Source organism: Artemia franciscana, unplaced genomic scaffold (genome assembly GCF_032884065.1).
Source record: "Artemia franciscana unplaced genomic scaffold, ASM3288406v1 PGA_scaffold_62, whole genome shotgun sequence".
NCBI lineage: Eukaryota > Metazoa > Arthropoda > Branchiopoda > Anostraca > Artemiidae > Artemia > Artemia franciscana.
The window spans coordinates 56,859-627,406 of NW_027062701.1; the positions used below are offsets into that span (position 1 = coordinate 56,859).

The 570,548-nt window shown below is 35.5% G+C and overlaps 8 protein-coding genes and 2 long non-coding RNA genes across 24 annotated transcripts in view; 7 read left to right on the forward strand and 3 right to left on the reverse strand.

The window, feature by feature from the left end:
- The first annotated feature begins 17,031 nt into the window (after nt 1–17,031).
- LOC136042095 (Krueppel-like factor 3) lies at nt 17,032–58,852 on the forward strand. Its single transcript, XM_065726994.1, has 4 exons — nt 17,032–17,093; nt 18,494–18,649; nt 32,649–32,860; nt 57,065–58,852. Exons 1-4 carry the CDS (start codon nt 17,032–17,034, stop codon nt 57,235–57,237), a joined length of 603 nt encoding a protein of 200 aa, XP_065583066.1. The 3' UTR covers nt 57,238–58,852.
- Nucleotides 58,853–62,224: 3,372 nt separating this feature from the next.
- LOC136042084 (outer mitochondrial transmembrane helix translocase-like) lies at nt 62,225–121,132 on the reverse strand. 4 transcript variants are annotated; one of them, XM_065726984.1, is made up of 9 exons: nt 121,113–121,132; nt 104,832–104,997; nt 91,006–91,056; nt 82,956–83,133; nt 81,807–82,007; nt 76,718–76,914; nt 71,575–71,750; nt 67,823–67,940; nt 62,225–62,319 (listed from the first exon to the last, which is right to left on the reverse strand). In XM_065726984.1, the coding sequence occupies exons 2-8, from the start codon at nt 104,979–104,981 to the stop codon at nt 67,841–67,843; spliced, it is 1,053 nt and encodes a 350-aa protein (XP_065583056.1). In that variant the 5' UTR covers nt 104,982–104,997; nt 121,113–121,132; the 3' UTR covers nt 62,225–62,319; nt 67,823–67,840. The 4 variants fall into 4 exon arrangements, with proteins under 4 accessions (XP_065583056.1, XP_065583053.1, XP_065583055.1 ...); XM_065726981.1 differs by lacking the exon at nt 121,113–121,132 and adding an exon at nt 119,512–119,546; XM_065726983.1 differs by lacking the exon at nt 121,113–121,132 and adding an exon at nt 113,120–113,237.
- Nucleotides 121,133–142,086: 20,954 nt separating this feature from the next.
- On the forward strand, nt 142,087–251,163 carry LOC136042075 (ribosome biogenesis protein BMS1 homolog). Of its 7 annotated transcripts, none has more exons than XM_065726962.1 (21): nt 142,087–142,135; nt 144,889–144,943; nt 158,261–158,381; nt 166,947–167,137; nt 171,307–171,455; nt 185,220–185,475; nt 190,662–190,790; nt 193,966–194,165; nt 198,963–199,096; nt 201,615–201,816; nt 211,313–211,697; nt 213,613–213,882; nt 216,587–216,747; nt 220,808–221,015; nt 228,058–228,241; nt 229,870–230,035; nt 233,666–233,905; nt 236,546–236,816; nt 239,023–239,198; nt 241,507–241,680; nt 250,894–251,163. In XM_065726962.1, exons 2-21 carry the CDS (start codon nt 144,892–144,894, stop codon nt 251,119–251,121), a joined length of 3,897 nt encoding a protein of 1,298 aa, XP_065583034.1. In that variant the 5' UTR covers nt 142,087–142,135; nt 144,889–144,891; the 3' UTR covers nt 251,122–251,163. The 7 variants fall into 7 exon arrangements, with proteins under 7 accessions (XP_065583034.1, XP_065583039.1, XP_065583032.1 ...); XM_065726967.1 differs by having other exon boundaries at nt 142,096–142,135; nt 201,615–201,798; XM_065726960.1 differs by having other exon boundaries at nt 142,099–142,310.
- LOC136042077 (cytochrome P450 4c3-like) lies at nt 180,668–182,271 on the forward strand. The gene has a single exon (XM_065726968.1). It carries the CDS (start codon nt 180,707–180,709, stop codon nt 182,186–182,188), a length of 1,482 nt encoding a protein of 493 aa, XP_065583040.1. The 5' UTR covers nt 180,668–180,706; the 3' UTR covers nt 182,189–182,271.
- A 9,477-nt stretch (nt 251,164–260,640) lies between the features above and the next one.
- LOC136042082 (sodium-dependent serotonin transporter-like) lies at nt 260,641–340,588 on the forward strand. Its single transcript, XM_065726976.1, has 14 exons — nt 260,641–260,807; nt 270,932–271,042; nt 273,995–274,145; nt 275,130–275,264; nt 284,274–284,484; nt 300,753–300,891; nt 307,074–307,208; nt 322,422–322,525; nt 324,745–324,869; nt 329,933–330,031; nt 332,825–332,970; nt 336,091–336,291; nt 338,475–338,642; nt 340,361–340,588. The coding sequence occupies exons 2-14, from the start codon at nt 270,962–270,964 to the stop codon at nt 340,454–340,456; spliced, it is 1,791 nt and encodes a 596-aa protein (XP_065583048.1). The 5' UTR covers nt 260,641–260,807; nt 270,932–270,961; the 3' UTR covers nt 340,457–340,588.
- Nucleotides 310,197–313,879, forward strand: LOC136042091 (uncharacterized). The gene is made up of 2 exons (XR_010621164.1): nt 310,197–310,565; nt 313,147–313,879. It is a non-coding gene; the product is annotated as an uncharacterized LOC136042091 (long non-coding RNA).
- A 977-nt stretch (nt 340,589–341,565) lies between the features above and the next one.
- LOC136042080 (ectopic P granules protein 5 homolog) lies at nt 341,566–493,617 on the reverse strand. 6 transcript variants are annotated; one of them, XM_065726975.1, is made up of 32 exons: nt 493,582–493,617; nt 491,221–491,471; nt 486,827–486,914; nt 478,078–479,631; nt 474,098–474,260; nt 470,962–471,134; nt 460,648–460,788; nt 457,103–457,555; nt 454,717–454,955; nt 452,747–452,890; nt 445,892–446,069; nt 441,125–441,370; nt 428,195–428,355; nt 421,535–421,711; nt 400,030–400,153; nt 395,854–396,164; nt 393,913–394,102; nt 390,527–390,669; nt 388,153–388,327; nt 382,907–383,119; nt 374,600–374,731; nt 370,206–370,445; nt 367,707–367,890; nt 364,107–364,325; nt 363,236–363,390; nt 360,324–360,503; nt 357,365–357,534; nt 354,953–355,161; nt 350,607–350,855; nt 347,570–347,792; nt 345,058–345,267; nt 341,566–341,913 (listed from the first exon to the last, which is right to left on the reverse strand). In XM_065726975.1, the coding sequence occupies exons 3-32, from the start codon at nt 486,869–486,871 to the stop codon at nt 341,625–341,627; spliced, it is 7,290 nt and encodes a 2,429-aa protein (XP_065583047.1). In that variant the 5' UTR covers nt 486,872–486,914; nt 491,221–491,471; nt 493,582–493,617; the 3' UTR covers nt 341,566–341,624. The 6 variants fall into 6 exon arrangements, 5 of the variants coding, with proteins under 5 accessions (XP_065583047.1, XP_065583045.1, XP_065583044.1 ...); XM_065726973.1 differs by having other exon boundaries at nt 363,230–363,390; XM_065726972.1 differs by having other exon boundaries at nt 363,230–363,390; nt 493,500–493,605.
- Nucleotides 377,992–379,478, forward strand: LOC136042090 (uncharacterized). Its single transcript, XR_010621163.1, has 2 exons — nt 377,992–378,088; nt 378,232–379,478. It is a non-coding gene; the product is annotated as an uncharacterized LOC136042090 (long non-coding RNA).
- A 5,909-nt stretch (nt 493,618–499,526) lies between the features above and the next one.
- LOC136042085 (tRNA (guanine-N(7)-)-methyltransferase-like) lies at nt 499,527–533,198 on the forward strand. The gene is made up of 6 exons (XM_065726985.1): nt 499,527–499,673; nt 503,840–503,955; nt 509,526–509,710; nt 513,070–513,183; nt 522,238–522,339; nt 533,045–533,198. The coding sequence occupies exons 1-6, from the start codon at nt 499,597–499,599 to the stop codon at nt 533,183–533,185; spliced, it is 735 nt and encodes a 244-aa protein (XP_065583057.1). The 5' UTR covers nt 499,527–499,596; the 3' UTR covers nt 533,186–533,198.
- Nucleotides 533,199–544,068: 10,870 nt separating this feature from the next.
- LOC136042083 (prolyl 4-hydroxylase subunit alpha-1-like) overlaps nt 544,069–570,548 on the reverse strand; it is a 122,345-nt gene continuing 95,865 nt past the window's right edge. The window contains exons 9-12 of the mRNA XM_065726979.1: nt 565,159–565,272; nt 557,348–557,413; nt 550,375–550,540; nt 544,069–546,510 (exon numbers count right to left, since the gene is read on the reverse strand). Of these exons, the coding sequence (XP_065583051.1) occupies nt 546,434–546,510; nt 550,375–550,540; nt 557,348–557,413; nt 565,159–565,272 (423 nt within the window). The 3' untranslated portion in view covers nt 544,069–546,433. The remainder of the gene's footprint in view (nt 546,511–550,374; nt 550,541–557,347; nt 557,414–565,158; nt 565,273–570,548) is intronic.

Genomic DNA, 570,548 nt, shown 5'->3' on the forward strand with positions numbered 1-570,548 from the left:
GTCATTTATATTCCCTGTGTCCCAGTGTCCCGGTCGTCATTTGTGTCCCGGTCTGTAATTTCTATTCAAACAATCCCTGTGTCTCAGTCGTCAATTATATATCCCGCCTGTGCCCCCGGCGTCCCCGTTGTAGTTGTGTCCCTGTGTCCCGATCGTCATTTATATTCCCGGTCGTGATTTGTGTCTGGGTGTCCCAGTCTGTAATTTTTCTTTGAGGTTCCCGGTCGCCATTTATATTCCCTCTGTGTCGGTCGTCATTTGTGTCCCGGTCTGTAATTTATCTTTGAGTGTTTTTTCTTTTTAGTTTTTTTTAGTTTTTTACATTTTTTCAGTTTTTTTTTCTTCTTTATTTTTCAGCGTCACTATGAAGTACATATCGCCGAACCTTTGTTTTTTAACTTAAATCTGGTAGGCATTGATGACCTTATCCAAGTCAAAATCCCAAACCCAATCATCATCGCTATCATTTTCAGTTTTGACTCTCGCTTTCCAGGTGGATTTTCATGTAACTGCGCGGTTTTGCGTTCTTTACCCGCAAGCCTGTTTTCTTGCTGTTCTTGTGATTCCTCGGCACGGTTTCTTTTCTTACTTTCTCTATCAGCTGCAAGCCTGTTTTCTTGCTATTCTTGTGATTCCTCGGCACGCTGCTCATGATTCTAATGATTGCCCTTGAGCTTTGTTGATGGTGATTGCTAATCGACCATTCCCTGTGTTGCCGTCGTCATTTATACATCCCCCGGCGTCCCCGTTGTAGTTGTGTCCCGGTCGTCATTTGTGTCCCGGTGTCCCAGTCTGTGATTTCTCTTTGAGTGTCCCGGGCGTCATTTATATTCCTTGTGTCCCGGTCGTCATTTGTGTCCCGGTGTCCCGGTCTGTATATACATTCGTTTTTGAATTGTTTTTTTTTTTAGTTTTTAGTTTTTTACCTTTTTTTAGTTTTTTTTTAGTTATACCTCATGATTCTAATGATTGCCCTTGAGCTTTGTTGATGGTGATTGCTAATCGAACATTCCCTGTGTCCCCGTTGTCATTTATATATCCCCCTTTGCCCCTCAGCGTCCCCGTTGTAGTTGTGTCCCTGTGTCCCGGTCGTCATTTATATTCCCTGTGTCCCGGTCGTCATTTGTATCCCGGTGTTCCGGTCTGTATATACATTCGTTTTTGAAATGGTACATGATGAAATAAATTTTTGTATTTTTCCCCTTTTTTCTTTTAATTTTTTTTTTGGTTTTTACTTTTTTTAGTTTTTTTTTCTTTTTTCTTTTTAGTTTTTTTCTCCTTTATTTTTCATTTTTTTCCTTTTTTTCTTTTTTTTCTTTTTTAGTTTTTTTAGTTTTTTAGCTTTTTTAGTTTTTTTATTAGTTTTTAGGTTTTTTTTCTTTTTAGTTTTTTTTGTAGTTTTTACCTTTTTTTTTAGTTTTTTTAGTTTTTTTTTTTACTTATGTCCTGGTCGTCATTTATACTCCCTGTGTCCCGGTCGTCATTTGTGTCCCGATGCTTTGTTGATGGTGATTGCTAATCGAACATTCCTTGTGTCCCGGTCGCTTTCTCTTTGAGTGTCCCAGTCGTCATTTATATTCCTTACTAGCTGTTGGGGTGGCGCTTCGCGCCACCCCAACACCTAGTTGGTGGGGCGCTTCGCACCCCCCCCCCCAAGCCCCCCGCGCGCGTAAGTCGTTACGCGCCATATTAGTTACGCGCCATTGTAGTTGTGTCCCTGTGTCCCACCTGTGAATATAGATAGATTTATATATGTGTTTCAAACTACGTAAAAATTGCGAATATACAACATTCTTGGCTTTCCCATTGTCTGTCCATATACAAAGCCGTATGTACTAATAATGACGTCATATGCAAACGCGTTTTTTACAAACAAACAAACATGCATACACACAACTCGTTTTTATATAGATAGATAAATAGATAGATACAATACAAATTAACCACGTAAAACTTGTGAATATACAACAGTCTTCGCTGTCCCATTGTCTGTGCGTATAAATAGATTGTCAGGTTTACCGACCCTCAAAGATACAACATACAATTGTACATTGGTAAAGCAATCTGTATTAAGATCTATACCGCATTTTTCTAGTGATTGCCCTTGAGCTTTGTTGACGGTGGTTGCAAAAGCTAATCGAATTGGGAATTGCAATCTTTTAAATTGAAAAAGCAGATCCGTTGGAATCATGGTAATGCGAGGAATAAGAACAGCCTCACCCTCATAAGGCCCTGTCAAGATTGTGGCCTCTATTAGGTTTTCCATTGTTTTTTTTTACGGCAAGTCGCGTACCATTGCAAAGCTTTGGTGGGTTGATATTTCTTAAAAGTATTATTGGTACGCCTATTTTTAGTTGTAGCACGTGTGGTGGAAACCCTGAAGGATCTATGGAATTTAAAAATTCAGATGGATAATTAACCGCTTCATTTGGTTCCAAAATACAAATTAACTGCGTAAAACTTGCGATTATACAACATTCTTCGCTGTCCAATTGTCGCTGCATATAAATAGATTGTCAGGTTTACCGACCCTCGAACATGCAACGTACAATTGTCCATGGGAAAAACAATCAGTATTAAGATCTATACCACATTTTTCTAATGATTGACCTTGAGCTTTGTTAATGGTGATTGCAAATGCTAATCGAATTGGGAATTGCAATCTTTTAAATTGAAAAGGCAGATCCGTTGGAATCATGGGAATGTGAGGAATAAGAACAGCCTCACCCTCAAAAGGCCCTGTCAAGATTGTGGCCTCTATTAGGTTTTCCATTGTTTTTTTTACGGCAAGTCGAGTGCCATTGCAAAGCTTTGGTGGGTTTATATTTCTTAAAAGTATTAAAACAATATTGTTGATTTCGTGGACGTCTATATTTTTGGGTGCGAGAATCGCTCTTTCACTTAGCCATTTATTATTTTTATAATTTTTTAAAATATTCGGAAATACTTTTTCAATCAATTCATTTTTGGACGTCACTAAATTACAGAAATCAGCAGGTAGTTGTATACGTCCTGAAATTGAGTCTACTGGGAGCTTTCCGTTTCCCATTGCCAGCAATTGATCTGAAAATGTTTGACCAGAGTCATCGTTTTGCAATCGGACACGCATATTTGTAGTTAATTTGAATGTTTTTACGTGTGCCCATAAATTAGAATTTTTCAGGCAAGCATTCATTTCGTCTGCAGGAGTTGATCTAGGTATTATAGGTAATGTTTGCCTGAAATCTCCCGCAAGCAATATTAATGTGCTGCCAAAGGGTTTCGACTTCCCTCGCAAATCTTTCAAGCATTGATCCAGAGCCTCGAGCGATTTTTTGTGTGCCATTGTGCACTCATCCCAAATAATAAGTTTGCATTGCTGCAATACTTTACCCATCCCAGATGATTTGAAAATATTGCACGTGGGAGTTTCTGTAGAATGCAAGTTCAGAGGCAATTTCAAAGCGGAATGAGCAGTTCTTCCACCAGGCAGCAATGTTGCGGCTATTCCGGACGACGCAATTGCCAACGCTATATCATTTTTTGATCGAATTGATGCCAGAATCAGTTTTATCACAAACGTTTTACCAGTACCTCCTGGCGCATCCAAAAAGAAAATTTCTCCAACGTTGTTATCGACACAATGCATTATCGTATCATAAATGTCTTTTTGTTCCGACGTTAACTTGGAAATGTTATTTTGTACATACGACAATAGAATTTTTCAGGCAAGCATTCATTTCGTCTGCAGGAGTTGATTTAGGTATTATAGGTAATGTTTGCCTGAAATCTCCCGCAAGCAATATTAATGTGCTGCCAAAGGGTTTCGACTTCCCTCGCAAATCTTTCAAGCATTGATCCAGAGCCTCGAGCGATTTTTTGTGTGCCATTGTGCACTCATCCCAAATAATAAGTTTGCATTGCTGCAATACTTTACCCATCCCAGATGATTTGGAAATATTGCACGTGGGAGTTTCTGTAGAATGCAAGTTCAGAGGCAATTTCAAAGCGGAATGAGCAGTTCTTCCACCAGGCAGCAATGTTGCGGCTATTCCGGACGACGCAATTGCCAACGCTATATCATTTTTTGATCGAATTGATGCCAGAATCAGTTTTATCACAAACGTTTTACCAGTACCTCCTGGCGCATCCAAAAAGAAAATTTCTCCAACGTTGTTATCGACACAATGCATTATCGTATCATAAATGTCTTTTTGTTCCGACGTTAACTTGGAAATGTTATTTTGTACATACGACAATAGATCACTCGTACTGTAACTTTGTTCACGATCCAATTCTACACATGTCGAAACAGCAGCGATACGGTTAGGTGAAGGCATTCCCAAATCCTGAAGAGGTTTGTTTGCCATACGTACGCACAAATCTTCTATAACAACTAAAGTGTAGTTATAAATTTCTGATGTAAAATCAAAAGTCATATCTGACGTCTCTAACTGTTTTCGATGGAGTATATCTTCGGACATGACGTCAGTCAACACAGAAACATGACGTCACCTGATCCACAGACAGACAAACAGACAGACAACTTATTTTTATATATATACTAGTAGTTGGTGGGGCGCTTCACGCCCCCCCCCCCCAAGCCCCCCCGCGCGCGTAAGTCGTTACGCGCCATATTAGTTACGCGCCATTGTAGTTGTGTCCCTGTGTCCCACCTGTGAATAGAGATATATATAAATATATGTTTTTAACTACGTAAAACATGCGAATATACAACATTCTTCGCTGTCCCATTGTCTGTGCATATAAATAGATTGTCAGGTTTACTGACTCTTGAACATGCAACATATAATTGTCCATGGGAAAAACAATCCGTATTCAGATCTATACCTCATTATTGTAATGACGTGTCCCTGTGTCCCGGTCGTCATTTATATTCCCTGTGTCCCGGTCGTCATTTGTGTCCCGGTGTCCCAGTTTGTAATTTCTCTTGAGTGTCCCGGTCGTCATTTATATTCCCTGTGTCCCGGTGTCCCGGTCGTCATTTGTGTCCCGGTGTCCCGGTCTTTAATTTCTATTCGAACAATCCCTGTGTCCCGGTCGTCATTTATATATCCCGCCTGTGCCCCCGGCGTCCCCATTGTAGGTTCTTCAGTCATTTTACAATTAAACATTTTTCCGTGAACAAATGTCTTAAATACCGTTAATGACGTCACCGTCAAAGCAAAAATGACGACAACTAATTTCATGACGTCAGCCGACACAGAAACATGACGTCACCTGATCCACAGACAGACAGACAGACAACTTATTTTTATATATATAGACTAGCTGTTGGGGTGGCGCTTCGCGCCACCCCAACACCTAGTTGGTGGGGCGCTTCGCGCCCCCCAAGCCCCCCCGCGCGCGTAAGTCGTTACGCGCCATATTAGTTATGCGCCATTGTAGTTGTGTCCCTGTGTCCCACCTGTGAATATAGATAGATTTATATATGTGTTTCAAACTACGTAAAAATTGCGAATAAACAACATTCTTGGCTTTCCCATTGTCTGTGCATATACAAAGCCGTATGTACTAATAATGACGTCATATGCAAACGCTCTTTTTACAAACAAACAAACATGCATCCACACAACTCGTTTTTATATAGATAGATAGATAGATAGATACAATACAAATTAACTGCGTAAAACTTGCGAATATACAACATTCTTCGCTGTCCAATTGTCGCTGCATATAAATACATTGTCAGGTTTACCGACCCTCGAACATGCAACGTACAATTGTCCATGGGAAAAACAATCAGTATTAAGATCTATACCACATTTTTCTAATGATTGACCTTGAGCTTTGTTAATGGTGATTGCAAATACTAATCGAATTGGGAATTGCAATCTTTTAAATTGAAAAAGCAGATCCGTTGGAATCATGGGAATGCTAGGAATAAGAACAGCCTCACCCTCATAAGGCCCTGTCAAGATTGTGGCCTCTATTAGGTTTTCCATTGTTTTTTTTTACGGCAAGTCGCGTGCCATTGCAAAGCTTTGGTGGGTTGATATTTCTTAAAAGTATTATTGGTACGCCTATTTTTAGTTGTAGCACGTGTGGTGGAAACCCTGAAGGATCTATGGAATTTAAAAATTCAGATGGATAATTAACCGCTTCATTTGGTTCCAAAACTGTGTCGACTGACTTGTAAAGGACTGCCTGGTCTCGAATCTTGGTCAAAACAATATTGTTGATTTCGTGGACGTCTATATTTTTGGGTGCGAGTATCGCTCTTTCACTTAGCCATTTATTATTTTTATAATTTTTTAGAATATTCGGAAATACTTTTTCAATCAATTCATTTTTGGACGTCACTAAATTACAGAAATCAGCAGGTAGTTGTATACGTCCTGAAATTGAGTCTACTGTTTGACAAGAGTCATCGTTTTGCAATCGGACACGCATATTTGTAGTTAATTTTAATATTTTTACGTGTGCCCATAAATTAGAAATTTCTAGGCAAGCATTCATTTCGTCTGCAGGAGTTAAACTACGTAAAAATTGCGAATATACAACATTCTTGGCTTTCCCATTGTCTCTGCATATACAAAGCCGTATGTACTAATAATGACATCATATGCAAACGCTCTTTTTACAAACAAACAAACATGCATACACACAACTCGTTTTTATACAGATAGATAGATAGATAGATGCAATACAAATTAACTGCGTAAAACTTGCGAATATACAACATTCTTCGCTGTCCAATTGTCGCTGCATATAAATAGATTGTCAGGTTTACCGACCCTCGAACATGCAACGTACAATTGTCCATGGGAAAAACAATCAGTATTAAGATCTATACCACATTTTTCTAATGATTGACCTTGAGCTTTGTTAATGGTGATTGCAAATGCTAATCGAATTGGGAATTGCAATCTTTTAAATTGAAAAGGCAGATCCGTTGGAATCATGGGAATGCGAGGAATAAGAACAGCCTCACCCTCAAAAGACCCTGTCAAGATTGTGGCCTCTATTAGGTTTTCCATTGTTTTTTTTTACGGCAAGTCGAGTGCCATTGCAAAGCTTTGGTGGGTTTATATTTCTTAAAAGTATTATTGGTACGCCTATTTTTAGTTGTAGCACGTGTGGTGGAAACCCTGAAAGATCTATGGAATTTAAAAATTCAGATGGATAATTAACCGCTTCATTTGGTTCCAAAACTGTGTCGACTGACTTGTAAAGGACTGGCTGGTCTCGAATCTTGGTCAAAACAATATTGTTGATTTCGTGGACGTCTATATTTTTGGGTGCGAGAATCCCTCTTTCACTTAGCCATTTATTATTTTTATAATTTTTTAGAATATTCGGAAATACTTTTCCAATCAATTCATTTTTGGACGTCACTAAATTACAGAAAACAGCAGGTAGTTGTATACGTCCTGAAATTGAGTCTACTGGGAGCTTTCCGTTTCCAATTGTCAGCAATTGATCTGAAAATGTTTGACCAGAGTCATCGTTTTGCAGTCGGACACGCATATTTGTAGTTAATTTTAATATTTTTACGTGTGCCCATAAATTAGAATTTTTCAGGGAAGCATTCATTCGTCTTCAATGGCTCTGGTGGTGCAGCCAATAGAGGAAGTTTAACTTTTCCTGAGGTGCAACACATTCCCATTGTTTCACCATTTAATTTCAAGGCCTTGCAATAGGGACAAATTTTAGACATTGTCCCGATTTGAACACATCTACTCAAGCTATAATCATCGACTGGGTTGTACCTGAATGCCAGGCGATAACTTTCAGGTTGCTCTGATTCCTCGGCACGCTTTCTTTTCTTACTTTCTCTATCAGCAGCAAGCCTGATTTCTTGCTGTTCTTGTGATTCCTCGGCACGCTTTCTTTTCTTACTTTCTCTATCAGCAGCAATCCTGATTTCTTGCTGTTCTTGTAATTCCTCGGCACGCCTTCTTTTTTCACTTTCTCTTTTAGCAGCAAGTCTGCTTCCGCGTTGCTCTGGTAGTTCCTCGGCACGCTTTCTGTTCTTTTTTTCTCTATCAGCCTCAAGCCTGTTTCCTTGCTGTTCTTTTGATTCCTCGGCACGCTTTCTGTTCTTTCTTTCTCTATCAGCCTCAAGCCTGTTTCCTTGCTGTTCTTTTGATTCCTCGGCACGCTTTCTGTTCTTTCTTTCTCTATCAGCCTCAAGCCTGTTTCCTTGCTGTTCTTTTGATTCCTCGGCACGCTTTCTTTTCTGACTTTCTCTATCAGCAGCAAGTTTTTTGGCATAGACTCTTTGAGCATCTTCATCGGCTTTTGCCATGGTAAGTTCATCAGTCATTGTAAACTTAAACATTAATAGATTTCTACGTGAACATATGTCTTAAATATCTTGAATGACGTCACCGTCAAAGCAAAAATGACGACAACTAATTTCATGACGTCAGTCAACACAGAAACATGACGTCACCTGATCCACAGACAGACACACAGACAGACAACTTATTTTTATATATATAGATGTGCCGGTGTCCCGGTCGTCATTTGTGTCCCGATGTCCCGGTCTGTAATTTCGTCAGTCGAAAACATGACGTCAGTCGACACACAAACATGACGTCACTCGACAGACACACACACACACACAGACAACTTATCTATATATATAAAAATAAGTTGTCTGTGGATCTGTGGATCAGGTGACGTCATGTTTCTGTGTCGGCTGACGTCATGAAATTAGTTGTCAGGTGACGTCATGAAATTAGTTGTCGTCATTTTTGCTTTGACGGTGACGTCATTCAAGATATTTAAGACATATGTTCATGTAGAAATCTATTAATGTTTAAGTTTACGATGACTGATGAACTTACCATGGCAAAAGCCGATGAAGATGCTCAAAGAGTCTATGCCAAAAAACTTGCTGCTGATAGAGAAAGTCAGAAAAGAAAGCGTGCCGAGGAACTACCAGAGCAACGCGAAAGCAGACTTGCTGCTAAAAGAGAAAGTGAAAAAAGAAGGCGTGCCGAGGAATCAAAAGAACAGCAGGGAAACAGGCTTGAGGCTGATAGAGAAAGAAAGAACAGAAAGCGTGCCGAGGAATCAAAAGAACAGCAAGGAAACAGGCTTGAGGCTGATAGAGAAAGAAAGAACAGAAAGCGTGCCGAGGAACTACCAGAGCAACGCGGAAGCAGGCTTGCTGCTGATAGAGAAAGTAAGAAAAGAAAGCGTGCCGAGGAATCAGAGCAACCTGAAAGTTATCGCCTGGCATTCAGGTACAACCCAGTCGATGATTATAGCTTGAGTAGATGTGTTCAAATCGGGACAATGTCTAAAATTTGTCCCTATTGCAAGGCCTTGAAATTCAATGGTGAAACAATGGGAATGTGGTGCGCCTCAGGAAAAGTTAAACTTCCTCTATTGGCTGCACCACCAGAGCCATTGAAGACTTTCCTTACTGGAACTACGTCAGAATCTAAGCGTTTTTTGTCAAAAATCAGAAAATACAACTCATGTTTCCAAATGACGTCGTTTGGAGCCCAAATCGAAAATCCAGATCAATTTATGTCTACTTTCAAAGTAAAAGGGCAAATTTATCATAGAGCAGGGTCCCTTCTACCATTCTCAGGCGAGAATCATAAGTTTTTACAATTGTACTTCATCAGTGATAGAAATTCTGAATTGAATGCACGTTGCGAAATTTCTCCCAACGTTGAAAGGACAATCGTTTCCCAATTGCAACATCTTTTCCACGAAAATAATAATTTAGTGCGTCTGTTCAAAACATCCATCGATTTGATGCCTACTGATACGCATAAAATTGTTATTTCCGCTGACAAAACGGAATTCCATAGATTAAATTTTTAAATTCCATAGATCCTTCAGGGTTTCCACCACACGTGCTACAACTAAAACTAGGCGTACCAATAATACTTTTAAGAAATATCAACCCACCAAAGCTTTGCAATGGCACGCGACTTGCCGTAAAAAAAACAATGGAAAACCTAATAGAGGCCACAATCTTGACAGGGCCTTATGAGGGTGAGGCTGTTTTTATTCCTCGCATTCCCATGATTCCAACGGATCTGCTTTTTCAATTTAAAAGATTGCAATTCCCAATTCGATTAGCATTTGCAACCACCATCAACAAAGCTCAAGGGCAATCACTAGAAAAATGCGGTATAGATCTTAATACAGATTGCTTTACCAATGTACAATTGTATGTTGCATCTTTGAGGGTCGGTAAACCTGACAATCTATTTATACGCACAGACAATGGGACATCGAAGACTGTTGTATATTCACAAGTTTTACGTAGTTAATTTGTATTGTATCTATCTATCTATCTATCTATATAAAAACGAGTTGTGTGTATGCATGTTTGTTTGTTTGTAAAAAGAGCGTTTGCATATGACGTCATTATTAGTACATACGGCTTTGTATATGGACAGACAATGGGAAAGCCAAGAATGTTGTATATTCGCAATTTTTAAGTAGTTTGAAACACATATATAAATCTATCTATATTCACAGGTGGGACACAGGGACACAACTACAATGGCGCGTAACTAATATGGCGCGTAACGACTTACGCGCGCGGGGGGGCTTGGGGGGGCGCGAAGCGCCCCATCAGCTAGGTGTTGGGGTGGCACGAAGCGCCACCCCAACAGCTAGTCTATATATAAAAATAAGTTGTTTGTCTGTGGATCAGGTGACGTCATGTTTCTGTGTCGGCTGACGTCATGAAATTAGTTGTCGTCATTTTTGCTTTGACGATGCTTAGTATATTGTAAAACACATTAATTTGGTTAATAATATACCATTTAAAACACCAAAATGAACATGCTGGAGTAGTCACTCGGTGAGAGAGGGTGTCAGAACGGAGAATGAAGGTCCCAGGTTCAAATCCTGGTTAGGCTAAAAAAGGTAAAAAACTAAAAACTAAAAAAAAAACTGAAAAAACTAAAAAAAGGCAAAAACTACAAAAAAACTAAAAACTAATAAAAAAAATAAAGAAGCTAAAAAACTAAAAAAAAACTAAAAAAAACTAAAAAACTAAAAAAAAACTAAAAACTAAAAAAAAACTTAAAAAAAAGGAAAAAACTGAAAAATAGAAGAGAAAAAGAAAACTAATAAAATTAAGAATAAAAATAAAAAAAATAAAAAAGATAAAAACTAAAAAAAAAGTAAAAAGAAAAAACGAAAAAAAACTAAAAAAGCTAAAAAAAAGGTAAAAACCAATAAAAAACTAAAAAGAAAAAAAGGAAAAAAACTAAAAAAATTTTCATCTAAAAAACTAAAAAAAAACTAAAAAAGGTAAAAACTAAAAGAACTAAAAAAGAAAAAAAAACTAAAAAAAAGGAAAAAAACTGAAAAATAAAGGAGAAAAAGAAAGCTAAAAAAATATAAATAAAAATAAAAAAACTAAAAAGATAAAAACTTCAAAAAAAACTAAAAAGAAAAAAGAAAAAACTAAAAAACCTAAATAAAGGTCAAAACCAATAAAAAAAAACTAAAAAGGGAACACTGGGACACAAATGACGACCGGGATACTGGGAATATAAATGACGACCGGGACACAGGGAATGTTCAATTAGCAATCACCATCAACAAAGCTCAAGGGCAATCATTAGAATCATGAGGTATAGATCTGAATATGGATTGTTTTTCCCATGGACAATTATATGTTGCATGTTCAAGAGTCGGTAAACCTGACAATCTAAATAAATGACGACACTCAAAGAGAAAGCGACCGGGACAAAAGGAATGTTCGATTAGCAATCAACAAAGCACCGGGACACAGGGAGTATAAATGACGACGACCGGGACACAGGGGCATAACTACAAAGGGGACGCCGGGGTGCACAGGGGGATATATAAATGACGATGGCGACTCAGGGAATGGTCGACGATGGCGACTCAGGGAATGGTCAATTAGCAATCACCATCAACAAAGCTCACGGGCAATCATTAGAATCATGAGGTATAGATCTGAATACGGATTGTTTTCCCATGGACCATTATATGTTGCATGTTCAAGAGTCGGTAAACCTGACAATCTATTTATATGCACAGACAATGGGACAGCAAAGAATGTTGTATATTCGCAAGTTTTACGTAGTTAAAAACATATATATATATATATATATATATATATATATATATATATATATATATATATATATATATATATATATATATATATATATATCTATATATATAAAAATAAGTTGTCTGTGGATGGATGGATGGATGTGTCAGGTGACGTCACCTGAAAAAACTGGATCAGGTGACGTCAAAACTGAAAAAACTAAAAAAAGGCAAAAACTACAAAAAAAACTAAAAACTAATAAAAAAAATAAAAAAGCTAAAAAACTAAAAAAACTATAAAGGTAAAAACCAATAAAAAACTAAAAAAAAAACTGAAAAAACTAAAAAAAGGCAAAAACTACAAAAAAAACTAAAAACTAATAAAAAAAGTAAAAAAGCTAAAAAACTAAAAAAACTAAAAAAAAACTAAAAAAAGGTAAAAAACTAAAAAAAATAAAAAATAAAAAAAAACTAAAAAAAAGGAAAAAACTGAAAAATAAGCTAAAATAAAGGTAAAAACCAATAAAAAACTAAAAAAAAAAAGGAAAAAACTAATAAATGACGACACTCAAAGAGAAAGCGACCAGGACAAAAGGAATGTTCGATTAGCAATCAACAAAGCACAGGGACACAGGGAGTATAAATGACGACCAGGACATAAGTAAAAAAAAAAACTATCTATATATATAAAAATAAGTTGTCAAACTAAAAAAAGGCAAAAACTACAAAAAAAACTAAAAACTAATAAAAAAGCTAAAAAACTAAAAAAACTAAAAAAAAGGCAAAAACTACAAAAAAAACTAAAAACTAATAAAAAAAATAAAAAAGCTAAAAAACTAAAAAAACTAAAAAAACTAAAAAAAGGTAAAAAACTAAAAAAACTAAAAACTAAAAAAAACTAAAAAAAGGAAAAAACTGAAAAATAAGCTAAAATAAAGGTAAAAACCAATAAAAAACTAAAAAAAAAACTGAAAAAACTAAAAAAAGGCAAAAACTACAAAAAAACTAAAAACTAATAAAAAAAGTAAAAAAGCTAAAAAACTAAAAAAACTAAAAAAACTAAAAAAAACTAAAAAAAGGTAAAAAACTAAAAAAAATAAAAAATAAAAAAAAACTAAAAAAAAAGGAAAAAACTGAAAAATAAGCTAACATAAAGGTTAAAACCAATAAAAACTAAAAAGAAAAAAAGGAAAAAACTAAAAAAAATTTTCATCTAAAAAACTAAAAAAAAACTAAAAAAGGTAAAAACTAAAAGAACTAAAAAAGAAAAAAATAAATGACGACACTCAAAGAGAAAGCGACCAGGACAAAAGGAATGTTCGATTAGCAATCAACAAAGCACCGGGACATAGGGAGCATAAATGACGACCAGGACATAAGTAAAAAAAAAATTAACAAAACTAAAAAGAAGGTAAAAACTACAAAAAAACTAAAAAGAAAAAAAAAACTAAGAACTAATAAAAAAACTAAAAAATCTAAATAAACTAAAAAAGAAAAAAAAAGGAAAAAAATAAAGGAGAAAAACAAAACTAAAAAACGAATGTATATACAGACCGGTACACCGGGATACAAATGACGACCGGGACACAGGGAATATAAATGACGACCGGGACACAGGGACACAACTACAACGGGGACACCGGGGGAAACAGGGGGATATAAATGACGACCGGGACAAAAAAACTAAAAAGAAAAAAAAAACTAAAAACTAATAAAAAAACTAAAAAATCTAAAAATCTAAATAAGCTAAAAAAGAAAAAAAAAGGAAAAAAATAAAGGAGAAAAACAAAACTAAAAAACGAATGTATATACAGACCGGGACACCGGGATACAAATGACGACCGGGACACAGGGAATATAAATGACGACCGGGACACAGGGACACAACTACAACGGGGACACCGGAGGAAACAGGGGGATGTAAATGACGACCGGGACACCGGGACAGGGAATGGTCGATTAGCAATCACCATCAACAAAGCTCAAGGGCAATCATTAGAATCATGAGGTATAGATCTGAATACAGATTGTTTTCCCATGGACCATTATATGTTGCATGTTCAAGAGTCGGTAAACCTGACAATCTATTTATATGCAAAGACAATGGGACAGCAAAGAATGTTGTATATTCGCAAGTTTTACGTAGTTAAAACCATATATATATATATCTATCTATATTCACAGGTGGGACATAGGGACACAACTACAATGGCGCGTAACTATTATGGCGCGTAACGACTTACGCGCGCGGGGGGGCTTGGGGGGGGGGGCGCGAAGCGCCCCCCACCAACTAGGTGGTTGGGTGGCGCGAAGCGCCACCCCAACAGCTAGTATATATATATATATATATATATCTATATTCACAGGTGGGGACATAGGGACACAACTACAATGGCGCGTAACTAATATGGCGCGTAACGACTTACGCGCGCGGGGGGCTTGGGGGGGGGGGAGCGCGAAGCGCCCCCACCAACTAGGTGTTGGGGTGGCGCGAAGCGCCACCCCAACAGCTAGTATATCTATATATATATATATATATATATATATATAATATATATATATATATATATATATATATATATATATATATATGTAATGTTTATTATATACGCACATATTCCTCTTCCCAATGAAAATACCAAAAAAAAAAAGTTATTTTCAAAGCCCTAGGGGTATCTAGGAGGTACAGGTCGCTTCTGCTCCCCACTGACACCGCTGTCTTTGGCTGGAATCAGACGATTTTCATTTCGGACTGTCTGCCTGGGAAATATATCGATTTATACCAGTGATTTCTAACCGATTGTGTGCCATGTCGCAGAAAGTCATTTCTAAAATCCTAATGTCTCACCCTCTCTTGGTATTTAAGTTTTGTTATCCAAAGTTTATGTATTCTCACGTGAAGGAGGTTTAAATACCATTAACTTGTTTTTTTTTCTTTTTGGATCGTCTTCGAGACACATTTTAGGGTAATGAGAATATTTTCTTTATAAAATGTCTTTTTATACAATGTATAATCATGTATCTTTTCTGCTCATTAAATTTAGATGAATGTGACGTCATTCACATGATTTTTCTTTTTAAATTAAGGCTCTTAATGTAAAGTGAACCCCGTGACCCACCGATGGTTCCTGCACCTCACTTTGGGAATCACGGATTTGTACCAAGTGTACACTAAAGCACTGGCTATGATAGAGTTTCAAATTTGATGTACGGGTCGGATATGGATTCGGAAATATTGATATTTTACATTTTGATAAGTTAATAGTTAAAGAGAAAATACTTGTAAAATTACATAAATTATAATTCAAATGACTTTACCAGTAATTTTCTGACACATTGTGTAATGTTGTTGAATTGATGATTATGTCAAAGAGACCATAATACGGGGATAATAATAGAGACTTAAAACACCTTACTCGAATAGGGCAGTCCCGTAAAAACGGTCTATACATCCTATGGATAAATGCTATATTCGTTTTGTCTTTAGATTTACGGAGCTGCTAAAAGTCGTTTAAAACCGCTTAATTAGGCCTAAGTTTTAAATACAGCCTTATACTCTAGCATTATTGCGGTCACTTAAATTAATATTGCTGAGTGCTTTTTTTTTATCCATTGTTTATACCTTCACATCCAAATTTGGTACATCTTTCTTTTTTCTGTGGGAGTGAAAACTACTGATGACTTTTCGCCAGAGGTATCTTATAGCAGCTTCTTATTGCTTGTAATTACTACTTGAGATTAGCTTTAATTCGTCAAACCCCTCCTGTTAGCACAGTATTTAAAATTTCTTCACCTCCAAGTTTTGATTATCTTGCCACTGATTACGCATTAAAGTACACAATATGTGTATTATTATGTCCTCAAAGTAAACATTTTTTGTGTTGTAATAAACGATTATTTTAATGGAGTTAAAATGGCTGCCTGCTCTGAAGAATAAAATACTGATTAGCACTGAAAAATAATAAACCTTATCTTAACTATTTAGCTTTCTGAGCACGTTGCCAGATGTCAATTATTTCCTTAAATCCTTTGCTTTACGCCATTTGTGTCACGTCACGAAAACTGGGGGAGAGTAAAAGGCATTGTAAAGCTAGTAGTTTAGATCGTTTGTACAGTTTATTGGGTGTAATGTTCTTAGCTATGGCTCAGTATATGCTATGTTGAATACAAATATATAAAACCCTTTAAGTTTGTTGTTACCGATCAAAACCTATGAGCCTGAAAAAAACTGCCTAATTTTCAAAAAGTCGCCCTCAAAAAGTCGATCAATCTTGATGAAATTCCCCAATCAGAAACCGTATTGTAGAAGATTCAAGTACCTATCTATAAAAATATGGACTTTTCCCTGTATTTTTTGCCAGAAGAAAGATCATGGATTTGTATTTGTTTGTTTTATCATAAAAGTGTTCGTATCAAGCTAATGGTCCAAGAATATCGGTAGAGGGCTCATTCAAACCGAAATTAAAGTCCTAGTGTCTTTTTAAGTGGCCAAAAAGATTGGAAGGCAATTAGTCCCCCCTACCACGCCCCTAGTTTTTTTAAAAATTTTGACGTGGTCATTTGTTCTGCATAGCTTAAAGGCCTAATATATTTCTGGGGACGACATCAATATATTTTTGGGGATGACATCAATATTTCTCTGGGGACGACCCTAGGAATGGGCTGTAAGTTATGCAACTAGCCCACTGTTTACAAATAGCATTAGTTATTTGGAAATACACGATAATTGTCTGGGTAATGGAGAATTTTCTGCGGAGGATTTCCAGTGGGGTTAATCTTTCTTGAGGAGTGAAGTTTCTGGGGGGGAATATTCCAGGGAAAATGTTTAAACGGGGGGGTATTGGGTTCCTTGCGTGATTTGAAAAACTAACAAAAATTAAACAAAAAAGTTTTCTCAATTAAAGGTAAGGAGCAACATAACAATTAAAACTAATAGAAATTATTCGAATATGAGAGGGCCCTTTCTCACCACTCGCTCTTTACGCTAAAGTTTTACTATTTGTCCCAAAATCATTAAGAATGGCTCCTGAAAGACAAGGACCGTCGAATTTGGATGAGAAGCATTTCAAACAACTTCAAGAGTTTAGTATAAAGAACGAAAGTTGAAGAATGGGCAGCTCCCCTCATATGCGGAATATTTTCTACTAGTTCTAATTTTGCTTTGTTTAACTTGTTTTTATTTGTTTAGTGACCAAAAAAAAAAGAACTAACTTTTAACCGCTGTATTCATCTGGTCATGTGTTGCCCACTTAAGAAGATCATACCACTTTAATAAGATGTATGAGGGAATGTGTTTCAAAAGGCACGGGCACATTTTGGAGGATGAAGTAGTAAAAAATGCTTCAGCAGTTGAAGAGATGGAGTTGGAGGATGAAGCAGTCCGATGTAAACCCATTCAGCTTTCTTTGTGCCTGCCTGAATCAAACGATTATCCATTCCAATTTTTTAATTATCTGGGAATCTTCAACGGGTACTTATGAGAGGCAGTCCTACAGGACCGTCCTTCTTCACTTGAAATGTCTAGTTTTTTCGTGCCTTATATATTTTGTTTGCATAAAAACCCTTTTTTTTGGGGGGGGGGCAAATATTGCAGCAGAAACATGCAGTTCGCTCCCTCCTATCCCTTTGCACCTTTCAACACAGAAATGGAATTGTATGCATGTAGCTGTCGTAGAAAAAATCTTGAAGTGGTCTTAATAAAAGTCACCTGATCAGATTCAGCATATCAGACAATCCTACTATAGAAGTTTAAAGTTCTATCTACAAAAATGTGGAATTTTGTATTTTTTTTCTGCCGGAAGGGAGATGACTAATGCGTCTTTATTTGTTTCTTTGAGATTTTCAGTGTGTTTCTGAGATTTTCATAATTTTAAAGATGAGCTATAATAAAGATTTAAAGTTTTCACGGGGATTATTTCATGTTTGAGGATTTAAATTAGAAAAAAATTAAAGGGCTTAGCTGAATATGCTGCTGCAGCATTATGCTCGTACAAAAAATTATGTTCGTTTATTTGTTTTTGAATAAACTATAAAATAACACATTTATCATAAATTGGTTGCTCATAGACATATACAATGAGTGGGGTCCTCATACGAAATGATAATGTTTTTTAACAGGTAAAGATCTGCTAGAGGAATATACGATTTTCCCGCCGACTTTTTGAAAACAGCATAAGACACTAAACTTCGTTTTGGGCACAAAGATGCGTTTTTCCCCTTTTTTTACCACCACAGTACGCAATCGCCGTCCAGGAGCCGAGATTATTATTATCTAGAATTTTGAATCAAAGTACTTGACTTACTCTTTACTTTATTCACTTATAATAATCTTCTTAAGAGAAAACGGTAACTACCTGAAGACGACAATAAGGATTAACCCAAAAAGTGGACTTAATCCAGTTGGCTCGGGTCAAATGGTCTTGCCACTTGGCCACTCGCCCCTTAACGTCTTTTGATAATTAAAATATTAGCCGACTCCCAGATATAGCTGCTTCTTACTTGCCTTGGTCATATTTATTACTTTGCTATTCTTGGATCTTTTGAATTTTAGTAATACTGCAACAAAATGTGAAGTTACCTTTTCTGAAGAAGAAGATGAAATGGTTCATGGATTCACTTACAATAATGACTGTGAAAAGTAAGTGTTTACATTATTTTTGACCATGAAAAAGCCATACTTGGATCTTTAACGAAAATTATCATTTGAATAATTTCTTAAGTAACTGTCAAATTAAAATGAGGAAACACGTGTTATTTGTTACTATCTCGTTTCAATCTTTTAGTTGTATGAATTCATACAAATAGTTTCTTAGACCCCATTGTCTTTTTATTACTATTATATACAAAAACTTAAAAGCTGTTTAACAAAAATTAAAGAGCAATATTTAAACTGAAACTAGTTCAAATTGACTGACATTAGAAATAAACCTAAAACGAACAGAAACTAGATCTACGTTGCATGGGCACCGCGAGATGTTGCGGCAACCTTTGTTAGGCTTTGCCGAGTAAAGAGTGCGAGAGCAACACTTTGGTTTTGTTTCTTCGCTTCGATTAAATGCTGAAATTGTTAATCTGTAATGATCTTGAAATAAATACTAGGTAAACCAACTCGCAAACCCCTCATTGCAACTAGCAAAAGTTGCAAACCAGTCATCGCTGAAGATGATTGTAGCCTAACAGCCGATTATTACTTACAAGTCGCCTACATGTCATCAAATACACCGGAAACAAATAATAGGTACACCAACTAGTAAAAATTGCGGACCCCTCATTGCCGAACATCGTTAATTCCTTATCTAAGTATTCTTAACATCAATTTTAAAACCTATTCGTCCACCCTGAACTATCAAAACCTTCAAAAATTCGTTCATTTTGCTAATATTTTATCTAGGACGCTCAAATCATCTGCTTAATCTAAGCCTAGGAGAGTTTGGCTTCCTATTTAATTCCATACTCCTTCATAGCCTTTGTCGGCTCCTTACGACAAAATCATTTAAATCATCTATATAAACGAGCATAGGACCACACAACTCTGCTTAACTGCTTACATCACCAGACCAGCTACTAACCTCACTTCTTATCTTAAATGCGCAGCAATGACGTTCTCGTACATAACACACTAATTACCATGATATTCTTAACAGATCTCATAGGCCGCGCAATAACGCCGCCTCAGTAAAAGAGCGATATGGCTTCAATGTATTAGTTATTTTTCCCAGACCAAGTCGTATGGAAGGAGTCGCACACATATTGTCAAAATGGCGTATAAGCAATATGTCAAGAACATGTTACCTGAACCGTTCAGGGCATAATGAGGGGGGTGTTCAACTGACCAAAAGGTAATATTTGCATGCAGGTTGTCAAAAGGACATATCTCAGGGATGACTTACGGTATTAAGTTGGAACTTTCAGGGAATGCTTAGGGGGAAGATCAGTTAACAAACACCCAGTATGTGCAAGCTACTGCTACTAGGGCTACTACTACCACTGCTGCTACTCCAACTACTATTTCTATTGCAGCTACCGCTAAGGCTAAGTGTATTAAGATGAAAATTTTAGAAAATATTGAGGGGAAGTTAAACTAAATTAAAACTTACAAGATTTACGTACAGGTTATCAAAAGGGTATATCGGCAATATCAAAGCGACAGTTTATATTATTATGTTATAACCTGTTGAAAATTGAAGCGCTCGATGAAGGGAATGCTAAACTGACCAAAAGGCAATATGTGTATACTACTACTCCAATTAGTACCCCTGCTACTGCTACGTGTCACTACTCTTACAACTAAGGCTAAGAGTATGAAGGTGAAGTTTCAAGAAATAATAAGGGGGAAGTTGAATTGAATTAAAACACGCTGTGCGAATTCAGGTTGTCAAAAGAATGTATCATCAATGTCTTAGGAACGACTTGGATTAAGAAGTTGAAACTTACAGGCCTTGGTTTGGGGATGACTACTACTACTGTTACTTCTGCTACTGCTACTACTACTACTAATAAGCTAAAGCTATTAAGTCTGAAATTTCAGGGAATGTTGAGACAATGTTGAACAAAATCAAAAAAACACTATTCGCATACAGGTTGTCAAAATGACGTATCAGCAATGCCCCTTGAACTGTTCATGGTATTAAGTTGACACTTTCAGCATCTATTTAATAGTAGGCCCTTGTTGAATAAAACAAAAGCTTCTAGGCGAATACCGCTACTTCTGCTACTACTACTGCTACAACTATTGCTACTACTGAAGCTAAAGGTATTAAGGCGAAGCTTTCATGGAATGTTTAGGGGGATGTTAAACTAAATCAAACCACACTATGAGCATGTAGATTTGCAAAAGGGAGTACCAGCAATATTTCAGGAACGGCTTAGATTATTAAGTTGAAACTTTCGGGGCATGTTGGGATGGATTTTGAACTAATGAACAGGTACTATGTGCATACTCCCACTACTTCTAATACGATTACCGTAACTAGTGAAGCATATGGTGTTAAGGTAAAACCTTCAGGGAATGCTTAGGGATAGTTTCAACTAATTAAAACAAACTATACGCATGCAGGTTTTGAAAAGGAAATATAAGCAGTGTCTTAAGAAAGGATTAGAGTTTAAGTTGAAACATTCAGGGCATGTTGATGTGGAAGTTGAACTAACTAAAGGACGCTATGTGCATGGTACCACTATTGCTACTATTACAACTGCTGCGGACAAACTTTCAGGGGACATTTAGGGGGATGTTGAACTAAATCAAAATACACTGGGTGCATTCAGGTTGGCAAAAGGATGTGTAAGCAATTTTTAATTAAAAGCTTGGAGTATTAAGTTGAAACTTTCAGGACGTGTAGAGAGGAATATTGAACTAACAAAAAGGCGCCCATCGTGCAACTACTACTGTTACTACTACTACTATTACCACTATTGCTACTACTACTACTGAGGCTAAGTGTGGGAAGGTGAAACTTTCAGGGAATGTTTTAGGGTATTAAATTGAAACTTTTCAATAAACTTTCAGGAACATGGGGAATATTTAACTAACCAAAATGCACTATGTGCACACTACTAACACTACGGCTTGTACCACTTCTACTACAGCTACTGTGACAACTGCTACTACATGAAACCAATAATGCAACTAATACTACAACGACTACTACTAGTACTCCTGAAGCTAGTATTACGGTGAAACTTCTAAGGAATGTTGAGGAGGATGTTATACTAAATTGAAAGATGCTATATAGATGCAGTTACTAAAAAGGTGCAACAGCTATTTCCCAGGAACAGCTTAGAGTAATCCCCCGCGTGGAAAATATCTCTACCCCGGAAAATACCACCCCCACACAGCTGGTTGGTTTCCAGTCACTTCGGACTTAAAAAAAAGACTAGAAATCTCAATTTTGGACCTAATTAGCACGCTCCGAAGTTTCTGCGAGCATGAGGTTGAGGCGTGAATGAGGAAGGGCAGTCTCCCTCCTATACGGATTAATTCTGGTAATTTGGGAGTGTAATGTTATTCTTTACTTTCATAATAACAGCGTAGACCAGAGATATTCCCAGAAATCACAAGGGAGTAGATATCAATTTTGCGTTTTTTATGCGTTTTTAAAATTTTATTTTTTACCCCCCCCCCCTCTAAAAAATCTGTTTACGGCCTTGAGGATTATACATCAATTTCTACCTTACCCTCCTCTCGTCTCTCCCTTAGAACAAATTATGTATTTATCTGATGGCTCAATGAGAGCTGGGATGTTTAGAGTATAATTTGCACTTTAATAAAAGCAAATATATTTTAAATATTTTCATTTTTTTATTTTAAGACTAAAGAACTATTAAGTATGAGTTTGTATCTTCCTATGTTTGTGAACCCATTGTGCATATAGCAAACCTGTCTATGACCAATGGAGTCTTCCCAGAAATATTTAAATCAGCAATTGTTATCTCGATTCATAAAAAAGGCGATCCGTCTGAGATAAGTAATTATCGTCCAACCTCACTTCTCCCAGTTATATCTAAAGTGCTCGAGAAAATGATATTCCGAAGTCTTTCTCCCTTTGATTTGGGATTCATCTTTCAGATTCGTGGATTTTTCCTCATCAATATGGCTTCCGTTCCAAATTTTCAACTTCTCATGCACTAATCGACGCCACACAGTTTATACGTTCCGAACTTGACCTCAAAAATACTGGTATTTGGATTATTTTTGGATTTTTCTAAGGCCTTTGACATGGTCGATCACAGTGTTTTATTAAGTAAACTCAACAACTTTGGGATTCGTGGAGTTCCTTTCTCAAGGGTTCGGCTCTTACCTCTCTGGTAGAGTGCAGAGTGTGAGTCTGGGCGGGGTGACTTCGCATCCCCTACCTGTCCGGAGGGGCGTCTCGCAGGGCTCTGTTATTTGGTCCAATACTTTTTCTCCTTTATATTAATGATTTGGTTACGGACCTGGGTCCCTCAGTGCACCCAGTACTTTTTGCTGACGATAGCAACTTTTTCATCACCGGCCCTAATTTACCATCCGTCGTTATCTCTACTCAAATCCTTCTGAATAGAGTACAGGAGTGGTGTCTCGTTAACTACATGACCGTTAAAAGCAAGAAAAGTCAGGTTGTATTATTTCGAATCCCTTACAAAAAAAAAAAAAAAAAAAAAAAAAAAATGAAGCTCAGCAAGCAGTTGGCCTAAAATATTCTACCAATCTCCTCCCGCAGGTCGAAGTTGCCAAGTTTCTTGGTGTCCACACAGACTCCTCCCTATCATTTGCAACACATGTTTCCTACATTAGAGCCATAACCTTGCGACAGGTAAGTATGATTAATCGTGTGAATTACTTTCTTCCTCCCGATATCCTTTATTTTCTTTCTCCCGATCACCCTTTATTACTCTTTATTTACCCATATATCTCATACTGCGGATCTTTTTGGGGCAACACTTATCCTTCAGTTACCAATAAATAAAAATCTGCCCAAAACCGTGCCGTCAAAGAAGTTTTTCAGCTGCCCTGACTATATCCCACCCAGGACTTGTACTCCAATTTTGGTATTATCCCTTTTGAACAAATCGTAAAAAAAATTAAATCCATCCCTTGCATATTCCGTTTACCATAAAAATCTTCCTCCCCAATTATTATCTTATTTTAACAGTAATAATTCTGAAGGCCTCTGTCTCCGTTCATCCAACCCTTCCTCCATTGTCCCGAAGTGTGTCTCTAGTTCCGCCCAGAGACCCCCATTTATAAATCTATGCTTCAATGGAATATAATACCCTCCAGTGTCGAGCTATCCACAAGTTTTCACACGCTGTATAACAATATACTAAACTTAAGTATTATATTTTTCTAAATTTCTATTCAATTTGTTTTAATTATCAGTGGTTTCTCTTTTTTTATTCATTTTTGATTTTTTATGGCACTTGGTAAATACCAAGTGCCATATAGCGATCGCAAATTCTGTCGGTGTGTCGGCCTGTCGGTCCCGGTTTCGCTAGTTTAGGCACTTCCAGATAAGCTAGGACGATGAAATTTGGCAGGCGTATCAAGGACCAAACCAGATTAAATTAGAAATAGTTGTTCCCCGATTTTAGCATCTGGGGGGAGTGGGGGACGGTTAATTCGGAAAAATTAGAAAAAATGAGGTATTTTTAACTTACGAAAGGGTGATCGGATCTTCATGAAATTTAATGTTTAGAAGGATATCGTGTCTCAAAGGTCTTATTTAAAATTCCGACCGGATGCGGTGACAATGGGGGGAACCTAAAGATCGTGGAAAACGCTTAGAGTGAAGGGATCGGGATGAAACATGGTCGGAAAAATAATCACAGGTCCTAGATACGTAATTGACATAACCGGAACTCTCTTTGGAGAAGTTGGGGGGGAGGATTAATTCTAAAAAATTATAAAAATGAGGTATTTTTAACTTACAAAGGAGTGATCGAATCTTAATGAAATTTCATACTTAGAAGGATCTCGTAACTGAGATTTCTTATTTTAAATCCCAACTGGATCCAGTGTCATTGGGGAAAGTTCGGTAGGGGAACCGGAAATCTTGGAAAACGCTTAGAGTGGAGAGTTCAGAATGAAACTTGGTGGGAAGAATAAGCACAAGTTCTAGATACGTGATTGACATAACCGTACTGAATCTACTCTCTTTGGAGGAGCTGTAGGGGGTGTTAATTCGGAAAAATTGAGGTATTTTTAACTCAAGAACGGGTGACCGTTCGTGAGGTATGTTTAAATTTGATATTTAGAAGGAACACATGTCTCAGAGCTCCAATTTTAAATCCTGACCAGATCTGGTGACATTGGGCGGAGTTGGAGGGGCGAACCGGAAATCTTGGAAAACGCTTAGAGTGGAGAGATCAGGATGAAACTATGTGGGTAGAATAAGCAAATGTCGTAGATACGTGATTGATGTAACCGGACTGGATCTACTCTCTTTGGGGGAGTTAGGGGGGTCCAGTGCTTTAGCGAGTTGGGTGCTTCTGGACGCGCTAGGACGTTGAAAATTGGTAGGCGTGTCAGGGACCTGCACAAATTGACTTGATAAAGTCGTTTTCTCCGATTCGACCATCTGGAGGGGCTGAATGGAGAGGAACAAATTAGAAAAAATGAGGTATTTTTAAGTTACGAGTGGTTGATCGGATCTTAATGAATTTTGATATTTAGAAGGACCTTGTGCCTCAGAGCTCTTATTTTAAATCCCAACCGGTATTAGCCTCTGATTTGCCTTTTAAATCAATCTATTGATTCATAGAACTTTGCTAGAGCTCATGCCATATGAGCTCTTGGCTCTTCCGACCTCGTCACAAGTACCATATGAGCTCTTAGCTTTTGTTGTTGTTATTGACCTCAACAATTTCGCTTCCAGGATTCTAATTATTATTGGTGTTATGTTTTAGTTTTTATTTGAATAAATTGAATTGAAGACTTTAAGGAATAAATATTGGTATATGTATATTTAACTGACAATCCATGGTTTTTGCCAGAAGTCATGGGGGTTGTTTTACACCTGGAAGATAAGAAAGACTAGCTCGTATAATTTGACAATGCTGTTGTCCGTAAAAACTTAACACTTTGAATTTATTGGTTCTCAAAGTCAACTATTCTTTCAAAAGAAAGCCAAGCCTTCTTAAACTTTTTGATACCGTATGATTTTTAGCTTAGTTTTAACGATTTTTCGCCCATCTTCATTTTTTCTTTTTTTTTTTTAATTTGGTGCCCGCTACTGCCAAGAATTGGAGAACCTTATGTGGAATTTTTTTCAAAAAATATTGAATTGCGGTTTTCTTCAAAATTTTTTGAATACTTATGGTGTGTAAACTCCTATTTTTCACTTTCCTTAGCGCTTCTCAACTAAACTAAAAAAAAAACACAACTCAAATAAACTTCTGAAATTTGGAAAGCCCATTTTCCGTGGGGGAGTGGGAATTATTTTCTGCCGGGTTTTTTTTTCCGCGGGGGGGGGGGGTAAAGGCCTAGAACCGAAACATTCAGTCCATGTTGAGCGGGATGTCGAACCATCGAAAAGCCGCTGTATGTATGCTACTAATGCTACTACTAACACTACTTCTAAGGCTAGGGGGAATAAGGAGAAATTTCCGGTAAGTGTTGAGTGGTATGTCTAATTAAACTGAAACACACTATGTGTATGCAGGCTTATGTGTATGCTACTAGTAATAGTACTATTACTGCTGTTAGTACTAAGGCTAATGGTATGCATGTGGAACTTTTAGGGACTCTTGAGGGGGATGTTGGACTAAACCAAAACACATTATGTGCATGTTGGTTATCAAAAGGACGTATCGTCAATATCTCAGAAACGGCTTTAAGTATTCAGTTGAAAGAATTAGGGCATGAGAGTATTTTGAACTAAACCAAAAAGGCACAATATAAATACTGTTACTGCTTATTGCTAATACTACTACGTAACTGCTTTCGCTAACACTACTCCTAATGCTCTTATTATTTACCTCTGCTACGGTTTTCCAATCGTAAAACTACCATAGATCATTATCGATAAATAAATGAACCCAAAACGAACATAAATTACAATAAATGTTCGGATCAAAGTAGTGCTGACGCCTCCCCCCGTATTAAATACAACCAAAATTTTCTATATCAATTAAATTATTAAAATTGTTATGCCTCAAGAAAGGCAAAGGGTCCCACCGATATATGACTAATGCTCAATATGACGACCATTGACTAATGCTTCTACTCGAGCCTACACAAAGCGCTTAAGCCGACTTGGAACAGGAGAGCAAAAAGTCCCTGGCACTTCGAGTTGAATGGGTCTTTGTGCAATTCTGATCCAATCTTGGTCATAATATGATTTTCCATATTTGCCGACGCTCTTTTATCAAAAGGAGTCGACTTCCTCCGCAAGCAATCTCAATAATCTCTCACATACATTAAAAAAAAACGAAAAAAAAAAAAACGTACTACACTCATCTACTAAAAAGCCATTTTTATCTATTACTTGTTATATATTATTATACATTGATTAGTATGTATTATTTCTTGTTTTTGGACCTTAGATTACCATTGGGCCAAGCCGCTCCTCACTTATAGTTCGTTACCACGAACTGTTTGATAATGCCATATTAATTTCCTTGCCAATATTAACGACCTTTTACCGTTGTTAGAGGGCCCTGGGGGTCCCAGAGATAAGATAGTTTCACAAAAACTCATTTAAGGGGGACGGGATCATAGAGCTTTGGGATATCAGGGGATAATCATCCCAGGATTTGTAACCTCTGGTGTACATGCCTGTCAGAGACCTCTCTGAGAAACCAAGAAAATATTATCAATGAAAATAGTTAGTCCTGCTTATTTGAGAAACCATGGTCAAGTAAGGATCCTTTTCATTAATTGAATACGTATTCCCCCGAAGAGGACTGGCTCCCCTTATAAATGGATTCCTGGCTACGCCCTTGATTGTTTATGTGTTTTTATGTAAATTCACTGATGTATAAAATTACACCTATCATTTGAGCCACCAAATCATTAGGTTTGGAAGGCTCATTTTCTATACACACCACTAGCCTTTGAACTTGACGTGACACAGTCACATTTAAAGGCCAGGTAGAACAATATGGGTTGCATTTTTTCTGGCTATTTCCTGGTTGGTAATTAAAGGTTCAATGGAATTTAGGTTTTTATTGCATCGTATGAATGACTTGTATTCGATAAAGTATATTTCACTATATAATAGTATCGCGACTCCTAACTGGTAGATAAACGAAACTTTTTGTTGAGTTGTTTCAATGTAATTCACAAGGAATAACTTTCTCGAAAAGTTTGGAACTCGAAAGACTTATAGAAGCGTCTTTCTGGAACCACCTTGAGGAAGGCAAGAGCCGAATACAATAAAAGGGAACGAATTTCTAAGTAACATCTAATTTTTAGATGTCGTGTAAGGCGGAAAAACGCCTTGTCCTGTTGCAAAAACAAGAAGAAAAAGAACAGTGTGAACAAAGAGTCCACAGAGCCAGGATACCGATAAATTAAATCAAGGTGTCTGGAGGGAGGATACCTGCCCCTCCATCCGACACTGGCAGTGCAGCACCCAAAGACCTATTTCGGCTGATTAGGGTATTGAGAAGTTCTTTGAATACCAAAGTTTTCTCCTTCATTTCCTGGTACATGTCTCCAAATAAAGAGCTGCAAAATACTGAAAGAGGGAAAAATCATTCCAAATGAAAGCGCGGTGCCAAAATCATCGAGAACTGACAAAATCCAGTTCAGTGCCACCACTATGGTTCATTCCTGTAATTCATCAGTTTTTCTCATCATTGTCACTATCGGCATATTTACAGGTTCTGATGAATTTTGCGAACTTAAAAATTGAGTTTGCTGAAATTAGAAACGCAATTCGTTCTCAATATGGGCCACAAAGCAATTTTGGATGGATTTTACTTTCGCAAACTTTATGACGCAGGCAAACGATTGTCAAACAGTTCGTGGTAACGAACAGTAGTAAGGAGCGACCCGGCTCAATAGTAACCGAAACTCTAAAAAAAGGAATTTTTTTATAACAATAGTTACATCAAAAGAATCGCATTTTTATGCTGATGTTTAATATATAAGTTTCATTAAGTTTAGACTTACCCATCAAGTTACGAGCCTATTTTAGAAAATAGAGGGAAACACCCCTTAAAAGTCATAGAATCTTAACGATTCTATGTTATTAAGATTAACGAATCTTAACGATTCCCTACGATATCTTCTATCTAACAAATCTTACCATCAGATTCAGCGTATCAGAGAACCCTACAGTAGAAGTTTCAAGCTCCTATCTACAAAAATGTGGAATTTTATATTTTTTGCCACAAGACAGATCACGGATGCATGTTTATTTATTTTTTCCCCCAGGGGTGATTGTATCGACCCAGTGGTCCTAGAATGTCGTGTGAGGGCTCATTATAACGGAAATGAAAAGTTTTAGTGCCCTTTTTACGTGACAAAAAAATTAGAGGGCACCTAGGCCCCCTCCCTAGCTCATTTTTTCCCAAAGTCATCGGATCAAAATTCTGAGATAGCCATTTTATTCAGCATAGTCGGAAAGCCTAATAACTTTGTCTTTGGGGACGACTTACTCCCCCACATTCCCCGTGGGAGGGGCTGCAAGTTACAAACTTTGACCAGTGTTTACACATAGTAATGGTTATTGGGAAGTGTACAGACGCTTTCAGGGGGATTTTTTTGGTTGGGGGGATGGTTTGAGGGGAGCGGGTTATATGAGGGGAACTTTCCATGGAGTAATTTGTCATGGGGGAAGAGAATTTCCATGAAGGGGGCGCAGAATTTTTTTTAGCGTTTTTTTTAAAGAGCAATTAAAAAATAAATATGAAAAAGTTTCTTCAACTGAAAGTAAGGAGCAGCATTAAAATCTGAAACGAACAGAAATTATTATGCACATGATGGGGTTCACCTCCTCCTAATACTCCACTCTTTACGCTAAAGTAATTTTATTGATTTCAACTATTTATTCTACGGCCTTTGTGATTCATGGGTCATTCTTAACGAATTGGGGAAAATTTTAAGCTTTTGTATAAATAGCACACTGTAAGAGTACCTCGTATTGACGAGGGGGTGAACTCCCTCATATACGTAATAAAAAGATACGAATTTAGAAGTTCGTTACGTAAGTTGGTTGGTAAGTTACGTGTATTTTTACTAATAAAAACGTTCGTAAAATTAAAAGTTCTAGTTGCCTTTTTAAGTAGCCAAAAAATTGTAGGGAACTAGGCCTACTCCCCCGCTCCTTTTTTCTCAAAATCTTCCGATCAAAACTATGAGAAAGCCATTTAGCGAAAAATAAGCAAATTTATAAAATAAATAAATATGCAAATTTCGCTTTAATTATTCATCTGCGAAGAGCCAAAATCAAAACATGCATTGATTCAAAAACGTTCAGAAATTAATTTAAAAAAAACAAGTTTTTTTGACTGAAAGTAAGGAGCGACATTAAAACTTAAAACGAACAGAAATTACTTCGTATATGAAAGGGGTTGCTCCCTTATCAACGCCCCGCTCTTTACGCTAAATTTTTTTACTGTTTTTAAAAGTAGAGTTGAGAGAAAGAGTCAAACTTTAGCGTAAAGAGCGGGGCGTTGATGAGGAAGCAGCCCCTTTCATGTACAAAGTAATTTCTGTTCGTTTTAATGTCGCTCCTTTAGTTTAAAGGAAAGCCTTTAAGTTTAAGAAAGCCAAAATTATCTGTAAATTTCCTTTTAATTATTCATGTGCAGAGAGCCAAAGTCAAAACATTCATTAATTCAAAAACGTTCAGAAATTAAATAAAAAAAACTTTTTTTTTAACTGAAAGCAAGGAGCGACATTAAAATTTAAAACGAACAGAAATTACTCCGTATATGAAAGGGGCTGTTATCTCTTCAACGTCCCGCTCTTTACGCTAAAGTTTTTTACTGTTTTAAAGAGTAGAGCTGAAAGAAAGAGTCAAACTTTAGCGTAAAGAACGAGACGTTGAGGAGATAACAGCCGCTTTCATATGCGGAGTAATTTCTGTTCGTTTTAAGCTTTAATGTCGCTCCTTACTTTCAGTTAAAAAAAAGCTTGTTTTTTTATTTAATTATATTTGAGAATAAGATCTAAGAAACCTAGATACTGTGAAGCGCCCAAAATTCAAAGAATTGGCGATACAAAAAATATCTGCAGTAGTCAATTCAGCAGTAAATCAAGCGGTATTCGGTTGCGTAATAAAAGAAAAAGAAAAAAATTGCAAGGTTTATATTGCTTAGGGTGTTTCATTACCTAATTCAAATAAAATTGAGATAATACAATAATGAATTATTTCGAAACAAGATTAACAAATCGGTTAAAAACGAAAGAACATCAATTTATATTTCAAAATTTTGGTGAGAATTACAAGTAATTCACCAGATGAAAGCCTCAAATAATTTGATATCACTAGTTAACCTAATTCTCAAGCGAAAGCATGACAAATAAACAAAGGCTCGCCATTTAGAAGAAGATACGCAAGGAGGAGGGAGCCAGGACCTTTTCTACAGAATCTGTTCGTCTTCACCAAAGACGAACAGAGATATACATATAATAATTGAAATTTGAAACAAACAGAAATTACTATCAATGAATAAATGAGACCCTAAATTGACAGGAATAGAAGAAATGAACAGTCAAGTCAAAGCTAAAACGAACAAAAATGATCACAAACACGAGTGGAGCTAACGCTCCCTGAGTTTTCTAAAGGCCAGGACGTCATTTACGCTCTATCGGAAAAACATTTTAATTCAAGCATATTTAAACATTATAATATTTCTTGCAATTTTCAACATAATACCTTTAGCCGTCCCTGGGATATTGCAGATACACCATTTTGACAACCTGGCAGCATATAGTGTCTTTTCATTTATGTCACTATTAACAATGCATATAAATTACAAGTCCCATAGGAGCCCACAGTGAAAAGTCTTATTTTTGGGTTGGATATAAAAAATTCTTTAGCCCTGTCTCCCTCCTCAGCACAAAACGTGTTTCCCTTGCCCCTTCCTTTCTCGAACAGTACCTTAAAGTTTTAAGTACATCCCCAAAGCCGTTCTCAAGATATTGCAAACAGGATATTCGATGACATAGGTACGTACATTATCTTTCAGTTCATCTCTTACTCCCCTCCCCTCAAGTCAAAATTAAAATCAGCTTGAGCCCCTTTCCCTACGATACTCCCTCAAAACTTCAACTGGATCCTGTAGCCATTCCTGAGATAATGTAAATACTATGAAAATTCGGGTGTACATAACGTCTTTTGTTTTACTCAAGTACGTTTGTCGTTTCCAGAGGACTCTCTTAAAAAACTTCGGGAATCTTGGCCTAATGAACGATCTGCAAGACTTCACTTGAAATACAACTCATTCAGAGCAAAAGCTGGTATTTGTGTGTTATATGGTATTCGCTCGAAAAGTGAAGTTAGATTAACCACAATAAAAAATCAAAAATATGATGAAAATAAAATACTTCAGTAACAAAACTATAAAACTACAACAAAGTATTATGGTAGGGAACAGAACGCATTATATTAATTACCTAACCCAATCAAAATACCATCTCTATATATTAAACATTTAATAAAATGTAACTACAACGTAGATTTCAACTGAGCCTAAGCTGATTTTCCTCAAATACTGACAGGGATAAACCGGTTATTATGTGATCTGTTGATCCAAATTCTCCGAGTGTATACGATATAATGCACAAGTACCCAAAAGTTTTTTTTAGTCAATTTCAAGGCTAACTTCCATTTTTCAATCTAATGAATCCCCTCCAAAGTTTGCAGGACCACATCTTGCGCATAAAGTAGGCCTGAAGAAAAAAGGGCAGGGATGCCACTTCCTTCTTTACTTAGGCAGCGCTACTCCGCTGCCTATGATATCATGGTTTTACTTTTCTTCCAATGGACTTCTTGTAGTCAATATATCACTAGTTTTTTTCGTTCTTCCACCCTTTCTAAATAAATTTCTGTGTAAGTGCCGCTGTAAAGAATGTTCATGTTTGTTGTCTTGTTTTCTTTTTTTTTTGCTTTTCTTTAAGTGTTGATATAATGTCTGATTATCTTTCTATGAAAATTGGGCTCAATTGTGAACGCTTAATATTCCATCCAAATATTAAATTTCAGTTTTTCGGTGAAACTGGAGTGTCCTTCTCCTCCTACTTCCGATTCAACATCACCAATTGATATAAGAGCTAGTCCTATTGAAAAGCCACCAGTGCAAATTTTAGAATGTGATACGCGACGAAGAAGAAAAGTCCACAGGTGTGATTTTGAAGGTTGTGAGAAAATCTATACGAAAAGCTCACATCTGAAAGCCCATAAAAGAACACATACCGGTAAGTGGGACTTAGTCTTTAAACCATATTTTATACCGTGCGTTCACATGAACAGAAACAGTTTGTAAATTCTGGTGCGACTGGAAGAAATTGTATCCTATCCTCCCAAGTAGGTCAGACTCGTCTTAAGATACCGTGGATTAGGAAACAAGGATTTTACAAAGTTGTGTACACATCCCACTTTCTAAGTAAATGGTTAGCATGCTATACTTGAAATCGTTAGTGCTTGAGGACAGGGGTCCGATTTCTGGTGTCGCTGGTTATTTGACTTGGAACGAGGGTCAGTAGCGTGACTCAGTAAGCTCAACCAGAGTCGACCCAGCTCTAAATGGGTTCCTTGCCGATCACAATTATCGAAAATTTACCAATGGGAAAGTCATTTAAGATATATTTTGGTACTTTTGTCTTATAGCCACCACACTCAAGATCTTTTATCGCGAACATGAGACAATAAGTGGTTTTCATGGTCCTTTTACTACTACTAATACTACTACTACTAACAACTCACCATACCTCCAAGCCGTGTGAGGCCAACACAGCTACGCACGCCCCTCCTCCATCCCAATCTATTCAAAGCTTCCCTTTTGCACCCTGCCAGGAAGTTCCCATTTCCTTTAAAAATTTCTTTACGACGTCCTCTCACCCCAGAGGAGGACGACCTGCTTTCCTTTAGCCCTAGAAGGTTGGCCGAAAAGGACAATCTTCGGCAATCTGTCTTCATCCACACAACGTGTCTTAGCCATCTCAACCTTTCTTTCATTATAGCCCTTAAAAGCAAGGTTGAACCTCATTCTTTGTAAAGCCCACTGTTTGAATTACGGTCAGTCAGCTGGGTACCCAGAACAATCCATAGGCAATTGCCCTGGAAAACAACTAGCAAATTTTCATCCGCTTTTCGGAACACCCCCAACTGACCACTCTTTTCGTTACCCAGCGTCACCTTTTAATCTTCACTTATTACCAGCCTTAGTGACTAAGTCTTCTTAACATTAATTTTCAAACCTATTCTGGCACCATGAACTCGCAAAACCTTTAAAAGTTCATTCTTCTTGCTCACACTTTCATCTAGGATGCTTAAATCATCAGAAATATTCAAGTCCAGAAGAATTTTTCCTCCCCATTTGATTCCGTGCTCTCTTAATGCCTTTCCTGTGCTCCTTAAGACAAAGTCCATTAAAATGATCCATATAAAGGAATATAGAACAAAACCCTGCTCAACTCTTGATTCAGTACAAACAAGCTGCAAACCTCATTTCCAACCTTAATCGCAGCAGTGTTATTCTCCTACATAGCACTAATCACTTTAATGTATTTGTCTGGTATACCATACAAGGGTAAGACCTTTGCTAAAGCACTTCTATCAACATAATCGAACGCTTGCTCATAATCTATAAAATGAGGACTAAAGGTGTTTGATAACTCAGGAACTTATCAATTATTAACCTAAGAGTGAAAATTTGGTCGACACATCCTCTACCTTTTCTAAAGCCGCACTGTTCTTCTCTTAAAACTTTGTCTACAGCATCTCTTAGTCTAAAAAATATCATATTACTAAGTAATTTTCTACCTACACAGACCAGACTAATGCCTCGATAATTACCACACTCACTCTTATCACCTTTCTTATACAGTAGTTTAATTAAGGTTTTCTTAAAATCGTTAGGTACTCCAGGCAATATTAGCTTCAGCTCGGTGGGAAACAGTATTGTAGCTATACTTTAATTAAATATTTAGTTGGTATTTCGGTTAAGCTAGGGTTTAAGTTATGTAGTTTTCAAAATTTTGTTGATAAAGTAGTATATTTTCATCATATTTTATTTTGTTTCATTAGCATTAATCAAACTTTACTTTTCGACTGAACCTAAGTGTGGTGACTATAAAACACAAATACCTATATTTTATTTCTCTTTTAATTTTACATCGTCCTTCAGCAAGCTATGGGTTTTTGGCTAAGGAACAAGGGTTGTCGGTGATTAATTTAAGTGAAAAAAAAAAGAAATAAAAAAAATATATCAAGTATGCTTCTTTTGTAGGGTAGATGTCTTGAATATCCACCAATAGAAATGAACATTTTGAATCAACCACTTCAAGATGGATTTCAATCGATCTTAATAGTAAAAGTTTATTAAAACAAATCTATGATAATTTTGAAAGATAGCCTGAAGACCCCTGGAATTTGTTGTTGTATCGAAATGGGCTGCTCATGTATAGACCTAATTTTTCTTTAGACTGGATTCTTTACGCGTACTGCTTAAAGCCCATTCACAGCGACACTTTACTAACACAAAGACTTAACTAGCGCTAATTTGAGCCAATCATAATTTTCCGTGCAATTTTTTAACCAACTGGAAAGAGTGTGGTATTCGTCATTACTTACTCAAATTTTGCTATTCGACTTGTATTGCACTATTTTACCCTCCTTACATCACATTATACCATTAAATTATTTTGCATTCCTTGTACCAAGTTCATTTTATATCGCCCTAATATATCTAAAATATATTTATGTAGCAAAAATATTGCTCCCTTTTACAAACGAGCCAAATTATTCTATTAAAACATAGACCGTGACAATTTATCAAATTCTTTTGGCTACTTTATTATTTAACGCTTCTGCAAACCATTGCTATTATCACAATAAAAATAGAAGCTACTGAGTTTATACACGCCAGAAACGCCCAAAATAGGCTGTATCACATTGGTTATTAAACCTATTAATCAAACCGTTGTTGGTATGAACCATATTGTTATGTCAACAAACTAAACAAAAGAAAATTACCTATGGTGAGATAAGTACAATGCTTTATAGGGACTATATTTATGTGCTAAAAATTGATTAAAATAAAGTCGACAAATGAATCTCTTTAAGGGTAGTTTTAGAATCTAGAGATCTACCAATCATATCTACTCATAGATGGGAGTGCTCAACGATTGAGACGATATTGTCTAAGCACACCTCCCTCTTTACGTTTTTGAAAGCAAATTCAAGCGCAAGAACAAAAGAATATTTTGCTTAAAAAGGCAGCTTTTTTGGAAAGACACCCTCTGAAATCATACTTTCGGTCTTCCTGAAAATTTTAGGTTGTGAGCATCAATATTTTGGACTGTTTACATTAAAAAGGGGAGAAAATAAGTGTTAAGTCGGGCAATTTAATCTGATTCGTGGTATTTTAGGCTGCATAATCCAATTATCATAGTAATTAAATTTGAAATGTCTGAAGCACGGTGATTGAAGATTTTTTAAACAACGCAATGCGCAGTCTCGTCTTAGCAAATAAAGTAGGCCTATCTTTGTTTTGAATATAATTTGTATGCACAAAAAATAGAGTCATTTCCAATTCTAATGTAAACCAAAAAATTCAATTGTAATTTAAAGTTTGGCTTCTCCACCCTTATAGTATAGCAGACAATAAATTAACCTATCGGAAAAGTAAGTAAAAAAATAAGCCTTTCTCAAGAAAGTAAAGAGCGAAATGGAAACTTAAAACGAAAAAAAATATTGCTTCACAGTCTATCTTCCATGCATCGATAAAAATAGTGCAAATGAACTAACTGATGATGTTACCCTGTGTTTGTATGATCATAGAAAACTAGCACTTTATTGAAAACACAAAATAATATAGGAGTTTTGGTACAGTAAAAGCAAACCGATTGAGGACGCTTTTTACAGTATAAAAATAAAACATTTTAGGATTATTGCTTTTTTTTCGTTTAATTTGACATCACTTCTGTACAATGAACTCAGTCTGATTACTGGATCTTGTTTCGGTTCTGACAAGAACATTTTATGATTAGTTTGCCGGCAAGTCTGAAGTGAAGCCATCTTTAGAGTTTTAGAAGTGTAGACTATCTTTAGAATTTGTATCATAACTTGAAATACTCCGTTGTATAGAGAGAAATAAATGGATTTCCAGACTCCATATTGTGGCTTATGTGATCTTCATGTCCGAGTAATACTAAAGCCTATTTCTTGCAATTAAAAATTATATGTTACTCACTATTGTCACTACAGCTAGTTAGACCATAATGTTACCTGATTAAAACATCGATTATCAGTTATTAAAATAATGTTATTTTTATGCTTATGTTGTTAAGATAATTTTAGTTGTATACTGAAATTTACTGATATTACAGTCACAGCTGGTGCAAGACTATGAAAAACGTTATAGATTAGTTTGTTGTTATCACGCTACGTACGCACTTTGACTCCTAAATCAATATTCTTATTTTAATACTTGGTTTTTGTGTTTTCAGTAAAGCGCCAGTTTTTTTATAATCATACAAACATAGGGAAATATCTCCAGCTGGTTAATTTGTATTAGTTTTATTGATACATGCAAGACAGACTATGAAGCAATAATTTTGTCGTTTTGAGTTTCAACTTCGTTCTTTACTTCCCTCAGAGAAACTCTGATTTTTGAAATTAATCTTTGCCCGTTTTTAATTTGAATATAATGTAGAAGCACCCCTTCCATGATCTCTTTATTTTTATTTGTTCTAGAGGAGGGGGAGCCCCCCATATACGGAATAATTTCTATTCGTTTTAAGTTTTTATGTTGATCCTTACTTCCAGTTGATTTTTTTTTTTTTAATTAAATTAAAATGTCCTAGCTTCAAAGGTAACCTTTTCAGAAACTAAATAATTTCGAATATTGATAGAAATTCTTATTTTTTCTTCATAAACCTAAGCAGAATTTCCGTATCTCTAATACATTTTTATGAAATAGTACCGCAAATCCTTATTTCTAAAACCAGAAGCTTGGATTATTTTTGATGGGCCACTTGATACCAATACAAATTTTCACATTCATCGTCCATATAATTCAGTTCTGAGTCCTTGGTCCTAATCACCTTCCCGGAACCACTAAATACGGTAACTCGAGGGGTATTCAAAAAATACGTGAAATTTCTATCAATAAGGTAATGACAACCGTTTTCTACGACTGTGAAGGAATTGTGCTTGGGGACTTTTATAAGGTTGAAGAAATATCAAAGGAGTCTATAATGTGAAAGTTTTAAAGAAATTGGGAGCAGAATTAGCTAAAAAGTGCCAAGGAGAGCTCCATCGTGGAATCCTCTTCCCTCACTCCCCAGCACATTCTTCACACGCTAAAAAAGAAGGTTTGGGAAAACTTATATCCTATCCACCTTATAGCCTAGACCTAGCCCCATCTAACTTTTTATGCCCGAGCTTTTCCACTTGAGAAATTGCACCAAAAGTGAAATTGTACCATTTTTAGTGCCATGCGGGAGTTGCAGATGATAAAATTTATGAAAAGCACACAGATATGGGCAATAGCTTTTAAATGAGCTATTAAACATATCTCTATAATATTTTGGTAACCAGCTAGCCCTAGTAGAAAAAGAAAAAAAATAAAGAAGAAAAGTAGACACCTCAGCGCTACCCATTGCAAAAAAGTAAGTTTTCTTGTCGTTCAAAGTGGAGGACTGTAATTCTTCTATACAAGGTTTTCGAACAAGTTGATTCCAACGGTGCACTTTTCATTACGATATGCAAAAATCGCAAAATTTGCAACGAACATTTTCAAATTAAAAGCTTATAGGAAAACTAGAAGATTTCTGAGGATTTTAGATAATAAGTGCATGTATCTATCAGATTAAAAAAAAAAAAAAAAAAAAAAAAAAAAAAAAAAAAAAAAACAAGGGGAATTCTTCAAAAGTAACGTAATGAACACAAGAAATTGCCAAATATGTTCACGAATATGTCAAATTAAGGCTAAAAGAAACATTAGGAACATTTGTAAGGATTGTAGACAAAAATGCAAGTATTTCTTCGATTTCAAGAAAAAAACACAGATAATTTTTCAGTAATAAGGAAGTGAACTCGAAAAATTGTCGAAATTCGTCCACAATATGTCAAAGTAAAGACTAATAGGAAAAGCAGGCGTTTGTAAGATCTTCAAGTAATAGCTGCAACTATTCCTCAAGATTCATCAAAAATCATGGCAATTTTTTTTTAAAATAAGAAAAATGAAAACTATAAGTTACCATGTTTTTCCATGAATATGTCAAATCGGGCTAATAGCAAAAATAGAAGACTTATTAGGATTTTAGATAATGCGTGCAAATATTTTTAAAATTTCAACAGAAGCCCTGGTATTTTTTCAACAGCATATATATATATATATATATATATATATATATATATATATATATATATATATATATATATATATATATATATATAAACGTATTTTTGTACAAACGTTTCTTAATTTTTTTTTTCTATAGAAAGTGTCTTGATGATCTTTCTTTGCAATTTTTTCATGTAACTATGCAAACAAATATTTTGTAGGTTATTTCCTTGTAAATATTTAAAACAATAAACTTCATATATTTTGTTTAATTTACTCCAATGCGCGTTTTTCTTAACTTCCAAAAAAAAGCTCAATGACTTAATCAACACTTTTTTACTTTTTATTTAAACTTGTATGTAATTTCTTCATCGTAGGCATATTTCTATATAAGGCATTTAAAACATGTTCTGTGGCTTAATTTTAAATTAACAATTAAAAATTTATAACAGTTAAGACGTAATGGAAGTGAAAATGAGTTAAGTTCGAACTCATTGCAAAAACCAGTGGAGTACGAGCTGAGGAATGCAAGTCGGTGATGCGGATCAGAAACGAGAAAATTCAGAGTCATTATTGTATAAGAGCTAAAAAGTCTTGACTTGTCATTAAAACGAGCAAAGTTCTGTTAAGTGCAAAAACGTTTTTGACTGACTAAAATCTTCAAAATACATAATTAACTTAGTTATTGGTACTTGTCGGTTATTGGAAACACATTCAAATAATTACGCTCAGGTTAGGCCTACATCCCAGAAAACCGGTTTCATAGCTACAAAAACTGATGATAGATGATTCAACGCACTGGTCTCGTATAGTTTGGGCTATGTATTTGCACATTAGGGGTGGGGATGGGGGTTGGGTTACGTTAGGTTTACATAATTTGTTTTCTAAAGTATTATTATGTCATCATGTTTTTTTGTTGTTTTTTTTTCGTTAGAATTAACCTAACTTCACTTTTTGGGTGTTTTCTATAACCGACAAGTACCGTTATTTACTTATAATTATACAACATGAAACATGACCTTTAAAAGCCAATTTTTTTATACAGCCCTCGAATTCAAAAGGTTTAGGTTTAATTCAATTCTTCAATTAAAAATTGCACCCATTAATTCATATAGGCCGAGCCCATCTTAAGATAGTAACACCCTTTCAATGGCATCTTTGAAGAAATTCCATTAGTTTACTGTCATTAAACCGTTCAAGCAAAAGTCAACAATAAATTAAAAATGAAACTATGGGCGAGGTGTTTGTTACATCATTTCGACCTTTATTGGCAGATTTTATGGTTTCCTTTTTTTATTTGTCAAAACTTACAAACCAGCAAAAGACAATGGGCTAAGACGGATGAATGCCGATAAACAAGAAGAGAAACATTAAAAGTGTTACAACTTTCTCTGATTTTAAATTTTGTAACAAACACTTTCTATGGATTTTAATTGACCTTATTTTGTTGAAAGATTGTCATTTCCTTATGTTTTTTTTTTTTAATATTTTGTTAGCGATGAACTGAATGACTGGTCCATGAATGTTTACATTTTCTAATTGTTTTGTTGTTTGGCCCCATTCTGTGCGGAGCTGCACTCTTGGCTCCTCCCCATTAAGCTCCGAGATCCTTTAAATCTGTTTTGACGTTTTCGCATCCTATCTGAAAATGCTACTTTTGGTTTGGCCCGAACTAGAGAGCCAGAGAAACCACTTTCAAAAATTCCACAACAAACAGAGTCTGTTTTAACGAGTGAAATGTTATACATCTTATTTAAAAATGTACATTTTAGCTAATATTTATTGTTCTGTTGAGGAATTATCGTTGAACAAGAGTTTTGCTGGTTAAAAACAAAAAGGAAGACAAATCCGATTTTTTTGAAAAAGGAGGGAGGATAGGCAATTTTCAAGACGAACAGGCAAGAATTTAGTTCGAGGAGGGAAGATAGCTGGGACAGAGAGAATTTTTTTAAGCATATCAGACAATATCCTGAAATTATTTATTTAATTTGTATATACAAGCCACTTTTAAAAGCTAGCAAGAATCAAACAAGTTTTTTGAATTATAATTTGAATACAAACAGCACAAAACCAATTTGCATAGTTCACTGAGTCAAAAGCACGTTTCCGCTTTTACCCTTTCTTAATATCTCATGCATAATAACGACAAAAAATCAAATATTTCATGTTATATCATGGGTATTTCCTGTATAAAAAAGAAACCGCATAAAAACCAAGAAATGACAAAAATTGATTATATACTCTAATTAAGCTATTAAATGAATTCTCTCTTCATACTGCTTCTTAGCGTATCCTTTCTTTTCAATTTCTTTTTTTTTTTTGAGATGACATAAGATAATTAAAAAAGAGACTGAATGAATGGCAATAAAATTTAAACGTGTAATACATGGGGAAATGAGAAATTGTCTTTGACAATTATGATCCAAGTATGTATGGTCAAACACGTTAAAATCCTCGCAAAAGGAGAGATGCTGGACTAATGATTCAGGAATGGTAACTATTATTCTAGTTCATCTTAAAAGTAAAAGTTTATTGCGAAAAGAAATTTTGGTGATTTTGAAAAAAGCCTGAAATCCCTCGAAAATGGCGTCATATTAAAATCAGAAGTGCATCATTAGAATCAGCACGGTCGGAAACTTTGTATAGGGGAATCACAGTCCCTGCCTTGAACAACAAGAAAAATTACATTTTTGCATGGGTAGTACTGGTCCGTCTCCCTTTTTTACTTTTTACCTGGGCTAGCGGGTTATCAGAACATCTTAGAAAAATTATATAAAAAAAGAGACTTTTTATGAATTTCACCACCTGCAAGTGCCTTATGACACTAAAACTGGCACTTTTTGTGCCATTTCCCAAGGGATGGGGCTACCAGAAAATCGTAGACAGATGTTTAATGAATCATAAAATCTATTGCTCATATCTACGTTCTTCCTATAAATTCCACCATCTGCAAGTGGCAAATGGCATTAAAAACGGCACTTTTTGTGTCATGTCTCTAGGGGAAAAGCTTCGGCTAGTGGGCTACCAGAACTTCTTAGAGAGCTGTTTAATTGCTCATTTGAAAGTTATTGCTAGTCGCACTTTTGGCGCCACTTCTTAAGTGGAAAAGCTTGGAAGTACAAAACGGTACAATCGTAATAACTATGGTCCAAAACACTTGACTGGAGGTTTTCAAGAACCTTTCCAGTATACTCCCCCTCCCAGCCCCTTAGCAAGTTTCATAAACCATCGTCTCACCAGTAGGCTACTGCAACAGTAGGAGAGCTAGTAGGCTACCACACCATCATAGAGATGTTTCATGGCTCATTTAAAAGCTATTGCTCATATCTATGAAGTTTTTACACATTCTACCGTCTGTTAGATTTCAATGATAACTAGTCCCTGGGGAGGATTTGCTACGAACTCTTTGTCTTTAACACTTTAAGCCAACTTTGAGGCTTGCAAAACGATTTTTAAGATATGGAACGCTCTTAAGAGGAAGAAATTCATAGAATAACAAACAATTGGAATTTGAAATTCCCAATTACTATTTCTTGGCGTGTCCCCATCCTCTCCTCCTGCTCGCGAAAGTTCAGCTTCACCAAATATAGTTTAATGCTCCCACTCTTTACAATAGAAACTTTCACTAACGCAATGTTTTGTAATAATAATATGAAAAAAACTTCGTTTTCTTAAAGAGTTAAAGAGGCTGCGTCCCAAAGTCGAACCTTAAAACGTACAGGAATTAGGAGAGGCATTTTTTCATATTTTGTGAAAAAAAAACCGCCCGATAAGGGACTTGAACCCTTGATCTTAGGATTAAAAGTCCCACGCTCTACCGACTGAGCTAACCGGGCATGTTTGAAGTCGAAATACCTGCATATGTATAAATATAACTTTTAAGAATTTCAAAAATTAACATGGGCTCTTATGGGGAAATGGGTTTTTCTAAGCTAGAAAATCGGGGGGTTAAGATTTTCCGACGAAACTTTCCAGGAAAATTACTCGGAGAATTCCGCGTCGAATGAGTCTTCGTACACCCAGATCCGATGTCGGCTGTGACCTGTAGGCGTGGCAGAAAAAAAAAACAAAAGGAGAACATGAATTTTAAGTGGCTATGCGTGGTTTCTGGAAAACAGGGAAGGAGTTATCGGATCGAGCTGAAATTTCGCGGATAAGCTCCTGGGCCCTAGGGGACTTAACTTGTGAATTTCAGCCCGATCGGACAACGTTAAAGGGGGGGGGGGGTGGGGGGTCGAAACTTTCGGCCAGATTTTCCCCATGAAGGAAAAGTCGGAGGGGGATGAAATTTGGCAGGTTTCTTAGTTGGAGCTCGGGCTACGAAATGCATCCCTCCCCATCCCTCTGCGACCACTGGATCGCTTAACATTGTCGTGGTTCGCCTCTTTAAAGAGGCACGAGTGTGCCTCCTTGACCCATTACAAAAGTATTTGCTGAATAAGTTTCAGTAATAATGCTTTTGGTGATGATATGACCCTCCATTGTCCCTGGGGAAAGGGCTGTAAATTACGCAATTAAGGTCCTAAAAAAAAACAATGGATCAGATTACATTAATAGACGTAGTAGTTCCGTAGAGCGTTAGACCTTGGAACAGAATGTCAAGGGTTTAAACCCTTATCAGGCATTTTTTTTTGTCAATCATGGTTTTGTGCCTTCTATGTGATAATTTTTCTGATAATTCATTATTTTTGTATATGTAATGTACTCATTTTTTAAACTTGTCCAGGATTATCATTCAAAAGGGAATGGTGGTCGTTCAGTTTCATGTTTTGCAATTACATTCCAATAGATCACTAAATCCTTACCCTAACACCTTACCACTTAGGAGTTGGAGAAGTGTAGCCATGTTGTACAGGGGCCACTCAAAGCTTTATATTAAAAGAAGGATTACTTATTATTATATATACTTACTCAAATGATTTACTTATTTTTACCCTGAAAACCTTTGATATTCCCTTCTCAGAATGCTTCATAATTGCCTTGTAAACGCACAGGTTACAGTTTCCAATCATTGTTATGCAAAAGTTTATCTTCATCGCAAAGAGCGGGGGGTCAAGGTTGGTTAATGTCGATTTTCGGTTTAAAACATCTAGATCGCCCTTATTCTGAAAGGTTTTATTTCTGGAATTAGCCCCTGATCTTTGATAACCATATCAGGTAGTAAAAGGGATGGTTAATCCAGTCTAAGGCGGCCTGGTGCTGCTATGAGTTGTTAATACTAGTAGTAATTAATACAGGACGCAATTTTTGATTGAAAATTGTGTTAAAGTATCGTTTTTTTTTCGACTGGGGTAACCAAACCCGGGGCGTTGTGTTCGATTATTTGACTTTTTATAGATGAATTGAATCTCGATTGATACGAAGAAACCCATCTCTTGCATTAGTTTTCTAACACTGGTGATATGAAAGACCTCGACCGATATGAGCCAGGATTTCCACTTCTACCGATTTTTCAGGAGATCTACCGAATTTCAAGTCCATCTCCTGACAAAATAAGAAGATCCTGATACTACAGAAAATCTATCCTAGTCTAATCAGAGTCTCCCTCTTTACACCCTCCCAAGAAGTTCCCATTATCTTTAAATCTTTCTCTATGACATCGTCCCATCCCAGACGAGGGCAATCTGCTTTCCGTTTAGCCCTAGACAGTTGGCCGAAAAGGACAATCTTCGCCAATCTGTCATCCTTCATCCGCAGAACGTGCCCTAACCATCGCAACCTTTCTTTCATTATAGCCATAGAAAGTGGGATTGAACCACACTTTTCGTTCAGCCTACTGTTTGAAATCCGATGAGTCAGCCGGGTACCCAGAACAATCCGTAGGTAATGTCTCTGGAAAACATGTATTAAATCTTTATCCGCTTTTCGGAGCACCCATACTTCAGAGCCATATTTGACCACTGTCGTCACTCTACCTTCCAATATTTTCTAATCTTGGTTTGCGGACTTATCTTCCTATTCTTCCAAACCTTTTTTAATTGTGAAAAAACACCCTGAGCCTTGGCTATTCTACTTTTAACATCTTCGCTGCTCCCACCGTCTTTACTAATAATACTACCAAGGTAAGTGAAAACACCCACCTGATCCCTCTATTCGTTACCCAACGTCACCTTTTCATCTTCACTTATTCCTAACCTTAGTTACTTAGTCTTCTTAACATTAATTTTCAAACCTATTCTAGCACCCTAAACTCGCTAAACCTCTAAAACTTCATTCATTTTGCTCACGCTTTCATCTAGGATGCTTAAATCATCAGCATAATCTAGGTCCAGGAGAGTCCCCTCCCCCATTTGGAGGTCATTAATATGCTTGAATTCCCTAGGACTGGTTTAATAAATTCGTTTGCAGTGATTTTCGTGAAACGGTAACATACTGCATAAACTAGCCGCCTTGCTATGAAACAGGTCAAGCTTAATCGAACGATAAAAGTGTGATTGATATTGCTTGCTTTCTAGTTCCATTCCAGTTTCACAGTTCCATTTTTGACATTTCAACTAGTACTACTTTAAGTAGTCATCCATCTCTTGCATCTGGCTTCGATACGTTTGCACACTGTTAGCTTACAAAATTAACATTACAGCATCAAGTTTAATCAGCTATTTCTGATACAAATTAATAGGAATAGCCCGAATCTTATTTTTGTACACTGAAAAAGACGGAGCAAAAAAATAAATAAAAATGTATTCATCTAGTGTGATCTGTTGCTAAATAACTGTAAAGAAAAAACGCCAAAAAATTGTTTATAGTCAATTTTGTTAATTTTTTGCGGGTCGGGCAAACATTTCAGGGGGAGGGGGTGGTCAAATCTTCTCAATGTAGATCAATGCAAAATCAATGTAGAGAAAATCGCTGTTGATAATTTTCTCTACAATGTGCTAAATACAGTGATTATAATCAATTGATTTCTTGTTATAGTTGTTTAAGTCATATTTGTTGTAATTTGTCGGAGTAATGTTTTATTTATAATGAATTTTTAAAATGAAATTAATCTTTTATGACAACACTAGCTTACCTGTCACACGTTGCTTCGATCTCAAAAGAAAGATAATTCAAGGGAAAATTCCCTCCCGAAAACTCCTTTCCCCATGGCAAATTCATCGCTGCGTATTAACAACGATCACACATTTTAAATTTAAAAGTCCTCCCCCCGAAAAATTCCCCAATGCGGATCTTCCCCGCGTGAAAAAATTCTTTCTCCTGCATATAAAGGAAAACATTCCAGTGAAATTCATTTTAATAAAGGAATCCCTCCGCAGAATTCCCCCAGAAAAACCTATCCAGCCAGACAATTCTCCCCTGGAAAATTTTCGCCAATTGTAAGATAAAGATAGTATTTTTAAATTTGAAAAGTTCATAATGCCAAATTCAGAGAATTTATTGAAAAAGCAGTTTTGTAATTTTGGAATTGCGTTGGATGACAGAATTCATGATCAATTAACCGGTACGTTAATTTTATGCTTAAACCGTCGAAAGAATGGACTCGAAGACTTCCTAAAGTTTCTTGGTGATGGGATGAATAGTGTAGTAATTCTTACAGAATATAAATTTGGTTTCATACTTATAGATGATAGTAAACTCATTAAGAAAGCTTATTCTTCTCTATTTGTATTTTTATATAAATAGCAAGGTGAAATAAAAAGCTAGGAAATTAGGCACATCACAAAGTTAAAAATTAGTTAGAGAGGCATCACCATTGATTAGAAACGTACGAAGAAATTATTAAACCAAGAGGACAAAGTGTTAAAAATATTTTACCAAGATTTCATACGAAGATATCATTTCTTGACCCCGAAGTTACTCTTGTGTTTTCTTCAGAGAGATCATCGCTGTTGCCTTTGGTTACCACAAGTGTACAATAGCACTTTGACACACAAACGTGTAACAAAACCAAGTTAATAAACTTGAGCCCAGAAGCCCAATCTACAAAATTTGAATGATTCTGGATAGATAAAAACAAGTTTGACTGTGTTCAAGACCCTGTTTTTAAACGTTGATACTCCCAGAAAATGTCACAAGGACATGCGTTTTATCATCATTATGAACAGGAGAGTCTATGCTGTGTCCGAGGTTAAGATACATTATTCCAAGTTTAGGGAAAGGTTGACTTTACAGAATATGTTGAGCACATAAAAGCACGTTATTTCTTTGAGAATTCCAAACGTTGTAAAACCATATAAGTGGTAATTGTTTATAATATTGTTCTTGGCAACTTTTCTTGTTCAAAGCTATTATCTACTTACCGCCTTTTTTGCTCATGAGCAATATAATATCGTGTAAATAACATCATTGTATCTGGTGTTTGTTTGTAAATCAGTTAGTCAACTAGTTCTTACATATGAGATTGTTGGTATTTTGGCGTGCAGCTTTTACACAGATGTCACAAACCTTGAAGAACAATTAAAGAAACGTGGCTTTTTTGGGTGACTTTAATTAATTTACAGTTATTTTAAGATGTAATACTTTCTTTATACCATTTGACTTTTCTTATTGGGTGTGGTGAAAATCTGTCGCTGTTCAGTGCTATACTTGTACATCTTGACAATGCATTTTTATTATCCTTGCATTTGGTGCAGAAGTACCTGAGTGATTCTGGAAATACCCATGTAAAATAAGAATAAAGCACATAGACGTGACCATGCACTTCTCTTATCGTTAAAACTTAGTAAGATAAACTTTGAAATAAGGCTCTGTTTTTAATCAATTTCTATTAGCAAATTTCGGAAAGGCTTGGAGGAAGGCAGGTCTTGGAAGAGCTCCTTATATTTTTGGTGCATTTTATAAATATTTCTCGCGCTAGTTACAGTAATGTCAAATAAATAAAGGATGGCAAACAGCAAAAAATCCAGATCTAAATACTGTAATTTGGAAAATATTTTGCTTAATGTTAGCTTCATAAAAATATAGGTTCTCCAAAAAGTTTTCATTTTAATTACGCCTAGCATTGAGGATTTCGCACTTCCTTCGACAGCATTTTCATTTTATTTTTTCCTTTATATAGTCATCTAATGCAGGCATATTTATGGGATATTATCCCTCAAATAGTTATAACGGCTGTAGAATTTTTCAAGACCATTTCATCATATTATCTTATTAGACTAAAGAAAATTGTAGCTATCTTCAGACTAAAAAAAACTCAATAAATTATTTACAAGCAATGGCGGCACTCATGGACAAGACGTATATCATTGATGTATTTTTAAGCTCTTACAATTTCGTTCATATTCTCTCATATTGCATTATGAATTTGTTTAAAACTTTCGGTTAACAAGCAAATTTGGTTAACAAGAAACTTAACCCGGAGATCAACCTTATGTGTCTTAAAAAAGATAAACAGAAAAAAAATTAGTTCAAGTGGACGACTCATCAAAACTACAAAGTTGAAATTTCTCATAGTTTGTGGTTTTACACACAAGTGACTCACAAAATTAACAATAAAGCTCCATTTATTCTACTATGTGTCATTTACGACGCGGTAATAATTATTGTTATCTTCTACTTCCTGTCAAAATTACGCCCAGTTTTAACAAGGCTCACTTGGAAGGAAAAAACTATTGTACCAGCAATAGTTTTTATTGACTACTGCCAATTCTATGAAGAAAATCGCTTTGTTTCTTTCACCTACAACTGAAATTTGTCATGTAAATTCAAGAATTTTCATCGATTAATTTCCTGGCCCCAATTCTCTTACTGGCTTAGTTTACTCTCTAGAATTTACTTCAGATCATAAATGGATGTTATTGGGATTGATACTAATGTATTTTTCTCCGTTTTTTTTTTTTTTTTTTTTTTTTTTTTTTTTTTTTTTTTTTTTTTTTTTTTTTTTTTTTTTTTTTTTGTAGTGTTTGCGTCTAGTATACTTTCTTCTTTTCAATTGCAATTGGAAATATTAATTGTGGCTACAGAGATTGTGATTCATTAGGTTTTTCTGCTTTTCAGAGAAAAACTTTGTTATTTTTCTCTTGTCTTTTATCACTGTTTTTATATAAGATTCATAAACTGCTAAACAAACCCAAATTAACGCATTTATGCTTTTAAAAAGCCGTTATCCATTTTTGAACCTATTTAATAGATATTTTGGACAAGCATCATTTATCTAATTAACACATTTGATTTTATTTCAATTTTTATTCAACATGTATTTAAAGAGGATTGTTTATTTAACGCGATTCTCCTAGGTTGAAAGCGAATTCTATTTCCTATTATATATAGCATTGAAATACGTATCAAGATTTACTCCTTTCTCATTGGCTTAATTGCTTCTTGAGGGTTGTACCAGAATATCTAAAGACTGTTGACTTCCTTCTACATTACGACCAGATTTAAAGGGAATTTAGCTTTTTCACATGTCTAATCGGTAACAGCTGAACGTTGGAATTTGGTTGGTTACAAGTCAGATAACAGTTTAGCATTTGAATTTTCACAATAGGCAGAAAAAAAAAACAAGAACAAATAAGGGATGGAAAAACCTGAGACATCAGTAAATTATATCTCAACGTTACAGTAGAATATAATACTTTTATTCATTTACAAGTTATATTTTCAAACAGTTCGTGGTAACGAACTGTAGTTACATCAAAAGAATCGCATTTTAATGCTGATTTTAAAGATATAAGTTTAATCAAGTTTATTCTTACCGGTCAAAAGTTACGAGCCTTAGAAAATGTGCCTTATTTTAGAAAATAGGGGGAAATACCCTCTAAAAGTCATAGAATCTTAACAAAATCACACCATCAGGTTCAGTGTATCCGAGAACCCTACTGTAGAAGTTTCAAGCCCCTATCATAAAAAAGGTTGTACGTAGACAAGACAGGCTGTTTGAAACTCTTACCTGTTAGTGGGGTAGGCCCACGTCAGCAATGGCAATCACCGTTTGACAGGTGGCCCAGTGAAACGCAGGACCTGCTAATTCATTTTTTCGCCGTACTCTTAACAAATATCCAAATATTCGAGCATCCAAAATACTCGAGCCAATAATCACACGTCACCAATTATCAGAGCTAGCGAAATGCGACTGCCTTGAATGAATGCTAGATGCGAACTGAACTCGTTTTGTAACTGGTTCAATACTATTATAAATCGGTTTAGTAAAATATTTTGTTAGATAATTATGGCACTTGGTATTAACAAAGTGACAATCGCAAATTCTGTCGGTCTGTCGGTCCCGGTTTTGCTACTTTAGGCACTTCCAGGTAAGCTAGGACGATGAAATTTGGCAGGCGTATCAGGGACCAGACCAGATTAAATTAGAAATAGTCTTTTTTCCGATTTGACCATCTGGGGGGGGGAGTGGGGGGCCCGTAAATTCGGAAAAAATAGGAAAATTGAAGTATTTTTCACTTACAAACGGTTGATCAGATCTTAATGAAATTTGATGTTTGGAAGGATATCGTGTCTCAGAGCTGTTATTTCAAATCCCGACCGGATCTGGTGACATTGGGGGGAATATGGGAGGAGGAAACCTAAAATCTTGGAAAATACTTAGAGTGGAGGGATCGGGATGAAACTTGGTGGGAAAAATAAGCACACGTCCTAGATACATGATTGACATAACCGGAACGGATCCGCTCTTTTTGGGGTAGTTGGGGGAGGGTTAATTCTGAAAAATTAGAAAAAATTAGCTTTTTTTAACTTACGAACGGGTGATTGGATCTCAATGAAATTTAATATTTAGAAGGATGTCGTGTCTCAAAATTTTTATTTTAAATCCCGACCGGATCTGGTGACATTGGGGGGAGTTGCGAGGGGGAAACCTAAAACTTGGAAAACACTTAGAGTGGAGGGATCGGGATGAAACTTGGTGGGAAAAATAAGCACAGGTCCTAGATACATGATTGACATAACCGGAACGGATCTGCTCTCTTTGGGGTAGTTGGGGGGGGGGGGTTAATTCTGAAAAATTAGAAAAATGAGGTATTTTTAACTTACGAACGGGCGATCAGATCTCAATGAAATTTGATATTTAGAAGGATATCGTGTCTCAAAGCTCTTAATTTAAATCCCGACCGAATCTGGTGACATTGGGGAGAGTTTGCGGTAGGGGAACCTAAAATCATGGAAAACGCTTAGATTGGAGGGATCGGGATGAAACTTGGTGGGACAAATAAGCAGAAGTCTTAGATACGTGATTTACATAATTGGAACGGATCCGCTCTATTGGGGGGGGGGTTAATTCTGAAAAATTAGAAAAAATGGCGTATTTTTAACTTACGAAGGAGTGATCGGATTTTCACGAAACTTCATATTTGGAAGTACCTTGTAACTCAGATCTCTAATTTTAAATCTCAACCGTATCCAGCGTAATTGGGGGGTGGGCAGTCAGAGGCGCCATTTGGGCCAAATCTTGGGTTGGGCATGAACTCCATCCGCCCCCTCGATTCACTTCGTATCGCGTAAGAAAAATTTGGGTTTTGGCAACACATCGATTGAATATTCTAAGTAAAAACACATTTTAAACACCCGTGTGTTGCTTGGAAACGTACTGTAACCAAATGTGGAACTCAGCCACGCTGACTTCTAAGATTAATTATAACAACGAAGAATACAATCAACGAGGTTAAGTGATTAAACTGAAAGTGGAAAATTCAACCAGACTACAGGCTGGCATTTCTCAGCGAGAAACTTTCTTATTTAAGTAAACAATACGTCGGTGAAAATAATCTTCATTGCTATGCTGAGGGTTGTAACCGAAATCTCAGTTTTCCTTACCAGCTTGAGATTCGAGAAGAATGTCGTCGATATCCAGCTCGCCGTAAAGAGCAGAGAAACGCCTGAGCAGCTCTATGTCCATAAACTTGGTTGAGCTGTGATCCAAGGTTTCGAGTTTACTCAGCACTGGCAAATTATCTGTGAACCTTCTGTCAAATTCGGCTAGTAGACGGTCAAAAGTTTCGAAGTATTCTAGCTTCATTTCGTCCGCCAAAGTAGTAGTCCGATTTCCAGATTCGATGAAATTCTTTCCTAGCGTCAAAGTTGTCACAAACTGTTTCAGATGCTTGGTGATCTTTTGAGTTCTTCGAGGTCGTCCTTTCTAACCAACAGAAGAGGGTCTAGTCGCGGGTTCATTCATAGTAGGTACTTTAATTTCGAGTTCTGTCGCAAACTCTTTAGCCTTCTCGAAAATCGATACGAATGAAGCATCTGAACGCAGGTCGGTGAGTTCGCTTCTTGTGGCCTGGATCAGGGTGCGCGATAAGGAAATAACCAAGTCGAAGGCCTGGAGCTGCTGAGACAGCGAGTTCGTCGCTTGCATAATTGCTTCTATGTAGTGCAATTGGAAGATAATAAGGAACGATTCCATCTTCTTCTGGAGCCCAGCTGCCTCTGCCCATGCTTCGCCGTCGGCTCCCTCGCTTACAGCAGACAGTACAGTTAAAATGCATTCAAATTGGAGTCCAACCTTTGATATAGGTCGATCCCAGTAAGACCATCGCGTGGCAGCACTTCTTTCCAGCTCCAGAACTTGCAGTTCGGCAGCTTTCTGGGCCTCAACAAACAACTGAGGCCGAGTGTTGCTGTTGGAAATGAATGTGTATAGAGTCTGGACCAGTGAGAAAAAAGAACCAACAGTGAAAATTAACCAACATTCAGAATTTATGAATTTAATATAATCATCTTGGAAATGGACATTTGACAGAACTTGAGAATTTAACTATGTGTCTAACCTACTTTCAAAGGTCACAATGGTTAATAGCAAATAGTGTAATTATTATGTCTGGCAAAGGGACCTTTGTGGTGGAAGCTTGGACCCCCTGGAAAATCTGGGGTGGGCATTTGCCCCCCCTGCTCCCCCCCCCAATGGCGCCTCTGGGGGCAGTTGGGGGGACCGGAAATCTTAGAAAATACTTAAAGCGGTGAAATCAGGATGAAACTGGATGGGAAGAATAAAAACCTGTCTAAGATACGTGACTGACATAACCAGACCGGATCTACTCTCTTTGGTGGAGTTGGGGGGGGGGGGGGTAATTTTGAAAATTGAGGTATTTGAAACTTACGAAAGGGTAACCAGATCTTAATGAAATTTGATATTTAGAAGGATCTTGTGCTTTAAAGCTCTAATTATAAATTCCGATCAAATCATGTGACATTGGGGGGAGTTGGAGGGGGAAATCGGAATTCTTGGAAAACGTGAAAATTGGGGTATTTTTATCTTACGAAAAGGTGACCGGATCTTAATGAAATTTGATATTTAGAAGGATATCGTGTCGCAAAGCTCTTATTTTAAATCCCGACCGGATCTGGTGACATTGGGGGGGGGGAAACCTAAAATCATGGAAAACGCTTAGATTGGAGGGATCGGGATGAAACTTGGTGGGGAAAATAAGCAAAAGTCTTAGATACGTGATTTACATAATTGGAATGGATCCGCCCTATTAGGGGGGGGGGTTGATTCTGAAAAATTAGAAAAAATAACGTATGTTTAACTTACGAAGAAGTGATCGGATCTTCATGAAACTTCATATTTAGAAAGACCTCGTAACTCAGATCTCTTATTTTAAATCTCAACCAGATCTAGCGTAATTGGGGGGCAGTTGGGGGGACTGGAAATCTTAGAAAATACTTAAAGCGGTGAGATCAGGATGAAACTTGATGGGAAGAATAAAAACCTGTCTAAGATACGTGACTGACATAACCGGACCGGATCTTCTCTCTTTGGTGGAGTTGGGAGGGGGTAATTTTGAAAATTAAGGTATTTGTAACTTACGAAAGGGTGACCAGAGCTTAATGAAACTTGATATTTAGAAGGATCTTGTACTTTAAAGCTCTAATTTTAAATTCCGACCAGAATCTGTGACATTGGGGGGAGTTGTAGGGGGAAACCGGAATTCTTGGAAAACGTGAAAATTGGGGTATTTTTATCTTACGAATAGGTGATCGCATCTTCATAAAATTTGATATTTAGAAGGAATTCATGTCGCAGAGCTCTTATTTCAAATCCTGACCAGATCTTTTGACATTAGGGGGAGTTGGAGGGGGAAACCTTGGAAAACACTTGAAGTGGAGGAATCGGGATGAAGCTTGGTGGATAGAACAAGCTAATGTCCTTGATACGTGATTGACGGAACCGTACTTGATTTGCTCTCTTTGGGGGAGTTGGGGGGAGGGGTTCAGTGATTTGGCGAGTTTGGTACTTCTGGACGTGCTAGGACGATGAAAATTGGTAGGCGTGTCAGGTTGCTACACAAATTGACTTGATAATGTCGTTTTCCCAGATTCGACCATCCGGGGGGGTAAAGGGAGAGGAAAAATTCGAAAAAATTAGTTATCACCCACTTACGAGTGGGTGATCGGATCTTAATGAATTTTGATATTTAGAAGGACATCGTAACTCAGAGCTCTTATTTTAAATCCTGACCGGCATTAAGCTCTTCTTGCCTCGTCACAAGTGCCATATGAGCTCTTCGCTCTTGTTTTTAATTAAATTTGAGCATAAATAATTTAGTGATTATTCTCCCAAGTCTCTGTTCAAAGAAATATTTTTATTTTTTTAGATTAATTTCGATTGATTCCCGAACCCACCTGTTTTATCCCCAAATGATTACTAATGAGTGAAAATTTTTTCAAAAAGTATCGTGTGGGAGGTATTATTAAATATATGCCAACCTAAAGCAGAATCAAAGGAGTTGTTGGAACTATTTGAAATTAATGCCTTGTCTATGTCTTTTTTATGCTAATGCAGCCGTTTTTCTAGATTCTGATGGGTCCTACCAACATAGTAATTGCCATAGTCATAAGGTATTTGATAGACCCCTCTCTGGGCGAGTACCGTTATAGTAAAATATAATACTTTTATTCATTTACAAGATACATTTTCAAACAGTTCGTGGTAACGAACTTAGTAAGGAGCGACCCGGCTCAATAGTAACCAAAACTAAAAAACGGAGTTTTGATACAAATAGTTCCATCAAAAGAATCGCATTATAATGCTGATTTTAAATATATAAGTTTAAATCATCAAGTTTAGTCCTACCGGTCAAAAGTTACGAGCCTGAGAAAATGTACCTTATTTCAGAAAATAGGGGGAAATACCCTCTAAAAGTCATAGAATCTTAACAAAAGCACACCACCAGATTCAGTGTATCCGAGAACCCTACTGTAGAAGTTTCAAGCCCCTATCATAAAAAAGGTTGAATTTTGTATTTTTTGCCAGAAGACAGATAAAGGATGCGTGTTTGTTTGTTTTGTTTTTTTGTTGTTTTTATGGCACTTGGTATTAACTATGTTTAAATTCCTTAATGTTTAATGTTTAAATAAGTAGACTTATGTTTAAATTCCTTTTATTAAATATGAAAAGTGCGTGGAACTTTGAATCCACTCTCTGTTAAGTACTTTAAGTACTACTACTAATACTACCAAGAATTCACTGAAGCGCCAAGCCACCTGAAGCAAACACAGTCGTGCATGCTCCTCCTCCATCCCAGTCAATCCAAAGGTTCCCCTTTACACCCTTCCAAGAAGTTCCAGTTTTCTTTAAATCCTTTCTCTAGACCTGTTCCCGCCACTTTTGGAACGAAATGATTTTTGTTTGGTCTTAGAATGAAAAATAATTGCTTTCCTTCGGAATTCCGGCGTAAAAAAAAGAAAAAAGCACATACTCTCTTGTGAGGATAGAAAACCAGCTGACTGATTCTAAAAACAATCGGAAGAAATTCTCGTATCAGGCACATGTTGTATAGCATCACGTTATTGTTTTGAGATAAGTGATAGACTGGGTGTTATGGACACTTATCAACTGTATAAAGCGAGATTGTGTTAAAATCTTTTTTTTTACTTTTTCAATTTATGTTTTCTAATTTCGTCAAGACAAATCTTAATGCTTTAGCATCAAAGATCGCTCACAGTCGAACCAAAGAAAAAATAAATGCTCTATCACATTGCTTACTGCACAAAGAAAGGTAAATCATCTTTAAGCTTACTAAATTAAGTTCTTTGGGAATATTTATTCATTTTTTGCTAATTATAAACAAACGGGATTTCCAGTCAACTGATCTTCCATTGCGTGTGAAGAGACAGTTTATTTCGTCTTTACACTGTATGCTGAAAGAAATTATAAATTAAAGGCGGCGCCATTGTTTATTATACATTCATTTCCTAGTGAGAGAACACCGAATCTAGATAAAGTAAGAACAGTAATTAATCAAATTAAAAATTTTATTCAAGGAGTTTAATAGAAGACAGTGGGGCAATGACGAGTGGACCAAGGGGACCAATTTCGACCCAAAACTGTCAAACTCCTCATTTTTAAGGTGTGTCTAGAAATAAAAGGTTATATAATACCTAATGTGGAGTTCAACAATGATAATTTTTGTTCTGTACAGGTAAGTTTTGCGTTTGGGTTTTTCCGTTTAAAACCTTAAAAAAATGTATTTAGCGTCCTGTTACTGTCGTGTTATTCAGATCTACATCTTAGCTACGGCAAGTTTTTCCTAATGGTTTTATAAAATTCTTCATTACATTTCCTTCTGTTGGAATTTCAAACGCACTGTTAAGAACTTTATAGTTCGTATGAAATTGTCTCTTTATTTAAAGTATCTACTCTCTTAATTCTAAATAATTTCCGAAGTGTATGCTAGAGGAATGTTTAACATCCACTCAAAATCTTCCCGTCTCAATCTGAGAAATATAACATTTGAGAAATTATGTTATATGATTCTCAATTTGAGGAATTATAATTTAGATATAAACTTAACAAAAATATATAATTTTCTAGCAATTTCAAGTCAGTTCCAGAAATTAAGGAAAAAAACTCTGGATTAGGCAAAAACTAAAGAAATAAACCTGGCTTCAATTGTAAATTATTGAATGAAGATAATCGTGTAGTTCAACCCGGTAAAAAACAGGAATTCGCAACAAGGGGATCTGAAAAAAATACTTTTTGACGATTTAGTCTTTTTTCACAAAACTTGTATTTACAATTACGTTTCTACAGAATTAAAATTCATATCTATTAATTTAATTTGAAAAGCCCGAATTCACCTTTAACCTTAAGATAAACTGATATCTTACAAAAAATTAAATGTCTCAAAATCAACCTTTTGATTGGAAGTATTTCTCTGCGGCAACTTTGACAATCATGCAATTTAACAATAATTAATTTTTTCTTATTATTTAGGTGAAAAACCTTACCAGTGTACGTGGGAAGGGTGTACTTGGAAATTTGCCAGATCAGATGAGCTTACTCGACACTTTCGGAAGCACACTGGTCAAAAACCATTTCGATGTACTTTGTGTCAAAGATCCTTCTCAAGATCTGACCATCTATCCCTCCATATGAAAAGGCATTAAGAAAACTTAATATAAGTGGTGATGACCGTTTAAGTGTTTTGGATAATTAGTGTTGGATTTGTATAAGCACCAAGTCATCATATCAAGGAAAAGTCTAAGCGTGAATAGAATGATGACACTTTCGAAGTGCTAGAATGTGTTTAAAAACAGTACAGATCGATTTTTCTTCTGAAAAACTGTGTTTTAGAAATATACCAAAGCATTTTGATGTGTATACACCTCATAATACTTGTGTTTGAGGCCATTTTAAAAGTCTAAGTTTCTTGAAAAACAAAAATTCTTATACGCAATTAAAAACATAGGCGAATTTACTACTTACTGTCCTAAAACAATTTCGAATAAAATTATATTTATTTTCAGGCACTTAATGAAAACACAAAGAATTATGTGATTATATCCAGTCCTATTTTGTACCTTTGGCTGATTTTTGGCTATTCCTACATTGTTGCAGTTGTTCTTTAAGGGCTATAAAGTGGGCAATTAAGGAGACAGTTCCAATAATATCCTTTAACAATTTTAGTTAAACTTTATTTATTTAAATAAGTGGTGAAGATCTAAAAGAGAAAAAAAACTGTCAGAATAATAATAAAACAAGTTCTCTTCAAAATAAAGTAGCAATCCTATTAAAGCCTCACCTTAAAATATTTATTTCAATTGAAGCATCAGCATGATTAAACAATTAGCTATTCCATTGTTTCCAAATTCTCAGTACTGTAATGTGTAGAACCTTTGGTGTTTAAGACACTAAAAACATAATTCTTCTTTTTTTGCAAAAATTCTTATATTAAATAACTTCGAAGACCACACTGCCTTTCCATGACGAAAGTAAAACAGTTCAAAATAGGGATGATACCTTTTTATTTACAGTGAATAGATATTTAGTTTCTTATTTACTTTGAACTGTTTTACTTTCTTATATTAAAGAATTCATTCTTATTGGAAAGTCAACTCTGTATGCATACAAAAAACCGTTTCTAAGATGAAATTATTTGCCGTCCCTGCATAATCCGGACTATGAGTCCCCGAGATTCCTCTTTGGGAATCTAGTGTTTAAACTTTATGAAGCCATTCTTCCAAATACTTTCCAAAACGTGCTAGTGCATCTATCTTGTTCGTAAGTCTTTGGTTCGAAACGAACCAAAGCGCATTTTGTAGCCTAATTCTTAAGCTCCCCTTAAAGCTGAAACAAACCAGTTATTCTTTTGTTTAGTGGAAAAAGCTTGAGTGTTTCTAAAACTAAAAATCATGAAAATACAAAATTTTGGTATGCTAAATCTTCTGGTGGCGACCCTGCTAAAGCTTGTTCAAGATATTTCTTTTCCTCAAGAGAGAAATATGTCGATTAATATTGAAATGTTGAAATAACATATATGTTGCGAAGCAGCATATCTTCCTCTGTAAATAGGTTTTAAATTTCATTTTACGAAGCAGTGACAGCCAAATTTAAATATTGGTTATATTACTATTAATGCTGTAAATACAACCGTGTTCATTAAAAGCTATTACCACATGTACAAAATGTATAGTATTATGTTTGCTGTGTATATTTTACGTGATGTAATATGTTATTGGATTTCTGTAAAGACTTTAAACAAATATATGGAAAATCGTGAAAGTTGGAGTTAATCAGTGATTTTAGAAAGTGGGTATTTGAAGCCAGTATCGTCAATTCACGATAATGTAAGGGGGAATATGTTTTTTTTCAATCACAAAAAAAAATATTTTTCATTGAAAATACAAAAAAGGCGTTTTTCTAAATTTAGAACGAGACAGAACTTTACTTGGGGGCAAAGAGGACGCTCTTTGGCTAGTAAATATCATAGTTTACGCTTTTAAAATGTCTAAAAAGCAATAAAAGGAACTCTTTCAAGCACAGAGAGATTAATCAATAATGACTGGAAGTACATTTGGGAAACCAAAGCCCGAGTTATGTCAGTATGCTGAAATTTGTGAATTGTGGAGTTCAATGAGGAAGAAAAACTCTCCTGGACTTAGATTATGCTGATGACTTAAGCATCCTAGATGAAAGTGTGAGCAAAATGAATGAACTTTTAGAGGTTTTGCGAGTTCAGGGTGCTAGAACAGGCTTGAAAATTAAAGTTAAGAAAACTAAGGCTAGGAATAAGTGAAGATGAAAAGATGACGTTGGGTAACAAAAAGATTGACGAGGTGGGCAGCTTCACTTACCTTAGTAGTATTATTAGTAAAGACGGTGGGAGCAGTGAAGATGTTAGAAGTAGAATAGCAAAGGCTCAGGGTGTTTTTTTTGTTTTTTTACAGCTAGAAAAAATTTCGAAGAACAGGAAGATAAGCCTGCAAACCAAGATGAGAACATTGGAAGGTACAGTAATGACAGTGGTCAAATATGCCCCTGAAGCATTGGCGCTCTGAAAAGCGGATGAAAATTTACTAGATGTTTTCAAGAGAAATTACCTACGGATTATTCTACGTATCCTGCTGACAGACCGCATTTCAAACAGTAGCTCTACTAAAAGTGTGGTTCAATCCCGCTTTCTAGGGCTATAATGAAAGAAAGGTTGAGATGGCTAGGGCACGTTCTGCGGATGAAGAATGACAGATTGCCGAAGATTGTCCTTGTCGGCACACAGTCTAGGGCTAAACGGAAAGTAGGTCGTCCTCGTATGGGGTGGAAGAATGTCATAAAGAAAGATATAAAGGAAATGGGAACTTCCTGGGAGGGTGCAAAGCGGGAGGTCTTGGTCTTTAATAGATTGGGATGGAGGAGGAGCGTGCGTAGCTGCGTTGGCCTCAGGCGGCTTGGTGCTACGGTGAGTTGTTAGTAGTAATAATACTTGTCTGAGAAACCACCACTGCCATTTTCAGCAACGATGAATTTCGATTTTGCGATTAGATCTACTAAATCTTAAATATTTAGACAATTTTGACTTCGTAACACTTTTTTCCAACAACGATAAGATTTAAATCGTATCCGGTTTCTAGCTTGTAAGAATTGCTTTTGGTTCATTCCAATGCAATTTTATTTTAAAGTTTGAACTTTTCATACGCGTTCTCCCATAATTATTCACACGAAGCTGATTTGTTTTTGCTATGTCCATTTAATTTCTTTGAATTGAGCTAATTTCTTAGTATGGACCTGAAAACTAAGTTTCATTCTACCTCCAGTCTTCCTTTTTACTCCTAAATTTTATAAGCACTTTCTGTTCCGATGAAAATCAATTTTTAGCGTAAAAGAAAAAAGAAAACTACGTTAAAACCCCCTGCAGAAGGGTCTATCTAATAACGTAGATTTTTTAAAATTTAATTCCGTTTGTTTTGTGTCAAAACTAATTTTTCTATAAGGATAGTCATGCTCGTGGAAAAATCCTCAAGGCCTATTAACTATTTTTACTTGCTTGAAATATCTATTTGTAGGAAAATATGCTGTCCACATAATAGCTTGAGTCTTAGTTTCTTTTTATAGATTCTCCCTTTCTAGTTCTTAGTTTTTGACACATATTCTTTTCAGGGACCAGAGTTGTCTCTAAAAAACCCCAACTACTTTAACCTCCAATTTTTTAGCAGACAAGATGGCCGATTGCACCTCGTTTTGGCCAAAATTATTCAATCTGATTAAAACCAAATAATTAGAATCCTTCCCTGAGAAAAAAGTAAAATTGTGTTCTAATGACAAACCTTACATCACTAGTTAGGCTTAAAATTAATCTCTTTCAGAATGGTAAAACATCAGAAGCTAACTCACTGCGTAAACATATAAAAAAAGAAATACGTAAATCTGCTTCTGCGTATCACAAATGTAAATTCAAGGCTTTATTTTTCACTAAGCCAAAACAGTGGTACAAAAACATAAAAAAAAACTGTGGGAAAACACATAATAATTTACATTTCCATTTACAAGAAGAGCCCCTTGTTACAGCCAATGATCTTAGTAGATTTCTTTCCTCCATAGTTCAAAGCCTCCCTACCCTCTCTATTAATACTGCTTATGATCTACACTCTCCCAATTTCCCCTTTCCATGTAACGGTGAAAGGGTAACAGAATAAAAATCTGACACTGAATGACTTTTAGCATAGACTAAAACTTCTACCAATTAACTAACTAATGCATATGTTTAAACGCAGGAGTCCTGGTCAGTAGTGTAAGATTATTCAAGTTTAGCGCACGAACAAATTTTGAGAGTGTTATGGAAGTTCCTTCTCCAGTTATTTCCACCAATGTCTCTCAACTGAGAATTCCATGAACGGATGGACAAACACATATGTTAATGAAAATTTATTCAGTTTGGCATGTATTGTAAATAGAAAAATTTCCTCCTTACAACTTTAAATATCTTTTTTTCATACTACTACTAACAACTCAACGCATCACCAAGCCGCCTGAGGCTAACACAGCTACACACGATCCTCATCCGTCATAATCCATTCAAAGCCTTTCTCTTTGCACCCACTCAGAAAGTTCTAATTTCCTTTAAATCTTTCTTTACGACATCTTCCCACTCCAAACGCAGACGAACTGCTTTCCGTTTAGCCCAAAATGGTTGGCCGAAAGGGATAATCTTCGTCAATCTGTCATCCTTCATCCACAGAACGTGCCCTACCCATCTCAACCATCCTTTCATTGTAGCCTTACCAAGCGGGATTGAACCACACTTTTCGTATGCCGGTAACCAAAAACAATCTTTAGGCAATTCCTCTGGTTTACTTCTTATTATTCACCCCCCCCCCCATTAATTTTGCTCCAGACATGAGAGAATGTGAGACACACTCATGAATGAAATATATATACTTTTAATCCATTCAATGACTAAAATCACATCTCAAGAATCTTTAATTTTGGTAAGTAACGAACAATTCAGGTAAATTTTTTTTCAATATTTTTTTAAGCGGAAAAGGATCCCTAAAAACGCAAGAATATCCACATTCCCGTAATATTTTTTCTCCGAATATCTACAATCTTCAACATAAACTTTTGCTCCAATCCTAACGATTTAACAAGAAAAGCAAAAACAACATTTTATCATTTACTTTCTGAACCATTACAAAAGGTGGAACACAAAAACTAGAAATTATTCCTCAAAAATTTCCTCGGTTGTGTGCATAGTCCTGAAAATTGTATAATACAAATAAAAAAGCGTAAAACCATTAATTAATGCATACTACAAGTAATTAGGGACCGCTTGAGCAAACAATTTTTTCTATATATATATACTCGAGTTGACTCAACAACGAGTAGGAAATCTACGGTAGTTGGAATTTTTCTTTTTCTACAAATCAGAACACACTTTTTTTGGATTATCAAGTTTTCAGTCATTTTCAGGACAAATTATTGTAAGACAAATACCCCCATATATCCTCCTCCACCCCCTACACATACCTATAATCATAAAACTTGCAAGATAAATTTTAACTATGAAAAATGTTCATCATAAAAATAAAGTTTTCATTCAAATCGGATAAGGGAAAACGGGGAACTTCCTTCTATATATATCGTACCACAAGATACAAAAATGAAACAGTTAGAGGTATTCCACTTACTTTTGGCTGAATTTGCAGAATTTTACACGGACCTACCGAGCGGAAAAAAATAACAATAGTTATGTAGATAAACATTTTAAAGTAACAAAACTGACAGAGTGAGATTTCCCGATATCTTGTAGAAGTTGTCATTTAATCTGACGAAGCATTCAAAACACGATTCAAGGTCATGAAGGAATTCCTTAATGTGACACAAGCCTTTTGTGTTACAGCCCTTTGTGTGATTCCTTGATAACAATCAAGACATCATGAAGAAATGTGCCTTTTTACTAACTCCTAGTTATTCGGTGATACTGCTTGCTGAACAAACCAAACACCACATTTAAATTAATAACAATGACGTTTCTTCATTATTTGTATGTGTAATAACACAAATATTCCATCTAACGCAAAGTAGTTTACTTTAGATAAGATAGTTTATTAACAAAAATAGCAAACGGTAGCGCAAGTACGTCATGCATACATTGAAATTAATGACATTCAAAATACTGAAATCAGTACTTTAACACTTACAGGCAAATCTACAACATAAACTTTATCAATCATCAAATACTTCCTACCAGCGTATTTATTCTCGATTTATAACGGAGCGATCGAGATTTTCACCAAGGAACATGGTAACAAGCGCATGGAGAAAACTTCATACTGTTTATGATGATACTAAATCATTTAATATAATAAGACATAAACTTCTAAATTTTTTCCTAGAAACTTTTCACCATTAATCTTTTTTAATCTTTTTTTTCTCTATGGATTTTTTTTTTATTCATCGTCTCTAATTGCTCATGATGTCATTCTCTGTGCATGTTTGTTTGATTGTTTTGTTATTGTGTTTTTATTTTGTCTTTCTGCTTGGTGTGGTGGGCCGTAGACTTGGGTATTGGATCTTCAACTAATATTGTATAAGTTATAAATATTGATGGGGTCACCACAATCACGAGCTCTGTCTCTCCGTGGTGACCCAGTGTATTTTATTTGTTATGCGTATTAGCTGGCCGTTCATATTTAAGAGAAGGTCTAACATAACGGCAGTATGCAAGCTTTAAAACCTCAGTTGACATACCAAATCTCTTCAGATTGGAAAAAGAATGTACAAGTGAGGCACCTTTTATGGTCAGATAGTCAAGGTGCAAATTCTTATATCCTCGTCCTAAAATATTCCAGGTATTTTAAAGGATTTCTTCGTTGCTAGTAGGAAATTATAGGAAGTCTGGCTGTCAACTTTTAGAAAGGAAAAAGTCATGGAAGAGCTCTTTGTCTCAATAGCCGTCAGTTTCACCTGTCTTAGTTCGTACGATGAGAAAAGAAAAAGGGAAAACCAATCTCTTGTCAAAAAGGAGGAAAAGGAGATTTTGATGTTTAAATGAAAAAAGAAAAAAGAATATTGGTTACCCTGCACGACAATCTCCACAAAGCTCAGTGATTTCAATCCTCGTCTGTAGTGTGAAATTAAAAAAAAAAATTTGATTTTCTTGACATTAAAGCAAAGTTTAAAGGTGAAACTTGAAGCAAAAGCGCCATCTGTTCATCTAAGACTACTCGCAAATGATATCCCTGGCTAGTCATACGTTGAAAGAGATGCAAAGTCCATATTTATAAAGTCGGCACATGGCTTGACGGAACTCAGGCTCTGAGGCCATGAAATTATTTATCAAAATCTTGCAAGATCTTAGTTTCAAAAAGGTATAAAATTGCCAATTTTCTCCTTATATTCATCAGTTAAGACTCTGTCTTAAACGAGATATCCATTTAATTTGAGGCATTTTCCCCCTGTCGTTGCACGGATCAAGTCGCCCTTGAGGCGCAAGTTTTGGATTTTTCGAACGATTCTTATAAAAATGATCTTGAATTTTTAATCTTATATCTCAAAAAGGGTCGTGGAACACAAAGAGGGGCATGAACAAAGAATGTTGAGAGGACGATGGGCTTCCCTCCGGCAGTTTTTGACCCATATAAATTGTACAAGAACTACTGGTTTGTAATTAAATACGCCCTCCCCAGACTTCCTCCAATCATCCATTTTTAATGATGAGACAAGAAACAAAAATATTCAAAATAAAGATAGGACACATAATGCTGTTTCTAGAACAGCACTATTCCGTTGACTATGACATAACTTAAATTCGAAAAGGAACGATTACTTTCGAAGAAATGATGCCTAAATTAACGGAAATTATAATCAACATTGAAGTTAAACTCAATAATGAACAGGAACTACCCGAAGCAAGTGTATTGTTACCACCCCCCTTAAGGCCTTCAGAGGCATAAGTATCATTTTTGTTTTACATAAAACGAACATATTGGAGCCTTGAGGGAGCACATCCTCCTTGATATACATGTTAACTTATATTCGTTTTAAGTTTTAACGTCACTCTTTATTTCCATTTGAAAAACTAGTTGTTATTTTCTAGTTTGAATTTTTGCAGTTGTTAATGTAAGGATATTCGGAAATATCCTTAACATAGAGATGCTGCTGTCGTCCTCAACCTCCAATCTTTACGTTAAAGTTTGGCTTTTGCGTAACAATGCTTCAAAATGAAAACAATCCCCAAAAAGGAACACCTCTTATTTTTTGAGGCGCGGGAGTGGATTGAAATATACTTTAGGGATTCTCTCTCTCTCTCCTCAGAAAAGATTTACTGACGTTTTCAATGATCTTTGGTGTGCAACTATACAACTCGTCAGTAATACTGCATATAAGTTCGACGTGAAAACCATACATTTCGTATAAATTGCTCAAAGAGTAGACAGGCTCTTTGGTAGGGTCTTGAAGGTGTTCGTCCTATTTGACTCACTTCTATATTCTCTAAACTATGTGAAGGATTCCTTGCGGATTGGCTAAAGAAGAAAATCCTACCTTTTACTGACCTGAGACAATTTGGGAACATCAAATCCACTTCTACTTCCCCATTATCTTGTTTTTCTTATTGACTCAATTGGAAAAATTCTCGAAAAACCTAGTTGCTGGCTAAATTTAATTTCCATTGACCTTCAAAAAGCATTTGACCTTGTTAATCACAATATTTTGGCTGAGAAACTTGTAAATGATTTCAGTATTGATCCTTTCCTGGTTAAATTGGTTGTCTCCTTTTTATCAAATAGATCACAGGTAGTCAAATATAGGAATCATTATTCCAGTCCCCTCCCTGTGGATAATGGAGCACCCCAAAGTACTCTCCTAGGTCCCCTCCTTTTTTCTGTTATGATAAATAACCTCGCTAAGGAATTTCCCGACAGATGCAAATTTGTGGATGACCTAACGGTTGTTGAAACCTGCAACTGAAACTTAGTAAGCAACCCTATGAGTATCCTCAATGATATTCCAGATGAACCTGCGGTCTTAGACATGAGAGTAAACCCCTCTAAATCTATGATAATGCCAATATGTTTCCTTGAGACCTCACCCCTTTTCCTCAACCGTATACCCCCAGATATTTCTGTGTCTTCCTTTAAATTATTTGGGGTTATAATTTCCTCTAATTTAAAGTGGGATATCCAGGTTAAAGATATTGTGCATAAAACTAATGCGTCCATGTCTCTCCTTAAGCTCTCGAATAAATTTAACGTCCCCCCCATCCCATTATTTACGGATCTATACTTCCTTTGTCCGCCCGCATCTTGAATATGAATGAATGAATGACTGTATTTAAAGCCATTTTTCAGGCCGTATACATACATATATAACAACAAACAAACTAAATTATGTAACAATCGACTTTCAAATAACAAGACCCTTCCGGACAAAATTTGCCACTGCTACTATATTTATTTTCGACGTCGACTTCAAATTTCCAAGAAGGATATATATCCTGCAATATGCATGTCCAGTTTGGCATCCTGGCATCTCCCGTGATGAATCAGAAAACATTTAATCCATTCAAAAAAAAGAGCCCTGAAAATAATATTTAAAGAAGCTAAGGTACCATACTCGCTCCTTCTAAAAAAGCCAAGCTGGAAACTCTTCAGCACAGGAGTGGAATGTTGTGCATCCATTTTGCAAAAAATGCAATAATAAACCTTCGTACGGACAACATTTCTCCCATAAGAAACCCCCCATCCAGACACTGCCAGTCAAGTGCTGTTTCTGAACCCGTTCCTATATTGTCGCCCATCCGTTACTTAGCCTCCAGGTATGAAAAAACCTTTGTCCCCTCCATTACTGATAGAATAAACTGCTTGTTTGCCTTTTTTCTTTGGTACTGTGAATACCCAAGTTTTATGTTTATTTGATTCTTTTGTTCCCTCCCCTTTGTTTTTATGTTCTCTTTTAAACCTTTTCAACGCTAATTTTATCTCACTCTTTTAGTTTTGTTTTAGTTTTTACCTTTTTACCTTTCTGACATTTTGTTGCTTAATTTAATTTTTCACTAATGAATGGCTTCGCCTTTCTGTTTTTGTTGTTTTGGACATAGTTTAGCCAGTTTTTTAGTTTTTGTGCTATTTTTATGATTTGTTTTTGTTTTTATGGTTTTATGACTCCGAAATGCGAATTCGGTCCTTCAGGGCTTGTGATAGTAATTTTTTGAAATTAAATATTTTGTCTAGGTTCCTAAATCTATAAATGGATTTAAGATCAAATCCTCCACGGCATGGTAGCATGGCTTCAGAAACTGTGATTTGGCGTAGATAGCTATTTCATAGTTCTAACCCAATGAGCTATCTAAAAATTTTCAGAAGGAAATTCCAGTTATGGATATATGGCTATCAGAGTTCCTTTATATGACTCATTTAGTCAGGGTTTCGGTTACTTTTGACAAGGGTTGCTCTTAACTAAACAGTGAATTTAAAGTTGCTGAATGGGAACAGCCCGTTTCTTTATTCTCAATTTAGTGAACCAACTGTCTAACCGTTCAGCATATTCAACTGTTTGGTTTTGGGAGACACAGAAAAAGTCAACTTTTTTCTATCTTTCCTATAATATTTGTTTTCAGAAAGTTTAAAAAAAAACTTTTTTCTCTTCTTTCATTTTCTCTCGTAAAGCCTAGAGTAAAGAGTTATCAATATTTTTAAGGCAGCAGTTATAAAAAGAAAAATAATACTACGTGAAAATTCCTATAAGTCATACACTTACCAAAATAAAACAAGCAACTTAATCTAGGGGATAGAACCTTGTGTGACCCCGTGACAATAGGACTTCATCTAACGCCTTAAAAAAGTAATGGTCTTCTACTGTTACAGCAGCCGTCTCACTGAAAAATAAAGAAAAAAGAGTTGAATCATGAAGATGATGCTTAATTCAGTAAAAAACAAAATTGTGGCAAAAAAATCTTCATCATGGAGCATTTTGAAGAAAAATCCGATACGGAATCTTTGTTTTCCTTCGATTTTTTTTTATGGGTAATTCATTAGGAAAAGTTTGTTCATGGTGTTTTTATTTTCGAAATGAAAACCTTTTTGTAAATGTAAATCAAGAACTGTTTTGTGGCAGACAAAATTAGCGTCTTCTTTACTTTGGGTAATTCTTTGCTTTCCAGCATGGGCGTCAATTCACGGAATTCAGAAGGGGGAGGGGCACGTGTTTATCAAAATCTAGGGAAATGTAGCTTTTCAATTTTTTATGCAGATACCAAAAAAAGATATTTTTCAAAATCTGGAGGGAGCAAATGCCGAAGTGTTTTATTTTCAAAAATTTCCATTTCGAAGTTTTTAGCGATCATTGCCGGCCGCATTATCCTAGCAGTTTTTATGTTTTGAAAACATACATTCAGAAAATATTCTTCAGTCCTTGTACATTTATTTTAGCGATCAGTGCCGGCCGCATTATCCTAGCAGTTTTTATGTTTTGAATACATACATTCAGAAAATATTCTTCAGTCCTTGTACATTTATATTTATTTGGTCAAACTTGTAACTGCTATCACTTAAGGATTGTCGCCCTTGGGGAATTACCACTTATCTTAGTAATGAATTTTTTTCCCTAGTGATTTTTTACCTAAAGTGAATTCTATCGCTATTTGATTTGAATTAGTTTCCAAGAAGAAAAAAAGAGCAACAAATCAAATCCACTGGAATTATTCAGAAGAATCCTAAAGCTATCCCATTTTTAATATTAGCACTTTTCAAAAGACGTTTATACGATTTTATTTTAGTTTAACCTTGTGTTTTGTTTAGTATACTTTTCTGAGACAGGTTTTAATATTACAAATATACGAATTCTTTTAAGCAAAATCATAGGAAAAATTGATGCATCTTCAAGGATAGGACTAGATGGACATAGCAAAATTATTATTTGTCAGACCATCATGTATGAAAGGCCACAAAAATCCATAGCCTCACCATTAGAAGTTCACGTTTTAACTTTTGATTTTCCACCATTATTTAAGCGATCTGCACGACTCATTATTATCTAAAAAAAGAGAATAATTGTCATTTTAGACAAATAGTTGTGAAAATCAAAGTCTAAGTTACAGAAATAAGACCTTACTTGGTTTGGCCATTGACATAATGTGTGGTCGAAGGAATGACGTTATTTCTCACTTTTTCTTCTATAATTTTACAACCTATCTACAAGCACTATCTACACTTTGCCATGCATCACTCTTGTTTTCAACCCATGTGCCCGTAAATTGAATCAAAAGTGACAAAATCGAGAAATACAAAAATACATCAGAAATATGTAATTTGGGTTATACATTTGCAGATTTAGGGGGGGTGGGTTAGGGGCAAAGTATAGAGGAACCGCCTTCAACACGTGTTAACTGTAATTTTTTCTGAATATTATGAAGTAAGAATTGTTTTCTTAGCATGTTTGCACAGTTGTAGGCTAATACCTTTTTTTTATCTTAGTATAGAAATTAATTATTAAACTTACTAATTATTAATCATTAAACATAAAACTAGTTGTGAAAATAAAATAACATTTTACTTGGTTTAGCCATTGATATAATGTGTGATGGAAGGGATGACATTATTTCTCGCTTTCTCTTCTATAATTTTATAATCTATCTACAAGCTAGCGTTTCTTTATTTTTGTTATTAGCCTACAATTGGTCTATTGAGGAAGGAAACATGTACAATATGCAAGAAAATTGTAGTTAACACATCTTGAAGGTGCTTCCGCTATACTTTATCCTCACACTCACGATGTGCAATTATATAGCCCAAATTATATATTTCCCATGCAGTTTGCCATGCGTCACTCTTGTTTCAACCCGTGTGCCCGTAAATTGAATCAACTATGACAAAATCAAGAAATACAAAAACACATGGGAAATATATAATTTGGGATATATTTGTGCCGATTAGTGTGTGGGGGGGGGATGGAGATCATGGGTAAAGTATAATGGAAGCACCTTCAAAACATGTTAACTATAATTTTTCTGAATATTGTGAAGTAAGAATTGTTTTCTTAGCATGTTTCCTCCTCAACAGTCGCAGTTGTAGGCTATTACTTTTTTTTTTATCTTAGTATAGAAAGTAATCATTAAACTTATTCAACTTGTCAATCCTAAATTACGGAAATGCAATTACAGTGACTCACTTATTGGTGAGCCCATTTTAAAGAGAGAGAGAGAATGTATTTAAAAAACACAAAAAAACACAAAAATAAGACAAATTTGCGAAAAAGCCTAATGGCTTGTGCGGCCATTCTTGAAACTACAAAACAAATACCTTATCACTGGATTCCCCAAAAATGTTTACATTAGTTACATAGAAATTGTTACATTGTTTGCATTAGTTCGAATAATCGCTGCTTATGATTTTCTCATTTGAAGTTACACCAAACAATATTGCGACTCAAATGTAATAACTTATTTATTAAAACTCGCGTATTCTTGCTCAGCTAAAGTAAGTCAAGACGTCTCATTTGCAATATTTTCTTGTTCATGATTCATTTGAAAGGTGATTCATATTAAAATCTATCGCACACAGGATGAAGTCTTTGTCTTTTTCTTAGCCGGAACAAAGAAAAGAACGAACCACAGGGAATAAGGCTATGTTGTTACTCAAATATGACATAATATCCAGAAAAGCGACTTTTCAAAATATATGTGCGTTATATAATCTTTAGTCAAAAGATACCTGCGTTATATCATTTTGTATGTTAAGATACAGTGTTTGTCAAAAATTGCATTTTATCTTAAAGTAATCTTTTAAGAATGCACAAATTTTATTTAATAGAATTTGCACATTCTTGCTAAAATTTGCACGTTAAATAAGTTAAAAGTTAAAATAAGTCAAGATATTGCATTTGTAATAATATCTTCCTGTTCATGATTAATTTTGGGATCAATCGTCTGATCTATGATAATCCTGAAGTAACCATGATTAAACTGCACTGCTTCATACGAAAGCAAATAAGCACGGGTAAATACAGTAGAAAACTCAAGTTTGGGGATGGGGGTGGGGTTAAAGGGGTATTTCAGGAAGGAGGGCGTTGCTGAGTGATCTTAAGGGGGAGCCTCACCAGCTCTGGGGTGTACTTGGCTCAACAGAGTAACGTAAAATAGAGTATCAGTTATATAACAAATTAAAGACAGCTAAACAATTACAGTTATGCAACTCCCTAATTTTTTTTAACTTTTTTTCCTTTAAATACAAAAAAATGACGAATCGAAAATTTTGGTTTTGATTTAAACTTTGCAATGGAAATGATAAATTGCAACCACTCTGTAGATTTGCCAAGCAATTAAACCAGAAAATACGTTTGGCAAATTTCTCCGTAATATTTTCGCTTGCTTCTTTATTATTAGCTGTTCAAGCGCATGACTATGTGTTCCTTAGAAGAACGAAATAGCCTCTAATAGCCTAATAGTAGCTGAAATTGAAGTTCAGGAAACTTTTACATGACAATATTTATGTGGTCTAAAGAAAACGCCAAACCTGAAACTACTGTCATATAAGTCGTTCATTTTTTCCACCACAGCAGTTCGGCAAACTTCAGTCAAATCCGCACAGGACAACCCATTGGACCTATCTGCCATTTCTACTATTATATCTTCGTTCACATTTTCGTCTTTAAGTATTATCTTTAGTACTTCTAGCCGCTGTCTCCTATCCTAAAAGAGAACAAAAAAATTGAACTAAATGAACTAGTAGAAAAGCTCTTGTGGTAAAATGTTAATCAATTGAGATAGAGGGTGTTATCATGAAAATTGCTCCAGAAGCTACTTAGTGCTAATCTCCTGACGCCGTTCCCTGTCGTCGGATGGTAAATTTTGAAGCTATTGAAAAAGTTGGATTCGATTGAAATGTCTTATGGAGCCCTAAGACCCCCTCCTCCTCACCCAAACGTAGAATAAAGAAAAATTTCGGTTTCTAGCAAAAATTAGAACACAATTAATAACCATAAACAAAAAGTAAAACTCTTAGGACAGGGACGCATCAAAGATTTTTTTTTTGGGGGGGGGGGGTTACAGAAGGATTTTTTCAGGGTGGGGGGGTTCAATTTCAAGAAAAAATTAGAACATAATTAGTAACCATTAACAAAATTGTAGAAAAATTAAAACCCTTAGGACAGGGACGTATACAGGATATCTTTTTTTTTGGGGAGGGGGTTACACAAGGACTTTTTTCCGGGGTAGAGGGATAAAAAAAAAATTACAAAACTCGTCAATAATTGGCTTATATTTATTTTTCACGTTTTTACTTGTCGGACAAACAACTTTTTTTTCTTCAAAACGGCCTTGTCTTAGGACAATTTTGGCAAGACCATGATGCAGGCCTTCCTCCCAAAAATAGACAAAGTCCCGTGCAGAATTTCAGCTGGTTTCGGTGTAAAGTTTAAGACAACGTAATAATAGGATCCTCATTTCTTTTTAAAACAATAAAAAAAAAACTTTAGCGTAAAGAGCGAGGGGACAAGCCCTTTCATATACGGAATAATTTCTGCTCATTTTAAGTTTTAGTGTCACTCCTTACTTTCAGTTGAAAAAACTTGCTTTTTTTAAATTCAATTTCTGAACGTTTTTGAATATAATGCGAACTTCTATATTTGTATATTTTTATTACGTATATGAGGGGTGTCTGCTCCCTCGTCAATACCTTGCTCTTCACACTAAAGCTTGAATTTTGTCCCAATTCTTTAAGAATGACCCCCTGAATCACAAAGGCCGTAGAATAAATAGTTGAAATTACTAAAAATACTTTAGCGTAAAGAGCCAGGTATTGAGGAGAAGACGAACACCCTTATATACGTAATACTTTCTATTCGTTTTAAGTTTTAATGCTGCTCCTTACTTCCAGTTGAAAAAAACCTTCTTTTTTATTAATTTTCTCATTGTTTTTTTAAATAATGCTAAAAAATCCTGCGCTCCCTTCGTAGAAAATCTCTTCCATCCTGATAAATTCCTCCATGGAAAGATCCTGTGGGGAATTAAGCCTCAAAGACATAGTTATTAGGTTTTTCGACTATGTTGAATAGAATGGCTATCTCAAAATGTTGATCTGGTGACTTTGGAAAAAATGAGCGTGGTAGGGGGCCTAGGTGCCCTACAATTTTTTGGTCACTTAAAAAGAGCACTAGAACTATTAACTTCCGTTAGAATGAGCCCTCTTGCGACTTTCTAGAACCACTGGTCAATACGATCACCCCTGAAAAAAAAAAAAAACCGCATCCGTAATCTGTCTTCTGGCAAAAATACGAAATTCCACATTTTTGTAGATTGGAGCCAGAAACTTCTACCGTAGGGTTGTTTGATACGCTGAGTCTAGTGGTGTTTCCCCCTATTTTCTAAAATAAGGGATATTTTCTCAGGCTCGTAACTTTTGATGGGTGACTAAACTTATTGAAACTTATATATTTAAAATCAGCATTAAAATGCGATTTTTTTTTATGTAACTATTGGTATCAAGATTCCGTTTTTCAGAGTTTCAGTTACTATTGAGCCGGGTCACTCCTTACTACAGTTCGTTACCACGAACTGTTTGATTAACTGGTTCCAGTAGCATTGGATAATTAGCAGGGACGAAGAAAAAAGAGGAAGAAAGAATCTAACAAAGCTAACAGCTTTCAACTTGACTTTGTCTAACTATACAATGTTGGAAAGCTATTTTTACTGTATATTAGAATTCAGTTGCCATAACAAAAAATCTTAGAAGTTAAATCCTTCGGTACCAAGAATGACGCACGTGTAGTCAAAACAGCCACACCAGACATCTCGAAACTCGACTACCGCCGTAACAATATCTAACTGTGGTAGGAAATATAACTTTACACTTCCCAGGTCCCGGCCATACTGTCACTGTAGGTTAAATCTTGGTCGACCTCTTTTGTACCTCCACATGGGGCACCATTTATACATTATATTACCGAGTCGATCCTATACCATACGAAGGGCAAGACCAAGGTATGTCCATTTAATACAGTTCAGACGGTCAGCAACTAATGGCTGATCGGTTCAATGACGAACTTCTATGTCGGTGACGTTTTTTTACCACGTTATGTTCAGGATCCTTTTAAAGCACAGTTTCTGAAAGGCTAGGACACGATTCTCTAGTTGGAAGATTATTTTCCAGCCCAAAGGGGAGAGACTGGCAACAGAAACGTCTGCACAATAAAAGAAAAACTGTTACATCATCTCTTTTATGAGAGAAAAAAGATGAAGGTAATAAATAGCCTCCGAGTTTACAACGCCCATTTTTCAAAATTAGTTTCTAATCAAATGCCCCACCAAACTTATCGTGCCATACATCTTTCAACGTTTTTCAATTAGCCAGAGGAGATTTAATTTAATATTTTCACACATCATGTTCTTTAGTAAGCATTAAGAAAATATTTATCAACTTCCCTTTATCTATTTGTCTGTTTCTATCGGTCTCTCTGTATGTCCCTCTCTGCCTCTCTTGCCCCCTCTCTTCCTCTTTCTCTGCAGCAATATTCAGACCTTATCCCCTTGGCAAAGATTCCTCTGCAGTCTTAAATTTAGTTCTGCCTGATGCTAGAAAAAGCTCAAAATCGGTAAGCTACTCTAAGGTTATCAACCCTTAAGCATTAAAATGTTCGCATCGTCATTAATAGGAATTCCAGAAAAAGTATTCCGAAAGAAAGAAAAGGCTATAAAAGATATACTAGAAGCACTTCGAAGTGACTGTTGCCATGCGTGAGCATAATACGCTTGCAGTAAGGTATGAATCAGGTTAATAGTTGGTTCGGCAAGAGTTCAAAGGACAGCAGGGTTGTATCACGTTCATATGGATTATTTTGGTAGAGTTTGTCCAAAGGATGATGTAAATATATCATAATGAAGGATTAGTCTTATATTGAAGAAAAAGTCAAGTCTCCCCCTTCTTCGCAGGACTAATTTTGTTAGTATTGAGGAAAGGAGGATAACATTTGTGTGCGCTTTGCCAAAATAGAGATCTCCCTATAGTTACCGAACAAATTCAGTGTCCCCTAGTTATTATCTCCCCTTAAATCTCACCTCCGTCGTTCACACTCCCCTTCCTTTTTACATTTTTTTAATCCTCGGATCTTCATGTTCTGGATCTTACACTTGGTAGAACATACAATACTTGGTCTAAGTGTCACCTTTCTAGCACCAGATCTCATCACCACCAAAGACCTTGGTCAAACAGTTTGGGTCACTTCTAATTAAATTTTTGAGTCCAGGTTCAAATTCAGAGGAACCTTTTTCTGACAGAATATGAGCCAACGCAAAAAAACCTAGGATTAACATCATGTTTGTAAACCAAAGTCGAAATCCGATCGCACTAGCTCCAACATACCCCTGTATGTCCTCATATTCCGTCAATCGTCAAAAGACAGTCCTCGTCCATTTTTGTTGGACCTTTTTTTTAAATATTGTCACTGTTTTAAGATTAAGAAGCTAGCTAGAGCAAGCAACATCTTCACCTCTCATCTCACAAGGTTTAAACGGCCCCAACTCCCTCAAAAAGCTGCGTATAGCTCATAGCATCCTATTTGAAAGAATGTTCAAACAATTTTAAACACAGTCTTTGTTCTTTGAAATCCGTCACATCGATTTTGTAGATGGCAAACGAGAACACTTAAGATCAAATGTTAACCTCATACAGACACTCTATTTCGAGAAACTCGAGAAAAGAGGCTTCTATTAAAGCAACCGATCAGAAAAATTGTTTGACATCAGAAAGAGACTCATGCTTCCATTCTGATCATTTTTTGGTTCAAACTTATATGCATTCGTGATACTTCCAAGCTGAATCCATGATTTGTTGCTATCGATGCTGTTTCACAGATTGATGAATTCTGAGAATTCCTAGACCTCTTCTCTTTGATTTACTACGATTTCAGCCAAAATGTGTAAAATCATTTTTCATACAACTTAAAGCGATGTGATGCCTTACAAATCATTTTGCGAGCCTCGGTGTCGGCTGACTGTCTCATAGACAAAGGGTCTATTATAGGAAATTCTAACATGGTAGTCGTTTCCATCGAAAGCTGTCGAGAACTCGTCATGTGACAATGAAATGTGACAGCAAAAACAGTGAGAGTTCATTTCCCTTTTGTCAGCAAGGTTGTCAATCAAGACGGGTGGCACCAAAGAAAATTCCCAAAGCAGCCAAATCACTTAGATCAAAATTCCTTTCAAGCATTTTTCGAGCAGGTAAGCTAGAACATTTTTTGGCGACTGCCCTTTCTTAAGCTTCAAAAAGAAAATTTATCTCTGTTTAATCCAAAAAACCGAATTCACACTGTCTAATGAAGCAAGCTTCATATATACTGAATATTCATATATTCACCTCAAAATGGTCGAAGTTAAATAATTTTTCTAAGATCTCTTATAAAATCTCTACATTTTACGGTAAGACCACACAAATTAATTCTAAATAGTTTTACGATGCAAACTAAAAAAAAATTTACAATGGAAGCGCTGGGGGGATTTTTTAAGGTATAGTATCACCTTAACTGAATAACTTTGAACCCGAATCACTCAAAATTCGTTTGGTGGTTGATACGGGCATTGATCAAAGACAGCATCGGGTCACAATAGTGGAGCTATTCAACCAAAGAAAGATAGTATAAGAAAAAAAAAAGATTATTTACAGGCAAATCAATATGAAATCTAGTGGGCATCCGTCGTAAGATGGCAGGGTCAACAGAACTCATTCTGTTTGTAGCACCAATAACAATTACTTCTGATGTTTTATCAGTAATAAGTCCATCCCAAGCAGACATGAAAATCGATTTCATCATAGAAGTAGCCTCGTGATCACTTGAACCTCGGATGGAGAGAAAGCAGTCTTTAAAGATAAAACATCATATTAGTACAAAGATATTACATAAAAATAGTAAATAAACAGAAATAAACATATAAATGAGCTGTTTACAGGCAAGATCCGTTAATTAGCCCTGAAATGTTTGTAAGGCTTTTAACGTTGCACACAATTTAGAAGAAATAAGCATTAGTACCCAAATGATAAAAACAGAAAAAAATTGAAAGTAATCTGAAGGTATTAGTCAACGTTATCAAAACCCAAACCCTAGCGCAAGCACACAGAGAAAGATAGGTGCACATAAGTAAACATTACGTGTGTTTGTCCTGTCAATACCTAATTCTTTATTTCTGTGTATATGTGCACATGCTGGTAGCCTACTTCATGGTGCTTGGCGCACTTGGAATCAGAAGACGTGGACGCCAGAGAGTGACGCTTGGACGTTATCCCGAAAAGGATACTACACTTTCGAGGTCGTCCAAAGGAGGATTTTGGTCCAACGCACTAAATAAGTTGTCGTGGAGCCAGGCATTGTAGTTGCCTTTTGCGCCATCCGGTGTGAGAAGACCTATGCCTAAATAAATGCACATATTAGTTAATACCTAGTAAACAGCAAACTCTGTCCCGTGTATTGTCGAATTCAAAAATCAAGTTTGAAGGAAAGTGTATAGCGAAATACATTGTGAAATATTAAGATGATTCAAAATTGTTTTCACTATTGCAAAAAACACCCACCAAAAGTAGAATTTGTATTGTGTGTCATCGCACACTCCCTGGGTACTTTATCAAATCGGCGGTCATACAAAAGTTGAGGAGATCGGGCTCGGAAGAAAAGTTCAACTTTCAAGTTTTTTATAAGTATGAACAAAACTACGCAACAATAAAGTGCCCTTCTCCGGCTGAACGTGACGGGAGACAAAAAGGGCCAGCTTGGCATCAAAAAAGTCTTAAATGACAAATCAATTTAAAATTGTCAAAAGACGTATACGTGTTACCTCACTATTACGATGACATACAGTAGCGCTTCTTGTCCATAAATATAGTATTAGAATTTATACAAAAGAAAGGGTTTTTATAGGCTATAAACTGAAAGCGACATCTTCGATGCTGGCGACTGACAAAAACAAATACATAGTCATCAAACTGTTACAGACACACTGACAAAACTCGAGCCAAAATTTTTGAAAAAGAGTGTCGAAATAAACGCGAATTGAGCTTTAGGCGGACTATAGACCCATCGTATGTAATTTAGCTAAATGTATAGCATATATCTTGCCTGTCTTAACACAAAAGCGATATTTAGCACAATAGAAATTTTATAAGACATTGGAAAAGCTAATCAATTACTTTTGATTTTTTTTTTTTTTTTTTAGGGCGCATGAGGAATAATCAAAGGGAAATTCGACAAACTTTGACCTAAAAATAAATTCTAAGCTAACATACCCCCTTCCCCTTCAGACTAGTGCGTAACAACGTACAGAACTTTACCTTTAAAAGAAGATCCAGTAGCTCTAGTTTTGGATCCCTCCAAATGCATGCCTCTGAAGACATTACCTATTACACTTCGTGGGCAGACGAGAAGAGGGCAAAGACCCTCCACTATTTTGCAATTTCTGCTTGTTTTAAGTTTTACTGGTTCTTTAGCTGTATACTAGTATTTTTAGTATGTGGTTTTACTATGTTAAAATTATTATATGCCTTATTGAATATAGACGCATCTTCTTTAATTACAATTACATTTACATTTATGGACTATTATTACAACCTTTGAACACACAGTAGACTTACAGTCAAAAGGAGATCTGATTTTATGGATACACACAGGATACCGATAGGCATATTTGGGCCAAGGCATAAGCCAGCGAGCGGAAGACTATAGCGTGATAGACAAAAATTGCGAATTGATGCTTTATAAATATGCCTGAAATTGATAGCCTCTGTGGTAGTTTGGAAGACAGGTAGGCTACTTTTATAAAAAAAAAGGTTACCGTACAAAATACTATGCCGCTGATTTTTACAGTCTATGCAAGGAGGTTTCAGATTTTCATAGTCAGGGGATGCCCAACGTTTGAAAATGTTGAGTTTACCTGCGGATGACCAAAAAGAGCTAACAGTGCAAAATTTCTTGCGAGAAGGAGAAGTTGGCTATCGCTAAGCGTCTTTCAAATATCAAACGGACCAGGTGATTTCATGGTGAAGCTAGGTAGGAGTCAGAAGCGGTATACACCTTAGAAAATCTGTACCTCTCTCACTTAACCCATAAGTCTCGATTAGATCTGATCAAATTCGTTCTAAGGTGGAATAAGGTACACAACTCTAGAAATCATCGTTCCCGAGTCCTATTGACCCTACGTGCCTGCTCGTAGGCTTCAAGCGAATCGAAAAATAGAACCAAGCCTTTTTGCAGAAAATGCCGGTGGTGGGGATTAATATTGGAAGAGTCACAGAAAAGCTTTGTGTCTCCAATCACGCAAGCTGGAAATTATTACATGATTTAAAACATGTAAAATATGTGTCTTAATTCTAAAACGTATAAGTCTTGAGAAGAGGTGGTGGTGGAGGTACCAGAGGTTCAATTTGTTCTTTTAGCTCGTTTTTGTTCCAGGTTTTGAATCGTTTCTTACTTATTCAGTACTTAAATTATTTTTGCACTGTGTCATCAAAATTCTGCCGTTTAAACCTAGCTCGTTTTTGCACTGAGTCAATCCTTAGCTTCGACTCACCACGCTTTTTTTGTGTTAGTCGTTTTTCCGGTGCATGACATAACAAGAGCTAAGAGCTCATATGGCACTCGTGACGAGGCCGGAAGAGCCAAGAGCGAAGAGCTCAAATGGCATGAGCTCTAGAAAAATTCTAAGAATCAATGGATTGATTTAAAAGGAAAATCAGAGGCTTAATGCCGGTCGGGATTTAAAATAAGAGCTCTGAAACACGAGGTCCATCTAAATATCAAAATTCATTAAAATCCGACCACCCACTCGCAAGTTAAAAATACCTCATTTTTTCTAATTTTTCCTCTCCCTTCAGCCCCCTCCAGATGGTCGGATCGGGGAAAACGACTTTATCAAGTCAATTTGTACAGGTCCCTGACACGCCTACCAATTTTCATCATCCTAGCACGTCCAGAAGCACCAAATTCGCCAAAGTACTAGACTCCCCCCCTAACTCCCCCAAAGAGAGCGGATCCAGTCCGGTTACGTCAATCACGTATCTACGACATTTGCTTATTCTACTCACCAAGTTTCATCCCGACCTCTCCACTCTAAGTGTTTTCCAAGATTTCCGGTTTCCCCCTCCAACTCGCCCAACGTCACCAGATCTGGTCAGGATTTAAAATAAGAGCTCATAGACATAATTTCCTTCTAAATATCAAATTTCATTAAGATTCGGTCATCCTTTCTTAAGTTAAAAATTACTCAATTTTTCTAATTTTCTGAATTAATGCCCCCCCCCCAACTCCCCCAAAGAGAGCGTATCCGTTCCAATTATGTCAATCGCGTATCTAAAACTTGTACTTATTCTTCCCATCAAGTTTTATCCCAATCTCTCCACTCTAAGCGTTTTTAAAGATTTCCAGTTTCCAAGATTTCTGTTTCCTCCTCTCTGTTTCATACCTCAATTTTCACGTTTTACAAGACTTCCGGTTTCCCCCTCCAACTCCCTCCAATGTCACCGGATCCGTTCGGGATTTAGAATAAGAGCTCTGAAGCACAAGATTCTTCTGAATATCAAATTTAATTAAGATCTGATCGCCCGTTCGTAAGTTACAAAAACTTCATTGTTTCTAATTTTTCAGAATTACCCCCCCCCACCCCAACTCCCCCAAGGAGAGCGGATCCGGTCAGGTTATGTCAGCCACGTATCTTGGACTTGTGCTTATTCTTCCCACCAAGTGTCATCCTGATCTCTCCACTCTAAGCCTTTTCCAAGATTTCCGGTTCCCCCCGCCCCAACTCCCCCCAATTACACTGGATCCGGTCGGGATTTAAACTAAGAAATTCGAGTTACGAGGTCATTCTAAATATGAAATTTCATTAAATTCCGATCACTCCTTCGCAAGTTAAAACACCTCGTTTTTTCTAATTTTTCAGAATTAACCGTCCCCCTACTCCCTCCCAGATGGTCGAATCGGGGAACGACTATTTATAATTTAATCTAGTCTGGTCCCTGATATGCCTGCCAAATTTCATCGTCCTAGCTTATTTGGAAGTGCCTAAACTAGCAAAACTGGGACGGACAGACGGACAGACCGACAGAATTTGCGATCGCTAAATGTTACTTGGTTAATACCAAGTGCCATAACAAATTAAAAGAGGAGGGCGTCGAGGATACTTTTTCCTGGCCATAAGCCACGAAGTTTTAAATGACACTTAAAACCTGAATTAATAAGATCTGGACTTAGCGTTTTTATAAATACAAAATGTGCTTTTATGGCAATATAAAAACTCTAATATGAAGAACGATTCAGGTCATCTTATAAGCATCTCTCGGGGGCTTATATTTGCGTTACAGCCGATCTCAACAACCAAAATTGATACACACAGGAGTGATATTACTTAAGACTCACAAATGAGTTGGGATTGAGGGGGAAACACAAGTGAATTTTAGAAATATTGTACTATTTGTTACTCGTGTATAATAGATTAACGACATATTTGTTCATTATATTCTTTTAATTTCCTTTTAGTTTATATGGTATAAGGGATATTCCAAAATCTGACTGGCATACGGACCTTGAAAGAAAAAATTACTTTCCTGAAAAATAGAAAGAAAGAAATAACAACAGGAATCGAAACTTTTTCTTTTCATATTTTTATTTTCGGTCTGATATAATTCTTTTTTTTTTGGTGTAAACCAAGTTTTTTGGAGAAAATAACAAATGATGCGATAGTTAATTAGGATTGAGGGTATAACATTACCTATTTCGTCTATGAAAATTATACAAGGAGAAATTTTATATGCCAGGCTAAAAACAGCTACTGCCATCTTATTACTCTCTCCATACCATTTGTCTGTTATATCAGCAATATTTAGATTAATAAAGTTCATTCCAGATTCCTTGGCCAAGGCTTTAGCAATCATAGTCTTTCCACAACCAGGAGGGCCGTATAAGAGAACACCTGAAAAAAGGAATAACTATACGCTCTATCAGCAACCGGGACCACACCAAAGCAGGAGGGATTGATAGATTATATAGCCCTCCTTCCTTCCCTCCGTAAGATAATCCCATGGAAAACGTTAACGAACTAATTTTGGTAACTCTAAGAGTCAAATTTTGTTTTTTACTAAAGGAACATGAGATCATGTCTATTACATTTATGTAAGCTTTCTCTCGTCAAAAAAGCGTCCCTTTTAAATTCTTTTTGGGTCATTAAAGATCAGACTAGGACAAAATTTTGGGAGAGAAGAGGGGGGAGGGTTATCTCGCAACTTTATTTCTTAGGGGACTAAAAGCACCGGAAAGTTTATTTTTAGAACTAAAGGCTCCAATGTGCGTGTCAATAGATCTTACAAGAAAAGTAGCTGGTGTTCTGAATCTACACTTGTTTGTTTTTCCAATTCCGTCAAAAAAATAAAATAAAAAATAAGGATTATGAAATTAGTTAATTAGCCTTAAAATATACTAGTTCTAAACATGTAATGTACGGATTTTTTCCTATGAAAAATATTCAGTAAAAACAATTCTGACTCAGGGAATGGATAGATACAACTCTATTGAATCTAATGGTATCTTGTCTTTTCGGTGCAAGTTGTCGTTTTGGTTAAGAACAAACATTCTCTAATTAGCAGAGGCGCCTTTTCAAGCAGATTTTTTTTTTAACATTCATTCTTTTGTGACGACCAGAAACGTATTGAATGTGTTTGCTATGAGAAATAAGGGCTTCGGGTATCCGTATAACACTACAAGATTGTTTTAAGTGCTGAAGATTAGTGATTGGCAAGGAACTACGGAGACATACCAATTAAAGGGGTAGATTAGCTTTTAACAGCTACCGTTAGTTGAAGCTTCCTTATAAAAATGGGAGATTACAATTCAGTAACACTATCCAACTTAATTCCAATAGTACCTTTAGGCGGAGCGGCCAATGAAGACGTACAACTCTTATCCTTTTTCTTAATTGGTTGAATAACCCTACGAAGCAATTTTAGGGTTACCTCCTCATATCCTCCAATGTCACCAAAGCTGACTCCCATTTCCCTTGGAACAATAAGATTTGCAGCGACACGTGTTTCATGGTTTGTAAGCTGGAAAAAAGAATTATTAAAAACTAAAGCGATTCTATTTGCAACGCCTCTAGTATGAGCAATTCAAAAGTGTATTTTAAGAGTCAAATATCTAACTGTTTTGATTGGTTGGCAGGAAGTTAATAAGGCTGAACTTAGAATCAGTGTAGATGCGATGTACAAATACCAGTTCCTCAGTAGTCACCCCCATCCTGGGTCATGCAGTACAGACAGTCTACCCCCATTATTCTCACCTACAAGAACATCTTTCACTGATCCCTCCTCCCAGGAAATTTATCTCCCATCATTATTCTTGCCCATGATTTCCGGTAGTTATCAGTATCCGTAGGACTTCCACAGGAAAGAGTTCAACAGAGGATAAAATTCACTCACTCTATACCTACCCCTTTGCCTTATCCTACTTAATGGTGGTCATGGGCACCAGGTCACCTCTTTCTTTCCCTAAATCTTTACCATACCCCAGTCCCTCATGTTCCCGAGGTTAATATAAGTAGCCGCAATGCAACAGCCACTCCCACGTCAGCTATATTTACACCGGGCAGATGCTGTTGCTCAGCAGCGGGAGAAAAGAAAGTGACAAGAAAGCATATTCTTCTTATTATTTTTTTGTTTAACCTTGTGTTGTGTGATTGGGCAGGAAGCTAGCTTAGGACAGGTGGCATGTTCAGGTTCTACTGAGTAGAACTGCTAAGTTTATTCTAATTCGCCCACTCTCACTCAAGCTAAATGGAAGCTTTCTAGTTTGTTAACTAGACGTTCTCAAGTGCGTTAAGTCAAGTTAGGTGTCTTACCTGGTCTTCCGCCAGCGTTGTTTATTATTACCAGAGCTTTCTATCGTATAATTGTAATAGATTACTTAATTTTGTATTAGAGATAATGCTTCACTCCTAGCATATGAGGTATTTTAGAGTAAACTATTGTGTTTTGACCATTTCTCCGTTAAAGTTTTTTGACCTACTTCAATTCCTTTTTCTACATTGAACTCAATATTTTTACTTTTTTATTATTCCTTCTTCTTGTTTAAATCAGTCTCTATTACAAAAATAGGGGTTTTGGATATAGCGGCCGGATTCAACACGAATTTTTTACAAAATGAATAAGAAGGGAAGACGCGCCAACGTGGGAGGAAAATGCAAATTTTTAGGTTTGCGTTTTTTAGTGTCTTCCAAAAGCAACCTGAATTGAGTGGAACCAACTCTGAACTGGATAAAAGAATTTCGTTAGATAGAGGACGCTATGATAATTTGTGCGATAGTTAAGTTGAAACTTTCAGGGTATGTTGAAATAAACAAAAAGCACTATGTACTTCCTGCCACTACTACTTATACTATGACTATTACTACTACCGACGCTACGGGTATTAAGGTGAAACTTTCAGGGAAATTTTAGGGGGATGTTGAACTAAATGAAAATACACTGTGATCAGAGGGGTTGTCAAAAGAGTTTATCAGCAATTTCTCAGGAACAGCTTAGCATATGAAGTTGAAACTTACAGGGCATGTTGAGAGGAATCTTGAAGAAACCGAGAGACACTATATACATACCATTACTACCATTACTGCTACTACTGAGGATAATGGTATGAATGTTAAATTTTTAGGAAATATTTTCCAAATGTTTTAGGAAATGTTTAGGTGGACGTTGCAATTTTTTATGTTTGCATTTTTCAGTTCCTTTCAAAAGCAACCAAAGTTGAGTGAAAGTATCTCTGAACTGGATAAGACAATCTTGTCAGGTATAGAACAATGTGATAATTTGTACGATAATTAAGAAGAAAATTTCACAGTATGTTGAGGGGGATGTTGAAACAACCAAAACGCAGTAAGTGCTTACAACTACTACGAAATTACTACTACTGAGGCTAAGGGTATTAAGGTGAAACTTTCAGGGGATTTTTAGGGGGGTGCACATGTGCGCATGCAGGTTGTCAAAAGGGCATATCAGCAACATCTCAGGTACAGCTATTAGTTATAGACTATTAAGTTGAAACTTTCAGGGTATGCTGAGGGGTGTACTGTACTAACCAAAAGACATGCGTATGCTTTTACTACTACTTCTACTACTAGTCTACTACTTCTATAAAGCGTAGAGGTATTAAGGTGAATTTTTTAGGAAGTCTTGAGGGGGGTGAAGAACTAAGCCAAAGCATATTATGTGTTTACAGGTTGCCAAAAGATCGTATCAGCAATAACTCAGGAACGGGTTACAGTATTCAGTTGACACTTGCAGCGTATGTTTGGGGGAATATTGAACTAACAAAAGGCAAAGGGCATAAAGTTGAAATTTGTATGGCATGTTGAGGGGGATGTTGAACTAGCAAAAGCACATTATGTGCTTGCTGCTGCTAATGTACAAATACTTCTATTACTAAGGCTAAGGGTATTAAGTTTGAAACTTTCAGGGAATATTGAACGGAATCAAGACCCACACTGTGCATGCATGTTTTCAAAAGGGCGCAGCTGCAATATCTCAGGAACTGCTGAGGGTATCAAATTGAACCTTTCAGGGCTACTATACTATAGCTGTTACTTCTGCTGCTGCTACTACTGCTACAACGACTAATTAAGCTACTACTAATACAATGACTACTTACGCTACTACTACTACAAATGCTACTGTGACGGTTAATGACTTTAACTGCAACTATTTGTGACAGCTAGTGCGACTACTTGGAACTACGAGTGCGACTAAATGCGACCTTGACTGCTAGTGACTATTACTGCGACTACTTGTGACTACAAATTCTGACACTAATACTACTAATGTTGAGCTAAATAAAATGTGTTTGATCTGCCGCCAAATTGTAATCAAAAAAGGGTGACCAGAGCGAACATCACCATGGAAGTTCTCACGGCCATCTTTCAATTATTTTACCACTTCAGTTTCACTCATACCAATATCACTGTACAGTTCGCAAATCTGTCAATGGATTTTTGTAGCAGAAAAGTTCTTTGCTGATAAAAACGTATCACAGAGCGAACCCCACACCCGAGGGCGAGGCGAGTTGATATTCTTAAACATTTTGATAGCACAGAACAGAACCATACAGGTGAGCTGCACTATTGAAACTGAGCACAGTTGTTCCCGAGACATGCTGGTATACGATGCACTCACCCTTTGTGGTGTGCGCCCGAACTACTAGTGTCTACAATAAAACCGACCTTAATTAAAAAAACACGCCTCGTACATCTTTTCAGGATCAGATCCTACCTAAATGTTTTAATCGACATTAGTGGAGTGAAAGCACTAGTTAGAACCTGAATTGACAAGTAAGCTTTTATATATAATTCATTTTCCCTCTTTAAGGAAGAAACGAAAGTGTGTCCATCTGAAGGACTGTGTATGAATATTGGGGAAATTTTGTCTCTAGCGTGCCATGTGTGTTCTTCACTTTAAAGAATGTTTTTGGCTCAAGTTGGTGAGGTAAGGTAAAATGGGGTTAAACCTTTTTCTAGGTTTAAATCGGTTTCACCTACCTTTATTTCTTCCACTTCTAACATACGGTACAACCAGAGTCATTTTACAGTGTATTTTTTTTGTAAAAATATAATGCAAATACAAAGAGATTCTTTATATGAGTAAATTCAACGTTGCTCCCCTTGCATTAAAAGATACTAAATAGATTCTACATTTTGAAAATTTTAAAATCAAATCGTGTGACTTGCTCTAAGCTTGTTTCTCCCCAAGTATATCCCTGAAAATGAGGATTGATGCAAAATAACTACAGAAAATTCCGGTTATCATTTACTTAAAAGAGTTTTTAGGAGTTTATGTAAAAGTACACTTTACCACATCCTCCGTCATAGGGATAGCTCTGATGTAATATTCATAGCGAACTGAGCTATACAGTTCTAGAGTTGTTTGTTCAGTAAAAAATCTGAAATACTACAGATGGGTTAAATCAAAGTTAGTCAGAATATTTACTTAAAGCTACATAACTCCTATTGAAACCTATTATTCGCGCGATATTCAGATTTATGGATGATTCTTCTGGGCTTGGTCTGTTTTGACGGGCGTTTTCGGGCTAAAAAACCTCTTCTTATCTAATTTATCTACTATGGGCTGCCTCCCAGTAGTAGCATAGTATTTGTAGGAATGAATATATAATGAGTCGGAGGTAATAGGCTTGAGACAGTCTGTGCAGGATTTCAACTCTTGTTGATAGAAGAGCATCGAAAAGTGCTGAAAACCATATTGTGACGAAGATGGGCTCCGGATTGCACAAAACCTCCATTCATACTAGATGTCCCAGGGGCTTCTTGCTGTCCGGTTCTAACCCGGCTTAAGTGCTTCGATATAGACTTGAGAAGATATATGATCCCCATCCTGCACTGGTATCCGGATCATTGCTTTTCCTGAGGCAAAAATAATATCAATGATTCAACGAACATGAAAATTGGAACTTGGAATGTTACGACGTTAAAAAATGACTATCTTATCGACATTTTGACTGACAAACCCAGACGACCAAATTGGACATATTAGGAGTTTCAGAAACTCCTATCGCAGGGATAGGAAGCATGAAATTAGGTGACATAGAATTTGTTTACTCAGGTAGGAAGGATGGGGTACACAGACAGTGTGTAGGGCTAATGGTGAATAAGGAATCTGCTAAGTCTTGTTTAGGCTGGGAAAGAATTAATAATAGAATACTGATTGCTCATTTTATGACTAAAAATTTCGGGGTATCAGTTATAGTATTATATGCCCCTGTAGAATTGACTGACGGAGATGCTAGTGACTCAGATGAATTTTACTTACACTTACAGGAGCAGATAGACAGGGTTCCAGGTAGAAACATGATGCTTTCACTAGTAGATTTAAACACCCCGGTGGGTAGAAATAAAGATAGATTGTATCTTAGCCTAGGTAAATTTGGTGTAGGAAAAAAAACAGTAATGGCTACAGACTTTTGCAATTTTATAGGTATAACAATCTAGTTATAACTAATATAGTGCTAGATCATAAAATGGTCCATAGGTTAACATCACGTGATGGTAAGACAGCAAACCTTATTGATTATGTTATAGCACAACAAAAACTGGCAGGATCAATACAAGATACTAGTACATATATATGAGTGCTGCTATTGATGTTAAGAGTAAAGATGACCATCTAGTAGTGTCTAGGATTAATTTAAAGCTGAAATTTCGGAAGGGTAACTACCTTCCGGGAAGTTATGATGTTGGTAGACTCCAGGATGAGAATTTGAGAGAACCTTTCCGGGAACAGTCGAATACTAAATTATGGAGTTTAAAATTTGACGATCTGAAAGATGGTTGGAATTATTTTAGAAAAACAATTTGTGAAGTTGCTGATGGTGTTTTAAGGAAGAAAGTTAGGACTGGGGCTAGGAATATTAGTGAAAAAGCTTTATGGTTAATAAAGAGGAGAAGGGGCTTGTACAAGAATTATCTGAGTGATAGATCATATGAAAACAAAAGGAATGTAAAGAAAGTGGAGAAAGCATTAAAATATGAACTAAGGAGGTATGAAGTGGAGGCCATGGATAAAGTTGCCGAACATCTGGAAGGAGCGGCTAGACGGCATAATGGTAAAATATTGTACTGTTATGTTAATAAATTCAGAGGGAGTAGCCAATCCGGGCTTGTCCCAATTAAAGATAGGAACGAGCCACAGTTAGTGATAAGGAAAGAGTTAAAGAGAGATGGGCAGAATATTTTGACAATGTGCTAATCTGAGATAGAGTTGCAGGAAAAGATATAGAGGAAAATGAAAATGTTGTATTACCTTGGATGTGAAGGAAGATTTATTTTGTGAGGAAGAATTAGAGACACTACTGAAAGGATTAAAAAATAATAAGACTCCAGGGGCTGCTTGTGGGGTAAATGAGTTTCTTAAATATGGTGGCTCAGATGTTATAAACAAGTTACTGAAGTTTATGAATATGATTTTTGAAAAAGGAGAAATACCTAGCGATTTTAAGAAAACCTCAATTAAACCGCTGCATAAGAAAGGTGATAAGAGTGAGTGTAGTAACTGTCGAGGCATTAATCCGGTCTCGGTAGGTAGGAAATTACTTAGTAAAATGATACTTTTTAGACTGAGAGATGCTGTAGACAAAGTTTGAAGAGAAGAACAGTTCGGTTAAAGAAAAGGTAGAGGATGTGTCGACCAAATTTTCACTCTTAGATTAATAATTAAGAAGTGCATGAGTTGTCAAACACCTTTGGTCCTAAGTTTCATAGATTATGAGCAAGCATTCGATTATATTCATAGAGGAGCTTTAGTAAAAATCTTATCCTTGTATGGTATACCAGACAAATACATTAAAGTGATTAGTGCTATGTACGAGAATAACACTGCTAGGGATAAGGTGGGAAATGAGGTTAGCGGCTGGTTTTGTTTCAGATCAGGAGTTAAGCAGGGTGCGGGGTTGTCTTCTAGCCCCCTTTATATGGATCATTTTGATAGACTTTGTCTTAAGGAGCACAAGAAAGGCAATGGGAAACCACGGAATCAAATGGGGAGGAAAAACTCTCCTAGACTTAAATTATGCTGACGATTTAAGCATCCCTGATGAAAGAATGAACAAAATGAATGAACTTTTAGAGGTTTTGCGAGTTCAGGGTGCTAGAACAGATTTGAAAATTATTGTTAAGAAGACTAGTTACTAAGGCTAGGAATAAGTGAAGATGAAAAGGTGACGTTGGGAAACCAAAAGATTGATAGGGTGGTCAGCTTCACTTACCTTGCTATTATTATTAGTAAAGACGATGGGAACAGTGAAGATGTTAAAAGTACAATAGCCAAGCCAGAGTGTTTTTCATAGTTAAAAAAAAAGTTTGGAAGAATAGGAAGATAGGTCTGCAAACCAAGATTAGAATATTAGAAGGTACAGTGACGACAGAGTTCAAATATGGGTCTGAAGCATGGGCGCTCCGAAAAGCGGATGAAGATATGCTAGATGTTTTCCAGAGAGATTGCTTACGGACTGTTTTGGGTACCCGACTGACTGACCGTATTTTAAACAGTAGGCTGTAAGAAAAACGTAGTTCAATGCCGCTTTCTAGGGCTATAATGAAAGAAAGGTTGAAGGCAAGGGCACGTTGTGCAGACGAAGGATGACAGATTGCCGAAGATTGTCCTTTTTGGTCAACCGTCTAAGGCTAAGCAGAAAGCAGGTCTTCCTCGTCTTGGGTCGGAGGACGTCATAAAGAAAGATTTAAAGGAAATGGGAACTTCCTGGGAGGGTGTAAAAATGGAAGTTTTGAGTAGATTGGGATGGAGGAGGAGCGTGCGTCGTTGTGTTGCCCACAGGCGTCTTGGTGCAGCGGTGAGTTGCTGTTAGTAGTAGTAGCAGTAGTAGAAGCCAAAATTGGTTAGTATGCATGACGGTAGAATAGATAAACATTGGGTTCTGTACCACCAGGATCGTATCCAGGATTTTTTTTTTGGGGGGAGAGGAGGGTTTAAGTAAGGATTTTTTTTTGGGGGGAGTCACGAAAACTTTGAAACAGATCAAAATTAGTTTTTATTTATTTTTGTTACATTTTTGTGAGTCGGACAAACGTTTCGAGGGAGAGAGGTCAAACCTCCTACCCCCCCCCCCCTAGATACGGCCTTGTGTACCACCCTTATGATACTGATTGTTGTTGCATAGAACAGTCTGTATGCACTTGCTGCATCTTTTTCTTCACATGCTTCTTATTTTATAGAAGCATCTTTTTTCTTTTTCTTAGATTCCCACGTAGCACGAATTTTGTGGACCAGCGAGGAGGAAGATTCATAACTTCACCTCCGATCACAGCTACTTTCCATACCCAAATACAAAGTAAAAATTTTATACAGTTTATCAATCTGGCATCTGAACGACCCAAGAAATAAGCTAAATAAAATAAGTAAACTTACCACAAATTTCCCTGCTGTTCGAATGTCAAGCTTCTTCAAAAGTAGTTCAGTCTGCAAGTACAGAATCCAGTCAGGTTTTATAAATGACAATAAATTTGAAACACAATCTTGGGAAAGAGATGTACAGTCTCACTTTGCTCATAGAATTACATACTGTAACAAGCAACACAAATCCATTTTATAACCAAAAATAACGCCTGTCCTAAGGTAAAAGGACATAGCATAATTAGTCACTTTCGAGAATTTGACACAATCATAGGTGAATTCAATATCCCAGTGTTTTTTCAATTTAAATGGTCCGGAATACAGGCAAAAGGAATTTTCCGGCCACTTTTTTCAATTTTCTATAAATGAGGCGGGACCTTTTCACCCAGTCTTTTGGGAAGGAAAACTCCCCTCACAACCCAAGACCAGGAATAGCCATAGCATATTAAAAAAGAGGGCGTTGAATTGATTGATACTTGGCATAACTAATTAAGACATTGAAAACTAATTAAGAAAATTAAAAGCCAGAAAAAAAATACGAAACGAAATTTGTGTGGTCCCCATAAAAAAGTTTGTACAACAACATTAATGATGTAAATATGTGATGTATAATGGAATTAAATACTGTAATAAGTAAAGCTCCCAATTTTAATGGCTTATGGTTCTTCCAACCTAATCGTAGATTTCGGAGTTCCAATGCTCAAAATAATGAAAAGCATCTAAGCGAAATTTTACCTTTTCGAACAGATGTGAAGTTCAAAAAACGAAATACGAATTACTTAATATAAAACCTAGTATAGAAAATTTTGCTTTTCTTTTTTGAAAAAAAAATACAGCACAATCAATGACGATGATTTACCCCCCCCCCCATTCTTGGGTACACTTAGGCCTACTTAGTCGAGTTTATTTAGTTTGTTTGTTTTTTCGTTGTTTGCTGGGAAGAAAACGACTAGGAATATCTAGAAAAAAGAAAGCACAATTTATTCTGAAATTTGCAAAAAAAAATTAACTTTTTTAGGACGAAAACTTTATCATTGTTTTATCGAGCCTACTTAAAAGATTAGATATTCAAAATGAAACTGTACTAGGTCCAAATCAAACTTCTAAGGGAACCAACTTCAAATGTCTATCTAACTTATAACACGGAATTTTCTTTTCCAGAACCCAGGATCAAAATATGTATCTTTTTTCACTCTACTTCTACTACTACTACTACTAACAACTCACCGAAACACCAAGCCGCCTGAGGCCAGCACAGCTACGCACGCTCCTCCTCCTCCATCCCAATCCATTCAAAGCATCCCTCTTTACACCCCCCCCCCCCCGGAAGTTCCCATTTCCTTTAAATCTTTCTTTATGACATCCTCCCACCACATACGAAGAAGACCTGCTTTCCTTTTAGCCCTAGACGGTTGACTGAAAAGGAATATTTGGACCGTGGGCCAAAAACTAATCTAAAATGTTTCAGATTGAAATAACAATCTGAAAGGAAGGATTTTCAAGCCCTTCTCTGTGTTTCCCCTCGCCGTAAAGCATTACATTTCCTCAAAATGTTGCCTTTGTCACAAATTATTTTAAAAAACGAAGTTCTTCCGAGGGAAGTAAAGAACGAAGCAGAAACTTAAAACGGACAAAAATCATTATTTCACAGCCTATCTAATAAATAATATGAAAAAAACTTCGTTTTCTTAAAGAGTTAAAGAGGCTGCGTCCCAAAGTCGAACCTTAAAACGTACAGGAATTAGGAGAGGCAGTTGGGGGGCTGCCGCCCCCCAAACCCCTCGCTTTTAAAGACTCTTTTGTACAGGTAATATGTTGAAGGGGGCTGCCGCCCCCCTAACCCCTCGCTCTTGGCTTCGGAAAGGCCCTCTTTTAATTAACAAAAAATTGAAATGAATGAATAATGGAATAACTTCGAAAAATGTTAAATACAAGAGGACAGGAGAACCATTGCGCCGAAACTAGTAATTAGTAACAATGAAGTCCCCCCACAACAAAAAACCTGTACAAAAGAGTCTTTAAAAGCGGGGGGTTTGGGGTCTCTGCCTCTCCGGGGGGGCCTGGGGTCCTTGGCATCCAACTGCCCCTCCTAATTCCTGTACGTTTTAAGGTTCGACTTTGGGACGCAGCCTCTTTAACTCTTTAAGAAAACGAAGTTTTTTTCATATTATTTCTGTACGTTTTTCTTTTGTGAAAAAAAAAACACCCGATAAGGGACTTGAACCCTTGACTCGAGGATTAAAAGTCCCACGCTCTACCGACAGAGCTAACCACCTGCATGTGTGTAAATATAACTTTTAAATAATTTTTTAAAATTTCAAATTAACATGGGCTCTTATGGAGAAATGGGTTAATTAAGTGGCTAATGCGTGGTTTCTGGAAAATAGGGAAAGAGTTATCGGATCGAGCTGAAGTTTCGCGGATAAGCTCCTGGGCCGTAGGGGACCTGAACTTGTGAATTTCAGCCCGATCGGACAACGTTAAAGGGGGGTGGGGTGGGGTTGGGGGGTCGAAACTTTCGGGGGGGTTAAGATTTTCCTACGAAACTTTCAAGGGCACTTACTCGGAGAATTCCGCATCGAATGAGTCTTCGTACACCCAGATCCGATGTCGGCTGTGACCTGTAGGCGTGGCAGATAAAAGAGAATATGAAAATTAAGTGGCTATGCGTGGTTTCTGGAAAACAGGGAAGGAGTCATCGGATCGAGCTGAAATTTCGCGGATAAGCTTCTGGGCCCTAGGGGACCTTAACTTGTGAATTTCAGCCCGATCGGACAACGTTAAAGGGGGGCTGGGGTTGGTGGGTCGAAACTTTCGGCCAGATTTTCCCCATGAAGGAAAAGTCGGAGGGGGATGAAATTTGGCAGGTTTCTTAGTTGGAGCTCGGGCTACGAAATGCATCCCTCCCCATCCCTCTGCGACCACTGGAACCGAAGATCGCTTAACATTGTCGTGGTTCGCCTCTTTATAGAGGCACGAGTGTGCTTCCTTGATATCAATAAAACTAGTACGAAAAAACCAACTAATTATGTTTACATATGTTTCAAGGATTATAGAAAACTAGCGCTTTAATGAAAACACAAAAGTCAAGTATAAAAAAAAACAGGAATATTGATTTGGGAGTCAAAAGTGAGTACAAAACCTGACAACAATAAACTAATCTACAACAATAAACTAATCTATAAAGATTTTCAGTTTAACACCAGTTGTGACATCGATAAATCTCAGTATACAATTATAATTATCTTAAAAACATAAACGTAAAATTAAGTATTTTTTTAATAACCGCAAAGTAATTGAACAGCATACAGAAATATTGGATTGACTTATCAGGTAACATTTTGGTCTTGCCAGCTATAATACCAATAGTGAGTAATATACATTCTTAAATTGCAATAAATATGCTTAAGTATTACCTGAAATGAACATCAAATAAGACATTATATGAGCTCTGGAAATCCGGTTATTTCTCTCTTTACAACAGTGAATTTCAAGCTATGATACAAATTCTAAAGCTAGTCTATAGTCCTAACACTATCAAGATGGCTTTACTTGGAACTTGTCTACAAACTAATCATGACATGTCTTTTTCAGAACCAAAACGAGAGCCAGTCATTCAACTGAGCAATTGTTCAGAAGTGATACCAAATTAAACACAAAAAAAGTAACAATCCTAAAATGGATTGTTGCTTATCTTAAAAGGGATTGATCCTAAAATGGACTGATAATATATTTTATTCTGTAAAAAGGGTCCTCAATACGTTTGCTTTTACTGTACAAAAAGTCCTATATTATTTTACGTTTTCAGTAAAGCACTATTTTCCTATAGTCCCAGAAATAAAGGGAAACATAATTGGTTGCTTTATTTGTACTAGTTTTATGGATATGTATTAGGTAGGCTGTGAAGTAATAGTTTTTGTCCGTTTTGAGTTTCAACCTTGCTCTTTACTTCCCTCTGAAAAACTTCGTTTTTTTTAAATTAATCTTTGTTCATGTTTGATTAAAATTTAATATAGAAACAACGCTGCCATGATCTTTCTTATTTATACAGAATAATGTATGTTCGTTTTTAAGTTTTAATGTCACTCCTTAGTTTCAGTTGAAAACTTATTTTTAATATAATTTCTAATTATCAATGATCTAGGGGAGATAAGACACCTCTTCAGTCTATAACATAAAGTTCATTATCCATACTTCAAAAAACAATACATCTTTTTCGGGAATGTTTCTTTTTCAATGAACAAAAAGCTGTTTTTTCTCGGCCGACTTTGCCTGAAAAAGCCATAATGAAGACAGGGCTTTTTAAATCGCCTACTGAATAGCAGAAACTAAAAGGCTATTGTAACAAAAGAGAACTGTTTAAGTACTCATTTAAAAGCTTATATTTTGTATCTAATCACTATTTATAAATTTGACTTGATAGCACATTCCCACAAAGTGCACTTTCGGTTTTTCCCCAATTTTTTTTAATGAAAAAAGCGCCTTTTCCAATGAGATGACCAAAAAAGGCGTTTTTCAAAACCTAGACAGGAGCAAAACCTAAGGGGACTAGGAGGTCCTTTCCCTTTAATTACTGCTATTACAACTAGAACACAGGCTTCATTACAGAGTGAAGTTTCAAGGTTCAATTCAAAACTGTAGATCATTCAAGCTTAATTTTTGGTAGATCTTTAGTTGAAAAGTTTTTAGTTTTAGTTAATTTATTTTCGCAATAATAAAGATGAATAGGCGATTCATGAAACTTACGAAGAGGATCTGGAAGGCTAATATATGTGAGGGGTTCTTATAAACCTCCAGCTAAAGTCTTTGGACCATGATTATTGACATGGTACCGTTATTTTGCTTCAAAACTCTCCCACTTAAGAAGTGACACTAAAAGTGTCGTTTTTAGTGCTATATGGCACTTATGAATGGCAAAACTGACGAAAACCCCGTAGATATAAGTGATAGGTTTTAAAGGAACCTTCCCGGGATAAGCTTTAAAAAATGAGTGCATCACATTTGCAAAAAAAGTGGATTATCTGAAAAGTATTCACAAGAAGGGACAGACCATGATTGAAAAAAAAATCCAAGCTGGAATCAAACGCATGATAATCTAATTTGAAGTCCAGTGCTGTACTAACAAAACCACGCCTCTAACAATGCAATTTGACATATGAGTGTTTGTAGGATTTTAATTTCGCTGCTTATTAAGGGGGCCGGGAGAAGGAACATGCGGGAGGTGTTCTTGCAAACCTCCAATTAAGGGTTTTGGACTATAGTTATTACAATGATACGGTTTTATGCTTCCAAGATTTTTCACTTGAGGTGGCACCAAAAGTGTTCTTTTATTGCTATCTCACTTACTAATGGTAGGCTTGATAAAACGCACGTAGATAAGAGCAATTTTTTTAAAGGAGCCATTAAAGATTACTCTAAAAAGTTCTGGTAGCCCACTAGCCCCAGCTTTTCCACTTGAGACATGACGCCAAAAGTGCCGTTTTTAGTGCCATTTCAAAATTGCAGATGGTGGAATTTGTAGGAAGAACGTAAATATAAACAATATTTTTTATACGAGCTACAAAAAATCTATCTAAGATGTTCTGGTAGCCCGCTAGCTCCATATCTTGAGAAACTGCATAAAGTGTCATTTATCGTACCATATGGCAATTACAGATGGCGGAACTTAGATGAACCACGTACGTCTGAGAAATAGTTCTTCTAGAAAAGAAGAACAAAAGACCGTTTGAACGATTTTTAACTTCTAGTTACTATGGCCTGTGGTTCGCTCTTTATTAGGTTGCAGCTTATGTTTCAACCATGACAAAGAGTTCATTGCAATTTCTCCCGAGAAACCAGTTAACAATGAAATCTGTGAAATCTAATAGATGGTTGAATTTGTAAAGACCTAGTAATTATAAGGAATAGCTTTTAATTCAACCATTAAACATATATCCACGATGGTGTGGTAGCCTGCTAATGTTTCAGTAGCTTGCTGATGAACAGACGCTTTAAGAAAATTACCAAGGGGGCTGGGAGGGGGATTGTACGGGAGGGGTTCTTTTAAACCTCCAGTTAGGGGTTCTAGAACATAACTATTACAATAGCACCTGTTTTGTACTTCAGAGCTTTTCCTTTTAAGAAGTGGCACCAAAAGTGTTGTTTTCAGTGCTATATCGCACTTAAGAATGGTAAAACTGATATAAAAAAAGCACGTATAAATGAGCAATAGCTTTCAAATTAGCCATTAAATACCACTCTTATAAGTTCTGCTGGCCCAGTAACCCCAGCTTTTCCGCTTGAGACACGCCACCAGAAGTGCCGTTATTATAAAAATAAATAATCTTTATATAAAAAATCTGTCTACGATGTTCTGGTAGCCTGCTAGTGACACCTCGGGAGAAACGACACAAAAGTTTTTGTGCCACATGGCACTTGCAGACGGCAGAATTTATAAAAAGAACGTAGATATGCGAAATTAATTTTAAAGAAGCAATTAAGGATCTCTCTATGATGTTCTGGTGGCCTGCTAAGCCAGCTGAAATAAAAATGAAAAAGAAAAAAAACGGGAGAACGATCAGTGCTACAAACGTAAAAAAAAGTGATGTTCCATGTCACTCAATGAGGGGGACTGTAATTTCCATGTACAGGATTATCGACCATGCTGATTTCAACGGTATACTTCTCAGTCTGACCTGACACTATTTTTGAGGGGTTTCAGGCTTTTTTCAAAGTCACCATAAATTTATTTTCGCAATAAACTTGTACTTATAAGACGAATTTAAGACGGCGATGTTTACACTAGGCAGTTTTTTTCTGTTTTTTTTTTTTTTTTTTTTTTTTTTAGTTGACTGATCAACTTTTAACAACTGGTAAGTTTTCATATATGTCTGCTCATTCTTGGCAATTGCTGATGGCATCGGTACCTTTGCTGACGAGCGGTATCTTTGTTAAAAAGGTTTGGGATGAGGTCTAAAACTGCGAACGACATGATAGAAATAGTAAGAACAAAAGAATAAATTTGAAGAGAAGGTGAGGCTGATATACCAGGCGTTTTTCCTTCCAAAGGAAGTTGAAGATATTGATATTGGCGATGAAATAGGAGAATTTCTTTACAAATGAAGCAGGTTGGACACGTCCAGTCTAAGGAAATCTTTCCATCAAGATGGAATCACTTTGCCTTCACTCTCCAACAAATGTCGCTTAGGTCCACTGTCTAAACATCATACTACTTGTGTCATGCGCGGAATATACATCTCAGTAGTCGTGTATGCAGACGACATCCTTAATCCACATAGAACTACTTCATAAACTGATTCTAATTTCTGGACAACAAGAAACTGTGTGCTTATTGGACTTGTTCTTAAGATATTCTTCTCCTACCATCATCTAAAAAATGTGGAAAACTTCTGTTCAATTTGTAGAATTCCTATGATATCCCGACATTTCAGCTCAGAGGCAAATTTGTTATCTTGGTTCCTTTTTGGATTTGACCTTAAAAATCCATATTCTTCTAGCTAGTCATTTCCACGAACAAACAAGCTTCACATACAGAAAAAATATACCGTCAAAAGTGCGTTCTAGCCACATAATTTAGGATTTTGAGGATATTTATCAAGGGAAAATATCAACAGTACAGTAATTTGTAATATCCACTATCTAAAAAAAAAATAATAATCAGCAGCATACCACAAAATAACCTTGAGAAGGCAAGCGTTTAATAATCAAGGATCGTTCCCTATTAATCTTCGAATTATCAGGAGTCGAAGGAAGTAACATGTCGCATGTTGACATTGACGCATGTTGAATTAACTCAAATGTTTAAGCGAAAGCCTGTATTTGTAATCAGCGTATAGAAAGATGTACCATAAGGTACATCTTATCTCATATCCAAGCAGCCATATCTACAATAAAGAGAATAAATTTAATATCCTGAGCCTAGTGCTGTGAATCTTTGTTGTTGAGTATTAATATCAGCCAAATCTGTTATGCAAGTATTGTGTGTCAATGTGTAATTAATTAATTAGCAAATCTGAAAATGTGTAAATTAGCAAACCTGTCAGATGCAATGAGCAGAGGCATTACTAAATTAGGTCGTGCAAATTATAAAATTAATTAATGTAAGTTAATATAAATAATTTATGCAATAAGGTTGCAACAAGGCTTGATATGGCAACCTTATATGAATTGTTTTTCTTACGTTTATTAAACTATGTTACACATATTAAACGCATATGCTTCACAGTTAGGTCCAGATTTGTAATCAGTAATCTAAAAAAAACCTTCAATAAAATTTTGAGTAAAAACCTAAATGGAGACGGGGATGACCCGAGGGCCTCATATTGGACTCTTTGATCATAGAGTTCAATGCATGACTCTGATTTCAATAAGCTGTAATGGACCTACCTTTCTATTAAAGTATATCTATAAATCCTCTGTCATTTGCATGATTTTTGACCCTTACCATTACTGGGTGAAGTAGGTGTCGTAGGTAAGACAGTTTTAACTTCGACTTCGATTGCTTCTTATTTAGACTTCAATTAGCCTTGGCACTTGCAAAGGTCTGGAATTTTAATTCTAATCGAATGAGCCCTACCCCAGTTGTTGAAGAACATCCGTTCTATTTGATGAGATCAAAAAAAAAAAAAAATGAAAGACATTTCGCTTTTGCTTAGTCACATTGAAATGATGACCATGTTCATGACCATTGCTTAATACTGAGAACCATTGAGAAAATGTTCAAAGCTCACAACTTAAATACGGTGGTGTCTTGTCTCTCGGTACCGATTGTTCTACTGTGGTCGCTGCAATGGGATCAAATCTATGATTAAGTTTATATTTAGAAAAAAGTTTTCTTCTGTTGAATCTAAGAAATAGTCGAACAACAACAAAAATAAAGATTCACAAAACAATACATGTTTTTCAGGAATGTTTGTTTTTCGATGAGCAAAAGCTGTTTTTACTCGGCCGACTGCGTCTGATAAAGCGAGAATGAAGACAAGGCTTTATAAATCACCTACTGACTAGCAGAAACTAGAGAGCTACTGTAACAAAAGAGAGCTGTTTAGGGGCTCACTTAAAAGCTTATGTTTATACCTAATCACTTTTTTCATAAATTTTACTTGATACCATATTCCCACAAAGTGCACTTTCGGTTGTTTCTCCCATTTTTTTTTCAACCAAAGAAAGTGCCTTCCAACGAAATTACCAAAAAAGGAGCTTTTCAAAACTTAGGCAGGAGCAGAAATTAAGAGAGCAAGGACATCCCTTCCCCTTAATCACCGCCGTTAGAACTAGCACACAGGCTTCATTACAGAGTGAAGTTTCAAGGTTCAATTCAAAACTGTTGATCATTCAAGCTTAATTTTTGGTAGATTTTTAGTTGAAAAGTTTTTATTTTTAGTTAATTTGTTTTCGCAATAATCTTTGACTTTTAAGATGAGCTAGACATTTATGAAACTTATTATGAGGGTCTGGAGGGGGAGTATATGTGAGGGGTTCTTATATGCCCCCAGTTAAGGGCTTTCGTCCATAATTATTGCAATGGTACAGTTTTATGCTTCCAAATTCTTCCAATTAAGAAGAGGCACCAAAAGTGCCGTTTTTAGTGCTATATGGTACTTATGGATGGTAAAATTGATAAAAAGTACGTAGATATGAGTAAAAGAACAGCAAGAAAACAGGCTTGCGGCTAAAGAACGCAAAACCGCGCAGTTAGATGAAAATCCACCTGGACAGCGAGAGTCAAAACATATCAAAACTGAAAATGATAGCGATGATGATTGGGTTTGGGATTTTGACTTGGATAAGGTCATCAATGCCTACCAGATTTAAGTTAAAAAAACAAAGGTTCGTCGATATGTACTTCATAGTGACGCTGAAAAATAAAGAAGAAAAAGAAAACTGAAAAAAGAAAAAAGGTAAAAAACTAAAAAGAAAAAACACTCAAAGAGAAATTACAGACCGGGACACAAATGACGACCGAGACAGAGGGAATATAAGTGACGACCGGGAACCTCAAAGAGAAATTACAGACTGGGACACCCGGACACAAATCACGACCGGGACACAGGGAATATAAATGACGACCGGGACACAGGGACACAACTACAACGGGGACGTAACTAATATGGCGCGTAACAACTTACGCTCGCGGGGGGCTTATATATATATATATATCTATCTATATATATAAAAATAAGTTGTCTGTGGATCTGTGGATCAGGTGACGTCATGTTTGTTCGCATATGACGTCTGAATTATTTCACACTAATACAAAAGAAGAAAAAACTAAAAAAGGTAAAAACTACAAAAAAAAACTAAAAAGAAAAAAAAACTAAAAAAGCTAAAAAACTAAAAAAAGGTAAAAATCTAATAACTAAAAAAAAACTGAAAAAAATAAAAAAAGGCAAAAACTACAAAAAAAATAAAAACTAATAAAAAAACTAAAAAGCTAAAAAACTAAAAAAACTAAAAAAAACTAAAAAAAGGTAAAAAACTAAAAAAAACTAAAAACTAAAAAAGAAAAAAACTAAAAAAAAGGAAGAAACTGAAAAATAAAAGAGAAAAAGAAAACTAAAAAAATATGAATAAATATATATAAAAATAAGTTGTTTGTGGGTTATGTCTGTCTGTCTGTCTGTCGAGTGACGTCGTGTTTGTCCGCATATGACGTCTGAATTATTTCACACTAATACAAAAGAAGAAAAAAAACTAAAAAAGGTAAAAACTACAAAAAAAAACTAAAAAGAAAAAAAACTAAAAAAGCTAAAAAACTAAAAAAAACTAAAAAAAGGTAAAAAACTAAAAACTAAAAAAAACTGAAAAAACTAAAAAAAGGCAAAAACTAAAAAAAAACTAAAAACTAATAAAAAAACTAAAAAAGCTAAAAAACTAAAAAAACTAAAAAAACTAAAAAAAGGTAAAAAACAAAAAAAAACTAAAAACTAAAAAAGAAAAAACTAAAAAAAGGAAAAAACTGAAAAATAAGAGAAAAAGAAAACTAAAAAAATATTAATAAATATAAAAAATATAAATATAAATATAATATAAATTAGCAATCAACAAAGCACCGAGACACAAATGACGACCGGGACACAGGGAGTATAAATGACGACCAGGACATAAGTAAAAAAAAAACTAAAAAAACTAAAAAAATGGTAAAAACTACAAAAAAACTAAAAACTAATAAAAAAACTAAAAAATCTAAAAATCTAAATAAACTAAAAAAGAAAAAAAAGAAAAAAGGAAAAAAATAAAGGAGAAAAACAAAACTAAAAAACGAATGTATATACAGACCGGGACACCGGGATACAAATGACGACCGGGACACAGGGAATATAAATGACGACCGGGACACAGGGACACAACTACAATGGGGACGCCGGGGGGCACAGGGGGATATAAATGACGACCGGGACACCGGGACACAAGGAATATAAATGACGCCCGGGACACTCAAAGAGAAATCACAGACTGGAACACCGGGACACAAATGACGACCGGGACACAGGGAATATAAATGACGACCGGGACACAGGGACATAACTACAAAGGGGACGCCGGGGTGCACAGGGGGATATATAAATGACGATGGCGACTCAGGGAATGGTCGATTAGCAATCACCATCAACAAAGCTCAAGGGCAATCATTAGAATCATGAGGTATAGATCTGAATACGGATTGTTTTCCCATGGACCATTATATGTTGCATGTTCAAGAGTCGGTAAACCTGACAATCTATTTATATGCACAGACAATGGGACAGCAAAGAATGTTGTATATTCGCAAGTTTTACGTAGTTAAAAACACATATATATATATATATATATATATATCTATATTCACAGGTGGGACATAGGGACACAACTACAATGGCGCGTAACTAATATGGCGCGTAACGACTTACGCGCGCGGGGGGCCTGGGGGGGGCGCGAAGCGCCCCCACCAACTAGGTGTTGGGGTGGCGCGAAGCGCCACCCCAACAGCTAGTATATATATAAAAATAAGTTGTCTGTCTGTGTGTCTGTCTGTCAGGTGACGTCATGTTTCTGTGTCGACTGACGTCATGAATGTCGTCATTTTTGCTATGACGGTGACGTCATTAATGGTATTTAAGACATGCGTTCACGGAAAAATGTTTAATTGTAAAATGACTGAAGAACCTACAATGGCAACAGCCGAGGAAGCTGCTCAAAGAGTCTATGCTGAAAAACTTGCTGCTGATAGAGAAAGTAAGAAAAGAAAGCGTGCCGAGGAATCACAAGAACAGCAAGAAAACAGGCTTGCAGCTGATAGAGAAAGTAAGAAAAGAAAGCGTGCCGAGGAATCACAAGAACAGCAAGAAAACAGGCTTGCGACTAAAGAACGCAAAACCGCGCAGTTAGATGAAAATCCACCTGGAAAGCGAGAGTCAAAACATATCAAAACTAAAAGTGATAGCGATGATGATTGGGTTTGGGATTTTGACTTGGATAAGGTCATCAATGCCTACCAGATTTAAGTTAAAAAACAAAGGTTCGGCGATATGTACTTCATAGTGACGCTGAAAAATAAAGAAGAAAAAAAACTGAAAAAATGTAAAAAACTAAAAAAAAACTAAAAAGAAAAAACACTCAAAGATAAATTACAGACCGGGACACAAATGACGACCGACACAGAGGGAATATAAATGACGACCAGGAACCTCAAAGAAAAATTACAGACTGGGACACCCGGACCAACACACCAGGTTTGACATCACAGACCAACACAGATGGTTATGCTCCTCCTAAACTGCAATCTAGTCTAAGCTTCATTCCTTACGGAGTTCAAACTCCCAGGTAGTTCAAATTTCGTTTACTTTTACCATATTCCCTCCCTATTCAGGGACGACCTACTTTTGTTTGGCCCCAAATGGATGACCAAAAAGCACAATCTTCGTCAATATGTCATCATACACCAACAAATCATGGCCTACCCATGTTAAACTTTCTTTCATTATAGCCCTAGTTAAACCAAATTTCAATATAGCCCAAGAAATTTCACCTACGACCCACTGTTTGATGTACGTTGAATCAGACGAGTACCTAAAACTATCCTGTGGCAAATTCCCATGGAAAACATTTAATAAATCTTCCTCAGCCTTTGGAAGCTCCTAGATTCCAGAGCCATAATTGAGCACTGCTACAATTGTGGCTTCCAATATTATACTCTTTGTTCAATAGGCTCCAGAAAAAGGATTTGATAGGAATTACATAGTCAAAGCTATTCACTATAATACCCCCCTTGTATCTCAACCCCCTTGTATCCCTGGCCATGGAGCCTTTCGGGGGAGAATAAGTGTATTGTAATTCAATCTTGAATTGTATTTTGTATTGAATAATAATAAACTTCTTCTTCTTCTTCTAAACAATAATTTTAAGGACATCGCAAAGTTCGTTAGCAGGCAACAATTTTCAGCAATTAAAGCTTCAGAAACTGACTATGAAGATACTTGTTCAATTTGCCATGGTTCTCATCCGGCCGACTCATTATTATATTTCAATGACATAGTCCAACTGTTTATCTATGCATCTTTTGTCTTTTCACGTTTGGGTCCAGAAGGAAAAAACCTTAGTCAACACGGTAAACATTTTTTTTTTACTTTCGGACGAGGGGAAGAGCCCTGGTTTCCGTTATTGTCATTATAAAGCATAAAATAAGATTTAACTATTGTGAATCAGCACAAGAAGTATAATCTTTCACTTATATTTTCTCAAGAAATAATAATTTTAAAAGTTTCACTGACTCTGGGACGAGCATTGCTTTTCAATTCTTTATCGCAAATAAGACTAATAATACAGATAAATCAAGGCAATGGAGAGGGATAATAAGAGCTTACCTGTTTCCTTGCTTTTTCTGTTTCGGCATATGAAGGATCTAAAAATTTTCCGAGATAACGTATGGTGAGATAGGAACCTAGTCCAGCAATCGCTACACGGACGATTAGGCTTAGAACTTCCGACCTGTCCAAAACACCTCCGTCGACCATTTTGATATAACAGAACCTAGAATATATATACACATATATATATAAGGATCAAAACTGGAGAACCTTCTAGCATTAGCCTGTTTTTGAACATATAATCCATGTTTTTTAATATCACTTGGTAAACTCTTGAGCTCTCAAGTAGATAAGGGAGCACCTTGAACTACTTAGGACGCTCAGATTAAATACCCCAAAAATTAAAAACTGCTGACCAAAACTAGCCCGAAAAACAGTCTTGACAAGAGAAAATAACAGAAAGTTATATCGGAACCACAAAGATCTGAACCAACAAACTGAATATCGATCTTCCAGAAAATATTACTATTTAGAGCAACTAAACAAAAATATCTATACCTAACTAACCTCAAGCCCACCTGATATGAGCCATTTTATGACCTTTCCAATGGCTCAAGACACAATTTTGCTTAGCAATGTGCTTTACTAAAATACATGCACACTCAAATATGTCTGTGATTCATTGTGATGATAACATCTTAGCGATTCAATGTGACAGTACCGCCTTTATAAACGTTTACTTACCTTACGATCAACGTTCGATAGCACCGTTCACATCTTTCACTAATGTTGCTCCAGTTTAAAGTCTCTACTCGAATGTCTACGTTTGAAAGACCTAAATTGGGTTTTAGCTGGTGATCTTAACTGTGACATTCTTGGTACCTTTAATAGGTCAATCCTCTTGCTAGAATCACTTCCTAGCATATATCACGTCGCAGCTAAGAGCCTCCCATTCACGTATATTCATAACAAAGGCTGTCCAAAATTGAACCTGGATCACGTGATCTCTTACAGTTCCAGCTTAATATCATCGATTGTCAGGGTGGACGAAGAGAAGATTTATGACGATCACCTTATTCTTAGCTGTTCTGTGTGTCCTGTGAGCTATCTGACAAAACACTTTCGGCTCAGCCGAAGAAGCATATGAAGTTGAACTGGGATCGTCCTAATGTCCCACTATACCTTGCTATGCTAACTGCTTTACTGTCGACCATAAAAGTGCCATATCACCTGCTGCAAACTTCAGTTTCCTCGCCTTCAAGTGGAGTTGACCTAAATTGCTATTATTATCAAATCGTCCATTGCCTTAAATCAGCTTCCAAAGCTGCAGTGCCTGTGGATAAAGTTCGGGTTGGTACAAAAAAGCCTAATTGGAACGTTGATCCTGAAGTAAAATGTGCTAAGCAAAAGGCCAAATTTTGGCTACGTATGTGGATATCATGTGACCGACCATCGTCCAGAGCTGTTTTCTCTGTGAAACGAAAGTGTAAACTTGAATATAAGGCCAGTTTGAAGAGAGCACGCTTGAATGCATGGCCAGGCCCCACCGATAAGGCCTCATGGAATAAGGTTATTAATAGTGAGAAATGTTTCTCATCTACCCTATCTTGTCTCCACCTAGCGAATTTTGTTGATCATTATAAGCGTGTGTTCAGTGTATTTAATAGTTTTATTCAGTCTTATTATCATAAGGTGCTTAAACCGCTTTTACCATACCGTCTCCTGCAGGCTTAGGTCCAGCCTGTAGCAATATCTGAAATTCACCGGGCTTTGAGAAAAATTAAGCGTTCAAATAGCCTTGATGGTGACGGCCTTTCTTACCGATTTTTGCCTATGATTGTCCTGCTCTACTTAACCATCTACAAAATATTTTTCCAGTCTTGCTTAGCACAGTCGCTTGTTCCTGATAGTTTCCTTTGTGGCCGTGTAACGTCTAATCAAAAGCAAGGCAAGGACCCCACGTCATGTGTAAATTATCGTCCCATTACAGTATCGTGTTTTTTAAGTAAGTTGCTTGAACATTTGTTACTACCAGAAATTGAGTCGAATTGTGATTTTACGCCTTTTCAATTTGGTTTTCGGAAAAGTTTCGGTTGCTCCCATGCACATCATGTTTTAAGCCAACTCATGAAAGATGCCGTAAAAACTAAATGTCTTTATACTGTCTTACTATTGATATTTCTGGAGCTTTCGACAATATTGTGCACTCTCAGGCTCTATTATTGTCTTCTGGGTATTCAAAGTCTAAAATTCAAGTTACCTGGAATGGCCAAATATCTGGCCCGGTAAAAATTAATAAGAGAGTTCAGCAAGGTGCCGTATTGTCTCCTAGTATATTTAAATGTGTGATTGCATCGTGCCTGCGTCCCCTTAGAAGTTCTGTTTTTCACGGTAATATTGGTTTGTCTTCTATTGCATATGCAGATGACGTTCTTCTTGTTGCCCTGACTCGCAGTGGATTGCTTTCTAAATTTTACTATATTAACCAATGAACTATCTAAGATTTGACTGTCAGTTAGTGCGTCTAAATGCGAGTTTATTTGTTTTAATAGCCCTTACGCGGTGGCTCCATTCGTTGCTGGGACTGCAGTTCTAACACGTTCTTCTTTAGTTAGTTGGCTTGGTCTGTGTTTCAGTCCAACACTTTCCACTACTTGTTTATTCCTAGTGAATCAAGCCGTGAAAAACCTACGCTTCGCTTACGGAAAAATATCTCCAAGTAAAAGTCGTTACAACCGCAATGGTTTGTGCATGATTTATAACGCTTATTGCGCCCCTGTGTTTTTGTTTTTATCAGGCATGGCTCATCTGTTTCGTAACAAAGATCGACATACTCTACGTACGGCTTATTTTAGATATTGCAAATTCCTCCTTCGGCTTCCTAGATGGCACCGAAACAAAAAATGATTGCTCGATTTGGTTTAATAGATGTGCCCTCTCGGATTTGGTCTTCCAGTGATGATTTATGTAAAAAGACTATCAACTTTATTCACGTTTATGACCCTCTGCAGCCTTTTTTTCCATATTGATACTGGTCAATTAGTCCATGTTGTCTTTTGTTAGTTTGAAATTTTTTCCTTGCAGTTTATCGTTTTCTTTTTTTTTATTTATAATACTCCGTACTTTGTGTTTTTTATACTTTTACGGGTAATAAAGTTCATTCATTCATTCATTCAAAGATTCAATTTCGAGAGGTGTATACCATGAGAGTCTCATCGAGGTAATGCAGGTAAAATTTTGCCTGACCACCAAAGCTAGCATGATTTTCTTTTAGGGCGAATCAGCCAGTATTCACTGAAAATCTCAAGATTATAAAAAAAAAATTTAACTCAAAGTAAGGAGCAACATTAAAACTGAAAATGAGCAGAAATTACTCCGTATATGAAAGGAGATGTTCCCTCCTCAATGCCCCGCTCTTTACGCTAAAGTTTGACTCTTTCTCTCAACTCTATGTTTTTAAACAGTAAAAAACCTTAGCTTAAAGAGTAGGACATTGAGGAGGGAACAGCCCTTTTCATATACGAAGTAATTTCTGTTCATTTAAAGTTTTAACGTCGCTCCTTACTTTCAGTTAAAAAAAAAATTGTTTTTTTATTTAATTTCTGAAAGTTTTTGAATTAATGCATGTTTTGATTTTGGCTCTCCGCACATGAATAAATAGAACAAAATTTGCACATTAATTCTTTTTTTTTGCTAAATGGCTTTCTTGTAGTTTTGATTGGGCAATTTTGAGAAAAAAGGAGCGGGGGAGGAGGCCTAGTTACCCTCCAATGTTTTGGTCACTTAAAAGGGCAACTAGAACTTTTATTTTTTATGAACGTTTTTATTAGTAAAAATATACGAACTTACGAATTTACTTACATAATGAACTTCTATATTCGTATGTTTTTACTACGTATATGAGGGAGTTCACCCCCTTGTCAATACCTTGCTCTTTAATTTTGTCCCAATTCCTTAGGAACGAACCCTGAATCACAAAGGCCATAGAATAAATAGTTAAACTTACTAAAAATATTTTAGTGTTAGGAGGAGAAGAACCCCTCGTATGCGTAATAATTTCTGTTCGTTTTAAGTTTTGATGCTGCTCCTTACTTTTAGTTGAAAAAACTTTTTCATATTTATTTTTTCTTTTTTTTAAATGCTAGAAAATCCTGCACCCCCTTCATGGAAATTCCCTTCCCCCATGAGAAATTCCTGCATGGAAAGTTCCTCCACATAGCCCCCTCCCATCAACTCCTCCCCCCCCAACAAAAAAATCCCCCTGAAAACGTCTGTACATTTACCAATAACTACTACTATATGTAAGTACTGGTAAAAGCTTGTAACTTGCAGCCCCTCCCACAGGTACTGTGGGGGGTGTAAGTCGTCCCCAAAGACAAATTTATTAGGTTTTTCGGCTATGCTGAATAAAATAGCTATCTCACAATTTTGATCTGGTGACTTTGGGAAAAAATGAGCGTGGGAGGGGGTCTAAGTGCCCTCCATTTTTTGGTCACTTAAAAAGGGCACTAGAACTTTTAATTTCTATTAACATGAGCCCTCTCGCGACATTCTAGGACCACTGGGTCAATACAATCATCCCTGGAAAAAAACAAAAAAAACGAACAAACAAACAAATAAACATGCATCCATAATCTGCCTTGTGGCAAAAAATACAGAATTCCACATTTTTGTAGATAGGAGCTTGAAACTTCTACTGTAGGAGTCTGATGCACTGATTTTGATGGTGTGATTTTCGTCAAGATTATATTACTTTTAAGGGGTGCTCCCCCTATTTTCTAAAATAACGCAAATTTTCTCAGGCTTGTAACTTTTGATGGATAAGACTAAACTTATATATTTAAAATCAACATTAAAATGCAATTCTTTTATTGTAACTATTGGAATAAAAACTCTGTTTTTTAAAGTTTTGGTTACTATTGAGCTGGGTCGCTCCTTACTACAGTTTGTTACCACAAACTGTTTGATTAAAACAACAATTAAAACATCAGTGATACATTAATGCTTATCAAAAGACAACAGAGAACTATGGAAAGAATCCATTGAAGATTTCTAACAAGGATCCATTGGAGATTATAATCAAGGATGAGATATTGAAGACTTTACTATTTACCAATCAAGCTTTATTTTGAGTAGGCTATAAACCCTACATATCACATATTTTCATCCAACATTTTAAAAAGTGTCTAGCAACCAAGTTTTTTTGAAAAAGGTTGCTGGTATTAGCACTTAACATCCATTAAAATCACAAACGTAGTTGGAAACCCTAAATGGCCCAAAAATGGCTTACAAGTTCTAAATGCACTAAACATAAAATTTTAAACAAAAATAAAGAACACAGATAAAATTTAAGACAAACAGAAATTAAAAAGCTGGACCAACTGAAAGACACTGGAGTAAGTCATGGACAATTGTATTTGACCAATTCTATTAGCAGTACCAAGCAGGGTCATTACTAGCCAAAATGTTTGGGGTGGGTAGGGGGAGCAAGAAATTTTACCGACAGGATGGTCATTTTTATTGACTGTTTTTATCAATAAATAGCATGATGTCCATTTTGAATATGATAAGAAAAATCACTAAACAAGTCAGTAAAAGCACTACATTTACCAAGCAAGATTCAGACTTTGGTAAATGTCATGACACTATTTCCATGCTCTCTTTATTGCAGTTTTTTATTGTTTTATTGCAGTTTTTTATTGTAGGCTAGTCTTTTTTTAACCAAACAAATAATTTACCCAAAAACATTGGGGGGGGGGCACTGAATAGATTATAATGGTTTAAGCAACTTCAACTTTATTAGTATCAAATAATCAATAAATGCATCTCTTTTAACATCCCCACAAAAGGTTCCATGGCCTGTGAACATAGGGAAAAACATTATAATCATATCTATCAATATTCATAATACAAGATAAGGGAAAAAACCACTGAGAGGAAAAAAAAATAACCAAAAAGAAATACAGAAAATGCAAATAGTTACATCAAACCTTTTTTTTAATTATTTACACTCAATTGAACTGGCAAATATATATTACTATTGTTACTTATAAAAAACAAGAATAAAAGAAAAAAAGAAGAAGAAGAAGAAAAATGAACCCAAATGACTTTTCATTAATCTTTTGAATACCCTGATGGAGTGACAATCTCTTATATTCTTTGGCAGGGAGTTCTAAACCCTACTACCTGTGTATATAGGGCTAAAATCTGACCTCACAGTTGGAGTTCTAATGACCAATAAAACTTCAGAGTTATGAGTTTGATGAAGATTTACACTAATTTGGGGTTAGAACAGTTTCAAAAAACAAGAGAGGAATTGACCATCTATTACTAAAATTTATAACTAAAAATAGCACAATATAAAAAATACTGTAGATGGAACCTAAGGAGAGAATTTATTGACATACTATTTGTATCTAAAACTAACTGACAGGCCTTTTCATGATGAAGAGAAAGTGGTTTTAATAAGCATCATAACAAAATAAAATCAAGATTTTGTTTCTTTGCCAATTGAGTCATCAGCCAGTGGAATTCCCCCAATCAAGCCACAATCTCATGAGTCAGAGTGAATACACTCTTAAGTTCTATTGATAAAGGGTGGTGAAACTAGCCATGCAGCAGGACCATTAGATGTAACATATAACTAGAATCATGCACTGAAAAAAGCACCAAAATTTGGTGGAGATATAGATTAAAGCATGTGAAATCCAATGGTGATGGGAAGCATGCCAAACAGATGCTCAGAAGCACCAATATGAGCACCAGAAGTGCTAAAAAAACAACAAAAAAACTTGAGGTTACCAGTATCTCTACAGATGCATCAACACTTCTGTCAATACATTCTAAGATATGGAGATTCCAATGGTGGCTAAATAAAAAGCAAAGGATTGCTCTGGAGCGCATAATAGAGCACTAAAAAAAGCACAAAATGGAAGCACCTATTCCATGCAATACAAAAACTGGTAAAAATATAGTTTAGAGTATTAGAAGTTTGACTATAACAAGAAGCAGCTCTAGTTTTTCTGTCCAAGCATATATTTGAGTGCTCAAAAGTATGCAAAGGGCACAAAACTGATGATATTTTTTGAAAAAACTCTGGAAAAAGTGGAAATATAGTGCAAAATATGGGGAACCCAATGGTGATTGGTATGAAGTTGTGCAATTGCTCTATAGCGCCCAATAAAGCACCAGAAGCACTAAAAATGCACAATATTACCAGTCTTGCTACTAAAGCATCAAAACTTCTGAAAATATATTTTAAGATATTTTGATTCCAAGGGTGGTTTTACAAAAAGCAAAGGATTGCTTAGAAGTGCACAATAGAGTGCTAATAAAAGCACAAAATGGAAGCACAAATTCCATGGAATACAAAAACTGTCAAAAAGATAGTTAGAGTACTAGAAGTCTAGCAATTACAAAAAGCACCTCAAGAATGCATGTCCAAACAAGTCAATGATCATGGGTAGGAAGTTGAGTGATTGCTCTATAGCACCCTATAAAGCAACCAAAGCACTAAAAAAGCCAAGTTAAGCATGACTGTTATAGTGACAACTTCACTCAGACTTATCATGTACCAATACCAAAAATGTCCATGTAAATTAATCACCTAAGCATAGTAGTCAGGGACTGTTCCCCTTCTTTTTGAAGGGTATCAACCATAGGCGATGGCTAATATGGGGATAAAGTTCATTTTTGAAGAAAATAAATGTGCCATTTAGATTCAGGATGCAATTCTGGGTATATATTTGCAGATTAAGGGGTTGGGGGTATATAATTTGCAAATAGGCTAGGCCTAAGGTCTAAGAAATTCATGAATTTTTTATAAAACTGGAAAAACAAGGAAAGAAGTGAAGATAAAAGTCATGTCCTACTCTTGTAAAATGTGTTAGCTATGATTATTCTCTATATTATGGAGTAACAACTGTTTTATCAACATGTTTCCTTATGTTGAATTGGGCTCAACATAGTCCAGTTGGATTCCTAGGCTTATAATGCCGGTTGTCAATTTTAAAAATTTGTATAAATAGGCTACACACTGTCAAATTAGCCATCTAGTGGTATTCTTCTTCTTGCACAATTATGCCTTCACTGTAAAGTAGCCTAGGCTTAACATAACATTAGGCAAGCAACAAACAGGCAAGAGCAGACATAGGATAAGTGTAATTTTTACCTTATAAAATCTTTATATTGCTTGATGATACCAGATGTCTTTACAGTAACCTTTGACACAGCAATTTTCTTTTTTAAAAATCCCCTCCTTGTTCAGGTAATACAGCATTGCCCAACAATAAAAATAAATCTTACATTTAAAACAAATAAACAAATACCATAAAGTTTGTTATTACTTTAAATTACCTTAAATTGCAGCTTGGAGCAATCTAAGGATTTTTCCTTGTAGAAGCTCCAAATTTGGTAATACATGACACATAGTTGAATATGTTCACTTGACTAGTGGTTTGATGTTGCTGACTTCCAGCAACTTCCAATCTTGTGTTGACCATTCGTTGTCGAGATGGTTCTTAAAGCTTTTTGTGGTTTGAAAAGCAACGGTATCTGGCAGTAATTTGTTCCAGAGGTTTACAACATGGTTGGTAAGAAAATGGGCGCGTTAGCGCTTTGAGTAGAAATGCCTCGATAACTGCAACTTATGTCCCCGTGTACGGGCGTTCTGAGACGCCAGAGGAAGGAGATCAGCAAGTGTCTTTGAACTAATAAGTTTATGAACCAGAATGGCATTACCTCGTCTTCTTCTAAAAACCAAAGTTGGAAATTTAAACTTGCATAGCCTTGTAGGGTGAGAGAGTTCATGCAGTTCACTCACCATCTTAGTGGCTCTTCTCTGGACATCTTCGAGAAATTTAACATCTTTCTTGAAAAAAGGGGATGCAAGGACCATACCTGTCTCAAAGCCTTGGCCGAACAATTTCTTTATACAAAAGGCTCAGAAATTTAGGAGAACAGGAGGAAATTGTTCTTTTTATGAGCCCTAGTAATGAGCTAGCTGATGCTGCTGCCTTCTTTGCATGATTGCTAAACTTGAGATGATCGTCAACAATTACTCCTATGTTACGTTCTTACAACACTGGAGAAAGGGAATGACCGTAAAAAGAGTAAGTTGTATTAATATTCTTGTGTCCAAAGTATAAAACATGGCATTTTGGCACATTGAAAGTGAGTAGCCAAGGTTTTGCCCACATGCTAAGGAGATCAAGGTCTGTCTGAAGTTAGGAAGTATCCTCAAGAGTGCTAGCTGGACCAATTACCTTGGAATCCTTGGCATATAGCGCCATCCTGCTTTTAAGCGCTAGAGGAGCATCGTTTATGAAAATATTGAACATGGTGAGGCCAAGGACACTACTCTGTGGTACCCCACTGTCAGTGGTACCCCACTGTACGTGCACTGTGTTAATCCTGTTATGTGATCCGTCTGATCCAATCAGGAATTTTTTGACTGCACTTAATTGTTTTGAAAGTCTTTTTCTTTCAAGCCGCTGTGTTAAAAATTGGTTCAAATTATTTTTTGGACTTCATTGGGTGTGTACCAGCCAAACAATGGAAAACAATGATTTCAATATTTTTTCCATCATTCCCACCTGTTTCAGAATAACCCTGTATTTTTTCAAACGTGCCAGATTTGATTGAACACTAATCGCCAGAAGTTAAACTCTACGTACACTATGCTCATCCTGTCATGTAATATGTCTGATCCATTCAAGAGTTTTTTGACTGCACCTAAATATTTTGAGTCTTTTCCTAGCAAGCCGTTGTGTTGAAAATTGGTTAAGATGATTTTCTTGGACTTCATTAGGTGTGTACCAGCCGAACAAGGTAAACAGTTAAAAACCCGGCTCAATAGTAACCGAAACTCTAAAAAATGAAATTTTGATACCAATAATTACATTAAAAGAATCTCATTTTAATGCTGATTTTAAATATATAAGTTTCATTAAGATCAGTTATACCCATCAAAAGTTACGAGCCTGAGAAAATTTGTCTCATTTTAGAAAATAGAGGGAAATACCTCCTAAAAGTCAGTATTATTTAGTCAGTTATTATTAAAAGTCAGTTAGTCTATCCCAGCGTATTAGAGAACCGTATTGTAGAAGTTTCAAGCTCCTATCTACAAAAATGTGGAATTTCGCATTTTTTTTGCCAGAAGACAGATCACGGATGCGTTTTTATTTGTTTTTTTCCCAGGGGTGATCGTATCGAGTGAGTGGTCCTAGAATGTCACGAGAGGGCTCATTCTAACGGAAATCAAAAGTTCTAGTGCCCTTTTTAAGTGACCAAAAAATTGGAGGGCACCTAGGCCCCCTTCCACGCTCAATTTTCCCAAAATTCACTGAATCAAAATTCTGAGATCTTTAGGGACGACTTATACCCCCGCAGTCCCCATGGGAGGGGCTGCAAGTTACAAATTTTGACCCGTGTTTACATATAGTAATGGTTACTGGGAAGTGTACAGACGTTTTCACGGGGATATTTTGGTTTAAGGGGGGATTTGAGGGGGGTTACGTGGGAGGATGTTTCCATGGAGAAATGGGGGAAGAGAATTTCAATGAAGGGGGCGCAGGATTTTCTCGCATTATTTGAAAAAACAATGAAAAAAAAATATGAAAAGTTTTTTTCTACTGAAAGTAAGGAGCAGCATTAAAACTTAAAACGAACAAAAATTATTACGCATATGAGGGGTTTATCTCCTCGTTATACCTCACTCTTTACGCTAAAGTATTTTTAGTAATTTCAAGAATTTATTCTACCGCCTTTGTGATTCGGAGGTCATTCTTAAGGAATTGGGAAAGAATCTAAGCTTTAGTGTAAAGAGCGAGGCATCAACGAGGGCATATACGCAATAAAAACATACGAATATAGAAGTTCGTTGCGTAAGTTAATTCGTAAGTTACGTACATTTTTACCAATGAAAACATTTGTAAAAAATTAAAAGTTCTAGTTGCTTTTTTAAGTAATCAAAAACTTGGAGAGCAACTAGGCCTCCTCCCTCGCTCCTTTTTTCTCAAAATCTTCCGATTAATTGCAATTAATGAATATGCAAATTTCGTTTTAATTATTTATGTGCGAAGAGCCAAGATCAAAACATGCATTAATTAAAAAACGTCCAGAAATTAAATAAAAAAAAAGTTTTTTAAATGAAAGTAAGGAGCAACATTAAAACTTAAAACGAACAGAAATTACTCCGTATATGAAAGGGGCTTTTCCTCCTCAACGCCCCGCCCTTTACGCTAAAGTTTCTACTGTTTTAAAAATAGAGTTAAGAGAAAGAGTCAAACTTTAGCGTAAATAGTGAGGCGTTGAGGAGGAAAAGCCCCTTTCATATACGGAGTAATTTCTGTTCGTTTTGAGTTTTAATGTTGCTCCTTACTTTCGTTTAAAAAACTTTTTCTTTATTTAATATATATATAGAATAAATACTTGAAGTAGTACTTGAAGCATTACTTAAGTACAATTTTGCAAGTACTTGATATTTGATACTTAAGTAAGAATTTGGAAAGTACTTATTACTTGATATTTAAGTAAAAAAACAATGAGTACTTAATACTTGATACTTAAGTAAAAATTTGGAGTACTTGTTGCAGCACTGCCCACTTTTAACAATCTGAGAAGAGGAGAGGATAGAATTGCCATCTGCATCAAATAGTCTTGCATGCTGAACACAATTCCTCAAGAAATCCAGAATCTATTTAAAAAAAATTTCTCCAAACCAAATAGATTGTAGATTGAGCTCAAGTTTCTTATGACAGACTTTGTCAAATGCTTTTGAAAAATCAAGAAGGATCTTGTCAACAGGGATTTTTAACTCTAGTAGTTTTGTAATATAGTCATATGACTCGAGCAGATTACTTTCAACTGATCTGTTGCTTCAGAAACCATGTTGAGAGCTGTTGAAAAGACAATTCTGATCAAGATACTCAATGACTACTTTATTGACAATACGTTCAAGAACCTTAACAAGATCAGAGATAATACTAATAGGCCGGTAGTTTTATGCAGAATCTTTCCTTCCCTTGTTGTGAATGGGGGTAATATGTGCCACTTTCCATTCCGCAGGAAGCTTTGAGCTATCAAGAGATAGTCTGATGAGCTTTGAGAGTGGGTATGCTGTTTCTGTTCTGCACTCATGCAAAAGACGGGGAGTGGAGGTCATCTGGCCCTGCACATTTACTTGCATCCAACAAAGTCAGCTGTTTCAAAATAAACTCCTCAGTCAGCTCAAGAGGTGGCATTGGTTGAGAAACAGTATATGAGGGAGGAGCTGGGAGCTGACTAGCAGTTTCTGGTGTGAAAGCTGATGCAAACTGGTTATTTAGGATCTCGGATTCATTAGCAGGGTCTGAAACTGTCTGACTATGATGGATCAAATCATGAACAGAGTGCCTATTTCGACATTTAACAGAATCGTACTGCCAAAACAGCTTGGGGTTGTTTTTACATTTTCAGCTAACCTTTTTACGTGACTCTTCTTTAGTTGTTTGATGGAATTGGTGGCCTCATTCCGTGCCTTTTCACAGTTTACAACTGTTTTCTTTTTTTTTTAAGTGTTTCCAGGCTCGATTCTTCCTGTTCAGTAGTTTGCTAGTTAGACGAGTCATGAAAAGTAGTGTTTTTGCCTGTCTCCTCCAAAATGTTCTAGTGTGAGCTTTTTCAAAAACTTAGGAAGAGGTTGAGTAGTAGCCAAGTGGAATTCTGTGAGGATAGCAGCATGATCACTACAGGGGCAAGAAATTCATTTTAGTCCACAAATCTGGACCATTAAGAATAACTAGGTTCAGTATGTAAAATGTTTGACCATCTCTGTAACGTGTAGGCTTATATAGCGATGAAGACCACGCTGTCTTTCCGTCACAAACACCAAAAACAAGAAGAAAAAATAGGGAATTTCTCAAGACAGTGGGAAACAAATTAGAATGAATATTTCGGCCCTATGTCCAAGGGCCGTCCTCAGCAATACAAAAATATACAAGAAGAAACAACTTACAAGAGGATAAAATCAATAAAACTAAAATGAAAGGTTTTTCAAAACAGTCCCATCATCCTTACCTCCACGAAGTTCAACCAGGAATGATAAATGTATTTTGATGAAACGAGGCAATTCATTGAAATGAATGAGAATGATTTAAAAACACGTTTTTAATGCCAGCCAAGCTTTTTTCGCTGCTGATCTCATAGGTCTATTTGTGACAGGTTCTGTGTTAATATCTATTGGTTTTTATAATATTTCGTAAGGTCATTTTTAATTAAATTTGTGTATAGAGCATTTAGTGAGTATTCTCCTAAATGCCTATTTAAGGAAATATTATTATTAATACAACAAAAAAGAGAGAATAATGAGGACTTTTTTCCCAAGACAGTGAACCAACAAAACCTATTTGAATATTTGGGCCCTATATCTAAGGGCCGTCTTCAGCAAATTAAATAAAAACAATAAAACACTTACAATAAAAGTTCTCAGTTAAAAATCCATTTTTTAAAATAGCCTTTACATACCTTATATTCCGAAAATTACTTCAAAACTAAAAAAAAGTTTTGTTTAAAGAACAATTTACGTGTTGTATTCACAAGCAATTTAAGTATAATGAATCTTGTCAATTCTGGTAAGGATAAAACCCCAGTCACTCGTCTACGAGGGGTGTATCAAATACCATGTAGTTGTGGAAATTATTACATTGGTCGAACCCACCAAAATTTAGGAACAAGATTACAGCAACACAAAGAAAGTATTGAAAAAACATTAAAATTTAAAAATAACTCCATATCTTTCGATTCAGCTTTAAGTAATCATATTTTTGAAAATCCAAATCACTATGTTCTATTTGACGAAACAATTCTAATTAGCAATGACATAGGAATCAAACAAACTGTCCGCGAGGCGATCGAAATCAAACGAAACTTAAATAATAATACGTCCCTAAATAGAGACTTGGGTGAATACACACTCAACCCTATGTACACAAAATTAATTATAGAAAATAATCTAATTCAAAATAAAACAAAAACAGGAACGAACAAAACAAGCCCAATCCCAAAAGAACTATCAGATTAGCTGCAGAGAAGGCAGATACCGCAATAAGAAATCATTCCAATTTTTAATAAATACAGTTAGTGAAATGAACGAACCTTTTTATCTTGTAAAATGTTAGCTTTTATCACACAGTCTTGGCTGAACTTTTCGTTAAGAAGTGATGATGCCAAGGCTATTTAAAAAAAATGGATTTTTAACTGAGAACTTTTATTGTAAGTGTTTTATTGTTTTTTATTTTCTTTGCTAAAGACGACCCTTAGATATAGGGCCAAAATATTCAAATACATTTGTTGGTTCACTGTCTTGGGAAAAAATTCCTCATTATTCTCTCTTTTGTTGTTGTATTATGGAAAGGAAGTGTGGTCTTCGTCATTATTATTATTAATCTTAAGTCTGACTTCAATTGCTTCTCGAACTAATAAAGTTCTGAACAGCGAATTTTTGGACAGACAAGTAAGAAATGGAGATTCCTGTCCTTTGGCTGAAAATCCAGAAGCAGAAACATCACCACATGTTGGTTGCAAGAGTCCTTGATAATATCAGAAATAACATTAGCAAAATACTGCTCAGATTCAAGGCGAGAGGGAGCGTAAGGACTACGATAAACCACTCCGAGTGCTATATTAGAGTTACCACACTGTAGTCTAACCCAGACATTCTCAACCCAAAGCAGTGGAGAGAAGGAATCAAAGTGCTTACCTGAACACTGCTTTTGACATATATTCCAACACCTCTCCTGCAGACTCAATGTTAGATATAAGTGTATTGCTCTTAGGTCACTCGGTTCGCTGCGCCTGAAGACTGTACTAGCCCAACGGTCAACTGCCTGGCGTGAATCTTTTTCGGGGGGCCTAAACGCTTGTTAAGGCGAGCCCACCGGGTTCGAAACATCCAGTGCTAGCAGCCGCAGGCGTAGATAACTGCAACACCACAGTCGATCCCAAATGCCTAGACAAGTATGCGTTGGTCCTGACCGGGTTCAAACTAAGGAAATCCAAGGTTCTCTTTCAACTACTGTATTAACTGAAAATGCACGACAAGCACGATGCAACCATTAACATTTATAAAGACGCTCAACAAAACCTAAAAACTAAATCACACTTACTTATGCTATATCCTTTTTAGACGACAAATGCCTTAAGAACAACAGAAAACACCAAAGCTAGAAAACTTTAATTTTATACTTTCCCAAAAAACCACATTTTTCCAGCCAGGTACTTTTCTGTGGTTTAATGACGTGTGTCGAATTGGCTAAAACTCGATAAGGATTTATTAATTAGATTTTTGGAAAGGAATGGTTTTTAACATTTAAATAGTTTATATTAATTTAGTTATGCTTATTACAATACTTCCCCCATACGGAAAAGACGTCTCCGTCTTTTATTCTAAATATCAATATTATTATATAGATTTTTTTTTCCCAAGATTATTCGTTCTGTTCGATCCTTTGATCATACGGGTCAATAGATCTCTAACGCTGGAACTATCTTGCAGACAAGTTGGTCTTTTGGTTTGTTTAGAGATTGGTGAAATAATTAGCAGTTAATCCACAAGTTTATACCATGGATTTATTAGTGCCAGTGTCTGCCCAACAGCATTTGATTTGTTCTGCGCGTATTTGTCTTATGAAATTCGCAATCCCCTTTCGATCGAAATGTCTTTATGGGACACCACCGATGGGGTTTGGTTTGGTTAAATAGCCCTTACAAGACAAATTTACACTTACTCTTGTCTGCGAAAAAAAATCCCTATTTTCCATAAAATGCAGGGTACCTGTAATGATCTTAGTACGAAAGAATGAATTCCCAAGAAACTATAAAGAAAGAAATTTCAACTTTAGTAAAACAAAATTTAAGTAATTTTTGTCTATTATTCCCATTTACATTTTTATTTTTTTATTTTTTTTCCAATTGAGATCACCACAGAAAGATAGATGGCTTCCTGAATTTTTGAATGAATAAGAAAAAGTTACTACAGTAAGGAGATTTCTTAAATCTTACATTAAATTTAAAATAGATTGCTACATTTCTCCTTTTTATATTGACACTGACTTTACTTTACGGACTTTAGAGTTTACTAGTTTACTTAAATCTTACATTAACTTTTAAAATAGATTGCTACATTTCTCCTTTTTATTTTGACACTGATTTTACTAGTGGAAAACATTGAACTAAGGAAGGTCACATGGAAGTTCGTGACCCGTATTGCCTTTTCCCCGCAATTTGAGAGAACAAGAAACCTCCGCGGGTACCAATACGGCTATTCTGAACACGTTTACGCGCTCTTCTGCAATGTATTACCTATGGTGAATGTAGTTTCTCTAATTTTCCTGTGTCCTTTTTCAGTTGTCCTATATATTGCTGTCCTTTTTCAGTTATCCTTGCTTGGAGCGTGCCGGATTATAACGATGCTGCATCTTTCCTAAGTATTTGTAGAAATTTTATAAGTAAGTGTCCTACATCTCTATGATCTGAAAAATAGCATTGTTTATACATGATAACAAGAACTAAAAGTTAATAAGTTTACACATAGAGCTTTCAGAAGTTACTATACAGTAATCTTACTTATATAATCTTATGTAACACATCACATGAAGCGGTAGCCACAAGGTAAAGATTATTCGATACATTAAATAATATTAAATATATTAAAACATTATTTTTGAACATTACACAAACTTTTATATATTATTTATGGTGTCATCAACCAACCTATCCAAATCCACACTATCTTTGGTTTTTGATTCACCCATTTCATTTTGATACATATTTTTGATTGATGGCTCCCATCCAAATGTTCTTTTCCATACCTGCTCCATAATCATTTCGTCGACTATTCTATCTAATTTCAGGTGACCTACCTTAGTGCTTTTTCCTTCTATCCTACTAAAATTGCAATAACAGTTACACTTCGAATAGTGGTTAGCTGTATCTCTCCTTTCTTCGTTTTTTATTCTTAATGATCTACAACGATCCTGCTTAGCGTTAACGGACTCTAGTTGTAATAGATACTCTAGTTGTCCCTGCGCCTAGCCAAATGCGCATTTTTTTTTTGGAAAAACCTTCGGATCCATTTCGCAGTAGTCGCAAAGCCCTTCAATCAAATTCCTTTTACTTGGACCCAAAACTAAAATTTCACTATATCTCTTTTCTATACACTCTATACATTCTCTCTTTAGTAACTGAAATGCTCCGTCACTAAAACGAAGTGCCAACCCCATTGTGGTTGCTGCCTGTACCCATTTAAATAAAAATTCTTGCACTAAATATACTTCTTCCACTAATTGCTCATAGGTTGGTAATAAGACACTTAGATTTTCCATTATTTACAACAATTAAAAAAATATTTCTCAATAATGTTTAAACTAGTGTTACTGTTTTACAAGGAAAAGATAAGAAAAAAAAATGTGGTTTCTTATATTGTAATCTTTTCCGCAAATTTTTATCATGGTGAATTTTGCGGTTTCACGTGTTTTTTTCACGTGTTTCTCGTCTCGTTTTTTTTTTTTTTTCATGAACACAACAAAAAAATCTATGCATCACATGTCCGACAGGTAGTCGGTTCTTTGTGTGCTTGTTCTTGAAGCTTTTGCTTAGAATACTTACTGCACACAAAAAATCGAATTCCTAGATTAGCTATATAAAGAATCAGCATAATTGCAAAAAAATAAACAAATCCGTGAAGCAACGTATTATTAAAGATAGACATTCTCTCTTTTTCTGTTTGGAATATTGGAGTATCAAATTCGATACTCTCCTTATGTTGATCCACAGTGGAGAGCAATTTTGGGTGTTCCTTCGGAATGGCGTCTGGTATCACAATTGAGTTTAACTTATCGACAATCTTTGGGAAGTGATTATTATTTTGGTCGTTATTATTAGAACCTGTTGCAGTTACAATATTCAATTCTGGAAAAGGTCTTATTTGTAGGGAATTGTGGAAAACATTTGTGATTCCCGCTATTGGTGAAACTATCAGTACCTCTTTCGTACTAAGTTGAAAAGACGGTGAAATTGTTAAGATTCCGATCCCTGAAATACGTATGTCTGTGTTGGCTCCCTTTCTACTATAATTCTGGCACTTTAACTGGGCAATGAGTGGTTTTGGAACGCTAAGAATAAAATCAGTTTCGCCCACCTGCTTCCATAATTCTAACTTGGCGTTACCTATTATTTCGGCTTCACATTCTTTGGGTAGTGAATTGGTGCCATCTACCTCTTCTAAAAGTTGAATGGTGCAGATTCTTCGGGATCGAACAGAAGCCACCGAGTCCAGTTTGCAGAATGGTAGCTTATTTTGTTGACACAGTAGAACGTTTGCTCGATCTGGTAACATGTAGCTATGACTAGAAATAGCTATATAGGGGGGGGGGGTAAATTTTTAATTCTTACCCACCAAGTGGTATTAGCAATCTTAGTTGGAAATGGATTGATTTGATAGAGCGTATATTCCTCGTTTCGCACTAATGGCACTTTTAAGGCTATCACAAGTTCCCCTTGTTGAACTTCCAAGTGAGTGACCGCCACGCTATAGAAATAAAGGATATTTTCATGGGTCGGTTCTAGTCCTAAACTAAGACGATATGGTAAATTCTTCTCAATGTTCCTGAGTATCTCTACTAGCTTGGGAGGATCTACAAGCTGTGCTGGTAATCTTCTCGTTAAGATGGTCAGAAACGCCAATTCTACCTGACTAAACTCAAGTGATATCTCTGTTATGGAGCTGGATAATAGTTGCATAGCTAGTTGTATATTCACATCAACCGACGCCTCTCGTCGTTCGCTCAACAGCATTTCTAAATTAGCTTTAAAAGCATTTTTAATTTCCTCTTTAAAGTTTGCCAGAGTTGCAAAGGTTTGGTTTATTTTATCTTCTATTTTTAACATTCCAGTTTCATGGTGCCTTAGAATTGAAATTTGCATATCAACGGCATGCACCAAATTTTCATTTGTTTTAGCGATTTTCCCGATTCGACTCTCGGTGTTTTTCCAGGTAGATTCCGATATAGTCCCTAATAGATATTCGGATAAATCTCCCACGACTCCTAACAAACTGTGCTTACTTCGGTGTTGATTATTAGCTTTTCCATTTACTCTATTTGTGTCTTTCTGCAACGCAAGGAGCATACGATCTATGTCCTTAGAAATTTCCCGAATTTGATTATCCAATACCATGACAAGAGACGCAATTTGTTGCGGAAATAATTTGGTTCTTGAGTTCCCAGTTCCGTTCAACTTATATGGAAAGAACGGATGTTTCTACCAAATTAACTGTGAATATCTTGACCAAATTAACTGTGAATATCTCGACACTTTTGATTTTGTGAAAAATGTGAAACCTAAGCTAATGGAAGAGCCCAAACTTAATGTAATTGGCTTTAACATCAGAAGTATACGGGATAAGTGAGCTAATTTTGAAGACTTAATTTTAATTAATGGTTACTGCCCTTGACGTAATTGGAATAACAGAAACGTGGTTTTCAGAAGTTGATGATAATAATGAGTTTTCCCTCCCTGGCTTTCAAGCTATTCATATTGAAAGAAAATTAACCAAGTCCTCTGGCGGCATTTCTCTTTACATCCAGTCAAGTCTGAAATTCATCCGGCTATTGGACTGTGAATCCTTATTCTCGCAACCTATAAATAATAGATGCATTTATTCAATAATCGTAGACATAAGTGTTGACGAGAATTCTTTTGTTTTTTCATTATTTTATAAACCCCCCTCATTTCCGACCCCTTTTCTTTTGTAATCTGTTTGATAATTTTTCTAGTTTTATTAATTTACCACAAAGGAAGGCAATAGTTTTTGGGGACTTCAATTGTAATTTACTAAATGTTAGCAATAATAATGATTGTGATACCTTCTTTGAAACATTCACCTCAAGTGGTCTTCTTCCCACAATCCTTTTTCTTACTAGAGTTGATCCTATGAAGTCTACAGCAACTGTAATTGACAACATTTTTGTATCCACTTCCCTGGGAAACCACCTGTCCTCCAAAATAATATTTTCTGACCTGTCAGATCACTTTTCAATCTATCTCTCCCTACCCTCCCTACCAGCTACTCAACCCCCTAGAACTAATACCCCTAAGTATAATAGAATATATAATACTAGGAATATGAACCGATTCACGGATCGTTTGAAATTCTTCGACTGGTCCAAGGTTTTGGATTGTCAGGATGTTAATTCCGCCACAAACGGTTTTACACAGGGACTGAGTGATCTTATCAGTCCAACCTTTCCAGTTCGTAAATGAAACCGAAAAACTACCCATATACGCCCCTGGATGTCTAATAGCTTGATAATCTCTTCATACCGAAAAAATGACCTATATAAGTTAGCTTGCAAAACCAGTAACGTTATTGACCTGACTAATTAAAAAAATACAAAAACTTATATACCAAACTCATCCGGGAAGCAAAAAAAAATATTATTTCTCAAAAATCTCTCATTGCAAAGGGAACTCGCAAAAAATTTGGTCCATAATAAATGAAATTCTTTAAAAAAAAAAGGAATTCAAGATCTGTACCTATTAACCTTAAGGACATCAGTGGCAGATTAATTGACCCAATTTCAGTACCGGATGCTTTTAATAATATTTCACAAATATTTCAAATGCTAACTCCTGTTCCTTCTCCCATTTAGTACACCCTAGCAAGAATCCTGGATCCATGTTTTTCTCTCCAACTGATCGTAAAGAGGCGCTTCAAGTTATCAAATGTCTCTCTAATAGTAGTACACCTGACTTCTTTGGCATAAGTAATAAGCTTCTTAGGACTGTATCTTCTTATGTTTGTGAACCCATTGTGCACATAGCAAACCTGTCTATAACCAATGGAGTCTTCCCAGAAAAATTTAAATCAGCAATTGTTATCCCGATTCATAAAAAAGGCGATCCGTCTGAGATAAGTAATTATCGTCCAATCTTACTTCTCCCAGTTATATCTAAAGTGCTGTAGAGGATTATATTCCGACGTCTTTCTCTCCCTTTTTATTTGGGATTCATTCTTCTAATTCGTTGATTTCTCCTTATCAATATGGCTTCCGTTCCAAATATTCAACTGCTCATGCCACACAGTTTATACGTTCCCAACTTGACCTTAAAAATACTGTATTGGGCTTATTTCTGGATTTTTCCAAGGCCTTGATATGGTTGATCCCAGCGTTTTATTAAGTAAACTCAACAACTTAGGGATTCGTGGAGTTCCTTTCTCATGGTTTGGCTCCTATCTCTCTGGTAGAGTACAGAGTGTGAGTCTGAGTGGGGCGACTTCACATCCCCTACCTGTCCAGAGAGGTGTCCCACAGGGCTCTGTTCCTGGTCCAATACTTTTTCTCCTTTATATTAATGATTTGGTTACGGACCTGGGTCCATCAGTGCACCCAGTACTTTTTGCTGACGATAGCACATTTTTCATCACCAGTCCTAATTTACCACCCGTCGTCGCCTCTACTCAAACCCTTCTGAATAGAGTACAGGAGTGATGTCTCGTTAACTGCATGACCATTAACAGCAAGAAAAGTCAGGTTGTATTATTTCGAACCCCTTACAAAAAAATGAAGCTCAGCAAGCACTTGGCCTAAAATATTCTACCAATCTCCTCCCACTGGTCGAAGTTGTCAAGTTTCTTGGTGTCCACATAGACTCTTCCCTATCATTTGCAACACATGTGTCCTACATCAGAGCCATAATCTTGCGACAGGTAAGTACAATTAATCGTGTGAGTTATTTTCTTCCTCCCGATATCCTTGTCACCCTTTATTACTCTTTTATTTACCCATATATCTCATACTGCGGATCTGTTTGGGGCAACACTTATCCTTCAGTTACCAATAAATTAAAATCTGCCTAAAACCGTGCCGTCAAAGCAGTTTTTCGGCTGCCCCGACTATATCCCACCCAATACTTGTACTCCGATTTTGGTGTTATCCCTTTTGAATAAATCATAAAAAGATTAAATCTATCCCTTGCATACTCCACTTACCACAAAAATCTTCCTCCCCAATTATTATCTTTTTTTAATAGTGATAATTCTGAAGGCCTCTGTCTCCGTTCATCCAACTGTTCCTTCATTGTCCCCAAGTGTGTCTCTAGTTCTGCCCAGCGATCCCCCATTTATAAATCTATACTTCAATAGAATATAATACCCTCCAGTGTCGAGCTATCCACAAGTTTTCGCAAGCTGTATAACAATGTACTAAAATTTTGATATTATAATTCTCTCAATTCTTATTCAATTTGCTTTAATTACCCATGATTTCTCTTTTCTTTTTTTTTTCTCTCTTCTTCATTTTCAATTTATGTTGTTACGGTCCTCAACAAGTTCGCTTCCAGGATCTTTATTATTATTTGTGTTATGTTTTTTTTTTTATTTGAATAAATTGAATTGATTCTGAAATTGGGATACCATGTCTTGGTTTGTGGATTCTAGGTTCTTGGACAAAAGACTTACTTGACCCTGAAGCGTGTACAGAGGTGATGCATCAAAACGAATTGCTACTTGCCATTTGCCTTCGGTTGGTCGTACGTTATTCAGCTTCCGAAAAACGACTCCTTTGACAACCCTATACTCGGCATAAGTTTTATGAAGCAAAACAGAAATGAAAATAAGAACTGGTAACTCCATCTGGAAGTAGTAAGTTTCAGATTAAATTAAATACGAAAATAATTATACTTCCTCTTAAGTGTTCGACCTGTTAACGACCTACAAGCACATAATCTGCGTATTCTTTTATAACTCTGAGCTGTTCACGAGTGACCGATAATGCTTGGAGCTCGTTAATCTCTTCAGTAACATTCTTAATCCTGATTTTCTGATATATGACCCATCCTGCCGTCAGTGAAAATAAAATTATACACAAAATTCCTATTGTGGATGCTACTAACAAAATAACTCTGTTAATTGAACACTTTCTGCCCTAATAACTCTCAGAAGAACATCCACCTGAGTTAGAGCTATTTCATTTTCTTCCACAGCGTCATTTGTGGAATGATTAAAGAAAAAATACTTTTTTTGTTTTGCAAAAATTGACCGATTTCCCCTTAAAATGTATTTCAAAAGAAAATTGACGATTTTTGTGGTAATATTCTTAGCATTAACCAAGTTTTGGGGGGTTAACCGATATTCAGTATTCTTGCGCCATAGACTACATTCATAAGAAGAACTTATGACCAATGGAAAACTGACAAAGGTTATATTACTTATACATGATCCCTCTAGCTTAAACTTATTCGTAATTACTACTTCTGATGCGCTAATACGAACAATGCCTTCCGTGGTACTCAATTTAGCTGTGACTTTCCAACTACAAGCTTTTTCAATGCCTTGAAAATTTCCTAGTAATATACTCTCCCAACAACTAAGACTGGTATCATTGCTCGTTCTTTTCATGGCTTGCTTTGTTAATTTTGGATCCAAGATACCCCTTTCTAAAACTTTATCATCTAGATTGTCCCCTATAGTAAGAATCTGATCCCTGTTTTCACTTATTAGAATATACTGTTTAGAAGTTTCCAGCGTGATTGTAGTACCAACTGGTCCTTCTGTTGACGTCGGAAATGTTTGATACAGTACATAATTGCGTTTACGTTTCACTAAGGGAATTTGAACCACTATTTGAAGATGCCCTGTTGACAAAAAAAAAGACGATGTATCCATTTGTGAATACCACCCGGCGTAACTGCACAGCTAGTCCTCCGTCTACTGCATGGACCAACACTCCCTCTAGTGTCAATTTTGCCCCTATATATCTTCCCTTTATAGACACTATCAGAATAATTGCCTCAAAGAGAATTTTTAACATTTCTAAAAGAAATTATAACCAATGAAATCATGACTAGAGAGCTCTCGGTTGCCGGCTACGAGCACGTCCACATCATAAATACATTGTGTGTGAGAAAATCAAAATATTTTGTTCAATACGATATATTTTATTCTTTTTTTTTCTATTTTAACGCTTTCCAACAAATTAATTGCAGTAAACGGTAGTTTGGTGAAAATATGCGCAATCCTGAAAGTTCACTGTTCATAATTTTGCCACAGTTTAGATGTGATTTTTACTAATGGATCCTTGCTAATTACAATTTCACAAGTCTCATCTGAAATCCTAACTATCCACTCTAACTTTTGCTCCTGCAAAGCTTTTACAGAGAGTTGTTCGGTTGTTGGTTTACCACATGCCATAGGTCTTTGTTATCTTTCATGATTTTGAGATGATTTTCTACCACTGTTTTCAGTTTCAATAAAAACTCAAAACTAGGATAAGTTCCTACCTTGCCAAAAATCTCTGCTAAAATGGTTAGTATACATTCTCGTGAAAAATCTTTTGTTACCATGTTATGTCGCTTGCTTTCCTTGCAAAATCGCTGTAATACGGAGGTATCTCCCATGGGCGCTGAAAATTCAGTTACTTCCATAGAATCCATGCCGAAAATCGTCTACAAAACGAACCAACTTGGAATTGGATCGCTTCTATGGGGTTTCACATTTGATACATTTTTTTTTTACTTATTAGATTAAAACCAACCTTGTCGGAGGTAAACATGATCTACCCAACGAACTTTCTTGGGGAGACTCAGACTCCTGTGGAAGCCCTAATCGTTTTCTTTTTTCACCGTAATGCTTACATGACTTTTGGGTAACGTCAGAATCCGAGTGAGACCTACTTTGTGTCGCTTCGTCAAATTTTTGCATTAACTTTTCCTCTTGTTGTTTCGCTTTTAATTTGAGCTGTTTGGCTACCTGAGCTGCAGATTTTGACGGACGTTTTGGAGACATAGTTGGGTGAACCTTCCTCCAAAATTTTTCTCGAAGCGTTAACCCTTCTGTTCCATGAGCTTCGGTATCAGATGACGAATCGCCAGTGTCCTCTGAGGTCATTTTCTGTCGTAGTCCAGCTGGTCGCTGCATTATCCGTTTTTGTTTCAGTTCTGTTGGGGATTCCAAAGAGTAAAATCTTTTAAAATCCTCTGCTAGTATAAGTTTTAGAAATCTAGTGAACTCCGTCTTTGGTTCTTTGGCTCCACTGGTGCTGGGGCAACAAGTATAATCACCACTGTCCAGAAATGCTTCATTTGCATGCTCCTCGCAGTCTTGCGTGCGACTTCGCCCACAATCCGGACAAGTTAGTAATTTTCTTCCTGTGGTAAGTTTGATATTTGGTGTATTCGCCTGTCCCCCATTTGCAAACTATTTGGTGGATGAGCTATTGGGCTGATAGCTTCTGTAATGGTGGAGGGATTGACTGCCGGAGGATTCGTTGAACTCTGTTTAGTTGGAAAGAAATGTTGCTTTGGATTCTCGACTCCAGATTCGGGTGAATCTGACAAGTCTTCCTTCGGGTTGTATTGTTTGAGGTAGTCCATCCAAGTGCGCGCTAGATACTCCTTTAATTCCTCCCATTTGTTATAATTGTTAAAAAGATCTATGAACTGATATGGCTGATGTGTTAAAACCGGGGCTGCCATTTCATCAGTATCTAAATAATTTTCCTGCACAGGTTTCACTTTCCATGGCTTGGGATAGAAACCAGGTTTGATGCGGTTATGGTGTAATATTTCCTCTGTTTCTTTTTTTGAATGCCTCAAGATATATGTTAAATTGTTGGAAAGAATTTTTATCACACGAAAAGGTCCATCCCATTTTTCATTTAGCGTTTTGTTCCTTCCAAATTTGGTTTTTGAACCCAGACTATATCTCCTATTTTATATTCCCGTGTATTTTTAACTCTACAATCATATTTATCTTTTTGTTTTACCTTAGCTTTTTCTAAGTTTTTAGCTACCTGTTCCATTGCCTTTTTCATTCTCATAAGTATTTCTTGTTTATACTGATCCAGATTATAGTATACACGCTCATTACCTATAGACTACATACAAATCTTAGGATCCCGCAAGTGCTTTATGAAAAACGGCGTGTCTCCTAAAGTAGCAGAATAAGTGGTATTTACTGCGAATACTACAAACGGTAGGTGATCGTCCCAATGATTTGGTTCTTGCTTAGCATGAATACCCAACATGTATGCAAGATCACGGTGTTTACGTTCTACTTTCCCATTACACATGCCCATATAAGCTGATGTATACCACCTCTTTATCTTAAGGTAGCTGGTGACTTCTTCTAGCAGTTTGGCCCGAAAGCAAGGCCTATTATCTATTAGAATGGTTTTGGGAAAAATACCATGTTCCAAAAATAAGCGAGTGACTAGAGTTTTTGCAATAGTGCTTGCGGGGAAGTTTCATTACATCTTTCACTGTAACAGCGTTCAAGGCTCTACAACCCACACAACATCGCCATGTGTTATCTTTCTTTCGCACAATAACCAGTGGAAAACACCATTCGCTAACAGCTTCTTTGATGACCCCTTGTTTTTCCATGTCTTTAATTTGTACATCCAGCCACAATAGTAAATGATACGGTGTTTTGTATGGTTGCTTTCTAATCGGTGGGCCCTCTGTGGGTATTTTGTGTGTAATTAAATGTGTTAAGCCATAATCGGACTTGTGTCTGGCGAAAGTCCATTTGTATTTCCACAAAATCTCACCAACTTGCTGTATGGTGCTGTGCGACAAATGTTTAAAGTCAAACTGTGCCAAGAATTCAGTTTAGGTCATGCCATATTCCTCCTGCTTTGATCGTGGTGTATTGAAAGATGTATCCTGTACGCTATTTGCCCATAACTTGGAATTTTCAAGTGACCTGATATTTTCATGAGAAATCTGTTCTGCTACTCCTAGCTTAATTTTTGGAATCTTGACCTTTTGATTGCTCAAATTATGGCAGTTTCCTGCAAATAATCATCCGCACAATGATCCCTTCTTTATCTGTATGAAGTTTTAAATGGCATTCCCCCAAAATGCTCAACTGATGACCTGTGATTGATGTTAGGCTGTTTGTACATTTTTGAATTTTATTTTGTATAATTGACGGTAGTCTCCTAAATATTTCGTCTCTGATCATTGAAGTCGAAGCCCCCGTATCAATTAGACAAGGTAATTTTTAAAACACTCTATACTAAAACAACGAATTATGGGTAAATTAGCAGAATTATTAAAATCACCACATTTAAGACTGTATAAGGGTCTATTGTGACTCGCAGCCTTTTCGACCCTCAAAGGCTGGGCTTTTCGTTTATATTTACCCCATCATCGTTTCCTGATATGTAGTTTGGCCAAAATGAGCTTGGTGTAGGATCGTCCCATGACTCCTTTGTTGCATTTGCCTGAGCCATTCTTTGGTTTCTGGGGATGAATTCTCTAACAAAATTTCCTCCATCTCTTCCAGGTGTGTATGTGTTGCTTGGTCCTGGGATGTCCCTGTTGGCGCTAAATGGTCTAAAAAATCGTCCTTTGACCCTTCCTCGAGGAGACTCTTTGGATTGTTCTCCTATGGGTCCACAATGTGTTTGATTTTCCTGCCTTTGGGATCCATATTCTCTGTAACCTCTGTCTCCATTACGAATTCTGGTACAATATTCAGAAGCATAATGATTAGGCTTTCCACAGTAATAGCAGGTGATCCCCTGTCTTTTCAGATTTGTCCTTTGGTCTCCTCTTTTGTTTTCTTATGATATCGCTTCCAATCTCCAGTTGTCTCCTCAAATCTAGGCCGAAAAAAGCTTCTAGACCTGTCCTGCTGAGTTTCCTTCAAAAATATTACTCGCTTTCTAACCCGATCCTTGTTATTCTCTCCTTCTGTTATATTGAATGACATTTGTTCAAATTTTTTCATTGTTTCATCTATTTGTATTTCTCTCTATGAGCCTTATGGCTTCTTCTAGTGAATCTGGTTTTGAGAAAGTAAAAGTCTGATTAATTTTTTTGGCAATCCCTGCGTAAATGCGTGTAATTGTACTTTTTGGATAGTTTCATCTGCCCCAGTTTTTTCTAGCTGTAAACATACTGCTCTACAAATTTTGTCTGCATGCTCCCTAATGCTCACAGAGCTATCAAACGTTACTACTTCTGTTTTTAGTTTTTCGGTCGAACTTGTTTCAATAAACTTACTTTTAAAAGCTTCAATTAATTTGTCCATACAGTCATATACAGTTTCCATATCTCTAACAGAATCAAAATATTGCAAGGCACTCCCTCTTAGCCTAGTCGCTAGACACCACTTCTTAGTCTTAAAGTCATATGACTGTGCAAGTTCATTGAAGATTTTGAGTCTTTCAATGAACTCATCTACGTTGCTTGTTCCCGCATATTCAGGAATACTTTTCACTATCCCTAATACTGTAGTGAGAGAGGATATTTTCTTTTCCTGCTCTTCCATCAAAGACATGACAGAAGAAACCTAGCCCTTGGATGTCCTTTTTAGACTCAGTACTGCTGCCACCACTGTAATGCTCTTGGGTCACTCAGTTTGCTGCGCCTGAAGACTGTACTAGCCCAATGGTCAACTGCCTGGCGTGAATCTTTTTCGGGGGGCCTTAACGCTTGTTAAGGCGAGCCCGCCGGGTTCAAAACACCCAGTGATAGCAGCCGCAGGCGTAGATAACTGCAACATCACAGTCGATCCCAAATGCCTAGACAAGTATGCGTTGGTCCTGACCAAGTTCAAACTAAGGAAATCCAAGGTTCTCTTTCAACTACTGTATTAACTGAAAATGCAGGACAAGTACGATACAAATATTAACATTTATAAAGACGCTCAACAAAACCTAAAAACTAAATCACACTTACTTATGCTATATCCTTTTTAGACAACAAATACCTTAAGAACAACAAAAAGCACCAAAGCTAGAAAACTTTACTTTTTATACTTTTCCAAAAAAAAACACATTTTTCCAACCAGGTACTTTTCTGTGGATTAATGATGTGCGTCGAATTGGCTAAAACTCAATAAAGATTTATTAATTAGATTTTTGGAAAGGAATGGTTTTTAACATTTAATCAATAATAGTTTATATTCATTTAGTTACGCTTATTACATGAGTAGGTATCCACTGATTTCAAGTACTTGGGCTGTAAGGGGCTGTCTCACATTTTTGGGGCATATCTCAGATACGGCTGCAATATCGACTGTTGTACGCAGAGATGGAGCTCTGTAATCTTGTTGTAGAGGCCATTAGCGTTCGCACTAAGAATCCTTAATTTTCTAATATCATTTGCATGATGAGTTGCACTTTTGGTTGCACTATGCGGAGATGATTTAGTAGCAAAAATTACACCAGCAGAAAGAGGTTCAGTTGATGAAGCATCAGAACAACTCAGATGACAACTCACTAATACATGAAACATCATCATAAACTGAAAAAAAAACGAACTATTTACAGTCTCATCTGGTGACTATAGTCTGTTCAGATGAGAAACATTACAGCTTAGTCCACAATCATCCCCTGCTGTGGAACCGTGGTCTGCATTGTTATTTTATGACAATTTCCAAGTTTCTGATTACAAGATTTTTTTTTCACCTACCTGAAGCTGTCCTCTGTTTCAGTTGCCGAACAAGCTCTCTGTGTTTAAGACGATCCTCCCTAGACTGATTGGATCGAAATTGGATGTCCGCTCTGAGTTCAAACGATTCTGAAGGATTTTTCTCTTAACCTCAAAATCAGACACAGTGAAAATTACCAGCAGAGGACGTTGGCTCAGGGTTGAATTTAGACAAGACAGCAAACATCTAACATTCATTAGCTCACCAGGATTAATGCGATACTGCTGCACTAAATGATCTTGAATAAAATGGAAGGTTCACCGGACACTGGTATTCCAAATGCAACAATATTTAATTTTTGACTATTGCGATTTTTTTCAGCTCACACTATTCATTATCGGATGCACTCAGGGCTGAGACGTTAGCAGATTTGATTTCTTCTTGGGCAGTCGATCGAGTAGTCTTTTTATAACACTTTGTGGAGAGGTTTTGCTCAATAGTAGCCATTTTAGTGTTTAAATGTTCGAAGTCTGCTTTCTACGTGACATTTCCATCGTTAGCTTTTCCTGATGATTTGACGTTTATTTAAGCAGCCATTCACATGGGACTTAGTCAAAATCATAATCTTGACTGCAACTACGACTTGGCGAAAACTTCCTGTTCACTGGGGTCTCTGAGTTTCAGTTCCAGGCATAATAATGGTTCGATTTGGATCAACTCACCAGCAGCTATGACTAAATTTTCACTAGTCACATTGAAGATTAGTGGTAAGGAATTTGTTAAGAATCTAACAACAAGTGAAATGGACTTCCTTTTTATACAATTCTGATAAAGCGCTGTGCCAGCTTTGCCTTTCACTAAGACTATCAGTCTTGACCTTACTAAGAAAGCACCCCAAGTGGTGTTTGAAAATGCAACTAATAAAGGCCTTGGTGTTACTTTTGAGCAAGTGACCCCCCAATCACCTCCCATGTATTTTACTTCATTGAAATATTCTTGTAATTTTTCTGTCTTGTTATACAGAAACTATTGTTCTCCACATGCACAATCATTTCTTCTAGTATATCAAACTATTATAAATTTCTATATCTATACCATATACCCACCCTCCATTCCTGTCAAATTTCTTGCCAAAAATCTTCAATGTAATTGGTTAAAACCTAAGCTTAGTTGCTGGTGAGTTGATCTAAATCAAGATATTACGCCGAGAACTAATGCAGGGCTCAGACGGCGTTCGTAAAGTTCGTAAAGTGGTTCACAAAGTGTGTTTCCGCAAAGTTTTCACCGCTCACTTGAACAGCAAACTATTCAAATTTCTGAAGCATTTCATATTTCAGAGAAAAAGTCTAGAAGAAGTAAAGAGCTCAGGGTGTGAGTATACTTTAATGAGGCATAAAGGCTTGTTACATATTCTGTTTTCTTTAAGTATCAAGCATATCAAGATTCCCTGGTTTTTCCTATTTTCTTGTGAAGTTGACACTGGTGCCAAAAATCTTTTTAAGAATTCAGTCCTATAGCACCCTAGATATTTAGTTCAAAATATTGAAACTAAATTCCAAACCACTGATTTCTACTACAATTTGCCATACTCAAGAGAGACTTCCTACCATTCCTCCTAGTCAGCTCCTAGTCTTGTCAAGGTGATGTCAAGCCATCATCATAACCTCTAATTTGCTGTTGATAAAACAGGCTTATCAGCTGAATCTCAGCAATGTCAGATCACAGAAAGTAGGAGGATTCACTCAAATAGTTATCTGGTTTATTGTCCTTTGCTGGGATGTGTTTACAGGCTAAAGCATGTCCCAGGAAGGCATTTTGAAGAACCTACCTCCACTCTTTCTCCTATATGGTTCTGAAATTTGCCTACATGATAGGTCTATATCTATTGAAATTTAATTTTTGGTTATCAGTTTCTTTTTCTCTTTCCTTAGTTCTGAAAAAGCAATTCCTGTAGTAGAATTCTGTAGCAATTCCTTGTGTAGAACTTTAAGCCATAACACTGGATTTTCAAAATTTAGGAATACTCTTTTATGCCACCTCCTTATAGGTTAAATATATGGCTGACAATGTTTATTCTCCATGAATTTTTGCTTGGTTTGATTTAATTGATATCACTTGCTTCCTGTTAAAAATATATTTATTTTTTTAAATCAAGCTTCTTCTATTATGAAAAAAAAAAAATATGAATTGTTGTTCTTATTACATGTTGCATGAATGGTGAAGGAATGCCTGACACCCTTCATGTCACAGATTTGACTAAAAGTCTTTGAGGCATCTTATATCAAAATACATCTGATACATTTTAATGTTTGTTTTAGAGATGATATAGGACACAATTAAGGTTTTGCATTTGCTTTGCTAAAAACTTGTCTTAAAAAGTGCCAAGTTTAGGGAGTTATGTTAATATTCTTCTTGCTGATCAGTATAATTGTTTTCAAAATTCCTTCTGTTTAAAGCATTTTAGAATGATTCTAAGCCAATCATGGGCATATTAATGTCAGAAATGATTTTGCTCAAATAACCTGGCAGAAAACAAATAGAACATATAATTGTTCTTTTTTTTATTATTTCAAGACTAGAATATCACAAAACTAAGCATTAATATTGCTGATTGTATCTTAAGTAAATACAATCCCTGATGAAGTTTTGTTGATACCTATCTTAAAATTAATTTGTCTAAATAAATTATATATTGTTTATGGGACAGTAGGGAACATCACAGCACCAATGACTTAAGTTGTTTTTTTTCAATATTTTCTTTTTTCAAATAATTGTTGTTCTCTGGTCACATTTGTGTTCCATGCTAAGTGGCTAACACTCTAGGTTGAGAATCCTTTGTCCAAGGGGCACAGGTTTAATTCCTGGCATTACCAGTTTATTTGGTCTAGGACAATGATGAGACTCTGTAACCTCAGTCAGAATTGTCCCAACTTTAAAAGGCAACTTAGAGAAATCAGGGGACAGTAAGCAGGAAGGGCATGCAAAAGCATAGGATGGCTTGCCTCTATCTTCCTATTGCACTTCCTGGCTAAAGGACCACCTAGTCCTTTACTGGCCTACTGACTTAGCCACAGAAACTTTCTTTTAAACCCATTAAATATAAGTACAAATGAAGAAATGCCAGTAAGGCGGTCCTTCCTTTCCAATGAGTTGTTGATACATAGACAAGAAAGTGGGTCATGAGAGAGGGCTGGTGAATGTTTTGCAAGGTTTAAAAATCTAGGGAAATTACACAGGTTGGCAACTGAGCACAGAAGTAAAATTTTGTGATTTGTTTTTCTTTGTGACTTAAATAGCCTACTTATATAATGTCAAGAATTTCAAAGTTAATCTTAATTGTTTTGTTTTAATTGTCATGGCCCTAAGGCTTTAGTATGATAAAACCTACTTATACCCATTCATTTTCTTTAGACAGACAGGAGTTCAATGTTTCCTAGCTTCAATAAATGTATGTGCAATTTTGAGACCAGGGATTGGAAAGTAAATCAAAACTTGCAAATGGAACTGTGTTATGATTAATTAATTTGTAAGAAATGTATATCAATACAAAGATAAAAAAAACAATCATGTAGACATCAAACAAGACAAACAAATAAATAAAAGTATCCCTTTACATCCATTTAATGAAGTGTCACGAATGTAGGTCACCCTTAAGATTGAAATGAACAAAGCTTCAATTATGAATCTGTTTTCTTTAAACAGACCAAAGGGACAAACCTCCAAGCCTTGACAAATTCAATATCACTTTTGGGCTCTTTCCTTTTCAATGGAAACTTTCTTAGGATTTTTTCCAACCAAGTAAAAACAGTAGGGACAGCATCAGGTGTAAGTAACCTTCTACTTAGCCTACATACCCAGGGGAAAATCATGCAGCTCTATAATAATTATTCATATTTTTTTTTGTTCACATTTTAAGACTTACAAATAAAGTGAACACACTGCTTGATGCCTTTTTTATGTTTTCTTACAAATATAACAATAGCTTCAATTGCAAAGTTCAAATTTAAGCACTTCCTGAGCTCTTGAAAATGACCAAAATATTTCTAGTTTTTGGGTATAAAAAAAAGCTTAAAACAATTGGTTTCAACCTTACTGTTTCATTATTAATCCATTTTTGAGTGTTCTATAATCCACAAGCACTGATTTCCCACAATTAAGTTGGACAAAGTTTACAATATTATGCTGTTTTCTTCTTCCTTGACACCAAATTTTCAATTAAAGTATGTGTTTTTTGTCATTTTTGACAAAATGATGTACTATGTTTTCAGAGCCAAAATTTTTTAGGTTAGGTCAAAAATTGCTTAAATTTGAATTTGCAATAGAAGCAATTACTATATTTGTAATTGCTATAAAAATTAGCCTATAGCATGGTTTAGAAACTAGGCCTGTTTAGGCCAGCATATGGCATGGGGTATGCCAGACATTAGAAATATAATGCAAAGAGTATGCCTGATGCTACAAATAATCTGTTTCTAGGAACTGCATTTTCAGAATTAAAGGCAGAGAAAAAGCAACAAGTAAATGAAAATTTAGGAAAATGCTGTTTTTTCAAAATTTCAATAGGTAATAGACCTGTCATGTAGGCAAATTTCAGGGCCCTCTAGAGGGAGAAGGAGTGGAGCTGGGTGCTTTAAAATACCTTCCCAGGACATACTTTAGCCTGTAGACCCATCTCTGAAAGTTTCATTTTCCTAACCTAAATCCTTTCTGAGATAGCAAGAAGTCCATTAACTGGAATTTTACCAAAACTAGGTCTATTTAGGCCACCATATGGTGTGCCAAACATTAGAAATATAATATAAAGAGTATGCACTGGGTATGCCAAATGCTACAAATAATCTATTTCTATATCAGGCATGTGTCTGTAGTAGACTTGTCTGCCATTCAGAAAAGGGGTATGTTCAAATAATTAATAGTGAGGTAATATGCCATGTACTAGACAAGCCAAAATACAACACTTGGAATATGGTACATAAAATTATATGGATTTGTACTGGTTCCCAGTGAGGTCCACAAGTTTTTCTGGGTTATCACTCATTTAACAGGTAACTACTCCAGGGACTGATGGCCTACTCTTGAAATCTGGGTAATCTTTTTGTGGAGTGATGTCCTAGTCAGAGTCATCACTCTGCAGACTGATCACTCAGATTCAAGACTGGATCATCAGTCCATAGAGAGGTCAGCCAGATTTCAAGAATAGGTCATTACTCTATCAAAAGATCATTCAGATTTCAAGAATAGGCTATCACTCCCTGGAGTGATGACCTCTCAAATGAGTGGTCACCCATAAAGACCTATGGACCCCACTGCTGGTTTCCCCTGCTTTGAAGGAATGAGTGAGCAATAGTTGCTTTTTTTGCAGATATTATAGCATTTGATATATGGTCTAAAGTGCAACCATACAACAAAAGTAGTGTTCAACTCACCTGTAAACTCACCACCAAATTGAGGGCACATAACATTCATAGCATAACTAATTTCCTCAAATATATTTTCTATACATATCCTATCTTTGTGTTTTCCTTGAGAAGTCTGGTATATGACAGGCTTCACTCAGACTAGAGAAATAGCATGTCTTCAGATTCAATATTCCACATTTCTCAATATGTTTAAAAGTTTTGCTCTGAAACTCTTTCCCTATTGGTCAACTTTATGAAAAAAGTTAACTAAAGTTTAACTTTCATACTTGCTCTCACAAAGCTATAAAGAAGTTTAACAAAGCAACTTCATGAAGCTTACCAATGACTTTACAAACCTTACAAACGCCATGTGAGCCCTGTATAAGACTTTAGGGCTCAGACAGCATTCATAAGGTTTGTAAAGTCATTGGTAAGCTTTGTGAAGTTGCTTTGTTAAACTTCCTTAAAACTTTACAAGAGCAAATATGAAAGTTAAACTTTAGTTAACTTTTTTCATAAAATTGACCAATAGGGAAAGAGCTTCAGAGCAAAACTTTTAAACCTATTGGGAAATGTGGAATCTGGAAGTTGAAGACATGCTCATTTCTCTAGTCTGAGAGAAGCCTGTCATATACCAGGCTTCTCAAGGAAAACACAAAGACAGGATATGCATAGAAAATATATTCAAAGAGATTAGTTATGTTATGACTGTTATCTTAGTTTGGTGGTCAGTTTACAGGTGACTAGAACACTACTTTTGTTGTGTGGTTGCACTATAGACCATATATCAGATGCTATAATATCTGCAAAAAAGCAACTATTGCAAAAAACTTTAATGGTGTCCTATGTCATGTCAAAAAAACCCATTAAAATGTATCAGATAAATTTTGATATAAGATGCCTCAAAGATATTTAGTAAATATATGAAATGAAGCGCCAGACATTCCTTTACAATTTATAAAACATGTAACAAGAACAACAATTTGATTTTTTCACAAAAGAAAAAGCTTGATTTAAAAAAATAAATATATTTTTAACAGAAAGCAAGTGACATCAATGAAATAAAACAAAGCAAAAATTCGTGGAGAATAAATAATATCAGCCATATATTTAACCTATAAGGAGGTTGAATAAAATACTATTCCAAAATTTAGAAAAACTCAGTGCTATGACTTTAAGCTCTACTTAATTAACAGGAATTGCCTTTTCAGAATTAAGGCCAGAGAAAAAGAAACTGATAACCAAAAATTATGGTAGAATTTTGTTTTGTCAAAGCTGCAATAGATATAAAACTATCATGTAGGCAAATTTTAGAACCCTCTAGAGGGATAAGGAGTGGAGGTGAGTAGCCTACTGAAAAATACCTTCCTAGGACATACTTTAGCCTTTAGACAGATTCCTTAAAGTTTGATTTTCCTAACCTAACCTCTTTCCAAGATAGCCAAAAGGAATAAAATTTTTACCCCTGCTTTCCCATACTTGTCTTTTCTTTAGGGTAAACGATTCCATTCCATAAATTGTATGAGGGTATACAGACTGCATACAGTCCTTTCACCCCTTTGACTTCAAGATGGCACTAGCAATCCTTCTTTTTCGTCCTCTCTTCTCTTCTGTTTGGTTTGTGGGAAGTGCGAGTACTTGAGCTACCTGTCCCCAGCAGTTTAAGGCCAAGAGGCCGGCCGGTACCAATACGGCTCTTCCTACTCACTCTTGCTCTCTTCTGCACAGTAGATCTTCATTACTAAATTAGCTCGTTTTCCATTGTCTTTTTCATAATTTGGATCATCACCCTATAGATCGGCCTTTCAGTATTAGGAGGTAGTTGAAAACTAATGATGGAGTCAAACATTTCTTCAATCTTTAGTTTTTTACAAATTATCTTAATCTTATTAGTTTCGGGTGCAAGTATTTGGCAATCAAAAAATATGTGTTGGGGAGTTTCCTCTGTTGTTAAACACCACCTGCATAGTGGAGAATGATACAAATTCCATTGAAATCGGACAGAATTCAGAAAAAGATATCCTGATTTCAGTCTATAGTACCACACTGTGTCTTCTCTAGAACGAAATGGGGAATTTCGAAATGGTAGACATTTTATTTGACCACGGCGTTTCATAATATCTCGTAGGTTCCCCAATTTTGATTCTGGTTGGGTGTCAATATTTGCAGCTTCATTTGCTAGCCTATCAGCAGTCACGTTATGAATCAGTCCTTTATGACTAGGAATATGCTGGAAGCAAACAAAAATACCATATTTATTTAATCTTTGTAGATCATCTCTTATTAATTTTAAAACGATTTCAGATGTTTATCCATTTTCAAAAATATACAGCATTGACGTCACTAATCCGGATTAATCTTTTTTTTCGGGGTTAGCAAGTGTTAGCCCACGAACAAGTAATACTGGAGCGTTCGAGGGGGTAATCCGACTAGCCTCTGACGTCATGTGCATCTCATAAAACGCTTGGATTAGTCGGGTAAGCAATCGGGCAAGTAAAAGAAAACGGAGATCTTGAATTCAAGAAGAAGTAGAATAATTGTTGGTAACAATTGATAGATAACCAGCTCCATAGCTCTGTCGATCTCACAGAGTGAGCCAAAAGGAAAAGGGCTAAATAGTATCAACTGAAAAGCCCGTCTGCTGAATAAGAAGAAGAAGAAGATTTAGGGTCAAATTTCTGATAAGGAGCTCTCGGGTATCCAGTACCCCAGGGATTGGTAAATTTCTGGATTAGCTCACTAATGAGGCTGCTTAAAAACAAACATTAATTTAGAATCAGAATTTTATGCAAATTTGGGGAAGTTTATGTGACTAACCTATAAATAAGGTAAACACACCTCTTAATGACATTTTTATGTTCTTTCTAAATATAGCCTAATAATTGCTTTACTTGGAAATTCAATCTTAAAACCATTGCAACTCCTCAAAGATAATACCCTTTTCCCTGGGATAGCCTATACCTGAAATGTAACTTTCAGGGATGGGTCTACAGGCTAAATTATGTCCCAGGAAGGTGTTTTAAAGTACCCATCTCCACTCCTTCTCCCTCTAGAGGGCCCTGAAATTTGCCTACATGACAGGTCTATACCTTTTGAAATTTTGACAAAAGAACATTTTACCTTAATTTTCAGTTACTAGTTGCTTTTTCTCTGCCTTTAGTTCTGAAAATGCAATTCCTGTTATTTGAGTAGAATTTAGGTAAAATTCTTCAATGTTTTGTGTCAAAACATTGATATGACTCAGAATTCTAGGTTACTTTGAAATACCTTCCTGGGATATACTTTAGCCTGTAGACCCATCCCTGAAAGTTTCATTTTCCTAACCTAACCCCTTTCCAAGATAGCAAGAAGTCACTAAACTAGAATTTTACCCTTTCCTGTTGACATTTAATCCAAATTATCTCCTTTTTATGCTAAATTTTAAAAAAGTACCAATCAAAGAAAAAATTCCAAAGGTTAAGACAGGGATTTATAAAAGACATGATTTAAGACTGGTGTTGTGAATATTTAGAATTTTTTTTAATAATTTCCAAGGAAACTGGAAAAAAAAGGTATAAAAACTTTGAAAGATCTAAAAACAGATGATTCTGTAATAATAAGAGAAGCTGATAATAGTACTACAATAGTAATTCTAGAAAATGATGACTACAATAGTAAATTAGAAACAGTGCTGAATGATGATTTGACTTATAAAAACCTGAAACAGACCCCACTGAATCTTATGAAGCAAAATTAAGAAATTATGTTGCTGATCTGATCTTAAGATCAATAGAAATATTACACTACAGATGGACCATACATTCTCTCCAAAAGAGTAAGTTTGCCCAAGAAAAAACAGTCTACCAAAAATGCATAAAATAGATATTCCTCTGAGACCTATAGTATCAACCCCAAAAGCACTGAGAGAAAACATTGAAAAATGGTCAGCAAATTCACTTAAACTTCTGTTATATCATCCAAATTCTTATGTAAAAGACTCAGAATTCTTAAAAAATAAACTTCTTAATATAGAAGTATCAAATTAATCAAGCCTGTTTATCCATAGAGATAATAATGAATTAGCTTTTTCAATTTATTGTAAAACTACAGACAACAACTATTATTTGTCTTTTGTAGTGGACATCCCAAAAAGATGACTTCTCAAAGCATAGAAAAAAGAAAGAAAAAGTTAATGGAGCTGGAAATAACAGAGGAAGATGAGTCAAATAAAAAATCAATTACATAACTCATATTCCAATTTCATTTAAAAAATTAAGAAAAGAACCAACAAATATAACAAAAGGCTTTGAAATTTCCACTAATCATAGGCTCTTTACTGAATAATAGAAAAGATAAGATTCCAAAAAAATATAGAAATTGAAATATACTAAATTTCTTGCTCTTGTTGTAAATTTTACATTGGAAGGATGCAGGAAACCTTAGAAAATAGATTACAACAACATAAAAATGCCACAGATTGCCCTTTAAAATATAATAAAAGACAGAAAGTTTTGTATCAGCCTTAGCAGAACATTTATTTAACTTTCTGCATATAGTATATTTTTTGATCAAAACAAAAAATAATGGACATCTCTGTTGGGCTTTTGAAAAGTGTCCAAGAAATTTTAGGAATTAAAAGAAAATTATTTTAGGGGGGCATTAGCATTAATAGAAATGAAAGAGAATATAGGTTATATCCAATTTACAACAACTTAATTAGGGGAAGGTAAAAATTTCAATCTGTTATGTGTTTCATTTTAGCCCCCAAATAAGTGTCCTTCTTGTGAGCAAAAGTTGGGATTGGGTCAATGCTAGAAAGAGTCAGCTATTTTAACAAATAAAAAAATCCATTCAATTTATAATACACAAGTTCCTTTGACCTATTGCCATATATAACCCTAGATTACCTATATAGTTCAAATGATCTTGACCTTGCAATTTTAGTCACAGGTAGTGACCTGATGTGTACATAAATTCTTTCAAGTAAATATAGTATTTCTTTTTTGCTAGGTAACCATTGCCAGATTGAAATTATGCAAGAGAAAATTTGGTGTTCTAGAGATAATCTTTGGTTATTTTTGCATAGTATTTCAGGCTATTTACAGTGTTTGCAGCATTCTATAGGTTATTAAGATGTGAGTTTTATATGTTTTTTTTTTGTCTTTATACATTGCATTTAATTTGACTTTAACATTTTTCTATTGGTAAAGGCTCCTGGACATAGAGTCGAAATATTCAGTATTTTTAGTATTTAAAATTTGTTTTCTTTTTTTGTTCCTTTGTTTTATTTAAATTATACCTGTTTTTCTTATCATAGGCAATGGATGAGGACATTTTTGACAAGAAAAAACAACACAGAGAAAGACATGCAGGTAAGATTTAGACTGTAGCTCAACGCCTTTAATGTACAAAAATCTATGTTATAGTAGCAATGATTCTATTGAATGGCAAACTTTATTGTCCATTTCTTCTTATCTTAGATGTGTGTCAGCAGGCACTGGATGTATAGAAGACAAAGTTTGATATTAATGAATTATATTGAGTCTATCAATTTCTCTATTTTTTTATGTTTCAATTCAATTTTTGGCTTACATTTTATCTAGTTAACAAAGCTTGATGCTTCAAAAAGTGAACCAAATCATTCTCATGCACATCATTAAATCAACTGATGTTGAAAAGGTGTGATTTTTGCCTATAAAAATGGATTTTTGCATGTTTCAAATAAAAGTCTCCTAGGATATGATTTTTGTGGGAGAGTTTCTTTTTCTAAAATTCCCCCCTCCCCTACACAATTGAGTCCTTCTTTGCACTTATGTATGTACACCATTCCACCAAGTAAACATTTAAGCTGTATCTTTCTGACAAAGCTTCTGAAAATGTAACATATTGTATATTACCTCAAGATTAACCATGGGCACTGTTTCTATTTTCTGTTCTGTTTTCAAAGCACCTGTTTCTGTTCTATTCATAAAAAAGAAGAACAGAACAGAAATAGATTATGTGTCTTTTATTTTCCTGTTCTGTTTCTGTTTTTATAATAGCTAGTTTGTCTATTTTGGTTTATTTCCTACCTGTTTTTCTTCTGTTTCCAATTTTATTTTAGTGATACAAGTTTGATATGTTCTTGTATATCTAGGTCTTGTTGTCCTAGCCCCTGGAGATATATCTTTAAGCTACAAAATTTAACCATTGTTTACATATAGCATTTGTTATTTGGAACTATTCAGAAATTTTTCAAAGGGGATTTTGTATTTAGAGTTGGTTTCCATGGGGATAATTTTCCATGTGGAGGGAAATTTCTGGGGTCAACCTTCCAGGGAATATTTTACACTAAGGAATTTGACAGAATTCCTATACGAAATTCTTTTTATTTGTCTCACTCTTTCTTTGCTTGCTCAGTTTTGCATGTGGAGATGTTCTGGGGTTATTGTTTGGGGGAATTTTCAGTGTCTTTGGATCCCAGTGTATCCAATTGTTCAGTTTGGGATGGGGGTCAGTGGGATCAGTGGCGTGACTCTGTAAGCTTAGCCAGAGCCGACCCAGCTCTAAATGGGTACCTGAAGAAATATGTTGAAGGTAAACAGGAAGGGTGTGTGAAAGCACAGGATGGTTGGCCCCCAACCATCCTGGCTGAAGGGCCAAGAAAAGGAGATCAGCACTGCTGGTAGGGACTGTGAAGTCTAATGCTGTATCCTTTACTTACTTTACTTTGGATTTTCGGGAAATAATTTCCTTGGAAGGGAGGAAGGGCTCTGGAGTGATCTAAAAAAGTGATAAGAACTTGAAATATTTTAAAATAAAAGTATGGTAAGAAGAATTTTTCAGACTTAATCTTCTGAAAGAAATTTTGCAGAGTGAAGGGGGAATTTTTAGTGAAGATGGAATTGTCTAGAAGGAACTTTAAAGAGGGAGTGTATTTTACATGAGAGGAAATAAACAAGTTTTTTCAACTCACAAATAAGGAGCAATATTGAAACTCAAAATGAATAGAAATTATTTCATATATGAAGGGCTACCCCCCTCCTCAAGACCTTGCTGTTTCCAGTAATGTTTGGCTGTTTGTCCCAATTTTTTAAGAATGACTCCTGAAACACAAGTGCTGTTTAATTAGAATAGGGAGCTTTTTAAAATTGCTAAAAACTTCAGTGTGAAGAACAAGGTATTGAGGAGGGGGGCAACCCCTTCATATACAATTTTCGTTCGTCTTGAGTTTTAATGTTGCTCCTTACTTTGAGTTGAAAAAAAAAACTTTTTTCATTTAATCTATGATAGAGCAAGCATGTGGGTCGGAGAAAGTATTTTCTGCTGCAAAAAAGTTATCAAAAAGTGCAATTGTCCTTCTATTTGCATCCATTGAAAACTTATTCAAGAAAAGTGAAAACTGAAAGAAAATGTTGTTCAGCAAAGGGTCTAAGTTCCTTTGAAATCCATAATTTGAGAAATTTCATTTTACTTTTGCCAAATAAATGAATTTGGTGGAAGCATAGAAGAGTATTTTCTGTGACGAAGTGCTGTCAAAACATGGAAGCTACCCTCAGACTTCGTTTTTTTTTCTTTTGATTTGTCTGTTACACAAATTTATTACGAAATAATAAAATCTTCGAAGGCTGTTTTAAGCCACAAGGAAGCATAATATTTTTAAATTTGCAGGAAGAAGTCTATTTTTCCCGTTCATTTTTCTTCTTTCATATTTTTGTTTAAGATGGCTGCTGAACAATGAGGATGGGGGAAGTGGCAAAGCATGGTCTGGAGGGGGGGGCTGCCCCTCACATAGCAACTATGGGCTCTGCTTAAGCACTGATGATTTTGAGCCGACTGTATAAATTGATGACGACAATTAATTTATTATCGAAAAGTCTCAATGAGATCATAATAAAACTTGGTGGGAAGAAGCTCTTGGCTCTTCTGACATTGTCACAACTGCCATTTCAGCTCTTGGCTCTTGTTTTTTAAACTTTAGTTGTTACAAAAAAAGCTCTTTATTCAGCTGTTTTGTGAATGAAAACAGCTGTTTTCTTTTTTTTTTTTGCCAGAAAACTGACCCAGAACTGGTCTTCTCCGTTTTGTTGACCTGTTCTCTTTCTGTTCTGTTTCACTCAAACCCTGTTTATTTTTTTTTCTGTTTCGTCTGAAAAAGAGAACAGTGCCCATGCTTACTGAAGATACAGCAACCTAATAATGTTTACGTAGCAAGATATAAAGTTATTAAAATTGCATTCATATTCCTCTTATTCTGCTCATCATTGCCCCTATTTAGTATAGCCATGTAATTTTTTTAGAACCGCAGGGACACTTTCTGACAAGCAATCAATGCATCTCTATTTGTTCACCACAATTAATCTTCTCTCTAGTCTTTTTTTTTTACTTGTTTTCCTCTGTTTGTAGTGCCTTGAAAAATAGAACTTCCAAAGCATCCCCAAATGCAGCATTCACACAAAAGTTCATGGTTAAAACAATAAGTACACAATTTATGTTTATTGCATTGTATTTTTATTTGCAATCATCACATAACCTATTTGCATGAAGACAAATTTCCTTGCTGTAAAATATAACAGAAGCAATTAAAAGGAGACAAAAGTATTACACGTATGTAACCTCTTGTCCTTGAGGATTAAAAGGTTTATGATTCTGGCTTACAAATCACTCATTGTAATAGAGGAGAAAACCCTGAACAACGAAGCTTTGAAGCCTGCTTGCACATGGAGTGCAAAGTTATCACTGTGTATAATTTCTTTAATATGTCCTTGGCAGCAGCTATACTCCTTCAAAATTTTAAAGTGATTCAGAAAATGTAATGCAGAATGTAGATGGGGTTCATAAGTAGTGGATGCCATTGAAAATCCATTCATTCTGTTTCTTGGGACAAAATTACTTGCCCTGTAAGTTTCAAATTAATTGTAAGTCAAAGAAGGGCAGTTTACCTATGAAAATCGTCATTCGTATGTCGAATTGACCCAAGGTACTTATCCCATAAACTTACAGCTAATAAGTAAAAATTTTCTTTTTTTGCCATGTGTCAACTTTTTAATATTACTACATGGGGAACCACCAATTTCAAATGAAACAACTATTACAGCTTAGGAGGAATGTCTGATACCAATCCTCTACACCAGTCCCAAACATAGAAAATAAAATAGCAAGCTTAATTAAAATCACAAAAAGAAATGCCTTGTAAAAGCATGCGGCAGCCGTTTTAGACCCATGAAAAGATATTTCTTTTTTAGATTAAAGTGTTTTAACCTTATTGCGTAAATTCGGGTTTTGTTGAAAACCGTATTTATTTTGAATAGTGTGCTGTAATTTTTGTAAACATAAAAAAACAAAACACTATAATAATGAAGATGACAGAAAAGAACTAATAAAAACAAAATAAGTTTAGTATATAAGGATATTAATTTTTGAAAATCTTATCGGCTCAAGATTTTATTTGTCAGTATTTTCCTTCAATGCTATAATTATAAAAAAATGTTCAAAACATATTTTGTCTTCAATTAAGCGCACATGTTGCAAAACGCATTAGTAGGTTGGTAGTTAGGAGAGGGAACAGTAGCCAAACTCCTGTTTGAAGCAATTTTCGTTCATTTTAAGTTTGACTTTAGTATTCATTTTAATTTTTACTCGTTTTTGGATTTATTTATTCATTTATATTAGTATTTGTTATCTTTTTGTTTCATGAGATTATTCATTTTAAGTTCTGTTCGTTTTGAATTTCATATATTCTTTGATAGTAATTTCTAGCCGTTTTGGGTTTGAATTGTTATAGAACTTTATTTCTGTTCGTCTTTAGTTTTGATATGACTCTTTACTTTTCTTTGAAAACCTCTTTTTCGGGAAGCTCTTGGAAATTAATTTCTGTTCGTTTTTTATTGTCAAAGTTTACTATTGGTTAATATAATGAATGTTTCTCCAGTTTTTCAAGCATTTGGCTTAAGAATTAAACTATTGGTTTATATTTCTCACACAGTTTTAATAACCTGAATGCACATAATATCTTTTGATTTAGTTCAAAATCCTCCCAGCATTCCCTGAAAGTTCCAACTAAATGCTTCTTTTATAGACTAAAGGCAACTCAACCCTGTTGTGTAAATTCGGATTTTATTGAAAACTGAAAGAATTTTGAATTGTGTGCTGTAATTTTTCTAAACATGTTTAGTATGTAAGGATATTAATTCCTGAAAATCTTATTAATTCAAGATTTTATTTATCAGTAATTTTTTGATGCTATAATTATAAAAGAAATGTTCAGAACATGTTTTATTTTCAATTAAACGCAAATGATGCAATAGGCTTTATATTTAGTAGGTTTATATTTTGGAGGTTCAGGTTCTTTTTATTTACAAACTAAATACAAATACAATAAGGGTATGCCCCACTGAGAGTCTAGCTTGTATTACCGGCCATCAATAGCAAATAAAAACAAAATAATTTATTATATAATATATTACTGTATTTATACATTATCGCACTCTTCTATAAATGAATAAAAAAAAGAAAATGTACGACTTACCAAGCATCACCCCAAGCCAGCAGCCAAATAGAGAATACCATAACAAATAGAAAAAGAGAAAGAAAGAAAAAAATGAAGTGAAGCCGTGGGGAAACTCGATCAAGAGAATGAGTCAGCAGGACGACCATAACAAAAAAGAAAAGAAAGATCAAAGGGTTACTAAGAGTTTTTAATTGCCCCCGTAGTGTACCAACAGTTAGATCGAGATTAAGACCCGATCCGTGCACATTTCGAAGTTTGGTTATGCAGTGCTTGAGTAAGAACCTCGATCTTTCAGTGCGTGCTCGGGGTTCAACATACTCAAAAGATCCCTTTATTCCATAATCATGCTCAAATTGGTTAAATAGTCCCATAGTATAAAAATAATTCGTTAGAATTTTGGCAAAATACTTAATACAAAACATCATTCCATGAACAGATAGTTATAATTCCAAATAATATATACTTTTAATTGGTGATTTTGAGGGCAAGGAAATTGGGGAGGGGATGAAAGTTTTTGGGATATGCAGTGCTTGATTTTGCTGTCTTCGAAGTGGTTTTATATGAGTTTTAAACGTATTCAGGGAAATCGGGGAACAATAACTCAGATAAGAAATTACTAGGGCAAAATGTACCGATCTCATTGCATGAAAAGGTAGTACAAATTTCAATTACTGCAATATTCTAACATTCCTTGTCAACTTCATATATTCTGATCAACTAGCACACCTAAATATCTCATAGTAGATAAACGCTCTTAATAAGTAGATTCATCAATGGTTAGTCTACTAAGTTCAGGTAGTGACTGGCCAGCACGAGAGAAAATCATTTACTTGGTTTTTGACATATTATCAGATAATTGATTTGCATTAAACGAAGTTCTATCCTGTTGAAAGCTGCCAATATGTTTTTCTTAAGCGACATTTCATCAGCACCCCACACTTTGCAGGCCGTATCGTCAATGAATAGGACATTTTGCCCGAGTTCTTCCAGCGCCCTGTTGATGTCGTTATTATAAATAAGAAAAAGTAGAAGCCGAATTTGTTTTTTTTATCTAAAGTATCGTGTATAAACTGTGTGAGTGACAGAATTGCATGTTCAGTGCTATGACCTTTCCTAAACCCAAACTGAAGGTCATTAAAACGTCCCAGTTTGGCAGTAGTCAAACTCCTGTTTGAAGCAATTTTTGTTCCTTTTAGGTTGGACTTAAGTGTTCATATTAATTTTTACTCGTTTTAGGTTTTATTTGTTTATCTATATGAGTATTTGTTATCCTTGTGTTTCATGAGGCTATTCATTTTAGCCGTTTCTAAGAAATTGAAGATACGCTCTTTTGAAAACAAAGATGCAATTAGTGTATCAAACAGTTCGTGGTAACGAACTGTAGTAAGGAGCGACCCGGCTCAATAGAAACCAAAACTCTAAAGAATGGAATTTTGATACCAATAGCTACATCAAAAGAATCGCATTTTAATACTGATTTTAAATATATAAGTTTCATCAAGTTTAGTCTTACCCATCAAAAGTTAAGAGCCTGAGAAAATTTGCGTTATTTTAGAAAATAGGGGGAAACACCCCCTAAAAGTCATAGAATCTTAACGAAACTCTACTCTAACGAAACCCTACTGTAGAAGTTTCAAGCTCCTATCTACAAAAATGTGGAATTTTGTATTTTTTGCCAGAAGGCTGATCACGGATGCGTGTTTATTTGTTTGTTTGTTTGTTTTTTGTTTTTGTTTTTCCAGGGGTGATCGTATCGACCCAGTTGTCCTAGAATAGTGCGAGAGGGCTCATTCAAACGAAAATGAAAAGTTCTAGTGCCCTTTTTAAGTGACCAAAAAATTGGAGGGCACCTAGGCCCCCTCCCACGCTAATTATTTTACCAAAGTCAACGGATCAAAATTCTGAGATAGCCATTTTATTCAGCGTAGTCGAAAAACCTTATAACTATGTCTTTGGGGACGACTTACTCCCCCACAGTCCCTGTGGGAGGGGTTACAAGTTCAAAACTTCGACCAGTGCTTACATATAGTAATGGTTATTGGGACGTGTACAGGCGTTTTCAGGATGACTTTTTGGTTGGAGGCAGGGGTTGAGAAGAGGGGGATATGCTGGGGGAACTTTCCATCGAGGAATTTGTCATGGGGGAAGAAAATTTCCATGAAGGGAGCGCAGGATTTACTAGCATTACTTAAAAAAAACAATGAAAAAATAAATATGAAAAAGTTTTTTTTTCAGCTGGAAGTAAGAAGCAGCATTAAAACTTAAAACAAACAGAAATTATTACCCATATGAGGGGCTCACCGCCTTCTAATACCTTGCTCTTTACGCTAAAGTATTTTTAGTAATTTCAACTATTTATTCTGCGGCTTTTGTGATTCAGGGGTCATTCTTAATGAATTGGGACAAAATTTAAGCTTTAGTGTAAAGAGCTAGGTACTGACGAGGGCGCGAACCCCCTCATATATGTAATAAAAACATGAGAATACAAAAGTTCTTTACGTAAGCTAATTTATAAGTTACGTAAATCTTTTACCAATAAAAAGATTCGTAAAAAATTAAAAGTTCTAGTTGCCTTTTTAATTAACCAAAAAATCGGAGGGCAACTAGGCTTCCTCCCCCGTTCTTTTTTTCTCAAAATCATTCGATCAAAATTATGAGAAAGCCATTTAGCCAAAAAAAAAAAAAAAAAATATACAAATTTCGTTTTAATTATTCCTCTGCAGAGCCAAAATCAAAACATGCATTGATTCAAAAACGTTCAGAAATTAAATAAAAAAAACAAGTTTTTTAAATGAAAGTAAGGAGCGACATTAAAACTTAAAACGAACAGAAATTACTCCGTATATGAAAGGGGCTTTTCCTTCTCAACGCCCCGCTCTTTACTCTAAAGTTTTTTACTGTTTTAAAATGTAGAGATAAGAGAAAAAGTCAAACTTTAGCGTAAAGAGCGGGGGGTTGAGAAGGAAAAGCCCCTTTCATATACGGAGTACTTTCTGTTCGTTTTAAGTTTTAATGTCGCTCCTTACTTTCATTTAAAAAACTTGTTTTTTTCATTTTTTGATTAAGTTCAACATACCCTTTAACTTTCTCTGAAATTTCCAATATAGTGTCCTTAACTGCTCCTGGGATCTTGCAAACATGCCATTTTGACAAATTAGATGCAAAAAATATCTTCATTTAGTTCAAAATCCCAATCAGAATTTTCTGGAAGCATCAACTTAGTAATCTTAGCTGCTCTTGATATGTTGAAAAATTATCTGAAAGTTTCAACTTAATACCCTTATCAGTTTCTGAGAACTTATGAGACTGACCCCAACCACATACTGAGATCAGTCCACAATTGGGATGAGAGGATAACATAAAGAAATATCTAAGGGAAATGAGAGTTTCCTGGGATGTTGTAAGTCAGGTCGCTGTAAGAGGTCGCTGTTTTAGTCAAAGCCACAAGTAGTCGCAGTCGAACATAATCCTTATCGCAGTTGCAAGTAGTTGCAGTAAAATTTGCAAGTAGTCCTAGTTGAAGTCACCAGTATTTTAGTCACAAGAAGTCGTAGTCGCAGTTGTAGTCACAAGAAGTTGTAGTCGCAAGTAGTCGCAGTCACAAATAGTCGCTGTCACTGTAGCAAGTGGTTTCAACCACTAATAGTCACAGTCGTAAACAGTCTCAGTCGCAAGTATTTGTAGTCGCAATTAGTTGCGCTCGCAATCAGTCACAAGTAGTCACAATCGTGAGTAGTCGCAGTAGCACTTGCAAGTAGTTGCAGTCGTAGTCGCAGTAATAGTAGCAGCAGTAGCCTTGAATGTTTTAAGTTAGGGTATTTATAATACCCCAAGGTATTAGGAGATACGCCCTTTTGATAACTTGGATGAATCAAAAGACATAGTGTCTTTTGATTTGTTCAATTTTTTTCTCAACATTCCCTGAAGTTTCACCTTAGTACCCTCCGCCTTTTTGGACCCTTAAGGATTTAACATTCCCCTCTTTCTTTCCAATAATAAATCCTATACGAGTAGGTAAACAACAGGTAAATTGCATAATTAATAACCTTTGTCCTGGGGCCTGTTCAGGGGTAATGTCACCCCCGGAGGAATAGTTATTGGACCTTTTGTCTATTTTAAGCAAAAAAGCTATCTCAGATTTTTGATAAGTGTTGAGAAGGGGCAGCATTTAAAAAGGGCAAGGGGACCTGGTTGCCCTCTGATCACTTTTCAATACCCCCTCGAAATAACCTGGAAGTTTCAACTCAGTACCCCTGGCTCTTTCTGAGATATTGCTGATAAGCCCTTTTGACAGCCATTATACATATTTTGTGTTCAAGTTAGGGTATTTCTAATACCCCGAGGGATTAGGAAATACGCCCTTTTGTTAACTTGAATGCACATAGTGTCTTTTGATTTGTTCAACTTTCCCCTCAACGTTCCCCGAAGTTTCACCTTAGTACCCTCAGCCTTTTCGGACCTTTCAGAATCAAACATTGCCCTTCCCCTTTTCCTATAATAAATCCTATTCGAGTATGAAAACAATATGTCAATTGTATAATTAACAATCTTTGCTCTGAGGCCTGGGGAGGAGTGTCATCCCCAGAGGTATAGTTATTGGACCTTTAAACTATTTTAAGCAAAATGGCTGTCTCAGATTTTTTATCAGTGTTAAGAGGGGGGAGGCATGTAAAAAGGGCAAAGGGACCTGGTTGCCCTCTGATCACTTTTCAACACCCCCTCAATATAGCCTGAAAGTTTCAACTCAGTACCCTTGACCGTTTCCGAGGTATTGCTGATAAGCCTTTTTGACAGACAGCACGCATATAGTGTGTTTTGAGTCTGTTCAAAAACCCTGTCAACATTTCCTGAAAGTTTCTCTTTACTTTTAACAATCCCCCTGAATTGTTTAACTTTTTCCTGAAAGTTGAACAGTCCTCCCCAGCTTTCCCAATGATAAATTCTGTATATAAACAACAGGCAAGTTGCATAATTACCAGCCCATGCACTGGAGGCTATGGGGAGCTTGGCACCCCGGAAGGCACAGCTAATATACCTTTTGACTATTTTGAACAACATTGTTATTTCAAAATTCGATTAGCACCGAGGAGCGGCATCTAAAAATTGGGAGGTAGTGGTTACCCTCCAATCATTTCAAAATACCCCTCAATATGCCGTGAAAGTTTCAACTCAATACCCTCAGCCGTTCTTGAGACATTGCTGATACGCCCTTTTGAGAACCAACAGGCACATAGTGTATATTGATTTTATTCAACATCTCCCTCAACATTTACTGAAAGTGTCACCTTAATACCATAGGTATGCCACATGGAGACTCAGGATCAAACATGCCCCCCCCCCTTCCTATTGACACACCCTATATGCAAACAATGAGCAACTTGCATAAAATACAGTCGTTGCTTCAGGGGCTGTGAAGGGTTATGTCATCCCTAGAGGCATGGTTGTTTTATCTTTAGACTATTTTGAACAAATGGCTACCTCAAAATTTTGATTGGATGTCTTGGGGCGAAGGAAGGCAACTGAAAAGAGCGTTGCAGGGGGCTGGTTGCCCTCCGATTACTTTTGGCTCTTAAAAAGGGCACTAGAACTTTCAGTTTCTAATCGAAGGAGTCCCCTCCAAGGTTTCTATGCCCATCCCTTCCATATGAGGTGACTCTGGAAAAAAAAAGAAATAATGCATTGAAGCCTTATGGTTCTTACCATAGCCAACGCTAGAGCTTTAGCCTACCTCTTAACTTTCTGTTTTGTTATCCTATGAAAATATTAAGCAGTTTGTGATAACGAACTGTAAATAAGGAACGACGCGGCTCAATGGTAACTGAAACTCTAAAAAACGGAGTTAATATCAATAGACATATCAAAAGAATTGACTTAGTATGCTGATTCCAAATATATAATATTCATCAAGTTCAGTGTACCCATCAAAGGGCCCTAAGCAACAAAAGCCTATGAAAACAACTTCAGACAGTCTTCTGTAATATGTTATAAAACTCCGATTCACCTCACCCACTGTAGGTTCTGGCTCAAGATCAAGTGAAAACTATTTCTTTTTTTGTTCCTAGTCAAGGATTGTATGCAGTTTCGAACTTTTAGTATCTTATTCTTCAGTGTGGCAAGAGGTCTACAATTCCTGAAACACCTGCGGAGGTACCACTTTCAAGCGAAATTAGTAGAATAGAAAAAAAAAATTTATAAAAAGAACAAAACTAAAGTGTTGCCCCTTCAACACAAGCGAACTCTTACCATTCCCTCTAGACCTCTGCATTGTAAAACCAACCGCTTTTTCTTTTCTTTTCCAACCACTTCTGTTTTCAAAACTGCTTTGATCAATGCAGAAAGCTTTAATTAAAAAAAAAAATTAAGATGAACAAGAAAAGTTGTTCAGATAACCTGAACTCTAGCCTATTAATTAAAAAATAGTCGAAGAACTTTAATTAGCCATAACATAAACCTTTTCAAGCAAGAATGTTTTGTCTTGCAAATCACCTACTAAAGGTTGATATGAAGTAAATAAGCAAATTGTAACTATTTATTATGAACATGCAGAAAAAAAGAAAGCAGAGGTAAAAAAAAATACAACATATGTGGTAAAAATTCGAATTGTGTAGATTTTCTTTTATTAGATCCTCCTTCCTATTCACAACTGAAAAAGCGAATGTATTTAGCAATCACTTTATTTCAGTCTCGCACTCCCTCTCTACCTACTAACGCCAGCGTTAATAAACCCCCTTGCTTTTACTTTTCTTGATAGTTTCAGCTTTGGACAATAAAAATAAAATTCGAAAGGTGAAAATTCTCAGCTTTTGTCCCTTAGACGTCTGTAAAGTATTAGTTCTAATTTTCTGCTAAAAAATTATCTTGGCCGTTGCAGGCATTTTAATGAAATCACAAAAACCAGTCCCTCATTTCCGGAAAATGAAATTTATCCCCTTAATTGAGAAGAAGTTGTAGTAGACTGATTTTTGACAGTGTGTGACCAGGTACTGGGGTTGATTCTTTTTTAAGCCTTTTATTTGTTTCAATGGCAGAGATTATTATATTTAGTGATGACAGTTAGATATCCTCAGTAATAGTTTCAAAACATGTTATTTGTTCATTTTATTTTCACGATGCCAAGAAACTTAAAAAAATCAACATTTTGGCTTAATCCTGCTTCTTTTTACCTTCACCTTTAGCTGTCTGCAGCATTTTAATTAGTAAACTTTTAAAAGAATTCTGATCAGCAATTTTTTGGAAAAATTCTAGCCATGGCGGTATCCTTCAGGGTACTTTTTCGGGACCTCTTTTCTTTCTAGCAGTGATTAAAAGTCTTGGCAATTAGTCCCCTGTCCGTGTTTATGCATGATTTATGTGTCCCAAAATTTCCTACAATAATATCCAAAGTAACCACTGAAATAATCATAGTTGTTGCTGAGGAAGGTGGCACTTGGGACATGGAATTAAATTCTACGAAGACTAGTATTGTTAGTATTTATTTTCTTACATTTTTCCCTACTTCATCCTACTCCACCTCCGTTGACCCGGACCAGTACACAGCTTCTTAGGGCTGCTATATTTCAGGACCCTATAGGGAATCTATGTTTCTAACATCCATAACAAGAAAATACCTCCCCCTCCCTGCTTAATCTCTTAGAAAAATTAATAGTTGCTTCTCCAATTTTTCTCCTTTTACGTATCAGCTGTCAGACTGTTTTTGGTATATTCCTGTTCTATGTGATATCCCAAGCTTTTTAAATAAATTTTCAAATAAAATTAAATCTATTCAAAAGTGTATCATTTCTATAATCTTTTTAACGCCAGACGTCCTTGAATAGCATCCTCGAAACTTATTCTCTTGTTTGGCACATGGATAGGCATTGTTTGGACAGATAGGCATAAAAAAGTTTGGTTATCTTTATTACATAGCTCATCAATAGCTAGCTCCCAACGATCTTATTTTTTATCTGATTTACTGTTTTGTTTACACCTCTTTATGGTCTCTTTTTTACTGTGTTTTGTCGAATTTTGCGCAATATTTACATGTAGACTTTTTGGTTTTAGTTTGATTTCTATGTTTTTTACTTTTTTCTTTTGGAGCTTGCATGCAATTTTAAATTGCGCTTTTTGGGTATGTTTGAATCCGTGTAAGCATCCTCAGTCTCGCCGTCAGTCGAAACGACAATGATATCTTCTACATTTTGTTCATGGATTCTATTTTCAGGTCGTAAAGCAGAAAAGAAAAAAGGGAAAAATGAGCATCAGCAGGATTTAACAGCCCAACAAAGAAACCCGAAGGCATTTGCTATTAATTCAGTCAAAAAAGCACAGAGACAATTTCATCGGTAATACATTTTAATTTTGTTCTTGCTGTACTGACAGTAAGAGCAAATCAGCTCTTACAATTCTTACGTGGTGTTGACCAGTGATTTATGCAAACCTCACTGTTAATGATTTAGTGGAAATTAAATATATAAAAACTAGTTTTTTAACTGAAAGTAAGGAACTACATTCAAACTTAAAACGAACAGAAATTACTCCGTATATGAAATGGGCTGTTCCCTCCTCAATGCCCCGCTCTTTACGCTAAATTTTGACTATTACTCTCAACTCTACTTTTTAATGCAGTAAAAATGTTAGCGTAAAGAGCGGGGCGTTGATGTAAATATTGATATCAAAGTTCCGTTTTTTAGAGTTTTGGTTACTATTGAGCTGGGTCGCTCCTTACTACAGTTCGTTACCACGAACTGTTTGATATATGTGTGAAATTGTCGAAGGGATTATTCAGAAAGGTTTTAAAAAAAAAATTTGTTTAAATACAACTTCTTGTTAGTGCATCCTTAAGTTAGCGATTTAAATAATCATTCACACATTGAAGTGATTTTTAATATCAGACTTAATATTTAAAGGGTTTTTTCACAGTTAGTACCAGTTATGTTGCAATATCAGTTCTATCATTGAATATTATTACCTACTGCTTATTTGACGACAATATACCTTGAACCTGGGACATTACTAGCAACAAATTTTTTTTTTTGGGGGGGGGGGCAATATGTCTTACCAGCTTGCTTGTCATTTTTACTTATTGCTTCATACCTTATTTTGTTGTAAGAAGCATCTCTACAACAAACTAGTCACCTAGCAAAGCTGCTTTGATCAGCGTCAGATAGTAAACCTTCGAATTATGCAAAAAAAAAAGAATTGAGTTTAACCTCCCGTTTCGTTTATTGATAGCAAATAGGTGTCATGAGAATCCAACAATTTTACATCGAATCCATCTGATAAGACCCATCATTTGTATCTTATATTTATGAAAAAAAAGCTTTTACAAAAAAAACTAAGAATTTAAACCAAAGACAATCAGAAATCTTGAATATAAACTAATATTGATCGACTAAATTATTATAAGAACATTACTGTGTTATATTTTGTTGCAACTGCATTTTTTTTTAAATGCAGGTTTCACTCATTTATTAAGAGTTCTCTGTTTTGTTATTTGAAAAATAAAATAAAATAGGGCGTCAAGAATCAGTATTATCAGATTTGTTCCCTGATTGGTTCCGTTGGCTCTGAGGTTTTAAGTGAGGTGTTATATGTCCTAAAATTTTAAAGCAGATCGGCATAAAAAAAACAACAACGTATATTTTGCACTAAGAATCAGTATAACCACAGTTTTCTCCCAAAATTTACTGTTCTTTATAATCTCCCCCCCCCCCACAAAATAGAAGTCTATGTATTTTGACAATCTGGCAGCATGCAGCACCTTTCGATCTGTCTTGCTACTTAAGTGTGCCTAAGTTATAAGTCTCGTAGTAGCTTAAAGTGGAAAAAAAAATTATGTAGGTATAGCAAATACAAAAATCTGCAGGAAAAAATAGGCTAACCCTTTTACCCTCTCCCTTAAACTAAAATAAATAGGAACTTGCATAATTTATGGTCCTTGTCCAAGTGGCTGGGGGTCATGTCATCCTTATAGACAAATTTGTTCTGTGTTTCGACTGTTTTGAACTAAATGGCTGTCTCAAAATTTTTTCTCAGATGTCTGTAGACTGTGTGGGAAATATTGTGTGGGAGGGGGGATGGTTGCCTTCAAATCACTTTCAACTCTCACAAGGGGCCCTAGATTTGTGACATCAAAATTTTAAGGACCCATTTTCATTTTCAGGATATTGCATATAGACCTATGGTATTTTGATAACCGAGATCGACATCGTGTCTTTTGGTTTAACTCTGCCCTTTCCTCTAAGTGATAATTTAACGTCCACTTGCTCCATTCAGTATTCCCTTAAATTATTAAATTAATACTCCTAAACCGCTCCTGAGATATTACAATTGCGCCGTTTTAATAATCTGGCAGCACGTAGTGTCTTTATTTTTCTCGCTTCTTAACCAAGCAAGAATTTTAAGTCCCATGGGAGATTACGCTGTCAAACCTTAGTTTTTGTCTGAATTAGACACAAGAATTATTTAGCCCCTTTCCCCTCACCCAACACTTATTTTTAATTCCCTCTGCCACACTCTCTTCCTTTCTGCTGCATTGCCTGAAAATTCCAACTCCATTCCGCAAGCCGTTTCCAAGCCGATTACAGGTATGCTGTTTCGATAAACTGCATAGGCATGGTGCTCAATTTGTATCAGCCCGCACTCTCTCCCCAAGTCGAAATTTAAAATCTATTTGACGCCAATCCTATGCTTCCTCAAAGTTTCAATTTGCTTCCTGATGCTGTGAATTTCCAGTTCCCAAGATAGTGCAGATATTGCTTTTTCATAATCTAGATGTGCATAGTGTCCCTCAATATTCCATGAATGCTCTGACTTAATACCCTTAGTTATTCCTGAGATATTGCACAGACGCCATTTTGACAACCTTGCAGCACTTGTGTGTTTTTTGATTTGTCTCGCTAGTGAACAATGCATAAATTATAAGTCTCATAGTAGCTTATAGTGTAAAAATTTAATTTTTGTCGGGATCGGAGGCCAAAATTATTAGGCTCTTCTCCCTCCCCCAACACTAAATTGATATTTCTCTTGCCCCGTCCCCCTCTTCATTTGATAAAGAGTACATGAAAGTTTCAACTCCATCCCCAAAGCGATCCCCAAGATATTGCTGACATGGCATATCGATGCACTGGGTTCTGATTGTATTTTCGATTTACTTCTGCCCCCTACCCATATTAAAATTTGAACTCCATCTCCTTCCTTCTCATATCGAAATTCCAGGTCCAGTTGACGAAGTCAAGTCCAGAATTTGAAAATAAAGTGCACAGGGCGCCTTAAGATGTGCTCGGGTATGCGTGTCGCTTCCAGGTTTTACTCGTCGGAAACAGTGGAAACCATGCGTAGTGAATGATCCCTAAGAGATTGTTCGACACACAACTAATCAGGAACAACATGAGACGAAATTGGCTTGATCTGCCGAAATTTTGAATGCATCAACTATAGTTGAAGTCTAATTTTCATTTAAAGATATATGAAGAAGAATATTCAGAATATTTTCTGTTTTTATGGCACTTGGTATTAACCAAGTGACATATAGCAATCGCAAATTCTGTCGGTCTGTCTGTCTGTCGGTCCTGGTTTTGCTACTTTAGGCACTTCTAGGTAAGCTAGAACGATGGAATTCGGCAGGCCTATCAGGGACCGGACCAGATTAAATTAGAAGTAGTCGTTTTCCTGATTTGACCATCTAGGGGGGGGGGGAGTGGGGGGCCGGTTAATTCGGAAAAATGGAAAAAATGAAGTATTTTTAACTTACGAACGGGTGATCTGATCTCAATGAAATTTGATGTTTGGAAGGATATCGTGTCTCAAAGCTCTTATTTTAAATCCCGACCGGATCTGGTGGCATTGGGGGGGAGTTGGGAGGGGGAAACCTAAAATCTCGGAAAACGCTTAGAGTGGAGGGATCGGGATGAAACTTGGTGGGAAAAATAATCACAAGTCCTAGATACATGATTGACATAACCGGAATGGATTCGCTCTATTTGGGGGAATTGGGGGGGGGGGAGGTTTAATTTTGAAAAATTAGAAAAATGACGTATTTTCAACTTACGAAGGAGTGATCGGATCTTCATGAAACTTCATGTTTAGAAGGACCTCGTAACTCAGATCTCTTATTTTAAATCTCAACTGGATCCAGCGTCATTTGGGGGGGGGATCCTAGAAAATACTTAAAGCGGAGAGATCAGGATGAAACTGGATAGGAAGAATAAATACAAGTCTAAGATACGTGACTGACATAACCGGACCGGATCTGCTTTCTTTGGTGGAGTTGGGGGGGGGGTAATTCGAAAAATGAGGTATTTGTAACTTACGAACGGGTGATCAGATCTTAATGAAATTTGATATTTAGAAAGATCTTGTGCTTTTAAGCTCTTATTTGAAATTCTGACCAGATCCTGTGACATAGAGGGAGTTGGAGGGGAAAACCGGAATTCTTGGAAAACGTGAAAATTGGGGTATTTTTATCTTATGAAACTTGATATATAGAAGGATCTTATGTCTCAGATGCTCCATTTTCGACTCGAATTGGATCCGAGGACATAGGGGGTTGCAGGAGGGAAATAGAAATCTTGGAAAATGCTTAGATTTGAGAGATCGGATGAAACTTGATGGGAAGAATAAGCACAAGTTCTAGATACTTGATTGACAAAATTGGTACGAATCCGTTCTCTTTGAAGGAGCTGGGGGGGGGTGTGTTAATTTGGAAAAATTAGAAACGTCATTGACGTAATCGTACTGGATTCGCTCTCTTTGGGGAGTTGGGGGGAGGGGTTCAGTGCTTCGGCGAGTTTGGTGCTTCTGGACGTGCTATTACGATGAAAATTGGTAAGCGTGTCAGGGAGCTGCACAAATTGACTTGATAAAGTAGTTTTCCCAGATTCGACCATCTGGGGGGCTAAAGGGAGAAGAAAAATTAGAAAAAATGAGGTATTTGTACCTTACGAGTGGGTGATCGGATCTTGATGAATTTTGATATTTAGAAGTACATTGTGACTCAGACTCTTATTTTAAATTCCGACCGGCATTAAGCCTCTAATTTTCCTTTTAAATCAATCTATTGATTCTTAGAATTTTGTTAGAGCTCATACCATATGAGCTCTTGGCTCTTAGCTCTTCTGGCCTCGTCACAAGTGCCATATGAGCTCTTAGCTCTTGCTTTTTTTGTTTTGTTTTTTTGCGGATACGCTCTCATTGAATTCTCCTTATTCTCTATATCTTACCCTTTTACGACTAATAACCATATTTGTGGCTAAATGGTGGGTTAGCCTTATTGCTGGTTTGTCGGAATTTGCCGTACACTAGAAGCAAAAACGTATGCGGGTTCTGATTAGCATGTTATTTCGCTTACCTGTATTTGGATCTGTGTTTATCTCTGATCCCTCATTATTGTAATACATAGAGTAGATAATCGCTTCTCCGGCAAAACTTCCATTAACCGGGCTCACATGTCTGATACTCATAGAGGTACAAAATAATTGTACCTCTATATAACAATATATAATATACTCTATATAACAATAATTTATCGGTACAAACATGTTTCTTTACCCTGTTCGCTAATTTCCACTAAAATTTTATAATTTTATAACTTTTAATTTTTAATAAATGTTCGATCTATGTTCGATTTAATTGGACTCAGTCGCCGTAAATCCTGTTATTGTTCAAATTGATAGTACTCATATCTTGTGCGGGATGAGATTGTTTTCCCTAACCAGATTATCAAACAGTTCGTGGTAACGAACTGTAGTAAGGAGCGACCCGGCTCAACAGTAAACGAAACTCTAAAAAGCAGAATTTCGATGCTAAAAGATATATCAAAAGAATCGGATTTTTATGCTGATTTCAAATATATAAGTTTTATCAAATTTAGTCCTTGTCATCAAAAGTTACGAGCCTGAAAAAATTTGCCTTATTTTGGAAAACAGGGGCAAACACCCCCTAAAAGTCATAGGATCGTAACGAAACTCACATCATCGCATTCAGCGTATCAGAGAACCCTATAGAAAAAATTTCAAGGTCCAATCTACAAAAATGTGGGATTTCGTATTTTTTGCCAGAAGACTAATCACGGGTGCATGTTTATTTGTTTTTTTTTTTTTTTTTTTTTCTTTTCCCCAGGGGTCATCGTATCGACCAAGTGGTCCTAGAGTGTTGCAAGAGGGTTCATTCTAACGGAAATGAAAAGTTCTAGTGCCCTTTTTAAGTGACCGAAAAAATTGGAGGGCACCTAGGCCCCCCTCCTACGCTCATTTTTTTCCCAAAGTCAACGGATAAAAATTTTGAGATAGCCATTTTGTTCCGCATAGTTGAAAACCACAATAACTATGTCTTTGGGGATGACTTTCCCCCCACAGTCCCTGGAGGAGGGGCTGCAAGTTACTAACTTTGACCAATGTTTACATACAGTAATGGTTATTGGGAAGTGTACCCACGTTTTCAGGGGGATTTTTTGTTTGGGTGTGGGAGGGGAGGGGACTATATGGGAGGATCTTTCCTTGGAGGAATATTTCATGGGGGAAGAGAAGTTCAATGAAAAGGGCGCAGGATTTTCTAGCATTACTATTAAAAAAAAAAAAACAATGAAAATATAAACATGAAAAAGTTTTTTCAATTGAAAATAAGGAGAAGCATTAAAACTTAAAACGAACAGAGATTATTACGCATATGAGGGGTTCTAAAAATACTTTAGCATAAAGAGCGAGGTATTTAGAAGGAGATAAATACTTCGCTCTTTATGCTAAATTATTTTTAGTAATTTCAACCATTTATTCTACGGCCTTTCTGATTCAGGGGTCATTCTTAAAGAATTGGGACAAAACTTAAGATTTAGTGTGAAGAGCGAGGTATTAACGAGGGGACAAACTCCCTCATATATATAATCAAAAAAATAAGAATATAAAAGTTTGTTACGTAAGTTAATTCTTAAGTTACGTATATTTTTTACTAATAAAAACGTTCGTTAAAAATTAAAAGTTCTAGTTGTCTTTATAAGTAACCGAAAAAATTGGAGGGCAACTAGGCCCCCTTCCCTATCCCTTATTTCTCAAAATCGTCTGATCAAAACTAAGAGAAAGCCATTTAGCCAAAAAAAGAATTAATAGCAAATTTCATTTTAATAATTTATGTACGGAGAGCCAAAATCAGACATGCATTAATTCAAAAACTTTCAGAAATTAAATAAAAAAACAAGTTTTTTGAAATGAAAGTAAGGAGCGACATTAAAACTTAAAACGAACAGAAATTACTCCTTATATGAAAGGAGCTTTTCCTCCTCGACACCCCGCTCCTTGCGCTAAAGTTTGATTCTTTCTCGCAACTCTACTTTTTAAAACAATAAAAAATTTTAGCGTAAAGAGCGGGGTGTCGAGGAGGAAAAGCCCCTTTCATATAAGGAGTAATTTCTGTTCGTTTTAAGTTTTAATGTCGCTCCTTACTTTCATTTCAAAAAACTTGTTTTTTTATTTTATGTATCTGAGGCTCATTAAAAATTATTTCAATTCTTGATTTACGCTTTTTGGACTTAAGAGGATAGTCAAGAAATCAGAGAACCTACTTTTTTATACAAAGCAATTCTTTAATTAGAATTGATTTAATAGTATAAGATGAAACAAATTATACAAATAAAAGTCAATAGGAGGAAATCCTTTATTTGATTGTGAAACAACAAAAAATTCTGGATATTTCGATTACATGTACAATGGCCGTCGCCAGTAGATAAACAGATTGGAAATTTGTCACTTAAGAGAGGAAAAAAGTAGCTTTATTGAAATATTCATTTCCTGAAGATGGTGCTTTTTGACATGTCTTTTATGATAAAAACGTGTAAATGCAACTTGTTTTTGCTGCTGGTATGAAAATTTGACTTTTCTTGTTTTTTTTCTCGCTTTTTTCAAACTAGGTATTTGGTTAGGAAATCACTAACAACGTTAAACATTTATTAATTAGAGAAAGAACATGACTTCATTATTAGTATAATTATACTTTTATTTTTAAGTGAAAAGTGTACATTTAACTAGTTTGATTTTATTCTGATAGAAAGTTAAATATGCTTAGTTATTATTCTAGTTCAAACTAGGCACCATAAGTTGGTAGGGGATTGAGGCAAGAGCCCCCTCTGGTTTTTTAACCATGTGGATTAGAATTCCTTGGACGATTCCGATTGAAACAAGTTGTATATGTCTACCTTTCTGCTAAAAGTTTTGGGAGAGAATGGCGGTTTGGAAGGGTCAACGGCCGAGGTTGGCGGCTCCAATTTTACAGATTGGAAAATGTCGGTTGTTTCTGATTTAAACAATGTACTAAGTATTCAACTTTCTGCTAAAAAGGGGGGTAGGAAACTCAGTGGGCCTTGAACATATCTCGCTTTTTACTGAGTCTGAAATTAAGTCATTTAACGCCGCTGAAACATCGAACCTATCCGACGGTTGGGTGTGTGCGTGTGTGTGTGTGGTTTGTCATGCCCAATGGCAAAAAAGGGTTAGGGGGACTATTCGCCAGTTAATCAGTGTCGACCGTTTAAAAAGCAGTACTTTTGATTAAACGAGTGCCCTCCTAAGTTTCCATGCTCATCCCTTTTATACAAATAAGCAGAAAATGATATATGGGAGATACTGCGCTATTTATTTAGTCTTAGTCTAAAATATGTGATTTTGTGAAACGAGGATAAAATAATAACTTAAGTAATTTTGAAAATCACACTACCATTGTATCATACAAATGACCAATTAAACATGAAGAAAGAAACAGGACTAAGTGTTTTCTTGATAATGGAAAAGAAATAATTTAAAACCGTCCATCCCTTGCTGTATTGTTCTTTCTTCATTTACGCGCCCGATTTTTGGAAGAATGCTATTTATTATTCCTATTTTAACAGGCTTATGTTCACATTTGTCTTAAATTAATTTTAGGGCTCAAGATTTGAAAACAAAGAAGCAACATATTCCATTGGTGGACAGAACCCCAGTGGAACCGCCCCCTATTGTGGTTGCCATTGTTGGTCCACCGAAAGTCGGAAAAAGTACACTATTGAGGTGCCTGATAAAAAATTTCACTAGACAGAATCTATCAGAAATCAATGGTCCCGTAACCATAGTTTGTGGTATGTATATGTTTCATTATTCTCTCATACTTTTTTTTAGTTAAGTAGCACTTTTCCACGTCTTATGCTTAATATAATATTTACAAATAACAAATGGGACTTCATGATTATGTTTATTTGCGAATTTTTATCCGTTCTGCTCCCGGTGTGATGTATCCGCAAAGTTGAGCGGTTTAATATAAAAAAATTAGGTAGTGTAACTCAATCGCAATTGGATATGAAATGCTGTAAGAATTTGACAACTGTCTTGATCATATCAATGGCGGAGTCAGGCTCAGCGTTGGAAACAAATAAACACAAACAGTAGATGATAAATGGGAGAAAAGGTACAGTCTGTTGTGTTGTGGCCTTATGAAAAAATTTGACGACGTTCCAAACATTCTGACTGAAGCAGCTATTTCAAAATGTTCAATGGGTGACATGGGGGGGGGAGGATATATGGTATTATCAGGATCGAAACTTTTTTGTTTCGCACATCGTAAAATAAATAAAGATACCGAATAAACTCATTTGTGAAAAAGTCATAAACTCAACAATTAAACTACAAGGGGATCATGGTCATTACTTTTATTTTAGTCGAGTGACCAAAGAAAGCGAAAGAAAAGCAAATAAAAAGTTAAATACAAATAAAGCTAAATAAACATTGAAACGCAAACAGCCTAGCGAGTATCAAAAAGCTGACACAATTTTTGCCATATAGGCGACGAAAGACCCAGAAGAAGGCATATAGTGCCACAGCTAGCTTCTTATTTGACGTAAACAATTTCTGAGACTACAGTGGCTTGGCGTGACAAAGTGAAAAACGCAGTACCAACAAAAAAAACCGAGTCAATTCAAATTCAGTGAAAAAAGAAGAAACTTATAAATGTTTTGCCCGCTACCTTTACTCAGCAGTCCTCAGTGCGAGAAGAAGCACATTTTTTTATTCTTCTTCTTATGCTAGGGAAGACTGAGTGGTGGACTCGGCCGAAAGATTTTGCATTTTAATTTTCGCTGGTTATGAATTACCTCGTTTTTCTTCGTTGTAATACGTTTTCTTGTTTTGTCATTGTTTGAAGACGCAACGGTACCTATGGGCTATTATATATTCACAACGATTATAAGACGATCACAATGATAGCTATAAGTAGTTAGAAGGGGTTGTTTAAGTGTTGACAGACGAAACTAGGACACATCCTCTTAGCGTCGAAATAACAAGGTAGCTTATGCACAAACCGCAGGGGACATGTTTACATATTCTGTATGTATATGTAAGACATGTGTTCATGTCAACCATGAATAGTATGAATTTAAATAAGAGACAAACCAAATAAAATTACACAATATCCATAAAAAAGAAAGCTTCACATTCACCTTAGAAATGACATAACCGAGGGAACAATAGATTTCCTCCAAGAAACACTGACCTCAAAGCATAGTAAGTATGAGCATTATCAAGCAAATACCGATCAAAAGAAAACTGAATTCTTGAAAGATAATGACATTTTTTTCAGAAGACTCTTGAAATTATTGTATAACATAACATGTGGGATAACGGATAACAGAGAGAGAGCTGCGGGTGAGGTACATATACTCTTTCTTTGTGGAGTTTACGAAATATTCTGATCACTATCGGGGCTGTTACAAATCTTGAGTTATTTTTGTTAAGTTTAGCTGCACCTGTTTCAAATACAATGAGGATATCAGCATAACGTAAATTGTTCATACATAAACAGTCAATAAGACGACCATGCTGATTAGGAATAAGACACTTGGGAAGGTCATCACAAGAAACTGAAACAGAAGCGAAAGCAATACAAAATCTAGGGAGCACCATTTACTGCTTGAAAAGATGAACTCGCTTATGAACGCTAAGGAATGTTAAAACGCTACCTGGTAAACCAAAAAGAAATAATTCTTAAGTAAAATGGGGATACACCACGACTTTTTAGAATATCAGGAACTTTTAACGACTCACTCATTCAAACGTTTGACGCATCTCATCAAAACAACCACAAATATTTATGGACCATAGTCAGTAGTACTCAATAATAGTACCCAAAATCAAAATTGCGACCTCCACTGAATGGTGATTCTTACAGGCGAGCTGATTACTTTTAGCTTTTAGAAGATTCAAGGCTTAATAGTGACAAACGTAGAACAAGTTTGGTATTGCTTATTCTAAAGCTGTAGGCCAAAACTTCAGAACAGCAACTAGGGTTATGCATACAGTTTTACTGTATGTGGACCAAGGTAACATCCATTCAAGGTTAAGGAGTATCAGATGAAAATAACCATAGAAAAATAATAGTACGAGAATCAGCTTAATCAGCTAGCTCAGAGATTAACCGTCAAGTCTTTCAAGTGAATTAGACTTCACTGTATGAATTACAATTAGAATGGCAGTGGCCAAAAAGTGATTGTATTCATGTCATCCCTGGCCAATGTCACTGGTTGAATAAGCCAAAACGTCGAAAAAATTAAAAGTTCGTGCAAAGTACTTGCTTCAAAACCACATATGGTGAGTAAGCTGTAGATTCAAAAGACGTCTGGACGCGACATTAAACTACTGAATAAGCTATGACTGCAACGCTTGATTCTAAAGATATTTTAAAGAAGTATGCACTTTTTGATTCAAATATGGGTACTGGCACAAATTGAGCCTTCAGGACAGATGACACTGGCTCATAACTAAGTTACAAACCCCTACAACGAGCAGACAAAACTATATCGTAAGTTATAATTAAAACTAATGGAAATTATTATGAATTAATAAATGAACTAAAAATGATACAAACTAAAAATAATAATCAAGTCAAACTCGAAAGAGAACAAAAGATTGTACTGAGAAGGATGCAGCCCCCCCCCCTCAAACGCACTCAAGGCTAGTTTGTTTGCGCTTTACTGACAAAAAAATATATTTTGAACAATTATTATTTTTTCATTTTAACATTCAAAAATTAGAAACAGCTCCAAGGGACTCCTTTCCTTGGATGAACTACTATGTTTCAGACAATCAGTTTAGTTTCGCTAGTCTAAAACGCAGTAAATTTTCGTCAATACTTCCTGCCTTTTAAATTTATCATTTTCCACTGTGTAGAAAAACAATTAACGATCCATATATTGATTCGCGAATTCAAAATACTGATTCAGCAAGATTCAGCTAATTACTCCAAAAATTAAAAAACGGCATTTTAGAAGCTTTATTTAGGCATCAATATTATAAAATTCTGAACGAAATGGAATCGAAAGGAAAAATAATGAAGAAAAGCGTTTTTTGAAACCAGTAAAACTAAATTTGAAAGACAAAACTGCATTCATTATAAGAAATTGTGTGTTTATTCCCTGTGAAAATGATCTAGTATTTAATTTTTTTAAAAATTATTATAAAGAAACTACTTTTTGTTATAAAAAAGATTTATATTATAACTATTTAAATATTATATCGTTTTCAGCAAAGCGTAAATGACACTCTATTACTAGAGGGTTTGAGAAGGGGGCACCTCCAATATTATTTGTGGTGATATCTTATTGTTCAAGTTTAAATTGCTTCTTCATTTCAAATTCTGTTCATTTTAGGTTTCTGTATATTCTTAGTTAAAGATAACTATACAGTTATATTTAGAATTATTAATCCCAATTTTAAGCTCATAAAAAGTTGACTCCAAATCTGCCAATAGTTTAGTTTTGTTTCTTATGTTTTGTAGCACGTATGATTTTTTTTTTATGTAATCCCAACTGTTTTTATTCTTTCATCCTAAAGAATTATTCTGGTATTACCTGTGACTCGGTCTTTTCAGGTATTCCTAAAGAGGAATGGTAACCCATACCATTATGAATGTTGACCAAAAATGGCTGTCATCAGAATAACTCGTGGAACTTGTAAAAATACCGAGCAAAACCAGACAAATACATTACATGTGTTGAGCTCTGTTGAACTGTTTATTGGCTTAAACCGGTATCAAGTGTATCCGAAAAGAGTTTTGTTTATATATTTACGAATCGCATTTTTTGATTTCTAGAGCAAGGAGTTGTCGGCAGCAACATAAGGTTATCAGCAGGAATCTGTTGGCTGGTAAATTAAAAAGACTTTCAAGTGAAACCCTTTTTAACCAATCTCAAAGGTCCTGCAGAAGGCTGTGTTTTAAGAACCATGATCATTTATTGTGGGTTTTTTTTCTTGTTTTTAGGTAAGAAAAGACGTGTTACATTTATTGAATGCAATAATGATATAAACAGCATGATTGATATAGCAAAGGTTGCTGACTTGTGCTTACTGCTCGTGGACGCATCGTTTGGATTTGAGATGGAAGTGTTCGAGTTTTTGAACATTTGCCAGGTATTTTCATTAATGTTTTCTCTTTTTTTTCCACAGGTTATTTTATTCACTATGATTTATTTTTCAGAAATAATTAATGAGCTGTTTTTTTTATCACTATGAAATCGGTTTTAAATTAAATTATTAAAAACAAGTGAAGATATGTAATTTAAATTCAGTACTAAAATTAATTATTGAGAATATATAATCAAATAAGACAAAGATATTACACAAATTGTTTGACTCTTGCCGAAATATTCAAACGAACAGTTATTTTTGGATTATCGTTCAAATGCAGATTGTTTACACAAAAATTCGTACTGTTTTATCCCATCCTACTCCTAATGCCTGGATTGTGCTCTAGGCTACATTCAAAAATTCGCTAATCTTTTTTCAAATTGTCATTATGAGACTCTTGGGATTCAATAAATGTAAATTTTATGAATATAATGGAGTAAGAATTTTTGTTATTATAGTGTTGTTTTCAGAAGAGGAGATAAATTGCACTATTACAGATATCAGTAAAAAATGAATACAGCAATTTCAGCTTAAATCATTTGTGTGGCATTTGTTCAAATTTTATTTCTAATATTAGAGCCATTTTTTTTATAGCAAAACTAAAAGACAATTTTAAAATGTTTTAGGCTCAGGATGGCAATTTTCAGTTTTGAATTGGATGCAATTTTCACTTACATATTCACATTCAGTCATCTAACCTAATCTATCGATCACGTTCACGCATTACGTCACAGCAATCTGTTACATTTTCAAAGTTCTGCATCTAAAGCATTTGGCGTAAAAGAAATCTATAATTTAGGAAAATTTGGAAAAGGGAGGTGAAAATTTCTTATAGAATTTCAATACCGAATTTGGAGAACCTTATTCTGAATGTTTCAAACCACTGTTCAAATATACAGAATTGTGTTATGCGTCGGTGGAGATTTTTTTTTTCTTTATTTATTTATTTTTTTAATAGCTGAAAATCCTTGTCGGTAAAAGTCTGTACTTGAAATTCCTTGTTTGGGAGAATAAAATCGCTCGTTCTTATTGTAAATTCTTAGGGATAACAAACTATTCCGTTTAATTTTTTTTTGCTAATTTTATTTTTGTTCAAATTTTTCATTAATAGACATTAGAAATTGCATTAGAATTTGCTCAAGAAAACTCAAGTTTTCTTGAACCATTTCTAAGGTAAAAAATTTCAAACCGCTTGTGTTCAACCCGGTCTGGAACTAAATCTCATCATATGCAGCGCTAAAGAATGCTACTGTACTTTACTTCTACTACTATTAATAACTCATTGCAGCACCTAGCTTCCTGAGACCAAAACAGCTGCACATGCTCCTCGACTCTAATCTATCCAAACGGTCAATTTTTAGTCACTCTTGTGGAGCTTGAAATTCCTTTGAATCTTTTCTTATCACCCCTTCCAGCCCCATTTGCAATATGTGATCCTTCCCCCTCCATAGAGTTAGGCAATTCCCCTTGAAAACATCTAGCATATCTTCCTCAACCTTTTCAAAGCGCCCACGTTTCAATGCGGTATTTGACACTGTCTAAGAGAGAGAAAAAAAATCCTGTGCCTTGGCTATTCTACTTTTTACGTCCTTCCATTTAATCCACCATTTTACTACTAATGCTACCTAGGTAAATTAAGCTATCCACTTGGTTGCTTTTCTCATCACCTAGTATCGTCTCCCCAACTTAATTTATTCCTAGTTTTCGGCGATTTGTTTTTCATTTGGCTAGCTTTTTGTCTAGGAACCTCAAATCATTTGAACAATGCAAGTCTAGGAAGTTTTCACCTTCACATTTGGTACCGTTTTTTCATATTGCCTTTGCTGTGCTGCTTATCCATCGAAATTTGGTTCAAACTTTCAAGCCAACCATAGACTGCATTACTAATAATATAATCAACCAAGAGATACTGAAGTATAAGGTTGACATACGTCCTTCCATCTCATCCACCATTTTACTAATAATGCTACCCGGGTAAATGAAGCTATCTACTTGGTTGCTTTTCTCTTTACCTAATACCACCTCCTCAACTTATTTTATTCCTAGTTTTAATGATTTGTTTTTCGTTTGGTTAATCTTTTGTCTAAGACGTGCAAATCATTCGAATATTGCAAGTCTAGGATGCTTTCATCTTAACAGTTGATACCGTGTTGTCACATAGCCTTTGTTATGTTGCCTATCCATTAAAATTGGGTTTCACGGTCAAGCTGAGCATAGATTGTATTACCAGTAATAATATCAACCAAGAGATACTGAAATATGAGGTTGACATATGTGGATATACAGTCCTCATGCAAGATCAGAAGTATTAGGATGGTACCACCGATGACGGAGGCATTGTCGCCGTTTACCTACTGGCCCATGCTCGATATACTTGAATATATGAGACTTAGAGGGCAAAGAGATACCGTGGGTTAAAGCGACCCTACCGACTAAATCTGTCATTATTGGTACAATGTAAAGCCCCGATTAGATAACCACCCACGTTGAAGCCTCCGTCGATTATATTAGAAGAAGGAAAGTTCTCCTAAATCAATCATCATTTTGCAAGGGGATTTCAACGTTCACTACAAAATATGGTTTCGTAGTAAATCACTCATCATGAGGGATGTGACTTTTTTAATCTGTCTCTGTCCTATGGACTTGAGCAGATTCTTGTTTTTGCCACCTACATGGGCCCTAATGGATTATCTTGTCTTGACTTATTTATTACTGACCGTTATGACTCTTTTGAGCTGAACACTCATGCTTTCACCAGCAACCTCATGGCCGTTGTAGCCAGAGGTAACTTTGCATTCCACCAGTAGGACTAAATTGTTCAACATTATAATAAAGGGATTTGGGATGGTCTTTAGTGCATTTTCCGCCCAGAATTAGAAAGCCTTCCTCAAGGAAGGTTTGATTCTATCTGTCGGATTTGATCTAAAATCATATACCATCTAAGAGGATATAAAAATCAAGCAGAGATGAACCCTGATTAAACGTCAACTTCAAGAAAGCAACACAAACTCTAGCTTTTGTCCAGTTGTGAAGACAAACAAATACGATTGATGAAAGTTCATAGTGACGCTGTTTGTGTGATTCGTCGATCCTGGCTGTAATACAAGAATAATTTTGTCAGCAAACTCTAAAATGCTTCTGCAGACTAACGGGAATACGATTCCAGATTCCAAGACTGAGAGTGAAATTCGCCAAGTTTTCAAGTCCTGATGGCCACGGCAAGATCATCTCCGGCATTCCTCATTGTTCAGTTTCCGCCCTTGGCCGCATCAACAGCTCTGTTCTGAAAGCTTGGCGGGCTCTAGGGCACCTTGATTTAACCAAATCGTCCGTTCCAAATAAAAGATACACTGTCCGAAGTCCAATTTGTTTTCACGTAATCAGAAGTAATGCTCTGACCTTTATAAGGTCTAGGAGGCTGTACCCCATCTCGTGTTAGTGGTAAATTTTGTTCGTTTTAAGTTTGACTTGATTATTCATTTTAGTTTCTTATCGTTTTACGATTCATTTATTTTTCTATAGCACCTTCTAGTTTACCTGTATGCAAGGATATTAAACCAAATGGAGAAATATAATTGCTTAAAATACGACAAACCAACAACATCAACAAGTTTATCGATACAGCATATGACTTTATGCATTTATTAAGGGAGGGGGGAGGATTGAGAGTGTAGTCAAATTAGGAGCAATTGAAGACTCTGAAAATCAAATAAACAGAAATGTTACCTGGAGAGACTTTTTTTTAAATGTATGCACATTAAAAAAAAGGAGTACGTCGCACTACCTAGCGCCTTCTGCTTTACCTCACTGAATGATCATTGTTCTATTCGCTTTTCTCCCCAGGCTCAAAGATGGATCTTCTGGTAGATATTAAAACTTTATCATCCGCAAATGCAGTTGATATAGCTTTTGTTAAGTAGAACCGTAATAGAAGAACATCCACAGCATCAAAAGCCTTCCTTGAACCAATGAAAGTCGCCACAGGGATAAGCCCTAAGTTGAGTGTCCTATTTACCACATCCATAAGGTAATGCTTTGCATCCAATGTAGAATGACCCTTACGAAAACCGTATTGTCCTTCGTAAAATATTCCTAGTCCGTCAAGATAGTCTTACAGCTTCTTGTTGAAAACCTCTTCATACAGCTTGGGAATCTGGGAAGAAGCGATATAGGTCTGTAGTTTGATCGGTTCAATCTTGCGGAGCTTTCAAAATTCGAGTGACAAGTCAATGAGGAACACTAGACAAGGAATTATGCAAGGAAGGGCATACTTCAGGGCTTTGAAATTGTATTTTGATAACTGGTATGCACGTAGTGTCTCTTTTATTTAGCTCTACCCTCTCTCCCCAAGTCATAGTTCACCTTCCACTTAGCCCTCATCTACACTTTCTGGAAGTTTTAAATTTATTTCCCATGCTACTTAACTGCATATATTATTGCATAGCTTAACTGCACAGCTTATAGTGCAAAAATGTATCGGAGGATTAAAGACGAGACTCCCTCCCCCATACCATCAATTCAAAGTTTGAAACCCCAAACAAAATTTCCCCTTTCATCAACCCCAACAGTACCTGAAAGTTTCGAATTCATCTTACTCAAATGTGCTCCTCCTTTCCAGATTACACCCTTGGACCGCTATGGGAATCTTGGCCTTCGAAAAGATTTCCAAGTTCTCATAGCTGATTGGATAATCAAGACCAAACATGGACACCTTTTCTATTAAAGTCTCTTTGTGATAATGGGTAATTTACGTAATAGGGTCATTGCACCGTGGAGAGGGGGAATGTCGATCTTGGATGGCCTTTGCCTTTGTTATCAAAAGGTATTGCAAGATTTCGGCCCTATATCACGGTTGTTGGGGGGGGGCAGGTAAAGACAAGAATGCTGATTTCCCTTCAATCAAAAGAGCCCTCTCAAAAGTTTCTACAGCCACCCTTACCATACGAAGTAACCGGGGGAAAAGTTTTTTTACTCTTCCTTCTCCATTTGGGTTCCCTCAGACCAAGGATTCAACGATGCGGCACAAGTTTTTAGCTGATTGAGAAAAAAAAGGTTTCTTGGACCTGTTTTGGGGAGAGGGCCCGTGCATTGGCCCTCCACAATAAACATAACAATAAATTTGATTCTTTTGACCCAGAAACCGATCCCTGAAAGTTTAGAGCCAATCAAGCAGCCAACATCAAATCCCCCTTTTTCTATTATAAAACCTATTTTTATTTATTTTAAACATATTTAATTTTTGGCAATTTTGCGCTATTTAAAGTCTTTGCCCCCGGAGCCGTGCGGGTCATGTCATGCGTGGAGGCATACTTATTTAACTTTTGGCTATTTTGGACAAAATAACTATCTCAAAATTTTGATCAGTTGGTCTTGGGGGGCTGTGGAGGTACTGGGTAGCAAAAAAGGACTCGGAAGGAGAGATGGTTGCCCTCCAATCAGTTCTGACTCTCAAGGGCACAAGATCTCTCAATTTCCAATTGAATTAGTCCCTTCCAAAGTTTTTGCGACTGCTCCTGCCATCCGATGTGGCTCGAGAAAAATATAATACGTTGAAGAGTGCAGGGCTCTGAATTAGTCCCTAAAGTCCCTTTTTTTGGCTGAAATCCCTTCCAAGTCTCTTTTTATGCAGAAAGTCCCTTAACTCCCCCAATAGTCTCTAAAATTTCCTATTTGGGAGCATGGTATATTTTGAAAACTGAAGCATATATATATTTAAAAGACCCACTTTATATGATATAGCTTCGCCATAAATCTGGTTTTACTGCTTTTTGGTTACACCGTCACAGTTCAGAAAAAGGACACAAAACAGTGGAAACTATGTTTGTGTGTCTATTAACTGTTATAAACATAGGCATCTAATAACGGCACAAAATTGGCCTATATTGTGGGTGGGATGGATTGGTCGTACCGTGGTAACGTTCAAGGATAGATAATTTCCTGTAACTTCATAAAATGAACCGTACCAGTATGAATTTGTTCGAATTGACCTATATTCAGGTGGTACAAAATAATATATTCTTTCGCTCCAAATGTTAGTTAATAAAATAATAGCAGTTGAGTGAGAAGAGGAGGATACCATGAGTGGGATATTCAGATGCCAAAAATCTCGTACTCGGTGTTTTTCCTGCTGTGTTTAAATCTACTTGTCTTTAAAGTCTCCCTGTTCTATTTAGAAAAGACGATGGACAACTACAAATTTTTGCCTCGAGTGGCAGAAAGATAAACAAATGGTGTAGGTTTGGCGATGACAAGTTTTCTTTTTACTTCAAAATATGTAGGAAAATTCTTAGCTGTCGCAAAGGCTTTTACACCTCCAAGTTTCGTCGGATGAGAACAACAAACAGGTTGCGACCCATTTCAATCTGTTACAGTTACGATTCTCTGGATCTGCTAGGCAACAGTCCCAATCAGAAGGGTCATTAGCTAGTAACGGAAGTAAAACTCTTGAGATGTAAAAAATGCTGCGTACAAAGCAAAAATCATTAGGGTACTCGAATCCTTGCAAGCTTCGATGTCTGCAGCTTCGTGTGACGAAATCATTGATGTCTTTGAAGCCATTTTCCCTGGTAAGCTACCACTCAGGATGCTGATGAGTGCGGAGAAAGCTAAATGCTTGATAACTGACGCACTTCATTCGGACTGCAAACAGAATCTTATGAAAGACATGGGTGAAGCTCACTTTGTTCTTAAATACGACGAAACTTAAAAGAGTGAAGGAAAAAAAGAGCTACAGATTAGAGTGCGCTTTTGGTCCTCGGTAAAAAGCTGATTTCATGCATTGGGATTGAGAATTTACCTCTTGAAACACTAATAATGATATACAGCGATGGACCTAATGTCAACAAAAAGGTATGGTCGGAAATGAGTGCATTGAAGAAGAAAAAGTCTTCGAAAGAGCTTGCTAACATTGGAACGTGTAACATCCATGCTGTGCACAACGCATTAATGAAAGGGCTACAGGAATTTGGAGAGGAGTCATCCGACTTTGTTGTCATCCTAAGGTATTTTTTTCCTTGGATGGCCTCCAAGATGTGAGGATTTCGAGAATGCAAGCAGAGAAAGGTGTCTCGTACAATAGTTTCATTCAGCACATCTCAACAAGGGGCCTGACGTCTGGCACTGCTGTTCGCTGAGTGATTGATCAGTGGTCTGTATTCTTGAAATATTTTTTGCATTACGTGTCATCGAAGAAACATTTGAAGAATGTAGTGTCGTCAGCAAAGTACCTCAAAATTGTAAGCTACCTAAAAAGGAAATTTTTCTTGCATAACTCCAATTCGTGTATTTATCGTCTGAGGTTCTCAAGAAATTCACAGTAGCGTTTCAGAAGAACGATCTCCTGGTACACGCTCTTCGTGTTCGGCTGAAAAACTTGTTTCTCACTGTTTTGGTGGGACTTTTGGAACCTGACCTTCTCATGTCTTCTTATGAAATTTCTACCAGTTTGCTTGAGAACTTGAACAACTGTTTACAGGACACTAATGTAGGTGAGCAGGTTGAGCTTGTGTTAGATGCTTAGAACCTCACCTTGGCAGAAAAACAAGGGTTACGTTGAAGAGTGCATAGGCAAATCAAGCCAGCTGCTGAACACTTGATCAAGAAGTGCACCATCTCTTCTAGTAGCCTTCTCAAAGCGCTTAGGTGCCTGGATCCCACGGTAAGGATGAGAACTAGAAGTTTATCCGATATAGTTGTGCTTGAGGGATCCCAGTAGGAGTAAGTGCTAACGATGTTAAAGTGTGTTTATATTGCTGCAAGCCGAGAACTCAATAGAACCAACACCATCACGCGTCGACCATTACTGGCATCAAAACTTCTCTATGACGGATGCTTTTGGTGGGCAAAGAAGTACGCTTTTTTTGAAGCTTGTAAAAGCTGTGTTGCAATTATCCCACGGCAGTGCTCACGTAGAGAGGAGTTTTTCCGCTCTCAGGAAGACTTCTTCCGTCGCACAGAGCCTCAATGTCAGAAAGTGTTCTTAATGCGAAGCTCTACAAGATTAGGAATTGAATACGCATGGAGACAAACCCGAAATGTTTCCTATTCCCAAAAAGTTCTTGATTTTGGCTAGGTCGGATCGGTCAAAATACCCAAGTCTATGTGTAGGGCAAGGCAAAAGAACCAGCTGCTGAACGAAGCGTCCCAGACCAAGAAAAAGAAAGGGAGCTGAACCTTGTTGACATCACTAGAAAATAAGAGCTAGATAGACTTGAGGAATCATTGCAAGAAAAGGGTACCTCTGGAAAAACGATTCCGTGGACATCTCCTTGGCCAATTCCCTACTAGAGATTGCCATGAAAACGCGATCTGACGAAAAAAACGAAACAGATGACAAAGAGCGGGTTGAAAAGGACATACAAAAGAGGAAATCGGACCTGAAGTCTCACCAATATCTCAAAGAAGTCGAAGAAGTGAATAAGTTAGCTTGCAAGCTGAAGTCTTATAGATCGTTTTAACTTTTTTTCAGTGTAGAAGTTGATTTTCTTTTTTTGTTTAAGTAAACATAACTGAAAGTTTGAACAAAAAGAAAATGGAAAAACAAAGACAACTGACCCGTCTCTAGGGAAAATGAGTTTCTTCCGAGGTTCACGAATATGTTTATTCTAATGGTGGCCTATGACTTGACCACCGTTTCTGATTCATGAGCAAAGGAATGTTTTGACCATGAATGGCAATCAAAGTTTTTCCTGCTTTGGTCCATATTAGTCCCTTTTTTGTCTCTTACAAGTCCTTTGGCAGGTCGTCAAGTCCCTTTTCTAATGATCAGGAATCATTCCAAGCTCTGAGAGTGCCCTCTGATTTTTTTTTTCAGTTTAACTTTTGCAGAATGAAGTAATTAATTTTGTCGTTTTGAATATTTTGGATCTAGTAACAGAGTATGCTGCTTACGTATTTCTACTTCCCTATCTACTAGTTCTGCGTCTCTTTATTTTTATTTCGCACGTTATCGCATAACACTGCTTTTTTGCTAATTCTCCTTATATCAGCTTTGTCTTCCCATCTTTTGTATTTTTGTTTGGCAAATAAATTGGTTTAGAAGTCCCTCATTCGTCAAATTAAAGCTCTAGAATAGCTAGCTAGCTAGTGGATTCTTGTCGTCCGAATAAATATTTTTTTTCGCTTCTTAAAACGATAACTTAATTGGTTATCGTTGGTTTCAATTCTGTCATGTTTTATTTTTCGTTGATAAGAGACCGCATCGTAAAAGCAATTTATATGCTTTCAGTTGGATTTTATTTGTTAAAGGAGACACAATGGATGTAGATCACCTTGCATACTACGTTATTCTCTCTGTCGTCATGGTACTTTTGAGTTATCAATATCTGAAATGGAAGAAATTCTGTTGTCTTATCGAGAGTGCAGCACGGGGCATGAACCCTTTACCAATTCTTGGAAATGCTCTTGAAGTGAACTATGGGGGCGCTGATTACCGGGTAGACTTAATGTTAGCTGTGCCCAGAGACATGGGGTATTCAATGAGTCGCCTCTGGATTGGGCCGTTTCCAGTTATGATGATTTTTAATGCAAATGATGCAGAAATTGTCCTGAATAGTAGTAAACATATTGAAAAGGCCAGCGAATATAAATTTCTCCATTCATGGCTAGGTACGGGGCTGCTTACTAGTGGTGGCACAAAATGGCATGGTAGAAGGAAATTATTGACTGGAGCGTTTCATTTCAAAATTCTTGAGGACTATATTTCGATATTCGATGAACAAAGTGAGATATTAATTTCAAAAATTGATGAACATGTTAATAGTGGTAAAGCCTTTGATATGTTCCCGTACATAACCAGATGTGCTCTAGATATCATATGTGAATCGGCAATGGGGAAAACCGTGAAGGCCCAAGAGAATTATGATTCACCGTATGTCAAAGCAGTTTATGCCATGAGTAATATATTTATGGATAGAGGCACTAAACCCTGGTTAAGACCCAATTTGTTCTACCGTTTCTCTTCAGTATATCGCAAGGAAAAGAAATGCCTTGAAATATTGCACGGATTCACGAACTCAGTCATTCAAGAAAGAAAGAGAATATTTAATAATACTCAGCGTAAGAGACGTCTTGCCTTTCTTGACCTCCTCCTTCAAGCATCTGATAATGGTAAGATCCTCTCAGATAAAGATATTCGTGAGGAAGTTGACACATTTATGTTTGAAGGCCATGATACAACCTCAGCTGCTATTAGTTGGTCTTTGTGGCTGATTGGGTTGCATCCAAAAATCCAAGAGAGAGTCCATTCCGAATTAGACTCTATTTTTGATAAAACTGATCCACGCCCCCTAACCATGGATGACCTAAGTAAAATGAAATTTCTTGAGTGTTGTATAAAAGAAGCCCTTAGATTATATCCTAGTGTACCTTTTATAGGAAGAGAATTAAAGGAAGATTTAGTGATTGGTGGTAAAACTGTGCCATCGGGAGTAACATTGCTTATTATGATTATGGTTATTCAGAGAGATCCCAAGTTTTTTAGTGACCCAGATTCGTTTAAGCCAGATAGATTTTTGTCTGGAGAGGCTAGAAACCCGTTTGCTTTTGTTCCGTTCAGTGCCGGGCCAAGAAATTGTATAGGACAGCGTTTTGCGATGATGGAAGAGAAAGTTGTCCTTTCTTCAATTCTGAGAAGATTCCGTGTCGAAAGTGTCAATAACTTGAGTCGAATGACTTTCCATGCAGAACTTATCTTAAGATCTAAAAATGGTATCAAAGTGAAGCTCTATGGCCGATGATTATTTCTTTTTCTTTCTATTTTGGAATTACCTATATTTATTCGCTTTTTCTGTTGTTAATTAAAACTGTACTTTTTTTATAATGGAGATTTTATCAGATAGGTATTGAACTGCTGAGACGAGAAAAAAAAATTAAGAAAACACATCCATCAGAGTCATCATACGAATGTAATTAACAATTGTGAGTACATACATCATTATGATTACTTAAAAAATCGAAAAAATTCCAATGAAAAATAAAGAGCTACTTGAAAAATCTAAGATGAGGAGATATAAAGCCCTTTAATAAAACAATATTAAAACGAATAGAAACTACTATCACTGTATAGATTAAACTCAAGGTGAATAGATATCAAAACAAATGATCACATCAAACGTAACGATAATAGATACTGCTATAGATGAGGAAGGGAATCCTAAACCGAACAGGAATTAAAATGAATAATCCTAGTCGAATTTACCAATTACAATGGTTATCTTGTTATCCTTCCCAGCCCTCCCACTCCAAAAATGATATCAAAAATTGCCATTTCTTGTGCAGTATGGCACTAATATGGGGTGATTAAGCCAAATTTATAAGAAAAGGCGTGTAGATATGATTAGTAGCCTTTAAATTAGCCATTAAACATCTCTCAATGATCTTGTAGTAGCTTCTGACCGCGGCGGAAGAAAAAAAAAAGAATAAAAATAAAAAGGAGACATTACTGCCAGCCCTGCGAAAAAGCAATTTTCTTTGTTACACAAAATGGGGAAGGGGCTCGAAAGCTCCAGTTCGTCGTTCTAGACCATGGGAAATCCATTGACGATCTTGGCTTTTGCATTGCCTGCCGTTTCGGCTTTCTTATAGAAATAATTGATGTATTCTGTAGCAGAAACCGCCATTTCGTTGTGTTGGGATCTCTTGTTACTTAAAAAGGACTATGGATTTTGCAATTTTCGTTCAAATGAGCCCCTACCTGATATTCAACGACCACTGGCTCTGTACTATCACCCCCTGGGACAAAGAAAATAAGAGACATCAGTGCTACCCATGCAAAAATTAATTTTCCTTGTTGTTTATGGTGGGGACTGCAAGTCCCCAGTTTAGGGTCTTCGACAATGGCGATTCCAATGGTGCATCTTTATGCTGATCCTTCGCCATTTTCATTGGGCTTCATGTTTATTTTTTTTAAATCCCCGAAAATTTGTTTATAGAATGAACACTGTGTAATTCCCGAATCGCCTTTAAAACAAGATTTTTTCTCACCTGATTTGTTTCTTCAAAACACGCTTTTAAACTAAGTTAATATGGGCTATGGTCTGTTCTTAACATGGTCGCAGCTAAAAACACTGCCAATTTATCTAAACGATTATCATATTCATCATTCCAGCCTGAATTCCAAATTTTATATAAAACCGTAGAGATTATATCCTTGCCACTTTCTCCTGATAAACTGAAGTTGGAGGCATAGAAAAAAAAAAGAAACTGAGTAAAACCAAAGTGTAGATCCAACAGAACAAGAAAATAATTACTGGCGATGTGATACCCATTTTATTTACTGTAATTAATAAATAATAGTAACTATTGCTCCGTAGCATATGGCCAAAGTCCATACTTAGGCTGGCTTAGGTCAATTCCACATGCTCAGATGTACAGTTCAACTTTGTTAATCTGACAATTACTGAGGCAAAGAATTCTGATTATGGGAATTGTACAAGATATCTTTTTGTCCTTGCTTATTTTACATAGGTTACATGTTAATGTAAACAAAGGTTGAAGATAAATGAAAAAAAAAAAAAAATCTTATCTCACTTGAAATAATGTAAAAGTGTCTTTGTTGTTTCTTCTGAAGAGAGACTACTATCACTTTTTCTTGAAGTTTTTTTTTCTACTGAGAACTGTTTTACATCAGCATTGTGCTCCTTAGACCAACGTAAAAGCAAATCAGCAGCTGACAAGGCCTTGTCACACATAGTACAGACATTTGCGGCTTTGTCCTGTTCCCTACCGGAAGCTGGGTACCAAGGTCTTTGAGAGCTTGTCGGAATACCGAACGTGTCAAATTGGTAAGGGTCGGATTATCAAGATTGGACTGTCTAAGCTTGGAATTATTTTTTGTTCGGTAATAATTATGTTTTTTAAGTCTATGAGCAAACACCAAAAAAAAAGAAAAAAAGAAATAGGAAATGTGCTAAATGATGAAACGTTAATCATTAAAATCACAGAAATATTGCAGCGCCCTTTAGCCGGCATCGCAAATAAAATTGTTGCGGGAGCAGCGAGAGTAGCGGTGTTCTAGGGGCCACAGCCTCACTTGTTGCATACAGATTGAAAATCATTGTGTATTTTCAATTTAAACAAGATGCAATATGCCTACCCTTCCAAATAAAAGTTTATGGTTGGGGGGGATTTCGAAGGGGCCATTTTTCCAACTTTGGCTCTCAAATCATACAGCTTGAAAATATTCATGATTGTAGGACAGGGGGCTGGAATATGATAGTATGACAGGAGAGAGGGTCGAGAGGAAGCGTTTGGAAGCTCAGGTCTCATTTGTACCTCTAAAAGCTAGTAATCAGATTTTTACCTTTCTGATAAAAGGTTGGCGGGGAGAGTGGGGCTTTTCTAGGAATTATGAGCCCACACGTGCATGAAATTGTGCAAAATCTTTGATTGTTTTGATTTGAAGAATATGGTAATTGCCTACTTTTCTGCTAAAAAGTTGGGAAGAGGAGAGACGGGGAGTGATGTAGGGGCTAAGAGTCTATGCCTCCTCCAGCCACACAGATTAAAAAGTCTTGCATGATACCAGTTCTAACTCACTGCAACATGCTTGCTTTTGCATTAACAAGCTAGAGAGGATATAGGAAGTTGCTAGGAAACAGCTAGGAATTTTTGATTTACCTCGACTGAAATTGGTGTGCTACAATGTTAAATCATCCATTGATATTAACTTTACCTTTTATATTTGCATTTTTCTTATCTTGTCGACAGTTGTCCTGATTGCTGCTGCTAATGGAATTACCAAATGAACCTATTCATTTTAATTTTTAGGTGCACGGTTTTCCTCGCATCATGGGTGTTCTTACCCACCTTGATTATTTTAAAGATAATAAACAGTTAAAGAAGAGAAAGAAATTACTAAAGCATCGTTTCTGGACCGAAGTATATCAAGGTGCCAAATTGTTCTATTTGTCTGGAATGGTTCATGGTGAATACCAAAGGACTGAGGTGAAGAATCTTGGACGATTTATTTCAGTGATGAAATTCAGGCCTCTTCAATGGAGGACAACACATCCATATGTTTTTGGTGAGATTTTTATTTATTTCCATAATTCTTACTTTACAAATCTAGGGACGACAATTTTTTTTTTTAGTGAAAGCACCAAACAAGGTTTTTTTTTAATGAGAATGTTCCGAAAAAAGTATTTTTCGAAATCTAGTGGGGGAGGGGAAAAATGCCCTTCCCCAATTGACGCCACTATTCCCCACCCCTTTTGGGAGGAATTGTTTTCGTTTGTCCCCAAATAGATGACCAAATGACAGACCTCAAAAATGGAATCGAACCAAATATTTCGTTTAGTTTACTATTTGGTATACATTAGGTCAAATGAATACATAAGACTATCCCTAGGCAGTTTCTGCGGAAAAACTAACAAATAGCCTATTTCTCAGCCTTCCATAGCGCGGAAATTCCAGAGCAACGCCTGACCACTATCATAACCATGGTTTCTAATATTCTAATGTTACTTCGCAGGCTTTCTATTCTTACATTTTTCAATTATGAAAAAATACTCCATGTCTTGGCTATTCTATTTTTTACATCTTTACTGCAATCACTATCTTTAATGATAGTACTTCCCAGTTAAGTGAAGCTATGCACTTGAATTATTGATCCCTTTCCTAACATCATTTTTTCCCCTCTCTATCTCCTAGTCTAAGCGATTTAGGCCTAGTCTTCTTAAATTCATCAGCTTTGAGAAAGCCTTCAAACAAGTCCAGACTGACTGTTTGCTCTAAATTCCTTGAAATGCCAATAACATATCTTGCTACTATGTAATCTGGTTGCATATTAAAATTCATTGGCAATTTTATCCATGGCCTTTATTTGATGTCCCCTTAACTCAGACTTTAGCGGCTTCTTATTCACATAATATCTGTTAATCACGAAATAAATTATTCCATCTATCTTCTATCTATATTATCAAACTATAAACTTCCCTTTTTCATATCCAACTGTTCTTGGACAGCTACTTTCGAATTTTCATTCTGAAGTCCATCAACGTCCTAATTGCATAGAATGTAGTTACCTTTCTTTAATTTAATCTTTTAAATTAAATCTATGTACTATTAGATCACAGTCTATTGAGAATCTGACAAACAAATTTCCAGGGAAACTCTGTCTTGAGAAAATGTTGCGAATTTCTTTTTAGAACCTTTTCTTTCAGCAAATTTTTTAGGACGTAATATCTAGGTTTTCACCCTATTCCTCTTTAAAAAATAAATTTTCAAAATTCCTTCTTCCTTTGTGGATCTTGCTACACTAGAGTCTATATTGTATTAAAATTTGAGCGTGATCACAGAGAAGCCATTTCTTCTCAAGGGATGGCCTAGAAATTTTGAACAGTTTGAAATAAACTTTCCTCCGATTTGACTGAAATTTTAATAGAATGTAGTATCTTCTAAAAGGACATCAATCCTCTGAAAAAAAAAATTGTCTAAGACATAAGGCAAATACAAGCAAGGGGTTAACAACTTTCGACTATGTATACCAAAATTCTCGCCCTATCTCCCTCTTCAATTCTTTAGTTTTGGTAGTTGTAGAATACATGCTATATGCTATTGAAATTTCTACCCTATGGCTATTCCGGGCCATCTGTGCCATTACTACTCCCTTTTTTCTCCATACTTTTGGATGTCCATATTGTGCGAATTCGAACTACGCAAAAATGTGCCACTCGATTTGCTATCCAACGCACTTCACAAATATAACAGTCATTGCCGTCACAAATTCTATTTAGAACCTTTAACGTGACTCTAAAACTGTATTTCTGTTGTCCTCTTTTGGGAAGAACTTATTCTCTGGTCCAGCTAAAGTTTAAACAGGGTATAGCTTCTAGTCTAAAATCGAAAACCATTTTTTTGGGGGGGGGGATATATAGGGCAAGGTTCATAGTACACCAAAGCTGAACGTTGCTGATCCCTTGTTTGGTTTTGCCTTAAAGGCCTGTGAATTTCTTCAAACTTTTTGCATTGGGATGATAGAGCTAAATACTAGATTGCGTTTAGATTTTCTCCTTATTAGAGGCTGTACTACTACTACTACTAATTCATTTCAGCTCCAAGCCGCCTGAGGCCACTTTTAGCGAGTTCATCCATAATTTTCCGTATAATCCATACTTAGTCCTTAATAACAGCCTACTTTCTAAGAATGTTTTTCTGCTAAGCCTGATTAGCATTATAGCTTTTTCTTATCTTTGTTGTTGATGCTGTGACAAATGAAAAACACTATATTCAAAATCCACATCCCTTAGAATAAAATGTAAATCACAATCCAGTATTTTAAGTTTCAGAGTGCGGTAGCCCCACTTTTGTTTGTAGCAGTATCTGTTCGTTCATACTTTAAGAGATGTTCTGAAATGAATATTTAAGCCTGTTTCAGAAGTTTTCTTTCATTTGGCTCTAAAAATTTCTTAATAATGAAGTTCGTCTGAAGAGCAGTAGCATAAATGAGGGACGCTATACATATGGAAACCAAGAGATTTTTGTATTTATTATTGTTGTTTTATTTATTATGTCCTTTTTTGCTATTAGCCGTCTTTCTGTGCAAGTTGTCCCAATGCTTTACACTAAGTGAAGGAACATTATGTTAATAAAAATACAGCGTAAATAAAGCAGAATACCTACCAATAATTGAATTTTCTATCTGCGCCGTCTCAAAGTTAGTAGTGATAATGTACCCCTCTTGATTTTTATCTGTATGACAAAGTTGCATATGTTTCGTGGGAAACTTTCAGAGAGGTTGGGGATATAACCTGCATTTAGGGCCTAATTTCAACATATACTGACATCACCTTTTTTGTGTAACCCTCTAACTTTAAAGGTTTATTTGTTTATTTGGAAAACCAAACCGAGATTCTTTGCCTGATTATAATTGGTCCCCTTTGATTGAAAAATAAAAGCTAGTGCCTAGGATCCGTTCTCCCTTAATCCCCCCTTACCATCGCTTCAACTTTTTATCCATAAAAATATACTCCCTTTTTGAGTAATGATCAATCTGATATTTAGGAATAGTCCTAAATATTATTTTAGTCGTTACATGAAATCTAAAATAGTTGTGTGAATCACATAAGTTATTTAAGTATAGTCGTTAATATCAGTAAAGTAGGTGTTTAAAAGTTCAGGGCTTGTAATCAGAGCTGGTATTGGTATATATACGTCCAGCATGTCGATATATTAGGCACTAACTGCCAAAAAATTTGAATTTAATTCACGATTTACCGAAACCTTAATATACATACAGTTTTTTATACAGTTTTTATGGCACTTGGTATTTACCAAGTGACATATAGCGATTGCAATTTCTGTCCGTCGATCTGTCTGTCTGTCTGTTGGTCGATCCCGGTTTTGCTAGTTCGAGCACTTCCAGATAAGCTAGGGCAATGAAAGTTGGCAGGCCTATCGGACCAGACCAGATTAAATCAGAAATAGTCGCTTCCCCGATTCGACCAAATGGGGAGGGGAGCGAACGAGATAGGTGAGAAAGATTTTATTTGCCGATAAAACAAATGACTGTTGTTCTTAAGTGTGGCTTGCTAGTCTAGTGGTATGATTCTCGCTTAGGGTGCGAGAGGTCTCCTGGACCACCCCGTTTTTTTTCATGAAGAAGATCAAAAACTAGACACGTGACCAATATAGCGATCGCTGAAAGTTGGCAGGCGTATCAGGGACTGGACGAGATTAAATGAGAAATAGTTGCTTCCCCGATTCGACCATCTGGGGGGGGGGGTGGAAGGACGATTAATTCGGAAAGATTAGAAAAAATGAGGTATTTTTAACTTACGAAAGGGTGATCGGATCTTAATGAAATTTGATATTTAGTAGGACCTCGTGTCTCAGAGCTCTTATTTTAAATCCTGACGGGATCCGATGATATTGGGGGGGAGTTGGAGGGGGAAACGTAAAATCTTGGAAAACGCTTAGAGTGGAGAGATCGGGGTGAAACTTGGTGGGAAGATTAAGCACAAGTCCTAGATACGCGATTGACATAATTGGACCGGATGCACTCTCTTGGGGGGAGTTAAGGGTCTTTTTTTCAGTGCTTTGGCGAGTTCAGTGCTTCTGGGCATGCTAGGAAGATGAAAATTGGTAGGCGAGTCAGGGACCTGCACAAATTCACTGGATAACAGTCGTTTCCCCGATCCGATCATCTGGGGGGATATGGAGGGAGGGTAAATCGTGAAAATTTAGGTATGTTTATAGAATGGGTGATCGGATCTTAATGAAACTTGATATATAGAAAGATATAATGTCTCAGATGCATTGGGAGGTGGAAGGGGGTACGGAAATCTTGGAAAATGCTTAGAGTGGAGAGATTGGGATGAAACTTGATGGGAAGAATAAGCACAAGCTCTAGATACGTTATAGACATAACCGGACCAGATCCGATGTCTTTGGGGAAGTTGGGGGTATTTGTGGGTGCTTTGGTGAGTTCGAGAATAAGCACAAGTTCTACATGCGTGATTGACATAACCGGACGGGATCCAATCTCTCGTCACAAGTGCCATATGAGCTCTTAGCTCTTGTTCTTTCTTTGGATACCAATATATTTTTAACAATCAGTTTTTTTTTATCTCAAATGTGAAAAACTTTAATGAATGATACTTGCTTTTAAATCTTTTTTTACGATTTTATTGATAGTCAATTGACTAAATAAAATTTTAAATTTAAGCCATTATTTGTTTTTCAATAGAGCGCTAACGGCGCTCGAGCCTTAGGGGAGAGGGGGGTCGAGGTACATTCTTTTGTTTTGGTAAAATTCCTGCACATAAACATTTCTGACAATTCATTTAGTTTAGATGTTATAAAAAGAACATTTTCGTTATTGTTTTTTTCTTTTAGATCCATTCCTTTCAAATGCATAGAAAAAAGAGTGGTTAAGAAAGAATGATAAAAACGGAAAATGTTTATAGATCAATATCTTTTTCAGTAAAGCACCGACAACAGTTTAGCCTTTCGGGGAATTTCAGGTGTGACAATACCATACTTGTTTTTGCTTTAAGTTCTTGATGCAAGGCGTTCCTAACAATTCATTTAGTTTCTCCATTTCAGAAGACATTTCTTTCGTCACTGTTTTCTTCATTTTAAATCTATTCCTTTCAAATCAAAATACCAATTGACTTTAAAAAACAAACAAACAAAACTGGCTATTCAAGTAATACATATAGTTTTCCCCTGTGAAATTGGGAATGATTAAAATATGTGTTGTGTTTATAGTTGATCGTTTAGAAGACATAACTCCTCCCCAAGATCTTCATTTGGACCAAAAATGTGATCGCACCGTTTGCTTTTATGGTTTTGTTAGAGGAGTCAACTTTAAGAACCACTGTGGAGTTCATATTCCAGGTTTGTAATTCTTTTATAGTATACATACTCAACATTATGTTCTTTAACTTTAATTACAATCATGTATTTTATCCTAATCTTGTATTTTTATTAATATTATCGTATCAGTAAACTTTAATACCGCGTCAGTTATATCACTATTCTTTTCCTTTTGATTTTTTAAATCTTGCTTTTATTAGTGGTATTTGCTATTATTTTTACTTTAAATAGTTGACAAATTTAGAAGCCATAATAATTAAATACCTACCTTACTTCTCGAAAATTGGGTCTGGGGCTGGTGGAAAATGGGTGTTCGCTTGGCAGAAGGTTAACTTCGGTCTTCAGATCATATTAGACTGAAAATCTTTTCATGATTCTAGTTTAAACAAGGTGTAATATGTCCACCTTTATGATACCCACAGTATCAGTCCGCAACTTTGACTTAGCTGATCTTGCAATGATTCATGATTTAGCCAATTTTTGCACCGCTTTACTTAAACTCTGCAGCTTGGACTTGGCCTTTTTTGGACTGAAATACCTTTGGTATTTTTGACATTTTACGTTTAAAGCACGAAGGCCTCTGGGAACATTTTTTGTTCGAGAATTTGAATATAAAAACTGTAGAAAAATACAGTATGTTGCCGAATAATGAGGATTTGACTTTGCACAAGTTATATACAATTTTGTTTGATAGTCTTAGTTACATAGATGCTAAAAGTTTCAGTGCGAGTCGCTAATAACTCTATCTTTATATTTTGTTAAAGTATTAAAATCGCTTCAGGAAGTCTTAAAGCTTGGGGTACTAAACATCTATTATACCAATCATTGCTTGTCTCCTCTAACTCCACTGCTACTCTCACCACCTTTTTCTTGGTTGTGATGCAGTATGAGAGTAACCTGCTGGTGAGTATCATAGTTCATTTTTTTCAATTACTCTTGTTTTGTTTATTTCTTTGTTTATGTGTCTTGTTGATATAGTCACTTTTATTTAATTAATCCAGCCACTGAGTGCAGGTCAGACGACCATCTAGCAATGTTTTTTTTTAGATTTATTTTTAAGTTATAGTATGAAAGGATTAGATAATTTTAATCGATTTAAATCTAACTCAATCTAAGCTGGATAAACATTTCTTTTAATTGAATTGAAGGCAATTAGTTTATCGTAATGTCGTTTTCTTTTCTTATTTTCTTCAGTTGATTGAATTTTATTTGTTTTTGAAAAAAATAAAGGAAAAAAAAAGATGTGGAAAAAAAATTGCTACATAGTTCTTGGTCTGGAAGGGTGATCTTTTGTGCCTGTTTGCTTTTTTGTGGTTGATTCGGTATTTTTCCTGTCTGATTTCATCCTCTAATATTTATTATAATTTAAAAACTAACATCGTCACATCTATATATTGTTATTGCTCAATTTCTTTTGTTAATCTACAAGCTTAACTTTTGTTGTTATGTTGATTTTCATTTTGATTTGTATAATAAATTATTACGCCGCTACTACTACGAATTGTTGGAAATACAGGGGATTTTGCACTAAAAAATCTTATGTTGCCTTACTACTCACTTTTGTAGAATTATATGTGATGTAAATACTTTACTTCCTTTTTTATTTAATATGATCAAAATTACCAAAATTAGGATGGATTTATTTAATAGATTTGAAATGTTAGGACAGAAATATATTCTTCTCCAAAAAAAAAATTTTTATAATGTGTAAGCCTAAGTTGAAATGGAACTGAATTTAACTATAATTTTCTAGTACTTTTATATTTATTTATCAATGCCCAACGCGGTAAACTTTACAAAGCTTCCAGTACAAAACCATTTCCAGACAAAACCATTTCCAGACAAAGCTGAAATAAACTTTATGACAACATACACATCACAAGAACGACTACCAGAGTAAAATTATTCTCCAAAAGTATGAAGCTCTGATGGTTGATTATCTTTTAAAGGATGGACCGTGCTAGCTGAAACAGATCTGACGGGAGTGCGTTTTGATTTTCCCCCACACGGCTAGATTAGGAGTTTTGGCGGAATGTGTTTATTAGTTCAGCTCTGCAACCTTAGAATTGAATACAAGGTTGCTACACTCTGCACTCTATAATGGTTCATCCATTATAACTTCATCTCATGTTATAAGAGAATCCAAATCATCCAAAATAAGCCCATTAAATTTATATCACCTCTTCAGCATTCAGATAACATTAACCTATATTTCAAACTTACTAAAATATTTGATGTGTCAAAGACTAGGGATTTTCAGATTGCAACTTTTTCTTTTAAATATTTTAACAACCTCCTTCCATCGAAATTTGAAAATTTATTCACTTTAAATCAAGATTTGCATACTTATGAAACGCGAAATTCATGTGATATTGTCCACGAGACACCGTCAACAAAAAGAGATTCTTTTTTAATTAGATTTTTTGCACCAGCTATCTGGAATTCAGTCCCCTTGGAAATCCGGAACTCAAATAACCTTATTACCTTCAAGCGAGCAGTGAAGGGTCATTGTATTGTATCAGATTAACGACGCTTCTTGACTTCTAAGGTCCCTGCGTCGGCCCTGCAGTGCATTACTGCAGCATGATTCGATCTCTGGGTTCCGTATTCCCAAGCTAAGGTCAAACCCACTGCGCCACCACAGGACCTGTGAAGGTTCATTACAGAAATACTGTTTAGATTTGAATCTAAACTGTTTTTCTTTTTTCTTCTTTTTTTCTTTTCTTTTTCTTCGTCACCCAGCCCCCTTTTTTTCTTTTTTTGATCAATCCAGTTGATTCGTTGTTTCTGTTAGTTGATTGTTTAATTATTCTTTAGTTAAGTTTCTGCCCTAGTCAAGCACTTTTGTGCTCTACATTATTTGAAATTAGCTTTAAAAAAAAAGCAAAAAGGTTCTACCTTTTGCCACAAATACTGTCATATAGTCTACTATAAAACGGAATGAAATAATGAAAACTGAAAAAAACTAAAATCCTATTAATAGAATGCAGCTGTGTCTCAGTTTTGACGGAAGGGATTCTCGTATGGAGGTGGACCTTTCCTTTTCCTTCTAATATTTTAGCCCTTGGAAAACCCGTTTATTAAAACAGTTTTTTCATTGTTTTGAACCTTTTAATATTCACTTTTTATTAAAAAAAATTATTGTTATGCCGATGATTTGAAAGGGTTATGTACCTTAAGCTTTTTTTCCCTTTAGGTTGCGGAGATCTACGTGTGCGGGATATGGCTTTCCTACCTGATCCTTGCCCACTCCCTGAAAAACTGAAGAAACGTAGCTTAGTTGACAAAGAAAAATTAATATATGCACCCATGTCTGGTGTTGGAGGCATTGTTTACGATAAAGATGCAGTTTATATTGATTTGGGTGGAAGTCATTCTCATAAGGATCAAAAGTTGGTAAGGATGAATTTATGTACTAAGAATTGAAGCATTATTGTAGTTTCAAAAGGCTTACCTTCGCCTCATAAGTCATCAATGGAGAATGCTAAGTTTATTTGTTCCGTCTATTTTTGGTAGAGCTTTGCATCTACGTGTGATTAAAAAACAAAACAAAAAGGGTTCTGTTCAAATGAAAGTATAGAGCGATATTAAAATTTAAAACGAGCAGAAATAATTCTGTATATGAAATGGGCTGCCGCTCTCAATCCCCTACTTTTTGTGCTAAAGTTTGACTTTTTGTCCAAATATCAAAACAGGTACACTCATAAATAAACTCTCACGTAAAGAACGAGGGAGAGTTAAGGAGTGGGCAGCCCCCTCATATGAGGAATGATTTCTGTCAACTTTAATTGTCAATGTCGCTCTTTACTTTTGTTTGAACAAAGCTGTTTCTCTTTTTATTTACTTTTTGTTCGTTTTTAAAACCATGCCCGAAATGTGAGGAGAGACATTATGAAACTACTTAAAACGCCTTTTGTAAACAGACTAATTACACTTGGTATTTTATACTGAACTATGTTCCTTGTGTAATGTTGCATACGTCATAGATATAAAAACTATACGTTCACTCCGGGGGGAGGGGGCAGAAATTATTCAATTTATTCTCTTGAAATATACTGAAAAATATGATGTCAATCATATGACTTTTCTTGTCAATCATATGTTTCTTGTGTAATTTTGCCTACATCATAGACACTTAAAACGATACAACCACTTCGGAGGCATGTATGACGTAAGTTTGCTTTTCGAATGTATTCATAAATATGTCATCACTCACATAAATCTTTTTTTTCAAAAATTAAGGCTCTTGACGAGTTTTCTCAAACTTCTGTCCGAAAAAATATGGAGACGTTTTCGAGATGAAATATACATACAATTATTGCTCGTTTATACCATATAAGTACATTAAAGTGATCAGTGCTATGTACGAAAATAACATTGCTGTGGTTAAGGTAGGAAAATAGGTTATTAGCTGGTTTCGTATTAAATCAGGAGTTAAGCAGGGTTGCGTTATATCCCCATTTATATGGATCACTTTGATGGCCTTTTTCCTAAGGACCACATCAAAGGCGATGGAGTAACAAAGAATAAATTGGAGAAATAATACTCACACAGACTTGAATTATGCTGATAATTTAAGCATTCTGGATGAAAATACTAGCAAAATGAATGGATTTTTAGAGGTTTTTTGAGGTCAGTGTACAAGAACAGGTTCGAAAAGTAACGTTAAGACGACTAAGTCGCTAAGACTAGGAATAAGTGAAGAAGAAGAAGTAATAGGAAGATAAGTTTGCAACCAAAGTTAGGAAACTGGAAGCTACTGTGATGACAGTGGTCAAGCATGGTTCTGAAGCGTGTGTGCTTCGAAAAATGAAGGAGCAATTGCGAGACATTTTCCAGAGAAATTGCCTACAGATTGTTTTTTGTACTCAACTGACTGACCGAATCTCAAACAGTAAGCTGTATGAAAAATGTGGTTCAATCCAGCTTTTTAGGGCAGTAATGAGGACACGTTCTGCGGATGAAGGATGACAGATTACCAAAAGCCGTTTTGTCAGCTAACCGTCTATGGTCAAACGAAAAGCAACGACAAGCAGGTCGTCCCCGAATGAGTTGGAAGGTTGTTGTAAGGAGAAATTTAAGGGAAATGGGAGTCTTGGAAGGATGTAAAGAGGGAGGCTGTGAAAATATTGGGATGGAAGAGGAGCGTTCTGCGCTGGCCTCAGTTGGCTTGATGCTGCAGTGAGTTGTTAGTAGTAGAGGTAATAGTAGTAGTATATGTAACGTATCTGGTAATATTCTACTTAATGGAGGAAGTTCAGAGGTTAAATCAGTAATAGGAATATTCATTCAACCTGAAGCATATCTCATGGAATTTTTGAATACTTTTGTTTAAAATGCTTTTTAGGGCTTAGGTATCCCCCTTCCATAGCAGAATCCATTTACTGATACCAAAATAGACAATGTCACAGACATGTCATACTCTATAATTATGATTTTTATTGGATAAATGGTCTATTCATTGTTATGGACCGCCTTTATGTTTAGCAACAAATGATATGCTGCACGTAGTAATCTCTGTGACTGGGAGGCTCAGTTCTTCTAAAGTTCTTCAGTTTCTACTAAATTCTTAGGGATTACTAAACACACTTTTCTTGAGTTTTAAATGATTTTGATTAGTTAAGTTGAAGCGTTAAAATAAATGTCGATATTAACAGTTTATTTTGCATGGACTACGTGCTTCTTTACGAGCGATTGTGCCATCTTATGACATATTTGTCTCTGAAAAGAGGTAGTTGCGTTATAAGATGGCACATTCGCTCCTAAAAAAGCACGTATATTTCCTTTTTATTAGAATATTTTTATTTAAAAAAAAAAATAAGAAAATTTACAATCACCATAAAAATCTAATTCTTATGAGATACTGTTATCAAAACTCCTTTTCTAAAAGTATTTTTTAATTTCAGCACGAGTCGCTCCTTACTCACAGTCTGCTGTCATCACATTTCGAAGCCTTTACTGAAAAGGGACTCAGTTTTGCCAGTTCATTTAAAAAATCTAATAAATAAAGAAATAAAAATTAACTGTATATATTTTGAAAGTACTAATAACGTAAGTCAATCTAGGTGAAATAGTACAATGCAAAGATGACAACCCTTTTGATATACATATGTAAAAATTCTGCTAATGTGCTGTTTATTTTCGTTACTATATTTATTCATGGATCCATAGGGAATATTAGTGTTGTTAAGGTGTCATTTTGTTTATGTCATAACCATATCGAGTGGTTGAAAATCATACCGAAGTAGTAAGATGTGAAAACATTACACCAGTGACGACATATATGCACTCAAGTGATAAGGAGAGGGGCATTTTTCTTTCTAAGACTTTTCTGAAGTCCGGCCCCCTTAAAATATTACTTTTCTTAAATATTATGTGTCGATTAAGATTCTGCTAAATTTTGTGTTTTCTAGAATATTCAAACAAAATGTTTTTCTTGTTTTGCTGATTGTAACTGTCTTATCAGTAACAAATGCAATATTATTGATGTTTGCTTAAAAATAACCAACAAAATAATGTTTGCATAGAATCTGGAAGCAGAAAGATAGCTATATAAAAAGATAATATAATGTTTATTTTAGATTTTCTATTTTTAGATCCAAAGATAAGATTTTCTATAAAAAAAACTGTGGTTCAGATTTTAAGAAGTTTGAATTTGAACCTAAATATTATCCATTTGCAGAATATTGTTCTTATCCTTGACACGATCTTTGAAATGCATTGTTTTTTGTTTTTTTTTTTTGTTTTTTTTTAGCCGACTGAATTGTCGAAAAATATAATTGGATCATTTCATCCCTTCACTACAGTACAGCGTTTCCATCATCTTTGCGCTCTCGGGATATCCCTGAATTCTACCTGTTGGCACAACTTTTGCCAAAGGTTGCGTGATTCCATAATAAACATTTGACAACAGTGGGTTCCCTAGCTGGCGTTCCTTTTTTCATTTTTGAAATTGGATTGAAAACTATTCACAAACCAATACTTTGAATGAAGCCCATAAATGAAAACGTTCCATGTGTCGCATTAACCAAAAAATGAAGAGTATTGGAATGTTGTTTCTTTTGCTTGAAAACTGTTTGGTTTTTGAACGAAAATCTATTTTTCTTCTGGAATTCAGTTAAAAGTTTTGAATTCTTCTTCTTCTTGCCAGGCATAATTAATCAACATAAAGCTGGTCTCACGATATTAAACGATAAGGAATGAATAATCTCGCAAAACAATTTTCTGTCTTCCTTTGTTAACGGCTTGGTTTCCAGTAAATCACTCTTCCGTTGCTTTAACTTTAATCTTGAGGAATTCTCTTGTGTTGTCTGGGATTAACACTAGGAAGATCTGCTGAAACGACGATTGATGTTTTTTTTTTTTTTTTTTTTTTTAAACATAGCAATACTTTTTCAGTGCGTATACAGTGTGAATGGTAAACATCAGCAGATGCTAACAAGGTATTTTTTTTTAATAATTGGTAAAGGCCTTTGGAAACCGGTCATTGATAGGGTAAATTGACGTCCTTGACCTCATGGAATGTTCCTGTGAAAAAGTTTTTTGCATACTTTCAGGGCGCAAAAAAAAAATGCTGGAAATCTTCAGGGTTTCAGTGAATTCAGTGGAGGGTTGGCGTAGAAAATAATGAGACCAGATGACCAGTTCTGTCATTACCTGAAGTAATGACCGAATTCTCGTGACGACTGTCACATGGGTATAAAAGAATAATTTCTAACCTTACTTCCTTATAATTGCAATCCATCTTATTTAGAACTAGCCTATTGGAACAGTTACTGTTTGTTCACATAAAAGAAACTCCCTAATATGAATTGAACCAATAATGAAACGGAAATATATAATAAATAACAATTTTTTTTAAGAACAAATAGCGTCATTTACTAGCCAGAAGAAAGACTTTTAAATGACGTTTAACTTCCCCCCCCCCCAAAGCTGAAGCAGAGGAGTATGAAAATCCGAAATTTATAATTTTTGTAAATATTAAATTATATCTATCTTATATTAAGATTGTATTATAGGATTTTCAGTTTAAATGCCGTTTTTTTTACCACGCAGCGTTAACAATACTTATATTAAGGCTATACTGCTTCAAAAACCAATTCTAGCTTCTTTTTTTTAAGCGTTATTATTCCTGCCCAAATCGCAGTGAGGCTTAGTTATTTATTTATTTTATCTGTTCTGTTTTTCTCCAAGGACAAAGGTGAAGACGAGAACGAAATGGTAACGTCAATGGGTGATCTACAAGCCGGTGTTGACGAAAAAATTGCTCAGAGCCAAGTTCAAATTTTCACTGATTCTGCCCCAATCACATCAGTGGATGCTGAAAGGTAGGTTAATTTCGTTTTTTTTCCCCGCCAATTAACTTCTATGGGAGGAAATACTGGCTGAAGTAAACCGTCGGGAAGATTGGGTCTCCCCCATCATGTCCTAGTGGTCTCTTAGGCACAAATGGATCTAAAGTCTAAGGTAAGGTTTTTACAAAAAAGAAGTTGTTACGATTTCGTAGCAATTCTCTAAATGGTTCATTTAAATAGGTCTTTTTTGCCTTTTATTTCATATTCACCCCCACCCCTCCCTCTCAAAATAATTCACATTGCCTACGTTGTCTGATGCTTCAAATTGCCATTTTTATAGCCTTTAAAGAGTTTTTAAACCGTGTGCAACCTGTGGCATTGATGACCACAAACATTCTTTAACCAAATTCTCCCTCGGCTTCGAAAAGACATGCTTTGGTTGAAAATATATAATCTTCCATTGCTTTGTTAAAGTATGGATCCTGTAGGGTGATGTTAAGAAGATGTTAGATCTTCGTACATTCCAACTCTAAATTTTTAAATGTAATTTTTACAGCTTCAGCCCACACGTCCCCGCTAAAGAACACTTTATTGATCTGTCACATTGGATTTGGATCTGGACAACTCCACATCTCAGTTTTCCCCTTCAGAATAATTTAGTAATCCCTCTCCCCTATAAGTCTTTGATGTGCAACTATGAAATACTGTACCTAAGCGAATCTTTGATTTCAGCTTTTCAAATTATTATCCGTACATGTTGAGAGACGGATTGTGCCACCCAAAAACTGGGAGGTAAATATACAAATCTCTGAATTTTTGCCCGATCGCACTTTTGCCTTTTTGGACCAAAATTGTTATCTTGTAGCACGATGCGACCTAAAAACCACCTTGGTGTGAAGCGGTTTCTGTATTAGTTAGAAAAGGCACTAGAACTTCAAGCTTCTGTTCGAGTGTGCTCTCTGTGTATGTTCTACCTTCTAAGTTTTGGACACAATCCTCCTTTTGGAAAAAAATTAACAAATAAACATGCATCCACGGCCGCCCTATTAAAAAAAAATCAGCCAATTAGATTCTATGATGCCTCAAACGTGGTCCTACGAGAACTCGAGACCTTAATGGTTTGGCAAGGCTAAAATTGGTGATAACTTAAGATATCATCCGAAAAAGTCCACATAAATGATGGCAGTGTTAGTTGAAATTCATTTGACTTGTGTCTCGTACTTTGATTTTGTGGCCTTAAATTAAACCCCTCAACACGTTAACAGATCGACTTTCTATATGATGTCCGGTCGTCTGCTCCTTTCAGAATGCATAAGAGATCTTACCCAAATTGATCATGCTATCTCTTTCTAAGTCTTCCAGAATAACATCTACCGTAGATCCTTCTCTCGGAGACAACTTTTGCCATGCGTAATTTTTTCATTAATTGTATGAGATTCAACTATTTTATGTGTTCTTGTCACACTCCTTAAAAACTATTGTATCCCGCTTCAGTCCCTTTCGAAGATATTTGTTTGAAACTTTGTTTTGATTTGTTAGCTATGCGACGGATATATTTTGTCTCAAAGGCTGAAATTTTGCGTTCGTCCCCGGCCTATGTGTCCACTTTTCGTAGGCTTACATGGCAACAGGTGTACATGGCGTACATATTTTTACTTGTATCGACAGGTTCTTGTTTTTAGAGAGGGATATCAACCTCCGTAAGCTCGCACTTCCTTGGACAAGTCTTCATTTTATGCCATCCGAGCAATTGCCGTATGACGATAGTAGGTTCCCTAGACAAAAGAACTTTATAACCGACTTGACTTCCTCCTCAGTATGGCATAAACTGGGGATAGTTTTGAATCTTTGTTGCGTGCATAACATTTATCTTCTTTGGCTTTTCACTCATACGGAAGCTGTGTGCAGCAGATTCAAGTTCTGAGGTTTGTGCCTGTTGACTAGATTCAGTTTTGCTAACTTGTCGAGGTAGTTGATACATGCTAGGGTGTCAATGTTCACACCTGTAATGGTCAGTCTTAAATTGTTGACGGTATGGCATGCGAAATTATTGGGTTGTGGTTAGAGTGTGCTGTTTTGCAGTACTCCCTATACTGTAACAGACTCTTCTGTTTGGTCTTCTGCGGCCTGAACACAGCTAGGGTAGTTGTCATACATGTTTTTGATTGTGGGCTAGTATTTGGCAAAAACCGGTTAACCACACTAGATTTAAACGCCTGCTTGCAATTAATAAAATAGCTGAAGTTCTTTTTTTTTATATCGCACTCAAGGAACCTTTTTGTTAGTTGCTGTGCTATAAAAGAACCAGCCTGATACTCGCAGATACAATGTTTTTTTATATTGCTGATGCTGTTTAGAAGAATTATCGTTGTGAATTTAGCTGGGTGACTTGTATGGGCCATATTTGATGCTTTTGAAAACCTTGTGAGGCATAAGTTTGTAAGGCTTTTGACTATATGACAGCGTTAAATTGAAACTAATACCACGATGGGAAAAATATGGTTACTGTTTTTCAGGCTTAATTTAAACAATATTCTATATTTATTTTTAGTTTTAAGCTTCCATCGGTGAATGTCGTTGTGGATAGCACTGGTCGTCAGCGACGAAAGGCCGTCTTTTCGACTGCTGATGAGCAAGTGATGATTGATGAAGAAGAAGAGGATGACAGTGAAGATCTCGACGAAGAAGATCTAGATGAGACAGAAGCAGAAGATAGCAAAAACACTGCTTCTATGGTAAACAAGTCACAAACGGTAGAGTTTAAACATTTTTTCTAATACATTTAATCTAAGAAAGCTCAAACTACTGCAAAACAGTAGGCTATAGTTTCAAAAAGCACGATATTTTTCGGAACACGTGCCACCATTATAAGTGCAAATATTAAACTACTGCTAATGAGCATCTTGCAAGATTGGATGCTGTAATCGCTATAAAACAAATCGTGACTGCCTCGTATTGACGTCAGAGCGGACCTTTTACAAGTTTTCCTTGCTCGAAGTAGGACCATAAACGGTGCGACAGGAGGACCTTGAGGAGTGACGCCCCCAAGGAAAGTAAAGCCTAACTAGCGACCTAGTATTTAACTGAATTTGAGCAATGGATAGTTTTTTTTTAGCTTTGGCTGTTTTGGTAAGGTTTTTTAAAGCATGAATATAAAACAAGTCGAAAATAGAGGTGGGAAAATCGTTTACGCTTTGCACCACCTCTCATTCATAGGAGTGCATTGCTAAGTGCGGAAATTTAGGATGGATAGTGACCAAGAATAGTCCAGCTATGTACAAAACCTCCAATCAGTTTAAGGTCCAGGGAACTTCTTGTTGTCTAGTCTTAATGTCTCAGTTTAAGCGCATTGTATACACCTCAGAAGGAGCTAGCGATATCTGACCTCCAATGTTCGGACTATTTTCTTTTCTTGAGGTGATAATGTTTTCAATGGATAAAGTAATATAAAATTCAATTGTGGTGTTTGTGGTATTATGATGTAGCATTCAGTAGATTTGAAAATTGGCAACACCACGCCTAGAGGTGGAATTGATTAGCATAAAACATATGTGAAAATTACTTAATTTTGCTTCTTAAATACCTCGTTTTCGTCAAGATTCTCTTCATTTTAAATCCATTCCTATGAGATCTATAGAACTGAACTATTTATTCAACCTAAATACCAAACAAATTAATTTATTTAGTTTTCAGTAAAGTACAAAAGACACTTTTTGTTTACAAAAGACAGACTTTTGTGTGGCTTGAGGGGTGGGAATACCACCATTATTTATCCTTTGTATTGGTTATTTATGTTTTGTGTTCTTTTTTTGGTTTCATTTTTTCATTCAAATTATTTTCTGATTATTTTAGGGGTGATACTTTACTTTAGCTAATTTCTCCTCGTTTGCAATAATAATTATTGATTAAAATAGTTGTTAACTAACTCTTAATTAAATGACTTCACAAATTTTTGTTTTTATTTGGTGCTGAATCCAAGCCACCCACTGTATTTTCCAGAGGTTTTCTTTTCTTTCGTATCTTAGAGAAAGAAAATATTTTTGCGAGAAGCACAAAATATTTATTGTCGGTTTCACATGAAATTATGAGATTTAAGAACTGAATTTTCTTTTGGATTAATGAAAAGAACTTTTTCCATGAAATAAGTTTTTCAAAGAAAAGTAAAGAATTCCATTAAACCAAAAATGAGCCAAAATAAAATTAATAGTCTACCAAGCGTAAAACTACCTCAAATCAGCATCGATAAATAAAGGAAACCCAAAATGAACAGAAATTACAATAAATATCCGAGTCAAATCAAACGAGCAGAAACTAGATCTACGTTGCATGGACAACGTGAGGTGTTGCGGCAACCTTTGTTCGGCTTCGCCGAGTAAAGTGTTGCGAGAGCAACACTTTGGTCTTGTTTCTTCGCTTCGATTAAACGCTGAAGTTGTTAATCTGTAAGGATCTTAAAATAAATACTACGTACACCAACTCGCAAAAGTTGTAAACCCCTCATTGCAACTACCAAAAGTTGCAAACCCCTCATCGCTAAAAATAATTGTAGTCTAACAGCCGATTATTACTTACAAGTCTCCTACATGTCTTACCAGTGGAACCAATTCGTCTTACCATCAAATACACCGGAAACAAATAATAGGTACACCAACTAGCAAAAGTTGCGAACCCCTCATTGCCGAAGATGGTTATGAGCTAACAGCCGACTGTTGCTTAAAACTCCCCTATATGTCTCACAATTGGTATCGGCCTATTTTCGGTTTCAGTGTGTCCCTTACTACTGCAGTTGTCAACCCCTTTAAACTTTCAAACTGGTATATCTCATGAAGGAATTTTTCTACCAAAAAATGGATGAAATACACTTTGATCAGCTCATCAAGAGCTATCGACTGCCGTCAAAAAAAAAATCAGTCCGTCTTGCTTCAAAAGTTGACTTTTTTTGCCGTAAGCCAAGTTTCTAACGTCTTCGCTTAAAAAGGAGCAAGGGATAAACTCTAATTTCTTTAGCAATGAGAGAACTTCTAAAATTTAAGATACCATTTCTGTATCGGCCTATTTTTGGTTTCAGTGTGTACCCTACTACTGAAGTTGTCCACCCCATTAAACTTTCAAACTGGTATATCTTCTGACAAAATTTTTCTACCAAAAATGGATGACATATACTTTGATTAGCAATCAAGAGCTATCGACTGCCGTGGAAAAAAATATATATATCTGTCTTAGTTCAAAAGTTGAATTTTTGCCGTAGGCCAAGTTTCTAACGTCATCACTTAGAGAGGAGCTAATAATAAACTCTTAATTTCTTTAGTAATGAGAGAACTTTTAAAGCTTAAGAGGCACATTTGATACCTTTTCTCTAGCGCAATCCCAAGCGCGAAAAACCGAATTATAAACTCAACTGAAATCACGAACAGAAATCGGTAGAAACAATAGATGGCAGCACTTTCGGTCCCCACTTTTTTGTTTCTGTAAATGTTTCTATTTATCACTCAAAGAAGATATATTGGCTGTGGGGCCACCGCATACATTTAACACTTATAGATTTTAGTCCATCTTCAACTTGAAACTGGTGCTTGCCTGCTAGAAGGGAGCTTTCCACTCGAAAGCAGAAACATGGTTTGATGAAACGAAAGCTTGACTGCATAACTTCATATAGTTCTCTCTGATATAAGCTATAAAACTCTAAGTCACTTCACACACTATAGGCTCTGGCTCAAGGAGAAGCAAAACCATCCTTTTTGGCTCCAGGCAGCAGCTCTGTGAAGCTTTCCAAAATGTAAAGTCATATTCATCAATCCGCACTAAGGTCCACACTTTCCGTGAAAACCGAAGAGGTTAGACCTTTACCACTTTCTAGGAATAAGCTGAAATCGGAGGGCTAGGAACAAAAAAAAAATAACATGACAAAACCAAAGTGTTGCTCTTGCGACACAGTTAACATGAGTAGGGTTCAAAACCCCTATGCCTTCCCAGGGCTAGAACATAATTTGCACTTCAAAGAAAAAATTGAAATGAATGTGCATTATCAGTTTAATATAATGTATGCTGATATTTATTCCTTAATGTAATAATATTTGATCTATTAAAGTTATAAAAGTGAAAACATTAAAAAAAATTCATTAGAGCTCAGTTTTTTAATTGATTTCTGTTTGTTTTATATTGACATAGTCTTTAAAAAAAAAATAATAATAGTTTACAATTGCCTGCTATTTGTATTCAGGAGGAAATTTTTCAACAATTTTTAACAACATAAACTCTTTTAAAATCTGAACTAATGTTTAATTTAGTTTTATACCTCCTCTAGTTGACCTGAAAAATAAAACTTGATACCATTCGCGAAAAAATTTATCTATGCTCTTTGACAGCTGGGATACACTTACAGTTTTTGATTTAGTTAAATTTCAAGAGCAGAAGTAGAAGTAGCCCCGAAAGTCCGAACATAATATCCTCAGTCGTGTATGGGATACTGCTGAGATGTCTTGTTGACAATCAGCATACAGTGTTTTTTGCCTTAATCTTAATTAGTTTTTAAATATAATGGGCAAAATGCATAACTGTGGCTATCTCTAGGGCTACGCAATAGCCTTAGAAATATAGTTACAAGACCGTTCAGATATACTGAACAAAATGGCTATATTAAATTTTGATTGGAAGTATTTGGAAAATTATGAGCTAAAGAGGAGAACTGATTGCCCTCTAATCACTTTTGACTCTTAAAAAGGGTACTAGAACTTTGAATTTCAAATCAAATTAGCTCCTTTAAAATTAGCTCGATGATAGAGCAGCGTTGCTCTTTTAATACTAGAATACGTATAGTTTTTTTTTTTTTAATTGGAACTTCCCGTAAACGTTTCAACTGAATGCCCTTAGTGTCATAAGTTACTGTAACCGTAGAAGTAGTATCAAAAATGTATATACATAGTGTCTTCTGGCTAGTTCAAAATCCGTCGCATCTTACCTGAAAGATCTAACTTAATAATTTAAGCCGTTATTGTGATATTGCTTAGTCACCGTATTGACAATCTACATGATCATAGTTCGTTTTGATTTAGTTCATTGTTCGCCTAAATATTCCTTTAAAGTTTTTCCTTAATACCTTTAGCTTGTGTAATAGCAGTAGCAACATTAGTAGCAGTTTGCACATAGAACTTTTGTTTCTCAACATCCCCTTCAGCACACGATGAAATTTATAACTTAATGCCATCAACCGGTCAGCATTGCTGATACGTACTTTTCACAGCTTATGTGGGCATACTGTTTCGATTTATTTCAATACAGTTACAATATTGCCCAAAATTTTCGCCATCAACTTGCACACATTGAAACACACTATTGAAACACTATGCACACATTGGTCAAGAGGACGTATCAGCAATGCTTCAAGAACAGTTGATGGTCCTCTTGATACTTCCTCTTGACCTATGTGTGCATAGTGTGTTTCGATTTATTTCAATACACTTGCCCACAATTTTCGCCTTAATACCCTTTGATTTATTAGTAGTAGTAGTAGCACTAGTAGTTATAGTAGTAGCAGTAGAAGTAGAGTTAATAGTAGTAGTCTTAGCTAGTATTATGATGCAAATATTGTCTTTTAGTTAGTTCAACACCCCCCACGACAAGCGTTGTAAGTTTTAATTTCAGACACGAAACTGTTCCTAAGATGTTGCTGATATGCCTTTTTGACAACCTGCATACTGATGGTAGGTTGTCATCCATACAACAAAAATTTTCAGGAATATTCTCTGAAAATTTCAGCTTCGTATCCTTAAGTATAGTTGTAATAGTAGTCACAGCAGCAGTATAACTACTCAACTTAATAGAATTAGTCATTGCTATGTTATTGTCGATTTGCTCTTTCGATAACCTGTATATTCATATACTTCTTGAAATTTTCATCTTAATGCTTAACCTTACAAGTAGTTGGGGTGGAAGTAGTAGTTGGGGCACTAGTAATAGTACTGGTGGAATTAGTGAATGTTGCAGTAACAGAAGTATCAATTCTTAAGATACGCTATTTTGACAATCTAAATGCACATAGGTATTTTGTTAGTTTGAATTTGCCATCAATATTCTCTCAAATTTTACCTTCATAAAATTAGTTTTGGGGGTAGTAAAAGTAATTGATGTGTCAGTGTTGTATTAGTAGTAGTAGTAGCAGTAGTAGCAGCAGTATTAATAGTGGTAGTAGCATGCGCATGTTGCCTTTTGGTCAGTTGAATATCGCTTTCATGATGCCCCGGAAGTTTCACCTTGACATGTTAAGCCGTTCCAAAAATATTGTTGATGTGTGCTTTTGACACCCTTTTGACGACCTTTTCGCCTTAATACTCTAAGCCTTACAGTCTGTTGCAATTGAAGTCGTAGTTCTAGAAGTTTAGTAGCAGTAGTATTATAAGGAAAAGTAGCAGTGGTATTAGTGTTAGTAGTAACATGGATATATTACCTTTTTGTCAATTGATCTTCCCCTTTAAGTATTCTCCGAAAGTTTCAACTTAACACCTAAATCAACTATTGAGATGCGCCCTCTTGACAATCTGAATGCACATAGTGTGTTTTGATTTGGTTCAAATTCCCTTCAATATTCTGTCAAATTTTCACCTTCATACGTGTAGCCTTAATTGTACTGGTATTACAGTGATAATAGGAACAGTAGTAGCAGTAATTGTGTATAATTATTAGTAGTAACAGCAGTAGTAGCAGTATCAATAGCAGTAGTAACAGGTACATTTTGCCTTTTGGTCAACTGACTATCCGTTGAACACAAGCTGTTCCAAAAATATTGCTGATACGCCCGTATTAGCAATCTGTATGCACATAGTATGTCCATAGTTTTGATTTAGGTCAACTTTCACCTCAACGTTTCCTCAAATATTTTGTTTTTTTAATATCCTAAGCCTTATTAGTACTCGCTACAGAAGTCGTGGTCTTAGTGATAGTAGTTATAGTAATAGTACTTGTGGTACCAGTAGAAGCAGCAGTACTTGTCGTAGTAGTATCGTGCAAATATTGCCTTTTTGGTCAATTGATCATCTCCCTTATCATTTCCTGAAAATTCCAAATTAATATGCTCAGTCATTCCTGAGCTACACCCTTTTAACAACCCATATACACATAACATGTTATGATTTAGTTCAACGCTCCCCTCAACATTCCCTGAAAGACTCATCTTAATGCCCTTTGTATTTTAGGAAAGGAGAAGTCAATCATGCATACATTTTCTCAATAAAACATACTATACGTAAACAATGAACAAATTGCATAACTTGCAGCCCTAAGGCCTCGTGGGGAGGGTTGACATCTCCAAACGCATAATTATTGAACCTTTCAACAATGCTGAAAAAATAGATTTCTCAAAACTTTGTTTGGATGTTTGCTATGGAAAATGATGGGAATGGGGGGATTCCCTCAAATCACTTTGACAGTTAAAAAGGGCATTATAACTTCCAATTTAAAATCAAGTGAGCCCCATCTGAAATTAATACGACCACCCATTCTATGAAAACCTTATATGCCCCCAGGGCATAACTTAAAGCCCTTGCTCCTGGACTCTGGGGGGTTGTGCCAAACCTGGAGGCATTGTTATATGTTCTTTGGACTATTTCAAGCAAGATTGCCGTCGCACAATTTCAATCAGATGCGTTTGGTGAAAAGAAGAGTAGTTGGGGGGGAGGGGCAAGTCGACCTTCATCGCTATTAACTCTTAAAAGGGAACTAAAACTTCCAATTTCAACTCAATGAGCCACCTCTAAAGTTTATACAACCATCCCTTCCATAAGAACCTTAAATGCCCCAGAGGATAACTTACAACCCTCGCCCTCAGGGTTTGGTGGTTTGTGTCAACCTCAAATGCCTTGTTGTATGATCTTTGGTTTGTTTTGAATAAAAGGACTGTCTCAAAATATCTATTGGATGCATCTCGGGAAAACACGACGTGTTTGTGTGTGTGTCGAGGGGGGGGGTAGCTGCGCTCTGGTCACTCTGACCCTTAAAAAGGACATTAGAACTTCTGATTACCAATCCAATGGATCCCTTCCAAACATATACGACCACCCTTTTTATAAGAACCTTATATGCCACCAGGGCATAACTTACAATCCTTACCCTGAAAGCTGTAGGGGAGGGATGTCTTCCTCACAGACATAATTTTCGGACCTTTCAACTACGATGAACGGAATCATTATCTCCAAGTTTTAATTGGAGGTGTTAAGAGAAATGACGAGCGTGAAGGGGAGGGGAAGCTGGTTGCTCTCAAGTCACTTTGACTCTTAAAAAGGGCACTATAACTTCCAATTCAAATCAAATGAGCCCCATCTGAAGTTTATAAGACTGCCCATTCCGTAAAAAACCTTATATACACTCCTGAAATAACTTACAATCCTATCCCCAGGGCACTGGGGGGTTGTGTCAACCCTAGATGCATTATTATGTGTTCTTTGAACTATTTTGAACAAAATCGCTGTCTCATAATTTCAATCAGATGCGTTTGTGATTGAATGTGTGTGAATTTGTGTGTGTGTGTGGAATAGTCCAAATGCCCTCCACACTTTTGACGCTTAAAAAGGAACTATAATTTCCAGTTTTCAACCAAATGACCCTCTTCTAAAGCTGTATAACCATCCCTTCCATAAAAACCTTAAATGCCCCGCGGCATAACTTACAACCCTCGCCCCCCAGGCTCTGGTGGTTTGTATCAAACTCATAAATCTTGTTATATGGTCTTTGGACTATTTTGAATAAAATGGCTCTCTCAAACTTTTTATTCGATGCATTTCGGAAAAACACGATGTGTTGGGGGGGGGAGTGGCTTAGCTGCCCTCTAATCACTTTGACTGTTATAAAGGGCACTAGAAATTCTGGTTACTAATCCAATAAGTCTCCTCCGAATTATGTACGACCACCCATTGTATAAAATATTATATGCCCCTGGGACATAACTTACGACCCTTGCGCTGAGAACTGTTAGGGCGGGGTTGTCTTCCTCAAAGACATAATTTTTGGACCCTTCTACTACAATGAACAAAATTGTTATCTCCAAATTTTGATTGGATGTCTTTGGGGAAATGATTAGCGTGGGGGAGCTGGTTGCTCTCAAATCACTTTTGACTCTTAAAAAGGGCATTATAACTTCCAATTTCTAACCAAATGAGCCCCATCTTAAGTTTATACGATCATCCATTCCATAAAAACCTTGTATGTCCCTATGGCATGACTTACAACCCTATCCCCAGGGCACTGGGGGTTGTGTCAGCCCTAGAGGCATCGTTCTATGTTCTTTGGACTATTTTGAGCAAAATAGCTATCTCACAGTTTTAATCAGATTCGTTTGGTGAAGCGGGGTAGTCGGGGGAGGGAGGGGAGGGGGCTAGCTACCCTCCATCACTTTGACTCTTAAAAGGGAACTAGAACTTCCAATTTTCGACCAAATGAGCATCCTTTAAAGTTTATGTAACCACCCTTCCATGAAAACCTTAAATGTTCCCGGAGCATAACTTGCAGCCCTTAACCCGAGGTTCCGGTGGTTCATTTCAATCCCAAAAGCCTTGTTATATTATATTTAGACAATCTTTAATACGTTAGCTATCTCAAAATTTCTATTAGATGCATTTCGAGACAATATGACGTGTGTGTGTGTGGGTGAAGGGGGGGAGGTAGTTGCCCTCCAATCACATTGACTCCTTAAAAGAGCACTAGAGCTTCTGATACCAATCCATTGAGTCCCCTCCGAAGTTTACATGACCACACTTTTTTTAAACATTATATGCCCCAGGGCGTAACTTATAACCCTCCGATCCTTTCCAACTATTAAAAAAGGCACTAGCCCTCTCAATTTCCATTCGTATGAGCCCTTTTTGAAATTTATACAACTCCTTCGATACGAAGTGCCCTGGCCTAAAAAAAAAAAAAAAAAAAAAAAAAAAAAAAAAAAAAAAAAAAAAAAAAAAAAAAAAACATTGTGCCAACATCGTTCTTTACTTAGGCAAAGCTTGCGCTGCCTATGATATGGTAGAAGAACTGAGGACATTGGAGTTTCGATAAAAATGTTTGTAATATTATAGAATTTTCGCAAATCTATGGTCGATGGTTTATTATTATTATTTCTATTATCATTGTAAAGCTGGAACAGTATTTTCTATTTCGTCTTTTCTTGTTTTTCAAATGTGAGTTGTTGACATTTTAAGCCCCTAAGTGAAATTTTCTTCAAGTTTTAACACGGATACAGTGTGAAAAGTTACACGTGTTCCATTATAGGTACAGAATGAGTCACTTATTTTTGATGAAAGTGAAGAAGAAGATGAAAGAAGGTCTATAAAAAAAGCTGTCCGAAAATCTGATAAAAAGATCTCGCCAACGAAAAAGCTTCGCAGCAAGCTTGCTGATGTGCTCGATGAAAATGAATCAGAAGTAGAAGAAAATTTTGACTCGGATGCAGAATATGATCTTCGAGATGTTAGCGATAGAGATGATGATGGAAGTGAAGAAGAACCAATGAGAAAAAAAGCGAAGGTAGTATCTAGAAGGACAGTTCAGACTGGAAATGATGAATTGAGAAAGAAATTAAAAGAAGTGATTGAAAGCGTGGAATCAAAACTAGGGAATCAAGTGAAAAAGAAGAACAGAAAGGTTTCTGCAAATGGTAAGTAGAATCAAAATTTTGATTTTGAATACGCTAGAGACTTCAAGTAATTAATTTAACACCATTTTAGTTTTGGAGAGCTTTTTGGCAGTGAAATAATTCCCACAGACTCCTTGAAATAATAAAGAAACTTAATTACAAAGGATTTATTGGAACTCCATTCAGTAAGCATGATTAAAATAGAACTCTTATGAATGCTGCTCAGAATGTTCCCAATGAAAATTTTGGAGTCCATAAACTCATAGTTGAGAACCTACCCAAATAGTATGGGTACCTTAAAAGAGTGGGAACTGGTGCTAGGGTTAACAAAAGACCATCAACGCCATCTAGTATTTGGCGACACGGCGTTTCTTCAGTGTAATAATAAGAATAATTAATTTAATTTCTGTAGTTCGTAAAATTAATGAAGTAATAAGTGTCTTATCTGAGTTCCTGAGAGAAAAACGAGTACAGAGCTTGAAAAAATGTCAAGTGTCGCTGAAGGCTAGATGACTTTGATGTTGTTTTTTTTTTTTGCCAACGCTAGTACAACTCCGCCACATTCCATTCCTGCCTCCCACCAGCTTCACCCTAATTACGTAAATATTTATTAGGTCAGTTAAAGCTTCACAGATTACCCGTGAATATTCAGATAAAAGATTTAGTATCCCCTCTTTAATAGAGGAAGATTTTTGCAAAAGAGGAAAATTTTACCCACGGTTCTTTCAATTTACCACAAGCTCTTAAAAGTGAACCTCTTCCCCTCCCACTTCGAAACCGGCGTAGTAGTCTCTCTGTCCAGTGTGGTGAGTTTGATCCTACTTTCCTACAATTACCCCGAATGGTAATGTTTCTCTTTTAGGTGATGTTCTCCCTACACCCAGCATTAATTTAATGCTTACGTTGCCTCAAAATAAAGATTTTTTGAAGAAATCTGCTGTTAAAAAGTTTGATAGAAAACGTTATCATTTCCCTGTTTTCCTCCTTACGAATGCTGAAAGTTTGAAAAGTTAGTTGAGTTAGAAACAACAGCAAAATTGAAACACATTGATGTAATTGCAAATACTGAAGTCCAGGCAAAAAATCCAGATCTCCTTAAAACGACTGGTTTTCAAGTTTATAAATCTACGCCCGACTGACCACCCACTAGGGAAAAAAGAAAAAGGAGTAATAATTTTGGCAAAGGATTTTCTATCTCCTACCCTTATCTATGTGCCATGACTAGGTGATTACAATGAAAATATTTCGATATCTACTAAGCCCAAATACCTGCCCTCGTCTTACACTATTTAATCATTTGCTCATTTTATTGTTCATCCGGACAGAATGCTTGTTCCCATCGTAATTGTCATTATAGGCTACAATCAAGTCTTGACTGTGACGACAAAGTGTCCGAATGCTAGCATTTTTATAGCGAGAGGAGTAAACAAACTATGTCTAAATTATCTGTGCAAAGATCAGAAGCTTAAGCAAATTGTTGATTTACCCACTACAAAAGGTGGAACCAGTTTGGATGTTATTCGCACCAACCTTACAACCTTTAACAATACTCCAACTACCCATCCCCCCTCTCGGCTGTAGCTATCATTTCATACTACAATTGAAACCACTACTAGTTTTTAAATCAAATCACTCGGTTTCTGAATCTTCGTACCAACCAATACCTAGTCAAGGTCTTGGATCAAGGTGACTTTGGATCTTGGATTACGTCTGAAAGTTGTGATGATGTTGCGTTAGTTTGTTTCTTACAAAATTAATGACAAATACCAAAAATGTTTCACAGAGATTACCAAGAAGGTATGTTTCTCTGATACTAGCCACAACATAGGAGCCTAGCTCTTCAAATTACGTTTCAACCTGTTATTTTTGTTCTTTCTTTACTTAGTTTCATTTGCTGTTGTTTATTTTTTTTGCAAATCTGATTGAATTATTTCAGGGTTAGAGGATCTAGAAAATTCTGTCGGTGAATATGATTCTGATATTATGACTGGAAAGTTAGATAAAGAAGATGATGAATCAGATGAAGAAGAGGAACTATCAGCTGATGAAGAAAAGGCATCGGACGAAGAAGAAGAGGCATCAGACGAAGAAGAAGAAGAAAGTGGCCTTCAATGGAAAACAAATATTGCTCAGAAGGCAGCAGAAGCATTTTATGAACGACAAGCAGTCGGTGCTAATCTCAGAAAGCTTATCTATGGTAGTACTGGTGAGATTGCTTTTTCTATACATTAGTGGAATTTATCACTGAAAAAAAAATATGACTCAAATTGCAAGAAATGTTTTTAAGAAAACAAAAAGGTATTTCGTACGTTTTAAGTAATTGATATGAGAAACACGTATATACTCCTGCCTTTTTTGTGCTTAATGTCTCTAATATTCTGTCAAAAGTTACTATCTGTATTTTATATCGATGGTACACAAAAGTTGCTATCGGAAAAGAATTCAATATTTTAATTATCTTCCTAGTCGTGGTATATTTCTGTTTTCTTCTGAATATCTTTCGAGTGAAAATTGCTCTCTTATATATAAATTAAAAATTCACTGATTGTTCTGAAGCTTAACGAAATTGGAAAAAAGAATGACATCCAACAAAAAAAAAGCAAAAACCGTGATCCATAAAACTATTCGAAATTATTCTTTCTTCTTAAGTTTTCTTTCAATACACGGAGCTAGAAAAATAGTTATTTAAAATTATTTAAAAGTGTCAGCTCAGCTTTCAATTTTGAGTTAATCTTTTTCTTTTTCTCAGCAACTTGACATGCTTTGGCTTAAGATGATGACAGTCTTGCAGTAGACTAATCTATGGTGCAGATTAAAGCTCTGCATTTTAAACTCATAGCAAGTTTAAAACGCTAGATGCAACTAAACTACAAAAATGGTTACCAAAGCTACGCTGTTGGTCAGAACGACAAAAATCCGTGCAAAAAAACTCGAAAGCTAAGATTATCAAAGAATGTCCATCTGTATACTTAAAAGAAATAATAATTTTATATAGTCAATATTGAACCTTAGTATATTGTTTATTTTTACTTGATTTCATATTTGTGGCTAAACTTACGTTATCTTTTTTATTTTTTATTTTTCTTTTGCTTGTGTCGTTCCCTTGATTGTGTTGATATTCTGTAGTGATCGTCCACGGATTTTAGTATTGCAAGATTGCCATCTCTATTTTCATGAAACAGGAAAGTCTAGCCTCAAAAGGTCGTATTGGGAGATTATTTTTCAGTAGCGATACAAATGAGTTAGTTGTAGAAGCGGTAGCTCGCAAGACGTTTAAATTATAGTTAATTAAAAGTCCATGGTAAGTTGCTCTAAGTGAAGATCAACCATTGCGATTGGTAGCCCAAACCCTAGCTCGTGTCTTTGTTTCATTTATTGTGGTGTTTTTTGTAATTGTATCTACTAGTCTTTATAACCCTTAATTTCGAGAGAAATAGACACATAAATCAATAATATAAATCGTGATTGCTTTTGCCTTTTCTCATTCTAGTTTGGAAGCCCATCTTGGGATTATTTTGCGCTGCTTGGTCCCCATAGCCTAAATCTCTTGCATAACACGTCCCCATGCATTGAATAGATTGTGCTGTTGTATATGAACTAAAATTCTAGGGCTGTTACTCTTATTTTCATTCAACACTGTAGATTTTGACAGTATTCATTCTGCCTTTTGAGTTTGGGTAGCCGAACTAACCATTCATGTACCTTTTCATTTTTCATTCAATTTTAGAAGTTTTAATTTCATACATAGAATGGTAATTAAAAATAATCCCTGAAAAATTGTTGCGAATCGCTTATCTTCGGTTATGATGGGTAAGACCTATTTTGTGTAAGAAACTTGATAGCTTTTCGATAAAAAGGAGAATAAAAAATAAAACAAAAAATGGGTCAATTAGAACTTCCTAGAAAAGCTATTACAGGTTTCAATTTCAGCAACTGCTGAAATGTTTGGGAAAATGTACGAATTAGAACTTTGTTCTCAAATTCAATTATAAGTGATAAAATGAAGCTATCTAAGAGATCGCGTGGAAGCTTTTACGAAATGCAAAAGATAATTTGCATTGAGCTAACTGAATGGTAGACACTCCTTTTCATTTCATTTCTTTCTCGAACCAGAGTTTTTTGTCTAACATTTGATGATTTGAACCTTTCCGGTGTTTTTAGGATGTTTTTAGGACCCTTGGATGTCTGATGATATCCTTGGATAGCTGTCCAGAAAATAACAAAATTAATGGTGAACATACAGTTTTGTGAGTGCTACGTTTAAAAGCTACGCTATAACTTTTCAACATTGCCCTCTGCCGTGGCAACTGATTTTTTCCCCTGAGTGATAAACCACTCATTAGCGCATGTCGTTAATTACACCTTGTCGTTGAAGGCATCGCAGCTGAATGATTACCGAATGGGAGAAACTTTCGACAAGAATGAACAGATTAAAATGACCCAAAAACTACCTCACCTGTTTTTACACGAACTCTAAGTGAGGGAGTCAAACTGGACCTACTCTCTTGATGAACAAGGTATCAATACCCAATTAATATCCAATAGTGGTTATTAGAGTCTTGCTTTTGATTGTTGATGACAAAATATTTTTAACTATTGTACCTTTCTGCTCTTCGACTGTCTTAACTCATATACAATTCGACTAAACTACATGCAACAATACTACGGGAGTCAGAAAACCATTTTAAAGGAAGGTTTTTTCTCTTTGGATTTTAATTGCTTTCAATATTTCAGATGTTCACAAATTTGAGATTTTTTTTCTGGTCAGTTTTCCTTCAAAGAAAAAAAAAGCTTTTAAAGCCTGAAAACTTATATTACTCAAAAAAATATATAAAAAATATGAAGTATACTGTCAGTTTGATTGTGCTCAAATATAGTATTATAAATCGAATAAAATAAATAACTTGCAGAACAAACAAGAAATGAGACACAAGGCGAAGAAGAAGAAGAAATTGGCGGTCTTTTTAAAATTGCTTCTAGGGCCACCCTGAAGGCTAATTTGGTCACGATGGATGAATTTGACTGCACAAAATGGTCAAATGCTCCTATTCAAGATTTTACAGCAGAATCTGTAAGTTTTCTTGCTTTTTTACCTTTATTTAACACACTGTTGTATTCCGTCATTAAAATGTTAACACATCTTACAAATTTTGATATTTACTAATTGTAAAAATTGTAAAACATTGTTCGAAATAGTTAAAAAAAAAAGTTGCATTAACATGGTAAGAATGAACTGTTCGTAGAAAAAAAACAAAAAACAATATATCTTGAAAAGAATTAATTTAAAATTATAAAAATAAAGTTTTGGGTGACTCATATATATATATATATATATATATATATATATATATATATATATATATATATATATATATATATATATATATATATATATATATGTATATATACATATATATATGTATATATACATATATATGTATATATATGTATATATATATATATATTTTTTTTTTTTTTTTTTTTTTTTTTTTTTTTTTGTGCTGTTGCATTGGTGATTTCTCTTTTCATGATATATATATATATATATATATATATATATATATATATATATATATATATATATATATATATATATATATATATATATATATATATGTATATATACATATATATATGTATATATACATATATATGTATATATATGTATATATATATATATATATATTTTTTTTTTTTTTTTTTTTTTTTTTTTTTTTTTTTTGTGCTGTTGCATTGGTGATTTCTCTTTTCATGATATATATATATATATATATATATATATATATATATATATATATATATATATATATATATATATATATATATATTAGTTAAAATAAATGAAAATCGATACAACATAGTCAATTCACACCAGCTGTGAATATGCGTTCCCATCGTTGGAAATCATGCCATAGCAAAGAGGGGTGTTTGATCAACATAAGTGGAGATTAAACTATGATTGACTCTTCTATAGCTGTATTTCGTGTCGACACAGATGAAATTACATGGGGTTTATTTGTATCTTATAATGTGTCCACTAGCCCTTCTCCCTTTTCTAGACAACATAACTGAGATTATTTGTTCAAAAAGCATCGTAATGAAGAATATTAAGAATTTGCGTCCTCAACATCCACTGTGTGTGAGAACCGGTTCTGTTCCTCAATTTTTTTTTTTTTAACAGACCCCCCTCCCCAGCATCCAGTTTCAGACCTCTTATCAGTTAAGATGGTGCCTGGATGGATAAAGTTGGCTTAAATGGGCTGACAGAATTTCTTTAGGTTCAGATATTCCACTAATAAAAAAAAATAAAATTAAATTTAAAAAAAAAAAAAAAAAAAGATAATGATAAGTGTCAGATTTTGAAAAACGAATTCCAAAAATATCGTATTGAAGTATCACTTTCCTCTATTAACCTATTAACTCTGATTATTAAAGGATGGCATCATTTTAATAATTTTATTCATTATTTATCCTAAGCTATTCAGGCTTAGAAAAATTCACTCTAGATCCGTTATTCCCAACGTGGGGCGCAGGCCCAACCGATGAGTAATGTGCAAGAAGTACACCCTTCGGCTGAAGATACTATAGAGCCTATATTTTTAAAAAAAGAACGTTGTTCAAATGTGTGACGTCACATTCATATGCATTTAATGAACAAAAAACACATGATTGTGTTGCAATTACCTTACACATTGTATAAAAGGCGTTGTATTCAGACAATATTTTTCATTACTATAAAATATGCCTAGAGGACCAATAAACGGACACCAATTTAATTTTAAGCTTCCCTCAGATGAATACACATAAAATTTGTAAGAAAAAAAGTTAAATATCAGAAATGTCTAGGTGGGGCATGGCCCAAAATTGGTTGTGAACCACTGCTTTTTATTCCCATCGGAGGTAAAGTCTAAGCAATCCGTGCTTGCGTATTCTAAGCTAAACAACCCCAAAACTTTAACCCTTGCTCCATGCCTCTCTTGCTTCCTTTGGTCTGGAGGAATAAATTTTGAATTCTGTTGAACTATGTGTGTAACGTCGGTACTGAGGGGTGATAGCTCTAGGGCTTGGTCATAGGGTATGTCGCGGTTTCGGAGTATAATCCTTGTTGTTCTTTTCTGGACGAACTCTATGTCGCGTAATAGGTACGCCGTGCGGAGAGCAGAAGGACCCCACACCGGGCACGCTTACTCGAGCAACGGACGAACATAAAACATGTAGGTATAGAGAAGACTTTCAGTATCACGCCCAAAACGCCTCATTTTGGTAAGTATCTGAAGGCTTGCATTAGCCTTGTGGACGGTTGAATTAATCTGGGCACTGAAACTGCATTCACTAGTGAAAGTTACTCCCAAGATTTTTATTTAATTCACAATCGGGAAAGGGACTAGACGCATATCTATATTCTGCTTCAGAGGGTTGAAACGAATTATCTTCGACTTGGCTACGTTGATGGTAAGGTCATGACTTGAGCATACGCTGTTTAACTGATCAAATAAATGGTCTGAAAACTGCTGTTATGATATTGTTTTTAACTAGTTAAGCGAGCAATATGGACAGATCATCTACAAACTTGTAACGGTCGCCGTGATAACTAAGCAGGGAGCTGATTAAAGCCAGGAAAATTATTACAGCTTTTTTTTGCCTTGTGGGGTCCTACAAGAAATATCTGACCATGATAAATCTGAATCATTTTCGTGGAGTGGAAAGACTCTTTGTTTTCGGCCAGTTAAGAAGTCAAGTACAAGGCCAAGGGTGCGTCGTTTGGCACCCATTTCCTGGACATTCATGCCTGCAGTCAGCTGGTGGATTAGGTCAAAGGCCTTTCTGAAATCTACTGCGCAAATGTCGATGAAACAGCTACCTTTTTCGAACCATTGAAGGAAGCAATCAAACATCCGTACTAGGTAGATTTGGGGAGCCAACCGTTCTGGAATATATCAATACGCCCACTAATTTGTTTCAGAAGAAACTTGAGTATGAAGGACTCCGTTACTTTCGCCAAAGAAGGTGTAAGTGAGATGGGGTGGAGATCGTCGTTTGAACTAGGCGGGTGCTTTTTAGTGATAACTCTAATATAGGCCCGTTTCCACTGTTTCCGGAAATAGCCGGAAGCAAAACACTCGTTTATGATGATGGACAGTGGTAATGCTATGAATTCTGCATATTCACGTAGCAATTTGACAGGTAATTCGCCTGGGTATGAAGACGTACTCGGTTTAATCTTCACTGACAATTATGTTGCTCTCAGGCTCAGGTTTTTCAAGTTTGGTGGTCTTTTTATCAGCCGTAATGGGCGGATATGGAGAAGAATTCGTTCACTTCTTCTGCACTGATTAAAGACCCATAATCATTGCTGATCTTTACACTGCTGTCAGAAGCTTGGCTGGCCACTTTTTTCACAGCGTTGTGCCACTTTTTTGGGTCTGAAGTAAGTAACTGGTAGGGCATGGTTTCACGACCGTAGCGAGCTTTAGATTTCTATACCAAAAAGACTACTTGATTTCGCAATTTTTTTGTCGTTGACTATATCACCACTGGAGCAGAGGCGAGACCTCTCTTTTATTAGTGATTTAGTAGCTGGAGAGATCCATGGTTTATCGTATTCACTAACAACAAATGATTTTGTTGTAAAGATCTCTCAAATTTGTCTTCTCAGCCGGGCTCTGGACATTTTGTAACTTATTTTATTATTAAAATGAACCTGAACCTAAGGGCTATTGTGCACTTCGGGGAGGTCGTACGTGCCGATCCATCGACCATATTCACAGATGGCCGAATCCGTACAAGGATGCACAGTGATACGGGGCAGTTTGGGCTGTGGTAAGTACTTTCTTGCTTTCCACAGAATTGCGCTGTGGTCTGACTTGCCAACTGGACCAAGAGAAAAGGGAGGGAGTATAGATGTCTAAGGTCGTAAAAATGTTAAGTTTCCTTCAATGTTAAAAAAAAAAAGAAGAAAAAATTAATATCGAAGTACTCGAGAGCTGAGCCTTAGCTATCGAAAGATGTCCAATCTCATTTTGTGTTTAAGTATAAAGACATTTAAACAGTTGTAAATTCTATACGTAAATTGATGCAGGGAAATGATTCCTTGATCTTTGACCCGCACTTTAATTTACAAATCACTTTAGGTGCTCGAATCAGTCCGGGATTGCTTTGTCACCGGAAATTGGAAAGAATCAGAAAACGCAGAGGAACTACTTCGAATGGATGATGACTCAGACTTTGATATGGAGGGCGATTTTGAAGATTTAGAAACAGGAGAAATACACAAGGTATCTGATAAGGATCAAAAGGCCATTAGTGACCAAGAAGATAGTGATCCAATTAATAAGAAAAGTAAGTAACTGGCTATCACTGCCTTCATTCACTCAGAAAAATCAGGCTCTCAATTGGGTGAGAATTTCTATTGGTGAGAGGCATGTACAAAAAAAAGAAAGAAGTATTTTTTTTTCGCCCAAATTTTAAATTTAGTTATTTTTGTGTGCTTCTCAAAAACTTCAGGCTTCAATAGTCTAACTGAAGGCCATTATAGGATAACTATATGCTACTGGGAGTCTAAGCACAGATCTTATATTTTACGGCAAGGCCCAACCCCTCCCCATGGCCTTAGTCTCGAAGGCACGAATGGCTTAGCTAACGTGATCAGTATTTCCTCGAAAAAGGTAAATAATCGCTTTTCAGACAAAAGTTTTTTTTTATGTTTAATGAAACTCATTTATCAAGGTGAAGAAAAGGGATGGGAAAAGGAGTTGCATTTTTTACACGGTATTTGCACTACCATAGCCAGAGTACTATAGACTCTAAATGCACTATAATTGCACAATTTTCCTTCCAACTCTTTTGACAGATTAAACTACTTCGTAATGTTACATTACTTGAAAAAAAAATTTAGCAACCATTTGTGGCTCTATAACAAAACAAGAGCTAAGAGCTCATATGGCACTTGTGACGAGGTCGGAAAAGCCAAGAGCTCATATGGTATGAGCTCTAGCAAAATCCTAAGAATCAATAGATTGTTTTAAAAGGAAAATCAGAGGCTTAATGCCGGTCGGGATTTAAAATAAGAGCTCTGAGTCACGAGGTTCTTCTAAATATCAGAATTCATGAAGATCCGATCACCCACTCTTAAGTTAAAAATGCCTCAATTTTTCTAATTTTTCCTTTCCCTTCAACCCCCAGATGGTTGAACCGGGGAAAACAACGTTATCAAGTCAATTTGTGCAGCTCCCTGACACGCCTACCAACTTTCATCGTCCTAGCACGTCCAGAAGCACCAAGCTCGCCAAAGCACTGAACTCCACCCCCTAACTTCCCCAAAGAGAGCGGACCCAGTCCAGTTACGTCAATCACGTATCTACAACATTTATAAGCGTTTTCCAAGATTTCTGGTTTCCCCCTTCAACTCCCCCCAATTTCAACAGACCTGGTTGGGACTTGAAATAAGAGTTCTGAGACATGAGTTCATTCTAAATGTCAAATTTCATTAAGATCCGGCCACCCGTTCTTAAGTTAAAAATACCTCCAATTTTTCTAATTTTTTCAAACTAACAACCCCCAGCTCCCCCAATTCTTCCCATCAAGTTTCATCCCGATTTCTCCACTGTAAGCCTTTTTCAAGATTTCCGGTTTCCAAGATTTCTGTTTCCCCCCTCCAACCCTCTATGTCCCCGGATCCGATTCGAATTGAAAATGTAGCATTTGAGACACAAGATCCTTCTATATATCAAGTTTTATTAAGATCTGATCACCCGTTCGTAAGTTACAAATGCCTCATTTTTTCTAATTTTTCCGAATTACCCCCCCCCCCTCAACTCCACCAAAGAGAGTGGATCCGGTCCGGTTATGTCAGTCACGTATCTTTGATTTATGCTTATTCTTCCCACCAAGTTTCATCCTGATCTCTCCTCTTTAAGTGTTTTCCAAGATTTCCCCCCCCCCCCCAATGCCACTGGATCCGGTCGGGATTTAAAATAAGAGATCTGAGTTACGAGGTCCTTCTAAATATGAAATTTCATTAAGATTCGATCACTCCTTCGTAAGTTAAAAATACCTCATTTTTTCTAATTTTTTAGAATTAATCCTCCCCCCCCAACTCCCCCAAAGAGAGCGGAACCGTTCCGGTTATGTCAATCACGTATCTAGGACTTGTGTTTATTTTTCCCACCAAGTTTCATCCCGATCCCTCCACTCTAAGTTTTCCAAGATTTTAGGTTCCCTCCCCAACTCCCCCCAATGTCACCGGATCCGGTCGGGATTTAAAACAAGAGCTCTGAGACACGATATCCTTCCAAACATCAAATTTCATTAAGATCCGATCACTCCTTCGTAAGTTAAAAATACACCATTTTTTCAAAGTTTTCAGAATTAACCTTCCCCTCAACTCCCCCAAAGAGATCGGGATCCATTCCGATTATGTCAATCACGTATCTAGGACTTGTGATTATTTTTCCCACCCAGTTTCATCCCGATTTCTCCACTCTAAGCGTTTTGTAAGATTTTAAGCCCCTCCCCCCAATGTCACCGGATCTGGTCGGGATTTGAAATAATAGCTCTGAGATACGATATCCTTCCAAACATGAAATTTCATTAAGATCCGATCACTCCTCCGCAAGTTAAAAATACCTCATTTTTTCTAATTTTCAGAATTACCCCCCCCCCCCTCCAACTCTCACAAAGAGAGATCCGTTCTAGTTATGTCAATCACGTATCTAGAACTTGTGCTTATTTTTCCCACCAAACATCAAATTTCATTTAGATCCAATCACTCGTTTGTAAGTTAAAAATACTTCGTTTTTTTCTAATTTTTCCGATTTAACCGTCCCACCAACCCCCCACCCCAGATGGTCCAATTGGGGAAAAGACAATTTCTAATTTCATCTGGTCTGGTTCCTGATATGCCTGCCGAATTTCATCGTCCTAGCTTACCTGGAAGTGCCTAAAGTAGCAAAACTGGGAAGTAGTAAAACCACTAAATATTAAGGCTTCAGAAGATGATTTGAATTGTATTTAATAATGTCTCAATCCGATTGTTAAGTAAAATAACTCATTACTTGAACATGAATTCGATAGTTCTGGAGTGGTAAAATCAGGCACAATTACTTTAATTTCTGCAAATTCCAGCAAGCTACGTTGTAAATAGCGACGAAGACCACACTGCCTTTCCATAACAAACAAATACAACGTAGAAACAATAGGGAAAGTTTTTTCAAGACAATGGAAATTATTTATGTAGATATTTCGGCCCTATGTCCAAGGGCCGTCTTCAGCACAATACAACACTATATATATATATAAAAGAACTTACATCAAATTGTGAGAATTAAAACTGAATATAAAAACACTTATTAAAACAATTTTTTTTTTTAAATATAGCCCTAGCATCCTTACTTCAGCGAAGTTCAACCAGGACTGGCGAAAAGAATGAAATGAAGAAATTAAAACTCATTCAAACTAAAGAGAATAAAATGATTAGATGCAATTTCTTAAAGCTAATCTTGCTTGTTTAGCAGCCTGTCTCAAAGGCCTTTTCGTAGTTGGTTCAGTACTATTATAAATTGGTTTAGTAAAATATTTTGTTAGATCATTTTAATTAAATTTGAGTATAAAGAATTTAATGAGTATTCCCCCAAGTCCCTGTTCAAAGAAATATTTTTATTTATTTTGAGATTAATTTCAATTGATTCTCGAACCACCTGTTTTATTCCCAAATCATTACTAATGAGTGAAGAGTTTTCAAAAAGTATCATGTGGGACGGATTATTAAATATATGCCAACCTAGAGCAGAATCAAAGGAATTGTTGGAACCATTTGAAATTAAGGCCTTGTCTATGTCATTTTTATGCTGTTGTAACCTTTTGTCTAGATTCTGATGGGTCCTGCCGACATAGTATTTTCCGCAATCACAGGGTATTTGATAGACCCCTCTTTGGCGAGTAACTGGGGTCTTATCTTTACCCGAATTTAAGAAATTGATGATTTTAAAATTATTAGTAAAAACTACGTACAGATTATTTTTTGTGCAAATATTTTTTAATTTTGTTGTAATCTTTGGGATATACGGAAGATAGACAATATTTGAGGGCTTATCAATAGCCTCACATTGTGAAGTATCTTCTTCGATTTTACAAGAATGTCTTTTTATTCTGCGGCTAATTATTTTATTTACAAAAGGAATGGGGTATCCATTACCAAAAAGAATATCTCTGATAAAATTTATTTCTGCATTCATATATGAATGGGAGCAAATATTTAGGGCCCGATCAATGAGGGAAATTACAACTGCTCTTTTAACTTGTGGGGGGTGATTTGAATTAAAGTGAAGATATCTATTGTTTTGTGTTGGCTTTCGATATATAGTAAAATCCAGTTTATCAGCATTACGAATAATTAATACATCTAAAAACGGTAGTTTATTTTCAATTTCAACTTCAAGGGTGAACTGCAAATTTCGGTCATAAGTGTTAAGGTGATCTAAGAAGCCCCGAAGTTCAGCTTCCCCATAATTCCAAAGTGAAATTACGTCATCCATATAACGACCCCAATAGACATGTTTTAGAAAATAAGAATTCAATGCCCAATTCTCAAGATTCTCGACATAAATATTTGCTAGTAGCCCGGATAAAGGTGCCCCCATTGGTAATCCATTTTTTTGCTGATAAAAAGAATCCCGAAATTGAAAATACATAGAAAACTTATTACAAATTTTAACAAGAGTCATTAAAACTTCACAATCAATTCCTGTCGCTGAAGTCTCGATCAAGTGGTAATTTTCTTCTATTTTGTTTTTTAATAATTCCTCTGAAATAGTTACATCTATATTTGTATACATGGAAACAATGTCGAAACTACTAACTATTGTGTTTTCTGAAATACTTGTGTTGCTAAGTTTTTTAATCAAATCTGCCGAGTTATGAATATAGGAATTTTGAGAATACAATAAAGGTTTGAACGCTGTACAAAGCTCCCGCTGCCAATATTGGAAAATGGCTTTGTGCAGCTTTCAAACCTTTATTGTATTCTCAAAATTCCTATATTCATAACTCGGCAGATTTGATTAAAAAACTTAGCAACACAAGTATTTCAGAAAACACAATAGTTAGTAGTTTCGACATTGTTTCCATGTATACAAATATAGATGTAACTATTTCAGAGGAATTATTAAAAAACAAAATAGAAGAAAATTACCACTTGATCGAGACTTCAGCGACAGGAATTGATTGTGAAGTTTTAATGACTCTTGTTAAAATTTGTAATAAGTTTTCTATGTATTTTCAATTTCGGGATTCTTTTTATCAGCAAAAAAATGGATTACCAATGGGGGCACCTTTATCCGGGCTACTAGCAAATATTTATGTTGAGAATCTTGAGAATTGGGCATTGAATTCTTATTTTCTAAAACATGTCTATTGGGGTCGTTATATGGATGACGTAATTTCACTTTGGAATTATGGGGAAGCTGAACTTCGGGGCTTCTTAGATCATCTTAACACTTATGACCGAAATTTGCAGTTCACCCTTGAAGTTGAAATTGAAAATAAACTACCGTTTTTAGATGTATTAATTATTCGTAATGCTGATAAACTGGATTTTACTATATATCGAAAGCCAACACAAAACAATAGATATCTTCACTTTAATTCAAATCACCCCCCACAAGTTAAAAGAGCAGTTGTAATTTCCCTCATTGATCGGGCCCTAAATATTTGCTCCCATTCATATATAAATGCAGAAATAAATTTTATCAGAGATATTCTTTTTGGTAATGGATACCCCATTCCTTTTGTAAATAAAATAATTAGCCGCAGAATAAAAAGACATTCTTGTAAAATCGAAGAAGATACTTCACAATGTGAGGCTATTGATAAGCCCTCAAATATTGTCTATCTTCCGTATATCCCAAAGATTACAACAAAATTAAAAAATATTTGCACAAAAAATAATCTGTACGTAGTTTTTACTAATAATTTTAAAATCATCAATTTCTTAAATTCGGGTAAAGATAAGACCCCAGTTACTCGCCAAAGAGGGGTCTATCAAATACCCTGTGATTGCGGAAAATACTATGTCGGCAGGACCCATCAGAATCTAGACAAAAGGTTACAACAGCATAAAAATGACATAGACAAGGCCTTAATTTCAAATGGTTCCAACAATTCCTTTGATTCTGCTCTAGGTTGGCATATATTTAATAATCCGTCCCACATGATACTTTTTGAAAACTCTTCACTCATTAGTAATGATTTGGGAATAAAACAGGTGGTTCGAGAATCAATTGAAATTAATCTCAAAATAAATAAAAATATTTCTTTGAACAGGGACTTGGGGGAATACTCATTAAATTCTTTATACTCAAATTTAATTAAAAATGATCTAACAAAATATTTTACTAAACCAAATTATAATAGTACTGAACCAACTACGAAAAGGCCTTTGAGACAGGCTGCTAAACAAGCAAGATTAGCTTTAAGAAATTGCATCTAATCATTTTATTCTCTTTAGTTTGAATGAGTTTATATTTCTTCATTTCATTCTTTTCGCCAGTCCTGGTTGAACTTCGCTGAAGTAAGGATGCTAGGGCTATATTTTTTAAAAAAAAATTGTTTTAATAAGTGTTTTTATATTCAGTTTTAATTCTCACAATTTGATGTAAGTTCTTTGATATATATATATAGTGTTGTATTGTGCTGAAGACGGCCCTTGGACATAGGGCCGAAATATCTACATAAATAATTTCCATTGTCTTGAAAAAACTTTCCCTATTGTTTCTACGTTGTATTTGTTTAAGCTACGTTGTATTTTGAAGGGGATTTAACCCTCCTCCAAAATGTTTTTCCGACTCGTAGAAGCGTAACAAAAATGCATATAAACAAATTCTTGATGTAGTTTTAATTTTTATCCCCCCCCCCCTCCCTGAAAAAAATCCTACTCTTTTGACGGCTATTTACTCTTTGGACAAAGCTTCATTCTCTCTAGCTGGGCACGAGTAATGTATAAGGTATTATGTATTATTGCGCGTAAAATTAAGTGTCAAAACCCGGTGTCCTAAACTGTGCCCGTTTGATTGCGTAGTATTCTCGATCATTTAGCCTTTTTTTGCTGTCAGGACACCTACAGCTTTTTGCTATGTCCAAAACCTGCTGAATCTACCCTAGTCGCTTTTCAATATTTACATTTATATATATTTATTGCTTTTAATATTTATATTGTATCCTCCTTGTCCTCTCGGTAAAAAAATGTCTACCTAGGGAAGCCATAACCTATTAAAACATAACTTATTTCAAGCAGAAAAGAGAACTACACAACATAGTATATAGTCTCATTTAAATCTGGACTTGAAAGGTAATATTGGAATCAGTTTCAAATTGCTTACTCTTCTAGCTTCGACAGGGCCGGTAGACGAGGAGGCTGAAAGACAGAAACTTATTGAGAAAAAGATGAAATTAAAAGAACGTTTTGATGCTGAATATGATGAAACTGAAGGTGGTGGCCAGAAATCATTTTATGAAGAACTCAAACAAGAAGTTGACGCACAAGCAAATATGAACAAGAGTGAATTTGAAGGGTATTTCTTTAAGTTTTTGCCTTTTCTTGTTTTTATAGTTTCATTTGAACTTTATTTTAGCACTCTACATTTTATACGGAACATTTTTGCGTATTTGGATGAAAAGTGTCCAAATATTTTGCTCACCTTTTTTTTTCCATGTTGACCGAATTTTAGGTCTATAGACTGTATTTCCTATTACTCTGACTACCCGAAAATAAGTTTCAAGCATCAAGTCGGTCGGAAAATATGTTTTATGGCCCATTTTTAGGAGGAATTGTGCCCCAACCTACATTTTGTTTTTAAATTAGGATTTTTTTGGCCTTTGGACTTGGGGGTATAGATTCTAAGTCGTCTGGGAAAAAGCGTTTTTTGCCCCTTACCGGGGCACATTTTGGGGAAACGGGTTTTCTTTTTTTTTCTGTAGAATTGGGTCCATTTGGTTCAAGGAGTTATGGATGTAACTATTAAGTCCATCGTAGAAATAAGTAAAGTATTTTTTTCCAATATTGGGGCCCGTGCCTCCAGCTTATACTTTGTTACTTTAGGGTTCTCTTGGCCCTGAGATGTACGGAAGTCATTAAAGGTTGTTGGGAGAAAAAGCTTCCTTGGTCCTTTTTTTGACCAACCAATCTGGTTCTTTTTATGTTTATTTTATGTTGGAGTACCTTTTATCTGAGGATTTAAAGACAGAAGTTTCAAACTGATCCAGAAGGAATTTTTGGACCATTTTCAGGGTATCCCACTCTAATTTTATTTTGCGCAATAAGGTTCTTTTGGCCCCGGAGCTTATAGATGTAGGTTAAAGCCTTTTGGAAAAAATTTGGCCCTTCTCCGGGCCCTATTTTCGAAAGAGCCATTTTTTGTACATTGATCTCCCTTTGGCCCAAGGATCTAACGATACATTTTTCTTGTTGATCAGAGAAAATATTGTTCAGCTCTTTTTCGACCTCATTTCTAGGAATCCTATACCCCCAATCAACGCTTTTTTATACTAGAGGTGCAAGTTTCAAACTGAATGGAGACACTACGCTTTTGGCCGTTTCAATTTAATCGTGCAGCCAAGATCAAACACAGATGGCTTTTGTCTACTATAAAGCCCAACAGTGAAGAATGGGTGGTTTTCATAATTCGGGGCCTTTGTTGCTGAGGGTGTGTTGGCTAAGTCATCCTTGGAGGCTTATAGGACCCTTATGATTATTCTGAACAAAATGGCTATTTGTAAATTTTTATTTGATGTAATGGTAGTCTACGGGAATGCCTAAGGACGGAAAAGGCACTTGAGGGGCTATTCAAGTGATTGGGGAAGAAAAAAATAGTAATGTCTGATTCGCGATGTGTATGAAAGTGGTATATGTATTGTTTGATATCGTTGATTGGTATTAACAACGAGGTGTCTTTTTAACACAATTGAGTCGGCAGAGTTGCGTGTGTATAATCTTAGACTTATCTGTGCGAACCAAGAGCTATCTTTTTTGCCTTATATAATTATTGCATATTTATGAATTGTTGATTTTGTTTCCAGAGCTGGGATCAATCTAACTTTTAGATTCTGTATTTTTGAATGCGTATTTATAGATTTTCTCCTTAAGAAAAAAAAATAGTCCTTGTATTCCATTTATTGTCATTTCATTATTATACATTTTCAGTTTGGATGATGAAATACGAGTTCAATACGAAGGATTCAGACCCGGAATGTATGTAAGAATAGAGATATCGCATGTACCTTGTGAGCTGGTTAGTAACTTTGACCCTACATATCCTTTGATTGTCGGTGCTCTACTACCAGGAGAAGAAAACATCGGCTATGTTCAGGTAATTATATCATATATAATGAATTGTATCAATGTATAATGAAGGGGTGTGATATTGGGATACTTTTGATTGTTTCTGCTACTATGAGTAAGTGAATTAAAGAGATTGGTCCTTTACCAAGTGGAGTGTGTATAATAGCTTATCACAAATAAAGAGAATTTTCTGAGGCATCTGTTGTTCGATTAGCACAAATAGTCCTTTAAAATTTAATCGGGTAAATTTTTCAGTGACCCAGTTAAAATACTTAGAACGCAGTATGTGAATTGTTTTGACACGTGCATTTAGAGAAAAGGGGGAGATAAATATGATGTGAAAGGTAATATTTCTCTTTTTGACATTAAAATACAGCCGTGAACAGAGGGTTAGTATTAAATTTGAGGTGCTTACTTGTACTTGCAGCGTGGCCAGACATTGTTCCGCCTCGCCTGGTGTCTGAAATTCAGATCTTTGATATGAATTTTATTAACTGTCAGCTCCAGACTCACCGCGTAAGTCTCGGGGAGAGGGGGGGGGGGGCTTTTAATCAGCCAATTTCTCTTCTTTTTTTTTCTTCAACTAGCATACATTTAATTAATCGTTTGGATTAATTGATAGAAGATTAAACTCTAGTAAACTCAGTACGTTCCTCTACTTGATTCAGCTAACATTATAAACTCGTAAAGTGGGAACTGGCACTAGTGTTAATTAAAAAAAAACAAAAATCACCAACGCCTTCTAGTATTTGATGTTTCTTGGGATTTTGCCAGCTTCTTAATTGTGTTTTTCTCAGAAACTGAGACCAGACACTTATTCCTAGAGCGATTTTGTCAGTTACACCAGTTACCCTAATTGTACTTAATTATAACAATCAAAATGCCAAGAAACGCCAAACGCTAGATGATGCTAATGGTTTTGGTCGACAACACCAGTTTCCGCTTTTATCAGTTAGCGATACTCTTTGGGTTGTACTATGAATTTATCTATCCCAGAAACATCCAAGTTTTTTTTTTTTATGCAAAAGTGCTAAAAGCATTGGGCAAAGGCTCTAAAACACTGTACTCGTAAATCAAGCAAAATTCTAAGTTGTAATTTTCAGCTTAAGTTTAACATGTTTTCAATAGTAAAATCACTCTTTATTTTGCCAGCTGATCGATACCAACTTGCCTATTTGGATCTTGATCACATATTTAATTGGGAAAACCAAAGCCAACCTCAGAAACTATTCCTGCCTGCGCTAAAAATCTGTTATTTTTTTTTTAGCGGATTTTTCTCAAAAATTTTAACACGGAGGCAAGTTCAACGAGCCCTAACTTTATGGTAGATAGATAGATTTAGATAGATTTATTCACACGAAAACTCAATTGGGCCATGATGACATACATAAAACAAGCGAAAAAATACAAGCGAAAACTGATTTTTTAAGGAAATCATCACGATACCTCATACCTACGCGGATTTTTTATATTTGAGTAACACCTACTTTTCAAAATTTCCAAAATCCAACCTCTTCCCCCGACCTCCTTACCAAATAATTCCAAGCGCAACTCCCTCAGCTTCTACATTCCACTAAGAAATGATGCAAAGACTCATAAATTTCTCCACACATAGGGCAACTGTAATGGCCATCCCTCAATCTAGCCCTCTTGAAGTATTTCCTACCATACCATTGCCAGCTGATCGTTACCAACTTGCTTGTTTGGATCTTGATCACATATTTAATTGGGAATACCAAGCCTAATCTCTGAAACTCTTCCTGTCTGCGCTATAAATCTGTCATTTTTTAGCGGATTTTTCTCAAAAATTTTGACACGGAGGCAAGTTCTACGAGTCCTACCTTTATGATAGATAGATAGATTTAGATAGATTTATTCACACGAAAGCCCTTGGGCCATGGTGACATACATAAAACAAGTGAAAAAATATAGCCATAATACGTACATTGAAAAAAAAAATTAAACCTGTTTTTTTAAGGAAATCAGCACGATACCTCATACCTACGCAGACGAACTTACCAGTATTTTTATATTTAAGTAACACCTACTTTTTAAAATTTCCAAAATCCAATTTCTCTCCCGGCCTCCCTACCAAATATTTCCAAGCGTAATTCCCTCGGCCTCTACATTCCCTTAAAAAATGATGCAAAGACTCATCCATCTCTCCACACATAGGACAACCATAAGGACCATCCCTCAATCTAGCCCTCCCTAAATATTTCCTACGTTCTCCAAGAGACATAAAAATCTCCCTTACGTACATCAGCCTTTTTAGATCTTCTGGACTCAATCCCATATTTAGGTAAATTTCTTCCCCCTAGTTCTCCTTGACCTCCCCATATAGCCCCAGGGACAACCAGGTGGCCTTCTCAGCTTGCCAAAGCTGAACTTTCTGATACTCTAAACTAGTAGCCACTAACCTAGATACAGTCCCTACCATCCCTCCTATCCCCTTTACCTCATTCCAACAATTACCTAGCTATACACAGTCTAATATATTCTTCACCTGATTTGGCCACGAATCCTTCCTCCTATCAAGCTTAACGGAAAGCAATTCCTTTACTTCTACGATCTTAAGATGCCTCTGTAAACCTGAGTAGGGGATAGATACCCTCAAAAACTTTTTTGACATCCGGTCTTTCGTTGGAGATAGCAAAATATTGACCTTCCTATTAATATGCTCAACATGCTATCGTGCGCTAAGTCAAATGTGTATTTTATGTTTTTGTGATTTTCTGCAAGAGAAAAATTTGAATTTTTTCTACTTTTGTGCTCAACATTTTAAAAGGTGGAATTCTGTTCGGCTGCATCGCGAAGCTTAATAATGTGTTAATTTCATAATGAATTATGGTATATGGCACATACAGTTATGTTAGTTAATCTTTGAGCTTAGGGTACAGAATTATTTTCTACCCCCTGTATCCCTGACTCTTCCGAAGTTAAGATACCTCTACAACAATGACCAGTGGATAAAAAAAAAAACATTTGAGGAATTCTTTTCACGCTTTTTCAAAAACAGTAATGGATCTGATCTTCCGTTCTGGGGTGAAGAAATGGAAAGAAAATTGAACACGCTCATTTCAGCAAAGAAAAAAGGAAGATGAATCTTCTGATTCTGAATAAACTCTTAAACCTAACCTCGATTTTCTATTGAGAATGTTATCGTGCGTAAAAACTTTCTTTCTTGTTTAATTCGTCGTCACTATGGCTTTTAAATCTGTTGTTTTTTTTTTGTTTTTTTTGTTTGTTTTTTTATTATCTCCTGCCGAACTTATGTTGCTAGTGGGTTAGTTTGTTTCCCAAAGTGCTTTGACAATTTGGGGTATTCTTGAAAACTTGGCGTATATTAGAAAAAAAAAGTCTACGGAATTTTAGACTTTTTTTTTCATTTTTCTCAGCCAAATTTTTTTCTGAAAATTTGAAAAAAAAATAGATATAAAAACCTGCGTAGTGATTAGTTTGGAATGCAAGTTTTCCTGTTTAACCCACGAATGAGCTATAAATCGACACATATTTTGTCCTTGCGCGGATATTCTATCAGTTTGGCATCCTTCTAAAGAAAATACCTATGTTTGGGCTTCTTTTCTTTTCCTAAGTTTTTTTTTTATTGTGAACTTTTTGCTCTGTTTTGTATTATATCAAGTTTGGTGTTTTGCAGGTTCGTTTGAAGAAACACAGATGGCACAAGCGCATTTTAAAAACACGTGATCCACTTACAGTCTCAATGGGATGGAGAAGATTTCAAACTCTTCCATTATACAGTATACAGGACCATAATATGCGAAATAGGTCATTAAAGTATACTCCTGAACACTTGCATTGTATGGCAACTTTTTGGGGTCCGATCACTCCCCAAGGAACTGGAATGCTTGCTATTCAGAGCATGAATAGCTCAGAGGTAATTTCCCCTATATAGGATCTAGTAGTATTATGTACTACTAAAGTATATTAGGCATTCTGAGTAGCAGTAATCTAAGGGTAACAAAATCTTGTTCTTCTTAATTTAAATATGGGATAAATCATGTTTTGAGCCACAGTCTTTTGGAGGAAGTAGCGAAGAAGAAATTATTTTAAAACGAAGAATAGAAACTTAATGATAATGAAATAGAAGATTTTAAAAATAATTGTAGGGTTCAAAGAAAGGCATACCTATCTCAATGTTGATGGGATCCTAGATATTTCAGGGTCTTCTTGGGTCGTTGGATGTCCAACTAAGAGGGCTCGCTAAACAATAAACACAAATTTCACCGTTATTTTGAGCTTAGAATTTATTTTGTTGAATTTATTTAAATTAATTTATTTGAAAACCTGTCTACAAAACGTAAAAAGGACGGAGTATAAATTAAAAACAAGGACAAAAACAAAACGAACATTTAAACTTACAAATAGGGTCGTGCCCAGGATTTTTTTTTTGGGGGGGGAGAGAAAAAAAAACTTCAACCCCCCCCCCCTGGATACGGCCTCGCTTACAAAACTGCGTCAACAGCATGTAAGTGTAATCTTATTCAAGACGAAAAAAACTGATTGTAAAATCATAAATCAAATAGGAACACTAAATCACGGTTGACCTGCTATTTTTTTTTATGGTTGTTGAAGTTTTGAAACCGTGCATTCTGATCTGCTACCTATATTTATTAGTTAGTCTTGATTTGCATGTCCATAGTGGTATGTGGAGCATATATTTGGCGAAACGGGAAAGGTGGAACGGATATTCGCTTTTTCAGTTTTAGTAAATACATTTCAGAAAGGTATAATATACAGGATAAGGAGTAGCAAAATACCGTACTAAAAACCAGCAAGTTGAAGAGACAATTGGCCAAAAAGGACATTCTTTGGCAATCTGTCATCCGCAGAACGTGCCTCTAGCCATCTCAACCTTTCTCTCATTGTAGCCCTAAAAAGCTGGATTGAACCACACTTTTCGTACAGCCTACTGTTCGAAATACGGTCAGTCAGCCGGGAATTCAGAACAATCCGTGGGCAATTTCTCTGTAAAACATCTATCAAGTCAGTTTCCGTAGCGCCCATGCTTCAGAGCCATGTTTGACCGCTGTCATCACTGTAGCTTCCAATATTCTAATCTTGTCTCGCAGACTTGCCTTCCTTTTCTTTGCATGTCAATTTTCCATCTTCTTCCTCTCTTAATACTGGATACCTGAAAAAGAGATGGCCAAAGAGAAATAAAATAATAGGTTTAATTCTCCTAAATAGGCGCATAGGAGAAGGGTAAAACTTGTTTATGAGAGGCTTATAACAAAGGGGACAAATTGCTTTTATTTGTCGATAATGCAGGTCTAATAGCAACTGGTATATTATCGGGCCCATCCTTAAGAGTAAAAGTGACCAAATTTTGGGATTCTTGTTACTTTGAAGAAAAGAAAAATAGTTGCTCATGTTTTAATTTATACTTTCTATGCCACTTTAACTAGCTTCTTTAAAGGAGCCATTCCTCCGTTGTTTGACATGCTGCTTATTTTAGTTGTAACTTGGAATCCGTTTTTTTTTTTTTTTTTTTTTTTTTTTTTTTTTTTTTTTTTTTTTTTTTTTTTTTTTTTTTTTTTTTTTTTTTGGCGGTTTAGATGGTTTTTTGAACGAATTTAACGGTTAGCTCAGTGTAAAAGGGGCCTAAGTAAAAAAAATAATTCCTACAGATATGATCTAAGGGGAATTGAAGTCCGATTATCGTTAGAACTTACTAAAACAGCTTAATTAGGAGAAATTTACATCTATTTTAATTATGCAAATGTTGTGTCTCTTTTCGTTAGAATTGAAGAAAAGATTTCATCTTGATGTAGTTTTTTGCTTAACGAAAACTTTGTTGTGTTTCTGCTCGTTAAAATCCCGTTTACTTTTGTTACTTAAATTTGTGCATCGAACTTCAGTGTTGAAATGTGCGTGAATTGGTTAAGTATGTTGTATAAGATGCAATCAAAGGTATAATACTGGACTCGACCCGGAATTGATCTTATCACTTCGAAATTTTTAGTTTTGCTTTGTCTTTAAGAATTGTCTTTATATTATTATTTTTTATGTCAAATCATGACCCATCAAATCATTTGCCCTAAAGCAAATTATCCCCTGTACCTCATTTCTTTGTTTGAAAAATATTGAAATCTCGGTAAAAACCCGTTCTTATATTTCTTGTTTTTTTTTATTTATTATATTTGATACCTTTTTTTAAGGATTGATTTTTAATGCCTTGACAAATGTGTACACTGAGACTGTTTTCAGTATAACAGATTGACAATGTGATTTCTGTTGTAAAAATGAAATTTTTGTTTTACATAAAACAAACATATTCTCGTGAAACAGTTACAAGACTAGAGCTTTTGCTTGTTTGTCTAAGCTATTGGAATCTTCACTTTAAAACAAATACAGGAGTTAAATCCATTTGGTGGCATCCTTAAAACATTTTCGTTTCAAAAAAAGAAAAAAAGGGTAAAGCTTTAAACTAGGTGGATTTAGCCCCATCTCCCTCCCATTGAAATATCCCTTTGTTTGGTATAGCGGTTAATTTCATTATCATGTCTTTTTTCAGCCTGGTTTCCGTATATCGGCTACTGGCTCCGTAGTTGATCAAGATAAATCCACACAAATAATGAAAAAGTTGAAATTAGTGGGTACACCTTTCAAAATATATAGGAAAACAGCGTTTATTGAAGGCATGTTCTCATCGTCACTTGAGGTTGCCAAATTTGAGGGGGCTTCAATCAAAACAGTTTCTGGAATTCGTGGTCAAATTAAGAAGGCTGTCAGAAAACCTGAAGGATCATTCAGAGCCACATTTGAAGATAAAATTGTGTTGAGTGGTAAGCTATTTAGTGTTTTTTTTAATTTTTTTTTTTGTCGGCACAGGTAGGTTCTTCAACATGTGGTCCTAGAGAGTTATTGTAACTTAATTCTTAAGTAATGGTTGTATATTTAGCAAGACCGTAACATAGGGGGGGGGGGGGGGTCCTAGGTTTGACTCCCCCCTTCCCAAAATTTTTATCCGGATCGTAAGACGTAACAAAAATGCATATAAACAAATTTTTGATGCCTTTTTAAAGTTTTATGCCCCTCCAAAAAAATACTTTTTAAAAACTTTTTAAAGTTTTATGCCCAAACGAAAAAAAAAATACTGGATACGCCCTTGATATTTAGATGTAATTGTAAGTAACTTGTAATAGATGCGTATACATCACATAAATGCTATGATATGATGTTATGTCTTGATATTTGCGGTTTTTAAGCATCTGCATATTGTAAATGATAGAGTCCTTATTCCTTAAAAGGACTGTGTCCTAGGTGAAAAACTATCCAAAATCACCATACAACTAAGACACTGTTTCAAGTGCTATTGTTGATGGCTTCATCAACATATCCAGCTCTTAGTTCTAGATATCTGAATTTAGGACGCAGATGGACTATTGAGGAGGCCTTGTCCTCAGTAGAAATCTGTGTTTAACTTCAGAATGGTCAGAAGATATTAACAAACAAAACATATTAGATACGCTGGATAGTTTTATTAATATGATAATTACACAGAAATGGGTATTGCTAGTAAGTATCTTTTAAGCTATTCACGACGCAATAGGTCTTTTTAATAACTCGGCTCTTTTTAAAAGTTCGTAACTTAAATTCCTAGACAAGATAGATATGATTTGTAAGTCATATTTTTGAAAACAAACATAAATAATGTGTCAAGCTTTAAAAGAGATTTGTAATAACCATTTACGATGGCTTTGCTAACCCATTTCAAGGGCTCTTCACTCTGAAATGGTACTCATAGTGTTTTCATCTTAATTACCGTGTTAGATTTTCTATTAGGAGACAATATGATGATAAGTAAAGAAAGAATATTTTTGGAATTTAGGATAATCACCGCTTCAAAAAGCAGAGGAAGATTTGTTAAATGTTTGCAGTGTCTACGGTTAGTTTTAAGTTCCCGTTTGACTGGCCATATGTCAAAAAACAAGCTGTACAAAAAGTAGTTCTAGCCCACTTTCTAGGGCTGTTATGAAAGAAAGGTTGAGGTTGATAAGACAAGTTTTGCGGATAAAAGATGACAGATTACCAAAGATTGTTCTTTTTTTTACATCCAGTTGGGACCAAACCAGACACTGTCCATAATTTTCTGGATATATTTTATTTAACTGCGTCAATATTTTGCAAGAATATGCTGGACCTCCCATCTGGGAACATTTGAGTAAGATTTGTTCCAGAATTGAAGCAATAGTAATAGTTTATTGTGACCTCGCTTACATCGACTGTGTGCGTTAGGAAACTTGTATTCATGAATATTTGCTAAAAAGCTGCATTTGGTGGTCTGTAGCCGTACTTGAGGTTTTTTAGGAAAAGTATCTGGAATACACATCCTTCTAAAAAAAATGTAAAATTGTCAAGACTAGTGGCGTATCATCGTTAAACTAAGATTTGACGGAAGATGGTGCATTTCTGGGATGAGAAAATGACGAAACGACATAGGTATGGAAATTCTGGCTCGTATATCGATTAAAAGTAACATTTTCAGAAGTCTTACTAGAAACTTCAACGAAAAAAGGGAGCTCTGTTGAAGCCAAATCCAAAGAAGAGCTCCAATAGTAAATTTTTACCAATGCATTGATAGGAAGCTTTTATCGATTAAAAAGCAAATATTTCCGGCAGGAAAAAAGGATCTTTTCAACTTTCGCTCGAACCAAAACTGAACTACGTATTTGTCCAAATGAAGACTTATGTTTTCACCGATAACGCAAATTCGGATGCCCTACCGAAACTTGGCCCAAGTCAGTACCGAGCTTTGTTTGCAGTAATAAAATTTTGCAATAAAAGAAAGAGAGGGATATTAATCAAAGTGCCCAGTAGTGTAGTAGGGGAATTATTGTTGTCAGAAATAGCCTCTGAAGTCTCGTAGAATTCGACTAAACTTGCATATTTATATATGTAATATGAATATGATAATATTTATATATTAGAGTAAAATATAATATAATAATTACAATATAACATTACATATGATATTGCTTTCTATTCTAGACATAGTCTTCGTTCGAACTTGGTTCAGAGTTGATGTGCCACGTTTCTACACTGCCGTGACTTCCCTACTTCTGCCAGCTAGCGAGAAAAACAAATGGCAAGGCGTGAAAACTGTTGGACAGCTTAAGAGGGAAAGAAGTGTTAGAGCAGAAGTCAACACTGATCACCTCTATTTGGTAATTATCTCTTGTTTGTCTCTGAACACAGTATTCAAAATTACCGAGATCATAGTGTGAAATATCCAGTCCACCTTTTCTCTATAATTTCTTTTCTCTTATCTTTTTCTTTTTGTTTGTTATTTTTAAATGTCACACCCTTTTCTATTATTGTCTGAATTTCTTCATCTAACTCTTTGAAAATGAGTTGGATATAATAGATTGCATTTGTAGAGGATTGAAGCCGTGTCGACCCCCATTCTTTACGCTAAGAGAAAAACAACAATGCTTAATGAATGAAATGTCTTATTCATTTGTATTTACATTAAACAATATAACTTTTCGACCAAAATTTTTTGAAAGGCAATCAGTAAATAATAACCAATTAATTATCCTCTTGTTGCACATGCTACACACTGAAATTCTTATAATAGAAGCATTAGTGAAACTTGAGCGTGAAGTCTTGGGATTGGATCAAGAGTGCAGATTATCTTACTTTCTAGATTTTTTGAGTTACCTAAGAAAATTATAGCTGTTTAAGCACATAGATTGCATTGTTGTCAACTAACTGTAGAGTACTTTAAAATATTTATTATAAATCCATGCTTTAATCCTAAAAAAGGTAAATTATTATAAGCTAAATTAAAATAAAAAGTGAATGATGACCGAGATACCAGATTCCAAGATTCATATGACGATCATCTGACGATTAGTCATTATATTCAATTACCTTTGGTAACAGTTTCAGGATGCTTGTTGGCTTACTCGTTTTCTTTTTCCGTGGATGATGGTATCAAATCAATGGCCCTTGAAGATCAGGAGAGGTCTCACTCGAATGGAAATTATAAGTTCCAGTGTTCTTTTTGATATATATATATATATATATATATATATATATCAAAGGGAGGGATATATATATATATATATATATATATATATATATATATATATATATATATATATATATATCAAAGGGAGGCTGTGATTCAATGGCTCAAGATCATAGTGAACCAAGTTCATTACGTCGTTAAAGAGCGTGCTGAATCCGAATTGTGCTAAATTCAAAACTTTCATTTAATCCCATAACTGAATCAGTCATACAAATTGTGGAAGAAATTTGTTGGTTAAAGTAACCTATAGCTATGCCAATTCTGGAGTTGATTCTTATCTTTTTTGTTGATTTTGACGGTTCGTATTAGACCGTGTTAATTAATTATTCTTAAAGAAGATTAAAAAGTAGAAACTGATAAATATAAAAAAAAGTTTCCCTCGAATCTTTGAATATAAGTGAAAGAGAATATTCACTTATATTAGATTCTTGGGAAAAAGTTTTTCTAGTTTTGAGTCTATTTTCAAAAATAGTTTTTGAAAAACTATTACTTCTGATTTATCTTAAAGTGAAGCAATACCCTTTTACAGTTTCAGAATTCGTTTGTCCAATTGATTCGAATATTGATTTGGAAGGAAAGAAAAGCTTGGCCTCTTGTAATTGCCTTATCAAACATAATAACAAGACTAAAATGTAACGGGTAATAAGTTTAAAACTAAAATGTAACGGGTTTGCATTAACAGCTAATGGGAATTAAGAGCCAATAGTAAAAATTCCTTTTTTACTTGTCTCAGTTTTGGACTACACCCTTGAGGCGCAGTAGAAATGCAGAAAAAAATTTTATTAGACACATATTTGTGAGAAATCTCTTATAAATCTGCAAAAAAAATATAAAGACGTCTTTGCGGTCTTTTTGATAAACAGTTTGTTTCTGTTCAATGCTACTGATTGATTAATTATTTCTTGTGATCTGGAATAGGGTTTGTTGCCAGCTGTTGCCGGTAAAAGTAACCGATAAATGGATTTGTTTTTTGAAGACGTGGTTTTACGGGATCATAGACACTGAATAAGCTTTAGAATATTCGTACCCCAAAAATATCCCAATATTGACAATTTAAAACTAAAACATTTTCCAAAAGCCGATTCGGCTATGTCCATTTTAAAGTGTTTTGAAGAATAATGTGAATAATAAAGAATAATGTACAAATTATTAGTACTTTGTGTGTTTAATATACATTTAATGTGCAGCAAAATTAAAATGGTCAAATTAATTTTCGCATAAATTTTGTCTAATATTAGTTTTAAGAAGTTTGTCAAATTTACCTCTGAACAGTTCATATGTTAATACTAGAAGAAGTCTAAGTGCATAGGAGTGTCGTTTTGCGAAACATTACTCGTGCTTTATTTGAGTTGACCAGGAACATTTCTATTCCCATGTCAAACAAAACATCAACAAAATCAAATAGATTGAAATTGTGTTTAGGGATGTTTCTTTTTTAGCCTGTCTTAAGAGAAGAAAAAGTATTTGCTCCTCTAGTAGTGCCAAGATCTCTACAGCGTCAGTTACCTTATGACTATAAACCAAAAGCTGAGGTGGCGGCACCTCTACCTGGCAGCAAGCGCGATATTGAAGGGAAGAGAGTTGCCGTGGTCCTCGAGCCGAAAGAAAGAAAGGTAAGAAGCTAATTATTTATTTTACTACTCATTTATAACTTCCTTCCTAATGAGCTTTAACTTCGGGGAAGTATAGGTGAATTACATTGTTTTATTTCATTTTGAATACCCGTTTATTTTTTACTTTATTTTATACCTTGCTTCCTAATGAGCTTTAACATCGGGGAAGTATGGATGACTTACATGGTTTTATTTCATTTTGAATGCCTGTTCATTAAAAAAGGACAAAAATGGATTTTCATTTGGTACTGTTACTATAGGAAAACATTATCTATACTAACGTGAAAGAGCAATGCTAATAAGTGTCCACTTAAGGTGTGTATTGTGGTGTTAGCAATTTAAACCGCTCAAAAATGGGCTTCGGTTTTTCTGATACGGAATAAGGTCGTTAATCTTCTCGTCTACACTCAGGAGCCAAAAGAAGATCTCATTGTGAGAAGGCGTAGATTTTAATGATAAGCATTTTAAGTAAACCACACACCATAGCTACTTCTTAAATATCTTAAATTGGTTAGTAATTTTGAATCTTTTCCAAATGAGGTATTGCTTTTCTATGTAAGGAGTTAGGCTCCTTGACATTTTTTATATTAAAAAGAGGATGCTAACTTAACTATATATATTTTTTTTCATCTAAACCTATTGAGAGCAGAGGGATGTGATACCCTGCCTCTTATAAAAAAAATTCAGGGTCGTTTTAAGTATAGCCATCGCTTTTATTTTTAAATTTAGGTGCTTTAGTTTGGTTTTGTTTGTTGTTCTGATTTCTACTACAAAAAATATGCATTTATTCGTCGGAAAAATGTACATACATGCATCGAAACTTTGCATTTAATTCACAAATTTTATCGAAGTCTCAATTTCTATTTTTCATTTGTTTCAAGATTTATATGTTTAGAAGTATTTAAACCGCTATTAATCCTTCTCGGAGTAATTGGAGGTAAATAAACAGAAAGACAGAAAGAAAGAAAGAAAAAAAAGAAAAAAAGAAAAAAGAAAGAGAGAGAGAGTTAGAGGAAACGGGTATTGAGAAGCAGGAGAAAAGGAGCAGAAGATTGAGATATAGAGGAGAAAGTTCAAACTAATCGAGTGATAACAACCGCATTGCAGCATCCAAAAAAATAAGGTCTTGAATAACCTAAAAAATGTCGGAAGAATATTTCATATGAACTCTCGCCGGAATGAAGTTTCAAATTACGATAGAAGGCCGGGGGCGTAATATTTTATGGCATAGGGGGGCAACTGCCCCTCCCAGACCTCAGTCTGCCCCTCAGGCCCCAGTTTGCCTCCCCTCAGTTGAAATGTAGTTTTATTCAGAAATCTTGTCTTAACTAATTGAAGCCCACATAATTCAAGCATCCACTGAGACGGGTCAGTTTTCTTTGGTACATCTTTGCCTTTATGGTACTATATGGCTCATTCTTCGGTTTTCACTGTCATTCTCACTTGATTTGGGAAAATTACCTCCAACTTTGCCCCCTTCCTTCCCAGGATGTTGACGAAACTAGGTCACTGTAGAAGGCACGCTTGCCTTACTTATACCCGCAGAGGTTGAATGAGTAGAATAAGTAGTATTTGGAATCTGATTGACTAATCAAGTTTTCAAGTGGTACTTCATATTAAAATAATAAAAAAATAGTAGAATTGGAGTTCAAGTCTATCTAAAAATGTCGTAAGTAGTACGGAGGAAACTTGCTAATGAAATGTTCGTCTTAAAGCTAGGATTAGCCTTAAGTAAGGTTGGTCTCCTATATATAGGTTTCAGAGAAGGATTAGCGCACGTATCGCTTTAAAGTCTTCTACGAGACTAGATTAATTCATCTTGTATGTCTCTTATGTTGATTTGATGATATAGAGATGTGTATATAGGGGACTGTTTCTAGTCGTTGCCCTCACGAAATGTCCAGATTCTTCCAATTTGAGAGGAGCCCTCCTGAGATACTTGCCAAAACCGTCTGCAAATCCGGTCTCAAAGAAAATATCAAGGAGTCAGTGCAGAATAGGAGGATCAAAGTGTGATTGAACACACATTGTCCTGCTGATACTTCTTTGAGAACAGCTTAGCGAACGCTTTTGGAACAATTATCTTGTAAGTTAATAAATTAATAGCGAAGAAGTGCTGTGACAGAGCGATGTTTGAATGAAGTGTTACCATTTTCTTCTTTAGCATCTTGTGGTTGTTTTACAGTCTTTTGTATGATCTCCTCAAAAAAAAAAATGAATGGTCCTTCAAATCTTCGCTGTTGTAACCTCCGCAAATTGATGGAGTTTTCAAATTACTAGATGTCTCTTTCTATTTATCCTTGGCCTAAATACAATATGTCTGTCATATAATCTGGTAAATTTTAACTGCAATTGCTCAAAGCTTACTTTCTGTGGGGAAACGTATCACCAAGGAAAGATAAATGTCCTACTCCTATTGATCTGGAGAATTAAATGTTAATCTATTTTCTTTATTCTCGATTTTAGGCTAATTATTTTGTGCCTTGACGTTTTACTTATTGGCATTCAAGAATTATTTTATCTCCCCTCCTTCCCTCTCCTTTCACGTTTCTTAAAGTGGCGTTTACGCATATCTCTTCCTAAACTTGCATGTCTAGACACGCAGTTCCTGCTTGTATGTAAAATTTGGTGTTCAGCTGTAACAAATTCTGGCTAAGCCTCCGTTTCTAGAGTCTAGGACTGTGTGTCTATGATTTGAAATTTTACCAACCAGGACCTTTGTCACTAAGTTTAGGCTACTATCTATGCTTAAGATTGCTGTTCACATGTATGTAAGGCTGGACTTCTGTCCCTCAGTAAATGTATAGTCAAACATACATGGCTTGATATAGGCGTTTTGCTGAACCTGTATATAAACGCTTCCTGATTATAATTATCCTGGTTAACTTATTCACCCATTCCCCATACATTCAGTTTCATTTTTTTTTTAGATATGTCAATTTGATATTTTCTTTTTTTCAAATTACTCAGGTCAGCGGCAACTTTTGGGGTTTGATTTTCAGAGGCCAGGGCCAGTATCTGTGAACCAATAATGTCCATCACGAGCAGTTTTTGAATTAGTATACGGATCTTGAAGCAAACTACGTATAAATATTTTAGTTGTTTTTTGTTTTTTTTCAAAACAGTAGGTGAAAGGTTTTTACTAGCGATAAATTGGTTATCTCCATAATTATTCGGAGTAAGTGTGTCAACTTTACTCTATAGAGAAAGACACAATATGGACTATTTAGGAGATTAACATGCCGAAGGTAATAATAAAAGTGTTTATTTGTATACTTCCCTGTTTTCTCCGAATTCCTTGTTGTCCCGGGAAAGGAAATTAAACTCTTTGGTCGATTAACATTCAGAAACGGTAAGAACAAAAGGGAGATTTTTGGTTGGTATCATATCTCAAGAGACTACAGGGGTTACTTGGTTACACGATGGGAAAAGATTTATGTTTGTTATCGAATTTAATTATTACAAATATTTTTTTATATATTATATAAAGTAATGGGGATGCATAAATAACTGCAGTGATTTTGTGTCGCATTAGCTGCTAATTTGGCTTGGAATGAAAAAAAAAATTCTGTTGCTAAGCTCGTAGTAAACGAACATATCTTTCGTGGACTCTATGCCTATTACTCTTTGTATGTGCATGGATCAAACAGTTCGTGGTAACGAACTGTAGTAAGGAGCGACCCGGCTCAATAGCAACCGAACCTTCAAAAACGGAATTTTTATAACAATAGTTAAATCAAAAGAATCGCATTTTAATGCTGATTTTAAATATATAAGTTTCATTAAGTTTAGACTTACCCATCAAAAGTTACGAGCCTGAGAAAATTTACCTTATTTTAGAAAATAGGAGGAAACACCCCTTAAAAGTCATAGAATCTTAACAAAAATCATATCATCAGATTAAGCGCATTAGAGAATCCTACAGTAGAAGTTTCAAGCTCCTATCTGCAAAAATGTGGAATTTAGCATTTTTTGCCACAAGACAGATCACGGATGTGTGTTTATTTGTTTGTTTTTTTTTTCCAGGGGTGATCGTATCGACCCAGTGGTCCTAGAATGTCGTGTGAGGGCTCATTCTAACGGAAAATAAAAGTTCTAGTTCCCTTTTTAAGTGAACAAAAAATTGGAGGGCACCTAGGCCCCCTCCCACGCTCATTTTTTCCCAAAGTCACCGAATCAAAATTCTGATATATTCATTTTATTCAACATAGTCGAAAAACCTAATAACTATGTCTTTGGGGACGAGTTACTCTTCACAGTCCCCGTGGGAGGGGCTGCAAGTTACAAACTTTGAGCAGTGTTTACCCATAGTAATGGTTATTGGGAAGTGTACAGACGCATTCAGGGGGATATTGTTGGTTGAGGGGGAGGGGGTTATGCGGGGAAAACTTTCCATGGAGGAATTTGTCACGGGGGAAGAAAATTTTCATGAATGAAACAATGAAAAAATAAATATGGAAAAGTTTTTCAACTGAAAGTAAAGAGCAACATTAAAACTTAAAACGAACAGAAATTATTACGCATATGAAGGGTTCACCTCCTAATACCTTGCTCTTTACGCTAAAGTAATTTCATTAATTTCAACTATTCATTCTACGGCCTGTGTGATTCAGGTGTCATTCTTAAGGAATTGGGACAAAACTTAAGCTTTAGTGTAAAGAGCGAGGTATTGACGAGGGGGTGAAACCTTCATATACGTAATAAAAGCATACGAATATGGAAGTATCGTTACTTCTTAATCATATCGTTACGTAAGTTCATTCGTAAGTTACGTATATTTTTACTAACAAAAACGTTCGTAAAAAATTAAAAGTTCTAGTTGCCTTTTTAAACAACCAAAAAATTGGAGGGTAACTAGGCCTACTCCCCCGCTCCTTTTTTCTCAAAATCGTCTGATCAAAACTTATGAGAAAGCCATTTAGCCATAAAAATAAATTAATATGCAAATTTCTTTTTAATTATTCATGTGCGGAGAGCTAAAATCAAAACATGTATTAATTCAAAAATGTTCAGAAATTAAATAAAAAAACAAGCTCTTGTAACTGCAAGTAAGGAGCGACATTCTTTTGACTCCAGAGAGCAAACGAGGAGATTATCATCTTATTCCGTATTAAATAAAAAAAACAATTTTTTAGCTGAAAGTAAGGAGCGATATTAAAACTTAAACCGAACAGAAATTACTCCGTATATGAAAGGGGCTGTTCCCTCCTCAACGCCCCGCTCTTTACGCTAAATTTTTTACTGTTTTAAAAAATAGAGTTGAGAGAAAGAGTTTTTACTGTTTTAAACAGTAGAGTTGAGAGAAAGAGTCATACTTTAACGTAAAGAGCGGGGCGTTGAGGAGGGAACAGCCCCTTTCATATACGGAGTAATTTCTGTTCGTTTTAAGTTTTAATATCGCTTCTTACTTTCAGTTAAAAAAAAGAAAAATCTTTTTTTTATTTAATTTAGAAAAGGGATAATATTTTTTTCAATAAATCAAGGAATTATGTAATATTTTAAAGGCAATTTATCCCTCTTCATAGTTAACAGGAAAAGTCACTTATTACCCACACTATTTTTATTCCTTGACATTCAACTGTTGTTTTGAGTAAGATTAAGATAGACTTTTTTCTTCTTTTTTATAAAGCTGGCTAATTGAATCCCGAAATATTTTCGGGGTATCAAAGGCTTACGCAAAACATATTTTGGAATCCATTGCCATTATTAATGCTTGGTAATGCCAAAGTATATTGCAAAACGCAGACACTAAGAGAAAACTGGGATAAAAACCTCTTTTCTTCTTTTAGTATTTATGACTTACCTTCTAATTCTGTTCTTTAGCTATTTTGTTGGAGAAAGTTTATGAACGTTGTTTATTTTGAGCTTCTAAAACATACTTATCCATGGCCTATCACTCTGCTTTGATCAAATTAGATTGAGTTTGGAAGGCATTCTCTATTCCTTTGAAAGGTAATAAATTTTATTACAAGCTAACAAAAAGCTGCAATGGCCTGTTGAAATGTTGAGAAAACAAATATTTGAAGGACTTAGAAGCGTATCCAAGAAAAACTTTATGTATAAAGTGTATCTGAAGAGTCGTCCTCCCTTGTGTGATTAATGCATAATGGAATCAGAGCTGTTTTTTTATTGGACGAAGGTATTGGGACTCGGGAATATAGATTAGTTCTAAGCGAGAGATGGTGAAGGAAAAAGAAATCTAAAGCTAGGGAGCGCTTAATAGGGATGAATTGTATCAGGCGGTGCCTTGGCGGTACATGGGGCTTTAGTCGACCGACATATGCGTGAACAAGGATAGTACGCGAAGGCTGCGTGCACCGTATCCAACGATGGACGCTTTTTATTTTTTTTTATCTAAAAAACGCGATACGATTGTGCGTCCCATTTTATGATTAACTCCATTGCGTATTGTAAATGTTCTTATGTTGGATTGATCGCTTCAATCAATTGAAACTAATGGCCCAGGACAATTTTGAATGCAGAATGAGCAAATAGGAGATGTCGTCCTTCGTTAGACATTGGATCCTACTTTGATACTAGAGGTACCCAGAATATCAGATATTCCCTCTCTCAGTGTGCATCCGAAACTGTGGAGTCTATAAATATTTAGTAACCTAACCTCGTGGATGAGTACTGGTTTCCCATTCCCTATTTCTGTTAGATGAGTACTTAAATTGAAGCAATGACACATTAGAATTGTATTGCGTAGTCCCCACATATTTGAATGACAAATGAAACGGTGATAAAAATAACCTCTCGCGGGACTTCAAGCAGGTATAGAGCGTGGGGGGGTTGCCTTATTTATCGCCCACCAGAAATAGTTTCTACCTACGGGTCAAACAGAAATGTCGTATCTCAAAAAGCTACTTCGATACAGCCTGTGAATTCCTTGTTTTTTGGATTTTTTTCTTTTTTAAGTTTTTATGAATCAATAATGCCTCTAAATTATAAAGATTCCAAATTACTAAGGAAAATAAAAAGTTATATCTTATGTGTGCGTGCTAGGCTGCTTCAAGAAAATGTCCAATGTCTTCGATACGATCTCTTAAAGTACGCTTATTAGGCTTAGAAGGGCAGTCCATAATTTTGTCAATCTTGTTCTATAGCATAACAACTATGCCTCGTTTGGAAAATATACGAAGTTCCATGCATAATGCATGTTAAATGTATTAGTTGACTTCTAAAAACTGATTCCTGGAAAATAAAGTTTCGATATCCAGTTCCCAAGTTATCGGGTGTTTCTTTCAACAGCCTCCTTTTTTCCTTTTTGATCTTTTTTTAACCTCGTTTGGATAAGGCGATTTTCTACAGTAAAAATGGAAGTTAACCCTCTAAAACCTTGTCATTGGCCCGACAAAATTGGGGAGTGTAAAACCAATCTTGTTCGTCCAGTCGCAATCAACATATTTCATTTAAGCTGAGATAAGCAGGTATAAACCCAGCACATGCAGGAGTTCATTTTTGATGGTTTTTTCATTCCTTCAGGAAACCAGAAAAATACCTTTTTGGCAGTCCTATAAAATTGTTTAAATTGTAGTTACATGGTTTTGACAGGGGATTGTAAGGATTTAACAAAAGCAATCTTAAGTGTTTTACACTGGAGTATTTTCTTATGAACCACAGACTCAACGAAAGGTCACTAACGGCTGGTTTATGTGTTATAACTGGTCTTTTTAATTTATTTTTTAATTTCTTTGCATATATTTTGCATATTTCATTATATTCACTTACGGCATATTTACATGTTATAACTAGTCTTTTAAAGTTATATTTAAATTCATCTGTATATATTTCACACATTTCATCATATTCTTTAACGATCTATTTATGTATTATAACTGGTTTTTCAAAATTATATTTAATTTCTTTGCATATATCTAGTTAAGTTTTTTCACATACACTATATTAGAATTTTAAAAAAAGCTGCTGGAATGGTATAAGAACAAGCTAGCCAATATATAAGGGTAAAGAAGTTTTGCGTCAAAATCCTAGAGGGGGGGGGGCAAAGTTGGAGCCATTCTTCCCAAATCTAGTAAAAACTGGAAAATGAGCCATATAGTACCATAAAGGCAAAGAAACACTAAAGAAAACTGACCGGTTTCTGTGGATCCTTGAAATTATGGAAGGTTATCTTAGTTTTGACAAGATTTTTGAAGAAATTAAACTTTAGCGGGGGGGGACAAACTGGGGTCTGAGGGGCAGTTGCCCCCCACCCTGCCCCTTAGCAAATTACACACCTGAAGTTTTGCCAGGACTATAGACACTTCAATTTATAATAGACTGCAAACCGTTTGAGCTTTTTTATCATCCCACCAGGAAATATTTCCTCGTGTGCTTGAAGCCGTCAAATCCTATTGTCTAGTTCTGGCTCTCTACTACCTACTACCACGATTAACTGCTAAGTTTCCGGTGGGTGTGTACCTGCTTGGCTATTACAATGCCTTTGTCTTTTTTATTCAATTTCGATTTCTTAGCATCATTTGTAGCATTAAGTTATCAAGTAACAACCGTGTTACCCTTGATTTACTAATTAAATTGATTTTCAAAGTTTTAAAATGCATTATTGCTTAAATTCCATTTTGTTTTTATTGGTGTGCGAAACTTGCTTATTCCCCAGGTAATTGCTAGGTAAAGTGGTTTTGTTGTGCGGAACTAAATGTTGCAAGTTTTAGGAAATCTGGCCACTCTGAGCTGATTCAAAAATGTTAATGGTTTCTGTAAGAATTCAAGGCTTTCTCTGTGCTTTTTGTACATTATTGTAGACGTTTCTCTGGATTCTACAAGTTTTCATGAGTTCTACCTGTGTAACTGGTTCGACTGTTGCTTGCTATGTGACATACCCCTTAAGATCAACAAAAGAGGAGAGTAAAGAAGTAAAACAGCTGGTCATTTTAATTTTGCTTTCAGTTTATTTGGGTCCCAGTTGCTTACCCCCCCCCCCCAGGCAAATGCCTTGATATAACCCTACTACACACACTAAGTTTGCTAATTTTGTTAGTTTTTTTTTGTTTTTTTTTTTGTAAAAAAGTAGCTTATTGCATATTCTGAACTAAACACTATAATAAAAAAAATATTGCTTCATTACGTTAAGAAAATGTGTAATCATTGGTTTTCCGAGTCGCCGGGAGTGTTAGATATTAATACACATAAGGGGCTCTTTTTCGTTTATTTCTCCTTTTTCGTTTATGTCGCTTAATTTGCGTTTATACATAGGTTCTTGGATTGATGAAAATACTCAAGACCCGCTACACAGAGAGGCAAGATAAACTTCACAAAGAAGCAGTTCAAAGAATTAAGGAACATAGAAAGAAAGTGGAAGCGTCAGAAGAACAGAAACTAAAAAGGCAAAGAGAATTGAAGCAAAAAGTATCTCGTGTCCTTAGCAAAATGGAAGCAAAGAAGGAAAGAGATTTCGGTAAAATAAGGAAGAAGAAAAGATGATAGTTACTTAATTTTCAATTAAACAATATTGAAAGGTTTAAACTTTGAAGTGTTTACCAAAGATTAAGGATTATCAGCATTGTAGGAATTAAGCACCAAGTTTTCAAAATTCCTGACCAACACAATGATCACGTCCTTCTCAATCAAATTTAATTTTGCTTAAAATAAAATTTAGTAAAAATGCATTTGACTGCATTGTTTGCATTGGTTGCATTTGACGTGGGTAATATTAGTTAAAGTAATATTATTTCAAATTATCTATATTCTTATTAACGTTGGTTTCTGAAGCTTCCAGTCGTTAAAAATACTTTTTAGATTCGAAATCCAAGGAATCCACATTCCAAATAGCTTCAAAGAATTAGAATGAACCTATTGCACCCTAAAAATTTCGAAGGACTGAGATTCAGTTAGGTTGCTTGAAGAAAAAAATAATCCAAATTGGGAAATTACTCAATAGGTTTGCTTCTTTTTGCTCTTAATATTAGCATTTCTTTGTCCGTAGTGGTATCAATTGGGTGGAGGGGCATGTGTCCAAACGCCTAGGTTTTGAAAAACGCCTTTTTCTTAGCTTTTTTTATCGAAAATGACCTGTTTTGTATTTTCATTGGAAAAATAAATGCCCTACCTCCTCCCCTTTCTCTTTTTTTCGTGAATTGACGCGACTGTTCGTCCAGTACCTCCGAAATTTTGCATAGGAAAAGAAAATTAAATCCCCATTCTCTAGACTGACAATGTGAAAATCTTATTTATAGCTAGTAAGGCTAGGCAATGTACCTTTCTTCAAATTTCTGTTCGAAATTAATATGAACGACAACCTTCAAAAAGAAGCAGGAAATGATGAATTTATTTTAAAATTTTATATAAAAATTATCCTTAGCAGAATTTATAGTTAACTAAACTTCTCCAAGGAATTCAGTCTTTCTAGCAAGAAATTGACAGCTTAGTTTTTGCAGTTTCACTGAAATATTTGATTTGTGTTTAAAGTTTTCGTTCTTTCCTCGAAAACGCCGACCAATTTGAGGAATAAAATAGGTCATTATAAAAATATTTCCCAATCTGTTATAGTAAACAGGGGAAAATCTGAGCTTTTTGTTTTTTTCTTATATTGGCTGTGGAAATTTTAATATTCATTTAATCTGAAAATTAAAACCTGGGTGTTTTTGTTGTAGCCCTTCAGTTTCAGAATTAAAGGAAAATAGTGACTTAGATAATTATGTAAAAAGCATAAGACCCAACTGTGCTAATTCCAAAATAGGTAAGAAAAAGGCGTAATTTTAGCCGCATTGGGCGATGTTTAGGATTAAAATTTTAGAGATTCTGTCTTCGTTGACTAATGACAGAGTTTTAGTTTTCATAATAAAAATGATTTTTATTCGTAGTTCTGGAACCATTAAGACTAAGAAGCACTAGTAGCTTGAAAATTTTCTTAAAAACAAGCTGAAGGGTAGAAGCAATTTTTCCATTTTAGATGAATAAAATTTTGAGATTTGCAATCTATTAGATATTTAGTTCTTTTCTTTTATTGGCAACAGAAATTTGGATGCTCATTTTATTTTTAAATCGAAACTTAAGTGTACATTCTTGCTGTAGTCATTTTATTCCAGAACTGAATTAAAATAGCGATTTAAAAAATTCTGTATATTAATTCCAACTCTGTTATCTGGTTATTTCTGGGAATAATAAACGTAGGACACTATGATTCTGTACTAAATCAACTGATACTTCTTCCCTCCTATGGGAGAATCTAATCAATTTCATCTAGCTATATGCTCCACTCCTTTGTATAATATGCCATGAAATTATTCTAAACATCCCATTTTGTGAACATTATCCATTTTATCTTTCCAACATAACGTGACCTATTATCTTATAAATATTAATAAACAAGATATATGTCCTGGTTTCCCAAGCTCTAGAGAGAAAACGCTTTGCCTGATAGTATTTCTTTAATCCTATTTTGCCTTTGGATTCTTTAATAGAGGTCGAGTGATTTACACTTGAGATTGGTAAGTTAGAGCGAATATTTAGAGACAATAGACAAATCAAGATTGAGCACTGTATATCTTAGAAAGTGTTACAAATTATTCCATTATTTGGTTAGAATAGTGCCTTTCTGTGTCGATTGTACGCTGCACACGATTCTCAGCTTTCTGATCTCACTCAATCCTATGTTTCTAGATGTTAGATAAATAGGAGACAATTCAATGATGCTTACGCAGCTTGTGTTTTATCTTTTGACAAGCTTTAGATTTATAACAAATCTGAAATTTCATGAGAATGCAATAGATACTCTATCCAAAGCATTGTTTTCAGGCCACCCACATCCAACATAGGTTGTGAAGACTATCGCTTTGTGTGCCGTGGTCAACAAGGGCAAATGTCTTCTCAGAACCCGTGTTCAACCATGCTATTTTGGCGCGTTATAATTTCGAGGAACCCGCCTTCTATACGCTTGGAACCCGAAAGATGAAAACGCTTGAAAGTTTTTCCGGGTTGAACATGGAGAACCTGAAAACAATTTTGTCGAACTAGCTCAAAATTTGCTTCAAACCGGGTGCCTGAAAACACAACTCGAAACCAACTGTAGCCGTGTTCCAGCACTCTGGGGTATTTAGCGTGTCACTGCGTCACAACAAAGTGAAAAGGTTGTTTTATGTATATTTTGAACTTCGAAAGTGGTCAGTTCCCTTAATTTTCCCCCAAATACAAATTGAGATGATAAAAACATTCGGTATATGTCCATCTTCTTCACAACCGTCTTTGTTGTGACGCTTTATCAATTATGGATGTATAATTATTCTCGATCACATAGACCCATATACGCTTGGCTATAGTAATAAACCATAAAATAAAAGACAGAGAAATCAATTGGTTTTTACCGTATTTCCCCTAACAGTGGGTTTGATCCCTTTTTGCTTAATACTTCCAAAGAAATGTATGAAATGTATGCCAGTGCTATCTTTTTAATCTCTGAATTTTCACATGTATGTCCTGGCTCACCATACAAGCAAAAAATGGCTCACCTACAAAAGGTGAAGAACAAACAAAAAAATTCCGGTATTTTTTCTGTGAACTATTTTTCTTTTATGTAAATCACTCTCATAAAAGGATTAAAAATTAGCGGCGTTTTTCTTTCAGGACACTTCCAATACATGTTTATATACTATTAACCCCCTTCCACCACCATTACATGCCAATCAAATCCTGGGCGTGTCGTTTGATGTATAATCATTTTTGTTCGTCTAAAAATATCTCTAAATGTTAAGTTTCATAATAAGGCTTTCTCCGTAGCCGATAAATAGCTATGCAACCGGTTCCGGGATTGTACTAGTTGTATTTACAGTTTCCAGAACCGAATAATATCTTTAGGTTTTTCTCGGTATTCTTAATAGCTATTGGTATTTGTCTTGACATAAAGATGGAATCGGGAAAGAATAAACGAAACTTTGATGTTCTTTCAAATTAGCAGAATCTTAAGAAAGCACGGCGGACCGTACAGGATTTCTTTCTTTTCCCAGTTAATATCTTCTATGAGACTAGAGATTATTTGCCTCGTTAGGTAAAATACATCCTGCAGTCTTAAGGGTTGATTTGGATCCAGTGTACCATTAATGCATAATACAAAAAATAATAAAAGCAACGAAAACTTTGTATACCGTTGTAAAATAAGAAAGGCATACTGCAGTAGTGAAAAAGACATGTGTCAATAAACCCCGCTATAATAAAAAACTATGTTTTTTTTATCTCATTGCTTCAAGAATGAAAGACCCTCTTAGGTGCATTTGCTTCAAACAACAAATGTGTCAAATCAAATATCTTCCAGGGCAATTGGCAAGTGCAACATTGGCAGTCATCAACTTTATGTATTAATTGCATTCTAAAAAGCCTTCAATATCGTGCAAGTAAACCCTTTCTGGAAAGAGTGGGAGGTGGAAAGGGTGGCAATCATGTTTTGCATAGTTTCAGTTTGTTTTTTAACCTTACTTTTGTTTCATTTGAAAAGCTTGTTTTTCTTAGCATTCTTGATTTTCTATCGAAAAAAAATAGTTCTTTGTACTAAATCTTCACTTTTCTATCGTAACGTTTCGATACTGATCAATTGGGTTCGATAGTAACCAACTCCAGTCTGATGTGAAAGATCTCCGATGGCAAGTTGGTCAATGGGGGCCTTAAGACTGCGCGTTTGAGCCCTCTCCGACCCCTCACAAGACAGATATCCCCCCCCTTAATAGGCGTGTGAAGAAGCCGTACTGTACGCAAATGAATGAAGTCTTAAATGAAGCAACTTAGTTGAGCTTAGAAATACTTGTTGACAATAAGTGTTGATTTCGTAGAGACTTCACATGTGTTTAAGGGAAAACGTGTCACCTTACGGTAGCGTATCGGCTGACAGAGGAATTTTATAGACATAGTTTTTCGACAGCTTTAAACCAACTGGTTATCATAAAATGTTGCATGTTGGATACTCTTCTTAGGCTCATTGTTCTACATGGCTCTTTGTTGGGGCATCATCTTTTTTGTGTGTAAGAGCGAAAGCTCTAACATGAGAGCAATACGACACTTGTTGTTTTAGTAACTTGAGAATTAATTGGCTTGTTTATTCCCATTTTCTTTAAAAAATAAAATTTTCAGTTCATATGTTATGAAAGGCAACTGGTAAAGCAAAAACTAGCAATCCCAGCTGGTTATTTATTGCCCTTGAAAATACTTTCAGTAAAGCACTAGACAAACTCCAGTAAACCACTAGACAAACTATGGCGTAAATTCAAGGTTTGGAGAGGGCAATAGCCCCCAGATATTCAGAATATGTGTTGTTCGCTTGAATCTTAAATGCTGTTGTTTACTTTCATTTGGAACAAAACGTATTTTTGTTTCATTTGTTTTTGGGCCTTTGATTTGGCGAATGAATGGTGTTTTATTACTACGAGGGATTCTGTTATACTATTTCTTAGGCTTGGAATTTCCAATGCGTTTCTTGGAGAACAGGTTCCACGGATACTTTGGCAATTTAATGAGAGTCCAGAGGGCCCGGGAAAACACTGGGAAACAACGATATTCCCGGAGAATTATTTTCTGGTCGAAAATAATTTTAATTTTCCTTAATAAGGATTCGTCGAAAATTACGGCTTTTGTAGAATTTTGACAAGATAGGTTTTTTGCATATGCCTCGAATAATCAGTCTCGTACTTTCTTAATGTTTACTCAAAGCGGTAAAAGCACTTAGACAGTTTTACACCATTGTCTGTTAAGGATTTTGACTGAGACTAAAAATTCGCATGAAAACTGTTTAAGGCAAAAACAGTAAAAAAAAACGTGACTTTTTCAGATTATTTTGTCGGAGCTGCAAAGACGGGAACCTTTCGAATTACTTAATGCGAAAATGAAACTTGATTGCTGTTTCGATTGGTCCAAATTTAAATCCTGTTAAGGATTTTGACTGAGACTAAAAATTCGCATGAAAACTGTTTAAGGCAAAAACAGTAAAAAAAACGTGACTTTTTCAGATTATTTTGTCGGAGCTGCAAAGACGGGAACCTTTCGAATTACTTAATGCGAAAATGAAACTTGATTGCTGTTTCGATTGGTCCAAATTTAAAATAGTGTCTATTTTGGACGGAGCATTTTCTGAGCATCTATGTAAAACTAAGTTGCCAAATAAAATGTGTCAGATTTTGTATATAAATTCTAACAAATTTCCCCTGGAAAGCCAACCCCTGAAAACTTTCCTACCAGCAATAAATTCTTTCGTAGGAATTCCCCCACGAAAAATGTCGGTATATTTCCCAATGGCAGATACTATACATAAAGAATGGGCAAATTCCATAAATTGAAGGCCTTTCCCCTGGGACTCTGGGGTGTCATATCATCCCGAGAGCATATTTATAGGACCTTTCAACCAGTGGGGAATTCAGGGGGTCTCCGCCCCCCCCTAGACGTAGTGGTGTATTTGTGGTTGGGACCGCTTACTCAGGTTTGGGTTAAGAGAAAGGTTATTTTTTTGTAATTAGTTTTAATAATTGAGTTTTGATAAGTCTTTAATTATTAAGACTGTTTCGTTTTGCAAACAAGTTTGAAACAAGGTTTCTGTTACTTTGTGCGGTCTCTGTTAGATTTTACTAATGACGCTTACCGTCAAAAAGTATTTAATTAAATTTAAGTTACTCAAGGGCATCTGTCCGTATTACCACAAAATCCAACTGGGAGGCAAAAATCTTCATTGCATAATAACAAGGGGGGGGATTTAAAATCCTAACCAAGATTTGAAATTTGGATTGAATATATTAAAATCTCAAGATTAAAAAAAATTAATTAGAAATCTGCCACAACTTGAAACCCTGAGCATTTAAATCACCAATCTATACCTATCAAATACAAAATTACAGACACATAATTATTTGTTTTTTAAGGAATATTTCGACTCATATACTTAGTTTGAAGCACATAAGCCTACCTACATGCATCTTTATTAGATTTAATATTTTTCTGACGATTTTGGTCTTTATTCAAATATTTTAGGATGAATAGAAGAAGAAATACTAACGAAGAGCTCTAAACTGACAAGATTCTAGACTGACAGAACTAGCCATTATAAACAGTCGCCAAAATATTGCGGTAGGCATCGACCTTGCAATAAATAGATATGGCAGTTGTGGAAATACAGAAATAGACTTTTATTATAAACTTGTGAATTCTGTAATATGCGAAATACATAGAACTTTAAAAAGTGGAAAAATACGCTACGTTGTTATGTAAAGTAAAATTTTGATTAGTAAATTTTTGAGATTTCGTCAAAGTTGACACTGTTTATTAAAACACTACTTTTAAAAAGAAACGGTAATTAGTTAACGCTTTATTGCCTATACTTAAAACCCGCGTTTTACATTCCTTCTATGCATTTCTATCTCTTTGTTCTGTTTTTCTTGTTACACCCCCAAAAGAGCCAGTGTTTGATGTTTAATATATTTTTTTTGAATATACAAGTTATATCTTTATCCTCTTTTCCTACTCTTCATTACTATCATAGTTACTACATAAAGTTAGGCAACATGCTAAATGGTCTGACCTCTACAAATTGTCACAAAGAGTGCATGACCCCAAAAGGTGGTTCAAGACCAATCTTTTTTTGACAATATAAAGCTTAACTCACTCGCTACAGCGGTCAGACGTGCAAAGGCAAAAAAATATGCAGAAAATATTAAGTATTGCATTTTATTTTATAGATGGTGAAAAGCTTTTTATTTTTTTTATGGTGGGGTAGTTTTTATAACTTACTACTTTTTTTTATCAATATTTTTATACCATTTTAATTTCAACAGATTTAGAGACTTCCATTAAATTGCAGGTATTTCTTTGTTCACAAGTTTATCGAAGTAACCTATTATGCCCCCCCCTGAAGAAAATCCTGGATTCACCCCTGCTTTCAGCTATGCTGAACAAAATGGATCTCTAAAATTTTGATCGGACGACTTTGGAAAAGGGGTGTGGAGGGGGGCTAGTTGACCTTCAATATTTTCGGTCACTTAAAAAAAAGAAGTGGAACTTTCAACTGTTATTCAAATCACCACTCTCCTGATCCTCTCTGACTACTGGCTCGATACGACCACCCCTAGGAAGAACAAACATACAAAGCAAATAAACAAGTATCCGTGATATTCTTTCTGGCAAAAAGTACAAAATTCTACATCTTTACTGATAGGATCTTGAAACCTCTAGAATAGGGTTCTCTGATACGGTGAATATGAACATGATTTTCTTCACTTTTAGGGGATGTTTCCCTCGATCTTCAGAAATCCGGCAAATTTTTCACCGGCTTGTAGCTTTTGAGGGGTAACATTAAACTTAATACATCTTGTATATTTGGAATCAGCATAGAAAGCCAATTCTTTTGATGTATCTATTGTTATAAAAATAGCGTATTTTAGAGTTTTGCTCCTTAACTTAAACGCTCCTTAACTTTACTCCTTATTTTAAGTCCGTTTCCATGAACTGTTTGATAAGTTTAAAATTTGAACGCAGCACTGTGGCGAGAGTAGCAGTTTTGTAACTGGATGCTGCGCTAGCTTGGTATTTCGTGTAATAGCATCATCAGCGGTATTGCAAGAATAATTTTAATGAATCAAGCTTCATGAATCAAATATCTAATTACAAAAAGTGAATCAAATAAACTGACTAGTGGTATTTCCCTATCTTTATAGAACTAAGAAAAAAACTACGGTAGCGGTGTACTGAACATTGAGCTTGCTTAAATTTTTTCGAGAATTAAACTTGTTTTAGAGCCTTGTAAATTATTTTTTGTTATAGGCCACTTGATGATTTTCTACTCCTAGTCCTCTTTTCTTTTGCGACTTTGTATTTCCAGTAATGCTCTAGTTTTTTCGGAGTTCTACAAATATAAGGAAACATCAGCTTTTAAAGCTTTTAAATACATTTTATTAGATGAGCTGGCCAAATTCAGTCATGCCTGGCTAGCAGTAATAGAGCTAGTTAGTGCGCTTGTCTCCACTTTTTATCATCAGGTCATCAATCAGATCTCCGTTAAAGGTGGTCAAAATTAGCAGACAAGGGTAAATTTGTTTCTGGAGGGGGGTTAAACTGTTTTATCTATGAAGATTAAGATATATCTTCACATCCGTAACCAGACCGTTCGCCAGACGCTCAATACCCCGGAGAATCGTTCAGGGCCGTCGCATTAGTAACTGAAATAGAAACAAAACGCTTATTTGTAGAATTGTTTAATCCCAATCAAAGGGCAACTATAAAATGGAAATATACTTTTTACTCAGATGTAGTTGCAAGTGATGCTGTGCAACTTTAGTCACAACTCGTCATAGGACCATGCAACTAAAGACGTTAAGTGGCAATAAATATTTCATCTTGATTTTTTCTGCCACTATAAATAAGAATTTTGATATTTATCAAGTTAAAAACTAAAAAGCAAGCGCATTACAATTTTTGTTCAGATTAGAATTCCATCAAAATTAAAGTGTCAATTTATCAAAAGTGGCAAATGCTGTATTGGGAAGCTTTACTATTTTTTATCCATTGAATAACAAGCTATTGGGGCTTGTTTGATGAAATATACAATAAAATAAGTTCCAAAGCAGCTACGCTTCTATTACTACAACAGCCCAAACATCCTTGACAGTTCGACGTTTTCCAAAAGATTTACTGAAAATCTAAAACTGTCATCTGTAAACTTGGAATTTTTCCAATGTTGAAGTATTTTTTTTAGAAATTTGTATCTCATGAAAAAATGCCAGAAATATTGGCTAATCCTGAATGTTTGGTTCTGCAAAAAGAAAAGAGTCACGAGTAACGGTATGGCTAATTAATTTTGTATAAGTTTCAATTGTCATAAAACCTGTATAAATTCTACTTGTACCAAATCGATCATCGAAAGAAGATCTGATCTGAAATTTGTTTCCAGCTTTTTCAAGTTTGACCCCGTCTTTCTTTTTTTTTGTATACAAAGATACGATTTCCAGGCGTAACAGTTAAAAGCAAGCGCAACGGCAGAAATCGCTGTGATTGGTCGATCTTAAATCTTAAAGGCAGGTAAAACTATTTGAAATTGATGACTTGGTGCCAGCCAGAGTGAGAGAAGAGAGGTTTAGACGGTATGACTGGAGGGGGTGGCTATTTAAAGCTGTGAAGCTAAAGCAAAAGGACTTGCCACATATTTATGGGTAAGTGACACTTTCAAATTGTAAAAGAGTGAAGTCGAGGAAGTCTAAGTCGATATCCAAGAGTATCAAAGTTGGCAATGCCCATTACTAATTTCGGTCTTCGGTGTTGAATAAAATAGATCAGAGAACATGATAGTATATTAATGTAGAAAAGGTAGGCGGAAAAACATAAGTCGTTAGCAAAATGGGAGATAACTGGGATCAACACTTTGTTGATTTGCTAACTGTGCATCCCCCCCCCAAGAACCAGAATTTAAAGTAATGAGATTTCAGAATATTTATTTATACACGAAAATTTAGTGAAAAAGTTGAAAATTTCCAGTTAGAGTGGAAAAATGATATAATTTACAGTGTTCAAGAAGAATACGGAGCTCTTTAGCTCCTTATATTCAGGAAGATAGCATCATGTTCTATTGTGTTTAGGTACCAGAATTAGCAAGATATTATCCCGATTTTATATGTTTTCCGGCCCAAATATCAGCAATCGGCCAAATTTTTGTTCTATGGCAGAAATTGGCACTTCTTTATAGCATAATCTCTCTAATTCAAAAAGTGCTCTAGATCTTAAAGCATCCTTTCAAATTAGCCATCTCTTGACATTTTACGCCCACTGGTTCCTTATAATCACCTCTGGAAAAAGTAGCAAAAACAACAAAATAATAAACAAATAAACACGTATCAATGACCAACTTTCTAAAAAAAAAGAAAAATTTTTGTTATTTTTCATATCCAAATTATAACATCCGATAATAACGAAGTTGATGGTGTAAATTTCATGAAGACTACCCTACGTTAAGGGGTGTTTCCTTCCTTTCCTTATAATCATGCAAGCTAATAACTTTAAACTGATAACTTAAAACTCAATGCATTTTATGTATTTAGATTCACCGTAAAAATCGGAAACTTGTTACGTATTCAAATTATTATTAAAACTCTATATTTTAAAATTATGTTTACTGTTGGCACGGGTCGCTCTTTACTTAGAGTTCGTTTAACAAATTGATAATTAAAATAAAATGTGCAAAAAAATCAGGAAAATCTAGGACTTAGGTACCGGGGCAAAGGCCCCCTGTCCTGTCTTTAGTCATCTTTAAAGTTAAGTACTTTGCGCCGCACAGGAATACTGTAGTTTAACAATTTTTCTTACAGTTCACTTATGTAAGTCGTGTTATCACTCTTTTAACCCTATATGCTGTGCAAGCAGGTATTGGATCCTAAGAAGAACAAGAGCTAAGAGCTCATATGGCACTTGTGACGAGGTCGGAAGAGCCAAGAGCCAAGAACTCATATGGCATGAGCTCTAGCAAAATTCTAAGAATCAATAGATTGCTTTAAAAGGAAAATCAGAGGCTTAATGCCGGTTGGGATTTAAAATAAGAGCTCTGAGTCACGAGGTCCTTCTAAATATCAAAATTCATTAAGATCCGATCTCCTTCTCGTAAGTTAAAAATACCTCAATTTTTCTAATTTTTCCTCTCCCTTCAGCCCCCCAGATGGTCGAATCGGGGAAAACGATCAAATCTAAATATCAAAATTCTAAAAATTCTAAATATCAAATTTAATTAAGATCCGGTCACCCGTTCTTCAGTTGAAAATACCTCAATTTTTCTAATTTTTTTCCAAATTAAAAACCCCCAGCTCCCCCAAAGACAGCGGATCCGTACCAATTATTTCATTCTCGTATCTATAACTTGGGCTTATTCTTCCCATCAAGTTTCATCCCGATTTCTCCACTCTAAGCGTTTTCCAAAATTTCCGGTTTCCAAGATTTTTGTTTCCCCCCTCTAATCCTGTATGTCCCCGGATCCGATTCGAATTGAAAATGGAGCATCTCTGAGACATGAGATTCTTCTATATATCAAGTTTCATTAAGATCTGATCCCCCATTCGTAAGATACCTCGATTGTCGTGTTTTCCAAGAATTCTGGTTTCCCCCTCCAATTACCTTCAAACTCACCAAATCTGTTTGGGATTTAAAATGAGAGTTTTAAAGCACAAGATCCTTCTAGATATCAAATTTCATTAAGATCTGATCGCCCGTTCGTAAGTTAGAAATACCTCATTTTTTCTAATTTTTCGAAATTAATCCCCACCCAACTCCGGCAAAGAGACCGGATCCAGTCCGGTTATGACAGTCACTTATCTTGGACTTATGCTTCTTCTTTCCACCAAGTTTCATCCTGATCTCTCCGCTTTAAGCGTTTTCCAAGATTACCGGTCCACCCCCTCCTAATAACACTGGATCCGGTCGGGATTTCAAATAAGAGATCTGAGTTTTGGGGTCCTTCTATATATGAAATTTCATTAAGATACGATCTCTCTTTCTTAAGTTAAAAATGCCTCATTTTTTCTAATTTTTTAGAATTACCCCCTCCCAAACTCCCCCAAAGAGAGCAGACCCGTTTCGGTTATGTCAATCCCGTATATAGGACTTGTGCTTATTTTTCCCGCCAAGTTTCACTCTAAGCATTTTCCAAGATTTTAGGTTTCGCCCCCCCCACCCACAACTTCCCCTTCACCGGATCTGGTCGAGATTCAAAATGAGGGTTCTGAGACATGATATCCTTCCAAACATCATATTTCATTAAGATCCGATCACTCCTTCGTAATTTAAAAATACCCCATTTTTCTAATTTTTCAGAATTAACACACACACCCCCCAACTCTCCCAGAGAGAAGAAGATCCGATCCAGTTATGTCAATGACGTATCTAGAACTTGTGCTTTTTTCCCCACCAAGTTTCATCCCGATCCCTCCACCTTAAGCGTTTTCCAAGATTTTAGGTTACCCTCACAATTCCCCCTAATGTCAACGGATCCAGTCGTGATTTCAAATAACAGCTCTGAGACACGATATCCTTCCAAACTTCAAATTTCATTAAGATCCGATCACTCCTTCGTAAGTTAAAAATACCTCATTTTGTCTAATTTTTCAGAATTAACCCTCCCCCCAACTCTCCCAAACTGAGCAGATCCATTCCGGTTATGACAATAACGTATCTAGGACTTCTGCTTATTTTTCCCACCAAGTTTCATCCCGATCCCTCCACTCTAAGTGTTTTCCAAGATTTTAGGTGATCCAGAACCCAATGTCGCGGGATCTGGTCGGGATTTAAAATAAGAGCTCTGAGACACGGTATCCTTCCAAACATCAAATTTCATTAAGATCCCATCACCCGTTCGTAAGTTAAAAATACTTCATTTTTTCTATTTTTTCCGAATTAACCGGCCCAGTACTACCCCCCCCCCAGATGGTCAAATCGGGAAAACGACTATTTATAATTTAATCTGGTCCGGCCTCTGATACGCCTGCCAAATCTCATCGTCCTAGCTTACCTAGGGAAGTGTCTAAAGTAGCAAAACCGGGACAGACCGACAGACCGACAGAATTTGCGATTGCTATATGTCACATGGTTAATACCAAGTGCCATAAAAAACAAGAACGGTTTATCGCAGCCATCATAATACGAGGTAACCGGTTCATGGGTCCAAGTAAGAAAAATATCTTTTGCTGCGTTTTTAGCCATCACACCATTATCGAACACTTTTCTTATACAATACAACAGCGTTGAAACTGATGTAACACAACCATTTACAATGCTATTTTTACACTTGACTCAGATCCTTGTCGGGGGGGGGGGCTCAATCCAAAAGCTTAAAAAAAGTAGAAGGTAAAATTATGTTAAGGAGAAAATTGTCTTACGGTAGCAATGGTAAATAAAAAGATTAACTGGCTTTCAGCTTTATATCAATACTTGATATTTAAGCTTCCCATTATCAAAATTGAACCTTTGCTAAGCTAATCGATTAACCATACTCTTAACCTTTTATCTATATAAGCGTAAAACCACCCGAGTTATCTTAACTTTTTAATGGGATCCTAACCCCAAATGAAAGAAAAATGAAGCATTACTATTGATACTAAGAAATACCTACTTTAGAAGCTAGCTTTACGATCTTCATTCTGAGACACACCTAAATCTATTACTAAATCAAATCTAGAAAAGTATGAAGCTGAAAAGAAAATAATAACTCTTAATAGGGTCAATCAATAATAATGGATTAAGCATACCATTATCACTATCTAGGGCTGATTTGATATCTTTTATGGATATAAAATCTGGTTTTGTCCGGATTCAAAATTTCCATCTCCTCTTTTTATTTAAAACTCGCTAAAAGATCATCAGGTTTGGGAAACTTTAAGAACTGTTAGAAGCTAATCTGCAGTTGACAGTTTGAAAAAGAGACTTGTTCTAAGGGAATAGAAAGAAGGGGTTAAAGCTTAGAACTTCAATTAAAATTGTTTCTTTTTTTTTTTCATAAAATTTGAAAACTTAATTGGCCAATAATAAGAAGAAAACGAGATAATCATCCATATAAATTAACCTGAAATAGGATAAGGAGACTAAACTCATTAAACTAGTTCAGCTTATTGTAGATTAAAGCTAAAGTGATGCTTAATACGTAAATGGTTAATATTTTGGCAAAATATCTGAAGATCCTCTTAGGCATTAAAAAAAAATACAAATCAAGCTAAATTGAAAAAAAAAATCACAAAAGAACGACTAACCAAAGACAGCGATTAACACAAGTATATCCTGAAATCACAGCCTTATATATTACTACTACTACTACCATTAACTCACTGCAGCACCGAACCACCTGAGGCCAACACAGCTACGTACGCTCCTATTCCATTCCAAACTATTCAAAGCCACCCTCTTTACGCCCTACCAAGAAGTTTCATTTCCCTTAAATCTTTTCTTACAACATCCACCCACTCCATTTGGGAACAAAATGCTTTTTGTTTTGCCCTAGATGGTTGGTCAACAAGGACAATCTTTGTTAATCTGTCATTCTCCATCCGTAGTATGTCCTAGCCATCTCATTCTTTCTCGCATTATTGCCCTAGAAAGCGGGATCAAACCACACTATTCGTACAGCTTATTGTTCGTGATACGGTCAGTCAGTCAGGTTCCCAAAACAATCCATAGGCAATTTATCTGGAAAACATTTAGCAAATCCTCCTCCGTTTTTCGGAGTGCCCAAGCTTCAAGACCATATTTGACCACTGTCATCACTGTGGCTTCCAAAATTGTGGTAGCACCAAGCCGCCTGAGGCCAACACAGCTACGCACGCTCCTCCTCCAACCTAATCTATTTAAAGCCTCCCTCCCAGGAAGTTCCAATTTCCTTCAAATCTTTATTTATGACATCCTCCCAACCCAGACAAGGACGACCTGCTTTCCTTGTAGCTCCAGACGGTTGGCCAAAAAGGACAATCTTCGGTAATCTGTCATCCTTCATCCGTAGAACATGGCCTAGCCATCTCAACCTTTCTTTCACTATAGCCCTAGAAACTGGATTGAACCACATTTTTCGTACAACCTACTGTTTGAAATACGGTCAGTCAGCCGGGTACCCAGAACAATCCGTAGGCAATTTCTCTGGAAAACATCTAGTAAATTTTCATCTGCTTTTCGGAGCGCCCAAGCTTCAGAGCCATATTTGACCACTGTCATCACTGTGGCTTCCAAATTTCGAATTTAGTTCGCAGACTTATCTTCCTATTCTTCCAAACTTTTTTTTAACTATGAAAAACGCCATGGTCCTTTGCTATTCTACTTTTAAAGTCTTCACTGCACTCACCATCTTCACTAATAATACTACCTAGATAAGTGAGGCTTTCAACTTGATCAAGCTTCTCATTGCCCAACATCACCTCTTCATCTTCACTTATTCCTAGTCTTAGTCTTCTTGAAATTAATTTCCAAACTTATTCTTGCACCCTGAACTCGCAAAACCTCTAAAAGTTCATTCATATTACTGACATTTTCATCTAGAATGCTTAAGTTATTAGCATTATCTAAGTCAAGATGAATTTTGCTTCCCCAATTGATTCCGTGTTATCCCATTGCCTTTGCTGTATTCTTTTGGACATGGTCCATCAAAATGATCCATATAAATGCGGAAAGAAAGCAACCCTGCTCAACTTCTGATTTAATACGAAACCAGCTACTAGCCTTATTTCCTACCGTTTCCGCAGCAATATTATTATCGTACATAGCACTAAGTACTTTAATGCATTTATCTGGTCTACTATGTAAGGATAGGAGCTTCACTAAAGCTTTTCTATCTGCTGAGTCAAACGTTTGATCATAATCAACTAAACTGAAGACTAAAGGTATATGATTGTTTAGGCGATCTTCAATTATTAACATAGGAGTGAAAATCCGGTCGACGCAGCCTCTGCCCTTCCTAAGACCAAACTGTTCTTCCCTTAAGCTTTATCTATAGCATATTTAATTACCATAATTACCACACTCACTCTTATCACCTTTCTTATGGAAAAATTTAATTAGAGTTTTCCTAAAATCACTAGATACTTCCCTCTCTTCAAAATCATATTCATAATCTTCAGTAACTTATCTCCAACCTCACAACTACCGTATTAAAAAAAACTCACTTCCCACAATATCAGCACCTGGGGAATTGTTATTTTTCATTCCTTTTATTACTGTTACAAATGCTTCGTTAGAAATAAATCTTCTTTCACTTCCAAAGTTTAACGTACTTTTCATTTTTTTTTTCTATATCTGTTTCTGTAACTCTATCACGGTTGAGCACATTCTCAAAATGTTCTGCCCATCTCTCTTTAACTCTTTCCTGCTCAGTAATTGCGGTACCATTCCTAAGTTTAACTGAACAGGTCCAAACTGACTATTCACTCTCAATTTATTAACATGCCAATTCATTACCTTTCTTCCCTAAGTTAGCGACCTCACAAGTTATTTTTATAAAATTATTCCACTGTCAAATTTTAAGCTCCCCAGATTATTATCCAACTTCTCCTGAAAAATTTCCCTCGAATTCTCATCCTGGAGATAATCAACTTCAAAAATTCCCGGAAGGTAGTTAGACTTCCTAAATTTCAGCTTTAAACTTAACCCTAGATACTACTAGATAGTGATCTTTACTTTTAACATCCATAACAGCACTCCTATATACCTTAGTATATTGGATTGATTTTGTCAGTCATCAGTTTACAATAACATAATTAATAAGGCTAGCGGTCTTACCGTCCCCTGAATACCATATTAAATTATAGGCCATTTAATGACAAAATACTGTATTGGTTCTTGTATAATACTAGATTGTTATGTTCACAAAATTGCAACAGGATGATACCATTAATGTTTTCTTTTCTTTCATCAAAGTTACTTAGGCTAGGATACCATCTATCCATATATTTACCAGTTTCGGCATTAAAAACCCCTAATAATAATACCTTTTTTCTAACTGGGACCCTGTCTATTTGTTCCTTAAGCATTAATTAAAATTCATCCGAGTTACTACTATCTCTATCAGGTGTCTCTACAGGTGCATTTACAACTATGACTGATACCCCGCATTTTTAGTCATAAAATGAGCGACTAGCATTCTATTATTAATACCTTCCCAACCTAAATAAGATTTGGAAGATTCATTATCCATCATGAGTCCTACTCTTCACCTATGCATCCCATCCTTCCTACCCGAGTAAATAAATTCTATGTCAGCTAATTTCATGTTTCCTACCCCTGGGAAATGAGTTTCTGAAACTCCTGACAAGTCCAGTTCGAAGTGTCTGAATTAGTGAGTCAAAATGTAAATACAATAGTTGTGTTTTAACGCCGTAACATTCCAAGTTGAAATTTTCATATTTTAAAATCCTTGAAATTATCACGACCTTAGACAAAGCAATGATCCCAGAACCCGCACAGGACGGGGGCTAAACACGTCTTCTCTAGTCTACAGCATAAAAAACTATTTTTAAGGATAGCTTAAAATTCTGAAAACGTTGAACACCTATTGCTATATAGAACTATGATCAGGTTTTTTTTCAAATTACATGTCTTTTAAAAAATATTGATTTATATGTACACTATCAAACAGTTCGTGGTAACGAACTGTAGTAAGGAGCGACCCGGCTCAATAGTAACCGAAACTCTAAAAAATGGAATTTTGATAACAATAGCTACATCAAAAGAATCGCATTTTAATGCTGATTATAAATATATAAGTTTCATCAAGATCAGTTACACCCATCAAAAGTTACGAGCCTGAGAAAATTTGCCTCATTTTAAAAAATAGGAGGAAACACCCCCTAAAAGTCATACAATCTTAACAAAAATCACACCATCAGATTCAGCGTATCAGAGAACCTTATTGTAGAAGTTTCAAGCTCCTATTTACAAAAATGTGGAATTTCGCATTTTTTGCCAGAAGACATATCACGGATACGTGTTTATTTGTTTGTTTTTTTGTTTGTTTTTTTTCCCCAGGGGTGATCGTATCGACTGAGTGGTCCTAAAATGTCGCGAAAGGGCTCATTATAACGAAACTTAAAAGGTCTAGTGCCCTTTTTAAGTGACCAAAAAAATTGGAGGGCACCTAGGCCCCCTCCCACGCTCATTTTTTCCCAAAAGTCACCGGATCAAAATTCTGAGATATCCATTTCATTCACCATAGTCGAAAAACCCGATAACTATGTCTTTAGGGACGACTTACTCCCCCGCAGTCCCCGTGGGACGGGCTGCAAGTTACAAACTTTGACCTGTGTTTACATATTGTAATGGTTACTGGGAAGTGTACAGGCGTTTTCAGGGGGATTTTTTGATTTAGGGGGGAGAGTTAGGGGGGATACGTGGGAGGATATTTCCATGGAGAAACTTCTCATGGGGGGAGATAATTTCAATGAAGGGGGCGCAGGATTTTCTAGCATTATTTGAAAAAGCAATGGAAAAATAAAAATGAAAAGTTTTTTCTATTGAAAGTAAAGAGCAACATTAAAACTTAAAGCGGACAAAAATTATTACGCATATGAGGGGTTTACCTCCTCGTTATACCTCACTCTTTACGCTAACGTATTTTTAGTAATTTTAACTATTTATTCTACGGCCTTTGTGATTCAGAGGTCATTCTTAAGGAATTACAAACGTTTGTAAAAAATTAAAAGTTCTAGTTGCTTTTTAAAGTAATCAAAAACTTGGAGGGCAGCTAGGCCTCTTCCCTCGCTCCTTTTTTCTCAAAATCTTCCGATTAATTGCAATTAATGAATATGCAAATTTCGTTTTAATTATTTATGTGCGAAGAGCCAAGATCAAAACATGCATTAATTCAAAAACGCCCAGAAATTAAATAAAAAAAAAGTTTTTTTAAATGACAGTAAGGAGCAACATTAAAACTTAAAAGAACAAATAATCCTCAAAATGTTTTATGTGGACACCATGCAATAGGCGCTCTTTATTACTTATTACAATTTTCAGCTTAAGATGGAAAACGTTTATCTCTGCTCCCTAAAACTTCCATCGTCAACCACCCACAAAATTGAACGAATGCATCGTCTTAGGATCAGATATTCAATGACACCTACTTAATTTTTCCTAACATTTTGCTAAAACTTATACACTCGGTTTCTATCGATTCACGATCAATTCACGAGTGATTTTAAAATATAAACAAGAAGATCTCTTGAAGTGACCCTATACCAACAATTAATGAAATCCGAAAAGTATAGTCAAGTGGTAATTGCAATTGTTTTATTTAGTGATTACCTTTCAAAAAATTGTTCTACGAATTTTTTGCCGAAACCATATACATCTAAATACTCCTTTCATTATGAAGTGCAGTGATAAAAATTTCAAATTTAGCTGCATGAGTAGGGATTTACAGAGCACTATTACTATTATTTGTAACAATTTCTGTGCATAGAATTTTCATGTCGTTCATTATTTTTCGCTTGAAGTAACAAAATAATTATGTTAGTTTACTGCTCAATTGTAAATTTTGCTGTTCTTTATAATTGCTTGCGAGGTTTTACGATCTCAGTTGCTCTCATGCTAACAACGAAAAATATATCTATTATTCCTTTTTTAGAAGTTGTCTAGCTGGTTAAGTTGCATTGATTATGTCTTATCATAATGTTTCAATATCCAGTCAAAATTATAATCGTATTACAAAACCATTATTGTGTTAAGATGTTACGCTGGCAGTTCGATTTTATAGACATGTAGTAATCTTAAAGTTTCTTCAGTTTTCTAATTGCTCAAATATATTCAAGTAAATTTTTGAATGATGTTACAGGTTACGGTACTGGCATAGTGAGAATTTCAAATGGCAATATCCATGCCTGGATCAGAAAATGAAGAGACAAAAAGCAGCAGCTCTGATACGTCCCAACTAGAAAGGTCTAAGGTAGGTTATTTTCAAATTTATTATTTAAAAAAGTAAAAATCATTGCAGTCAGCAAAGTAGCGTTGACTTACTAAAAAGCATTGTTTTCCATATTCATTCCATCCCCGATCACATTACAAAGAGCCAATAGTCGGAGACATTTGGGAAGATGCTCATTCTCCTATCCATTGCCTTTTTCCCTCTACCATTCCCTGTTGCATTCTGACAGAGTTTTAAAACAGTCATTTTACTCAGAATTGTCCAAAAAATCTAAATTATGTACCTGCAAGAGGCAGATATAATAGAAGCAGCCTAAGGGACAAACGCCCCCAATTAGGAGGTAGGCTCGTCCTTCACAAATACATTCTAATAGACAATGTGGTCATGTTACTACTACTATTACTAGTAACTCACCGCAGCACCAAGCCGCCTGAGGCCAACACAGCTACGCATGTTCCTCCTCCTACCCCAATCACGGGTACATTACAGCAGGATTTTGACTTTACAAATAATATTGGCCTGTTAGATACAGATAAAAACAGCTGCCAGAGTGTTGAGCAAATTATCAGATAGAGCTGAGTAATTTGGGCCGCATATAAACGTCTGAAAACAAACGACATGTCAACGACCAGCTCGCCCATGAATACAGGTGAATTGTAAATACAAAGACGATTCATAAATATGCAGTGGCGACTCTGAGAAAGAGCAAAGACCCACATAACTATGGCAAGTTCAGTATTCCCACAGCTTGTTCCTGGACGTCAATCAAATTCTTGGTCTAGCTGAAACAATGTTTATTCCGTATTAACGTTCCGTTAGTCCTAACTTATGTAGCTGAGCACCTCAAACTTAAAGATGAGCAGAAGAAGTGTTTGACTCCTTATCGAAAAAAACGCGTTTGACAGATGCTAAATATGAAGTGTACGGTCAGGTAAACCAACATGGGAAGTCATCTATACACGAAGCAGACAGACGCATCTCAAGTGATCTGACACCGAAGATGGCGCTATCTCGGTCATGTAATCAGTCTGCCAGAATTCACTCTAACTAGCTTGCTTCTCCAGTGGCAGCCAGAGGGTAGGACATACGAACGAGACTAACCTGCCACCCACGCAAGTGTAATCTCAGAGTGAGAATGCAGTGTCTATATTTTTGCGTATTTACCCAATGGTTGGAGAATCTTCACTCACACCTTGGGTACCTTTGGAGATGGAGGAGGAGTTAAAGTAAAAGATAAGGTAGTGCTGGCTCAAAATTCCAACAGTTGGTGGTAACAAACTGCAAGCAAGGTGCGACTCAGCACAATAGCAACCGAAACTCTAAGAAAGAGAATTTCGATAACAATGAATACATAAAAGATTGGCTTTGTATTTTGATTCTAAACATATACATAAAATTCATTAAGTTCAATGTTGCCCATCAAAAGCTACGAGCCTGAGAAAATTTGCCTGATTTTTAAAAAAGGGAGGAAACAACCCCGAAAAGTCAAGCGATCTTAATGAAAATCACACGATCACATTTAGCATATCAGAAATTCTACTGTTTCAAGATCCTATCTCCAAAAATATAGAATTAGTTATTAATTTTTTGTTGCTAAAACAAAGGTCATTTTTATTCCATTTTTTCCCCAGGAGTGATTGTATTGAACCAATAACCCTGTATTGAACCAAAAACCAAAAGATCTAATCCCATTTTTGACCGAGAAAAAAACTGGAGGGCAGCTATCCCCCTCCCACACCCCTTTTTTCCCCAGAGACATCCGGCCAAAATTTTGAGATAGCCATTTGATTCAGCATAGTTAAAAGGTTCAATAACTATGCCTTTAAGGGTAACAAGACCCCCATAGTCCCTGGGGAAGAGACTGTAATTTACCCATTGTTCCTTCTTCCATTGTCCATGCATAGTATTTGTCATTGGTAAATATACGGAATTTTTTTAGGGAAATTTTCTGTGGTGGAGGATGGTTTCAGCGGGGAGAATTTTCCAAGGGAGGAAGGTTCCTGGGAGAATTTTCTAAGGGAATTTTTTACACGGGAGAGGGAGGTGTATTTCCTAGCTTAATTTAAAAAAGACAATCAGAAATTAAATAAAATAAAATATTTTTTTCATAAGAAAGTAAGGAGCAAAACTAGAATCATCCCCTCCTCAACCCTCACTGTTTGCGCAAAAGTTTGGATTTTGTCACAGTTCTTAGGAAAGACTGCTCAATCATAAGCGGAGACGAAAACGAGCGTCTCTAACTTCCTTTAACTTCCTTTAACTTCTAACTTACTTTAACTTCTTCTATCACCCAGTGCTTCTTTTCCGACTAGTTACAGGGTCTATTCAAGGTGCGAATCATTTTTAGCATAAAGCGTTAACTTTCTGATGAGACACAGATAAAGTTGTCTGAAAGACCTTTGGTCCTGTCTCTCCTCATTCTCCACATAAATCAAAGATTTCCACACATTATCCCTGTAGTTTCTTTTATTTAGTACATCATTCACCTATTTTTTACATTTCCTTCGAATTTTTAACCCCCCCCCAACACTGAAACATACCTGATTGCGGTTGACTAGATCTAATTGGAGGAGTTCTGCCTTAGTTTGGGAGAAAATAACCTGGGGACAAGCGCAGCCACTGCATTAAGAACAATACCAAGATATCACAAACATCAAAATTAACATAATGAAGTTTTTTCCAATAACAAACAATTTTTTGAAATAACATCGATTTGAAATATTTTAAATTTATTAGGTTTTTTTATTATTAGGTCTTATTATTAACAGCTCAAATAGTTTAATACTATTTTCTGTTCACACGTCTCTTAGTGAATATGAAAAGTAGTTCGTGCTGTAATTAGACTTTTAGAATGCTCCTCGGCTGACGCCAGGAATGCTAAGTACTATTTACAGTTGAGTTGCCTTGTAAAATTTAATTGAATAGTAAAAGTGAATTATTTTGCTGATGAGTTTTCACTATTTTATTCCCCAGTTGGACATACAGGATTCTCCTATCCGTCACGGTGATGAAGAAAGAGAAACATGGGGGAAAAAAGTGGAATTCCTACTCGCTGTTATTGGATTCGCTGTCGATCTTGGAAATGTTTGGAGGTTTCCTTATGTTTGCTACAAAAATGGCGGGGGTAAGAGCTATGATTATCTATTATAATAAAAAAAGCGTTTTTTACAGTGAGATTTTGTAAATTAAGTCTTAAAAAGTTTCCAATAAAATTAACATTTCACAAAACAAAATTTTCAAACAAAATTTTAAAATACAAAAATACAAGGAAATTTCTCCTCTATTTCATAATTATTTTCAGGCTCAAAAATTTTCCCACTCTATTAGACAGCCGTAAGTAGGCAGGATAAGCAATCAATTTTTGTCATAAAAAAGAGTCACAGTAAACGATTATGTGTCAATTTTTTTGCGTCGTGACTTAAAAATTACTTGGAGTTAACTGATTTTTAATCACTTGGAAAACACAACAGAAATCAGTAAAGTGAATTATTAAATTTTTTTTTCATCTACTTGGATCATGAAAGCTCCCATAAACTATTGTTTTTTTTTTTGCATTTTTCCACCAAAAAAAATCGCTCCGTTTAATGTTTCCGATCGGAAAAAAAGGACATTTTTTTTTTACTTCTATATCTATATTTGTCTCTTATATTTATCTCTTTTAAATCTTATTTTCTTTCCTTTACTATTAACGATACTCAAATAAATGATAAAAAAAAGCTGGCGTGCAAAATGTCAAATCTTTTCATGTGGGTGGATATCGCAAATTTTTTTCAGGAACAGGGCCAGAAAATGTTTTTTTTTTTTTGTCAAAATGTTTCAAATTCACCAGATGGGATCTACTGGACCATAGGGATCTATATAGGGATCTCCTAGGCTATAGAGTCATTACAAAAAAGTACAAAATAGATGGATGAAGTAGATGGCTTCCTGAAAAAGGCGTAGTGACATACAGTTTTTAAGCCTAGAGGGGAAGCTGGGATATTGTATAAAATATATAGTTTATCTTTTCTTTAAAAGTTTTATTTTTCCAAAAAAAAAGGTTTTTTTAGAAAAGGTTTGAAGACAAAATTTCTTTTTCCCAACATTCAATTAAATTTTCAATTTGCAGGTGCGTTTTTAATTCCCTACATGGTAATGCTTATATTTGGGGGCCTTCCATTATTTTACATGGAATTAGCATTAGGACAATTTCATCGAAGTGGATGCCTGACAGTGTGGAAGAAAATTTCTCCTGCTTTGAAAGGTATCTTTTCCAACATGTATATTTTCGTGCCTCTTAATTAAACAGTGATTGATCTTGTATGTCGGTGATAATTAAAAGAACACAAATAAGTGTCTGTAACCTAGGATTGTTTGAAAGATAGTTTACGTCCATAAGAATTTGGTAGAAAAAAATAGCCTGTTTTCACAGTGAGGCTTCTTTTGAATATGAAGCCAAAAGTGAACAGCAAATAAAAACCACACAAGAGCTTAGAACTGAAGAGAAACTGAAAAGCTGGATAGGTTTAATGGTTTTGAGCCAAAAACGTTCAGATTTAATAATTACAGCATATTTTACAACTAAGTTCGAATTATAACAGTTCTTAGCTAAATAGTAAAAAACAAGAGCTAAGAGCTCATATGGCACTTGTGACGAGGCGAGAAGAGCTAAGAGCCAAGAGATCACATGGAATGAGCTCTAACAAAATTCTATGAATCAATAGATTGATTTAAAAAGGAAAATAAGAGGCTTAATGCCGGTCAGGATTTAAAATAAGAGCTCTGAGTCACGATGTCCTTCTAAATATCAAAATTCATTAAGATCCGATCACCCACTCGTAAGTTATAAATACCTAATTTTTTCTAATTTTTCCTCTCCCTTTAGCCCCCCAGATGGTCGAATCTGGGAAAACGACTTCATCAAGTCAAATTGTGCAGCTCCCTGACACGCCTATCAATTTTCATCGTCCTAGTACGTCCAGAAGCACAAAACTCGCCAAATCATTGAACCCCTCCCCCCAACTCCCCCAAATAGAGCGAATCCAGTACGATTCTGTCAATCACGTATCAAGGACATTTGTTTATTCTATCCACCAAGCTTCATCCCGATTCCTACACTCCAAGTGTTTTTCCAAGATTTCCCCCTCCAACTCCCCCCAGTGTTAAACGATCTGGTCGGGATTTGAAATAAAAGCTCTGAGACATGAACTCTTTTTAAAAATCAAATTTCATTAAGATCCGATCATCTATTCGTAAGATAAAAATACCCCAATTTTCACGTTTTTCAAGAATTCCGGTTTCCCCTTCCAACTCCCCCCAACGTCACAGGATCTGGTCGGAATTTAAAATAAGAACTTTAAAGCACAAGATCCTTCTAAATATCAAGTTTCATTAAGATCTGGTCATCCTTTCGTAAGTTACAAATACCTCAATTTTCAAAATTACCCCCCCCCCCTCCAATTCCACCAAAGAGAGCAGATCCGGTCCGGTTATGTCAGTCACGTATCTTAGACGGGTTTTTATTCTTCCCATCCAGTTTCATCCTGATCTCACCGCTTTAAGTATTTTCTAAGATTTTCGCCCCCCCCCCCAACTGGCCCCCCAATTATGCTTGATCCGGTTGAAATTTGAGATCTGAGTTACGAGGTCCTTCTAAATATGAAGTTTCATGAAGATCCGATCACTCCTTCATAAGTTAAAAATACGTCATTTTTTCTCATTTTTCAGAATTAACCCCCCCCCCCCACCAATAGATCGGATCCGTTCTAATTATGTAAATCACGTATGTAAGACTTCTGCTTATTTTTCCCACCAAGTTTCATCCCGATCCCTCCAATCTAAGCGTTTTCCACGATTTTAGGTTCCCCCACCCCAAACTTCCCCCAACGTCACCAGATCCAGTCAGGATTTAAAATAAGAGCTTTGAGACACGATATCCTTCTAAATATCAAATTCCATTGAGATCCGATAACCCGTTCGTAAGTTAAAAATACCTCATTTTTTCTAATTTTTCAGAAATTAACCCCTCCCCCAACTACCCCAAAGAGAGTGGATCCGTTCCGGTTATGTCAATCATGTATCTAGGGCTCGTGATTATTTTTTCCACCAAGTTTCATCCCGATCCCTCCACTCTAAGTGTTTTTCAAGTTTTAGGTTTCCCCCTCCCAACTCCCCCCAATGTCACCAGATCTGGTTGGGTTTAAAATAAGAGCTCTGAGCCACGATATCCTTCTAAATATCAAATTTCATTGAGATCTGATCACCTGTTCGTAAGTTAAAAATACCTCATTTTTTCTAATTTTTCAGAAATAACACCCCCTCCCCAACTATCCCAAAGAGAGCGGATCCATTCCGTTTATGTCAATCATGTATCTAGCACTTGTGTCTATTTTTCCCACCAAGTTTCATCCCGATCCCTCCACTCTAAGTGTTTTTCAAGTTTTAGGTTTCCCCCTCCCAACCCCCCCCCCCTCATGTCACCAGATCCGGTCGGGATTTAAAATAAGAGCTCTAAGACACGATATCCTTCTAAACATCAAATTTCATTGAGATCCGATCACCCGTTCGTATGTTAAAAATCCTCATTTTTTCTAATTTTTCAGAATTACCCCCCCCCCCCCGCCCCAACTACCCCAAAGAGAGCGGATCCGTTCCGATTATGTCAATCATGTATCTGGGACTTGTGCTTATTTTCCCATCAAGTTTCATCCCGATCCCTCCACTCTAAGTGTTTTCCAATATTTTAGGTTTCCCCCCTCCAACTCCCCCCAATGTCATCATATCTGGTCGGGATTTAAAATAAGAGCTCTGAGACACGGTATCCTTCTAAACATTAAATTTCATTAAGATCCCATCACCCGTTCGTAAGTTAAAAATACTTCATTTTTTCTTTTTTTCCGAATTAACCGGCCCAGTACTCCCCCCCCCCAGATGGTCAAATCGGGAAAACGACTATTTCTAATTTAACCTGGTCCGGCCCCTGAAACGCCTGCCAAATCTCATCGTCCTAGCTTACCTAGGGAAGTGTCTAAAGTAGCAAAACCGGGACAGACCGACAGACCGACAGAATTTGCGATCGCTATTTGTCACTGGGTTAATACCAAGTGCCATAAAAAGGAAGGAAGCATGAGTCCAAATCATTTTAAACTGCGTAAAAGTAATGAAACATTAAACGTAGCAGCTCGTGATGAGAAGGCAACGTGTGAAGATAACGTATACAGAGTAGACATGAGCTAAGAGCTCATATGGCACTCATGACGAGGTTGGAAGAGCCAAGAGCCAATAGCTCATATGGCATGAGCTCTAGTAAAATTCTAAGAATCAATAGATTAATTTAAAAGGAAAATCAGAGGCTTAATGCCGGTCGGGATTTAAAATAAGAGCTCTGAGACACGAGGTCCTTCTAAATTTCAAAATTAATTAAGATCCGATCATCCACTCGTAAGTTAAAAATTCCTCATTTTTTCCTTTTTCCTCTCCCTCCATCCCCCCCAGATGGTCGAATCGGGGAAACGACTTTATCAAGTCAGTTTGTGCAGGTCCCTGACATGTCTACCAATTTTTGTCGTCCCAGCACGTCCAGAAGCACCAAACTCGCCAAAGCACTGGACCCCCCTAACTCCTCCAGAGAGAGTGGATCCAGTCCGGTTACTTCAATGACGTATCTAAGACATTTGCTTATTCTTCCTACCAAGCTTCATCCCAATCTCTCCACTCTAAGTGTATTTCAAGATTTCTGGTCTCCCCCTCCGACTCCCCCTAATGTCATCAGATCTAGTCGGGATTTGAAATGAGAGCTCTGAGACATAAGTTCCTTCTAAATATCAAATTTAAAAATGCCTCAAGAACGGTCACCCGTTCCTAAGTTAAAAATACCTCAATTTTACTAATTTTTCCGAATTAACATTCCCTCCAACTCCCCCAAAGAGAGCGGATCCAGTCCGGTTATGTAAATCACGTATCAAGGACTTGTGCGTATTCTTCCCACCAAGTTTCATCCTGATCTCTCCACTCTAAGCTTTATCCAAGATTTCCGGCCCCCCCAAATCCCCCAAATGACACTGGATCCGGTCGGTATTTCAAATGACAGATCTGAGTTACGAGGTCCTTCTAAATATGAAATTTAATTAAGATCTAATCACTCCGTCGTAAATTAAAAATACCTCATTTTTTCTAAGTTTTCAGAATTAACCCTCCCCCAAACTCCCCAGAAGAGAGCGAATCCGTTTCAAGTATGTCAATCACGTATCTAGGAATTGTGATTATTGTTCCCACCAAGTTTCATCCTGATCCCTCCACTCTAAGTGCTTTCCACGATTTTAGGCTCCTCCCTCCAACTCCCCTCCAATGTCATCGGATCCGGTCGGGATTTAAAACAAGAGCTCTGAGACACGATGTCCTTCTAAATATCAAATTTCATTAAGATCCGATCACCCATTCGTAAGTTAAAAATACCTCAATTTTTCTAATTTTTCCTAATTAACACCCCCTCCAACTCCCCCAAAGAGGGTGGAATCAGTCTGGTTATGTCAATCACGTATCTAGAACTTCTGCTTATCCTTCCAACCAAGTTTCATCCTGATCCCCGCTTTAAGCGTTTTCCAAGATTTCCGGCCCTCTCCCACTCCCGCAATGACACTGGGTCCGGTCGGGAATTGAAATAAGAGATCTGAGCTAGAAGGTCCTTCTAAATATGACATTTCGTTAAGATCCGATCACTCCTTCGTAAGTTAAAATATCTCATTTTTTCTAATTTGTCAGAATTACCCCCCCCCCCCAACTCCTCCAAAGAGAGCGATTCCGTTCGGGTTATGTCATTCACGTATCTAGGACTTGTGTTTATTTTTCCCACCAAGTTTCTTCCCGATCCCTCCACTCTAAGCATTTTCCAAGATTTTAAGTTCCCCCCTCCAACTCCCCCCAATGTTTCCCAATTCTTCCTGCCAAGTTTCATCCTAATCTCTCCACTCTAAGCGTTTTCCCAGATTTACAGTTCCTCCAACTCCCCCCAATGACACTGGACCCGGTCATGATTTAAAATAAGAGATCTGAGTTACGAGGTCCTTTTAAATATAAAATTTCAGTAAGATGGGATCACTCCTTCGTAAATTAAAAAAATACCTGATTTTTGTAATTTTTCAGAAGTAACCCTCCCCCCAACTCCTCCAAAGAGAGCGAATCCGTTCCGGTTATGTCAATTACGTATCTAGGACTTGTGTTAATTTTTCCCACCAAGTTTCATCTCGATCCTTCCACTCTAGGCGTTTTCCAGGATTTCCGGTTTCCCCCTTCCAACTCCCCCAAACGTCACCGGATCTGGTCGGAATTTAAAATAAGAGCTCTGAGACACGATATCCTTCTTAATATCAAATTTCATTAGGATCTGATTACCCGTTCGTAAGTTAAAAGTACCTCACTTTTTCTAATTTTCCCTAATTAACCGTCCCCCCACTCCCCCCCAGATGGTCGAATCGGGAAATGACTATTTCTACTTTAATCTGGTCTGGTCCTTGATACGCCTGCCAAATTTCATCGTCCTAGCTTATCTGGAAGTGCCTAAACTAGCAAAACCGGGACCGACCTACCAACAGAATTTGCGATCGCTATACGGCACTTGGTATTTACCAAGTGCCATAAAAACCAAAACAAAAGCCAAAATGAGATTAAGGTAATGAGTTTCGTGATACCAATGTTAATACTTTTTAAAGAAGCAAAATAGATATACACACAGAATTATTGCAACAAATAAAGATCACATATGTGTAAATACTTTAACTTTATCAATAGAATATGACAGAATATCAACGGTTTCAATTTGTTTGCCTTTTCATTTTTATTATTAATGTTCTTTCGGAACACCCGTAGTATGGAAACAGGCAGTACCCTTAGACGATCATGTGTATAGTACCGAATTCTGGGACTGTAACAATGGGAGACCCAGGATTTTTATTCGGAGGGTTTTTTCGAGAAGGAGGGGGGGGTAAAAAAACCTTAGGAAACACATAAAAAAATTACATGCATTTTTTACGGCTTTACGTCTCGGACAAAAAATTTTGAGGAGGGTCCAACCCCGTAACCTCCCCCCTGGATACAGCCTTGGCTGCAAACCATCCAAAAGCTGAACGACATTATTTTGTAAAACATGCACAGGAAGAAAAAGGAAAAATTCATTCAAGTAACTAGCGACGAAGACTACACTGTCTTTCCATCATAAACAAAAGGTAGAACAACAAGGAGTTTTTTTTATATATATGACAGTGGAATGCAACTTTAAATGAATATTTTGACCCTATATCCAAGGGCCGTCCTCAGCAAAAAAAAATGAAGAAGAAAAGAATATAAAAGAATTCACATTAAAATGCAATCTTTAACACAAAAATATTTTCAAAACAGCCTTTACTTCAAAGAAGTTCAACCAAGGCTCCTGGAAGTCCTGGTTTAACTTCCTTGAAGTAATGATGATAGAACTGTTTTGAAAAAAAGTAAGTTCTTTTATATTTGTTTTTTCTTCATTGGTTTTGCTGAGGACGGCCCTTGGATATAGGGTCGAAACATTCATTTAAAGTTGTTTTCCACTGTCATATATAAAAAATTTCCCTATTGCTCTACTTGTTGTTTACATTCAAGTAATATATTCTTTTCCAAACATGGCTATCAGAATTGCTGTATCAGAACTTACAACCGGATTCCCGATTCACATCGGAATTCAACCTAATAGAACACTATCAGTTGTCTGAAGTATTAAATGCTCATAAAAACGGGTAAAGTCTGTACTTTTGGTTTGGAACCTTCGTCCTTGCGGCTTATGTGCTTTACTAAATGTTTATAGGCCTATACGAAATAATTCTTTTATCAATTTACCTCTCTTTAATAACAGTCCTTTTAGGCCATATCAAATATCATTCCCGTCACTTAAACTATAGGTAATATAGTATGGCTCATCAAATTTGCCTTAGAAGAAAGCCTAAGCAACACCAATTAACCTTGAAGCACGAATCCATCTAGAAACTGATTAACTTATTTTGAGGCCAGAAGATTACCTTGTCAGTTTGTTATAAAAGCATGATGATGACTCATGGTAGCACCAAAAATTTAAATTTGAAGTCATGTTAACATCACGACATCCAAAAGTAAGTTCACTGCCATATAAATAGCGAAAAACGGCCCAAAGTAGCCAATATTTTGCAAAAGAAGTTTATAAAGAAAGTGTTTGGTAATAGAAGCTTGTTTCGAAAAGAGTAATTTCCTAGTGAACATAAGTTTGTAAATATGGCTTAGTATTTTTTAGGTCTGCATAAGAGCCCGAAACCCCTCAGAAATGACTTCCAGAGAATTACACCATTGTCAAAAACACAGAATTTGAGACACAAAGATCTCTAGAACAACAAATAAAATCCTATTTTTGCCTTTTTGGCACTGATGTCTCCTTTTTTCCATTTTTACCCTCAGAGATGTTTGCATCGAATCAACGGTCTTTAAATTTCGGGAGGGGTTTGTTTAGATGGAAATGAAAATGTATGGATACCTTATCAAGTAACAAAATAGATCGCCAACCATTTGTTAAATGATTAATTAAAAAAAAAGTTTTTCTGATGGAAGTAAAGAACGAAGATGAAACATAAAGCGAACAAAAATTGTTACTTTTCAGTTTTAAGGCAACAATCTGCTGCAAACTTAGTTTAAATAAACTGACTCACTCCCCAACTTTGCGCAGTTATAAAAAAACTAGTGCTTTACTGAAAACACAAAACAGATGCAACAGAACACGACTAGGAGCAGAAAATTCCTAAAGTAACCTGCAGAGAACAAAAGACTAATTTACTGGACTCTCAATGGTCTTTCAGTGGCCATAAAATAAGTGAATTTCATCCAAATTCCAAAAATTCAGGGAAATTTACGAATTAGTTTATTTGAACCAAAATCGCAGGTATATGTTATATTGAAAATACGAAGCATTAATTTTGTTCGTTTCTGCTTATTAGTTTTCGACCATGTAGATTTCTATGGCATCCTTTTCATGCTCCCCAGCATTTCTACTCCAGATATTCCAGCAAAAAATGAAATTTTAGGTGGCACATGGCACTTTATGTGGATTTGTCGTGATGAATGTACAAAGAGCGCGTAGAGATTATCAAAAGCTTTAAATGAGCCATTAAAAACCTCGCTACGATGTTGCAGTAGACAGCTACTTCCGATAGTCAGCCCACGATTTATGAGGCTTTCTTGGGAGTGGGAGGGAGATTATACAAGAGTAAGGATTTTAGAGGTCAGATTTAGGATTTTAGACAATGGTGATGAGAAGGTATCCTTTTCATGCTTTCTAGCCTTTCTACTGTAGATAAGACACCAAAAAGCGCCATTTCTTGTGACTTAAAGCACTTTCTGACGTTGTTATCAAGATGAACTTGTAAAAAGCACTTGAGAGATACTTAAGCCCCCTAGTAGCTATGATTCTGTACCACTATGATGTTGCAGTAGCCCGGTAGTTCTATTAGTCAGCAGATGATTTATAAGAAGTATTACGTGGGATGGGGGAGAATATACAAGAGGGGGTGCTATAAGCCTCAGGCATAGGGTTTTCATTCTTGGAGATTATGATGGCACCCTTTTCATTCTTCCCACCCTTTCCATTCCTGAAATGGCAACAAATTTGCCGTTTTTGGGTGCCATGCGACACTTTTTTGCAGCATTATCAAGTAAGATTTTAAAACTACGTAGACACAACAATAGCTTTCAAATCAGTCATCAAACAGCTCACTATGATGTTCTGGTGCCCCGTTAGTGATGACGGAAAAAAGAAACAAGAAACAAGAAAAAAGAAGACACATCAGTGCTACCCATGCAAAAAAAGGGATTTTCTTGCTGTTCAAGGTGGGAAGAGGGCACTATAGTTTACCTGTAATAGACCTACAATAATGAAAATTCAAATGATATAATTTCACTTCGATATGATGTCATTTTCGACGGTTTTCGAGCTCTTTTTCGAAATTCCCATAAATTTGTTTTCAAAATAACAATTCACTACTGCAATTAATCGAAATAATAGTTCTGATTCCTGAATCAAATAAAAATGGTAATTTCTCATCACATTTGGTTACCGTGGGGTGTGGTTCGCTCTTAACTATCGCTGCATCCATGATCAGCATTACCGCTGCTTATAAATTTCATGGTTCTAATTTGGCAAAAATAAAACAGCAAGAAAAACTTATAGTTTCTGTCCCATTATTCCTTTTCATTTTCATGTTACGAAGAAAACTACAGTTTCTTTTTACAGGCATTGGATACGCCATTTGTATAATCGACTTTTACATGGGAATGTATTATAACACAATAATTGGATGGGCAGTTTATTTCCTATTTGCTTCGTTTACAAACAATCTTCCTTGGACTTCGTGTAACAATTCTTGGAATACCGGCAATTGTTCTGCAATAGACGCTATGAATGGAAGTCTCAACCTGAACAGCCCAGCCAAAGAATATTATGAGTAAGTATCGATTTAAAGACAAAATATCAATCAATCGTCTATACCATATGCCAAGAACTCTATATTACTCAGTGTGAATATGAAATAAAATCCAGTTTTCTATGCATTCTTGAAATAAGTTCGAGTCAATGCCCTGAATTTGTCATTGTAGCAGTTTGCCTTGGAATAATAAAACTAAACGATCCCCCAGAGTCACTACCAGCGCATAGGGCGTCAAATCGACGTTTCAGTTGCTGGATCAGTTTTACAGGAACAAGTAGTGACCTTGTCGCCCGACTTTACTTCAGCAGGATGGATCCCTCGGCTTCGTATTGTCAAGTAGAGCTGCCACAAGGAGCCAATTCCCTGTGCTACCAAAAGGAACCTAGGTTTAAGAAAATGTTTAAATTCCCTTCTGAATAATTGTGAGTGAAATCCACTTCGACTTCATTTGGCTTAGACCTGTTTGCAATGGGATTTTACTAAAAGCCGGATTCATTTTGCACTAATTTGAACCAATCAGACGTTTCATAGGATTTTCTTATTGGCTGAAAAATTCTATGGAATATTTAGATTGGCTCAAAATAGCACTATCTATGTCTCGGTATTAGTAATATGACATTGTGAACGGGCCATTTGCTGGGCTTGTCATACTCATGTAAATCTTATCTTGTAATATTTTGCTCCTCATACAAAAAAGTGCGCGAAAGTTAGATACTTGAAGTTCAATACCTGGGATGTCAATTGTTAAGCTTTTAAAATCCTGGAGCTTCAATTCTGAAGTCCCAAGTGTGTCCCTAAATGCGCAATCCCTGGCGAATAATTGATAATAACAAAAGAAACAAGTGTCGAAAGCGAAAGCTATCTTTTTCATAGAATGCTCGCGGTAAATGATGCTAATCAGCAGTAAATAAAGAAGTCAGAGAGAGAGAGAGAGAAAAAAAAATAATAAGAATTTATGAACTTGCAGGTGAAGGATGACAGATTACAAAAGATTGTCCTTGTCGGCCAAACATCTAGGGCCAAATGAAAAGCATGCCATCCCCGAATGGGGTGGGAGGATGACGTAAGGAGAGATTTAAGGGGAATGGGAACTTCTTGGGAGGTGTAAAGAGGGAGACTTTGAATAGATTGAGACGGAGGAGTGAGCGGAGCTGCGTTGGTCTCAGGTGGCTTTGTGCTAAAATGAGTTAGTAGCAGTAGTCGTTTACCTAGTAGTAGTAGAATAGGTAAGTTTGCTTTAGGACCAAAACCTATTATTCAGGTATCTTGTGAAGTTTTTAGGCTAGATTTTTCATTCTATTAGAATCATGTAGGTTACTTCTTCTCAAAAAACCCATAACAGCTGTGTGTATCATTGTTTGTAAACGTCGGCCCCTTCCTCACTGAGAAAAAAAGGGGGAAGGAGCAAGGAGTTTGGATTCTATCCGGGGTGCCCTTGCTGAATTTCATAATATTCTTAATGTCACTACGAATTTATTTTAGCAAATGTTATGTCTCAGTCTAGTAGTAGTCACAACGCTCGAAATAAAAATTACTAGTCAGTCGTTTTCTGTATATTAATTCTTTTTTTTACATACTTCTACCAAAATACTTGTCAACCTTGCATGCGTAAAAACTATTATGAGTGAGGCTAGGAATTTGCCAATAGAAAAGTAGCAAAACAAGCGAATAAACATGGGGTTTCAGGAAAATATGATAAAAATCTTAAAAGCTATTTATTTTCGCGGTCGAGACCCCTGAAGTTCTTGTCGAGGACGAACAAGATACCATTGGCTAATTTTCCTCCTAATAACAAGAGCTAAGAGCTCATATGGCACTTGTGACGAGGCCGGAAGAGCCAAGAGCTCATATGGTATGAGCTCTAGAAAAATTCAAAGAATCAATAGATTGATTTAAAAGGAAAATCAGAGGCTTAATGCCGGTCAGAATTTAAAATAAGAGCTCTGAGTCACGATGTCCTTCTAAATATCAAAATTCATTAAGATCCGATCACCGACTCTTAAGTTCGGTTATATCAGTCACGTATCTTGGACTTGTTTTTATTCTTCGCACCCAGTTTCATCCTGATCTCTCCGCTTTAAGTATTTTCCAAGATTTCCGCCCCCCCCCCAACTGCCCCCTCCCCTCCCCCCCAATGACGCTGGATCTGGTCGGGATTTAAAATAGGAGATCTGAGTTACGAGGTCCTTCAAAATATGAAGTTTCATTAAGGTTCAATCACAAATTCGTAACTCAAAAATACGTTATTTTTTCTAATTTTCAGAATTAACCCCCCCCCCAACTCCCCCAAATAGAGTGGACTCGTTCCGATTATGTCAATCACGTATCTATGACTTTTTCTTATTTTTCCCACCAAGTTTCATCCCGATCCCTCCACTCGAAGCGTTTTCCAAGATTTAAGGTCCCCCAAACTCCCCCAAATGTCATCAGATCCGGTCGTGATTCAAAGCAAGACCTCGGAGACACGATATCCTTCTAAATATCAAATTTCATTGACATCCAATCACCCGTTCGTCAGTTGAAAATGTCTCATTTTTTCTAGTTTCTCAGGATTAAGCCTCCCCCCAAATATCCCAACGAGAGCTAATTCGTTCTGGTTATGTCAATCACGTATCTAGGACTTGTGCTTATTTTCCCCACCAAGTTTCATTCCGATCCCTCCGATCTAAGTTTTTTCCAAGATTTTAGGTTCCCCCAACTCCCCCAATGTCACCAGATCCGGTTGGGATTTAAAATAAGAGCTTTGAGACACGATATCCTTCCAAACTTCAAATTTCACTGAGATCCGATCACTCCTTCGTAAGTGAAAAATACCTCATTTTTTCTATTTTTCAGAATCAACGCCCCCCCCCCCAACTCCCCCAAACAGAGCAGATCCGTTCCGGTTATGTCCGTCACATGTCTAGGACTTCTACTTATTTTTCCCACCAAGTTTCATCCCGATCCCTCCACTCTAAGCGTTTTCCAAGATTTTGGGTTTCCCCCTCCAACTCCCCCCAATATCACTGGATCTGGTCGGGATTTAAAATGAAAGTTCTGAGACACGATATCCTTCAAAACATCAAATTTCATCACTCGTTCGTAAGTTAAAAATACTTCATTTTTCTATTTTTTCCAAATTAACCGCCCCCCCCCCAGATGGTCAAATCGGGAATATGACTATTTCTAATTTAATATGGTCCGTCTCTGATACGCCTGCCAAATTTCATCGTCCTAGCTTACCTGGAAGTGCCTAAAGTAGCAAAACCAGGACAGACCGACAGACGGACAGACCGACAGAATTTACGATCGCTATATGTCACTTGGTTAATACCAAGTGCCATAAAAAATTACAAATTGTGATTAACTCTGAAAATTAACTGACCATTTCAAGCGTCAGTAAAGCTTGTCTCTTTTAAACAGCTGTATGATGACATTAAAGAAGGAAAAGTGTTTGTCTTGTTTGAACTCCAGATGTTACTGACATCCCCTATTTTGTTTATGAATGAGATTTAAAAGCTATGAAAATACTGGTTTGAAGTAGGATAAACTGTCAATCAAGGTCAAAAGATTATTTTGTACGTTGATAAGGATAACAGTGGTGATAAGTTAAGATGCCAGGAACGCGAAGTGGGAGAGGGATATGGGTCATGTGTCCCTCTAGACTTTTTGCCCACTTTTTGGGGTATTTTCATTGAAAGATGTCTTTTTCCGGTGTTTTCATTGAGACATTGAAACATACAACAAATATGTCCCCCCTATATATTGAAAAACAAATTTTGCATTCCCCCTGCAAATTTTCATGAATCGATGCCACTGTAATATACTTGTCCCAGCAAGCACCAGCTACAAAGAACAGATACAAGGCACATTGAAGAGATCTTTTAATTTCTTGGAATTTAATCCCTCACATTGGGACAGCCAAAAACCATATTAAGTCAGATAAATGTTTATCCAGCCCGGGTGGCCACCCCTTATGATTTATCACTATTTCTGGTGATCTTTTAAGTTGTCAAGTGATTTTCTTCGAGCTAATGATTTATAGTGACTTTTGTTCTAAAACTAGTGATCTTTTCCTAAATCTAGTGATTTTTCACGATACAGCGCGTAGATTCATGATTCAATCGAATAAATCATACAAGAAGCTAATTAATAATAATAATAATAAATAGTGATTCAATACAGTTCCTAATATTTTACAGATTAGCATCTATGCAAATATAGTTTCGATTTCCTACCATGTGTCCTTATCAGATGTAGACCCCTAGAGCGTTATTAATTTAAAAAAAAAAGTTTTTTGAGGGAAGTAGAGAGCAAAGTTGAAACTTAAAAACGAACAAAAATTATTGCTTCACAGTCTATCTAACATATACGAATAAAGCTAGTACAAATAAACCAAACAATCATATTTCCCCATGTGTATAGGACTATAGAAAACTAGCGCTTTACTGGAAACACAGAAATCAGGCATAAAAAACAAGGATATTGATTTATTAGTTAAAAGTGAGTACCTAGCCAGACAACAACAAACTGATCTATAAATCTTTTCATAGTCTTACACCAGCTTTAATATAAGTAACTTCCAGTATACAATCAAAATTATCTTAAAAACATAAGCACAAAGATAAATGTTTTTTTTAATTACCGCAAAGTCGCCGAATAGCAGGAATATTCGAGGTTCTTTTAGTACTTTTAAAAAAGCATCTTATTGTTCTAATTAAACGGCCCTTGTATTTCAGGAGTCACTCTTAAAGGATTGTGACAAACTTTAGCGTAAAAAGCGAGGTGTTGAGGAGGACCCTACCTCCACGGAGAAACCCCCTCACCATGGATATGTCCTCTAGACAATTCAACCACGGTGAAAATTTACCCCAGACAATTACTCTTAACGATTCCACGCGTAAAATTGAGAGGGAAAAGAAAAAGCAAGACATAAAAAATAATTTTGGATAAGGATTCTGGCAAATTCCCGCAGTGGATAATTTCTCCTGGCAAGTTAACTACCTGGAAACTTCCGTCTCCGTGGAAAAACCCCCAGCATAAAATTTGTCCCCCCACCCAAAAATGTATGCATGCATCCCAATAACAAATACGATCGTAAACAATGGGCAAATATTATAACTTAAAGACCTTTCCCCTGGGGATGTAGGAGGGGTTGTCATGTTATATCCAAGGGCATAGTTATTGAGCCTTTCAACTATGTTGAACAAAATGGCTATCTCAAAATTTTGATCGGACGATTTTAGGAAAAGAATGGAGGGGGAGGGGGGCTAGTTGCCCTCCAATTTTTTAGTCACTTAAAAGGGGCGCTATAACTTTTAATTTCCGTTCTAATGAGCCCTCTTCTGACATTTTAGGACCTTTGGGTGGATACGATCACTCCTGGAAAAAAAAAACAAATAAACACGCATCAGTGATCTTTCTTCTGGCAAAAAAGATACAAAATTCCATTTTTTGTAGATAGGAGCCTGAAACTTACACAGTAGGATTCTCTGATACGCTGAATTTGATGGTGCGAGTAAGATCACTTGACTTTTAGAGAGTTTTTCCTCTTTTTTCGAAAATCTGGAAAATTTTCTCAGGCTCGTAACCTTTGATGATTAAGATTAAATTAAATTTATATATTTGAAATGAGCAAAAAAGCTGATTCTTTCAATATATCTATTGGTATCAAAATCTGTTTAAAAAAACTTTTTTAAGTTTCGGTTACTATTGAGCCGGGTTGCTCCTTACTTACAGTTCGTTACCATGAACTATTTGAACCACAATTTTCTCAGATTTTTCTTTTGGTTGTTATTACGTATATGAGGGTGTTGCCCCCTCCTCGATACCTCGCTCTTTACGCTAAAGTGTTTGTGAATTTGTAAAATGCTTATTATTCTAATTAAACGTAAAATTAATTAAAACGTGTAATTAAAAAAAATGTGTGCCAGGAGTCGTTCTTAAGTAATTGGAACAAGAAGTCAAACATTAGCGTAAAGAGTGGGATACTGAGATGGAGACAACCCGCTTTTAAGTGTAATAATTTCTGTTCGTTCTAATTTTTAATATTGTTTCTTACTTTCAGTTGGAAAAAACTTATTTTTTTAAATTTAATTACAACCACAAGCCGAAGACATACAATACCTTTTATTTGTTATCACATAAAAATCATAGTTAAGAAGCTGCTTCAGATAATGTTAAATGCTAAGAATGACCGAAAAATAACGCAACAAATTATTGTTTATATCCGCCATTATATAACAAAATTCCAACTTGAGTGAGGTACTGACGATGGGAAGAAACTCCCTCATATACGTAATATCAGGGGTTTGCTCCCTCGTCAATATCTCGCTTTTTACGCTAAAGTTCAGATTTTGTTCCAATTCTTTAAAAATGCCTCCTGAATCCCAAAAGACGTTTAATTAGAAGAAATAGCTCGTTTGAAACTACTAAAAATACTTTAGCGTAAAGGAGAGGTATTGAAGAGGGGTAGAACCCCCCTCATATACGTAATAATTTCTGCCCGTTTTATGTTTTAATGTTGCTCCTTAATTTCAATTGAACAAAACTTGTTTTTATTTATTCAATTTCTGAATGTTTTTTTAAATAATGCTAGGAAATGCTGCACCCCCTTCAAGAAAATTCTCTTCCCCAATGAAAAATTAAAGATCCTCCCACATAACCCACTCCTCCAGCCCCGAAGAAACTACCCCCCGGAAAATGTATGTACAAGTAAATGTAAATAACCAATATAACCCAATATAATATATAACCTAATATAACCAATATAACCTAATAGTAAATGTAGATAATGGGATACATCTGATGCGCTGAATCTGAAGGTGTGATTTTCGATAAGATTCTATGACTTTTGGGGGGTGTTTTCCCCTTTTTTCGAAAATAAGGCAAATTTTCTAAGGATCGTAACTTCTGATGGGTAGGACTAAACTTGATGAAACTTATCTATTTCAGCATAAAATCCAATTCTTTTGATATGTCTATTTGTATCATAATTTCGGCTCAATAGTAACCGAAACTCTAAGTTTCGGATGCTGTCGAGCCGTGTCGCTCCTTACTTACAGTTCGTTACCACGAACTGTATGATGATTTCTCTATATCCATTACAAATAGTTTTATTCTGTCTACTAAATACTAGAAAACGGAAATAATATCAATAGATAAATATAATAATAAGTAATCCTTTTTTGAAAATACAACCTTGAGTGGTTCCAGAACCATATGTCTACACTTCTTCAACCCCTAAGTGGCAAGCGGCTGAGATCCGGGGCGTAATTTGTTTCAAAAAATTTTGTATGGAAAATTTCACAATTCGCAAATAAATTATCAAAAATAGTGAATTAGCTAAAAATAATCATATATAATGCGGGAAACCATGATTGAAATAAAATGCCTGATTAAGGAACTGAACCCTTGCCACTCCGGTTCAAAGTCTAACGCGCTAATAACTGAACTACGGCAACTAATGATCGAATTCAATCTATTTATTCTTGTAGGACCAAATTGTGTAACTTACAGCCCTTTTCCCAAAGACTATGGAGAGCTATGTCAAAGCATAGTTATTGGACCTTATTCAGCAAATACATTTGTAATTGGCTATCATAAAACATTGAGTTAATAAAAGCTTCTATTATAAAGAGTGAAAGCATTAAGCTATATTTGGCGAAGCTCAACTTTTGCAATTGGAAGAGGGGAAGGGATACGTCAAGGAATAGTCATTTCTAAACGTCGGCTGACCGTGTCAATGAGTTCATAGTGAATTCTCCAAACAGACTAATGAGACTTACTAAGGGGGCTGGGAGGGGGAGTATACGGGAGGGGCTCTTGTAAATCTTCAATTAAGGGTTTTGGAACATAACTAATACAATGGTACTCTTTTATACTTGTAAGCATTTCGACTTAAGAAGTGGCACCAAAAGTGCCGTTACTAGTGCTATATGGCACTTACGGATGGAAGAACTGATAAAAATCACGTAGATATGAGCAATAGCTTTCAAATGAGCCATTAAATATCTCTCTAAGAACTTCTGGATGCCCACTAGTCCCAGCTTTTCCACCGAGTCATGGTACCAACAGTACCATTTGGCACTTGCAGATGGTGCATTATAGGGAAAACGTAGATATGAGCAATATCTTTTATATGAGCTATAAAAAATCTGTCTGCAATCTTTTGTTTGGCCGCTAGCCTCATCCCTTCAGTGACATTTTAGTGCCATATGGCAATTGCAGATAGCGGAAATTATAAAGAGCACGTAGATATAAGAAATAGCTCTTGAATGAGCCATTAAGCATCTCTCTATGATGTTCTGGTAGCCCGCTAGGCCTGCTGAAAAAAAAAGAAAGAAAACTGGAGACAGATCAATGCTACCGACGCAAAAAAGCGATTTTCCTTGTTGTTCAAGGAGGGGGACTGTAATTTCCCTATACAAGGGTTTCGACCATGCTGATTCAAATGGTACACTTTTCATTTTGGTCCAACGTCATTTTCGATGGGTTTCAGACTTTTTTCAAAATCACTATACATTTCTTATTGTAATAAACTTTTACTTTTAAGACGAACCGAAATAATAGTTACCATTCCTGATCAAACAAATCGTGGTAACGAACTGTAGTAAGGAGCGACCCGGCTCAATAGTAACTGAAACTCTAGAAATGGAATTTTGATACTATCAAAAGAATCAAATTTTAATGCTGGTTTTAAATATATGAGTTGCATCAAGATTAGTCTTGCCCATCAAAAGTTACCTGAGAAACGTTGCCTCATTTTGGAAAATAGGGGGAGACACCCCTTAAAAGTCATACAATCTTAACGAAAATCATACCATCAGATTTCAGTGTATCAGAGAACCTTAATGTAGAAGTTTCAAGCTCCTATCTACAAAAATGTGGAATTTCGCATTTTTTGCCTGAAGACGGATGCATGTTTATTTGTTTTTGTTTTTTTTTGTTTTTCCCAGGGGTGATCGTATCGACTCAGCTGTCCTAGAATGTCACGAGAGGGCTCATTCTAACGGGAATTATAAGTTCTAGTGCCATTTTCAAGTGACCAAAAAAATTGGAGGGCAATTAGGCCCCCTCCCACGCTCATTTTTTCCCAAAAGTCACCGGACCAAAATTCTGAGATCGCCATTTTATTCACCATAGTAGAATAGCCTAATTACTGTGTCTTTGGGGACGACTTACTCCCCTGCAGTCCCCGTGGGAGGGGCTGCAAGTTACAAACTTTGACCTGTGTTTACATATAGTAATGGTTACTGGGAAGTGCACAAGCGTTTTCAGGGGGACTTTTTTGGCTTAGGGGGGAGAGTTGAGGTGGGGGGTTACGTGGGAGGATATTTCCATGCAGGAACTTCTCATGGGGGAAGAGAATTTCAATGAAGAGGGCGCAGGGTTTTCTAGCATTATTTGAAAAAACAATGAAAAAATAAATATGAAAAGTTTTTCTAGTGAAAGTAAGGAGCAGCATCAAAACTTAATACGAACAAAAATTATTTGTTCGGGGTTTACATATGAGGGGTTTACCTCCTCGTAATACCTCACTCTTCACCCTAAAGTATTCTTACTAATTTCAACTATTTATACTACGGCCTTTGTGATTCAGGGCGAGGTATCGACGAGGGGTGAACCCTTTCATATACGCAATAAAAACATACGAATATAGAAGATCGTTACGTAAGTTACGTATATTTTTTACTAATGAAAACGTTTGTAAAAAATTAAAAGTTCTAATTGCCTTTTTATGTGATCAAAAAATTGGAGGGCAATTAGGCCTCCTCCCTCGCTTGTTTTTTCCCAAAATCTTCCGATTAAAACTATGAGAAAGCCATTTAGCCAAAAAAAAATAATATGCAAATTTCGTTTTAATTATTTATGTGCGGAGAGCCAAGATCAAAACATACATTAATTCAAAAACTTCCAGAAATTAAATAAAAAAAACAAGTTTTTTTTAAATGAAAGTAAGGAGCAACAATAAAACTTAAAACGAACAGAAATTACTCCATATATGAAAGGGGCTTTTCCTCCGCAACCTTTCGCTCTTTACACTAAAGTTTTTTTGTTGTTTTAAAAAGTAGAGTTGTGAGAAAGCGTCAAACTTTAGCGTAAAGAGCGAGAGGTTGCGGAAGAAAAGCCCCTTTCATATACGGAGTAATTTCTATTCGTTTTAAGTTTTAATTTTGCTCCTTACTTTCATTTAAAAAAATTGTTTTTTTCTTATTTAATTCAGTGTCAGAAGATAATTGTTTTCACTAGGCAGTTTTTATTTCAAAACGAGTTTTTTAACTTTTGGTTACTTTGGGCTGTGGTTCGCTCTTTTCTAGGTTGCAGCTACCACTGCAACCATGATCAACAAAAATAAAAGGCGAACCTAGTTATTTGCAAAATGTCCAAAATATTGTATTTTTGAAAAAAAAAAATAAATCATTGAAAAAGAAAACACTTTTACTTTTAATAATAGGATTTGTAACACAACTAAATAAATTGAATCGATTGTAGTTTGACGATTGAATTGCGTTGGGAGTAAGGGGGGGGGGGGTATCCAGTATGGGAATGTTTTAATGATTTTAATTTTTACTTCTAATATTTAATCAAAACTCCAATAATTGTCCAAATTCTCTTGTTTGTGTTTGAAACACCTATCAAGCGCAGATAATGTCCTATTCTTTAAGTTTTTGGATTTATGAGCCAACATATCAAACAATTTGTGGTAACGAGCTGTGCAAATGGAGCTACAAGGTTCAATAGTAACCAAAACTCTAGAAACAGGATTTATATCAAACGAAATATCATTGGCTTATTATGTAGATTCCAGATATATAAGATTCATTAAGCTTAGTTTTTCTCATAAAAGGCTAAGAAAGTGTAAAAATTTTTCTGATTTTTTTTTTAAAGAAGAAAACACCAACTAAAAGTGAAAGCATTTTAATTAAAGTCGAATCATTAGATTCGGCGTATCAGAGAATCCTACTGTAGATGTTTCAATCCCCTATCTGCAAAAGTGTTGAATTTTGTATTATTTACCGGAAGATCACGGATGCGTGTTAATTTGTCTTTTCCCCAGGGGCGATCATATTTAACCAACGGTTCTAGAACGTTGGAAGAGGGCTCATTTAAACGGAAATTGTGTCCTTTTTATTTGACTAAAAGGATCGGGTGGCTTTTAGCCCTCCCCCCACGCTCCTTTTTTTCCCGGAAGATTTTTCGATCAAGAGTTTGAGATAGCCATTTTGTTTAGCATAGTTGAAAGGTTCCGAAACTATACCTTTGGATTTAAAATGACCCATGCAGCCCCTGGGGATGTAAGTATGCTAGGGATGATAAGGATAATGCATGATCTATGAAAACCAGCTTCATAGCCACAAAGACAATTAACGGGTTACAGAATGCATTGGACTTTAATATTTGTACATTATGGGTATGGGGGTACGGTTAGGTTACTTTACCCACACACACCTCTAATGTGCAAACAAATAGCCCAAATTATATTATTATATAAACTAAAGTATAATATTTTCATAATATTTTGGCAAATTTCATTAGAATCAACATAAATTTATCTCCTCGGTGTGTTCCGCATAATCAAGAATTACTTCTTTTTTTAATGAAGCAGTAAGACCGATGCTTATCGAAATTTGTGAAGAGTTGGACACATTTTTTCCATGAAATATATAAAAAGAACATTTTCAAAATTGTCGATAGTTTCCCAGTAATTATACTAGCTCAACTGGAGTAAAAAGAAAAATTGTTTTTACATTTTTAGGAAAAAATTGTTTTGCTTTTTAGAAAGAAAAAAAGCAAATATTTCCATTAGATCATTGATAACGAATTTTCAGTGATCGGGGTATAAGCCAATGATACCAATTCGGGAAAATACAGAGAGGAAGCAAGAGAGATGCAAAAAGGCATTTCTCAAAATTTCAAGGGTAGTTTTCGCTTGAGAAAAAACAAACATTCTAGTGATTTCTCGTCAATAATCTAGTGAATTGTTCAAGAATCTAGTGATTCTTTTTCACCGGGTGGCAACCGTGCACTCAACTATCCGGATGCCTATATAGGCTATACCTCTATATAGGCATATAAGGTGTCCCTGTCGCCTGACAGCAAGAACAACGCATGGAAGATAAAAGGGGATCCTAGCCTTCAGTATTTTCCCCTTATAAATATTAAAGGATTCTTAGCCTTTTGATAGAAAATTTAGGATTTTTTTGGATTCAAATGGAATCAGCCCAAAAAGCCTTTAGAACTGAACGTCTCTTACATTAGCCAATATCACTGGGTATGTGTAAAATGATAGGTCTCCCTACTTTAGCAAATCATTGTTGAATGAGTCATTCCTTATATTATCAGCTCCCTCGTCTTATAAGATGGCAGCTCTTCAACAAAATTTCATGCAAAAGACTAGAACTGTAAATATTAATTTCAATATTTAGTTGCATAATGGAATAAACTCAGTGAATTGCATAAGCAATGTATAACGGCATCCAATGTGGATTCTTGTTCTTCTTGAATGTCTCTTGAAATATCTATGACGCTTTTATGCCCCTTTTCATAAACTCTCTGATTATTCTCATATGCTTCAGTTTGGATGGAATCGTCCGAGGTTTTTTCTTCTCCAAGGGATTCTTAGAATCCCTTTTTGCGATCCCTATTTAATGATAATAAAAAATGTTGTATGGATTAATTAATTTATTGCGCTTCCTTTGACGAGTAAAGGCCTCTTGGCTGTTATTTTTGGTATTTGAAAAAAAAAAACAAAAAAACACAGCATCATTGAAACTTTTAAAATGAATAATTGATATGTAAAAAGAAATTTTTCATGGAATCACCCAAAGATTTTCAGTGAATACTTTCAATTATTAAAAAAATGTTTCATAATGTACCGAAGAATGAAACAAATATTAACAAGTGATGGTTTCTAATGTAGTAGACCTACAGCTTATAGTAGATAAGGCTTATCCAGAACTGCACCACAGTCATATCTGTCGATAAAAAGCTAAGATTTATGAATGGCAGGTGAAAATTTTAACTTTCTATCTGAAACTTTGTAATGAAAAATTGAAATGAAAAGAAATTTGTGTGAATTTAATGCTTGCAGCAACACCAAATTGTTCCAAATTATTGTCTATTAATATTTATTTGGACCTTTTTCCAGATTTATCTAACAGATAGAAAAGCTCCAATCTTCCATCTTACCTAACTCATTATGAATTAAATTTCTACTTAGACTAATCAATCATGAATTCTCCACTTTTCGAGTTGCATTAAGTTCAACTTGAAAAATTTCAAAAAGAATGCAGAATTGGTGTTGAAGACGTGGGTAATTTTAAAGCTTGACTATGAAGTGATTCGGGTATAACTCTTAGTTGTTGTTTAAATTTATTTTTTTATTCGTTTGTTAAGATTAAATTTGAATTTGCGATAGAAGTGATTATTATATTCGTAAAGAGCATAAAAAAGGCATCGAGTGGTATGTTCACTTTATTGGTAAGTCAATTATATGAACTGTAATTTACCAATTCATCTTCCTTCTGGGCACAGAGAGAAGATATTTTTTCTTGGGGATCAGAGGTCGTGGGTCTATATGTCTTCCCTTGGTAGATAATTATTTTCCAAGATTACTTGCTTGCTAGGCTAGGTTTCTTAAGGGCCGAAATTGTTAAAAACCGAAATTGTAAAGTGCAGCTGTATAAATGGATTTAGGATTTTATATATCATTTTGCTATTAGAGTTTCCTTAATACCAGCTATATGCCCTAGAGACAGTAGTATCGTCAAAGCCCCCTGACTACAATCAGCTCGTGTTCATGTAATAAAATTTCTTCAATGGATCCAGGCCCTTCTTTTATTCGTTTCCTTTTATTGACAGGGTGTCAGGCCTTCCAGTTGCCACGGATAGTACAACCTCCCTGCCATCTTTTCTTTTTCTGAGCTTGAAGTAAAGAAACTAATGCCGATAAGTTTCTGGCACAGAGCTTTGCCTCCTTAGGGATATTTATTCCAGTCATAGGCTACTTGACATCAACAAGTCACAATGCCCTGTATATTTCAAGGATGCTTGTTTTCTTTCCCCAGTTCTAAATTCAGATCTAATCCATCAGAATAACTGAATGTATGCAGTTCGATACCCTAACACTACCCAAACATTCATATCTGCTCAATTTACTATGAAGGTTTTCGTCCTACAAAGGAATAGGTCACATACAGTCTGACGTAAAATTTAACCATATTGTCGTCCCTAAATTTTATTGACCTTCCTAGATTTTGAAACATACCTTTTTTGGTATTTTCATTAAAAATTTATGAAAAGAATCAAAATTGACCCCTTAGATTTAAAAAAATACCATTTGTTGCGTCTTTATAAAAAAAATCGACAAAAAACTTGCCCCCCTCCAACAGTTTCGGGAATTAATACCCCTGAGTCACATAGTAAAGTTAATGAGACATAAATTTGACACAGAGAGTTGAAGATAACCCAAGTGACGATTGTAGCCCCATTAAAGAAAAGAAAAAGAAAAATACACACGCACACACGTGCTGCTTAGAAATTGCATTACGATGTTACAATTTTTTGCTCGTCATATCCCTTTCCAAAGTACAGCAAAACTTTTTAAATTACCTGGTTTGGGAAAATCCATATTATGCTACACAGCCGGTATCAACATAGGCTACTCACAGAATAAATACAAAATGTTGGATTGAGATAATTGCAACATTCAGGCTGTAGGCCAGAATCAGGAGAATAGACTAGTGCAATTCAAATTAGGTTTTTCTTTTTTTGTCTAAATGACTTGACATAGTGGCGGAAGAGGTAAAAGTCCGGTAATTGAATTTTACTTTGGAGTTTGATAAGAAGTAAAAACACAAGATATAGATCGAGCAGGCTCAAAACAAAGCGTCCATTTAAAGCAAAGCAGACCCACCTTCTAGTATGCCTACTTTCATTGACGGCTTGGAAAATACCTTTTTTGAGGATTTCATGGCGTTCAATCATTTAAGTATCTATTTTTTTAATGTGTTGTAAATCGCAGATCACTCTCTACCTTCTATATCAAAGTAATCAAGCTAAAATTTAGGATTTGTAAGATATTTTGGAATTCAAAAGGGGATAAAATCTCTATGTTAAACATTTAAGAAAAAAAATGCTACACTGTCTAGCACGCCTTCTTACCTTGACAGGCCTAAAAAAGAAAAACGTTTCTGAGAATTCCAAGACTTGAAATCATTTCATTACTTTTTTTTTCTATTGCTGCAAATTGCAGATGCAGGAATAAAATTTGTATCTTGTTATTAACCAAAATGTTTGAATTTCCTGTTAATTTTATGCACTTGTTTGTTATATAATAGACAGTTTACAATTTCGATCGTGAATGATGCTAGCATGACGCAAGAAACTGGTCAAGCAACTTCTTTATGCCACACAATTAGCTTTGGTTTGGCAGTAAAATATATTGTAGCTATATTTTATTTAAGCATTTAGTTTGTATTTTGGTTTGGTTTATGCAAACAAATTTGGGCTATATATTTGCACATAAGGGGGGGGGGAGTAAAGCATAGCATATATTAATCACAGCAATGGTTAGCTTTACCCCTATCATTCACTTTACCCCCCCCCCTAATATGTAAATATATAACCCAAATTTGTTTCCAACCTATTATATATTCATCATTTTTTGTTTCATGTCATTAGCATTAATCGAAATTCACTTCCCGGGTGTCTATTATATAACCGATAAGTATCATTTTATGATAATTGCAGAAACTCATCATTCTCTTCTCTTTTTTTTGTACTAGAGGGGTCAAAAGAAAAGGAGCATGTTCTTGAACGGGGTGGAAAGAGGTTCCATGAATGGATTTAAGGGAAATAGGAACCTTACTGGACGAATTAAATATTAAAGCTTTAAAAAAAAATTAAGAAGAGGAGGCACAACTGGCATTGTCTAAGGTGGCATGGTGCTGCGATGAGTTGTTGGTAGCAGTAGTAGTAGCAGTAGTACGGTCTTAGACTTTATTTCCCAGTACCCTTTATAAAAAGGGGTAAATACTAAAGTGGGAAAAAACATGTTCTAAATTTTAATGGCCAGACTTTAGAATTTGGTTGTATCCATTAAAGAAACAAAAAATAAACTCACGCCATGTAATGAATTATACGTATTAGAATTGATAGTAATTATTAGATAATTAAAATCAAAGCGAAATATCACCAGGATAGTTTTGTTTTATTGCAAATTTCTCACTATAGGACTACAAGACTATAGTATCTCTGATAAAAATTTAATGTTCATATTTTGTTTCAAATTTCCCTCTCTTCAGGTTGTCAGTCTTAGAAATAAACAGGTCAGGTGGCTTAGAAGACATGGGAGCAATCAAACCCAGCTTAGCCTTATGCGTTTTGGCCGTCTTTATTCTTGTCTACTTTTCACTATGGAAGGGTGTCCGCTCAACTGGCAAAGTAAGTTCGTAATCTGTCTAAAATGACTAGAAATATAATTCGTTTTAAAGTTTTAAAGTTATATTTTAGTTTTGTTGTAGTCAAGGCTTAAATTTTCTTCAAATGAATGCACTGGAATTGTTCTTTTTCGTACTCTTAGAAAGTCATAAAATAGAGCACCTGTCACTAATACATAACATTTAATGCTTTGGACCTCTTACAAAATAAAATTTCCACAATTTAAGAAAAACAAAATTCCTTTGTGTGAATACATCTACCGACAAACTCTTGGAATTTGTAAACCAAATGAGGCGTAATCTTGTAAAGTGTTTTAGCTAGAAAGGGAAGTTCTAATGGTAGAAACCTTTAGAATTTGTCTATAAGTAAGAAGGAAAGTGACATGTTTAATTAAAGAAAAAGAATTATATATTTAATTAAGCTGAAAAAGGGTAAGCTACGCAAAATTATATGCATGTTTTTGCCGTTTCTTGTTTATTTTGTAATACTAAATGGGATTTTAACCACTTTAATGTAGCTTTTATGCGCTGAAAAATTAGCAAATTGAATTTGATTATCTCAATGAAAAAATTGAAATGAATCAGATATGATGAACTGGAATGAACAGTTAAAACGCACACGTTTGCTTCAAGCTTAAATAGCCAAATAATTAGGCACTTTTAAAAGTATTTATGTTGAAGGAGGTTGGGTCCCCTCCCGTCCAAAAATGTAAGTTAAGTAACAAATGAATTACACAAAGGTCTTTTTTTATAAAATAATGTTCATGGTGTCCTACCTAGCCACGGTGTCAGGGGCTGTTTACTCCAACTACTCCAGACGACCCCTTCTTTGAATGGCCCTGGGATGGAACTTTCAAAATAGCAAGCATTTCAAACTAAGATGAATATAGATCTACATTGAAAAAATTAAAGCTTTATAGTAAGTACCCCGTCGTTACTATTCTTCTAAAGATCGTAAAAAACATGTTCTAGAATTTTCAGAAATTACGATCCTAAGCAGAAACGAAAAATACAGTTAAACTGTCCCTAAATTTACGTCCTTCTTGAGGATGCAAGGCCTTCTTCAGGGTGTTGAGCCCCCTCCCGCTTAAAAATATAAGTGAACTAGCAAATGAATAACACAGTGATCTTTTTTCAAATAATGGTCACGGTGACCTACCTAGCCACGGTGCTAGGGGCAGTTTACTCCAGCTACTCCAGACGACCCCTTCTTTGAGCGGCCGTGGGATGGAACTTTCAAAATTGCAAGCATATTCATACTAAGATGAATATAGATATACAATCAAAAATTTAAATCTTTATAGTAAGTACATCATCGCCGCTATTTCTTCTAAAACATGATTGTAATTCATGTCCTAGAATTTTTCAAAAATTAAGAAACAAAAATATACAGTTATACTACCTAAATCTACGCCCTTGTTCGGGGTGCAAGGCCATATCTAAGGGGAGGGGGTTAGTAAACTCCCAACCCTTAAAAATCTTTGTCCGACTCGTCAAAACGTAACAAAAATGACATAAATAAATATTTGATGCGATTTTAAAGTGTTTTTGTAACAAACCCCGAAAAAATCCTGGATACGTTCTTGTCAGAGTGTTTCTAAATCCTCCATATAAGATTTTTATTTAATGAATCTATGCTCTCTAATTGTCAGGGCATACCGAAAATGTTCACATGTATGGTGTTGGCTTCATGCTCTTTCAGTGCTGCTAAAAGGTCATGGATCTACTTCACTCCTGTATCTGAAAGAATTGTAACTATTCGCATAAGCGAGCACACAAAAATCTCTCAGCCATAGTCATTTCAACTTCAGTTACAGTGTCACCGATTAGAACCCAAAAATAATATACTAATTGTTATGTGTGTCTTCAAAGCAATGGTAGGCAGTAACCATACTGGTTAGGAAGATTTCACATGTCAATAGGAACATGGAAGTCTTAATGGAAGGGGAGAACGGCTATTTGACTTCTACAGAGAGAATGAATTAAATGCTCCCAACACTGCCTACAGAGCACGAACATCTTCAAAAAATACATGGAGATGACCCAACGGAGTGACTGAAACATGATGCTCAGAATGAAAGTCATCGATGTCTTGGCGGCAAAAAAGTACAAGTCGTGGAAAACCAATGGAATGTTAAGATGGCTTATAAGGGCGGCTAGTGAAATATATGTCAGTCGTTTGCTTCAGTGACTGCTGAAGGGGTTCTTGAACTAGCCATGTACAACAATCTCTGTTCTACTAACACTGTCTTTGAACACAAGAAACTGCATCTCGTTACATGGTGCTCGAACTACAGCAGAACAGAAGCTGAGATCGATCACATCATAGCGAACAAGCAACAGAAAAGTTCCTGCTTAGTTGCCAGAATATACAGAGGAGCTTCTTTGGGGGTCTTCAAACTCTATGATCTCTATCTATTTATATGTACAGCCCATCATCGTCTAAGCAGACAAAGTTGCAAAAAAGATCAATACGCTTTGACTTGTCTTAATTAAGTTGTCTAGAAATCAAAGCTGAGTCCAAGATGAAGCTCAGCGACCAATTAGACATCAAGAACCAATTCTTTGACGTTGACCAAGAATGGACAAAGATAAAAGCTGCTACCCAAAATGTAGCAGAGGAAGTTCATGGCCACAACAACCAGAAAAAAAACAAATTTAAGTTTCTGACCACACTTTAGAACTAGTTGAAAAGAAGCACCCCCTCGTTGGTGATGAGAAAGTACCCTTAAAAGCAGCCTAAAAAACAGTTGAACTACCTGTGAAACAGGACCGAGAAATATTACTGAAATATACTGGTCAAATATTGCAAATGAACTGTTGTATACATCCAAAAATCATATTAGCAAGAAAATGTTTAAATTGGTCAAAGAAATAGCGGGGAAAACCCCTTCAACAGCTTATACGCTGAAAGACAAGTGCAGGAAAATCATTTGATCCGAAGAACGCTGGCAAGAACACTGCTCTGAGCTACTGAGCCCCGTCAAAGCCTCAAGTGATCTCCCTCTTTTCCTAGGTGCTGTTAGGAAGCCTTACGATATAAATCTGGACCCACCAAGGATCGTGGATATACTAAAAGTGCTTAAGTGCATAAAAAGTAAAAAGACGCCAGAAGAGGATGGATTCCCTATTGAAACGTACAAGGCGTCGCCCATTCTATTATGCCACATAATCTACCTGGTTGACAAGCCTGGACGACAAAGGCTTTCCCAAAAGACTGGAAGTATCAGCCGTTGTTCTGGCCAACAAAAAAGGGGACAAGACTGTCTGCGGAAACTATAGATGCATTTCCTTAATTGACCATGCAATACAAATCTTCTGCGCCATTCTGTTTAGTAGATTTAAAGGTATACTTGACAAGCTAATCCGTCCTGAAGGTGCAGGCTTCAGAACAGGGAAGTGCTATCCGGAGCAGATATTCACGATCCTGCTCACCCAAAAACAGTACAGCAGGTATCGCCTACCATAGCTCGTTTTTTTTCAGTGACTTTACTGCTGCTTTCCAAATATATTCCAATTCTACATATGGTCAAATATTTCTAATAGCGAAGTAAGAAGCCACTGTGGCTAGGCTAAAGAGCTATCCTTTTTCATCAAAAAATCCACCTGAAACTCCTCGTCAACACTTTCCGCCACCCCAAAGTCACAATATGTTGGGAAGTCCTTAACAGCGAGCCATTACCATCCTGGAGACGACATCAAGGAGGACAGAAGAAAAATGTTTGGCAAAAATTCAAAGAGGCCCTTGAACCCTTGGGAGGATTCCGGAGCCACGGTATGAGATAAGACAGAGACTGGCTAACGATCGCTGGAGAAGCTGCAGCCAACAGATCAAAATGGTCGTTGGAATTAATTCCAAAGTTAATTGGTACCAGATAGGACAGTTCATCATCTAGTTCCCGCCGAAAGTAAAGTAAAAGTAAATCATTGCTTATAAAATGAATAAAAACTTCAAAATCAGAAGTTTAATTCAAGCCCAGAGAACAATAGTTTGAATTCAACGCTAAAAACTACTAGCCAGAAACGCCTTCCATTCGTTTTCCAGGTCCTTTTATTCCTTTTATTTTCGCAAATAACTGTCTGACAGTTTTCTCTTAATTACAAATAACCAAAATAAATCATGGAAAGTCAGCTTCCCTTTCCAGATCGCGGATAACGCAATCTAGCAGCCGAGATAGCTACTAACACAAGTGAATTTGAACAGGAAGTCAGGAAGGCATTTCAAAACTGCATCACGAAAAAGTGATACGATAGTCAAATCCTGTTCAAAATAGGTAACAATCACAATCTTTCTGGAATAGTCAGAGATTTATCCATAAAAAAGGGTTACTCTAACGTCTGCGATCCTTGATGAACAGAGAAACGGCATTAATGACGTAAAAACAAAGGTCAACCGATGGAAAGAATCTTTCGAGGAGTAATTAAACTCATAAGCAATGGCAAATCCACGTTTCCTAGGCTCTATCCCAATGAAAGACCGTGTCACTCCATCACGTCTACTACAATCAGTAACGCCAATGGGGAGGTGGAGGGAAGGATGGTGGAGGGAAGGGAAGGATTTTGAAAAATACGTTTTGCCCCCCCCCCCCGAATATTTCGTTAAAAGCTGTCCATAATCCCAGACCAAAGCAGCTATAGAGCCCCTGAAATGTGGTAAAGCTCCACGATTAGACGGTGCCATGGATAAAGCCGATACAAATCAGCTTGAAAGACAGCATCTTTCAAGCACCAAAGACGTTTGGCGGATTAATAAAAATAAATAAATAAATTCATGGTTAAATCATGTCAGAAGATTTCCCCTCTCCCTCTCCTCCTTTGTAATACTCACTAGTGAGTATGATGAAATAGTCGATTGATTTTCTCTACCTAATAATTGCCACAGTGGCGAAATTAAACCCGTTTGGCCCTTGCCGGCTCTATTTTAAGACAACTATCAAAATTATGGGCATCCATCTACCTTTCAAACTATTTAAAAGTTCCCATTTTCAACAGCCTGATCACACCCATTACACTGGATGGTTTTCAATTATGAACAGTAAAAGCCTAAGACGAGCGCATCCTTCTTGCTTTGATTGAGAAGCATGACTCCAAACAAAGCCAGACGCAGCCGCACTGGTTTGGGCAGTTTCAGAAGATGAACCCTATTCACCTACCCAAGGTTTTTCTCGGAAGGACAGTTGAAAGACATCAGCCACGAGTAACGAGGGACGAAGGGAGTTGCGAGGTAGATTGATAACTTCGACAAGTGGCATATTATCCAATTATCCACAACCTATCTTGACAGAGCAGCATATCTTGCATTGCTACATGATATTTCAAAAGGAAGTGACCCAAAACATCTCTTGAGGATGGATGGGACTTAAACGGTATACTGTGGGAAGTTGAATTTATGGATAGCTTGGTTTTCGACTATAGGTCAGTTGCGACTCTTAAGCATAAAAAAAAACAAAAATGCTGCAATGCTTTACAGCCCTAATAATCCAAACCACTCCCAGGGAAATCTGAAATTTTGTATATACAATCATTCTGGATAGTCTTGCATTCCCCAGAACCCCACCCGAATAAGTATGTCGAATTTCCTCGCAAAAATTTTCACTTTTTGGAATCAATAGCTAAATGTCATTGATTCTCAAGGTTTTGTCTCATGTGTCACCCAGATGGAGGCTCTTTTTTCTTGTGCGTTTTATTTAAAATTCAGATCTTTTGTTTTACTTTGTGAAATATTATATCACAAATTAATTATCTCTTGTTTCTATATTTGTCTCGTCCAATGGCTTATGTCTAACTAATTTTAATATTTGCAAACAAACATAACTAAATTCGCTACGTAAAGCTTAAAGGGAGGGACTCTGAAAACATTAAAGAGGAGCATGTCTTAGAAATGAGAGATTGTTTTTTATTTTTGCCTGAGAAGTGTGATAATTTTTCGAAATGTGAAAACATCTTATACAGTCTAGAATGAAAGTGTAAAATTTATGTGCTTCTTTGTGAGCTTGTGTGCAGGCAGAAAAAAAAAATAGATAAAAAAAACTCGACATATAAAATCCTAATTTAATGAGACCAAAACGAAAAATTGCCTTCAAATTTAGTTAAGAGAAATAAAACTCTAGAAACAAACAACCATTAAGAAACAGATGGAGACACATTTCAGTCTAAAAGCATTGATAATAAATATTTTGAATACAGGCGGTATGGATCACAGCAATAGCACCGTACATAGTCTTGATAATTCTACTTTTTCGTGGAATGTCGTTGCCAGGTGCTGGAGATGGGATTCGATATTTTCTTACACCTCAATGGGCGAAACTCCGAGAAACCAAGGTAAGATAATATTTACTTTGCCTTTGAAATTGTCTCTTTTGACAGAAACATTTACTCCAACTTGTTTTTTAAATTCTTACAGCTGTGGTCACCTCATAAACATAACTAGGGTTTACCTGTGAGCGTTAATAAAATGTCCCAGTCCTTTGATCCCACCGATAGTTAAATTAGGCGAAAAGATAAGGAATTAAAAAAAGAGTGGGCTAAACTAAGCTAGTTAATGGACCGTTTTGTTATGGACAGTAATGGAACATTCCGTTTTGTACTTATTTCTGTTCACTTAAGACTTGTCAATTCTCTTAGACTTAATTTGTTTGTTACTGCGGAATATTTGTTATTTTTGTCAAGAATTCGTAATAATACTCCTCAAATATGTTTCCCTAAAACCCTGACAACTACAAAGGTGCTTGTAAGGACCTACAGCTGCAATGATTTCTGTATGGAATATCTTTTATTAGAACAGTCGAAAGGTGTATTTGCATTAAAACTGCAGTATGTAATAGGAAAATTGTATTAGTTATTAATTATTCTGTAAGAATAGTTCCGCAATACGTACCCGAGAACGTACATTACGTATAATCTACTACTAGAGATAGTAGGGGGGCTTTGTTTATCTATCAGAGTAATATAGTTTGAGTATTTAGCTTACTCAAATGCGGTCGGTTACCTTTAGAACCTACGGAGTAACTCGAAGAAGCAAGCCATAAATGACTAACATTTAAGTTTGTAACATTGAAGTTATAATGTTGATCAAACTTTCCCAAAAAGCTGAATTTTCTTTAGTTTCTTTTCAAAATTTTAAACATCTGAAAATTTGAAGAAAGAGCCATAACTCTGTAATGGCACGAATCATTCTTTTGTAGAACGAAGAATTAAAATAAATATAGAGTTAAAAAGGAATGCTAATGGGTACCTTTTGCTATGATTTTTTTTTAAATCCTCGTACAGTCTCCTTGCTGAAATCAAAAAGCAATTGTGATTCCCAATAATACTGTCAGTTATATAATTACTAGGGTCCATTGTACCCAACGTTGATCGATGAAAATTTCATTAAAAATTGTTATCTCTTGTTTATGATCAATAGCCTACATGCTTCCTCAAGAGCAACGTACTTCTTTGTGAATTCGGAAAATTGCAGTAGTGCGTTATTGAAACTTCAGTCAAGGCTTCTTTGATTAAGAATCGGACTTCGAATCTTCGAATTTTAAGAGAATTAATTGTGTTTCCTATACCATTAACTTTCGAAGGTATGTCATCTACTCTTCAATCTGTTTATTAGGTGCCAAGCTTGGAATCTTGTTGTTTAATATTGGTTTTTATAAGCCCCAACTTACACATTGCGTGGTATTTTCGTCAGTTGAAGACATATTTCGTCAGTTGAAGACAGTCAGTTGAAGATAGATTAAAAAAAACAATGTTTCTTTAACTGGAAGTAAGGAGCAATATTAAAGCTTAAAACGAACAGAAATTATTACGTAAATAAAGGAGGCTACCTCCTCCTCAAAAACTTGCTCTTTATGCTAAAGTTTTTAGTGCTTTTAGAAAGCTTCTTATTGTTCTAATTAAACGACCCTTGTGATTCAAAATTGGGACTAAATTCAAACTTTAGCGTAAAGACCAAGGTGTTGAGGAGGAGGCAACCCACTTCATATACGTGATAATTTCTGTTCGTTTTAAGTTTTAATATTGCTTCTTACTTCCAGTTGAAATAAACTTTTTTATTCTGAAATTTTTTTAATAATGCGAGGAAATATGACTCCACCTCCATGGAGAAATACCCTCCTCGCGGAAATATCCTCAAGAAAATTCAATCCCAGTTAAAATTTACACAGGACAATTACCCTTAACAACTCTACGCTTAAAATTGGGACGAAAAAGAGAAAGCGAAACACAAAAAATTCTTGCTAATTCCCCCAGTCTATAATTTCTCCTAACAACTTTCCTCCCTATGGAATATTCCCCTGTGGAAAAAAAAACACCAGAACAAAATTCCCCCACCCAAAAATGTATGCATAAATACTATGTGTAAACGATAGGCAAATTTTACAACTTAAAAACTTTCCCCTGGGACTGGGAGGGGGTCATGTTATATCCAAAGGAATTGTTATTGGGCCTTTCAACTGTGAAGAACAAAATGGCAAAATTCTGATCGGACGATTTTGGGAAAGAAGGGGCGGGGAGGGGGCCAAATTGCCCTTCAATATTTTTGGTCACTTAAAAAGGGCACTAGAACTTTTAATTTCTGTTCGAATGAGCCCTCTCGTAACATTCTACGACCACTGGGTCGATACTATTATTCCAGGGGAGAAGAAAAAAACAAATAAACACGCATCTGTGATCTTTCTTCTGGCAAAAAATACAAAATTCCACAATTCTGCAGATAAGAGCTTGAAACCTCTACAGTGTGATTCAATGATACGCTGAATCTGATGGTGTGATTTAATTAAGATTCTGCGAATTTTAGAAGGTGTTTACCCCTTTTTTGAAAATCAGGCAAATTTTCTTAGGCTCATAACTTTTGATGGGTAATATTGAACTTGATAAAACTTACATATTTAAAATAAACACAGAAATCCGGTCCTATTGATGTATCTATTGGTATCAAAATTATGTTCTTTAGGGTTTCAGTTACTATTGAGCCGGGTCGCTCCTTACTTACAGTTTGTACCAGTAGCGAGGCGTCAATCTATTTAAGCATGCCCATAGGGGGTATACTATTAGAGCCACTAGCCCCTCAAGACGTTACTGCAAGCACCTGGGTCTTGTGAAATACTATAATACAACTGTATGCTATAGTACGCCTGATTGTTACGCAATAGAGATTGTTTGTTAACTTATGCAAATGATTCCCTTAAGATTTCTTTGGTTGTTATGCTAAATGTTTAGTAGTCTAATAGGGAAAGGAAAAACCTTCAGGGTCCACCAATCAAGATGCAAACTTCGACGTTATGTTATAGTTCTTTGCTCGTTAAAAAACCTAAGGATGTATAAAAACCCACAGGGCCCTCCCAAGTAGGAGCGCATTCCAAATTTATCATAACCCATTCACAAAGGTTTATTTCTGCTTTCCGCAAATAGGGCCTCTGTTTTCGTTACTGATAGTAGACAAAAGATTGTCCGGTTATATCCAAGAACGAACGGCGAGGCGTTACGTGATCCTGTATTGATTTTTCAAGAACAAAGACCATCCGTTACATATTGGTTTGTTTACTCGCACAGAGTGATCCAGTAATTTTTTTCTTTCTCTGGGGACTTAAAACCTGATGCTAGAGAAGAAAATGTATCAATCTAGCTACCGAAATGAGTGCTAACACACTAAGGAATTTACAAAGGGACTGGACGTCTTCTTATTTGCAGGTAAGCCTCTATATGCATTAAGGATACCCCCAATCAAAAATGGGGTAAAATTGTAGTCAAATAAGAGCTAGTATGATTCTCTAACGGAATCAACAAGTGAATCTCCGTTCCCTCCAACTTTGCACGGCTCTCTCAACGATAAATCAATCTCATCTTATCACATCAAAATGTAAACTTTTAAATCGCCTGCTATATCAAAGCACTTTCCATATTCTGACACGGATACAATTAACAACCGTCAGATATTTGCGTAAGCCTTAATTATACCCCTGTCAGGTAAATGGTTAATTTCTATCAAACAACCGGCGTCACACTAAAGGATAAAGCTTCATCGTTTGTCTACTAAATTGTCAGTTAAATTCCATCAGTAATACAATTATGAAAAAGAGGGAATATTCAGAAAAAAACATATTTATTTCTCGTTAAAAATTAAGAGATGGTGGTTAAATTGACTGAGTTATATTTACAATAAATATTGGATTTTTTTAGAGGGGTAGCCTATTTTTATATTCAAATAAGACTACTAAAAGCAGGTTGTATTTACGAATTAAATGAAGGGTGTGGAGAAGATTGTTTCCATATGGTAAATAAAAATAATTAAACAAGTGTCTTTTTTAGTATAATAATGAATTATCACGTAAGGTTCCTCCTCCCCTACAAGCATGAGGGAGAGTGTGCAGTCATTTTGAAGCGATATTTTTCGATTATGCACAGCATATGAAACTCAAATATAAAAAGAGGTTGTTTGATGAAACTAGGAAAACTAAAAATGAATTCTTGTTTTCAGAATGTTCTTCTATTGCATTTAAATGGTTTTGTATAAAACGTTTGTAGCCCAAGTGTAAATTATAATCTTTTTCCTATACTATAACGTATTATAGAAAGATTAAAAACGCATATAAAGGCAAAGATACTGTTTACGCTCTACGATATTTGTTAATTCAAGTTTTTCTGTTAAATATTCCGTTTATGCCGTACTCCCCCTCTTACTAAGATAGAGGAGGAGTCCCCTTTAATCTTTTATTAAATTTTAAATCCCAATTAGAGTAAAGGGGCTATATATCATTTGCTAATTTTTGCCCCCATAGTCTCGTATCATTACCCCATTGTTTTTTGGGCCCGTTGAGGTGGGTGGGGGACAATGGGGGTGAGCTGTTTCTGCAAACCAAATTCCATTGTTCTTAAATTTTCACATATTTCTATGAAAATAAGACGTATTTTAGCCATATACGTCATTTTTACGAAAGCTAAATTCCAACTTTCTTCAATGATCAAATTTTTCGATGAAAATAAGGTGTTTTTTAACCCTTTTGTTTCATGAAAACTAAAAGTTTGATTTCTATTTCGGGAAAATTCTGAGCTTCCTCCCCTCAAAAACCCAAGTGTAGAAGCTGGTCAAACCATGCAAAACGGTTGAGAATGTAGCCACTTCATTGCTCCCCCTGCAAACGAAAATGCAGTACCTTCACGAGCTCGTCCCAGTATACAAAGCCTGGAGACCATTCAAGATGGAGTTACTGGCCCTAGCATAAGTGTAAATTCTTTGACAATTCATAGATGGTTTTCGAAAAGCTTATCTTGTAGCGGTTAGAACGTAATGCTTTTTAGCACGATGAATTCATCGTTTTTAGAGATTAATAATTGAAAAATAACTGAAAAGTGTTGGTGACCCATTTTTGGTGCTAGCGAAGGGGGAATGTCATTGCCCATCCTCACAACCACTAAAGTAGCACATTCATTTTGCCATAATAAAGGAGAAATGAATAGAACCTTGCTGGTTGTCAAAATAATACATTCTTTTAGTTATTAACTTTACGTTTTGACAATAAGATGTTTTAGCGCCCTGCTTTCTAGAGTAGTAACTTGGAATTTCGCCCCATTGTTACTTTTCTAGAAAACGTAACAATGTGAACAGTATTTTAGTATTGTTTTACTGTTAAAGCGGAACCTTGATCGGGGTGGTATATTTGAGGGCATTGCTTAATGGGTTTTTTCATCACAGTGAAAACACCACATTTAAAAAGGAAATATTTACTCAAGGGGCGATAACCCTGGGTCTTAATAATGTATTTTCTTTACAGTTTAAAATCAAGAGTGTTTCAAAGGAATAACAATTTTTATTCTTTTTTCAGGCTCCCATTTATAATGTCGATCATTTAATTGATTATTTGATTGCTGGTTTCCTTGGAACACCAATGGATCCAAATGGATACTATAAGCACAATTCCCTCCGTAAATATTTTTTAATACTTTCAATTTCAATGGGTAACTCTGTAATAACTGAAGCGTAAAGAAGTAACTTAACCAAATTTATGGGGTAATTTCTAGTCCTTACACTTTTAAAAGGTAGAATACTCTCTCCAAAACCAAACAGCTACTTTTTCCAAATGTATGGAACCTTTCTGGTCCTTAAATCTTTAGTTGGTAGCGTGGTCATTCTATATCCGAAAAGCAACTTTGCTCCCACAAAAAATTCAAAAACATTCAGACTAATGTTGCATTCTATTTTAGCCTAATATAAAATCTTTTTCAGGATGAAATTAAAAGTGTTTTAATGGGCTAATAAGCTGTTTTTTTTTAGGTTCACATACCGACACTATCATCGGCAAAAAAGGCCTATATTGAGAAGATATTGTCACCGCCTACAAATTTCCATAAAAGTCTGTGTACGGGCACCATGGAGAGTGAACGTGAAGGGGATTTTAGTGCGGGATGAGACCTATTAGTGTACATTTCCCCAACTTTAAATAGAGACGCTTTCGTTAGGGATTTTGGCCTCGACTTGGAATTTTTAGACAAGGTTTTAGATCAACCACCACCTAGCAAGGTCGAGAGGGTACTGAAAGAGTTCCCGGCCCTCAAAATGAAAGTGAATAGGGGGAAGCAGGACAAAGTTGTGCTGGTTCACCCTCTATATTACCCGAGTTTTACCTAGCTGATTCGGCCTTGCGTAATGTTTATGTCTTTAGAGCTGAGGTTGGAGACCCCACTCTTACAGATGGTGGTATTCATATACAGCATAGAATACAGTATAGTATAGAATACAGTTGACATGGTCCATTCCTGCGATGTCAAGATTTGGGCCCTTCTTGAAAAACAAATTTGGGAGGTGAAGGCCATAGATAGCATAAAAGTACCCATCCCTCAAAAGTTATTTTTTTAAATGAAAAGTCTGGTGATTTGTACTCGCATTATCTGCAAATGGAAATAGCAACACTGCATCCGGACTTACAAAATTCTGAGTGTGGGTTTTTCCTTAGTGTGTGGGAGGTATTTATAATTCGTTGGAATATTATAATAAAAATTAGAGTGATTCAGTGGTATTATTTATCGAAAGCTTAGATCTTAATGTTACGAAATTTTTAAAAGAGGATTGTTTTAAGAAGCGGGAAGGACAAGAGGTTGTAAATACAATTCAGATTAAAAGGGTGCAAAGGTTACAACACTTTCGTTTCGATACGGGCTTAGAGTACTTCAAGTATGCAGTCCTTGTTGTAGGACATAAGCCCTAACAAAGGGATGCCACTAAGACACTTTTGGACGATTTGGAAGTTAATGGGGTGGGGAGGGGACAGAGTTTCGTAAAGGGTATTTTAACTGTTCAAAGGGGCAATTGTGTAACGCTTAAGGGCATAGACATTTTTTAGAGAGCTAATTAACAGTTAAATTTTGGTGTTTCGGTATTACAGTACATACAAAGTATGAAGAAGAGTAACTTAAAGATAAAAAGGGGGTAATATATTCAGTGAGCCATCCTTCACTGAATCAGTGAAACACTGGGTATGGCCTCTCTACTAATCTGCCAGTGAGCCTTATTCTATTGGAAATTTATTTGCTATTCCATACATTATTCGGGTTTTAAGAGGGTAAAGGGAAAAAGGGGGTACTTGCTAATATTGTCCAATGTGTTCTTCTAGAGTCCGTACAGAATTAAAATTAAAAAACCACTTTAGCCACTCTAATTGTTATGGATACCAGTGTGTGGAGACTGTTTCGGGCGATGATACTATCGCGCGTTTCTAGAATTTCCAGAAATCCCTCTTGCAGAGCGACAAGGTAGTATTAGACATCGAAACTGAACTGAAGGACGTGTACGATCCATCAAACTCAAATTGTTTTAAAGAAAACGAAGCCATTGCAGTCTCTTATTCCCATGCAACAAAGAGAATCGAATAATACCCTACAATTGGTAGAGGTATTTGACCCATTGGTAGGCGCAGCTGTGGTTACAGTTGTTAAAAAGCCGATAAGTCAATTTCACGGCTGCGAAACATAAGTTATCCCATGAATCTATTAACAGAGGAGGAGTTGGCAATTAAAAATAAAGGATTGTGTTCGGTTTTTAAGGGGAAATTTGTTGAGAGTAGTGGAGAAACCTCAGTCCATGACCATGACCATTTAAGTAATTCTATTTTATCGGGGGAGTAAATTTCGTAGACTAGTACATAAATTGTAATTTAATATTGTAATTTAAATGTGAAGCAACAATATTTTTTACCCGTTTACATATACAATTTCAAATATGACTCGATTGATTTGTAGATGGCGCATGTGTAGATAGGTTTTTTTCATATAACATCCTAACTAAATCATCTGAGAAGCTGTTGCTATTAAAATTCAAAATTCAAACTTCTAAACAGTATTCTCTAGAAAAGTGGCTAAACCTTACAAATTGACACCAATAGGACTCGCCCTTTCACCAAAAGAGCAATTTGAAGATAATTTTTATGTATTTATTAACAATGAGACAATTGCCGAGAATGAAAAATTAATTTTACCTCAAAATGCCCTTCGACGTGTCGAAAGGTATGAACCCTGCTGTGAAAGACACTAAAAGTAAATGTGACCGATCAACCTCAAAATTCAGCATCACCGCCAGCACCACCACTATCAAAAAAGGAAGAAGATTTATCCTTGGATTTATCAAGTGTTGCAGACTGATTGCCTAATTTGTATTGTGAGCAATGTAAAATAATCTTGACCTATCTGACTGAAAATGAACATGCACAATTTAATGACAAAAATACTGAAATTATAATAAACAGCAAGACCTAAAATTTAATTGCTTTGCTATCAGAATTGATTTTAAATCTTAGCAGTCATTTGTATAAATTTTTAAAGTCATCAAACTTCCGAAGAAGTCTTATTAGGAATAAACATATTTTAAATCAATTAAGAACATACGGAAAAATATCAAAACATGTTTTACAAACCAAGTGGGGTTTGTAATTTAAAATTTATTAAATGAAAGCCATGTTGATATTAGCGCATCACCTATTAGTCTACAATAGAGTAGTGGACGTTTCACACCGCGTTTACATTCAAAATCGGTGAAGTTTTGAAACGTGTTTGTTAAAATATTAGTGAAGCGGAAAGCTTAAGTTCCCCCAACCACACTTGCTCAAATCGCTGGAGTTGAAAAGAAGCTACCTACAGAGTGAAACCAGAAACATCATTCATTAAAATCACAGAGTCCATGGTAGCCTTTATCGAGAGACTAAACCCTTTTTTCCATTGCATATATTACAAGCAGATATTTTCACTCTAGACGAGATCTAGACTAGACGTCTTTATTTGCAATCAGTGTTTTTAGTCACTATGCATATGCTGTTCCGTTGCGTTCAAAGAGAGGCGATGAAGCTGATAGAGCCCTTGAATCTATCCTTGAATAAGATTCTTATAGAAAAATTTTAACAGATCGGGGAAGTGAATTTGTTAATCCACACGTAAACAGTGTTTCATTGAAATATAATACAACACTCTATCACAGTCATAATCCAACAAAGGTGACATTGGCTGAAAGTTTGATAAGAAAAAATTGTACTTTTAATCTCAAGATATTGTACATTGATAACTACTGCTACTTTTATTCAAAACTGAGATAAAATCATGCTGATTCATAATCAACACCCTCATTGATCCTTGTCCAATCATATTCCTCTTGAAGTTCATCACGGTGAAAATAAAACTTTAAAGTTTTCTTCAACAACATTTCAATGAAAGGCAAGTGAAAAAGAAGAAAGTTAATGTCAGTGATACAGTTCGAGTCAATAGAACGAGCAATATTTTTGAAAAGGGGAATTACTAGTGGTTTTTTGAACATTTTAAAGTGTCAAAAGTCTTAGTTACTAAGCCTGCAAGATATTGTCAACGTGACATGAAAGATGAAGAGATTCTTGGTGGTTTTTATGAATATGAATTGCAAAAATTTCAAAACAATGGAAGGTATCAGATTCAAAAGATGTTAAAGAGTTGAACTCATAAGGGTAAGAGACAGTTGCTTGTTCATTAACTAGGATGCAACTCTGATTATGATTTTTCGATTACCGTTGAAGACGTTCACAATGCCTAATGATTTCTATTTGGCATTAATATCTAATGTCTCTGACCCCCACGATGATGATTTAAATAAATCAAGTGATTTTCGGACGAAATTCTCCCCATCCATTAAATTTGAGGGAAAGTATCAAGTTGCTCTTTTTTATTTTATTCTTAAAAATATATATAATATCCCGCGAGAAGATTGTACGTATGACATAAAAGCTAGACCAAACGATTGGCCAGTTTGTGGTGAGACAGAAGAATGGATAAATCACTTTCTTCCATCGAGAATGAAATGATTTATGTCAACCATAATCTGAGAGATTTTCTTGGTTTTAAATGGAATGTAATCGAGGTTAAAAGTGCTGGTACCATCAGTGGGATGGAACGTGTAATTTTTTCAAACTATCCACTCGGCTTCTTTTCAGACAATTGTATATTTCTGAATTCCTTTGTTGAGACATCGAGAGTCGGCAATACGAGTTTTCCCCTCCTACGTGTTCTTGAACAAAAAACACTCTCAAGCACATTAACCACAACAGTGTAAAGCACCTTCAATATATTCCGTTAGACGCTTCGTTTTTGGGATTCTGTCAGTTAGCATTAAGAAAAGTGAGTTGGGTGATCCTTTACCAATAACAAAAGGTTTGGCTGTGATTACATGTCATTTCTGACTTATCCAATAACGAGATGATTAATAGGAAAAATACTTTTGCTTGTCCTGATATTGGTTGCTATGTTGCTACTCTTAGACCGCGGCAACTGAGTCATAGAATGGACTATTAGAGGGTTAGTTCGTCAATGTCGTGTTACGGTCTTGGTAATTGGCTTCCTAAGGTTTTTTGCTCTGCATTACCCTGGCTAAGAAATATATTGCACCGGCTGCCAGAGTTGTTGCATCCTCTACACTACACAATCGTTGCTCTGGGAAGGATTTTAAAGGAAGTGTTTCACAAAATCTCAGGTCTAGCGTGCGATCTCTGGGCGAGTAATTGAAATCCCAATAAAATATTGAACTATTTTTCAATACTGAGAAAAGTGAACGGTTAGATCTAACAAGTCACATTTCGTTGACCTTTAAAACCTGTTTTTGCTGGATTATAAAGGTCTCACCGGAACTAAAACAAGTCGCGTAAGATTAAATCATCTTCAAATGTAAATATTGGACCAAGGTCAATTTTTTTACAACCGGAGCTTCACCGCTTAACTAGCAGGTCGTGATCTCTAGAAAGTCACGATATTAAGTCATCCTCAAAACAGGTAAACATTCCCTATTATATAACAAACATCTACATCTTGAAGAAAACATTTGTATAAGTAAATTTCTATTACGTAACATACAGGTGTACTATAACATACAGGTGTACTGTAGTATTGTGCAAGACCCAGGTGCGTGTAATAACATCTTGAGGGGCTAGTAGCTCTAACAGTATACCCCCTAAGGGTGTGTTTAAATAGACTGAGGCCCCACTACAAGTTACAATGAACTGTTTGATAGATGGATAGAACTATAAATTTAGCACAGAACCAAAAATTCAAACCATGTACATCATTGTGTAAGAAATATATATATATATATATATATATATATATATATATATATATATATATATATATATATATATATATATATATATATATATATGTATATATATATATATATATATACATTATATATAAATTTTTTTGAGCCCAAATTAAGGACTTAACACTGTTGGAGTCTAAAAAGTTCTCACCCTCTGAAACGAAAGTAAAGTTAATTATATAATACAACTCTTACTCAAACTTGGGCTTCTAATACCAACCTTTGGTGTCGCGTTAGTCACTATGGTCCAAATAAAAACTTATGCTTGCAAATTACACCAGTATATAGTAGAAAGTTTTTTTTTTTAATCCCCCCTTGATTCCAGAAACCTATTTTAATAGTATTTTACCTCTATCCTCTTTAGAAAACCTTAAAAATGCTGTTACAAAGGAATAAATAAATGAAATAAGGTAAATATACAAAATAAAACAAACAAAAGCAAAGCATTACAAATAAAAAAAAATACTAACGCGACACCAAAGGTTGGTATTAGAAGCCCAAGAAAACATTAAAAACGTCTAAAGCCCTCTACGGAGTATAAGGCTTTCAGCCTTATTAAAATACTTCCAAACGGGTATAATGAGAATAAATGAGACATAGATATTGCATGTATTAGAGACAGTTATGGCCTCCTTGTGACCTAAGCTGCTCCTGTGTGACCTAAAATTTACCTTTTTGAATAGCATTGCAGCGAAAATGATAGCCACTTTTGGAAAATCTACACCCCTTGAGCAAATTCCTCAATGATGGAGGGAGGGGTCGGAAATGCCAAAAACAGTTTTCTGTGTCTTAAACTTGTTTTCAAAAACTTTAATTGAGCAGTTTTCGTGCTCAGAAAATTTCATAATCACGCTTGGTCCTAATTTATTTCTCCAAAAAAAGAAGGCTTTGGGGCAAATCACTACCCCCTCCCCAAAAAAATATGTTGAATCTCTCATGAGAAGTTGGAAACAACTTCGGCGTAAAATGTACTTCTTGAGTCTTCAAAAATGGCAATCAAAACGAACAGAAATTGAAAAAAAAAAAACTTTCCGAAAAAGAAGTTTTCTAAAAAAAAGTAAAGGCCATATTAGATACCTTCTAGTAAATAGAAACCTACAGTAACTTCAAACTCAAAATGACCCATAAATTACTACTAAAGAGTAAATGGAACCCAAAACGAATAGAAATTAAGTAAACAATCATAGCAAAAAAACATACAGCAGGTACTAATATAAATGAATAAATAAATCTTAAAAGGAGTAGAGATTAAAGTGAATATGCAAATAAAGCATACAACGAACAAAAATATTTGTTATTGAAATATAAATGAAACCCAAAACCAACAGAAACTAAATAAACAGTGATAGCAAAGAAACATACAATAGGTACTAATATAAATTTTTAAAACGAATGAAACTCGAATTGATAATGCAAATCAAGGTTGAAACAAAAAAGTCTCTACAAACCGGAGTTTGTGTTTTGCCTCTCTCTTTCACTGTAAAATTCTAAAACCTAATGCTTCATTGGTGGTTTACTGAAAACCAAATGTGTCTTGAACTGTCTTAGAAAGTACAATAAAATCAAACTGAATGTTTGATATATAATGCTATTAATTGTTGAAAGATCATCAATTCAAGATTTTATTTCACTGTAATTGTATTTTCATTTTGCTGTTGTGTTCATTTTCAATGCTGCAATAACTGGAAAAGAATATATTTATGATATAATTCGTTTTCAATGAAGCACCAATGACGTAGTAGGACTTAGACTTTTACAGTTAGGGAAGGGAGTATTATCCAAAATCTTGTTTGTAGTGGAGCTGTATTTGTTTTGAACAGTCTTGGAAAGAAATAATAAAATTAAACTGAATATTTGATATATAATGCTACTAATTGCTGAAAGCTCATCAGTTCAAAATTTAATTTTACTGCAGTATTTATGCTTATTTTCAATCTTGTAATAAGTACAAAGCAAAACTTTTGTAGTATAATCCGTTTTCAGCAAAACCCCAATGACACAGTAGGTTTTAGACTTTTACAATGGGAAAAGGAGGCAAAACCCAAACTGTTTTTTTTTTGTAGAGATTTTTATTCGTTTCAAGCTTGATTTGCATATTCAATTTAAGTTTCATTCGTTATAAGATTTATTGACCCAAGCTACGGCATATCGGGAAATGTAAAGGACCCTTAAAATACGATGCAAAGGCCAAAATGTTCATTGTAAGAAAATATGATAAGAAAACTACACTCTACTGCAAAAGGTAAAACTCCATGTATCGTGTAAAAAAGGACTTGAGGTTGAACTACTAACATAAGTGGATTATGTAATGGTAGCGCATCAAATCCCGTAGCGGCCGTGTTTTCTAGTATATGTTGATGATCCCAAGCTATGTATGTAGAGAAATCCCTGGTCGTATCCTTACTCTAGGTTTATCGCAAGTTTAAGTCAAATAAAGAAAATGTGAAAATACAGAAGAAGTATGTCTTTTCGAGTAAATCTTGAAATGTTTGTGTGTCAGAAAAAGAACTTGGAGAAAGAAGACAAGATAATCGTCTATTCTTAGATATATGAAAAAAAATAACACTTAGCAAGAAAAATGCAACAGTAAAGCTACACCATATCAGGAAATCTAAAGGTCCCCGAAAATGTTCATATACCGCAAAAGGTAAAACCCCATTTCGTGTATAAAAAAAGACGGGATTGAACTTCTAATATAAGCAGATTATCTAATGTTATCGCAAAATATACGTCGCGAGTTGTGTAATGGTATGCCACTTTGTTTCGAAGCGCTGTTTCATTCCGAATCATCGTGTAAATAGATAGGCCCGCTAAAGAGGGTTGCAGACATCTGCTGCTTATTCTGTAATGGAATGCCACCTTCTTTCCAAGCAAGCTTCAACCCGCGGTTCAACCTGTTCTCCTACCAGATGTTTCTAATTCTGCGAAAGGGTTATTGGAACATTTTGAATGCGACCTAGTTTTATATTGGCTGTTATGAACAAGGCATAAAAACTAAAAATGGATGATATTCTTAAAATGTTCTTTCTTTCTGTAGATAATGGCCTTTACTTTGGAAAATAATGGTGTTACAATTGAAAAAGATATTATGGCATGCTGTTTTGTTTGTGGGTGGTTTCTCTCTCAGGGAGGAAATAAAATCATTGCATGGGGTTAAAATCATGCCTTTCAGGAAAACATATGTTCACAGTGGGGGGAGGAATATGTCTCCTAGCCAGAGAATAATGTCTTGGAATTCTTGCGTGGGCCTATAACTCGGTTAAAGGTCAGATAGGGTTTAGACTTTGCATCTCGGGAACACACATGTTTATATACAAGACAAAGGGTTTGATAAATAGCCTACACAGTGTCGTGAGAAAAGTCTCATACAATTTGGTGAGAAAGGCCCTATCCCGTATCGTAGAAATAGTCTACATAATGTCGTCAGAAAGGTCCAATACAATGTCATAGGAAATACTCGATGGTCCAAGTCAATGTTGCAGTATATCTCCTATCCCTTGTCTTCGGAAGTGACCCCTAATCTTTTGTCGTCGTATTCCCCTATGCTCAGTGCCATTGTCGTCATATACCCCCTATCCCTTGTCGCCGGAACTAGCTACCAAAAAGGAATCGCACCTGCTGGATAGGATTTGGGGTTAGGAAAAAAGGAATGACAGGTTCTGAATAAGAAATCCCCCAATAACAACTGTAAATAAACTATACTCATATTGACCACCCGACCCTCCCAGAAGGTTTCTCTAGAAGACACTTGAGAAAATCAAGATCATGTGGGATTTGCCAAATATAATAACCGTAGCATGGGAAAACATATTGCAAGAAGGAAAACTATCCACAGAAACTATTGCCTGAGCAGCACTAGCAATTTTTAAGTCTCTTTATTAAATGGTTTACAAGTCGCGTTCTCATCTAAAAAAAAATATAGTTGCTATTTTTCTTTCTTTTTTTTTCAGGTATGGATAGATGCTGCATCACAGATATTTTTCTCGTTGGGACCTGGATTTGGTACTTTGCTAGCCTTGGCGAGTTACAACAAGTTCCATAACAATTGCTTCAGGTATTATTATTAGCATTTTAAAAAAAGATTATTTATTAGACAACATGGACTAAATACAAGTCACAGAGATACAAAGAAGAAGAAAACGGTCTTAAAGATGTTTGTTTACCATTAATAATGGCTATTTTGAACAAGAATAAATGTTCAGTGGACTAAAGAAACAGTAAAACAGCAAAAACATTTTATTAAGTATGGACAGCGAATAATAATTACTTATGCAACAGAAAAACTTACCATGATTTACTATATCTACAGGTCATTATGCAAACTGATACAACCAAAACTGTTGAATATTTTGAGAATTGAATGAGATACTAAAAATAAAAACTAAAGACGTTAATAGATTTCTTACGTTTATTACCAAATTTCAAACCACCCTTCAAAAGGTTTTTTGGTAGCAAAAGACAAAATAAAGCCCAAAAATAAAGTGAACAGAAACATTATATGCGCGTTGTTTAAAGTATTTTAAGAACATAGCTGTGTAGGAATGCTTATGTAAACAAACTTTTACTTGTTTTTTTATAGAAATTCTGTATTTGTTTGATTGTTATTTGGCCAGCACAATAATGTATTTCATAGATTTACGTATTTCGAATGCGATTTTGTCTTTTCTTTTATCTACTTTGATCAAAATAAAATTTTAAATATACAGCCAATTCAGAAATCGTAGAATGCATATCTGAATTTAACACCACTGCCCAAAGTATTGCTAGCGATAATTTTTAGATGGTTAAACGTATTTTTACCCTCCCGCAGCATAATGGATTGACCCTCTGCTTGCCTATACAGGCCCAGAGGTCAATACCCACTTGAACAAGGTAACAGGCATGGTACTTTTCTCTGTAAAAAGAAAAAGAAGACCAAGTAATTAAAACGTTAATTTGACACCCTATGCACCAGCAATGCCCTTGGAGGATTTTTATCCCTTATCTTCAAAACATATTTTCCTTTTTTCTTAGTATACAACCGTACTATGGTTAACTATCCTTAAATTGAGTTATCAATATCAAAATTACAAGGATCCTTGCGCGCCCAATTAATTTTAAGGTGACTAACAACGAGTCTGGAACAGGGGTTCTCAACTTATCTCAGGCCTTGCCTCACCTAAGTATTCCTAAAACCTTGATGCCCCCTCATTATATAAAAAATGTTTTTTTTTTTTTGCGTGTAATTACCACAATGAAGCTTAAACCTTTACTTGGTATCTTTTTTCGGGTCGATATCTAGGCGTATTTTATACTAATAAAAAAAATATTGTCAGGATACAACACCTTTTATACAATGAATGACGTCATTGCAAAGCTATCGTTTATCGTTTTTGCTATTTAAATGTTTATGAATGTGATGATATTCACATGATTTTTTTTCTTTTTTTTAATTAAGGCTCTGAAGTATAGTCAGCCAAAGGGTGCACTTCCTGCCCATGAACCACCAAAATATTGTCATGCTCTGCCAGTGGGGCCTGCGTCCCACGTTGGGAATCACGGGTCTAGAATAAACAAAATCAAACAATTAATAAAATCGTTAAACAGGAGTTCTTGTTCTTTCGTTGTTTTTGTGTCACTAGATTTTACTCCAGATTTCTAAAATACTCTGCTCAAAATCCTAAAGGTTAATTTCTTTCAAAATCCTAGACCTCTAAGATTTTGATATTTGTTTCGATGTTTTGAAACTAGTTCTATTTGCTAGTCTGAAACTAATTTTGTTGTATGTTGGAGTAAAAAAAAGGCTACAGAAAATAAGAAAGACAAATTATTTTTGGAATCAAGAAAGACCAAATTTTTATGAAGTCAATGGAAAGCTAACATTATTTTCTCAATATATATGTTAGTATTTTTCTCATAAAAATACTTTCTGAAATTCTTTCAGAAATTCAGAATTTTTTTTCAGAAGCCAAGGAACCTCTCACCATCAGAATTTCTATGTGATCACACTCTATGGCGTAGATCTTTTCAGTAACATTCACCCACTACTTGCGGCGAATATGCTCAGACCCTTAGTTAGTGAAGTAAAATAATATTAAATATTTCAGGAAAATCTTTGTTTATTGACAAGGAAGGCAATGGCATGAACAGATTAAATAAATAATTTGCTTTCCTTAATTCTACAGAAACTACTTGGTACATAAATTGCAACAATTCTGATAACAAGCAAAAAAAAACTCTAACGTATAAACGACAAACAAGGCTCACTTGAATAATATATATGCCTTTTTCCAGGGATGCTGTAATAACAAGTGGAATAAATTTCCTAACAAGTCTGTTATCTGGTTTTGTAATATTCTGCGTTCTAGGCTACATGGCACAGGTGCAAGGAACTACTGTTGACAAAGTAGGATCTGAAGGTAAGAACAAGATATTGACAAGTAGCCGATTAAAATTATCTTCTAGGCCAATAAGAAGGAAAACAATGTGAAAAAAAAAATATTCCCCTTCCGCTCCCTTTTGTTCAGAACTTCACTCTTTAGTCCTCCACGTGACGTTCTTCCCTTTAAGTCCTTCTTATGACCTTTTCCAATCCAATTTAAGAATATCCTCTTTTTAGGTGAACTCCAGATGGGTCGCCAAAATGTACGATTTTTGGCGACCTATTACTCTTCCATCGTAAAGCGTGATGTATGTCTCTAGGCCTTTTCTTTAACTGTACCATTTAAAGCGGGGTTAAATCACATTTTACATCCTTCCTATTTTTTTTTTTGATACCATCATTCAAACCTGTGCCCAAAACTGACCTCTGAAAAACTTTTGACATTTCTTACTCAACCTGACAAAGTGGTAATGTTTCCATACTGGATATATCTTCTAATTATGGGATATATCTTCTAATTCTTCCAAATATTTAAACTGTGAAAAAATATTATGCAAATGGCTACTCCAATCTTTAAATCCTCACTGTGCCCACGACTATTACTAGTATCGATTTACTTTGACTTAATTCTCCTACCAACTTGGCACCAGCGTCGAAATAGCAAATACCATCATCCGCCAGGACAGCCGGTCCTGAGCCACCGCGGGTGCGTATTCAAATCTTGCTCCTGCCTTGCTTAGGAACTGATGTACACTATTGAACCATCTCATTCTTGGACGACCACGTGGTCGTGCCGAAAAAATGGAATCTGCACCATACGGGTCAAGGGGTTGCCGTTGCTGAGAAAATCATCCCAGAAGAGTCACTCCATCTTTCAGAGCTGTTCCGGTTTGAGTCATATCCAGCTTCTCCAAAGTCATGGTGGTTGTTCGCCAAGTTTCGATGCCGGATAGTAAGAGTGAGCCAACAAAGTATCTGCATCCTTTTGTGGTATGTTGGGTAGATCAGTTGTTCCAAATATGAGCCACAGCGACTTCCTATCTGCAGAGTCAAAAACGGCTTTGAACTCGATGAAGGCTATGAATGTCCTCTGTCCAAACTCCCGCATCTTCTTTGTCACTTGCCTTAGAGTTAATATCTACTCGCTTGGTCATGAACTAGTTTTCCTGACCTTGCTTAGTGCTATTGTCATGCAAATTAAATGCGAGAAGATCGCCCTATTTGAACTTTATTCACCTTTGCTTGGTGATAGCGCCATCGACATTTTGTAGGTTGGTGCAATTTGGACTTCTAAAAGCGTCACCAGATGGCTCTACCATAGCCACAACATCTATCAAACGCTCTCATTGCGAGAAACGTGGAGGTAGACTCAAAAAGGGGATGAAGATACCAGTGTTAATTTCCATTAGGACCAAGACTAAAGCCCTGCCGCGTACACCAAGTTGCCTAGTACCAGCATATTACTTAACTGCTCATAAAACGCTACCTGTGGTCACTCCTTGGTATAGAGAACCGATTGTGATTAGCGACTGTGACAAAACGCCGTCTGCTCTATGTCCTCAATGTTTTTCAGCTAAACAAAAGCTGCCGAATATACTAGTGTGTAACGCGCGTTCCTTGAACAATAAAGCCGACGAACTCGAAGTTATAATCAAGGAGAACAAGGCCTCAATCACAATAATAAGTGAATGCTGGGACATTCTGACTTCTGAGTCAGCGCGCATCAAATGCTACACTGGCTACTTTAATACTCGTCGCGACCGTGGTCTGAATCGTCATAGAGGTGGCGTCGGACTTTACTTTCAGGATGATCTACCGTCAAAGCTGTTAAGTGATCCAATTGACTACGACCATGAGATATTGTGGACGGAATGTAAACCAATACATTTATCAAGAAGATTCTCGTGTTTGATAGTCGCTTTGGTCTATTAACCTGAAAGTACCAGAAACAGGAAAGAACTTATTGAGCATACACAGTTTTTCGTAGACAAAATGCGCCAAAAGTATGCCTCTCCTGCCTTTATGATTGCTGGTAACTTTAACCAAACAAACAAACAGTGGGTTTCCAGTGTCTTGGATTTGCGGCAAGTGGTCGCAATATCGACCCATCAGAGTGGCAGCATACTAAACCTGATCTTAACGAACCTTAAAGACGTCTATGATGCACATCGGTCCCTAGGACCCCTCCAGAATTTGGATCATTTTTTAATTTTTCTGGGAAGCAAATTCAGCAATCCCCAAAACCAAACGAGTCAAAACTACTATACGTCCGCTAATAAGAGATTCGATTTCTACGCTTGGTCGCTGGATCGGCAACTACGAATTTGATGACAGTTGCTCCGAGACGGACATCAATATCCAAGTCAGTAAGCTAAATAGCCTACTTCAGGAGAAGTTCCATGCTTGTTTTCCGACTAAAGTCATTACTGTTACAGATACTGGTAAACCATGGATCACAAGCGACCTCAAGGACGTAATTAAGACGCGCTGCCGCCTTCAAAATTCTGGACAAAATTATGCCCTCACTTACGAAACATCCAAAGAAATGGCATTCGTCAGTATAAAGGCTTGCTGGTAAAACGACACCCAAAGCTGAATAGACGCTGAATAGGAACTATGTGTCCTACCCTGGCAAGCTTCCACTAAAGTTGTTACGTGAATTCGCTATTTTCCTTGCCACGCCACTCTCCTCCATTATTAACCAGTGTCTCCAAAAGCAAGTGTTCCCTAGCGCTTGGAAGAGAGCGTAAGTTTGCGTCATACCCAAAGTAAAGAGTCCCAAACCTTGCGACCAACTCCGACCTATCTCAATAACTCCGAACCTGTCTAAGGTGACATAAACGTTTGTATACTGCGAGCTTTTGTCTCAGGTTTCTCCTTCTTTTGACCCACATCAGTACGGATGCTTGAAAGGAAGCAGCACAACTGTTTACTTAGTGAGAATGTATCAGTCTATCGACGAGTGGTTTGACCAAGGAAGTGCGATTGTCGATCTTCTCCAGGTGGAATACCCATTTATTTCGCATTAATGTACGTTTATATATTCGCCATTTCATAGCTGTGACAAATTTATGCCTAATGGGTGCATGTAAGCACATTCTCCTTTAGAGATCGATTTTTTGCAAGACCGATTCCAGTTCATCAACAGCCTTTTCCCTGGAGACATCAACTCCGAATGGGCTAAGCTCACGTGTGGTGCCCCACAAGGCACAAAACTTGCAGTGCTGTTGTTTTTAGCAGTTTTAAAATTTGTCCTTTTTGAGTATAAGGACAGGTTGAAGTACGTGGACGACTTGTCAGTTCTTCTGAAATATCTCATCGAAAACTCTGAGGCAATTCCCCAATTCAGTGATGCGATAACGAGCAACTTTGAAGACCAGCAACAGCCTTCAAATCAACGAAGGAAAAACCAAAATCCTTCGCTTTAATCTTCTTAAGAGGCACTTTGCCAGTCCCCCGTATCCTAGTGTATCTTTGGCTGTAATTCTTGGTGTCACTATAAAGGCAAATGGTGCGATTCGTACCCTTATCTTACTACGTCGTTTCGGTTTTTCTGTGTCCCAACTTAAGACGGCTTATCTTACACACATCCGACCAATTCTCAAGTATGCTTGCCCTGTATGGGGCCCTCTAGTCAACAACACAAGGTACTTAAGCGACCAACTTGAGTCACTACAGAAAAGAGCATTTAAAGTTATTCTTTCAGAAGCATATTTAAGTTATATTTTGCATTATCTGTTCTGCAACTACCGACCCTTCACAAACGTCGTTTGGGTTTGATCTGCATATTTGGCCAATTTCTTCTTAGCAGTGAAAGACATAGAGAGATTCTACCACCAGTTATGAAGAACAAAATAAAATCAAGGTCAGCTAGCAAAGTGAGACTGGAAACGCCTGCTCCAAGATCAAACCGTTTCGCCAATTCGTTTGTTCCTTTTTACATATCAGTGTTTAATAAGTTATAGTCTAGTGTTTTTCTTGTTTTCGTTGTAAGTGCTAGCGCCATTTAGTTGGAACTTTATTCTAAACTGTGGTAGCTTGTATAAATAAGACTATTCTATATTCCTCGGCGCTCTCTTTATCACTAGATAATGCCCTAAAAACGCTTTTCCTCAAATATTTCAAGCAGACTTTTTAGCTTTCATTCCCCAAAAATTACTTAAATTTTTACTGTACAATAGTCAAAAACTTCCTTAAACGAGTTTTTTGAATGTAAAAAATTCTTAAATTATTTCGCAATCAAACATTGTTATTTAAGGAAAATGCCATAGCTTGGAATTTCCGTTTAATGTTACTACAATTAGAATTTTGGCAGACACTAGTAGAATATTACCTAGTTTTCCAATGGATCTACTGACTTATTGTTGTTTTGTAAGGTTAAAATGCATGCTGATTTTACGTACTTGTGGAATATTCTATCTTTCTTTGTTTACAAACAAACTTAATATTACTTCTGTCTTATCAAGTGATCATGGGAGCAACAGTCCACAATCCATAGTAAATGAAATTTTAAAAAATGAATTTTTTAAGAAACTATCTCAAGAATAATATTCTTGCGTAAAACCATATTGAAAACAGCGATTTTTACCCCAAATTTAACTGAACAGTGCTTTGGTATTATAATAAGATTTTTCTTTTAGGATTTCAAAATAGAGTCTGAAATTCCTCAAAGACCAAATCAAATAAAAAGTACACGATGCTACCAAAGCTAAGTGCCGTTTTCTGCCATTTTGTCCCGCAAAACATAGGAACAAAATAATGAAGAATAAAATTCGTAGGACTACCAATCAATTTTTCATGGCAAGAAAATCTTTAACTCGAGGTTCCCAGTTCCCCATCTCGAAAACCGAAGAAAATCGTGTTTTAGCATGGGTAGCATGATTGTTGTGTCTCCTTTTCTTTTTTTTTTCGTGTATGACCAGGTTTTTATGTAGAAATATCTTTAGTGGTTTGTTCTGGTTAACCCCCCCATTTTCATATGCTTCCTGAACCAAAAGTTAATAAAGTACTCTAGCACCGAAACCTAAAAAAAAGGATGCATGAAAAGGACTTTATAGATCTGGAATCATAGAAACATGTAAATCTTTTTTATTATTTTAGGGCCTGGTTTGGTGTTCGTCGTCTACCCTGAAGCTATTGCCACAATGAGTGGCTCTTCATTCTGGTCAATCATATTCTTCTTCCTCCTAATAACACTTGGTAAGTCCTGGCTCAGAAATACTTTATGTCAATCGATAAGAAACTGCATCAATAAGCCCTCTGTCAAACTCGATTATCCCTTTGTAGAGGTCAAGTATTAATCGTTTTGCAGATATGAATACAAACTTTATTCATAGGCTCGTAAAACCCTACTGGAGCCACTCTGCAGGATCCACAACAAAGGCTCTCAGTGCGAGCTGCATTACAAATCGTGTACTTTTACAACGTCTAAGTGAGAAATTTGATGTGGTATCAATAGCCGTTTTCTGCAAGCGCTTCTACAGGCCTTTTTCTAATGAGTTATCGTTGCCTTTACCGCCATTTGCAAAATCAATTTTGAAAAAACGCAAAAATACAGTTTTTCGAATTGCCTGCAAGAAGAGACACCCCCACACTGAAGAAATGCTTCGTAAGATCCGTTTGGAATGATCTCTCGAGGGAGGTAGGTCCGGAAAACTTATCTGGTGATTTCTTGAAAACGAGGTTCGACACAATTCTAGGGAGAAAGCTTAGATGAATGGTTGACAAGCGACTTATCCCGCCTGCAGTCTTCTTGCTACTTCTTTATTTTTAACGGAACTGGGAAATAATAAAGAACCCGAATTGCAGCTACAGCTACCTATCGGGCGCCCAAAAATTTTTATACAAATTTTTCTGGTAGTAATAGATAGCACAAAATTAGCAATACTTGAGCATTTTATTTTAAAGTTGATGGGCTTTGTCTTGGAATTCGTCACAGGCATGAAAATGCTATAATGAATTTTCACGACTATGATAGGCATGAAAATAATCATAGGCATGAATCATATACCCTCGCCGTCTCTGACGGGCATGTAGGAAGCGATGTTTACTGTAGTCTATAAATATACAGAGAGTAGAATGTACCAAAGAGGGAAGTGCCTCCTGTGTATTATTTTTCTTTCTCGGCTACTTCTTGTTTTAGAGGTGGCTATAGAAACTTGAAAGGGAACTTGATTGGAAATTGCAAGTTCTAGTGCTCTTTAGAGGGGTTAAAAGCTGGTAAAGCAAGGGGGACGCCTATCCATGAATACAGCCTCTAAGAGGGCACCAAACTGAGTTTTGCTATGATTTTCTATCTCGGCTACTTCTTGTTTTAGAGGTGGCTATAGAAACTTGAAAGGGAACTTGATTGGAAATTGCAAGTTCTAGTGCTCTTTAGAGGGGTTAAAAGCTGGTAAAGCAAGGGGGACGCCTATCCATGAATACAGCCTCTAAGAGGGCACCAAACTGAGTTTTGCTATGATTTTCTAGGATGCTGCTGGTGGGGCCAAAAACCGACATTGTCCTCGGGCGCTGAAAATGGTAACAATGGTTCTTGAAGTAATGGCCCTATCCTAAGTAATTGACCACTATTTACAGATAATGTTTTATAATAGTAAAAGAATGACAAGTTTGATCTTGGATATTCCAGTAGCTTGAAACTCTAAGGATTGTTCCTTGGGCCAAGGGGCTATATATTCTTGTTGGAAGTGGGAGGGTGTTGGAGAGCTCCAAAATTGGCTGACAAACTTTTTTCTCCGAACGGCTAGAAAATTTGATTCGGGAATTCTTAGGCCAAGGGAACCATATGCACAAAAAAAATTAGGATAGTAGTACGGGCCCTCAGAAATTGGCCTAAAAACTTTTTTGTATCCTCTTGACGCTTACATCAGTCATTTATACCATTGAAAATTCAAAAGTCCTTAAACTTAGAGGAATTCAATCTTTCATGCATAATTTTAGGACTACTTAAAACAGTCAGTTTAGTTTCATTAATTCAGAAACGCAGGACATTTTCATTGATACTTTCTTCCTTTTAAATAGATTCCTTTGTATATAAAAGCAGTTGGTGAATAATTTGTTGATTAGCCAATTCATAATAAGGCTTCAACAAACTAAACAGAAAATAAAAAAAATTACAAATTAAAAAATGACAAATGTTCGTTTGCAGAGTATTCATTGATTAACTAAATTCGCAAGGAAAGTTGTGACAAAAGTATCCTTTTAAAACAAAAAAATCAAATTAAGTGTCGTTATTGCAATTATTTTAGTAAATGTTTTTTTTTCCATTCTTCTAATCTCTTGAGTTTTTGAAAAACAAAAACCACACTGTTCAAAATAAACATCGGTTTCAATAAAACCCAAATGCAATTGTGACACACTCTTGTTTGTGATAGGTCGGAGTTGTGCAACAATGATATCATAGAGATTTGCTTTTTTGTTCGTGTTGATATTGTGACCAATAAGAATACACCATTCAAAATACAAACTATTACCAGTAAAGTGCAAATGACCATTCTAACCTAGAGAGAGCTTATGAATAATTGTAACCCCATTATTATTTGTGATAATTTCTGTTGGATTCAAGTTAGAACTAACTATTAATTTTAATATTTGTTCGTTTTAGGTTTCACTTATTCCTACATTGTAATTGCTGTAGGTTAAAAATGTTAGTAGGCTGTTAATATCGTTAGGATAATAATATAACTTTTTAATTTTCTTTATAGTACCTTTTTGTTTGGAAAATAAGAAAAAAACGAAAAAAAGAAATCAAGTCATTTTTTTTATAACAGAGAGCCGAAACCGTTAATCTCGGGGCTAGCAGCCCTTCTACCTTGGAGCCAACCCCCATCATCCAGAAACTCTGACTACACCTTTGGTGTTAATCAACGAGCGAAATAGCAAAAATTTAATTCTTTTCAACTTATGTCTCTTAGGTAGGGTTTTTCACATACATTTGTGTCAATAAAGCGCACTTTAAATTTCGCATAATTGTTAATCTATATTTTTTAGGTCTTGATAGCACATTTGGAGGTCTAGAGGCCATGATTACCGGACTGTGTGATGAATATCCTCGATTCCTTGGAAAAAATCGGGAGGTTTTTGTTGCAGTTTTACTAATGGTCATATTTCTGGGAGCTCTACCCACTACAACATATGTGAGTAAAAATATGAGGTCTTAATATGTAACCACATTCTACGAAGAAACATTATAGGTCATTCACCCTTTTTTTGGAGGAGAGACATAAGTTAAGAAAGCTTCATAAGGGAATAAGACTGCTGAATGGCTCTGTTTTATCCTGTTTTATGATCTCTGTCACTAGCAACTAATTGCAGCCCCAAGCCACCTTAGGCCAACACAGCTGCGCAAGCTCCTCCTACACCCAAACCTCTTCAGAGAATTACTCTTTGCTCCTCCCCAAGAAGTTCTAATTCCCTTTGAATTTTTCCTTCTGACCTCTTCCCATTCCATTCAGGTACGACCTGCTTTTCGCTTGGCCCCAGTTGGATGATCGAATTGAACAATCTTTGGTATTCTGTCATTCCTTCTATAAAAATGTGTCCAAGCCATCTCAGACTCTCTTTCATTATGGCCATAAAAAGTGGGATAGAACCACATTTTTTTATTACAGCTCGTTGTTTGGCATTCGGTAAGTCAAGCGAGTAACAAAACTGTCCGTAGACAATCCCTCTGAAGAATATTTAACAAATCTTACTTTGTCTTCAGAAGCGGCCACGTTTCAGAACCATGCTTAACCATTGTCATTACCGTGTCCTTCAAATTCGAGAATTGGTTCGTAAACATATTTTCCAAACTTTTTTCAATTCTGAAAAAACACTCTGGGCCTTGGGCTACTGAACTTTTTACGTCTTCGAAGCGACCACTATTTTTATTAATAATACTACCCAGGTAAGTGAAGGTATCACTTGGTCGATGTTTTCTTTGCTTAGCATCACCTCTTCATCTTCATTTACTCCTAGCCTAACCTTAAATTAAAGTTTTCTTGACGTAAAATTTCAAACCTAGTTTTGCACCCTGAATATTTAAAACTTTCAAAAATTCATTCATTTTCATAGGATTTTTATCTAAAGCGCTCAATTCACTTGCATAATCTAAGTCAAGGAGAGTTTTAGCTTCCCAGTTGATTCCATGATCTCTCATAGCCTTTGTCATGTCTGTCCAATTATCCACATAAATGAAGGTAGAACACAACCCTGCTTAACTCCTGATTCAATACCAAACAAGCTACTAACCTGACTTTTGACCGAGGAATTCCTCACTTCAACAGAGGACCAAAGGGGTCTGATAGTACACGCACTTCTTAAATATTATTCTAAGAATGAAAATTTGGTCAACAGATCCTCTCCACTTCCTAAAACCCTACTGTTCTTCTCTTACAACTTTACCTGCAGCATCTGTAAGTCTAAAAAGTATCATCATACTAAATAATTTCCTTCCTAAAGTAACCAAGCTAATGCCTCTATAATTACTACACTCACTCTCATCACTTTACTTCTTTCCTAAAATCACTAGGTATTTCCCTCTTATCAAAGATCATATCCATAATCTTCAGTAATTTGTTTCCAAGTTTACAGCCACAATATTTCAAAAACTGATTTTCCACACTATCTGCATCTGAGGTCACATTATTTATTAATCCTTTTATGACTGTCCCTAACTCTTCTTCGCAAAAATAAGTCTTCTTTCATTTCCAAACTGTCACAACATTTTCATTCTTTTCTGTATCACTTATAGAAAACATTATCATTATCACGTTAACAACATTATCACGGCTTCAAAAATTCTCAAAATGTTTCGCCCATCTCTCTTTAACACTTTACTGACCACTAATTGAGGCCCCATTTTGATCTCTAAATGGGAGAAGTCCATACCGACTATAAGTTTCTTAACATGCCAACACAACATTTTACTATTATGCTCCTCGGCCATTTTATCCACGGCTATTTTATCCTCGGCGACTTTACCCACGGTCTCCGCTTCGCATCTCCTTAATTCATACTTCAACACCAGCTCTACTGCTCTTGCTTTCCTCTCGTTCTCATAAGGTCTGCCATTCAAATGCTTCTTGTACGGACAAGAAGTCTGTCTGACTGTTCCTAATTTTGCAGCTAAACTATTTAAGCTATAAACTCGAAATTTTCTGCACATAATCCTGGAGCCATGAGAATGAAAATTAAGCTAAAAAAACTGAAAAAGAAAAGAAACAGAACATGGAAGAGTGACACGAACTAAAAGATGTATTTGCATAAATGACATTACATTAATAATTTTTTTGTATTGAAACTATTTTCAATAACGACAACTGCACAAATATATTTGTATTTATATAAATATTGAAACCAGCGCGAGCGAGAGCTCCTACGACGGGCAAAGGCCAGAATGAGTGGAGGGAGGCTTGAAAAAGAGTTTCTAGGCGAAAGACAAACATGGGTTGTTGTTAGTCGGTTTACGATAAATTGAAAAAGCTAGTTCATTATTATTTCAATGGATCCAAATATCCAGACGGTAACTTATTCCCTGTTTCTTTTTCAATCATAAAAACTAATTCCCCTCCCAAATTATTTAAATGTTCCAGAAACCCTTAAATTTGTGATTCCCCATAATTCCAAACAACTAAAACATCATCCATATATTTACCCCAAAATTTAGATTTAAAAAAATATGTTTCTATAGCTAAAGTTTCTACATACTCTACATAAATATTTGCTAACAGCGGACTTAAAGGTCCTCCCTTAAAAGATATGTACATTTTGATAAATCTTTTGGTATTTTATCTAAAAACTTGATGAACATAAAATGAGATGGAAGAGTTATCAGCGAGAATTTAAATAGAAACTATATAAAATTTAGTTACAATAACTAGTAGGTATACTAATTATTTCAAGTTTAGAGATAATTTTTTCCATCAAATTAGGGGATTAGCAATGGGACTACTAGAGAATATTATGTATGAACGCACTGTTTCTTTCCTCGTTTATTTTTTTGAACTTAGTTATTGGTCCATTTGTTTCTCATAAATAAATTTGTGAATTCTATCTTCAAGAGCTACGCCTTCTTTGTCCTCATCCATATAGAATCTTTTGGTCCCTTTTGTCAATTTTGCAAAGCTAGATTTTAATTTTTTTTTTTCATACACGAGTGTTTACAATATCTTGTTGTTTGTTGAAAACACCAAATGGGTGATTTCTCTTACCATTAGAACAGAAACTGTTTGGGGCATTATTACAGTCTTTATATCAAGGAACTTATTTTTCAGGGAGGCACATACCTAGTTGAGCTACTTAACGCCTACGGACCAAGCATCGCAATTTTATTTGTTGTATTTGTTGAGGCCATTGGTGTCAGTTGGTTTTATGGAACAGAACGATTTGCAGATGACATTGAAGAAATGCTTGGTTTTCGTCCAGGCATTTTCTGGAGAATTTGTTGGACGTACGTCAGTCCAATATTTATACTTGTAAGTCTCGTGTTATTTGATCAAATTACTCCCGCATTTCTGGAAACAGAGCAAAAGTAAGGGCAATGTCGCTGTTTTTTCGTTTTAATTAGTTTCCACGTCTGTCATTGTCAGATGACACAACTTTTAATTTACATGTGGTGCCGTACTAAAAGAATTCCTAGAGCGAAAGTATCAAAATTAATCTTTCAAAGCACCAAATGGGCCAGAGTTTTTCTTTTACGATTTGTTTGACAACGAAAAGTTCCATTTTAAATTCATCCTGAGACGAAACGAGATAAACCTAAGTGATGAACCATTATAAAAGACATAACTGACGGCAGTTTATTTTCGAACCAGTACTTTTTATCTTCAGCCAGTCGTCTGGTGACAAAATAACGTAATATTCTGTAGCGATATTACCGTAGAGGCTAGCATAAGAGCAGAAACTACGAATGCTCATGGGAGACGGGGGGGAGGGGTATTAGTCCCGTAAGCATAGACAACCAAATAAAACTGTGTAGAATTTTGTGACAATCTCAAAAAATATGGCGCTTTTTAGACAATCAACTTCTTTTCAAACAGTTGTCCCTCCTTCTTCCCCTGAATTTATTTTACAGGACTGCTCATGAATGAACAATGTTTTTACTTCTGCCTGTGGTACAACCCCTGATGGTTTGAAAGTCAAACCGCCAACTGTCTCATTCGGATATAAGGGTAAAAGAAAATTGTCGAACTACCTTTTGGGCAAACTTTGAGCCACTATTTCAAGAAACATTCTACTACTGACTTTTTTCATTTAAAAATCATTAAAATAGTTCAATCCAAATGCTAATGAGCCATATACTTTTGATGCGTTACATACTTTTTTTTAACTCTGCCACATCGTATAGAAGGAGTAATCATAAACCTAAATCTTTGGTCAATGTATAAGAGATTTCATAACTGAGATAGGGACAAGGTGAACACATTACTCGATTTCTTTTTGTGTGCTCTTTTCAAATATAGTAATCGGTTCACTCAAAATGCATCCCCTCCCCACCTGATGGTTCCATCTATAGCGCAAATAACATATTCCTTCGTTAAATCAATGCAGGCATACCTTCTAGCATCTATATTCTCAGTTGGCACGGATATCTTTACACTTTGTAATTTATCTCCGTGTGTGATCTGAGTGTCTAATTTATAAAAATATTATTTAATCATTTAATAAATGTATAATAATGGAAGGAAACATGACAGTCTGATTAATAAAAACATATATTTATAAAGTTAGAATTTCATTATTTTAATGTTTTCTTTTAGTTTTTAGATATTGCTTTGGCTAAATATGGAACCATGAGAAGGGGTAGGGGGTCTATTTGCAAGTGATTTGATTATTAGTGGATTTATTTGGAAAGTGCATAAAAAGGAATCCATCCAGCCCGCGACAGGATGTGGGCCTTCCAGCTCGCATCTTATGCCCTTCTTTGCTATCTGGCCACTTAAGACGTCCGAACAAAATTTCGAAGTGACCATTTTATTTAAACAGTTAAAAGGTCCAATAAAAAAGCATCCAGGAATGGTGTGACTCCACATCCCCAGAGGCAAGCGCCGTATATAATTTAAATTTTCAATTGTTTGCGCACAGGTTTTATAATAGAAGATGGATGACTTGTTCCTATTAATTTTGGGTTTCATTTTAGTGTAGGATTATCCCATAATTTTCAGGTAGCATTAAACATTTTGTGGTTAGGAGGGAGGGGGGTAGGTTTGCCCTGAGTAGAGGCATACAAACTTTTGTCCCTGCTCACTTTGAAACTTACAGCCGCAAGTTTTTGGGCCAAGAGCATCATAATGTGCAAAAATTACTAAGAGGCACAGTTTCCCCCACTGAAAACAGAGGGGGATCAAAAAGGAAGAATACAAATTCATTATCTATTTTAACTTCTGTTCGTTTGACTATTTATCTATAGCATTAACCGTCATCTTTATGTTTAACCTGATTTTTTGTTTTTAATTTTCGTTCGCTTAGGGTTTCATTTATCCATTGATTGTTATTTCTTTTCGTTTTCGGTTTGGATATTATTTGCCTCTATTCCTACAGGGATAGACTATTTTATGGCTCTTTACTTTTCCTTGAAAAGCTTCTCATTGAGAAAAACATTTTTTTTTAAATTAATACACAGAAGGAAAAGACAAACTAAGTGAAATTTCTGTTTCAGATAATATTTTGTTTTTCAATATTCGAGCCAGTTGAATTGGACACAGCAACTTACAAGTATCCGTACTGGGCATTACATGTTGGATGGACGTTAACAGCCATCCCTCTGGCTTGTATACCCACTTATATGATATATAAAATACTTTCAGAAAAAGGATCGCTCAGAAAAGTAGGTTCTTTGTATTTGTTTATTTTTTAAACTAGCAGTGAAACCCGTCGGGCAACTGGCATAAAAATAAAAAATACCGTAGCATGTACGTTTTTATGAAGATCGGAAGAAATCTGTTTTAGCCCTCCTCAGCACAACATTTGAAGTGAACCTGTACCCCCCCCCCCCAACAAAACCTTCCTTGGAATTTTCAACTTGATCCCCGAGCCGTGAGACAAAACAGGGTAGACTTACCAATATCATAACTTTGGAAACAGTCAAGAAGTAAAGCCCCCCCCCCCTGTTCCTTTTAATTGATTTTTTTTATTTAACTAGACGCGTAAAAAAGTATTTTGGATGGGGCTGACAAGTCCACGAAGCTGATGTTAAATTATATAGTATTCAATTTCGAGTGTAGAACAGTAGCAAATTCCGATTAAATAATATGCGAGGACCCCAAATGAAAAAAAAAAAAAAAACTTATTACTTATTCTGTAAAGTACCAAAATTAAGTTCGTTATGTCAAGAAACTAGAATGTCTAAGGCTATTACCAGTTTCTTTTGTATTCAGGGTCTGTTTGTTAAGTTGGAAAAAAAATTGGTAGCTTTAACTTCATTCTAACTGTGGTAGCTTCAACTGTGTAAATATGGCAGTTTTAACTGCGTTTTTTCATCAGATCCATCAGATAAAATATAGCATCAGAAACATAAGGGAGGACGTTTTTTTTCAGAAATCCTTGTAGTAATTTCACCAGACACAGACATCGTTAATTCTAACAACTTTTACGGATTTTTCCGCCTCCGTAAAATAACTTATCTTCCTATTCTAAAACTGTGCAAGATCTCGCTGCATTAGCTTTTGAAAATTAACTTTAAACTTAATAAAAGTTACACAATTGGGATTAGTGTAGAAAATTTAACGCTTTGCATATGTTTACTGTTTTCGTACTTCTATTTGAGTTAGGGTCGTACTTCTGTTGAGTTTGAGTTATGCTGCTAATCATGAGGATCGAGTGGTTAGCCACCAGACTAGATCTACCATGTCTGTTAGGATTAGGGTCCGAGTCCAGGTGTCGATGGTTATTTGGTTTGGAACTTTGGTTAGTGGCATTACTCTAGATAAGCTAAACCGGAGTCGACACGGATCTAAATGGACAACTAGAAAATCTGGGGAAGATAAACAGGAAGGGTGTGCGCACCACTGGTAGGGACTGTATATTCCAGTGTCATGTTCCTTACCTTTACTTTCTTAGAACTATTGGTTGGTTTTCATTGCCCTAGGACGTATGGAAAGTGAATTGCCAAGAAGCGACTCAACCTTACTATTTTTCATTCCTGGGCTTATGGTTAATAGATTTACCATCTGGTCCAAGGAAAGACATGTCCTTGAAATTTTCCATCAATATCAACAGCCTACATGATGCAATATTTTGAGACTTTTATTTTGTCTGTTAGGAATATTTTCCTGGTATTACTGTTTTGGGAAGTTTGAACAGGTGACCGGTATCTGTTTCTCTTTTTCTTGTTTCAGTCCTACTGAGTAGCCCTTTTTCTAAAAAGATTTAGATCGCTTTTTGAATTAATTTATCACCTCAGAGAACTTTCTTCTTCCGGATTCTAATTTATTTGGTGTAGGACGAATCACGTGACTAGAAAGCTTCTGTATAAAAATCAAACAAGTATAAAAACAAATCTTATATATGCCTAAACGATAACCCAGATAGACTTCAATTTTTTAGAGATTGCGAGCTTCGTTCATAGTGAGGGATGAGAAGATTCATGCTACGACACATGTAAACCAGAACGCAGAAGGATCTTATGGAACACATGTTTGAAACACTGCCAATTACTGTCTGGCTTTGCTTAAGGAGTTTCAATCAGCCATTTGAAACTTCTTGGCAATTTTTATAAAACAATTAATTGTTATGTTTTGATTTTTTACATGTCAAATAAATGTTTTACGTGTGTTTGATTTTACTTAAAATATTCGAGCTAGCAGAGACAAACAAGAAGAAATGCAATTTAAAACGATTTCGCTTTTTATTTACACACTAACTTTGATTAAGCTACCTTTGAATTATGGTAGCAACTTGCTAATACTAAAGCCACTAGAACAGAAATATTTCCTTATAAATAACTTCCAGGAGTAACAGATTTCATTAGAGACAGAATAGCTATTTACTTGGGATGAATACAATTGGAAGGGCATAATTTCTTACATAGTGAAATTTTTTCTCAGAATACTGAACCCAAAGAGGTGCGGAAAATTTCCCTCTGTAGAATGTCCCTCATACAACGACACAATTCGTTTCTGTAGAGTGAAATGGGAGCGATATGTGGCCGATGATACTTTTGAAACTTACCCCAAGGATAATAGCGATTTCAGGATTATTAAGTGTGCTGCAATGGTAAAAATAGAGCATAAATTATTTTGCCCACTAACAGAGACAATTTGCAATTTATTCATCTGAAAAAAGTCAAGTTCTCATTTGACTACTTTAAATATTTAAGCCAATACTTGAAAAATTATTTAAATACTATGTTCTATGGATTTTCATTAATTGTCCTGGTTATTTTGTAAGCATAAGTTTGGCTAGAGCACGAGAGGGGGGGAAGGGGTTATTCAAAAACTGAGTAAAACATGCTTTAACCATCCCACCCTCGGTCGAGTAAAATGCTAAATACACCCAAGCTTGAAGGGTGTTTTACTGAATGATTCGTTTTGAACACCACCACGAAGGCTTCGTTATAAGACTAGTTGAGAAAAAAAAAGAAAAGAAAAGAAAAAAAGGCCATCAATGAAAATATGGAGTGTGTTTTCTTGGTCAAGGATTAGTTAAATACTATTTAAAATTTTCTCATAAAGTACGCCGTGGAAAAACAGGTTTAAACAAAATTCAACGACACGAGCCTAATTTTTGGACCTAAAATCAATCAAAGACTATTTCTATTATTATAGTGTTTATTCGTGAAATGCGCAACGAAAACAAAATCAATGAAAATTCAAACAGAAGTTAAATACCGGCTTTTAAAAGGCTTCGAAACGACAAACCAAAATTCCTTCCACTGACTAAAAGTAGAATGTCGTTCCGATAATCTAATGCCATCTTCAATCACAGATGCAAAGTCACTAAATGTCTTATTATTCCTGACAAAATTCAATCTTTCTTCCCAGGCGTGACTTATGGTCTGTAGACTTTCTATTTCTGTAGCTGTCATCTCACTTGGTTGACTCAGCTTCCGAACAATTTTAGTTATATAGTAAAATACCAGAGTAACAAGCACCATTCCTCTACAAAAATACAACAATTATAATTTCATACAAGGGGTTAACGGCGGCGTGTTCCTGGAGTCGATTTTAATAGATGAATTTTTCTGCTGATCAAACTACTATAATACTTTTCTTATCTAAGTAAGTTCTTCTTACATTTTTTTTTTTTTTTGCAGATACCGACCACACAAAGTATCACTATTGCGAATTTATCGATATTATATAATATATTACGACATTATCACGAAACTCCTAGTACTTCTGATCAGATGAGAAAGAAGTTTTTCGGTGTAACTTATCATCAAACATTAGCGACGCCTCAAAAAAAAAAAAAAAAAAAAAAAAAAAAAAAAAAAAAAAAAACTAATGTTGAAATAAAATCCCTTAAGCAAGCATTAATTATATAACTATATCAAGCCAAGGTTTCCTCTTATCGAGCGACAAATCAATTTTTACTAATACACGGATTTACACTGGATGCGGCAGCTTCGGACCCATCCACTTTAAAATGGTTAAATTTGTTAAATTTATGAGCCATTCTTATTCAAATTATCAATTTTCTATTATTATTGCGCCCCCGACATTTTTTATTATCGCCCCCCCCCCAAAAAGGCATGACATCTAATACTGTATTTGCCTGTATGTGTTGCTTCACATACAAGTTCCAGTTTTCCCAAAAGTCTAAGAAAAGAAAGTCTAAATTGTAATTTTTCTCTGTTTCGGCTTAAAGGTCCCTATTCTAAAATTTTTGATTCGGCAACGTAGAACAAAATATCAACTAAACAAAGCTCGGAGGAAAGCAATGTATTACCAAAACTAAGAAACATGTTTTTGGGAGACTGGATTAGAAGCACTGGAATGAATTTAAATTTACATCTGATCCTAAAAGAGCACCTAAATCTTGAGTGGCAAACACTGTCCGATTTCAATTTGCGAGTGCCCGTAACACCCAGCAAATCCCTAAGCAGGAACAATCATGTGATATTATATGAAGGGTACTAGAAGCGAGTATTTCTCCATCGTACAATAACGATCAATTTGTTTCTTACGCACACAAGAGAGTATATGTTTTGGTCTTCGTTTTTATCCCTGTCGTCTAACAGACAACTTCGTTCTTGCTTTGTAAATATTCAGCAGGCATAATCGTTGTCATGGACATGTTGAGACGATTGACAAGAACCTGATGCATATAATTGCAGCTGAATACAGGCTTAAAGCCAAGTCGTCGGTTAAAATAAAGATACAGATGTTTACTAATATGAAGCAAAAGCATATGTTCCAAAAGTTTACTGACATTAAAAGTAACAGAAATTGGCCAATGGAAAGAAAATGTCGATGGACTTTCCGCCGTTTTCAGAATAAAAGCCCCTATTCTGCAAAAAAAAAACCCTAGAATTAAAGAATTTAACAAACCCATTTGAAACTGAAGCTAAACATAAAATACAAAAAAGTTAAACATGAGACATAAAATTTGACTGTAATTTCTTTTTTAAAGGGTTGACATCAACCTCAAAGCCCTAGGGGAATGACCCTAAGTTCCTTAAATTACCCAATTCTTGTAGGTACAGTATACTAGAAAAGAGAGCCATGCTTTGTCTCGATCAGCTACGAGCTCTTACGAGTTGTACGCTAGACTAAGATTCCCAGAGTTTCCCAATGTCTACTCTGAAAACAAATGGCCAACCTGAGTAAATCGAAGGACGCTCCATAGATACTTTTTTCATTATGCGCTTCTATATGACTTCTAATCTCTGCATAGTAAAACAGCGAGGGACATAAAAAGAAATTGTGCTTTTCCAGATTGTCAAAATTAAGTATCTGCAATATCTTGGCAACGCTTTGGGGTAGCATGCTGAAACGCTCAGGGAATATTTAGGGGGTACGGAGGCAAGTGGACGGTGAACTATAGCAAAGGAGAGAGGGTACTGCTAGATGAAATATATATATATATATATATATATATATATATATATATAATATAATATATATATATATATATATATATATATATATATGAAGTTGAAACTTTTAGGTACTGTCGGCGAAAGAAAGGTGAAGAGTGGGAAGAAAAAATTGAAAATTTGAGTGGTAGAGGAGAAGGGCCTAAAGGATTTTACGTCAGATCCAGCAAAACACAAGCTCCGGTCAAAATCATAAAAAAAAATTTAAAGATTCAGATATTAAGAAAGCTGAGCGCTCGCTCTGATATTCATGTATTACCATAGAGATCGACTTCTACTTTTTTTTTTTTATTTGTCATGATACCAACGACAAAAAAAAAATCACAAAGCTTATCAGGTTTACAAGTAGAATTGGTGCTCTATCCCCTTAATCCCCAACCCTCTAAATGGCTTTAATGTCAATTAAGTTTAATTGGAAAAAATATATATTTTGAACAGTGCAAGTTCTGCTTATGAGAAAACACCGAAAAAAACCACTACATATGGAATAGATATCTTAGGATGGGGGTTCGGATGGCTTTTGCCCCAAAGAAGCCAAATATTACGGATGTTTTCAATTCAATTTCTTCTTTATAATTACTACACTGAAATATCAAAATTGCTAAGACTTCCACGAATTAATATCATTATATATTAAGCAATAGTCAACTTTTATTTGTCTTTCCAGTCATCTTTGTAAAAATAAAAAAAAAATAGTAAATAAAGTCACAACCTTTTTTACGTCTCAATGTGACTCATTTCTCAATATAAAAAATATAGACATGTTGAAAGTTATTAAGAGTAATGATAAAGGATCAAAGGTCATTAGCATGATGATAATATAGCTTTTTTTATAATAAAGAAGGATAAATTCCAGAAAAGAGTTTTTAAAAGCAAATTATACTTTCAATGGCTTTACACCAATTAATCTTTAAACCAGTATTTAGAAAGTTCCAAAAACTGCCACTGTAACCATAGAGAATATGGTTTGTCTTGTTAGGTCTGAAAGGTTTGTATCTGAAATGGTACATACTAGTGGGAGAAGGTCCTGGCAAAAACCTTATAGATCATAAATCCAGAGGCTTTACAATTTATGAAGCCACTTCTCGGAGCTTGTCGTATCCCTCCACCCGCTTCGTTCATAACATTCGGTATTTCAGGTATTTGCACCGTCCAAATGTGATTCATCATAACCTCATCGAGGTGGATTCTAAAACCTACTTACCTCAAAGAAAGAGTTTGCATTTTTGATCTGAAGCGGTTTAATAAATTCCAGGATGAACGAATTTCACAAAGCGAAATAAAATGGCTGGAGATATCAACGAGGCGCTCAATCATTGAATTTCTTGCTTCATTCAAGTCTGAGATGTTTATCCTCTGTAAAATCAGTAGTACCAAACTTAGTAGCAGTAAAAATTTTGGCTCTGCTCCTTCCCTAGAAAAAGAAGAAGCAAATTTACATCCAAACTTGGACCAAGGCTAAAAATCATTCCCTTAGAAGTGACCAGTGAGAACAAGTATCATCAAGAAACGGGTTCATTGGTATCACATGGTACGATTAGGGAACTTCTTTATTCCTCAGTCATAAAGAACAACCATAAAGAAATCCGATCATAACTGTACACAAAAGCTACAGTGGGACAGCTTAGGCCAATCCAGCGATGCAGCAGATTTAGTGGACGCTAGGCTGCAATCTGATAGGCAAAACTTGGGACTTAAAACATTTTTGACTGGGACTGATTACCTGAGGTTAGTGACTTCTGTGGTCGCTTGCCAGGGAAGGACCCAATTTTTTTGTAAAACCAAGATTCACTCAAAATCTGAAGTACTTACTACCTACGTTTCGGAGTTTGCTAGGGTGCAGTGCTATCAGGCATCAAAGTCTTATAGTTGGTTGAATCCTTGACACCAACTCACCAAATTACACAGCTCAGAACTTACTTGTTTTTACATCTAGTTACGCTATTTTGTTGTGCAAATTTAAGAATTGGCCTATTTTTTCACCGATTCAGGAAATAGTACGTTTTTTTAGTCGAACCACGACTAAGGGTGTTCGTGTACCGATTCGGAACTTATCCTGTTTTCTTGTGAGACAGTGGTTATTCTTGCACAAAGATATTAAACATGGAAAGCTTAGAATTCGCTTCGTTTCTCACCGAGTCAGAGCTTCACTTGTTTTGCAGTGAGTCAAGACTTACTGACTTAGCTCGTTTTTACATCAAGTTGATCCGTAGCTTGGACTTCCTACGTTTTTGCATCCGACTAAGACTTAACTTGTTTTGGCAGTGGTAGTCTGGAGCTTCAACTGAGCTTATTGGTGCCGACGCAGGAGCTTATTTTTGCACCAAATCAGACTTAAGATCGTTTTAAACATCCCGGGCTAAAATTATTTTTCTGCTGAGTCAAGACTTTTGGCAATGAAACAGAACTTTGCAATAATGACACTTCTATCCAACCATAAAAACTTATTTTTGCAGAAGTGGTTGCATAAATTTAATTCCCACGTCTTATACTAACATAATAAAATTATTATAAAATAAAAATCTAATAAGTGCCTGTCTCAGACCTGCGTAAATTTTTGGAACTATTAGCCCCACTAAAACTAGTAATCTATTTATAGTAAAGATCTGAGTATATCAAAAGATGGTATAAATGCTCAAGAACACAAATGAGGGGTGCAGTGTCAAGTTAAAATTTCAAGGAGTTTTTCAAGAGAGCAAGGAGATTTTAAATATTGCCTTTAGCGGTAGGGATAACAGTAAAAAAGCTCTTTCTCTCCAATTATTGATTCCTTGAGAAAGGACCAATAATTTTTTTTGAAACTCGAGATTAGATACACAACTTAACATATCAAGGGCACAGTTATTCACAGAAAGAAACTCGATAGAAACTTTTTGACCAAAATTAGGCCCAAAACCTTTTTTTACAATGAGATAGGGGGTCGAAATACCTTTTTTCAGCCAAATTTGTTTTTCAAAATTAGCTTTGGCTTGCAGGATATGTGGCCAGAGACAAAGGGATCTCAAGCATGTGGATAAGAATTGCATTGATTCGTGACACCCGAATTTGTTAGCAACTTGTCAAATTTGCCAGTAACTTGCTCAGAATGTAGAATGAGCCAAATGAACCAAAGAGGAAAAGAGTATGTTAGAAAAAAGGCTGTATATTCATGAAACACAAAATGGGACAAGTTATTTTTTTCTCCAATCAGCTTTATACTTTAAGGGTAAGTAGACCAGACCAAGGGGAAGTTTAAGCAAAAGATTCTTTTTTCTTATGTTTTTATTCTGATGTTTTATCTCAAGGCAACAAAACAGAACCTTTTTTAATAAATGATCTTGACATACATTTATTCAAATAAACAAACAGTTAAAACAAATAGCTGAAGATATTTATATATCCATGGATGTCTATAGGATGGGGGCAAGTATAGCTTCAGACCAATAAAAGACCAAAAATTATCCAGATTTTCCACTGGTAAGAACAATAACCCTCTTCCCGATCTACCCGAAATCCTTTAAGTAAAACAATTATTACAATTTTACTGCATAAGACTAGTGCTGATCGAAAATTTTGACTATCGAAAAATTGGGATGTTTTTTCGTTTTGCTATTTGCAAATGAACCGGCCAATTCATGAGCTGCTTTCTCACTAAAAAGGGTAGTTTTGCGAGGAGGATGGTATCAATACATCGAGGAGGATGGTATCAGCCAGGCTAAACCTATAAGCTAACTTACTTGATGACTGATTCATTGAGCCATTTTTCATAGACATCAATTATAACGAAGTACAAATCAACAGATTCAGCCCCATCTATTTTCTTTGAGAGATATACATATAGACACAGGAAGCCATTCTTTTCCAAACATTTTCCCATGAAATTGTTGATACAGAAGTTGTCTGGCAGGTGAACGAGCGGCAGTACTGAGTCCCAGGTTAAATAAGCAAGGCAAGATTCACCTATATTAAACAAATTTTAACATACAAATTAAATTTTAATATAAAAACAAAACACTTAAAGCGCTTAGGCTGCTGCTGTTTTTTCGTTTGCTAATTTTTTTTTCATATATGAAACTGATAAGTTGAATGCTACAGAGGTCGAAAACTAAAAAACTGTCTTATTAATGCTATTAAACCAGACCAAAAAGTGGTTGAACCTGATCGAGAAGTTGAACTTCTTTAATAGCTTCATCAACTTCAAACTACTAGACACGTTTCCATAATTTTGTTTTATCCTATTTTTCCGACATTATTTTGTAAAAGAAACCTTGAATAATGAGTCTGGTGAAGACGACCGATTAGATCTATCCCTTGTCGTCTCTTTGTTTTTTACTCTGAAGTTTGTACCACATGTTGCAATTCAAAATTATGATATGAAGCCCAATTGTAATTTTTAAAAAGAAAATGTTGGTTATTCTTCTTGAAATAGCAAGAAATTTTAAAAACAAAAACAAAAAAACGAGATATTGCGAATAATTTGAAAATTATTAAAATTATTGCGAATAATTTGGACAAGACACACTTGTCCTTTTGGAATTGTACGGAAATCCGAAATTGTGAAATTCTAAAAAACTGACCTAGTGAAGTTTCTCTTAAAGCTGTTCTATTAGACAAGGTGAATTCAAATTATTTGGGGGTAATTAGGGAAGAGAAGTTGATGGATAACAGAAAATTTTTGGAGTGATTAAAATTATTTTGTGAATTTTACTGTAATTTCAATTCCTCCAAAAAGGGGAGGCATATGACTAGAGTACCCTGGAAATGGTTGAACGAACAGCTAAACGTTCAAATGGAGGTAAGTCTTTTTATTAGACAGTGAAAACAGATACAAAAGTCTGCATATTTTGGTCACATGTACAGCGATCGTCATCAGCAGAAATCCTAAAGCATTAAAATTAAAACCATATTTATACAGAACCAAATTATTAACTCCGGTTCATAAATAGTTAACGGTTTATTCACTAGATTATTCTGAAAGTTCATTAACAGGGTTCATCCAAAGTCTTAAAACTTTGGATTAAGAGTTGTAATTTTTTTTTTTCAATATTGCCTAAATGTAAGTTGAATTTTCTAATTGGTTACCTCTTCCCATATATACGACGTGTTTTCGTCATAATACTTTAAATTAGGTAATTTTTTTTCCAAAACCACACTAACTTTTTATAACGAACGAATAAACGTGATATATGAATAAATGTACTTATCCTCATTTGATCGATTTTTGTTCGTCATAGAAAGGCAGTGTCATCTTGGAAAAAATACCTAATTTAAGGTATTACGTCGAAAAAAAAGTAGAGAGAATGGTTGAACAAATGTTTACTGATGGTAGTTGATTGTAGAATGGCTCAAGGTTAAATCAGTTTAGTTTCTAGCTGCTCAAACTATAGCATTAATGGATATTAGGAACTTTTTTAATTTGTTTGTTTTAAGTCTAGGTGGTTAGTTTTGAAGTTCAAAGATGTTAGTACCACCGAGAGGAGAGGGTGTGGTAAACTTCTCAACTAAAACCTATCTGCGATTATTGGATAATTTACACAATTTGGGGTCATTACGCATAGGGCTGTGGTGGTTATGTTGACCTTAGAAGCATGTTTAGTAGGCCTTTCAATGTTTTTGAACAAAATGACAACCTCTAAATTTGTATCCAATACTATGTGACATGATGGGGGGGGGGGGGGGGGGTTATCAGGAAATTGTCCAGAAGGGATTTGTTGCTTTTCTGGCACTTCATAAGCCTCAGTTTGAAGGCGATTAGAAATAAAAATTTCTGGCCATTTTTGGGTTCCATTTCATAGGGAGTCTTGTGCCGGAGTTTTTTTAATAATTTTTTTTTTCACATTAGGCTATTCTTGTCCTAACTACTGAAGACTGTGAACATCAGACTGAAGAAGGACAAAAACTTTCTAGCCCGTTGCCTAATTTTCTATCACCCCCCCCCACACTAAAACAAAATTATTAATATTTTTGATCCAGAGAACGATACCTGGAAGTTTGGAGCATATCACAAACCAAACATCAAACAAGGTGTCCTTTTCCATCATAAAATTAATGATGAAACAATAGGTAACTTGCATTATCAATAGCTCTTGCCCCAAGGGCTGTAGAGTCATGTCATTCCTGGAGACATAATCGTCAGGTCTTCAACTATTTTAAACAAAATGGCTATTCCAAGATTTTGATCGGATATCTTTGGAGTTGTGAGAAGGGGTAGCATAAAAGGGCACAGGATGGAGCCTGTTTGTCTTCCAGTAGCTTTTGACTCCTAAAAAAGGCATTAAAACTTTCATTTTCTAATGAGCCCCCTCTGAAGTTTCAATGACCACTCGTTCCATACGAAGTAGCCAGAAAAAAATACACTGTTGGCTTAAGTCTCTTTAATCACATCGATACTCTGGTATCGATCAGATCAGATCGATATCGATCTGATATCACATGTGAAACTGATAAGTTGAATGCTCACATCGATCAGAGGCATCTGATCGATGCCTCTGTGGGAGTTTTGGATTTGCATAAAAGGAAGTCACGAAAAGACAGATCCCCCCTCCCAAAAAAACAAAAACAAAAAAAAGCATAAAAATAGACAAAACTGCCATAAAAAAGCACTGGCACTAATTTTAGGATCGGTCTAAACTTCCACATTTAACGTAAAAGATTATCTCAATAGAACAATAAACCGCATACATCAATTTTCTTTAGTTATGTTTCATAACAGTTAAGGCATCTCTCTTATGAATGAATCTGCGTCTTTTACACTTGCCACGGCAGTATACATACCTGAGATTTCAAATTGAGCTTCTAAGCAGGTTTCGAGTATCTCCGCCAGAAAAACGGCCTGCATAGAAGACGAAGCAGAGGATCCTAGAGTGGCAACTAGAGCAAAATGACCAGACGAATGAGAGGAGAGCCATCGTTTGCAGATCAAAGAAACAAGGTAGCTAAAATTACTAACATCCTTCATGACTGAGTAAAACTCTTGAAGACTTGAAGACATTTCAATTATGTACAAATCTTTGTTACTGACATCTACAATAAGGGAGAAAAAAAAGAAAAAAAAAAGGAAAAAACAAAACTTGGAACCGCACTAATGCTAACATGCACAATAGGGACAATTCCAGTTGCTGATTTTAAGGAGTGGAATGATTCGGCATATTTAAATCAGTTTTTGTAATTAAACAGAACAAAGCAAACTGGAGGAAGTATATTGTCCCTACAACGTGTAAGGCAAGAGACATAGACCGAAACAGGACCAAATCAAATCGATTCCAACTATATACATCACACCACTCACATACTTTGTTGATCTATAGTTTTAGAAATAGCTTGGACAGGCTGAGCTAAACTTGAAACGTAATTGATCGTCAGGTTTTTTCGTCAATATGAACATACACATGGATTGATGACAAAAATATGACTTGGTCCAGGTTTGAAGCGATTGAGCCGCAACTACGGGCCTATGTTTTCGTGAGGTTTGCCAAGCACTATCAATTCGGGAAGTAATCAGCACATTTCTGGCTCTATTAAATATCCGGCAAATCTTCAATGAAAATCATTTAACTTGTTTCGACTTTGCACAAAATCAGGAATTATCTTGCTTTTACATACGAGTCATCCAATATTTTTTTTTCTTCAAAATAGTTCATAACAATAAAGTTCCCAACCTCTCAAATTTTCACAAATAGCGTCCCAAGAGCCAATTTTTAATGAAAAGACTATTATCATATAATTTGATGAGCTCATCAAGGATTACAAGATTAAAATATTAATACTATAGAGAGGTGTGTAAGCAAATCTTGGTTAAAAATTGGATTTTCTTGCCCCGAGTTATCTTTATAATTTGTGAAATAAGAAAGGACCAAATATACGTTAGTTTTTTAGCAACATGCCATCTATCAAAGTTTAAAGACACATTGTATATCCTCACTCTGCCTGAGTTTCTAACACAGAAAATAAAAAGAAATATTCGAAAAAATAGCGAACAGAAATGACTATTAATAGTAAATGGTAGAACTGTAAGAGGCGTGGGAAAATGCTCCTCTTTTGGATCTGAAAATATTTCTTGGAAGTGGCATACTTTAACGCAGGAAACGTATTTTTTATCTTTCAGGCATTGGACTTCAGAGTTTCGAGGACTTAGCCTACCTTATTCCTTACTAGAAAAACCAGATCTTCCCTACAAATAGTTTATCAGTGCTGACAAAACTAAAATGTATGTGAAAAAGGTACTAAACATAGCCTTTGAGCCGAATCCTATCACTCTTTTCAAAAGATTGACAGGAGTATACTTTATTTACTAAAAGATAAGTTTACCTTATATACTACCGCTAAATCAGCGGGCAAGCTTTATAATAAAGAAAAACGACATATCTTAAATCACAATAGCCACGCATTAAATTTTAATCTTTTTTATATAATAAAATTTTATATAATAATCTTTTTTCTGCTCTCGAGATTCTATAAACTGCAGCTGATTCCCAAGTTGACTGATAATAGACCATGAAAATCAGAGGTTGCACTTGGTGAGACAGGATATAATCTACTTAATTAAATTTTGTCTGTGATAAGGAATGTAAAATATTAAGCTGAAATAGCAAATAATACACTGATAATTGTTTATCACAAAATACTCTCTTTCTGGAAATATTTGGGGTTGAATAAAAAGAAGGAAATCCTTAGATCGTAAGGAAGTTATTATAAGACAGATACCCAACCACTTTCTATTAATATGATTTGTTAGTAGGGTATGTTAGTAAACTATTTGTTGAACAGACAATCAAGTTTACCCTATACATTTGCCTTTTAATTAAAGAAAAAAAATGTGCCTTAGATAGATATATTTTTCAACAAGATAGTTCAAGAAAAAAAAATCACCAAACAAATGTGATTCCCCAATCCCAATAAGGGCGGGAAAAAGAACAAACGCTAAATCATAAAATATATAAATAAGTTGTTTGTCTGTGTGTCTGTCTACTGACGTCATGTCTGTGTGTCGACTGACGTCATGCTTGTCAACTGACGTATCTATCTATATACATCTATCTATATCTATATATATAAAAATAAGTTGTCTGTGTGTCTGTATGTCGAGTGACGTCATGTCATCAGGTCGTCATGTCGTCATTATGACGATGAAGTCATTAAATGTATTTAAGACATTCGTTCACGGAAAAATGTTTAATTGTAAAATGACTGAAGAACCTACAATGTCAACAGCCGGAAGCTGCTCAAAGAGTCTATGCCAAAAAATCTTGCTGCTGATAGAGAAAGTAAGAAAAGAAAGCGTGCCGAGGAATCACAAGAGCAACGCGAAACCAGACTTGCTGCTAAAAGAGAAAGTGAAAAAAGAAGGCTAAAAGTATTTAAGAAAATCGTTCAAAGACAAATTTTTCATTGTAAGAAGATCGTGGACGGAAAAATGTTTAATTGTAAAATGACTGAAGAACCTACAATGGCAACAGCGAGGAAGCTGCTCAAAGAGTCTATGCCAAAAAACTTGCGGCTGATAGAGAAAGTAAGAAAAGAAAGCGTGCCGAAGAATCACAAGAACAGCAAGAAAACAGGCTTGCGGCTGATAGAGAAAGTAAGAACAGAAAGCGTGCCGAGGAACTACCAGAGGAACGCGAAACCAGACTTGCTGCTAAAAGAGAAAGTGAAAAAAGAAGGCTTGCCGAGGAATCACAAGAAGAGCAAAAAGAAAGCATGCCGAGGAATTACAACAACAACGTGAAATTAGGCTTGCGTCTCAAAGAGAAATCACCAAAAGATTAAAAGGTAAAAATGGGTAAAAGGTAAAAAGGTAAAATAAAAAAGGTAAAAACTACAGAAAAACTAAAAAAAAAAAACTAAAAACTAATAAAAAAACTAAAAACTGAAAAAGAAAAAAAAAAACTAAAAAAAAGGAAAAAAACTGAAAAATAAAGGAGAAAAAGAAAACTAAAAGCCGGGACACAGGGAATATAAATGACGACCGGGACACTCAAAGAGAAATTACAGACTGGGACACTGGGACACAAATAACGACCGTGAGATATAAATGACGACCGGGACACTCAAAGATAAATTACAGACCGGACACCGGGACACAAATGACGACCGAGACACAGGGAATATAAATGACGAACGAGACGCTCAAAGAGAAATTACAAAGTGGGACACTGGGACACAAATGACGACCGGGATACTGGGAATGTAAATGACGACCGGGACACAGGGAATGTTCGATTAGCAATCACCATCAACAAAGCTCAAGGGCAATCATTAGAATAATGAGGTATAGATCTGAATACGGATTGTTTTTCCCATGGACAATTTTATGCTGCATGTTCAAGAGTCGGTAAACCTGACAATCTATTTATATGCACAGACAATAGGACATCGAAGAATGTTGTATATTCGCAAGTTTTACGTAGTTAAAACATATATATATATCTACGACGAAAGTATTATATAAAAAAGAGAAGGGAGGAGAGAAAAGAAAGAGAGAGAGAGACAGAGAGAGAGAGGGTTGTGGGAGATTTCAGAAGTTTACAAGAATTTATTCTGATCACTCAGCAAACCAGTATAATTATTTCTTGGAACAACAATTCAAAAAAAAATATGTTCTTACAAATCATTCCTGTCATGTTTCTTCGGTACTAAAGACAATGGAAACTTTAATAGTTCTTTTGTTATGTTTTTTCATTAAAACTCATTACCTCTTATTCAATATTAGACTCGATAATAAAGGATTATAATTAAATGATTATTATTAGGAACATACAAATGATAATATATTTTGTCCTCATGTCGTAAATAACAAATTGGAAGAATTCTAGTTCGAACATTCGTTTGGCGATGTGGAGTAACTTTAATGAAACATTAATTTTACTAGTGATAACTGCATGTTAAAAGCTTCGTGCATATAGGTCACCCATATAGTATTAACCATAGGCAATAAAGAATTATTTAATATGGAGACCCTACACAAACAAGATGGACTGTTTATAAGTCTACTATTAAAATAAAAAAAAGACGTTTACCTTCCCCATATTTCTCCAGGTACCCATTTAGAGTTGGGTCGACTCTGGCCGAGCTTATGGAGTCACGCCACTGACCCCGTAAATGCCATAAAAAATCAGACTTACTATTTACGACGGCACTTTCAATAGTATCAAGAGTTTCTTTAATTTGTAGCGAGACGCCCTCTTCATTCTCAATGGCTAGTTGAGGATGCTTTTCGGCTGCCGTTGTTGCCAATTTGACCCATGAGACGATATATAGATGGCGTTTAATGTGGCTCTCGACTGGGGGGTGTTCAGGTGGCTTAATCATTGTTGAAAGTAAGCCAAATAATCTGAAAAAAATTTAAATTTTGTAACAGTTAAAATATAGAATACTTGAAAGTAAAGCTTGACAATTTTGACTGAAATCCACAATAAGTCCCAGAACATTATGGTCAAGTTTTGAAAGCAAATCAGAGTTTCTATGAAGAGCAAGGATGGGTTCCAGAAGCCAATTATTATTAACTAATCGTTATTATCCTTATCCTGAGTTAGCTCAACCCCTACACGTTCTACGCTTGATATGTTCATAATAAGCAAAAAGTATTTTACGTTTTAGTACTTTTTACACTTATAATACAAGGAATTGACTAAATAGTTATACTATCTGGTATTTTGGAGCAAAAAAAAAATTATACTAATTAATGACAATGCCTTCAGGAACACACCATAAGCCTTACATTTTTTCAACTACATAGTAACAATTGCGAAGTCTCCTGTTAAAAATTTAAGCAGAAATTTATTGGAATCTTGGTCGTGTTTAGGCATACTTTTTCCGGGATCTGCGAGATAGATCTTTTTTTAAAAATTTCTTAATTCATGAATAAAAATTTTTGCCAGATGGTTGATCTGTAAGGTATCGGAAAACTTACAATACCTAACTGAATATTTTGTATTTTTCAATCGACTAATAATGGGAATACGTAGATGAAAAATTCACAAAGGGTAACAATGTCGAGGACCATGGTTTGCTCGTGACCAAACTGGCCACATCAGGGCCACATTGGCCCAAATCGAGCTTCAACGAATTGTTAAAGCCTGATTCAAGAATGTTCCCACGAACAGGAGTCCCTGGAATTATCTGAATTACACAGGTAGGTCATCAATTAATACAAATTGAATTAGGTAACAAAACAAAGCTCTCATATAAAATTTTTGGGTGTATAAAGGAATCCTGAGGTGCAACAGATAAGTTCAATGCATTGATCCCTGACACCACATAATCTGACATTGTACGAATTTCGAATTTAAGGGATCATAGGAACATTAAGCTTATCCGCGAAATCCTAAATATTTAGAAAACTTAAGAATAATCGCTATATTAAAGCGTGGATCATGACATGGCATAGTCCGTAAAATAACTTTCTTCAACAGAAAGAAAAATTTAACTGATTTTGAAAATTCGGAAAATTAAGTATTTAAATAATTACGTAGTTATGTTAAACATCTGTTTAGTATTGAAAAGAAAAAGTTGATTTCAAGCAATACCTTTATGAACCCATTGGACTAAGATTCAAATAACTGAGAATCAAATGTGTTAGTGGGGATTTATTTACTAGGTGTTGGAAGAATATTCAATTCCAGGTTACTCCAAGCTCCTCAACTCATTTTGTAATTTACTGTTTCCGAGTAAACGTTCTCCAAGTTTGATAATCGAATGCTAAGACGTTAAAAAAAAAGAAAAAAAGTGGAATTAATCTTTATAGTTTCTTACAGCAAGATTTAGTAACTCAATGGACAAACTCACATCAAATCAGAATTAGCCTAAAACGCTCAATTTATTCGATTCAGATTGTAGATTTAAAATGATGACATAACTAAACTCATGGAATAAAGCCCAAAAAAGGGAAGGCAGGAGAGACTAGAAGACAGAAACAAGATTCAATACAAAGCTATTTTTAAAATTGATAAGACTGATTTCTACCAAAAACTGAACTTCTACCAGACCGGATCTATTTTAACTGAAAGAAAAAATATCCCATATTTGGAGAAATCAATTAGAGATCATTTTTGAATCCTAATATCTTTACAATATATCTTAAAAAAGCATGTGAATAAAAATGTGTAGATACGCTTTAACGAAAGTGAATAAATTTGCATGTAAATAGACCGACAGATCTTAAACTCGGCTATAATTCAATAGACATTATATGGCAAGACGTAAACTTTTAAGGAAAAACAGAAACTTGCTCCCAAGACCCACCACTTTTGAGCTATTTCTGCAAGTGTGAGAAAGGAAATGTCGCTTTTAAAACTTCGGATGGATTATCTTGAAACCCCAAAGATACCGGAGTCCGGATTAGACCTACCCATATAGTGTGGTTAGTTTCTAAACCGAGGTATAATACCCAGTTTAACAAAAAGTAATACAATAAAAAATATAATAAAGTAAATGTAGCAAAAATACTTAACGCATATGATCAGTGACCCTTGTCAAGAGTCCTGAGACCAATATAATCCAGGATAATTTTTTTTATACAAATCTAAGTATATTACCTCCATAAGGCTTTGTCAACATCATGACACTTCTTGGGTAGAATAGATACCAATGGATCTATGGTTGCATCAATTAAACGTGATATTTCTTCAACAGTAGGTAGATCGATTACATGCAGTGGCAGTGTGCATACTTTGTTCATTAGTGAAGCAAACTCATTTCGCCATTCCTAGTATGTACAAGTTGTATCAAAATTTTATATTTATAGTTTATACGTATTAAAGTACTTAATAAGAAGTTTACTTAAGAAGAATTTTAGCTTTCGTACTACTTTCATAGAAACGAACGCTATTTTTGAGTTTTATGAAAGAAAAACAAATTGCAGATGGGTATTCAAAGGGCATGTAAGACAGCTGCACGAAAAAACCCCTATTTGTTCAGAGTGCAAGACATAGTAGGAATAGCAGCACAATTTCTGCAGCTAACCGTTCGTGGCATAGCAAGCACCCAGCGTAGAAGTAGGATCAACGCTCAGATTTTAGTCTTCCAAAATGCAGCTTGCAGCAGGAAACCTAACCCAATCCTGAGTGGGCCATTCAAATATTAAATCAATTAACTCTAGTCTTGCTTCGATCACCAAAGTGAAAAACAGTAAAAATACCAACAATTTGAAAAGGATGATGAACCTTAAAACAATGTCACATGCTTCTCAAATGCTCTATTAAGGCCGGTAATTTTTTTAACAGAACATTTCTAAGCTTATGTAACAATAATGCAACCGCTCAACATGAAATAGTGACCCTGTTGGGGGGAAGCTTTTTTTGAGAAATTTAAGTCATTTTTTCTTAGTTTTTAACAAAATAATGCTCAGTGCTTTGAAAATCAAATGCCCAATGTGCCATAAGTCCTTTAACTAGTTTATTCACATGGTTTTATGAGGCTTTAATTGAAGAATTCAAAAGAGAGCTAAGACAGAACGACATAATTAGGGAGACAGCTGTAGATGGATATGCGACGGCAAACAAAGATGCTTTCAGGAACTACTTCGGCGACATTTTTCATTTCAGGTAATCACAGCAGGTGGTAGGCCGATGTTTATCTTCTTATGGAGAAAAAAATTGGAATAAAAAGAAAACTTGGAGTACTCGTAGGGCTTCACCAAGAGCTATGGAGATGACACCAGATTAACACTTTCCTTCAAAAATTGCAGTTGACCTTCGGCCGGGATAGTTTACCCTAGTTTGGATAATCGGATACCCACGACTAACGTGCCGGACCATACTTGGCAACAGGTCTTATGTAGGACGTAAAGTGTGGAAACGAACAGGATCAAAAGCGGGGCAGGGAATAAAGGGTTACTCCTAACTTTCTAGCTACTACTACTACTACTACTACTAACAACTCAGTGCAGCATCAAGCCGCTTAAGGCCAACCCAGCAACGCACGCTCCTCCTCCATCCCAATCTATTCAAAGGCTACCTTTTCAAACCATCCAGGAGGTTCACATTACCCTTAAATCTTTCTCTATGACATCCTCCCACCCCAACCGCGGACGACCTGCTTTCCGTTTACCCCTAGACGGTTGGCCAAAAAGGACAATCTTCAGCAATCTGTCATTCTTCATGTGCAGAATATGCCAAGCCATTTCAACCTTTGTCTCATTATTTGTAGAAAATTATTGTCGATAGGTATATAATTTGAGCCGTAGTTGAACCGTAAGACTTAAAATCGGCTTCCCAAAATCATACCAAAATATACGGCAGAATATTTGAAAATATTCTTGAAAACCAAAATAGCCATTTCAATCCTACTTTGGTACTCAAATAAGGAGGTCTTAAGCAGGTACAGAAAATTGTTTTATTAAAAGGTTCATTAAATAGAGATATGACTAGTGGCTATTTATCCAGGCTATAACAATAAAAACTTATTTGACTAATATAAGATATAAACTCACTTACTTTCAAAATACACCCGACTCTTCAGGATCCATAAATTGTGATTTCAAAGCTATTTCAAGTTATTTTTTTCTTCTTTTTTGCAACATTTAGCTGTTTAGAAACAAAAGATTTGATGGTTAAGAATATACTCCCTAATTCAAACTTCCATATTTAACTTAAAACCATAATCCCATTTATTATATTTGGGTCTTGATCTGATAGATCAATAGACAGATAGATAGCCAAAAAAAATATTGATCTTTTCGCAATGAATGGAGCGTAATATCCAAAAACTAATGACTCAGAAACGACTCATTTCAGAGGGTTTGCAAAAAAAAAGACAACCCTCTCTTCACATATTTATCAGACATCTATCTATGCTTAAGTTTAGTTTTGTGACCAACTCGGCGGACCTCCATAATAAACATAAAAACTTAATTTTTTCCGTTAAATACTACCATAAATATAAAAAGAAAGAAACAACGCAATTTAAACTTGAAAACAAATAGATCTGATTACAGCCATGAACTGCGCTAAAACCTTATCCAAGTTAATAAAAATATGATGCTTTTAGAAAGGGCGAATTACTACATATTTTCAGATGGGAGCATAAGTGGGAAGATACTAGCTAGAAAATATGAGCGGAAACGGAATAAACTACAGTTAACGAGCATAAGAAACGGCCTCTTTTCCCACCTATACTTTCATTGAGGAGGTTTAGTACCTAATCAATCCAGTCAATTTTGGGGTGACGAGAACAATTCGTCAAAAACTTTTTTCACAATACTAACTCTCATTAGGTAGCTTTCAGGCAGGTATTAACTATTGAAAAGCTTCATACGCTTTACAGCTTAGATAACAAATGCTCTCTCAGCAGTGGTAATTCCCATAATTCATATTTAAGTTCCTCTTAAACGAGTTTCAATGATCTTATGAAAAGATAATCGCCAAGATTGGCAGGTTATAGTTGTAATTGCCTGTGTCACGAATGTTGCTATGAAGGGGCTAATTAATAATATAAAAGGCAGAAACAGCCTTGATAAGTAGTACTTAATCTTGTTAGACAAGGATTGGTTAATACCTGTCTGAGAGCATTCTCGTTTGAAAGACGTGCAATCAACTTCAGCAGGAGACCAAGACATCGACTATACAACTCCATATTTCTACTTCCAAAAATGTCTGATAAAAATTGTTCCCAGTTGATGAGAACTAATAGAGTCCCAAAGAAACTGTTTGTTTCGGGAATTTTGACGTTAGATACCTGAAAAAAAAGTTTTGCAGTGACCTTACTTGTGCTAGATGACATTTAACTGTTCTTAACTATTTATTTCTTTGCACAAATATTTGAAAATTTCTTTAAAATTTTTAAACTAACTGTCTTTCCATGGGCAACCTAAGCTGGAAAGTTTTTCCAGCAGAAAAAGATGAAACATATAACATAAGAAATGAGCCAAAAAACAAAATACAAAAAAAACCTCACTAAGTTCGAGTGTGCTCAAGAAACCTCGTGAGGGGTAAAATTATCAGAGTAACACTTCGTAAAATGCCTTTTCTACAATAAATAAAACTTGGTACAAAAAAATAGATGGTTAATATTTTGTCCCCAATTGAAAAAAAATAAAACAATACTTTTTTTATAGCGTACTTACTTTTTTACACTATTATGCAGGGAATCTTGACACTTACTTATTCACACTTATTTATTAAAGACTAACTGACATTTTACTTTAATTTTAACTGCTGATTTGTCCAAAGCAGAGGATATCCTTCCTGGGACATACATTTTAAAGATTTTGAGGGATTAAACTACAGCGTCTGGGCGAGGGTTAAGAAACAAAACGAAAGTGACTTTTTCACAATACTTTCATGGGCGAAGCCGACCAAAGGTTGCTACAACATTATACGTTACCTGAAGCAACCAAGTAAAGAACGAGCTACGGCCCATAGTAACCAAAAATTTTTATTAAAAAATGGTTGAAAAATAAATTTGTAATTTCTATTTTGCTAAGGGGTCAAACGACCTTTCTTTAGAACCAAACCGACAGTAAAAAGCAAAAAATCTAAAACAAACATTGCATTGGGACAGACCAAATTGGCATTAATGCGGCATAGCAGGAAAAGCAGTATGCAGGACCACTTCTAAATTCAAGAGTGCAATTTCATCATTCATCATTAAATTTCATCATTATTCATTTATTATCATCATCATTATTTAGGCGAATTTCAACATTAAAAGGTTAAAGAGAAGGAAATGATAACCAAAAGACAAAACAAGACAATTAGCCTGCATGAAAACACGAAGTGTCCCAGCATAAGAAAAACTTGTTGAGGAAAATGTAATTGAATAGTTGAAATCCCAGTGAACTGAATCATATTTAATGCTCCAAAAATTGACTTGGAGAAGAAAATATAGACAAGCCCTTCAAAAAATAAAAGGATAAAGACTTTCCAGAGCCCTTGACGGCGCAAAGGGCATAGATAACCATCGATGCTTCAGATGCCATATCTTCTTTTATAGGGACAGGTAGCAAGCCAGTTGCCCAGTTGCGGCAGCTAGGGCAACCAGACCTCGTGTTCCCAAGTAGTAACCGATCCACACCGATATTATAGGAAGAGCTAAAAGAGCCTTTCAAAAGAGCTATACATAAAAGAAGAAAAGGACAAAAACGCATTGTATGCCATACTTTCACCATAGGTCTGGTTTTCACTAGAGCTACGTAATTTTAATGAAGTTACAAAGTGGAAATAATACAATTTCTTCTTTTACTGCACGAACGGCTAGAAAATGGCAACCGCCAAGCCATTCAGCGGTCAAAAGGCTTTCTAATGGTAAGTTATTCGTTCAAATAAGGCAAGTGCGAGCTAGGACTAGAGGTTAATGGAACCATGGGCATAATCTCTTTTTTTTGCTGCAGGAAAGACTACAATAGAAACTGGCAAGCCATTCAGCGGTCAAAAGGCTTTCTAATGGTAGATTATTCGTCCGAATGAGGCATGTACGCAGTAGTTGCATAGAATGCATAAATTAAATCAGATTTTCTAGGCTTTTTGGGACTAGACTCATTCTGTAGGCTTAGACTCATTCTGTAGGCTACAAGAGTAGGCTACTCTTGAGTACAACGAACTTTGGGATGTGTTGAAAAACACATTGCAAAAATAGTAAAAAGATACAATCAGTTAAATCCCATGCTGTCTCTCGAGAGTTTAGAAATACATAAATAAGATATATAAAAGACAAATTTAGGCAAGAACTTTTCGATCCAAGCACATACTGTTATTTTTAACTCACATGGGCCTCGTCCTGACAAAGAACATATTTGTGGTTGTTCTTGAGGTTTCGGCATTCATGGATTTCAAGAAAACATCTTTAAGAGAAAATTCGATTTAACTGGCTACCAAGTTCACAAAGTCACTTGCATCTGACATATTTTTGTTGGCTAAGCATGGACTTCACACCTATTGCAATTATCGCAAAACAGAAAGGTCAGTGTGTTCCTTCCATTTCCCCACTTTTTTCGATTTCATTGTCGATCTGTATAAACTCATCAACAGTCTGTTATTTTGCGGTTTACCCAGTGACCAGTGTATCGACATCACCACTCAAGCAGTGTCCCAGAGAATATAAGAAAAACACGAGAAGACAGCAAATGAATAGCTGAAAGCAGTAATTTACGCTGTTACATCTCCTACATTGTATGAGAAATCTCTATCAAATAATTCCACAAATCTTCTTAATTCAATTAATGATACAAAAGAACTGTCACTGGAACTACATAATTTCAAAGAGATAAACCCCTAAGTTTGGAAATGGATCACCGATAGGTCAACATTAGTCAAAAACAAACGACAAAACAAAAGGTTGCTTAAGCACATATGTTAAGCGGCTAATAAATGATATTTTTAGTGATAGATTTAGCGCTGTAAGTCACGCATTCCAACACAAAAAGGGTTTAAAAGCAAAGCCAGCAGGCTTACACATATAACTACCTGTACCATAAGTTCCAAATCGTCTAGTGTTGGATAAAACTTGTCCCAAGGTAATGTTAAGAGTCCGCTATGATAAACTTCTGAAATGTGGCTACGAACCCCTGGATGACAGACATTTTCAACGTAAAATAGGAACAAGTAAGACATTATTCCTTGGTCATCTGTAACGAAATGTAAATTAACAGACCAAATGAATATTTAAAGTCAATCTAGATTAAGAAAAAAACATACCCAAAATATTCGTCTGCATAAACTAATTTCAAAAGTAATTTTGTTACAAGAACCACTCAGAGAACAGTTAGCTAGATCTACAAAACAGAAAGAGGAGAAAATTGGAAGAGAAGATTGATTTATGGTTTTGAATTTAACATACCAATCATATGCTGCAAAAATGCCTAGAATTTTCCCTTTCCTAGGATATTCTGGAATATTTAGAATTCTTTTTCTAGAATTTTTCAAAAAATGTAAAGATACTTGTAAAATGTCTCGCTTTGAAGGAAATTTTAGGATGATTTTAGTCAAATAGAATTTCAAAGGTAATTTGGTACTCAATGCCATAAAATTATTTATTTATCATTTTGGGTATCCAGCCTCATTTCTAGAGGATGGTCCCTGAGAATGATTCATTCATCCTCATGGTCATCCATTTCTAGAGATGACCAATAGCCCTTGAGGTATCATTACCATTAGTTTCATCTTAAATATTTATTTCGATCTTCGTAATCCTCAATTTTATTGTTTTAAATTCATTAAATGTTGCCCTTTAGCTTCGAATTTTACAGTAAATTCACTATTTTTTTAAAATAATAACCATTGGGTCCTAAACAAGGAAGAAAAATGACAAAAATTCTATGTAAGAAAAGTAGCTTATTCTTACTTGGCAATACATCACTCAAGTATGTAATAATATCGAGAAGTCCTGTCATCAAATTTGCTGCTAGACCAGCATCTGTGGATATCCATGGAAGAAGGCGAAGTTTATCCTCTGACAGCTGCTGGATCCAAGAGGAATAAACCTGGCGATCAAAATTCACCGAATATGTACAGATCCAAGGCGCATAAAGATCGCACATCAATGGCCAGAGTTTATCAACAACTGAAATCGTAAAAGTTAACCATTTTAGGAAGAAATTGAGTAGCTTGCGTAGTATATGGAAGAATTAACTATTGTTCACAAATAGAAAATGTGGGCATGTTTGGTCTCGGTTGTCCAATCACCTTGAAACTAATAGGAAATGTTCGTTCGCTTAGCCGAGATTTCAAAGAATTTCTTAAGGGTATACTCCCGAAACTAGTCGTATACCAGAGCACATCAAAATACGTTACCTAAGCATATCTAAAATAATTCGTTTCCTGTCGGCATAAAAATTTTCACGCTATAAGCCCGATCGGAACTTAGGCGCTTCTACAATATCTCGGAAGTGGCTTGGAGAAATCAAGTTGAAACTTTCAAAGAGTAATGGGCTGGGGGGGGGGGGGGGGGTCGCAAGTGGACCTTCAATTTTGAATTAAAGAGAGGAGCGAGAGATTAGGCGGGGGGAGGGGGCTAAAAAAACTTACCTCCAATTTATTTAAAATCTTTATATCATAAACCCAAGTTGAACTTACAATCTATTCACGATAAAGTAGCGAGGTAAATTGAAAGAGTATATGCGAGCCCAGGTAATCAAATAGCGCGTCTACAATAGCTCAGGAACGGCTTTGAAGGGGAGGGGGGCTCGAGTTGAAGCTTTCAGAGATTTTTTTTGGCTAAGATGGGGCAGTGTAGAGAGATGATCTAACTTAAATTGTTCGCACTATGAGCCCCTGTAGAACTTTCGTTTTTCACCGTGAGGTAAAAAGGTAAATCAAAAGACAACATGTCCATTCAGACTATCAAAAAAAAAAATCAGTTTTAAACTTGGGTGAGTGGATGAGAGAGCCAAAATAATTTTTATCTTCAAAAATATTTGTTCCTCAAAAACAGGCCGGAAAGGGGGTGGGAACACCTTTTTTTTCTCTGAGTAGCCTAAAACTTGTATTTATAAGTCCCTAGATCAAGGAGGCCCTAATTGAAAAAAAAAAACTTGAAAAAATAATTTGACTGGCATTCAGATTGGGCTAAGGGTACTTTGGTCCAGTCGATGAAGACGCAAAATTTTGAAAAAAGGGGCTTTATCCATTCATTATACAAGAAAATTTGAAAGAAATGTTTCATCTCTTATTGACTTGAAACATATAGGGCATATGGATAATAGATAGACACAAAGAAACTTCAATGAAGAAAAAAAATTTTGTTCTCTCATCTCAACGAAGCCAAAAATAAACGCATGTATACAGGTCTAATGGAATTTCAATGAATTTAACGTACCAATCATATGCTGCAAAAATGCCTAGAATAAATTTAGCTGTGCTGACTCGATAAGCAAACTACTTGTCAATATCATAAATGACTAAGATCTGCATTTATTTAAACTCAATACTACTTACACCAAAATAAAATATGTGACGATTCTTTAAATCGAATGGTGGTTGAAGACATGTCTATACTCTATGACGTCTATAATATCGGGAACGGGACGGTTTCTGCCCCATAGATGATGAAAATAACCCTCCCCATCAACCCGAAACTTTATAGTAGAGATATGATTAAAAAATAATTACACAAGCTGCAATTGATTGAACAATTCCACTGAATAATTAGACTTTGTCAAAAATTTAAGCTATAATCCAACATTTTAGTTCTTAAGAAGAAAAGCCCAAAATACTTTAATAGTTTCCTTCAATTAAACCGTGCCAAAACTATAAAAACTGCTAAAGAGCCAATAGGAATTGATTTTAAAAAGTATTTTTGAAATAAAAATTTATCAAAGAAAGTAAAGAGCATTAAAGTAAAGTCATGGAAATAAATCAAGCTCAAAACAAACATAAATTAAAATGAATCAATTAAAGATTAATCAAAAATCAAAATGAATGAACTAACATAGAATCCAACGACCACGTCAAGACTAAAAATAGCATATATTATTACGGATAAAAACAATGAAACCTAAAACGAATAGAAAAATCAAATCAAACTCTAAACAAAAGGGAATTACCGCAATTGAGAGTTACCTCAGCCAACCACTTAAACCCTCTAAAGGCTAGAGTGTCAACTTCTCTTTACTGAAAACGACTAGTATTTTAAAGTGTACAACTTTATTAGTTTATGCGTCGTTGTCAACGTTAAACACTGAACAAAATGATTACCCAGTTTATCGAATGTTTTCCTTTTCAATTGCTCCACTAATGGCGTCAAATGCATAGCACTAAACACTTGCAAAAAGATTTAGTTTCAAATCTCTGCACTTCACGATTCAGAATATGAAGAGGGTTAAATATGAAATAAAAAACAAGGCATTCAATATTTGAGAAGATCAATAGCAGCTAGGTTGATCAACGGTAAATCAACGGGAGCTAAGTTAAGCTTGATTCTCGCTACATTTGACATCTCCTTGTTACTAATCAGATATTTTACTTCTGATTTTCATGTTCAGTGTGTTATTCGTCGTAAAATGCCTATATTCCAATACCATGATAATTATGGTATCCACCATTGAAAAATATCGTGACTCGGGTTTCACTCTTCTTGAATACAACAGATATTCGAATATAATTCATTTAATAGTTTATCTACTCGGTTAGCCACCCTTCCTCTCCATTCCAGAGATTGTGAGTCAATGGGTGAGAGAGGGGGGACTCTTGGGGTAAATATCTATTAAACTGACACACCTTTGCACTACGTAATTGACACCAGGCGTTTTGTCGTACGATGAGTTACAAGTTATGTCGTGACGTTGTGGTAGCAGGCGAAATACAGTCATTGTGTTCTGTTCTTTTGTAAATTAAATTAAAAAAAAAACAAGTTTTTTTAACTGCAAGTAAGGAGCGACATTAAAACTTAAAAAGAACCGAAATTATTCCGTATATGAAAGGGGTTGTCCCCTCATCAACGCCTCGCTCTTTACGCTAAATTTTGACTCTTTCTCACAACTCTCCTTTTTACAACAATTAAAACTTTAGCGTAAAGAGCGAGGCGTTGACTTTTACTTTTACTTTTAGGGGATGTTTCCCCCTATTTTCTAAAATAAGGCGAATTTTCTCAGACTCGTAACTTTTAATCGGTAAAACTTGCTGACACTTATGTATTTAGAGAGAGCATAAAAATACGATTCTTTTGACGTAACTATCGATATCAAAATTCCATTTTTTAGAGGTTCGGTTGCTATTGAGCCGGGTCGCTCCTTACTATAGTTCGTTACCACGAACTGTTTGATAGCGAACAAATTATTGAAAAACTGTGCAGATTCATATAAAATCGATATCTGACTGTCTGATTATTGGCTATGAATACACAACTGTATTTTCCAAACCTTGGCTTCACATTCTAAGCTGAATATAGATCATTTAAGAACACAATAGTGTTTTGATCATTCAAAAGCATATAAAAAATACTTACTTATACCGGGAGAGGTTGACCGATTAATGTTAATTGTTGAAACGCAAACACAGCGACCAATCAGGTACAAAACGATACTTATTTCTTGGATGTAAGGACGATACCGGGGATACAATCCATAGAGCCCATGATTTTGACGTTCGTTTCTGAAGTGTCGAACCAGAATCTCAATAGCTTCAAGCGCCTATAAGAAGAAATGTATATTTAAGGAAAGTATAACTACTTAGCCCCAAGCATAATCAGATGAAAGTGCTAATGGTGGTATTATTAAGATATGAACGAGATAATTCATTTCTCTGTTTTTGAATCGTTTAACAAAATTAAAGGATACTTGGACATTGGCGTGTTGATAACAGGGTCTGAAGAAAAGGAAAAGATATGAGTGAATTACTTCAACAAACTCCTGAACAGATCAGCCCCGGATTAGTCAGTTACAATCTCTAAAGAGCTCGCCTCTCATTTGATAATACCATCCAGCCTCAAACCGAGGCCGAACTTCTGAAGTAACTGAAGAATGGCAGATTTCCAGGAAACAATCACAATAAGGCGGAAATATTAAAGTGCCCGTTTGTTACGTGCGTAACTTATTGGAAAAACTTCTTCCGATTCATTTGGTTATTAGCTAAAGTACCCACAGACTAGTGTTTACAGTACCCTCGTAAAGGTGTTAGAGAAGAACGCACGATATACAACAACTAACCAGGCATTTTATTACTAGCTATCTTTTGTTTGACGTTATCCTGGGTCAAATGCCATATCATCTAGAAGAATGCCCTTGTGATGAGTAGCATGGTTTCCATTAAAATTGCTCTTATACACACTTAACAATGACCCTCCGAATGTTCAGGGAGTAGAGCATAGAGGGGTGCAACAAACTTTACATGGCCAAGATTTGATAAAGCTTCCAACTTATTAGATCGCAGGAAATAACGAGCGAGTACGTAAGACACATAACATAACAGATCAGCTGTCCCACATCAAGATCATACGAAGGTAAAAATGGAATTATCTTGTAAATTTGCTTACATGAGCGATACAAGAGTCATTTTTTGAAAACATTTCCAAAAATATGATACAACATTTTTGGTTGCCTGACGGTATCTGACACGGGAAAGTAATGTCGGTGGCTACGAGTACACAGTCGTCTCTGAACATTATGGCAACGATTCGCGGCCACAATGTTCAAAGACAACTGTAGACTCTTCTTGAGTGCTCTGGGCACCTCTAAAGGTTTAAGAGAATCTAAGGTCCAAGGCAAATATTGATACAAACTAGTTCGTGATTTGTTTTAATCATTGTAACATACTTGCTTGTTTATTCCAATTTTTTTTTTTTTTTTTTTTTTTTATTATGTCTATAGAAAGGCAAGCGTACTTAATTAGATAAGATTTCTCCAATCATGAAAAGGACTTTGTTTTAAAGAACAGAAAAAAATGTTACTCTCCAAAAGCTTGCACTTGTTTAGGGGTACGGATATCAGTTCTGGTTTTAGACAAACAAAAATAATTAAAAAAAAAAGAAGAAAAAAAAATAGAAAATATGCAAAGAGACGATAAATAATTATCAATTTTTTTATAATATCCACTTAAGCAGTAAAGTGAATCCCACCAACACCAATCACGATTAGGAAACTACATAGCATCTGTTCTTTTAGTGGGACTGGAGGGTAATAGAGGGGTAACTTAAAAAAAAAGTACTCTAAGAAAATATTAGAGATATATTTCAATTTCGAGAGGCGAAGGGAGGGGAGAGGGGGATTGGACTCACAGGTCCTCTTAACTATGTAACAGGCATTAGAATCCCACTCATACCAGCGACCACATTCACAAACCCGCCGACAATACTATTTTCTCCTGCTCTTCAAATAATTTTGAAAGCAAGAGGAAATAAAGATACTACAGTTGTACTCCATACATTTCACTGAAGGAAAATTCATATTCATGGATTTGTAGCTCCAGTGAGGGGATTACGGAGAAATTATAATTATTAAGTGTGCTAAAAGGCTTTAAAGGGGACCAGAGGAGGTTTTTTTTAGGAAAAGGACCTTTGACATTAAAAATTTTATGAATTTTTACGTAAGTCGCCAACTTTTCACAAATATTGTTATGATTTGTCAATCATGGGATTGCTCCACTTTCCCCTTCTCCATAAGTACTCACAGTTTCAAGGATTATGAGTAGAGAAGAGGGGGGAGGGTATCCTTTTCTTATTAACGGTATCATTTAAACTTTCCTTACAATGCCCAAATTATCACTTTCATATCTCCCAAGCTGACTAGCCAACAGAAGAATAATATGACTGATCACAAAGAACATACTGATTGAATACATTGAAAAAAAAAACAACAACAAAACGAAATTATAAAAGAAACAAGTGCGAAAGTGAAAACTAAAAATGAAACAATTCAACAACTTTTTTTAACAGAGTGATTCCAGGAACCTGAAGAACTAGACCTCTTTACAACCCTGAGACAAAATGAGAAAAAAATTTTTTTTTTACCTCGATAAGATCAATGAAATTTGGCTGAGACACAAGTTTTTCAACATCACTCCTTACACTGGGTAAATTCGTCCCTTCTTTTAAAGAAATATTTCCATTGGACAAAACATTTATGAAGTCAAACCAAATTACATTGGATATGGATTGTGTTGAACTTGCTTGAACTAGATGGCACAATGATGGCACTAAATTCCTTGAAAGCTTATAGGAAGCCAGTTGACGGAAGTGTCGACGCATCACCTTTAAAAAGAAATTTTTCATATTAAGGGAAATAACTTCAAATAAATTATACCCGCTCAAGATTAATTAAGTTTATTTTCCATTCTAGCAAAATTTCAAGTAAATTGAACAACTAATTTCCAAACTAAAATACTAGAAAAAATTGAACAAGAAAGGGACCAGTATAGCTGGTTTCCAAGTGTTTGAAGGCTACAGCTTAATATTGATTTTCATGAAAACGGGAGAACAAACAAAGCCAATATCATGTCCAACAATTTTAAATAACCAAGACTGCTACAAGTATATTTTGCCAAACAGATCATTTAAATGAATTTTAATACTTAAGAAAGACACCTGACTTGGATGAAATCCGAAAGAGTACTTTTTCACCACTTTATATGTAGTTGGGCGAAAAATCTTGACTGCCAATTCTAAATTTGCGTGTGTGTGGTGTGCGCCTTTTTTTCTTTATACTTTTTTAAGAGAGGGATATTTATTGATAAAAAGTACAATAAACAAAATAGAGATCTGCCAATAAGCCTTATGGTTTGTCCAGCCATTTCTGAACAATACTGAAGAAAAATAGAAATAAACCTGAAATCCTTTTCCATGCCATTAAGAGGATCATGAATAATGTGTATCAACTTCTTGAGGAGTACCGCAAGGAATGAATTCCTATGTTGAAGGAAGAACATGCCAAATAAAAAAAATGCAGACCTTTGAGACCTCCTAACCTGTTTTCTAGTTAATAAAGAACGTCTTATTTTTCGGGTTTGAACTATTTTTTCTCTATAAGCATCATCCCTTGCGTACTCAATAACCAAGCGCATTCTAGTATTTTCGATAGCTGACTCCTGGCATCTTTTGCCCCAGCTAGTTTGCCCTTTGTATGTGCAATTGACTTATGTACTTATTAACATTACATTTTATGATTTCCCTCTCAGAGAATCGCGTCGTCGGGAAAAATAAGTGAGAAAAAAATCAGGCAAATATTTTCTAGAGCTGGTGACACCTATATCTATCTCTGAACATGAGAATATCGTCTCATCCTATGTCGACCCTCATTTGATGGTGATATGGATGTAAATTATCAGGATGAAGCAAACTGTATTCATCAGCCATAATTTCTGTCGATTAAGGTAGATAAAAAGCTTTTCTTAAAAATTTACACTTCCTAAATTTACGCTTTGAGTTTAGGGGAAGGTTTGCCAATAAGAACGCTTCGACTTTATTCCTTTTTAGTTCGCTCTCTAAAAAGAGCTTTCTTTTTTTAGCGCGGATATCAGCGCTAAGTCATTGAATAAAAGACCTGAGAAAGAATATCTTTACTAGATACATTCCACTGGATGCTGTAGCCTCGCTCATATCCCTCCCCATCTACCCTGTGCTCAAATAGCTTATTTCAATTAATTGCAACAACTTACTGAGTAAGCGAAATTATTGTGGTCTATTGAGCATTGTTTGAATGTCAAAATGAGTTTTTTCTTTAAGACTAAACAGAAAAAATTTTAGAAGCTCGTAGAACGTTTGAAAGTAACCGAAGATATTGTTAGATTATACTAATAGAAAATATTCCAATAATTTCCTATCTGTAAAAGGAAAACTTGCTGCTTATTGAGCCCTGAAGCACAATAGTAAAATTATCTATTGGAATTGGCAGTTAGACGTTTAAAATTAAAAAATCAATTACAATAATATTATTGAACGCAGTCAATCTCAGTTACTGATTATACTTGGTCGGCAGAAAGTTTAGCAGCGCCATCTAAATGTTAATTTCAACAGTTGACTTGTAAAGTATTTTCCAGAACAGTCACAATTTAGTTGCGAAATGGTAAGCGAGCAATGAAATTAATCCTGTGTTGAATTTTATCTCCAAGTCCAAGGAAAATATAGATTTAATTACGTGTGATTTCTTCAAGCCTGAAGAAATTACGGAGTGCTAAGAAAATTCTACGGCCCAGAAGCCATGTCTACTCAGCCTACTGAACGGCTAAAGCATTAAACCTTCAACAGTATAGACCCTTCCCCCCTCGATATTTCAGAACTCATTTGCTTGCTCTTGGTATCAACTGTGATTCCCGAACAGAGATTAAAATAGCTTCTGCGTCAAAGGAACGAAAAACCGGCAATTTTAATGAAATTCTAAAACTTCTTTTTAAGGTTATATAAAACCTTATAATTCAAAAAGATCGGGTCCTAATGGAGATGTTCCGAAGGATTAAATACTCAGTACGCATTTGAAACAGTGTATTTTTTTTCATACTGACGTAATGTTTTGCGGCCATTGGCTTAGTCGACTGTCACTTCTGGGAAAGTCTGGCTTTCATCGTCCTATTCAACATTCAGCCAACGGGTGGCGAGTATCAAATTAATAAATAACATGGATTTCGTCCGAATAGGTCCTGCAAAGGTCTCATTTTCGCATTACGAATGATGTTACAAAAAGCAGAGGAATGGGGACAAAATGTGTTTTTGATATTCGCAGACATTGTGAAATCATTTGACCCTGTTCACCCAGGTACCCTCTAAAAAATCATTAAGCACTACGTGGTCCCTGAAAAAAATAAGTGAGGCTCCTAAGGGTCCTTGAATTGAAGAATGAAATGAGAATGAATTTCATTTGACAGGATGACTGACAGATCCTGTCAAATGAGAATGACAGGATCTGCCAGTCAGGATAATTAACAATCGTTTTTGGAGCAACGAAACGAGAAGTTGTTTCTCCTTTCTTCTTCGGTCTAATAATTAGAGTGTACTGGCAGACTATCGAATCCGTACTTGTACTAGAAAAAGGAACTTTAAAAATCATATAAGTCTCCAAGAATTGGAAAAGCAGAAATTTAACAGCATTTGGATCTTGTAAGAGAGAACGCACTACAGTTTGGTCTTCAGACGAGTACATGAAAAATTAAGGTATGGTTATCACGAGCTCCTCCCCCCTCTCACCCACCGTACAGTCCGACGGGAAAGGCACAGATCCGGTAGTCCAGTTTGAACATCTTGTAAGCCCAGCAAGTTTCTAAACGTGCTTCTGAAAATTTATTTTAAAGGCTTGAACCTCTAGCATTCAAAAGCCATGTCCTCCCTTTTACGTTGTAGGAAAGATAATTTTGGAGTGAAAACACCCGGAGATTTTAAAGTAATTGCCTGGGAAGATCCTTTCGCATAAACTGGGCACAGCATTTATCAAAACAGACAATATGCCAAATCTGAGGTGTTTTAAAAGAAGGGTCTAAGTCCATTTTTCCTAATTTGAGAAAAGCTAAATGAAAATAAAAAAGCACAATGAAAAAATCTTTCTCACCAATCAGAATTTAAGAAACTTGAAACTTTAAAGACTTATTCCTAGTTAATTTTTCGATCGGAATTCGCTGGAAATGTCCAAATTGCTGAATTGTTCGTTACCTAACAGATAGGGGACTTGCGCTCTTTTTTATGGCCTTTTGGAAAAATTTATAACTCGGTCAGAATTAAAGATAAGCCCATTTTGAATAGACCAACCGAAAGATCCGTTCAAGCTCTTTCGAACCATAACTCATTTTCGAAGGAGAGTGGACTTAAGCCCTTTTTGCCAAACTCAACTAAAATGACGAAGCAACCTCTCGTGACTGACACGAACAAGACCAAACGACGTAAACATACATACGTGTAGCATGAGATATCCTTCTTCTTATGGGTTGTCTATCCTACGTTTACTAGAATCTCGGGGACATAAGTTTTTTGAACATGATATTCCTCTTTTTGTCGCAAACAGACAGAAATGCAAAAAGAGACCTCCATTACTATATATTATTATGCGTTAAAAAAAATCACACTAAACAACAAATTAAATTCAAAATGCACAAAAGTATTATTTTTTATCAAGCTTTTTAATTCTCGTCCATAACAAGTTTTTAGGAATTTGCCACCTACTGGAAAGCAGCATCATTTTTTGTACAGAGCTTTTCATGATGCCATATGTCTTTAAAATATGACCAACACATGACAATTCCAGAAAATCTCCAGCGATGAGGAGCCCCAAGATTGTAAAGGGACTTTTGTTGTAAGAATGAACTAATAAGTATCTAAAGTACGTACAAAAAATATATTGTTTATCTTCTGCTCTACTAACTATAAAGAAAGAAATAATTACCAACTAAAGTAATGACAAATGTGAATAATAATTAAAAACAAACCTCAAATACAATAGCATGTTCATCTTGAGGAGAATATTCGAGTTTCTGAAAATATGAAAACAAGACCTGGATTGCTTCATGCTGAACCCCAGAGTCAGGTAGCAACTTCTCAAGCCACGTCAAAAAATCAAACTAAAAATATAAATCTTAGCTAATTGATGATAAAAAGTATTGAAAAGAAAGTGATATTATGAAAACAGAGACGTTGATGAGATAAGTTAGAAAGACGTTAATACAGCATTCTGTATTGTCGAGTCATCAAAGTACATACATGCAAACTGTCAAGCTTTAGCAGAGGTGTGGGGTATTAGAGGGTGCCTTGAAGAAAAGAGTCTGGTCGCGGAAATCAAAATACAATAAATAAAAAGTTCAACTTTACTATCAACCTTTACGGTGCATTTTCAAATATCGAAAATATCGATGATGATACACTTCTACACTTGAATAGATTGACCAGACTGTTTCAACTAAACGCAATACGTCATAAATTAAAAAACGAAATTTATGATCAGGAAAAAAACTATTTATTAGAAAAAAAATATAAGTCCTCAGCCCCTTAAATCATACCATTTTCAACGAAACTCAAGGCTAATTAATGTGTCCTTGTATATATATATATATATATATATATATATATATATATATATATATATATATATATATATATATATATATATATATATATATATTTTTGCAAGATTGATAGAAAAAACGCTATTTCAAGCTCCTAAATCTTTTAATTCCATAAAAAAAAGTTGCCTTAATTTTTATCTTTGATAGGGTAATTGAATTATTTATGACTCGCTACAAACATAAGTAACAAATGGAGCATAAAAAAAAGAAAAAGAATGGCGGAAAATGACCAATAAAACAAAAAACGAAAATCATAACATAAGACAGGCAATAAGTCAGGCAAAACTACGGAAAATGACAAATAGAACAAAAATCATAATCTAAATACAGGCACAACAATGACACAAGAAACGCCATGTAATAACTTCCATATAATGGAACACCATAGGTGTCCTTCGACTCGGTCATTACATGCATCAATGCATCTTTTAATGGCAGCATTCATGGCTAAAGTAGGGGGAAAGAGGATATACTCTGCATATCGGTGGTAAATTTGTCGGGGCTGTTTAACATCCGTTGTCGAAAAAGTACACTAAAAAAGGGCAAGGAACAGGAAATTTGAAAGTGCACAAGCGTTTTATAGTTTGAATAGTAGCCAGCAATGAAAAAGAACCTGATCAGATACTATGCTGCCGTAGGCAGTTGACATTCGGCTCTAAAAATATCAGAAGGTAAGTTGTCTAGTAGCTTCAAGTGAGTCACAGATTGGGAGACCCAAATATCAATTCCGGTTTAGTAGCAATCAACTCCCAATCAAGATTACATTAAATTCTTCAGCAACTGGAACCGAGTTGAATTTTTTTTTTTTTTTTTTTTTTTTTTTTTTTTTTTTTTTTTTTTTTTTTTTTTTTTTTTTTTTTTTTTTTTTTTTTTTTTTTTTTTTTGTCCTGGCGCAGTGGATTTGACCTTAGCTTGGTAATGCGGGACCCATTAATTCTTAAATAATAAAAAACAATATTTTTCTCAAACGCCAGTACCATTTGATTAGGTTTAAAACATCATCTACAAACACAATAAGAGACATTTCTATCTATATACTAGCTGTTGGGGTGGCGCTTCGCGCCACCCCAACACCTAGTTGGTGGGGGCGCTTCGCGCCCCCCCAAGCCCCCCCGCGCGCGTAAGTCGTTACGCGCCATAATAGTTACGCGCCATTGTAGTTGTGTCCCTATGTCCCACCTGTGAATATAGATATATATATATATATATGGTTTTAACTACGTAAAACTTGCGAATATACAACATTCTTTGCTGTCCCATTGTCTTTGCATATAAATAGATTGTCAGGTTTACCGACTCTTGAACATGCAACATATAATGGTCCATGGGAAAACAATCTGTATTCAGATCTATACCTCATGATTCTAATGATTGCCCTTGAGCTTTGTTGATGGTGATTGCTAATCGACCATTCCCTGTCCCGGTGTCCCGGTCGTCATTTACATCCCCCTGTTTCCCCCGGTGTCCCCGTTGTAGTTGTGTCCCTGTGTCCCGGTCGTCATTTATATTCCCTGTGTCCCGGGTCCCGGTCATCATTTGTATCCCGGTGTCCCGGTCTGTATATACATTCGTTTTTTAGTTTTGTTTTTCTCCTTTATTTTTTTCCTTTTTTTTCTTTTTTAGCTTATTTAGATTTTTAGATTTTTTAGTTTTTTTTATTAGTTTTTAGTTTTTATTTCTTTTTAGTTTTTTTGTCCCGGTCGTCATTTATATCCCCCTGTTTCCCCCGGTGTCCCCGTTGTAGTTGTGTCCCTGTGTCCCGGTCGTTATTTATATTCCCTGTGTCCCGGTCGTCATTTGTATCCCGGTGTACCTTCTTTTTAGTTTTGTTAATTTTTTTTTTTACTTGTGTCCTGGTCGTCATTTATACTCCCTGTGTCCCGGTGCTTTGTTGATTGCTAATCGAACATTCCTTTTGTCCTGGTCGCTTTCTCTTTGAGTGTCGTCATTTATTTTTTTCTTTTTTAGTTCTTTTAGTTTTTACCTTTTTTAGTTTTTTTTTAGTTTTTAGTTTTTTTAGTTTTTTACCTTTTTTTAGTTTTTTTTTTTTTTTTAGTTTTTTAGCTTTTTTATTTTTTTTATTAGTTTTTAGTTTTTTTGTAGTTTTTGCCTTTTTTTTAGTTTTTTTAGTTTTTTAGCTTTTTTATTAGTTTTTAGTTTTTTTTGTAGTTTTTGCCTTTTTTTAGTTTTTTTAGTTTTTTAGTTTTTTTATTTTTTTTATTAGTTTTTAGTTTTTTTTGTAGTTTTTGCCTTTTTTTAGTTTTTTCAGTTTTGACGTCACCTGATCCAGTTTTTTCAGGTGACGTCACCTGATCCACGATCCACAGATCCACAGACAACTTATTTTTATATATATAGATAGTTTTTTTTTTTTTACTTATGTCCTGGTCGTCATTTATACTCCCTGTGTCCCGGTGCTTTGTTGATTGCTAATCGAACATTCCTTTTGTCCTGGTCGCTTTCTCTTTGAGTGTCGTCATTTATTAGTTTTTTCCTTTTTTTTTTAGTTTTTTATTGGTTTTTACCTTTATTTTAGCTTATTTTTCAGTTTTTTCCTTTTTTTTAGTTTTTTTTTATTTTTTATTTTTTTTAGTTTTTTACCTTTTTTTAGTTTTTTTAGTTTTTTTAGTTTTTTAGCTTTTTTACTTTTTTTATTAGTTTTTAGTTTTTTTTTGTAGTTTTTGCCTTTTTATAGTTTTTTCAGTTTTTTTTTTAGTTTTTTATTGGTTTTTACCTTTATAGTTTTTTTTAGTTTTTTAGCTTTTTTATTTTTTTTATTAGTTTTTAGTTTTTTTTGTAGTTTTTGCCTTTTTTTAGTTTTTTCAGTTTTGACGTCACCTAATCCAGTTTTTTCAGGTGACGTCACCTGACACATCCATCCATCCATCCACAGACAGACAGACAACTTATTTTTATATATATAGAAGATAGATATAAAAATAAGTTGTCTGTGTGTGGATCTGTGGATCAGGTGACGTCACCTGAAAAAACTGGATCAGGTGACGTCAAAACTGAAAAAACTAAAAAAAGGCAAAAACTACAAAAAAAACTAAAAACAAATAAAAAAAATAAAAAAGCTAAAAAACTAAAAAAACTAAAAAAAGGCAAAAACTACAAAAAAAACTAAAAACTAATAAAAAAGCTAAAAAACTAAAAAAACTAAAAAAAGGCAAAAACTACAAAAAAAACTAAAAACTAATAAAAAAAATAAAAAAGCTAAAAAACTAAAAAAACTAAAAAAAGGTAAAAAACTAAAAAAACTAAAAACTAAAAAAACTAAAAAAAAAGGAAAAAACTGAAAAATAAGCTAAAATAAAGGTAAAAACCAATAAAAAACTAAAAAAAAAACTGAAAAAACTAAAAAAAGGCAAAAACTACAAAAAAACTAAAAACTAATAAAAAAAGTAAAAAAGCTAAAAAACTAAAAAACTAAAAAAACTAAAAAAAGGTAAAAAAATAAAAAAAAATTAAAAATAAAAAAAAACTAAAAAAAAGGAAAAAACTGAAAAATAAGCTAAAATAAAGGTAAAAACCAATAAAAAACTAAAAAGAAAAAAAGGAAAAAACTAAAAAAAAATTTCATCTAAAAAACTAAAAAAAACTAAAAAAGGTAAAAACTAAAAGAACTAAAAAAGAAAAAAATAAATGACGACACTCAAAGAGAAAGCGACCAGGACAAAAGGAATGTTCGATTAGCAATCAACAAAGCACCGGGACACAGGGAGTATAAATGACGACCAGGACATAAGTAAAAAAAAAACTAACAAAACTAAAAAGAAGGTAAAAACTACAAAAAAACTAAAAAGAAAAAAACTAAAAAAAGGCAAAAACTACAAAAAAAACTAAAAACTAATAAAAAAGCTAAAAAACTAAAAAAACTAAAAAAAGGCAAAAACTACAAAAAAACTAAAAACTAATAAAAAAAATAAAAAAGCTAAAAAACTAAAAAAACTAAAAAAACTAAAAAAAGGTAAAAAACTAAAAAAACTAAAAACTAAAAAAAACTAAAAAAAAGGAAAAAACTGAAAAATAAGCTAAAATAAAGGTAAAAACCAATAAAAAACTAAAAAAAAAAACTGAAAAAACTAAAAAAAGGCAAAAACTACAAAAAAACTAAAAACTAATAAAAAAAGTAAAAAAGCTAAAAAACTAAAAAAATAAAAAAACTAAAAAAAGGTAAAAAAATAAAAAAAATAAAAAATAAAAAAAAATAAAAAAAAGGAAAAAACTGAAAAATAAGCTAAAATAAAGGTAAAAACCAATAAAAAACTAAAAAGAAAAAAAGGAAAAAACTAAAAAAAATTTTCATCTAAAATACTAAAAAAAACTAAAAAAGGTAAAAACTAAAAGAACTAAAAAAGAAAAAAATAAATGACGACACTCAAAGAGAAAGCGACCAGGACAAAAGGAATGTTCGATTAGCAATCAACAAAGCACCGGGACACAGGGAGTATAAATGACGACCAGGACATAAGTAAAAAAAAAACTAACAAAACTAAAAAGAAGGTAAAAACTACAAAAAAACTAAAAAGAAAAAAAAACTAAAAACTAATAAAAAAACTAAAAAATCTAAAAATCTAAATAAACTAAAAAAGAAAAAAAAAGGAAAAAAATAAAGGAGAAAAACAAAACTAAAAAACGAATGTATATACAGACCGGGACACCGGGATACAAATGACGACCGGGACACAGGGAATATAAATGACGACCGGGACACAGGGACACAACTACAACGGGGACACCGGGGGAAACAGGGGGATATAAATGACGACCGGGACACCGGGACAGGGAATGGTCGATTAGCAATCACCATCAACAAAGCTCAAGGGCAATCATTAGAATCATGAGGTATAGATCTGAATACAGATTGTTTTCCCACGTACCATTATATGTTGCATGTTCAAGAGTCGGTAAACCTGACAATCTATTTATATGCAAAGATAATGGGACAGCAAAGAATGTTGTATATTCGCAAGTTTTACGTAGTTAAAATCATATATATATATATATATATATATATATATATATATATATATATATATATATATATATCTATCTATATTCACAGGTGGGACATAGGGACACAACTACAATGGCGCGTAACTATTATGGCGCGTAACGACTTACGCGCGCGGGGGGGCTTGGGGGGGGGGCGAAGCGCCCCCACCAACTAGGTGTTGGGGTGGCGCGAAGCGCCACCCCAACAGCTAGTAGCCTATAAAATACAAGACGAGACTACTTGGGATTGTGCATTCAAAATAGAGTTATTAAACTTAATTAGGGGTGTCGACGTCGACGAGACAAAAGGCGTGACGATCTCTGCAATCGTTCAGTCCCGTAATTTTATTTTAACAATTACATAAGTATATGCATCATAAAGAGCTCGAATAGCCCGAGTCCTGAAACCGTGCTTGCTAAGTTAAATGAGGATATCCGTGTGAAATATTAAATCAAAAGCCCATCATCATGACTCCCCAAAACAAGTTACTCTCTATCGAAATTCATCAAAATTGACGACAGTGTCACCTGTGCATGAGCGTACTCTATCCCTTTCTGAAGCCCAAATTGGTATGGAGACATATTACAATTATCAATAATTTTATTCAATATCAACGTCTCAAAAATCTGGCGAAAAGTTGAGGTAACCGTTATTAGGCGATATGATGAGCACCCATTTAAGGATTTAATCTTTTAGGGACAGGGATGCGACAAAACAGTTGGAAACGAAGGAGAAACTATTCCCTTAGTGAAAACCATTCGGAGTAATAATGCAAGATGAGGAATAAGTGACAGACTCCAAGTAGGAGGTGTTTTGCACAAACGTTATCTCTACCAACCGAGACAAACTTTTTTATTTCACGAATTACGTTATACACATCAGAAACACATACGGTAAACAGTGATGGGACCTCATTTAAAAACGTCAGTTTAAGTGTGATTTTGAAAGAATCTTCTATTAGTAGGTCAGGTTCAGAAAAATGTCCTGAGAAATGTTGCTCTATAACCTGGGGGGAATTTGAAACGACTGGTTGAACTTATCTGTTTGCTTATGAATTAGATTTATTCACAAAATTCCAGGGTTATTAATAATCATTTCAAAAAAATAGGAGCGAATAGCAGCTTCATCTTTCTCAAGCTTTTTCAAAAAAATAGTGTTTAGTTGATAAACAGATTTGACTTAGAATACAAATTTTTGGATAGCCGCACTCAATATAGATACATAACCAGAATATGATCTAACTCCGTTCAGCCAAGATATGTAATAGCTTCAATCTATGTGATAGGTTCAGCAACCTATGTCAGGTGAGCATGCCTGGATTCTTTTAAAGAAATGTATTTTATGATTTCAGTTAAAAAATTGGCTTTATCGATGCGATCTTTTGAGTAAGTTTGTTTTCTTTTTATTTCTTTTAAATAGTATTCCACCGATGACGGCTGTGAATATATAACCAAAATATTGGGATAGATTTTACAACTTAATTATACACTGTCTTCACAAATTCCTCATTACCTTCTGGTATTTTTCCTCATTATTCAGTATTATTCTTGTATTCTTCCTCATTACCTCATTAAAAATCCTCTCATTACCTTCTTAGGCAGCACTATTGCTGCCTATGATAAAGGAATGGCGGTATGGTCTTTGTCGTTATTTACTAAACTTTTCATATCATCGGCGTTAAGGGACTAGGTATTACGACGGCATATAGTGTATTACGACTTAAATAGTGGCGAAGACCACACTGCCTTTATAACATAAATAGTCCATCTAAAAGTACTAATATTTCTCTTTGATCCTGCTTACCTTAACTAGAGGTAATTAGCTATATTACCTATAGTAATAAGGTATATTACCAATAACTTAACTAGGTATTACGACTTAAATAGTGGCGAAGACCACACTGCCTTTATATCATAAATAGTCCATCTAAAAGTACTATAATTTCTCTTTGATCCTGCTTTAAGCAGCCATGTTTTTATAGCCCCAGAGACTCAAAATAAACAATAATATTTACTTAATTACGAATTTGGGGGAGTAATCACCAAATACTTTATACACAAATTTAACTAAAAATTATTAGCAAATTGTATCACAAAACCAGTAGACATTACAACAGAACCTGTTACAAAAAGACCTTTGTGGCTGGCTGCCAAAAAGGCAAGATTAGTATTGAAAGCATGTTTTTAATTGTTTTATTTCACTCGGATGAATTGCCTTTTCTCACCTCACTTGATGTACAAGTTCTGGTTGAACTTCCCTATAGTAAGGATGCTAAGACTATTTTAAAAACATTTTTGTTTTAGTGGTCGTATTTTAATGTTTGTTTTATATTTCCATTTGTTTTGCTGAGGACGGCCCTCGGATATAGGGTCGAAATATTCATTTAGGGTTGAGTTTCACTGTCTAACGGAAAACAAATCCCTGTTGTTTCTATTTATGGCATATATACTAGGCGATGTAACCCAGCGAACTTTTGATTTCACCTTTAAGGATGGCTATAATGCAACTCGGGCATTATAATTCTCTGCAACTTTTACATTAATCGTCATTTCTTGCTCGTGCCAAATACCCCTTCCCCCCCCCCCCTATCCAATTTTCCTCACTTACATATTTATAAAAATACAAAAACTAACATCCATTAAGATAAGTATGACAATTATAAAGAAAAAACAAACCTTAGTGATTAAACTAAAAAGAATTAAGGGTTTGTCAAACAATAATTCAAAGCTGAGCTTGTATATTTCGACGAAAGAGTAGGCCTTGACGCTCACTGGGGAAGTAACAAGCGGAGTAAAATGAGGAGCCAAAAATGGAAGATATTCCCTTCCAGCTGTAGCAAGACGAGTAATTATTTCCATGCACTGGTGGGGTCGGTTTGAAATAAAATCCTGCAAAAAATATAGCATAATTATAATGCAATAAGGAAACTTGAAATTCACTTAAAAAACGGTTTATGTTATTATCTAAAATTATAAATGCCCAAGTAAACAATATATTTGTAGCACCTTATGAAGGGCTAGCCAACGCAGAAAACCTTTTACAAAAGATATTTCTACTGAAATATTAGATGGATTTTCTTCAATTTTTTACCATTTACTATTTTAAAGGTTATCTTCGTTGTTGTAAAGCTTTCCCTTTTCAAACAGCTCGTTTTAACGAACTGTAAGTGAGGAGCGACCCGGCTCAATAGTAACCGAAACTCTAAAAACGTAATTTTGATACCAATAGATATATAAAAAATATAATTTTTGTGCTGATTTTAAATGCAAAGTTTCACAAAGTTTAATCTTAACCATCAAAAGTTACGAGCCTGGGAAAATTTGCCTTATTTTCGACAAAAGGAGGAAACACCTTCTAAAAGTCATAGAATCTTAATAAAAAAAAAAATAACACCATCACATTCAGCGTATCAGAGAACCCAACTGTAGAGGTTTCAAGCTCCTATCTGCAAAAATCTGGAATTTTGTATTTTTTGCCAGAAGAAAAATCATAGATGCGTATTTTTTTTTCAGGGATGATTGTATCGACCCAGTGGTCCTAGAATGTAGCAAGAGGACTCATTCGAACAGAAATTAAAAGTTCTAGAGCCCTTTTTAAGTGATCAAAAATTTGAAGGGCAACTAGGCCTCCTTCGACGCTCATTTTTTCCCAAAGTCACCGGATCAAAATTTTGAGATAGCCATTTTTTTCAGCATAGTTGAAAAATCTAATAATAATATCTTTGAGGACGACTTAATCCCCCACTGTCCCTGGGGGAAGGACTGCAAGTAATGGACTTTGCCCTTCGTTCACATATAGTATTGGTTATTGGGAAGCATACAGACGTTTTCAGGGGGGATTTTTTTCTGGTGGAGGGAACGGAGAGAGGGAGTTACGTGGGAGGATCTCTCCATGGAGAAATGTGTCATAGGGGAAGAGAATTTCCATGAAGGGGGCGCTCGGTTTTCCACCATTATTCTAAAAAAAAGACAATCACATATTACATAAAAACACAAGATTTTTCAACTGAAAGTAATAAGCAATATTAAAAGTTAAAACAGACAAAAATTATTACGTATATGAGGGGGCTCGTCCCCTTCTCAATACCTCACTCTTTTCACTCTTTAAGAGCTATTTATTCTAATTAAACGGCCTTTGTGATTCAGGGGCCATTTTTACAGAATTCGAACAAAATGCGACCTTTGTTTACATGAATGTTAACAAATATATCAACGATCTAAAACATTTTCAAGAATTATTCATTTTTTTCGAAATATTACGTCATAGTTTGTTGCTGGTAGGGATGGAGGAGGCGTGTGCATATGTGTCGGCCTCTGGTGGCTTGGTGCATATGTGTCGGCCTCTGGTGGCTTGGTGCTGAAGTGAGTTATTAGTAGCAGTTTCACCAGTTTACATGATCATTTAATGATTTGGCTGCATGGTCTCTATCGTGGTAGAGTGTCACTTCACCACTTGATATATCTTTGATTCAGTTACTTTTATGGCACAATAATGATGGGATGTACCATTATGTTAACCACACTGGTAACCAAAGTTAATCACTCGACATGACATGCACCTGTAACTTGATCATAGAGAAATGACTAAACAGCAGCAATACAAAGACTCATTTAAAAAAAAAATTCAAAACGCAAAAGTTGATTTGATTATGTTCTTACAAGCAAATGTGGCTTAGAAAGTACAATGGCTTAGATGAAATTTTAGCTCTTGTTAGACGATATTCTTTTCAAACAGTAATAATCGTTTCATATAAAAATAAATAGATAAAAATGTTTTTTTAACTCAAAGTAAGGAACGACATTAAAACTTAAAAAAAAAACAGAAAATATGACACATATGAAAAGGGCCGTCCCCTCCTCAACGTCTCGCTCTTTACGGAAAAGTTTGACTCTTTTCACAACTCTACTTTTTAAAACAATAAAAAACTTTAGCGTGAAGAGTAAACTTTAGCGTACTTTAACTATTTAAAGTAAACTAGATCTACGTTGCATGGGCAACGTGAGGTGTTGCGGCAACCTTTGCTCGGCTTCGCCGAGTAAAGTGTTGCGAGAGCAACACTTTGGTTTTGTTTCCTCGCTCCGACTAAACGCTGAAGTTGTTAATCTGTAAGGATGCTAAAATACATACTAGGTACACCAACTCGCAAAAGTTGCTAACTCCTCATTGCTAAAGATGATTGTAGCCTTACAGCCGATTATTACTTACAAGTCCCCTACATGTCTTACCACTGGAACCAAATTGGTCTTACCATCAAATACAACGGAAACAAAAAATAGGTACACCAACTAGAAAGAGTTGCGAACCCCTCATTGCCGAGGATGATTATGAGCTAACAGCCGACTGTTGCTTACAACTCCCCTATGTCTCACAATTGGTATCGGCCTATTTTTGGTTTCAGTGTGTACCTTACTACTGAAGTTGTCAACCCCTTTAAACTTTCAAACTGGTATATCTCATGAAGGAATTTTTGTACAAAAAAATGGATGACATATACTTTGATCAGCTTATCAAAAACTATCGACTGCCGTCGAAAAAAAAAATCTATCTGTCTTAGTTCAAAAGTTGACTTTTTTGCCGTAGGCCAACTTTCTAACGTCATCACTTAGAAAGGAGCAAAGGATAAACTCTAATTTCTTTAGCAATGAGAGAACTTTTAAAGTTTAAGAGGCACATCTGATACCATTTCTCTACCGCAATCCCAAGTGCGAAAAACCGAATGATAAACTCAGCTGAAATCACGAACAGAAATGGGTAGAAACAATAGATGGCAGCACTTTCGGACCCGTGGGAAAATGTCGCTTTTTTCTATTTATCACTCAAAGAAGATATATTGGCTGTGGGGCAGGGTAACTGTCGCATATATTTAACACTTATAGATTTTAGTCCATCTTCAATTTGAAACTGGTGCCTGCCTGCTTGCCTGCTAGAACGGAGCTTTCCACTCGAAAGCAGAAACATGGTTTGATGAAACGTAAGCTTGGCTGCACAACTTCAGATACTCCTCTCTGACATAGGCTATATAACTCCACTTCACTTCGCACACCATAGGCTCTGGCTCGAGGACAAGCAAAAACCATCCTTTTTGGCCCCAGGCAAGAGTTCTACGAAGCTTTCCAAAATGTAAAGTCATATTCATCAATCCGGCCTAAGGTCCACACTTTCCGTAAAAACCGCAGAGGTTAGACCCTTACCACTTTCTAGGAATAAGCTGAAATCGGGGTGCTAGGAACAAAAAAAAAAAAAAAAAAAAAAAAACACGACAAAACCAAAGTGTTGCTCTCGCAACACAATTATGATACTGAATGCACCAATAAACCCAAAGTTCCGATTTGTTTTACGACAGCTTAAACCAATCGTTCTTTACTAACAATAAAACCTCATATATGCACAATTTTGAAAAACCATACATACGCTTTATCTCCAATCCCCTTCGGAAAATTGTTCGTATTTTCTCCAATTACAATTCGTTTTGTTACGCTCCTTCTCTTACTCCTATAGTTTGCAGAGGGTATAATCCCTTTTTAACCCCCATTTTTGGTCGTAAATGCGTACGCTCTATATTCAACCCACTTTGTAAAAAGTGTGTACAGTTCATCTTCAGCCTGTTTTATCAGCAGTATGTACACTCTGTCTCTGATCCCCTATGGTGAAGAGGGCTTATGTTCCGTTTTAAATCGTTTGGCCTACAGTACGAACATTTTACTTCTCATTCCGGTTGGGACCATAGAAAGCCGTACTCAAAAATTAAAACGAACTAAGTGAGTGCATCCGATGAGTGCGACTCCCTTCACTAGACAGAACACAAATCCTTCTCTGACTATAGTAGAATATAAAATCCACCTCTGGTTCCCTTTGGTGAATGTTGCGTACAGTCCATCTCCGATCCCTTTGGCAAACAGAACCTACAATCCATGTCAAACCCCGTTCGATCTCTGACTCATTTTGTCAACAGTGCGTGAATTCCATCCTTGAGATCTTATGGCCAATATTGTGCATGCTTGGTAAACCATTCCCTTACATAAACAGTCCCTTTGTCTTTTACCTCATTTAGTCAGGTTTGCAGTAAGATTATTCTGATTTAAGATGAAACAATTGCATATTTTACTCAAGGTCTTTGATTTCGATCAAAGTTAATATTTAAGGTTTCTGGGCTTGCACGTTAACAACTTGAGATTACTATTGCATCATATAATTAAAATACAAAACTCGTCAAGAGAATATTTTGCAGAACGTGTTTGATTTTCACCAAAGCTGCAGATTCAGGATTTATCTAGCTATCTTCAGCAAATGTCAGGAACAAAGTGGGCTGGTTTTAATACCGCTCTTTATTTTTCTTTAAAAATATTTTTTCTTGGAAAATGTTCTTTAAACCAAAAAGCATAAAGATTTGTCAAAATCAATACATTATAATTAGAAGGAAGTAAAACTTTTTTTTTAACTTTTCAATTTAAGCCCCAAAACGCTGGATTGCAATTTAAGTTTTTAACAAAACTTGAATATTAATAAAAAATTCTTGACAAAGTTTTGTTTTGCTCGCTTAAAAAAGTCGTTCGTTACGAGTGAATTTAACCGAATTTCTTTCTGGTCCGCGCAAAAAAAAAAAAAAAAAAAAAAAATCAAATTCGTTACGTCGAAAATTTGATGCGACTAAATTTTTTATTCAAAATTTATTGCCATCATTGAGATTCTTATTGTCCATTATACACACCTTAAGTTTCAAGCTTATTGGATAAAGAAAAATTTTCAGCCCATTTTAGGATATCACAAATCAATAAAATGCAAAAGGTTCAAAACATTTTTTCCCCGAAGTCCGCTTTAATTAGACTAAAACCAAGCAAGTTACAAGTTGATCAGAAATAAACAAGCGAGCATTACGTTGCGACATAAGCGATTCTTAGTTTATTTACTGAATTTACATTACCTCACCAAGATTCTCCAAGCACGTAGAAAACAGACTCGAAGACGGTGGACAATTTCTAAGATCAGCATTATGAAAATAGTCAAGAACAATGAAAAAAAAATGGGATCCTATTTCATCCAAAGCGGTCATCAATACCTTGGAATTTGATACCTTTGTCCGTCCGTGTCTCAAAAAGCTGAAAAAGACAGGTGATATATGTCGCTGGGATAAATAAGAAAGTCACCACTGATGGATTAATAAACAGCATTAGGCTAATTGATTGCAATATTGGACCTCTATAAAATCACCACAAACTACCAGTGTTGCGGTGAGATGGAACCTTAATAGGAATAATAGGGTTATGATTAGGATAATAGGATTAGGAACAAGAGACTAGTAACAATGGTTAAGTTTTGGGAAAGGATACCATCATTGTCTGAGGATAGATTAGTTAAGGTAGCATACAGACAAATGATAAAGGATAATAGAAAAGATTCATGGCCAAATCAAATAAGTAAAATTTTGAATAGAAGTGGGATGTCAGGAATTTGGAATCAGGGGTTAGGCATAGGAGGAGAAGAAGGATCCGTAGCAAAAGAGGTAAATGATTATACTGCAAGAGCAGGAGATCCAGTTATGGCAGGCAAGTCGGACCGTGGCAGCGTCTCTAGGTGTGTACGTGGAGGTCAAGGAGGTATAGGGAGAGGAATACTATTTTAAAGTGGGACTTCAAATGGAGGATAAAAGGTGGGTCATTTCAATAAAAGGGTAATTTTATGCCTTTTAGTGAAAGAAGGACGTATTTGAGGAGGTTTAGGTCAAAGAGGGGCCCGATGAACAGAGAAAATGAGGAATTAAAGCACTTTATGTGCAATAAAGGATTTGAGGGTAGGAACTTTTGGGATTACGGTAAATGGGAAAGGTTGGATGGTCGAAATTTTTAAAAATAAGTGTAAAGTGTATATTAAAAATGTGGGGAGTCAAGAGAATAATCTACATCTTCTATACATAGACATGACGCAGAGATCGTCCATGGCGCAAAAGAAGGATGTTATCCGATTAAGTACATCCTAGTCGCATTTTCATACCCACTCTTCCCCCCCCCCCCTTGCTCGATTTTTTCATGATGAACTGTAAGATTAATAATCATCCATGTTTCCATGCCAGGTTGATAATGTTAAACTTGATTAATACACAGCATAATACAGCTGGTGTATCTAAACTCTATAGCCCAACGAACGTTTTCAAAATTTTATTATTTTTTTCCGAAGTACAGAGAATTATTGTATTTCCTTCTCACTTAATTCCATCATTCTGGAGAAAGAGATTAAGCAAGCAAATTTTCATGCAAGTATTATATCATACGAAGGCTAAAGAACAATCTTCGGAACAATCTTTTGGACTTGGATTTTGGATTGGTGTTTGATTTTCTTTCAGAAAAGCTTAAAAAATAGTGTAAAAAGGAGAATTTAAATTTAACAGTAAATTATGAACTTTTCACTTATTATTATTATTATTGTAATGTATTTCAATCATTATAATTATGCTTTAGTATTATGAAGATGGAGTTGCTAGACTGGGGTTGGCCTGTGCTGATCACATCCATATTATTTTGAAAATTTGGATGTTGTGGTTTGGTTTTTCACATCACGTGGCCCAAAAGTTGTTAGTGAAGTATATGCTACTAGTTATTTTACGATTCATTTTACATTTTTTTTTCTCCTTTCATCCCTGTTTCCCCAGGCATAGAACATTCCTGGGGATGTGTTTTTTTTTTAGTATTTTCTGATAGTTTATTGTTGAACAGATGAACTCTGAACTGAAGCGTTGGTCACACGAAAGTTCATTTTCATAACATACATTTTTATTTTTAATAACATACCGTATGCCAAAATATTAAAGAATAAAATCATATTATCGCACTCTTATAGTCGTGATTTCACTTCTACTTTACCGTTCTTTCATTGTAGCCGATACAAGTTCTTCAGCGCAATTTTTAGTTCACTATTTACCAAAACTTTTTTGGCAACTATCTAACGGTGCCTCCGTTACCTTTTTTTCATTTTCTTCTTTAAGCCTAGTATTTATTTGTTTGCGTGCCACATGATACCTGAAAATTGCAGAGCAGAGTCCTAGAATAAGCGGTAATACATAAAAAAAAGAAGGTAAATACAAATAACAATACCTGAAAATAAATTTGGATAATCATCAGCAAAGAAGAAAAAAAGAGAAAAAGTAAAAATATTTGTATTCTTTATTCAATATACTTTTTCTTGCTTTCTCTTTTTCTATTGAGTTACGATGTATCTTTTTTTTTTCTTCAGCATACCAATTAAATCTACAAAAAAAAAAAAAAAAAAAAAAAAAAAAAACAGTAGTAACAGAAGCACCATACCCAACACACTGTTCCAAAGCTAGATGAGCAACTATAACCGCTGAAGAGGGTGTTTCTAAAAGCTTGGCCAGTGTAATGTCATAATCCTCGCGGTTTTGAACAATCTTCATGTGGATTCTCTGATCTTCAATATACTGAACATACTAAAAGAAGAATTGAACTGAAAAAAACTCTGCCATGAGCAATAAAACTGAAACAAGCTGTTGCTGCAACTCAAGTCCATTAAAACTGACTACAAAAAATAGTCAATTGTCAAAAATGGACCCAAAATCCAGATTTTAAAATATGGAAGGTTCAATGGCATAGCATTCAGATGAAAAGCTTTAAAAGGTACCCTAGAAATTAACCTGCTCTTGATGCAACTTTCGCGAAAGAAGGACAAAGTAATATGAAAAAATCAGAGCTTTCAGAGGGGAAGAGATTCAAATATTCAAAATTTCAAGTGAAACAATTGATGGAAACTTTCAAATTCAAGCTTTCAGGGGGAAGAAATCCACAGAAAATAAATGTTAAATGCATAAGATTCAAACATCCCTCACTAAACATCTGCTACACTTAAGACCTTGATTGCTGACTTAAAAATATTGAAACTAATACCTTTTTGGACATTTATGGAGGCTTATTAAGTTACAGAACTGCACAAGGACATTGCTTTTCCAATAATATATCGATAGATGGCATAACTACTTATTCTAGATAGACTATGCAGTAACATATTTTTCTTTTTATTTACAAAACTATGACACAAAACTTCCCTTATTGTTTTATTTTAAAAGTTAATAAACCTCGATGTCCCCATTTAATGTTCAGGGGTATTGAGTTTCTAAAACCATGGAGCAGGCTGAAGGATAAAAAAGATATATAAGAAACTCCACAAGATAATTTTTACAAGAGGATGATATTCGGGTTTTTAAGTTTACAAAGGAAATATTAGCTCTCTTTGCCTGTGTAAGGTAGGAAGATGATCTTTTTAAGCGACAATCATAAAAAAAAACTTGTATTTTTTGTATTAAGATGCTCATATACTATTCTTGAAAAATGGTGGCGGTATATGATTCTTGGTGTCTAGTTTAACTTATATTCTTATTTACAAAACTATAAGACAAAACTCCCCGACTAGACTGTACTTATCTTTTTATTAAATAAACTAGTATTTTTTGTATTCAGATGTTCATATATTATTCTTGAAAAATGGTGGTGTCTAGTGTGTAACTTATCTTTTTATTTGCAAAACTACAACGCAAAACTTCTCCTTTTTTTCAATGTTCAGGGGTATGGAGTTTATAAGACCGGGCATGGAGCAGGCTGAAGGATAGCAAAGATATATAAGCAATAAATAGATAATTCTCCAGTATATGATTCTTGGTGTCTAGTTCAACTTATATTCTTATTTACAAAACTATAAGACAAAACTCCCCTTTTTTTAATGTTCAGGGGTATAGAGTTTCTGCCCGGTTTTAAATACCCCATACCCCTGAACATTAAAAAAAGGAATTTTATTGTTGTAGTTTTGCAAATAAAAAGATAAGTTACACCGTAGACATCACCATTTTCAAGAACTAATGTTTCCTTTGTAAACCTAAAAATCCTTTGTTTCCTTTGTATATAAGCAATAAATAGAAAATTTTCCTGTAGATAATTTTTACCAAGAGGATGATATTCGAGTTCTTAAGTTTACAAAGGAAATATTAGCTCTTTTTGGCTGTGAAAGGTAGGAAGCTGAACTTTTTATGTGATTTAAGTGACGATAAAAAAATCACTCCTTAGTATTTTTGTACTCAGATGTTTATATATCATTCTTGAAAAATGGTAGTGTCTAGGGTGTAACTTATCTATTTAAAATGTCGGCGTATTTAAAAAAAAAAAAATTTAAGGTAATTTTGTTTTAAAAGTCCATTTAATGTAAGGGACGATTCAGGATCAGACAATTACAGAAACTTATTTTACACCAATTTATACAGTGAAAATAGAATCTCCCCGTTTAGATTAGTGAAATGGAAACGATATACATATTCCAAAACTAAAAGAAATAAAAATTTCAATGTTTATTGCATAAGACGCGGATGCAGTTACTGACTTTTACTAGTAGCGGGCAGCAAATTAAAAAAACAAAACTACATGGGTAAAAAATCAGCAAAATTAAGCTCTAAGTTTATGCCACAAGATAGCTTAAGAAGATGTAGCTTTCTTTTGAAGGGGCAGTTGTCTTTGGGAATCAACAAACTGTTAATATTTGAATTTTTACGAATGAAACCGCAATCAAATTTATCTAGTTAGTTTTGCTTATATATTTCTACGGTTCAACCTGACAACACTGACGAAATAATATACCGTCCTGAAAAATTTATAATTAAAAAATGATAAAAAGACAAATAGTGGTTTCACGTATGAATAACCCAGACAGGTCCCAAGGGGCATAAGATGTTTTATTTCGATATCCTTGGTATTCTTAGGAAAGATTCAAGGAACCTCCTAACTTTCGGAGCCTTTTCTGATCTCGTTACAGTACAGTCTTAATCTTGAACTAAAAACAAAAACGGTATCTGAAAATTTTTGGTTTTATTTTATTATCAATGGTGGCATTCACCCTATAAGTTTTGTATTTTATTTATTTAACTTATATGTTCCTCGGTGCTTCCAATCCATATATAGGGTTTCCAATCTAGAAGATCTAAAATCCAGTTAGATTTTCCTGCAAGAATTTATAAAATCTCTAAAATACAACATTGGAAAAAAGATAAAAAGCCTATTACCTATTACCCAGCTTAGTTTTTATTTTCAAGGAGGGAGGAGCAGTCAATATGTGGAAGGGTACCTTTACTTAGAAGACATTTTATTTTTACTGGGCTATTTTAACCAACAGTTCACTATTTAATTTTATTTGTTTTTGAAAAGTTTGCAGAAAAATCATTTGTGAGTGGCTGTTATAAAGAGATTTTCTCAATTCTTCTCGTGGGATTTATTTTGAGTTAAGGAAATGGAACTGGACAAGAGAAAAATCTTGACTTGCTTTGGATTACTATTAATGGGAAACCACAAAGCAGGGTAGATAATCCCGCTTTATCTCGTCCCTATGTTTACCATACAGATCGACGTTCATCTTTAAACAATTTTCATCTGTATCTCTAATAGCATACAGTTTGTCTTTTATAAGCAGAAGTTGAAATGCTATCTATATTTGTCAATATAGACGTAATTTACTTTCGTGTCAAATTATGTTATATTTCTGAAATTAAGCATTCACTTTCCAGCTCCAACTGATGCAAGTTAAAAACTGTTTCTCACGATTTGATTGATTAAAAAGTTTTTACCCCTAAGTTTGGCTAAAGGTTGATGCAACATAATGATGGGAAAGCATTATAAGGGTCTGAATTATCTTTGTTTACCTCAAAAACCAGAGCTGCTCCACCACAACAGGGCGATTTTTCTTTTTTAGCCTTGTCGGTCTCTTCAATAACACCATTGCATGCTTGGACTGTCACAGTTTTCTTCCTTTCTTCTTTATATTCTTGTGGAAGCAAACTTAGAAACTCAGAATTCAAGTCTTTCAACTTTCTGATTTTACTACAGAACAACCTAAAAAAAGAGCCTATCTTATTTCAAAATCATCCCGATTAAATGCATACTCGTGTACCAAGGAAGGAGTTGGACATTCTACACCTATCCAGCGTCACTGGTTCCCATGAAAGCTATAGGTCGTTCAGATCTTTGCAAAATACTAAAAGCTTGAAGCCAATTAAAGCTTGAAGGATTGACCCCCTCCCCCCAACCACGCCAAAGAAGCTCTTTTATAGCTATCAATTACTTGAAAAATAGATGATAAACGAAGCTCTTATGAACCAAACATCGTAAAATAACGTTTTACTTATAAGATTACCTCACAATCTTTTTTTGCAATCTTTTATTTGTAAACTTACTTATCAGATTGTCTCGCAAAACTGAGTTCATGCAAAATTCAATAAAGCAAAACTGAATCTTGCAAAACTGAATCGCCAAAGAGGCTCTTTTATAGCTTTCAATTACTTGAAAATAGATGATAAACGAAGCTCTTATGAATTAAACATCGTAAAATAACGTAAGATTGTCTCGCAAAGCTGAGTTCATGCAAAATTCAATCATGCAAAACTGAATCTAGGAAAAATTACGCCCAATTATATTTATCCCACTCAGAATTCAACGTGTACAAAACTCAACCCATCAAAATTCAACCCAACGGAACTCAAACCCAGAAAAACTCAGTCAAAGCAAAATACCTTCCAGGCAAAACAGTGAAAAACAACAGAAATAGATAAAACTCAATTCATGATAAGTTTAATCCTGGAGAAATATGCCAAAAAATTTGTGTCATGGATATTGTTGTTATTATTGACTTCATTCCCATTAACGTCTGCAATATCGTCAACTTCAACGTAATTATTTTGTTGTCAGCTTCCATAATAATCGTCTTCATCAATGATGTCGTCATAAATATCTTACAGTTCGTAGTTGGCATGACTATGATCATTTAAGCTCCTAAATAAATGCATATAAAACCAAAGGACAAGCTTATCTATGACCCCGTGTACATATTCTCTTTTTTAAGCATAAGGCAATGCTAATCTGAATGATGGTGACAGATCATTGCATTAGCTATGGTTACTGGAAGCAAAGAGCAATGAATTGAGTTGTGGCACAGATAAATTTGCTTAAGATAGATTTTGTGTCAACTGAATTTCGCATGGAATGGTTTTGATGGGTTTGATTTGGGTAGGTTAAGTTTTATTGGGATAAATTTAGCATGAGTTAAGCATTTTTTGTCGAGTTTTCATGTCAACTGAAGATTGAGAGAATTCAATTTTATGTCAGGTGAGTTTCGCTGGGATGGATTTTGCGGAAGTTCAATTTTTGCCGATAAGATTGTACGTGAATTTGATTTCGCCAGGTGAATATTGTCGAATCATATTTTTTATAAGTTGAATACTGCCAGGATTGAAGTTTAGGTGGACTCACTTCACAGTTAAATTTCATTCAACCCTTCAAATATCCAAACAGTATCCAAACCGAACGGCTGTAGGCCTAATAATACGGCTGTAGGCCTTCAGTTCCATTACGAATCAGGTATTGAATCCGTTATTGAGTGAAGGCATAAGTAAGAATAAACAATATATTTGATATTCATATTTACAGCATTAGCAAATAATATAAACTAAATAACACTACTTGTCGGGCAGCAAGGAACAAAAAAAAAAGATATTTTTGTTCTCTTCTATTATCATGAAAATTTAAAATGTGTCCTTAGTTTTGGATACAAAGATATACAGATTATAAGTGAACCAAAAAGAACTCACCCTGCATGATCACTTAGAGCTCTCAAATGTGGCTTCAAAAATTTTGCAAGTAACTCCGGTTTTGTTAACAATTCCAATTGTAATTCAGGCAGAATGACTTTTAGTGGAACCAGCGCAGGAGCTGGCAGGGGCTTTGACAATAAGGCCAGCCTATTTTTAATCTTGGCTTCAAAAGGTACCTCCTCTTGAGAAACAATGGGCCGTAAGACCTTATGCTTTATGACGCGACTACTTGAATCAGAGAAAAATGAAAGCAACGCCTGCCTCTCTTCCAAGACCAAATACGTCGAAATACATTCGATCCAAGGAGACTGTAAATGTAGTAATTGGTTATCTATCAACAGTTTAGTCACAACCAGAAATTTTTTGGACTCCCCCCCCCATGGTTTGAAAAAAATACGTCTTTATTGCACCAAATCCCAACAAAAATCTCCAAGACCTACAAAACCCATCCATCTCCAAGACAGGCAGCCTTTGCTGCTTTGTTGAAGATTTCAAACTAGAAACACGAAATTATTCCAGAATAATCTTTGGATATATGATGCATATTATAACCCCCCCCCCAAAAAAAAAAAAAAAACACAACTACAACTGAATATAAAATTAGAAAATCTTTAGTCAAGAGTTAAGAAATCCGAGCGAAGCGAGTACCTTTTGCAAAGGCCGAAAGCCTGAGCCACCGATTCTAGTTATTGGAAAGACTTAAGTCCCGCAAAGTGAGCTTTTTGCTTGCCCCTCCTCCCCTCTCTCTCCAATATTTAGCTTCAATTTTAACAGTCAGGTACGTTCTCCAAGTAACATCTATGTAGACGGAAAAAAGATAAATTTAGAAACATAAAATATACATACTGAAAATACAGTACGAAACTTATGTTTTATCCGGATTTATTTATTTTTCTAAACCATTTTTCAAAAAAACGTTCTCGAAAGAGAAGGCAAAGAGCTACATATAGCCAAAAACAAGAAAAAACAGAATAAAATAATATTTAAAACTTGAAACGAACAGAAATTACTATCAATGATCCGACGCAGAAACCTTAGTAGTCAAGAAGCGTCGTTAATCTGATACAATACAATACCATCAATGACAAAGAGACCCAAAACGAACAAACCCTACAATAAATATGAAATCTGGGCTTAGCAAAGGATCCATAAGAACTCACTCAAAAGAAAGCTAATCAGGAATAATTTTTTTGGGCCCAACTCCAGGCGCCGAGTTCCCCATCCCCACTCCCGACTCAATGTATGACTTTCTTGTCGCCAAGGACCATCTCTACAATTTTGACCTATTTGGACACCTAAGATCAAAATATGCCCCCTTTTCCAATTAAAAATTACAAATGAACAATGCACGCCTTATATAATTTACAGCCCTTGCCTCAGGGGCTGTGGGGACTGTTGGAGGCAATGTCATCCCTGGAGGTCTACTTTTCGGACCTTTTGACTATTTTGAGTATAATCGTTATCCCAAAACTTTGATAGGATGTATTGGATCAAACATGCCCCCCCCCCCTTTAAATTGTAAAATCTATGTTTCAACTGTAGGCAATTTGAATAATTTACGGTACTTGTCCCAGGTAATATGGGGCTCATGTCATCCCCGAAGACATATTTGTTTTGCCTATTAACCGTTCTAAATGAAATAGATATCTCAAAATTTTAATCACATATCTTTGGGGTTGTGCGGGATGGGCAGGAAAAAAATCATGAGAGGGGGTCTGGTTCCTTTTGAATGACTTTTGTCTCTTTTAAAAAAGACACTAGAATTTCGACTTTCCCATTTAATAGCTTACATTAGTTCTCAGGGTATTGCAGATAAGGTATTTTGATAGCCTGGATACATATAATGTCTTTTAATTTAGTTCTACGCTTCTACAAAGTCATAATTCAACCACTTGCCCCTTGCCCCTAGGGGCAAGTCCACTTGCCCCAACATATTCCCTGAAAGATTCCTGAGATACTGCAGATAAATCATCTGGATAACCTGGCAGTAAATAACGGCTTTTATTAGGCTTTTATCATTTAAGCAGCAGTAAATCTTGCTACTTTACCAAAAATGAATTTCAAGTCCCATAGGATTTATAGTTCAAAACACAATTTTTATCTGGATTGGAGGCAAAAAATTGTTTTTCCCTTGAAAGCCACAACCCGATATCCTTAGGCGTTCCTGAGATATTGTAAAAACGCCATTTTGAAAACCTGAATGCACATGGTGTCTCTTTGATTAAGCTCAACATCCCCCTCAATATTCGCAAACAGTTTCAACTTAATACCCTTAGCCATTCCAGAGATACTGAAGATGCGCCATTTTGACAACCTTGAAACGCATAGTATCTTTTGATTTAGTTCAGTATCCATCCCCATCAACATTCCCTGAAAAGGACTAATCTTAATCCTAATCAACTGAATAATTTTAGCCGATCTTGAGATATTACAGATACAGCATTTGGGCAACTTGAATGCATACGGTGTGTTTTGATTTAGCTCAACATCCACCTCAATATTCCCCGAAAATTTCAACTAGTATCGTAAGCTGTTCCTGGGATACTGTAGATATTCCATATTGAGAAAATGGATACCCATAATACATTCAGACTTAGTTCAACATCCCCTCGAAGTTTCAACTTTCTTAATGCTCTTAGCCATTCCTTAAATATTGTAGGTATGCCATTTTGACGACCTAGCAACATATATTCTCTTTTGATTTATCTCGTTATTTAACAATGTGTAAATTTTAAATCTCACCTCTCCCTTTTGTTTATTCAAAATTACCTGAAAGCTTCAACTCCATCCCCCAAGCACTCCCTACTACATTGCAACACAACATTTCGACTAACTGGACACATGATTTCGATGAACTGGTATAACTGGGATCCTATGCCTAAAGAAGGAGATCATTTATTGGATGAACTGGATACATAGAGGGTTTTTGGATATACGCCTTCCATCTCCATAAGTCAAAATTTAAAGTCCACTTGGGTGTATCCAAAAAAACACTAGGAATCCTCATAACGAACGATCCCTAACAGCTCAATTGAAATACAAATGATCAGAAGCACAACTTTTAGGACCATTTCTGATACCCATTCCCAAAAAATGCATGATTTTCTTGTACAAAGGACAATCTCTGAAAGTTTTGAGCTAATCCCACATCTTGGATCAAACATATCCCCCTTTTCCATTAAAAAGCCTATTATAGACAATGGACAAATTACATTATTTACAACCATTGCCCTATGGGGCTCTGGGGGGCATCTGGAGACATATTTATTTGACCTTTTAACTATTTTGAAAAAAGGATTATCTAAAAATTTTGATCTGATATCTGTGGATTAAGGTGGTGGGCACTAAGCTTATAAGGGCACTAGGATTTCCAGTTTTCAACTGAATGAGCAGCCCTCCTAGAAAAAAAAATTCCCTGAACTTTGAATTCCTGTTTTACTTGTCAATTTTTTTAATGTTTTAATTTTTTTTAACAAAAGCTTAACCAGTTTACAAAATATAAGGACAGTCAACAAAACAGTTTCAAACTGTAAAACATTAAATATAATTTTACGTTGTATATGCTCCAATGCATTTTGAGTGATCTTTGCTGAAATGGCACCAAGTTCAAACTATTGAAGTTAAAATTATTTTATTTTAAATTATTTAAAATAAAAAACAAACATAAAAACCTATAGTAAAGAATATGCCATTACAATCCTTACAGAATGGCGCTGATCCCCATTTCATAGCCCTTCAGCCAGGTAGTGCAATAGAGGGGGGGGGAGGTCCAGTCATTCTGTGTCTTCATACATTCTTCCTGTTTACCTTCCCCAGAGTTTCCGATACTTACACAAAATTCAAAGAAAACCTACAATGGTGGAATCGAGAAAATCCTTAAATTCGTCTTGTTTAGCATGGAGTAGGCCACCAAGTTTATTGTTGTATTGATAATTAAAAGTCCCACGGATACTTTAAGTGGAAAATCGATTTAGCAGCATTCTATCTACAGATAAAGGCCAGATTTGTTATACAGTTAGGAAAAAGTTAAAAAAAGAGTTTTTTTTTTCTAGATTCCAAATGAACCTGAATATTTGGAAATTATCAAAGATGAGTAAAAATGTTAGATGGCACCAAATAGATAAATATAGATTAAATTAAGATAAAAAATAAAATTGGAATACAGCACATTACCTTACTTCCATTAAAAATATCCAGAAGCTTGGTTGGAGAGTAGGAGATAGGAAGCATAGGCACATAGGTGGTTGAATTCATCAGGTTCTTATCAGTTATCCAGTTTTGGTATGCTTCAAATATACTAGACGAAAACAATATAAAACATATTTAATCACACTATTAAAAGATAAAGTAAAATCACTTGTTGTTTATACTCATTACAACTGTTCGTCGCTGTCGAGTAGTACCAGGGACTCTTGCAGAAGGATGATTTGTTATTAGAATTACGGAACTTCTTACCTAACCCAATTGCTAGGATGTTATGACTATGAAGAAGAAAACAGGCTTTAAACTCATCAGATAAACTACGTGGTTAGTTCCGCATGAAACCTGCGAGCAAAATATTTCTATTTCTGGCTGCATTTCCCGATTATTGTGGAAAGGTAGCGTCATTTTTGAGCTTATGCTGTTTTAGGCCTGATAACCAGAATAGAATAAGTGGAAAACCTGGAAATTATTTTGAAAAGCTAGACAGCTACGCGAAATTATAAGCGAGTTACACAGCAAGACCGAAACAGCCAGAAAAGTCAAGTAATCATGGACGAACATAAAGGACGAACAATGGCCCATAATAAAAAAAAAAAAAAAAAAAAAAAAAAAAAAAAAAAAAAAAAAAAAAAAAAAAAAACACTACTGCGAAAAATTACCATTGCTAACTAATTCTGAAATGTTAACTATTATCTAAATTAGTTTTAATAGTAAAATGGTATTTCGAAACCAAACTTATAGAAATTTGAAAAATAGCCTGAAACTCCTAAAACAGCGACGAATCCAAACAAAAAGTATACTATTGGAATTGCCATAGCCGATAATCGTTCCTGGGATATTTGCCCAAGCTTATAACTGGGTCCCTGGCTTAAACAGGCCTTCAACAGGCCTTGTCTGTACTTCTTTCTTCTTCTTTTTTTCTCCAATGCTAGCAGAAAACTGAAATATTAAAGAAGCTGTTTTGGGCTCTTTTTAAAGGAAACTACTATATCTAGTGCTTTTTGTATTAAGAAAACATAATGTTTAAAATAAAAATTGGCTCCAACCTAGTGAAGGACGAACAATGCCCCATACTAACAAAAAAAAAGTTTCAAAAAGTACAAATGAGAAAATATTGTCATTTCTAGCAGATTCGGGAAAGATATAACATATTTAAGAAACCATGATTGAAAAGCAATTATCACATAAGAGACACATACTGCACATAAGGGATCAAAATTAGTTTTGTAGCTTTCTTAGGCTATGCCTACTATGGCTATTAGTGGATCTGTGCCTTCAAAGTCAACAGTCTCGGGATTCTAACTAATATGACAAGGTTCCACATAATTCATGAGAGCTTCCGAAATCTCCTAAAGAAACTCTCCTAAATGTCTTTTAGGACGTAAAACCTATATCCAATGCCTTAGTTTAAAAAACTTCTGCTATCGTTACCTAAGTTTGAAAATGACTTTTTGTTAGGTTTGTTTTGTATTTAAAAAAAAACAACTAAAACAAAGTGAAAACACTTTTTTTTAATGAATTTTTTCAACTGGAACACTGACAAATTTGTCAGCCTTTCAATTGTATGCCTTGTTAATGATTAAATAAAAAAAAAAAAACAAGCTTTTTCAACTGAAAGTAAGGAGCATTATTAAACTTAAACGAACGGAAATTATTATGGCTCAGAAATGGACAAAAATATGTTTGTCCCATATTCCTTTTAAACTTGCAGCCACTAGTCCTGAGGCCAAGAGGAGCCCAATGTACAAAAAAAAATTGTTCAATGGCACAGGCCCCCTTAAAATGGGTCCCTGTAAAGGGCCAAATATTATTTTCTGATTGCTTAAAAACCTGTATCTTTGAGTCTTTGGACTAAAGCTACCCCAATACAGAATGAAATTTAGAAAGAAAACATTTGTCCCCCCCCCCGAAAGCAGGGCCTAATAAAGGAAAAAAGTCCCATATATATATATATATATATATATATATATATATATATATATATATATATATATATATATATATATATATATATATATATATATACTTATATATATATATATAATATACTTATATATATAAACTAGCTGTTGGGGTGGCGCTTCGCGCCACCCCAACACCTAGTTGGTGGGGCGCTTCGCGCCCCCCAAGCCCCCCCGCGCGCGTAAGTCGTTACGCGCCATATTAGTTACGCGCCATTGTAGCTGTGTCCCTGTGTCCCACCTGTGAATAGAGATAGATATAAATATATATTTTTAACTACGTAAAACATGCGAATATACAACATTCTTCGCTGTCCCATTGTCTGTGCATATAAATAGCATTTATATTCCCTGTGTCCCGGTCGTCATTTGTGTCGACCGGACGCGAAGGTGGGGTGGCGCGAAGCGCCACCCCAACAGCTAGTATATATATATATATATATATATATATATATATATATATATATATATATATATATATATATATATATATATATATATATATATGTGTGTAAAGACACGCTTAGGCCCTCGGTAGAGGTAACATAGATTTAGGCCTACCTAGACAAGATCCAGAAAAATTTAGTTCGAACTCTGCAAGGTACATATATTTATACATAGCTGAAAAAATATAAATTTGCAGACCTAGAAAGGGCTGCAAATTTTAAAGGGTTTACTTAATCACCGAACCAATACTGAATCAACTCAAATCCACAGAAACAATCACCCAACCTATTGTCATTCTAAAAGAACACGGGGCTGCGATATTGAGGAAATTCTAAAATGGGTAATAATTGCCAAAATCACAAAAAATGTACGTGTTCACCTGAGTAGGCACTGGAGTTTCGCCTCGTAATACTTTCATACTTCCTTACGGAATATGTAAAACTTTCAAGCCCAAAATCGGACAAAAGAATAGAGGCAAGATTCTGCAAGATGTCGTGCAGTCGTATTTTGCAATTAGCCCAGAATCAAGCTTTTTTGATAATAGAATATTAAATTAGGGGAAAAGCACAAAAAGAAAAACTACCGAGAATCTGTCGGCTATTCTTATTTATATCTGCATTACCAAGAGCCCCCAAGTTATTGGGTGAAAATTAAAGGTAGGCCCACTGGGCAAACTTACAGCTTTCTTGAAATTTCTGAGGATAAACAAAAAACAAGAAAGTAAAAACAGGTTCGCAGAAAATAGAATCGAAAAAATTTTTAGAATCGTTTAATTAAGTACTATGAGTGATCAAAAAAATTTTTCTATTAGAAAAAATTAACTGAAATGCGGTTTGAGCCGGTGTTGATGACCGAAAAAATCAAGCATTCTTACCGCTGGGCTATCACGTTTCATATCATTATGTTTAATATACATATTACTGTTTCTAGTTACTCATTTCTGTAGTTTTACATGCATGAGGGGAGAATTTGGACGTCGCATTGTTGTATTTGGATTGAATGTTGTATCATTGGAAGCGCATATAATGTTACAATTTAGAAATAACTAGCTGTTGGTGGACGTAAAACTTGCGAATATACAACATTCTTCGCTGTCCCATTGTCTGTGCATATAAATAGATTGTCAGGTTTACCGACTCTTGAACATGCAACATATAATTGTGCATGGGAAAACAATCCGTGTTCAGATCTATACCTCATGATTCTAATGATTGCCCTTAAACTTTGTTGATGGTGATTGCTAATCGACCATTCCGTGTCGCCGTCGTCATTTATATATACCCCTGTGCCCCCCAGCGTCCCCGTTGTAGTTGTGTCCCTGTATCCCGGTCGTCATTTATTTTCCCTGTGTCCCGGTCGTCATTTGTGTCCCGGTGTCCCAGTCATAAATTTCTCTTTGAGTGTCCCGGTCGTAATTTATATTCCTTGTGTCCTGGTGTCCCGGTCGTCATTTGTGTCCCGGTGTCCCGGTCTGTATATACATTCGTTTTTGAATTGGTCTTTTTTTAGTTTTTAGTTTTTTACCTTTTTTTAGTTTTTTTAGTTACGCCTCATGATTCTAATGATTGCCCTTGAGCTTTGTTGATGGTGATTGCTAATCGAACGTTCCCTGTGTCCCCGTCGTCATTTATATATTCCCCTGTGCCCCCCGGCGTCCCCGTTGTAGTTGTGTCCCTGTGTCCCGGTCGTCATTTAAATTCCCTGTGTCCCGGTCGCCATTTGTGTCCCGGTGTCCCGGTCTGTATAAACATTCGTTTTTGAATTGGTATATGATGAAATAAATTTTTGTGTTTTTCCCCAGACATTTTTGGCAAAACAAAAACAATTCGTTAAACTATGACAGAGAACAACCAAGATGACGTCATTGCTATCTGGCAGGGCGACTTTCATCGATTATCTTTGGTTAAAGCCAACAAAAATGACGTCACCAAGGTCTGAAGTTTTAAAGTGGGTGGAGCCTAACAAAAAAACATGACGTCATTTTGCATATAAAGCAGAGGCTAGCAGGCTAGCAGGTATCAGTACATTTTCAGAAGTGTTTGAGTAAGCAATAATAGTTATAAGATAAGCATGAATATAGGTTACGCAGATTATCAAAACTTCGTCTCTAACACTGACTGGCAGCCAGAGAGCAGAAAAACAGTAGCTATAAGCCAAGCAGACATTTATGAATTAGATAAAAAATTCAATCCATCACAGTTTGAAAACTTCGAGTTCAACAGGGATTGGGAGATCGAGAGCGCATCAACAGAACCTGTAAACAGAGCAGCCATTTTAAATACAATTTATGAATTAGATAAGGATCTCACAAACACGCTTGATATTATTCCCTGTCCATCCCAAACGCAGGTTATTTTCATTAATCCTGCCAGTGTTAGCATAAAAAAAGACAATGACGTTGAATTACAAAACCATGCAAGCAGGCAGAGAGCAGAAATGGAAAACTGCCAGATGGACAATCGCAACTTCGATCCACACCGACATACCTCAAAAACTTTGTATGTTGCCTCGCTACCAAATTTTGAAATAAGCTATCCCATAGAAGGTTACTGGGATGTAAATCCAGAAGAAAGAGCAAAGAGCAATGAATATAACGGCGAGAAGAACGCTACCAAGATATTAAGAAATCAGCGCCGAAAAAATAGACTATTAAGTTGCCCAGAGGAATACAAGAAATATGTCAGAGAAAAAAACAAGCAAGCCGCCCGAGAGTACAGACAAAGAAAAAGATCACAGGATCAAGAACTTGTACAGAGGTTCGAATCATTGAAAAAGAAGAAAGCAATGCTCGTAGAAGAGTTGAGATTTCTTAAAGCAAATGGATCTCTAAGTGCGTTTTCTCCTGAAGATTTCACAACGTCCTTTAGGAACTAAGTGAAATTATCTCCTTAAATAGAGTGGGAGCTAATGTTTCAAATTACAAAAATCACAAGCTTCACAGAAATTTTTAGCTTGAACATCCTAAATTTTGATATTCTGTCTTAAATAAAATATTTTCCTTTATTATCTCCTAGTTTAGGTTTTTTAAACAAGGTCCAGGATAGAACAAAACTAATAGTGAATTTAATAGTGATTGAAGAAAATGAGATTATTCATCTTCTTTTGTTACCGTAACTGGAGCGGCGGCTTTAGCATGGGTTAGACTCCTTGAGAGGCCACCCACAATTTTTATTTGATCCTCAGTTTTATAGATAAATAATAGATGAGCAAGCGTTCGGTTTTGTTAATATAAGAACTTTAACAAAGGGCTTATCCCTGTATGGTATACCAGACAAATACATTAAATTGATTAGTACTATGTCCAAGAATAACACTTCTGTGGTTAATGTAGGAAATTTAATTAATAGCTGGTTTCGTATTCAATCAGGAGTTAAGGAGCGCTGTGTTCTATACACCTTTATATGGATCATTTTTATGGATTTCGTCTTAAGAAGGCAATGGGAGACCACGGAATCAAATGGGGAGAAAACGCTCTCCTGGACTTTGATTATGCTGATGATTATGGCATCCTAGATGAAAGTGTGAGCAAAATGAAGGAACTTTTAGAGGTTCTGCGAGTTCAAGGTCCTAGAATAGGCTTAAAACTAAATGTTAAGAAGACTAAGTCACTAAGACTAGGAATAAGGGAAGATCAAGAGGTGATGTTGGGTAACAAAAAGATTGATCAGGTGGACAGCTTCACTTACCTTGGTAGATTTATTAGTAAAGACGGTTGCAGCAGTAAAGATGTTAGAAGTAGAATAGCCAAGGCTCAGGGTGTTTTCCACAGTTAAAAAAAGTTTGGAAGAATAGGAAGACAAGTCCACAAACCAAGATTAGAATATTGAATGCTACAGTGATTACAGTGGTCAAATATGGCTGTGTAAAAAGCATGGTTCAATCCCGTTTTCTAGGGCTATAATGAGAGAAAGGTAGAGATTGCTAGGGCACGTTCTGCGGATGAAGGATGACAGATTGTCAAAGATTGTCCTTTTCGGCCAACCGTCTAAGGCTAAACGGAAAACAGGTCATCCACGGTTGAGTTGAGGGAATATCATAAAAAAACACTTAAAGGAAATGGGAGCTTCCTGGGAGGGTGTAAAGAGGGAGGTTTTGAATACATTGGGATGGAGGAAGAGAGTGCGTAGCTGTGTTGGTCTCAGGTGGCTTTGTGCTGGGGTGAGTCGTTAGTAGTCGCATTATTAGGAATACATTACAAACAAATAAAACTTACATACTAGAACACAAATAAAACATAAAATTAACGCCCAATCACCTGGAAAAAACATGAAACAGATTTAGAGAAATATCACATATCTAAAGTGCAGAGAACGTGCGTGTTCTTTTTTTGTCGGTGCACGGAAAAATGTTCCAGAGAGGAGAAAGAGCGATGACATACAGTAGAGCAAATGAGTTGAACACTATAGCTAAATACTTCTGTATACTCTAGTATACAACTGTTGTGTTGCAATTTACAGCCAACAAAAATTCTCCAAATGCTTTCCACAACTTTTCACTAAGATTCGCGAGCAGGAGGGCGCATTTTGATTTTGGCAGTGGTACCGATCAGATGGCCAACATACTTAATACATACAGATGGGGAGACATTTTGACTTCCCAGTTACACACCTTCTGTCGTAACCGGAGACCAACCGAAAATAAGCATCTCACTCTAAGGTGGGTTACCCTAAGGTGGGCAATCCTATATTTACAGATTTGCAACTAAGAACAGAGAAATGTTTTTCAATTGATGACAGCATCCGGCTTAAGGTTTAAAATATCATCAGCATAATTAAGGAGAGAAGTCTCCAGATCTCTAATTATGCAACTTACCGTAAACTTTTCCTGAGCATTTAAAATGGTATTCAAATCAAGAGGTGGTGACCGGCGGATATCTTTCCACACTAATCTCAAGTTTCCCCTGATACGAAACTATTCGGAGTAGGTACTTCTACAAACAGAGCTAACAAAACAACAAAGCTAGGAAGACCTTGACTTTTCCCAGTATATAGCAGCTGAGGTTGGACGCCCGAGTCGAACGTACGAGAAACAATATGTGCTACCGGACAAGGTTGCCAACTGTAGCACAAAAGTGCCAATTAGCATTATTTCATTGTGTGTAGCGCTGTAGTACGCGCTCAGGGTTGCTAAAACAGCACTAAACAGTACAAAAGTGGGACGCAGTCAATTTGTTGACTATAAGACCGAAAATCGCTGTGTAGCACGCAAATTTGGGCAATTGTAGCACTTTAGGAACTGACCATGTTGGCGACCTTGCTGTCAGAATCAGTATATCCTCATTTCTCTCAGTTTCAACGACGACAAACAAAACTATAGAGTGAACAAGCAGCGTTTAAGTCATCAACTATCGGCACCTCCAGTAGATTACTGTGTCGTAGACACGGTTATGGGACAATATAAACTACACTGTTTGCACTCTTTACCTTTTTTGACAAATTGAGTAAACGAACTAGTGCAATGATCTTCGGGCTAAGTATCTGCATGCAAATTAATATGGTTGAATAGCTGAACGTCCATTATTAGCTTGTCGCTTGCGGATTTTAGGTGTAATCTGAAGAACTGATCCACATCTCTAGAATGTTTCTTTTTCAGAGTAGCAATAACTCGTTAAATTCCCGATGTGTTGATAGAAAACGCTATGTGATTCAATAGTACATAAGCAATCATAAAGCAAAGACTGGAATTTTCCTTCTGCTACTATGTCCTAAGTGAGGAGGAAAAACTCGCTCGCAAAATGCCTGATCCTATCTTCTTAACTGCGAAGGTCACAATGAGAAAAATCTGCTAGGAGGTTTCCGCTTTCCAATAAATCTCATGTGGGCTTTCTGGTAGGGCTTAACTATTTTGGTCAATTACTAGAGCCTTATGCTTGGCTACAGTAATTGATAGATAATTAAATAAAGAACAAATTTTTTTCAACTGAAAGTAAGGAACAGCATTAAAACTTGAAACCTTCAAAGCTATTACGTATAAAAGGGGGATTTACCCCTCGTCAATACCTCACCCTTTGTGCTAAAGTTTGACTTTTTGTATCAATTATACAACAATGAATCCTGAAACGCAATGGCCGTTTAATTAGTATAATAAGCTTTTTTAAAGTTCAGAAAAAAACTTTAGCGTTAAGAACAAGGTATTGGAGGCACCAACTCCCCTCGTATATACGTAATAATTTCTGTCCGGTTTAAGTTTTAATGTTGCGCTTTACTTTCACTTAAAATTTGTATTTTAATTCTGATCATTTTTTAAATAATGCCGGGAAATCTGGCTCACCCTCTATGGAAAATTCCCTTCGCCACTAAAAAATTCATCCATATAAAGATCCTCCCACTTAGTTCCCCCTCCCGCTAGAAATTCCCCTCGAAATGTCTCTATACGACCCAACTATACTTCCCAATACCCAATATTATATGTAAACAACGGGCTATATATAAACAAAGCTCATAGCTTGCAACCCATACCCCAAGGACTGAAAGGGGTTAAGACCTTGGTGACGCTGATAAGCTCTGATACACTAAATCTGATGGTGTTATTTTCATTAAGATCACTTGGTTTTTTTGGGAGTATTTTCAAAATTTGTGCATAGTTCTCAGGTTCGTAAGCTCTAATGAGTAACAGATTTGGATTAATTACCCAATTCGATTCTTTTGATGTATCTATTGTTATCAAGTTGTAATTTCAAAAAGTTGTAATTCGAAAGCTTGAGATGACACGAAAAACATTGTGGTTTTATTTTGAAATTAAGTTCAAAATGTTGCATGGGCAACGTCATGAAATATTATTCTGCCAGAAACTGTGTTTGTGTACATGTTACATTTTAAATTTCAGTTGAAGTTCTAAATTTATTTTGACCCAACCTAAAATTGTTAAAAACTTTTTAAACTTAAAATAGCTAAATTTTTGAATCCCAGGATGACTTATCGTGATTACAAAAAAGTGGATTTTGATTGTTAAGAAACTTTTCAAAGGCAGCCTTTTATGTAGAGTTCAAAATGTAACCACTTTTTTGTGTAACCCCAATTTTTGATTGAATATCTCTACACCATGAGAAAAAAAAAACATGAAATATTTCGTTAATTACATGGACGGTAGACAAAATGGAGTTACATTTTCTAAGTCAGCATAAAAGGCAAGAATGGTCGTATTATCTTGCAAGAGGGCTCATTCTAAAGGAAATGAAAAGCTCTAGAGCCCCTTTTAAGCGACCAAAAAAATTGGAGGGCACCTAGGCCCCCTCCCACGCTAATTATTTTACCAAAGTCACCAAATCAAAATTATGAGATAGCGATTTTATTCAGCACAGTCAAAAAACCTTATAACTATGTCTTTGGGGAAAACTTACTCCCCCACAGTCCCCGTGTGAGGGGCCATAAGTTACAAACTTTGACCAGTGCTTACATACAGTAATGGTTATTTTGAAGTGTACAGACGTTTTCAGGGGGATTTTTAGGTTGTGGTGAGGGGGGTGATAAGAGAGGATTATTTTGGGGGAACATTCCTTGGAGAAATTTGTCATGGGGGAAGAAAATTTTTATGAAGGGAACGGAGGATTTTCTAGAATTATCGAAAAAAAAACAATGAAAAAATAAATATGAAAGTTTTTTTTCAACTGAAAGTAAGGAGAAGCGTTAATAAAACGAACAGAAATTATTACGCATATGATGGGCTCACCTCCTCCTGATACCTCGCTCTTTACGCTAAAGTATTTTCAGTAATTTCAACTATTTATTCTACGGCTTTTGTGATTCGGGGGTCATTCTTAAGAAATTGGGACAAAATTTAAGCTTTAGTGTAAAGAGCGAGGTACTGACGAGAGGGTGAACCCCTTCATATACGTAATAAAACATGAGAGTACAGAAGTTCGTTACGTAAGCTAATTTGTAAGCTACGTATATCTTTCACAAATAAAAACATTCGTAAAAAATTAAAAGTTCTAGTTGCCTTTTTAAGTAACCAAAAAATTGGAGGGTAACTAGGCCTCCTTCTTCGCTCCTTTTTTCTCCAAATCATCCAATCAAAACTATGAGAAAGCCATTTAGCCAAAAAAAAAACAAACAAATATGCGAATTTCGTTTTAATTATTCATCTGCGGAGACCCAAAATTAAAACATGCATTGATTCATAAACATTCAGAAATTAAATAAAAAAAAACAAGTTTTATTAACGGAAAGTAAGGAGCGACATTAAAACTTAAACGAAAAGAAATTACTTCGTATATGAAAGGGGCTGCTTAATCATCAACGCCCCGCTCTTTACGCTAAAGTTTTTTACTGTTTTAAAAAGTAGAGTTGAGAAAAAGAGTCAAACTTTAGCGTAAAGAGCGGGGCGTTGATGAGGAAGCAGCCCCTTTTATATACGAAGTAATTTCTGTTCGTTTTAAGTTTTAATGCTGCTCCTTACTTTCCGTTAAAAAAACTTGTTTTTTTTTATTTAATTCACTTCAACATGTGGCACTGGCAACATCATGAACTGGCAACATCAGAAACTGCGTCTATCATCACCCTTACCATACCATATATATACTAATGTTTACATTTGGTTGTTGCGAATTCGATCTGTCCTTTTATTAAAGTCCCTTAGTGAATAAGAGAGATTGGATTTGTTATTGTAGGTAAGTAGATATGTGGACTTTCGCGCGAACACAAACCCTAATAGGTTTTCCCCAGCGCGAAAGTGTTTTATTTTATTTTATTTATTTATTTGTGAATGTTGAAATAAAAACTTGAACTAAGAGATCAATAAAAGGTAAATTACAGAAGCTAAACAATAAAGCCAACTGCTCTTTTTATGAAATGGAATTGATAACTAAGTTTTTAAGAAGTATTTTTTCAGCCACTTGTTCACTACAAACAAATCCAAGAACAATTGGCAATCCTGAGCAAAATGACTCCACCAACCTGACTTCAAACTTTGTAAAAAGAATAACAACAACTAAAACAAAGCAAAAACAGTTTTGATAATGAAGTTCTTCAACTGGAATACTGACAACTTTATCAGCATTTCAATTGTATGCCTTGTTAATGATTAAATTAAAAAAGCAAGTTTTTTCAACTGAAAATAAGGAGCATTATTAAAACTTTAACGAACAGAAATTATTATGTATATGAGAGGGTTCGTCCCCTCGTCAATACCTCGCTCTTTCCGCTATTTTTTTTATAGACAAAATGCAATTGTTTTGAAAAAACTAAGACCACTAACATCTCTTAAAGTTAGAAAATTCTATTGTTAGTTTCCTAGAAAAACCTTCTAACATCGGCCATATTATTTTCTTAAAAATAATCATTCGATTGGAAGTTGAAAGCTCTTGTACATTTTTTCGAAAGTAACTAGAGGGCAACTAGCTCCTCTTCCATGTCCGTCTTTGCTACATCCGCATTTGAGACAACCATGATATTGCATCAGAATGTTTAGATTACGAAGTTTTTCAAAATTGTCGTCATGTCCAATAAATATAAATCCAGGAATGAAACGACCCCAGACTCCAAGGTAATATGGGCTCTAGGTTATACAAATTGCCAATGGTTTTCAGATACGTTTAATGGTGGTAATGAGGGTCACGGTTGATCTTGGGTGCCCGATTAGCTCAAAACTTTGAGAGAGCTTTCCTTTGGCTATCAGATATACACATGTTTCGGAAGACAGAAGATGGCAGGAGGCTCAGAAATGGAAGAAAATACGTTTGTCCCAGATTCCTTTTAAACTTGCAGCCACTAGTCCTAAGGCCAAGAGGAGCTTAATGTATAAAAAAAAAGTTGTTCAAGGGCACAGGCCCCCTAGCAATGGGTCCCTGTAAAGGGCCAAATATTATTTTCTGATTGCTTAAAAACCTGTATCTTTGAGTCTTTGGACCAAAGATACCCGAATACAGAATAAAATTTAGAAAGAAAACATTTGCCCCCCCCCCCAATAAAAAGTAGGGCCTAATAAAGAAAATAGTCCAATATATATAAATATACATATATATATATATATATATATATATATATATATATATATATATATATATATATATATATATATATATATATATATATATATATATATATATATATATATATATATATATATATATATATTTGAACGGCATAGAACTTTAAACGAATAATAAAAATACCTCTAGCCCGTTTTACATTATTTCTCGGAATCCAAGTCATAATTAACAAAGCACCGCCCACTGATACTACGTAAGGTAAGGTAGTACTCTTTTTAATGTCTTATTTGAATTACAAAGAAGTAAAATAAACAAATAAACCAAGAACCAGTACAAACAATAGGGAACAGACATTGTGTTGATATCTCTGTGAAGCTGAAAACTATATCAAAACTGTTTAGAGACATAGAAACTGTCTCTTTCTTTTTCTCTTTTTCGTTCCCATTTTCCCTTCTAGCTTGTTTCATTAGTTCTTCCTTTAAGATATCTTAATTGTTACTATTAGAATGAAAATACAGATAAAACTTATGTTTCCAAATCGGTTTTCTTTAAAAGTCAAATCTCAAAAAGAGTTCCAATTTAAAAAAAGAAGAAAGAAACAGGTTGTGAGATTTAGAACATAGGCAGGTTTGGTAAAGTAGGTAGCCTTCTCCTAAATAATTCATGTAAAGACACGCTTAGGCCCTCAGTAGAGGTAACATACATTTAGGCCTAACTCGGCAAGATCCAGAAAAATTTAGTTCGAACTCCGCAAGGGTAATCACCAAACCAACACTGAAAAACTCAAATCCACAGAAGCAATCACCCAACCTATTGTCATTCTAAAAGAACACGGAGCTGAGATATTGAGGAAATTCTAAAATGGGTAATAATTGCCAAAATCACAAAAAATGTACGTGTTCACCTGAGTAGGCACTGGAGTTTCGCCTAGTAATACTTTCATACTTCCTTTTGGAATACGTAAAACTTTCAAGCACAAAGACGGACAAAAGAATAGAGGCAAGATTCTGCAAGATGTCGTGCAGTCATATTTCGCGATTAGCCCAGAATCAAGCTTTTTTAATAATAGAATATTAAATTAGGGGAAAAGAACGAAAAGAAAAACTACCGAGAATCTGCCTGCTATTCTTATTTATATCTGCATTACCAAGAGCTCCCAAGTTATTCGGTGAATATTAAAGGTAGGCCCACTGGGCAAATCTACAGCTTTCTTGAAATTTCTGAGGATAAACAAAAAACAAGAAAGTAAAAACAGGTTAGCAGAAAATAGTTTGTTTTCAGAAGCGTTTAATTTAAGTACTACGAGTGAAAAAACAAATTTTTTTATTAGAAAAAATTGCCTGAACTGTTCGAACCGGTGTTAATGACGAAAAAATCAATCATTCTTACCGCTGGGCTATAGTTGGGCTATATAGTTTTACATGCGTGAGGGGATAATTTGGACGTCGCATTGTTGTATTTGGATTGAATGTTGTATCATTGGAAGCGCATATACTGATACAATTTAGAAATAATTGAACATTTGGAAGTGACCAAAAAATGGCTCACAATTTTATGTGAAAATCAATTTTGTGACAAACAAGACGATGAATTGAGAAAAATGAGTTAAGAAAAAATAAGATAAATAAAACAGTGGCATACATGACAAATGCAGCAATTTAAAGGACTATATGAAAAGCCATTTAAAAAGTGAAAAAGGGTAAAAATAAAATGATGAAAAACAAAACTTGGGACATAAATCTATTTCAATGAAAGTTTCGTTCTCCTCATTAAACTAACCTCTACTGGACACAGTAAAAAGCCTACTCAATATCACTCAGAAGTCCCAAAGGCTAATGCTGATAGTGTAACCTTAGTCTACTTCGAATAGGGTTTGAATATCTTACCCATGGTCAAAGACTTTATTTCTTTAAAATCTCAAGTTCTTTTGCAAATAGTCTATTCAAATTTATAAGCCTAAAAATTTGTGTAAGGACCTAAAAATATTTTGTTTACAACCATTAAAAAGCGCATAATTTTCCAAAAGATAACTCAAACACAAACAAGACATTTTTTGCAAAACAAAAACAATTCGTTAAACTATGACAGAGAACAACCAAGATGACGTCATTGCAATTTGGCAGGGCGACTTTCATCGATTATCTTAGGTTAAAGCCAACTAAGATGACGTCACCAAGGTCTGAAGTTTTAAAGTGGGTGGAGCATAACAAGAAACATGACGTCATTCTGCATATAAATCAGAGGCTAGCAGGCTAGCAGGTATCAGTACATTTTCAGAAGTGCTTGAGTAAGCAAAAATAGTTATAAGATAAGCATGAATATAGGTTACGCAGATTATCAAAACTTCGTCTTTAACACTGACTGGCAGCCAGAGAGCAGAAGAACAGTAGCTGTAAGCCAAGCAGACATTTTAGAAGATATTTATGAATTAGATAAAAAATTCAATCCATCACAGTTTGAAAACTTTGAGTTCAACAGGGATTGGGAGCTCGAGAGCGTATCAACAGAACCTGTAAACAGAGCAGCCATTTTAAATACAATTTATGAGTTAGATAAAGATCTAACAAACACGCTTGATATTATTCCCTGTCCATCCCAAACGCAGGTTATTTTCAACAATCCTGCCAGTGTTAGCACAAAAGAAGATGATGACGTTGAATTACAAAACCATGCAAGCACATGGAGAGCAGAAATGGAAAACTGCCAGATGGACAATCGCAACTTAGATCCACACCGACATACCTCAGAAACTTTGTATGTTGCCTCGCTACCAAATTGTGAAATAAGCTATCCCATAGAAGGTAACTGGGATGTAAATCCAGAAGAAAGAGCAAAGAGCAATGAATATAACGGCGAGAAGAACGTTACCAAGATATTTAAAAAAGAAGGTTGCTGGGATGTAAATCCAGAAGAAAGAGCAAAGAGCAATGAATATAACGGCGAGAAGAACGCTACCAAGATATTTAGAAATCAGCCCCGAAAAAATAAACGTTTAAGTTGCCCTGGAGAATACAAGAAATATGTCAGAGAAAAAAACAAGCAAGCCGCCCGAGAGTACAGACAAAGAAAAAGATCACAGGATCAAGAACTTGTACAGAGGTTCGAATCATTGAAAAAGAAGAAAGCAATGCTCGTAGAAGAGTTGAGATTTCTTAAAGCAAATGGATCTCTAAGTGCGTTTTCTCCTGAAGATTTCACAACGTCCTTTAGGAACTAAGTGAAATTATCTCCTTAAATAGAGTGGGAGCTAATGTTTCAAATTGCAAAAATCACAAGCTTCACAGAAATTTTTAGCTTGAACATCCTAAATTTTGATATTCTGTCTTAAATAAAATATTTTCCTTTATTATCTCCTAGTTTAGGTTTTTTAAACAAGGTCCAGGATAGAACAAAACTAATAGTGAATTTAGAGATTACTAGAGATGAAATTAGAACTGATTGAAGAAAATGAGATTATTCATCTTCTTTTGTTACCGTAACTGGAGCGGCGGCTTTAGCATGGGTTAGACTCCTTGAGAGGCCACCCACAATTTTTATTTGATCCTCAGTTTTATAGATTAATAATAGATGAGCAAGCGTTCGGTTTTGTTGATATAAGAACTTTAACAAAGGGCTTATCCTTGTATGGTATACCAGACAAATACATTAAATTGATTAGTACTATGTCCAAGAATAACACTTCTGTGGTTAATGTAGGAAATTAAATTAATAGCTGGTTTCGTATTCAATCAGGAGTTAAGGAGCGCTGTGTTCTATACACCTTTATATGGATCATTTTTATGGATTTCGTCTTAAGAAGGCAATGGGAGACCACGGAATCAAATGGGGAGAAAACGCTCTCCTGGACTTTGATTATGCTGATGATTATGGCATCCTAGATGAAAGTGTGAGCAAAATGAAGGAACTTTTAGAGGTTCTGCGAGTCCTAGAATAGGCTTAAAAATAAATGTTAAGAAGACTAAGTCACTAAGACTAGGAATAAGGGAAGATCAAGAGGTGATGTTGGGTAACAAAAAAATTGATCAGGTGGACAGCTTCACTTACCTTGGTAGATTTATTAGTAAAGACGGTTGCAGCAGTAAAGATGTTAGAAGTAGAATAGCCAAGGCTCAGGGTGTTTTCCACAGTTAAAAAAAGTTTGGAAGAATAGGAAGACAAGTCTACAAACCAAGATTAGAATATTGAATGCTACAGTGATTACAGTGGTCAAATATGGCTGTGTAAAAAGCATGGTTCAATCCCGTTTTCTAGGGCTATAATGAGAGAAAGGTAGAGATTGCTAGGGCACGTTCTGCGGATGAAGGATGAGAGATTGTCAAAGATTGTCCTTTTCGTCCAACCGTCTAAGGCTAAACGGAAAACAGGTCATCCACGGTTGAGTTGAGGGAATATCATAAAGAAACACTTAAAGGAAATGGGAGCTTCCTGGGAGGGTGCAAAGAGGGAGGCTTTGAATACATTGGGATGGAGGAAGAGAGTGCGTAGCTATGTTGGTCTCAGGTGGCTTTGTGCTGGGGTGAGTCGTTAGTAGTCGCATTATTAGGAATACATTACAAACAAATAATACTTACATACTAGAACACAAATAAAACATAAAATTAACGCCCAATCACCTGGAAAAAACATGAGACAGATTTAGAGAAATATCACATATCTAAAGTGCAGAGAACGTGTGTGTTTTTTTTTTTTGTCGGTGCACGGAAAAATGTTCCAGAGAGGAGAAAGAGCGATGACATACAGTAGAGCAAATGAGTTGAACACTATAGCTAAATACTTCTGTATACTCTAGTATACAACTGTTGTGTTGCAATTTACAGCCAACAAAAATTCTCCAAATGCTTTCCACAACTTTTCACTAAGATTCGCGAGCAGGAGGGCGCATTTTGATTTTGGCAGTGGTACCGATCAGATGGCCAACATACTTAATACATGCAGATGGGGAGACATTTTGACTTCCCAGTTACACACCTTCTGTCGTAACCGGAGACCAACCGAAAATAAGCATCTCACTCTAAGGTGGGTTACCCTAAGGTGGGCAATCCCATTTTTACAGATTTGCAACTAAGAACAGAGAAATGTTTTTCAATTGATGACAGCATCCGGCTTAAGGTTTAGAACATCATCAGCATAATTAAGGAGAGAAGTCTCCAGATCTCTAATTATGCAACTTACCGTAACCTTTTCCTGAGCTTTTAAAATGGTATTCTTATAAAGGGGTGGTGACCGGCGGATATCTTTCCACACTCTAATCGAAGTTTCCCCTGATACGAAACTATTCGGAGTAGGTAATTCTACAAACAGAGCTAACAAAACAACAAAACCCTAACAACAAAGCTAAGAAGACTTTGACTTTTCCCAGTAAATAGCAGCTGAGGTTGGACGCCCGAGTCGAACGCACGAGAAACAATATGTGCTACCAGACAGGGTTGCCAACTGTAGCCCGAAAGTGCCATTTTAGCATTATTTCATTATGTGTAGCGCTGTAGTACGCGCTCTGGGTTGCTAAAACAGCACTAAACAGTACAAAAGAGCTACGCAGTCAATTTGTTGACTATAGGACCGAAAATCGCTGTGTAGCACGCAAATTTGTGCAATTTTAGCACTTTAGGAACTTACCATGTTGGCGACCTTGCTGTCAGAATCAGTATATCCTCATTTCTCTCAGTTTCAACGGCAACAAACAAATTATAGAGTGAACATGCAGCGTTTAAGTCATCAACTATCAGCACCTCCAGCAGATTACAGTGTCGTGGATACGGTTATGGGACAATATAAACTACACTGTTTGCTCTCTTTACCTTTTTTGACAAATTGAGTAAACGAACTAGTGCAAACACCTTCAGGCTAAGTATTTGCATGCAAATCAATATGGTTGAATAGTTGAACATCCATTATTGGCTTGTCGCTTGCGGATTTTAGCTGTAATCTGAAGAATTGATCCAAATCTCTAGAATGTTTCTTTTTCAGAGTAGCAATAACTCACCAAATTCCCGATGTGTTGATAGAGGACGCTATGTGATTCAATAGTACATAAACAATCATCAAGCAAAGACTGAAATTTTCCTTCTACTAATAAGTCCTATGTGAGTAGGAAAAAACTCGCTCGTAAAATGCCTGATCCCATCTTCTTGACTCCGAAGGTCACAATGGGAAAAATCTACTAGGAGGTTTCCGCTTTCTAAAAAATCTCATGTGGGCTTTCTCGTAGGGCTTTACTATTTTCCTCAATTACTAGAGCCTTATGCTTTGCTACAGTAATTGATAGATAATTAAATAAAGAACAATTTTTTTCAACTGAAAGTAAGGAACAGCATTAAAACTTGAAACATACAAAGCTATTACGTATAAAAGGGGGATTTACCCCTCGTCAATACCTCACCCTTTGCGCTAAAGTTTGACTTTTTGTATCAATTATACAACAATGAATCCTGAAACACAATGGCCCTTTAACTAGTATAATAAGCTTTTTTTTAAAGTTCAGAAAAAACTTTAGCGTTAAGAGCAAGGTATTGGAGGCGCCAACTCCCCTCATATACGTAATAATTTCTGTCCGTTTTAAGTTTTAATGTTGCTCTTTACTTTCAGTTAAAATTTTTTATTTCAATTCTGATCGTTTTTTTAAATAATGCCGGGAAATCTGGCACACCCTCCATGGAAAATTCCCTTCGCCACTAAAAATTCATCCGTATAGAGATCCTCCTATTTAGTTCCCCCTCCCGCCAGAAATCCCCCCAAAATGTCTCTATACGTCCCAACTATACTTCCCAATAACCAATACTATATGTAAACAACGGGCAAAGTTCATAGCTTGCAGCCCATACCCCAGGGAATGTAGGGGGTGAAGTCATCCTCAAGGATATAGTTATTTGATATTTCGACTTAGTTGAACAAAATAGCTATCTCAAAATTTTGAGGGTCAACTTTGGACGAAAAGGGTGTGGAGGGGGGGCTAGCAGCCCTCTTCTGAGCCCTATCCCGATATTCTAGGATCGCTCATTCGATATGATCACCCTGAAAAAAAACAACCACAGAAAAAATAAATAAACACGTATCCATGATGTTTCTTCTGATAAAAAATGCAATAATCCACATTTTGTATACACGAGCTTGAAACCTCTACAGGTACGCTGATAAGCTCCGATACGCTAAATCTGATGGTGTGATTTTCATTAAGATCACTTGATGTTTAGGGAGTATTTTCAAAATTTGGGCAAAGTTCTCAGGTTCGTAAGCTCTGATGAGTAACATTAAACTTGATGAATTTTATATATTTGGATTAATTACCCAATTCGATTCTTTTGATGTATCTATTGTTATCAAGACTCTGTTTCTTAGAATTTCGGTTACTATTGAGTCGCATTGCTCCTGAATTATAGTTCGTTACCACGAACTGTTTGATCTAATAAAATTGACAAGGCCAAATCTTGGGCAACCAGAATCATTTCGATTTTGATGCCAATTTTTGAAGACTAATCCCCGAGCAAAATTGAAGCTGGACTAGAAATATATTTTTTTATGGGAAGAAGGATCAAATTTGGTTTCAAAACAACAACTACTCAATTTAGTCCTTTGCCAATTTTGCCAACTCAATTTAGTCATTTGTCAAGTTTGCCAACTCAATTTAGTCATTCGCCAAAGCGATTTTTCAGAGTGCCTAAGAGATTTTTAAAATCTCAAGATGAATTTTTGGCATGCATTTGAAATTGTTTCTTGCATTAAATTGCTTTGGGTAAAACACCGTCCTAAATGTCAATATTTTCCTATTTATCAATGACCTTGAGATTAAACGCCTCTTTAAATAGTGCCCTGACGATACCCCCCCCCCCCCCCGACATGATTTCCTAATTACAAATCTCTTGAACCATTTTATGCTACGGATTTTCCAAAAAAAGAAAAAAGTTGATTTTAATTGATTAATAAACTTTCGTAAGAGTGCTTTTATGTGGAATCCAAATTTTATTTTTCTCATAATTTTGTTTGAAAGACCTAAACATCAGCGGTTTACAAAACAAAATTTCAAGTTCAAAATATTGCATGGCCAACGTCATAATATATTATTTTGCCGGAAACTGTGTTTGTGTATATGTTACATGTTAAATTTCAGCTGAAGTTCTAAATTTATTTCGACCCAACATAAAATTGTTAAAAACTTTTTTAACTTAAAATAGTTAAATTTTTGAATCCCAGGATGACTTCCTTTATCGTAATTACAAAAAAAAAATGGATTTTGATTGTTAGAAAACCTTTCAAAGGCAGCCTTTATATAGTTGGAACAAGGTACTGGTGATTGTGCTGGTTGAAAATGTACAAAAATTCATTAAGTTTAATGTTACCCAGCAAAAGCTATTTGCTGGGTAAATAGCTATATATATATATATATATATATATATATATATATATATATATATATATATATATATATATATATATATATATATATATATATATATATATATATATATATATATATATATATATATATATATATATATATATATATATCTTTTCACCTTAATTTTTTGAATTAAAACCTTTTTAATTTTATTTTGCAAAATGCTCCTGTTTTAGACAGTTCACACAAATTTATTGAATTTCTTGCCTTTTATGCTGACTTAGAAAATGTAACTCCATTTTGTATATATATATGCATATATATATATATATATATATATATATATATATATATATATATATATATATATATATATATATATATATATATATATATATATATATATATATATATATATATATATATATATATATATATATATTTAGTTTTTAAGCTTTTTTATTTTTTTTTAGTTTTTTTCTTTTTAGTTTTTTTGTAGTTTTTACCTTTTTTAGTTTTTTTCTTCTTTTGTATTGAAGGTTCGAACCTGGAACCTCTCGAACCCAGCAACGAGTATTTCTCTACATATTTGAAAGTACTGTCATCTACTTTTACCAGCCCTTTCTATTTGATTGAGGTTGTCCTTCCTTTTTTTCCTCTTAGGACTGAGGCAGAGGAGTGGTATGACAAGTACATGCTAAACTTCAACAATTCTTTCATCACTAAAGAAACTAGAGCCTGTCCTTTGCTCTTTTCTTGGTAGCGAAAAAAAAAAATGATCCCTAATAGACATTAAAAACTCCTTACCTTAAAAGGTACAAAACGTGTCTTTTTTCGTCATACGTAGGATATGACCCTTCACTTATTATGGATTTCAGTTTCTCAACTCGCTCTTTAATTCTTGCACTAGCTTTCTCAATTAAATCCATTTCATGTGCGGATTCAAAAATTTTTAAGCCAACGCTACCAGTAACATCTGAAACACTAGAAAAAAAAAGAAATCCCATCATTTAACATTCTAATAACTCCCCAACGACAATTTAAACTGCACCAGCTTAACCCGAGCACTGTCCCTGTTACCCTCAGTCATTAAAAGAAAAGAAAGCCTTACAACTTTTCAATTTAATTTCTCCTCAGATTCTCATCTTCATGTCCATAAATTAGAAAAAAAGACTCTTTGGTAGTAAAACATTTTATTAGAGCTCTTTTCGCTCCAAAGAAGAACTAAGCTGGTATTTCCACCATGTCCAAACTCAACCAACACTAGGCCAAACTTGGGTCGTATAAGCACCGAGAAAAACCTAGCAAGTTCTTGCACTGAATCAATCCCTAGAACTTCGGTCGTTTTTCCCACTAAATTAGGACTTAACTTATTTTGGCACTATAACACCACAAATTGGCGGCTTGGGTATAGCTTGTATTTCCATCAAATCAAGGCTTCACCAGTTTTTGCAGTGAGTAAAGATTTAACTCGTTTTCACACCAAACCAAGACGTAAATTTTCTTGTCACCAAATCCGGACTTCACACGTTTCTACACTTATTCGGGTTTTAACTTGTGTATACATCAAGCCAGAGCTTACCTAGTTATTGCAGCAAGTGAGGACTTGGTGCAGGCGAAGACCACTTCGTTTTTGCATTGAATCAGGGATTGACTTGTTTTTCAACCGACTCAGTCCACACCTTCTGTTAACCTGTTTTAGCACCCCTTTAGGAGTTAACTCGTTTTGTATCATATTCCAGATATTCAATCGCATGGACTTAACTTGCTTTTGCAGAACTTCAATCATTTTTAGCCTAAAACAGGACTTGTCTCGTTTTTGCACTGCATCAGTCTACAGCTTAGATGTAGATCATTTTTGCATTTAAATTAAGAATCCTTTCACGATTCCGGCTTAGATAAGATACAACATCCCTACCCTTTCTTTTTAAGTGTGCCTGTAAAGAATAAGCCGTTTGGATGGTTTGGGACCCCTGCCCTACGGGTTACGTGCTTCATGGCACATTGGTTCATGGCGCGATGGAAGCCCATTTTTCAAGCTTTTAAAAATTTTGAATAAAACACGCATCGAAAAACTTGATAGCACGCCATTAGGAAAGATGGGGGTTGCTCAGGAAAAAAGGAGCAAGGGTGGTGCCCATCAGTCAGTCAATCAATATCTTTATTGCCCACCAAAAAAACACACAAGTTCAATATTGAGCAGATGAGAAGACAAAAAAAAAGAAAGAAAGAAGAAGACACTCACAAAGAAGACTATACTACTAAGAATAGACTCGAATATTTCTATTAACGCATAGCAGGATAGAGGCTGTTTGTCCTATAAGGCTTAGAAAAATAGCGTCCGCGACGCTGCTCACCCACGGCTAGTGGCTCAGTTAACCCGTAGGCTGACACTGGTATTTGATTCTAGCCCATAGGGGTATACACAAGAGAAAATTCGTGAAATAGAAATATACGGATCTAATAGTCTTTCTATCAGTAGCCGTAAACATATCCCAAAATGGAGTCAATGCGAGGACAAGGTTGAGGATTGGTCGATAGACTAATAACCTGCCATCATGCAAACCTAATTATTACGGAATCCGCAATAAATGGCATCGGGTGCCGGACTGACTTACTGACGACAAATATTATAAGTAATTGGAAACAATTTTTTACTATAAAAGATTCTTTTCAAATCGGATTCGGGAATATGAGATCTTTGAACCAAGAAACAAAGCCTCGAAGCAGTAATAGTATCAAGAACTCCCCTGAAAATTGTCACATCGATATTGCTGCTCCGTCGGAAAAACACACCTCTGAATTTTGCAATTGTCGACTGTGAAAGCTACCATCTGGCACATTCCAGAAAGGGCGAATGAAAACTGCTGGACTCACTTTAGCAATCAGCAAATGAGCAAGGAAATCTCTTTCAGATTGAGAACCTGTCAGTGACCACATCCTACGCGAAAAATTTGTAACCAATGTAGCAAAAATGATCATCGTTGCAGTGTGTACACCTACTAACAAAGCAAATGAAAAGTAAAAAGATTAATTCTACCAGAAGCTGAACAATGTTGTCCGACATGACATTCAAAGTTAACCGACATGATATTCTTGTAATATGTTGTGACTTCAATGCCAAGGCTGGAAGTGACGCCAAAAATGTAACCACAGTAATTGGTACAGATCGGTCTGCTAATCTGAGCGAAAATGGTGTGCGTCTAACTGACTTTTGTACTACCCTTGGATTTGGAGTTAATTGGTTCCCGTACAAGATGGTTCATAAATGTACTAGCAAGTCTCACGATGGCAGAACCCAAAACCAAACAGACCACATACTTACTAGTAAAATAACAAGACGCTGTCTGAAATGTGTCAGAGCATACAACATTGTAGATTGCTTCTCAGATCATCAATATGTCAATGCCGAAACTGATTACTACAATAAAGAACAATAATAAGTAAAAATTTCCATGCCAAAAAAATTCAAACAAGGCTTCACAGTAGAAATATGGCCTTGTACCGAAAAACAGATTGACTGATATGGAACTTAAAGATTGCACAGAACATTGATTGACCTTGGGAGCCATTGACAAAGTGCATGAAAGACCTTGGTCCCAAAGAAGCTTAACAGAAGAAGCATACAAAAGGAGAGTGGATAAGTGATGCCACCTGGAAGCTCATACTGAAAAGGTTGGACATTGCTAAAAATGCCAATAAAGAAGTAAAGAAGTCTGTAAGAGAGGACAAGAGTGTCTACGTTTAAAATCTAGCTGATGGAGAAACGAACTGCTGTTTGTGGAGACAGTAGAACTGTGTAAAGGTTAGCCAAAAAGACATGAAGCATTTGTTGGTCCATTTGTTGAAGACGTAAATAGACAGTTTCTATAAAATCAAGAAGAAACGTCAAAAAAGTGGAGACAATACTTAGCTGGAGTTCTCAATCAGTCCTTCCCTGAAAAACCCCTCGACGTCTGCAGATAAGTCCCTCTTTGATCTTGATATACATTCAAGGCCAATTTTTTGCTATAAACCTGACAGTGCTGTTAACTTAAGAACGGGAAGGGGAGCTGGTTACGACGGCATCCCACCAGACCTCGATAAATTTGGCAAAAAGACAATTAGAAAACTTCTTCCTTAAACTGCTGACGAGTGTCTGAAGTGCTGAGGCTCTCCCATCCGAATGGAAGAAAGTTATAATCGTCAAACTTTTCAAGAAAAGAAAAAATTTTGTATGCAACAACTGGAGATGAGTAATAATCCAGACGGTTAAAATTGATATCTTCGGTCAAACTGTATGTCAAGCTTAGTAGAGGCTCAAGAAGATCCTGTACTAAGAGACCAACAGCACGGTTTTTGGTCAAATGGATCATGTTTTTGACCAAATGACCAATTGGTTTTTGACGGTTTTTGACCAAATGGATCAAATGGATCATGTGGATCATACAAGTCCCAGCCTCGGCCTTTGGGTACTGCTTAGAATAGCATGTAAACGAATAGCGTGTAAAGGTCATCTTGGTTTTCATAGAATTTTTCAAAGCCCTTGGTCCATTCCATTACAGAGCTACATGGGAATTTGTTGACTATATGGAATCCCTCGAAAAATTATAAAGACGATCAAGCCTTGTATGAAGGGCAGTTGGGTGTATTAGAGACTGAGCATGAACATACAGTGGTTTACTGTAGAATCTGGTGCCAGGGAAGGATACCTCCTTAACCCAGTTTTATTTGCCTGAGTTATAGACTTTATCTTGGGACCGTGCAAATTCTGTAGCAATGTACAATTAAACTCTCAGGGACGATTCAACGACTGCAATTTTACCAACGAAATAGCTGTTCTTGCTCCTTTAACAGAAGATATACAACGGAATATTGAGGATTTTTAAAACCCACAAAAAAACAGGGCTTCAGATCAATGTAATTAATGCCAAAAAGATTTCAAATGGCGTTATCACTTCACTTACAACAGGTTGGAAACCTGGGGAAAGAGAAATTGAGGAAGGTCCATGCACCAAGGTAGAGCACTAACTCAAGACGATATTTCAACACCCTGTTCAAAAGAAATGTATCCATATTGACATATAGACGCAAATCCTAGAGTATGTCTAAAACTGTAGAAAAAAGTTGCTTGGAATTGAGAACAAATGCATGCAAAAAATATTTGCGATTAGCTGGACTGGTCCAAGTTTCTCATTAAGCAGCCACAATAATTTATGAATTCAGAGTCAGAAAGTGTTGGTACTGGGAAAACATGTCTTGAATAGACGAGCAAGACATCCATACAATATGTGGTGCTGGACCCTTCCATGCCATCAGAAGAGTGCTAGGCAATGGACCATGACTGGCCGTCACAAAAAACTGAGACAAAAGGTCGATGTTCATCCGTCAATGAGCTGCAGTATTTAGCTCAGGATCGCCCAATTTGGAGGTCCACTGTTCATGCGCAATAGGCACTGGGCATGGGACAAACTAAGTCTTTTTAAGGGGATATTTAAGGGGGATATTTTAAGAGGATAGCTATTTTAAGGGATACTATTTTAAGGGGATAGCTTTCCAGTTCAACAGGCTTAAGAAGAAACACTCGTATGCAATAAATCCTAACTAGTATACTTCTTAGAATAATTAAAGCATTAAAATAATTAGCTGGGCATCCCGTTGGTCGAGTCCCCTTTGGCATGAACTGACCAAGCCCTGTATGAAGAACAGTTGGGTGCAGTACAGACTGAGCATGGACACACAGTGGTTTACTGTAGAATATGGTGCAAGGTAAAAATACCTCCTATACCCAGCTTTATTTGTCGTAGTTATAAATCTCGTCTTGGGACCTTGCGAATTCTGTGGTGATGTACAACTAGACTCTCAGAAAGAATTTTACGTCTGCAATTTCCTCAAATATTTTCTTCAAAAATATATTTTAAGGAGGGAGCTTTCCAGTTCAATAGACTTAAGTAAAAAGACTCGTGTGCAATAAATCCTAACTAATAGACTTCGTGTGCAATAAATCCTAACTAATACACCCCTTTATTTGACCGCTTTCACGCTCAAAGTTTAAGATCGACCCAAAATAATGGCAAAGAGCTGCGTTCATTTAAAATGGAAGCTGTGAACTTCGGAAAAATAACATGACGACAAAAGGATTTATGAACTCAATAAACAATTTCATAAATGAGAAACAGTGTTAGAAACAATATATTCAATTTTTTTGTAAATTTTAAGATTCTTACGAGAGAAAAAATATAACTTTATGGTAATGAGGATAAATTTTTCCTGTCATTAGTCTCTGCTATACATTAAGATAATTAAAAACTATTTTATCAAACAACATACAGATCTTTGCATTTAAACTGACAAGAAAATAAGAATTATTCTGGAAATTCTGCTCAGTTTTCAGCACTGACACTAGCTGTATAAGGCGAATCTTGAAAAGTCAATATTACGAAAGTAAATGAGCTGAGTTGGCTTAAGGGTCCCTAATTAGACCTTAAAAGGGAGAAGTCTGAGGTTACTGCAGGACCGCATAGTGGCATTTCCAAACGCCTTTAGTCAATTTTCTAAAAATCTTCTGGAAGGAATTTTGGAAATATCGTAAGAGGAGGGGGGATTTCGGTCAGTCGTTTCCATGAGCCTCTTCTATACTTGGTATTCTAAACGTTCTGTTTTATAAAATCCTTTCTGTCCAATATTTTGCCAACTTCTTTCTTTAACCATCCATCACGTTGAATATATATACTACGAACGAAGTTATCACAAAAACAAAGCAAAGGCCTTACCATCCAAACAAAATGAAGGCCGAAGGAGTTGCCGAGCATAGCTAGTCACAATAAAGGTTGAAAATTCAATGGGCCCTGGCAGAAATATGACTGGGCCGGCGGGGGGGGGATCTAAAAAAATTACCAATTGAGCATGGGATTGAAACAGCATGTTTTACAGAAGAGAAACATTTTATGACTATTAAAAAACGTCACCGTGTTTTTCATACGCTTTTGGTCTACCATGGAGTGGGGTTAACTTTCTGGTGGGTAAATTAACAGTAAGTGTGGACTTCTATTCTATTGAAACGAATCTTACTACACTCCTGATGAGATGTCTGTATCCAAATCGTATTTCAGTCTTCTAATAACTTAAAAATTCCAGATCGAAGATTTTTCAAAGAATACAGACATACATACGGTAACTCTTAATTTATATGCCAGAGAGTTAACCCCACTCCCTGGTACACAAAAAATTCATAAAAATGTGAAGCTTTTAAATAGCTTTTTCAAAGAATAGCATATTAGACCTTTTTTCTATTTCAAGTTTCACTGCTTTGTTCTTATTCTCTTAAAACAGCATCTACGAAAACAACATAAAATAGATATTTAACATCTTATTTTAATTCAAAAGAGTTTGAATTTATAAGAGAAATTTGACATTCATTCACACTGACCACAATGTCTTTTTTTGTAAGAATCATAATAAAGCTTAAATAAAAATGAAAATTCTTACTTGGATTTAGGAGATCTTTCAAGATACAATTGAAAAAATTCTTGCAAATAAAGAGTTTCCATTTGATGTCCTTCTTCAAGCTGCAAGTATCCTTCGATCCAACGGAAAAGAGTTAGGTCACAAAAAAGAAGCAAAACTTGGCCCACTTCTGCCATGGACAACTGAAATTATTCCTTTCAGATAATAGCTCAAAAGTGCTCTACCATCTTAGATCATAGATAACTTCGAAGACCACACTGCCTTTCCATGACGAAAGTATAACAGTTCAAAATAAGGACGAAACCTTTTAATCGACAGTGAACAAATATAAAATTTTTAACTGGATATTTCGAACACATATGCAGTGTTCATCATCTGCTGATGATGTTTTACTGCTGATGATGAACACTGTATGTGTTCAAAATATCCATTTAAAAATTTTATATCTGTTCAATGTCGATTAAAAGGTTTCATCCCCATTTTGAACTGTTATACTTTCATCTTAAATTATGTAGAACACAAATATGTACAAACAAAATACAAACGTATTTTCAATGAGCAAATGAATGAGCAAACCAAAAAGATTACGATTTTTTTTTTCTTTAGCAAAAGCTTTGAAATTATAAGGTCCAAAATCAAAGAGCCAAACTCATGTTACCATAATTTTGCAGGAAAACATTCATTATTTCTGCATAATTTTGCAGGTCTCACGTATAAGACTATGATTAATGTTAAAGGATCTGTTACAGAGCTTATGATCACATTAGCTTATTTCCAGAAAAACCTTTCAACTTTTGCGTGGTTATTGAAATCCCCCCCCCAAATAAAAATAGAAAGAGATACAAAAATCTTATAAAGAAAAAAAAATTAAAAAAAAAATACGAGACAAAGTTTCAACAAAATACCATGGTCACCACATAAGCAACAACTTAGTACACAGTGACTCTTGTCCCAACAATCTTTCAGCAAAGCTCAAGCTGTCTTTTGTTCAAGTAATAAAGAAGTGTTCTATGGCTGAAAATAGCACTGCTTTTTTCAATCTCAAGGTTACTTAAAATCTTTCAAGAGTTGTTTTTAATCATTCTTATGATGATAATAATTTTTTTTTTTTTTTGTCTCCGCTGTTCTGGACTGTAAAAAAAGCTGAGTACCAAAGAAGGATAAAACTAAAAAATCAAGAACACAGACGATAAGAAATAAAGGTGAAATTCCAAAAATAGTAACTAAACAGTAAAAAAAACAAAAATTAAAATAACAAAAACAACGATCGTGCAATGAGACTGCTTTATTTAAGGCAGGATGGACTCGCAAAGAATCTTCCTATACCTCCCATGTTAAACATTTGGAGTTTGCCCGACGTTCCTGAATTAGTGATTTTGGCGGTTTTTATGTCAATAGAAGTAAAAAAAATCTGGTGAATATTTTGGCATAATCAAATCTTAAAGCCGACAATTATTTTTTTTATAATTCCAAAATAATTATAAAACCTGTTTCGGGTTTGCATTCTAGATTGCTATGCTTGACATTGTTGTTGTGGGGTATCAAAAAATAGAGCAAAAAATTTTCTATTCATCAATAAGAAACTTTTTTCTATAATATATACCTCCTGGCTGCAGTCCCTTCAAATACTTTACATATTTGTGTTCCGAAATCAAAATTTCCCCTCAAAAGGTTAGATTGAGCTGTAATCGGAGCATCTAAGAATGCAAAAATTACACCAAGGGGCTAACCACTCGGATTGTTCAGGAGCGATTCAGTCAAGCATTATTTAGTTCTAACCTGTTTAAACAGAGTCTGGAGAAGAAGTAAGGTGCAGACACCAAACTGCCGGTTAATGAATACATAAGAAAATTGTATTGTATAAATAATTAAGGATAAGCTGCGTCTAATCCTAGAGATAAATTGAACACAGCACAAGGGCCGAATAAGAAGCAATGGTTTTATTTTAAAAGATTGATCTATCGTTTTGTTTAATTAAAATAAATTCAGGACAAATTTATGTATTGTAGTATAAGTACAATTTTGCATAATCTTCGTACTGAAATAAGAATTAAAAATATATAAAACAAGCTAATTAATAACTAATGAATGAAACAAAATAACTAATGAACGAAACAAAATGTCCCCAGAATATTTAAATTTGTTACAGCAAGACCCGAGCCTTGCTGTAGAACTACCAAAGCAAACTACAAAAGCAGTCAATGACCAGTCTAAAGTCCAAGGCCTTTCCAAGAAACAATCCAATCCCTTGGTAAATAAACCCCAATAAAAATTACCCATACTAAAGCAGTCAAATGACCAGTCTCAAGTCCAAGGCCTTTCCAAGAAACAATTCAACCCCTTAGTAAGTTCTTATATAGTTCTTGTTATTGACCACAGTAACATGGGAAAAAAAGAAATATGCGAGGGCTCCATTTGCCAAATGTGCAGGCCCATCGTGAAAAGTTGAAATTAAATTATCGGGCTAGAGGGAGACCGCGTTTACCAAAATACATGTTAGAAGACATAACGGATGCTTCGGTTCACGACGAATCAAGTTCCGAAGGAATTGGAACAAATTCCCCTTTTGTGTTGAAAGTTATCACTTCTGGAAGAAATTTGGGGTCAGACCTTCTAAAAGGCTCACGCTGGATTGTGGATCTGCCTTACCTTTTTGAAAATTATGAAAAGCTCGTGATTCGCCACATGTAAGTTTTTTCTTTGTCTTTCATTTTACGTCATTGATTTACTGCTATCAAAATTATTAGGATGGGGAATTATTCTGGGTTGCAATTAATACAACTTGTACCTTATTAATTCTTGATAACTGTCTTTTCTGCTATAGAGAAAGAATGTTCGATAACTTTTAAAGATATTTTCATCCCAAAACAACAGAACGCTCCGACGGTATCTACTTAGGTTGGTTTAATTTCACTATTGTTGGTTTTACCAACAATTTAAAGCTTATATAGGATAATCGGTAGTTGTTTCGCTATTTCTTTAGCAATCTCATCTTCGTACTCAAGTTCTGGCTCTTCTCTTGTCATATTTCACGGGTTATCTATCACATTATTTTCAAATTACGGTTTAGACAAGACAAGATTTATTTCTACAAAACGGCTATCACAAGCCCAAAAGGGCCAAATTCACATTTTAGTGTCAATAAAAAAATTGAAAAAAATGGTGAATGCCAATCAGTAATAAATATCAAACCAGTTTAAACTCATAAAATTGCAATCAGTAAAAAAGTCAAACCATAAAAAGTCGTAAATTAAAACCGGGAAAACAAATTTAAACAAAATGACAATTTAGTTTACCTTGCAAGAATTGTAAAGTTTGCAGTTGCAAAATAAGCATTAAAACTACAAGTTAAAAGTGGAGCGATAAGACCGAAGGGTTAGTAATTTAAAACTTCAAATATGTGAAGGATGAACGTTCTTCTATATCTTTCAGTGGAAACTCTTATTTGGGCAAGAAGGGGGAGTTTTGTTGAATTAGAACGTGGGGCAGTGGCGAATGCAGGGGGCACCCTCCCCCTGACATAGTAGTAGATTTGTGGTTGGGACCACTTGCTCTGGTTCTTTTAGGGACGATTTTTTTTTTTTTTTTTTTGGTTTTTAATAGTCGAGTTTTTAGTAAGTTTTTAGTTATTAAGGCTGTTTCTTTTTGCAAACAAGTTTGAAACAAGGTTTCAGTTACTTTTTGCAGTCTCTATTAGATTTTTATTAATGACACATGTCCCCTAAAAGTATTTAATTAAATTTAAGTTTATCAAGGGGATCTGTCCGTATTACCACAAATGCCAACTGGGAGGCGAAAATCTTCATTCGTAAGAAGGGGAGATTTAAAATTCTGACTTAATCCGCTGCTAATAGCAACAATAAGAAAGCATTGTATTTCTATTTCTTTGTTCTATTTTTCCTGCTACACCATCAAACGAACTATTACTTAATGTTTAATCAACAATTAGTTCCAAAGAATGTATGATACTAAAATATGGTACTAATTTTTTTTTTTTTTTTTTGACAATACAAAGTTTAAGTAACTCGCTATAGTCGCCAGAAGTGCAAATGCTAAAAATTATGCAGAAAAGATTAAATATATTATTTTTTCGTAGAGGGTGAACAACCTTTTAATTGTGTTTTATGGCGAGGTGGTTCTTATAAACTTACTTTTTTTGTATCAATATTTCTAATTGACTTTAAATTCAATAGAACTCATCAGATTTTATATTAAATTAAAGTCCATGTCCACTACCTACCCACAACTTAGAAATTGTTGCAGTTCCCTTTAAATTACTGGTATTTCTTTGTCCACAAGTTTATCGGAGTAACCTTTCATGTACACCCCCCCCCCCAAAAAAAAAAAAAATCCTAGATCCGCCCCTGACGTGGCGGGTGGGTAAATATTCACTAGGGAAAAGAGAAGTAGTACAAGGGTTATGCACGATATTGTTGGCAAAATAATAAGGAAATTTGTACTCTCATTTCCTTAAGGGTGACTAGATTTGCTCTCCGAAGAAGGGAAATGTAAGGCCCTTTACCCTGTTTGAAAATAATTCTTAGACACGTTTTTTGAACTGCCTCTATTCTGTCCCAGAATTCATTGGACATGCCAGAATGGTAAACAGAGAAACAGAAAAAAACACACAAAAAAAAAGTATTAATCCAAAAACGTTCAGAAATAAAATGAAAAAAAAACAAGTTTTTTAACTGAAAGTAAGGAGCGGCATTAAAACTTAAAACAAGCAGAAATTACTCTGCATATTAAAAGGTTTTCTCCCTTCTCAACGCTCTGCTCCTTACGCTAAAGTTTTTTACTGTTTTAAAAAGTAAACTTGAGAAAAAGAGTCAAACTTTAGCGTAAAGAGCAAGGTGTTGAGGGAGGAAAAGCCCCTTTGATATACGGAGTAGTTACTGTTCGTTAATTTTGCTCCTTACTTTCAGTTAAAAAACTTCTTTTTATCATTTTATTTCCAACATAAAGCGAACTTACCAGTAGAGGTAATTTCGAACAGTTCGTGGTAACGAACTGTAGTAAGGAGCGACCGGGCTCAATAGTAACCAAAGCTCTAAAAAACAGAATTTTGATATCAAGAGTTACATCTCAAGAATCGCACTTTTATCCCGATTTTAAATATGCGAGTTTCATCATCAAGTTTAGTCTTACCCATCAAAAGTTACGAGCCTGAGAAAATTTACCTTATTTTCGAAAATGGGGGAACCTCCTAAAAGTCATTTAATCTTAAAGAAAGTAACACCATCAGATTCAGCGTATCACAGAACCTTATTGTACAAGTTTCAAGCTCCTATCTACAAGAATGTAGAATTTTGTATATTTTGCCAAAACACAAATCCCAGATGCGTGTTTATTTATTTAATTCTTTTTTCCAAGGGTGATTGTACCGACCCAGTGGTCTTAAAATTTTGCGAGAGGGCTCATTAAAATGGAAATGAAAAGTTCTAGCGCCCTTTCTAAGTGACCAAACAAATTGGAGGGCACCTAGGCCCCCTCCCACGCTCATTTTTTCCAAACGTCGTCCGATCAAAATCCTGATATAGCCATTTTATTCAGCATAGTTGAAAAACCTTATAACTATGTCTTTCAGGACGACTTACTCCCCCAAAGTCCCCATGGGATAAGCTGCAAGTTAAAAACTTTGACCAGTGTTTGCACATAGTAATGATTATTGGGAAGTGTACAGACGTTTTCAGTGGGATTTTTGGTTGGAAGGAGGGGTTGAGAAGAGGAGGTTATGTTTGGGAAACTTTCCATGGAGGAATTTGTCATGGGGAGGAAAATTTTCCATGAATGGGAGGGGGCAGGATTTTCTAGCATGATTTAAAAAAACAATGAAAAAATAAATATGAAAAAGTGTTTCAACTGAAAGTAAGGACCAGCGGTAAAACTTAAAACGAACAAAAAATATTACACATATAAGGGGTTCATTTCCTCCTAATCTCTCACTCTTTACGCTAAAGTATTTTTTAGTAATTTCAATTATTTATTCTACGGCCTTTGCGATTCAGGGGTCATTCTTAAGGATTTAGGACAAAATTTAAGCTTTAGCGTAATGAGCGAGGTATTGACAAGTGGGCGAGCCCCCCTTATATACGTAATAGATACCTGCGAATATAGAAGTTCGTTAGGTAAGCTATTTCGTAAGTTACGTATATTTTTACTAATGAAAACCATCGTAAAAAACTAAAAGCTCTAGTTGCCTTTTTAAGTAGCAAAAAATTGGAGAGCAGCTGGGCCTCCTTCCCCGCTCATTTTTCTCAAAATCGTTCGATCAAAATTATGAGAAAGCCGTTTAGCCAAAAAAATAAAAATTCAAATTTCGTTTTAATTATTCATCTGCGCAGAGCCGAAATCAAAACATGGATTAACTAAAAAACGTTCAGAAATTAAATAAAAAACGAATTTTTTTAAATGAAAGGAAGGAGTAACATTAAAACTTAAAACGAACAGAAATTACCCAGTATATGAAAGGGGCTGTTCCCTCCTCAACGCCCCGCTCTTTACGCTAAAGTTTTTACAGTATTAAACAGTAGAGTTGAGGGAAAGAGTCAAACTTTAGGGTAAAGAGTGGGGCGTTGAGGAGGAAACAGCCTCTTTCATATACGGGATAATTCCTGTTCGTTCTAAGTTTATGTTGCTCCTTACTTTCATTTAAAATACTTGTTTTTTTTATCTAATCATTAAAAAGTACGGATAAAGGTTCTGAAAGAATGTCTGCAAAGGCTTTAAAGGATTTGAGAAATAAACTAGCTAATTTGATCCTTCTAACTCATAAAAGCATATTGGTATTTTTAATCGTACCAATGAGAACTTTGTGAATTACTCGAATAAAAATTTAAATGATAGTTGAGATGCAACTGAATTTGGGGCACGGATTTTTACTTTGAATTTGATTTTAGGGAGTCAAGTGAGACTTAATTTTTCTTGGAATTTGGTTAGTAATTTCCGTTGAAATTTGGTAAATCGACACGGGTCTGTTTAGAGGGCATTTCCTGTCATGCCCCAAAGGATTTTGTAAAGTTTTGAAATACTTGGCTTTCCTGATTGGTAGTTCCAGGACAGTTTTTGGCTTGGTTACATACATAAATAAAATTGGGTGGTTTAATCTGACAATGAAATACAACAAACTTTCGGTTAGATCGTATAATTTCCACTTCTCACCCATTTCTAGCAATATTTTATATTTTATTTCATATTTTAATTACCCTACATCGCTCACTACTCTACATACTAACTATCCTTTTTGAAGCTATAGCACTTTCCTTTCTACCAAAACAATAAAATTGCTACTTTACTATTTTACTTCCTCACAACCAATTAGCATTTTATTTACAGGTGCCAAGACATCAATTTGGTTTCAAATATGATGTTTTCTAAAGAACATAGAGCTGGATTGCGCTCAAGACTCATCTTCAAATGCGAATCATGTCATGAGGAAGCCACAATTCACACAGAAAAACCCCTTGCTCCTAGAAGGCTTAAAAAAAAAAAGACTCAACGAAAACCGTAGTCAAAAAACGGAAAAGGACTGATTTTGATAGTATGAATACTATCAGAAAGAAACACAAAACAGAAACAGGAACAGTAAGTGCCAACAAAGAGGTAGTGGTTGGTGCAATAAATGGTGGAATGACTCACGCCCAGGTTCAAGAACTTTTCTCTACCATTGGAATAAATACCCCGTCTCAAAAAGTCTTTACGAAATTTGAGAAAGAAATTTGCGTAGAATTGGAAAAAGTTCTCTATGACTATCTTATCAAAAATGGGAAAACCGAGCGAAGGATGGCACTGGAAGCAGGTGAGAAAATTCACCCAAATGGAGCTGTAGAGACATGTGTTATAGTTGATGGAAGCTGGTGTACACGAAGTTATGGGAATAGGTATCGTGCACTCTCAGGCTGTGGAGTGGTGATAGGTTTCTATTCGAAGAAACTCTTAAATCTAGGAATTAGGAACAAATATTGCTGTACTTGCGTGAAATACAGGCATCAAGTAAATAGATCTGTTCCTGAACATACATGTTTTATGAACTGGCAGGGGCCCAGTACAGGTATGGAGTCAGATATATTAGTTGACGCATTCCGAATAGCAACATCCATGCACAATATAAGATATACTCGATTTGTTGCCGACGGCGATTCGAGTACCCATTCTGAAATTATAGCAAGGGTACCATATGGCAGAAATGTAGAAAAAATTGAGTGTGCTAATCATGCGTGCAAATGCTTGAAAAACAGACTATATAAGAAGCAGCATGAAAATGCCGAATGCAGAAGATTTCTTAGTGCCGCAATAATAAAGAAAATGTGTGATTTTGCCAGAAATGCAATTGTATGTGCCACCACAGAGATGAAAAGCGTGAAGGATCTCATCAGTGCGCTGAAGGCAATTCCTCTACATTTTTTCCGTGGCGACCATAGATTTGGTCCTACACGCTGGTCGTTCTCCGGGAAAGTTCTACAGGTCAATCCTGAAGACACCCCTAGCAACATCTTTCTCAGCCATGTGTATTCAACCTTTGATACGCTGACCAGAAGGGCTCGTCTACTGATAGGAAACCACACGAGCAACCTGGCAGAATATTTTATGAGCATAGTTGCAAGGCTTATTGGTGGCAAAAACATTATGGTTAGCCAAAGTGCGCGATATACAACCCGTGTTAAAGCAGCAGGAATCCGATTTACGAAAGGTCACTCAGCTCGCCTTGAAATATTTCGAAGATTTGTAGGATCTACACCAAGTAGGCAGTTGAAAAAACTTGCACAACAGCGGGCCATGACTACTGCTCGACGTAAAAAACTGTCTGCTAGAAAGCGCCTTTTCACTAATGCTTCCACAAAACTCCCTTCAAAAAAAATCAGGGAGCCAACCGGAGCAGACAAAAACTACGGCTCGAACGCAACTGCTCCGGATCTTGATTGCAGTGCGCTCGAAATTGCAAAAACAGATTTTTTGACTCGTCTCCAATGTACTGCAACAGAAATCCTCAGTATCGAAAAAGCCACTAGGCTTCAGAGAAATTCTATCGATAATAGCTGGATAGAATACAGAAAAAACAGAATTACAGCTTCCGTAGCTGGTGCTGTTTGTAAAAGGCGGTTGAAGACTGTGGGTTCATTAGTTCGGCAGCTGCTGTATCCCAGAAACCGCCAAACAAAGGCAATGGAGCATGGTCAGATGTATGAGCCTGTAGCTATTGCAGCTTTTGCAAAGAAAATGGGTTGCATTGTGAACTCTGCTGGGCTTTTCATTCACAAGGAATATGGGTTTCTAGGGGCCAGTCCTGACGGGATAGCAATTTTTCCTTCGGGTGAGAAGGCTCTTTTGGAGGTGAAGTGCCCTTTGACAGCAAAAGGGCTTACATTGGAAGAGTGGATAGCGCTTAAAAAAAATATATGTCTAGAAAATAAAGTTAATAGTGAAATAAAGCTGAAAAGAACACATGACTACTATTACCAAATTCAAATGCAATTGGAATGTTGTGACATTGATTTTGTATACTTTGTAATATTTTTAGGAGAAGAGGAATTATATTATGAAAAGATTGGTCGTGAACGTGAATTCTGGTCTAACAAAATGCTGCCAAATCTAAAAAAAATTTATTTTGAGGCACTGTTACCAGAAATTGTCGACGGAAGGTTGCCAAGAAGTATGGAGATACGAGAACCGTTTATATAAATCCAACTGTGCTAGGTATGGGTAGTTATCATGTGTCATTACAGTCTTATCCGAATACAAATTCAGATATACAAATACTCAAGCAACAATCGAACTTTAGAATTTTTTTTTTATGAACCCGTATGGATAAGCTAAATAAAAAAAACAAGTTTTTTTTAACTGAAAGTAAGGAGCGACATTAAATCTTAAACGATCAGAAATCACTTCGTATATGAAAGGGGCTGCTCCCTCCTCAACGCCCCGCTCTTTACGCTAAAGTTTTTTACTGTTTTAAAAAGTAGAATTGAGAGAAAGAGTAAAACTTTAGCGTAAAGAGCGGGGCGTTGAGGAGGGAGCAGCCCCTTTCACATACGAAGTAATTTGTATTCGTTTTAAGTTTTAATGTTGCTCCTTGCTTTCAGTTAAAAACATGTCTTTTTTTTTATTTATTATCTGAACGTTTTTGAACTAATGCATGTTTTGATTTTGGCTCTCCACAGATGAATAATTAAAACGAAATTTCATATTTATATGGCTTTCTCATAATTTTGATAGAATCACTTTGAGAAAAAAGGAGCAGGGGAGGAGGCTTAGTTGCCCTCCAATGTTTTGGTTACTTAAAAAGGCAACTAGAACTTTTAATATTTTACGAACGTTTTTGTTAGTAAAAGATCAACGTAACTTACGAGTTAGCTTACGTAACGAACTTCTGTATTCTGTTAGTGTTAAATTTTAATGCTCCTCCTTACTTTCAGTTGAAAAAACTGTTTCATATTTATTTTTGTATTGTTCTATTTTGAAATAAGGCTAGAAAATCCTGCGCTCCCTTCATGGAAATTTTCTTCCCCATGACAAATTCCTCCGTGGAAAGTTCCCCCAACATAACCCCCTGTTCTCAACCCCCCCCCCCAACCAAAAATCCTCCTGAAAACGTCTGTACATTTCCCAATAACCATTGCTATATAAACACTGATCAAAGTTTGTAACTTGTAGCCCCTTCCACGGGGATTCTGGTGGAATAAGTCGTCCCCAAAGACACAGTTATAAGGTTTTTCGACTATGCTGAATAAAATGGCTATCTCACAATTTTAATCGGATGACTGTGGGAAAATAATTAGCGTGGGAGGAGGCCTAGGTGCCCTCCAATTTTTTAGATCACTTAAAAAGGGTACTATATACTTCATTTTTTATATATAATTCACTTGTATATAACTTCATTTCCGTTGGAATGAGCCCGCTCGCAAGATTCTATGACAACTGGTTCGATATAATCACCCCTGGAAAAAAAAAATCCATATTTTTGCTGATAGAAGCTTAACACTTCCACGGTAGGGTTCCCTGATAGGCTGATTCGGATGGGTGTAACTTTGGTTTTATTACTTTTATCGGGTGTTTCCCTCTATTTTCTAAAATAAGGCAATTTTTCTTAGACTCGTAATTTTAGATAGGTATCTCATATATTTAAAGTCAGCATTAAAATGCGATATTGTTCATGTAGCTATTGGTATCAAGAATCCGTTTTTTAGAGTTTTGGTTACTATTGAGCCGGGTCGCTCCTTAGCACAGTTCGTTACCACGAACTTTTTGATAACATGAAATAAATTTGTCACTTCGCTGCGAGCAATTATTTAAATTATATTTTTCTAAATAGGTCTGCATGAAGTAAAAACCCGAAAATATGTACTTTTTATTTGTCATTTCCACAATTTTATACCGCGTCTCCTGGCAAATAATGATGACCAGACCACAGGTACACACGCAGGCGAGGGATTCACCCACCTTAAATTTGTATAATGCTTAATTCTCTCAGCGAAATGTTTAATTTTCCTGTGTTTTCCTGGTTTCTTTCGTAAGAGTTGAACCCCCCTCCTCCAAAAAAAAAATCTCGAATAACAATTTCCCTAATTTTCTCCTCGAATAATTGTTCTTTTCCAAATAAATATTCCTATTTACTTGTCGAATTACGAAGAATGAATATACATTAATCGTAATTTTCAGTGAGAAACCCCTTGAGTTTAATGACGGCAGTGAAATCTGATAACCTTGAGTATTTGTGTGATTTGCCGCGATTGAAAAAGAACTGAACAGGCAGTATAAATTCTGGAGGAGCGTCCGGCCTTAAAACCAGTAATTTCACCGATATGGCATATCGTGACGCCCATCCAGGACGTCAAAGTGGTGGTACTAAAAAGTATTAAACCTGGTCTTTAATAAATGCTTCCTACATCCAGTTATTTTTTATATCCGGGTAAGTCTTAATTTTTGGTTTTTACATTGGATTTCTCTTACTCATATTATATTGTGCTTTCTTCTTCTCCTTTTCGGGTTAAATTGGAAAACAAGTTTAGCAATAGTAGGCTATTTGATATGGATCTTGGAAAATTATAAAGTGGGCTTAGTTGCAAACAGGAAATATTCAGCGGGTTAGTTATGTTTACATTACATTTCTAATGTTTTACATAATTATCTTTTAGCTATGTTTACATTAGTATCTCCTAATTCTTCCTCTTTGGCCTCGTAACCGCAAAGTTACGCAACTATATGGTGTTACTGATCCATTTGTAATTGTGGACCAACGACGTGCCGAATTTGTTTCATCTCTAGACCGTAGCCACCCATATTATAGTGCATTTATTTAGTTGTGTTGATCGTAGTCTGATTTTCTTTTTTTTTTCTCTTCTCTTTTTTTCTTTACTCTATATGGGCACTTTCGTGTTCTTTTATATGGGTCAATAAAATTATTGATTGATTGATTTACTTGGCACTAAGGTATTACAGATAATATTTGTTATGTAGGAACCAACAATTTATGTTAAGTAATATTACATGCATTATGTATCTGTTATATTGCGAAGGACCATTCAGAGACAAAGAGCATAATCATAATTCTCAGCAGTGCCAGTGAAATACATGCGTTATCTTAACTTTTAAGCGTCAATATCGAAAAGCAGCTTATAATTTTTTTGAAATCCGGCGGGACAAATAAAAGCCAATACAGTCCATACAATTTGCTTAATTATTATTGTTTTTTTATATTTGTGAAAGAAATACTATTTACCAATGTTTTTTTTACAAGTCTAACTTTCAACGCAATAATAATGTACACATTTTGCCTAAGCAAGTACATAGGAGGTCAGACATATGGGTCTGGTCTTCACCGAAAACATCGTAACTGTAAGATCTTTTTTTTTTATATTTTCCTGTGTCCTTCCCCTCCATAAATTACAGAACGAATACCTACATTACTGACTTAAAAAGGGTTTAATTGAAAAGGCAAGGGCAGGACATCTATACCTTGAAAGCCAGTTCTGCCGTTCTAAATTTCCCAGACGAAAAATTCCTCAAAAACGAATGCCACAAGTCAGACTCAGTGCTGATTTCCATGTTGGAATAGGACTTCAGTGCAAACCAACTTAGCCAAGGGAATTCAGGTAGAGTCGGAAGAGGTATAAGAGGATGAGCCAAAGTTTTGCTGCCCATTGAGCCAACTATTCTCAGCAATCGAGGAAGAGTCCTATCTTCCGGCTGCTCCTTTTGATTCTAAAACATATGACTATTGTACCATACAGAGCATTTAAAGAATTTTGACCAGGAGGGGGGGGATACAAAGTCATATTTAGGTCTTTACTGCCATTAAATCGCCAGATACGTTTTGATTTTTTTATTCTATAGAGAGAAAAGGGGGGGGGGGGGGTAGTAGCTAAAATCCAAATCCTGGCCCCTCTTTAAGTGGTCTTGAAGTTTACGATTTAGCATCACTGAAGTTTATGAAGCATGAAACAAGTAAATAAGTCATTTAAAGTTAAGGTGACACAGAAGAAAAAAAATAAAACTAAATAGCTGAAAAAACAAGGGTAATGAAAATATTTCAGTAAGGACCTCTGCCAAGCCGTCTTCAATGCTAAGAAGAAAAAAAAAGGAAGAACAATTAATCTTTTGATGTAAAATTAAACAGAGCAGGAGAAAAACTCAAAAGAAGAAGTAAGCTATCTTCGAATTTCCTTCAAAAGGCTAGTTTTTCTTCTTTTTTTTGGGGGGAGGGGGGCACTGAACACGGTTTGGTGGAGCTCCTTGCCGAAATATCTGTTTTTGGCACTTTCGCTTTTTTCTGTCTATTGTCTGACGTTAACCTTACTTTTCAAGTCAATTTACAATTATTATTCACTTATGAATTTTTTTTTGTCATAGGTCATGTATAGCCAGTATATATATATATATATATATATATATATATATATATATATATATATATATATATATATATATATATATATATATATATATATATAACAGCACAATATAAACAGAACAGCATCGCAGTCGATGACAAGTTATGATGCCCAGCACTGTTCTGTTTTTATTTTATCGAAAATATTATTTGACTTTCGGAGTAATATAAATAGAGGCAGCAACAATTACTGTAACTTCGAGAGAATTATAAAGCAAAAACAACAGCAATTTGTCAGTGTGAACGAAAAAGTGTTCACACAAACCAGACACAAATTTGATTATATAACAGGCATCAGAGCCGACTTTACCAGCATTTTAGTATCCCCTCTCGCAAATATTGCCCCTCATTACCTCCCTCCATTTACTTTGCTCATAAAGCTCGACAGCTCAGGCCTTTAGCCCTCACCAAAGACAGACTCGGTTCTTAGTGCTTAGAAAGGACTTTGGCATCATCTACGCAATTATAGCCTAAATGGCACCTCTAACCTGCTTCTCACTTCGCTTACCACGGTCGGCAGCTCAGGCCTTCGGTCTTTGTAAATTTAGCATTACTTCCGTTCGCGAGTTTTTGATTCTAACACATTTGTTATCATGACGTTGGCGTCACCTGTTTAAATTTTGTTTCAGATTATTTCGAATTTTATACATTTTTTCTATTTTCAAGATTCCAAAATTATTCTGCATGAATATTCAAAGGTCTAGAATGGTTCTCCCAGAGTAGAAAAAGGGCTGAAAGTCTTGAATATTTATGGACCTTCTTCAACAAATTAGGTTGTTTTGAATGACTAATAGAAATTTTATGGAAAACTGTAGTAGTTAAATGGGTTCTTTTCTGCTTATGGTCATTTTGAATATGGATTCTAGGAAGTGGGAAAGCGTTGAAAGAATCCTATGGCGTTGCACCAATACTTTTCGCATTGAATTTGATGCAGTAAAAGAGTCAATGGGAGAGGTTGAATAAAATTCGCTATTGAGTGAAAAGGACTTTAATACTCCTTGAACAAAAATTGCAAGATGATTCCTAATGATCAAATTACAAAATATTATTAATATAATTTGTAATTATTATTTTGATTTGCAATCCCTTTTAAAATATTATTCTGTTGAAAAAAAACCTAAGAAACCGTATATAAGTGAATCAATTTTACGATGGATTCATGAAAGAAAATCAATTTCATAAAACAAGAATCTGCATTCCTATTCCAATAGAATATTATGTCTTTTAGTATCCACAATAGCTCACTAGTTAAAATGTCAAGAAAGTTGAGAATAAAAACATTACGATAAATTATTAAGAAGTTCTGATTGCCCACAGACAACTTGGAGGTCGATTAAAGAAAAATTGAGATGAATGACAACAATACCCATTCCTGACAATCGAGGTGAGACTGTCAGTGTTCAAGTACGGCTCAGTCATCATATTTCAGTTTTGTGTTTTGTTTTAAGGTTTGTTTTTTACGTTTTTTATTATATTTTTTATGTTTTTTTTTTATAGTTTTATTCTGTACTGAGGAGGGTCAAGCGGAGGTCTTGACCAAAATATTTGCATAATTTTCACTTTTTTTCACTAGCTGTTTATTGCCCTCGTTCTTTCTTTTCTTTGTTATTTTGTGTTTTGTCATGATTGACCAGTGTGGTCTCGGAAATTATTTACGGCTCTGAAACCTAGACGCGTAGAAAGGCTGAGAAGTATTTTCTTAAATATTTTCTTTCGTTTGGCTGACCGTATATCAACCAGTAAGCTATGCGAAGAATATTGTACGATTCCACTTTCTGAGGCTATAATGAAAAATAGCTTAAGATAGCTAGGCCATGTTTTACGGACGAAGATTGACATATTGCAGAAAACTGTTCTTTTAGGCCATTCATCTGGGAGAAAACGAAAAGCAAATCATCTCCAAATGAGGTGGAAAAACGACATAAAAATACTTTTCACGGCAATAGGAATTATGAGGAGAATGTAAAAAGTAAAGTTTTGAATAGATTAGGATAGAGGAGAAACCAGGGCCGTCACGTATGGGGGAGGGGGGACGCCTCTCCACAGTGTTTTTGTTCACTCGTGAAAAAAAAATGAGTCGTAAAAATTTTTTGTCCGGTTGTATACTGCATTTGTTCGGTTAAATTTTGCTTGAACTTTGACGGTAACCGTACAAGTTTTACTGACTCCTGCCACGATTTTACAGATGGTGCCACAATTTTCCATTTGGTTAAATAAAGAGCACAGAAATAGTGACAGGACATATATCGAAACCTCAATCTTGGTCGGTAAATATAGCGGTTTTACCGACTCGTGCAGTGATTTTACGTATTGTATTCAAAACGGACATTATGCTAATCATTGATAAAAAACAAAATTGACCAGCCAATCGGTAAAACTCCTCACTCCCCCCCCCGAAAATTTTGACAAGTAGCGACCCTGGTAGGAACATGTACATTTGTATTGGAATCGACCGGCTTGGTACTGCAGTGAGATCTGAGTAGTAGTAGTGATCACTTTTTCTGAATTTCATACAGAATTTGATGTTTAAAAATGATAATTCTCATGCATAGGATACTCATGATGATAGATAGGATGAGGGAATTGCTGGTGGCATTTCTCAGTCATTTTACATATACAGATATTGTATATGTCGAGATTTTTATTTCTTGGCGCATGAAAAATTGTTCAGGCGATTTCCATCAAAAGAAGGATACATGAAACAGAAACGAAAAAATTTATTTCAGTTGCACAATTTTCAAGCATATAATACTACGTATAGAACTGCGTTCTAAATGCAATTTCCACTATCTTTATAAATTCCTAAACACTGATGTCATTATAAGGGTGGACAATCAACAGAGGCAGAAATTGTAGCTTTGATCCTAGAAATTGACGATTCACTGGATAGTAACTGTGCAGTTCCTTCTTTTTTTAATAGCATAAAAAAGACTTTCTACACGCAAAAGTTTTTCACCTTCTGAGGAGGTGAAAAACTTTAAAAATTCATTGCAAGCATAAAAAAGAATTTCTATACACAAAAGTTTATCATCTTTTGGGAAGGTGAAAAACTTTAAAAATTCATCTCAACTCATCATTAAGCAAAATGAGATATTTTTCAAAAATATCCATGGCGTTATAAGGATGGACAACCAACTGAGACAGAAATAGTAACTTCGAAACTTTTGAAATAGTTAGGGCATAATTAGATTTAAGTCCTTAAGCTCACTAAGGTGTTTGGCCGAAGTTTTAAATATCAATAATCCTGATGATGACGCGGCAAATGATAGGTCAAGATATCGCTTCATTGAAGAATTATTGCTGAGAACGTATCAACAATCTTGCCGCCCCCTAGTTGTTCCCCCACGCCAGATTTTAAGAATAACGTTTTTGGGGTATTTTAATCGAAAAGGATTTTGTTGGTATTTTTACTAAAAAATCGAAACGACAAATTTGCCTTCCCCCTATTAAATTTTCAAAATATATTTTGCCCCCCGCTGAATTTTCGTGAATTGACCCAGCTGTTAATACTGCCTATATCTGCAGGTGAGATGAAACAATCTCTTCTAATTAAATCTAAGAATAAATGTGAAGAGTATCAGTCGACGGTTTCAGCTAGTAAACTTGTTGCAGATTTTTTTTATAGAAAATTCCTAATTTTCTGTCAGACAGCCATAGCCTGCTAACCAAAGTCTCAAAAATTTGACAATAGTATTGATAACATCCAAACATTTACCTTGTTGTTTTTAGAACTTGACGAAACCTTAATTTTTCGACTTTACATAGATCAACCAATCAATACCACCAACCAAACCCCCCCCCCCCAAAAAAAAAAAACAAAACAGGAAGCTCACCTTAATTAGATCTTCAAATAAGTTTAGGATATACCGACGAGATGTCTCACAAAAAAAAGCTGCACGGGTGATAACATCAGCAATAAACAGCACATTTTTATTGGTGTTCCATTTAGGTAAACAGAACAAAGTTTCAAGCCACAATGAGACGATTTGTAAGGGTGTCGTAAGGTTGTATCTAAAAAAGATTAAAAATATTCAAGTAAAACTCAGTTGTATGAACACACGCTCCTATCATGAGCATACAAAAGCTACAAAAATAATAAAAAAAATATTTTTTTAGATTTAAATCCTAGCGACCCTATTTGTCAATGACTAATTTTATATGAACTCGTCTTCATTTTTAGAAACGAGCCATGATCCCAAAAAAGGGGGTGAAAATTAGGGCGAGAATACATGAATAAACTTGGATTATTTAGTCCAGTCTACTCTAACTGAGTCCCCTTCATGGAAAAGCTGACACATTTACATTGCAAAGCAAAGACGTAAAAGTGAACCAATGGAAAAGAAGAGAAAGCGCATTCAATTATAGTTGAACCCACTTTTTTCACATTTTGTATGCAATTTATAGATATCTCAAGCTGAATACACTTTTCAAAAGCGTGGAAACTATTCTTATTTTTGTATAAATTTCTAATCCTTGTTTAAAATAATAGTCTACTGGCATGATTGATAATATCTGAGAATAATTACTGAATTTGTCAAAAACAAGTAATCACAAAGACGAAGGCAATTATTTTCTTTTGCAATATATAGCATTGCAGTTTTAAAAAATTTCATTTCAAATGGAAATGGCGAATCGGAAGAAGGGATCGGCCATCTAAAACTCCCAGGGGATTTAGTTGGTGTCTTACCATAGGAATGTTTCTTTTCATTTTACACTGAAACATTTATATATCACGAAATGATGTTTAAAATATTACTCTCTTTTTTAAATTGACTTAGCAGATACTCTGAGCTAATCTATCAGCGTCACAACAGTCCACAGTAGCAACTTCAAAGAAAAAAAGAACTTATACATTTTTTTTTTATCCTTTCAAACAGGTCTCCAGAAGATTGACAAACTGTATGGTGCTTAGGTTGTCGGCATGAATGGATTAAGAGCAAAGGACTTAAAGAATAGAATAGAATTTAATTTAAAGGAAAATTTCACAACATGGTTGCCGAATGATATATATATATATATATATATATATATATATATATATATATATATATATATATATATATATATATATATATATATATATATATATATATATATATATATATATATATATATATATATATATATATATATATATATATATATATATATATATATATATATATATATATATATATATATATATATATAAAGGGAAAACTGTTTTCCTAACACATATATATATATATATTGAACCTTGGTTCATAGACCTTCTCTTGAGTATGCATGCCCTGCTTGGCATCCGGGATTGACAAAAGATCAAACAGAGGCAAGGAAATTTAATCAAAAGTTTTAGAAGGGAAACCGAAGGGAAGCTTCTTTGAGGATGTTTTGAACATGCGCATCCCACTTCAAGTCATTAGTAATTGTCACCCTAAGTAGTTTAATACATGTGACAGAGATTTTGGGAGGAATGTGGTTTGTCAAAGAAGGGGGTGAATTTAAAAAAAAAGCTGTTATAACTGACGATTTATTAGCGTTAACTCTCATCTTCGACAAAGAAGCATCCTGTGTGATATCACGTAATGTCATAATTGAGCTTTTAATATTTCATCGACAAACCTCAAGTGCAGACAGATCGTCCGCATACTTCCATTGCTCTATTTGGTCAGTCATGAGATTATTAACGATTATAAAAAATAAAATTAGACCCATCAGGGTTCCCTGGGGGACCCCAAAAAGACAGGAAGTGGATCGGAATAAACATTTTTATGTTTAAGCACATGAAAACAATTTGTTAAAAGGAGGCAACAATTTTAACAAGAATGGTACTCACTTGAAACTCCGTCAGCAGTTTATTTACAAGGATATTGTGGTCAATTAGGTCGAACGCTTTCTGGAGATCAATTAATAAAAAATTCAACCAAGTATCAGGGTTTTCAAAATTTTTAAGAATGGTGTCAAGAAGACTAACGAGGTAGTGCGAAGTAGATGTCTCCTTCAGGTTTCCAAACTGTTGGAAGTCAATAAGTTCAAGAATCTCTGGCTTTAAACAATTCGCTAAGAAACCCTCGTACTTTTTTGAGAAAACTGGGGTCAAGGTGATTGGTCGTAATGCAGTAAAATCATTTAGGCCTCTCTTCTTTTGGATTTCAGTAATAAAGTCCAGCTTAAAGTATGACGGGAAACATCCAGAATTGCTCATATCATGGGGTGTTGATAGTTTATCTGTTGATAAACTTATCTGTTGATAGTGGTGTCGATGCTTTTATTAAATCAATTGGGACAAATACTAGTTTTTTTTAGTTTCCAATGGGACAAATACTAGGTTTTTTTTAGTTCTGTATTTTTCTATTATTTGCTTCGCTGAAATTTCCAGGATTTTATCTTTTAGAGTTTTCATCAAGGTTCATCCAGAAGGAAATCAAGATTCTTGCACGAGTGACCCCCTATTTCTTTCACTTTCTTAATTGTTGAAGTTCCTGAAGTTTGCTCTGTTTTAAGCAATTCAATTTAATCTTACCATAACGAAAAGCAGCACGACGTATTTCTTTCTTTATTTGTTTACGGAGGGTTAAGGCATCATCTTTCTTTCCAAGGCAAAAAAGTTTTAGTTTCAAATCGATGAGTCCTTTTGTTTTTTTGTTTTTTCATTAATGTAAGGTTTATCTGGGGAACATACCTTCTAGGTAACCTCTGGGGAACAATTTTGGCAATTTTTCATTAATTTTGTCTGAAACAAACCAGCCTTTGAAATAAGAATTACACACGACACAACATCATCCCAACTTTCAAACGTAATCCAAGATCCAAAATCAAAAAGACCTTGACTTGTTATTGGCCGGTACAAAATTTCAGAAACTGAGTAATTTGTTTTAAAAACTTGCAATGGTTTCAATTGTAGCATGAAATGTTAGCTACGACCGAGGGGGGAAGGGTAGTTGGAGTATTGTAAAACGTTTTAAGGTTGGTGCAAATAACATCCAAACTGGTTCCACCTTTTGTAGTAGGTAAATCAACAATTTTCTTAAGCTTCTGACTTTTGCACAGATAATTAAGACTTGGTTCGTTTACTTCTATTACAATAAAAATGAGCACTTGGATACTTCGTCATCACAAAGTCAAGACCTGCTTGTAGCCTGTCATGAAAAATACGACGGCAACAAGCATTCTGACCGGGTGAACAACAAAATGAGAAAACGATTAAATTAGTGTAAGGCCAGGGCAGGTATTATTTCCTCTTAGTAGATATCCAAATGTTTTCATTGTAATCACAGAGTCCTGGCACATAGATAACGGAAGGAGATAGAAAATCCTCTGCCAAAATCATTACTCCTCTTTCTTTTTTCCCTAATGGCTGGTCAGCCAGGCGTAGCTTTATAAACTTTTAAACCAGTCATTTTAAGGAGACCTGGATTTTGTTCCTGGACTTCAGTAATCACAATTACATCCATGTGTTTCAATTTTGCTGTTGTTTCTAACTCAACTAACTTTTCAAACTTTCAGCATTCGTAAGGAGGAAAACAGGGAGATGATAACGTTTTCTATCAAACTCTTTAACAACAGATTTCTTCAAAAAAGCTTTATTTTGAGGCAACGTAAGCATTAAAGTAAATGCTGGGTGTAGGGAGAACATCAGCTAAAAGAGAAACATTACCATTCAGGGTAATTGTAGAAAAGTAGGATCAAACTCACCACACTGGACAGAGAGACTACTACGCCAGCTTCGAAGTGGGAGGGGAAGAGGTTTACTTTTAAGAGCTTGGGGTAAATTGAAAGAACCGGGAGTAAAATTTTCCTCTTTTGTAAAAATCTTCCTCTATTAAAAAGGGGAAACTATATCTTTTATCTGAATATTCACGGGCAATTTAACTGGCCTATCCCCCACAAAAAGAGAGAATAAATATTTACGTAATTAGGGTGAAGCCGGTGAGAGGCAGGAATGGAACGTGGCAGAGTTGCACTAGCGTTGGCAAAAAAAATCAAAATCATCTAGCCTTTGGCGACACTTGACATTTTTTCAAGTTCTGTACACGTTTTTCTGTCAAGAATTGAGATAAGACACTTATTACTTCATTAATTTTACGAACTACAGAAATTAAATTAATTATTCTTATTATTACACTGAAGAAACGCCGTGTCGCCAAATACTAGATTGCGTTGATGGTCTTTTGTTAACCCTAGCGTTAGTGTAATAACAACTTAAGCTTCAGATCTTTGCACAGATAATTAAGACTTAGTTCGTTCGCGTCTCCTGCTATAAATATGCCGGCATTTGGATACTTTGTCGTCACAAAGTCAAGACTTGCTTGTAAAACATCATGAAAATTACGACAAGAACAAGCATTCTGCCCGGATGAATAACAAAGTGAGCAAACGATTAAATTAGTGCAAGGCCAAGGAAAGCATACGGGCTTAGTAGATATCCAAATGATTCCATCGCAATCAACTAGTCCTGGCACATGGAAATCCTATCCAAAAGGATAGGAAATCCTTTGCAAAAATCATTACTCCTGCTCCTTTCCCCCCCCCCCAGTGGGTGGTCAACCGGGCGTAGCCTTATAAACTACTGACAACCAGTTATTTTAAGGAGATCTGGATTTTGTGCCTGGACTCCAGTAGCTGTAATTATATCGATGTGGTTCAATTTTGCTGTTGCTTCTAACTCAACAAACTTTTCAAAATTCAAGCTTTCGGGGATCATTAGGAGGAAAACAAGGAAATGATAACGCTTTTTATTAACTCTTTAAAAACAGATTTTTTCAAAAAAAAAAACTTTATTCTGAAGTAACTTTGGCGGGGTGTAAGTATTAAAGTTAATGCTGAGAGTGGGAAAAACATCACCTAAAAGTGAAATATTATCAATAGGGGTATTGCAGGAAGGTTTGTCGTAAGACTCAAACTCACCATCCTGGACCGAGACACTACTAAACCACTTTTGAGGTAGGAGGGGAAGAGGTTCAATTTTAAAAGTTGGGGGTAAATAGACAGAGTCATGGGTGAAAGTTTCCTGATTTTACAACGATTCTGCAATATCAATTTTTTCTAATGGCGAAAACCTGTTACTAAGTGGGATGATGCAGCTTATAATCGAAACGCGGGAGGCTGATATTTTAGGAAGGATAGATCTAGGGATTGGGAAGGTTCGGTGGAGAAAATAGGAAGGAGGACTGATCCAAGGGGAACCGGAGAGATATGCAAAGCCCGTCTGGCCTGCAGTGACCGCGAAGAAGGGATCCAGTAACGCGATGTTGGTATTGAAAAAGGTTGTCGTGGACGCGGTTGGGGAGAGGGGAACCGAAAAGGCGGGCTTCTTTGACTCAGCTGTTGGCCCTCGTCTCGATAAGACAACCTGGCTATAGCTTGGCATGTTATAATCGAATACTGGATCATGGTTAAAACAGTTAAAACGAGACAAACTAAGTATTCAAAATAATTAAAAGGCACTAAACGATCAATGCGGAATTTTAAATTACCAGCACTGATTGAGCAAAATTATGTTGGCACAAAGCCATCATAGGACAAAGATCGACATGATCGTAATTGCAAGTTGTTGCTTTGCACTTCTTCAGTTTGTATTTTCAGCATATGTGTGAATTTCGGCGTATTTATCATTCACATGAGGAAATAAGCAAGGGTAAACTTGACCCAGTTATTTCTGTCACAAATCGGCTTGACAAAAAAGCTCTCAGAGTCATTTCTTTCAATCGGCTGAAAAAATCTATAGGAGGCTAAACTAAAACGTGTCAACGCTATTAGCCAGAAGATAAGCACCGTTAATGGAAGCATTCGACCAGTTACTGTAGGAAAGGTAAACAGATTAAACTGAGTTCTAAGGCTCAAAAACATGTATATATCAAGGGTACCATCTATCACAGAAATGGTCAAGGCAAATGAAGCATCCGTGGATTCCTTGGTGTGCAACAAGTATTCATTGTGAAGTCAAGTGAAATCATTGCGATTGCACTCCTTTTCAATTTCGACTTCCTAGTTAAAATTGAGGTCAATTCCAAAGTTACAATGGTAATCTAAATCAGTCGCAGACCCTTTTATTTTTCAGTTGAAAAATATTACATCGAATAAGTAGGAACTGAATATGCAGTAAGTAAAGTTCTCAGACGGCTTTCCCCAGGACACAGGTAGTGGAGAAGCATGATGTCAGAAAGGTATGGAAGGGGTCTATATGTAAAAGCGAAACGCATAGCAAGGTGGGGGCAGACGTTGGTCCCGTAACCAAAACTGGTTCACCTTCACCTGATGGTCATAAATACGGGGTGAGTAGGTACAAGGTCTCTTTAATACACATTGTACAGGGCCCATCGGTGTTTGGGACAGAAGCGAACAGTATCTCAGCAACAACTTTAATGATATTGCACTGTAGGATGTAGTGCGAAGATTCTTTCTAAGACAATTATTACGAAAGTTTAGAAGACCTAGGTATAAGGATCGACAACCGCCTCTACGAGTGTTGGCATACAATGACTGGGTCAAGATAACCACTCAGGTAATGGCACCCCTGCTATCACTACTTGATTAAAAGACACGATGGATTTTACTTTACCACTTTATAAGCTATTTTTGTCCGAGTCTCAAATTCTTAAAGTAAATTAGCCTTTATTTAATGGTAGATCATTGATAGGTTTCAAAAGAAAAATTACACTTTAAATATGATTTAAAACCTTTAGGGACTAGCTAACTCACTAGGTTACCTTTTAAAATTGATCAAATGATCTTCAATAGCAGCTCCAAGTCGCTTGATGTGAAGGTCCAATTGTTGAGTGACAATCATGTTCTTTGCAAACTTAATGTAACCTGTCTCTTCCATTAAAATTTGTGACATAAGACTTATGTACCTTAAAAGAAAAGAACATACTACAGTAGAAAAGACTTGAAAAAGAAATGGCGATAATTAATGTCAGAAAAAAACTATATTTACATTGTTTTTTTTAGAGAGAAAACACTACATCTGAGATGGTAGACACTTGAAAGATTTAAATATTCAAATAGATAGATAGCGAAATGGAATATTCTGGCTTAGAAAATATTTATAAACATGAATAAAGGATAATCATTCTCCAAGGCCACTGACAGCGCATAGGGCGTCAACAATTGTCAACGTTTTAGTTGCTGTTTTTTTACAGGAAAAGGTAGCAAGCCCATAACCGAAAATATTTACAAGTCAATATTATTACTCCACCTGTGGTGGTATAGTAGATTGATCTCTCCTATGAAAGATCACTTTAGTCTTTTTTTCCGTATCTCTGGAGTTCACATTTATGTTAGCAGCTGACTGTAACAGTGCACGCTGAAAAACATACTACTTACACTGTTCTCCTTTCCAAAAAATTGATTGATTGAAAATCATTTCCTTCTCCGAAACTGTTTCAAATGTCCTTTCCATAAATAAAATGACAATAAGAGGCGTGAAAAAAGCAGCTTTGGGAAGGTGAAAAGAGCTAGAACAATTCGCTGTTAAAAATAAAATTCTTCCTATCACACCGCCTAAAAAATTTTAACCTTATGCGCCTATGATTTATACATAAGTGAACATGGGTTCAACCCTTCAGGGAAGGAGGGAGGGGGCAAAATACAAAGACAATTGTCAAGCCACAATTTTTCTGGTTGTTTTAAGACGAAGGATTTCCTTCGGACCACTATCAGGGAGGAGCTACCTTTCCTCAATTATACATTGAGTTCGGTCAAAGAGTTATCATATTAGTAAAGCGATAGATGTATTTTAATATATGGAATTGGGCCCGTGTCGAATCAAAACCGACAGAAGGGACGGTTCCAACCAGCCCAATAAGCAAAAGCGTTTTGCCCATCTTTTATATACCGAAAAGTAGCTCATGCAAAACTACACTCCTTTTTAGACTAATCCCCCACAGTACACGAAGAAGAGTGGACATCCTAATAAAGGCTGGGAAAACTGAGTTTGTTCTAGGATAACCGAGTCTTTTTCTATGGGGACAAAAAATATAAAAGCAATGAGTATAATTTATAATTAAATTCAAATTATTTTCAATTTTTTTGATTCAATTTGATTTATATAGACACGAATAAACACTAACTAAATTAAAAATGCCCCATTCCCGAAAGTTACAAAACACATGCAGCGGGTTGGCTACTATCACTTAATAATGAAACAAATGAATAATCATGAACAAAACAAAAACAAAAAAGCACAAAAAATGCGCAAAAAAAACAATCTCCAATAGGCCCATTCTACAATAATCAAAACGAAAAAAAAAAGAAAAAGAACTGTGAGCCCCTTCTCAACAAATACCTCTTAAACTTACAGGAGAACGATATGTCCGTAGAAAACAGCCTCTCTGTCGGAGGAGGGAGTTTTAGTTGATTTTTTTTTCAACTAAAACAAGTAACTTTAATTTTTGACAGAAGTACAAAGTCCGATAGATTTTGAATACAATTCAGGATTTCAAAACCATCTGATAAATGAAAGGCTTGCGTAAGTATAGCTACTTCTTTTTCTTTTCTTTTATTGTGTATGGGGGATAGGCAATAGAGCCGACATGGTGGTGTAGCAAATAGGCAGAACGATTGGTATGCTTTGTAAAACGTAACAGGAACATTTTACATGTGTTGTATACATTATTTCTCGTTATAATGACCAGCTTCAATAAGTAAATATACACAAATTTAGAAGAAATTAACTCACTCAAGATTCGAATACAGTGAATCTGGACATTGAAAAAACATGGGCAAAATCTTGTGAAGAAGATCAACAGCTTGATCGGGTTGCCCATTGCTACATATACGAGAAAGCAATCCCAGACCAGTGGTACAGAACTCCGGCACATTATGCCCAACTGAAGACGAGATAAGGACAAAGTAGGCTGCTTGAGGCTGGTTTGCCTCCACAGCACGTCTTATCCCATCGTAGCTTGCTTCTTGTTCCTACAAAAAAAAAAAGATAAAATAAGTTTTCTATTTATAAATAGAGAATTCGGGGACAGCTTCATTCAGGCCGTTCCCAAATGTAGTGGGAGGATATCATAAGGAAACATTTAGGGAAATGGGATTTTCCTTGAAGGGTGTAAAGAGAGAGACTTCAAATAGATTGGGATGGAAGAGGAGCGTGTGTAGCTGTGTTGGCCTCAGGTGGCTTGGTGCTGCAGTGAGTTGTTAGTAGTAGTAGAAGCAGTAGTATTTATAGATATGTTAATATTTATAAATATAAACTATTATATATTTTATAGATTAGTTTTTCCACTTGAAACAGATTTCTTTATCAAACAATGTGTTAGTGAAAAATCGATAACTTTTCATAACAACTAACCACGGCCTAACAAATAAGAAATTACATCAAGGTTTCTAATTTTTTTAATTTTCAGGATGTGCACCGAAGCTAACTTTCCAGTAGATGGACAGTACCAACAAGAGAAACGTCCACCGCCTTTGAAAATAACTTTCTTCGCCGGATCCTAAGGATCTTCTAGAAAGACCACGTCAGCAACGATAAGATCCGTACTCGCACATGCCAAGCAGACATCACCTCTGTTTTCAAGCAACGAATATGGCGATACCTTGGACAGACTCTTCGAATACCAGATCACAGGCTTCGTAAAGTCACCCTTCACAGAGGAAGATCAAAGATCACGCTCTGTAGGACGGACAAACCTGACAAAAGAGCCGTCCAGAAGAATCTCATCCTAGAGTGGGAGGACATCTAAGCAGCGGCCCACTTTACAGATGATTGGAAACTACTCACTGACGAACTAGGTACCTCTGGAGGAACTAAGGTCTAAAGTAAGGCACTGTGTAGTTTTCACAATTGATAGGAAAACTGTGAGCGAAGAACCATAGGCTTGTTTTTTGCTTTCTCTTTGGTTCCTTCTTATTTTTTCGTTCTTTTTTTTCCTGGCAACTTATTGTGGGAGAGAGTCAAATTTTTTGTTTTTTCTCAGAAAGTTTCTCTTTCCCAAAAACAGCAATTCAAAATTTATGATAGAAAATAAGCTACAATTCCGGCGCTAAGTGTTGCAGCAGCTGCTCTAAACCATAGATAACTGGCAGATCAAAACATGGAAATGGGTCGTACAGGAAAACAACTGTCACGTCTATGGCCAGTCTTAGGTGAATTTCACCTGTCCACCTGGTTATTTGGCTAGTAATATGAGATTTTGACTCTCCCTCCCCCCTCAGAAATTTAACCAGGGTATAGATTCTAGAAAGAAACAACCACAAGCGGAGCTTTTACTCCCTACCGGTTTGGGGGGAAATTAACGTCTCCTTTTGGTAGATATGCTGATGACAAGAATTAAGGGTCCTCCTCCTGCACTTTGGTTGAAATGTTCCCAGACTTAAAAAGATATGACTGGCAAATTAGCTGTAACTTCTAAGATGCAAGAACTCTTTCTGGTTGATGTACTAACAATTAAAATTTAGTCGCTCTCAAAGGTTGGAATAGTCTTGACACCTGGTTATATTCATCAATCCGGCCTGAGGTCCACACTTTCCGTAAAAACCACACAGGTTAGACCCTTACCAGTTTCTAGGAATAAGATGAGATCGGCGGCATAGAAAAAAAAAAAAAAAAAAAAAAATGGGACAAAACCAAAGCGTTGCTCTCGCAACACAATAAGCAATTTAATCGAGTAATATAAAAATAATTAAAAACATCCTTTCAATGCTAGTCTTGCCTCTTTGGCAGATAACCTCAAAGGTTTTTTTTTTGTAACAGGTTTGGTGGTCTTGTCTATTGGTTTTTTAATGTAACTTATTAGACCATGGTTTAATATCCATTTATTGGTAGTTTCACTGTCTTACAAAAAAAAAATCCCTATTGTTCTACTTTTTGTTTTTGTTTGTTCTCATCTCACAATCATGTTGTTTTTTTCTTTTTTTTGTTTCTTATAAAATGTTCTACTTTTTTTTGGTAAAAAGAAAAGTTACGATGAACACGAATGTGACGCTTTTCGTCTGAGTAGACATAGGAACCGTGGAACATATCCTTAGGTAAAGAAGAATTAGCGTTTTTTTTACTTGATTTCGTATTTTATATCGATTAAACCAAATAAATAGAGGATAAAAATAAGACTTACATAAGTGGGTAATACGGATAACGCTTCACTAAGATTAGCCAAGGTAAACGACACATTTTCTGGTGACTGATCCATTAAATGTAGCATCAAGCGACCAAGAAATTCCCAAGTCCATTTTTGGAATACTTGCACAGGCGATAGTTGACTTTGCAAGACTGAGCTAGCTAACGATGACATTTGACGTACAGAATCCCCAAGCACCCCAGATGATGTAATAAATTCAGGCGACTGTTTCAAGCAAGCTTCAATAACAATAATACCAAGGGCAGTCTGCTTTTGACGATCGAGATGATGCGGGTTACTGAAATCTAAGCTTTCAATTATTACCCTTGCTAGGTGACTCTCAAGCGAGTTTAAGGAGTGACTTCCAAGCCATTGATTGAGAATCCCCATGTCATCGTAGGTGGGACACCAAAGATGAACTGGCAAAGACTTCCATAGAATCAACGATAACTGGAAAGCATTAAGAGGAACACTATTACTTAGACTGAAATATAAGAAATATTATCTTCCTTACAAAATGCTAGTTTAAAGCTGTATTGTAACAACTCCCAAGTAATAAACTACTTTGCACAATTGGTACACAATTACAAAAACAAAAGATAGACTTTTAATGACCAATCCAATTTCTGTGTATTCTGTATTTAAACGTCAAAGGTCTAGTCAGAAGAGTCTGATATTACACTTCTGTGAAGAGTCCGTACAAAAAAAAAAATTAAGCGTATTGTAACTATATTGCATAGCGGTTACAAATATGCGTGTCTTACTTACTTAATTACTTCGGGCACATAGCTAACTGCAGCTGTATATACTCTCAATCTAATTTACGATCAAAAGGACTACTGGTATCAAACTTATGACCACCAACGGGTGAAGGTTATTCTAGCGACCTTCTTATCAGTAAGAAGTGATTAGAGAGTAGCTATACCCTCTCCTTGCCTTTGTGACCTGAGGTCCTATTGAGACAAAAAAAAATCAGGTTAAAATTCAAAATTATATTTCAATGTTAAACATTGAAATAGACGAAACTATGTTTCGAGAAACAAACAGATTTTTTATTATCTCTGGGATAGGGTTTCAAAGCTATGGAATAGTGCCCATTAAGCGCACTAAATAAATTTGTAAAGAAAAAAACTAGTTACGCTGTTTTCAAAGCAAATATTTGTAGATATTATGCCCAATTTAGTTTTTTTTTTTTTTTTTTTTTTTAATAGCATAGACGCAAATTCCAAAAGCTAGGCAAGCTAGTCGTGTAATGTTGAAATCAAATTCCCTTGTAAAATTAAACGCAAAATATTTTAAGATTCCTATTGGAAGTCTAAACCATTGTGTCGGTTTCGAATGGCTTTAATACCATACTGAAGTCAAGGCCCATACTTTGCTCTCCGATCTGAGAGAGGAAAGCCAGGTGTTACCGAGTCGAAGTTGAAAACTGATAAGAATATCCCACCGTATCTCTGACATAGAACACCGCGGTATTCTCTCTCCTGGAGAGTAGAAATCTTCAGAGTAAATATCCCCTTACTACAGCCTAATCTATAGTCGTACAGTTTCAACTCCAAATAAGGTTACGGAAAGAATGCTAGGACAAATATATTGAAATATTTATATTTATTTCGGGATTGGACTGTTTAAATGCTATTTGAGAACTGATTGAAAAATAAATTGACTGTACAAAAGTAAAAGAAGGAATTACTCAAAGGCTTTGGATAATTCGTAGCTGTGTAAAAATGAGGCTTTATATGGGGGAATAATCCAGCCACTGTTGCCAGTGACAGTTGTACAGAGAGACGCCCCAACAGTCACAAAGTCCATAATTACTTTCTGTAATTAAACAGTATAATAGAAATTCGATACAGAGTTTATAGATAGAGAGTATGATACAGAGTATGATACAGAGCTTATAGATAGAGTATTCGATACAGAGTATGGTTTATAGATAGACTACAGTAGAAAGGCTTAATTAATAGAAATACGTTTTATATAAATACGATTATAACAGAAATAGTTTGAGATAGGATTTTATAAACAGAATAATAAGCTGAAATGGTGGGGGTGGAATAACCTCATATTTAAAGACAGTAAGCAATTGATATGCAAAAGAGTCAGAAATAAAATGAATCATTCTGAAAAAAAAATTAAATGTTGAAAATTAACCAGCATTGAAACTTAAAAACGAAATTAACCTAAATTAAGCTTTAACAAAAAAGAACATATAAAATATTTTATGGACATTTTAAGTTTCATTGTCGTTGTTTACCTTCATTTGAAAAAAAAAACTAACTATTATTTATCCAAACAAAAAGAGCTGTTAATTTCTTTTTGGATACACCTATAAATTATAATCGTCTCTTTGTGCATTTCACATCAAACTAATTAGGAATTTAATAATATTGATGATATAGAAGATGGATGGATCAAGCAGAAGATGATGAGTCAGGATGAAAGGTTAAGAAATGAGCTAAGAATGTTGACAAAAAGCTCTAAGTTTGATGAAAGGTTTTTTTTAGACGAACTTCCGATGAGATTAAAAAGAAGTAGAAAGTACATGGAAGGTCATAAAAATTTAAGCTCTTAACAAGTAAGAGTACAAGAGGAAGAGCGTGTGCGGCCTCTGTTGGTTTCAGATAGCTTGATGTTAAAACGAGGTGTCAGTAGTGGTAGCTTTGGACACTTGTACACAAGGTAAAGAATAGAAAGATAACAAAAGATGAATCATATCTCAAGGTTTTATTAATTTTTGAAAATGCAGGAAGGGTATATACAAAGGGATTATGATACAAGTTACAACCTGATAAAAGTTGTCACTTTTAGGCTTTGCTATTTCTAACAGTTCATCAACTTTTTAATTTTGAAACTAACCCAGTGTTACTTATAAATTGGAAAATAAAGTAAACATTTAAAAAAATTAAAATGATAACGTGAATAAAAACGTCAAACATATAAGCGTCAATCAAAAACATTTACGAAAATAAAAACGTTAAACGATGAAATATCCCAAGTTTAAAATCTTAAGATAGAAGTGAAGGATAAAACGCATAGGAGGGCTACTGGATCAAACAGAGAACCTAAAACATCCTAATAGACACCAAGTAGCCGTATTGTTGATTCTTCCTTCCAAATGGAAAGTATGTGAATAAAGAAGTACAGCTATGTCTTGAGATAAATAAAATTGCCGGAATCATCACTAAGTCTATAGGATTTATAGGTTTTACTCGTCAGTTCTTTCAGGATGCTTTGTTTTTATGACAAGAAAAAGAAAAAAAAGGAATAGTAACAGAGCATGACTGGGCCACACAATAAGTAACGTAGGAATATAGGATGAGGATAAATCCATACTGTTTACCTCGAAATACATACTGTTACCCTGTTTCCCACTACCGAATTTACCTTGTGCATACGATCCAAAAGAAACAGATAAAACATGGGGGAAACGTGAATTCAGAGTTCACAAGAAAAGGAAAAAAAGAGGAATAATAACAGGACAAGACTGGGCCACACAATAAATAACTGAGGAATATAGGATGAGGTTACAACCTGTTTACCTTTCCCAGTGCCGATTTTACGTTGTGCGTACGATCCAAAAGAAACGATAAAATATGGGGGAAACGTGAAGTCAGAGTGCACAAAAGGTCACGAGCGCCTTTTGATGCTGTCTCTCTTGTGCTGCTGCAGACGAATCCCACCTACAAAAAATAATATACACATCAGCCCTACTTAATGGAATATTACCAGAACATGAAACAGTAATGTTAAACAGATAATCCAAGAAATGTTATTTTATTTCAAATACAATTTGTACCCTTCGTTGCAAAATTAAAGCTACTGTGTTTATTATGTTAATGACGTACACGTTTTGAGCGTTGAAGGACTCAGTCTTAATTCAGCGTTTGTTTTAATTTTTCTGGACGTTTTAAAGAAACATTTGGTGAAAGAGAACGCATCCAAATAGACTAAGTGCATTCTAGTCCACATGTGCTTAAAAAGAATATATACTCTTTAAAAAATTAAAAACGAAAAATGAAATCTCATAAAAAAAACTGACAAATTTTTATCCCCTTACTATCTAGATATTCATAAAAAGTGCCTTCGTTATTTATTTACTAATAAGTTGGAAAACTTAACTTTGATCAACGTTGAAAGTGCTATGATGCATGATTTATATTATGCTTGCATGATTAGAATTCTTTTTATAAATTAAGCATTTTTCTCAAAGTAGCAGACTACTTGGCAGTATCCACTCCACCAATTTGATACTGACAGAGATGAAAAAAAACCTAAATCCTTGCGTCTCGAAGCGTTGTATTTCAGCTTGAAGTTTGCTTTTAACAATATTTTCAACTGAACATTTAAATACTAAATTTTTCTTGCAACATTCTCTTTATTGTATTGCAAGAAGAACACCTTAGTTTTTGCTGCGGTTCAGATAGGAAATGAGGTTGGCAGCTGATTTTGTATTAAATCAGGAGTTAAGCAAGGTTGTATTCTATCCCCCTTTATATAGATTATGTTGATGGACTTTGTCTTAAGGAGCATAGGAAAGACAATGGGAGACCACGGAATCAAATAGGGAGGAAAAACTCTCCTGGACTTTGATTACGCTGATGATTTAAGCATACTAGATGAAAGTGTGAGCAAAATGAATAAACCTTTAGAAATTTTGCGAGTTCAGGGTGTTAGAATTGGTTTGAAAATTAATGTTAAGAAGACTAAGTCACTAAGGCTAGGAATTAGTGAAGACGAAAAGGTGACATTGGGTAACGAAAACATTGATCAGGTGGGCATTTTCACTTACCTTGGTAGTAAATTATTAAAGACGGTGGGAGCAGTGAAGATGTTAAAAGCAGAATAGCCAAGGCTCAGCACGGTTAAAAAAAAAGTTCTGAAGAATAGGAAGATAAGCCTGCAAACCAAGATTAGAATACTGGAAGCTACAGTGATGATAGTGGTCAAATATGGCTCTGAAGCATGGGCGCTCCGAAATACGGATGAAGATTTACAAGATATTTTCCAGAGAAAGGACCTACGGACTGTTCTCGGTACCCGACTGACTGGCCGTATTTCGTGCAGTAGGCTGTACGAAAGATTTGGTTCAATCCCGCTTTCTAGAGTTATAATGAAAGAAAGATTGAGATGGCTAGGATGAAAGATTGCCAAAGATTGTCCTTTTCGGCCAACCGTCATGGCTGAATGAAAATCAGGTCGTCCTCGTTTAGGATGGAAGGATGTCATATATATAGATTTAAAGGAAATGGTAACTTTATGGGAGGATGTAAAGAAGAAGGCTTTGAATAGATTGGGATGGAGGAAGAGGAGCGTGCGTAGCTGTGTTGGCCACAGGCGGATCGGTGCTGAGGTGAGTTGTTAGTATTAGTAGCATAAGTCTTGTTACTATAACAACGAACTTCGGGCAGGGTCGTGCAAGGAAGAATAAGTTGTTTGCGCGCAGTCACGTTTGCAGGTAAGGGGGTTTGAAATATGTCAAGATGTTTCAAATTATAATGCTCACAGTCCGATGTTCTTATGAATAATATATCAAATGATTACACCAAGAAATACTCGGTAGATGCTAATAATTTTAAGTCGCGAAGGTGAGGCAATCCCAGACAGAAAAAGATGATCATTCGGAATATAAAAATGAGCTGGCCAATAAGATTGGCATACAGAATCATCAATTTCAGCAGGTATTGAATCTAATTCTGGGGTTTTGGGGTTTTGAATAAACGTTAAGTACACAAGAACAAGAGCTAAGAGCTCATATGGCACTTATGACGAGGTCGGAAGAGCCAAGAGCTCATATGGCATGAGCTCCAGTAAGATTCGAAGAATCAATAGATTGATTTAAAAGGAAAATCAGAGCCTTAATGCCGGTCGGAATTCAAAATAAGAGCTCTGAGACATGAGTTCCTTCTAAATATCAAATTTCATAAAGATCCGGTCACCCGTTCTTAAGTTAAAAATACCTCATTTTTTCTAATTTTTCCTAGTTAACCGTCCCCCCCCCCACTCGCCCCCAGATGGTCGAATCTGGGAAACGACTATTTCTTATTTAACCTGTCTGGTCCCTGATACGCCTGCCAAATTTCATCGACCTAGCTTATCTGGAAGTGCCTAAACTAGCAAAACCGGGACCGACAGACAGACCGGCAGAATTTGCGATCACTATATGTCACTTGGTAAATACCAAGTGCCATAAAAACAGAAGAAAAGTGCTATGAAGCGCAGTAGCCTATTATTGCGAGCTTTCAAATTTTGATAAATAAGATAAATAATCTATAGAAGAAATAAGGGCATTATCCCCGCGATATGAATGAGCAAACTTTTTCAAAACGCTGAGGACAGGCTGCTAAAAATGGCTAACAAAGATTATTATGAAATAGAGTTGAAAAAAGGATCCACATGTCCGTCACAAAAGTTTCACCGGATGTTAAAAGAACAGAACTAGCCATACGGAGCAGTGGATTTCCACTGCGATTACTAACTAAATGGGGGACCATTTTTACCAATCAAAAACAAATCTGTGAGGAACTTGCCAACAAATTTAGTTTATTTTTTTCTCTTGGACTCAATGTTGAACAAATAAGGGTTTCAATAGGAATAGGTTATTTTATTAGACAGTGAAAAATAAATACACACTATACTGGATATATCGATTACAGACATTAGATATCATCAGCAGCAGCAAAGTTTCGCTCCTGCTAATGATCACGGATGTACGTGATCAAAATATCCAGTAGCTTCTGTATATATTATTCACTGTCTAATAAAAGGAACTATCCCTATTGGAACTCTTATTTGTCCGTCACAGAAAGGCAGTGCGGTTGAAAAAATATGCACTCAAAGTGTAAGATAACTTCCAGAAAAATCACAGTATTCTTTAAGGTTATTCCCAATCATGGATTCTAAGATTCAACGCATTTTTAATGGTATGAAAGCCTCGACTACTGCCTCTTATATTTAGTCAATAGGAGCAATAAAAACGCTTTGAGAAGTGAATGCACCAACTCTTGTTTTGTTGGCCAATCAGTGGTTAATAGAGGGAGCGTTTCCGAGTTGTTTCAAATCAGCACAAGGTGTGCCGTTGCATAAAGGAAGGAATACTTGTGATCTGAATAATTATAGTCCTGATCAGATTTTACGGATGTCCAGGTTTATGAGCAAATGTTATCTGGAGAGGCTCTTCTAATACCTGGAAGTTAAGAAAATTCTTTCTCCTAAATAATCTAGGTTCCGTCAAACCCATACTACTAAGCATATTATTATATAGTTAAATCAAATTATCAATCATGGTGGCACACGATGATCATGAAGCGGCTACTATGTTCTTAGATAACGTAAAGGCGTTAAAGGCGTAACGTAACGTAAAGTACAAAATTTAGGGGATTAGAGAGTCTGGCTCTTCAGTGTTTTACGTTTTTTTCTTCTCATAAATAACATGTCAAGGCTGATAATGTCTAATTTAAATTGAAATATATTTTACTTCAAATTACCTTCCCCTCTTCCTCTCAGTTTTCCAAAGCAAGTAGGCTGGCAAACGTTTAATATGAAAAATCGTGGCTTTATTCTGGCCTACAATATTCTTGAATCGTTACGTTTGTAACTTTTTTGCAAGTTCCGTCGGACCGTTGTGCTAATTTTCTCAATTCTTGTTGTAATAAGTAAGATCAACTAAATCAATTGTTAAATAAAAGTAAAATAATTTAATAATCCTATTTTTGAAATTTAAAGAAACAGAACATGTAGATAAAAGATAAAAAAAAATGCAAGTCGCCCTTGTGGGAAAAGACATTGACGAAAGAGCCCAGAATTGTTCGGGGAAAATACTATATATAGACTATCTTTATAAACGAGCCATAATTGTATATTTATTTATGTATGTATTTTTCTCGAAATTGTCTCCATATTTTTCGGAAAAATTGGCAATCTGGAAAATTCTGGCCTAACAAAAAGATCTAGATTGGTCAGAAGTTTGAGAAAATTCGTTAAGAGCCTCAATTTTGGAAAAAAAAAATATTTGCGTGAGTAACGTCACTTTTATATCACATTTATATTTGCGTGAGTAACGTCACTATAGTACTAGCTGTTGGGGTGGCGCTTCGCGCCACCCCAACACCTAGTTGGTGGGGGCGCTATATATATATATATATATATATATATATATATATATATATATATATATATTATGTTTTTAACTACGTAAAACTTGCGAATATACAACATTCTTTGCTGTCCCATTGTCTGTGCATATAAATAGATTGTCAGGTTTACCGACTCTTGAACATGCAACATATAATGGTCCATGGGAAAACAATCCGTATTCAGATCTATTTGTGTCCCGGTGTCCCGGTCTGTATATACATTCGTTTTTTAGTTTTGTTTTTCTCCTTTATTTTTTTCCTTTTTTCTTTTTTTTTCTTTTTTAGTTTATTTAGATTTTTAGATTTTTTAGTTTTTTTATTAGTTTTTAGTTTTTTTGTAGTTTTTACCATTTTTTTAGTTTTTTTTAGTTTTTTTTTTTACTTATGTCCTGGTCGTCATTTATATATATTTATTCATATTTTTTTAGTTTTCTTTTTCTCTTTTATTTTTCAGTTTTTTCCTTTTTTTTAGTTTTTTTTCTTTTTTAGTTTTTAGTTTTTTTTAGTTTTTTACCTTTTTTTAGTTTTTTTAGTTTTTTTAGTTTTTAGCTTTTTTAGTTTTTTTATAGTTTTTATTTTTTTTGTAGTTTTTGCCTTTTTTTTATTTTTTTCAGTTTTTTTTTAGTTATTAGATTTTTACCTTTTTTTAGTTTTTTTAGTTTTTTAGCTTTTTTAGTTTTTTTTTTCTTTTTAGTTTTTTTGTAGTTTTTACCTTTTTTAGTTTTTTTTCTTCTTTTGTATTAGTGTGAAATAATTCAGACGTCATATGCGAACAAACATGACGTCACCTGATCCATCCACAGATCCACACACAGACAACTTATTTTTATATATATAGATTGCAAGGACGTTGTTCAAACTTGTCAAGTTTATGTGTAAGAATTGGAGATTTTCATGCATGGGGAAATTTATATAAATTGCTTAAATAGCAAAAAACTAGTAATTGCAAAAATATTTGCACACGTTTTTACAAGGGAATACAACAATTCAAAAACCTTAAAATCGAAAATCAAAACTTTGAAGCTTAGTAGGATTTACTGTAATAATCCAATATTACTTGGATAAAGGACTAAACTGCGTAAAAAGCAAAAAACTGGTAATTGCAAAAATGTTTGTATATATTTTAACAAGGGATTACAACAATTCAAAAACCTTAAAACAGAAAACCAAAAGTTTGGAACTTAGTAGAAATAGTAGTTAGAAAAACGTCATGACCAATTTTCTTATCTTTTAAATAAAAGCAATGTCTTTTCAAGACAAGAAAAAAAGTTGGAAATTTTTTTAAGTTCAGTTCAGAATCGCTAAAGCCATCATGTAAACTGCAAAAATATTTACGGTGCCTTAGCAATAACTTTAATCAACTCACAACGTGATTAAGCTTACAGGTTTGAACGCAACATTTATACAATGTCAGTAGGAAGGCCCAAAAAACGAAAATTTGCAATTATTACAAATGATGATTCTCTATTTTGACAAGGGATTACAACAATTCAAAAACCTTAAAGAAGAGAACCATAATTTTCAATCTTAGTACATATCGTTGTTAGAAATCGGACTAGCTCCAATAATCAAATATCTTCGAAAAGATTTTAGGATGAAAACACATTAAATTGCGCCAAGAGCAAAAGACAGGAAATTGCAAATATTTGCATATATTTTAACAAGGGGTTAGAGCAATTAAATAACCTCAAAAAAGAAATCTTTTTGAACACAACCAACTAAATAATGTCAGTCGGAAGGCCCAAAAAACGAAAATTTGCAATTATTACAAACGGTGATTCTCTATTTGGCAAGGGATTACAACAATTCATACACCTTAAAAAGAACACCAAAAACTTGAAGCTCAGTACATATTGTTGTTAGAAATCAGACTAACTTCAATGATCAAATATCTTTGAATAGATTCAGTATGAAAAGACAACAAATTGCGTAAAGACCGAAAAACTGGTAATTACAAATATATTTGTATTTTATTTTGGACTTGCTGTTATATGTATCTTTTTATAGGCATCCCTGAAAAGGTGCAGTATGAAAAGACAGCAAATTGTCTGCGGCTAGGAGACAAGTGACAATGAGAATCCATACATAGAAGGCTGTCACATGCCGAGTGCTAGGGCCCAGCAGCTGGTAATTGCAAAAAAAAATTGGTGTATATTTTAACAAGGAATTACAACAATTCAAAAACCCTCATAAAGAAAACCAAAAGTTTGAAGCTTAGTAGATATCGTTATCAAAAATCGAACTTCCATTAATAATCAAAAATCAAACAGTTCGTGGTAACGAACAGTAGTAAGGAGCGATCCGGCTTAATAGTAACCAAAACTCTAAAAAATTGGATTTTGATATCAATAGCTACATCAAAAGAATCGCATTTTAATGCTGATTTTAAATATATAAGTTTCATCAAGTTTAGTCTTACCCATCAAAAGTTACGAGCCTGAGAAAATTTGCCTTATTTAGGAAAATAGGGGGAAACACTCCCTAAAAGTCGTAGGATCTTAACGAAAATGACACCATCAGATTCACCGTATAAGAGAACCCTACTGCAGAAGTTTCAAGCTCCTATCTACAAAAATGTGGAATTTTGCATTTTTTGCCAGAAGACAAATCACGGGTGCGTGTTTATTTGTTTTTTGTTTTTTTTTGTTTTTTTTTTCTCAGGGGTCATCGTATCGACCAAGTAGTCCTAGAATGTCGCAAGAGGGCTCATTCTAACGGAAATGAAAAGTTCTAGTGCCCTTTTTAAGTGACCAAAAAATTGGAGGGCATCTAGGCCCCCTCCCACGCTCATTTTTTCCCCAAAGTCAACGGATCAAAATTTTGAGATAGCCATTTTGTTCAGCATAGCCGAAAATCATAATAACTATGTATTTGGGGATGACTTACTCCCCCACAGTTCCTGGGGGAGGGGCTGCAAGTTACAAACTTCACCCAGTGTTTACATATAATAATGGTTATTGGGAAGTGTACAGACGTTTTCAGGGGGATTTTTTTGGTTTTGGGGGTAGGGTTGAGGGAGGGGGCTATGTGGGAGGATCTTTCCTTGGAGAAATATGCCATGGGGGAAAAAATTCAATGAAAAGGGCGCAGGACGAATCTGGTCACGTTAGAAAAAAACGTCAAATTCAGAGCTTAATATACAATGCTGGGTGTTCGGAGCCTCTCTATTATGGAGTATAATTTGAAAATAACACAACTATACGAGCGATAAAACATATATACCACAACCATAACTCAACTAACGAAAGAACTGCTAAGAGATAACACAACTATAAAGCGAAAACAGGTGAAACTAACGGGAAAATAAACGAACTAAGAGGTGGAAGGGGCCCAGAGAAAAAATATAATCCTTTTTCAATTTTGAGCCTAACTTCCGCAAAGGAGTAATAATGTCAGAAGCCCCGAAATACCGAATTATTTTCTTTTCAAACAGTTCGTGGTAAAGAACTGTAGTAAGGGGCGACCCGGCTCAATAGTAAACGGAACTCTAAAAAACGGAATTTTGATGCTAAAAGATACATCAAAAGAATCGAATTTTCACGCTGATTCTAAATATATAAGTTTCAATTAATTTAGTCTTTGTCATCAAAAGTTACGAGCCTGAGAAAATGTGCCCTATTTTGGAAAAAAGGGGGAAACATCCCCTAAAAGTCATAGAATCTTAACGAAAATCACACTCGCATTCGGCATATCAGAGAACTCTATAGCAAAAATTTCAAGCTCATATCTAAAAAAATGTGGAATTTCATATTTTTTGCCAGAAGACAAATCACGGGTGCGTGTTTATTTGTTTGTTTGTTATTTTTTTTTCTTTTCCCCATGGGTCATCGTATCGACCAGGTGGTCTTAGAGTGTTGCAAGAGGGCTCATTCTTACGGAAATGAAAAGTTCTAGTGCCCTTTTTAAGTGATAAAAAAAATGGAGGGCAAATAGGCCCCCTCCCACGCTAATTTTTTTCCAAAGGTCAACAGATTAAAATTTTAAGATAGCCGTTTTGTTCCGCATAGTCGAAAACCATAATAACTATGTCTTTGGGAATGACTTGCTCCCCCACAATTCCTGGGGGAGGGGCTGCAAGTTACAAACTTTGACCAGTGTTTACATATAGTAATGGTTATTGGGAAGTGTACAGACGTTTTCATTGGGATTTTTTGGTTTGGGGGGTGGGGTTGATGGGAGAGGGCTTTGTGGGAGGATCTTTCCTTTGAGGAATATGTCATGGGGGAAGAAAAATTCAATGAAAAGGGCGCAGGATTTTCTAGCATTACTATAAAAAAAAAAACAATGAAAAAATAAACATGAAAACGTTTTTTCAAATGAAAGTAAGGAATAGCGTTGAAATTTAAAACGAACAGAGATTATTACGCATATGAGGGGTTCTAAAAATACTTTTGCATAAAGAGCGAGGTATTTAGGAGGAGATAAATTCCTCGCTCTTTATGATAAAATATTTTTAGTAATTTCAACTATTTATTCTACGGCCTTTTTGATTCAGGGGTCATTCTTAAAGAATTGGGACAAAACTTACGATTTAGTGTAAAGAGCAAGGTATTAACGAGGGTACAAACCCCCTCGTACACATAATAAAAATATAAGAATATAAAAGTTTGTTACGTAAGTTAATTCTTAAGTTACGTATATTTTTTACTAATAAAAACGTTCGTTGAAAATTAAAAGTTCTAGTAGCCTTTTTAAGTAACCGAAAAATTGGAGGGCAGCTAGGCCTCCTTCCCCACCCCTTATTTCTCAAAATCGTATGATCAAAACTAAGAGAAAGCCATTTAGCCAAAAAAAAATTAATATACTAATTTCATTTCAACAATTTATGTGCGGAGAGCCAAAATCCAACATGCATTAATTCAAAAACGTTCAGAAATTAAATAAAAAAAAAACTAGTTTTTTTAACTGAAAGTAAGGAGCGACATTAAAACTTAAAACGAACAGAAATTACTCCGTATATGAAATGGGTTGTCCCCTCCGCAGTCCCTCGCTCTTTACGCTAAAGTTTGACTCTTTGCCACAATTCTAATTTTTAAAACAATTAAAAACTTTAGCGTAACGAGCTTGGGACTGCGGAGGGGACAACCCATTTCATATACGGAGTAATTTCTGTTCGTTTTAAGTTTTAATGTCGCTCCTTACTTTAAGTTAAAAAAACTAGTTTTTTTTTTTTATTTAATCTGTGAAAAGACTCAGTAGGAAAAGACAGCAAATTGTATCAAATTGTCTGAGGTTAGAAGACAAGCGACAGTGAGAATCTGTATATAGAAAAAGCCTGCCGCGTGCCGGGTCCGGTACTATGTAACCAAAACATAACAAAGATTTTCTTCGTTTAGGACTCTGTTCAGGAATATTCGCCTAATCGTAACTATTCTAGTTTGCCCCTCGCCTCGCTATCTCGGGTCTGCGAAATCAGCAAGTTAAGAGCTCCGAATATGGTCAGTCGAGAGAGTGTAGTTAGTTAGCACGATACGTAGTAGTTTCGTTTATAGTAGTTAGTTTAATTATAGTTATAGTTATACGTATAGTTAGTTTCGATACCCATCGATTCAAAGCAAAAAAGCTTCTGGAAAAGAGATTTCGCAGCTAAGGTTGGGCAAATTGGATCGCCCTTAAAAAGACCGTGGGCACATAAGAATCGCAACACTGTTTGGCAAGTATTTTTTGTCAATTCTTTTTAAAATGCGTCAAAAAAGAAGTTTGATAAGAAAAATAATAAACCTCACAAAGCTCCCAAGCAACAAGCTTCAGAAAGTCATCACCACGAATACTTCTCGACATCGCAATACCAGTCAGAGTAGCAAGAAATGAAAATATTTCTGCTTCGTTTAATGAGGATAGATAGTCTTCGAATTTGCTCCAAAAATAGGGATTTCCAAGGAAGACTGATTCATCTAAAATAAATTAAAAGATTTAGTCTCATTTGATACATCTATGCCATAGAATATGAGGATCCAAAAGAAACAGATTATTTTAAATGAACCAGAATGAAGTTTCTGCTCAGCAGAATGAGCAGAAGAATATTTACACAGCTTTCTAGCTATTCCATCTAGCCCAGAATCGACGCAAAAACAAGTGGTATCAAGTGTAGTATCAAGACGCTATTTCATTTCGAGACAGCTACCGGGATACAGCTATCCAATAAAGTACACTGATCTTACAGTTTCTTCGGATTTCATCCTTCGTGTTCGCCCGTTACAGGCTCTATCATCTTATAGTCCGTGCGCACGCTACTCCTCCCCCCCCACTTAAAACAAACTATACAAAGCTTCATTCTATATCCCCTCCTAGAAAGTTTCAATTTTTTTAAGTACCTCCTTACGACCTCTGCCAAATTCGGGACGACTTGCTATTCGTTTGGTCCCAGGTGGGTGGTCATCTGTCATCCTTCAAGCGCAAAACGTGACCATTTGAGCCCAAGAGAGCGGAAACAAACCACATTTTTCACGTAGCTAATTGTCTTATATGGAGTCAGTAAAACAATTACTTAAGGTTGTCCTTTCATAATTTCTCCGAAAAACGTTTAAGAAATCTTCCTCGGCCTTTCGAAGCGCCAACGTCAGAGTCATACTTGACCACTGTCATTACCGTGGCTTCCAATATTCCAGTCTAAGTTCGCAGACTTGTCTTCTACCCTTCCAGGCTTTTTTCAGCTGTGAAACAACCTGTACCTTGGCTATTCTCCTTTTCACATCTGCACTGTATCGGCCGTTTTTACTAATAATATTATCAAGGTAAGTGAAGCTATCCCCTTGATTGATTTCCGTGACCTAACACCACCTTTCCATCCTCATTCATTCCTAGCATAAGCGACTTAGTCTTCTTAATATTAATTTTTTAAAGTAGTTTTGCCGCCAAACTCTCAAAACATCCAGAAATTCATTCATTTTGCTAGTTTATTTTCTGTCTAGGACGCTCACATCGCATGCGTAATCAAAGTCTTGGAAAGTTTTACCTTCTCATTTAATTTCCTTTTTCTCCCATTGCCTTTGCTGTCTTTCTTAGGACTTCCTTTCCCTTCATATAATATAAACCGGAAAAGGACATATCCTAGCCTAACACTTGATTCTACACCAAACCAACTACTAATGTAACTTCCTAACTCATACGTACAATACAAGGACAGGACCTTCACTAGAGTCTTTCTATCAGCTTAATCAAATGCCTGGTTATATCAAACAAAACTGAGGACTAAAGGGGTGTCAATTCATTGATCTCCCTATTTATTAGTCAACTCGTGGAAATTTGGTCACGCATCCTCTCCAGTCCTAAAATTCCACTCTTCTTCTTTTAGAATTTTATCTACAGTATTTCTTAGTCTAATAAGCATCATCATGCCAAGCAATTTGCTTCCACACAGACATTAAGCAAATTCCTCTGTAATTATCCCACTCACTCTTATCGCCTTTCTTACAAAAGGGTATAATTAAAGATTTCATAAAATTACTAGGTGCTTCCCCTTTTCAAAAACCGTCCCCAATTTCAAAACCACCATATTCAAAATCTCATTTACCACACAAACAGCAAATGAGGCCCAGTTGCTGTTTATTACTTTAGTAATGTCTCTAACTCATCCTCGTGAAATAATGTTTCTTTCACTTTTCAATTTTGTCATTCTTTTCTATATCATTTTCTACACCTTTATCACCATTTAAAATATTTTCGAAATGTTCTGCCCATCTCTCTATAACACTTTCCTAATATGGTAACTAACTGACAAGACTAAATTCGCGATGAACCTTCGAATACCAGATTCACGGTTCTTGCCCTCGTGGTCGTCACCCAAAGAGGTGGAAGGCTATCTATGCGCCTCACTCCTTATTGAACCCTCTTTGCCCAGCAGAAGACTGCAAGGCATATAGAAGGCACCTCCAAACCTCTACGAAGTCAGAGGCCCCAAGACAACATTCAAGGACGGACAAGACTAAGTGAAGTGATTCAATTAAGGTGCCGTTCCTATCTTTAACTAGGACAAGCCCCGCAGACTGATTAGTTCCTATTGATTTCTTAACATACAAATACAATATCTTTCTGTTATGCCATCTGGCTGCATTTTCAAAATCTTTGGAAATATCATCCATGGCCTCCATCTAAAAAGTCCTTAACTCATACTTTGATGACTTTTCTACATGCCTTACTTTCTTCTAATTTTCGTATAATCTATCGCTTGAAAACTTCTTGTACGGCCCCATTCTCTCTTCTACCAAACTCAAAGCATTTTTGCTAGTATTGCTAGCAGCGTTTTTAAGTTTCCTCCGTAAGATATCTTCTGCTACCTCGCAAATCATTTTCCTAAAATTATTCCACCCGTCTTCTACACTGTCAAATTTTAAACTCTCCAATTCCATGTCAAACTGTTTTTAGAAAATTTCTTATCCTGGAGTCTATCAGCGTCATAACTACCCGGAAGGTAGTACCATTCTTAAATTTTAGGTTTAAATTGAAGCAGATAACCAAGTTAAATTGAAAACGAATAGAATTTGCCATTAATAACCATGATGCTTAGAATTATTTTAGCTTAGTTTTTTTAGAGTTCTAAACTGGTGGGATTTTTTCAGAGACCTTGTCCAAAAATTGGGGCCCCAATGAAAAATCTAAGCAGGGTGTGCGTTTAAAAAAGGTCTCTTGTCAATGTTTCTTGACCTTGAAGTATTACTTCCTACTTAAAATGTCGATGTTGCTGGTTTTTCTTGCTCCTTGTTTTGTTCTGTATTTTTTTTAAATATTGACATGCTCATGTTAGCTCCAGCTAACATGTATTTGTTTTTGTTTTAAAATTTGTTTTAAATTTGCGTATTTGTTTTAAAATAATTTCACGACCATCATTATTTCATTTCAACATATTTGCAAACATTACCTCGAACAATATGACAAATATCATGAAGATCTGCATAAAGTCTCCAAATGCAGTCATAAGACAAACAGCAAAAAGACAGTGTTGCCATAATCTGCCATGCCCCTTTGCAGCCACTCTCTTTCATAGCAGAGCAAAATGCCAAGAATAACGTGTCAAATTCTTCCTGAAACGGAAAAGAAAATGATAAACTAGCAAAATTGTTCTTTCCACTGGAGTAGTTCATATAGATCAGGCTAGCTTAAAGTTGGCATAGACAGTTTGTATTGTATTTACTTGAGAACAACCGACATGGTAGTAGAAGTAGATGCTTTCAGACTCACTGGCTAAAGAAAAAAGAATAAGAAACCATTTTCGGAGGGGAAAAATCTGCTTAAAGATTCCCGGTAAATTCACTACCTTTCATTTTTTTTCACTCCCGATTTTTTCATTTAAGCAGGACATTACATTTTATTTGTGCATAAAACAAAAAATAATAATAACACAATATTCTTGTTCTCGTTTGGATACGATTTATATCTACACATGTTGCACACAATACAAATGTTAGGTTTCTATAGATAGATGGGTAGTTTATTTTAGCCCAGCAAAAAGCAAAAAAATGGTGGAGAAAAAAGAAAAGAAGAGAACAAAAACAATACTTCAACAATAAACGATTAAATTACGTTCACTATATACATGCATAGCTCAAGTATTACTTGCAGCGACAGGAAGTCATGAAAGTGCTCAGGGACAACTTTTCTAGCATTAATTCTTGCTCTGCTATAACTTTGTAGGGATCAGGAATTTGATATCTATTCAAAAGAGATTAATTTTGTCGAAGAGTGGTATACTTATCAAAAACGTAGAATTACCGGCTTAAAGCAGACTTAAATTTTAGTCTCTCTGTTTCTGTGAAACATTACCATAGGGGAGGGAAGGTAAACGACTCATGACAATGCCACTACCCCATACAGCCTCGCAAAATTTACCGATTGTGAGAATATGTAGTAGAGCTAATTTAGCATAGCTCATTCACAGTATAGACACAAGGGGCACAAGGCAAAGAGTAAAGCTATTTGTAAGACCACTGCGTATTTTAAGACTATCCTCAAGATGTCACACTCAACATGCCATATTTCATTATATGTTTGACATATATATGTATGCCATGTGTTTGACATATATATTTATGCCATATGTTTGACATATGGCATGTCAAACATGCCATATTTCAAGTATTAGGGAGTGGGACATTTTCTGAACAACAAAAAAACAAAATTAAATTGTTGCCCTCGCAACACTTCTATCGGCGATTCCGACTAAAAGTTGCTCCAACACTTCACTTTGCCCTAGCAACTTAAATCCATTTATGTTACTGCATAAAGAAAAACCGTTTTTAGACTGAAGTCAAGAGCGTTTCCAACACCATTATATATTTAATAATACCAAAGCTGCTAATTTATGGCTACTCCTTCGATATGATCACCCCTGAAAAAAAACACACGAGTGCCTACCCTTCTTTTGAAAAATGAAAAATTTCACAATTTGTAGACAGTGGTTTTTGAGTTTTCATCCGTTTTGAATTTCACTGTATAACTTCTATCAAGAGTTTACCAATTTCAGAGCATGTTTAACCTGGTTCTAAGCCTTTAACCCCCCGGTGCTTATACCCCTGGAAAATACCCGTCGCAGAAAATACCTCACGGCCAACACCCCCCCCCCCCGTGGAAAATAAGGCATACAATATCTGGGTTATATATTTGCAGGTAAAGGGGGAGGGGTAACGTATTTGGACAGTTTGAAGTCAGAAAACAATTCTTACTTCATAATACGCAGATTAATTATACCTAAGACATTTGGTATGTAGACTATACTTTACCCCCCCCCCCCAATATGCAAAAATATAGCCCAAATTGTCTCAAAACTAACGCAGAAACTAACGAAGAAATCGGTTTGTTCTCGAGTTTTACACAGCGTAAACTTGAGTGAGTGGCGTATAATACACAAGTACCAAAATTCCTTCCCTCTACAAAAAAAAACTCAAATAAAATTCTCAAATTTGGAAAGCCTTTATTTTATAAAGGGGGGATTTTCCGAGAGGGTGGGGGTATTTTCTGCGGGGGCTATTTTCCACGGGGGGTATTTTCCTCAAGGGGAGTATTTTCCTCGGGTGGGGGGGGATATTTTCCGCAGAGGAGGAGGCATTTTAGGGGTTATTTTCATCAGGGAAATTTTATGGGGGGATTTTCCGGGGGAAATTTTCCATTGGGGTAAACGCCGGCGGGGGGGAAACGCCGGCCACCATTTAACCTGCATTTTAAAACTATTCAAATTTTCTCCTGGTGTCCCCACTACCTCTCCCCTTTTGTTACTATAAGCATACGAATAAAATCTTTTATCTTATAGGCAACAGAGCAAACATGTCTCTTTTAAAAAACAAATACAGACCACAACAAATATAAATCCCCCTTTCCCACTTTTCCCCTTATTTGCAAGTTTGCAAGCATACAGGATGTAATCCTTTACCAAACGCAAAAGAAATATTTCTGCAAAAAGAGGTGAAATATTGTCCCAAAGCTCCTCAACTATAGGCTTAATCCAAAAATGTCCTGGGAATTAAGGGAGATCAGAGATTAATTTCGATCCCCAAGCCTCAGCCTCCTTCTATACTTAACTGAAGGCTCATAGAAAGTAAGAACATTTGGGCGTAAAAACGATTTTTTAAGCCTCCTGGCACGGCCTCCTCAGCTTACACATATATCCATGCATAATAGCTGATGTACAGTTCCCCTCAACGTACACAAACCTTCTAATAAATTCCCTCAGATAAATGAATCAGGTCAATAAGGACGCCATGGTCAAAATGCTACGCAAATCAGCAACAACAACAACAGTTACATGAAACTTTCAAATAATTGCATAAATTAACTGTTAATTTTGTATGGACTACATGCACATTAAGGAAGAAATGCGCCACTGTAAAATATTTCTGCCTCTGAGACTGGGAGGCTCAATATTTAATTTTTTTGATTATTTCAAATGGATTGGCTATCTCAGAATATTTACTCGATAGCATTTGGTCCTCCTTAGGAAAAATAATTGGTTTGCGCCACAGTCACAAAAATGCCACTTCGCAGTGGCGCAATCTTTTTAGCAACTTAAAAAAGGCATAAGAATTTTTCAATTTATCTTCAAATGGGCCGTCGCCGAGAATTCTAGTACGTATTGGTCTGAAACCAACATGTTGGTTTGAAACCATATAATACACCTGGGAAAGGAAACAACAAACAGACAAAGAAATAAGCACGCATTTGCTTATGTATTATTATGCTTATATATTGCTTATGTATATCATTAACCTTCTCAGACAAAATAAATAAAAAGTTCTACATTTCTACACATAGAGCCTTGAAACATCTGCAGTATTAGTGGCTTTGTGGTGAGTAACTTTAAACGTAATTGAGTTTATATATATTAAAATCATCAGAAAAATCCAATTTTTTATGCGTATATTGTTATCAAAAATACTTTTTTTAGAATTTCGTTACTATTATCGTGAAATTAGAACTAATTATTGGAAGTTATTCATTTTAAAATTCGAATTACTTTACAATAAGATTTGTACATTTTGTGTTCCAAAAAATCATAAACAGAAGGTACAAAGACACCTGGCTGAAAGCTTTGTCCTATTTAATTTCAATCATGGGAAAGCAAGCCCTTGAAAAAATCAATTCAATTTTCTAAATGTTAAGCTGAAAGTAACTTTCCTTTTTTGTAAAATCAAAGGTACAATAGATTTTTTCAAGAGGAGCTGTATGCTATGGAAATACCTACACAAGGGAAGGAGGAAAATTACCGCTACACTTCCCAGGAATTTAGTCAATGCACCTAAAAATTAACCACGGGAAGTTGTTTTTAACCCTATCCCCCAGGGTCAAATGTGTCCGCATTTATGGCCATGGAGATTACTAAAATGTGCTAGATTACTAATTACTAAATACCTGCAGCTGCGCTGAAAACAGAGTGGAAGACGCCTGACTTGTAGATAGAAACTCTTGCCAAAAGTCTGTCAAAGACTGTAGAACCACTTTAAGTATTCTTAAGACTTTTTTGGAGAAGTGTCTATACCTTTCTGAACAATACATTGACAACCCACTCTTAAAAACTTTAAGAAGGGATCCTGTCCTTTTGAAAATTTCTCCGACTTTATCCACACCGAGTTGTGATTCCTTACGACAAAACAAAAAATAAGTCATGCTATGAACATCAACTTGATCTGTAAATAAAGACAGATCATTTGCAGATATTGTGAACACAATTTTAGAGTCATTTTCTTCCTCTTCACCTTCAGAATCAAGAAATGTCCAATTATCTTCTTTACTAGCTTCCAGTGTTTTTCTTAGCTCGTCTAAAAACAGGTCTCTATGAGCGATTGGCGAATACAGAGTAGCAAGGAAAAGAATATTTTCTTCAAAAGACAAATCATCTTGGATTTTTGGGATCTGTAAGAAGTTTGATGCCCACTTGGCAATACCTGGTGGGCATCTTAGTAGATGATTTAAAATAAATATATAATGTCGATGACCATCTGCTTCAATTAAAATTGAAATGAGTTGCGATAGCCAATGGCGTAGTGTCCCAAAAAAATGTTCATCACTAATCAAATGCCGAAGAAAAGAGAAAATAACACTTATGCACAGTTTTAACTCCTCAACCGCACCAGGAATCTCACCAATGCCTCCAATAACACTGTTGAAATAGTGTTCAATTTTAACCCTTAATAATTCACACGCATTTTGCTGCAATGATATTTTCTCCTTGACTATTTCTTGCGCTTTTATAAGCATAGATTTCAATTCTTTTTCTTTGGCCAAGTCATACTCTGCTAAAGGATACTCAAGTGTACTTCGTACAATATTTCCGTCAAGGCACGCCCCTTCTTCTACGACATTGATTTTTTTAACCAGCCAAATTGATTGTCGCAAATTTTCAATGTTGCTTTGCACAATACTATACTCTCTTAACGTCGCTGTCAGAATAGTTCGACTTTGTCTGTACTTTTGTATTAATTTAAACAGCTCATGTATCTCTATATTTGACTGACTATAAACAAATTGTGTCACTATATCATCAACTTGTTGAAACAGAGTCAGGTGAGGACTATGCTTCTCTTTTAAAGATTGTGATCGTTTATTCCACTCTGATAAAACTGTTATACCTTCCGATATTAGTACTTGGAATAAATCTGATTTTTCTAAGCAGGGTTGCAGTGGTACTGAAAACCTAGGACTCTGGCTAAATTCCGAAAATCCTTCATCTAAAACTGGAGCAGAAGCTACCATAATTTCTCCCTTTGAATGTACATCACAAACATGTCCAGGATCGTTGTTTATATCTGAGCTGCAACAGGAGATGCTTTCTTGAAGAATATCAAGTTCAGTTTTTAAACTTTTGGACCCAGAAGAAACTTCTAATGGTTCTTGAAAATCTTCAAATCTAGGGGGATCTGGTATGCAATCATCAATGAAAATTGTATGTTTTTCAGGCGAGCTCACCTAAAATAAATAAAAAAAGAATTGAGAAAATCTATGCACTCCAAAAAAAGCGTGGAAACGATTACCAATTTTCAAAATATCATATTTATAGCCCCAAATAATACAATCTATCATTTCTTCAAAAAGAAATTTCAGTAGAAAAATTAGGCACGTTGTGTTTGAAAAAACAGAATCACAGGAAATTCAAATATGTACGAACTAAGGTATAAATTTAGCCTGCTACCCATTAACACAAAAACGCCCTGTTTCGGTGAAATAGCAAGCTAAGTCCTGAGCAGTGTAGTAAACAAAACTTTAAAAATGCATTAAATATAAATACCGGTGAAAAACATACTTAAATGACAGCAATAAACACTTGCTGAAGAAACTGCTTAATCTTTAATTACTTAGAGAAGAAAAGCAGATTAGGGTTTAAAATTAGCAACCGCTTTATATCAGTTATTATCTTTTTCATTTGAGGGTACTCTGAACAAAGCAAGTCAACACATGTTTGCCAATGAAAATTAAGGACTAGAATTAAACTAATTAATAACATTAATGGTTGTTTCAAATTCACTTCCAGTAAGAACAGTACCGTAAATATCTCATTAATTCGATAGGCTTCTATTTGCGGCTAAGATTTTCTCCCTTCCTATAAAAAAAAAATGTCCAGGGACAGTGAAGCACTGTCGTGATTGAAAAAAATTCTTTCCCCATGATACACGGCTCAAGGCTATTCGACTCTTTGTTTCTGTTATTCAACAAATTCAACAATGGTGTTTTAACACATATATTACTGTCATTGACTTTCACGCCAACTCCAGCAAAAGAGCCCTGGAACTCTCTCAACTACTGCAATTCACTGACATCAGATCGAGTATTCACGGTCGAGTATTCCCCGCAGCACTGAAGGCCCTGCTTCCGTCCCTATTCGTCGTGTAGAAATTCGACAGCGTGATCCTTAATGGGTGGAGGGGGGATCGACGGATCTTACCTAACTAAGGATCTACTATACTTAGGGAACCTTAGTATACCTAAGGGGGTTTATCGAGGGAACCACAAAATTAAGGTCCCTGCGGTTAATTCTATTCCCAGGGAACTTTTAAGATTCATGGGAACATCGCATTTTATGAACGCAAGTTCCGACAAGCGATTCTTAAAGACTGATGACAATATTTTCGAAAATTGGGTGAAACAGCATCTTTTCACAGACAGTTCCTGAATACTTGCCGCTGAAACCTTTGTTTGACAAAATAATCATTTACGAATGCACAGCTCCAATACCCGAATACGATATGAGTATCTTGACCAAGACATCATCCGGACTGACGCCCTTGATGAGAAAAGGGACTCATTACAAAGATAGATCCTTTGTATGGCTCTGGCAGCAAGGGTGTTGGATTCATCCTGAAACCTAATCTATCTGACTACAATGAAACAATATTGGAACGTATTCCAAGTACCCAACCAGATTTCAAACTTACCATCGTATCAATCTAAGATCTAAAAAGAAAAACACCCGAGGAAGTCAATATTAATTTTTATGCTTTGTTGCAACTCTTCATAGAAAGAATACCCAGAAAAGATGTTCTTTTGGTAGGAAGCACCTTCAATGCAACAATTGTCTGAAGATGCACAATTCTAAGGTTTCTACGGGGACGCATGGGTATAGCAGTGGATGCCCTAGTAGAGTAGCGCATTTGAGTTCTACACGCAGAGTAAGCTTGCTTACAGCACAATTTGGCAGCAAGGGTATTGGATTTATCCTGAAACTTAATCTATCTGACTACTATAAACCAATATTGGGACGTATTCCAAGTGCCCGGCCAGATTTCAAACTTACCGTCGTATCAATCTAAGATCTAAAAAGAGAAACACGCGAGGAAGTTCAAAGATAATTTTCACGCTTTGTTGCAATTCTTCATAGAAAGAATACCCAGAAAAGATATTCTTTTGGTAGAAAGCCCCTTCAATGCGACAATTGTCTGAAGATGTACAATTCTAAGGTTTCTAAAGGGACGCATGTGTATGGCAATGGATGCCCTAGTAGAGAAGCGCATTTGAGTTCTACAGGCAGAGTAAGCTTACTTACAGCACAACCTTTGAGTCATTAATTAGCAAAAAACCTTTCATTGGATGAATTAAAGCTCAGCTAGACTTCCTCCTGATTTTGAGACAGTGGAGAAAAATGGTATCTGACTTTTTTTAGGTGCAGATAGCGCACCAAGCTCCACGTCAAGGCTCATGCTGAGTCACTGACATATCCCCGAATTGGGTCTCAAATGTTTTATGTAATGATTCTGCAACGTCGTTTACCTTCGCCCAAACAAACTGTTTGCTGACTTGGCAGACCTTGACAATGATGGACCACCATGCCAGATGGGTGAGTGTTGTTAGTCTCGCTTTAAAAAAAATTGCTTGTTCTACAGCAAAAGCAATTTTGAATGCCTCAAATCATAAGCCCAAAAATGGATCCCTCCAGAGACCATCATCCCCAACAACAAAACAACCTACGATGGACATGAAATCGCCAGTTCATAGGGAACTTCACCGTATCATATGTTGGCGAAAATGAAAAAGCAAAAGTTATGGGACGACGTAGCGACCAAAATTGAAATGACCACAGTGAAAAAGGATTTTCAGAAGCAGTATCAGCTACTTGGCAAAGCCACAAGGAAAAAACTCCCCGCACTGAAAGACTCAGGAAGTGATTGCCAATGAGGCATCAAGGACTGAACATTGGCAGACCCCGTTTCCAAAGGTCTGCTAGGCCATCAGCCCCTCCCCCAAAGTCCGTGATAAATCTCCTTCAGACTACTTTCCACCATCTAACAACCCAGCCATTTGGAAGCCTATTAGGAAGCGAACACGACTTCCCCAATGATCGGTGTGAAGTTCAAACAGAAAAACACGAATTTTAGGAAAAAAGAATGTACACTGGACTGGAGGCGGTCTACCTTCATCTCGATTTTTCAAAAGGAGATAAGGTAGGATGCACAAATTACAGAGGAACTTCCTTCATTGATATAACTCCAAAAATCCCCACCGCTATGCTGGTCAATAGATTCCTCTATGCCTATAACAGTAGGACAAGACATAAACAGGAAAGATTTAGATCGAAGATTGGTTACTCTGATATTCAGATGAAGACAAATTCTGAAGCACACTAATATACCAAAAATCTCCACCACTATGCCGGTCAATAGTTTCCTCTATGCCTGTGAGAGTACGACAAGACCTAAACAGGAAGGACTTAGATCGAAGATGGGTGGCTCTGATCAGATATTCCGCTGATGACAAATTCTGAAGCACCTTGATATGCCAAAAATATCCACAGCTATGCTGGTCAATAGATTCATCTATGTCTGTGACAGTAGAACAAGACCTAGCAAGAAAGGCTTCAAATCGAAGACGGGTTGCTCTGATCAGGTATTCAGCTGAAGATAAATTCTGAAGCACAAATGTAAAGGCCATTGACATGCCATCAAAGCACTCACTGACTTTATTAGTTCTTATGACTTGGTGATGCAAGGTGCAATACTGAACGCAAAGAAAAAGGATAGAGTACCAGACAAGTCGTCCTCAATTTACAATATTTAGCTCAGTCTTGCTTCCTATCATTGTTTCACTTTGTAACAGATGGATACTCACTGTAATTGTCAGAATAAAAATATGAAAAGCCTTTTGCTGTCAGAAGACGATTTAAATTCTGCCAACAGTACTGAATTACTTGCCAAGTCGATCCAGGAGGAACAGCCTAGGCATGCCTGGTGACCTATCCATTTGAGAAAAATTCGTCGATATCCATATTAGTCTACATGATTTTGAATCAGCTCCCGTCACCGAGGAGGCAAGGCAGCGGTCAAAGATGGGCCAGGTTATCTACCGTCAACTCAGACTCGGATCCATATTTGAATACTTTTATTACACAATGTAGTCTTGATTCAGTACAAAAGGAGCAAAATCGTCAGTCTGTAAAAAACGTACCAACTGCAAGCTTTTGGATAGCTCAAAGAAAATAGAGGTCAAGTCCTAACTCGGTGCAGAAACGAGAATAGTCCAACCAGTGAAATTTCAGTGACGCAATGTCAAAGCAAGCTCAGTCGTAACCCAGGCAAAAATGACTGAAGTTTAAGCTTCAGCCTAACTTAGTACAAGAGCAAGGCCAAGTCCTAGCCCAAACTCAGTCCAAACACGAGCTGGAATCGAGCTGAGCCATGACTTGTTGTAAAAATGCGCTAATTCCAAGCTACAAACTGACTCTGACTGTAAAAACGAGTCAAATCATAACTCGGTGAAAAGTCCTTATTTGGTGCAAAAACAAGCTTAGTCGAAACTGCCAGCTATTGGTGAATATATGTAAAAGCAAAATAGGTATGATGCAAAATTGAGCTAAGGCTGGATTCAGTGTAGAATTAAATTAAGTTCTTATTTGGTGCAAAAAAAGCTAAGCCGGCATTTAATGAAAAAATCAAAATAAGTCATGGTACGAAAATGAGCTAGATGTCCTGGGTCAATCGCAAAAACGACGCAAATCGAAACTAAGGAATAAAGAAGTGCAGAAACAACCTAGGTCCACGCTCGGTGCTAAAACAAGTTTCTTCCTTACCCGGTATAAAACCAAACTAGTCAAGCTACAGATTCGCGGCAGGCGCAAACTAAATATTGATTTGGTGCAAAAACGAGCGAAGTCAAATCTGCGGAATTTTGATGACTATGTAAAAAGCGAGCAAGATCTAACTTAGCTCAAGCACAAACTAAATTGTTTTTAAAAATGAAACATGTCCAACCAAAGGAACAAATCGGTACAAAGACGAGCTAATTTCAGCCTTGTGCACCATGAGCATAGTCCTGGCTCGGTGGGAAAATGAAATGAGTCCAAGTTATTTAATTTCGGTGACATGGCATAAAAATGTACCAAGTGCTATTTCAGAGCAATCACAATCTAAATCCTGATTGCTGTGAAAACATGCCCGGTCAAAGCTGCGGACTGACTCGCTACCCAAGCGACCTAAGTCCTGACCTTGCGCAAACAACATCCATGTCCTAAATCAGGGTAAAAACGCTAATTCTTTACGCGACATAAAAAGAAGATAAGTCCTAGTTCGATACAAAATCAAGCAACGTTCCAGCTGCAGACTGAGCCTGTCCAATAACAACCTAAGTTTTGAAAGTGCAAAATCAAGCTTGCCCTATAGTGATGTGAAACCTAGCTTGGTCCATTCTTGACACAAAAAACAAGCAAAGTCTAAATAATGGAATTTCAAGGATGCAACACAAAAACACAATCTAAGCCTTGACTCAGCGTAAAAATGAGCTAGCCTTGATTCAATATAACAAGAAGCCAAGCCCTGAATCGATGCAAAATTATCACAACTCTGTATTGGCGTAAAATAATCTAAATTCAAGCTGCACAATGTTGGTATCATGGAGCAAAACAAGTTAAGACCTGAGTCAGGACAAAAACAGGCTAAGTCCAAGCTAGGGACCTCCAATCTCTAGATGGCAAGAAATCCTTGTTGCATTTCGTTTGAGCCAAAATTATGTGAAGATTTTCAATATATATGAAAAGAGAGGGAACATACGCCAATGACAACCCTGAACCCTTTGCCATACCGCACCTTTAATTACTTTCAAAAACATTTTTCAAAAGAATTTTTTTAGACAAAAGTATAGAGTGATACTCATTTTGGACAAAAGTAGAGAGGGCTAGAGTCTCATTTGTGCTCTCTTGCAAACAATATGCATTTCAAACAGTCGGTTTCTTTTTTGTCATAACACAAAAGAACTTGTCGAAACAAATTCATGTTTTAACGAAAAAAAATGTTGAATAATACATTTGTGAATTTCAATTTAGGTAAGTATTTTAAAGGGGTATTTGCTTTTCTTTTTATTCCATTCTTTTCAGAAGTATGAAAAATTGATGCCTAGATAAGAACTTTGAAATACTAATTGGCAAGTTTCAAAGAAATCTGTTTAGCTTGCTGAAGCAATATTTGAATTGGCGAATTCCAGTTGACAGATATCGGACAACAGAAAAACTGAGAGGATACTTAACTCGACACTGCAACAACAGGTCAAACAGACAGGGTGTTTAGCTTTTGACCTGTTCTTTCTGACATACGCTGAAAAATTAAAGTGATTGGCTTACAAAACATCACAAAGAAAAACCAATGGAATAAAAGCATACATTTAACACACGGGTACAAGATTAATTTTTCTTTTTCTCTTTGGTCAGACTGATGATTAATTGTTTCTAATTTATTGTTAAATAAGCTATATTAACTGCTTCAGATATACTGAGACATAATAAGGAAATTCTTGAGCACAATTCAATTTTTAACACAATAACGAAAACAGAAAAAAACTATCCAAAATGTACTTTGATTCCAAAGTGCAAATGGCATGTTAGCTTTTAGGAGGTTTGAGTGGCGCGCCAATAATAGTGGTAATTTCTGTACCTTTAAGTTTGATTTGGTTATTCATTTTATTTTATTTTTGTGTAAAGTTTGACTTATTTTTGTTTAATTTTTGCTCGGTTTTGGTTTTAACATGGCCTAACTCTTTACAATTATTTAAGAACTTCTACCTAAAAGGTTTTTGTTTTAATTAGGTTCCATCACAAAGCTTGGAGTTTCTTAATAAACTTATCTCTGTACTCAATTTCTTTACGTTTCTGCACTAAAATGAAAAGCCTATAATGCAAACGCTGATTATCCTTAAAAATTTGGTCATCAACACAGAACGCAAACAGATCAATTTGATTAAAAAACCACTTCAAGGTTACAAGTTACAAGGTTGCCTAACCTAACAGGAAAAACTTACACTGCAAAACAGGTTCGAGAAAGATGAATTCCTTGTTAAATCTATCTTAGGCAAGATTTGTTTCACTGGCATACCCCTTCCCCCCCCCAAAAAAAAAAAAAAAAAACTTATTTCTTATCTGTATATAAGGGGAGATATTTTCACTATGCAATAAAATAATTTTGTATGTCTTTTTACTGGAATTTTTAACTTTAAGTTCCTATTGGCAAAGATTCACATAAATGTAAAGCACTCAAAATTCAAACTTTTTTTACTTTGGACCAAAACGAATAGGAATCAACAAAAATGGTAAGTTTTCAAAGAAATTAGACAGTTTATGTACAGTCAGCCATTTTTTTGGGAAAATCCTTCTCTCTTTTCTATCACTAGTGCACATACAAAAAAAATGTACCTTCTTCGTCTTATTTGTTTTCTTTTCCTTTTGCACCTTTTCCATTTTAAATCCTTCAATATGTAGCCAGGCAAGCAGATTTATTAACCTAAGAAATAGAGAAAATAATTTTTTTAGACAGAGAGTATACTAAAATAAACATGTCTCCATCATTTTATAATAGTATACAGAACTAACCCTTTCGGAACAGGATTTTAAGAGTGTTTTTCAAAAAAGGAAAAATAAAACATGAAAAGTCCAATTTTTGCAAATGCTTTTCATATTTCCTAGGCAAGTTTGGTAATTCCTAAGCAGTAGTAATCATTACCCCATTCGCAAGCATGAGCTAAAAATTAATAAAACACCCTTACTGCTTTTGAGTTTGTTAGAATGAAAGACAAGAACCTACATTCTATGAAAGAAAATATAGGCTACACATGAAAAAAAAGTTTGGACAATTTTCTTTTGAAATTGACATTAGCATAAATACCAAGTTCATTATTTGATCCACAACTACCACCAACCCACCCACCCCCCATAGCCCCTTTTCATTTTCATTGTCCCAGAAGGAATACTCTAGCGTTTTCTACAGTAAAGAGCCATATGCTTTCAATGAATTATCGTTATTTTTTCCAGCAGTACTTCAAATGGAAGGAGGGGTTGTAAAAACTTCGAAGGTGGCTCATTCAATAGATAATTGAAAATTTCTATTGCCATTTTAAAAGTCAAAAGTGATGATAGGGCAACCAGCATTCCTCCCACAACCTTTTCCACCAAAATCAATTTAATCAAAATGTTGAAATAGCCATTCTATTCAAAATAGTCCACATATCAGATAACTACAAATAAGGGGTTGACACATCCCCCCACAACCCTCAGGGCAAGGACTGTAAGTTGTGCAAACTGCCAACTGTTAACATAAAAGGTTTTTTTTTTCGGGGGGGGGGGGAAAGAAGGCATGTTTGATCCTGAATCTCCGAAAAGGCTTACAATATCAAGGTGAAACTTTAAAAAGATATTGAGAAAAACATATTTAACGTGTTTATTTGGTTCCCATTTGTGTATTGATTTCATTAGATCTGGTATTTCTACCACATTATGTCCATCCATTCCCAAATTCGGTAATTTATCAGGTCTTTTATATTCCTGTTGGAAACCGAATTTGGTAGTTCTATCGCCATTGGTTGTAATTAAACATGTTTATTTTGTTCCTATCTGTGTATTAGTTTTATTAGATTTGGTAGTTCTACCACATTAAGTCTGTCCATTTCCAATTTTGGTGATTTAGCATATCTTTTTTATACCCATTGGAAACCAAATTCGGTAGATTCAACAGTTCTGTCAAATTTGGTTGTAATTTAACATGTTTATTTGGTTTCCATTCATGCATTGATTTCACTTTATTTGGTATTTCCACCAAATTAAGTCCATCCATTTCCAGATTTGATGATTTAGCATGTTTTTTTTTATTCCTGTTGGAAACCAAATTTCGTAGTTCCATCACATTTGGTTGTAATTTAACATGTTTATTTGGTTCCCATTTGTGTATTGATTTCATTAGATTTGGTAATTCCACCACATTAGGTCCATCCATTTCCAAATTTGGTGATTTAGCATGTCTTTTTTTATTCCTGTTGGAAACAAATTTGGTAGATTCAGTAGCTCCACTGCATTTGGTTGTAATTTAGCATGTTTCTTTTGTTCCCATTTGTGCATTGATTTCATTAGACTTGGTAGTTCCACCACAATAAGTCCATCCATTTCCAAATTTGGTGATTTAGCATGTTTATTTGGTTCTTGGTAGTAACCCAAGTCAAAATATTCAGTAGTTTCATCGCATTCAATCCATCCATTTTTCAAATTTGGTGATTTAGCACAGTTATTTGGTTGCTGCTAGTAACCAAATTCAGTAGATTGTCCTGCAGAAAAATGATAAATTGAAGCACTGACAGGACAATTATTTTAAATCTTTTACACCCAAGTCTAAACGTAACCAAAAGTAGATGATTGGCTTTTTTAGCAGCAAAAGCTGAAAAACATATTTTAGATTATTGGCTGCTTGGAAACATTCTTAGTTAGAATTGTTGGGTCTGAACTGAAGTTTTTGTTGAAATCTTAGATTAAGAATTGACTGGACATCAGAAAAAAACTAAAAAAAATAAATGGAGGATTGAAGAGGAATGAATAAAATGGCAAAAAATCGAGAATACAATATTGCAACAGACAATCTCAACAACAAAAAATAAGCTTCTTACAAGTAGGAGATAGCCTACCTTTATCTTATACAAATATTGGAAGAATCATGAGGGCCTTTGGAGTTTATACATGAAGGCTGATCACTTTTACAATTTGACATTCCTTTGGGATGGGAATTCTTACATTTACAGCAGGTTTGTGAGATTTCACTGCATTTGTTTGTTTTGTGTCCTAGTTTTAGACATTGTGACATTGGATTGGGCTTGGCTTGTTCTGTCAGAGAGCCCTTCTTTTAGCTCCTGAATTGGTATTTCTAGAGTGATATTATATACAACTATTTTATTTTGGTAGTGGTTTGGAATCCATAGAGCAGATTTTGTGACAAACACCTCCACCATTGTGTTATCCATTGAGTTTGACCCATCATGTAAGTTTGAGACAGTGAGCTTGACCAGCCAAGATAAGGTGCATGTGAAACATTTTTGGTAGTATTTGGGTTAGGGGTTTTCTATGGAAATGCTACTAGAATAGACTTTAATACTAGCAGAAGGAAATTATTATATCAGACCATCTGCATACTTGTGAAAGGAGGACTCCACCTTCCACAAAAACAACCATAGTGTGGTCCAGAAGATGGTTTGGTGCACAAGAAATTTTTTTATAGATTTTTTAGTGTTGCTGTTGTGATGGTCTACAATCCTAGAACAAATTACTTGTTTATACTTTATGCATATATGCTTCTTCTTCTTCTGTTTCAGAAAATGTGAGCTTTAAGGTTAAGACTATTCAGCCCTTTTCCTTTTGACTCACTCTGTGAGCTGAATTGAACTTGTGCAATTGGTTACTCCTTATTCAACTTGTGGTAAAAATCTAGTTTAACCATTTTTTGCAATCTTGGAAAGGATTTAGGTTAGAAAAATGAAACTTTCACTAAATGGATCTACTTAATTGAGTCTTTTATGGGAAGGCATTGTCAAGTACTTCCACTCCTTTTCCTTTAGAGGGCAATGATCTATGGAAATCTTTGTGTTAGGAACAAATAAGCATTCAAATGAGGATAAATACATTTATTTAGACAGCAACAGCTACAGAAGTCTAGATATTTTGTTTGCACATACAGCAATCATCATCAGCAGAGATAATAAAATACTAAAATTGAAACTAACATATTTATACAGAATAAAATAATTAACTTCTGCACTATTCACACAATAATGAACTTCCAGGTTATTCACTACATTTTTTTTTGGATAGAGTTCAATGACAAAGTTCATCCAAGCCTTAAATAAGTAAGTTCTTTGGCTGTCTAAATAAATGGATTTATCCCCATTTAAATGCTTACTTGTCTGTCATGGAAAGGCAGTGTGGTCTGAGAAAATCATACCTAATTTAAGGTGTTATGCCAAAAAAATAAAAAAATCTTTGTGCTAGAAAAGTGAAACCTTACAAAATAGATTTTTTGCATTCATAAAAACAAGAAAGCTGTTTTCAGCTTGATAATTTTACTCAATCCCAATGTGTGAGGTTTCAAAGATCTACAAAGATATTTCTCAAACTTAGAAAAACCCATTTTTATTGTTCAAAGTTCTACTCAATTAACATGAATTGTATTTTCAAGACTAAAACCAGAGAAAAAGAAACAGAAAATTAAGGTATAATACTGAGTTCTCAAAATTCCAATAGGTATAATAGCCTAGACCTGCCAAGTTGGCAAATTTCTAAGACTTAAAAATCATAAGAAGGCTAACATAGAAGCTTTGTAATACCTTCCCAATGTGTGTTTTTGGCCCTGTATTCATTACTGAGAGTTTGATTTTCATAACCTAACTCCTTTCCCAGATAGCAAAAAGTAGCTCCATTAGAATATACCAGATATACATTGAATTCAGTGCTCTGTGTGTAGGTATGGTAAGCTAGACTCTTTGATGGTGAAATTTTGTAGTGTTTGAAGCACTTTGACAGATTGTGTTTCAGAGTAGGTTACATTCTGTGGACATCAGCATATTATGTTCAAATAGACAATGGACAGTTGTTTAATTTTTTATGCTACAATGTCTGCAAAGAAGTGCTGGGGGAATTGAGCCACTTGAATATAAAAACTGATGCAAATATTCCTGAATATTAAGCTCATTTGAGCCCAAATAAATTCTACAATATATTTTAGATAGGTGCTTGTTAGGGCAGGGAAATAGATTTAGCATATTCTTATTTAACTGTACCTCTGATACTCTCCAGCAATATATATCTCTAATGAGGATCAGTCTCCCACAAGTCATTATATGTGTTATCAATGTTGTTTAGGGTTTGATAGGTTCAACCAATAGGTCATATGCATTTGAATCACTCAATTATTCTGTGCCTTCTGTTATCACTAGCTTGCTTGGGAGTCACTTCAGTCAATATTCAATGAACCAGATCATGTATCACTTATCAGGCTATTAGTAGAGGGTGATCCACTTGCAGCAAATGCCTGCATTAAAAAAGAGAATCAGAGTAATTCAGCTGTGATTTATCATACAGCAATTTAAATATATATGCAACACAATTAAAGTAAATAATGTAAATATATATCATTCCTGTCACATACATCCAAATATAAAAACCTAGACAAATAAAATATAGAAAACAAAAACAAATAAAATATTACATATGATGACTCTAAAATTAACTAATATAGTGTTAAGAAAAAAAATCTTATAGGGATTGAACTAAACCAGTAGCCTTAACAAATCTACCTAAAAGGTTTGTGCTTAGTTGTCTAGCCCAAAGAAGAGACATGTGATGTTCTGGAACAGAATGCATTATGAATGCCTTCTCACAGCAATTCTTAATACTTCCAAATATTTTTCATATTTTCTGTAGTTGAAGATGATGTGATGCATGTCTTCATACAGTCCACATGTGTTGCAATAGGTGCCATTTTCCAATGGAATAGTGTTGATTTTCCTTTTGCATGGCCAGACCTATGATGGAAGAGGCAAGTTGAAAGGATGCAAGATACAAGGTATATTTCTTTTTATGGCTGATTATAACCATAGAGATCTAGGAGCTATGTATGAAAGGAATGGAGCCAACCCTCTTCTTTCTCCAAAATTTTTGAGCTATTTGAAGACAGGTCAGGACCAGTAATAGGAGTTTGAGTAATCAGACCCAGGTGAGAGGTTTTTTTTCAGCCTGTTCTGCTAATCCATTTCCTATTATACCACAGTGTGCTGGAATCTATATAAATAGAACTGATATACCCTTTCTTGCTTATTATGTAACCAAATTTTCAATGGCAACATTTCTTGCTTTGTGTGAAAGGTAAAAAATATGTCATAATTGCTTTCTTTTCCATGAATACTGGCCACTCCCTGGCATTAGCAGCATGGTTACCACCATAGTTAGGGCACTTGAGCACCCTGATCTTCTTTTACTGTTTTGGACCAGGGATGTTCATTGTGGGTGTGTTATCCACTACATAGTAGGAATCTCCTGCCTCTGCAGCAATTTGAAGCAATGGGGTCAAAACCTTGGCAACTGAGGCAGTGTCTTGCTTGGGCAATGAACTACTAAACTGTGCACCTTGCACCCTAGACAGATATTTTCAGAAGGAACTGAACATCCTGATTGAAGGTGTAACAAAATGAATAACTGATGGGTTTGGCTTTTTATAGGCCAGTGTTGCTTGTTTTATTCTATTTTCAACTTGGACCTCCTTGACAAAATCATCTAGATGGGTAACCTCCTTTAATGGTAAAATACAATGCCTTTTCTGTTTCTGATTAAATCGGGGTTGGAGCTAGAATCAATCATAAACTTTACTTTACAGTGATTTACTGTAATATCTGAAACAGAAAGTAGCCTATAGCAGTAGCTACTGATTGGTTTGCACCTATTATGATAATGGAGCTGTCTAGTCCAAGTCTTTCTAACACTGAACAATAATGGACCCTGCACTCATGATTTTGTTGATGTCCAAACAGTTTTTTTTTTTTTGCAATAACCATTCCACAACCTACTGGTCTCATTTGGGCCTTCTACACCTAAAGCAAAATCCTAACACTAGAGTTAGGCTATTTGGGTCAGGGGTCACAAGATTGCTAGTCCTGTCAGTAATCACAAATAAAATAAACACCCTATAGGTTAAAAATAAACAGGTTAAACAATAAATTCAAATCACAGCAACAAAAAAATTGTCAAACAAATAAAAGAAATAGGCTACAAGTAGGGGGGAAAGCCTTCAGTCAATAATAAATTAAGCAAGCAAAATAAATTAAAAGCAGGCACAGAACTAGTTTGAAAGCAGGGTAAAATACAAAAACCAAATGGCGTTTATAAGAACTCTCAGGCAAATTGATAGTTATGATGTACAGGAATCTGTGAAAATTTGCATAAAGCACAACAACAGTCAAAGTAAGCCAAAAAGCACAACAAAACAAGCATACAGGCATCAGGGACCCCAGGGACAGAGCCCTGATGATTTAATAAACAAACCGTGGCACAGAGCTACCCTTACTAGGGAAATAGCAATTTTGAATGTATTTGTTATATTTCAATTTCAATTCCGCTCAGATTATTGGACAAAAAAAGGTTCGTACATTTGTCATTCTGATTACTTTATTTCTTTCCTAAACGAAAGTTGAACAACATAAGTTTTACAACATCAATTCAGCGAACACTAAACGGACGTAAGAAGTAGAAGTAAACGCTACTAAAGCAGTAATATTAAAAACTATCATGTCAGGTGGTGGCTTCAAGAATCCAGGGCGGAGTGATGGCTGGAGCCACCTGATATCCTAGCTCCGTTTTCGTGGAAGTTCTATTATTTAATTAATTTAGAAATTAGAATTTATTTATCTAAGTAAAGTTATAATTCTGTTAGATTTAGCGTTGCCTGTTGTTTATGCTTGATCTGCTTGCCTTTTATAGTTTTTTTTTTCTGACAGTTTACCATTCAACGATGTGGTGAAAATTTAAAGAGATATGAAAATCTAAAAGTTATAGTAGAACAATTGTTCAAGGTAACAATTAAATAAAATAGAATTTTGTCAGCTAGAACACTGGAAAAAATCAAAAAAGAAAAAGACACGGCTTGTATTTACATTTAAGGGAACAAAAAGCTCAAAGCCCTTTCTACAGCTTCAAATTTACCCGGGTAAGTCCCAAACAAAATGTACACGCTAATATATAGAAATGTGTTTGTCATTTCAAGGAATAAATATATATATATTCGTGTAAAAAAGCAGAATTATCTTGATTTTCAGAAACTAAACTACTTTTTTTTAAGTTACCATCCAGACCGCAGTTAATACGCTTTTCCATTGTGACTAGTAGAACCCAATGTCATACAGATTTATCTATGGTGTGCCGCCGATGAAAGACACACTTGAGTTGATTAACATTTCGATGGCGCGCCACCTGATTGTCTATATTTAGCCTGATCTCTTTGCTGCGACTGTTGATATCGGTGTTCTATGTAAATTAACATTCTAAGTAACCTTATAAAAATCGTCGGTATTCGGCTCTAACCAAAAATGGGAAATAACAGAAAAGGCAGTGGCGTATTTAAAGGGAGGAGGGGGGTCTGAGCTAGATTAAATTCCTCAGTAATTTTTATAAAGAGCTTGTTCTCTCACCAACAGCAGTCTTTTTTATTTTTACAGCATAATTTGATAATTTATGTTGAAGAGGATAACAACAATAAAGATTTTCTCCTTCACAAATCTTATTTTGCTTTTATGGATATATTCAGATTATCAAAAAGATCGTGGTAACGAATTATAAGTAAAAAGCGACTAGGCCAAATGATAGCCGAAATTCTAAAATATCGGATTTTGATAACGACAGTTTAATAAAAGAATAGAATTTTTATTCTGATTCGATATATATAAAATTAATTGATTTCAATGTTACCCTCCTAAGGCTACAAACCTAAGATTTTCGAAAAAGGGCAAAAATATCCCCAAAACGTCAAAGCATCTGAATAAAAAATTGTATCATTGAATCCTACTGTGTTGGTTGCAATCTCTCATCTGCTAAAATCTGAAATATTATCAAACTGATTTCTACTATTACAATCTTTTCCCAGCCCCTCCTTCCCCTACTGGACCCAAATATAATCTTAGACTATACATAAAACTTTCTGATGACTTTCTTTCCAGATTTTTGGTCAGATCAACTTTAGCTTATATCAACGATTTAAGTTAAGAATATGTCTAAGAAGCCATGAGTTGAAAGTATAAACTTTAACTCTTACAACTAAGTCTATATTTTGCTCACTTTATTGCTCACTTTTTATTTGTCCGGAAATGGTGCTGCACCACTTATTGGAGTGAAAAGCCTCACATGGACCAAATATTGTAATGGAGGGTCTCGCTGCCATCACTACTGTACCATAAATACAAAGTATGGTAATACCCTAGTACGGTATATCCTTTTCCAGGGTATGGTAACGTGATCGAACGGTCAAACGGTTCAAACTCTGAGCCAAGGGTGTTACCACCTGGGTCACCCCTAATATCTCTAGGTATCTCTTTAGAGGGTGAACTCTTTGGAGGATAACCTTTCGATATACTAATGAAGATAATTTTTTATGGTCTCTTATCCTACCCTGCCTGGGTTCCTGGAAACATAATCTACACGGGTGTAAAAAATAAATCACATTTATTCTTCCAAAGATAACTTAAACACAAATCTACAAACTCTGAAGACACACTCCTTAAGCGGAGCTTCAATGCAAACTAAAAGCTAAATCACCAGCTCTATTTAACGAACTATAAGTTTTGGTGACTTTTGTCACCAAGGTGAGTTTTGGTGATCTTTCATTGGCCCAGATCAAGAATACAAAATAGAATTTAGCTTGAAAATTTATTTATTTCCAAAATCCATAGACTAGAAACAAGACTTTAACTTATCATTGAAAGTTATACTATAGGCAAATCTAAGCAAATGTTATTACGGAAACGAAAATAGGACATTTATCTGAAAAAACCAAAGAACAAGGAGTGGACCCCCAACACCTTCCCCCGTAAGATAAATGACCACCCACGCACCACGGTGGTCCACCCTTACAAACATGCACACTAAATTTCAACTTTATAAAATCCATTTTTCTTCCACCAGCGTCTGTGCTACCATCGCTTGGCTCTGGATATGTCACCATCCATACATCTCTATTGCAGAACCACCTTGGTCTATCTATATCGTATTGGCATCCACATAAGGGCTTTGAAAATTGAAGTCCACAACATTAGCAGAAAATAATTGTGCTTAGCATGATTAAAATACAAATTTTCTCGCTCTCACGGAATTACATTTGAGAGAAGCAGAGAATCAGGTTCTGGCCCATTCGATGATGCCAGTTATCATGAAAAATCGACTGAACTAGCCTCTTACTCTCCATCGGTGGAAACAACACCATATCTCAATTACAATGCTAATCGCCTCTTGACATAATTTCAAATAGTCCAAGGTCGAAAACGTAAGGACCTGTGAGAGCGGAAGGGGTACAGCGAAAATAGCTAAAAGTTTGAGCGGATCATTAATCAGCTCATTTCGGTCCCTTCTCCTGGGATAATCAAATGAAGAATGCGCATTGATACCAATTGAGTATACAATTTGGGTACGTAACTCAAGGAATGAGGTTTGCAGGGAATAACTGCTGATTCCAATTCATTTTATAAAACCGTAAATAGAGTTACTGGACAAAGGTTTGGTTGAAATATGAAGTGACTGGGAGAGAGTATCCCCCAAGAACTTCAGGTCATAGAAGCAAAATCTTGGCAACACAACTGGCTGACCAGCTGTCTGTTGAGCGATCCGTCCATCATTCATAGCTCCCCAAAAGGATTCCTGCCCTCCCAAAGAGATTCAAATATTCATTAGAGTTAATAGGACTCATCTTATATTCCTTCCCAAGTTTTTTCAGCCCAAATTGAAATTCGATCTCTCCCAATTTTCACAAAACCCGTTGCAGTCCATTGTAGTTTTTCTGAATAGGCTATAGACCTTTTGCTCCCTCCTAAGCTTACTCGTTTTGCTGGTAAGATAGAAATGTGCTAAACCTGACAGCCAGTCTGGAAAATATTCAATTTTTATAACTTTTTTCCTCCACTACTCATGGAAGCCATTCTGAGGAAAAAAATTTTCATCTATGAAAGTGTGAAAAGTAACAGCAACGGTTTAGGTTGTTTTTGGCATGAATAATTTATCAGTTAGAGACAACACCATTCTCAACATACGTTGGAAAGACAAATAAGCCGTGATACTTCTGTGGACTATCAAAAAGATGATGATATCGTGGAGATCGACAAAATTGAAATGATGAAACCGTCGTGAGATTAAAATGTCCAAAAGCTATCGTTGAACGAAATACATTTAGAAGAGGTGTACACCAGACGAATATTCCAAAGTTGTTCTTCAGAATCCTCCACGAAATTGAAAAATGGGGACTCAGGCTATTTTTGCACTTCCTAGATGTCTATGTTGTGAATCCGTATAGCTTGTTTTATTTTTTCTGACCCAGAAGAAGCATGAGAAATGGTTTTGAAGCAGTTTTTCTTTCAACTTACCAATGGTCTGGTGGCCAGGAACACCACAAAGAACTCAAAAGGTCGTCCTTGTCAATTTTCCAAAGATGCTCTCCCGGGGATCGAATTACATTGTATTTTATAATTGTATTACTAAAAGCAGCTCTCTGTGTCTATTTCATCAGAAAGTATTTTAAAAAGTTCTCTAAATAATATATCATATTTCTGCATTACTTAACGCAAATGACCGCCTTTATTTCTGTACTGTGTTTGAAAATAATTGGTTCTTGTCGATATACTTTTGATTCTGGGAACCAGAAGGATGTAAGTATTAAGTTCTATTGTTCTATTTCCCACTCAAGTAATTAAAATATTCAGATTTCTTATAGTTTTACTAACCGTTTCAATTTTTACTCAATGTTTTATATTTAATCAAAATATTAACAATAAGGTAGATTTTGAAAAATTCTTGGGGAGTATAGACTTCAAAACCTACTTGTATTAGGATTTGACCATTTCTGGAATGAGTAAAATTACAAATTACTTTAGTTTAACAAAATAAGCCTTCCAATTATGGAAATGTAATTTGGTTTAGTTTACAGTTTTGTGAAAATTTCAAAGACGCGCTTGCAATTTTTTTCGAAAAATATACTTGATCGGGTGCATCAATTGTGGGAAAGGGGCAATTATGTCCACTAGACTTTAGTCTCTATATTTTTAAAAAATAAGTATTTTTGGTGTTTTATCGTTTTTTTAGCTTTTTCGTTAAAATCATTACAGATTACAGTAATTAACCTGTAATAAATCATTATAGATGATTTAAGCATATTAGATGAAAGTGTGAGCAAAATGAATAAATTTTTGCAGGTTTTGCGAGTTCAGGGTGCTAGAATAGGCTTGAAAATTAATATGAAGAAGACTAAGTCACTAAGGCTAGGAATAAGTCAAAATGAAAAGGTGACGTTGGGTAACCAAAAGATTGATCAGGTTGGCAGCTTTACTTACTTTGGTAGTATTTTTAATAAAGACGGTGTGAGCAGTGAAGATGTTAAAAGTAGAATAGCTAAGGCTCAGGGTGTTTTCTCACAGTTAAAAAAAAGTTTGGAAGAATAGAAAAATAATTCTGAAAACCAAGATCAGAATATTGGAAGCTACAGTGATGACAGTGGTCAAATATGGCTCTGAAGCATGGGTGCTCCGAAAAACAGATGAAAATTCACTAGATGTTTTCCAGAGAAATTGCCTACGGATTGTTCTGGGTACCCGGCTGACTGACCGTATTACAAACAGTAGGTTGTACGAAAAATGTGGTTTAATCCCGTTTTCTGGGGCTATAATGAAAGAAAGGTTGAGATGGCTAATCCATGTTCTGCGGATGAAGGATGACAGATTGCCGAAGATTGTCCTTTCTGGCAACCGTCTGGGCTACACTGGAAGCAGATTGTCCTTGTTTTGGTTGGGAGGATGTTATAAATAAAGATTTAGAGGAAATGGGAACAAACTGAGAGGGTGTAAAGAGGGAGGCCTTGAATATTTTAGGTTGGAGGAGGAGCGTGCTTTGCTGTGTTAGCCTCAGGCGGCTTGGTGCTGCAATGATTTGTTAGTAGTACTTGTAGTTTTCGTTGAAAAATTGGACAGTAAAACAAAATTAGCCGATGAGTTTTAAAAATAAAGCCCCTTACCATTTCTCTTAAGTTTTCGTGAATTGATATCCCTGTACATGTTAATCCTTAGAATCTGTAATTTGGCCTGTGGTGGTAACCACTGAAACGCAATTCTGCTAAAGGTGTCGTCACAGTTTGCTGCGTAAACATTGTTTGGTTCAAGTTTTTATGTTTTGACTAGATTATATACGCTTCTATGAATTATTTTGTAACATTCCACAATTATTTGTTTCGTGGATTAACCCAAGAAGCGATGTGAAACCATTTATTTTTTTTTTTATTCGAAACATGTAATTCGGCCGGACAGGCCAAATGTGTCTATTGGTTTTTACAACCCAAGTCAAATCATTGAAAACGCTGGCAAATTTTTAACGTATATTTAAAATAAACCCTGCCAAAAGGGTAAATTGGAATTGGTAAAATGGGGAAACATCCTCAGAAGAAGTACTATAGGCAGAGGGCTCATTCAAACCCTATATCTGATCATTCTTTTGACTAGTAAGCCCTACTGAACACGTTTTCTCGATGGTTAATCAAGTTCTATTGAATAAACGCCTGTTTTCCTAGCTAGTAGCCTATTAGGCTGGATGAGGAGCCTAGGGACAACCACTATATGGCTAATATGGAAGAAAAGTTCATTTGTGATACAAAATAATGTTATATTTAGATTCAGGATGCAATTCTGGGTATATATTTGCATGTGTAGGTGGGGGTACATACTATGTAAATTAGATAGGCTATAGGTTCTGAGAAAAGTTGTGATTCTCTTAGAAAAAACTGAAAAAATATGAAAAGAAGTGAAGATAAAGGCTCTCTCTGTGCAAGGTGTGTTAACTATAATTGCTCACATATTATGGAGTAATAATTGTTTTATTGACATTTTTCCTTATGTTTCTGGCTCATTATACTGTTCTGCTGGCTGTCTAATATAAAGATATGTATAAACAAATATACATATATATATATATATATATATATATATATATATATATTTATATATATATATATATATATATATATATATATATATATATATATATATATATATATATAGCCTATATATATATATATATATATATATATATATATATATATATATATATATAAATATATAATGCTTTCAGGAATGGCCAACTTCCTCTCAGCTTTAATGGTCCTGCAAAGATTTCTTTGTTGTTCACTGTGAAAGTGTTGTCAATATTTGGCCATTTCAAACTTAATCTAGTTAATAATTTGGAGTTTTAATACACTTTAAAGACTTGTAGTTTTGACTGCCCTTTATTATGAAAGTCCAGAATTCTTGAAATATGCATGTCCTACTTGAGATTATTTGAAGTTTATGATGCCAAGGAGTTCAACTTGTTTCATTAGCATTTTGGGTGGGATAGGGTCTTAGAAAACAAAAGTGGATTTCAAGAATCTTAAGAACTTTACTGTCTTTATATTTGACTTAGTAGAATTTACTTTCATATCTAAATTCTTAGCTTTATCCAAAACATGGGCAAGATTTTAATGGGGTTATTTTTAATAGTTCTGTGACATACTTCAAGGATCAGCAGGTCATCTACATATTAGCACCTATGAGAGAATCTTACCAATTTCATTAATCAATACTACATATAAGAGTGGTCCTAACAAAGTTCCTTGAGCAATTCCTTGCTAATTAGAGATGGGTTCAGAGAGAATATTTAGTTTTTTACAGCATGGGATATATTTGAAAGAAAACATAAATAAAATTTGCTAAAAGAGGGTCTACTTCAAATTTATTCAGTGGTAAATGAATAGAGGTGCTGTGATTTTCAACTCAAATGCTTAATAATATGAACATAGTATGAGGCCAAGTGGCAGCTCCTTGGATGATGGAAAAATCTAGTATAAAATCAGTTTAACTACAATCAAGAAAAAGAACTTTTCAGAAGTTTTTTTCATGTGAAATATTATTACAAATAATAATCATCAAAATCTCTCATTAATGAGAAAGTACCCATAAGTTCAACTACTATGATTTTGTCAGAGGACCAAAATTTCAAAATTATGCAATTGTTTGGTTGTTTACATACAAGAATTGTAATTGAGAAGGGGGGGGGGATGTTTCAACCCAGTTGTGTCCTACAGAGTAAGGGTGTCAATGTGAAATTTTAGTGAATGTTGAAGAGTGTTTTAAGCTAAATAAAAACACTATGTGTATCTTGTTTATAAAAATGTGTATCTGCAATACCTTAGGAATAGCTAGCAATTTCAACTTGAATTTTCAGGCCCGCTACTACTGCTACTTCTACAACAGCTGCAACTCCTTATTAATTTGACTACAACTGCTTGTGACTTTGACCAGTCCTAATTGTGACTGCTTTCAAGTAATTTTGAAGGGGTTATTGGTCAACATCAAAACATATTATTTACATCTGGGTTGTTAAAATGTTTATCAACAATAGCTATGGAAGAGCAAAGGGCATTAAGTTGAAACTTTCATGGCTAGTTGAACAGAATGTTGGAAAGTGATTGACAGGAAGGAGGTAACAACCCTCCTTGCTCTTTTTAAACCCTCTGCCCCTGGTGAATATTGACCAAAATTTTGAAAAAGCCAGCCTGCTACAACTGCTACTTCTACTTATTACTTATTGCAACTACTTATTAATTTGACTACAACTACTTGTGACTTTGACTAGTCTTAATTGTGACTGCTTTCAAGTAACTTTGAAGGGGTTATTGGTCAACATCAAAATATATTGTTTGCATCTGGGTTGTTAAAAGTGTTTATCAGGAATAGCTATGGAACAGCCAAGGATATTAAGCTAAAATTTTCATGGCTAGTTGAAAGGGATGTTGGAAAATGATTGCCGGGAAGGGGGTAACAACCCTCCTTGCTCTTTTTAGACCCTCCGCACCTGGTGAATATTGACTGAAATTTTGAAAAAGCCAGTTTTTTCAAGATAGTTGAAAAATTGACTGTCTACAAGCCCTTTAAGATAATTGCCAAGAAAAAAATATAGTATTTACTGGGGTCAGTAGCCAAGATTATTTTTTGGCTTGTTTGTTGCATAGGAATCCACTTAGTCAAGAAATTTCTTATTTTCATGATGGTAGGGTTTCTTCCTGGAAAATTGTTCAGGGGGGAGGTTTTCTTCCCAAAACATTTCTTCCTGCAGAAAATCCCCCCCCCCTAAAAATTAGAAAATCCAATGTGGAAGTTCAGTTCCCATTTGATGATGATTATTTTGATACTGTAACAGAAGCAAAGAAAACTGGAAGACAGAAAAGAAATATAGAATAAGACTAGAAAAAACAGGCTAAGAAAAAGGACAATAGAGTCCAAACAGAATTCAAAGATGATTTACTTTGGACAACAGTGGCAGGGATTGAGTTTGGGAGAATTACTAGGGATTGAGATTTTGAAAGAAATAGAAAAGCTGTTGAAGGATCTTGGGATCTGCCCTATCAACTCTCAGGGGTACTTGGCATCTTTTGAGGGGAGTAGCCCCCTTGGGAAACCATGAAGGGTAGCCAGTTCTCTCAAAGCAGAACTGGTGAGCCATTTGTGATTCCTTTACCAAGGCTTAGCCTTTCAAAACTAGGGTCCAACAAAATTATATGTATATATATTTTTTTACATTAGTTTGAAAAGTTTTTATCCTTCAACTGGCATTTCCTAGTTTAATTATAGACTGGTGAATGGTTTTCATTCTTTTTTTTCTGTTTTGACATTCTTTGCCAGTTTTTCAGTTTTCGTGTTTCTTTTCTATGATATCTTGACTCTGAAATTCGAATTTGGCCTTTTGAATTTGGGCTTATGATAGTACGTTTGTTTTAAATAAATATATAATCTCTCCTTCAACAATCCATGAAAGTTTCACCTTATTGCCATCAGCCTTAGCAATAGCTCTACTAGCAGTAGTAGTATTAGTATACACAAAGTAGGAGTAGTAGCATGCACATATTTCTTTTTAGTCAATTGACCATCCTCATCATTCCCTGGAAGTTCTGACTTAATAACCAGAGCCGTTTCTGGGGGGCGCCTTTTTGACAACCTACATCCACAAATTGTTTTGATTTAGTTGAACACTCCTTGAAAACTTCACCTCAATACCCTTAGCTTTTTTGGACACCAAGGCTAAAACTGCTCTCATTTTCCAATAACAAATACTATGTGTAAACAAATGACAAATTGCATAACTTACAGCCTCTATCGAGATGGCTGTAAGGGGGGGGGGTCTCATCACCAGAGCCATAATTATTGGACCTTTCAATTAGGCTGAACAAAGGACTATCTCAAAAATTTTTTATTGTATGTCTTAGGTGAAGAAGGGAAGTCTAAGAGGCTGCTGCCCTCTGATCACTTATGACTTTAAAAGGACACTATAACTTTTGATTTCGAATTTAGAGTTTCTACTATAACTCCTTCTGTACAAAGATTCATTGTTAAAAGAGAAAAAATAATAAATAATGTATAGAGCCTGCTTCACTCTTTACTTCACATCTTCCCAATTGCAACATTCTTTTCATTCTTTTAGCCCTTGAAGGTTGATTCTTATACCTCTAACTTCTGCCATGTCTGTTTCTAATCACATTCAATGTACACCATGTATTCTCGTTAAAAAAAAAAAAAAAAAAAACTGTTTTCCAAGATCAATGGCTGTATACAAAAACATGAAGTATTTCCTTTGCAGTCCTGTTTCACCTGAGGAAATGAACTGGAATGAGCTGTACCCTATTCTCTCTAAAACAGATGTGAAACTGGAAGTGGAATTTGCTGATATTGGATGTGGGTATGGTGGATTACTAGGTAAGAATTCAATCTTAACATAAAAAGCCCATTCAGAGGTTTTAGTGAGGCCCAGCCCATTCCAATATCTGATGTTAGTTGATTCTAGTGATAAGAGCTTGGTTTTATGTATGAGTTCAAATCAGCCAATAGTGAAATTACATATTGTAATTTAAAAATGACCTAGTCAGATTTTCTGCAGATTATTTAGCACCATTCAATTAAATTTACCTTTGTTTCTCGGCTTTTCCAGTTCTCAGTTCTTCACAAATAGAAGGGAAATGTACATGTTTTTTCTAACTTTGAATAGTTTAAAACGAGTTACCTTCATAATATGTATTGTAATTCCTATATTAAAGAAAATTTGTCTGAAAACTCATTTAGAAGGATTATTCAAATAGTAAAGAACCCTTTCATTCACAACATTAAAGTAGCTACTTATACCTTGCTGAATGCTTCTACAATACAAAATATGACTGATTGGTAACTTGTTGATTAATTTTCTAAAAATTAAAGTATTTTCTCAATAAAAATGTCAAAAATGTGTTGTTTTCAGGAAAACACCTGCAACCACTTAAATGTTACAATAGGGATTGAAAATGGAAACAGTCTATTTGTTAGAGTAATTCTTGTCTATTTCAAATCTTAATGCGGCTCTTTGATTGTTTGAGCAAAAAAAAGGAAAATGTAAGCTCAGTGCTTATGCATCAGAACATTATCACATTATATATTATCCTTGATTTCGGTTCAAGTCTGTAAGTCAGAATTTAAGATTGACCTTAGTGCTTTTTAGCATAAACATTTATCAACTTGTAATTAAGCAGGCTGCATCAGTGTCAAAGCAAAGCTTCAGTCATAACAATGCAATTAATGTAGGTTATTTGTGTGTAAAGTTCAACATAAAAGACTTTGTGCTATCAAATATATAGCAAAGAAGCAGTAAACTATAGATAAAAAGTAAACAGTTATAGCAGTTTGTCTTTAGATATAGACTCCTGTGAAAGGCTGGGAAGATTAGTGACACTATAACAGTAGCAGTCGGAACTTTTAGCTGAATGAAAAATAACAACGACAAGGAAATAAGAAAATATTTCAGCCAGTAAACAAATATTTGATGAAGAAGCAAGTTTTAAAGAAACTTCGCCTCCACCATTTTTTAGTGCAAGGTCCGAAACCTCGAAAGAAGAAATAAGAAAATATAAAGGACACCATAAATAGCACCTACTACTACTACTAATAACTCACTGCAGCACCAAGCCGCCTGAGGCCAACACAGCTACGCACGCTCCTACTCCAACCCAATCCATTTAAAGCCTCCCTCTTTACACCCTCCCAGGAAGTTCCTATTTCCTTTAAATCTTTATTTATGACATCCTCCCAACCCAGACAAGGACGACCTGCTTTCCGTGTAGCCCCAGACGGTTGGCCAAAAAGGACAATCTTCAGTAATCTGTCATCCTTCATCCGTAGAACGTGGCCTAGCCATCTCAACCTTTCTTTCATTATAGCCCTAGAAAGCGGGATTGAACCACATTTTTCGTACAATCTACTGTTTGAAATACGGTCAGTCAGCCGGTTACCCAGAACAATCCGTAGGCAATTTCTCTGGAAAACATCTAGTAAATTTTCATCTGCTTTTTGGAGCGCCCATGCTTCAGAACCATATTTGACCACTGTCATCACTGTAGCTTCCAATATTCTAATCTTGGTTTGCAGACTTATCTTTCTATTCTTCCAAACTCTTTTTAACTGTGAAAAAACACCCTGAGCCTTAGCTATTCTACTTTTAACATCTTCACTGCTCTCACCATCTTTACTAACAATACTACCAAGGTAACCGAAGCTCCCAACCTGATCAATCTTTTCGTTACCTAATGTCACCTGTTCGTCTTCACTTATTCCTAGCCTTAGTGACTTAGTCTTCTTAACATTAATTTTCAAGCCTATTTTATCACCCTGAACTCGCAAAACATCTAAAACTTCATTCATTTTGCTCACACTTTCATCTAGTATGCTTAAATCATCAGCATAATCTAAGTCCAGGAGCGTTTTTCCTCCTCATTTGATTCCGTGGTCTCCAATTGCCTTTCCTGTGCTCCTTAAGACGAAGTCCATCAAAATGATCCATATACAGGGGGATAGAACACAACCCTGCTTTACTCCTGATTTAATACAAAACCAGTTGCTAACCTCATTTCCTACCTTAACCGCAGCAGTATTATTCTCGCACATAGCACAAATCACTTTAATGTATTTTTCTGGTATATCATATAACGATAAGACCTTTGTTAACACTCTTCTATCAACAGAATTGAAAGCTTGCTCATAATTGATAAAACTGAGGACCAAAGGTGTTTGACTACGAAGGGACTTCTCAATTATTAACCTAAGAGTGAAAACATGGTCGACACATCCTCTACCTTTTCTAAAACCGCATTGTTCTTCCCTTAAAACTTTGTCTACAACATCTCTCAGTCTAAAAAGTATCATATTACTCAGTAATTTGCTACCTACAGAGACCAGACTAATGCCTCGATGATTACAACACTCACAAATAAATAAATAATATGATATAATAAATCATAAATAGCACCTGATAGCAAAAAAGTAGAACTTACTGGCTGAAAATGTTTCCTTAGTTTTGTTGCCTTGCTGTGCTTTTTGGGGCATATAACCAAAGTCGTTCTAAATCACATCAATTGCACAATTCACAAAATTTCAAAAGACTTGTTCAAAAAAAATTAGCAAATCCAATCAGCAGAATCTACAAAATTCAAAGAGAAAACGAATTCTTTCAGGATCTATGTTTTTACTTAAATTTAGCCCCATGTAGTTAAATGGTGTTTCAGATATTTCAAAAGATTACAGATCAAATAGACATTCACTTAGTTTCATGATCACAGATATGGAAACTTAATTACATATTTTGAATTTTCATTTTCGATTTTCATCAGATTTTTGTAATCTCTCAAAGGGTCTTAATAATACATTTGTATTATTGAAATATACTTGAAATATGTATCAAAAACTTCTTTGAATTGCAGAATGAGAAGTCCCAGCAGTCTAAGTGTTATTTACTAAGATGTTGTCCTGACTCAGATATAAAAAAAATTTTTGCCAAGAATTGGCCAGAAAAAAAATTATCACATTTTGTTTAGCTTAGAGTCACCTAAATTTCTCTGAAATCCTGGCTAGTGTAGTCCAGTGTTTGCTGATAAGGACCATGTTTAATAGCTTTAGTTTTATCGAATAAGGTTGTTAAGAATAGTGGGCTTCAAAACTTTCATATCAGCATCTGCAAATTCCAAAGAGAACACTGAAATCTTCGAACTTAATGAAAAAACGAGATGCAATGATGTTGAGCCTTACGAAACAGATATAGACCAGAAATATAATTACGTTCGAGGAATAAGGAATGAATTAGGTAAGTTAGGAGGCTTTGATACCATAAAGTCGTTTTCCGATTGTATGCCTTCCTGTCTTGTTAGCTGAATATCTTAATGATTGAGGATCTATTAGCTAACTCTCCCAGGAGACTAGCCTTCATCAAGTTCAGTCAGGAATTTGTCGTTTGATTAGTAAGAAGGGAGTGAGAAAGGTTGAAGTTCTCAGAAGGGTGTGTTAGAGCCCATTTGTCTCTGCGAAGGCCTCATACCCTGAAGGAGTTATAAAAAGTATGATGCAGAGGGATTTTGATTGGATTGGTTGTTTTACCAAATGAGGGTGTTTCGATCGAGGAAAATATTATACGCGTGAATTTTCTGAACGGTAACCGTCTAAGGAGGGAGTTGTCAAAATAAATGAAATTTTGTAGTAATTTTGAAGAAAACCCTACCAGGGTCGTAGCCTAACCGGAAATGGGAAATTTCAATGACAAGGGTCGCTAAGAAACTTGTGATTAAGCACAATACAGAGTAATAAGATGCATAGGCATAAACTCGTTTATTTTTAACATTTTGGACTTTTTAAATACGTGAAGTATATAAATACTAAAGCTGAAATACGTTTTTTTAGAAATCATGCATGCAGTTTCATGCATGTAGGAAAAGCCAGAAACACGGAAACAGAATTTTTCGAGAAGTCAGAAATACGTGACATTTACAAACTGAAATTACAAATTAGAAAATTCTGTCCCCGTGTTTCTGACTTTCTGAAAATTCCGTTTGCATGTTTGTACCTTCTGAAAAATTATGTTCCTATGTTTCTATTTTTTTTATCCAAGTTACCTGAGGAGGCTTAAATATATTTATTTCCCAAGCATTTGTACATTTTTTCTTCTTGATTTAAACTGTATTTTTAAGAACAAACTATTATCATTGGCTTGTTAGCTGAGTTTACCAGATCACCAACAAACTTTAGAGTCTCAGGCTCAAATCTTATAACAGTTAAATTTTTCGGAAAATTTCACAATTATCCGAATTTCTACCTGAATATCGTTATCTCATTAATAAAACAAACTTAGTACGTCATTTGACAGTTGGTAAAGTTCTGGAAATTGTGAGAAGAATTGTCCAGCTCTCATATTTCATATGAGGTATCATATGATACCTCATATTTCATATGAGGTATCTCTCATATTTTTGGGGAAATAATACCGAAAGTCCTGATTTTTAAACACGAATCTGAATATTTTTTCCTTTCCAACTCGGAAAGACAGATCTTGATCTTCTAAAAACTGGAGCTTACATTGGTTATCCAGAAATAAATTTTCTCCTGGGACTTTCTAATTTTTAAATCTTGATTCTGTAAATTCTTTATTATATTTTGTTTAATTAAAATACCCTAGCTCCTGACCTTAACTTTTTAGAAATCAGATAATTTCGAACACCTTTTACATATTATACTTCACGTTATCATTTCATAATATTGATAACTTCATATCATCTCTTTGACAATCTAATAAAAAATTCCATACGGTACTTCTCATAGTTTTTTTTCGGGGGGGGGGGGGGGGGAATAATGCAGGAAATCCTGATTTCGAAGTAGTAGTTGTGATTTTTTTTTCATTCAGTTTTTAAGTTTTCGATTTCAATGTTTGTTATACTTTAGACGTTTAACCGTCATGAAAGTAAGCAAGAAAACATGCACTCTTCTATATTCAGAAGTCACCCCTACGTTAAGAAGTACAAGTTTACAAAATGAACCGTTTCACAGATGTTCCTTAGACACAGTAAATAGTACACACTCTTAATATAGATAAATACAAAATAATGCTAGTACAGAGTTTCACGATTGCCTCGCAAACACAGAACTTATTTTGGAAGTTATCTAATTACACGTTGCTCAGACGAATAATAACTTACAATAATCATAATGTATCTTCAAGCGTGATACGAAAGTTTACACATTTATTACCTGTGAAATGTAGTTGCATGTATCGCTCGACAACCATGACGTATGGGTGGCATTTGTTGCAGTGTTCCGCGGGGCCTTGGCACCAGAGGTAGATAAAATTTGTATCTTTATTTTTAAAAAAAGTCCAATTCCTCTGGTTCCTTTGGAGTATTCATTGCACGTTTCATCTCCTGACTTCTAAGTTGTCTTTGCAGTTTTGTGTAATTTTTTTGTGTCTTTCTTCTCTTTTTTTTCAGTGCAGTTATCTCCTATGTTTCCAACAACACTCATGCTAGGTATGGAAATCAGAGTTAAAGTGTCAGACTACGTTCAAGATAGGATTAAATCCTTAAGAGAGTCAAATTCTGAGCAGTACCAAAATATAGCCTGTATTCGTGCCAATGCGATGAAATACCTGCCGTGCTTCTTTCGAAAAGGACAGGTTTGTAATAACTTTTTTCAGGTTTACTTATCTGTTTTTTTTTGTTTTTTCTTCTTTTTTTCTGTCTTTTTACCGTTTTCAGATTGGAGGCTATTAAAATTATATGGCCATGCTTTAAGAGTGACCTCATTGTAAGCAAAAAAGAATTATCAATGATAATAAATTAACTTAAAAACAAATTTATCAAAATTAAATAAGGTCTCACTTGAGTTCTTTGAGACTTTGCCACAAAAGCTATCCTGTCATCGCTTTTTGTATCATCGTTTTTTCGGCCATTGTCAGATGTGCTGTTACAAAAAGTGGCACTTCTTCTTTTATAAGAAAACAATTTTTTTTTCTGTCACTGCACTAAGTGTCATCGTTTTTTCTTTTATTGGACTACGTATCATTGTTCTTCTTCTGTCAGTGCAGAAAATTACTTCTTTTTTTCTGTCACCAGAGAAAGTGCCATTGCTTTTTTTTGTTGTTGAAAAAAGCTTTCATTGCTTTTTCTGTCATTACAGGAAGTTCTTTGTTATCTTCTTTATTGGACAAAGAGTTGTAGTTTTGTCTTTTTGTTTCCAAAAGTTTCACTTGTTGTTATTCGTCATCGGACAAAGCGGCTATTGTTTTCATTGGTTTTCCTCCCCATCTCCTTCCTCCCCTCATCTTTTCATGTCTCCTTTTCATCTTTTCATGTCATCTCTCCTTTCATCTTTGGCCTTCCTCCCCATCTCCATGAACTTCCTCCCCATCTCCATGAACTTCGACGACAGGGATTTGTCAACTGAAACCCCTACCTCGGACGGTGATATTGTTCTATAGAAAAATAAGTCTTATTTACACAAAAAGTAATACTTCTAAATGAAAAACATCTTTTTTTTTCATTTGAGACAGGTATGTCATTTAATGACAAAATATTTTCCGTTATCTGCTTTTGCAAACAAGTTTTATATGTGGCCACGTTTTCTATTCAAATTAAATTTCCCTCTCCTCCTTCACTTCATGTAATCTTTAGATCGCTATGGAAGAAACTCGATTAAAATGTCTTAAATTTTTTTCTAGATATTAAGCGCTGAAAATTACTCCTTTCCTGTGTTCATAAGCCTGTGACCTCCTAATTCTCTATTGGGGGTCGGGCATTGAATACTAAGAATATCAATTTTTGAAGTGCAGCTTAATTGAACCTTTTGAAAGGCCAATTTGACCAAGTTTGTGAAGAAAACAGTAGAGAAAATTGAAAAGAGAAGATACATTGCTGATTTTCATTTTAATGGTTAATCAATCGAATCCCTGTCCTCCCTCCTCTCTATCTCTTCAGCTAACTTTTCTATCTCACCCTGCCTGGACCTTCTCCTTCAGAGATTGTTCTACGTCCTATAAGCGCTTTGAAGCTAGTGTTTTTAATCTTAAGTCACCAACCGTCTGATGAAAAAATTTCCAGATGTTTTAGGTGCTTGGCTATATAATTCCGTACGGAATACGTTTTCAAATAAATAATAGTGTAGTTCTAGTTGAACTGGCTAAAAAAAATACCATGTCAATTTTTTTCTTTTCTTATAACCTTTATTTTTAGGAAAAACCCTTATGAAGTTATGTACTAAGAGAAAGTCAAGTTTTTGACCAAATAAGTAAAAAAAAAGAAAAGAAAAAAAGTTTATTCCACTGAAAGGGAGGAGTAGCATTGAAAACGTAAAACGAACAGAAATTAGTCCACGTATCAGGCGGACTGTCCCCTCCTTGATCCCCCTCTTTACGCTAAATTTTTTTTTAGCACTTGAAGCATGAGTTTATTCCACTCAAACAGCTCTTGTGCTTCAATAATCGTTCTTAAAGAATTGGGACGAACAAAAGTCAAACTTTCGCATAAAGAGCGAGTGATTGAGCTGTCCCCTCATACTTGAATTAATTTGTCTTCATTTTATGTTTGAATGTTCCTCCTTACTTTCGGTTGAAAAAAGAGCTATTTTTTATTTAATTTCCGATCGTTATTCAAATATTGTCCGGAAATCCATGGAAAATTCTCCCATGGAGGATTCATCCTGCTTAAATCCCCCCACCAGAAAATTCTTCTCGAACGATATTCTCCACGCTGAAAATCACCCCCTGATAATTTGCTGCAGACAATTCCTCCGGAAAATCTTGCTTACTTTCATTTGAAAAAAAAACTAGTTTCATATTTAATTTTTGATCATTTTTCAAATCTTGCCGGAAACCCCTTTGTGAAAAATTTTTCCCGGAAAAATCCCCCCTAACAATTCCCTCCCTGTCTGAAGTTTCCCCCAGGCAAATCCCCCAGAGTGTTTCCTCCCAGTGAAAATGTCCGTATATTTCTCATAATAAATACTGTACGGTATGTGAACAATGGGTAAATTACAAAAGTTACAGCCCTTGTCCTAGAGGCTGGGGGAGGTCGTTTCATATCCTGAAGCTTAGTTATTGGACCTTTCAACTATTCTTAAAAAAATGGTTATCTCAAAATGTTGATCTGGGTTATTTGGGAAAAAAATGGCTTGATATATGTTTGGTCACTTAATAAATTTATTAAATCTTTTAATGTCAGTTTGAATGAGCCCTCTCTCCGTCTGCTAGGACCATTGGCTCGATATGATCACCCCTGAGAAAAACAAACAAAAAAGTAAAAAAAGGAAATAATCACACATCCGTGATCTTCCTTCTGGCAAAAAAACAAACAAACAAAATCGGCAATTTCGTAGATAGGAGTTTGAAACGTCTACAGTATGGTTCGCTGATATGCTGCTAAATCTGATGGTGTGATTTTCGTTAATGTCCTTTTTTAATTTTTTTTTTGGGGGGGGGTGTATTTCCTCTTTTTCGAGAATAAGACAAATTTCCTCGGGCTCGTATCTTTTGATGGGTAACATTGAATTTAATGATTTTTGTACATTTAGAATCAAAATATCAGCTTAAAGGGTTATTCAGACGAAATTAAAGCTCGATTGGGGACAAAAAGTGCAACATCGTAAACTTCTTATGGGATGAGCTCTTTCCCAAGTTCCTACAACAATTCCTGCTAAATATAACCCCGGGGGAATACACACAATAGCCATAGTTCTTAGCTAGGGCGGCAATGTTGCATTGACTATGGAAAATAAAGTTGCATATTAAGGGTTTTCGATCAAACTTTTGCCTCCTAAGACATTAGAAGTTCCATCTATTTTTACCCAAAACAATGAGAGGGTTAGAAAATGTCTTGTCTGTTCTTGGGTGCTGGTGAAGATGTCTGCATTAAGAGAGAAGAATCAACCTATTTGAAAAATAGCTTTCTTGATTAATTTTGTTTATTTTTAAGTTTATTACTGGATTTCAGTAGTGGGAATGAATTACACTTAATATTTGCAGCCACTTTCTTTTTCTAGTTAACAAAGATGTTCTTCTTGTTTCCGGATCCTCATTTCAAGAAAGCCAAGCACAAATGGAGAATTATCAATAAAACTCTTTTAGCTGAATATGCTTACGTTCTAAGAGAAGGTGTAAGTTTGTTTACAAATCAATTGTTGGTCTTTAAGAAACTAATTAATGTAATATCCCGATATTTTGAAAATATAGTGAGAATAGAAAATCCCTCCATATTTATGTGTTTTATTACAAATTAGTTATCATGCAGACCAGCTTTAAAGTCAAATGCGTGGTTCATGTTTATGGGAAGAGAGGAAATCTGAATCACAACTGCCATATATATATGCAGTTTTACTGAGTTGCTTATTGGAAAGTAGGAATTTTTTTAGAGAATTGTAGATTAAGGCAGAGATCCTTATGGATATATGTGTTGCAAAATTTGTTGAATCTATACTAAAATGCAAATCGGCCTATTATCTGAACTAAGGAACATTAGAAAAAAAAGTTGCTTAATTTTTCTCCCCATGTAATTGATACTATGCTGTAAGGATTAGCAATGAGGATTAACAATGAGTCTACATTGTCATTTTATATGCTGTTTGTTTCACGGAGGTCATAGCTGAGTCGCTGACACTTTTGTAATTGACTCTTTGGCCAGTTATAGAAACCCTATGGTTCTCTTTTTTCCCGATTCAAAACATGATATTTACCAGTATTTTGCAAAAATGTTTGGTCAAACAGCGATTGGCCAAATATTGAGGTTGTTGATAGAATGGTGTAACTACCGACGCGGATTAGGAAGATGCAACCAGACTGCATAATAGTGAATTATTGTATTTGTATATTAGAAAATCTAATGGAGGTAGCCAATCTGAACTTATTCCAGTTAAAGATAGGAAGGGGCCTCAATTAGTGATTAGGAAAGTGTTTAAAGAGAGATTAACATAATATTTCAAAAACGTGTTCAATTGTAGTAAAGTGTTAGGAAGTGAAATGGTAAAGGATGAAATGCTTTTTGTCAATTTGGAAGTGAGGACAGATTTATTTTGCGAAGAAGAGAGCTAAAAGACTGAAAGACTAAAGGAACAGAGCTAAAACGATTTAAGATAAATGATAAGGGCTCAGGTGCTGATGATGTTCTAATGAGGTTTTGAAAAACGTTGGTTGCAAAGTTAGAGATAAATTAATGAAGATTATGAATATGATGTTGGAAAAAAGGGAGTAGTTAGTGATTTTAGGGAAGCTTCACTTAAACCCCTTAAAAAAAGGGTAATGGACTGAGTGTGATAATCATAGAGGTACTAGCCTGATTTCAGCAGGAACCAAATTGCTTTGCCTGATGATACTTATTTGACTAAGAGATGTTGTAGATGAAGTTTTAGGAGAGGAACATTGTGGTTTTAGGAAGGGGAGAGAATGTATCGACTAAATTTTCGTTCGTAGATTAATAATTGAGAAGTGCCTGAATCATGAGACCCCTTTTGTCCTCAGTTTTTAAAATTAACAACAGGCATTTATTTCAACCGATAGAAGAGTTGTAATGAAGGTCCTATCCTGTATGGTATGCCAGATCAGTACTTGAAAGTGAGTAGTACTTATTTCCAAGGCCTTGTTGCTGCAGCTTAGAGTTGAAGTGGGGTTGGTAGCTGGTTTTGTGTTGAATCAGGAGCAAAGCAGGGCTGTGTCCTATTACCGGCTATATGAATTATTTTGATGGACCTTGGCTTAAGAAACACAACAGAAACCTTGCAATAGCATGGAATCAGATAGGAAGGTAAAACTATCCTAGACTTAGATTATGAAAATAATTCTAATCTCCTAGATAAAAATGTAAGTTAAAAATGGATTTTTGGGTGTTTTGAGAGTCCAAGGCACACAAATAAAGTTCAAAATTAATGTTAAGAATATCAAATGGCCTAGACTAGGAATAAATGAAGGTAAAGAGGTGTGGTTGGGTAACGAGAAGATTGATCAAGTGGATAGCTTCACTTGCTCGGGAAGTTTTATTAGTAAAAAGATGGTGGATTTGGAAATGAAGTTTGAAGAATTGATGAAAAAGTTTGGAAGAATAATAAGATAATTCTATGAATCAAGACTAGAATCCTGGAACTTACTGTAATGGCAGTGATCATGTTTCTGAGATGCGGGTGGTTCGGGGGACAGAGTAAAATTGACTGAATGTTTTTACAGGAATTGTGTAGCAAATTTTGTTGAATGTTTCTACAGGAATTGTATACGAATAGTTTTGGTACCTACTTGACTGACCGTATTTCAAACAAAAGCTATACGGAAAACGTGGTTCTTTCCCACTTTCTTGGGTTAGAATGAAAGATAGGTTGGGATGACTAGGACATGTTTAAATTGATGAAGGATGACGGACAGCCAAAGATGTTCTTTTTTGCAATATATCTGGGGCCAAACCAGAAGCAGGTCGCTCCCAAATCGCTTGGAAGAGGTAATGAAGGATATTAATAGTTAGCCAAAAATGCTGCGATTGTTATTGAGAAAAACTAAGAAGATTGAAAATATTCCTATCTTAACCAATGAAAAAAAAACTATGCTGATTAAAAACGAACAGAAATTAATGATAAAAATTTTTTTAGAGCTGTGTTAAATCAAAGTTTAGGAGAAATAAATTCAAATGATTTTCAAGCGTAATACTATATTAGTACCATAAACCACCATCAATAAATAAATGAAACCGAAAACGAACCGCGAGTACAAAAAATAACCAAGTCAAAACGAATAGAAAAGAGGAGTTGGGCTAACTCCCGTGGCTTTTAAAGACCAGTGTTCTTTACTGAAAAAAAAAACATTATTTAGGCTGTGTGTTGTTATTTCTCCTTAACTCCGAAAAAAAGAGAAAAGTCACCTTCATAACCAGCATAGCTGTAAAAACAAATTAATATCGATTGACAGTTTAATATATACATTGATGTTTATTCCTGAAAGTCTTAATAATTTTGGACTTATTAAAGTTTAAAAGAGAAAACATTTAAGTTGTATTTTGTTTTTAGGAAAGTGGAAATTATGTATAGGTCTTTAGAAGCGGCGGTGTCAGCCCCTGCAATTTGGAAAATCTGTCCTAGCCAATACGAGCCATCGATCACTACTACCCGAACCAGTCCCTCCCAATAGTCAAATTCGGCTACAAAATAAATTTATACTCCCTAAAGTACGAACTAATCGGTACGCCAACTCATTTGTGCCTTTCTTCGCATTGATTTTCAATGCTGAGCCGTAGTGTATGATTTTTGTTTAAATGTAAGAATTTGTAAAAAACTGAATTTAGCTCTCTCTCTCTCTCTCTCTCTCTCTCTCTCTCTCTCTCTCTCTCTCTCTCTCTCTCTGTCTCTGTCTCTCTCTCCCTCTCTCTCTACTCCTCTCAGTTTGAGTTGACTGCCCGTTTTGATTTAACTTGATTATTTATTGTAATTTCTGTTTGTTTTTGGGTTTCACTTATTTCTTGAGGGTGTTTATGGTAGTTTTGCGCTTGAAAGATTATTTGAATTTATTTCTGCTCATCTTTGGTTTAACTTAGCTCTAAAAAGTTTTCATAATTACGTTCTCTACGTTTTATATTTGTTTAGTTTGTTTTCATTGGTTAAGAGAGGAATATTATAAATCTTTGGGTTGTAGTAATCCACTTTGGGTTTTCTGTGTAGTAATCCAGTTTTTGGCTAACTATTTATATTTTGAAAACTTGTTGAACAATTTCTAATAATATGCGTGGTTTTGGCAATCAGGATACACGCAATATCTTTTGATTTAGTTTTATATCTGTACTTCCCCGAAAAATAAAACTTAATACCTTAATCTGTTGTCAAGACATTGTACCTATGTTATTCTTACAACCTGGATGCATTTACGCCCTATGGCTTAGTTCAATAATAAGAGCAGCAGTAGCAATAGTAGTAGCCCTGAAAGTTTCAACTTAATACCCTCAGTGGCTCTTGAGGTATTGATGGGATGTCTCATTGACAATCAGTATGCGAAGAGTGCCTTTTCATTTAATTTTACAGCAAGATCAACTTTTTCTGAAAGTTCTCTACTCTATGGTCTATTCCAGTCCTAATATACCCTTCCTATGCCATTTTAACAACCTGAATGCACTTAAACTATTTTGATTTAGTTCAATATTAGCAGTTGTAATAGTAGAAGTAGTAGCAAAAATGATAGTATATTAGTAGCCCGGGAAGTCTCAGCTTAATGCCCTAAGCTGTTGCTGGGATATTGCTAATACACCCCCTCGATACCCCTTATATACATAGTGTGCTGTGATTTAGTTCAACACCCCTCTCAAATTGCCCTGAAACTTCACATTAATACTCTAAGCACTTTCTTAGATATTGCTTTTTGACTACCTGCATTGACAGAGTGTGTTTTGATTCAGTTAGACGGCGTCCTAACCAATCCCTGAGAGTTTTACTAATGCTCTTATCATTAGCAATGGTATAAGTCATAGTAAGCAGAGGTAATAGTTGGAGAATTGGGAGTAGTCGTATTGATAGCAGTAGGGGTATTAGTAATAGCAGCAGCAATAATATTCAGAATTTGCCTTTTTGGTCTATTTCTACTTTCCTCCTCACGCCCTGATAGTCTAAATTTAATGCTTTAAGTTGCATCTGAGAAATTGCTGATACACTCCTTTGATAACCTGCATGCACGTAGTGTGTTTGGATTTAGCCCAACATCACCCTCAACAGTCCCTTAAAGTCCCACATTAATACAATTAGCCGTAGTAACAGTAGTACTAATAGCAGTAACAACAGTAGTACTACTACAAGTAATAGTAGTAGGTTTAGTACCCAAATATTATATATTTATTAGTCCATCATACTCCTTGAGATATTACTGATATACCCTTTTGCCAGCCTACATAGACATAACGTGTTTCCATTTAAATAGATATTGTCTTCAAGATTAGTTGCAGTAGTCGAAGCAATAACGGTAGTAGTATGCATATAGTACCTTTTGGTTGGTTCAACATCCCCCTCAACATTTACTTAAAGTTTCCACTTAGTACTCTGAGCTTCTCCTGGGATGTGGCTGTTTTGCCCTTTTAATAACCTGTATCGACATAGTGTGTATCAATTGAATTCAACTTCCTCTTCAACATTCCCTGAAAGGTTCACCGTAATACCCTTAGCATCATTAGTAGTAATAGGAGTCGTAGTAGTAAGAGCAGTTACAGTAGTAGTTGTAGCAGTAGTAGTAGTACTGTTTGTAGTAGTTACAGCTGTAGTAATATGCACAAGGTGTCTTTTGGTTAGTTCAACATCCCCCTTAACATATCCTGAAAGTTTTAACTTAATACCCTTGATCATTCCTGGGATACTGTTCATACGCCCTTTTGACAACCTGCATGCAAATAATGTGTTTTAACTTAGTTTAACATCCCCCTAAAAATTGCTTGGCGAACCATTTGTTGCCTTTTTATTTTCTGGCTTTTCCATTTGTAACTAAACTAAAATAAAACTGAAAAACAGGAGAGCCTTCTAACTAAGACCATGGAAAGCTTTTTATCATCCGGCTTAATGGTGAAGGGTCAACTTTTAAGTTTTAAAAACAACAAGTAAAACAATAGGGAATTTGTCTAAGATAATGAAATTTAATTTAGTCTTAAGTGAATATTTCGGCTCTATATCCAAGAGCCGTTCGCCCCAAAGCACATATATAAATAAAATAAGACTTACAACGAAATGCGATAAAACTACAATTAAAAATTAAAACAGTCCTTAGTCATTGCTTAAACGTAGTTCAACTAGAGTCCTAGGCGAAGTTCACCTAGAACCCCAGGTGAACTCACTTTGAATTCTTGTGAGATTTTCAAGTAAACTTTGTGGCATACTAATCAAAGGAAAGATTTAAGACATATTTCGTAAAAACTAAGAAAAGATTGAAACTTGAGACAGTAGCAATTGTATCTGTGAGATGAGTCTGGCACAAAAATACATTGCATTATTAGGTAGTAGCTGGAAACGAATTAGTGTTAATTCAAGCTATTCAAAATAATTTTTTGCTATTTCAATGTGGCAGTTCCAGAATACAAGTGTAATTCTCATATCAAGAGAAAACATATATGATTCGTTAATCATAGCTCTTGCAAGAAGGTGTGACTATGGTGTGACTCGGGTATAAGAAGGTCAAACTAGCCGTATTAAAAATAATAACGTTTTTATGATTTTAAACATAAACGAATTTGATCTTATTTTGAAAATTCTCTTTAAGAGGTTGGACTTGTTACGAGCTGGAATTAATCTAAAATTTTGTATAAACTGTAATTCTATAGAGGTTAAATAGTTATAAAAATATTTTTGAGAGTTTTTTCTGTATTACTTTCCGTTCGTGTATATATTTTTACTCATTTGTATATTGGAAATGTGACTTTTATCGGCGCTTGAGTGGATGTTAAGTTAGCTTTATTACCTTCTCATGGCTGCTAATTTACTACAGATTTACTGGTTGGACATATTTTAATGGCCCCAATAAGCTATCTTGGTATTAAACAAGGTTTTTTGTATTTCTTGAGCTTTACTGGGTTGTTAAATATGGTTTTTTAGAACAATTAAGAAGTGACCGCATATGCACAAATAAAAGCGCAATAAAATGCAAGATATAAAGTCACTCGCAGCAAAGCCTGCCATGCGACAGGCATAACAAAAGAAAAAATGCTCTGTACTCGTGTTCGCCTTGCTCCCCCAACGTTAATTCCCTGGAAGTTTTCCAACTCAGTCCTCTGGTTCTTAGGCACAACAAGATAGAATTACCAAAAAATAGCTTTAATAACTGTTTTATGAAGAGGGAAGACTAGCCCCCCTGCCCTCTAAACAAGTTCTTTATCCTTCTTTATGCGTGAAATGGTTTAATGCTGATTCTTGCTCCACAAATGCAGCTTTTACTGGAAAAAAAATGAATGTTTCACTTTTTATGGCACTTGGTATCTACCAAGTGACATATAGTGATCGCAATTTCTGTCGGTCTGTCTGTCCCGGTTTTGCTACTTTAGGCATTTCCAGGTAAGCTAGGACAATGAAATTTGGCAGGCATATCAGGAACCAGACCAAATTAAATTAGAAATTGTCGTTTCCTCGATTCGACCATCTGAGGGGGGTGGGGACGGTTAAATCAGAAAAATTAGAAAAAATGAGGTATTTTTAACTTACGAACGGGTGATTGGATCTTAATGAAATTTGATGTTTGGAAGGATATTGTGTCTCAGAGCTCTCATTTTAAATCCCGACCGGATCCGGTGACAGTGTGGGGAGTTTGGGGGGGACCTAAAATCTTAGAAAATGCTTAGAGTGGAGGTAGCGGGATGAAACTGGGTGGGAAAAATAATCACAAGTCCTAGATACGTGATTGAAATAACCGGAACGGATCTGCTCTCTTTGGGGGAGTTGGGGGGGGGGGAAGGTTAACTCTGAAAAATCAGACAAAATGAGGTATTTTTAACTTATGAAGGAGTGATTGGATCTTAATGAAATGTGATGGTTGGAAGTACATCGTGTCTCAGAGCTCTTTTTTTAAATCCCGACCGGGTCCGGTGACATTGGAGGGAGCTGGGGGCGGGACCTAAAATCTTTGAACACGCTTAGAGTGGAAGGATCGGGATGAAACTTGGTGGGAAAAATAAAAACAAGTCCTAGATACGTGATTAACATAACCGGAACGGATCGCTCTCTGTGGGGGAGCTGGGGGGCAGAGTTAATTCTAAAAAATTAGAGAAAATGAGGTAATTTTAACTTGCGAATGTGTAATCGGATCTTAATGAAATTTCATATTTAGAAGGTCCTCGTAACTCAAATTTCTTATTTAAAATTCCGACCGGATCCAGTGTCATTTGGGAGGGGGACCGGAAATCTTGGAGAACGCTTAAAGCGGAGAAATCAGGATGAAACTCGGTGGGAAGAATAAGAACAAGTCCAAGATATGTGAAAGAAATAACCGGATAGGATTCGCTCTCTTTGGTGGAGTTGGGGGGGGAGTAATTTAGAAAAATGGAAAAAATGAGGTATTTGTAACTTACGAACGGGTGATCAGATCTTAATGAAATTTAATCTTTAGAAGGATCTTTTGCTTTAGAACTCTCACTTTAAATCCCGAACAGATCCGGTAACATTGGGGGAGCTGGAGGGGGAGACCGGTAATCTTGGAAAACGCTTAGAGTGGAGATATCGGGATGAAACTTGATGAGAAGAATAAGCACAAGTTATAGATACGTGATTGACATAATTCGAACGAATCCGTTCTCTTAAGGGGAGCTGGGGGTTGTTAATTTGAAAAATTAGAAACATTGAGGTATTTTAACTTAAGAACGGGTGACCTGATCTTAATGAAATTTGATATTTAGAAGGAACTCATGTCTCAGAGTTCTTATTTCAAATCCCGACCAGATATGTTGACATTGGAGGGAGTTGGAGGGGGAAACCGGAAATCTTGGAAAACGTCTATTAATGTCGTAGATACGTGATTGACGTAACCGGACTTTATTCACTCTCTTTGGGGGAGTTAGGGGGTGGGGTTCAAGGGGTTCAATGCTTTGGCGAGTTTGGTGCATCTGGACGTGCTAGGACGATGAAAATTGGTAGGCGTGTGAGGGAGCTGCACAAATTTGCTTGATAAAGTCTTTTTCCCGATTCGACCATCTGTGGGGCTGAAGGGAGAGGCAAAATTGGAAAAAAATTAGGTATTTTTAACTTAGGAGTGGGTGATTGGATCTTAATGAATTTTGATATTTAGAAGGACCTCGTGACTCAGAGCTCTTATTTTAAATCCTGACCAGCATTAAGCCTCTGATTTTCCTTTTAAAGCAATCTATTGATTCTTAGAATTTTGCCAGGGCTCATACAATATGAGCTCTTGGCTCTTCCGACCTCGTCACAAGTGCCATATGAGCTCTTAGCTCTTGTTACCTATGTAACGATAGCCTAACACCGAGTTTCAAACTGCAACCTCGAGATTGAGATACGGGTTTCCACTGGAGTTCCAGACATTTTCCAAAGATATAGGTAGATTTTTAAAGTAGAATAAAGGTACGACTAATATAATATTTTATGGTTTCTTGTTTCTTTTTTTTGTTTGTTTTTTTTTTATTAAAGAGTTCCAATATTAGCTGAAAATGCTTAAAAGTTTTAATTTTGTTTGATAAGTTACTGTTTCTCATAACTTTTATTTTTGCCTCACAGGGCCTGATATACACTGTGACTGATGTAGAAGACTTGTATCAATGGATGACGTCTCATTTTGAGGAGCATCCCTTATTTGAAAGGGTAAAAGATTCGGAACTGGTATGTCCTACACTTATGTGTTAGCACTTAATTTAAAATTTGTCGCTTTAAACAAAGCTTTGCAATAAACAACCAGCGTTTTTTTTTTTCAAATAAATTTAAAGCACGATGTTTATGTTAAACTTGATACAAACAGAAATTATATGATTTATTAGAGGGGCTACTGTAGGCACGTACGCGGGAATTTTTTTTTTCGCAGGGGGGGGGGGGGGGTCCAAAACCTTCGAAACAACAGATATAAAGTAGCCCTTTTTTTTATTTAGTGACTAAATAAATGCAAAAAGCACGTATATCGGAAAATGCAGATTAACTTTAATCTTTAGTATTGTAGCGGATGGGGGGAAGAAGACTGAAGCCTCAAAAGTACGTTTTAGCTTCAGGTTATGTTCATAGCGATTTAGAACCATTGATTAATCTATTATATCCCACTGAGAGGGAAATTTTAGGGTTAACAGTGCAATATGGGTGCTGTGGGGGGGTAGTTCTTCTATTGCAAAAACGTAGATTTTAATGAAAAATGATAGTTTCCAAAATTGATTCATTAAAAGTTGTACTTTATCCTGAAGAGGAGGGGGGATAAACGCTCCAATATCAAGTATACTTCTATTTTGCTGTGGAGAGCAAACTCTCTTTACAAAAAAATAACAGTACAATCGCTAATTACTTCAAAGAGGGTAAAAAGTTAGACAGAAAATAGGTGGATAATTGGGCAGTGACTGGACTGGATAATTGTATGCTGTAAAATCCCCCCCAAAAAAGGGTTCACACATGTATCTAGATTTTTAATAAATACTTTGTCAAAAATCCTAAGAAACTATGGAGAAATTACACATTTTGGGGGGGGGGGCTGGGCCCGAAGTACCCTTCTGCGTACAGGCCAGGGCTACTGCCCTCCTCAATTCCCTATCTTTACGCTAAATCTTCACTAGCATTTTCTGGAATGCACATAAAGATTCACGTATTGTCAGATGGTAATTGCAATTGTTTTATCTGTCGATTGCCCTTAAAACTTTTGAACGGAAAAGAGTGCTATTTAAAGCAAATGCAACTGAGCCCGCTGATTCTCAAAGGATTGCGACCTCACATCTGTTTTACTGTCTATGAATTTCCGCTCGTGTTAGAGCATTATTTTATGAAGCAATTGAATGAAAACAAGAGCCAAACTTTTGCATAAAAAGCGATGGTTTAATGTGATTGTCAGTCTCTCTAATTCCTTGATACTCCTTTTTTAAGTCTTACATCGCTCTTTATAGCTAAAAAAAAATCTTTTAATTTTCTATTTTCTTTGTTGCTTTTATTTTTCAATCATATTCAAAATATCCTGAATGGCTTAAATCTCCCAAACCATCTGTGGTATACGCTAAACTTAAAATTCTATTATCAAGTTGTATTTAGAATTAACGGGCTGGTTTATTTTTTGCAGTTTGTGTAATATTTATGTAGTTTATGTAGTTTTCATTATAACGAACTTTTAAATAAATATCAAAAGAATTATCTGGAAATACTTAAAGAAATTTTCAACTAATTTCGGAGGCTCGACAAATGATGATGCAGCGCCATTTATTTTGAATTCTGTTTCTAATAGAGCGGATTTAAAAAAAAAAAAAAAATAATAATAAAAAAAAAATAGCCACATGGTAAAGATGAATTCTATAGTTGTTTAGCTCTTTTTTTTTTTTTTTTTTTTTTTTTTTTTTTTTTTTTTTTTGCAATTTGTTAATACTTGTGATTTGGTAAATTTTATCATATTTAGTTTACCTGTTGTTGCTAAAAAGAGGGATATATTAACAGGATAAGCTTGTTTTGGTGTTACTTGGTTGTTTTACATTTGCTGTTTTTTTTTTATAGGCATGTATTTTGGGGGTGATACCTGACACGGGGATGCCATGGATATTCTGTGGTAGCCACAACACTTGGCTGAGTAGAGAATTTAAAGTGGCGAAACCCTATAGGCCAGTGTGTTCTCCTGATGAGCCCTTGTGTTGGGTTGTTGCCTCTGAATTATTTGTCTTTATTATTTTTTCTATTGTTTGGTAAATGACGACTTATACTTATTGACGACATGACTGCCTGTCCATGGATTATTCTTTATGGTTGATTGTGTTTGGCTATGCTGTTTGACCTATGTGATTGTATGGATGAGTAGGGTTAAGGCCTCATTCAAGTGCTGGTCTATATTAATCACTAATTTAGGAAAACAGTCTTCCTTTTCTCCTTCTGTCTCTTTTTTTTTCTTTTATGTGTTTGTGCTGTTGCATTGGTGATTTCTCTTTTCATGATATTATTCCAGATTGGATCCAGTGCTGGTGGAGAAAATGTTTTAGTTTTCTCCCCGACAGACCTTTACCCTGGTCCAGGTTTTTAACCTGATATTGTTAATTATTGGTGAGATGGCACTTATGCAAATTTCATGTTCTTTCATGTTTTTTTTTTTTTTTTTTTTTTTTTTTATGTATTTATTGACCTATTGACCTTGGCATGTTTTTTGGACTTTGATTGTTGGATTTTGATTTGGATGTTGGTTTGTTTTTGGATTTATTTTCAATAACTTTTAATGCAACAAAACACAAATATTAGCCTCGGAACTCGGAACGATTTTTTGAAAGTTAGTAAGTGTAAGAGTCGTTGTTTTCTTTGCCAAGATCATTTTATCCCACGGACTTTTGTTAAGAGTACATTGTATAATAAAAATTTTGCATGCAAGTTACGTGGTAATGTTAATTGTAGAACAACCAATGTAATTTACCTATTAGAATGTAATGAATGCTGCCTACAATATGTGGGGGAAACAACTAATAATATATATAAAAGATTTTCTGGACACAAGACAACAGTTAATAATGAAAAAACTAATAACTATCTAGTTCAGCATTGTAATAATGGTAAATGTTCCATATCAGATATAACTGTCACAATTTTAGAAAATTTAGAGTTAGAAAATTTAAATAAAGAAGAGAAGAATAATAGACTACGTAAACAGGAGGATTTCTGGATCCATACTCTTGGTACAGCTTATCCTTTTGGGCTAAATGATCGTGTAGCAAAATATGGTGACATGTCTCAGGTTGTTGTTAAATGTATTGATGGTTTTATGGACCATCCTTCTTTTACTTGTCCTACTAAACGTAAAAAAACGATCGAGAGGACATAGGAAAAATAATAGAAAAAATGAATTAGATTTACATATGCTTTCTATAGATCTACGCCAGCTACTTGAATCTAGGGGTATGATTTCTGTAATAAAATGTCTAAATAATTTATCCAAGAGGAATTTAATCAAACTTTTCTGGATTGTTAAGAATAATACAGCTCTTGAATATAATTTTAAAGTAATATGTGATACAATTTGCATTCTAACTAAAACGAAATTTATTTCAAAAAAGAAAAAGTTTGATAAGATTGGTAATAAGGATAACAGATTATATTTACCTATTAATTTTACTTGTAAGCAGATTGAAGATATTAATTTACCAGAAATTTTAAATCAGCGGCATGTGAAACAGGCCCTTCCTAGTAATTTGAATTATAATGATAGTCCAGTTTTAACTTATAAATTTTCAAAAACTATTGGGCAAATTATTTTTAATTATAATTTAATACTTAAAAGATTAGATAGTGATATAAATTGGAAACCGGTTTGTAATTGTAAGCAACTTGGCCCATTTGTAAATCCTACTTACAAACATGTTATAACAGGGGACTTGTCAATAATAAAGCAAGATGATCTTCAAATTATAATGAATAAAGGGGCTAATTTCCGTCTTTCTCATCATCTGAAACCATCGAGTGTTCTTGATGGCTTGGAAAATGATTTTGATTTATTTATTGATAAGTGGTGTAAGAAAGAGAATAAAAGTAAAGAGAGTTTTCAAAGTTGGAAGAATTTAATTATTAGTAGAATAAGAAATAAAATATATTCTAATTTAAAAAATAGTAACACTAAATCATTATTTTATAATGCGAAGATTAAACAAGCAATTGCTAATCTACAGAATGAATTTGTAATTGTGCCAGTGGATAAAGCTAATAATAATTTTGCCATAATTTGTCAGAAGCTGTATTGTGATATCTTAAAAAGGGAGTTATGCACAACTAATGTTTACGAAAAGGTAAATTTAGAGGATGAGAATTTAATTGACAAGACTGAAGAAATACTTTTTAAAAATTGTAATATTAAAATAAATGACAATAATAAAAAGTTCCCTTTCCTATATTGGACTGTAAAATTTCATAAGAATCCCCCTAAACCACGGTTTATTGCTGGAGCAGCTAAATGTCCAACCCGCATTGCTGCTACTGACCTCTCTTTAATTTTAAAGGAAATTGTAAATAAACTTAAAACCTATTGTTCTGGTATTAAAAAGTTTTCGAATTTTAATCCATATTGGAGTGTTAATAATTCACTGCAGGTGATAGAGTCTTTAACAATGGTTTCAGCTAAAAGAATTGAGTCTTTCGATTTTGCGACAATGTATACTAATTTATCACTTAATGTAGTGTTAGATAATTTAAAAACTGTTATCAAGAAATCTTTCCTCTTATCTAGTAAAAGGCTCTTAAAAATAGACACTTATAATAAAAAAGCTATATGGACAAATTGCTTTAATACCACAGTTAACTTGAGATGTTACAGCTTGGATATGATTTTTGAGTTATTAGAATTTGTTTTATACAATACTTATATAAGATTTGGTGGTGATTTGTACAAGCAAATCGTGGGAATTCCCATGGGGGGGAATGCCAGCCCATTTATAGCTGACTTGTTTTTAAGTCAACTAGAATATAAATATATGATGGCTAAGAATAATCCAAATAATTTAACATGTTTTTTCAAATAATAAAAGATATTTAGATGATATTTTGGTCTTAAATTGTAAGGATTTCATTGATATTTCTAAAAATATATATCCCTCAGAGCTTACTCTTGAACCTAGTCATGGCGCTGGTCATGAAGATCATTTCTTAGATTTAAATGTTAATATTTGTGATAATAATAAATTAAGTTTTAAAATATATAATAAAACGGATGATTTTGATTTTGAAGTGATTAGTTTCCCATTCCCTGAAAGTAATATACACTCAAATATCACATATTCTGCGTTTTTCTCACAGTTACTTCGTTATGCAAGGATTTGTAGTAATTATATTGATTTTAAAAATAGATGTAAAATCTTAAGCCAAAAATTGATATCAAGAGGTTTTTCTGCAAATAAATTAACTTGGCAATTTAAAAAATTTAGTTTTCATTATAATGAACTTTTAAATAAATATCAAAAGAATTATCTGGAAATACTTAAAGAAATTTTCAACTAATTTCAGAGGTTCGACAAATGATGATGCAGCGCCATTTATTTTGAATTGTGTTTCTAATAGAGCGGATTAAAAAAAAAAAAAAAAAAAAAAAAAAAAATAGCCACATGGTAAAGATGAATTCTATAGTTGTTTAGCTCATTAATTTTTTTTTTTTTTTTTTTTTTTTTTTCCAATGTGTTAATGCTTGTGATTTGGTAAATTTTATCATATTTAGTTTACCTATTGTTGCTAAAAAGAGGGATATATTAACAGGATAAGCTTGTTTTGGTGTTACTTGGTTGTTTTACATTTGCTGTTTTTTTTTCATAGGCATGTATTTTGGGGGTGATACCTGACACGGGGATGCCATGGATATTCTGTGGTAGCCACAACACTTGGCTGGGTAGAGAATTTAAAGTGGTGAAACCCTATAGGCCAGTGTATTCTCCTGATGAGCCCTTGTGTTGGGTTGTTGCCTCTGAATTATTTGTCTTTATTATTTTTTCTATTGTTTGGTAAATGACGACTTATACTTATTGACGACATGACTGCCTGTCCATGGATTATTCTTTATGGTTGATTGTGTTTGGCTATGCTGTTTGACCTATGTGATTGTATGGATGAGTAGGGTTAAGGCCTCATTCAAGTGCTAGTCTATATTAATCACTAATTTAGGAAAACAGTCTTCCTTTTCTCCTTCTTTCTTTTTTTTTTTTCTTTTTTTTATGTGTGTTTGTGCTGTTGCATTGGTGATTTCTCTTTTCATGATATATATATATATATATATATATATATATATATATATATATATATATATATATATATATACATAATATAATACACAATTTTTTTATAATTTGATAACTAATTGATTTTTTTCAAACGAAAAAAACTACTCCTCAGCACCAGCTCTTACATAATGTTTCTAGTTTCAGGAAGGCAATCGTTTCCCTGCTAAAAAAGCAGCTATCCCCCCCCCTCGGCTTCAACACCCAGTTTGTACGATTAGTCTCCAACTGAAGTTTCTCCAAGTATGTTTCTCCAACTGAGAAAATATTATGGAGTAAATCTCTTTGACTTTTCATGAGAAGTACACATTGGGGCTCAGTATGCACTTTGTGGGCTTCGGGCTTCCACATTCTCTTCCAGAAAAATGTTTCCTTATCTCCGACCTAATATTAATCGGTTCATAATCATTCAATGTGACATGATATGATATTTACTGCAAAAAAAACACAAAGGGTCATTGCAAAAAAGCAAAATAGTTTCAACTGTTAAGTAAATGAATGATTCAACTAGAAATTAAAAAAAAAAACTTAGCTTATAATATCCAGCAATTTTCAGTATGGGTGGTATCCCTGCCGGTAAATAGTATTGTAATGTTCATTCCCAAGTAATACATAACTACTACTTTTATCATATTTTACACACCTAAAGATATTTTCTCTTAATTCGTCCAATGTTTCGCAACTCATATCAAATTAAACAGAACAAACTTTTGTTTGTACATCCAGACGCCGGTCGTGAATATGGGCTTTCTCTTTTCTTAATCTTACCAATATACCTGTTTCTGTTTTATACCATGTAATTGTCAGTATTACTCAGTAAACTGTCTATAATGACCGTTTATATGTATAGACGGCGTATACGTTTAAGGACGAATACGTTACTGCACAATGGCATGGTCTTTTAACCTGATAAATTGTTTAAGTATCTTTATGGTGGTTCTAATTCGATTTATTTTTTTAGTATCCTTGCTCGATTGCATTTTGGCTCTATTGATGCCAAAATTTTTGTTTAGCGGAACTTAATGGCCGGAATCTTCAGTTGCTGCTATGCATTATTTTCGTTTCTAAGAAAGACACTAAAAACTAACATTTTCGATCGAACGAGCTCTTTTCTGACGTTCTGACGTTTACGACTACTGGTCTGGCTCGATCATCTCGAATGAATAAAATAAAGACGCACTTGCGACTGTCCTTCTCAGGAAAATATAAAATTCTATATTTGCATAGATAAAGACTGGAAACTTCTACTGTATAATCCTCGGAAAATGATACTTCAGTATTATTATTTTCCTCAAGATCAGGCCTTCTTTTCCTTTGGGGGGAGGGTCGTGAGGGACTGTGCAAATATTCTTATCCTAATAACTGTTGCTGGTTAAAGTAAACCTGAGTTAAATTCTTTATATTCTTGGTCAAAATAAAAACAGATTATTTGCCATTTATTTACTTTTTATTTACCATTTTTATTTACATTTTTTTACTTTTTATTTACATTTTATTTGTTCTTTATTTATCAATCATTACTATCAACGGTTTGACATCAACGAGTTGGTGTAATTTTTCACTTTTTTAATTAAAGTGTAATATATTTTATTGGCCCCAAAAAGAAAGGGGTGGCTGAGACCTCCTAAAAAATCAGCTCTGGAGATATTTCTAGTGGTTCTTTTCTCCGGCAAATCTGAGTGGTGGATAAGCCTGAACGAGGATTTATTTTTTGACGGTACAAATTGTAAAAGTATGAAATTGTTCTTTTAAACGGAAAATGTGCAAGCGGTTGAGACTTTGCAATTGCCGTCCCCAATAGCCTACCCTGGGATTTTCTAAATTTATGCTAGTGAACTTAAACTTGACTTGAAGCTGCTGTCATGGGAAGGAATTTTTGGATCGCCCTCATTTTACCTTTTGAACATTAATTTTCCCGGAGATGCGCCACTTCAACTAATATTTTTGTTGTGACGAACCTCTAGTTATAGAACTAGAAGTCTAGTTATCTAGACTTCTAGTTATAGACCATCTAGTTATAGAAGTCTAATGTGCGTTCGAAAGTCACATAATTTGTCAAAAATGTTAAGCATTTGAGTTGGTATAATTTATGGAGCCAAGACTTTTTCTTTGGTCTAATTGTTAAATTCTGTCGAGATAGACAGGCTATGCAATATAAAGTGAAAGTATTGATCGCACTGATTCTATTTTGAAAGAGTTTAGAATTTGATTTCCTAAAAACCGAAAGTAAGAGATTCAGATTTGAAGGTGGAATATAGCTGGTGGGTTTTGATAAAACGTTGTTTAGTCCAAATAAACTATTACTCCCAATTTAACTTTTGCCAATTTCACTTCTTGGTAACAAAATCAGCAAAATAAATTTATAGGATCTGAAAGTTACGTGATTCTTAGCGGATATTGGAGTGAATAGATTTACACATCAATAATAACATAGTTATAATTTGGTTCAGTCGATGATATTGTGGGAGGGGGGGGGGGGCCTAATGAAGCCCATTTTCACTGTCAACCAGGCTGAGTAACTTGAATTTTCTATTGCAATATTTGTAGTGCTATCTGTAGCCTGATTACATAGACAAACCTTGGTAGCATCTTTATAGTGAACCCAAGTTTATATTTAGTCATTTACTCGTTTATAATTTGCTTGTATTTTCATATATCAATTACAGTCAGAACCCATTTTACCAACAGGCTAAAAACCCAAGTTGGAACCCGATTTCATCGAACAAAATTCAGCTTGTTATCTCTTAGAACCGCCCATATCTGCAGTGGTCTAGTGGGCTAAAATGTCTGTACCAGTAGGCATCTGTATGTAATATTTCATAATACGAGGAGAAACATTTAATTGTCACGAGGTATTGAACGCATTTAATATGGGGGGGGGGGGGCTAATGAAGCCCATTTTCACTGTCAACCAGGCTTAGTAACATCAATTTTCTATTGCAATATTTGTAGTGCTATCTGTAGCCTGATTACATAGACAAAGCTTGGTAGCATCTTTATATTGAACCCCAGTTTATATTTAGTCATTTACTCGTTTGTAATTTACTTGTATATTCATATATCAATTATAGTCAGAACCCATTTTACCAACAGGCTAAAAACCCAGGTTAGAGCCCGATTTCATCGAGCAAAATTCAGCTTGTTATCTCTTAGAACCGCCCATATCTGCGGTGGCGTAGTGGGCTAAAATGTCTGTACCTGTAGGCATCTGTATGTAATATTTCATAGTACAAGGAGAAAGATTTAATTGTCACGAGGTATTGAACGCATTTAATATGCATTTAGCGTTTAATATACTATAAGGAGGCTAAAGGTTTAATTCTTCTTAAATAAATAAAATTAAAAAATTTAAAATTGTTTTTATAATAAATAAAATTGAATAAGTAAAGTTTGTATAGTGTAGTTTTTATTTTCATTTCAATGCTGTAATAACTAGAAAAGAAAATATTTGTAAATATTTGTGGCCTTATAGCCGGTGGAATCAACATTGGAGTCGGTTCTTCTCAGTTCTTCTAAGAGATTCCTGAGAAGAACCGATTCTTCTCAGGAATCGGTTCTTCTCAGTGTAATTACTTGGCAGTTGATAGCTTCATCTACCTAAGTAAAGAAAAAAGTATCACTAGTTAAGACAGTGGATGAAGTGAAACTGTGAAAGATAGAATAACCTAGGCGCTAGGTGTTTTTTCAGCATAAAAAGAGAAAATAAAAATGGAAGAGTAGAAAAACAAGTCTTTCAACTAAGACTAGAATACCAAATACCACGGTAGTAACAGTGGTTAAGAATGGGTTTGAAACATGGACCTTGTGAAAGGTTGAGGAAGATATGCCAGATGTTTCTAAGATGAGTTGTCTGACTGATCGCATGTCAAAGAGCAAGTTGCATAAATTGTGTCATTTGATCCCGCTTTCAAGAGCTATCGTAAAACGAAGATTGCGATAACCAAGCTATGTTTTACATATGAGGGATGATATGTGGTCAAAGATTGTGGTTTTTGGTCATCTGTCTTTTATCAGGCAAAATGTATGTCCGTACCGAGAGAGGTGGGAAGAGGGCATAAGAAAGAATAAAGAAGAAATAAAAACTTCATGTGAGGGTGTAAAGTCTACAGCTTCAAACAGACTGGGGCTGAGAAGGAGCGTACGTAACGAGTTGTTCGCAGCACTAATAATAGTCTGGTGAAATTCATTCAAACAGGCATGTTTAACTGTTACGGTTTCGGTCATGGTTGTCATTGCTCTGTGAGACCACTGAGGTGAAACGGCTACGTTATTGTCATCCAGAAGGGCTTATTGAAGCTGAATTAAATTTGGTAGAAGTTAGTAGATTAAGTTTTGAATTCTGAATTGATTGACATGATTTTATGTGCTGTTGTGCGACTATGACTCGTGGGTCTGCAATATTATCTTCAGTTTTATTATCTGAAAGTGAAAATTACCGAGGGTGACCACACCAAACTATTTACCAATTGTAAATAGTAAAATATAAACATGAGAGTAAGCATAAAACTACTTCAAAATCTCAATTGTAGACAAAAATTTGAAAATATTTAATATTATTATATCTTCCTAGCATTTTTTGAATTAATTTAATGTGGTTTTGTGTTAAGTTGAACTTTTTCTTTTAGGAGTCAGATGGAGTAGTAAAGCAACTGTTTGAAAGCTCGGAAGAAGGACAAAAAGTGACTCGAAATAAAGGAAATAAATACCTGGCTGTGTTTCGTAGAGTCAGTGACCCCTGTAATTCCGTGTTGATGGACCAAGATTAAAAACTAATTTTGATGTTTATTTCTTAGTTATAGGCAGTTCCAGTCCAGCTACAGAAGTTTAAACGCATCGTAAGCTTTTTTTTTTATCAAAATGATTGCTTTATTCATCCTCTTGGACTCATTAGGTTCTACCGATCTGCTGAGTTCATTTTCTAGAGTCTTATTTGGGTTATAAAATGCTTAGAAGTACCTACTTTTTCCAAAATTGTAATAAGTTATAATCCTTATTTTAAAATACAAAACTAAACAAATTTAGAGGTACATAAACTAACAAAAACCAATTGATCAAATGAAATATATGTAATCATGGAAAATAACATATAAGTCTGGAGATTTTGAGGGGTGGAGGGATTTTAAGATCCGAAAACTAGGATTTATTGTCGTAAAATGTTATTAGGAAGGTAACATTGTCAAATAATGACCGTCGTGGCCAGTCTTGATAGTGCGACTAAAAATGGGTAATAAAAACTGTAAAAGAATGCTCGAATGCTCTACTTTTTTGGTGGTAGGTTAGCTGTTATTCCTGTCCATTGTTTGAAAACCTAGCCCTGATTTGCTTTACTTAGTTTTTTCATGAGATTTTTTTATAAAGGAAGTGAGTAATGATTTGCTTTACTTAGTTTTTTTTTTTTTTTAGAAAATCTTTCATAAAGGAAGTGAGTAATTATTACGTAAGTGGACTTATTCTTAGTAAGGTATAACGTGCTTTTGTTTATAACTATTTAAGTAGTATTTCGTGGAAGCATTCCGTAAGATTATGAAAGTACGATTGAGAGTGGCTGAACACTGAGAATAAAGATTAACGTAGTTTGTAGCATTGAGAGAAATAAATCAAATAAAGCAGACATTCTGTCATTTTATTGCGAACGTTACAATGTCATCTGTGCCTATGTTAAAGCTGAAAAAGATAAATTTTGTTAATGAAAAAGTGGAGGGGGGCAAAAGAAACAAGTCTTTTAATTGAGCATATTTTGGTTCAAAATGTTCTAATTCTTTTCATGGGATTTCTATCAGCAAGATAATCGTGTGTCTTTAACTCTAAAAGGTGGTACACCAGACTTTTTTGTTATAATTCCTCATAATCTTTGAAATTATAATGTATAAAATTGTGCAATTATGGAGAGGGCGAGGGAGGTATTTCCTGTAAGTGCTATTGAGCTCGTCAAGATTCAAATATGTTTAACTATTAATCTTCTAATTAAAACCTTCAAAAAATAAATCTCATAGGAACAGAAATGATTGTGATTTTAGCAATTGAAACTTCTCTTGAAGGAGTTTAAAAATGACCTCCTGGGGCTTACTTCCACTAAGAGCTCATTTCACGTGCTATCTGATATTCGGATAAACTTGTTGGGCAAAAACTCTACTATTCCGCCATTATTTGCAGATGATAAGGAGGAAAGCTATCATCTTTTCTATTATCTTTTTCATTTAATGATGTTACAGCTTACCTTAGGGTCGACAACTCTGAGCTTCTAGAATACTTATGAATTTCGAGCCCATGAAAGGGCTTGAAATAACCAAACCTGAAGAAACGTGAAAAAAAATTATTTTATTCTTCGAGAGAACGGGTATATCATGAGTTAACGGGTGTGAGAAAGAGGTGGGTCGATTCGAAGATCTGGATTCATGATACTTTCTACTGACTGGACCAGAGACGAACCAGGGTCATAGATAAGATAGGGCTAATTATACGCCGTTTAAAAATGAGAAATTCATGTCTCCCAGTGTTAAATCCGAGACAAGGCTTCAGCTATTCATTCATCTTACAGAACTGTGATAATTTTCTAAAAGTAATTCAGTAGTTCAACTGATGAAAAGGATATCTTCGGCCTATGAAATGAAAGAGGCACTAATGTCATTTGAAATAGAAGAAAAAGGGAAATTCTATTTGGACTCAATATTATAGTTGATAGGAAGAACAGAAGAAGAAACTGAGCCTTGGCCGGTGCCTTTTTGAACAGGAATTCTTTTGTTTCTGAGTACGGGCTCGTGAATTTTCACTAAAAAGATTTTAAGGTGAATGTACATATCACGGAACGCTTAAAATATGTAATGGTTCATAAAAAGAAAACAGAAAAAGAAACAATGCTGCATGAATAAGGCAATAAAAGACGCGACTGGCACCAAGTCATTGAAGAAATCAAGGGGAAACCAGAAGTGTCGGCTTCAATGAGGAAATTGGCAAGAGCATACATTGTCTCTTTAGATCATACAGAAACTAAAATCTGCAGTGGAAGCCAAACTGATTTGATGAAACATAATACTTTCTCTCATTCTTGTCTATTACAAGTAATTCAAACGGATTGCTGAGAGTAGTTGAAAAGGTAATAGGCTAGAAAGTTGTGCCCTGGACAGTAGTTTCCCCAACTTGGTAATCGACATGAAATCTTCTACTCCCATACAGAATGATGAAGGACCTAAACAGGACATATCAGAATGATAAATCCAAACCTAGGGTTTGGATTTTCTGTTTGAACAATGCTAAATGCCATACGAGAAAAGGGCATGCTTAATATACTAACTACTAACTCAATCAATACCAGAAGACGGAGGATTCGTAATTACCAATTATATGCGGAAAAATATAAAAAATATCTTACCAAAATACAATCCGTTACAAACTCAATTTGCTGGTTGACTGTCATCAAGCTAACTTTCGGGGATTCATATTAAACAAACTGAATCAGTTAAAATAAGCTTTGGCATTTGTGATTTTTTTTTTCTGGAAAAATATAAAAAAAATATTGCAATTACTTAAGATAATTACGCGGGAAAATTATGCGACAGATGAATTTTATTTTCAAAGCATACTTTAAAAGGGAAATTGTATATCCAGCACATCCCCAGTAGCCTCAATACATTAATTTTATACATTCTCAACCATACTTTTGGTCGAGTATACAAACACGGAAAGTGCATTACTACGTCGGAGTTTCTCCTGTGGAATTTCCCCTTTTTGCCTTGTTTAGATTATAAAAATATATAAAGGGAATGTAGCAATTTGTTTCTCTTATATCTTGACAACCTTTAACTTAGCAATTGGACACATTTCTTGTCGTCTGCGCATTGTAATTTCACCAATTTGTATATTTTACTAGTCTATGGCCATCCAAACTAGCTCGAGAAGTGACGAGCCGGAATCAAATTTTAATTTCGACTAAAGCTTTGAATTTTTGCTACTTTAAAGCTTTTAAAAAAGGTTCTGATTCTAATTAGCCCTTGAACACTTTCGCATCCTAAAAGTTGCGTTAATGCTGTCGCTTCGTATCTTTTAAGACTCTGACTTTGAATGCCTGCAAAAATTGAGGAGCAGAGCTACCAGATAGTTTTTAACAATGAATCGATTACATGTGGAAGAGTAGAAAAATCATAGGATTAGTTAAAATTGATAACTTGCTGCCACAAAGGATGCACATCTTTGTTTGATGTTCATCACCGATGGCCCCACCATACTTGGTGCAGAAGGTAGTCGTCCTCCTACGGAGCTATAAGGGACCGAGTAAGCAAATGTTTCGTATTCGGTCCGAAGGTTTTGTGGTTCCAGAAGGACTAGTAATTCCTGTGATATCTTCGATGTGTTCTTGGAGTGAGCGGCTCAAATTTTTACCCAAGAGCCCTTACTGTACTTGAGGCTGCACTAACTATCGGTAGAGTTCCTTTATGTAGCATTTCCTTGTAGGGGACTTCTATCCAGTCTTTACACTGTGGAGAACTTCACCTGAGTGTGCTGCTTTCCAAATCCTCCAGATTTTCCCTGATTGGGTTTTCTTCAGAGCAACTAAGAGTTGAGATGTTATCCTCTTCGTCCCTTGCATATAGTAGTTCTTGGATCTGTTTTCCTATAAGCCATCTAAAAGGAAAAGAAAATGTGTAGTGTGTTTAACATTCAGGTTCCTGAGGATACGTGCGCGTTCCTACCTAAGCAGATGTTGAAATTAGAACTTCAACTACTTTTATAACAAGAACATGGAGACAAATCAAAGAAAAATCTAAACATGCAAACTCTCATTTTCACAAAAAAGTTACACTATTACTGTCGCTTCGTCCAATTTACTACCTAACCTTGTTATCTTGAAAAGGAGCAAGGGTCCGTTCAAGTCAGAACTTGCCCAATAACTGTAGTCACAGAACGGAATTTACATTAAATTATGTTTTGTTGTGTGAAATCATCTACACGGGGACCTCCAAACACACTTTAGCAGCCGCAAACTTTATAAACTGACAGTGTTCCAGGGTTAAAAGTGCCTTGTGTTTCAGAAATCGTTTTTAAAGAACTGAAACAAAAAGCCGAACTTTAGCATAAAGAGTAGGGTATTGAAGAGGGGGTAGCCCCCTAATATAAGACTAATTTCTTTTTATTTTTGCATTTAATGTCGCTCCTTAATCTAAGTAGAATAAACTTGTGTTTCTTTAAAATTTAATTTCTGATCGTTTTTCAAATAAAACCAGGAAATCCAGGCACTTCCGTGGAAAATCTCGCCCACGAAAAATTCCTCCATAGAAAGTTCCTCCTGCTTAGAATTATTTTGCCAGGAAATTACCCCCTGGATGATTCCGTCCTCGCTGAGAATTCCCTCCCAGATAATTTCTTGCTTGCGATTCCACCTGAAAAATACTCCTTAGCATAATTCCATTTGAAGAAAGACATGTTTTCTTATAATTTCTTATCCCTTTTAAGGTGGAAAATATTTTCCGGAAATACCCCCCCCCCTCTCCACCCCGTAATGGAAAGAAAATGCCGCAGAAAATTTCCATATGGAGATTTTCTCCTGGTGATACTTCTCCCGTGGGAAATCCACGTAAAAATCCAACCTCGCTGAAAATTTTCCCCAGACAGTTCACCCAAAGTATCTCCACATGTAAAATGGGGTCGTCAGCGAGAAAATAAGACAAACAAAACGAATTTCGTATACGATTTCTGGCAAATTCTCCCCGGTGTAAAATTTCCCCTGGAAAGTTAACCCCTGGAAACTTCCATCCCCACGGAAAATTCTCCCTAATACAAATTCCAACCCCCAGAAACACCCCCATTCCCCAAAAAGCGTGTCGGTATACTTCCCTAAAATGTAGTTTTGCTTACTTTTCAAACGCAGAAATAATTCTGTTTCACAACAAAATATGCCAGTTTTAGGAAACAGACAAGCCATCGCTTAAAAACAAGTTGGGGCAGTTGTATTTTTGCAGTGTTTTTTCTCTTAGTGTTCTTTTTTAATCAAAAATAACTACAGTTCAAACTGCCTAGACAAGAGAAACTGTTTTGCTGAAACAACGAAATCGCAAAGAAAAAGACGTATAATTAGAGTAAATGAAAATTTTATTTTTAATTTACCTGTGGCCATATTTCGTTTTACCCTTATATTGATTGCATAAAACGTTATGTTGATAGCAAGCGTGGAAAAAAAAAATTCCGGAGATTGGGACAAAGGTTTAAGAAAAAAGTATGTTCGTGAAGATGTTATATTTTTCTTAGAATTACCATATATTTGACTTTTTTGGTTTTTGCCTTGTAGGAATGGGCTGGTGGAGAAACTTTCCACCTTCAAGGTCTGGACTCTCCCATTTATTCATTGTTAACAATAAAAGGGCAGTAATTTAAATAGAAGAGTAATATTAATAGCAAGTAATTTATTTTTTTATCGAGCACAATCAATTCTCGGGTTGATATCGTTCAAAACGTTGTGTTGAAACAAAGCAAGTATAAAAATAGGCATACAGGTTTGGAAAGTAGCGTTTTTTCAGGCAAATATCATATTTTTTTAATATCATGGTCAGTCTGGCTTTTCTTTTCATTTTTTGCCTGGTAGGGGGCATGTGGGGGCGTTATATAGCCCTGTGTATTCGAATAACTACAATAGAAAATCAATAATTGCAAAAGAGGGTGAGGTTAGTTGGACGTCATTTAGAGTTTTGGTTAAAAATTATGCACTCTTGTGTTAGCAACGCTAAAAACGATGGGTCGCAAACCAACGTACAAAATCTCAGGGATCCAGGTAAAGGTCTTAGAATAAGATTTTTATTCAGGCAAATACCACGTTTTCCCCAATATTACAACGTTTTAGTCTTTAATTTATATTTTTCTACATGGGGAGGTCACTTTCTTTTATATATTTAGACAATTACAATAGGAGGGCAATAACTAAAATTGATAAATAATGCTGGGTGTCATTGGACGTCCATTTGAATATCAAATAAATGGAAGTTTGATTTTTCTCATTTTCGTTGTTCTTTAAAATATGTAACTGCGTTATGATCCTGCCTGACATTTTGAAAAACTGGATACCGAAGACTCCATTCGATATTTCACCCAATAAATATTTTATCTTTCTCTGATTGGTGATTTTCTCGTGTCAAGATAGTTTGAATTTAATTCAGTGAAAAGGCAGTTTCTATCCCAGTATAGATACCTAACAGTAGCAAAAAGTTTCTTTAGAAATGACACAGCACAAAGTGCACGAAGACGAAAAATGGGGCTGCGACACAGCAATAGTTTCAGTTGCTACTGGCATTTATTCGCTAAACATTTGTCATTGTAACTGAATGAAGGCGGGGTAATGAAGGGAAGTATAGACTGATATGTGCTAAAAATCTTTAATGGAGAATATAGTACTTTTCGCTACTGTTTAAATATATTTATACTGTGGTTCCTATTTTGCTATTGATCTGATATTATACATATAAGGTTTTTAAAATTTTGCGAAAAGTTTTCTTTAACCCGGAATAGGTTAGTAAACATTTTCAGGGTCAGTTGGCTTAGCCTAAACGTTGGAAGCCCAGGCATGATATAAGGAACGCTATCTCATTCCTAGGGACGAAAAATGCTAAGAAATTCGGTTTTAACGCTGCCAAGATACTCCAGGCAGTTATAGATGCTAGGCTATAACCGTGGCTTTTATAGCTATTCAAAATAGGATAGGCGTGTTGCTACTCTCGTACCGGCACTCCTGCAAATATCTCTTCGATAGGTACTATTACTAGTGCACCATTTATTGCTTCTTTCTTTTTCAGGTTTGGGGGCCAAACACTATCGTCCAAAACTCTTATCTTGATAACACCAAAAACTGAATCTCCAAAAGAAACAGTCATAGTAAAAAGGTCCTAATAGATCAAATGCTACCCAATCAGGTTTAAAGAAGATTTTTACAAATTCTAAATTTCGCTGTTATTCCTGCATCATTTTACATCGGTATTTGATGTTTCTAAGTAATATGTTTTATATTGTAATAGTGTTACCAGATGATGTGTTCTCACCTCATTGGGGCTTGTTTTTTTTTAGCTGGGTGCACATCGAATTCGTCTTATCAGCATACTTTTTTGAAGTGAATCATTAAAAAAAAAAGATTGAGCTTTAGGCTTACTTTCATCCAAAAAATGTTTCTCTCGTACATTTTTCGTATTTATGACTGCACTATCATCTCCTAAGCATCTGGCAAAACTATCTTTTAAGCAGTGTTGCCAAATTTAGCTAATGCTAAGTCTGGTTTTGAAGCAGTAACAGTAAGATTTAGCTAATTCTGATGTGTGATGTCAAAGGTGCTCTTAATTGAATTTGAATTCTAACGTTATCTATATATATAAAAATAAGTTGTCTGTGTGTCGAGTGAAGTCATTGTCCGCATATGACGTCTGAATTATTTCATCACATACCAATTCAAAAACGAATGTATTCAAGCCGAAGTAGCTCAGTTATATAACTACCTGTGTTGGCGCAGTGGGTTTGACCTTAGCGTGGTAATACGGGACCCAGAGATCGAACCATGCTGCAGGAATGCACTACAGGGCCGACGCAGGGACCTTAGTAGTCAAGAAGCGTCGTTAATCCGATACAAATACAGTAGCTCAGTTGGTAAAGCGTTATGTTCCAGGTTCTAGGTCCGAGAGGTTCCAGGCTCGAACCTTGGCTTTAGCATTAATACAAAAGTAAGAAAAAAAACTAAAAAAGATAAAAACTACAAAAAAAAACTAAAAAGAAAATACTAAAAAAAACTAAAAAAGCTAAAAAACTAAAAAAAGGGTAAAAAACTAAAAACTAAAAAACTGAAAAAAAAACTAAAAAAAAAAAACTAAAAAAAGGCAAAAAACTAAAAACTAATAAAAAAACTAAAAACTGAAAAAGAAAAAAAAAAGAAAAAAAGGAAAAAAACTGACAAATAAAGGAGAAAAAGAAAACTAAAAAAATAAAAATAAAAAAAAACTACAAAAGGTAAATGTATTCAAGCCGAAGTAGCTGAGTTGGTAGAGCGTTATGTTCCAGGTTCTAGGTCCGAGAGGTTCCATGTTCGAACCTTGGCTTTATCATTAATACAAAAGAAGAAAAAAAAACTAAAAAAAGGTAAAAAACTAAAAAAAGAAAAAAAACTAAAAAAAGGGTAAAAACAGCAAAAAAATAAAAAGAAAAAAAAACAACTTAAAACTAATAAAAAAAACTAAAAATTGAAAAAGAAAAAAAAACTAAAAAAAGGGAAAAAACTGAAAAATAAAGGAGAAAAAGAAAACTAAAAAAAAAAAATAATAAAAAAAAAATAAAAAAGGTAAAAACTACAAAAAAACTAAAAAGAAAAAAAAAATAAAAAGCTAAAAAATAGGTAAAAAAAAAAAAAAAAAAAACTAAAATGAAAAAAATAAAAAAATTTATTTCATCATATACCAATTCAAAAGCGAATGTATATACAGACCAGGACACAGGGAATATAAATGACGACCGGGACACTCAAAGAGAAATTACAGACTGGGACACCGGGACACAAATGACGACTGGGACGTGTGTGTCGACTGACGTCATGTTTGTCGACTATAAATGACGACTGGGACACAACTACAACGGGGACGCCGGGGGGATATATAAATGACGATGGGGACACAGGGAATGTTTGATTAGCAATCATCATCAACAAAGCTCAAGGGCAATCATTAGAATAATGAGGTATAGATCTGAGTACGGATTGTTTTTCTCATGGACAATTATATGTTGTATGTTCAAGAGTCGGGAAACCTGACAATCTATTTATATGTGAAGACAATGGGACAGCGAAGAATGTTGTATATTCGCAAGTTTTACGTAGTAAAAAACATATATATATATATATATATATATATATATATATATATATATATATATATATATATATATATATATTCACAGGTGGGACACAGGGACACAACTACAATGGCGCGTAACTAATATGGCGCGTAACGACTTACGCGCACAGGGGGGGGGGCGCGAAGCGCCCCCACCAACTAGGTGTTGGGGTGGCGCGAAGCGCCACCCCAACAGCTAGTAGTTTTATATAATCGTTTCAATTAAATATAGCAATGCTCTGGGTCAAGCAATCTTTACTCGTGATAGTCTCAAACCGTGATTGTGTGTACACAGACACCCGTTAATTAGCTTAAGACTGCAAAAATTTGTAAGGGGGGCAAATATTTCTAGACGAAAGCGAGGGTGCCTAGAAGTGGGCTTTAGCTTATCTTTTCCTACCTAAACATACCATAAATGCTACATTTTATGCCGATAAAAAAGAACTGATATTTCACGCGTAACCCTAAAACTAAGGCCTATTAGCACTTTTATTCATCAGATACCGAGCCAATTTTCAGATCTTACCGTTAATATTTGATCTGAATTTTTTTACAGATTGTCATTTTAAATAAAATGCTACATTTTATGCCGAAAAAAAAGAACTGATATTTCACGCGTAAGCCTAAAACTAAGGCCTATTAGCAATTTGATTCATCAGATACCGAGCTAATTTTTAGATCTTACCGTTAATATTCGATCTGATTTTTTTTTCAGATTGACATGTTTAATCTAAAATTAATAATTATTTGATCGGATAATTCAAACCTGTTCAAACAGAAAATTTTTATCTCTAGTTTACAAGCAGCTGGGGAGTCCTATAGTGGTGTAATAGGTTTAATATCTGCTGGATAAATACAGGACTCAGTGTTAGATCTTACGTGGAGCACCTGTCCTCAAGGATTAGAATTCCAATCCGTTGATAGGATTATGCAAAAGTGCGTTCAAACAAGAAGGAGAAGAATATCCTTATCTGCTAGGCTAGATTCTGGCTCTAGCAAATTCCTGGTATTAGTAAAATGTGTTTATGAATTGGTCTGAAACATGCTAGTTTTTAGTATAAAGTACCGATGACATGGAGACTGGAATCTGATTGTTAGACTTGGTTAAATACACTGCCATATTTCAAAAAGTAGGGAAAACTTAATCAAAAAGAACTGCATATGAAATTATGCAGGATTTAGTAATAGCTATGACAAATAATATTAATAAGAATTATAAGAATAAAAAATTCATGGGTGAAACATCATCAAAAAATCAGCTAAAAGCATACGGCACCAAATTGATTAAGAAAACGTTTAGCTTCCTTATGAAGGTGCAGCTGTGTTTGAGAATTAACAGTTTGTTAATATTCGGAATTTTGGCTTCGTAAAATTCTACGAATGAACTTCGTTCATTTATTTTGACGATTTAACCTCGTAGTATTGACGAAACTATGGTTGGTGCTACCCTAAAAACGCAATAATATTGAAACTACCAAAGAATATCGTTTGAAAATCTTGGTGTTAATATACTAATTTCAGGGGGGAAATAATTTCCTTTTGATGTTTTATTCCCAAATTATTATTCCCAAAGAATAATACCATTGAAAGGATTCCCACGTCTCCGTAACGTTGCCAGCAACATGACTGTAGAAACAAATTTGAACATTTCATTGCATAGGCAAAGGACTTTCGGGTTCATTATGTGTATGTGTGTATAGTATGTAGTGTGTATAGATATTAGATCACCTCAAATTACAACCAAAATAAAATACACCCGACCTTTCCAGTTCCAACTGCTGGCATCTAAAAAACAAAATAAAAGATTTTTATTATATAAAAATTTATTAACTGTGCTGCATAATTCAATTTGAAAAACATAAAAAGAAAGACAGGAAACTATGCTTCTTGGCACGGATAAAAAAAGGTGCAAACCTCATTAAAGTATTATTTAAAACTGACGAAGGCCATCTAACAAAACTCAACTTCAAATCACTTCATTAATGTCAATCATCCCTTATAAACAATAACATTCTGGTACAAAATCATATCAAAAGAGAACAAGCTCATTTTAAACTGAGAAACTCAAATGTGTGCATAAATATATCTCGCCTGCAGGATAAAATATTCTGCTAAAAGTAGTATTTATGTTAGTCTTTTGCGCTCTACTGCCATAGACATAGCTAGGTAGTAGGTAGGATATCCTGGTTACTCCTTATTTAATCCTACTCCGGGGTAATAAGTTTCTAAGATAGGTATTCCTCCTCCTATAGCACAATTCAAAAAACTTACATAGTTATATATCCACTCTATTCTTCAGAATTTTTATTTAGCTATATATTATCATGTCTCTGTACATGTCTCTGTACAAAAATTCATCTAGAGGGAAGAATTAAACATGAGAAAAGAATATGTTCTTAGTTTTAAATGTAAAAATTTAAATTACATATCCTAATCTACATTTCCCAAAATTATCTAGGATTAGAGGGAGGAGGGTCGATATAGCTTGTTCTTGGGCGTATTTTGGACATTGGGTTAAAAACTATGCAAAATAAATATCTACCTAGGGAATAAAGCTTGATTTATCTTTAACATTAAAATCATTAAAAATACCATTATTTTTGCAAGAAAAAATCTTTCAAAGATGAGCAACTGCGCTCCTAATATGTCTTTCATGACTCTTCATTAACTGGACGTATTTGTCTCAATCATAGACCATGGTCAATCGTCCATTGCTGAGACAAAAGTGTTTGAGTATACATAGCCCACAGACTACCTGACATATTTTTCTTCTTAAAATTAGGTTCGGTTTTATTTACGCACTTTGATTCTCAAAAAATTGTTTCTTACCCAAATACCTTAAAAAAGATTTTGTCCACAAAAGTTTCAAACCCCTATTTTTACAACTCTTCAAGATCATAAAAGCGACCGTTTGGCCTTTCGTTTTAGGCAGGGCAATATTGATGAGAATGAAACATTTATCATTCTCGTTATCTTTCTTCTTGATTAAAATCGAAGAACAACACATTTGCCCTCCTATACCCACGGAACAAACAAACAAACGAAATTTAGAAGCCTCTTTGACCGTGATTTTGTGCCTTTTTGATAAGCCTAACTTGTTTCAAAACATTCGACTAGAAGCAAAGACCTCAACTAGAACAATAAACATTTTCCAATATTCATTTCACTATAAAACTAACTCTTAAACGCACATGTAGCAATTATCAACAACGGTTCTTCTATTCCAAAAAATAGCAGGTGCAAATTTTATAGTAAAAAAAAAACAGTCCAAATCAATTAAACTATTCCAAGCTGAATTACCATAACTGAAATACTAAATCACTATTAATCTCTTTCGAAATAGATTGCTATGTGTTCATCTTTCTCTATAATCTCCAAATCAATTAAACTATTCCAAGCTGAATTACCATAACTGAAATACTAAATCACTATTAATCTCTTTCGAAATAGATTGCTATATGTTCATCTTTCTAACAAATTCTATTAATTATTACTTATGCATCGGTTATTGTTAGCACAAGATTTATTAAGCAAACTTCTAACATTTGCGCGTTAAATTAGGGCAAAAATTGCGTATAATGTTTCGTTATCTATATATTTCTACTCATAATTTATTTGTTCAATCAGTTACCATTTTTTCTACGTCTCAAAAGAATTGTTTCAAACAAATGGTAGAAACTTCGCAGGGCTGGTATAAGTCCCGCAATTTTTATACTTTGGAACGTTTGGTTGCAAGTAACTTTACCTTCAAATGATATTCATTTATGTATTACCATGAAGAGAATATTAAATTTGAGAGAGGATTATTCACTGGAGCATTACTTTTAATTCTTACTGACTACACTTACTTTAAAAGTCTATCTCATTTCAGGTGAAAAAGTTTGCAGCCCTAAAAAAGGTCAGGGCTCTTGGGAAATTTCTCAACCACAACGCTGTTATTACAGTTGATATTTTCCGCTAGCTACTGGTGTTGTCAACTCAGTCTTTCAATATTTATGCTTGCTATTTTTTTTGGAATAAAGTAGCCGAATAGAATAAAAAAAAAAACATTTAAAAAAAGGACGAAACGTAGGCCTAATTAAAACACTGAAAGCTATGCTTTCGTCAATTTGGTTCACTTCTTTTAGTTAGAAATTTTCAAGGATTTTTTAAATCTTCCACGCTGAATAACTACCATCGATCATCAAAGCCAAGTTTACAAGGCTTGCGGAATTCCTGACCTAGCTCATGAATCCATTTGTTACTCACTAAAAAAGAAAAAAAAACATCAGTAATGCTTCACAAAGTTTCAAATTCTTGAAATCAGTTCCAAGACTGAGTTCAAATCAATCTTCAACTGATTTCCTTAGCCTAAAAAAGAAAATTAATTTACTAAAACTGACAAGAGAATAATCACTATCGCGATCTTCGTCGAGTTTAATTTTTAAGCCACTTTACAACAAAATTGGCAGGCTGATATCAAAATTATAGATAGTTTTCTTCTGACATCAAATTTTGCCTCAAATTCTTACGTGAATATGAATAATAATAATAAAAAAAACATACAACCTAGCGCTTTGCATTCAGAAAAACAAAAACAACCAAAAGAGAGGGAAATCGAACAATCCATTTAAAAATAAAATTATTAATAATAACACTATATCATAACATAAAAATATAATAAAAATAATAAAAATAAAGGCATAAAATAAAACAAGAGCTAATAGCTCATATGGCACTTGCGACGAGGTCAGAAGAGCCAAGAGCCAAGAGCTCATATGGTATGAGCTCTAGCAAAATTCTAAGAATCAATAGATTGCTTTAAAAGGAACATCAGAAGCTTAATGGCTGTCGGGATTCAAAATAAGAGCTCTGAGTCACGAGGTCCATCTAAACATCAAAATTCATTAAGATCCGATCACCCACTCGCAAGTTAAAAAAAACTCAAATTTTCTAATTTTTCCTCTCCCTTCAGCCCCCCAGATGTTCGAATCGGGGAAAACGCTTTACCAAGTCAATTTGTACAGCTCCCTGGCACGCCTACCAATTTTCATCGTCCTAGCACGTCCAGAAGCACCAAACTCGCGAAAACACTGAACCCTACCACCTAACTCCCCCAAAGAGAGCGGATCCAGTCCGGTTACGTCAGTCACGTATCTACGACATTTATAAGCATTTTCCAAGATTTCTGGTTTCCCACACCAGCTCCCCCAATGTCAACAGATCTTGTCGGGATTTGAAATAAGAGCTCTGAGACATGAGTTCCTTCTAAATATCAAATTTCATTAAGATCTGGTCAACTGTTCTTAAGTTAAAAATACCTCAATTTTACTAATTTTTCGAAATTAACAACCACCAGCTCCCCCAAAGAGAACGGGTCCATACCAATTATGTCAATCTCGTATCTATAACTTGTGCTTGTTCTTCCCATCAAGTTTCATCCCTAAATCTCCACTCTAAGCGTTTTCCAAGATTTCCGGTTTCCAAGATTTCTGTTTCCCCCCTCCAACCCTCTAAGTCCCCGGAACCGATTCGAATTGAAAATGGAGCATCTGAGACATAAAATTCTTCTATATATCAAGTTTCAATGAGATCCGATCACCCATTCGTTAGATACCTCGATTTCAAGTTTTCCAAAAATTCTGGCTTCCCCCTCCAACTCCCTTCAATGTCACCAGATCTGGTTGGTATTTAAAATAAGAGTTTTAAAGCACAAGATTCTTCAAGATATCAAAGTTCATTCAGATCTGATCACCCGTTCATAAGTTACAAATACCTCATTTTTCTAATTTTTCCAAATTACCCCCCCCCCCCAACTCCAACAAAGAGAGTGGATCCGGTCCGGTTATCTCAGTCACCTATCTTGGACTTGTGCTTATTCTTTCCACCAAGTTTCATCCTGATCTCTCCTCTTTAAGCGTTTTCAATGATTTTCACCCCCGCCCCCCCTAATGACACTGGATCCGGTCGGGATAAAAAATAAAAGATCTGAGTTTCGAGGTCCTTCTAAATATGAAATTTCATTAAGATACGATCACTTTTTCGCAAGTTAAAAATACCTCATTTTTTCTAATTTTTTAGAATTAACCCCCTCCCCCAACTCTCCTAAAGAGAGCAGATCCGTTCCGGTTATGTCAATCCCGTATCTAGGACATGTGCTTATTTTCCCACTAAGTTTCATCCCGATACCTCCACTCTAAGCATTCTCCAAGATTTTATCTCCCCCCCCCCCAACTTCCCCTTCATCGGATAAGGTCGAGATTTTATAAGAGCTCTGAGACATGATGTCCTTCCAAACATCAAATTTCATTAAGATCCGATCACTCCTTCGTAAGTTAAACATACCTCATTTTCCTAATTATCCAGAATTAACCCCCCCCCCACTCCCCCAAAGAAAGCAGATCCGTCCCGGTTATGTCAATCACGTATCTAGGACTTGTGCTTATTTTTCCCACCAAGTTCCATCCCGATCCCTTCACTCTAAGTGTTTTCCGCGATTTTAGGTTCCCCCACTCAATTCCCCCCGATGTCACCAGATCCAGTCGGGATATAGAATAAGAGCTCTGAGACACGATATCCTTCTAAACTTCAACTTTCCTTAAGAACCGATTACTCCTTCGTAAGTAAAAAATACCTCATTTTTTCTAATTTTCCAGAATTACCCCCCCCCCCCCAACTCGCCCAAACAGAGCAGATCCATTCTTGTTATGTCAATAACGTATCTAGGCCTTCTGCTTATTTTTCTTACCAAGTTTCATCCCGATCCCTCCACTCTAATCGTTTTCCAAGATGTTAGGTCCCCCCCCCTACAACTCCCCCCAATGTCACCGGATCTGATCGGGATTTAAAATAAGAGCTCTGAGACATGATATCATTCCAAACATCAAATTTCATTAAGATCCCATCACCCGTTCGTAAGTTAAAAATACTTCATTGTGTCTATTTTTTTTTCGAATTAACCGGCCCCCACTCCCATCCCCAGATGGTCAAATCGGGAAAACGACTATTTATAATTTAATCTGGTCCGGTCCCTGATATCCCTGCCAAGTTTCATCGTCCTAGCTTGCCTGGAAGTGGCTGAAGTAGCTAAACCGGGACAAACAGACAGACAGACAGACAGAATTTGCGATCGCTATATGTCACTTGGTTAATATCAAGTGCCATAAAAACCTGTCATAAAGCAATAAAAGTTATTATATCAACGAGTTAAAAAGTATTAATAAAAAAAACATGAGAAAAGTTTTGTTGCACCTGATATACTGTGGTGAGACGGTATGTCTCCCGCTGATATAGTAAAGAGAATTCCGACGTGGAGTTCAAGTTGTAGTATGTATGCAATGTTAGCCACTTTGAATTTCTGATTTTACAATAGCAAAGTGCCGGATTTTTTCATCCCCCCCCCCAAAAAAAAAAATCCAATCTCTTTAAGCCCTAGCCCTCGTATGGTTATCACGACATCACATCTCTAGTTCCAAGGTCAGAACTGGTTCCACGGTTACTAGACACTAGTTACTAGACTCCGACAAATAAAAAAGAATTGTCCACATTTACTGACTTGCTCAATCCATAGTAATGAGAGATGTCGTAAATCATTTGTCCCATTTTTTACCCGTCATTTTAATAATATTGACACGACTAATATTTAATGTTTGATTAATATGTGTTTGATTAATATAATGTTTGTTTAAATTTTTTCTGTGAGTGCTTTTGAAGGTATAAATTATTTTTGTAATGACATGCTAATGCTAGCTCCGGCTATTGTAGTGAATAAATATATTATATTATTATTATTATTCTAAGGTTCTAGTTCCAAGGTTAGAATAGGTCTTTAGGAAAAAGGGAGATTTTCATAGTTTTGCTTAGGACATCATTCTCAAACTAATGCAAAACTATTTTCTATACTATGTAATCGTATGTTGTTCCAGGGACCCTATTTAGGACCAGAAGGAGATCAAGTGCATTCAATGATGCGGACAAATCCTCGGCTGAGGATCTTTTTTTAAAAGAATAAGTGAAATAATTTTGTGACAATATACCCCTTTTACTACATCCTACATACCCTTAATCACATACATTAGCTATACATTCAAAAGTATGATTTTTTATAACAGCTGGGCAAAACTGAACATTACCCCATTTAGATCCTGTCAGTACTGGACATGCAGCATGCCTGGTATTTTCATTTCCCTCTCCGTTAGGATGCAAATTGTACCAGAAAGCTGCTGAGCCTTTTCGAGGCCAGAGTGAAACACCAATATTTGGAAATACAGTTGCACCACCTGCTTCAACATCAGACATCTGTAAATAAATATCTAGTAAAGCTCAGTTTCCTAACAACAAATGTCACAAATGAATTTGGGATATCTCCAGTCTAAAATATCAATATAAAATATCAATTGATAAATATCAATTAAGCAAAATTTAAGTAACAAGATCTCGAGAAAAGTCCTTGATTGTCCTTCACCTTCAATAACTTGACAGATCCAAAACAACTGCTCTAAATCTATGTAAATGTATTCAAAGAATCGTCCAGTATTAATCTGTTTAAAAAAAGCGTATTATTTAGCTAGATTGGGTGGTCATACATTGATTTATCCCTTTTTCGTGCAACACCGTATAAAAACATCATTAAACTAATAGGTATGTTGATAAAACGTTGTTATGTCCGGAACTTTTTTCGCCTTTCAGAAAAACACGTCTCTTTAAACTGTATTACATTGAAAGCGACTGTGAGACCTCGACAAGTGCGATATCTCTATTTTAAGACTTAAAATACATTGTCATGACCGTTTAATAAGTGGGAAAATGACCAAATTGTAAAGTAGGTAGTATATTTTTTTGGGATATATTTTATGCTGAATTAATTATCAAATTTTTATATGTTTCTTCACTTAACTAAGTTAAAAAGGGACAGCATCAGAATTTTATAGGTAGGATATAGCATATTTTTGGTAGCTTGGCTTTTTAGGTCATTTGACAGTTATCATTATGGCCCTGCGAAAAAGAACATTAAAGATATTTTGATTTCATGACGAGGCCACGATGAACTTAAGGTTTTCGTCAACCATCCATGTTTTCGACTGTTTTTATTTAGACTGTACCGCCTTCAAGCTTCAATGAAAGGCGACAATTTTGATATTATTCGATAGCTGAGATTTAGTTTTATGCACTCACCACGTTACGTTTTTGAAATTTGCTTCAGATTCTTTTTTCTTAGAAAATGTTTTTCAAAATCATGGAATTTTACAATAAAGGTGCAGCTACACTTCCAACCGAATAGATAAGATATTTGTATTATATCGTTCAGTAGCGTCAGATCGATCGGCTCACAGTGCTAGATTTTTTATATTGCTTAGAATTTTTCGTAGAAAATAATATAAACTTACTTAAAAACGGAAAAATTGCTACCGCTAGATGGAACATACCTCGTAAAATCTTGTTCCAAGGAAATATAGCCGGACTCTTCGTGTAAGGGTGCTTTTGAACAGCCTCTAGTGGGGGCGTGATGAGTAGTTTTACAGAATCGGGTTTTGTCTTATAGTCTGGCAAAGCAGACATTCTTGTTTAGACTGAATGTGAGTGCTTTATTTGATTTGTCAGATCCGGCTATTTAACTACATAAGTTCATTATGGGAAATAAACAAGGAAGAAATTTTTCTTTTGGCAATATTTTGTTCGAATTTGTTTAACAAATCTAATATAATTTATTTATATACGTTTCACTCCTTCATTTATGTACATTTATATCCAATCTACGAAAAGTAATAAAAATGTAGCATGAAAACGATAAAATCTTCTTTATTTTCATTCTTTCCAAGATTATTTCGAAGTTGAAATAATCAACTTCGTGTATATTTGATTCCGAAGAATCAAATATACATGTCAATTTGCCATTTACGCTTTTTCGAAATATAATAATTGCTACCATTACGCCTGGACTAGATACAGCCTAAGCCCGAAAACGAATTATATAGATAGCCCAAGGCCATATACAGGGGGTAAAAGGTTTGACCCCCTCCCCTGAAATGTTTTCCCGACTCGTAAAAACCTAATAAAAAATATAAACAAGCTTTTGATGCTGTTTTTTAAGTTTTTTGTACCCCCCTCCCTAGAACAAAAATCCTGGATATGCCTTGATATAGTCTTCTGTTTTTTTTTCTTTTTCTAACTTATTCCTTGTCAACATTTGTTTTGTAATGTCAAATAAAACCAACAAAAAAGGAGGTGAAATCAGTAAATTTAGTGTTAAAAACTAAACATAGGTCTGCAACTAAGCTTTAGGAGAGAAGGGTTGTATTTAAATTGTAAGTAACTGTGGTAGTTTTAAAAGAGCATTTCATGGTGAGTGGAATGGCAAATTTATTTTTAGCTTTCAAATTAATCCTGCATCTGAAAAACTTACCAAGGTAAACGTTTAGTGGTTGACCACTTCTGCAGAAAACATATTGATATAACAAAAATCGCACTATTGCATTTCTTATTCTAGGCTCTTTTCAAATATCATTTTTGCTTTTCTGTCAATGCATAAGCAGTCTTATTTTTTTCTTTTATACATCATTTTAAAAACCATATGCATAACATTATCATTTTTATATTTCTTTCTTTTTGTTTTGTTGTGTGCAAACGGTATAAAAAGGCAATATTGTACTTTCTTATGTAAGTCTTTCACTGGGCTTCCACATCTAGGAATTTCACCCAACTTTAGGGGAAAACCACTTCTTTTAGGAACATTTTTTTCGTACCTAGGGATTAAGGGAAATCTATGGTAAGGTATACGTTTTTAGGGATAATCAGTGAAAGCATATTTTTTCAAAGGCTGGAGGCTAATTTTTTCGAATAGATTGCATATCCTCAGCTATTTTCAATAATCTTATGATGCAACACTGATCTATGTGGTGAAAGTCAGTACAGAACTTCAAAAAAAAATGTAAAGTGTGGATGTTTAATCAACCATCATCATCATTCACTAGGTTTCTACTAATTTAGGTGGCCTAGCGCTTAGTTTATTTGTAAGCAATGCCTTTGGTTGGTATAAACTGCCAATATAAGAGAAACTTCATTGTGCTATGCTGCAATTGTATAATAAGTGCATCTAACCTATATATACGCACTTTAGATTTGTCCAATCTACTGGTGACATCTTTTTACCGTGTTCATCTGCAAATCCGTATGGGACTATCCAAAAAGAGCACAGCAGCTTTTGCAAAAAAAAAACTGTTTGTAACACATTCATTGGGAACCTGGGTAGGGTCACTAGTGAATATGTTTCATGATCCGTATTTTTTTTTTTTTTTTTTTGTATATTAAAGTTTCTTTGTCCTAGTACCCCGCTTGTGTTTTGTTGGTTCCTAGTGGATTAAAAATAAATTATTATTATTATTAATAGCCTACTTATGAAAAATAAGACAGGAATTCATAGAATTCAGTTTTATTGAGCAAAGCCAAAATGTTGGAACATTCTTTAATGAAATCGATCTTTTTGAAATAGGTTATCAAACAACGATATATTTAATGCCTTCAGACTCAGTAATTATACAAATAAATTATAATCAAACAGTTTATGCACAGTAAAGCATTGATATGAGAGTCAGAAAATATAAGAAGAGTTTCAGGGGCTGGGTGGTATTGAGGAAGGCTGTAAGTGTTGAACGTTACTGAGAAATATCGATATTTGAATACCAGAGACCGATATATTTGACGATTTTATTATCCATAACTATTAAAAATTAAAGCTTTTTCAAATCGAACCAACTAGGTCAATGCAATCACTCTATAGTAGCATCACTATAGTGCAATCACTATATTTCTTATTATAGTGGCTTCAAATATCAGTTCATGGGTACTCAGACACACTAAATTTTATGGCTTATTTTCAACGGGATTGTCCCCTTTTTAAGTTGTTTTCCTTCTTTTTCTATAATTATGCAAACTTTTTTTATGTGCAAATAACTTAGGATGCTTAACTTCAAACTAAAAAAAAAAACATATTTGGAATCGCCATAAAAAGCTGATTCTTTGATTTAATGGAGTCAATATTTTGGTTGTTATGGTTTCGTTATTGATAAGGATCGCTATTTATTTACCATTTATTAATACGAAGAATAAAAAATGCTTATTATAACCAAACCATATAGCATAAATGTTGGTAAAAAATGGGGAGGAACCATTCAGTCACAAAATCGAACTCATATTGCCCATATTATTGTTCAAAACCTATTGGTAGGCCAACGATGGGCCAACATATTTTTTTCATTTCCTGTTATGCGTCCATGGTTTTTCCCTGTTCTCCTGCTTTACTTTGTTTTCCTCGTAATTAGTTTATATTCCCCGCTTTCCCAGGGAGCTTACCCGCTCCCCTCCCTCTGCAGGTGCCCATTAGTGACTTTAAAACAAGCATTTCAAATTTATACATACAGCTTTAAAAGTACAAAGCACCAGGAATTTCTAATGCCTCATTCAAGGCAGTATCCAGGACTTTGTTCGGGATGGGGGGATTTTTTCGGGCGGGGAGATTTACAAATTTAGAAAAAAAAAACAAGCTAAAAAATTCGTTTCCCTAACCCGTTCCCTGGATAGGGCCTTGGCCTCATTTCTTTCTTTTCTAAACTACATTTCAAAAAATTACCATACCTGTGTCACTGAACACGAGACCAGATAAAAAAAGAAGAAGCAACACGTTGAAATCGGATAATTTTAGGTAAATTTTCACCCGATCCTTCCAGCATTTAGCCAATAAGAACGCATGATACTATAGATTGGATGACTTACACGCCCACTTCTTTTTGTGTACCACGGCAATTAAACAACACGAATTAACAAGAAAACCATCTAGAAAATTGGGTAAAGATTGTCTGATGCCCCACGTCTGCTCAATAAATTTCTTAAAAATAGAAATTCCAAAAGAAATTTTTCACTCTTCAAACATATTTGATTTATGTAGCCCATTTGTTAAAACCATTGCACTTGTTGGGAAATTGAATATGTTTCATATCATTAGATTTTATCCATTAGTGTAGTTTTCCATTGTAGCTAAAAGAGAGTTATCCATAAGCCCTTTCATAAGGTAGGTATTAGTCTTGCTAAAGGATTCTCCCCACAAGTTCATATATGTAACACAGGAAATGGACTTTGATTACAGCAGTTTACTAAGCACTAATTCTTATGAAATTTAATGTTAAGTTTACAAATTGGGATCCGCAAAATAACATAGACTTAGTAAAGAGTGCCATATTTACCATGTTTTTATTTACCTTATCGTATAGGTCAGGTGATTGTTAAAAATTGGGAGAGCGTTCATTCCACTTTAAACTAGGACATCAAGGCCACCGTCAAGAACAAAACTGGTGGGAGGGGGGGAGCAATAGGCCACCCCTTTAGGCCTTTTGTGTTCCCTAACACCCCTAAATCCCTAAACGTGATCAGATCAAAATTTCAAGGTGGCCATTTTAATTAGAACAGCTGAAAGGCTTCAAAACTATAAAAATAAACCATTTAGAACAATGACTTCATAGACATATTTCAGCGTAAAGACATAAAAGTTCATAGACATATTTCAGTGTACATTACATATTTTGTTGAATTTAGAATCATGCAAAGGTTCTTAATCGTATAATCAAAGGGTCGGAAGCGAAGCCATTGGACCCAACCCCATTAAACCTAACAGCCCAAAGTCCTTTGGCCTAGAGGAGCCTAATTAAAAAAAAAAATCAAAGGCAGAGCGTCTCACGCTCCCCCCTAAAAAAAAAGTAATAATTTTTGTTTTCCTTATCGGCTCAAGATTTATATCCTTAAATCCTCAAGAAAAAGGACTTCAATGCAGAAGGAAAAAAGCAAAAAAAAAAAAAAAAAAACCCTGGTTTCTCAAAAAACGAGCCACGAAAGAACCAATAAGTTTTCCCCTTGTCACTTTCCATGGAATGATGTAAATAAAAGCTTAGAAGGGGGCTGATTTAGGACAACAACTTTGTTTTTTCAGAACAGTCAATGGGTCGAATTATATGAAGGGTTCTGACTGGTTACAAGTCTTTGCCTAATACTGCAGTTCAGGCATCCAATCAAAATACATTAAGCACATATTTCCTAAAAACAAGTCTAAAAACAATACCTATCAGGTCCAAATTTCCCAATTAGAGTTTGATTTTCATCAGAGCTGGTATTTAAAGAAATGTAATATTTTTGGCAACAAATCTGAATCTAATATTGCAAATCATAAGTCCATAATCAAGATACATCAAGTCAACACATGAGAACAGCTTTTACCGTTCCCGTAATTCTGTATATCTTCAATGATCCCCTCTCCATCAAATTTGTAAATTTACACATGTACCTCTCTAAATTCATGATCCATTCTGGGAATAGTCCTAAGCGATTAAATTCTAACCACAAGAAATGATTAAAATAGCATATGACTACGTTAAGCCAGCACATAGAAGGAATAGATTTCCCATATGGAGTTGGATTTCTACCGAAATTTGTTAGAGCATTCAAGTAAAAACAAAACTCATCACAAGATACATGATAATTAAACGACTTCCAAAGTGTTTTGGCAATGAGAGTTTTGGAAGAAGAACATTTCTCTTGAAAACAGTACTTTTTTACTTTTGACGGTAGTTTTATACTGACAAAATAGAACATTTATTTCAAGCTGAGTGGCAATCCTGCCACTCTGGCAGGATATCGAGTATCGAGTAGGACTTCTTTTTATATACCGTAACCTTAAAAGGTTGCCCGTAATGAGCTTCAAGTCAAAAGTAAGAACCCATGTTAATCACCTTAAGAGTAGTTTATCTTTCTCATTGGACCGTAAAACGATAGTTGATGAAAGGACTACATGCCAAGTCTTGAAAAAGATCTGAAACTCACAATTTGTATGATATCTAACGGGAAACCCACAAAATGGCTTAGTTGCTGATCAATTCAGCTTTTGAAAAATTAAGTCCTTTGTACGTTTTCTGTTATCTTTAGATCGCTAAAAAAGGCCATTGTGACGTGTCTTTTACTTTTACAGACACCTCAGAGCTACTTCTGACAGCAACACTGAACTGTAAAGCATCTTTCTAAAGTGTGTGTTCATTCAAAATCTAGTAAGTTTGAAATAACACTTACGTAGAAAAGCCAGGTTGCAATACGGTTTCCTGTTCCAAGGCTCTTGAATGCTTTTATTTCGTCCTTCTGAAATAAAAATTATTTTAAAATACATCACTAAATTAATAATGACAAACATGGCACATAACGAATTTCATAGATAGATAGATGGATTTATTCACACGAAAAGCCCAATTGGGCCATGGTGACATACACAAAACAAGTGGAAAAAATAGAGCAACAAACATAGACTGAAAAGACATTAAACTAACTATTTAAGAAAACATCACGATACCTCATACCTACCCGGACGAACTTTCCAATATTATTTATAGTTAAGTAACACCTACTTCTCAAAATTTCCGAAATCCAATCTCTCCCCCCAACCTCCTTACCAAATATTTCCAAGCGCAAATCCCTCAGCTCCCTACAATCCCCTAAAAAATGTTGCAAAGACTCATCCATCTCTCCACACATAGGGCAACTGTAAGGACCATCCCTCAATCTATTTCTCCCTAAATATTTCCTACGTTCTCCAAGAGGCATAAAATTTCCCCTTACATACATTACCCATTTCAAATAATCCGGAGCCAATCCTATTTTTAGATAAATTTCTTCGCCCCAGTTCTCCTTGACCTTCGCATATATCCCAAGGGACGGCGAGGTGGCCTTCTCAGCTTGCCAAACCTGAACTTCCTGAGATTCTAGCCATATTAATCAGCCATTTTAAAGCAGTTCCGTTTGAATCTTTGAAGCCAGCGGGAGGCGACCGGATCTTTTCTTCTCCTTAAATGACGTTCAAGTACGAGCATGCATACTAGACCTATTTTCATTAACAAACGCGGCAAAAGAGAGGAGGAGTCTGTTTATCATTTACACAATCCTGATAATTCAATATTCCTATTGTGCTTTTATGCAAAAAAATTACCCGAACAGATCATTAACGTCTGTCTGCAATATTAATTGAAGATTAAAATTTCTATTGTTGATTAACCATTATTACCCATCTTATCCAAGAAGCCATAAAATCCCTTCTACATTTGTTTTTCTTTTTTTTCACTCTAGTTCTATGCTTACTAAGGAAAAATAAAAGGTTTAAAACTTAAACCAAACAGACATTATTTTATGTGTAAAGGATTCCCTCCCCTCCTAAGCCTAACAGTCTTTACGCTAACGTTTAGCATATACTTCAGTGAAAATATTAATACTCTAATATATATTAAAGTTAAAACTTTAGCGCAGAGGGAGGGGTGAAAGAAATCCAAAATACATAATACAATTTTTATTCCTATCAAGTTCTAACTTTGCTCCTTACTTTCATCTGAGAAAAAAAAATAATTCATGTCTGCTTTTATACCATAATTAATCAATGACATAATAAATGTAACAATTAACAACTTTTAATATCGAAATAAATCAAGATTAGCCTAAATACGAGTAGGCCCTAGCTCTTAATAATAAAGCAACTTCTGAATAACAATGCTTCGAAAATGAAAATTTAACCTCAAAAATGCATTCCTTCAATTAATTCTATACAGAAGGGAGGGAAGGGATTACACAAATATTGCTTTTAGAGGATGTCCTTCCCCAATTCCGCCTTTGTAAAGATAATCATAAGAATGTAATATTTTTTCCTTACAACAAAAACAAACCTGTAATAAGAGAGGAGATATCACTCCCTTGGCATCCATACTAGAGTTTTAGTCTAAATATTCTTTTTCAAATGAAAGGGAGTAAGGGTTATACTTCCCTTTATATTGACTGAAGGACCTGTCCTGAAATTTTTCAAAATTCGATATGTAGTGACGTAAGTAGATAAAGGTCGTGTCTTTCCATTGAATCGATAAAAAAAAGAATATAGAAGTGTCGAAAAACTTGTAAAGAAAAATGTAAAAACAAAAGAAAAATTTTATAAAAAAAATTTCACGTGTTTGGCTATCCTAAAAAAAAAATTTTCGAAGGTATTACGATGAAAATATTACTGGATGTTCATGTCCATAGGCTGTCTAGAATATGTGTAGTTTCATTCATCCAGAAAATTACCTTTCAGTCACAGGTGAATCTAATTATGTTAAGGCTATTTTGGCTAAAAAGAAAATAAGACTGATCTAGAAATCATCATCAAACCTTCTGCAGACCACAGTCGTTCTTACACTCAGTACTTTCAGCAACAAAATGGTTTAGGTTTTGGTCTAACAGCAACTTAAGACTTTGCTTGTGATTATGCAATCCCGAATAAACAATTGCTCCTTCAGCAAAAACACAAGGTTTAGAAACCTGTTGTCTCTTCTATTATCGTTCGATGATCTAGGTAGTTCATGAAGGTCTGCTTTCTTCTTGAAATTTTCCTTTTCGTCAAATCTTGACCTCATAGTTTGGATTATCCACCCATATTTGCTTGCTTCTGAATAGTCTCTTAAAAATCTTAGTCAGTGAATATTTCCATTTGATATTGTTAGTCGTTGTAAGGATTTGCAGCAGAATTGATTCTACCTTTTCCTATCAATTCTGACATGTGAATAATTCTCCAAAGCTCCAATCTTCCTTGCACATATTCTGGACTTAGTAGTGCGCTTACTGGTGTTTACAGTATACTGAGTGGCGGTAAAAAACCGGATCTATTCAGAAACACCACCTTTAGCGATGAACTATTTTCTTTCTGTAACGACAATAATCTGCCAACTGCTGATAGCTTGTTTCATCCTAGTGATAGCTTGACGTCCTTAAGAACACCCACTGGGTCTTGGCTTGACCACTATTTTTCCTCTGAATCCCTGCTCATAAATTTCAATCAAGTTTGAGTCTTGTATGATATTATTTGTTCTAACCACTTTCCTCTCTCGTATATTCTCAAGATCGAATGTTTGACTCTCACTGTAACTGAGTCTACTAACGATACTGCTCCTTAATTGTTCTAGAAAGATGCGTCTTCGGAACAGCTGCCTGAGTAAAATGCTGCCGTGTCTGAATTATTCGAGAGTATGGTGTTTCCTCAGTGACCGAGGGAAATTTGTCCCCTAATTCAACATATTTATTGCAGGGAGACTATTTATGACGAATTTTTAATTCGCATGAAGGTTCAGCTTGTTCAACAGTTGAAATAATCCTGAGCAAACACATTGTATTGAGCTAGATGTTCTATTGTAAAAGCTAGATTGAGCTATTACAAATTTGTTTGAATTCATTCGAATTCAGCTAAAGGATTTGATTTTTGATCTTCAAAAAACTTTAATATTTCTTTTCCAAAGCTGAAAATTATGGGACCCTTCCTGAATTTTTGATGTTGTTACACTGATCCCCACACATGAAAACTGCATGCGTGAATCTAGTAAAGCGAATAATAACCTTGGCATAGACTATGTCCCAGATACTACAACATCTACTTGTATTTTAGCGAATATCTTTTCTAAAATCTAATAGTAATCAGTTGGTAAATCAATGTCAATTGACATTCAATAGACAAACTTAGAGTGATAAACAAGAGCCAAGAGTTCATATGGCACTTGTGACAAGGTCGAAACCTAAAATTAGACTCGGTACTAGAGTTATCGATTTCATCATCCTAGCACGTCAAGAAGCACCGAACTCGCCAAAGCACTAGAAATCCCTTTAACTCCCCCAAAGCGATCGGATCCGGTCCGCTTATATCAGTCACGTATCTATAACTTGTACTTATTCTCGAGCTCGCCAAAGCACTAGAAATCTCCCAACTTCCCCATAGAGAGCGAATCCGGTCCGATTATGTCAATCACGTATCTAGAACATGTGCTTATTCTTCCCATCACGTTTCATCCCGATCTCTGCACTCTAAGAGTTTTCCAAGATTTCCGTTTCCCCCCTATATCCCTAGATCAGATGCGAATTAAAAATGGAGCATCTGAAACATAAGATCTTTCTATATATCAAGTTTCATTAAGATTTGATCACCCATTCCTAAGATAAATATTCCTCCATTTTCACTATCTCCCCTCCCTCCAGCCCCCCCCCATACAGATAGTTGAATCGGGGAAACAACTGTTATCAAGTCAATTTGTGCAGGTCCCTCACACGCCTACCACTTTTCGCCGTCCTAGTACGTCAAGAAGCACCGAACTCGCCAAAGAACTGGAAATCCTCCCCAACTCCCCCAAAGAGAGCAAATTCGGTCCGGTTATGTCAATCACGTATCTAGGACTTGCGCTTGTTCTTCCGAGCAAGTTTCATCCCGATTTCTCCACTCTAAGCGTTTTCCAAGATTTCTGGTTTCCCCCTCCAACTTCCCCCAATATCACCGGATCTGATCGGGATTTAAGATAAGAGCTCTAAAACACGAGGTCCTTCTAAATATCAAATTTCATTAAAATCCGTTCGTAAGTTAAAAATATATAATTTCTTCTAATTTTTCCGAATTCACCGAATGACCCCCCACCCCCAACTCCCCCAAAGAGAACAGTTCCATTCCGGTTATGTCAATTACGTATCTAGGACTTTTGTTTATTCTTTCCACCAAGTTTCATCCCGATCTCTCCACTCTAAGAGTTTTCCAAGATTTCTGGTTTCCCAGTCCAACTTCCCCCAATGTCATCGGATCCGGTCGGGATTTGAAATAAGAGCTCTTACACCCGAGATTCTTCTAAATATTAAATTTCATTAAGATCCGATAGCCCATTCACAAGTTAAAAATACCATTTTTTTCTAATTTTCCAAATTACCCCTCCTCCCTCCAACTTCCACAAAGAGAGCGATTCGGTCCGTTTATGTCAATCACGTACCGAGTTTCATCCCGATCTCTCCACTCTAAGCGTTTACCAGGATTTCCGGTTTCGCTCTCCGACCACCACCCAAATAACACCAAATCCAGTTGGGATTTAAAATAAGAGCTCTAAGACACGAAGTCCTTCTAAATAACAAATTTCATTAATATCAGATCACCCGTTCGTAAGTTAAAAATACCTCAATTTTTCAAGTTTCTCCGAATTAACCCATCAACTCCCCCAAAGAGAGCGGTTCTGGGCCGGTTATGCCAATCACTTATTTAGGACTTGTGCTTATTCTTCTCACAAAGTTTCATCCCGATCTCTTCACTCTAAGCATTTTCCAAGATTTCCCGTTTCCCCCTCCAACTCCCCCCAATATCCCCGGATACGGTCAGGATTTAAAACAAGAGCTCTGAAAACAAGGTCCTTTTAAATATGAAATTTCATTAAGATCTGATCACCCATTCGTAAATTAAAAATACCTCATTTTTTCTTATTTTTCCGCATTAACCGAATTACCTCCCACCCCCAATCCTCCCAAAGAGAACGGATCCAGTCCAGTTATGTCAATCACGTATCTAGGACTTGTGTTTATTCTTTCCACCAAGTTTCATCCCAATCTCTCCACTCAAAGCGATCACCGATTCATAAGTTAAAAATACCCCATTTTTTCTATTTTTTTCGAATTACCCCTCCCCCTCCACTTCCAACTCCCCCAAAGAGAGCAGAACCGGTCCGGTTATATCAATCGCGTGTCTAGGACTTGTGCTTATTCTTCCCACCAAGTTTCATCCCGATCTCTCCACTCTAAGTATTTTCCAGGATTTCCGGTTTCACCCTCAGACCCCCCCCCAACCTCACCAGAAACAGTCGGGATTTAAAATAAAAACTCTGAGACACGAGGTCCTTCTAAATAACAGATCTCATTAAGATCCGATCACCCGTTCGTAAGTTAAAAATACCTCAATTTTTCAAATTTTTCCGAATTAAACCCCCAGCTCCCCCAAAGAGAGCGGATCCGGTCTGGTTAAGTCAATCAAATATCTAGGACTTGTGCTTATTCTTCCCATCAAGTTTCATCCCGATCTATGTATATGCGTGTATGTATGTATATGTATATATATTTCCTTATTATTTCATTGGAGTCTATTTTATCTACTGAACTACATAATTAATTTAGTTTATTCAATCTATTTGTCTATTTAGTTTTGTTTCTATAGTTTTTATTTTATTTATATTTTCTTTTCTTCTCCCTTTTGCTCTTCTCACTGTGAGTAAGTGATTATCAAATTTTTTTGTTCTTCTCTGAGTAAGTGACTCGTTTATTTTCCCCCTTTTTTACAGGCCAAAGAGCCTTTGGGGGAATAGTAAAAAATGTAATATTGTATGTGGGTTTCGTGATGAATAAATCTTATCTTATCTATCTTATCTAAGCGTTTTCCAAGATTTCCAGTTTCCCCCTCCAACTCCCCCCAATATCACCGGATACGGTCGGGATTTAAAATAAAAGCTCTAAGATACGAGGTCCTTCTAAATAACAAATTTCATTAAGATCCGATCACCAAGTTAAAAATACCTAATTTTTTCTGATTTTTCCTTTCCTTCCAGCACCCCAGATGGTCGAATCGGGAAAAAGATTGTTATCAAGTCAATTTGTGCAGGTCCCTGACACACCTACCAATTTCCATTGCCCTAGCACGTCCAGAAGCACCAAACTCGCCAAAGCACTGGAAATGCCCCCCCCCCCACCTCCCCCAAAGACAGCAGATCCGGTCCGGTTATGTCAATCACGTATCTATGACTTGTGCTTATTCTTCTCATCAAGTATCATCCCGATATCTGCGATCTAAGCGTTGTCCAAGATTTTCGGTTTTCCCCTCCAACTATCCCCAATTTAAAATAAGAGCTCTGAGACACGAGGTCCTTCTAAATATCAAATTTAATTAAGATCCGATCCCCCGTTCGTAAGTTAAAAATAACTCATTTTTCTAATTTTTCCGAACTAACCTCCCCCCCACAAGTCCCCCAAAAAGAGCCAATCCGGTCAGGCTATGTCAATCAAGTTTCTAGTACTTGGACTTATTCTTCCCACCAAGTATCATCCCGATCTCTCCACTCTAAGCATTTCCCAAGATTTCCGGTTTCCCCCTCCAACTCCCCCCAATGTCACCAGATCCGGTCGGTATTTAAAATAAGAGCTTTGAGTTACGAGCTCCTTCTAAATATAAAATTTCATTAAGATCCGATCACCCCTTAATAAGTTAAAAATGCCTCATTTTTTCTAATTCTTTCGAAATAACCGTATTATGTCCCTCCCCCCAACTCCCCCAAAGAGAGCGGATCCGGTCGGGTTATGTAAATCACGTATCTAGGACTTGTACTTATTTCCCCCCCCCCCCCCAAGTTTCATCTCGATCTCTCCACTCCAAGCGTTTTCCAAGATTTCCAGTTTTCCCCCTCCAACTTCCCCCAATGTCACCAGATCCGGCAGGGATTTAAAATAAGAGCTCTGAGTTACGAGATACTTCTAAATATCAAATTTCATTAAGAACCGATCACCCGTTCGCAAGTTAAAAAACCTCGTTTTTCTATTTATTCCGAATGACAAAAGTGTATATACCATTTTCAGAATTTTAGAGTGGAGCTAAAATCAGGTTTTAAAGCTTTTTATAGTAGCCATCTTCTTGAAAGAATTCGCATAGCACCACTGTCCTGGCTAAAAGTCGTATCTAAGAAGCACTATACTTCAATTACAAGGAACACAAAGTTCAGGATCTTTCACCCTTTTATTGTGTGCACGACTTAAGGCATAATTGACATCAAACGTCACATTTTGTAGATAAGCTACGGAATATATTCTGGGTTTCTATGAGCTAAGTGAGCAGACTCTGAATGCAAGGCACATATAGTTCATGTGCTTGGACTTAGTAAGCACTCATGTGCTTGTAGTTCATGTAGTCTTGGATTAAGTGAGCAAAAACGGACATTTCGAGACTTGATTCCTACTGATAACTTCATAGACAAATCTTAAACGGACATTTCGAAACTTGATTCCTACTGATAACTTCATAGACAACTCTTAATCCATCCACTTACCCTTGCATGATCAAAATGAGGTTCATAATGACCACCTATTCCATAGTTAACAACTTGAAGCTCTTCAGCTGTATCCATGTCCAGTCCTGTAATATCTCCAACACGTCTAGCAACCTAAAATAAAAATATCTGAAAATTTGTTTCAAAACGAATCCCATCCCCAAAGGTCTCATTAAAAAGGAAAAATAATAATAATTTTCTTTTATATCAGAAAGTGTTTTCAAATACTTGTCATTATATAACTAGGGCAATATATGAAACTGTTGAAGTCGTTCATACAAAACACTTTACTAAATATTGGAACTGAGAACCTCTAGATCCTTAACTAAAGCCACAGGTGCGTACATTCAAAAGCTTTTGATGGTAAGGGGTACAGCTGGTGCTCTGAAAAGTCACAATTTAATTTTCAGAACATAATTTTTCAATTGCTTCAACCGATTAAGGGAGGAATGCCCCTAGAAACCCGCTACGTCTAGTTATGACTGGATTATACGTTAATCAGAGTTCCAGTCAAACACAATATTTACATTTTTCATGCTTTTAATCAAAGATCTAAATTTTCAGAAGCTGAGCCTATTTGATTTTAGTCATGTTCTGAATTGGACAGGAGTAAATCAATTCTGTTATGAATTGTGTATATGTGGATATTTTTGTGCTTTTTCTTATTTCTATAGTCATTTTGAATCCTTTTAGCTTTCCAACAACTTTCCTTTCTTGTTTTGTGGAATATTAGTTTTCTTCTCAAAGTCCGCATTGTTTTTAGTTTCTTACGAATCAACATTTTATTCTTCGTTTGCACCAAGGCCGTCTTGCTGATTCTGCAGGCGAAATATTTTGTAGAAGATTTTGTGTGAGACTTCCATTGACCTAAACTCCCGCTTTTTAGTTTCTTTAACACGATTTTTAATTTCCTTGAGTTTTGTCACGTTTTTAAGTTTAATGCATCAAATGCAGTTATCAGCCCTGTTGCATTAGGGACATCTGAGTAACCAATATTTCCTTTTGGGTCGCATAGGCCATGAAAAAAAAATGGATCAGCATTTTCCTTCCAAACTCGAAAATTCCAAAACCAACAGTTTAAGACATAGATCATTCCCGTTATATTTTTTTATTTTAGATGGGAGGTAATGATGGTATAGACACCTCATTGATACGATCACTTAAGGAGAATATAAAGCCTTTAAAATAGGTAGCTGAATAGAAAAACTTAGTACTTTAGCATTGAAGCAACAAGAGATAGCAACTAGTAGCCAGCTGCTGCTGCTAGTAGCAACACCTAGTGGCTTCTGCTACCGGGTATACCAATAGTATAAAGCAAAATTGAAATACCAAACAGCTTTAGAATTTTCTGGGTAACATTAGATGGTGTTGATTGTTTTGATTTTTTTTTTTTTTTTTTTAATAAGGTTTTTCCAATACCCTTTGGACTACTCAGGATACAGTCCCCTAGTACCCATATGACACATCCCAAAAAGTTGTTTACAAAGAAGTACGACGGAGTGATTAATCTATAAATGAATTTAGTCTTCCTGGTATTGACCAGGAGTCCCCTTTTTTTACTTTACGTGGAAGTACATTCCCATGAGTTTCAGTTAAAAGAAGCAACATCAGATAAAGTAGCAGAATTGGAGGGGCAACATCAGATAAAGTAGCAGAATTGGAGGGTCAAGTTCTAAGCTACAGCAAGCAATTGTTGATTTCTTCAATTTAAGAACCTTGCATCCAGTTATGAAATAAAAGAGGATATTTGTATGTTTTGGCGTGCTAATTTCAGATAATCTGACTTTGGCAAGGTAATCAATTCTAAAAAATCAATGCTAAAAAAAAAATATACATGCTAGGCATGTTTTCTCTGTGGAGTAATGATAGTGATATTTTGTGAAAGAATGCTTGAAATAAGATTTTGAAACTTATTACTCAATCGAATGTATTACTGAATGAATCTGCTTTATTTATTTATTACTATTACGCCTTTATTTCTTACTATTTAATTATATTATTTCGCAAAGCATTACCTTATGAATTGTCATCCCATAATGTTGAATTAGAACTTAGGATTAACTCTTAGAAACGCTTCCCGATGTCTATGTATTGCACTGGGAAGTTTTATTCCTTTCCATATCCAATGTTTCCTAGCGTTATTCTTTTGACTTCCATTCTTTTAATAACTCATTGAAAATTACAATATGATGTCGGTTTTTAATATTATATTCAATATATTATTTTGTTATTTTCTATAAATATTTGTGATTTCTTGAATAGACAGTTCTATTGATTTTGATTTTCTATAAACTCAACACATAATTTTATCTCCGTATCTTAAGTCTCTTCATACATCTGAAGGGGTTAATCATTTTCACGATTCTACTCTAAATTTCAGAGATATGTTTATGTGTAATTGTGTCCTACTGCTGACTTTGTTGAGCTTCTTCTTCCTCCTTTAAAATAGTTGATAGTTGGGATGTACCTCATTTTAGAGTACCTAGAAAGCTTTTAATGCCTGTCATTGAAATATTAATATTAATCTTTTTTCAATTAACTGGTTTTACTGAGATCTGGATCAGTTTTGGTGACAATTTTACCGTCTAGCCATTTTCCCATGGCTAGACGCACTTGTGGCATTAGTGTATTGATTAACACTTCTATAAATACCATGATGCGTTCACATAAAGAAACTAACTTTGTCTTGAATTTTTAATGAATGAGCTATGTATACTATTATCTTTGTTATTGTTCTCCGTCCATCTTATTGTATCTCTCTGATTTACATTTCCCTCATTTTTACATTGTTTTTGGCAATCTTTAAAATTAGTTTGTTTCTTCCGGCAATTTTGGTAACGTGCGAGCTAGGTCTGAATAGTTATTGAGTATGTACTGATCTAATGGCCTAATTTTACAATCTATTTGTTATCCTGATTACACCTAACAGCAGTACTCAATCCTTACTGATATTATTTTTGCTTCCCAAAGTTCAGAAACATTTTCAAAGATTGGTGCATTTTTTTCTGGTTTGTCTGACCATTTTCATTTTCTTTTCAACAGAACTGCGTATGCATTCCAGCATCCTGTTGATCTTCCGATATAATTTGGTTTAACTTTATATTAAATTACATTTAAAGTATATTTAAATTTATATTTAACTTTAATTGTTTATATTTAAAGAACAGTTCCTTTGCTTCTAACCTTAACCAACTAAATTTATACTGGGCATTTCTGTTGACGAGCCAACTAAATTATTCTATTCTTGTTTAAATATTTTAATTAGAAGTACTCACTCCAAAATACCAGCAGAAGTTATTTACCGAGAAATTCATAGATAATACGAACCCTTGCGAAGTGTACCACACGTTAGACAAAGTTGTTTAAACTGACAGGAAAAATAAAGAAATGCAAATAATCGTCCTGAGAATAGCTAACACAAAAATATTCTCTCAACTAATACAATTAGAACTACTAACGACCCATCGTAACAAAAACTACCTGAGGCCAACACATCAGAGAGTTTTGTCAGTTTCCTGGCTATAGTAATCTCGGGCCACCATTCCTCGAGGGATAAGAGTTCGCAACAGGCAGGTCTTTGCGACATACGCTAATATATTAAAAACAATTTAAATAGATCTTGAAATTTCGTTAATAATATATTTCTTTTACGGGTAATAAAATTACCTCAAAAAGTTTTAAGTACCCCAATGGAAAGTGAAATAGAAATTGTCGATGTTGTTGAGGTATTTAACAGCTTATTTACTTTATTATCTAATCGCAGCTGATGCTAGAATTTACCCAATTCCAGAATGTTGAATTAACTCTATCGCTTGCACCTTAAAACGCAAAGGTACTGCAGCATACTGCAAGCAAAATCCCTATTCCCAGGTCTCTTGATCCAACATGATCTTTCAAATAAATTACGCAAATTTCTTTATTGTCTATCCTTTTTGGCACATTATTTATCAAGTTTCCATCTGGAGGTTTAGAAAAATTATCTATTACCGTTTATATTGGCAAAGTTGGATACCCGGTGGATTGGCAACGGTATTTTCGGGAAAAAAAATGGAGCCTCCTTTCGAATATCAACGGAAAAGCAAGCTGGGTAATAAAACTGTCAACCATAAACTATCATGAATATTGACAGGAAAGGCAAAGTATTCAAAAATTAACATTGCTTCCTTCGCTTTACTCAACTCTTAATTAACTGAAAAGTTAACTTAACTGACCTTCTCGTGCTACACCTGATATTGTATTGTATTATAGTAGTGGTTTAGAAAACAGCTACTGGTTTTGTGGTTTCTTTAGATTGTTTAGTAACTTTAAATACACGTGTCACACATGCGCTCTTTGTATCTTTCTTTGCCAGTGTTTCATGCTACATAGAGTTAATGCATTTATGTCAAATGACGTTCCGAAATCGCATTATTACGGCTTTGATTTCCTTACGAGTCTTATTGGTGTCAATGGGGAGCAACTGTAATGCGGGTACAGTCTGAAAAAAATCAGCTGATTTCCCGTTTCCAGCTGGAGGCTAAAAAACAATTTCTGTGAAAATAAGAAAATAGTAATGTTTTTTGTTTGTTTGTGGCTTAAGGCTACTTTCTTTAGCATAATCAGGCCCATAATGGATGGACGTGCCTTTCTGAACAATCAAAGCATATACTAAATTTGTCTTAATGTTTTATACATCTGCGTGTTTATTTAATGTGAGATTAAGTTTTTTGCAATTAAATGACTGTCAATGTGCAATTCAAAACAAACACAGTTCGTGAATTCGCTTAAACAGCAGTAAGTAAACTAATTATGCCCAGGCGACAGTGAATATTAGGCGTCAATACTTAAAATAGGGATAAAAATTTATTACAAGTCAAATAAAAGTGTTTTACTAACACATTTTTAACGAAGTTTTTATTGATCTTCTAAAGTCGGAATCTACCTGTATTATAATCAACAAAGTAGCATTGACTTAGAAAAAGGCAACGTTTATCCGCTTTATTTCCTGTCTGATCCTACAGAACAGATGCCGGTGGAAACATGGTGGGAGAGAACCCGTAACACCTTGCTGAAGTCGGAGTCATACTGGAGTTTCAGTCTGTTTGACTGAAGTATGGTAAAAAATAAATAAACATGTATAAATTAAAAGATACAGAATTTAAAATACATCAAATAATAGAATAGTAAATGCAGCTTATCTGGAGGTGTTTATCTGGTTTACCTGACGTAAGGCGCTAACTCGGCGCCACCCGCTGTGAAAGTATTTTTTAAAATAGAAGTCTCTCTCTCTCTCTCTCTCTCTCTCTCTCTCTCTCTCTCTCTCTCTCTCTCTCTCTCTCTCTCTCTCTCTCTCTCTCTCTCTCTCTCCTTCTCTCTCCTCTCTCATCTCACTCTCTCTCACTTCTCTCTCT

Bases quoted from the DNA above. Each gene is read 5' to 3' on its own strand.
- LOC136042095 (XM_065726994.1), top strand. From the start codon at position 17,032: ATGGCTCCTGAAAGACAAGGACCGTCGAATTTGGATGAGAAGCATTTC. The intron at 17,094-18,493 runs GTTTAGTATAAA...GCCGACTCCCAG, and splicing joins CATTTCAAACAACTTCAAGA to ATATAGCTGCTTCTTACTTG. The intron at 18,650-32,648 runs GTAAGTGTTTAC...ATTAAATTTCAG, and splicing joins TACAATAATGACTGTGAAAA to TTTTTCGGTGAAACTGGAGT.
- LOC136042084 (XM_065726981.1), bottom strand. From the start codon at position 119,531: ATGTCAAAAGCAGTGTTCAG. The intron at 83,134-91,005 runs GTAAGTTTACTT...TCTTTTTTCCAG, and splicing joins GAACAGCAGGGAAATTTGTG to CTTACAAACCATGAAACACG. The intron at 67,941-71,574 runs GTTTGGCGTTTT...TTTATTTTTCAG, and splicing joins TTATATGACAGTAGTTTCAG to TGAGACGGCTGCTGTAACAG.
- LOC136042075 (XM_065726962.1), top strand. From the start codon at position 144,892: ATGGATGAGGACATTTTTGACAAGAAAAAACAACACAGAGAAAGACAT. The intron at 190,791-193,965 runs GTTTGTAATTCT...TTTTCCCTTTAG, and splicing joins CTGTGGAGTTCATATTCCAG to GTTGCGGAGATCTACGTGTG. The intron at 230,036-233,665 runs GTAATTATATCA...GGTGTTTTGCAG, and splicing joins AAAACATCGGCTATGTTCAG to GTTCGTTTGAAGAAACACAG.
- LOC136042077 (XM_065726968.1), top strand. From the start codon at position 180,707: ATGGATGTAGATCACCTTGCATACTACGTTATTCTCTCTGTCGTCATG.
- LOC136042082 (XM_065726976.1), top strand. From the start codon at position 270,962: ATGGCAATATCCATGCCTGGATCAGAAAATGAAGAGACAAAAAGCAGC. The intron at 275,265-284,273 runs GTATCTTTTCCA...TTCTTTTTACAG, and splicing joins AATTTCTCCTGCTTTGAAAG to GCATTGGATACGCCATTTGT. The intron at 307,209-322,421 runs GTAAGATAATAT...TTTTTTTTTCAG, and splicing joins CGAAACTCCGAGAAACCAAG to GTATGGATAGATGCTGCATC.
- LOC136042080 (XM_065726973.1), bottom strand. From the start codon at position 486,871: ATGGAAAAGGTGCAAAAGGAAAAGAAAACAAATAAGACGAAGAAG. The intron at 360,504-363,229 runs GTAGTTATATGT...CTTTTTTTTCAG, and splicing joins ATTTGGAACTTATGGTACAG to GTATCTAACGTCAAAATTCC. The intron at 350,856-354,952 runs GTAAGTCTGATT...CCCTTATTGTAG, and splicing joins TGAAAGTGCCGTCGTAAATA to ATGTCAGTAACAAAGATTTG.
- LOC136042085 (XM_065726985.1), top strand. From the start codon at position 499,597: ATGGGGAAACATCCTCAGAAGAAGTACTATAGGCAGAGGGCTCATTCA. The intron at 499,674-503,839 runs GTAAGCCCTACT...TTTCCTTTGCAG, and splicing joins TCTGATCATTCTTTTGACTA to TCCTGTTTCACCTGAGGAAA. The intron at 503,956-509,525 runs GTAAGAATTCAA...CTTTTTTTTCAG, and splicing joins TGGGTATGGTGGATTACTAG to TGCAGTTATCTCCTATGTTT.